The following is a 576,716-nucleotide window of genomic DNA, read 5'->3' on the forward strand; positions in this document are numbered from 1 at the left end:
CAACCCTCATCCCAAAGCTGCCCAGGGCAGGGTGCTGGGGGGTACCATTTGCCCATGGTCTGATTTTATTCAGAGATGGCTGTTTCCCAGGCATCCGAGTTTACTGAAATGTTCTAAGAGTTATGGGGAGAAACAAAGCTTTGAACTTGCCTAATATAACACGGGCTGGTTCTCAGGATCATAAACATGTTTCAGAACCTAATTAAAGAGCCCTATGAAAAGAGCAAGGGCAGGACTGAGACATGACGGTCGGTCTAAAAACTCCCTGTGAGCCAGGACGGGAGCTTTGCTGTTCCCAGACGAGGGAGGACTGGCCCTCTCTGGGGGCAGAGAGTTAAGAGCTTTGCAAAGAAGAAAAGGCTCTTTTACAGTCCTGGCTGGGGACCTGGGCCGAACTGCGGAGGGAATGTAGGAGGCGTAATTGGGGCTTGTAAAACATTTCCAGACAAAATCACTTAATGTGTTTGGAGAGTAAAAAGCAACAGTCCGCATAATCCTTCCATTTGGACAGTTTGCTAGAAAGTCACTGGAGTTGGATGGAAGACGTAGAAAGATGGTCAGGGAGGGGTTCACACTGGTGGATGCTCTGGGCACTGCCTACTCTGGACACAGGACTCTTGACTTTGAATCTCTGTATTATCTATTGCAATGTGTGACCTTGAACAAGTGATTCATCCTGCTTAACCTCAGTTTCCTCGTATGGAAAATAGGGATGAAATTATGCTCATGTTCAGCTGGAGAGATAGCTCAGACAGTAAGGAACTTGTCTTGCAAGCATGAGGACCTGAACTCAATACTCCAAATCCATGTTTAAAAAATACTTAGGTGTAGTAGTGTATAGTTGTAATCCCAGCACTGGTTCAGGTTGGGGATGGGAAACACAAGCAGAAGGATCAGTGGGGTTCCATGGCCAGTCAGCCTGGTCGACTTAGTAACTCCTAGGTCAGTGAGAGAACCGTGTCTGAGGTGATCCTCTTTCCTCTATGTGTGTATGCAGATGTGTGCATGTGCACCCCCACACACGCGTGAGCATATGTGCTCACACAGTAGTACCTCCTTCTCCTTCTCGGGGTGTTGGGAGAGTTAAGTATTCTGTCTGGTGCAGGGGAGAGCTCAAGTAGATGCTTGCTTCCTCAGTTCTGCTCTTTGGACATGGGCTAGTTCCAGGGAAGATCAACAGTGCCATTCCTTTGGACTAGGTCATCTTGGGGAGCATTTCCAGACTCTCTCGAAAAGTCTTTATGGATTCTTTCTCTATTCTATTCTATTTCTCTGTTTCTTTGTCTATTTTTCTTGACTTCCTTTCTTCCAGGAGTAGTTACCCCAGTCCATTCCATCAGTCCCTTTACTAACATGCTTTTTGGATCAGTTCCTTTCTTCCTCTCCAAATCCTGGTAATGCTCTATTTCTTTTAAGAGAAAGTTCAAACTTCTGGGGTTCCTCTAGACATTCTAGAATTCCAGGTTAGATTTTCTGGGCCACATCCAACCCTGTGCTTGTCATACAAGGCAAACAAAGCTTCCAATTTCCCTTCCTTCTAGACAAAAGGTGAGTGTTTGCATAACATTTGCAAAAAGTGAGTCGCTGCTCCTGGTGCTCAGCTGGACACAGAGCTGCTAGCTGTGGCCAAAAAGTCCTGAGCTGAGGTGAGCACCGCCCCCCTCTGAACAACGGGGAAGTGGTATACATCAGACCTTCACTAACTTCTCCAGAGAGTATATTCAATGCTACATAGTCCACATGGCCTGACTACAGTGTCTGAGCTCTGTAGCCGGCATGTGAAAGTAATCAAAGATAATGTGCAATTTCAATGCGCACAGCTGTGTTGCAATAAGGTTTTATTTAAAGATTACGTTGGGCTCCTAGGCTATAGTTTATAGACCCCCTATTCCAGACCAAGCTGGCCAATGGTACTTAACATAGTGCTGGAAATATTCTCTAATATTCATGCTGTCCAGCATGGTAGCCACTAGTCAATTACACATGTCTAGGGAACGACTCCATACATATAACAGATACTATATTGGATATGCAGTTCTGGATAGTGGCTGTTCCATTAGCAGAATTCTGGAGGAAGACAATGTGGAAAGTCACACTGGACCTGCAACTTAAATCTTGATATTCTAAGTAACTGGGGCTTGTACCTCTTCATCACCATTCTCAACTTACACAACCTCATCTGTATCCACAGACACATCACACAGTTGCGGCAGTATGTGTGTATTCCACCCACCAGACAGTCTTTACATCCATGCTGGGAGGTTAAGGATGACCCTGAAGGTCCTCACTACTCCTGAAGTCTTCATCAGTTCCATGTCCTTCCCATACGGAAGACCACTAGTCAGAGAAACTGAGAGCAGGTAGGACTTTTTCTTATCAGTTATGAAAACCATGACTTGGTTCCTAAGCAGTCTGAGGCATAGAAGGGACTGGATCATTTTAGGTAAGTCTGTAAATTCCAGATAGTTCTTGAAAAGGGAACAATGGACCCAGACTTCCTTCTGTAAGTCAAAGGTTGTACTTTATAAAGTGTCTTCTTGTCAAAGGCATCATTCCTTCTTTCAGTTTCTAGTCTTGTCCAAAGACCAAAAGTAACGTCACTATGACTTCTTGAGCTGCTGTATGGAACTCCTCTGTGAGGTACTGAGCTGCCAGATCCCTCTCTTCCAAGCTTGCTGTCTTTGCCATCCCTTGCCACTCCCTTCTGTCTGTTTTAGCACCCTGTCCCCAACAGGAGCAACAAGAAACGCATACAAGGATGGGCCTGGATAGCACCTTGTTTGGATGAGTAAAGAATCTGAAAAAGAGTACAAATAGCAATTGGGAATTCTTTCAGTGTGGGGGTGCAGATTATGAAATTCTCTTATTGCTTTAAAGTTAACTGACCTGAAAATTTTATCTGTGCTTGTAAATAAGAAATAAGTTTACTAACAACAGAAGACATTTCTGCACAAACCTCCAATAAGCAGCAAGGTGAGACAAGGGCAAAGCGAAGTCAATCACACGTATGTACTTTATAAATTTTCATAACTGAAGAATATTATGATTAAACATATTTTGTACACTATATGAAGATATATGCTTTAAAGGAAAGCTAAAAATTTTGCCCATAAAAATATTTGTGAGGGTAGTTTTGAAAGGAGTGAAAGGCTAGAAGTGACTGATATAGCATGAAAGAGGAAGAGTGATTACTATGCTACAGGAGGTTGTAGCCATCAGAAAGGATAATTATGATTACTGTTCAAATTATAATCTTAGGCCAAAAGTGTTCATGATGGAGGTCTAGAAATGGGATTCAAATTGCACAGGTTGCAATACACCCTGTGATTGAGTTTATAAAAAATATTGTCCCTGTATGAATCAAGACTAGAAGTATGAAGGTGAAAAAGATAATAACAAGTAAGAAGGAGGCAGAAAAAGATCATATTTATATTATTTCCTCTGATTGTTGATCAGTGAACCAAAAGAGATGCTACTTTTATTGTTTCTCCATCCTTGTTGAATTATTTTGAGCTTAAATATGTCAGACATAATTAAGGCTTACTAAAGTAAACAGAAAGACAAAAAATGAAGAGAGAATAATACAACAAACAAATATTTATCTACTGCCTATCAGATATGAGTATTTTAATACAGGTTTGGTTTGCATACTAAAATTATAGTGCTATAGACATAACTGAAGCCCCTTTGGTTAAAAAAGTAGGGATTTATTTGTTTAATAATTTAGTCATTTTTCCTTTAGCATCCATTTATACTAATAACTTTCAGAGAGACAAAGGAACTGAGCTTTAACTGAGATTGGCTTCTCAGCTCTGCTCATGGCTCTGAATGCACTGTATCTCTCAGAACAGACATTGGACAAGTATCTTAAGTTCTCTGATTTTCTTTGGTCTTAAGTGAGGCAGAAGAGATTCAACGAATCTCAGAAGATAACCAGATAAAGTGATGGTGTCATAGAGGCCAGTAGAAGAATCCCAAGGGAAGAAAGCCAGAGTCACAGCCCGGGAGAAATAGCGCTAGTTCCCTGTGCTAGTCACTTACTGCTGTGACAAAGCACTTACCAAAAGCAACACTCCACAGGAAATTCATCATGGAGGAGAAGCCTCGCCAGTAGGAACCTGGGTGGCTGTTCCTATTGTATCTGTAGTCAGGAAGCAGATGTTGGTGCTCAGCTCAGCTTCATCTTTTCTCTCCTGGGTCTTGGACTTTATCCCGCGGAATGGTGCAAACCACACTCAGTGTGGGTCTTCCCACCTCTGTTAAACCTATCCAAGAAAAGGCTTATGGTCCTGCCTTGGAGGCTTGTCCCTTAGGTGGTTTTAGATCCTGTCAAGATGACAGTCCATCTCTCTTGTCACATCCTCTCATATCAGAGCACAAGGGAGGGAAGAAGTCACCACTGAGAGCCGAAGTCTTGACTTACTGGTGGTGATGTTTCCAAGCTTGTCTACCTGTGTGTGTCCAACATCGGAGCTCTTTCCCCATGTCCTCTCGTCTTTACACTTGCTCCACAAATCCTCATGGTTCAGGACACTCCAAGCCCCACAACGCTCCAGTGGTTGTCTGTGTCCTTCCTACTTTCCCCAACCAGACTGATGGCTCCCTGAATGATGTTCTCCCCACATAGCTAACCTGGAGGATGCCTTCATCAGGGACTATCCAATTACAAGTAAAAAAGATGGAAGGAGGGAAAGGCCTTTGACAGGCATGGTCTCCAGATTGCTCACAGAAGGAAGCATGCTTCTTTATCAGCAGAAAGGAGAATGGTTTGAAGTACTTCATCTGAAAATAACCCTAGGATGCTTCACTAAAGCCTGGTCAAAGAAGGGAAGAAGGCAGGTATGAAGTTCCTTGCAGAGAACATACTTGTGTCCTTGGGGTTGGGCCGTGCCCCCTCCTAGCATCTTGGTAACCTCCTTCTCTGTGTTTGCTCTACTGCATCCTTCCTGAGGCTGAAGCCCTGGCTGTAACCTCCATCACACCTCTCTGGGCAGAGGTCAGGCTCCAGCATTCAGACAAGCCACAACATAAGGGGAGACTTTCCTGTTGCAGAAGACAGCCAGAACTTTCCCTTAGGTAAGACTCTGAGGGTCAGTACCCAAGTTCTGAAATGAAAGAGATCACTGTGTCATGGAGAACCGGTGACTCTTTTCTGGGACAGTTATCAGTTGCTGCATAAACAGCCATCCCCAACTCAAGGGATGTAAAGCAATGCAATCACTGGTTTTGCTTTGGACTTTCTGAGCTAAGTAGTGATGGAGGAAGGTCATTGGTTAAATAAAAAGAAACTGCTTGGCCCTCATTGGTTAGAAGATAGGTGGGAGGAGTAAACAGAACAGAACGCTGGGAGGAAGAGGAAGTGAGCTCAGACTCCACAGCTCTCCTCTCGGGATCAGACACCTCAGAGAGACGCCATGCTCCCCGCTCCTGGGAAGATGCACGCGATGAAGCTCCAACCCAGGATGGACGTAGGCTAGAATCTTCCCAGTAAGACCGGTGCCCACAGATTATTAGAGATGGGTTGTTCGGGATATCAGAATTAGCCAGTAAGGGCTAGAGCTAAAGGGCCAAGCAGTGTTTAAAAGAATACAGTTTCCGTGTAATTATTTTGGGTAAAGCTAGCCGTGGGGGCTGCCGGGTGCCGGGATGCAGCCCCGCCGCTCCTATTTCAACAAAGTAGTGCTTCCAGGGCAGTTGATTTGTGTCCTGCCGTTTCAGCTAAAGCAGCTTCACTAGGATGAACTCTTAGAATTCTTAGAAGACCTTTGTCTGTCCACAAAGTTCTAAGAAATACCATCTTAGACAGCTCTGGGGTCTCAGAGTACCTTCAAGGCTGGAATCTCAGTTTTCTACCTGGGAGGACTCGGAAATAAAACACATGTTAATATTTGAACCTAACAAATTCTGGCTTCTTGACCTGCTTTTCCTCTCACGTTTTCTTGCACTAGCAAAAAGTGTGATGGCACCTTCAGTGTGTTGCCTGGCATCTTCTCGGTTGGCTTTAGACCACCAGGCACCGCCTCTGCTCGGTTACTGCAGGCTACTGGGCGGCCAGACTTGCAGCCACCACAACACAAAGGACACTTTTCGGTGAAGACTTCCATCACATAGCCACAGAGTCCCTGAAAGCCTCTCTGATAAACTTCTCAAGTTCCCCAAGTTCCTCCGGGTTTTCACTAATATCCTCTTGTAGGTTCTTAAGTCCTAAAGCCAATGACATATGTTTTAGGATTTTATTATGACTGCACTTGACTTCTAGGTACAAATACATATTCCATGTAACAACCCTAAAATTTAGTGGCTTTGTGCAACTATTAGGGCTGGGGGAAAGACTCAGTGGATAAAATGCTTACCACTTAAGCATAAGGATCTGAATTGGAATCCCAGAAGTCGTGCTAAAAAGAAAGCTAGGCATGGTGGTGAATACTTGGAATTTTCTGATGAAGCAAGCAAAAATAGGATGGCACATGAGGGTGTCCTCTGGCCTTCCCATCAATACATGTACACATGTGTTCTCATATACGTATGTGCCCACATTAGCACATGCGTGTGTACATACACACACACACACACACACACACACACACACACACACACACACAGAGTTGGGGCAGCTATTCATTTCTTTCATTTGTCTACATTTCGGAAAGAACTGAGAAGGGTCATCTCATCATCTCTGTGCCCTGGGACTACAACAAGGCTGTAGCTCCTGCCTTAAGAAGGCTCATCCTATGCCACGTTGGGTTTCGTCCTCCTCTACCACATGGATTTCTCCATACATCGGATTTCCTTTCTGCAAAGGTTACTACAACCAGCAGACAAGCAAGTTCCCTGCTTGCTGAACCAGTGTTCAGTCCGTCCTACAAACTGACTGTGGTACCTTCCAAACTTCCTGTATGAGGGGGACGTCTCAGCTCACCCCCTACCCCGCCTACTCCCGCCTTCCATTCATTCATCATTTTGTCCTGCTTCCCTCCCACTCAGTTCCTTGTCGGCTGTAGCTGTGTTACCCACCAATTCCAGCTCTCTCCATGACTCATGTTTCCTTCCACAAGAAGATAAAAGTGCAGGTGCATTATACCCGGCTAATACTTTATAGCTGGGCTGCTTGGCACTCACTCCAACTAACCTCTTCTGCTTATCAGATGTCTGTGATTCTAAGCAGTTTACTTTGGTTCTTCCAATAATCCAGGCTTCTCACCTATAAAATGGAGTTTATGATAATACCTACTATGGAGTGAATTTTGATATCCTCCAAAGTGATGTCCTCCTAATCCCCAAGATGGTAGTGTAAAGAGATGGGATCTCCATGAACTCAATAGATAATGAGGGTTCTCTGTTCTTTGGAATGGGGTTGGTGACTTCTGCCAAATGAAGACATATAGGAAGGACCATTAAGACAAGGCCTTTGGGTTTTTGCAAGTTTCAGGCCAGGCTGGGTTATAGAATAAGACCCTGACTCAAATACAAAATAACAAACACAAACCAGAGAAAAGATGAAAGGAAGTTGGGCAAAATTCTAAGATGGCCTGCCAAATTCCTGTTCCCAAGGCATACAAAGCCTTGGACTAGGAGCAGAACAAATTTGAATCTGGGCAAGTTACAAGGCACAGTTGAAGGGAGACTATCGGGGCAGGGCCAAGTATCTTGTGAGTTCTAAAATTAGGATATAATGGGCAGAGAAGGCAAAAGCAGAGATCTGATTGATGTGTGACAGAAGACAGTCAGAAAGCAATGTGACATTGGCGACATGGCAGGTGGGGAGACTACGTGGATGCAAATGATTTACAGGAATGGAGCCTAGTCTCTGGGCAGTATTAGTAAAGAAATGAGGATTTCGGCTCTATGCCCAAAGAACGGAGTTGCGAGTTGAAAGTGAATTCCTAGCTGTAGGAAACTGTGCAAGGCGAAACAGGTAAGGCCTTGAAGGAGCCCAGTTATGCTGTGCCTGGGTTTCCATCTAAAGACCTGAGAGAGAGAGAGAGAGAGAGAGAGAGAGAGAGAGAGAACAACCGATCACATCACATCAACAGTCAAGAGTAGAGAATGCATGACTGCCTGCTTGCTCACATGCTAGCTTATGCCCAGCTCAATTTTCCCATCCTTACACATATTCCACTCTTGGTTCCTAAAGTCTGATTTTTTCATGCCTTAATGCAAATGGCACATAGTTTATCTCTAAGTACCCCACATAGTCCATAGCAGTCCCAAGACTGTTGAGAATCCAAAGTCTTCCCAAAGGCTTAAGACAAACTCTTAACTACAAAGCCCCATGAAAGGAAAACAAACGAGTTACCTCTTTCAGATATTGAACAGCACAAAGCAAATGTTCTCATTCTGTGAGGGAGGGGTGGGAGCATATCAAGGAAGGATGAGACCAAAGGAAGACCAAACCTCAGCAGTCAAATCTGCAAATCCTGCAGCTTCATGTCCAGCATATAGAGCTTTGTGATAGAATGATCTGAGAGTCAACAGCTTTGGAAAACTTCATCCTTCAGACTCTGTCACACACACTAGACTTTTCCCTCGAGCCCTTTCCTTCCGTGTCTGTTTCTTTCTCTTTTCCCACCTAAAGATAGTCATTGAACATAGGGCCCACCTAGATTGATAATCTAGACCCTTGTTCAAGTACGTTTACAATAGCAGAGTCCAGGCATTAAGATGTAAGTGTATCTTTTTTTTCCCCTGTACTGGAGACTGAGCCAATGGCTTTGCGTACAGCAAGCAACCCCTCTACTCATGAGCTGTAGACCCAACTTCTATGTTTCTGAGATAGTCTCATCATGTATTGCCTAGGTTTGAGTCTGGCTTGGAACTTAAGACCCACCTCCCTCAGCCTCCTCAGTGATGGAAATAAAATAACTATATAGAAATAAGCTCCCATTATCACTTGTTTTCTAGTAAAGAGAAAACTGCAGAGTGAATAGGCCAATGTAGGTTTTTTTTTTCAAATTTATATCCAATAAATTTCCCACTGTTCCATCCATTCTTCCTGATCATCTCACGATGTTTAGTGCAATACTGGGTAGAGACTAGTGCTGAATAAACACTCATAAATTAATTGAAATTCTAAATTAGTCAAGAGCTATCTTGTACTATGCTCAGAAAAGGACTCCACATTGAAAGAAGAATGATCACTTCTGCAAGTTCTTTCAGTCTGTCTAAAAAGGCACGAGTTGATGAATATTTCCGTTCTTGATTAAGATGATTAAGGGTCCTTATGAAGCGAGAGTTTGGAAGCTTTCCAAGAAGATGCTTCCTCAAAGGGATTAGAAATGAAGAAACAGAAAAATGTAACTTTCTCTTGCCTAGTGTAGTTACAGACTCACTAGGTTTGAATCCAGCTCTATTACTTGCCAGTCAAATGGGCCTAGAAAGTTATTTAAGCTCTTTTGGTGGGCAAATACAATAATATGTTTATCTCATGTTTTAAAAGACAAAAAGATGACAGTTGCAAAAATGCCATATATGTGGTAAATGCTCTTCCAATGGTTTTGTATGTATAAATCATTCATACCTCTTAACTATCTATGAGAGAGATAATATTGTTGATCTGATTTTATAGAAACTGAGACACATAATGGTGAGTCAAACATACCAAGTGATGTATTATAATTCAAAATTTAAACTTAGGATGTGAACCTCCAGACACTACTTTCTTAACCTTTGTACTCTGTTAATTATATTGCTTAGGGATTCCTTAAGGTAATAGAGACACAGTAAATCATGGAGAATAATAACTTAAAAGGAATTAGGATTTCTGTAGCTGCTGACACTAAATGCTGTCTATGCAGACCACTTGATCTTAGCAGGGCCAGGAAGAATAGTGAACTATTCATACTCCTCAAACATACCAGAAACAGCCCTCTCTGTTGTCATCAAGGACCACCTCATGACTCTTCCAGAAGGAACCCCTTCATTAGTCTAAAGACTCACATAGACTGTGGGTTAACAATGCTCCTTTCTCTCTTGTGTGACACACACATGTGTGGACTTGTGCTTGTGGGTGTGCTGTCTTGGTTGTTATCAGGTGTCTACCTCTATCAGTCTCTACCTTATTTTGAAAGACAGGGTATATCATTAAACCTGTAGCTCACTGTTTGGTTGGATTGGTTGCCAGTAAACCCTAGGAATCTTCCTGTCTCCACCTCTTAGAACTTGGATTATAGATGCATTGATGCTACCTCTGCCCGCCTTTTTGTGTGGGTACCGGACATCCAAACTCAGGTTCTCATAGTCGCAAAGCAAACACTTTAACCACCAAGCCATCTTCCAGCCTGGGGTAAGTTTTTTCTTCAGTCTGCACGCGAGGGTAGGGATGGTTACAGGTATGGTTTGAACGAGAACTGTTTAGCCTAGGCTCAGGTATTTGGCCACACAGTGCCTAGGTGGTGACATTATTTGGAGAGGTGGCTCTATGGGTAGGTACAATCTTGCTAGAGGAAGTACATCGCAGGGATTTGAATTTGATTTTATCACCCTACTTCCAGTCTGCTTTCTTCTTTCTGCCTGTGGCTGGAGATGCCATCTCTCAACTTCCCAGTCCTGTTACTCTGCCTGCCGTCCTGCTTCCCCATCACGACAGACTCTAAGCCGCTGGAACTGTAAGCCTAAATAAATGCGTCTTTCTCTAACAGCGGTTCCCAAACTGCGTGGGTTGTGACCACTTTGCAAATCGGATATCCTGTATATCAGAAATTTACATTATGATTTATGATAGTAGCAAAATTACAGTTGTGAAGTAGCAACAAAAGTGGTTTCCTGGTTGGGGAGTCACCACAACATGAGGAACTGCAGAGAAGGGTCTCAGTGCTAGGAAGCTTGAGAACCGTAAACTGCCTCAGTCATGGAATTTTTTCATAGCAAAGGAAAATAACTAACCCAGGCATTTTCACAGAAGCGTTTACCTTGTTTCAAAGTAGTTGAGTGACTTACCCCAAACCATTGCTGGAGCAGAAGATAAAACTGGGATTTCAACCCTGGCCAGTCCAAACTCAAAGCCCCTACTCTCTCTTTCACCTAAAGGGACTAGAGAATGGACTGGCATTTTGAACTTCAGAGCCTTTGAATATTATTTCCAGCTTTGAAAGTCTACGAAGATGCTGGAGACAGGTTTGGCAGTTTAAGAAAATGTTTTCAAATATTTAACTGAATGTCTTCGGAGCCGTGAGGAGGCTGAGTGGTTTCTTTAGAAGCGAAGCCATGCTACAGGACTGACTTATTATAGCTTTTCCTCTTGAAGCTTTTCAATCCCAAATTCAAAGCAAAAGTCTAACAATAAACTGACTTTCCAGAAATCAATCGCGATCGTCCTTTCTGCTGCTTTAATTGAGGCACTTTGCAATTACTCGGTATTTTTGGCAATGGCCGTATCTTACTTCTCTCACAGGACAATTCTGATTCTTCTTTGGAGGGTAAAAAAAAAATTAAAAAGGTTTTCAACAGGTACTTTTAGCCCAAATCACATTGAGCCAAGAAAGAAACGGATTGTGATTTAGCTGAGCTCTCTGCAGCAAATGGGGGGTGAGTGGGTGGGGGAATCTGTCTTTGGGTGGGGGATTCGTCCTTGGGTGGGGACCCACCTTCTGGGCACCACGAGAAAACACCGGAAATGGACACCTGGTGAATCCGGCAGGATCTGGCTTTGTCTCTTTCAGCTCTTCATTTCTTGGATATTGTTTTGCTCATTTGTGCAGTTCGCCATTCAAGTGCGAGTAGGTTGGGTTTGTTTTTTGTTTTTGTTTTCTTTGTCTCTGATGAAAATAAACCCATTGAAACAGAATCTTTGCCTTCAGACATATGGAACCTTGGAGTGCTGTGGTCTTGAGTCCTGAGATGACACCATTCATTTCACAAATGAGTGCTTACTGTGTTTTGGGTCCCAGATTCTTATCGGCTCTCTAGCCCACTTGAGCACATCTTGATCATAGGTCTCCCACCCTAGTCACTTGTCACACAGATCCCATAACTGCAGAATGTCACCGGAAGTCAACAGCTCATGGAGAAGTCTTGATAGAGGCCTCCTTTGGGCCAGCTCTTGCTCCATTTGACCCTTCAAACTGGCACACGAGAAGTATGTCATCACTGTGAAGACAAGCAAGTAGAGGCTCAGAGTAGCAGAAGTCCCTGCCCAGGTCACAGAGCCACCAGGTAGGGACACTCCTCTAGTGGCCAGACCTTCTGTTTCTCATCCTCTGGGCTCTGCTCTGTGTGGCAGAGATGGACCTGAACAAATTTCCTAGCTTCCTCTCTTTGAAGGTCAATACTTTGTCAACTAGCTGTCCGTGGGTCAGATATGCACTGTGATGCCCTAACCCCCACCTACCCTACCACTCCACCTCTCCCACCCCTACCGCCATCCCCACTGCAGGATGGAGGATGGTGCCTTTGTAGAAACCTAGCAGAATATGTTTGGGTAAAGCCAGAGGTAGAATGAGCACTCTCCTATCTCTGCCTCCTGCCTGGCTCACGTCCTATGCACTCCAGGGGGCCATGGTTCCCACGAAGCTCTAGTGGAAGGTGACACAAAGAGAGGAGAAACAGAATCTCTTAACAAAACACCCAGGAATGTCACCAAGAGCTGGTCCTTCTTAGCAGGAAGAAGATGGGTTTTGTTTGCTTGGTTTTGAGATAGGAGGAGCTCACTGTAGCTCAGATTCTCTTAGATCTTAATTGTATGGCTCAGATAGGCCTGAAACTCGTAGTAATCCTCCTGCCTTAGAATTCTAAGTGCTGGAACAGGAGTCATTGCCATACCATGTTATAAAAATGACTCTGTAAAGGTACTGGTCCTGACAGAAGGCTGACTTTTTTTTTTTTCATTTTTGGTTTCCTATTCACCATGGAAACCATTTGATGCTCGGAGGATACAGGCTTGCAAGTCCACTGCAGACAGCATGGCTGAGAGACAGAGACAAAACAAGGCTAGGAATGTGGGAGGGCGGTTAGGAGAAGACTTCTTAGAGGAAAACAAATAGGTCAAAGAGGACCTGGGAGGAGGGCGATTTTGGAAAATGTTGCTGGGGTTGCCAGAGCACCATCCGCTCTGCTGTTTTCCTGGCATGACAGCTGCCTTCTCCATCTCTACCCTGTGCCCTCTGGGTGTGTGCTGCCCTGTGCTGACAGGGGAAGGTGCTCTGAGACAGCCTCTGACAAAGAAGCCTTGACTGTTGGCAGGCAAGATTTGCTGAAGCAGCTTCCATAGCAACCAGAGGCAACGGGAGAAGCAGCTGAAAGACCCTGGTTGCTAAGCAAAGGATGGCTGCTTGGGAGGTGGCACCTGCCCTGAGGGGAATGAGGAGGCTGAGAGTGTTGCCTTTTGTTCCCTCCTCATGAATGAAAAGGGGACCTTGAGGCCCTAGGTCTGCACCCTGCCTCTTTTTACTTTGTATAACCCTGGCTCTGTCTCCTGCAGGGCGGCTACTTCATTAAACACTTTTTCTAGGCCCCTTTCACACTGGTCTCAAGCAGTCACCTCCTTTCCTTGCCTTGGAGCAAGGGGTGAACATCTCAGTCGTCCTTGAGGAGAATGGAATGTGGCAGTGAGCTCAGAGATATTGGGGTTGGGGGGAAGGGAGGAGAATGCAGGCTTCAGGGCGAGCATGCATCCTTTCCGGACAGATTCCACAGTGGGGGAGAGCCTTGCTTCAAGGGGTCCGTGGGTACCCAGAGCCAGACTCAGGGCAGGGCTCTAGTTCTTGGGGACTATGATGCTCTTTGTGATCTATAGACTATGTCTTTATTGAGCAGCCCCATTACAGCTGGAAGCTGGAAAGGCCATACTTGTGATGGCATAGACAGATGTGCCTTCCAGATGTTGATAAGTCCAGGAGGTGGCATTCAGGGGCTCAACCAATGGGCCATCAAAGAGTATTCAGAGGTAGCAGTTTCAGGAATTTTCCTCCATCCCTTGGCCCCCGCTACCTGGTTCTTAATGAGGCGGGTAGTGGATAGCCTTGGACAGATGGTGAAGTTGTTTTTGGGAGTTTCTTAAACACCTGCCCTGCTTTTCCTTTTACCCTCTCATTCTTTCCTAGCATGGCCCATGTAAGCAGAATGCTGAGAAAGTGCCAGGATGGTGAGGCTGGAAGAGACAGTCACCTCACTCATGAGAGAGATTGCTTCCGTGGGCCTGACTTCCATTGGTGAGAACTATGTCTAACCCCTCCTACATCTTGGCGCCTTTGTCAAGGAAAGACTTGGGAAACGTTGGTGAGCAGAAGAGGGAACAGATCAAGCAGCTTGGGGTAGACTGAAGTGCAGGAGCCACAGCTGGGGTCCAGTGGGAACAACAGCTGGAACTCCAAACATGCTGGCTTTCCCTCTAGGTCCATGGCAAGGAAGGCTAAATGCTGGATCCAAGGACAGGGGAGTCAGTGCTCGCAATACTCTATTCTGCATAAAATCAGAGGAAGCCCCAAGTCATGAGTAATTGCCAGGCCACAAGTAGATCCCAGAAAACCGCAGCCACCAATAGATACTTTGCGCAGGGCACTTCTGAGGTGGGTTAATATCTGCCCTTCCAGCCCAAGTGGTCCATTTTTCACTAGCCCTGCTGCTGGAGCAGACAAAGCTTTTGTCCCTTTGGCCATCTTGCAGAGCTGGGCAGCATCGAAGTACCTCAGGCTTCTCTCACGGGAGGGCTCACCCCTCCACCACTGCACACACTACTTTCATTTGCTCTAAGAAAAAAAAAAAAAGACCAAACCACTGGGAGTGAATTTAGTGGTTGTGAAATTTAAAGAGGCAAGTGCCGAGCTGGGAGGCATTTCCTTAAGCACAAAGTAATGAAGTGTCCCGCCGGCCCGCCCAGCGGTGCACATGGTTAACATTAGTGGCAGAGGGAAAGCCCTTCCCCAGACCCCAGGGAGGGGCCCTTCCCTATGGAGGCCCTCACAGGAACAGAAGAGGCCTTTCACAGATACTGTCCCTCAGTGAGAAGTCTGCACCTCTGCTTGTTGGTCTGTCCGTCATTCAGCTTTGAGGCATCGCCATTCCATGTGCTGTAGAGATCCCACTGTAGGTGAAGAGGTTCACAAGACAAGACGTCAGCACATCAGTGAGTAGAAGGTGGGCCTGTGTTTTGAGCGAAAGGGATTTTTGCAGTTCTGGAAAGGACATGCAACCAGGTAGTACTCCCCTAAACACAGCACCCAAGGAACACTTCCTAGGAAGGGGCCGCAGACTTCTGAGAAGCGGAGGCTCTGAAGAATTTTCAGACACAGGGACCAGGTACACGTGGGAGGAGCAAAGAGGCCTTTCTTGAATATAGGAGTAAAGCAGGAAGCTAAGCAGGAGACCCTTCCCCATGAGATGTGGGATCCCATCCCAGACAGCCCTCAGGCCATGCTTAGGACTTTGCCTTACAGAAGACAAAGGCATTGACAACTTCTCCTTTTCCTTCTGTTAGCTAGAAGAGAACCTTTGCCGGCCTTGTATATGGGGCTCCCTTGTTGGTCACAACCCCAGGAGCCTGAGCTTGGGCCTACTTGAGTCTTTGTTCTTGAACATCACCTGAACTTCCTAGTGCCCTGTACGGCCACTCAGTCATGAGCAGTTGGACTCCGTGGGGGAGCAGCCCCTAGCCCAGCGCCCTTTCGCTGCGGGGTGCTACCAGAACATCTGCTCAGGCCAAAGAGCAAGGCCTCTCGTTTCCACCTGTCAGTCTTCTCTCTGTTGCTTCTCTTTAAAATAATAATTGTTGTTTTTCAAGGGAGACGCTATGGCCCGTGGAGCTGCGGAAATGTTGGCAGGCCTGAGTCATTAGTGCTAGGCCCTCATGCCCCTGTGTCCCTGGAGGCCGTAGCCCATCAGCCACAGGTGGTGACAGCCCCAGGCCTGGTGTTCCAATCTCTTGGCCTGCAGAATTGTGTGTGTGTGTGTGTGTTTTCCAGGCCTTTGGTTTTAGAGAAGAGAGACAACATCTGGCACCCATCATGCATTGGAGACCCTCCTGACATCAGAACCCAGAGGTTGTTCAAGCCATAGGTAGGTGTGGGAAGACCCCTTCCTTGCTACTCTACTCAGTTATTCCTGACTGTAGTGGCTTCAGTCATGAGCCATGGTAAATACTGGGTCTACCAGACACACCCTGCACATCCTTTCATCCTCCCTCATTTTTCAGTGTGTGTATGCATGTGTGCATGCATGTAAGCATGCATGTACTTGTGTGTGTTCATGTTCTTGTGGGTAAATGCATGTACTTGCAGCTTGCACAGCTAGCTGCACCACATGGATATGGAAGCTAGAGACCAATGTTGGGTGTCTTCCTCAACTGCTCTTCACTTTACGTTTTGAGACAGGGTCTCTCATGGAACCTGGAGTTCACAGATGCAGTTAGGCTGGCTAGCCAGTAAGATTCCAACATCTGCCGCTCTGCCTCCCTTGTGGGGATTACAAATATGTAACGATGCACATGGCTCGGCATCCAAACTCAGGTCCTCATCATTGCACAAGGACTTTATGGATGGAGCCATCTCCCCAACCCACCCTTCCCTGTTTTCTTTCCTCACTTGAATCCGGTTCTCCCTCTGCTGTCTAGTCTGACTGGTCTTCCTACCTTAACCTCCCAAAGGTAACGATTACATTGTGAGTTACCACACTAGCTCTAGATGGTTCCATGTGAAATAAACCAATTTCTCTGGGTAGGAGTAGGGGCCAAAAGCATTCATGATCAGGTCTGAGGGTCACCTAATGCCTGAATGAGCTGGGTTCTACTGGATGGCTCAGAATAACACATGTCTCCTAAAGCTGCTGTGGTCACACCATGCCTACCCCTTCCCAGACCTGCCACCACCACTTCCACTGTCCCCGTAACACCGCTGCAGCACTGCCCCCACTGCCACTACTCCACCCTTGCTAACTGTTTTAATTTTCCTCTGGAACTTTCAACATCCCTGCCACTTGCCCCCTAGCCAGGTCTGATACCATTGCTAGCCCTGTTGTTGCCATGGGAACAACACCATCCTCCTAACACTGCTATTTGTCCACATGCTAATATCACTTCCTCACTGACAAATGTATCCCCTGACCCTGCTCATACCTGGGGAAGTGTCATACCACTGGACAGTTTGAATTATTTGGGACCTGTCAACTTAACACGTATGAACTGAAGAAGTGTACAGGTTGTAAGTCTTGGCCACATCTGGCTAAGAACCCAGTTCCATTCTACTATGGGGGACAAGAGATGGAGAGGAGCCCTTGGATCCTTAGTGGGCTCTTATCTTCATAATCAGTCACTAGGAAGCCTAGAACTCTAGGAAGACCAAAGGTCCAGTTCTCACTTTAGCAAAGTGATGTTAGTTTAGTTGATGTGGGATTTCCCTCTGTATGCTTGAATTAATGAATAAAGAATTCATCAATGAATAAAGAAACGGCCTTGGCCTGTTGATAGGGAAGAACTTTGGTAGGTGGGGTGGGGAACTAAAGAAGAAAGAAAGAAGGCAGAGTCAGGGAGATGCCATGGAGCTGCCAGGAATAGAGATGCTGAATCAATAAGATGCTAGAGCTAATGGGCCAAGTAGTGATTTAATTAATACAATTTCTGTGTGATTGTTTTGGAACTAAGCTAGCTGGGCAGCTGGGATTAACAAGCAGGCCCTCCTCCTACACTCAGTCACATAATAAGTTCCTGTTTCAGGCAGCAATATGTGTTCAGACACAAAAAGAGGTTTCCTAAAGCCACTCAGCGAGTGACCACTAAAACCCAAGTGTTCCCACTCCTAAACTAGGTCTTGCTTGGGGCAGTGGCTATAATCCATCAGAGTTACCACATAGGGTCACTTCTCTCCGGGTCTAGGAGGCCATGTGGAGAAGGACAATCTTGCCTCTCTGAGGTCCTATAAAAGGACCTTAAATAGTCAGAGCTAGTCTCCTTCATTTTGTTTTCCTGGCTAAGTAGCTATTTTAACTAAAGACGTGGTCGTGTGATGAAATTCTGGCAAAGGAAAAGTAAAGGAACCCTGTTAGGGCTTCTGGAAAAGGCTCTGAAATGTGTCTTCACCTTTGAAAGGGGACGTGAGAAAGGGACAGGCTTGCTTCTGGTCTTTTGAAATTGCTGCCTTAGGTTGTGATCTTTGGGTTTACTGAGACTATCTTGTGACCATGAGGAGGAAAGGTCTGGAAATAAAGTCTTGTTGAGACCAGCAAGAAGGAACCCGGGTCTTCAATGATGCCCTTAAACTGCTGGACTGGCCCACTCCATCCTCCCTCTGGCTTATTAGTGAGGTAAATTTAGTACTACATTAAAATAACTTTTGGTTTTGTGGGGTTTTTTTTCTTAATTGTTTAAGCTGTCTTTAGCTGAGTCTTTTCCTCAAAGCTGAGAACAATCAAAATGATTCAATGATAGAGAATCTATTTATGCTGGGTCTTTGCCCAGGTTATTCCCATCATCAACAACAAAACAAAACAAAAAACAACGTATTATTTCCTTATCCATCTGATGAACTTGTCCCTAAAAACCAGCACAATTGTTGCTTCCTTTGGAACCTTCCCCTGAAAGTTATTGTGTAGAAAGTGATCATTTTTACCTGTACACACTCACAGCCCCAGGTCTATTTCTATATGGTTTGTGTTACTGGAACCTTTGGGGAGCTTCACCTAGGGTGCCACATGTTGCTAGGAAAAATGTGTTCCCTCTTTGGCTCTTAGTTTCATTGATAAAAAACATTAAGAGCAAACTCAGAAGGAAGCACCAGAACAACTTCATTAAACTTGAAAGAAAAATCCTAGGGCAGGCAAGCTGTAAGTATTGGTGGCTGCCCAGAAAGAAGATAGAAGAGAGGAAGAGAGAAAACCATGCTATTTATAAACAGTTCCATAGCAGAAAAAGACTGAGAGGAGAAAAATGAGAATGTGCAGGAAAACACACTCAGGCTCTGACTTGTCTCTGAAAGAAAAAGGGAGAGAAGAAAAAGGAATAGTTAAATTTCCCTGGCTAGAAAAAAAAGGTGGTTTGTGTTTCCTGTAGAGACTGCATCCCAGGGTAGAGTTTGTGGGAAGGGAAAGTATATTATCTCAGTTAAGGGATAATTATTCCTCCCATTCTTTAGCATGGTGTAAAGGTGAATCAGCCTTCCTGAGGTGTGATCACTTTGCCAGGTGATTGATTGGTCTAGCTTGATTAACTTTTCATGTCCCAGTATCTTCGAATATTCAGTCTTCCCCCATGACCAGAGGTAGAACTTAGATTCTACTTTTTAACCAAGAGGAAGTGACTTTGCTTCATTAGTCCTTCATCAGTCTCCAGATCCCTCCCCATTTTCATATGGTAATTTAAATCCTATGAAGAGGCAAAAGTTGGTGTTTACATTTCTAAGGTCACCAAGGAAACAGGAGGTCAGGTTCAAAGGCCCAAATGCTGTAGTAAAACATTGCTTGAGATGGTTTGGGACTCTGTCTCCCCTTTTATCCTCATTGGATCTTGAGAGCTGGTGGAGAATCTTACTCACCTCTTTCTGTTGTTGTTAGCATAGAAACTTGGATTGGATTGAATTGAATCAAGTGGCTCAAGGAATGAGAGGTTCAGTGATTATAGAGCAAGAAACAACACTGGACAGAGCTTAGTTGGTAATAAAGTCACTGACATTACTTCCTTTTTAATGGGCTATGTTCACTTAAGCAGTTACTTAGCCATTGATGTTGGTATTAACAGTTAAAGAAAACAGATGTTTTCTGATCTTTCTCCCTCTCTCCTGGTTAGTTGGTTGCTTTTTCTTACTCTTTTTCTTCTTCTTCTTCTTCTTCTCCTTCAACTTGACACAAGCTAGAGTATCTGAGAAGAGGGCACCACAGTTAACAAAATGGCTCCATACATGATTGGCCTGTAGCAAGTCTGTGGGACATTTTTTGAATTAGTGATCAATGCCAGGAGATCCAGTCTATTGTGGGTAGTACCACCCCAGGCAGGTGGTTGTAGGAAGTGTAAGAACTGAGCAAGCCAAAAGGAACAGGCCAGTAAGTAATGCTTTTCCGTGGCTTCTGCAGCAGTTTCTTCCTCCAGGTTCCTGCCCCTAGGTTCCTGCCCTTAGGTTCTTGCCCTTGGGTTCCTGCCTTGAGTTTTTCCCTGACTTCCCTGAATGATGGACTACAAGCTGTAAGATAAAACAAACCCTTTTTCCCCCCAAGTTGCTCGTGGTCATGGTGTTTTATCACAGTAATAAAAGCCCTGATTTAGACATCTTCCATAATAACAGTTTTAGCAACAAGATCAAGTTCTCCCCTATATACAACGGTTATCTCTCACTTCCCATAAAGGTACGATATACCTGGATGGGGATTTCATAGACATTCCCAAGAAGACACAAAGGAAGCCCAGCTCTCATTGGCTCTCGGGACACTTTTTCCACTATACTTCAGTCTCCTGTAATATGGGGATGATCATTCTGTCCCAACTGCCCCAAACTGCCTTGAGACCCTGGGAAACCAAGAGTATTATGTGGTGTGTGTCTTTGTAGGACTCTTACTGCCCACTTAAATGACTGCGCTTAGTGTCCGCTTTTGGGGACCTTGTAGTCCCATAGTGACATCTTGGGCATCTGTCATCCCTTGATGAATGTGAAGGGCAGCCTGCCATCCCAGGGTCAGTCAATTCTCAGAGATAGAAAGTGATTCAAGTAGCTGAGTATAATGGCCCCCATCCGTAGCCCAGGAGGCTGAGGTGGGAGGAAGATTTGAGTTTGAAGCTGAGAGGGCAGGATGGGTTACTGAGTGAGACAGGGCTGGTAAGACATCTCTTTTCTGTGAGACCTTGACACATCACTCTCTTCTAGCCTTGGGATGCTGGTTGTGAAGCTGATCCTGTCAGAGACTGGACACCCTGCGTGCACTGTGCAAAGCAGTTGGTAATCCCAGACACCTTGAGAATGGTAATGGGTACACATATTAGATTTTCTAAGCCATTTTTTTTCCAGCCAGGGGTCAGTTGCTGTGCCTGGGACTCACTTTCCTGGGTCGTTTAATTTATAGAGGCCTTCAAGGCTCATGTTTGGGACTTTCATTTCTATCTGGAAGATGCTGACAGCAGCTGCCCTTTCCAAAGTCTATGAGGGGCTCTTTGTGCATGGATGCCCGGAGGTTGATACTGAATTGGGGCTCTGGGGAGCTCTGATCTGGTGCTCAGGGGATGGAAGGGGCAAGGGAGAATGCAGGCAGTAACTGCTAGTCTTTGGTGTGGCCGACTTCACCATGGCAGAAAGGAGTGATGAGGATACAGGAACGTGGTCCTGCAGTCTTAATTCTCTTCTGCTCCCGGGGTGGGGTCATCCTTGTACACAAAGACCTGACGCTGACTCCTCATCTTCTCCTGGGTCTCTGTTGTCATCATCAACCCTATGGTGATTACAGCAGGGCTCTGCTGGGCCTCTGGAATCCCCAGTTCAACTGCAAAGTATCTGCCACCTCTCTAAGTGGCTTTCCCAGCTTACCAAGGTTCCCTATCTTAGTTAGGGTTTCTATTGCTTTGATAAAATACCATGACCACAAGCAACTTTGGGGAGGGATAAACTTAGTTTATCTTACAGCATGCAGTCCATCATTCAGGGAAGTCATAGCAAGAAACTCGGGGCTGAACCTGGAGATAGGAACTGATGCAGAGTAGTACTAGCTATTGGCTTGTTCCTCGTCGCTTGTTCATCCTGCTTTATTATACACCCCAGGACCACCTACCCAGTCCACAGTGAGGTGGGCCCTCCCACATCAATCATTAATCAGGACAATACCCTACAGACTTGCCTTGCCTACAGGCTAATCCTATGGAGGCATTTTCTCACTTAAGAGTTCCTCTTCATGGTGCGTGTAGGTTTGTGTCAAGCTGACAAAAACCAGCATAGACCCTCTCTGGGTGTCAGGATTGAGGTGATTCTGGTCCCCTAACTTGCTCGTATAGAGCTCAGCCAGACTCTGAAAGGTGACTGAGGTCCCCCTTTTGGAGTATCAGGGGCAAGCTCCAGGCTTGGCTCCGTTTTGGAGAGCATCCTTGGAAGGGAATAAACACACTCTAATGAAAACAAAACACTTCCAAAAGGGAGTTTCCTGTCGGAACTTCCTGGCCATTCCCAAGACTGTGACCATGGAAACACCGGGCTGTTGGGGGGGGGGGGTCAAATGACAGTCAGAGTCATCATGTCCCCTTTCTGGACAGGGATGACAGATGCTGTTATCAGAGTAGGCGACCTGAAATGGGCAAGTCCACTCCTATCACGGTAACTGATGCTTCTGCCTCTCCTGCCAGGAGGAGGAATTAACTGCCCAGCGACTCATCTTAGCCAAAGGCTGCATTTTACTGAGTGGGAGAAATGGTGGACTCCTCTGTGTAAGCTGTAAATAGAAGTTCAGTGCTGTCTTAAACCCTCCCTTCCTTGTCAAATGCCTTGGTGACCAAGCCCTGTGGCTCCATCTCCTTCTTTCCAACTCTCTGTTAGATCTCTTTACTATTAACCCAGATCACCACCTGTCCATTTTTGTCTTGGTGTTCCCAGAAACCTTAATGAACTTCACTACCTTGCTTCTTTTTATTGTGCCCTCCACACAGACACCAAGGAGATGGGACCATGCCTTGAAACTGCCATGAGCGGCCATCACCTTCCAGGTAAAGGAGGCTACTGTCTGCATTTCAGCTCCCCTTTCCCACCCACATCCCAAAATGGAGAACCCTCTCTATGCACACTGTGTTCCAGAATAGACTTTCCCTGTAGCCACTTAACTGGATTTCTCTACTAATATTACTTTACAAAGAACATGAACAAAACAGCTTAGACAGCAGAAACATATTGTCTCGCAGTGCCGCAGACTACAAGTCCATGGTCAGGATGTGAGAAGAGACTTCGTCTTCCTGAAGGCTTTAGGGTTGAACAGTCTCAGGTCCCTATCTTAACTCCTGTTGACGGCTGGCAGATTTTGGTTCCTTGTCTGTAGAAGAATGGCTCTGGGCATCACATGCATCGTCTCCTGTGTGTATATGCACATACGCTCTCACACTTTGGTACAAACACCAGATCTGTTTGATTGGAATCCATTCTAATGGTTTCTTTTGATCTGGATTCTCTCTATAAAGACCCTATCTCCTAATAAGGCTGTATTCTGAAGTCTTGGAGGTAGGGGAAAGGGACATAACTAACCCATAATACTTTCTATTTAAGATTTCTCGAAATGAGGACTTAGTAGGTGAAGGTGCCTGCTGCTAAACCTGGTGGCATAAATCTAGTCCTCTAGACCCACATGATAGAAGGAGAGAATTGATTCCTGTAAATTGTCTACTGACTTCCACATATACTCTGTGGCTTGAATAGACTAACCCTCTCCCCCCGCTAAATAAAATAAAATTTAAAATACTGAAAAGTCCAGCAAATTTTTCTGACCTCTTCCCTGTCCCTGATGCCCTAGGAAGACAAGGCTGCTTCTGTTTTTGTCTGTTCTGGATCCTTATTAAAGACCACCGAGGCACCAAAGCTGGGTTATCGACTTAAGTCATGTTCATTTTCCCTATCAGACTGAGTTCCTTCACAACCAGGAGAAGCCTGTTTATGTCCCCAGCCCCTGGGACGATGCCAAATACACCACAGGTGCTTAGCAGTTGTTGCTGGAGCCACGAAGTGTCGGATGCATGAAGCTCTTAGTGACGAAGTGAATTGACCAATGTTCCTCTCACCTGATTTCCTCTAGGGTCCCACTTGGTTTCCATGGCAGCTGACTGGTCTCTGATCCCCCAACATTCCCAATTTAGATGAAGCAATCTGTGTAAATACAAGAATGACAGTGCCCTTCCCTGGAGTGAATAGGTGTGTTCAGTGTTTGCCTGCAGGATAAATGAATGACAATATAAACAAACTTTATACACACCCACAGGCACGAGCATGCACAGAATTGGCTTCCGTGAATGTGGAGGGCCATTTTCCCACGGGCTCTGGGTCAGCTGAAGAAGTAAGGAACCCAGTGATATGATCCAGTCTGAGTCTGAGGACCTGCGAACTGGTAGAAAAAGATTCGGGGTCAGGAATTTGATCTGACATCTGAAGGCAAGAGAAGATGGGTGCCCCACCTCAAAAATACTTTTCCTGCCTGATTCATCTACCCAGGACCTCAGAGAATTGGATGCTGTCCACCCACAGTGGGGGCAGGCCATCTTTATTCTGTCTGATAATGCAAATGCTAGACTCCTCTGTGTCCCTAGACACAAATGTTTCTTCTGTTACTAACCATCCTTAGCCCAGTCACATAGCCACATCAGAAAATGCAATGCCATTAATAGCTAAAATGTTTGTCAGCAGGGGCTGTGTTCAAAATACTTAATAATTGACTAATCAGAGCTAATCAATTGAACAGAACATCCCCCAAATAATTTCTAGCAATTAATGAGGAACATTACAATGATGTTTTCTTCATCTTGATATTAGGAATCCGAATTGAATGTACAATGTGTCAGACACAACTCAAAAAATGGTCTCCCATGATCTTTAACCTGGTGTTACTCCTAAGATTACAGAATATAGTGGTCTGTGGTCCAAAAGTGAAGCAACCTCCACCGGCTCAGGTGATGGTACTCTTGGACCCCAGTTGGCGGTATACTTTGAGAAAGTTGGGTTGCATAACCTTTCAGAAGTGGAGACTTGCAGGGGAATTGAGTTTCTAGGAGGGTGGGATTCAAGGTTTGATAGCCTAGCCCTACTTCTTGTTCACTCTCTGCTTCCTGCCTTGGTATGACCGACCATCTGAGGTTCCTGCTGCCATGCCTTCCCTGACATAATGAATTGTATTTTATTTTGAACCATGAGCCAAAAAAATAAATGTTTCCTTCCTCAGGTTGTTGCTTGTCAATGCCATAATGAGGAAAGTACCTAATGCATATGATACAAATAGAGATTGTCCACATGGGCCTAATCACCCAAACCAGGTGGAATCTAAACATTCTCTCTAGCTAGTCACTGAGCCAAAGAAATGCAGGACACAAAGACAACTTGACTCAGCCTTGCTGGCATAAAGGAAGAGGAACTCTGAGGTAGACAAGCTTCTAGAGAAACTGGCAAGGAAACAGAGACAACTGGTCCTACAGCTTCCAGAAACAGAACAGAATTCAGCCAACAGCCCGACGCTAGCCTGGAAGGACATTTCTCTGACCTCTGGAAAAGCTCAGATGTCTGCCATCTTTATTTTAGCCTGTAGATTTTAGACAGACAACCTAGGTGAGCCTTTCTGGACTCTGACCTGACCAACGAAGAGACAGTAAAGGGGCATTGCTTTAAGTCCTTCAATACTTGGGGAAGTTGTTCTGCAACAACAGAAAGGCAAAGGACGGTAAGGCTTAAAAATTGAAAACAAGAAGAAAATGCCAGTGTGTTAACAGTGGCTGCCTTTGGTCTCTGTTCTGTCTGGGTTCTATAGTGTTTCTTCTCTACTCTCTTTCTTTTTTTATTAAGATCAGATTTCTTCAAGCCTGGCTGCTCAATCTTGTTGACTAGTTCAATAGATATTTTCATGTACCAATTCAGCTTTCCAAGCTAACCAGGGTTTATATCTCAACCTTTGATTCAGACAGGTACCTCCATAAATGAGGAGCACTATGCCCAGGTTGTGGGTATGGAAGCAGAGTTCCCATCTGCCTTGGTGACTCCATCAGAGATCCCAACAGCTAATCCACAGGAGTCTCCCAACTGTTCTCATGCCAATGTGCTATCTGCCAAGCCCTGGCTCTCTCATTCTTGTTCACACAATCTCCTTTTCCAGCCTCCTAAAGGTTTCTTCCCTTCAAGCCTTATGGATCCCACCTGAGTGACCTTCTGGGAATCCTCCCCATGGTTTTATTTTTTTTTTTCTATTCCTTGGTTCACAGGGTAGAAGCCACCAAATGTTTCTCTTTAACTTCAGATTCTGCTCCACAGCGTTCCTGGTGTCACTATGTCCAACATGGAGATGGGAGGGATTAGCTGTGTCCTCCACATGCCCAAATGTTCTGGTATCTATAGAGTTACGGACTGGCCAGCTGTGCGAAGCAGGGCCCGGATGCCCTGAGAGACCCTGTGCATTCTTGCAGAGACTGACTACCACTCCCTGACTCACCATAACTCTATGCCTGTGTTTATAAGAGATTTTAAACAATTCTCATGCTGTCGACAACCCCCTGCAAAAAGGCAGCTGCACAGCCCCTCCTTCCTGAGCTGACAACTCCTGTTTAGAGAGGGACATCCGGGTTTTTCATTTCCCTCTCGCCCCTTTAAAGTGCTGTTTGCAAACACCATACAGCTTCTCCCAGCTCCGGTCCAAAGCAGGCCTTTTATCATATGAGGTCCTGCAAGAACCATTTGGAGAGTCTACTTCCTGTCCAGAGAGGAAGTGGCTAGGTCTTGACCTCAGACATACTCTCATTTCCAATCATTTTCCAGTCTGGAATGCAGTGATTCAGTTTCCATTTATAAAGTGAAATTAGGGCCCGGTTAAATGCTCTGCATGGGCGGTGTGGGGGTAGAGGGGGGCGTGTGGGGACGGGAAGGAGGAAGTGAGAAGCTTCTTGCAAACAATCCTCTCCTGTTTAACTTGGAGCTGGCTCGGCTGGGGAAGGGTTTCCTTATGTTCGAGGTGTTAGAAGCTTCTTTCAGGGAGGGCTCTGCTGCATTCTTTTCTGCAGTTAGACAAATAAAAATGCTGCCAATGGCACGTGACTCAGGAGAGGCTCAGCTATAATAGACTCTGGAGTTTCTGCAGCTCTTTAGGCTTTCCAAAGAGCTGTCACACACACTATCTCAGCAGATCCTCGAAACACCTGGGACGGGGGAACAGGGTAGGTATCATTGTCCTCGCTTAACTTGCTGAGGGAAAGAAGCATGTTAGAGCATATGTGAAAGCTGTGCTGTCTTCCTTTTATTTACTTCCCCACCCATCCGACGCCTCCATCCCACGCCTACGCCCACTCAACCCCTCCACTCCACGCCCACCCCGAGTCAAGGAGACAGTGGTGATAGCCTAAAGAGAGTCAGGAGACCAGGATTATGGTCTTTGGAAGAGCAGCGTCTCCCTGTGTGACTCCCTGGACCGTGGCTTATTGACCAGCAGGACAGGACCACGGGACAGGGTCTTTGGGAATATGTAGATGACGTTAGTGAAAAGGGACAATGGGCTGTTTGAAAATGGTCATTTTCTAGCATAAATTCTTGGTCCTAGAAGACAATCTCCATTCTGGAAGAGTTATTAGAGACCTGGGCTATAGGCCATAGGGACCTACCCATTCCTGAGGCTCACGACCAAAGGGCCCATTGTCAAATGTACCTGTATCGGCTAGTCTTTGTCAACTTGACACAAGCTAGAGTCATCTAAGAAGAAGGAATGTCAGTCGAGGAATTGCCTCCATCAGATTGGACTGTGGACACATCTGGGGACATTTCTTGATTAATCATTAATGTGGGAGGAGCCAGCCCACTATAGGTAATGCCACCCCGAGTGGTTGGTCCTGGGTTGTTTAAGAACACAAAGTGGGGAGACCATGGAGCATAAGAAGTAAGCAGCATTCCTTTGTGTTCTCATCTTCCGTTCTTGTTCCGACTTCCCTTCCTGAAGGACTGCAGCATGGAAGCCAAACTAACCCTTTCCCTCCCAACATGCTTTTGGTCATGGCGTTTTATCACAGCAATAGAAAGCAAACTAAGACAGTTGGGGGCAAGGAAGGGCTGGCTAACAGAGCTTTCAAATCGCAGGTCAGAGACAACCTTGCACTCTGAATAGGCAGTGAGTGGGGGCAGATGGGAGGACATGGGGACATGTGGTATTGTGTATTACTACTAAGCAGGTAGCTCGGGTGTATGGCCGGCTGTGCAAAGAAGCCACCAAGGAAGGCTATCCTTGAAGGGATGGACTTGAAAGATGGTAAGAAAGGATTTGGGAAGGGTGGGTCACCAGGCTCCACCACGGCCCATGGTGTGGAGCGGCCTTGCTGTTAGTGATGGGTTCAGATGGGGGGAGATGAGTCTGTGTGCTCCCCTCCCCAGCCCTGCTGAAGTGAAAACACTGCGCTCCTCCAGTGTGCACTGATTCCAGCAGAAGGCTAACTAACACATCCAATAGAGCTCTTGACGTTATGCCACTGATGCCATCGTCACAAGGCCCAGGGCAGCAGCAGTGCAGGACTATCCATTGTCCCTGGCTTGTTGACCAGGGAACTCCAGAGAAGCAGAAGTGATGGATGCGTAGTTAGGTTGCTTCCATTTTAAGTAGATTATCTGCACACATTTCCATCCATCACCTATGGAATTTTGGCGAAGGGCCGTTGTTCTGGGCTCTCATCTCATAGTTATTATCTGCTGACCTCAGGAGCAATTATTAGCCAGTCATCAAGGGCTCTCACATTTACTTCCTATATTTGTAAGAAAGACTCCCAACAAGCATTTCGTGAGCTCTGTGGGGACTGAGAGACAATGGACAGATTCTAGGATGTCACACGGTCCAGCAGAAGTGGCAGAGCCTAAGTCGTGCAGGGCCACTGACATGGAAGCTACACACAGGGAATGTATGTAGTCCTCACAGACATGGGCGCAGGGAGGCACGCTGCGGGGAGTAGGTTCTGAGCATTTTCCATGAGTATCAGGCTACAGGGGGATTCTAGGAAGGGTAAAGAGTGGCCGTCTGATGCTGCAGCACACGCGAATTCTATTCTCAGTAAAGAAGTTAATGTAGAAAAGAACAACAGAAAATGGCGTTTGTGGTGCCACGGAGGAACAGGGCATAAGGACACTTAAGATCTTGTATTCCTCTCCTGCAGACAAGATGGCATCCTGGGATTCTCACTTCTGAAGTCTGTGGCACAAGCACAGGAGGAAAGAGTGTTGAGACAGGAAGCCCAGCACAAGCATGGGGTAAATAATACGTGGCAGTGGGGGCTCAGGTTTGGTTCCCAGTCCCTATATGGAGGCTCACATCTGTAACTCCAGTTCCAGGGGATTGTAACCCTGTCTCTGACCCCTGTAGTTACTAGACATACACATGACATAACAGACATATGTCCAGGTAAATATTTACATAACATAAAATAATCAAACAATGTTGCTTCTAAAAGTGGATTGCTCCTGAGGTATGACATCCAGAGTTGACGTCTGGTACCCCCACACATGTGAATGTATGCCTGCATCAGCACACACACACACACACACACACACACCCTGTAATTACAATAGAAAATATCTGGCATCCCCACACATGTGAATGTATGCCTGCATCAAACACACACACACACACACACACACACACACACACTATAACAACAATAGAAAATGTCCCAATCTGTTAGAGAGGACCAGAGCACTTTCTAAAGTCATGGAAACCCTAAAGGACAGATGTGTTCCATTTTAGGCACCCCCCCCCCAAAAAAAAAAACAAAACCCTAAGAAATAAACATCTCCACTTCTCTGTGACTATTTGTGCTACTAGATGCCTTTCAGGAAGATCCTGCAAGAATCCAGAGGCTCTGAGCTGTCGTGAGTCACCCGCGCCTGTGCGTGGGCTTGGGTGTATTCACTAGATCTCTAAATATATACATGTATTTCTGGACTGGGACATCTGGCTGGTAGACTGGATCCCTTCTCAATACTGTTAGATATTGGCAACTTGTTCTCCAAGGCGGTTCCATGGATTTTCAGCATTCTAATTGAGTTCTCCTCGCTGTGTGTCTTCACCAACACTTGATGTTATCAGAGCTTTAAATTCTTGCCAGATGCATAGATGTGAAACTGGATACGGTTGTGTTTTCTGTTTAAGAAATGCCATTGGAGAGCCTGAGGGGAAGACTCGCGGGTACAGTGTTTGTTGGGTCAAGGTGACGCTCTGCATGCGAATATCCCAAGTCACAGAAAGCTGCGTGTAGTGGCACATGTCTGTAATGTCAGTGTTCCTGTGGTGAGGCTGGAGGCTGAGGCAGGAGAATCCCTGGGAGCTCACGTTAGCTAGCCTGGCATAAGCAGAGATGAACAACAAAGATATCCTGCCTCAAACAACGTAAAAGGAGAGGACTGACACCCAATGCTGTTCTAGGATCCCCACACATGTACCATAGCATGTGTGGCCTCCACATACATATTGTATACATCACACACACACACACACACACACATCATTTGGTTGAGTCCCTCTTCTGTACCAACCATGCCACGCCTTTCAGTTGTAGATGGTACCACTCACTCACCATACTCATGCACTCAGGAGGCAAAGGCAGCAAACAACAAACCAAACCAAAAACCTTAACTAATTTAAAATGAATAAATAGTAAAATCACATGCTTTCACAAATTATTTCATAATATCCTAAAAGGGAAATTTAATATTTATTTGTGTAGAGATGGAAATTTACTATTTATTTATGTATCCCTAGATTCCTTGACCTCACTTTGTAGACCACGCTGGCCTTAAACTTACAGAGACCCACTCTGCCTCTGCCTTCCAAATGGAGGAATTAAAGGTGTGTGCCAACATGCCCAACTCAAAATTTATACTTTCTATTGGTCAATTGTCTTCCTAGTTGGTTCACCTGATTAACAAAATATTGAACGACTGAATGGATTATCTCGGGCCTCCTCAAAGGGCAGCATCCGACGACCTGATGGCTGTCCATATGTAACACCCCTTCCTGAAAAAACAACTGTTTTCCGTGAACGAACGATGGTTTCCAGTGTGCGGTCTTGTTGAAATACCAGGGGCAAGCCCATAGGTGAACATCAGCTGTCTTTCCTGATGCCACAATATAGCAGGGAATGGTCTGGCCATATCTCCCAGGATGTTGAGCCTGGGTTGCTCTTGAGTGAGCAGGTACAGGTGATCAAGGGCAGCTTACAGATCCTGCTTGGCAATGTTGGATGGGCCAGACAAGGACAAGTTGCTGTGTGTCCCGTATCCCACTTTCGGTCCTGGACACTCTTCTGCTTCCTTCCCCAGCTGCTGTCCTTATGAGATGCGCCTGGCGTCTTTCTGACCGAATTCCTTTGGTTTAGCTTATGTAGAGTTTCAGTGACTCATAGTGGGAGCTATGACATAGAAGGATTGGGTATGCTTCTGCCCAGAGGATGAGAACCTCAAGAGTGTGGCATATGCATAAGCCAAGGTCTCATACAGGTAGGCACAGGAATATGACCTCGGATCTCTCTATTCCTGTATTCACCACTGACTCTGTGTATGTGGGTACAGGCGTGTGTGCGTGTATTTGTGTGTGTGCGCACGCGTGCCTGTGTGCATGTGTGTTGTGTGTGTGTGTGTGTGTTTTCTGAAAGTTGTCAAGGCTCCCTTAAGGCTTCTAAGCCATGCCCCTTGACCTATATTTTATTATTCCTGGACCCTAATTCTTGGTGCCAACTCACGGAATCTTCACTGCCTTCCCTCTTTGCTGGCCTCACCAACCCTGGAAGCCCATCCTGCCAGGTTACCCTGTTACCACCCAAGGCATCAGGAGGCGGCTGTGAATTTCTTCTCAGCAGATATGTTTATGTCCTGTCCCTCAGGCCCCATGCTCCTCCTGGGCACACTGGCTTCCAGGGCGTTTATCAGGGCCTGTGTATGTTTTTCTTGTGTGGGATTTGAAATGATTTCTTTAAACAAGGTCTACACTGGGATTGATTTCCGCTCTTTATTTAGAGTGGTTTGTTTTGTAATATGGTTCTTCTAACCATCTAAATTGTGGGAACTGAAGAGAAAGGGGGGGGATTTTCTGACTCCATATAAATATCAATTACTTTATCTGCCTTTGAAGACTTCCATGTCTTTTCCTTGAAAGAGCTCGAGCCAAATTCTTTGGGGGTCCTTTTCTTGTCAGAACTGTTATGAATAGAACGATAGTCGCCCTGAGACTTGCATGCAGGGCTGGGAATGAGAGACACGCCGGGCTTTTTGCAGCACTATTTTTCTTTGAAAGCACAGCCATATCCATTCATCGGAACTTCACAACCTCACATTCCTTTTAATTTGATCTTCACAGGAGCCACAAGAGGTAAAGATGTAGACAAAACCACTTGGTCTGGGACTCGCTGAGTAGCTCAATCATTTATCGGTATGTTTAATAACTATTTCTGCCTACCTACTGCGTGCCAGCTTTGAAGCTGGAAGCAACAGTGAGATGAATGATTGAACTTCTCCGGTGCACCCATGGAACCACCATGCCTCTCCTAAGTTCTTCTGTTCTGCTTACACTTGAAGGCCTCCCACGACGAGGACTTAACCTCTGTGATGACGGTGGGTCATTCCACAGAGAATGACTCACACTGCTCAAATCCTTCTCTATGCAGGGTTAACCTCATCTAATTTCTCTACACAGGGCTAGCCTCATCTAGTGCTTGTCGTTATGCTACCCAGCATGTTCTTATTCTCTAGGACTTATACAGCTGAGTTCCCACCCCTACCCTCTTGTCTCTGGCTGAAGAAATCTCTGCTACATGTTGGAACACAGTGTTTGGAATGAGCTCCAGCTTAGTGTTCACTTATCCTTTGGGTCCCTTATCACATGGATGACCTGCCTAGCCTATCCTTTATTCTCTGTCTAACAACTTAATCAACAGGGGATTTAATTGACTTTCCTGCTGACCTACCTGGGGCTCATGTTGACAAAAAGCCGTTCTAATTCCCTCCACCCTTTCTCCTACCTCTTAGGTGGGCAGGGTGCTTGGGCTCACGTCCAGAGCTATTTCGTTGAATTTTCTCAGGTCAGGGCCTGTGGACCCTGACTTCAGGGTCACACAAGGTTGTATTTCTCCTAAATAGGCATCACCCTCATATCCGACCAGAATGATACTCACTTCTCTGACCAAGTCTCAGAATTCTTGTAGAAGCTGAGCCCAGGAGAAATCCCTGACTAGATTTCTGTGATTCATCAAAAAGTGATTCGTGCAGCCATGCTATTTTCCTGCATGTCCCTAAGGAGAACAAGACTTATTTTGTCAAATGTTTAGCTTTAATATACATTCATCTCTTCTACTAAATCTTCCCGATACCCAAGTCCAGGGGGCCCAAGACGAAAGAAATACAATTTAAAAGTAACTTATTGTGTGATTGTTCCCAGGGTACAGCTCTCTCCTTGCTTTCTTCCCAGGCAGTTGCCAAACATCTGCTTGCTTACTCACCTGTTTCAAATAGGGTGCAACTGACACTTTCTGGACCATGATTGCATGAGATCAGGGGAGAGGAGGGACACAGAAAGATGGAGAAAAGTGAGTCACGGCCAGAAATTGTAACAGGCCAAAGCGACAAGGTCAGTGCTTACTGATATTGCTTCTTACCCTATCTGTGATATTCTTTCCCTCTCTCCCTTTCTTTTTTATTTATGTGTGTATGTATGTACAGGTTCATGTATGTTAGTGCACGTGTATGTATATGTACATGCAAATACAGGTCAGAGGACAACCATGGCTATCATTCTTCTCAGTGTGTGTCCACCTCGGGTTTGTCTGATTGCTGTTTTAACAGTTTATCTCTGTCCTGGATCTCACCGGGTAGGTTGGGCCGTCTGGCCAGTGAGCCCCAGGGATCCATCTATATCTGCCTCCCTTGTCCTTCCTTCCTTCCTTCCTTCCTTCCTTCCTTCCTTCCTTCCCTTCTTCCTCTTCCTCTTCTTTTCTTTTTGTAGCTTGGATTCTGGGGGATAAACTACAAATCTTGCCTGTAAGATAAGCACTTTACTGACTGAGCCTTCTCCCAAGCCTTTCCTTTGTCTGTATTGTAGAAGTTTTCCAAAATACCATTTGTGTAAGGCTAGACGGGTTGTGGAACTGACAGGCTTAGTGTCTGGTTTGTAGATGCAGCATTAACCCCTTGTGCAGAGGACAACCTCTCATTTCACTTTTCAGACTCCTTCTGGATCACTGTTCCAGGTTTTGTGGGCCTTCTGCCTTCTGCCCCTCCTGGAAGGGCAATAAAGCTGACTCTGGAGCACACAGGGAATCTGTTTCACTTTGTCCCCCGGGAAAGGTCTGAGACTCGTGAGTCAGCGATGAAAGTTTGGCTCAGGAGTAAATGTTTCAAGGTTGCCAAAACCTCTGCCACACCATGCTTGGAACTCTTTCTTGTCACTGGGAAACAAAGCATTCCAATTGGCTCTGGTATTTCTACATTCAGCTCCTCAACACTGTTCTTAGAGCAGCTTTTGATATCAAATGAGCCCACCCTGTGGAAGGTTCCTCCTTCTGAACTTAGTTGACTGTTTATTTTTGGATTGAACACTAGAAAGTTAGAATTTCCTAAAGCCACCGACTCGGATACTTCTTTTTAATAAAATCTTGCCAAACTTATGAAGAGAAGAAGGCTTAGGAAATGCCCCCAAGGGAAGGACTTGACAGCCCATTGCATCTGCCTCTCTCAGGTTACTGACAGGCAATCCTGGGTTGAAAGAAGAGCGAGCCATTTAGTAAAGATCACCATGTTTTCATTCCTGCGTGTTCATTCTCAAGAACATTCCATGTGTAGCATTTTGTAGGAAATGAAGCAACGGCAAGAAAACCGCATGGTGTTTTACGACACGCAGCCTCAAGTTAAAATTTCAAGAAGCTCCCAAGTTATGTACAGACTTTCAAAGCACTTGTAAAAAAAGAAAATCCCACCTCCATCATCAATCGCAGGGCTGAATTAAAGACCAGTCATTATTAAATCCTAGTGTGGACAAGAAGAGTCAACACTCTGTGACTAAGAACAAAGCCAGTGTAGCCTCCTGAGGTGTCCCAGAGACCATCAGTGTGCCCTCGGGTCATCCCCGTGATGGTGTTGTGTCTGATGGAGCTGCAGTTCTGTGTGAGTATAGTGCTGGGATCAGCTAGGCTGGGGTTCCATTCCCTGCTTCTCCCTCTCTCTGGGTTGGTTGTGTGTATTATATGTTCTATGTATGACCCTCACACATAGTCAATGCTCAGCCAGATGGTTATACTACTACCTAAATACAGAGCTTCTAAACCCCGCCCCAGTTGTCATGGGTGCTGTCCTGTGCATCACAGGATGCTTGGCCTTGGCTTCTACATACCAGATGACATAGTTATACATCCCTAGGATAGTTAGCTTTATTTGTCAACTTAATACAACTGAGAATGACCTGGACAGAGAGATTGTCTATACTAAGCTAATGGGTAGGTATGTCTATGGGGAATTATCTTAATAAAGTTGATTGATATGGGAAGACCTACCTTACTGTGAGGAGCACCATTCCCTAGGAAAAGGGTCCTGAGGACAAGTAATATCATTCATGCATTCACTCTCTCTCATCTCTTGACTATGGGTGTGCTAGCTGTTTGAAGTTTCTGCCACATTGGCTTTCCTGCTATAATGGACTGTAACCTGAAATTATGAGCAGAAATGAACCCTTTCTCCCTGAGTTGCTTTTGTCGGGATGTGTTACCATAGCAATAGAAAGTTAAACTGGAACGCTGCTCCAACTCACACAATAACAAGGTAGCCCCAGACAAAACCAGCATTTCTCTGGATCCGTAATTCCCACCCCCAGTGTCTTACATAGGGTTTCTGTTACAGGGAAGGAACACCAGGACCACAGCAACCCTTATAAAGAAAAATGTTTAATTGGCACTGGCTTACAGTTTCAGAGGTTTAGCCCATTATCGTCATGGTGGGAAACAGCGGGAAGCATGGCGGCATGCAGGCAGACATGAAGCTGCAGAAGAAGCTGGGAGTTCTACATTCGGATCATCAGGCAGCAAGAAAAGAATGCCATACTGGGCCTGGCTTGACCATCTGAGACCTCAAAGTCCACACTCAATGTCTACTTCCTCTAAAACCATATACCTACTCCAACAAAGTCACACTTCCTAATTGCGCCACTGCCCGTGTGCCCATGGGGGCATTCTTATTCAAACCACACACCCACCCAGCACTCGTAGAAATCCCGCCCTAGGATCACTCAGAATTCCTAGGACAATGCCCAGCATTATAATGCAGTGGAAGAAAATGGATTTTGAACTAGACTGATGTGAATTTTGATGCAGGCTGTCAGTCACTACCATGCTAGCTATGTTTTGCCAACTGTAGGATGGATACAGTATCAGTTCTCCCTGTTGTTAGCCGCTAGAGGAAGTGGTGTGTGCTAACCACGTCTGACTGAGAGATGACACTCATCTCTGCTCATGCTCTTTGTTTCCCATTGTCACATACAGGCGTGACATCCCACATCCCGCTGGCACAGCATGGGGGTGTCACGGTGTCTGTGTCTGAAGGGTGTCTAATTGGAAACCAAATCTAAAATATCTCAATGCTTGGTTCTAGTTATTGAATATTGTTGCCACCGTTTAAAAATGAGAGTTTCTACCTGGTGACTGCATGTTTAATTATACCTTTAATGCTGTTAGCTACATAGATAATCCCTTTGCTGTGTGATTCTTCACCCACTTCACAAACTACGGTTCCACCTGAGTTAACGTTAATCCTCATACAAGCCAGGTCATGCCTTGCCTGGTTTTGAGAGGAAATAAATCCCACAGAGGGAAAGCAAGGTCATTAAAGCTATACGACAAGTCAGTGGTTGGCTTGGTACCGAGCCCAGTGCTTGGCTCCTGAGACACTCTCTGGCTCCAGATGTTATTGCAATTGGTGGTAGCTGTGGTGATGTATATGGGATAACGGTGGTAGTAGTAGTGGTGGTGGTGGTTAATGTGGGATTTCCCTCTGTATGCTGTGATTACCATTAATGAATAAAGAAACTGCTTCAGACCTAAAGCAGGGCAGAACTTAGCTAGGCAGGGAAAATTAAACTGAATGATAGGAGGAAGAATGTGGAGTGAAGGGAAGCCATGCAGCCCCTGCCATTCACAGACACTGGAACTTTTCCCAGTAAGCCACAGCCTGATCGTGATACATAGATTACTAAAAATGGGTCAAATTAAGATATGAGTTAGCTGTAAAGAACTTAGAGCTATTAGGCCAAGCAATGATTTAATTAATACAGTTTCTGTGTGTCTATTTCAAAGCTGAGCAGCCAGGAACCAATGAGCAGCCTCTACAACAAATTGGTGCCTACGTGGACAACTAAAATCCACTTAAAACCTGGGAAAACTTTTATTTATTTATTTATTTATTTATTTATTAAATATTTCTGCCTCCTCCCCGCCACCGCCTCCCATTTCCCTCCCTTGGACTTCCCACAGGTCAGGGAACCCTGGGAAAACTTAAAAAGGAATCCTAGACACAAAAGAACAGAGTTAAGCATGGTTTGGTAGCGGCATTTTCTTGGGTGGTCTCTGTTTGCTAAAAGCAAGTAGAGGCACAGCTCCCTTAAGAGATCTTTTCCTGATTCAGAGGTAGCCATTTTGAAATGCTTGCTTTCTGGGCCATGCTGTCAGCGCAAACTCTGACTCTTTCTGGAGGTCCAGCTATGAAGCATTTAAGTGGGGTTTGTGAACAGAATGCTACATCTTGCTTAATAGCAACATAGACTAGCTGTGTGCCTAAAAATGGGGCTGTGAGCATGGCTGGTTTTCAGAGGCAGCAAACAGCTCAGCCATGCTAGACTGTGTGGGGCAAGCAGGAAATGCCATATTTGTCCTAGCAGTGCTGCAGCTTAAGTTTTTAAGAAGCACTTAGCATTTTAAGTGCTCTTGCACAGTAAAGAATTACAGACCCACAATAGGACAGATTCAGACATAAAAGACCTCTAAATGGGTCACAGTGTTGGAAAAATGTACATAGGCTTGGGAGAGAGAAGAAAAAGAGTATAGAGAGGTATAAAAAGAAGAAAATGGTTTTAAAAAAAAAGTAAAGTCTTTAAAGAGATAGAGTACAGACAGTCATAAATTAAAAGAAGTAAAAAAGAATAAGTCACATAAAGATGGAATATATACAGATCATCTAGATTATGGATACTATTGTGTTGTCTTTGAATTTTTTGACTGAAGAGAGACATTTGATACTGGGGACTGCTAAGTCAAGCCAACATATATACTTTAAAGGTATCTTGATTAAAAATATGGGTCTAAAGACATGTTGCTTTGGAAAAGAGGTTCTTCTTTTGTTTCCATAGAAGATGAGAACCTGTGGATTCATTCCAGGCTAATGCAGTTTGATACACTGAAACCCCCTGAAAGGTTGCTGTGAATACCCCCAAAAATACTTTGCCCAGCAAAAAACAGGAAGCAGTTTGGAGAAAACTACACCCAAGTTCCCTAAATGATTATTTATAAATGTTTGCTTACATTTAAAGGGGGCTATGTATAGAGATTTGCATTAGTATGAATTTTGGGTTTTTGATACAAATTTAAGGTCAAGTTTGTTATACTGTGTATATGTATTTATGATTTGATTAAGGTATTGTGTTTTTCCAGCTCATTTAAAAATGTAATGTATAATTTAGAAATGTAGGTTAATAGATAATCATATATAATAGTCAAGCTTGTAGTCATGTTAGTTAGATTTTCTAGATGTACAGAGATGTATTTCAGATGGATAGGTATTCTTCAAACCTTTCAAAGACTACAGAATATGGCATTTAGGTGTTTAAGAACTTAAGGACTTTTCATGACAATGAGACACATCTGCTTCTGGCAGCACCAATCACTTCAAGAGGAAGATGGGCATTGAGGAGGCTCCTTATAGTGTTTTTTAGCCATTTGGACAAGAAACTGCTCTTACCTGGACCTCTTCATGAACTGGACATGCAGGAACCACAGAGAAATGACTGCTGAACTTGCCTAAAGATGAGACAATCCTTTGGGGTTCCTGCTTCATCAAAGAGTCCGCTAGATGTTCTGCAGGGTACAGAAGAAAGTGAATAACAAACTTCCAATAAAGGCTGAACTGTCTTTGAAATTTCCTGCTTCATTGGAAAAGTCTGCGGTATACTATCGCCTATAGGCTGAAGATGGATGCCCCAGCATTACAGAAGAACTGGATGACTGTCCAGGCAGTGAGATGTCTCTGTCAACTCTTGAGTTTTGGAAGTTGCTGAGAATGTACTTCCTGTTTACTTAGATAATATTATATCCTTTTGGAGTCTTTGATGGAGTTGAAGAATAGATAGAAAGTAGATATAAATATTGTAACTCAAATTCTTGCTTGATGACTCTTTTGTTATATGTAATTTTACTGTTAGAGTTAAAACCTTCCTTTTTATTTGAATAGAAAAGGGGAGGTAATGTAGGATTCCCTTCTGTATACTGTGATTACCATTAATGAATAAAGAAACTGCTTTGGATCTATAGTAGGGCAGAACTTAGTGAGGTGGGGAAAACTAAACTGAATGCTGGGAGGAAGAATGCAGAGTGAAGGGAAGCCATGTAGCCCCACCGGAAACAGATGCAGGAACTTTTCCCAGTAAGTCACAGCCTCACGGCGATACACAGATTATTAAAAATGGGTTAAATTAAGATATAAGACTTAGCCAATAAGAAGTTAGAGCTAATAGGTCAAGCAGTGATTTAATTAATACAGTTTCTGTGTGGTTATTTCAGGTCTGAGCCGCTGGGCAGCCAGGAAATGAACAAAAAGTGGCTTTCTTACAACAGGTGGTGGTAGCAGTGGTGGTGATGGTTATAGTGGTGGTGATGGTTATAGTGGTGGTGATGGTGGTGATGGTGGTGATGGTTATAGTGGTGGTGATGGTGGTGATGGTGGTGATGGTGGTTGTGGTGGCGGTGCTGGCAGTGGTGGTGGTGAAGTATTGGGAAGAGACAGTGAGAGAGCTGACATAGTAGTTAAAGCTTCTATATTCAAGACACACTGAATGGGTGGTTCAATGAGCAGAAATTCTCATCTGGAATTCTGGAGTCTCCAAGAGGATCTGGAAGTCCACGATCCAGATGTGAACAGAGTGACTTCCATGGGCCTCCTCTCCCGGCTAGTAGAGTGTACCTTTTGTTGTGTCTCACAGAATCTTTGCTCTGAATATGTTTGGGTAGAAATGTCTACTTTTTATAAGGACATCTGTCGTAGTAGGTTGGGCACAAATTCCTTTAAAGGTGCTGTCTCCACATTCAGTCACGTTCTGAGGTCCGGAGCAGACAGGGTTAGGAATTTATACGTATTTCCTAAAAGGAAGGGAAGACACTGAGGGTAACCTTAGGGGAATGCTGAGTGGGAAGGGGAGTGAACCCCCTAACTTAGGGGTTGTGTTCTAAAGCCCATTTCAGTAGGAAAACTCAAACCCAACACAAATAAGTTCTGCTTTCCCCACACATCACAATGGCTTGCTCACTCACCCCAGCCCCGTCTGCACCTGCTCCATCACACAGACCTGCCTATGAACACCAATCCCCATCCATACCTGCCCCATCGCATGGGCCTGACCATGGACACCATCCCTCATCTATGCTTGCCTCATCACAGGGGCCTGCCTGTGCACAGCATACCCCATCAATGTCTCCCCATCACACAGACCTGCCCATGCACACCAGTCCCCATCTACCTATGTATGTCCTACCCTCTTTCTTCTGTCTGGGCAAAGTCTCACATTGTGGAGACAGAAAGAGCATGGTCATTCCCATTTACCATCATTGTGAAAGGAAAGAAAGTGGCATCTATATGCCTGCGCCTTCCACCTGCCACTGGATCTTCCATGTCACCTGGACAGGGGACTTTAATACTCTTGAGAGGAAGCATGGATGATAAACGTTTAGAGGTCTCAGAGCTGCAGCCAGTGGTCATCTGTCCTCTGCTGAGACCTCTCACTAAGCCCCCTTCACTAAGCCCCCCAACCAGCTCAGTTTGTTCCCTTTGCTCCCCTGCCTCAGTCTGTCCAAGGGACTATCCACAGAAACCCAACTCTGCTGTAGCTAAAGTTTGCAACTGACATGTCAGCCTAGACCAGTTGCCTAGATCCCCATGGGTCAGAGTCTCAGAAAGGAGGGAGTCCTAAGTCTGGACTTGTTGCCAGGGTGCTAGGGTCTTTCAGATAACAGTGAGGAACATCTGGAAGATGCTAGCAGACAACTCTCTGGATAGGAGGCTCAGGCTGGCAGGAACAGGCTGTGGAGGGGCGAGCTAGGAACAGAGAGGGGGCCTGAAGTTTGGAGACTCGGAGAGGTGGGAAAGGCAGTGGAAAGTGGCCTCCAGGACAAGGCACAGTGAAGCTGATGCTTGGGACCATGGGTACCAAATCTCATGCTGTGACGGAGGCTGGAAGTCTTAATTTAGCCTCTGTTAGCATCTCGGCATCCTTTGTCTTATGGATACAGACACGTCATTTTAGACTCATTCCAACATCCCACGGACTTCCTGACCATTTTCTTTGAGAGTATTTGCCATAGTAGATTTAGGGTTCAGCCTATTGAAGGCAGATCCACTTAACTAGCAGGATTTGCTGTAATCCCAGTTCCAAAAAAGGCCAATTTCTACAGGTCTGGAATGGACACAAGTCTCTCACTGCTCATCTCAGGCCAGAATCTGAGGGAGGCCCTGGGCCTCCAGATCACTTTCAGTCTTGTGACACAGTGTGGGAGGATCATCACACCCCCTAATCTTTAGAGTGAAGAAATTCAGTGGAACTCTTTGGGTAACAGGCTTTCCAGGAGGTGTCAGACCCACTAGGCAAGAAAACTCCACAGTGTTGAGTTCAACAGTACAGGAGAGCAAGGCCTGGAGTAGAGGTCTTACACCTAGATTCCTGCTCAAAGCCAGTGACAAAATGGGAGCAAACCTTAGAGGTCTACAAACCACCTCCTGCTCCTCTTGGCCAACTTATTGCTATTCGAGTCCCTTTGACAAATCCTGGATGCCATGGATCTGGGAGGCTGAGAAGTTCATCCTTTGGACCTCATGTATGCAGTGAAATGCAGGGGATGCTGTCTTCATCTGAAATGACTCCCTGTGATGGTTGCCTTTTAGTGTCAAGTCAATACAACCTTGAACCACCTGGGAAGAACCTTAATGAGGATTATCTACATAGAGATTGTCTTGATGAAGCTGATTGATGTGAGAAGACCCAGCCACTCTGGGGGACACCATTCCCTAGGCAAGGGGTCCCTGATCTTATAAGCACAGAGAAACTGAGCTGAGCATGGCAAGCAAGCGAGTAAGCATGCACGGGTTTGTCTCTCTCTGCTCTTGACTGTGGATGCAGAATGGCCAGCTGCTGCAAGATGATCTGAATAACCTGGAGTTATAAGCAGGAATAAACCCTGTTCTCCCCTAAGTTGCTTTTTGTCTAGAGTATTTTATCATGGCAACATAAGAAAGCAGGATACTCAGGTCCGTCGGTGCTGCTTTAATAAAGAGGGATGTTGTGGCTGGCATGCAACAACAGGGATCAGTCTCTTAGACTATGAATTGAAAACCAATGGCTGTCACAATTGACATCAAATGAAGACAGAGTGTATCAGTGAAAATTTATATGCTGAGCATAAAGGTCTTGTCTTCGAGTCTTAAAACCCCGGGCATGAGGGGCAGGGGGGAGGGTGGAAGGGGAGAGGGGAGGAAAGAAGGGGAGTAGGGAAAATATATTTAGCTCAATTAAAAAGAATAAATTAAAAAAATAAGAAAATATTAAAACCTCAAGTAAACAAGCTCTCGTGGTGATATAGATATAAGGTTTCTTGGTACATGGGGGAATGCAGGCTTCTACAAGTTTCTGGAGAAGGACAAGTTCAGTTCCATGAGCCAGCTGTATATGAGGGCAGTTGGTCAAGCTGTAGTAGTGCCAAGCTGCCTTGCCAGAGAGTGCACATCTAGAGTCAGGCACAGGACATGATGGTCTAACTCTAGCCACTGCCAGTACATCCTCTCCTGGGATGTTAAGTTCAGTGGTCCAGAGGCAAAACGGACAAATGAATCCATCATGAAAAGACTGGAACCAGAAGAAGCAGAGAAAATGTAAGTTCTCTCCTCTAGTGAAGCTTGGAAGGAAGCAAGAGATTCATTCTAGCATTGAGGAAGAGCAAGAAGAGATTGGATGATGAATCTGTCAGGGCCAGAGAGAGTTTGGCGTGTGGACTGGCTGCTTTTTGTTTTTTGAGACAGGGTTTCTCTATGGAGCCCTGGCTCTCCTGGAACTCACTCTGTAGACCAGGCAAGCTTCAGACTCAGAGATCTGCCTACCTCTGCCTCAAATGCTGGTATTAAAAGTTTGTACCACCACCCAGCTAGCCTTTAAAGTCAGGACTGTTAGGTCAGAGGCTCCCAACCCAAAGAAGAACCACAATGACAATAGCTAGTGTGTATTAGGCCTTACTTATACTAACTCAATTTGCACAACTCTTATTACAATTATCAGTCTTAGCCGGTAGATGGGAAAACTGAGGCACCAGGGGCTGCTAACTTGCTCATGGGTTTGTTAGGATTCAGACTCAAACACCTTGGCTCCTGAGTTGCGCTGAGTTGGGCAGGAGGACTCTTCTGATGACGTTTCCAGCCCTGAGTCCCTCCGGGCTTTAGGGAGGTCCCTGCTGGGACCATTTGGGAGTAATTTACTTCCTGTGGCCTTTAGGTCACTGAGCTAGACAAGACACTGCTGAATGCTTTTCCCCAGCTGTGCAAGCTGGGCACAGGGCCAGGCCACTCTCCAGCTTCAGTGACAGGTGCCGGCCGCTGTGGTTTGGCAACAGGGCAGCGGCTGGGAGGTGCCCCAGAGGCTGACCTGTGGCAGGGTCTATAGAATCCCGGCTCCAGAACCCTTTCAAAACAGCTGCCTGGGGGAAGGGAAGAATGGCGAGATGGCCACTGGGAGGCAAAAGCTGCGCGCAGACTTGGCTCAGAGGCAGTGTTGCTAGCTTTCTTTGCTACTAAGCCTCCTCAGCATTGCCAATTCAGTCAGTACTTGCTAACCACCACCTCAGGGTCAAAACACATGCCCTGGCTCAGGACTAGCACAACCTGTCAATTCCCAGACACCCAAAAAGACAGTCCTAACCCAGGGCTTCTTGAAGGTGTTCACTAGGCAAGTGGGGAGCGACACATCTGGGTCCCATTACTGTTCTAAGGGCTGAAGGGGTCCGTTTTATGGCACTGGTGTGCCTCCCTGTCAAGAAGCCTCACTTTACATCACAGAAGTCATTCCACCCAACGAGCCCTCCTGCAAACCCAAAACTATGTCCAAGCACTACAGATGGGAAAACCTGCGCCTAGGGTCTTGTCCCTAGTGAATACGCTTCTACCCTGCCTATTCTTCCATCTCCTTGGGCTGTGGCAGCCCTCTGTAACCCTCTGTGATGGGATCCTGTCTAAGACAAGGTCTCCCAGCTCTTTATTCGCCTGCCAACTGCAAGCCTTGTGACCACTCACCTTAGGTGTTACATCTCCTGAAAGCCTTCATCTCCTCTGAAGCCTCACTGTACAGTCTCGGGTCCCAGGGTGGTTGGATGTTTTCTCCTTTTTTCAATAGAGAGGCCCCTTTAACTCCCTCCTCCCTCTGCTTAGGTGCAGAGAAGGGACAGAATGAGCTGAGATCCAGGAGAGAGAAAGAGAGAGAGAGAGAGAGAGAGAGAGAGAGAGAGAGAGAGAGAGAGAAGCAGAAATCAAGCTCAGTGCTTGTCTGACATGTGAAGGGAGTAGACTGCGGAGGTGATCACTTTTAGAGTTTGGGGGTGAAACTGATGACCTGGGGTGTCCTCAACATTCTGTATCTGATTCAGATTTCTAGGCATTTCCCTATAGCTTTAGAGCTTTGTGTTTTGATCCTTGGTCCAGCAGGTCCAGACTCTGCCTCTTCCTGCTTCAACCATGGCTGCACACCATCCTGCTTTGGATGGGTCCTTTCCTTTCCTCCAACATCTCTTATTTGCTTCATCTTCCTGCTGTAACTTTCCCTCATTGCGGGCAACCTGTAGCCTACAGCCTCCATAATAAAGCTCTCAACCCGTGGACACACTTCACACCACTGTTCTGAGACACATGTTTGAGGGCTGCCCTCCTTACTACAGTGGACCTCCCACTCCCTGGAATACAGATTGGGTTCATTCATTTATTTATTTTTAATCCCTTCATGCTTGGCATGCAACAAGTTGTCTGTTAGGCGGTGGATGGATGAATGGATGGATGGACGGATGGATGGATATATGGATGGATGGATGGATGGATGGATGGATGGATGGATTGAAGGATGGATGGATGGTCAGACTCAACTTCTCTAACAAGGGTGAAAACAAAACAGGTCACCTTTTCAGTTTTCTGTGTAATTCTCATAAATAAGCCACTTTCAGTCTACACCTCTTGTGGTACCCACTTACCAAGTACCTTCTTTCTCTTTCTCCTGAGTGCAGGGAGAATGCAAGGTTCCCATCATCCCACTGGCTTGTCCTAGGATCAGATTCCCTTCCCATCAGAGTTCCTTTCTCAAGCTGGAGAAGAGAGGAGCCTCTGATTAGCATTTAGGTACCATCTGAGTGACATCATCCCACTTGGGTTTTAACTTCCCAGCATCTGCTGATTCCCTAGGTATTTCATGACAGTGAAACAGGTCCATTTCTCCATACAGGAGCCTATCATGGTAAGGAGATAAATCCAGGACCACACAGCCAGGCCTTGTGACCCCAATAATCTCAGTGCTCCTGTTGACTCTACCACTTCCCTGATGCAAGGGAGGCCTTCAAAGATAAAAAAAAAAAAAATCTTCCCTTATCTCTCCCAGCCATGGTTTCAATTTACATCTTTTTTCTCATCCAGAATATCTTTAAGAAGTATTTAAGACTGAATAATCTATCAGCATGTTCCTGTTAATTTTTGTGACTGAGCTATCCAGGGAGGCCTGAATTTTACCAATACCTGTGAAGGTTCTAAGCTTTATCTGAGTAAGACTAGGGTACACAGTCAAAGTCGTGGGACCTGACATCTCTGGGGCCTCTGGCTTGGTGTCCTAAAGGAGGTTGTTCGGGGTGTGGCTTAGGGGTAGGAAGGCCACTTAGGGGAGGGTTTGGGGCCTGATGTTTTGGGGTTAAGAGGAAGATGGGAAAAATTCTGGCACCAAGAAAAGCAGGCTACCAAATGTGTGATTCCTACTAACTAATATGAAATTTCCTCTAGGAGTTAGTGGTTACTAAACTTACTTAGTAAAGCTCGCTTGATTGCAATCCTGGGAGGAAGTTGAAAAAATATATTTTAACAATACAAGTGCCTTCTTCTCCCACCTTCTAAAAGTCTCTCCCCTTTCTCTGTCTCTCTGTCTGTCTGTCTCTCTCTCAGCCTCCCCCCTCTCTCTATGAGATCATGTGTGTATGCAGAGGTGTGCCATGGGACGTATATGAAAGTCAGAGGACTACCACCAGGGTATTTACCTTCCCTGTTGTTGGACACAGAGCAGCTTAGCGTGCTCAGGGCTTCTGGGAATTCTTCTGTCTCCACCTCCCATGTTCCAGTAAGAATACCAGGGTTTTAGACATGCGCTGTTTCATCCAGTTTTACCTGACTGCTGGGCACCTGGACTCCAGTCCTCACGGCTACACATCAAGAGCTGGACCGACTGAGCCATCTCCATTGTCCGACCCTTCCCACTTTTACCAACAGAGAGGATCTGAAGGGAGAAAGGGTTGTAGAGTCAATTTATAGTACCTTTTCTTTGGATGCGAGAGGACAGGCAACCCAGAGGACCATGTTCCTAAGACTAAACTTAGAGGGCAGGCGAATGGTCCCAAGATAGATGTTCACAATCCTTACCTTTCATTTCAACTTTAACGTTATTTGTTTATTATTTTACAAACACTTTCATTGCACTTACCCTGAGCCTGACGTTATGCCCTGTAAATATTTGCTCATTTAATCTTCGTGGAAGCGGGTAGAGGTCTGGCGAGGTTACATCACTGGCCAAGGTCATGCAGTTGGAGTGGTGGAGCCGGCACTCTGGCTGGGGCCGTCTGGCACCAGAGTGTTTGATGTAAACCACTAAAGCTCTATGTGATTTTTTTTCTCTTCTTCTTTTTTTCTCCAAACTGTCTTTTCACTTGGACACAGAGAAAAGCCTCTCTTCCCAATCATGTAAACGATTGAACCAGCCTCCTCTGAGGGATTTCAAATGCTTCGCCGGCGGGGTCCAAATGAGAGTTCCCGTTCTCGTGTGCGGAGTCTGCCCTGCTTTTCTCTTTTGATGGAGGAACACACCTATTGGGATGACAATCCCAAATGCGGTTGCGGGAGCTTCCAAAGACCAGATTCCAGTCTCTTTGTGTCTAATCCCAGTGCTGAAACAAATCAAAGACTGTGCTGCGGATCCCTGAAAACAGATTGGAATCTGTGTATCTCAAATATTTCAGATCAGCTTGGGAACAAACTCACAATCTTATTTTTCTTTCTCATGCATGGTTTATTTTTAAAGTGTGCATCTGGCTGAGTCTTTTTCCCCCCTCCCATTCCCAAGAAGGCACTGGGAAATTACTAAAGCGGCTAATCAGACTGTGGATGGTAGCTCTTCCCTGAAGGCAGAAGGAAGGTCCAAGGGGTCTTGACAGGACCTTAACCTCTTTCCATTCTGTGTCTTCCTCTGATAGCCTGTCACCCGATGGGCTCCCCATGTGTGGATGAAGAAAAGACTTGAGCAGCTGTGGGTATATCCCTCCTCCAAGGAGCCATTTAGTGATCATCCCTATCTGCTCCAAGTCACCTCTCTGACCAAGAGAAGCTCTTGTCTCAGTATCACAGATACTACTGACAGTTGCTGTGTGCCAAACCCCAGGCTAGACAAGACGATGCAGGGAGTATTAGCATTCCTCGGGTTCTTGAAAGCCAGAGCCTAAGTCTCAGGGAGCTCTAAGCATGCCCCCCATGCAACGCTGTACAGCTCACAGGAGTGGAAAAGAAGCCTGCTGGGGAAGCATCTAAAGTCCTCAGGTGATCCTCTCTTGCTCTCAGCACGCGGTCATGCTATCCGTGCTCCTCCCGCCCGGCCCCAACAACCTCCACAGGGACAAATGAACAGCCGATTGTTGTGAGGTGAGCAGGTAACAAAGGTTGTTTATAGTTGGGGTACTGGTGGCTTTCAGGGAAGAGACTAATCAGTCAGAAGGGCAGGATGTGAGAGCCAAATAGGCTCCTGTGGTACACACACTTTCCCTAAAGGCCTTTGCCAAAGAAGCACAGGTGAGCATCCTAGACTTACTGGTCCTTTCCCCTAGGGAGACAGAGCTGAGACTTTTGTGGGCAGCAGAAGACGGAACAGCGCTATCCCACTTGGTTCTCTTCTCTCCATTCCAATGTCACCGAGTTTCCTTAGCTCTCATCATTCCGATGCTCTCGGACAGCTCCCTCCTTTCCCCAGGCGTCTGCCCTAGGCATGAGTGTCCCCTCCGGCTGTCAGACGACCTTCCTGAGAAATGAATCAGACTGTGCCTCAGTCATCTTGGCAGTGCCTCACGGCTTTCAGGGTCAAGTTCAGAATCCTTAGCATGGGGTAACAGTACATAGTGAATCGTGTCCTAAGGTCCACGCACCTTATAGCATCTCCAGTCTGTTCCCTGACTTCTCTGTCCCATGATGCACTTCCCCCCCCCCCTCGTTGTTCACGTGTACCATGTTCCTAAATGCTTCAGTATCTTTGCATGTGCTCCTCTTCCGAAATGTCCTGGTCACCTAGTAAGGTACCCATCCTTATCCCTACCTATATCTCAAAGGGCCCTCCTTCTCTGTGTGCCCCTGGCAGAGTCCTCATCTTCATGCTTCCCTGGGTACCCCAAAACACCCAAGCAAAAACTGTCATAGCGTCTGTCACTACGAGTACAGGGATTGCCCAGTTGTGCGTCGGCTGGTGTGAATCGTCTCAGGCTGCATGGATGCTCAGCTGTTTGTTGATAGATGCGTAAGTGGCCAATGGGTAAATGGAGGAATGAAGTGGAGGTGGGGGTGGGGGTGGGGAATAAGCAGAGCTTCCTTTGGAGAAATCTGCAACAATAGCAGCAGTTAGGAACAGGTACGAAATATTTCTATATACTCTTAATTTGTCATTGCAATGATGCTAGTAAAGTATTATGCCCATTTTGTAGATGAGGAAACTGAGGCTTGCAGAATGAGTTAATCTTTCAGATTCCTTTTAGTAAAGGAAAAAACTGGGAGAAGATTCAGATTCAGCTTCTTCATAGTAACTATTATGTCCTCAGTTGCCTGCCTGTCTGGCCCAGCTGCATCCTACATTCCCTTCTCTGTGACTGAATCGGGTCGAACTGAGAAAATAGGAGTCTCTACAGGACAGAGGGTAGAGTGGCCCCCTTCATTCCACAGAGGGCTTAACAGCCTCCCTCCTGAACCTGGGCTCATCCAGTCTGCCTGGAACACAGAAGCATGAACAGAGGTACAGTAGAATGTTTGGGTCATCGGGTGCCATCAGCTTCCCACTGGAACCTCAGCTGCTCAGCGTATTCTGAAGACTGGGTTACCACAGGAGTCTCGCCTCAGCAAAACACCCTGTTCCTAGTAATCACTCCCCTGACTGGAGAAACTTACTTGCAAACTTGATTGTCTTTGAAAATGCAGCATTGTTAGGCTCGGCCATTCCAGTCCCTTAAGAGCAGAAAGGCCAAGCACCAGAGGAGGTGAAAAGGTCCAAAGTGAGTGTGTACCTGAGAGGAACTCTGGATGGGGCCCAGAGGAGGATGGAGCCCTGAGAGGAACACTGGATGGAGCCCAGAGGGTACTGGGGAAGTAGGGAAAGCCTCCCTTGATAGGAAAGTACAGGATTTAACAGGGCTGTAGCAGAGACTGCTGCCTTCATTTTTCCTTCCTTTGCATTGCAGAGATTTTCTGGCTTCCTATGGAGTCATGGATGGGGCTCTAGCCAATAATATGTGAATATCCCTTTAAGCCAGTGGTTCTCAACCTGTAGGGTGAGGCCCCTTTTGGGGGTGGGGGTCCCATAGCAGATATTTACATTGAGATTCTTAACAGTAGCAAAGTTACAGTTATGAAGTAGCAATGAAATAATTTTGTGGATGGGGGTGGGGGTCACCACAACTGTATTAAAGGGCGGCAGTGTTAGGAAGGTTGAGAACCACTGCTTTAAGCCCTGGTCATCAGCATCAAACTGAACCAAACCAAATCAACGCCTGCAGACTTCCATGTTCTTTGCCTCAGGGACACCTGGAGAGCGCATGCTTAACAAGAGCTGTTGGGAGGAAGGGATTTCTGTGACTGAATCACTCCATGCAGTGGGCGAGAATCACTTCTGTGACCCAGTGACAATGCATGACACAGAGCTGGCTCCAAATGTCACAAAGTATCTTCACGACGTTGAATCTGATCCTTAACACTATATTTTGGGCATGGCTGCTCAACATTAGACTCCTTCCCCAAACCCATCGCTTGGTCACCAAGAAGAAGGAGGGTTGAGATTTTAACCCGTTGTTAGCAACAAGGTGGGCTGGGATTCTCGGCTTGGGGTCCAGATATGAACTGGCTGGAAGGAAAACTGTGCATAAGGGCAGGGGATATGGAGGATATTAGAGTTCTCCGCAATAACAGATGCTCTTCGCCACTGAACTGTCTCTCCATCCCCATCTCTCCTTTATTTTCCTGGAGTATGTGTTTAAAACTTTTGCCCATCTTTATTTTGTTACCTGTACTCTCACCTGAGTTCTTAATGTATTCTAGACAATCGTCTTTCTCAGATGTGTGATTTGGCAACATTTCCAACTTCTCCGCTTGGTGGCTCATGGTTTAATTCTCTCAGGGGAATCTGCTTTTGCTTCTTTATGTTGAAATCATTACAGGTTTGCAGGAACCAGTAGATAAAACAAGACATTCCCGAGAATGCCAGATTCCCTTGGTGCCCGCAAATGATGAGCTCAGTATCCAATCGATAAAGTGACTGTGGCCATGTGAACAGTCTGATGCCTCCGGTCAGTTGCACAGATGTGTGTTTTGGGGGCGGGGGGCACCATGCAGCCAAGGCCCAAACAATGAGCTTGATATGTCATTGAGAAAGTGTCTGTAGGCATGTATACAGTCTGACACCTCCTGTCACCCGTATAGAAGTGTGTGTGTGACCATCAATGCAGTCAAGGCCCCAGAACTGAAATAAGATGGATGCCATCTATGAAAATTAGTTTCCCCTCATTATGATGAGCGTCACTTTTTCAATCCACTTTACCAGTTTCCGGCTTGGGTTGGATATATTTAGACCTCATTTTCGGGTTTGTTCCGCTAACGTTTGTCCCCACTGCTGGTCGGATGGGCATAGGAGTGCTACCGTCTTTTTGCTCTCTGTGTGACTAACTGATGCGGGGGCGGAGCTTGAGAAAGGACCAGCAGAAGAGTGGGGGTCTCGGGTTGCCTCTAGAAAGGGTTCTCCCAATCTCTGCCTTCATGACAAAGTCCCCTCACCTTCAAAAGCCTTCCTGTAGCAGAGTAATCCCAGAGCAAGGAACGCTTACATGAGGGTAAAGAAGGGCAGGAAAGACGGCAGAAAAGCGGATCTAAACAGCCAGTGCCACTGAGGATAAACCCAGGCATAGGGGTATGGCTGGCTGCTCCGCAGGTCATTTCTTGGGACCGCAGAGCACAGGACCTGAACTCTGCCCTCTGTGCTAAGCACCAGAGTGAGGAAGTCACTTTCACGGGAGTTCTTTCTCCATGCCTTATTTCCCCCTTTCCTGAGGAACAAGGGGAAATGGTATGAGTGCCCCTGTACCCAGACACCCCATGACCATGACACAGAAGTCATGCTCCCTTCCTCCTAGCTAGAGTATCCTCCTAATCCCCTAGAAGTCCTCGGGGCTTTTCACTTTTTGTTTTTCTCTTTTCAGACCGCTGTCCAGCCATGGCTTCACCACAGAGCCTTTCTGGTAGGAGATAGTGGCTTGCCTGCATGTATCTGTCCTTCAAGGGGACACTAAAGTCTCCAGGAGGATAGATGAGTAACTCAGAGGTCAGTCTGAAAAACAACACCTGCTTTGGAAGGCACACCTCCTGTCCTTGTACCTGGAAGATAGAACGCTAATTTCGTTTGAGACCTGAAGCCCAAGCCTAGCGAGGGGACGACACTAAGAACTGAGGCCAGAGGTGAGGATCTGGGACCTTACTTGATGTTTATTTTGGCATTCACCCATGCAGGACATACTGCTAAAAACCCAGAATGAAGGACCTCATTTCACAGAGGAGAAAACTAAGGCGTAGGGAAGCATATTGGTCCATGCTCGTGCAATTAGTGCTCAGGGCAGCCAGAAAGCTGGGTGTCTTTGGGTCTCCCCCAAACTACCTACTGGCTCAAGGCTCTTCTACTCTTCCCTTGTTATACAGCTTCAGGATTCCTCTGAAATCAAAATGGTGGCTTTGATTTGCTGTGTTTCCTTCCCTTTGTGGATACCATATCAGTAAATGGAGGATCTATGGTGTGAACAACCTGGCAAGGTACTGACTCCAGGTCCTCCCGCTGAATGTTCTGCCATCATGGGGGAAAGGCCTTGTAGTCTGGCTTCTCTCCAAAGCCCACATCCTCTTAAGGGCTCCAGACTAGAAGCCTTTCCCTGTTTAGCCAAGACAGACTCAAGGGGTGGCTCAGGGCAGGCATGACAATGGTCTAAAATTACCCCGCTGAAGGCTGTACACCCTCCACCCTTCCTGCATTCCTCCTTAAAGTCAGGGAGGCCAGTGGGCCTTTGTGGATCTTGGTGATTTATGTCTAGGGTTGTGCTCCCAGCCATGTGGCTGCCTAGAGAGGTGTGGCAGCCTCCAGGGAACTGCAGGATCTGTCTAAGAGTGCTCCCCATCCCCACCCCCACCTTGGAGATGGTCTCCCCCTATTCAGCAGGGTTTCATTGGAGCGATCAGACACTCTCCACACCTTTGTGCTCCCTTTCCTCAGATCCATTGCTTGACTCACACCTGTTTATCGCACAGGGGTTCGTGGCATACCATCTCCTCCAGGAAGCCTTCTTAGCATGCCTCCCTCCTGCAGCAGTTCTAGATAAATGCTGTCCTCCACCATATCACTTGTCACATCACTCAGCATCGGTCTAGTCATGAATTTCTCTCCTCTAGAAAAGGGATTATTATGCTCTCCATTCTGTCCCTAATTCCTATCACTGTGTCCTATGCATAGGACACAGTCATTGTTGGCTGAATTAATTTAAGCACAGGTGTAAAGAACAAAGAGTAAATGTTACACTTCCCTTATAGGTTAGGTTCGATGATATCTGTGTACATAAGGAAGTCCTAGACTTTAGTCTATAGGCAAAGTGTCTTTTGAAGTGCATTGCTTTAGGCTTTGCTGTGTCTCCATTGTTTCTGACAATATCTATGCTTCCTTTCTGAAAGGCAGCCTTGAAGATAAGCCTTTAGGTTGTTACTACTCTGAGAGGTCTTTATCTCACTGAGTAGGGAGGTCTTTATTTCACAGAGTGAGGAATAGAAGCTCAAGGAGCTATCAGAGTGGCTGATGACTGTCCAGTCAGGAAGTATATCACCTTTGGCAATACTTCATTACCATAAGGAAACTTCTGTGAATGCTAAAGACACAGGTACCTAAACAAGGGTCCATCTGTTGGATTACACCCTGGCAGAAAGAAGGGAGAAGTGCCAAAGGCATGGTGGAGCCTGGCAAACCAACCAGACCCGGGGAGACCCTGGAACAGTATTTAGGAGGCAAGGGGACCCAAACTGTTGGGTTCTATGGACCGAGACATTTTTCCGAAGCCTGTGGTCCTCTTTTAAACTTTCTACTTCTTAATTTACATGTACATTTTCACATAGTTATGGGGCATAGTATTGTGAGGATGGTTGCAAATGATGTGTATGATCAAATCCAGGCAATTGGCATTCTGATCCCTTCCAGCCCTCCTCCTCCTGTGTGCCAGGGCTGCTCCCCTTCTTACAGAGCGAGCTCTGTGTCTGTCTCTCAAGCCTCACGCACTCCTTGGTGCTAGCCTTTCTTCACCTTCTTGACCGTCTAACAAAGTGCGTTTGGGGAGGTTGGGGTTTCCAGAGTTCTACAGCTTTGCCGAGAGCTCAAGAACAGCTCCCCGCTTCGCCGCATCCACTGTGTCCTGCGTAGCCACTTTCCTGCCCCTCTGGGCTGTCTGTCCTTTCAGCCATCTGTCCAGTTGGCCTTGGGACTTGGCAGGTCGAGGCAGAGCCTGAGAGGAGTGATGAATGCGTGGAGGGATTAGCTTGAGACTCTTCCGGAGGCTGGCGGTGCCAGGAGCAAGAGCATTCCAGAAAGGCCTGAGCTGATGGATGCCTGGGAGGGAGGGGATGCTTTGAGGAGAGGAGCACAGTGGAGTTTGGGAGGGGGATTCCTTACATTCCTAGGGCTGGGGGCTGGGGCCTTCCAATGATGGACAGACAGACAGCTGAGGAGAGAAGCCCCGCAGGCTGGGGCCAGATGAGACTCCTTCTGCATCCTCTACCCCCTAGCCGGAATGTTATCTCTCTTCTAATCACTCCCAGGCCAGGGAAAAGGATGCAAACCCCACGAAAGCTCGGCTCTGTGTCTCAGTGTGGGGTGCAAGCTGGGGGTGTGGTAGGGAGGGTCAGAGAGCTGGAGCTCCCCCAATCCCACCCACATGCATTGCGGATGACACCCACAAACTGAAGCAACGGCTTCTCGTTTGTGAATATGAGTGTGGCATCTCCTTTGTCCCTGACTTTATTGTGTGACTATAGGCATCTTAGGCACCCTCACTTACATGTAGAGCCAAGACTGGCATTCACAACTCCTTCTCTTGTATTTTGTGCTCGACATTCTTTCTTTGCCTTGACCTCAGTTTCCCCAACTGTGGAAATGACAGGTTTGGATATAGCAATTTTTAAAGACTCTTCTGGTAGTCTTGGCCTTCCAAGACTTACCTGGTGACCACTTGTAAGGTAGAGGTTAGCAAACAGGTGTGGGATGAAGGAAGAGCTATGGTGTGGGGTCTCATGCTTTGCCTGGAAAGATCTCTGAATAACCTTGAATGGGGTGGGGGTCCTGAAGCTTACTTCACAGAAACCCTAGCTCTTGAGGCACTGGGCAAGCAGAGAAGTGTCATGCTCAAGTTAGCTCCCAGCAGACAGCTGTGTGACTTTGGAAAAGTAACTCAGCTTCTCTGAGCCTCTAATTTTTTAACTACAAACAGGGTCATGATAGTGACTCCTGGTTGGATAAGGTCAGAGAAGTTTCTCCAGGGTTTGGTTCTCTAACTGGAATGCCTCCAAGTCAAATCTATTCCCAATCCTATCTGGCTGTAGATCGGCCCTCATAGTGGTCTCTGGAAGGTTCCAACAAGGGAACCGTAGCTCCAGGAGTACCCAAGTTCTTTATGAGACCCTATGTCAAGTAAGGGGAACTATGAGGACTGACATCCAACATTGTCCCCTGACCTCCACACACGTACCAAAGAGAACCTGAGAATCAGAGCTTTAAGGTCTCTCCTACCCTCATAGAGGCCCAGATGACCAGGACCAAGTTAAGATAGTGGCCTATCTTAGTTGGGGTTACGATCTCGGTGAAGAGATGCCGTGACCATTGTAACTCTCATAAAGGAAAACACTTAACTGGGGCTGGCTTTAGTTTAGCAGTATAGTTCATTATCATCATGGCGGGAAGCATGGCGGCAGGCAGGCAGACATGGTGCTGGAGAGGTAGCTGAGAGTTCTACATCCGAATCAGCAGGCAGCAGGAAGGAAGAGTCACACTGGGCCTACCGTGAGCATCTGAGACCTCAAATCTTGCCCTAATGATACACTTCTTCCAACAAGGCCACACCCACTCTGATAAGACCACACCTCCTAGTAGTGTTGTTCCCTGTAGGCCTATGGGGGCTATTTTCTTTCAAACAACTGTGCGACCTCATTTCGCCTTGCCTCCTCCTGACTGTTCTTTGAAGTAGGCACTCAAACCTGACTTGCAGATAGACAAACTGAGGCCTGAAAGAATGTATTCGTTCAAGTCCACACAGCTAGCACAAGCCAGAAGTGAGGGTGCTGTCGGGGAGCTACAGGGGTGTCTGCTTTAACCCAGAACACCTGTGGTTGCATGGCCTACCCTACGCCTTGGAGAAGGTAGAACTCTTAGCTTGTGGAAACTCTGTGATTTCTCTGAAGGAAATGGACAGGTCAGTTCCTTCTGAAATGATTATATTCCTGAACCGGGGCTGTAGCTCGGTTGGTAGAATGCTTGCCTAGCATGTACAAAGCTCTGGGTTTATTCCCAATATTGCATAGACCTAGCAAGGTGGTGAGTACCTCTAATTTGAGCACTCAGAAGATGGGGGCAGGAAGATCAATATATTTTTCTGATACATAGTAAGTTTTGGGGATGCATGAGACCCTGTCTCAAAAAAAATAAATTAAAGCTCTGCTAGTCATGACCACTCCCAGATGCTATGTGGTGTGGTTTTATGTCAGCTTGACACAAGGTAGAGCTATCCCAAAGGAGGGAATTTCAGTTGAGAAAAATGCCGTCATAAGATCCAATTGTAATTATTTTCTTAATTAATAATTGATGGGAGAGGGCCCAGCCCGTTATAGGTGGTGTCATCCCTGGGCTGGAGGTCCTGGGTTCCTGAAAAAAAGCAGGCTGAAAAAAATCATGAGAAGCAAGCCAGTAAGCAGCACCCCACCATGGCCTCTGCATCAACTCCTGCCTCTAGGTTCCTGCCCTGTTTGAGTTCCTGTCCTGACTTCCTTCAGTGATGGACAGCAATGTGGACATGTAAATCGAAGAAACCTCCCCAAGTTGCTTTTCATTCAAGGTGTTTCATCACAGCAATAGAAATCCTAACTAGAAGACAGACTCATTCATAATATCTGTGCTTGGTGGTTTTCCATGGCAGTGTTCTTCAGGGGTAGAAGACAAACAGCCTAATTTCATTTGCCGTTGTGGCTGGAAGCTGAATTTGGGGTTGGGGCTTGCATGTGTAGGTCCGTTGAGGTGTTGTGTTCATCTGGCATCTACCTGCTCCCCATTCCCCAGTGCCTGCCGTCTAAAAACATTCATTACAGTTCCAGGATTCAGAAAGGCCGGGTTGGATCATTTTTCTATTAGTCTCCAGCCAGGAAGCTCGGGGCTGCATCTCCTGAGGAGAAAGACCTTTGACAATTAGCTGGAAAAACCCAAGGCAATTCCTGGCACTGACCCTATCAGAGCTTCCTGGGGCTGTACAAAGCAACAGAGAATCAAATCAATACTATCCCCATGACTTCATCTCCTTTGTGGTCCTCTTTTTTTTTTTCTGGTCAAATCAAACAAAAACAAAACACCTGCCAACATTATCTTTAGGGATGTTCTATATTAGGAGGAGTAATTGTGAGGGAATCTAAGATTAGCCTAGTGTTAATCGGGATCCCTCGCCAAACAGATGACTCAGTTTCCAATTTCACATTGTCACACACTTGGCAGAGGTCAAGAGTCGAGAAGGAGGAAGCCCACGTAAAAGCACTGTGAGGCTGTGGACTGGTGTGCAGCATGCCCTGGCTGAATGCTTGCTAGGCTGGGTGGGGGTCCTGGCTCTGGTTCTCACTAACTCCTTAATCAAGGATTAGCCCCCACTTTCCTTAATGCACTCAACAATTTACCCCCTCTCAGCCTCAGTTTCTCCAGATGAAAGTGAATCTGGAACACCCATTTCACGTGGCTGTGTGAACAATTTAAAGACCTCATCTCTGTGCCAGTCACTAGGGGTACAGATCTGCTGTTAATTCCAGGACATGACAAGGACACTATGGGGAAGTGGTACCTTTGCATACAAGGAAACCTAGGGTCAAAACCCAGCTCTCTAATCTCTCCCAGTGTGATCTGCCATGCTTTTATTGATTTCTTGGTGATTCTGTGCCTTTTGCTCTTTAGTGGGAGGTTGAAATGACTTAAGTTAAGGCATTCACTCATTTAAACATTTGAGACTTGAACCTGGCCATGGCTATGTGGGTGCTTGTATGCTTCTATGTACTTGTACTTTTGAGAGCTATCTGGACTTTTGCCTTTGGATGATGCAAAAGCTCGATCTCAGAGGCTGGGACATCTGGGCAGTCTCACAAACAGGGGCATGAGGAATGTTGTGAAATAAAGACCCTTGAATTTCTCTGGATTTTTCTTAGAAGTATGTAGAAGAAGGTATGTGCCAAGACACTTAAGGTAAGGAGACGGCTTTAAGAGGTCTACCCAAGCCATGTCTAGTATCTTTCAGAAGTATGGCTCTGGTTCATTCTGTTAGAGATGTAGGCATGATGCAGCCAGTCAGGTGCCTTGGACTTCATGGAGGACAGAGGATGAACTACCCTCTGAGTTACTTTCTCTATGCCTCTTGAAGTCATTAAAATAGCAACTTTCTCTCTACATATAAACTGTGGACTGACCTCTATTTAAGGTCAGTTGGAAGAGATTAAGGAGGCATAGAACTGTACTTCAAGTGGGCATCTCTGATCACTCTGAAAATTAGCTGCCAAGGACACCTACATAGCTTGATGTGGCCCTCTCAGTATAGCAGGTGAGTGGCTTGGTAATGTTTCCTGGAGCTCAGTGGAGAGAATTCTAGACACGTTAGTTTCTATCTCCTCCTCTGACATGAGCCACACTCATCCTGACCCTCGGTTTCTTTCTCGGTGTGCCTGTCTGCAAGTGTCAGTGCCTGCCTCTCTACTCTAGCTCTAGTTCACGCAATTCTTATGCCTGCCCGGGGCCAACACACTGACAGTTCAGAAGTGCCCCTGGCTAGCCGGACAGAGTGAATTGCATAAGATTTATCAGCACTCCGTTCATCTGCTGCCTTAGTCAGAGCCTCATCATGATCAGGAAGAAAAAGCCTAGAAGATACACAAGTAACAGCACACAAATAAAGTCCACATGCACATCCTAGATTTGCATGGAGCAAACATGAACCAATTTCCGACGGTCTTGGCAGGGTCTGGTGGTATAGAACTGTGTGTGAAGTTGACATCTCTGGTTTAATCAGTTTGCTATCTGACTTCTTCAGAAACCCCTAACTCCTTTCCTCATTGGTAAGGACAGTTCTGAAGTAACTGGCAACACACTGAGGAACAGAGACACAGTAGCTGGAAGAGGGAAGGAACAGAACAAAACCCAACCATTAACTGCAGGACACACTGCAAAGGCAGCCACCCTATATGACACCATATCCCATTGTGTCTTAAAGCCTGTCCAGAGTCACCAATGCTCTGTGGACAATGTTCAATTAGTCAAGAAGGCACATGGTCCATCTTCTATTACAAATTTAAGGAGTTCAAAATAGAGAAGCTAGTTTCTTCAGATGGAGAATTTTAGAGATTAAAAAAATAATAATTGGTGTTTGTGAGATGGTGTGGCATTCCCCTCTGTATGCTGTGAATATCGTTGGTTAATAAAGGAACTGCTTTGGGCCTATAGCAGAGCTATAGGGGATCAGAGCTAGGTGGGGAAAACTAAACTGAATGCTGGGAGAAAGGAGGTGGAGTTGGAAAGAAGCCATGGAGCCCCCACTGGAGACAGATGTGCTGAAACTTTGCTGGCAGGCCACGACCTCTTGGTGATACACAGATTAATGGAGATTGGTTAAATTAAGATGTAAAAGTTAGCCAATAAGAAGCTAGAGCTAATGGGCCAAGCAAGTGATTTAAATAACATGGTTTCTGTGTGATTATTTCGGGGCTGAGCAGCTGGGAACCAACAAGCGGCCCTCCTCACAACAGTGAAACAGTCATCTCACCTCACTCAGTAGAGGGCAGGAATGAGTCGCAGTGAATGAAGAGTTTCCCAGGCCTCAAGAAGCGGCTAGGTGGAGGCTACTACAATATGAAAATGTCTGTTGCCTTCTGCTTGAGGAGATCTAGAACAGCTCTATAAGATAAAACATACTTTAGAGCTAAAGATTAATACTGGGCTGGGACATAGCTGGCATGTGGTGGTGATTGCCTGTGATCCTGGCACTCCAGGAGGGAGGGCAAAGGCAGGAAGATGAGATGTTCAAGGTCATCCTCAGCTACCTAAAGAGTTCAAAGTCACCTTGGGATGCAAGAAAATTTGTCTTAAGGGGGAAATTTTTTTTAAAAAAGAAATAATATTGGATTAACATTTTAGGGGGTCTGTAATATTTTGGAGCCTAACAGTAAACAAATGAATGTGCTTCCTGAATTCTAAAGGATGTCACAGCCCCCTTCCTAACCCTCCATTTGCTCATCCATACAGGGCAGAAAGCGCTACCACCTGCATCAGATACTCCGGTGAGGATTAAACAAGATGATGAAGACAAACATTCAGCCCTGTTACTGTTTTTATGACTGTCTATGAACTTGAAGGAAAAATCAATGTTAGGAACAGACTGCTGTTTCAGGAACATGAGAGAACTTGAACTCCATTTGATCAGAGACAAAGGTCTTGTTGGGGGAACTCCTATTTTTCTTTGTTATTTAACTCTGAGGAACTTGCAGTCAGGAGAAGAGAAGTGACGTAGATAGGTCACATGGTCTATGAGTGGGTGTGGTGGACAGGACTTGGCTCCCCGGCCTGCTCTACCAAGATTGGACTCACAGCCTGCTGGTCATCCATCCCTTTGTCTCTCAATGCCAAGAGCACATTAACCGGAGCATTTTATTTCCGGATATGCCGTGGAGGGAGAACCCACAGGATACCTCCCAAAGAAAACATTTTGACTGTCCAGCAGCAAAATACACATAGCCATTCTCGTCATTCTTGAATCTCTGGCATCAGCTCAACACATTCTTGTTTAGAACAATGTGACAATCTGACTTCTGTTTTGGCTCTCTAAATTCTTTTGTCCCGTCCAGCAAAGTGTGAAATGTGTGTTTCCTGGCATTAGGACAACAGCCCCTGACAAGGGGGAAATAAAAACAAACATAAGGCAGAGGCAGGTGGGGCATAAACGTGGTAATGTCATCCCAACCCCTTTGAGTCCTGGGCCAGAGTGATGAGCAAGATCAAAAATAAGCAGCCGTCAACAAGTGCCTAGTTTCAATGAGTCGGCTGCATTTTCGGCAATCAAGAATAGTGTGATTTCAAAAACCATTTGTAGCCAACCCCACACAGACGTCATTTCCTCTTTGATGATATCGTCTGGACTCTCGTCACGTGTTCTCTTTAGACCTTGCTTTCCTATATACAGAATGAAGAAACACAAGCATAGAAACAGTGTGAAGCGAGAAGACCCATCTGTCAGGATTTCCACCGCTGAGGGACATGCAGGCACGTTGTAGAAGTCAGCAATCATTTTCGAAGAAATGAATGGATTGGGGAAACCTTCCAAGAAGAGACAGCACACAATGTCTTTGAGGATGAAGGGCTCAAGCAGAAGGACCACTTTGTGCGAAGCCTAGAGACATTAATAAGCTTATGACATCCTCTGCAATGACCCTGTGAACGACAGCCTGAGAGCAAGGGCAGAAATCACAATCGTTCTCTTTCTGACTTAGCTGCTTGTCCCTAGATGGCTGCAATGCCATCACCCTCATTTCATCCAAACCACCTCAGCAATGCTGCCCCCACAGACAGACATCCTTCTATAGTAGTGTCTCCTGTCTGTCTTAGCCCCTTTTCTCCATGTACTACTTTCTTGGGATGCTATAACAAGTGACCATAAAGTGAGTGTGTTCGCTACTTTTTGTTTGTTTGTTTTTGTGATAAAATACCATGTTCAAAAGCAATTTAAGGAGTCGTTATTTTGGCCTAAGGTTCCAGAAGAACAGGTGCCTATAATAACGGGACATTATGGCACGGTGGTAGAAGCAGGAAGTAGAGGGATCAGGGAGGAAGTAGGACACAGATATAAACCATCATAGCCCACCCCATTGATGTCCTTCTTCCAGTGAGGCCCCACCTCTTGGAAGGTTCCATAACCTCCCCAAACAAAGATACCAGCTGGGCACCAAGTCTTCAAGTATATGAGTCCGAGAGTAATGGTTCTCATTCAAACCTATTTCGGGGGCTTCCTGAAGCAACGTTGAGTTCTTTCCCTTCCTGTTTAAAGAGTTTCCCTGAAGGGTGGAATGTCTCTGTCTTAGAGAAAACTGACACAGCCACAGCAGGCATGCTCAGTCACATGCCACTGTTTTTCCATTTTATCAGAACTCTTAACTAAGAGTTTGTGCCTCAGAATAGACATTGGATTTTTTTTTTTTTTTTTGGTTTTTCGAGACAGGGTTTCTCTGTTGCTTTGGAGTCTGTCCTGGAACTAGATCTTGTAGACCAGGCTGGCCTTGAACTCACAAAGATCCACCTGCCTCTGCCTCCCAAGTGCTGGGATTAAAGGTGTGAGCCACCACTGCCCAGCCGACTTTGGACTTTTGAAGAGTGTTGGAAATTAAGAATATGGGGACCTTTGGAATTGGGCTAAAATGCATCTTTGCATTATGGGATAATGTTTTGGTTTATTATTATTATTATTATTATCATCATCAACTTTCCACAACCTAGAGTTACCTAAGAAGAGGTGGTTTCATTACTGGGATTGCCCTTATCAGATTGGCCTGTAGACATATCTGTGGGGAACTGTCTTTATGATCGAGTGTCTAAGAGAGCCTATCTTGCTGTGGATGATGTCAACTCTGGGTAGGTAATTCTAGATTTATAAGAAAGCTCAGTAAGAACTAGTATGTACCAGGAGACCAAACGAGTAAGCAGTGTTCTTCATTGACTTTTGCTTCATGCTCCTGCCTTGTGTTCCTGCCTTGGCCCCCTTTGATAATGGACTTTAGCCTGTATGCTAAAATAAACCCTTTCTTCTCCAAGTTGGTTTTGGTTATGTATGGTGTTTATTACAGCAAAGGGAGTAAGAGAGATGGCCATGAACATTTGGTGGTCAGAGGTAAAATCTTATGGCTTAAATTGGAAACGACCGCCATCGACTCATGTTTAGAGCATGTGTTCCCTATGCAGAGCTGCTGCTTTGGGAAGATACCGAGCCTTTCTTTGGTGGACCCTACCTGTCAGAAGGAGATTACTGGAGGCAGGCATCTGAAGGGTATATCCGAGCCCTGGTTCTGAGCCTACTTTCTCTTCTTAGTCTGCCATGATGCCAGCCTCTACCTCAGATGCTCACTGAGTGGACGGGGCTGTGGGAGTATGCCTTCCTTGATTTGATGGGCTGAAACTCTTTGAAATCACAGACCAAAATGAACATCTCATCCCTTAACTCAGTGGTTCTCAATCCATGGGTTGTGGCCCCTTCAAGGGGTCACACAGCCTTTCACAGCAGTTACGCATCAGATCTCATATATATCAGATATTTGTTCACACAGTGATTCATAACAGTATCAAATTACAGTTATGAAGTAGCAATGAAAAATAGTTTTATGGTCAGGGCTCACCACGTCATGAGGAACTGTATTAAAGGGTCGCAGAATTAGGAAGGTTGAGAAGCACTGGCTCAAGTTGTGTCTGCGAGAGACCCTGTCACAACACTGAAAAGAATAACACTTTTATGAGAGAAGCCTCAGATAGTCTTGCCTGCCCTTTCAGCCTGAGAAGACAAGGTAGGGAACAGCAGCCTTGAACTAGAAATGGGCTCTTGCCAAATCTATCAACCGCTTGGTCTTGGACTTTGCAGTCTCCAGAGCTGTAAGAAATCTATTTTTATGGTGTATAAGCCACCTCATTTACATTTTTCACAAAGTAGACCAAGACAAGGCCAAGAATAGATCAAGACAATAAAGTTATGGAGAAAAATCCAGTGAAGTAACTGTGAATGAACAGAATTTATTTAAAAAGTGGCACCTCACAAAATGCTAAACGTAAATTTATGATCAAATAATGATAATCAATAATATAATTCTCATATAAAAAGAACTGCCTGGCATTGCTCGTGGAAGAAACCTGTGCCTTGGATGTGTCAACATGCTCATCTTACACCTTCTCTGTGAAGCTTTCATGACACAACTTGGATTCTAGCTCCTTTCATGTCTCACAAATAAAGATGGTCAGTCTGTTAAAAAAAAAATCAATGTTAAAGGGCTTGGAAAGCTTCCCTGTGTTATAGACATGGGAACGAGCATTAAGCTAAACATCTCAGCCATTAAATTAATTTAAAGATGGAGATTAAAAGCTACTGGCATGATCTGAATTTTATAGCCAACCGAAATCTATATTTTGAAATGCATCTTCCATGTGTTATCATTTTAAGAAGCAGGACCAGCATCATTGGATTGATGTCCTTGTAAAAGGGTTCCAAGGAGCTTCTCCCTCCCATCATAACAGGGTGCACACAGGTACCTTTCATGATTGACAGGTCCTCACTAAGTACCCACTCTGCTGGCACCTAACTTTGGAGATTTCCCCGCTTCCAGAACTGTGAGCAGCAGTGTCTGTTGTTTGTGAAAATTCCAGCCTAAGGTATTTGTGATACAGCAGCCTCAGCAGACTTGATCAATGCCAAGACAAATGACATTTTACTGCTGGCTGAAGTTATTTCTTGAGCCATAATGTTTCTGTGTCCGCAGGAGTCTGCCTTATTTTAATTTTTATTTCCTATTCTCGTTACCCACCTCTGCCTGATTCATAGATTTTGGCAGCGGGAGAGAAAAGAGTAATTTCTTTGTGGGATAGACTGAAAAAGCTGTGAGCTGTTCGTGGTGGTATCTGTTTATTATTTAGACACGCTCTCGTTCTGTAGTCCAGGTTTGCCTTGAACTTGCTATATAGTCTAAGCTGTCCCTGAACTCATAGTAATCCTCCTGCATCTGCCTTGCAAGTGCTGAATCTTGTCTTCACTTGCTATGGTGTACTTCTCTGATCTGCTTGGACCACTCTCTATTGAAGTTATAATACATTAGAAGGAAATATTCATGAGAAAAAACAGGACTGAGATTCTTTCTTCTACCCTCTGTAAATACTCACTTTTAGTTAGGGTTTAAATTTTAAAACAGCAGCATAACAGGAGCTGTGAGGTAAAATATTTTGCTTTGGTAATGTAAGTTTTAATTTGCACATAAACTATTTTACCAAATTCTGATTGTCTTTTTGAAAATGAAATGGATTTTTTTTTAGTTGTTCATTACCTGTTTTGGAACAAGAGATGATCAAGCAAACATTGCCTATGACTAAAGGGTTTGTGTAGAAGAGGGAATGATTTAAAAAAAAAAACCAACAAAACAACTTGATAAACCCTGAGTGTCAAGGGCACTAGACAAGCCACCAATCAAGACTATATTTCAGATGCTAGTGACCCTGAATTTCCCGGGGCTTCAGGATTAGCCCCATTGTTGTTTGGGTACAGGGGCAGTTTGTCTCGTGGAACATTTGATCCTGACTGTCACCAGGAAAGGTATCTTAATTACTTTTCTATTGCTGTGATAAAACACGATGACCAAGGCAGCTTCCAGAGGGAGGGTTCGTTTGGACTTACGGTTCCAGAGGTCTAAAAGCCCATCACTATCATGACAGGAATGTGTGGCAGGCAGCAGGCATGGTGTCCCGAGCAGCAGGCTGAGAACTCACCTCTTGAACTGCAAGCAGAAAGCCAAGAGCAAATCATGAATGGCATAAAATCTTTGTACTTGTAGGGTCTGCCTCCAAGTGACATAATTCCTTAAGCAAGACTATGCCTCCTAAGCCCCCTCAAGTAGTGTTGACTGGGGATCAAGTATTCAAATGCCCAAGGCCGTGAGAAGCATCTTTTTCAAACCACCACAGAAGGAGCTAGACTCACCTAGAAGACAAGCCTCCTTGGCATGTCTGTGAGGGAGTTTTTAGAGAGGTTAACTGAAGTGGGAACAGCTACTCTAACTTTGGTGGCACTGTCGCACAGACTTCAGTCTGAAAAATAAAAAAAGAAAGTGAGCTGAGCGCCAGCATTTATTACTCTGTGCTTCCTAACAATGGAAAGTATGGCCCAGTTACCCAGAAGTCCCTGCTGCCATGATTTCCCCCACCATGAGAAGCTGGACCCCTAAACTGTGAGCTAAAATAAACCCCTTCTTCCTTAAGTTGTGATGTCAGCTATCTTGTCACAGAAACAAGAAAAGCGACAAACACACCCACAGCCGTCAGCGCACCAGAAGCTTGGTCCTCAGAGTGGCGGTCTTAAGAAGTAGTGGGCTCCATAGAGGTAGAGCCTACTGGGAGGTCATCACTGGCCTCCTCGTCTTCCTGTGTTACCATGGACTCTCCCTCTTATGCACACCCTCTTACTGTGCTGCCGTCTACCATGAGATCGTGACTGTAGCTGAGACCATGCCAGTATCATCCCTTTGACACTACTGCCCCAAATCGTGAGTTCCTCAGTCAAGTTCTTTTGTAATATAAAGCACCAACCCTCAGGAATTGGCTATTGTAACAGGGATCAGACTAACACAAATCCATAGCATGAGTATTTCCCATTCAAAGATGCATCATCCAGAGCCACTGCCAACACCCAGCACAGGTACAAGTGGAGATTCAAGTTCTGGGTCTGGACTGATGAGGTTGGGGTCGGGGGAGCAGTCTGTTCAACGGTAGCTCTATGATCCATGAGTCTTACATAACATTCTACTTCTCCCTTCCTGGGAAGTGTCAGACAAGGTGTCTGTCTGTGTCACCTCAGCTTTCCCTTCCTGCATAGAGGGCTCAGTCTGAATGCTAACCAAGGATCCACTCCCTGGGTTTGTCCTTTATGGAGAGTGACCATCTATCCTTACGACTTGTCTTTTATGGAGACTTATGTCAGCCTAGGTTGGTGGAGAGTTCATTTCTGGAAAGAACAGAGATGCTCTTGCTTCAAGAGAAATTTTGACACATCACTTCTGAGTGCAATTCTTTGTCACCTTCTTCAACCTCTTCCTTGCTTTGGAACAAAAATAGATTCCTAATTCTCCATAGGCAGCAATTTGTTTCCTCCCCACTAAGACGCTTAATCTTTTTTAAAGCACAAATTCATAGGACATGTCAAAATTATGCTAACCACCAAGTTGTGACATGACCGTATTATCTCAAAGCCATCGTCCCCCTGGACCACAGAGACCTCCCACCAGTCTTGGAAAGAATGAGGAGGTGTGGTGCTGACCTGCACACTCAGTGGGCTCAGAAAACAGGCCTGTGCTGACTGTGGGCAATTCATTCCTGGTTCTGAGACTCTCCTCCTTTAAATGAGGTTCGTAATCTCAATTGGTCCTAAATTACAAGATCCATCAAAAGGGACCCAGTCGTATGCCCAGGGATAACTGCTTCAGGCCGCTCAGAGTCAGATGACAGCCTTAGGGTATGAACTTAGATATGGATAAAGTAGATGGAGAACCTGACATCTACCCTCTTCTGCTGGGCCATTGAAAGAGGCCGATGAGGAGTGTCCCCTATAGAAGGGAGTGAAATTGGGGTGGCGAGCGGAGTGCATACGTATATCTGCTACTTTTCTTGTAGCAGCAACACAAGCAACTGAAGGAAAGAAGCACTTGTTTGGCTCATGGCTTCAAACTGCGGTCCCTCATGGCAACTGGAGCTGAGGCCACTGGTAACCCTGCATTTGTAAGGAGCGCTGCATCCACCCTAAGGATGCAAAAGGTACCAAATGCTGGTGACCAGCTCATTGTCTCCTTTTTATTAATGGACCTCAGCCCCTGGGATAGTGCTACCTTGTATTCAAAGTAAGCATCCCTGCCTCAAACCAGTCTAGACTGTCACTCACAGACATGCACAAAGATCTGTCTCCTAGGTGATACTAGATTCTGCCAGGTTGACAGTCAGTATTAGTCATCATGGTGACTGCATAGGTAAGCAAAGAGAAAAAGAGCAGAGTAGGTGGATGGGCACATGAATCGGTGGGAGATCAGAAATCAGAATTATTCTCAGCTGAGCAGAGGTGGGGTCAGAGCCGGTCAAGACAGCAGGAGACAGTGGACAGGCATGTGATCTGACTGATGTGAGTGTCGAAGAGCTAAGAGGGTCATCAAGCAGGGATTGCTTGAAGCGAGGTAAAAGAGCGACGAGCAGGGGGTGCTTCAGTCTTCAGAATTACAAATCATCCGAAACACCTCGTACTGTTTCTGTCAAGGAAGCAGGGAGGGAAAGGGAGGAGGAATTCTTGAAGTCTGGTCATATGACATGCTCGGTGCCAGGAACTGCCATTGAGCTGACAAACTCTCTTGGTTACTCTTCTGAGACTTCTCATAGCAAGAGTTAAAGATGGGCACAGGGATGCATACATAAGGCTGAGAGCAAAACTCATGATTTAGGATGGTTTAGGACACGATTGGTCAGTGGTATCTAATCAGTTTTACTGCCAGTAACTGAGTTGATACTGACCAATAAGGGCAGAAAAGAGGCTGAAGGGATAGTCTAGTTGCTAAAGGACTTGTCTTGAAAAGAAGAAGACCTGCATTCAAGCTCCAGAACCCATGGAAAAAGAGAAAGGGAAGAAGAAAGGAAGGAAGGAAGGAAGGAAGGAAGGAAGGAAGGAAGGAAAGAAGGAAAGGTTTAGCCAAATAACATGTTCCCCAGATCTAGGTAGGTAGAGACAAAGGAATCATTGGGGTTTACTGGTCAGTTAGCAAGCTCCAGTCCAATGAGAGACCCTGTCTCAAACAAACAAGATGGACAGCTCCTAAGGCCACACACACACACACACACACACACACACACACACACGAGGGGGGAATTAATGCATTCAGAAGGACTAGGAAGCTAAAACAAAAATCGAACAATGGGAAAGACATCTTCACATCAGGAACCATAGCTGTCATCTGCCCCACTGGCACGTCCCTTCTTAGTACACACTGGACAAGGCTATGGTCACCTGGCAGGAGGCCACTTCTGCCCCAGGAGTTCTGTGCATCATAACTACTGCTTCTGGATTTTTGAGTAGATGGAATCCAAGTGGCAGGTGTCAAGGATGTGAAGACAGCTCCCCTGGTGTCATCCCACCTAACACACCTACCACTAGTGAGGGTGTCCACTTCCTGTGTCTCCAGTCCCACGTCAGATCTAGGCCAGGGAACAGCTCCAGGTTTGGATGGGATATAGGCTGACAAGTTGGGGCTGGAGGTGCCAGCTGGAGTCACGCAAATTCTGCTCCCCGGCAAGACTCAGGGGACCCAGAGAGGAGTAGTGGCTATTACTATGGTTATTATTAGTCACTGAGAAGGACAGATGTCCCTCCAACATCATTACCCAATACACATAGTAGAAGCCTGATTATTCAAGGAGATGGAAGAGATGAAAATCAAAACAAACCAAAACCAGACACACAGCAAGGTAGACCTCAGCAAGGTGGGCCGGATGACTCACCAAACTCATTGTAAATATGAGGGAACAGGCTGCGTGGAAGTGACCTGCCCAAGACCTTGAAGATCATGAAAGCAGCTGGCCAGACATCATATTCTTCCCAAAGCACTGCCCACAAATCACAGAGCCAGTGAAATCTCTTAGAACCAGTTCGCCCCCACGTGACCTCACTCTGGGCTAGAACAGAGGGCTCAGGACTTTGAGTCGGATTGGAGATATCAGGCTAACAGTGTTCCCCATGTTTGTTGCGACTGAACTTATTCCATCACTTTTTTCTGCTTCTCCCTGGAGAGTGTGGTGGGATCAAGGCACCTTTTATCCACGGGGAGGACCCCATGTACTCCTTGGGTGTGAATGTGTATTTGGGGGAATCTTTTGATGTGGTTCTCCAAGGCTACAGCTAGGAGCTTTTAAGATGTTAGGAGTTACAGGGCTGCTCCCGATTCTGAGTTCAATACACAGATTATCTACCCAGAACATAAGAGGGAGGCCACGGATATGCGTGGTTGGTGCCAAGGCTAGGAAGTATAGATCAGTTGTCACAAGCAGTAGGAGGCTTCCTGGCTCTCGGCCTCTAGCCCCAGCGAGGAAACTTTCTGGTCCAGGAGTGGCCCACCAGTTATAGGGGCCGTATCTGAACCCTAAGGCTCTCCCAAGCTGTCAGCCTGGTGAGGCCCAGATGTACCATTTCAATCATTTCAGATTGGTAAGCCTAGCATTGACATTGCTTAGCATTGTCTAAACCACCTTGCTTTCTAGACCTCAAATCCCTTTCAGAGCAACATGGAGGAGACATACTGAAAATCTCTGTGAAGATTAAGTACATAAGGCTTGCAGACAGTATGAGGACAAAAGAAAGCCCCGGATGATGCTGAACACGGAAATCAAGACTTCTGCTGCTGGGAACCACTGCTCTACTTGGTTGCAGGACAGTCAGTGGGTGGGGCCGAGGAGGGGTCAGGAAAACCAAAGGAAGACTCAGCAAGGTGAAAGGTGAGAGAGGTCACTTCAGGGGGATGTCCTCTTTTTCTTTCTTGTGCTGTGGACCTCAGGCTGTGAAGAAACGGCTCCTCTGGCCTTGATGCTTCCCTCTATATAACGAGGGTGTTTGCTTAGACAATTTTAAAAGCTCTTGCATCTCTGATGTTTGAACAATTCTTTAAATGCGTTAGTTTCAAAACTCCTGGCAGAACTTCCAGGGGCTAAATCTCCTACCAGGTCAGTTTTGAAATAATGACCAGGGAAATCATCAGTGTGGGCAACCCCTGGGGGGACATTTTTGGTACTTGGACGCATGCCATTTTTCCAACATCTCGTGTTTTCAGATAATAATAACTGTTATTTCTGCTAGATGGTTCACTCACAAAGGTTTTGCAGTGCCAAGGTGCCTGGGGCTGGGGGCTGGGCACACAGTTTTGGCAGTCTCTTCCCTCTGAGAATGTGTCTACACCTGTACGACAATTAACTAAGTAATTTAAGTGAAAACCCCACCACTTTACACCTGAAATATGCTAATAATTGGGGAGAAAATTCTGTGGGAGTATCTGATGTTAATTATCTGAATAATTGCTTCAGCCCCTCATGGCATATTTGGAAGCTGTCTCACTAAAGTGAGGGTCCCCCCCCCAAAACAATACATGTCTTCAGACCTTCTTATAGCGGTAAGATAGAGACAGGTCATGTTATGGAGTCCTGGGGACTGGCGTGACCGCATCTCAAGCGACATTGGCTTCTTACTGTTTGCGCCTGACCTCACAGCCTCCTCTTACCTGTGAAATAAAGAGGTACAGTCTTTTGGAGTTGACACAGGACCGACACACGTCCATGCTGAGGACATTGAGGGCGCTCTGAGAGTGAGGTCCTTCAAGACCGCTAGAGAGACACTGTTGCTTGCTGAGGGATCTTTACTCCCTGCCTGTATACCTGCCGGCCCTTTAGAGTCACCTTGGGGCAGGTTGGAGAGGGAAAAAAAGCAGCCTGCAAAGGAATACGCCAAGAATGTGGCCCACAAAATGGGGTCCCCAAGAGGCTCAAATCTGACCTTCCCTTGGCATATTTAGCTTCCCTGAGGCTCACAGGCGGGAGTCCAGAGATGAAGAGGGCATGCAGTTGGCCTCTCTACCTAAGCTTCCAGCTGAAAGAACTGGATATCTTGGAGCTTTCTGACTTACATCCCCAGAGCAAGACAAGCCCATGGGTAAGTGACAGGATTGGTCATCGAAGGCCTTGAGTCAAGTCCTCTCTGCTTGTGCCATGTTGGATAAATTGCCATGTCGCAGTTCTCCCCAGTGACAAGTGCAGACACTGTACTTCCCCTGTCAGGGTCACCATTCTGTTCTGCCCTCTTGAGTCCCAAGGAAGCAACGTGGAGCCAGGCGAGATCCGTACCTGCAACTGGTTCCCAGGTGACCTCCTGTAACCCCTTCTTCCTTAGACAGGTCGACTGACCTATGACCCTGAGGTGCTGACAGCATCCCACCCTCTGGGAAAAAACAGGTCACTCTACTGAGTTTGTGCAAACAGATAAAGAACAAAGTGGCCCATAAATCAGGGAGACAGGGAAAACAAATACTTCTCTCCCTTGGGAAAGGAGCAGGCAGGCTTGCCTGTGTGAGTGGGGGTTGGTGTCCAGGCGGGTTCCCTTTGGGCTCTTCCTGCTGTAGTGACCCCACTGTGCACCTGAGCAGAGGTGAGAAAGGCCGGGAGTGCCAGGCAGGGTCAGGGACTCAGGTGCTATGGTGGCCGAACCTCTGAGGGAATCCATTGTTCAGCTGCATTTGAGCCAAGGCATCAGGTGACCACTGGATCCTGTCCAAGGGCTGAGCCTGTGCCTGGGGTTGGAAGTGTTTCCTATGGGTATCACTGCTTACTCGACAACGTGGTGGCAAGGAAGGAGATAGGGCTGGCCTCGCAAGAAGCATCTGGGCCTCAAAGCATCATTCATGGTCTGATGGCTGGTGTGCATGCAAAGATGCAGACCTCAGTTTCTCGCATTATAAAATGAGAAGTCAATCTCTGAGCTGCCTACCTCTCTAATGAAAGCAGCAATGTATGAGTGAAGACTGTAGCTCTCTGGTACATGCTGGGAGGGATGCTCTCTCTGCTCTGGGTCCCAGTATTCACCCCCTGACTCTGTTTCCAGTGCAGTCAAGGAAAGGAATGAAACCTTCTAGGCCTCTGTTTGCTTCTCTGTAAAGGATAGTGACAGTGTATATTTCCTTGGGTTAGTTGGAAGATTGACCTAAAACACACTGGGCACGTACTAGGTATTATATGGAAAAACAATAACAACAATAACAATAAAACACCTCTCCTCATCCTTGGAAAATCTCCCCTCTTACCTGAGTGCGTTCCAGAGCTGGAGCCTCAGGATAGGTTCCTGGAGGTAGGAATGGGGAAGAGGGGCCCCACCCCCACCCTGTCCAGGCCCTGTCCCCTGCTCACCATGTTGCTCATTCTGTTGAATGCTGTTTCTTACCATCCAAGTCCAGGCCCCATTCAGGACACTGTGCATACTGATTCTTTCTCCTGGGACAGAGGAGTGTCCTCAGATGTGGGCCTTCTGTTGTTGATGTCTGGAGCCATCTAAGCAGGCTACATTCCTTTGAGCGGAGAAAGGCTTGCTTCAGCTGTACTTCCTGGTCTCTATTCGGGCCTGCTCTGACCATCCCACATCTGTGCCTTCCTTTCCTGTCTGTTCCCTTCATAGTTTGTTTATTTACTTACCTATGTTGCCTTTCCAACAGGCATGGAAGAAAATTTTCTTTCTTTTTAGACTAAGTACCCCCTTTCCCAATCACCCACAAAGGATAGGTGGTGTGGTCCCCATGGTGATTTGAACAGGGGGAAACATAGGCTCATCATCCCTAAGCTGGGTGGCCCTCTCCCATTTCTGCCTTTATTTTGTCGTTGTTGTTGTTGTTTCTGTCTGGATTCACTGACAGAACTCTGTGGGTGATAAGCATTTGATATAATTTTATGAAATGAATGGGGGGGGTGGTGAGAGCGGGATGAGTGGATCTACAGAATTTGGAGCCAGATTAAAGCACAGAACCTGCCGAAAAGGGTTGGTTTTTAAAGCTAGGATTAAAAAGAAACGTTTATAGTTGTTGCATGTTGACGGATGAGGTGCGCGGGCTCCTGGGAAACTCGGGCAGCAGGACTGGATGCTTGGACGGAGGGAAACCGGGGAAAGTGCTGCAGGACTTCAAAGCTCCGGCAGCTTCTCCTAGACTGTGTCTAAACAAGTGAGGCGATTAATCAAGCAATTGCAGCCCCCTTCCCCCAACAGCCTCAATTATCTGGCTATTTGAAAACTGCCCATTTTATGGGTAATGAGCGTTAATAGCCAAGCATCCGGAAACAGTGTCTCCCCCTAGCTGGCTCCTTGGCATTCGAGGGCCCCAGGCAGCTACTGAGCTTCCTCCAAGCCACTGAAACCCATCTTCCTTTCTTCTTCCCCCACTGCCATCCTTCTTCACTGGGCTGTCAGAATGAAGGAGAGTCCGGAGCCAGCCGCTGCTCTGCACCTCTGAGCTTCCTTCTGGTCCACCATGTTTATTTCTCTTTCCAGCAGTCTCAAGCCTGGCCCGGCTGATGATTATCCCTCCAAGCCAGCCTCATCTCCTCAGCCATGCCAACTTCTCCAGGGGGCAACCAGAGAACTGTGGGAAGAAGAATCATTTTCCACGCCTCCCTGGCTCTCCTCCAGAAAAGAGCTGCCCTCTGGGGAGCCTGATCTGAGCCGATAAGCAATGTCTGGGGAGGAATTCCTGGCAGCAACTCCATGTGGCAGAGACCTTTAAAAGTGCAAGCTCCTGGGGTCGGGGCTGTGGCTCAGGGGAACGGTGTCTGCCTCACAGGTATGAGGCCCTGGCTTTAATTACCAGGACTGGAGGAGAAAAAAAAATGTCCAAGTTCCCGTGAGCCTCACAGAATCATCACAGCCATCACAGTCATGAGAATGGCCTACAGATAAGGAGGCTGAGGCCTGGGGTTTTATGTGGGATGTCAAAAGTACATAGACAATAAATAGCGAGCTGGCATCAAAAGCCAGGGACCCATCAAGTCACCAATCTCCATGCTTTATGACCTTTAAAGTAATAGAACCAGGAAAACCAGAGCTGGGCAATTCTTGTGAGACCTTGAGTCCCAACCTTTATTTTCCAGATGGGAAAGTTGAAGGTGGGAAGGGGCAGGGGATGTAGTGGCATCATGGGTAGGCTTGTAATGAAGTTCTGGTAGTGACCATGGGAAGGAGCACCAAATGTGCTGGCAGGGATCAGAAGGACAGGGCCTGAAAACCCCCACACTCTACGCTGCTGGCATGGTCCTCACCTGAGGCCCTGACCTGGCTTTCCTATGTTGCCATACCCTGCCGGAGCGGAGGGTGTGCCTAGCTTTCTTCCGTGAATTCGTGTCTACCACGCATACTGCCTTTGGTTTTCTCATGAACCGCTCTAGTTCTGTTCTCTCCAACTGAAGAGTCAGATTGGAGGATTCTCTGTTGACTTTGAGCCTGACTATCTGGAATTATCACCTCCCTGAATGCTTATCGTAGCCCTTCTGTGTTAGGGTGAGAGCTAGCTCTGCAGAGTCATGTGGGTGGGATGGGGTATAGAGATAGGAAGCATGCCTTTCTCTGGCCATTTTCAGTTCTGTGTCCCCAACCTCAAGGTTGCTGCGGTGCCTGCCTTTTTATGAGGTATGGTCTGCTATGCATGTCATACGATTAGTCCTTTTCTGCATAGTTCCTTATTCCCCATCCCTTAATTCTTTGGAGGCTGATGGAGATGTCTAGTCTACGTGGTATGGATACATGGCTCTGTGAATAATTAAGTAACCATTGAATTGTAAATTTTTAAGGGGGTGCAATGTAAACCTGCCACTTACAACTCAACAGAGCTGTTAAAATATGCAATATTAACCCCCCCAGAGATTATTTAATTCTTAATCATCATTAATAATGTTTAGAATTTTTTAAAATTTTCTAATAAAAGTTACTTAATAACTTAAATTCTACTAGCACCACACATAAATGACCTGAAGTCTTGCTTTTCTCACAGGGGATCCTCATAACAGCTCAGTAGACAGAGCGAGCAGCTCTGGTTATGGTGTTGACCGTGCCAGGGTGGCGTACCCTGCTTGCAGCCCTGTGTCTTGTCCATACTTTATGATTTTAACCTTCAAGGGGATGTTAGGAGGCGTGACTTTTATAGAGAGATTCAGTCACAATGATGAAGCCCCTAGGAGTGGGATTAGCGCTCTAGTAATGGCCCCATAGAGTTGGTTGCCTTGTCCTTCCACTGTGGGGAGTCACCTAGAAAAGCTGCCCACCCATGAACCAGGCGGTGGATCCTTGCCAGGCACCAAATCTGTCCCTAACTCGATGTTGGAGTTTTCAGCCCTGAGAAGCACAAGGAAGACAGAAAACCATTTCTGGTTTCAACCGCTGACCTGGTGGTATTTTCGTGACAGTAGCTCAAACCAGCTGGGACAATGAATTAGAACTGAGTTAGACACACTGCGGCTGTTATTCAAGCCAGAGATCGGTCCTACGTCAGATGTTAGAAAGTTGGATACTACATGAAAACAAAAGGAAATAAAAGGGAGACAGATGGTAAAATGTCATGTCACGGTGAAAGACCACATGTTCACCAGACTGTGTGGATGCTCTATCTGTGGGCAGCTCAGAGAAGAAGGTCAGCATCTTCAGCTCTATTCAAACTGCCACCTCAGGTGATTGACTGGTAGAGATGGTTTTCGTGTGTGTGTGTGTGTGTGTGTGTGTGTGTGTGTGTGTGTGGTTTAATTCCACTAGCCTCACAGCCAAACTTGAAAGGGTAGCAGCGAGGCAGGAAGGGGGCAACTGTGGGACTGTGCTCTTGGCTGTGTGACTGGGGAGGGTGAGGTGTTTCTCAGAACAATGAAGTTCAGGACACTTCACCTATGTCTGGTTCCCGCATGATCTCTGAATACATATTCATGTAACTGCGCAAGAGCTTGCATCTCACGATTGCTGGTATTGCAGAGAGATCCTTTTCTGTCTACACGATTCCTTGTGGGTCCTGCTTTCCTTCCTGGCTACTAGAGGGACTCTGATTGTCCCAGTAATGTTGTACACCAGTTCTGGTCAATTATTTGGTTTTTTTGGCTAGAGTAGGCAGGAGGCAGGGAAAGCAGGAGCCAGTTTTCTTTGGATCTATCCAGTTAGGAAGTTGACTGTGTTCTGTGGGAGAAAGCAAAGCCGGAGTGACAAGCTGTGTATGCGCTGGCTCGGCTTATTGGAACCTGTTGATTTACTGGTATCCAGCACTTAACTGTATGTACAGCAAAATATGTACTGTGTAAAATACATCATTTGAACCATTTCTAAGATTATTGTTCCGTGACATTAAGTTAATTCATGTTGCCAGGCGATGATGGCGCATTCCTTTAATCCCAGCACTTGGGAGGCAGAGGCAGGTGGATCTCTGTGAGTTCGAGATCAGCCTGGTCTACAGAGCTAGTTCCAGGACAGGCTCCAAAGCAACAGCGAAACTCTGTCTCGAAAAACAAAAAACAACAACAAAAAAAAAATCAAGTTAATTCATGTTGGCTTGCAACTGGCCCTCCATGTCCCATAACCTTTCTATTTTCAGTAAGCAATAATTGTCACCCCTTCTCCAATCCCTGGTGATGCTCACCCCATTTCCCACCTCTGTGGATTTGAAAACTTGAGGATCCTTTAAGTGGGATGATGTAATCTTTCTTCTTTTGTGTCTAGCTAATTTCGCTGAACCCCATGTCTTCCAAAGCCATTGTGTAGTATGTAGCAGAATTCTTACCCACAGGAGGACTGACTCTTATTCCATTGTACGTGTGGATCGCATGTGCTATCACCAGGACATGTCTGGCACTGTGGTATGTGGGCGAGTGGCCCCACGGGAATACTAAACGTGATGTCTTTGTTGGCCCGGGAAGTCTGGGTTCATAGGGAATAGTTGAGTCAGAGTAATACCAAACGATGATAACACTGGCTGGGGGAAGGACACGCTCTGAGAGTTGCTCTAATTGGGGACTTGGGAGGTGACCTAGTAGTCCCTCTTGTAAACTGTTCATTTTTCTATATACATCTTGAACAAGTGGGGACAGCAGTGGGCTCACTGGGTGTCCATGTTCTCGCTGTCACTGAACAGGCTTGTTGTTTCTTTCCTGTCTTGTGCCATGCTATCTGCGCCTCAACACCATTATCTCATTAGCTCTTGTGTATGTCAATGTGTGCACGTGTGTGCATGTTTGTGTTTGTGTGTGTGCATGCAATGTATGTTCAGTGTCTGTGTGTATATGTGTGCATGTTTGTGTATGCATGAGTGTGGTTCATGTATGTGTGTGCACATGTGTATATGCAAGTGTATGTTTAGTGTCTTTGTATGTATGTGTGTGCATGTTTGTGTTTTATGCATGTGTATATGCATGTTCGCAAGTGTATGTTCAGTGTATATGTGTGTATGTGTGTGCATGTGTGTCCCAAGTATGTGCGCTTATGCGAAGGCATGTGTGTTGTGCATTGTACATGTGTGTATGTGTATATGTGTGTGGGTTCTGTCATTGGCCTGTCAACCTTTTCCCTTTCATTTGAGGCTATTGATTGATTTCCCCTAAACCTCTTTCCCATCGTGGTCTCCTGCGATCTTTGCTGCTTCCTCCCTCCCACTTCCTCCCGTTTGGTGGCTCAGGAGCAAGGAGGTACAAGAGCTCTGGGTGCCTTTTTCTTGTTGCTTAGCAGTGACCTCTGAGCACATGACCCAAATTCCTTGGGTTTCTCAGGTTCTCCTTAATCTGCTCCTGTTTTTCTTTGGATTTGTTGGGGTTTTTTTCTCTCTTAGCTCAATAGAGATTTAACTTCTGATAGGGAGGATTTATCATATTTATTGATATTGGGAATATCAATTATGGTTTGTAATGAATAAAGACCTCTGAAGGGTCACATTCCCCAAAGGACACTGCGAGTTTTACATCCAAGGCTGCCATCTCTCCCAGGAACAGCCCAGCAGAGCTGAGCTCGTTGCCACAAAGACAGGGCCTACACAGCAACTCAAACGAACGCACTGCATTTCTCAGCAGCGGCTCTGACGCGCTGCTGTGCTCTTGTTTGGGTATCTCCCTTCCTTGATCTGAGGAGTTCCAGGATGGAACAGGCACAAAACAAGGACTAAGTCACAGTCCTGCTACTTGGTTGGTGTTGGTGATTGGGGAGGTAGCCTCAGGAGCAGAAGGTATAAGCTCTGGTGAGACTCACGAGCTAAAGGGTTTTAGTTAGAGCTTGAAAGGTGGGTAATGGGTAGATCAGATAGCACTCTTCTTCTTCCTCTTCCTCTTCCTCTTCCTCTTCTTCTTCTTCTTCTTCTTCTTCGTCTTCCTTTTCCCCTTCCCCTTCCTCTATCCCTTCTCCTCTTCCTTCTCCTCCTCTTCCCCCTCCTCCTCCTTCTCCTTATCCATCTTCTTTGCTCCCACGCAGGCCTGCCTATGTGAGGGGGAGGGGCACGAGGCAGGGAAATCAAGGAATGTTAAGTGGGAAAGCTCCAAGCGGTGGTGGCGCATACCTTTAATCCCAGCACTTGGGAGGCAGAGGCAGGTGGATCTCTGAGTTTGAGGCCAGCCTGGTCTACAAAGTGAGTTACAGGACAGTCAGGACTGTTACACAGAGAAACCCTGTCTTGAAAATCAAACAAAACAGTCTAGCTCCAGTGAGAGACCTTGTCTCAAAGCTTAAGGAGAGTGAAAGATGCCTGAAGTCAACCTCTGGCACACACACACACACACGCACACACACACACACACACACACACACACACACACAAAGCAGAAGCATATATGTATGTTTGCACATACACAGATGCAAACATACATACATGCATACATGCACACATACATATCATCAACCAATTCCAGGTACCATGTATGACAGAGAAGAAAGCAGACGAAGGCTGCCTCCCTGAAGGCCATTTATGTGGCAGGCATGAAACCACAGCTCATACTTGGAAGGTCTGTAAAGATTTAGTTTCCCAGCATACTACTCATGGTCTTCCCAAAGCATCCTGGGACAATCACCCCCTTCCCAATGAAGGCAACAGAGGGCTAGTAACTCAAGTTCAAAGAGCTGATAAACGAAGCTGACGCTGGCCTCCCAGCCCTCTCTTCTTGTCTCCTTTCTCAAGGAGTGGGGACGATCGTGTTAACCCAAGTAGAAGCGCTTTGTAAACTAAACTGTGCTCGCTGCGATGTGGCTCTTACTGAGAGAAAGAAACCAGCACGGGTTGGTCTGAAGGTGGGCTGGTGTGAAAGCACCCCTCCTAGGTGTGTTCAGGTCTGGCTTTGGTGGGGTGATGTCCTCTGCTGCCCCCGCCCCAAGTGCATGCCACCACGGTTTCCCTCTGATCTTCTGGTATGTTTGTTTTGGGAATCGAAGGGCTAAGCTTGCAGCCATGAGGATGAGCATATCCTCTGGCTGGCAGGCAGGGCTGCCAGACCCCTCTGCACACAGGAATTCATCCTGTCACCTCTTGTGTACCATCTGTAACCCTAAAAGATGGCCCTGTCATCTTATCTCGAAGCTGAGGTTTTAGCAGTCCCTTCATTAAGCCCAGAGAACAAAGGCAGCCCGGTGAGGTACATCCAAACAGCCTGTCACCCTGAGTGTGAGGCTGCGGCTGTCCAGGGAGGCTGCGCGCTGTTTACAGATGAAGGAGATAACCACAGAGGAAGGTCACAGGACATCTTCTGTCCACCTTGGGGTGGGGGGAGGAAGTTCCCTGACCACCCTCATGTTCCAGCTGTCCCAGAGGCCTTTCTCGGGCTTCTCACAGAGAAATTTAGCAGGGCCACTGGGGTAAGAGGAAGAAGGGGGAGAGCAGGGGCTCTAAAGAAACCAAAGAGTGAAAAAGCAAATCTTTCTAGATGTGTCTATGGATGCTAAGGGGACATGGTAAGTGGGAATGGTGGAGGCAATGGATTCTCAGCTTCAATGGCCCTTGCTGAGCAAAGTGTACAGATCTCTGCCCTAAACTCCCTCCTAAAATAGGAGTCCTCTCTATATTATCAGAGACATGGAAGATCCAGAGGACTTGAACACTACCGGTGATGGGAGACTCATTCCTCCAAGAGAGTCTGTCCTATGCATGGCAGCATAAGAATGAAACAAGACCAGGGCAGAGCCGCATCCTCCCCATGGCTATGGGCTCTAGGTCACTCAGGAGTCAGAGAGAAACTTTCCAATGGGTGTGCGATTATTGCGCTCACTACCAGTGGGAATGACAATGGTCCCTACTGGTGACAAAGACTGATGGGGCTCTTCACCATGCCTTCACACCCGAGGGGCTCTTGGCTTATCCTAGCTGTCTGTGAAATGGGTGTATACACTAATTTCATTTTGTTGGATGGACAACCAATTTTTCTATAGTGGGTGCTACTAACAATGTTCCTCACCGACAACCAGAAATTGAGTTGGCAGATTGAGAGCGCCCCGAGAAGCCATGAGATCTCCATGTGTGGAACTGGGTCCAGACCTAGCAGAGATGAGCAAGCATCTGAGAACCACTGCGGTGGTAGGAGTGTACGATGCTAAGGTTTCCTGTGGAAGTCTTCTTTCCACTGTGGAAGACTTCTGGGTCCTCCAGGCTCTGTCCTCAGCTCAGATTTGGGGGCTGCCATAGGGAAGCTTATTATGGAGAGTACAAGAATATGTCACAAGTCACTACTGCTTCATTTGGGGCTTCACTGACATCCCTCAATACTTCCTAGTGACCATTATCCTTGCAGCAAGGTAGGCCCTCAGCCTACCCGCAGGGTTCTTAGACACACAGTCCTTTCCTTAATCAAATGTGCCTGTCCACCATCACCTTTGCGTGCTCTCTTAGATTCCTGCAGGTGACCCTCCCAGATGGTTGACCCTTCTGTGGGGGCTCATCCTAGTGTCCTTGGGTTGTCCTGAGCCTGCCTCCTGGTCAGGCCTTCTCAGAGCCTCCCAGTGCTGATAGCATAGGAACCAGGACGGTCCAGAGCAGGAAGCTCCACCTCAAGTCTCAGCACCCATCCTGCTACCCACAGAGGGCTTGCACACATGGCTGGCCCTATTGCTCGTGCAAATCCAGTTTCAGTAACACAACAGCCCCCAAGACTGGACAGTTAGAACCTTCTTGGATCTGTTATGGTTATTCATCTCTCCTTCCATCTCCAGCACATCAGTCCACTGACGCTTCACAGTTTAGGCCCCCGGAGCAGCTGTTCCAGGGCTCTGCTGGTAGAGCCTGCTGCTCCTCTTTCCAGACTCAATACAGATGCTCTGTTCATGAGGAGATGCCTGGCCTACCAGTCCCAGCCCTACTGGGCCATGACAACACACAGAAACACACAGCACATACACTACATAACAGCATGCACACACTACATACCACACATACGTATAATATCAGACATGCGTAAGGTACACAATACACACACGGAAGTACATTACATATACCACACACAATACGTACAGCACTCAAAATAATATGCTTGTATAATATACTGCACTAGCTAGAGTTCCATTGTTGTGATGAAACATCAGGACCAAAGCAACTTGGGGAAGAAAAGGATTTATTTGGCTTACATTTCCATTTCACTGATCCTCACTGAAAAAAGTCAGGACAGGAACTCAAGCAGGGCAGAAACCTGGATGCAGGAGATGATGCAGAGGCCAGCAAGGGTGCTGCTTGCTGGCTTTCTACCTATTGCTCAGCCTGCTTTCGTATAGAACCCAGCATCAGCATCCCAGGAATGATGCCACCCATAATGGGTTGCCCCCCATCAATCTCTAGTTAAGAAAATGCCCTATAGGCTTACCTACGGCCTGATCTTTAGGAGGCTCCCTCCTCACTGATGACTCTAGCTTGTGTCAAGTTGACATAAGACTCTCCAGGACACATATCATACATGTGCCATATACATCACATATGGTGTACACAATGAACATAACATGTACAACATGCAAAATAAATAATATACAATTAGAACAACACCAAACAAGCAACATATATACGTGACAGAGCATACATACGATGTATATTACATACAACACATACAGTACTCACTACACAGCCCACAACATACACAATATGCACAGAACAAACAATGTATGCAACGTAGATGCAGTATATTCAACACACATGAAATATATGACCCACATTCAATGGACACACAGCCTATGTTTCACATATGACCCATACGTATGACCCATACATATGACCCATACAGCACACAGCATGCACAACACATAGTACAAAATTCACATAGTATACTCATGTAACACAGAACACCTGCAAGGTTTCACATATATTACATGCAATACCAATAACACATAACACACCAGCATACACAGTACAACACAATACCAACACACAATATATACAATAGTCATAAAGCATGCAATAGATCATATACAACACATGTAACATGCGCCACACATGATACATACAACATACAGTATGATAATGCATAATATCAATAACACCCAATCCATACAGCATATTTATGTAACATATGAGTTACATGTAAAGTACAACATATACAACCTATGCCCTGTATATGTAACATATAAGTGACACACAATGCATGTGGTGCTCATCCCACACAAAACACACATCACTCATCTCATGAGATATATGCAATACCCATAATGAGCACACTATATATGCAACACAACACAATACACATCTGATATGTACAGAGCGCTTGTGTGACACACAGTATTCAGCACATATGATGCACATACCGGGAGCCGATATGAAACTTGAAGCATACAACACAACCAGCATATATAACATGCACGTGTTACACAGCACACATTGCAAAGCATACCACACATGATACATACAATGCCACAGCATGCATGACACATGATAGACACAATATGTGCAACTCACACTCAATATAAACATGTGTATGTGACGCACTGCACATATATAATGTACTACAGAAGATGCAAACAACATGCATCATATATATAACAAATGAAACACACAACTCATAATGTATATTGTACATACAGCCATTCCACGTGCTCAACTGTACTGCTCACAGCACTTCTTACTTCCAATCCTGTTGTTCTTGGTTCTTGTGCTGGGACAGACAGTGAGCTTGGGGGCCAGAGAAGGACTTAGCCATGTTCTAATGAGAATGCCTCACTGTGGGACCCTGACCAGGTCCTTTGACTTCTCCACCCTGTATCTGAATGCTGCAGAGATGGTTCTAGCAGTCCCTCTGGAAGCCCCAGAAGCCTCTGGGGAAGACAGATGTGATGCCCATAGATTGACTGCAGTGGGAACTTGGTCCTGGCAGGTACAGAGACACACTCTAAAGATGGAAGCATACCCTGTTGTAGAAAGTGGCCGGGGTCAACCCCGACGCCTGTCTATCATTGCCAGCAGCTGAGAATGGAACCTTCTTCCACCCTTAACTTCTACATCACAAGACCAACACTTAAGACATGAGAGCCGACCAGGCATCAGGGCCACCTTTCGTCCTCACTGGCTCTCTGTGGCCAAGATGCTAGACTTATTTCTAGCACGTGAGCAGCCTCGGAACTCATCCTGGGCATGGCCTTGGGGAGGGAAGCTAGTCTGTGCTTCCAGGTGAGAGGAGAGGCTACCCAGGCTTGAGCTGTATCTCCTGGCTCTGGTCCAAGGCCCTTCACAGGAAAAAAAGACAAGAGAGGGTGGGGGAAGAACTCCAGCCAGCTACATCATCTCACCTGGATGTGCAGGGCCTGAGATGAAGATAACAAGCGACTTAGGAAAAGATACAGAGCTCGTGGGGAGCAGGCACTGGACACACTGGGCACACGCTGTGATGTTTTCTGATGAAAAGGCACCCATTTACCCTTGCTGCCTCTGCTTGGGTGAAGTAAATACAACCACACTCTCCTCTCAAAGAACACACACACACTCATGCACGTGCGCGCGCGCCCACGCACACACACACAGCCACCCTAGCAAGAGGCACAGACACCAATTCTCCAGAAGTAGATATCTGCTGCCTAGTGCCCAAAGTGCCGAAACACGTGGAGCAAGGCGGTTGAAAACTGGATGGTAGAGTTTGAGGAAGAGAGTCATGCACAGCTCTGCCTGTGTGGTTTTAAATGAAGGCTTAAGTCTCAAAGTTGTAACCCTGCTGACCACAAAGCAACTTTCTTCATACCATGGCAGAGCCAAAATATGAGTTTGCAGCCTAGCTCTTCCATTGACCTATTGGATGGATGACTTTTGTTAAGATCCTCAGCCCTGCTGAATCCATTTTCTTTTCTTTTCTTTTCTTTTCTTTTCTTTTCTTTCTTTTCTTTTCTTTTCTTTCTCTTCTCTTTTCTTTTCTTTCCTTTCCTTTGCTTTCCCTCCCTCCCTCCCTCTCTCTCTCTCTTTCTTTCTTTCTTTCTTTCTTCCTTTCTTTTTCCTAGACAGGGTTTCTCTGTGTAACAGTTCTGGCTTTCCTGTAACTTGCCTTGTAGAGCAGACTAGCCTCGAACTCACTGAGATCCTGCTTCCCAAGGGCTGGCGATTACAGGTGTGCACCACCACCACCTGGCTTGAATCCATTTTCTTATGTGTGAAGCGCACATGACATTCACACCTGCCTTTTGAAGGATGACAGACCAAGCGGATGATGAGCCTAACAGCGTCCAGAATACAGTAGGTTCCTTAGGTGAACTTAAGGAACAGCTAAACATGAAACTGTACATTCAGTAGTTCCTGTTCTGATGGAATGCTCTAGAAAAATCTCTTCTGCATGCTGCTATTTTATTGAACAAGTAGAATCTTTTTTAATGAATAATAGTTCTTTCTAGTCCACAATTATACCCATTTTACAGATGGGGCATAGAGAAATTGAGAACTTTTCCAAAGCTATGCAACTTGTCAATGATGGAGCCAAGACTCACATCTAGGCATGCTGGTTTTTATTCCCCACAGTGCTGATGCCATCATAGACTCTGTCTGTGAATTTATTCACCTCTTCCACCAGATTGTGTGCCCCTGGAGACGAGGACCTGGATGATTTATGTTTGGTTCCTGGAGCCTTTACACAAAGACAGGCCCAGTGAATGCCTACAGAATGTATTTGTTCAACAAATGGATCAATGAGCACGGTCAATGAAGACTTTCACCCTATCTGGGCTTTGAAGTTCAATAGTCAGTCAGCAAAATTTTAGGCGTTTTTCATATGTGCCTTTTGGGGATGGTCTTCCCGGCTTCCCTGCCTGTCCCCATCACAGCAGGGCTTGGGTGTGGGAGTGGAGCACATCAGCAAGTCCCATGGAGGACATGGTGTTTGTGCTGAGTCATGAAGTGTGTGTGTGTGTGTGTGTGGAGGGGGTGATGGAGCTCCTGTCAGATTTCTTTTCACGTGAAGATCACACCATCAGCGTCTAGGATTCGAGGAGGTTCTGCCCTGGACAGCTTTTTATCTTTTTTTCTTGTCTGTGTAGACACAGACTCTTCATTCAGCTCAGTCTCCCTTTGGTCATCTGTCATTCATCCATCTATCCATCCATCAATCCATCCATCCATTGATCCATCCATCATCCATCTGTCTAACCCTCACCCAGCCAGCTTCCTCTTCATCAATCTATCTACTGTCCATCCATCATCCGGCATCCGTCTATCCTTCATCCCACTTTCCATCCACCCAGAGAACACTAGGACAATGGAAGGAGCCACCGGAGACAAAAATGTAATGTCCACAGTCAGACTCTAAATTCCCAGGTACCCTATAGTCAGTCTGCAGAGCTCCTGAGCTCCTGGCCTAAGCCATGTGTTAAACAACATACCTCTTGAGCAAATATAACGATGCCTTGGGTGTTGACAAGAAATTGAAGGAGACTGTGGTCTCATGTCTTCTCATGTGAGAGTTGCTTTTTGGATCTTAGTGTTGGGGTCACTCAGTATCCAATGTCCTGATACTTGTACATTGATCACCCAAAAAATAACCCCTTCTGATGGACACAGGCAGGGCCCAGAAATGACTCTTTCCTTCTGTCTCGCTCACACCCTGCTTTTTCCTGGCCAGAGGCCGTGGCCTGCATTTCTCTGCTCCAACAGCCTGTGCCCAGCTCACCACACACAGAACCCTTGTTCCTGGAATCCAGACGGCTGCTTGGAGCCACTGCTGGAAATGGCCTCCCAACAGATGTGCCTTTAATTTGTTTCCGGGTCATTGGCCCCTGTGCCCCAAGGAGGCTGCCTCCCAGGCAGGAGGCCCCAAAATAGCTATATATGTGTGTCCCTGGATGGGGTTATCCATCATTGCCCGGCCTCTGCCCCCGGATGCCTCTCTCTTGTGACTGGCTGACTCTAATCGGACCACTTGGCGTGGAGAAGGAAAGCTGGTTCTGTCCCCTCGGGTTATGGCCCCTCAAAGGGCCAATTGTAACCACATGGAAGTGGGGCTCTGCCCTGATCCCAGGTCAGCCCAAGAGTCCTTCCTACAAGGAAGCAGGAGGCTTGCAAAGGGCATACCGTGCAAGCTCTGCATGACTCAGGATGGCTGTCCTTTTCTTCAGTCCTGGTCCATTTATCTTTAGACATTTTTTCTTTAAAGTATGTATAGGCTTGTGTTCTATGTATGGGTATGGACTCATGAGTGCAGGTACCCAAGGAGTCCAGAAGAGGGCGACAAATCACCCAGAGCTGGAGTTACAGGCAGTTACATGCAGTCCAATACCTATGGCTGGGAGATAGAATGAAGTGGAATTCTCTGCAAGAGCAGTCACGCTCTTAGCCACCAGGCTCCTGTGCCATTCCTCGATAGTGTATGCCACAGGCACTTACTCCGTCAGGCAAGGAATTACACCCTTCCTCTGCGTCATGGCTAGCCCTCTAGTTCTCTGGGAAACCCTGTGAGGGCATCTCACCTCTTCGCTTACTCATGGGGAAGTGATATCAGGGAAGCCATCTTCCCCAGTGTGGAAAAAAAAAGGGCACAATAGAGGACCGTGTGCCTGAAACAGCGGCGGCCTCAGAATGAGAGCATCTTCCTGGCTTCTCCTGGAGCAGCAAGGTTTGCGCTGGGTAGCTCTGCTAAATCTGGTTTCCTTCTCAGTGTCTTTGTTTGAAAACGAGGTCAGTGCACAGAGGAACTGTCCGCTGGGACTGTGTGAAGGTTACACACACAGCAACTCAGGCTGGGGAGACGGGCGAGTAAACTGCTGCTCAAGCATGAGAGCTTGAGTTGGAGTTCCAGAATTCATGAAAAAAAAAAAAAACACAAAAAAGTCAGACCTGGTTACATATGCTTGTAAGCTCCGCACTGGAGGACAGAGACACCAGGGACTCCCTGGCCGGTCAGTGTGTCCAATTCAGGGAGACCCAAGTTCCAGTTTGTCCCCCAAACAGAATGGACAGCCTTGGAGAAACAATATCCCAGGTTGACCTCTGCCCCCCGCCCCAATACACATGATCGTGTACACTGGAACTCAGGAGTGCACTTAGATACGGCATGCATGCGATGAGCCTAGAACAGTGCCTTGGTCAAACAATACAGCCTGACACACACACAGAACAGGCTCAGAGACCGCTGTGACTGAATGGCAGGAGCCAGTGGCTAGTATACAAGAATCGCGGGTGCCAACTGGCAAATTTGCACCGCAGAGGCTCACAGAAGGCCCTGTGACCTGACCTTCCGTTCTGTGTCATTCCAACAGGCTGGAGAGGGGCTGTTGAAGAGAATACCTCCAGATGTGCTTGGCAGATCAAAAGCCCAGTTCTGATCGTGCCGTCAACACCTCGCCACGGTGAATGGGAGATGGCTGTGCCTCGTGTTGCCTATCAGATCGGTTATGAAGGCTTTATCTTGGAGTCTGAAGGTCTTTATAATCTCGCCCCATGGTGAGTAACCTGCCTCACTTCCCATCCACCCCCAGCTCTTACCATAACACCTTTCAAGACAGAATATTTCATGTGCTCTGAGCCTCCTTGCGGTTTCGTGTTTATCAGCTTTTTCTCAGGTGTTTTCTGGGCCTGAGCTGCTCATCCATATTCTCCCTCTCTCTGCCTCCCCCCACCCCCCGTTTCTGTTTTGAACAACTCACTCTGTTTCCCAAGAAAGTTACATTTTCCACACTTCATCACCATCCCAGGGAAATCACTCCTCCTCTGTGTTTAAAAATAATTTATTGTTTAACTTATATCCTGAATTACGGACCAGGTCTGCAGCCCAAATCTGGCATGCTGCCTGCTTTTGTCAATAAAGTTTTATTAGGACATAGACAAGCTTCTGTGTTTGCCTATTATCTATGGCTGTTTGCACATTACTGCTCAGTTGCTTCTGAGGCCCCAAACCTACAGCATTTACTCTCTCTTTCTTTCATGAGAAAACTTCCAGCCACTCTCTCGGTCTGTTCACATCATGTTTTATGTTCTCTCGTGCCCATCCCACTGGCACAATGCCAGATCAGGACCACACGGCATTTTCATCTGCCTGTGAGTTTGTCATGACTCTGGTCCAGCGCAGGAACAGACACTTTGAGGATGAGGATGTGCTCGCAGCTGCGGCAAGTGGTCAAGTCCTTATCCGGTCAACCAGAATTTCAGTTGTCCTGGGCATTGTCCGGTATTCCGGACAAGAGCAGTGGGGAATATTGGGAAGTCTGGGCTGGAGACCGTCTTTGAATTCCAGGCTGGAGTTGGGAATCCCATATTCTCCAGGCAATCTGGATCTGGTGGAAAACTTGGGGTCAAGGTCTGAAGACTTCTGAGTTGGGCTCTGCCTGTAACAGACACGCAACCCATCCCTGATACCTTCCCCTCACCTTCATGTCTATATCTTCTCCTACTCCTGGGCTGGATGGAGCTTGTGAGAACCAATGAAGCTGGGATCTTGGACTAGAGGAAAGGCCTCTTGCTCTGCCAGAACCTCCGTATCCCCAGTAGACCCCAGTGCCATTCGGTGGTTATCAGCAGGACTTGTCTGTTCAGTGGCCATGACGAGGATGCCTGAGGAGCAATGTTTTCTTCTCCCTCTATCCTGACTTAACTCAACATTAACCCCCAGTTAATGTCAACAGTGGCCCATTCCTCTGACACGTTCCTGCTTGCCTCTGCATAGCCAGGGGAGCTCAGGAGCCATGACATTTGAACTTGTGCCCTGGTAGCTTAGGGTTACCGAACACTTGAGGGGTGGAAAAGGGAAGTATGAGGAGGTGGATGAAGGAGCTGAACCCATCTGCTGCCTGCTTATGGGTGGTAAAATCCACGGAGGCCCTTGAAGAGCTCCGAAAAGTCACCATGGTTGGGGTACCCTTACTGAGCCAGAATGGAGAATCCACAGATGTCCTTCGTTCCTTAGTGGGAGGTGTCAGGGGCCGGAGGTTTCAGGGCTGACCTTCCACTGACCTTTGTGGCTGTCCCTCCTGCTGGTAGCTGTGGCCCACACTTGGAGCTAGAAGCCTGCTCTCTCTTTCCACCCTGATTCCTCATGCGGGATGAACCTCAGCCACCGCAGCTCGGCCTCCCTTTGTGGTATTAAGGCTGTAGCACAGACTGGTCACTGTGACTTGGCCTGGGCCAGCATCAGGAGAGGCAGATGAGGAGGTGGAGTGGGCATAAGAGTTGGGACCAGAAGCCAGGCTTTGGCTGTGACTGTGGACCTTGTCCTGTCCAGGATGAAATATCCTAAATGCATGTGGTCGGGCCCTGTGTCTCTCATACTGTACAAGTGGTCCCCAAGGAGTTAAAAATTCCCTAGACATTCCTAGAAGAAGGGAAAGATTGAAGCCTAGGGCTAGCCCAAGAGGAAACATATCTTCCAGGAAGAGATTCCCCAGGGTTCTGGCAACTTCTCCCACCACTGTCTAGAGAGGTAAAGCAATGATGGTGGGAGTTACCATCCTTCTTCTGCTTAGTTGTGTACATATCTTGGCCTCTGTGGAAACTTAACCCTCACATCAGAATCCCTAAGTGGGGGAGGGGCTGTCACTGGACCTCTTGTTTATTCTCTGCCCCACCCTCCACGATGCTCCTGTTGAATCAATTTTCTTTTTTGTTTTTCACTGTTACTTGCCCATTTCACTGGTATGTTGGGAACTGGTGGCCCAGTCTAGCTGGTAAAGGCTGTTGTAGCTTAGCCTGTGATACGAAAGAAAGAAAGAAAGAAAGAAAGAAAGAAAGAAAGAAAAGAAGTACAGTAACTAAGCCACCATAATCTAACACACTCTAAATCAGCTGTCCTTTGGGGTTGAATGACCCTTTCACAGAGGTCGAAAATCAGATATTTACGTTATGATTCATAACAGTAGCAAAATTATAGTTGCGAAGTAGCAACAAAATAATTTTATAGTTGGGGTCATGGCTACAACATAAGTAACAGTATTAAAGGGTGGCAGAACGAGGAGGGCTGAGAACCACTGTTTTAAATAGTTGTCTAAGCATTGCACACTGGAGCATTCATAAAACCCAAATATTGTCTTTATATACACAGATAAAGACACCTCAACAAGAAAACTCTTTGCAACAGATGGCAATCACTGCAGAAAACCACTGTCAATCAAAATGCAAAGTTGTGGAGCCCAAACCCAATGGATGTAACTGCAAAGAACTCCTGCACCTAAGGCTCAGGGAGCATTGCGGAAGAGGGGGCAGAGGATCAGGGGGTGGCTGTGAGATTATCTCTCGTAACATCAGAAGCTTCACCCACGAAGTCTCACCCACCTACATGCCTAAACATGATCTGAAACAAGGGCAACAGTAGACAGGACACTGTGGATGGGGAAAGACCATGAGACTTGGCCCGAAACAAAGACCTCCAGACATCCGAGGATTGTGCAGAGTGGGAGAAGGAGTCTTCCCCAGGGAAGAGCACACCAATTGGCTGTCCAATACCAAACGGTCAGCCCTGGAAACATGCATACAATGAATAATATACAGGATGAACAGGTTGTGTTCATGTATTTAGGTGTGTGTGTGTGTATGTGTGCATAATAACAACAGTTAATGAAAACAGAGACACCGCTAGATGAACCATATCTTACACGCCACCATAGTGGCTGGTTTGCTGAGACGCCAGGCAGCAATGACAGGGAGGGTGAGAGCTAAGGCCTGGAGAGCAGCTCTGCCCACAGCTGGGAAGTGTCGCTGGTGCCTAGAGAGTGGCCCGTCTTTACCTTTTCTCTCAGCATCACCCATTAAAGAGAATGGTTTCTCCCAAAGTGCCAGCTTGCTGCCTGTTCCTGAATGCTGGGAAGTTGTAGCCAACTCCATTCTTCCTCCCCCCCTCCTTTCTTGTTCCTGACTCCAGGGCTTGGGGACAAAAGAGGACAATAAACAGAGACTGTCTCTCTCACAGCTCCTGGTCCGGTACTGGGTGTTACAACCCACACGTGCAGCCCACTCCCGTCATGCTCAGCTTCCATTTTGGTGAATGTGCCTCCTCAACAATTGCATTCATCACCCACATCAAAGGTGTGTGTGTGTGTGTGTGTTTGTGTGTGTGTGTGTTCATGTGTGTGTTGGTGAATGTGCCTCTTCAACAATTGCATTCATCACCAACATCAAAGGTGTGTGTGTGTGTGTGTTCATGTGTGTGTGTGTTGGTGAATGTGCCTCTTCAACAATTGTATTCATCACCCACATCAAAGGTGTGTGTGTGTGTGTGTGTGTGTGTGTGTTCATGTGTGTGTTGGTGAATGTGCCTCTTCAACAATTGTATTCATCACCAACATCAAAGGTGTGTGTGTGTGTGTGTGTGTGTTCATGTGTGTGTTGGTGAATGTGCCTCTTCAACAATTGTATTCATCACCCACATCAAAGGTGTGTGTGTGTTCATGTGTGTGTTGGTGAATGTGCCTCCTCAACAATTGTATTCATCACCCACATCAAAGGTGTGTGTGTGTGTTCATGTGTGTGTTGGTGAATGTGCCTCCTCAACAATTGTATTCATCACCCACATCAAAGGTGTGCGTGTGTGTGGACATGCATGTGTACATGTGTGTGTGTTTTGGTAAATGTGCCTCCTTAACAATTATATATATTACCCACATCAGAAGTATGTGTGTCTGTGTGCATGAATTCATGTGTGTGTGTGTGTGCATGCACGCATGTGTGTGCTATTTGTGAATATGTCTAGAGTAGCAAACATCCCAAATCATCAAATGTTCCTGTTCCCAGCCAAGTTCAGCAGTGTGAGCCCTGGTTTCTTCCAGCTTTCAAAGCACAACCTGTCTGGGAAGGGCTGCTGTTTTCATAGTTTTATTGTTTTTGTTGTGTTTAGAAATGGACTGCAAGCACCTTGCTGAAATGCCATCCATAGTTCCTAAGCACAGGAGCTGTGATGTGCCCTACGGGGAAGGTGCTGGTGTCAGACATTTTTCCGTCAGCTATGAGCTGTTGGCTGCGGTTCAGAGCCGGTGAGTCAACAGCATCTACCACATACCTTATCCTTTCCCAGGAACACACATCAGACAATATTATACTTTGCGGGTTGATGAGGCAGGGACAGGACCCTCACAGTAACCTAACTGTGTGTCACCCCAGGAGCTGCTGCTGGAATAGTTGGCAGTTCTTTGAACAATGACAACGAGCTGCTTAAGCAGTTTGCCAGCAGAATGTGAAGCCTCCAGGAAGCACCAGGACTCCAAATAATTAAAAGGAGCCGATGCTGCGCCTTCTGTGGTGACTGAAGCCCAGTCCCTTCCTTCCCAATAAAACAGTGAAGTTTGGCTTGGTTAGTCTAAAAAGACTGGTCGTGGGTTGTTTTGCATACCGGCAGCAGCCACCTGTTAGTCGTGTGAGGTCCCCTGGAGCCTGGCGTGTCTTCTTCCTCCCCTTGTCGTCTTTAGCTGCATGGTCAAGAAGCTGGATCAGAAGATAGGGATTTGCCAGCTCTGAAATCTTTGCAGGTTCTAACTTGCTGAGATTTAAGAGGGAAAAAAAATGTGAATCTTTGCATTTGGGGAATGATAGAATTAGTGGAGTATTTCCCCTAAAGCCAGTTCGAAGTTCTCGTGTAAGTTCGTGGTGAAGGAGTGAAGATCTGGGTCATTTGTCACCAATCCCCTGATTTTTCAATGTCACAAACATTTATTGAGCAGCCATGGTACACCGTTAAAAAAATCAAAGACATCAACTTATCCTTTTACATTAAAGCAAAATGAAACAAGCAAACTCCCAAGCACTTCCGCAGGTAACGTTCCTAAGTGCTTTGTATTGGCTATTGTGGCCATCACTTTGGGGCTAGTTACTGTAATTAGCTTATTTCACATGTAGGGAAACTGAGGCATGTGTATTTAATGAGTTGTTCTAAACTGGCACGGCCGGTGAGTGGGCACCATGGAATTCTGGCCTCTGCCCTTGTCTAACACCCAAGGGTCTTATGGTCAGTGTCTCTTGCTTCCTTCCATTTAGCCAAGTCTCAATGCTTCCTGACGGGCAGCAGGAGCATCCCATGGAAATAGTTAGTAATGTCTCAGGCTGGGTTCCAGATCTGCTGAAGAAGTTGTGCATTTTCACAAGTACCACACACTCACACACACACATACACAGACTCACATACTCACACACACAGAGACACATAGACAGACACTCACACACACGACACATACACTCACACACACAATACACACTTACACACAGAGAGAAAGAGACACACATACACACACTGAGACTCACACACACACCGTCCAGACACACACACACACACACACGGATAGATAGATGGACAGTCAGACAGACAGACAGATACACACACACACAATATACACTTACATACACATACAGAGAAGGAGACGTACATACACACACAGAGACATACAGTCTCACATACACCACACACACATAGAGACACAGATAGACAGAAAGACACACACACACACAGAGTCACTCACTCCTGCCTATGCCTGAACTGTATCATTAGCTCACGTGGCCTCCTGTGGTTGATGAGGAAGCCACGTTAGCTGGAACATAGACCTCTGAGGCTACATGGGAAGACACACGGAGATGGAGACCTGAGCCCAGGATGCCAGTGCCAAGCCGAGAGTGTCTCCCACAGCATTCATGGCCTTTAAGGAACCTGGGAACTTATTGAGTTTCGGGGTCAGGTGCACAGTCTGGTGAAACTGTGGAGAGGAGGTGCTCTAAGATAGGGGCCAGTGAACTGCTGGCTAGCTGTGAACATCTGCCTGGGATCTTTGCCTTAGTGTCACAAAGCATCCCCCCATCAGGTGTAGACAGGCCAAGAACAGAGCTGGGATCGAATAGGCAGTGTCCCCAGACGTGACTAGTGACAGATAGGCAAGGACTGAGGAGTGGTGGTTGCTGTGTGCTTCATTTGAATAACTTGGATGCCTCCCAGGTAGGTCAGCCTTCGTATTGTGTAAAGTTTTCCCAGGAGGCTGTCAGGCTGCTCTCCGTGTGGCCTCTTGCCCAGGAACCATCTGCTTGCACCTTTTAGCCCGTATACTTGCAGGACTAGGGAAATCCTTTCATCCCAATGCAGGCTGGCCTTGTAGCCAATGCTGAAGACCCCAGAATCGAAAAAGCATTCTGGGAGACTAGCTGAAGTACTACTGCAGCTTCCAGACTCTGCCTTGGAGACACGGTTTCAATTAGCCACATGATAGCAATTCAAATATGGGGCGCTGGTATCTGGTTCAGGTCTGAGGGTTGGATATGAGCCACCTAACCTCATGATGTTCATGGAAGAGGGTCTCAGCAGTTGGTTGGCAGGTGTGCTGTCTGTAACCCCCGAGGTAGCCTTGCCGGCAAGCACCTGCGAGGAGCCTGGTGGAAGGCAGGTGTTGGTTGCACATCCTAGCGGGATGATGAGGACGAGAGGAGAGGCAGGGAGGCTGAGAGCAGACAGCAGCACAGAGAAAGACCATAATATGCTCATCGGCAGTGCTTCTCTGGGGTGGGAGGCAGAGGCACCCCCTTGGGAGTTTCAGGAATACACTCAGATCTACAGAAGCACTCTGAGCTGACATGCAAGGAAGTTCAGGGAGTGGGCATGCTTATCCGGGTTCTCCCCCAGCCTGGCTGTGGGCACTGAGAAAGAGTCACATGACTTTGTTTGGACCGTCCCTTTCTCTGTTTTAAGATAGGACAATCTCCAGTTGTCTCAAGTGTTTCCATTCATGGGATAGAGGCAGCAGGGGCTGGCATGTGGAAGCAGATATCGAAGGCCTTTTGGAGGGCAGGAACACATAGCTTGCTTCTTCGACACCCTGCACACTTCTTGAATAAAATGCATTTCTCGAGTGCCTATTTGTAACCCAAGGTCAGCTGGATTCCATCTCTCCCTGCTGTGCCTCACAATAACGCAGACCCTTGGGATTTCACGTGTAGTGTTCATTTCCTCTCCTCCTTCTCTCTGGGGTAGTATTCCCAAGCCCTGTGTGTGAAGAAGGCAACTAAGATGCAGAAGGTTCAGGGAGGTTGGGTGAGAACCTGAGAGGTGGCCTAGCTCCTGAGTAAGGAGACCAAGAAAGATACTTTCCTCTAGGGTCCCCATACACCTCCTTCTAGGACAGATCACAAAGGCTTGCAGAGAAGGACATCTGAGCTGAGTGACCAGTCCCAACCTTGGGTCTTCCAGGACAAGGAGGAGTGGAGTAGGTGGCACCAGAACTCCGGCTTTGCTTCATGCCTTGGAGCTGACAGACCTCCTTGTGTTCCCTGAGCCCCCACGCCGTGCGGGTGTAGGCCCGGCTCCAGTAGGCAACACTTCTCCTTTGGAAAGGCTAATCAACTGCAGCTAATTGAATCCTGCTTGTTGCCCCCCTCCTTTCCCTGTTGAGTTCCAGTTTAGAACACATGTCCCCTTCTCCCTCAGTGCCCCCCCTTTGAATTCTGTGATCTTAGTGCTTGAAATCACCTTTAATTTCCTTCAGGAATGAGCAAGCATTTAGAGGTTTGGTTTCAATTATGCACCCCCCACCCCCCGCAACTGCAAAAAAAAAAAAAGTTTGACCCAAATTTGAAGCTAAATAAATTAGGAAACTACAGAGCTGGGGATATGAAGCAAAGAAGAGGCCAGGTTGAAGTCATCCCTGGGGAGGCACAGCCTCGTGTTGATCCCAAGCCCCCCTGTCCGTCTTCCCAGGTCTCAATACCTAGAGGCTCAGTTCCTAATGCTTGTGGTTCTTCTCTTTGTTCTAGGAGGCCCACCTTCACTGCCTGGCTACCACAGGTCACCTCGGCCTTTCGGCTCTCATCTCCCCTTAGAGGACTCTCTACCCTCCCCTTTGCACTGCCTCACCCTCCCTCACCAACACACACAAATGGAATTCATAGCACTCAGCCGCACCGTCCACGTGACAAAGCTGCTTGCCCTCATCCACCGTGGATTCCCTGCACCTCCTTTAACAGCGGGAACCTGACGCCTCGGCCTCTCTAGTTCCCACTCTCTGTCCCTCATTGCCAAGATCTGGCTGGTGACTTAGCTCACTCCTCTCATACTTTTGTCTTTTGCTGTCATTCTGTCCTCCTAACCGGGAATGCTCACCCCGGGGTCTCCTGTCTGCCTACCCAGAAGTTCACGGAGACAAGAGACCTTTCTACTATGGGCATCCGCTTTATTGATTGTGGATTTGGGTTCCACACTCTGCACTCCCACAGAATCAGCTTCAGCTGCAGAATTTAGCACACTCCCACCCCACCCCACCCCCACCCCCCAGTACATTGTGAGCTTCTTGAGGAAAGGTTTCTATTTGATTCTGGAACGGGAGAGAGCAAAAGAGAGAAGGAAGAAGGAGGGAACAAGGAAGGAAGGGCAGATGAAGGAGTCAGGAAGGAAAGGAGAGAGGGAAGAAAAGTCGTAAGGTCCCGAGGCGCCTCAGGAAGTGACTTGGTCATGGCTCAGGTGGGGTGTTTCAAAGAGCAAACGAAATTGAGCCAACTCGGATACTGCTGGGAGAGAGACCAATTTCCTAAGCAAGCGACAAAGTCCTGGTGATCTGGTGACTACTAGGATAGTTATTTCCAGTCCCATCTCCATGATGAATGAATAATACACACAGACACATCACACACACACACCACACACATACACCATACACACACATACCACATATTCATACCCCCCAAACACACCACACACAGACCACACACTCGTGCACACACACCACACACACATACACCATACACACACATACACCATACTCATATCCCCCAAACACACCACACAGAGACCACACACTGGTGCACACACACATACACCATACACACACATACCACATACTCATACCCCCCCCCCTCACACACACACCATACATTTGGTCCACAGCCTGGCCCATCAGTAACCCACTGTCCTTTCTTTCCGTCATACGTGGATTTCTTGCTAAGTTTCTAGGGTCTGTCTGTGACATCCAGCATAAAGGAGACATAACTCTGAGAAGACACAGGAAGAAGAAAGCTCATGGGCAGTATGGGAAAGGACTGTTTTGACATAAGAGGGGACACCCAAGCCTGGGTCAGAGGGAGCTTTGCTGGAAGAAAAAATGAGAAGGAAGAAGAGATGGATGAATGAAAGGAAGGAAGGGAGGGAGGGAGGAAGGAAAATTTGGACTGAACTAGGAGGGTGAAAGAGCTCCTGAATACATACATGTGTCCAGGACAGAGGGGTATCATGTTCCAGGTTGAGTGAGACCCTTTTGATCTCAATTCTCTTGCTTAGGTTTCATCTAGACAATTTCTCCCCACTGAGGCCCTAATCGTCCCCCTCGTGGCAGTCCTGTCCACGAGGTGAGTTCCAGTCCAGGTGTCAGCTCTCTGTTTATGGCCACCCAAGTGTGAGCCTGGTGGCTCCCTTGTTTCTAGTGTGCAGTTCCCAGAAACAGTGACTTGTCTTCAGGCTATCCCTGCAGAGCTGGGCAGGCCCTCAATGATCCAACTTGCCTGTGTTAAACTGTGAATACCAGGCACAGTGTGGAGCAACAGGCCACAGAAATCAATTCCCACCATCAATGCCTTTATGGCCTCTCCCAGCGCTGGCCTGTACTCTGTACGTGCTATAGATATGTCGACGTTGTGTGTCCAGGTCACTGTCTAGAGGAAAGAGCAAAGCTTAAAGCGAAGATCTGGTGTCTGGTGTCATATGCTGGAGGTTTTATTTCTAATTCAAGATTCTCCCTCCATGTTCCTAATGTCCTTACTGTTTCCAGGGTTGTCTCTAGAGTAGAGGGGAGTCTCTGTGCTCCTCCCTGAATGTCGTCAAAACACTCTCCAGAGAAGAGTGTCCTCGGCGCATGAGCAGTGGAGTCCTGGCTACTTCTGGAGCAGAGAGACAGGTGTCTGGTGACCCTGGGCCCAGGTCTGACCCTCTCTCTGCCAGTGCCAAAGACCGATGAGGCAAGCTCAGAAGCATCCAGAGAGGGTTGAACGCTGGAGAGCAAAGCAGACTGTCCCATATTATCTAATTTTTCTGGCACAGAAATTCCTGCACTCCCAGCCGGTGGTCGGGAGCTCAACCCAGGCATAGCGTTCCAGTGAGGTCAGCCCGTGTAATCTGAATCAGAAACACATGCACCAAGGGTAGCACAGGCTCAGGGAGCTTGAGAGTCTATGCTGCGAAGAGACCATTACAATTTCTGAAATTGTCACCATGTTTGTTTTGCACGGCCCTTATCCCCTGCCATAGCCCCATGTCTATCCCTCATTTCTAGCCATGAAGAGTAAAAATCATGGAAACATCCCACAGATCAAGCACAAAACCAAAAAGTCTAGAGAGCAGTTTCACCTCTGTCCATTCAGTAGACTCTGGCCACACAATGTTCCTGTGCTCTGCTCTCGGGATGGTCATCCCTCTTCCCTGGAAGAGAGCAAGCCCAGAGAGATAAGTGCCTAGCCCAAAGCTACAGAATTTATTCAATTGCACTACCCTTTATCCATTTCCACCCAATGCCAGGAACAACACTGCCTGTTTCACTGCCACCACCATCTTCCGTGGCAGAATTGATTTCCTCACTGTACAAATGGAGCAAGGAAGGCCATAGGAGACAAAGACATTTCTCCATGATCCTGCTTCTGGCGAGTGGCAGATAGACCTGGAACTCAGTCAACCTGTCGTATAAGGGTGTGTATTCTCTCTGAAAAACAGAAGGCCCCAATAGAGGATTGCCCACCCTGGGGTGATGCAAACAGAATGCAAGAACCAGGAAGTAAGGCTGAACTGTGACCAAGACAGGAAGAAGCTTTGCAGACCGCCCCCGGCCCCCAGCCGCCTTTCCACTCCTCCCCCAGGAATCTGAGCAATGTTGCCTGTATAACATAGGCCCTCAGCAGCCTCTGGCTGTATGTCCTTTAAGATGAATGAGCCCATAGGGAGAAAGAGACCTAGGGTGGATGCTAGGGGTTAGAAGCAGGGGTACAACTATCTCATTGTGGGTACATCTGTCACAGGCTCCCATAGGAGACACGTACAAACAAGTCAATAGTTGGGGGTGGGGGGGTGTGGACAGGTGGCTACAGGTCAGGAGTCAACCAAATAGAAGAGCAGATCTGGAGAAGCTTGGGAACTTGGCCTGTGACAGAACAGGGCTTGAGAGAAGGTTACCCAGCCTGGTTCACCCATAAAGGGCTCACTGGCAATGCTGGAAGAAGTGAAAAACCTTTCTCTCACTACTCCCCTCCACAGTCCAAATCTGGAGTATTCACATAGGCACACACCAATAGGTTCATATATTTGGATACTTAGTTACCTGGGAGTGGAACTGTTTGAAATGATTACAAGGATTGGGAGGTGTGGCCTTGCTGAAGGAAGTGTGTCAATGAAGGTGGGCTTTGAGGTTTTAAAAGCTCATTCCAGGACCAGAGTCTGTCTGTCTCTCTCTCTCTCTCTCTCTCTCTCTCTCTCTCTCTCTCTCTCTTTCTCTTTCCCATTGATGAGGATGTGGAGCTCTTAGCTACTTCTCCATTGCCATGTATGCTACCATGCTCCCACTGTGATGACAGTGTACTAGCTCTGAAACTGTAAGCGAGCCCCCAATTAAATGCCTTCCCTTATGAGAGTTGACTTGGCCATGTTGTCTCTTCACAGCAGCAAAACAGTGACTAAGACAATGCACATGTGGAAATCTGAGCGATTCCTGTTTAGGTATGCCCCTTGGCACAATCAGTTCCCAACGGCCAAACAACTGTGGAATGACCTTCGCGTTTACACCAACCTGCCAATCAAAATGGCCATTTCTTTTCTGATATCTCAGTCTCACGGTCAGTCACCTTTGGTGACCCAGAAAATGACCAACCCCTTACCCCAAAGCATCTTTTCCAGATGAAGAAACAAAAGTTGCTTAGTGGCAAAGCCACCACTAGGAGCAGGGTTTTGTGGCCCTGCTTGGAAGTTTCTTGGGGCCCGCCCTATTGCCTTGAGTCTGGGTCATGCCCTTCCATTTAGGCTGTGTGAGCTGTCTTCTGCCTCCTCCAGCTATCAGTCTTGTATTGTTCCCTCAGCTTATAAACCAGCTATGTTCTGCTACAAGCTTTCCCATCCTGGCCCTTTTTAATATAGCTGGGTTTTCTGTGCCTGGGATGATTCAATGGAAGACTTCTTTTGTTGTTCTTTGTTTGTTTGTTTATTTTCATTATTGTATTTAAAACATAACTGTAGCTCAGGCTAGCCTGAACCTCTTGACTGTCCTGCTTCAGTCTCCCAGCTACTGGGATTACAGGCATGCAATAGCACACATAGTCATGCCACTTAGAGCAAGAGAGAATATTTAGGTCTGGTTATGACAAAAGAGTGTGCTGCCCACACAGGCAAGAAGAAACTTTCCACATGCTCTGATTTGCATGGTAGAAGCAGGGGGATAGAGAACAAAATCCTGGTCAAGATAAAGTTGTCTAAGAGGGCTTAGTGCCCTAGTTTACCCTCTGAACACTGGAATTTTAGCTACAAGATATTGGTTATTTGTGGCCTAAACATGCAGGTAGATGACAGATAGATAGATAGATAGATAGATAGATAGATAGATAGATAGAAAGATAGATAGATAGATGATTGATAGATGATAGAAAGATAGATGATAGATAGATAGATAGATAGATAGATAGATAGATAGATGATTGATAGATGATAGATAGATAGATAGATAGATAGATAGATAGATGAATGATAGAAAGAGATCTTCAGATGTATATTTGTATGCGTATATCTATATTGGGCTGGAGAGATGGCTCTGTGGTTAAGAACACTGACTGTTCCTCCAAACGACTACAATTCAGTTCCTCGCACCCATGGCAGCTCACAACCCTCTCTAACTCAAGTCCCAAAGATTCCAATGCCCTCTGGTAGCTCTTATACTCAAATACACACTCAGGTAACTATTTATAAAATAAAAATAAAATCTCAGGAGGAAAAAAGCCTCTGACAAATGAACAAAGAAACAATTTTTTAAAATATTTGTTATATATTTTTTTACATGTGTGAATGGGGGAGGTGCCTGAAGGAGCTAGAGATTTCAGATCCCCCTGGAGCTGTAGTTACAGGCAGTTGTGATCTGTCTGATGTGGGTGCTGGAAATCAAACTCAGGTCCTCCGGAAGAGCGGTGCACACTTTTAACTACTGAGACATCTCTTCAGCCCCTATCTAAGAAGCCTTCAGTGGATTTTTTTTTCTTTTAAAATACAGAACTACAGAAGAAAAAAATCTCTCTCTCTCTCTCTCTCACACACACACACACACACACACATACATATGAACATGCACACACTATCACTGTCTGTCTCTCTGTCTCTCTGTCTGTCTCTCTCTCTCTCTCTCTCACACACACACACACACACACACACACATACATATGAACATGCACACACTATCACTGTCTGTCTCTCTGTCTGTCTCTCTCTCTCTCTCTCTCACACACACACACACACACACACACGAACATGCACACACTCACTATCACCACTGCAATTGTATTAGGAAAGCTGGGTAACACAATAGGAAAGTATAACCATCTTTACAGCCTCATTCCAGAAACCACTAACAGGCTGCACTCCATTGAGGCAGGAAGAAAAGCAGGGTGAGTGTTTATGGATGGTGTGCTCACTAGGGGGTCCTTAGTAATCGTGCAACGCCAGAAACCCCGTGGCTGAGCATGCGTGCGAGTGCGTGTGAGCAAGTGCACATGCAATGCATTACACTGAGTATAAATCCTTATTCTTCATTTCCTCCTATGTGATTTGGAGAGAGACTTGGTCCCCTGAATTCTTTTGTCCTCATCTGAGAACAAGACAGATGTGAAGGGCCTGGCAAGTGTCTGGGATCTGGGTGAAAGCATCTGCTTCCAGCACAAACCAAACACAGCAGCAGGAGCCAAGAACCTTCCGTAGCACCCGCTACCGTTTGACTGCCTTTATTAAGAACTTGGGAGGATTGCAGGCGAGGGCTTCTGGCAGGAACGAAGGGAAGTGATCCAAGAAAAAAAACTCAAACCCATAAATAAGTTACAGTCACTGATGGAGGGTGTTTGATCTTTCTTTTTCTCCTTTTTTTTAATAAATGAAATATGAGCATTTTCCCTTAGAACTCCACAGGTAGGGGACAACGCCAGGAGGGTTCCACCTTACTGGTTATGACGAAAGGGTTGGGGGGCCTGTATGTGTCTCTTTCGAGCTACGGCCTCTTCTGGTTGAGTCATTCAGGGTGGGGGAAGTAGGAATTTAAAAGTCTCAGCCTAGCAATGAGGAGAAAAACAACATGGAGCAGACAGAACGTGACCTTTGGAATAAGACCAAATGAAGATCTGAACCAGTCGCAATGTCTTGGAATGTTAGGCAAGTTCTTCATTATCTAAACCTTACGTAAGTTTCCTTTGTCTCACCTGAAGGAAATGACACTACCTTGCAGAGGGTTTGTGCAAACCAAGTTGGTCATGTGACTGACTATCTTAATCACAGTAAGTATTCTCACCATAGATGGATTTTAAAAATCCCAATCTGTAGGATCACTAATTATAGGTTCAATGTCCTTTGTTTATGGCTAGAAATCAAATATGAGTGAGTACATCCCATGTTCCTCTTTTTGGGTCTGGCTTACCTCACTCAGGATAGTGTTTTCTATTTCCATCCATTTGCATGCAAAATTCAAGAAGTCCTTGTTTTTTAGTGCTGAGTAATACTCTATGTATATATTCCATACTTTCTTCATCCATTCTTCCATTGAAGGGCATCTAGGTTGTTTCCAGGTTTTGGCTATTTTGATCCTACTGCACGTACTGGCTTTGTGGGAGCCTAGGCAGTTTAGATGCTTACCTTACTAGACCTGGATGGAGGTGAGTGGTCCTTGGACTTCCCACAGGGCAGGGAACCCTGATTGCTCTTTGGACTGACGAGGGAGGGGGATTTGATTGGGGGAGGGGGAAGGAAATGGGAGGCGGTAGCGGGGAAGAGACAGAAATCTTAAATAAATAAAGAAAGAAAGAAATAAACAAACAAACAAATAAATAAATAAAAATAAAAATCCCAATCTGTTACCTAGGCAGTCTACTCCACAGCCTGGCAGGTAATGCAGGCTTCACCTCTGACCTAGTAAGTCCAAAGCTAGCCCACATTTCTGGGGTCATGCTGGTTTATAATTTCCCTTCTGGCACAATTATCATTAGTGCACACCTGTGCACACACAAATACACATCACTATCATTAAAAATGTCTCTGTTTTGGTGATAAATTGTATGGTCCCTTCAGACTCATACTTCGGGCTCTGTTCTGTGATGTCACAGTCATTACTTGCATACAAAATCGTCATGGCACAGTGGCCCTTAAATGCCTTGGAAAAAGTAACCTAGGTATTCTGCACCCATTTCTATGGGTAGCTGGGTCACATGACCTCACGTGAGAGCCATGTCATCTTCCTACATGCCCAGGAACTGGACTTGGATCAGACACGAGTGTGTTGGCTTGAGATGAGATTCTTAGTAACATCTTGTTGCAGGGAGCCTGGGGGCTACTTATTCATCCTGGTCGCCTAGAACCGAAATAATCACACAGAAACTGTATTAATTAAAACACTGCTTAGCCCATTAGCTCTAACTTCTTATTGGCTAACTCTTACATCTTAACTTAACCCATATCTAATAACCTGTGTATTGCCACATGGCAGTGGCTTACTGGCTAAGTTTCGGCAGCATGTCTTACTCTGGTGGTGGATCCATGGAGTCTCTGGCTCTGCCCTCTTCCTCCCAGAATTCAGTTCCATCTCCCCACCAACCTAAGTTCTGCCCTATCAACAGGCCAGAGCAGTTGATATTCTTTATTCATTAATGCTGATCACAGCACACAGAGGGGACTCCCACATCAACATCTTGTCCCTGCTCTGTTCTCCCATCTTCCTAGTGCTGGGACCCATTAGTAGAGTTCCTCAGGTTGTGGTGAACCCCAACCATAAAATTATTTCATTGCTCCTCCATGACTGTAATTTTGCTACTGTTATGAATCATAATGTAAATATCTGATATGTAGGACATCTGGGATGTGGCCCCTGTGAAAGGGTCATTTGAGCCTCCCAAAGGGATCACGACCCACAGGTTGAGAACCAGTGTTCTACAGCCTTCTCCTCCCTGCTCAAAACCTTGGTAACTTTTCATTGTTCCCTCACTCTCCTCTGGTTGGTTTAGCCACAGGTAACTTCCCAGCTCTATTCTTGACATAGCTGAAATACTGAACTTTTAAAGAGATTTTAGAATTTTACAAAGGCTTTGCATTTTAAAAGCAACTAAATATTTTAAAGAGACCGAATTTTTAAGTGTTTGAATTTTTAAAGATGGTGGGATATTTTTATTTTAATATTTTGGAATGTTTATCATATAATAACATTTGTGTGTGATCTTAGAAAGGTTACCTCTTAACAATGACATGTTCGTGTGTCCAGTTGACAAGGGGTCAATTGGCTAGTTCTATGTCAACGTCTCAAGCTAGAGTCATCTGCAAGGAGGAAACTTCAATTGAGAAAATGCCTCCATAAGATATGACTATAGGGCATTTTCTTAATTAGTAATTAATGAGGGAAGGCCCAGCCCAATGTGAATGGTGCTATTTCTGGGCTGGTCAACCTAGGTGTATAAGGTTGAGTAAGCTATGAAGAGCAAGCCAGCAAGCAGCACCCTCCATGGCCTCTGCTTCAGTTCCTGCCTCCAGCTTCCTGCTGGGCTTGAGTTTCTTTCCTGACTTCCTTCAGTGTTGGTCTATGGTGTGGAAGAGTAAGTCAAATAAACCCTTTCCTCCCCAATTTGCTTTTGGTCATGGTGTTCCATCACAGCAATAGAAACCCTGAGACAGAAAGTATCTATGGTGATTTGAATAAAAATAGCCTCCATAGGTTCCTACATTTGAATGCTTGGTCACCAGGGAGTGGGACTTTTTGACAGAATTACAAGGATTAGGAGGTGTGGCCTTGTTGGAAGAAGTGTGTCCCTGGGGGTGGGCCTTGAGATTTCGGTAGTCCATGCCAGGCCTAGTCCTTCTATCTCCACCAGCAGGGCAGGATGCAACACCAAGCTACTTACTGCTCCAGAGTCATGTGTGCCTCCACGCTCCCCCATCATGATGGCAATGGACTAAACTTGTGAAACTGTAATAAAGTCCCCAGTAAAATGTTTTCTTTTATAAGAGTTGTCTTGGTCATGGTGTCTCTTCACAGCAATAGAACAGTGGCTAAGATGGCCACCTCCACGTTTACCCAGGCTCTGAGGTAAGGAAAGAGCCCTGTGGGCTGCCTGCCCAGGAAACTTTGTAGTAGGGATGGTAGATGACAGACACCCTATCTTCTTGGATTCTATTTGAACAGACTTAGTCATATGCCCACAGCTGATTGCAAGAGGGCAGGACAGATGGTATATCACTGTGCCTAGAAAGACAACTGACTTAGGGACTAGATAACCAGTCTTGCATGGGCATTTATGCTTTCCAGCATTAATTTTCATCTTAAAGATTACATATAGTGTGTGCGTGTGTGTTCCCCTAATCTGAAAGTTAGATTTCCTAGAAGGTTTTAAAAAGCTATGAAACACATTCTCCTACCCTTTTCCTCCCATATTACCCCTTTCTTCTTTCTAGGACGACAAGGATTAACCTAAGGAGACCTGGATATCCTTGCTTCCCCACAACACTACCATGAGAGCGCTGCCCAGGCTTAGGGGTCGAACTCGCCCTATTTTTGAGAGAGCCCAAGTCACATAATAACTGTATGGAAGAGCAAATAATTATCAAAACTGAAGGAGTTTCACGGGGCCACAGTTGTTAGAATCCCATGGAAATGGCAGCATTCCAGGGAGGGGAATTGTGTGAGCCTGGCACACATGGTAAGGCTGAGAGAGTTCCAGACAGGAACAGAAAGTATTGGTTTAGAACTTCAGAATACATAGCTGTTGGAGTACGAAGGGGTTGGGGGGAGAGGGACTCAGCATTCGGGCAATACAAAGCCTTTATCTCGTCTTTGCCGATGGAGAAGTGCGTTTGAATCTCCGGATGGACTAAATAAACAACACTCTCCAAGAAGCATTCTTCTGAAAGTCTCTGTAGACCCAGCAGGCAATCCCTTTCTCAAGCAGTGTGTAAGCTCCTGGAACTCCTCCACCACAAATGTTTCATGTGGTGTAGCTGAGAATTAATTAGAAGGAAAAAAAAACTTCTTGAGTCAAAACACATATCTCACAACCTATTAGCATTAAGATTAGCATTAAAGAAAGTTGGAAACTATAACATTTTAAGCACATTTTATAAGTCTAATTTCCTGTATGTCACTCTCCAATAATAAATGCTTTTCCTCCTAGTTCAAAAGTCTTAGAGGGAAGGGAAGGGTGGGGGTGGGGCAAAAGAAAGAAAAACTTAATTTAAGGCCTATTAGTTTATTTTTAGTTGCCCAAGATCTGAGAGATTGGGAGCATTTCCCTTTTCTAATAGGACGGGCCTTCCTGTGTAGCAAGGAAGTCCCTTGACCTGGGGCCTCCTCGAAGGTGCCACTGATTTTTGACAGAATTCCTCAAGCAAGAGCTTTGAAAGAGGCTGGGCCATGCTTTTGAGGGGAGGGTGATCTGGGGCCTGCAGGGACAAGGTTAATTGCTTAGAGCATTGGCGAGTGGTTAGTGAGAGAAGGCCCTGTTTCCTGTATGACCCTGGAAGACGTTTGTCGCCCACAGCTTCCATAATAAGACATTCCTGCTAATTTGCCTTGAGCTGAAAGGGATTTCTGTTTTTAGCTTTGGGGTCTGCGGCAACTGTTTTGTTTTAGATGAAAATTAAATGGGGACAAGGAGCTGAGGTTGGTGGGGGGGATGGGAGGCAGGGCCATAATTGACGTGCGTTACTAGTAATTACCTAGTCCTCTCTTTCACTCATCATGTTGACAGAGAAATCTATTACCCAGCAGCTTCCTCTCCACAAATTGCCCTTCCCTGAGGACTTGGGGAGTGTGGGGTGTACTGCAGGAAATCACTGCTTTGTTACAGAAAGTGGACCCCCAGCCATGCTAAGAACATGGCTCCAGCTAGCTGACTCTTAACCGGAAAAAGGGACATAAGTGGAGACCCCAAGTGAAGGCAGAAAGAATGACATGGGAATGGCTCCCCAAACAGAGAAGCAGAGGCAAAGGGAGGTTTTGATGGACATAGTACTTGAGGAAGATCTTCATGGGCAGGCGGGGCTGCTCTGGATGGGTAAGGAGAGTGAGAGAATTCTAGAAATGAGAAACAACATTGATGGAGCCTGCAGGTTAACCAGGACTTGGGACTCGAGGAAAATGTATCCAGGGCCTCATCACATGGATCTACTAGGATTGCTGAGTGAATGCATGAATGGATGCATGGATGGATGGAGAGATGGGTAGACAAATGTATAAAAGGGTGGATGAATAGATGAATGAATGGATGGATGAGTAGATGGGTAGATAAATGGATGGACAGATGGATGGGTAGGTGGGTGAGTGGATGGATGGATCGATGGATGGATGGATGGATGGATGGATGGATGATGGATATTAGATGGGTGGGTAGATGGATGGATGGAGGAATGATTGATAGATAGGTGGGTAGATGGATGGGTGGGTAGATGGGCAGATGGGAGGATGGAATGAAAACCTGGTCCTTGTGCAAGGAAGACCAGGAGTTAAAGGGAAACTACAGGTCTCAGGTAATTCTTCATGGAGGACATGAGTTTGATCTGGGTCTTCTTTTGTTCTTCAGCTTTTAGGGCCTGCTTCTCTTCTTTCCTCATTGTCTCTCATCTCTTCATCTTCCTTTTTTGTGTGTTTGACTTTAGCTTTCCTCTTCCTTTTTCTTGCCTTCCTTATTCCCTGCCAACCTGCTGTCACCTTCCGGCTCATGTTTTAACTCTTCATAGCTTTGATCTTGGCAGATCTTCAAAGCCTTTGGAAGACTCTGTCAGCTTTTCCAACTTTCTTAACTCACATCTTTTCTTCAGCCCTTCCAATCCTCCCCACTACCCTCTCCCCAGTACTAGAAACTGAAACTAGAGCCTAGCACATGCTACACAAGCCCTCCACCACTAATCTATTCCCTCCGCCTCTTTTCACTTTTTATTTCAAGTAGCTCACTAATTTTCCCAAGTTGAATTTAATTTTGTAGTCCAGGCAGGTCTTGAACTTGAGATCTTCCCAGTTCAACCTCTTGAGTGGGATTATAGGCCTGCATCACCGTGCCTGGCTCCAAACCATCGTCTGAAGCATTCATCTCCAGCATTTGCAGAAGCTTAGTAGCTGCTTGCCAATGAGAAGGAAGAAACAGAGAGTAAAGCCCCTAACATAATCCCCCCCACACCCCACTTTCAGCTTTCTGGCTTTTGTCCTTGATACTTCTTTAAAATCCTGAATGACGGTTTGTTGTGGCTAGCGAGACAAAGACAGCAAGACTTCTGTCTCATTTAAGGTTACTATTGCTGTACAGACACCATGACAAAGGCGACTCTTATAAAGGAAAATGTAAGCCAGGCGATGGTGGCGCGCACCTTTAATCCCAGAACTAGAGAGGCAGAGACAGGTGGTTCTCTGTGAGTTTGAGGCCAGCCTGGTCTACAAGAGCTAGTTCCAGGACAGGTTTCAAAGCTACAGAGAAACCCTGTCTAGAAAAACCAAAATAAATAAATAAAGGTAAATGTTTAATTGGGGCTGGCTTACATTTCGGAGGCTTAGTTCATTATCATCATGGCAGGAAGAATGATGGTGCGCAGACAGACATGAAAATGGAGAAGGAGCTGAGAGTTCTACATTTGAATCTGATGGCAGCAGGAAGTGACTGCCACACTGGGCACGGCTTGAGCATCTGAGACCTCTAAGTATGCACACAGTGACAGACTTTCTCCAACAAGGCCACACCTACTCCAATGAGGCCACACCTCCTAGTAGTGCCACGCCCTATGGGCCTGTAGAGGCTACTTTTATTCAAACCGTCACGACTTCAAATGCCCTCTAGAAGCACACAGCTGAGGACGGAAGGTGAGGACCATGTAATTCATGTGGTCACATGGTGAGCCCAAGACTAAACACAGCAGCTCCAAGCCGTGCTGAGGCCTGTCTCATTTAGCAAACACACCTTTTCTTCACAGTGCTCAAAACGAAGAAGAAATCACAACTTCACTGTGTATGGAGGTCGAGGCTGCATCTTTAGGGCCTAAAGAGCTTCAAGAATCCTTTTCAAATGAAGTGATTTCAGTCCCTTCCAATTGCCTCACGCTCGCCTGCTACCCCGCCTTTGCTAGAATGTGTATTATTCCCCAGAGCCTTAGCCGGGGCACTTTCTTACCTGTCTGCTTTTGTTCCTTCCTGATCAGGGTAAATGGCAGAGGCTAGCCTAGCTAGCCTAGTTCTCTTCATCAGTGTAGGGAAGGGTTAGGTGTGAGGGACCTTTCGTTGCCAGTCTGCAGTGGGCCCGACCCTGCAACTAAGCAGCATCCAGTCTGAGAGGGCATGGCACTCCACAGGAGCAAGGCCTGCACTGAAGCCTCGGTGACTCCGCCTGTGACAGAGAGCGACTGAGGAAGAAGAGTGTGTGCCAGCTTCCGGGAGCTCAGGGACAGAGCTGTTGTCCTGCCCACAGCCTCTGCTTCGGGTCCTGGGTAAAGACATATGTGGACCAAAGTACCAGGAAGGAGGGCTACTGATGCCATCAAACTAAGCCTTGCTTTCCCAGAAGCTGAGGAGAGTTGAGACACAAAGCACCACCAAATTCTGTTCGTGGGGATGAGGGTGGTCTAGCCGAGATACTAGAGCACCCAGTCCAGGGTGTCCAGCAGGGCTCCAGTCTGTCCTTTGACACTCGGGGATCTCATGTGCTTTCTCAGAGGACATACCTGGGGCTTCAAATACATTTTATGAGGAACTGACTTGTACAGAATTGTATTTTCTCAGGTACTAGTTAGTTGTTTGTTTGTTTTTCTCTTCCTCCTTCTCTTCCTTCCTCTTCCTCTCCCTGTTCTTTTTCTTCTTCTGGAGACAGGCTTATCTTGAGCTCGATGAATATCTAAGACAGATCCCCAATTCAAGGCCATCCTCCTGCCTCAGTTTTCCCAATCCTTGTAATAAAAGGTATTCACCACCATGTCCATTTGGTCCCCCCCCCCTTACTGTGGCCTAAACCCAAGGCCTTGTACATACACCCCCAAGCCCCTTAATTTTCATTTTTAAAACAACAGGAGACACTCCCTTTCCAAAACGTCTAGGGTTGAGCACACACAGCTGGAGCTCCAGGCATGGAGGACAAGAACAGTTATTTTGGTCTCAAAAACAATTCAGCCAAATCCCCATTTTTACTTTTGTTCTATGCACTAATATAAGAATGGAGTTGGGGCGGGGGAGGGAATGGAGAGGAGGAGTCTCCTTAGTGGTTTTTATATGCATCCACCATCACCGCATCACCCCACCTTCCCTGGACAAACCTATAGGGGGCTCCCTGCTATGTGACTGAAACTGGTCTAGGAGCCTTCAGTCATGGCCAACCTGGAGCTGATGGGCTGTCTTCAGTAGGTGAGGACAGCTGTGAGTGCCGTCCCAATCAAAACTTACTTAAAACATTACAAATGTAATACATGATGAGGGGAATGGGGCATTGGTCACTCCGCTGAGCAGTTCTCAGGCATGAACTTCATAGAGGGCAGCATTGTGTCACAGGGTCAAAACGTTGCTCATGCCTATTGCACACAACACTCGGATTCAGGGACAGTGACATGGCGCTTGCCATGCAATCAGATGAGAAAACTGATCCTCTGACCAGCACACATGCCCCTGGGACCTGCTTGCCAAGTGTGTGTGTTCTCAATGGTGCACACGTGCACACACTAATAATGATAACTTTGCAAAACCTGTTTAGTTGAAATCTTCCAGCGGTTCCATTGGGAACATCTTTGCCTCTGCCTGCATGGGCAGGCGCAAAATACCCATTGGACTGCAACTACACCCTAACTGTGACCAGCTCTGGCTTCCAGACAGCTACAAGTTTAGCTGGGCCCATTTTGTTGTTGATGTTTTGTTTCTGTTCTTGGTTTTGGTTTTTGAGCCCATTTGTTGAGGTCTTGGGTGGGTTTCCTGGTTCCAACATGCTGTCTTCCTTCTTCCTCTCCCCTCAGGGATGTTGTCTTAAGGTGGAGGCACTGAAGGACTGAACTGCCTGCAGCTCCCTGCAGGCACTGCGCAGCTGGGAAGCACATGTTCCCCACCACCTGGAAAAGTTGCCAGGCCCCTGCCTGCACAGCGCTCTCCTGTGGGTAGATGCGGGGTGGATGTTGGCATGACCCAAGCTAGCCTCTTTAAGTAGCTGACCTTCAGGCTGACCCTGCCACAGTTCGCATCTCTGTGGATGTGCAAGGGACTTAATTTCCCAGAGGGGAAGCTGAGACAGAGCTGCAGAGGAGACATTCGGGTAGACAGCTGTGTCTTCTTGCAAACCCTGCAGTACTGGCAGCCACGTTTGCCAACAGACGCAGGTGAGGGGAGACACAGAGGTTCCCGGCCCAAGAGCCTCTTGGGAAGATCGTGTGTTCCTCTTCATGAAAAAGCATGGACCCAGAGTGCGGCAGGAGCTGGTCCCCATTTCCATATCTCATTGCTCCACGTTTAACATATGGCTGCACAGAGGTAAATTTCATGACAAATCCCACACAGGGCAGAAGACTCACCCACTTGTTTGGGCTTGATTTTGAGAAATTTTTGCACATATATGTTACATTCTCTTCTCCGAAATGAATGTTTAAAACCGAAGTGTCTTCTATTCCACTCGATCCTGGAGGAATAATTCCAGAGACTCTGAGATCTCGCTTAACAAGCACTATATCTTGATGAAATGCTGATTTTCATATTGTTCTCAAACTGCACAGTTGCAGAAGCCAATGCCAAATGAAAGCAGGCTCCCTCCAAGGAGAAAGCTAACGACTTAAACCCAGCCCGACAACTCAGAGGGCGAGAGGCCTGGTGCACGCAAACACCGTTCCTCAGTCTGCCTAGAGAAGCAATGGTGTGTGGATAGAGACATCCAGGGTATGGTCTGTCATCTGGCTTCGATCTCTCTACACCTGCAGGCAGTTGCCCCACCCACCCCTCATCCCTCCCCCCCCCCCGAGGACAACTCACCCCACTCTTAGGAGCCTCACCATCCCTGTGGGTGAAAAGGACTTGCTCAAGTTTACTTTTAGGGGATGTGTGGCTCAGTACTTGTGCCAACTTTTTCTGTTACTGATATGGCAGCCTGTGGTGCTGAGGATTTAGCTAGTTTTTACAAAGGCTTTCTCGGGGTGCTTTCACGGTGAGAAACGGTGAAACGGGAGGAAAGTGGTGTGGCTCACATGGGGTGGGGCTGTCCTAGCAGTCCCCAGGACAGTTACTGCACCCAAAGGGTAGCGTGTGGGAGGTGCGATGGCTAAGCCTGATTGTCAACTTCACAGAATCTACAATCACCAAGCAGAAAAGCCCTGGGCGAGTCTGAGGGAATTTCAAGACGGAGTTAATTGAAGTCAGGAACCCTCCTTAACTGTGGGTGGCACCATCCCATGACCTGAGGTCCTGCACTGACCAGAAGGAGCGGGAGGGGGGGGGGGCGGAGGCGGGGGTGAGGAGCAGCATTCATTTCTCTCTGCTTCCGGATTGCTGTTTCAAGCTCTTGCCGCCATGATTTCCCTACCATAGTGGGCTGCGCTACTGAATTGTGAGCTGAGCTAAACCATTCCTTCCTCAAATGCTTTTGTCAGGTGTTTTCTCCTGTCCAGTAACACACAAAGTAACTCATAGAGATGGCATCACGCTGATGAGAAACAGAACTGGAGTCCAGAGATGAGGTTCTATTTATTGGCGAACACTGTATGTGGACACACAGGACTAATAATTGGAAATTGGTCAAAACATCTACATCAAGGTTGACTGCAAGCAGCACCCAGGGCTGACTGGCACTAAAGGTTATCTTTCGAATGGCTGTGTTAGCTGTGCCCGGATCATCGTCTACAGAAGAACCAGTAGGCATCATCTGGGCTCAGTAGGATGTCTGTAGTGAGTACTCAGCAGGATTGGCCATGGACACGTGAGGACGTGGCAAGGGCTTCATGAAAGCATCATAGTTTTGGACACAAAATGCCAATTTCTCAGCTGCTGAAGCTTTTCATGGTCTTTTGAGGTACAGGTCCGAAACTTCTACGACTTGAACTAAACAACCCCAGGAGCCAGGTTGTACCCCAAATCTCTGGATGCTGAGGGATGAGGACATGACCTCAGGAACCTAGATTAGAAGCGAAAGGTCCTGGCATTTTTAGTCACCTAGGAGTTTGACTGGTCTGATGTAACGGGTATAGACTAATCTACCATATCTCTCAACCCTTAAGTTCCTTCGCTACTGGTCAATTGGGGAAGCAGATTTTAAACATTGTTTTCCTATGTATGTGTTTGTGTGGTATGTATGCATCTATGTATGCATGTTCACATGTATGTGGCATGCGTGTATGCAGGTATGCATGCACCCATACATATATTTAGAGATCTAAGGCTGATGTAAGAACCTTAGATCTTGATTATTATACCTTACTCATTTAGGCAGGATGTCTCAACTGACCCCAGTGTTGATGGATACAGTTATCCTAGATAGCCAGCTACTCCAGGAATTCTGTTTTTGCCTTCACAGAGCTGGAATTCTAGGCAGGCTACTATGCCCACCCAGTTTTGTGTGAAATTTGGGGATCCAAACTCCAGTCCTCTCATTGTGCAGTGAGTGCTTTAACCATGGAACTATCTCTCCAGCCCAATAGGGAGGCAGATTTGAGGGTGCCTCCCATCTCTTTGTCAGCTGACCCACAGAACAACTCTTTCTTTGTGCAAACAGCTGGTTCCATGGCTTCTAGTCGTTGGGCAGCGAACTCTTGCTCTATCTGTTCCTGACCTTGGACAAGTGAGCTCTCAGTTTTTGCCCCGTGGTTGGTAACGCTTTGCTCCCAAGACAGGGGAGTCATCATTGGAGAGCAAAAACTCAGCTCAAACAGAGAGGGAGCTGGACCTCTAGCAAGGCCTATGGCCACACAGGCTGTGTCCTGCACAGCTGCCCTCTGGTTGAGCACAGGAAGCATGACCTAGCACCATGGCTCTAGCTGGGGAAAGAAATAAACAAGAAGACTGGCTAAGATTTGGAAGGTCACTCCCTCCTTCTGTTCTCGTCCTCTCTTCCTCCCTCTCTTTCACATCCCCCTCCAAGCCTCTTCTTCTCAGTTTTTGCCAGGATGTGTCACTGTCTCCCTTGAAGGGTACCTTTCGGATCCCCTCCCCCGGTCTGGGTGTACCAGGGCCCCGATGTGCCTGCTCCACTGCCCCCAAATGTTCTTCTGTCACCAGCGTTCATTATCCCATGTGCCTGCAGCCTAGGAAGCTTCTGTTTTCTTTACCACCTGGTGCCATCTAGGCAACTGGAGTTGGTTTCTTGGAGCTGCAAAACCAGAGTGGCCCTTCTGACCGAGTGGGCAGAGTTGGTAGGATGCCTCCCGCAGGGCATCCTCTCATCAGCTTTGAGGCTCCAGAGCGCCAGAGCAACTCCTCAGCAGCAGGACAGATGCGATGGTCACTGCTGGACACTGGATGAGCCAATCGCCACCTCTTCCTGTCCACTAGGTGAGTTTAGCCCACCCTCGTGTACCAGGTCTGCTGTCTTCCCAGCAACTTTCCTCCCCAAGCTTCTTGTCAAACCTAGAATGCCTCCCCGCTCCCTCACATGCCTCCTTCGGAGTCTCACCTGATCAGATGAACCCACACTCCCCCTCCCCCCTTCCAGAGATAACTAACTAATCACTCTCTCCTCTCTGCAGCTCTGCTTCTATTTCAAGATTCACCCACAAAGCACTTAGCACACTGCGTTCTAATTGTCTCTTTCCTGGTGCCTGAAGCTCTTTCAGGAAAGAGAAGGGATCTGCACAAAGAAATTGTATGCTAGCCACACACTTGGCTGTGTGCTGACTCTGCCGTGTCCGCGACTTCATGCACTGGGTACCGTGCTTGATCCATCTCACATCAGGGACGGCACTGAGACTTGGAGTGACACAGTGAGGTCACAGCAGCTTGGCAGTCAGCCTGCCTGTCTCTAAAGCCTGAGGTCTGCTTGTCATTTCTCCCCTAGGAAACATCTCCTTTGCAGCCTGTCCGTCCCTCCCAGCCTCAGTACCAGTCAGAACATCCCGCAGGAAAAGCAGTCCGAGCATCCAGGGCAGGATCACTCGGCATCTGGACCTAAAATTCAGCTGAACTTGTCCTCGGCAGTGGAGCAAGGGCAGACATGAGCAAAGTGAGCCCCTTTTCGTGGGAGCTGTTATCTATACCAACCCTTTTGTGGGGCGATGAAATAAATTCCTTCTAGAGGGATTTGCCTTACTCCCCCAGCCCCGGTCTCTTTCATTTTTTTTTTTTTTTTTTTTTTTTTTTTGGTGTGTGGCAAGTGTTAAAGCTAGTTTTCAGGATCTGTTCACAATGCCAGAGTGATTGTGTTGCTATGCCGTCAGTTATGCAGAGCATCAGGTACGCAGACTATTTACTTTATGTAATAGTTGTGTGGGCTTCCTGCACACTCTCCGAAAGAATGTTCCTAAAAGGGTCATTTTTTATTTCCTGAGATGCCTCCCTCCCCCCCCCCCCCATTGCTGGAAGGTGGTTTGGAAATCGCTCCTCCGCCAGCCCCATCTTCATTCTGTGCAAATGTATTTCCTCATGTCACTTCTCCCTGACACCTCCGGTCTCCCCTGGAGAAGCGGGCCCTCCTTCAGCCTCCCACGCGCCTTATGTCTTCTCCATGAAAACCTCTGCCATTCAAAACCAAGCTGGAAGAAGCGCTGACTCCTTTGGTTTTTCTCTTTTGTAAACAGTTTTGACACCGCCAAAGGGGAAGAACCAGATCCCTCCTGAGGTGGAGAGCTGGATTCTGTTCCCAGACATGGCATGAATTTCCCGAGAGTCTTGGGCAAGTCACTTACCCATTCCCTTTCCTCTATTCTAAAGGGAGGGGCAAAGACTGTGAGGCTGAGGAGTCGGGGGATCTGGGCTCAGAAGATCCCCATGAGCCAAGTTTGGATAAATCGGATGGAGGAGAGTTTCTCAGAGCCCCGGCATGGCTTCAGAGACACTGTTTAGTGTCTAAGAAAATGAGAACTGACTCTGAAGAGGCTATATGTAGGGATGCAATTCAGATTAGGCAGTCTCTGTCACCTTGAGACGTTAACATGGCAGCTGCTCCCTTACCGCCAAACCACCTGCCCTCGCTGAGGCGAACTGTGACCCAATGGAGACGCTCATCTGTCCACACTCAGTCTCTCCAGTGAATGTCACAGGTCTAACCCGAGGCTGTCTTCTTGAGGTGTGTGACTTTCAGGTGTAAGCTGACCACACTGTAGGATGGGGCATGGAGCTCCAAGAACTTCCCACACATGGCTCCATTACTGTCCAGTGACCTGACTTGAAGCAGGTAGCAGGCCAGATGGGAGGAGAGTTCTCCTTGGGGTTTTCTTTGAATATTATGTATTGCCGACCTAGAAAAGACCCCCATCGCTTGACCTGGAGGGGATTGCCCGAGCACATATGCTTTAATTTAAACCAGCGTAAGAGCTGGTTCCGCTGGTCCGCCTTGAACACTGCCCCTTGCTGCTCCTGCTGGGGAAGCATTCCCTGAACCTCTGACAGAAACTGTCCCCACTCCCAGAACGTGCCTGCTGGACTGTTATGTGCATGAGGGTCACACCTCCGCCGCAGTAAACATTGGCATCCTCATAGCCACCAGCACTAACCTCTATGGCTTCCTCTTTAAACTTCTTATTCTACCTCGTGTGTGTGTGTGTGCGCGTGTCTGTCTCTCTCACTAGACAGAGAACTCTCGGAGTGGGGGCTCCGCATGATTTGTCTGCATATTTCTGGAGCTGGTGATTGTATCTGCCACACAGCTGGGTCTCTGTGTTGGTTGAATGAATAAATGTTGACAGACAGCGGCTACTTAAAATTGTAACCAGAAAGGGAAGTTAAACATGCCGAGTGATGTTCTCCTCTTTGAAGATGATTTCCAGGAGGAGGGGAGCACATCCGAGAACACTCCCAGGGAGGTGTAACTGGAAAGTTCTTGCTGTTTGTCCATCTGAGTCCGGCTTATTACCCCCGATAGTATACTCTCCGATTCCATTCGTTTGCCTTGAAATGAATAATTCTGTTCTTCCTTATAACTGAGTATAACTCTATAATATTTATTCTGCATCTTCTTTACCTATTTATCCTCTGATGGGCACCTAGGTGGATTCCATAATGTGTCTATTTGGGTCAGTGTTATAGTGTACAAAAGTATGCAGCTCTCTCTATAGTAACGTGGTTTGATTCTTTTCTTTCTTCCTTTTTTAGTGTTTGACAGTTTCAAGGTTTTGGAGGGGCTGTTTGTTTGTTTGTTGTTTAACATGAGTTAAATTGGGGCTGGAGAGATGGCCTAGCAGGTAAGAGCATTTAACTGTTCTTGCCGAGAAACAGAGTTCAGTTCCCAGTACCCAGGCTGTGCTGCTCGAAACCACCTCCAGGTTCAGGGGAACCAACAGCCTCTTCTAGCCCTTGCAGGCCCCTGCATTCACACACACACACACACACACACACACACTCACACACACACACATACACCCTCACAAGCACACTCAGACTCACACACACACATGCACACATACTCACACACGTATATGGTTGTATGTGTATTTGTAGTTGTGTATGTATGTGTGTGCTTGTGTTTGTGTAGCTGCATGTGTGTATGTATGTGTGTTTGTGTAGTTATATGTGTGTGGTTGTGAGTTTGTGTGTGTAGTTATATGTATGTGTGAGCTTGTGTGTGTAGTTGTATGTATGTATGTGCTTGTATGTGTGTGCTTATATGTGTTGATGTTGTGGTTGTGTGTATGATTGTGAGTACATGTGTGTAGTTGTATGTATTTGTGTGCTTGTGTGTGTAGTTGTAGGGAGACCACAGGTATAACAAGGGAAAGGAAAGCTCGGAGATCTCTGAGTTGCGGACAGGGACACATCTCCCTTTCAAATTCCCCTCAAGATCATCTCAAGACCATGTGACAGACACCCTTCAGTCTGATCAAGGCCATGTAGCTGGAACCAGAGTGTTCTAGTCCTTAGTGCCATGCACTTTTCTCTATCGTGAGAAGGACTGGGTGGCTCTGCACTGTGTCTCCAGGAGGTTAAAGATCCATGTGCTTCAAAGAATGCTAACCTTAGAGTCAGGAGCACCTAAGTCTGGGACACCTATCTCGGCTGTGTAGCCTTGAAATATCCCTTCCTTCTCGGAATCCTAATTTGTAACGCCAGAAAGTGCTAGGGGATCTTTAAAGGATTCTGCCTAAAATAGGCCAGGACTCCTGTCCCATGAGAGTCACCCCTGGTGAAAGAGAAAGGCTTGGGAGCGGGAGATGAGGACTACCAGTGGCTGCAGGGTCCTAGCTATGAGTGTACCACCATCCCCTGAAGCTGCATTGCCTCTAAGGGGCTAGGAAGCCCCCATCGGGGAAATAGTAAGACACAAGGACAGAAGTCAACAGCAAGTCTCAGAGTCTTGGGTCTTTCATAGGGAAAAAAAATGAATATCTCAGTTTCCACGTGTTCTTTCTGTGGAGAGAAATCAGTATGTAAGCGTGTCTCCCACAGAGCCAAGCAGCCCCCACAACTAGCTGTGGGGATGAGAAGTAAATATCAATGGATTTCCCATGCCACTTCAACTCTCCTTCTTTGCTATGCATGGTGGAAGATGGAGATGAAGTGGGTACCTTGAGGGAATGTGGTCCTTGATTAAATATCCACTCAGTCAATATGCACTGAGCACCTACCAGTACATGCACAGAATATGTTGGTAGATAAGTTGTCTAGGAGAATGGACAGAGAGAACATAAAACATCCAGATAGTCAATGGACCAAATGGACCAGATTCTTTCAGACAAAGTTGTCTGCAAGGAAGCTGAACCAGACCAATCCTGAGCAAGCAGTGGGAGACCTGGGCTCACTGTGGACAGTGTCCAGAGACGGCCTCTCTCTAAAGGGACATAGGAGCTCAGGTGTCACCAACGAGAAGGAGCTAGATGTGCAGAGAGCCCAAGGAAACTTATGAGGAAGCAAGTAGGTGAGAAGGTCCTAAAGGGTGTCAACATTGCCTGGGACCCAACACCGGCAAGCTGTGACTAGTGAGTTGATGGACAAAACCCTACAGAAAAGACCTAGAGTTAAGCCAACGCTCTGGTCCACAGGAAATCAAAATCTCGTATTCTGGCGTTTGTCCTCATCATTCCTGGTGTTTGACAACTGTTTCCTTTCCACTCCAGGCCCAGTCTCCAAGTGCAGAGACTCTGCAGCACGCCAATGAAATTGATTTAGTGGTTGCCGCACATTCTCTCCCCAGCCTGGAGCAGCAGAGATTTACAGCTCCTGCCGGGCAGCCCCTCCCTGCTTCCTGTAAATCTCCCACCACATTTGGGGCGGCTGCAGCTATTTGGGTAACCTTTATCTGAACCAGAACTTCCTCGCCAGGAACTTCAGAGGGTACCTCCAGGAAGGACGGGAGAACCCGAGGGGCCGACTTGTTTTGGAGGCGGATTCCAGGCCTGCTGAGGACAGCTGCTCCGCAGGCATCGGGCAGAAAACAGTTCTTCTTTGATGCCACGGCTGCCTTTGTGGGGATGGCATGAAACCCCAAAGGAGCATTTAGGGTTTATGGAGGGCGTGTGGATAGGCAGCGCGCTATGAGGCCTGCATGCCCAGCTCCCAGTAATAAGCACAGTGCGGAGCACCGTCAGAGGCCAGATGCTCTGGAATGGAAGCCAAGGTGGTATATAGTAGAATACAAATCAGACGTGTATCATCGATCTTATGTAATATTTACACCAAGGTGCTCATGGTCTGCTTCCCAGCCTGGAATCACACCTCCACCAGACCAGGTCTTTCATTATTCTTGGAACTGTCCCCAACATGGAGACCCACACCTGGCTCCTAGTCAGCCCTTGATAATCGGGGAGTGAAAAAATGATTACGGAGAGGCATGCTCCACCGTTCTATGACCCACGGGCAAGTCGTTGGCTCTCCGAACCTCAGTCTTCTCCACTGGATGCTAGAACTAATAACTGATCAATTGAAAGAGTCAAGGACAAGCGATTGACATCAACTTGTTCAGTAAGTGGACCTTGTAGAACAACGCGCAGAGCCCAGCCCCTTGTGTTTGCTGGCCGGGTTAGTGATTGGTTGGTTCCATGAATCAGTGGTACACGGGACTCTTTGAGGACCAAAGGAGGTACGCACTACTGGGTGCGATGATCCTGGGTCCCACAACAGTTGTCCCCCTAGAAGCTGCAAAGCCACACTTTTTTTTTTTTTTCAGAAACCCTCCTTTTGATCTAATGGCTGGATTCAAGGGCTGTCCTTGCACCTTCAAAGTTCCTAGAACTCCCAATCAGAATTTCCCTTTTGGTAACCGCTTCCTTGGTGAACCGGTAGTCCTTGGAAGCAAGATTTCTCCTTCCCTCTACAGACCTGGGCACTTCTTGCTGGGTGGGTGCACAAGGGCTGCCAGGCACTTGCTCTGGGCTTGACACTGGGAGGGGAACCTGTCAAAACTTCCCTTGGTGCCCACGGTGACATTTATCTTAAACAGGGTTAGGTGAGTGGCTACGATCTCTGGCCAGAAGGAGCAAACTAAAATTGCTTCAGTAAACAGCTCGGTAGAGAGCAAAGCCGGGCCTCATTAAACCACAATTAGGATCTCTGCTCTGGCTTCAAGGGGAACTCCGTTTGGGACCCAAGACTGTTTATTTGAATAAGGCAGAGGCTGGGCTGGCGAACGGGGAGAGGCGGAGGTGGAGGTGGAGGTCAGGCAGCGGGCGTTGGATCTCTCTGTCATTCTGGACGCTTGGATAATGGGAAACCTTTGACCTCAGCCCTCCCAGATCCCTGGATTCCAGAACCAAATAACTACAGGCCAGCAGTTTTGAATCTCCCTCAAATGACTAATTAAATGGGATAAGGTATGTAAAGTGCCCTATGAGCAGTAAAGTCTTAATAGATGTGAGTTACCCCCTTAGCATTTGGATTCAACCGCCAAGCCACAGGAGAAGGAAAGAGGCCGTTTCTACCAGAAGCCCCATCTGGACTGGGAATGTCTTTCATTTGGTCTCTAGTTGTTCCCCCATAGAAAAGTGTCCAAGCAAATGATTGACCCAGTCCTTTGCAATTGGCCTTACCTTTTAAGTCTGAAACACCGTTATTTCCTTTGGCATTTCTTCAAGATGGGACTGCCCGCCTTCCCGCCCCTGCCTCAGATCCTTGAAGCCTCTGTCTTGCCATGGTGGTAACACGAGTTAACACTTTTCCCATGGGGTTGCCTTTCCAAAGCACTTATTCAACACAATTTTCTCGTGGAAGCTTCAGCGAGATTCAGAAGAGCCATCTCAGGCCAGGGTTCTTCGTTTCCTTATTTTGACTTGAGAACTGCAGATCGGAGAATGGAAGGTGATTTTGCCTACTGTCCCCACAGCCAAAAGGAGCCACGTGCTAAGAAGTCCATTCAAGTAACGACTGTTTATCAAGCAACCACAGCAGGTGAGCTGTTAATATACATGGCAAGTGACCGGCTTCACATTGCTGGTCATCTGGTGGTTGAGTGGCTTCCTAGGAACCTCTTAGAGCAATTTGCATGAAGTCTGGCCACTCATGGCTGCGTGGTTCCATGAATGGGTGTCTACTAGCACCATCTGGGCCCCACCAGGGTCTCATCCAGGAGCTGGGAGCATGACATGCATGCGGTTAAGACCTGGGATCATAGCAGAGGGAATTCTACCCACTTTGCTGGTGCTAAGAGTTCACCTCAAATATACCAAACTGCTAAGAAGAGAATAAGCCAGAACAGCATATGGGAGAGTCTCTCTGAGTCCAACATCATCCCAGACACCCCCAGGCCAGTCTACCTAAGGTTCCGAACAGACCAGTTGAGTTCGGGAAGAGCTGTTGTGACATCAGATCAAGTCCACCGACAGATTCACTATGGTCTGGGTGGAAAGCAGACTGATTTCCCTGCAGCTTTTGTGACTTTACGCCAGCCAATGTTTTGCATAAAGGCCCAGAGAACATGACTGAGTTGTTGACTAAAAGTGGTTTGGAGGAAATACACTTTCCAAAAAAGAAGAGTTTGGCCAACTGCACTTGGTGTTTCCAGGTTGTATTACAATAATGCTGAGACCCAGATCTTTAGGTGAACTGAAAAGAGGAAAGAACTTCCTTACTGTGGGAAATTGAATTAGGAAGGCTTTCGGAGAGGTCAACTGGATGAATTTTTGACAGAGAATCAACCTGGTCAGTACCAGATTGTCAATAAATTATAATGTTCTGTTTCCACTGCTCTCGTGGTCATGTTGAAAAGAAACTGGAAGCAAAGAGTGGTTTGGTGGAAGACTATTTAAAAGGAACCATGTTTTTAATTAGTGATAAAAATGTGGACAATGTGGGTTTATAAATACCGAGTTTAGACTTAATTGATTAACATATCCTAGTATCGAATTAACAGTGACTTTAAAAATAACAAACCCCAGCCAATGCTATGGGAAACGTTTCCCTTTTTAAAAAATTACATTTGTGGTTTTCAAATTTGTCTGAAAATTTACATCTGGGCAGGTTGAATGCGTTGGGTGAGAACTCCAGGCAGCTTCTCCAGAAGCTGGATATTGAAAAGGGATGGCCGCGGGCTGACCAAACGTCCACATGTCAATGGCAACTGGCCAGCAAAGAACAAGTGGTCAGAAGGACAGACAAATGAACGGATAGGTGGGACACACACACATCAGCCTGACCTGTGTGGCTCCCTGGAGAAGCTTCTCTCTCAGGAGTTTTTAAGGTACATGCTCGGAACAGTTGGAGGTGAATAAGCAAATCATACTTTATGGTCGCATCAGGCCCTTGTCTCCTTCACACTCTCCAGACAGAAGTACTCTGTGCAGCAATCAGTCACAGGCACTCTAACCCCACCGAGAGCCCCCTAGGAGAGACAGTATAGGAGACTCTGTATGAAGCTGAGGGTTGAGGACATCAGTGCACAGAAGGACTCATGAAGTTAACCAATAAGGGAGACCCAGGATCTCAGAGAGTGCACTCACCCCTCATCCAACGCGTCCATTCTCTCTCCTCCAGCCTGTGCTTCTTCTTGCATGGTGGTATATGGGCAAGAGCATCAGCCACCCACCCCAACCTGAGTAGGCACTAGATCTGATCACGATGCCTTCCCTAGCCTAGGGTCTGACATAAAAGAAACGTTAGTAGAGACAGAGGGACCAGTTCCATCAGCTACACAGTCCATTGCTGAGGGTTCCCTGGAACTCAGTGGACAGCACTGTCTTCCCGTGGTGGATGACATCTTCCAAACGGGAATAACACTGCCTGTTTCACACCACTGTTAGTAAACAGTTGCTGGCTTTTAATAGCAACGCTTTGCGTAGCAACAAGCCCTCCTATTTGCATAACCCTCTGTAGATTTTAATGTTTTATTTTGATTCTCTCATTTTCACTTCACAGCACCCTTGACAGGGAGATGAGAGGGAGACCATCCTCTCTCATTTAGTAAAGAAACTGAAGCTCTCCAGGGTCACGTGACTTACACTGAATCACTCAGCTGGGATGCTGGGTAGATATTCTTACCGGATTCCCCACAAGCTGAACACCCCCCAAATCATAGTGTCCGACATTCATTGCTCCCAGGGACATCTTGAAAAGAAACTGGAGGCAAAAAATGGTTTGGTGAAAGACTATTTGAAAGGAACTATGTTTTTAATTAGTGATAAAAATGTGGACAACATGGGTTCATAAATACAGAGTTTAGACTTAATTGTTTCACACAGCCTAGTATGAAATTCACAGTGACTTTAAAAACAACAAAACCCAGCCAATGTTATGAGCAAAGTTTTTCTTTTTCAAAAAAATTATCTTTGTGGTTTTCAGATTTGTCTAAAATTCTACATCTGGGCAGGTTATTTATTAGCTTCTATTATTAATTTATTTTTTTGTTATTTGTTATTTTCATTATTAACTTATTCTTTGACAATTTCATACACGTATATAATAATTCTCAAGGCATATTCATCTTTCTTTTATACTCTTCTCACCTCCAATAACCCCGCACTCCTTCCGACATTGCTTTGATATCAGGAAATGAGACTGCAAGGTGTGATGGCATGGAGCCGGAAACCTCGGAGGGTAACCTGTGCTCACCTCTTGGCTCTGTGATGACAAGTCACTCATCTGGCCTTGCCTTCCTTCTAAGTTGGAGAAGGTAATATCTGTCTCAAATGGCCAAGTCTTGGAAATGCAGGTGCAATCTGGTATAGCATCCAGGCGATAGTGGATTTCTATATCCCATTTCTAGTACGTTGACACGCAGAGATTTGCCATTCTGTGTAAGGTATTTACAGACTCTTTAGACATGGGAAGGAGATGTTGCTTTGCCTGAAGGTAAGAACATAATGGACAAATTCCTTAGGCCCCAGTTCCCTCCCTGACTTCGGGAAATTCTCAGGAATCAGAGTCTCTGTGTTTGGCGTAGCATCACACACTCTTTCCAGGCCGAGGCTCTCATCTGCCCAGTGGTAGATGAGAGGTCACTGGTTTTTCAGGACTGAGTGAGTTTGGCTACTAAGGCCTGGGTTCAGAATTTGGCAGTCAGCACCTTCAGTGGACCACAAACAAGGAACTTGGAAGGTTCAGGCTCCAGCCCCAGACCAGCACTGTAGACTGGAGGCATCAGCTCAAGTAGCCTGCTTCCTTCTTCCTAGAATCGTCAGGATCCCTTGCTTGTCTGCTTGCAACATTGTTCAGGGACCGAGGAGAAAACTCACAGCCTTTACCCTGGCCAGAAAGTACACCTACCTCCGGACCTTTGAACCCAAAGCAACACCAAGATCCAACCGCTAGCCACCTTAGCCTGGATTTGGAAGACTAGATATTCAAAAACCTCTGGTCCAAGATGCTGCCAGGCTGAGAATCATTAAATGACAGATGCACTTGTTTTCCACACGGGAGAGCCCTGTGAGCCTGTGGGAGCCAGGAGGGCTCCGCTCCTCTTGGTGGGAATGACAGCTTCTTGGGGACATGATTCCTTCCTTTGGGCTTGCAGACATCAGCTTCTTAGATTCCCTTTCAACACTTCCCATCTAAAGAGAGAAGCAGGGTGCTGGCAGTAACCAAGGGCCATGCTGATTTTAACCTTTAAAAAAACAAGCTTTATTGTGAAGACCAAAAGGCCTTATAAACCTTAATGAGCGCATATGTGAAACACATCCGTGAAATGCTTGTTTGAAAAATATCTCCCAGCTAGCCTTCAATAGCATAGCCTTATTATTCTAAACAGGGGGCTTGTCTTACCAGCGGACCGAACAAAACCCCAGTTGGAGATAATTATCTTAGCAGAATTCCCCGTGGGTCCTCAGAGAGGAGTTGGGGGAGGAAGTTGCTGGAACACGTGGGCTAACTTGGGCTGCCTTTGTATACACAACAAATACAAAGGCATTCGTTTTGGGGGGATGGCAGAGAGTCTTGTCTCTGTCGGAAGGGCTGGAGATGGGAGATGCTTGACCAAACTCAGAGGACAAGTAAGAGCTACGAGGGCGGGAGGTGGGGTGGAGTGGGGTGGGATGGGGTGGGGTGGATATAATGACTAGACCAGATATGGAAAGACCCCAGGTAAAATTTGCTATCTCATGTTTGGCTGTGAGTCTGGGCAAATAGCTATAAACGAAATCGCTGTGCCAACTCAAAGAGAGGTGTCCAAGTGACAAGAAGTCGCCAAATCCAATGTCCCTGAAGAAAAGCAGTCTCTTTTGATCCCAGGATGTCAAGAGCCTGTGGCCGAGCAGGTGAACAGCAACCTGTCACACAGCCCTCCCTCACCTCAGCAGAGATGGCCAAAGATGAACTCTGCACCAGCACTGTGGGTTCCCAGTGCCCCCTGCGCATGGATGGTTCAGTTGCCATTAGCTGGATGGTAGGGGCTGTCAAGCGTCTGGACCTGGCCCCCAGATGTTCAGGGAAAGTGGGCCACTGGGCTTCAATTAACTGGGTAATTGTTTCAATTCCTTACCGCTGTCTACCCCTTAATTAGCTCCCTGCTGCCTTCCACCCCTGAGCTCAGAAATACCAGGGCCCTGTCCTTTCCCACCCTGCAGCCGCAGAGGAACTTGGGTGGGACTGGTCCTCACACGCAGGGCAGCCCCAGGAATGGTAGGCAGGCCCCATCAGGTCCCAAACACTCTTTGATCCCTGTCTTCCTTTTCCAGACTCCCTCCAGAGGACTTCGGCTGACCACGGCAGGGAAGATGGGAGGCAGGGAAGCTGGGGACCTTTGAGGCTGTGAAGATAAAGTGGATCAAACTGGGATTAAGATATACGGACTGTGTTATTTTGCATAAGCTGTTTGGCTTCCCCCGCCTCCGTTGTTCTCATCTGTAAAATGGGACGATGGAATGCGAGTGGCTATAGTTGTTGAGGTTAACTTAGTTTGTTTCAGATCCTGCATGCAGGTGATCAATACGCCTGGCCCCTAGGTGTGCTCTGTAAATAGTTTCCTTTTTTTTTTCTTCTTCACACTTCCCATCAGTAAAAGCTTAGCTTGTCACTGGCGCCAGTTTCCAAGTAGGGGTTGCAGTTTGCTTTGGGACTACAGGTGGACAAGTAAGCCCTATCCACACTTTAAGCCTCAGTTTCCCCAGAATAAACATTATTTACAAAGGACCTGTCCATCTCTCCGCATTCTAGGAGAGGAAAGGTAGTATTCTCCAAAGCCTAGGGACTTTCCATCCCTGGCAGAGCCCTGTGTCCGGCTTCTACCTCGCCTGCAGATATGCGCCCTGCCTGTTTTCCCACCATGGTAAACAGAGTCATTAACACTTTAATCTTAATTACCACTAATGATGCTAAATTTGCCTCATTAAGTAAAACGGGGCTTTCTGGTCTCATTTGTTTCCTAAGCTGCCACCGGAACGTTTTAAAATTTCAACTGTGTAATTCCAACTTCGAAGCTCAACCTAATTGGTCAATTGCAGGTTATTAATGGTGGATTTGAGTTCTAGGCTAATCTTCTGGGGATAAATATGCGGCAGGACAGAGAGATAAAGGAAAAAGAACACCCAGATCAAGGCAAACTGAGCACGGAGAGAGTGGTTGAGACTGTTTGCTTGGTTGTGCCATTAGCTTGTAAGTTTTCCTAAGTGTTTATTTTTTAAAATTTTTAATTCTGTGAACATTAAGTGTTATAAAAGCCATTAAACTGTCACTTTTATGAAATATACTAAAAGTTTTACAGTAGGCATCACCTTCTATGTTGCCTCTTTCCATGTTTTTTTTTTATATTTCATGATTTTACAGAGAAATGTTTCATTATATTTTTTAACCAGTTATAGTATGGGTTTCTTGACAATACCACCTGACCTTGATGCTTACTCCTCCTCCTTCTTCATCCTCCCCCTTCTCCTCTTCTTCTTCTCCCTCTCCCTGTCCTCCTCCTCCTCCTTCTTCATCCTCCCCTTCTCTTCTTCTCCCTCTCCCTGTCCTCCTCCTCCTCCTTCTTCATCCTACTCTTTTTTTTTTCTTCTTTATTCTCCTCTTCCTTCTTCTTGAGACAGGGTTTCTCTGTATAGCATCCCTGGTTGTCCTGTAATTCTCTCTGTAGACCAAGCTAGCCTCAAACTTAGAGATCCACCTGCCTCTGCCTCCTAAGTACTGGAACCAAAGGTGTGAGCTACCACTGCCCAGTTCCATTTCTTCTTGTTCATATTGCCTCATTTTAAAAATTTCCTTTTGAAAATTTCCAAAAAAAAAATATTTTGAGATCTATGGTGGTATGTGAATGACAGATGTGTATGCATGGGATTTTCTTCAATTCTTTACAGGTGAATTGGGCTCCAGAGTTGAAAATTCTGCACATTGCTCCTGAGATTCTGAGGTCATTTTAGGGTATGCAGAACCCTGGAAAACACACCCCTTTTCTAAGTTGCTGTCTAAATAAACATTTTGAATGGAGATAAATAATTAAAATTTCCACCCATGTGGGTTAATTAGCACTGTATAGGCCAGACATGATGATGACACCTATAACCCCAGAACTCAGGAGTTCTGCCCAGTTCCATTTCTTGATGACCTTGGCTACATCATGAGTTTGAAGATGATCTGAGCTACATGAGACCTAGTCTTCAAAAAGAAAGGGAGGAAGGAAGGAAGGGAGAAAAGGAGGGAGGAAGAGAGGGAGAAAGGTGTCTAGGAATAAAGCCCTTACATAGCATGTCTAAGACCTCAGGATCAACCTCAGTGCTGCAAAGATTCATTCACTAATTTAACAACTTATTAGGCATGTACTACGGATTCACTAACACTGAACTCATGTGGCAGAGTTGAAACAAGAAGGTGGAATGAGGCTTCACCTTATTTGTCCTGGGGTGACTTTCATGTTGGGCAGCTCAACCTCTGTATGTGTCTGCCAATGACCGCAGCAGTATGGTGACTATTGTGTCTGGGGCTATGTTTATATTTTAGCAACAGGTGAATTTTCGAGAACAGATTTTTCAAATGACAAAGATTGACTAAATAAAGAGAGAACACTTTTAGGAAAGTGTCCAAAGTACAGGGAGAATGGCCAGTGTGCTGAGGCATTCATTGGCATATTCCTGGTGGGAGTGTGAAACCCTACACCTCCTTTGGAAGCATTTGGTAGTAACTACCAAATATATGCTTCCTCTGTGGCCAACGATTCCTTCTAAGGTTGTACATGGAGTAAAAACGAATGTTTGTGTTCACCAAAGGAACAGCACAAAATGTTCATAGCAGAATTAAACACAACACACATAACTGTGGGAACCAGATTGCTCAAATAAATGATGGTGCATGAATATAGAGAAATATCACATAGTAGAGCATAGGGCTTCGTGTAGCAGCATGGTTTCACTTTCCAAACTACAAGCTGGTCAAAGGAGCCAGCACAAAAGAATACATGCTACACTGTTTTGTGTATGAGAACTTCAAAAGCAGGCAAAGCAATGAATTATGGCAGAAGTCAGACAGAAAATTACCCTAGGGGTATGGTAACTGGAACGGGGCATGAGAGAGCCGCTGGGAGGGTCCATGGTGCCTTAAACCTTGATGTGGATGACAGCTGTGTGGGTGTTATTTTCATGTATGCTTTATGTGCCTTCTGTATATGAGATATGTGTCAATCAAAAGCCTAGAATACAAGAGAGAGGAGGAGAATGTTCCATGACAAATGGAACAAACTAGAGAAATATTGAGGATCTAGAACCTAATTTGGGTACACAATGACCCCATAAACAGCCATGACCTGTTATGGATATGGGATATGGAATGTTCCTTTATTACTTATTATCCTTGCCACCATATCTCCTTGCTTAGGAACACCAGCACACTTAGGGGTCATTTCCAAATTGTCAACATAAAGTACAAAAATGCAAACAAACAAGCATAAAAACCTTATCATGATGCACTGACTGTAGTGACTGTAGTGTTACCTCAGTGACTGTCGTATTCCTCAGTGACTGTAGTGTAACGCAATGACAGTAATGTGCCTCAGCGACAGCAACAGAGTTGAGACAAGAAGGCAGAATAAGGCTTCACTTTGTTTGACCTGGGAGGACTTGCTTGCTGGGCAGTTCAACCTCTGTGTGTCTGCAAATGACAACTAGTACCTTAGAGAGTATACTTCTTGACAACACTGACTCCAGATGGATAGATGAGGAGTGTTTTCTTGTGTCTCTGTGATAAGGCAGGACACTTTTCCCAGAAGCCTCCAGCAAACCTCTGTTGTGGAAGGTTATTTTCACTAGGCCAAGATGTGTTACATTTGTTCATGCTGCAGAATATTACTTTAACTATGTAAAAAGTGTGTTGTTTTTGTTTATGCTGCATTTGTTTAACAATGTAAGGATGTGTGTCTAATTATGTAAAGATGTGTTGTATCTGTTTCATCTTGCCTGCCTAAGGCACCTGAATGGTCTAATAAAAAGTTGAACAGCCAAAAGCTAGGCAGGAAAAAGATTAGCCAGGGCTAGCAGGCAAAGCAAAAAATAGGAGAAGAAATCTGGGCTTGAGAGAGAAGAAAGGAAGAACAAAAGGAAGAAGAAGGAGGAGAGAATGAGGGACATGCCCAGGGCAAGACACCAGGCAGATGCCAGCCAACCTGACATGAAGAAGTAGTGAAAGTAAAATAAACAGAAGTAAGAAAGGTCCTGAGGCAAATGGTGGATAAAGAGAAACAGGTTAATTTAAGTTAAAAGAACAAGCTAGAAGTGAGCCTAAGCAAGGCCGAGTATTCAAAACTAATAAGAAGAAACTAATAATCTGCTTCATGATTTGGTAGCTGGTTGTGCCCCCCGAAAAAAAAAGCCTGGTACAGACCTCTCTTCAAATTGGATTGAGAGACTCTTTGTCCCCCATGAGCCTCTCAGTCACACTGGCAAATGGAGTAGGGTTATTGCTTCCAGTCTTGTTGCTGTCCTTAATTCTTCAGGCCAGTCTTGGAGTCAGCCTTGCAATAAGCTCTGTGAAAATGTTCTGCCCCTGGGATTAGTAGCCCCCAGACAAACACCTGAGCATGTCCACATGAAGGCTGGGAGGCAGGCAGTAGAGACAGGTTTCAGGGCTAGAGTGGAATCTGTTTGGCTTCAAAGGGATGTATGATTGGTAAGTGAGAATGACAAAGAAATGTCATATTCTGTAGTCTTCGAAAGATATGAAGAATGCCTATCTAAAATATATCTATGTACATCTAGAAAATCTAACTAACATGACTACAAACTTGACTATTATTAATGATTATCCATTAACAACCTACATACATTACATTTTTAAATTAACTACACAATCACAATACCTTAATCAAGATCAGAAATATATATACATATAACAAAATTAACCTTAAATTTAAACCACTAAAGCAAAATCCATATCAATGTAAATTATTCAGACCTATATCATATCCCCCTTTAAATGTAAAAGAACATTTATAAACAACATTTGGGAACATGGGCGCAGTTATTTCTCTCCAAACTGCTTCCTGCTGTATAGGAGCCCTGTTATTCAGATCTTTCATGGTATAACCTGTGTGCTAGATTCATCTCAGTCAGTAGTAAAGTGAAGTAATTTTTTGAAGGTGTTCAGAGCAACCTTTCGGGAGGGCGTGGTCTATCATACCATATTGGGATAGAAGCAATCCACAGGGTTTCGTCCTCTGTGAAAACAAAAGAAGAATCTCTTTCCCAAAGTATCATATCCTTAGATCTAAACCTGAAGTCAAGGTATTTTCAAAATATCTATGTTGGATTAGTTCAGCAGCATTTATAAACAAATATCTTTTAGCAGCTGTTGCTCCTTCCTCAGCATTCAAACAATTCAAACAGAGCATAATAGCATACAGTATCAAAATTCTCTGTGTATTTTCCATCTTTGTGCGCTTTATTTTAACCTCTATTTCGTTTATTTTTACTTTTTGAGACAGGTTCTCTGTATATCTTTTTCCTGGAATAACTCTGTAGACCAGGCTGCCCTTGAACTCTTAGAGATCCGTCTGTCTCTGCCTCCCAGGCATTGGGATTAAAGGTGTGTACTACCACACCCAACTATTCCCTTTCTTCCTTTTTTTTTTTTTACTTTGAGAACTTTAACTTTTAGCCTGCATATATTTTTAACACACTGTAAATCATTTAAAGGTTTTCTTTGTTTTTGAATCTCTCTTTACTGTATCTCTCTCTCTTTTTCTGACCACATGAGCCTTTAAATTACTGAGCAATATGGGTAGGATTAAAGCCGTGGCTTTGCCGGCTAGATCCAGCCCATTCCTTAGCTTTCAGCCTCATGGCAGAGGTATCGACTGTAGCCATTTTTATTGCCACAAGTCTATGGCGTTTCAAGGTCCCTGCCAGCAAACAAGCTGAAGCATTATGTCCACAGACAACACTCAAGTCCTCTCTCTGTAGCCGGCCCTCCTGCCTCAAACAGACAGAGTTTGCCCTGGCAGGACGGCCCAGAAAGCCGGCATTTTTAAATGGCGCAGCTTTTTTCCTGCTATGGCTGAAAACCGAAAAGCATGCCTTCAGCTTTTCATCAATACTGTTTAAGTGTTTCATGACAAGACCTCTTAAAAGAGTTGCAAGGTTTGCAGCTAAAGCTGAGTCAGGAAGCCTCTCTTAGATGAGAGCGCTTACTTGCCTCTAGCAGGCAGAGCAAACCCGAGAAATTGTTGCTACCAAGAAAACATGCTTTAGTCTAGTCTTTCTCAAGCCAGGTTGCCTCAGAGGCCTGGTTTGTGACCCCATCGAAATCTGGGCCACATGTGCTCTGGGGGCCTGGAGATGAGGCTGACTGAGTGCATGAGTCTGTCCATCCTTCTGCCATGTCACTCAAAGATGGGAGGGGAGGGGCAGCTTTCGCACTTTGGAAAGTGACAGCATCATTTCCTAATTATCACATTTGGGGGAACAGATGGGAGAGCATGTGGAGGAATTGTGGGCTTCTTTTAAAAGGGGGGAGATGTTTTCTAAAGAAAGTTGCCACAAAACGCTTCTACCCAGTTGTCTCAAAAGCACTTGGGATTTGGAGGCAACGGTAAATAGGATTTTTTTTTCTTTCCCCTTTCTGTGGAAGAGGAGACAGAAGTGAAGGGTGACAGGGTGGATGTCCTGAGCACCCACAGTGTGCCAGGCCCATCGCATTGTTAGCATCTTAAATAACTGCAACGAAAACTAGGCATTATAGTGCGTGCCAGTCATCCCGGAACAAGGGACACAGAGACAGGAGGATTAGGTATTCTAAGTCACTTTTGTCTGCAGGTTGAGTTGAAAGCCAGCTGGGGTTGCATGAGACCCTGGCTAAATAAATAAATAAGAACAGTAATTATGGCAACCCTTTGAGGGGGTGTTATGATTATAAACAAGGAAATGGAGATACAGTTGTTAAGAAGTAGAGCTGGGTGTGGGGCTGGAGACACATGAGTCAGTGAGCAGAGGTGATGTCACCAAACCTGATGACCTGAGTTCAATCTCTGGGACCCACGTAGTAGAAGGCGAGAATTCACTTCCCCAAGCTGTCCTCTGATCTCCATTTGCATGCTGTGAAATGAGTGTGTGTGTGCACACACATGTGCACAAAACAAATATATGCAAAATAAAATAAACATCTTTAATAAGTAGAGGTGACCTTTGAACCGAAGATTATCCCAAAGTCCTCTTTAGATCGTCCCACAAGGGAGGTGGGGGCAGTGTGGGCTCTGCCCTCTCCTCATGTTCTTGGGTTGGTGAAAATTCTCCAAAAAACTCAACACAGATTGTCACGTCGCCCAGCAACACCACTCCTAGGTAGACACCTGAAAGAATTGAAAGCAAGGACTCAAGGTACAGTGGTCACATAGTGGCAGGAGTCTCGGCCAGGGCTTCCACCGACAGATGAATGAACAAACAGCTATGGGCCTGTGTGCCGTGGGGTGTCGTTTAGATCAACGAAGCGCTGACATGGTGGCAGCAGAGGTGAACCCTGAGGACATTATGGTAAATGCGAGAACCCGGGCAGGGAACTGACAGATGCCACTTGATGCTGCTCACACTAGGTACCAAGTGTTGTCAAGGTCACAGAAAGTGAGGTAGCCATTGCCAGGGTCTGTGGGGAGGGTGGAAATGTATACATGGGGAGTGTGCGGGATATGGGAGCTCAGCTATGAGATGAAACGCTCCAGAAATGTTCAGTGCATTATGAGTGTGCTTAATGCTACTTCTCATCTGGTTGTCACTTGAAACAGCTAAAATGCTCAATTTATGTTATAATTTTACGTCTTTTTTAACTTACAGAGAGAGAGAGGACATATTTCATGCAGAGCTCTGTGGGGTCCTGGGCAGGGAGAGATGGATTTTGATGGCTGGAGCTGTCAATCCCAGGCAGCTTTTTGGAAGGGATGAGTCTGGAAGAATTGGTGGATTTCATCAGTAACTCTGAGGAACCGGATGTTTAGGGGCCACAGAGAAGTCAGAGCATATGAAAACCTCAGAACCAGGAAGTATTGATCTGGAATAGATGTGAGGAGCTCTCATGTGGGCTAAATCTCCGAGACCCGGTCTCAGAAAAATTAAATGGAAAACTACTGAGGAAATTGACTTTGGGGCGCTGTGCCCTTGGTGGTATTCCTTCGGCATCACAGGTCATGCAGCCTTCATACCTGACTTCCTTAGAGCGTCTTTGACTTCATGGGATTTGGAGGCAGGGGGGAGGGGGGCTAGGGGAGTGATCATATTCTCCACCTTGCAGACAAGGCGAGGAACATTTCCCAACATCACAGTCCCCTGGATTCTGCCATTCCTCTGTGGTCCAGACCCAGCAGATCCCTTCAGTGTGATGTCCTCTTAAGACATACTAGGGGCCAAGTGGGTCTAAACTCAGCTCATGTGCTTTCTTTAAAAAGAAAGAAAGGGAGGGAGGGAGGGAGGGAGGGAGGGAGGAAGAAAAGAAAAAAGAAAGGAAGGAAGGAAAGAAAGAAAGAAAGAAAGAAAGAAAGAAAGAAAGAAAGAAAATGTGTACATACATGTCTGCACATATGTATTTGTACATGTGTGGAGATCCCCTGCAGCTGAAGTTACAAGTGGTCATGAGCCACCCAATATGGGGACTAGGAACTGAACATACACCTTCTACAAGACCTCCTAACTGTTGAGCCATCACCTCTCTCACCCCAGGGTTCCCCCTGGTCTCCTCCGTTCCCCTCATGTCCCTGTTAGGCCCACACCACTGCCTGGAGAATGTCTTCTACTTAGCACATAGTGAGAGCCCCAGCCCTAGACCCAGAAGGAAGATTCCAGTGGGTGTCTTGACTTTGAAAGCTTTGTATGCTGTGGGTCGTCACGGCTTGCTCTGAGCTTCAGTTTGGACCTCTGAAGATGAGGAAAGGATCAACGCGGGCTGTTTTTTTATGCTAGTTTTCAAATCAAAGTGAGACTACATATCGTGTGTTTATGCAAATGGCTGAGGAGAAATGGCGGAGCAGGAGCCTGATGAAGAAGCTGGGACTCTCCTAACTCTTGACTAGCGAACAAAAAGCAGGCTGCCACTTTGAACTGAAGCTGGTAGTGTCTCATCAAGTAAGACATACACTTACCACGTGATCCAACCAGGTCACTTTCCACTCTTACCCCAGAGAATGGAACATGTACACCGTCATAAAAGCCAACGTGTGATTGCTGGCACGGGGTTTATTCCTAATCTCTAAGCAAATTCTACCATCCACTGTCAGATGAGGACATGGTCTGCGAGACGGCTTGTTGGTGCTTTGGTGATGAGAACATCCTCCACTCTCCTTGAGCTGAGATAACATGAGCTACAGCTTCCTAACTGGAAGTACTGGGGTGGGGTAACTGAATGTGGGGATTGTGGAAATGCTGGCAATGATGAGGCATTTCTGAATATGCCGTGATCAAAAACAAATTCAAATCAAATGTACAAATGAAGTGGCAGTGTTTGCCTGTATTCTACCACACGCTGACTGCACCCATGGTCCCGAACGTACAACACGCACACGGGGCCCAGCGCATACCATCACACCACAGTGTCAACAAACCCTGCCTTAAACATCTCGGCTCATATCCGAGACTATTGTATGCTACACACTGCGGTGTTTTCTAGAGCATATACAGAGATTTCTGTTCCTGAAGAAGCACCATGGTTTAATTATGGAAAACAAGGACATTTTGCAGTTTTCCCACCACCGCTCCTCTTCCATGTAGGTAATAAAATTAGTATATCTTCCATTTGCATTGTGTGAAAATGTTTAATTTTTAAAAATGGCTGTTTGAGTTGCTGACTTGAGTTTCATATTTTAACAAAAATTGTTACATGAATTTTGGCTTGAGATTAAAACAGAATTTCCAACCATTTCTGAAATGGACCCAGAACATGCTTCTGCTAGCTTGTACTGCATAATTATGTGAAGCGGCGTTCACAGCCTTGACAATTACAAAATCAAAATATCGATCAACCCTGAAAAATGTTGAAGATGCTCTACATTCTGCAGAATCAACTATCCAGCCAAGATTTAATTCTATGTGTAAAACTAAACAAGTATGTCTACCTCATTAGTATGTAAATTTGCTTTAGTCTATAATAAATGGTGGCATATATATTTATTTATAAGAATTATTTTAAAATAAATTCCTTCATGATTTATTATGAGTAAATTTTGATTTGTATATTTTTTTTGCCTAAATAATGCAACAGGTGTAAAATTTTCTCTGAGATGAGTAAAAAAAATTTAAAAAAAAAAAGACTTGTAGAACCCACGACATGTCTAGGCCACATGGTATGTGCATTTGGAAGAGCTTGTATAGGTCCGTGACAGAGACAACAACATGAGATTAAATCAAGCTCTTGCAGGAAAATGATTCAACCAAGAGACAAGCCCAAGAAATCCGAGACTGATGCTGATGTCACACGTTAGACAGTTTTTATACTAAGCCTTGCATGTGCATGTGTGTGCACATGTGTATGTAGACTGCTCCACTGTGTGTGTGTGCGTGTGTGTGGAGGTTGTTTGCTCAGCTATGTGTGTGTGTGTGTGTGTGCGTGTGTGTGTGCTGGAGGTCAACAGCAGGTATCTTTCTTTATCACACAAGGCACGGTCTCTCACTGAACCCAGAGCTCACAATAGACCAAAGTACAGATATAGATCAAAGTCCAACTTGGTGAACAAGGAGTTTGTTTTATTGGCATTACTTACAGGAGTAGAAATGACTCAAAGATAGCTGCATCACCAAAACCCACAGCAGCATTTGTGACAGTTCACAAAGCTGGGCACCTGGAGCACACTGCACAGCCTGTAGACAGCTCAATAAGTGTTTGTTTACTGGCACATCAGTTGGTTGAAACCACCTCAAGTTTCTCAGCTGGTGTCTGCTTCATCCAGGCAGCAGGTCTGGTCTCAGAGGCTTCTTTTATAGCTCAGCTTATCTGAGTCTTCTTGGCAGCTGGGCCAGTCTGAGTGTCTTCTTTTCAGCTTAACTCTGCTAACTCTAGCAGGGCGGACCTTAGTGAATCTGGTCAGTTTCAGGATCTTCCTGAACCTTCCTGCTTAAAGAGTTTCCTTGCAAGATGGACTGTTTCAATCTCTAAGGAAACTGTTAAACAACACTAGCCCAGTAAACCTTCTTTCAAAGGGTAAGAAATAGAACAGGAGGTAAGTCAGTAGTGGAGTACTTACCTAGTTTGATCCCCAGCATCACGGAAACAAGCCAACAGACGGACAGACAGACAGACAGACAGGTCAATGCCCTAAAATAAAGAAAAATCATACAGCTAACACATAGTCCTTTATGATTGCTATCAAGTATGTCAGACTGTGTATAAGTGCACATATTCAACTTCCATCTGGTTGGCAGATTATTACAACACTCTACTAGGGGGTGGAGAATGCATTGCAATGCAACGTACAATGGCTGCAATGTTATAGGCCATAGAAACACAGCTTTGCTGACGTCTCAGGAGATCACTGTGGTGGTACGGTTTACCATGACTTAACTGTTAGGCTTGTATGATTATCCTGAAGCAAACTCAATGACCTTCACCTAACGACAGGAAGGATAGCCCGAAGATGTTATGCTCATGTGATGGGACAGGTGACACTCTAGAAGAGGTAAAACCATAGGAACCGAAAACAAGTTAAGGTTGCTAGGGTGCAAGGCAACTGTTCCAGAGTTTGTCCTGACACTTTCATGACCCCATGTATTTCTCAAAATTCATGAAAGTGTGTGCAATAAAGGAGAATTTTACTATGCTGAATTGTGTCCTGATTATAAAATGAAAAGAGTGATCATTAGAGAATAGATGTGATCACCCTTGGAAAGTCTGGGCAAATGGGAAGGAACCATAGTCTATTATCACTCAGTTTCAAGTCACTGTCACTCAAGAACATGCATGTGATCAACTCTTCTGGCCCACACACCCTGAGCAGTCTCCAGGCCTGTCTTCTCCAAAGCTGACCGTTAACTAAACAGCCGTCCTCTGAAATGTCCATCAACACCGGGACTGTGAGTCTTATCAGAGAAAGCATTTTCAGCCCACATACAACTCAGAGATGGAGAGAGATGGAGAAAGAAAACACAGAACTCACAGTTGATCTCTGCTTGTGTCTCCTTCAGGCAGAGATGAGTCGGGAGAACCTGTTGCACAGGGGGAAGCAGAGGGCACACCCTGGCTTTCTAAATCTGGGCTTTAAGATTAGGAAGGAACTGCCGTCTTCTGAGTCTCTTTCCTGGGAAAGAAGCGATGTGTTGAGTACTCCTGGTAGGCTCTGGTGCTCACAAAGTGCCATGTATCAAGTTGGTATTAATAGGAGCCATTGGCTCAAACTGTCTCAGGGGTGCAGCTGAAGTCAAGTGACGACAAGTCTCCAGAGTCTAGCAGTAGAGCAGGGTTCTTGCCAGCTTTAAGAACTTTCCTTGGAGGAAACACCTTGGACAGCTCCCAGATAGCTCTGGTAGTCATCAAAGGGGCTATCTGCCTCTGCTGGGGAAAGGTTCACAATGCCTCTGCTAGGTAGATCAGTAAGTAATAAAAGGGCACACCATGTTGTTGGGTTCATGTATAGAGCAGGAAGCAAGAATGAGTCTTGGCATTGATTCATGCCAATTCTGTGCTGTGTGCTGGGAGCTTTTTACAGGAGCCATTTATATTCTCTCTCAAGAAGGAAAGCAACCTCCACTGGAGTGGCTGAGCTCCAGCCAAACCCAGATGCCCTGAGGCTCCAGCTTCCCTTTACCCTCATCGTGCACTTTATCAATGTACATTGGAAGTCTCTCTCTCTCTGTCTCTCTCTCTCTCTCTCTCTCTCTCTCTCTCTCTCTCTCTTGTAGTAATAGGGGCGGCAGGGCTGCGTCCCCAACACCCCAGCCGCCTGCCCGGCTAGCTTATGCCCGAAATAACTACACACAAACTGTATTCATTTAATCACTGCTTGGCCCATTCTCTTCTAGGCTAATTCTCACATATTAATTTAGCCCATTTCTAATCATCTGTGTGTAGCACCCCAAGGTGCGCTTACCGGGGAGATTCTAGCCTAGTCCATCATGGGTCGGAGCTTCATCCCGGGAGCGGGGCATGGCGTCTCTCTCTGAGGCGTCTGCTCCCGAGCGAGCTGTGGAGTCTCTGACCTCACTTCCTCTTCCTCCCAGTGTTCTGTCCTGTTTTCTCCTCCCACCTATCCTCTAACCAATAAAATGGCCCAGGGCAGTGCCTTTATTAGCCAATGACCTTCCTCCATATCTCTCTCTCTCTCTCTCTCTCTCTCCCTCTCTCTCAGAAAGTCTGTATACATTTTTGCACTTGGATGGTCCTTCCAGGTTTTAAGTTCTAATTCTGATCACCACACATGCTGTTCAGGGCTACTGAGTTTTCACCATAGCTTTCCCAACTTCTACATCTACAGCTTACTCGTGTATGCTTCATGGTGACTTTCTGTCTGGCGATGCTGCCCCCTCCCCCATCTAGAAATATGGGCATTATCCTCACAGTCTCTTCTGTCATTCTTCAAGTGCATTCTAGTATCCCAGCATACCCTCCCCCTAGGTCCCAGCTGTCACATGTCACCGTAACCCCAAGCTCTGAGTCTCTTCCCTGTCTGAGCATCGCAGCCCTCCTCTAGTCAGAAATAGAGCTTTTCCAATATCTCCAAAGAGATAACATTTTAATGTGATCTAATCTAGCTGGTTTTTGAGGCAAGGTCTCCTGAAGCCCAAGATGGTCTTAAGCTCCTTATGTAGTTAAGCATCACCTTGAACTCCTGATCCTCCCACTCTATCCCCACAGGTAAGGGTCACAGGTTTGTGCTGCCACCCTGACTGGCCAGCTGATCCTGATCAACTGCTCTCTCTTGTTGAAATTTCATCAACAGTCCCCATATGGAGGTTTTTGCTGTCATTGTACCACACCAGGAGAATCGGATTCTTGGCAAACACAAATCACCAATCCCTTGTTCATTGCGGCTTCCTCAATCTGGCCCTTTGGGGCACGGGGGAGGGGATGGGGTACAGAATCTATCTGGCACAACTTTCTGCACCCTGAGCCTCTGTAACTAAAATATTCTTCCCTGTATTGGGTATACCCTGCTTCTCTACCTCTTCCTACAGGATCCCCAGTTTCTAGAGAGCTCGGCAACACCTTTCCTTTCTCGGGAGTTTCTTGTCTTTGTGTAATCTCCCCATGCTCAGCATCCGTCTGTCCCTCGATCCAAATGTCCCCCTGCCATATCTTACAATTGACTGGAATCTGGGCTTCTTATAATCGCTGACCCTGCTTTCCTCCCCTGAGCACTTGGCAGTGGGTCCTAGCAGGACAGACACACAGCAAACACTTCTTTACACAACAGTCTCTCCCAGCTTGCTGATATTAAGTCTGATATTAAGGACTCTTTGCAGATGAGCATGTAACATGCATAGAGGAAGATCTATAAATCCAATGTATATGGCCTGATTGATCGGCACAAAGTAAATGCACATAGGTCATTGGTTCTTGACTCTCCTGACCCCAACAGGTAGGACCTGTAGCCAATTCCCTGGAAAAACAGAGTTCCCTCTCTTATAGAACAAACCACAGATTGGTCTCACAGCTGACCTTTGTCTAGAGCAGTGGCTCTCAACCTTCCTAATGCTGTAACCCTTTAATATAGTTCCTCATGTTGTAGTGACCCCCAACCATAAAACCATTTTGTACCCCCAACCATAAAACCATTTTGTTGTTGCTACTGCAATTTTGCTACTGGTATAAATTGTAATATAAATATCTGTGCTTTCTGATGGTCTTAGTCAGCCACCGAGAAAGGGTCATGTGACCCTCGAGGGGTTGCGCCCCACATGTTGAGAGCCACTGGTCTTGATGATAATAGAGTGTACCCTCGGTGCTTTTTGTTCTCACTCTTATTCTGAGAGGTTCAGCATGTCTTGGGGAGCAGTAAATTTGTTATTCTCTTCTCAACTTGCATGAGTTTTTATACCAGAAATGAGGCGACATTCCTTGCTTTCATGGGTACTCAGGTCCTAAGTTCTCGGGGTCCTTGTTCTTCCGTGGCCTTCCTTGTGACATTTGCAAAAGCAAATTGCCCCATTCTGGCCTCGGCTCTTGCCTCTGACGGGTGTGCCATGAGTGATTTCTTTGGTCTCTCTCTCTCTCTCTCTCTCTCTCTCTCTCTCTCTTTCTCTCTCTCAGCCATCCTTCCCTTTAGCTCTGTATGCCTAATGCCGGCACAGCTCCCCTCCCCACGGAGATGACTTCAGGCCAGGGGAATGCCAGGCTGGAGGCCGGATTTGATTAAGGGGGAAAGAGGAGTCTTATGAGGCCACAGGGCAGGCGTGCCACCACACTGACCCCACAGAGGCGGGTGATAATGGGGTGGGGGACCGGTGCTGGGTCTGATGTTACCCCTACAAACCTGATTACAGGGCCTCTGGCTGCAGCTTGCCTACGCTTCTCAGAAAGAAAGCAGGCTTTCTTGCCCCAGGCTGGTCCCTGAACAGGCAGGTTTAAATTGAATCAGCCCCTGGTTCCTGGTACAGAGTGGGCCATTCACTGGCCTTACGTTCCACACACAAGACAGGCCCCGACCATGTGGTCATGTGGGTAAATTGAGAGGACTTGTGGCAAGCGGCCAGGGCTCACAGCATGTTGCACAGGCCAGACGAGAAGGCTGGCTTCAAAGCCAGTCAAAGCCTGGCTGGGGGGACAATGCTGGGTTTGGGGTCCACTATAGTTGATGAAAGAAAGGAGGAAGGAAGGGACGAAGGGAGGAAGGTAGAAAGGAAGGAAGGAAGGAAGGAAGGAAGGAAGGAAGGAAAAAAGGAAGAAAGCTTAGTGGTGGAAGAAGCTTTCAGAATGGCCCCCCACCCTGTGTCAGCCTCGTGTGTGTGTGTGTGTGTGTGTGTGTGTGTGTGTGTGTGTGTGAGAGAGAGAGAGAGAGAGAGAGAGAGAGAGAGAGAGAGGGCAATTGTTGCTCTCATCTTGACTGCCCCTTGGAAGAGAATATGGTTTTTAGCCAGACCTGGCGGTACAGGCCTTTGATCCCAGGGACTCTGGAGACAGAGGTGGGAGTTCAAGTTCAAGGCCTCCCTTGGCTAGAGAGTATGAAATTGACGTAAGACAGGGACCAAATCCCAAGACGCAGTGGTTCTGAGTAGGCATAGACGGTAACCTGAAGCTTCTCTGATCTATATTTGAAAAAGGCCCTACCTCTTTCAACCATGATATCAATACCCAGGCAGAACATAAGCTACACCCTCTCCTATTTCCGAAGCCTAGGTGGGAGTCACCCTGCCATCTAGGCAGCATATGTGCTGGCCCAAGTCCAAAAGGATGCCTACCCCAGTGACATCATCCTAGAGAGAAGAAGCAGGATGTGTGGGACCATGGGTGGAGGCGCTAGCCCTCAGAGAGGCTATCATCTGCACAAGAAGACTGGAATTTGAATCTGAGGTCGAACTATAGCAGCCCACTTACACCTCATGTTACAAGATGGGGAACCTACAGCCAGAGACGGGCAGTGACTCCCCAGACCTGCAGTGAGGTGCCGTGCTAAATCTTGATGCCAGCTCTGGCTGCTCTGGCCCCAATTTAGTGTGGTAAATGCCATAAGGCAAGGACCCACTCATTGAACAGGCAGCATGCGAGGGGCATTTAAGTTGAAACATTTGAAGTCCCAGTAGAAACGCAAAATTGTACACTTAGGGTTTTCTGTTTGTTTGACATTTTGGTAGTACTAGAGATTAGATTTAATGCCTTGTGCATGCTAGGCAAGCTCTCTGCCACCTAGCTGCTTTCTTACCGAGTTGTCCAGTCCAGGCTGGAGCCTGGGCAGATTCTGAACCTGCCATCCTCCTCTCGGTTGCTAGTTGGATAGGTCTTGCTGGGCTTGGAGGTTTTTATTACAAGGCTTCACTCGGAGCTTTTAATCAGCTGAGGGACCTCTTGCACGTAGCACTGCATCTAGGTGCCTGTTCCGTGAACCTCCAGGTCTTAGCACCTCAGCTGGAAAAGATGGGGGAAGGGGTCCTGCCAAGGAGCACCCTGGAGCATCACCTAGGCGCACTGCCTCTCTGCTCCTGTTTCCATGGAAACACCTTAGGACCCATTGATCAGCTCTCGTTCGAGGCTTTCATTAGCTTGAGTGTTGGAATAAGTTTTGATTCAGACATGACACTTTTGAACGCAGTGAAAAACTCGTTTTTGTATAAAAGCCCATTATGTGGAACAGGCACGCAGGTTAATGGCCAATTTAGTTAATAGAGCTTTGCAGCTGACACTGAATTAAATCTGCAGGAAGCAGCTTCAGTCTGCCCCGCAGGAGTCACATGCAAATCTTGCAGCAGGCTGGAGATGCAGAGGGAAGGTTGCCATCTGGGCCTTCCCTGTCCATCCCTGCCACCCCCTTGTCCCAAGACCACAATGTGCAGGTGCTGTCTGGTCAGGGTCTCTGGGTCTCTAGGATGAAGTCTAAGGTCTCTGAAAGAGAACGAAAATTTTTCCCAGGAAGGTCAGTTTCTCCTCTCCTATCCCCCTCCCCCTACTCATTCTCCTTCAGCCACTGCTTCTGGTCTTTGAGGATGCCACACCATGATCTTCTGTCTTCCTGTATTTACATGAAAGAGCGCCACCCCTCAACCTGTTTATCCTGTAAAAACCCTTTAACCTTAAAGGATGTGACTCCAGGACACTTCCCTTGTGATCTTCCCACGATCCCTCTTTAAGCCTTCTCAGTCAGGCAGTGGTGGTGTATGCCTTTAATCCCAGCACTTGGAAGGCAGAGGCAGGTGGATCTCTGTGAGTTCGAGACCAGCCTGGTCTACAAGAGCTAGTTCCAGGACAGGCTCCAAAACCACAGAGAAACCCTGTCTCAAAAAACCAAAAACAAAAAAACAAAAAACGACAACAACAACAAAAAAAGCCTTCCTTACCCCCTTCACATTTCTGTATTAAAATGCATTTCATATGATGCGAAATATACTGTACATATATCAACCTCGTTAGTTTTCACTGTCTCAAGCCATTGCTAATTCTCTTTGAAACTACCCCTTTCTCTGTAAATTCAGAATACTAATACCTGCTGAGAAATCGGAAGGGTGCAAAGAAAAGGGCTGCTTCTCGGCAGCATGGTAGAAGGTCCCACAACTTTTCAGAAATGACTTCTTTTTCTGTCCTGTACAACACAAGTCATAAGAACACAGTCATCTCTTGGCACCCCCAGGAAATTAGTTCAAGGGTCCTGCACATACCAAAATCCAAAGGTGTTTAAGCCTCTTATTAAAATAGTCTGGCATTTGCATTTATCCCATGCATATCCTCTAGACATCCTACAAACTATCTCTCAATTAAAGTACAGCCTCCAGCCTCCTTCCAGTTTCCCATCATGCTCCCCGTTGGCTCCCTGTCAGAGGGTGCCAGTTAGTTGGTGCCTAATCCAAGCCCTTAACCAGAAGCTGATTCCGTAGTACATTTGGAGCTGAGAGATTACATGATTAAAACTTAGCAGCCAGACACAGACCTTTTCTGCTGGGGGCTGGAAAGTTTAGGCAAGGCTCACCTCAGAAGAGGAACTATTAATAGCTTTCTGCATAGACAATGTGGAAAATGTGAGGGAGAGAAGAGGAAGAAAATCACTTGGCAGTTTTCCTCCCCCACATGGCCTCTGTTAACATCTTGTGTATGGTCTGCACACATCTTGCAATGGATCATCTTGAACTATGGCTTTGGTTCCACATAGTTTTACATCCTATTATATATGTCCATGCATATATATTTGCACATCACATCACAGAACAAATGGTGTCCCCTCCTCCACAAATGGCTGTTGTAGGATAATATTTTAATTCAGCAAAGATGTGCTACATTTGTTTACATTGCAGAATATTACTTGAACTGTGTAAAGATGTGTTACTTTTGTTTACGCTGCATTTGTTTAAAGATGTAAGGATGTGTGTTTAATTATGAAAAGATGTGTTGCATCTGTTTCACTTTGCCTGCCTAAGGCACCTGATTGGGCTAACAAAGAGATGAAAAGTCAATAGCTAGGCAGGAGAAAGGATAGGCAGGGCTGGTGGGCGGAGAGAATAAATAGGAGGAGAAATCTAGGCTTAAGAGAGAAGAGAAAGAAGAATGAGAGAATAAAGAGAGAACGAGAAACACCAGCCAGCCAGACATAGAGAAGCAGTGAAAGTAAGATATTCAGAAATGCAAAAGGTAATGAGCCCCAAAGCAAAAGGTAGATAAAGAGAAACAGATTAATTTAACTAAAACAGCTAGCCAGAGATGAGCCTAAGCTAGGCTGAGCATTCAAAACTAATAATAAATCTCCATGTCATCATTTGGGAGCTGGTTGTTGGTGGCCAAAAGGAAAAAAACCTGATACAAATGACATTGGCTTCCTGAAATCCCTAGTAAATATGAGTGGGACTTCTTTTGTAAATGGAGTTGTTGAAGATGGCCAAACTAGGAATCAGTTATCACAGAGAATTCTGACTTGACATAACTGATGTCGTTATAAAAGGACAGACAGAATGCCATGTGGAGATTGAATCCGACTGCCAAGTGTCCTCATTAGGGTATCTATTGCTGTGTGAGACACCATGACCACAGCAATGTATTTTTATAAAGGAAAACATTTAATTGGAGAGGCTTATAGTTTAGAGGCTTAGTCCATTATCATCATGGCATGATATGCAACATGCAGACAGATATGGTGCTGGAGAAGGAGCTGAGAATCCCACATCGTGGTCCACAGGCAACAGGAAGTAAACTGAGTGACACACTGAGTGAAGCTTGAGCAAAGGTGATATCAAAGAAGACCATAGTGGCACATTTCCTCCAACAAGGCCACACCTCCTAGTATAATGCCACTCCCTGTGAGCTCATGGGGGTCAGTTACATTTAAACCACCAATCCAAGAAATACCAGGAATTGCCACTAGCTATCAGCAGATCAGAATGTGTGCTGGAGCAGATTCTCCTTCACAGCTCTTCCCTTCTGTAGAAGGAACAGCAGGCTGAGCTCCTGCCGCCCGACTCCCGGCCGCCTAGCTAGCTTATGCCCTGACTGTTCTGTCTTCCCCACCTACCTATGTTCTGACCTATCAGGCCAAGCAGTTTTCTTTATTAATTAACCAATGAAAGCAACAGATAGATAGAAGACCCACCTACATCACCCTCCTCTGCCCCAAGACTCTAGTCCTGCTGGCATCCTAATGTCATACCTCCAGAACTTCAAACTAGGAACAGAGGCTTTCTGTTGGGAGCTATGGACCCACAGACCCTGAATTTCCTGTAAACAACTTGCTTGTAGCTTCTCTGAGCAAATCAACTTGTTTTCCTGTGTTTGCAGCTGCTCTGAGCAGGAGACCCTCAGGAGTGTCTGATGGCAGGGGAGTAGTTACTGCTGGAAATGCAGCTGAAAGATCCTGAGAGCTGGGGTGTAGTCAGAGCACTATATAAGCTACCCCAGAACACAATAAAGTGGGCATTCTTGGCATTCTTGTTTCAAGGATGACCCATGTCCCCACGTCTCTGTCTCCATCTGTCTGTATGTCTTTGTGTGTTTAAATCTCCAGGCCCCTTTCCCGGCTCCCATGCTGTCCCATAGAGCAGGCTCTACAGGACCATAGTAGACGTGGTACAGGCAGACTATATGGCTTTCAGTTGTTTTAGCTTCACAAATGAGGAGAAAACAGGAAAAGGGGTAAGCATGTTTTTGTGTTATTATAAATTCTTCTTCATTTGGTGGACAACTATCAGTTACCCTATCTGGGATACCTTTTAGCGATGGTAAATAGCATTATAATTCATCATTTCCACCATCTTGGGCAATTTCCTCCAAATAGATTTTGTGATTTTTAAATTACTGGGCTAAAGACTAGAGAGGTTTTTTTGTTTTTTTTTTTTTAGCTTCTAATGAAACTTCAACTGGTTATAAAGTTAACCTGTGCTTTTTGTAGATACTAACCAAAATAAAGGGTCAGACAAATGTAATGTCTCAAATTCCACACCATGAGTCACACTCACCAGAGATGTCCTGCATAATGGTAACTCATCATAGGCTTCATGATGACATTTTTTTACAGACAGGTAAGATAATGTAACGGATTGCCATCATATTTGGGCCCCACATTGTTATCCTCTCTTGTCCTTTAACCTTCTTCTTTCCAGTGAGCCCTCCTTCTATTTGTGTGTGTGTGTTTTCCAAATAACTTCCTCAAGGTTGTTTACAGGAACAGTTGTACTGTTGTGGTTTGAATAAGAAAGGTCCCCATAGGCTCACATAGGTGAATGCTTGGTCATCAGAGAGTAGTACTACCAGAAAGGGATGAGGAGGTGTGGCCTTGTTGCAGTAACTTTGAGGAGATGTGTCACTAGGGGCGGACTTTGAGGTTTCAAAACCCCAAGCCAAGCCCAGTGTCATTCTCTCTTCTTTATGCCTGCGGATCTGGATGTCGAACTCTCAGTTACTTCTCCAGCACTAGGTCTGCCTGCATATCACCATGCTCCCCACTATGATGACCATGAACTAACCCTCTGAAATTGCAAGCAAGCCCCCAATTAAAGGCTTCCTGTTATAAGAATTGTGGGATCATGGTGTCTCTTCACTGCAATAGGACAGTGACTAAGAAGTTTTAACACCAAAGAAAACGTCCTTTCCTGCCCATGTGTAAATCATCAGGAGTGAAGGGGCCTGAAGAGGCCCTCCCCCTTCAAACATAGGCCCACTCTTGTACAGGTATCATTGGAGATAATCACAGCTGATATGAGATCAGGAGGGCCACGGGCATATATACCCAGAAGTTAGCAGTCCACACCACTGTCCCTCCATTCCTTCAGCTAATATGCTCCTTCTATCCCTTCCTTGGTTGATGCTTTCTAAGTCTTAGAGGGAACATTATAGATGTCCCTCTAATGGCTGAACATACCAACGTACTTTGACCAGTTGTGGGTCTCTGAAAGTCCTCTGACCAGAGCTGGCAACTGCACTAATTAATATGCATAATCATGGCTATTTTGAGGCACGATTGACAGGCATATCATGTCTGCTTCCCTGCTCAGGCCTATGCTGTCCTCAGCCATGAGATTTTTTTTTTAATGATTTCTCTTATTTTTGAGGTTATGATATAATTACATAATTTTCCCCTTCCATTTCGTCCCTCTAAGCCCTCCCATATATTTCCTTGCTCTCTTTCAAATTCCTGCCCTCTATTTTATTCATTATAGTTATATTCATATATAGGTATATATTTAGATATGTATTCCTAAGTTTATAGATACAACCTGCTCTGTCCGTACAATGTTACTTGTATGTATGCATTCAGGACTGACTGTTTGATGTTGGATAACCAGCTAGCATGCTCGTCCCTGAGGAAGACTTGGCATTCCTTAGTCACCCACGGTTCTTTGCATGGAAATGAGGCCTCACGTCTTTCCCCCACCTACTTTACCATGCCTAGTGTTCAGCTCACACTTAGGCATTCATGTTGGGGAGACTTTGTGCGTGTAGCTCCTGACACTACCAGGAAATATGATCTCACATTGATCCTCTGACTCTTGCAAACTTTCCATCCCCTCTTCTGGAATGTTCCCTCAGCCTTCAATGCAGAATTGTGGATGTGGATGTATTCAGGGGGACTAAGCTTCAAAACTAAGGTTTGGTTGATTGTGGTTTTCTGTAATGGTTTCCATCTGTTGCCAAGAGAAGTTTGTTTGATGAGGGTGAGAACTAGACTTATCTGGGAGTAAAATGGCAAACATTTAGAGTGTAAAGTGGTGGTTGTAGGGTCTCCTAAGATCCGTGACTTCACCAACCACAAAGAATCTGTGAGATTTCCAGTACCAGGTATGATTTCCCTTTTACTGGGCAGGCCTTAAGTACAATTAGAGAGCCGTTGGTAGTACTATCATTGGTTGCTGTCCTTTTTTGGAAGTTTCCATGGTGCCTTTTGGTACCAAGAAGGCTAGTCCTCAGTGAAGAAGCTTCAGGGCAGTTCCAGCTCAGACACCTCTGGACTCTGTGTCTCAGTTGCTTGGAGCAGCTACCTAGGCTACAGAGATTAGACAGGCTTTCCTTTGAAAATTTTTCTCCCAAGGTGGAGTTATGTCCTCTTCTTGCTATGTCCCTTTCAGCCCTCGAACCATCCAGGTAGAGGAACATCATAGCTGCGAGCACTGACCTTCCTCTTTGTTCAGAAATGGAGCAATCTGAGTCACAGAAACTTGAAAAGTAGCCAAACAAATCCTAGTGGAAGAAGGGTACAACAGGAAATCCCCTCTTCCATCTGCCAGCAGGTCTGGCCAGTCAGTGTATCCCTAAGGTACAATGGCAGGCACTATTTTCCAACATGACTGTTGACAGGAATCATTGGGAACCCTGTCTCCATTCTAAATCCAACTCAGACCTGGACAATCAGACTCTCCAGAAGGGTCCAGAATTTCCAAGGGATGGACCTAGAAATGTTGACTAGTATCTTTGGATGGTTCTTAATGCCAAGCCAGGTCCGAAATTAGGCATTAGAAAGGTGAGGGGTTGCTGGGCAGTGGTGGTGCATGCCTCTAATCCAGCATTCAGAAGGCAGAGTGAATTCGAGGCCAGGGTGGTCTACAAGAGCTAGTTCCAGGACAGGCTCCAAAGATACAAAGAAACCCTGTCTCAGGGGGAAAAAAGGTGAGGAGTCACCCAGCATGGCAGAGCATACCTTTAATGACAAACTCAGGAGGTAGAGGGAGATGGATCTCTGTGTGTTTGGGGTCAGTCTAGTCTACATATTGAGTTGCAACAAGAGTTGCACAGGGAGAGCCTGTCTCAAATAACAACAACAACAAAACATGAAGTGGAGGAAGCATCCAGTGGTTTATGCACAATTGGAAAGCTGTTTTGAAATGCAGTCCCCCTTTCCTTTATAACCTAGTACTAAGAAAGCAGGGTAACTCATGCAAGACACCAACAGGAGAAAATGCTGGATCACCCGGAGAGCAGAATCTGCCACTGTGGACTCTGGGGTAGGTTTCAGAAGGGATCAGAATTTCACCATCAATCCCGGAGATAGGATGAAATTGAGGAAAGGAATAAAAACCATCGAGGTGGAAAGGTGTCCTCAGGTGTTCATGCCTGAGTAGAGCAAAGGCAACAAGTTCGGAAGCAGGATGTAGATATTCAGCAAACACTTTCACAGTCTCAGTCTCCCTGTGTACAAGGTGTGGAGATAAGCAGGGGCAGCTGTGCCCTCCAGGTAGAGAAAGGCAGGTGATAGATTGCAACAGAATACGATAAGCACTCCGATAGAAGACAGCACAGACTTTGGAAGCTCTCCCTGTCTCCAGCAGTCTAGAGACTTCAGAGAGATGGCCTGGAAGCAGACTTCAGGACTCAGGGTGGGCAAGGGCTGGGAGGTGGTAGAGAATGGAGTAAGGTTGTAGGGAACTGCAGTCAACTCAGGAGACCAGGGACACAGACTGTGCTTGGTGTGTGGACCAAGGGCAAGTGGCTTGCACCAGGAAGCACTTTTAGTCTTTGCGCTGAGGGAAACTAGAACAAGAAAGGGGTAGGATTTACATTCTGAAGAGACTGCACTGACTCCCAGGGGTAGACTGGATTAAGAGGAGCCACCCCTGAGAATAGAAACATCAAATAGGCGGTTGTCATGAAGTCCAGACTTGAGCTCAGAATATGGAAATGACAGGATAGTAGATGGGAAAAAGGAGGTCCGATGTGGGTAGCCTGGGCTATGAGCTTGGAATGTTTCTTGACAATTGCTCCATCTGTGTGAGTTCCATCTATAGGGCTCCTGGATGTTTCTAGATGGCAATGCCTGGGATCTAACTAACGCTGTGACCCTTTAATACACTTTCTCATGGTGTGGTGACCCCCAACCATGAAATGATTTTGGTTGCTACTTCATAACTGTCACTTTGCTACTCTTATGAATCATAATGTAAATATATCTGGTTATTTCCGATGGTCTTAGGCAACCCCTGCGAAAGGGGCATTTAAACCCAGGAGTGGAAACCCACAGGTTGAGAACCTCTGCTCTAGCGCCTTGTTCATTCTTTCATACTTATTGGGAAGATAAGTTACTGCACCAGGCCCACGAGACTTTGCATCTGGCATATGCTAAAAATGGAAACCGGCGTTTGTTGACTTTTGTCTTAGACACTTAACATTTTCTTACCCTTCAAAACAACTACATAAAGGTCTGTTGCCATGGAACACAGAGAACTGATCCAGGGAGGCTAAAAGAGTTGCCCAAGTTTGATAGAAATACAACCATTTTTCTTTTGTATATTGATCTTGTATGCTGCATCCTTGTAAGAATCAGTTGTTAATTGTAGATGCTTTGTTTATGTGGGTGTTGGGGCATTGGTGGTCAAATGCGTGGGTGCACGTGTGTGGGGGGAAACCAGAGGTGAGACTTGGGTGTCAATCATCAAGAGCTATCATCCATCCTGTTTTTTTCATACAGGGTCTTTCACTGGGACCTGGGGTTTGGTCATTTTGACTCAACTCCCTGGCCACTGAGCCCCAGAGTTAATCCTGTGTCCCTCTTCTTGGTGGATACCACCTTCCTGGCTTGTGGGCACTGAGGGTCAAGCTCAGGTCCTCAAGCCTGTGTCATGATCACTTTCCTAACTGAGCCATCCCCCTGTAGTAACGTAAAAAAGAATTCACTGGCTTTTCTACATAAGTGGTTGTTTCAGTGACTTATCATGGTGCTGTGATAAAATTCCTGAGAAAAGCAACTTAAGGAAGAAAGGGTTTACTCTGGCGCGTGGCTTTTAGCAAGTGCCCGCAAGTTTCCTTCCCACACCGATTCCTAATCCCATCAAGCTGACAAGTTTTACCATCACAACGATCAAGCAGTCTACAATTAAGAAAGTGTCCTCTTTTTTTTCCTTTATTTTCAGACGCATTTTTTTCCCTTGCCACATTAGCTATGGACTACCACATACAGCATTATAACTCTCAACAGAAGTGGAAGGATGCACACCATTGTCAATGTTGTGAGTTCAGGGGAGGGCATATAGTCCCTCATCACAATTAAGTTGTTATCTCCCGGTGCTTCTAGGTTCCCTTCATTGGGCTGAAGAAACTCTCCTCTGCACCTGGTTCACTGAGCATACAATTAGAAATGGCAGATGTAAGATTTGAACTCAGTCTCTCAGTCTCCAAAGCCTGGGTATCTGACTCTTCTAGCACTAAAAGTGAGCCCTCTTCCTTTATTTATTGACAGCTCATTTTACAAAGAGCCACTCCCCCACCCGAGACTATATGTATTTTTCTTTTAACTAGGCAAGGGGAAGGAACAGATTTCTCGAAGGCTGTTTCACCAGAGGCTTCACGAATGCTCTGCCTTGCTCTACTGTGCAGGCTCTCATTTCTCATCAGCTAGACTCTTCATTAATTTCATGTAAGTGGTGTAATTAAAGTAACTGTTAATTGGTGTATTGCTAAGGTGCCATTATGGTATGTGACAAGCCTTAATTAGCATGTGGTCTGGCACTGAATGTTCTCAACGAATCACTCGGAAATAGAGATTCTCTCAAGAGCAGCACTTCACAGTAATGGAAAGGTAGCGCAGGAGTTTAAAGGCAAGAGACAAAAGGAGAACAATGTCTCTAGCGTGCTTTTTTATGGTGGTGGAATTCTGCAGCACCTTCAGAGAAAGATGGACAGGCCTGGAGAGTCTGTGCTCATCTCTACACAATGAATGACGTACTGGGTAAAGATGGCGTCTCCTATTATCTCAGGGTACACGCGCATCTCCAGTCCAGGTGCCTGTTCTATAAACTGAATGACCTTCAACGGTGCAGAGACCTTCCTACCTCTTCTGCCTGGAATGCCTTAGGAGACTGCTGCCTTTGTGGAGATCCAGGAGTCAACTGTTTTACTGTTGTCTTTTTTTCCCTCCCAGTCTTGATTCAACCCATGTACTGTACCTGGTAGGCAAGTGCTCTCCCACTAAGCTATATCCCCAGCCATTGCTTGATTTTTTATTTTGTGATAGGGTCTTGTTAAGTTGCGCAGGCTAACTGGCCTTGAGCTCATGCTCTGAACTTTCCATCCTCCTGCCTCCGCTACCTGAGCAGCTAAGATCATGGGCCTACTCCAACAGACCCAGAGGTCATTCTTTTTCTATGTCACCGCAGTGTGATTGTTTCTGTCACTAAAATCCTTCTTTATAAATTAATTAACAAGGTGCTCTATGTGTCTAAGCATTTGAGGAGTTGGAAAAGCAGTGTGGTCTTGCTTTGTCTTTGAGAAGCCTGAGGGGGGTGCTGAGCCCAGCATCCGCTCGGAAGCTGCGCTTGGTTGCACCAGGTGTTACCATATGCAACAGTCACCAACTTGTGCCATCACTGCACCCACAGATGCTGCAGTCCTTGAGGGGTTTCTCTCCAAAACCTGGGACAACATTTTGCCATGGTAATCACCAGGCTGATGATACAAATCACCATTTTCAACGATGACATTCGAATGACTGACGGCGTGGAATGCAGTATGAAGAATATTGCTTCAGAAATCCACTCCTCAGCTGTGTGTGTCTAGACCAATCAGTTTTGTCTTTTGGAGCCTATTTTTCTCCCTTTCAAAATGGGAGTGCGACTAAGTCACTCTTTTTAGATTAGTGCATGGCTTCGTTTAGCTGGAGTTTGGACGATGAACTGCCTGGCCTTCTTCTTCTCTCCGCCCATGTCTTTCAGATAGCGCCTCTCCGGTACCCTGGAATTACTAACTGCCAGGCGGGTTACAATCCCTAGACTCAGTGACCCGACAAGGCGGTTTACAGTGTGACATGTGAAAGGCCATGGGTTCAGTCCCCTACATCAAAGCAAATGCCATCCAAATTCATTAGTAATGTGTTATTTTCTTATTAGGTTATCTACTTTTATTTCTTTAGATACTAGTTTAAAATTTTCCTTGACATCACTTGAGATAACCACACAATTATCAATTCCTCTATTCTAAGATTATTCTAAGTGAATCCTGGGTTCACTTCCAGGATTCAGGTAACTGTTAAGAGCTAACAGCTTTGTTGCTCAGGAAGGAAAATCTTTTTTTTTTTTTAATATTTATTTATTTGTTATGTATACAATAGTCTATGTATGCCTGCAGGCCCAAAGAGGGCACCAGACCTTATTACAGATGGTTGTGAGCCACCATGCGGTTGCTGGGAATTGAACTCAGGACCTTTGGGAGAGCAGGCAATGCTCTTAACCGCTGAGCCATCTCTCCAGCCCCAGGAAGGAAAATCTTTAAGACAAAACTTCACCCAGCTTCCTATGAATCTCTGTGGAATAGAGACGTGCAGTGAACGCTAATGTAATCATTTTAGCCAACTCAGACCAGGTGAGTGAGCCAGTATTTTCCCTGGGCGAGCATCATGCTGCTGTTTCTACCACGATGCCAGCTTTTTTCTAGTTTACAAAGTTTTGAAGGATTTTTCTTTTACTATTTTAAATTATGTGTATGTTTGAAAACAGGGGTATGTACACTCTAGTACAGGTACCCATAATACCTCCAGAGCTGTTGGATCCTCTAGAGTTGTGGGCGGGGCTGAGCCATATGATGGGAGTGCTAAGGACCAAGTGCTGGTCCCCTGGACGAACAGCAAGCACTCCTCACTGCCAAGCCATTTCTCCAGTTCCTGCAAAGTTTCCATCTTAATTTTAAAAAGCCCTGGGTTAGTGCCGAGCATGGTAGTTGGTGTGCATTTATGATATTAAGAGATGCATGCCTGGTTTATAAAATAACTTGGTTTACAAATATAATTCTCCTACTGAATAGTAAAACTGTAACCAGTGGCCAGAAATCATGTTTCCATAGAAGAGCATTTGAAACACCTGGGAAGTGAAAGACAACTGAAAATTAGAGACATCCTTTCCAAGGAGGATGTGACCTAGAAGATTCTTTCTTCTACTGAGGACCACAGCAAATCAGTTGCATAATGCAGAAGCAATGATAGAAGTCCCAACTGGACTGTCATCATCCTAAAAGGCCCAGGGGTACATAGAATATCTATAGTCAAAGCAACAGGAATGAAGGGTGTTTTGATTCATGTTTGGATAGAGCCCATGTAGTGGCTGGCTTATTGTTTGTTTTTGTTTGAGACTGGGTAGACCAGGTTGCCCTCAATTATTTCCAAGGATGACCCCCTTGAACTCCTGATCGCCCTCCTCCCCGTCTCCATTTCTTCAGTGCTCGGATTACAGGTGTGCGCCACCACACAGATTCTTAAGTGCTGATGATCAAACCTAGAGCTTTATGCATGCTAGGCAAGCACTCTGCCAACTGAGCCGCACCCCCAGCCTCCACTGGGTCTCTAAATATTAATCGAAGAGCCTTTGCAAGTAGAATTTTGAGAGCACTCCACAGGAAGCACATGCCATCGACACTGGAAAGCTGATGGCTAAAATAAAATAAAATAAAATGATGAAAAGGCTATGTTCAAAGATAGTACTGCCAGGCTGCACACCTTAGCAAAGCACCAGGCACACCCTGAACTCCAGGGGGCGGTGTTGGTACAGCCATCAGCCTTGCAAAGGCAGCAAGTGTGATCTGGATTGGGATTTTACCTAGCTCATGTTTTAAGGGGAAAGCAGTACAGATCTGTACCAGATCAGAGCTAATTCGCATTTCACAGCTAGATGTATGTGTCTAGAACCATTTCACAGTTAGGACTATGTGTCATTTTAAGTGTGTAGGTGAACACACAGATACATGCCATGAACTGTCAGCAAACCTGTACGTGACGCAGTCTGTGAATTAAACCAAATCATGAAGTGCCCACTTAAACCAGCCCTATGGATGCCTCCAGGACAACAGAACTGGTTAGATGGGGCAGGTGGAGTTCCTGGGTGAGAGTCTTAACTGAGTGATAAAATCACGCGTAGCTCAGCTGAGGTTCACTCTGGAGCCTTCAAGGAAACAATGACAGTATCTTCTATGTAATTTGCAGATACTTCTGAATTCATACATCAAAAGGCTGCACATGAAAACACTTGGAATATGTCAGGCTGTGGTGGTGCACACCTTTGATCCCGTCACTTGCAAGGCAGAGGCAGGCGGATCTCAGTGAATTTGAGGCCAGTCTGGTCTAGCAAGCGAGTTCCAGGACAGCCAGGACTGTTACACAGAGAAACCCTGTCTCGAAAACCAAAAAGAAAAGAAAAGAAAAAGACTTGGAGCCTGGTCCAAATGCACGGTAGGGTGGAGGGAGCATGTGTGGGATTCTGATCAAAGGGTTAAAGCTAAGAGTTTTATACTGATAACAAGCTTGTTTGAAGTCAAGGCAAGAGGATTCTATAAATATATTTTGTTATGGCAGCCTCTCTCTCTGGCTCTGAAGTTCTCTCAATGAATGGCGTTATTCAACCCTGCAATTGTCAGACGCCGTGCACAGATAATGGCTGTTCATTCATTTTGTATCTCCTGGTGTGGAAATTGTCTCAACTTCTCTCTTAAAGAGCTCAACAGCCTAGAGAAAGATGATTCAAGACAATAGCTTCTACAATCTCTCTAAAGGGGCAGGGTTTTTTTTTGTTTTTTTTTGTTTTTTCTGAAGCGCGTTCCTTAACTCTGTAAGAATCCAGTGTGGTTTCTGCCTAGGCAATTCTTTCAAATTCTTTTTGCTAGGTAAGTCCTTTAAATTTTTATCTTAGATATCAATTGACAAGTAAATGCACATGCATTTACAATAAAATTTTGATTTAGCTTCTATTATCCCGCTAAGAAAGAAAGCAGTAGGACTTCAGGCATTTACTTAAAGAGTTCTTCAATGCCCGTTACATATCAGTGGTCCAGTTGAGAAGGCTTTGACACTTAGGAAACAGACAAATTCCTTCCCTGTATCTGTTAAATTTATGTTCTGGTAGGAGAGATAGAGTTCATAAACGTGTATTTCAAGATGTTAGATGCAGGGACTCAAACAAAAACAGCAAGGTAGGGTGAGCGAGAGCAAAGAGGTGTTTTTTAAAACCCCTCTTCCTCTCAGGAAATCAAGGATAAGGAGCTGGACCTAATGGTGCCTGCCTGCCACCCCAGTTCCTCAAGAGTCTGAGGGAGGAGGATTGTAGACAGGAGGCCAGCCCGACAGCATGATCAAATTCCATCAAAATCTTAAGAAGAAAGGAAAAGGAAGCCATGCAGACACTATAACAGAGGAAGGCCTTTGTATTGCTCACTTTTCTCATTGCTATGACAAAGGCAATTTAAGCAAGAGGGACTTATTTTTTACTAACAAGCAAAGATCTAGCCCATGACGGCAGCAAGGGGCATAAGCAGCTGGTCACATGACAACTATAATAGGGAAACAGAGAGAGATAGGTGGTGCTGGTCTTCATTCTTGTTTATCCACTACAGGACCCCAGCCCATGGGGTCACACAGATTGGGTGGTGCACCTACCTAAACTAATCAACTCCAGAAACCCTTTCACAGACATGCCCAGAAGTGTGTCTCCCAGGTCACTCTAGATAATGTCTGTCTTAGTTTGAAAGAAAAATGCTTCCTATATGTTCATGTATTTGTAAACACCGGGTCCCCTGTTGGTGATGCTGTTTGGAAAGCTCATGGAACCTTTAAGAGGTGGAGCCTTGCTGGAGGATGTACATCACCCTCACTTCCTGTTCTCATTCTCTGCTTCCTGTGTGCTCAGGAAATGTCATCCATTGTCCTCCAAACTACCATGTTTTTCTGGTCACAAGGGACTGTAAACCACCACGACCCCACCACACCCCACCCCTGCCGAACTGTCAGGCAAAATAAATCCTTCCGTTCCTACACTGCTTTTGATCATCACGGCCAGTATTAACTACCACCACTTATATCTAGAATATGAATAGCAGCTTCATAGTTCAGAAATCAAAAGAAAAATAACCCAATTTTAAATTGGGCAGAAGAGCCAACACAGTTTTCATAAAGAAGGAATGTGAGTGATCAATAAGCCTGTAAAAGTTGTTTGACATCTTGAGCTGTGGGGAAATGCAAATTAACACTACAGTGCGGTGCCACTAGAAGTTAAGGAAGCCGAGTAAAACTTTTTAAGTCTTTGAGTGCCAAGCATTGGCAAGGCCCGTGGAGCAGCAGAATTGTGCAGAGCTGGCGAGAGTGTAGATTGTCATAAATACTTCGAAAAATAGCTTTATTTTTCTCTCGAGTTAAACATAAACTTCCCCTCATCTACCAGTTTTACTCTGGGGTAGTTACCAAGTGGAAAGCATATGCCCAGGAAAGCATTTCGATGTGAGAGGCAGGGTTACTCTACTCAAAATGACAAAAGGGAATGGGGGTGAAAAAAAATCTATGAATGTCTGTGAATGGGAAATGAATAAATAAATTGTTATTCTAATATAATGCAGAAGAAACTATTGATACGATCTGAATCAGTAAACTTGAAGTTATGCACAGGAGAAGAGATGCCCGATTCCAAAGAGCATATGCCGTTCTATATCATTGATAACAGGGTCTAGAGCAGGAAACGCTGATAGGTAATGGGGGGGGTGTGAATAGAGCTGGCGGAGAAGGAGGGAGGCGAGGTATGGTGGTTGCTACTGAGGGTAAAAAGGCATAAAGTCTACATTTATGTAGCCGGTAAAATATTCTATGTGTAAACAAGGTGGACTCTTGCCACCAAGCTTGAGGACCTGAGTTTGATTGCTGGGACCTACCTGGTGGAAGGAGAGAAGCGACTGACATCCACAAGTTGACCTCCACATTTGTGTCAGGGTGCACAGCCCCCCCCCCACACACACACTTACCCATGCGTACCCAGACCTAAAATAAATGGGATTTACAATGTGTTAAATGAAATATACTCTGTAAGTACATTTATAGGTGGATCTTCAGAAAGGTACAGATGCCTATGTTTTAGTTGTTGGGAGGGAGATTACCTAGTATACATATTTGTCAAAACTCACCAGACTGCTCAATGAAATCTATTCCTTCCACAGTTTGCACATAATTCTTTAATAAAATATGAATAGATTTTAAAAGAAGAAAGTCCAGGGGCTGGGGGGAGGGTAACACTATATGTCCAGGGGGTGGGGGAAGGGTAACACTGCAGGTCCAGGGGGTGGGGGAAGGGTAACACTGCAGGTCCAACCAGGGGCTGGGGGGAGGGTAGCACTCACTGCAGGTGGGGTGGGTAACACTGCAGGTCCAGGGGCTGGGGGGAGGGAGGCACTCACTACAGGTCCAGGGGCTGGGGGGAGGGTAGCACTCACTGCAGGTGGGGGGGGGTAACACTGCAGGTCCAGGGGCTGGGGGGAGGGTAGCACTCACTACAGGTCCAGGGGCTGGGGGGAGGGTAGCACTCACTACAGGTCCAGGGGCTGGGGGAAGGGTAGCACTCACTGCAGGTGGGGGGGTGGGTAACACTGCAGGTCCAGGGGCTGGGGGAAGGGTAGCACTCACTACAGGTCCAGGGGCTGGGGGGAGGGTAGCACTCACTGCAGGTGGGGGGGTGGGTAACACTGCAGGTCCAGGGGCTGGGGGAAAGGTAGCACTCACTACAGGTCCAGGGGCTGGGGGGAGGGTAGCACTCATTGCAGGTCCAGGGGCTGGGGGGAGGGTAGCACTCACTGCAGGTCCAAGGTGGGGGGAGGGTAACACTGCAGGTGAAAAGGTATTCACAGCACAGGTGTGAGCCCCATCCCTCGAAACCACCATGGGAGGAAAGAGTTCACCCCTAAAAGCTGTCCTCAGACCTCACACACATCATAGCACATGTTCACACATGCGTACTGCTACTAATTATAGTAAATTACATAACTTCTTTAAAAAAAAAAGGATGTTAAATTTTGAAAATTAAATAGATGCCTTCAAATGGAAATTAATCCCAACAAGAGAGAGTGGCAAATGGAATATATATTTAAAAAAAAAAAAAAAGCTTTAGGATGCATCAGAGAGACCAAGAGAGGTGGAGGCGTGAAGGACAGGACAAAAAGGACTAATAGATTCTGCTTAGTGAGCCACTTGAGCAGTGGTTCTCAATCTGTGGGTCGTGACCCCTTTGGGGGTCAAAAGATCCTTTCACAGGTCCCCCTAAGACCATCAGAGAACACAAGCATTTATATTACAATTCATAACAGTGGCAAAATTACAGTGATGAAGTAGCAACAAAAATAATTTATTGTTGGGGGTCACCACAACATGAGGAACTGTATAAAGGGTTGCAGCATTAGGAAGGCTGAGAACCACTGTACTGGGGACAGGTAAGAAATACCATGACTGAGGCTATGTCCTTACTGACTTTGCCCATATTGCAAGTTCATGGGCAAAATAAATCCTGTTGTTTTAGGCCACAAATTTGAGATTTTTTCAATGAAACAGTAGGATAACTGAACGGAAATTTTGTCTGTCTGTGTTTGGCTTTTTTTGTATAACAGCTATGGAAGTCCTAGATCTTGCTTTGTAGACCAGGCTGGCCTCAAACTCATAGAGCTCCACCTGCCTCCTCTAAGTGCTGGGATTAAAGTCGGTCAGCGCCACTGCTCGGCTTAGCTTGGGTTTTTGAGGCATATTCTTGTGTAGCTGAGGCTGGCCTTAAATTCCACACACACATAGCTAAGAATGACCTTGAATACCTGCTCCCCCAAAGCCTGGCTCAAACAAATTTTGGTAACAATGGAATGGAACATTATGCAACGATAAAAATAAATGAATGATCGAGGCATGAAAAGACACAGGAAAGCCCTGAATGATAATTCTAAGTGAGAGAAGTCAAGCTGGGAAGGCTATATAGTGAACTACACCCCAACAGCATGTCGTTCTGGAAAGGACAGGACTAAAAAGATCGATCGGTGGTTGCCACAGCTTTTAGAGGAGGGTGGAATGAACAAGTGAGGCTCAGGAGACATTTTTTGCCAGCGGAACTATTCTCTGGGACTCTGCAACCATGGGGACACACCATGATTCATTTGTCAAAACCTGTATGACAATTTCATCAAAATTGTATGAACACAGGGTGATCTCATGTAAACTGAGCTTCAGCTGCTCAGGACAGGTCTGAGTGAGCTCCCCAGTTGTGACTAAAGCTCTCAGCTCCTGCAGGGGGGATGTCCTGTGTAACAGCGGGGCAGCCACTACACGGAAACTCTGCACCTTCCGCTGGATTTTATGCTGAGCCCCAAACTGCTCTTTAAAACAATATCTATTACAGGTCTAAACATCTGTGAATGGGGTAGGGCAGAGCCTATGTGAGAACCAGAGCACTTAGTCCCTATTGTTTGCATACAGCAAACCCTTCTCACAGTAAGAATGAGTGCCGGGCAAAGAATAAGCTCAAGGGTCTGCCGAAAAACTTCGATCTAAAGGTGAAGTCAAGGATTTGACTATATCACTCTTTTTTTTTAAAAAAAAAAAAATATTTATTTATTTATTTATTTATTTATTTAATATGTATACAATTAATGTGTATGCCTGCAGGCCAGAAGATGGCACCAGACCTCATCACAGATGGTTGTGAGCCACCATGTGGTTGCTGGGAATTGAACTCAGGACCTTTGGAAGAGCAGGCAATGCTCTTAACCTCTGAGCCATCTCTCCAGCCCTGACTATATCACTCTTATTAAAGCTCAAATTCAAGGTGATGGGCATCCTGTGGGCCCTTTCAGACATACAAAGGCCTTTAAGGGCCTTCTGAAGCAGATTACTGTTGAAAAATTAGGCTTCTACAACTCTCATAAGCAGCCCAAGGCAAAGTTATCTCTCTGAAATAGTTACCTCTGTGAAATTTGTGGGTATCTCTTTTGTTCAGTGGAATAATAGATTAACAATTGATCAAAAAAGCCGCTAAGTTTTTAAAGGAATTTCATCACCTAGGGCTGAAAACGAACACTCCAACACTTCTCTCTCTCTCTCTCTCTCTCTCTCTCTCTCTCTCTCTCTTTCTCTCTCTCATACCAATGTCAACGTGTGGAGAGAGAGATTATCTGAGGGTTTATGTCTGTCCCTGATGACCCTTATATGGAGCAGAGGCAAGCTGGCAACCTGTCCCCACAGGAACTCAACACTACAGATTTGTATGCAAAAATAAATCAACATTGTCTTAAGCCTCTAATTTTGAGATGGCTAATAAAACAGCAAAAGAAAACTGCAATTGAAATTTCTTTTCTCCAGAATTGATAAAAAATAACAATCCACAAGACCCCAGAAGTCAGCCATTCCTAAGCAGATGAGCCAGACATGAGGGCCTATGCCAATAATCTCAGCACTTAAGGTTGAAGCAGGAAGGTTGAGAGTTAAAGGCTAGCCTTGGCTACAGAGTAAATTTAAAGTTAGCATATGGCTATATGAGACTCTCTCTCAAAGAACAAAACAAATAGCAAAAGTCCCAGCAGAGTTTGGCATGATGGTACACTGCTTTTACCCCAACACTTGGGAGACAGGGGCAGTCGGAATCCTATGAGCTTGAGACCAGACTCATCTATGCAACCAGAAAACATGGAAGACAAAGCCAAGATCCTACACTCTGCCAGGAAAATATTTTAAGAATTCCGAAACCCTAGGGCAAGAGTGTGGTCTTCATTGCTTTATCCTTTAACTTTCTCTAATGTTTGTATGTTCACAGACACACACAGACAAAACATTGGCGTAGGCGCATCAAAAAGGGGGAAGAGAAAACTGGCCCCTGACAGCACAGCCAATGAAAGACAAAGGACAGCCGGAAAACCTTATGCAAAGATAGATGTTTAATAAGTTAAAAGAGTAACTGCCTTCAGTGAAAATAAACTAGATGGGCATTGACATGGTTTCTGGGTATGGAGTTTTTAAATTAAAATTTAAAATCATTATCTACAAAAATAGTGATAAATATGAAGGTATGAAAATCAAAACACTTCAGCTCTAAAAGCATCATTAAGAATGTGAAATCAGCTACGTGATGGTGGCACATGCCTTTAATTCTAGCACTCACTCAGGAGACAGACGCGTGTGGATCTCTGTGAGTTCAAGGCCAGCCTGGTCTACAAGAGCTAGTTCCAGAGCAGGCCCAAAGCTACAGAGAAACCCTGTCTTGAAAAACAAAACAAAACAAAAAAAAATGTGAACTATGGGACTGGAGAGATGGCTCAGCTGTTGAGAGCAATGATTGCTCTTTCAGAGGACTTGGGGTTCAATTCCCAGCACCCACGTGGCAGCTCACACCTGTCTGTAACTCCAAGATATGACACCCCCACAGAGATATACAAGCAGGCAAAACACCAGTGTCAAGAGAAAGGAAGGAAAGAAGGAAGAAAGGAAGAAGAAAGAAAGAAAGAAAGAAAGCCAAGGAATGGGAAGATTATCAGCATATGAACAAAACAGTATCAAAATATCAACCAGGAAGAGCTAGACAGCCCAGGTGTAAAATGTCCAAATGACTATGTCTTAGTTAATTTTCTGTAGCTGGGATAAGAAATACCACAACCAAGGCAAGTTATGGAAGAGGGAGTTTATTTTGGCTTATGATTCCAGAAGGATGAAAATCAATCCATCATGGAAGGAAAGGCTGGCAGTGTAGCAGCCAACCATGATAAGCTGAATATGAACAGGTCACCCAAAAAAAGTTCTTTACTTCCAACCATTATCACCTGCCAGAGTAGGACTCAGTCATCGATAAGTTTAATAGAGGCCTGAGTCTCAGTAGTTTACCCTGAAGCAATACCTGGTTGCAGGAAGGATCATAAACTAAGATTAACAAAGCACCACCCAAGAACAGACCATCCAAAGGAAATGCCTGAAGTTCCAACTGCTGTAGATAGTAGGGCCACCTGCCAGCACACCCTCACCAGGACACCCTTAGACAAATGTCAACCAATCAAGGGTCCTGAACCTCAGAAACCCCTCACTGCTACCTTTACTACTATAAAAACCCAGCTCTGAGCTCGGGGCTCTCCGTTTATTCCAATACCTTGGACATGCATGCGGAGAGACCGAGTTTGCAAACTTGCATAAAATAAAGGCTCTTTGCTTTTACTTACAGGCCTCGGTCTCCTTGTTGGCTTTTGGGGGACTTCACGGATTTGGGCATAGCAGGCAGCAAGGGGCAGACACAGCAGCAGAAGCAGGGAGCAGAGAGCTCACATCCTCAAACCCAAGCACGAAGCTGAGAGAGCAAACTAGAAGTAGACAAGGCATTAAACTCTCAGCGCCAGCCCCAGTGACCTGCTTCCTCCAGCAACCTCCCGAAAGTGAATGCAATCAAATGAAATACATGGTGCACGCTCTCAATATGGATCTTGCCGCTCATTGGTAAACTTTGTTTCTATGTATGTTATAGACTGTGATTAGAACAAAGATTAAGAGGAAGTTCAAAGAACTTGAACACTCTCCATAGCTGTCTATTATCCTGGCTTCTTACCCATGAACTGCAGGGTCTCTCTGTCAATGCCCTGTTGCTTTACCTGACACCTTTTACCTCCAGCCCAATGACCTTCATTTATGTGTCAATCTCTCCCTTTACTTTGCCAAAACCATAAAAAAAAAAAAAAAGCCAGACATGGAGGTGCATGCCTGCCTGTAATGGTAGCACTTAGCACTTAGGAAGCAGAGGCAGAAGGATCGGGAGTTTGAGGGCAACCTGGGCTGTATGTGAGATCCTGCCTCAAAATGAAACAGGAAGAGGCAGAGAATAAACCACCTTTGCAAGACTCTGTTTGGAAGACTGGAGGGGTTCCTGATGGAGAGATGACTCACTGGTTAAGAGTACTTACTGCTCTTGCAGAGGATCTGGGTTCTGCTCCCAGCACCCACACCGGGCAGCTCACAACCACACGAAACTCCAGTTCCAAGGGATCCAATGCTCTCTTCCTTACAGAGAGTTTGAAGCTGTCCTGGACTACAATGCATTCAAAGCCAGTTTTTGAATGAGATCCTGTCACCCTATTCCCTACCAAGGAAATCAGAAGAATCAGGGCAAAATATTCCCATTTCACAAAGGTCCTGGGATGCCCATGATGTGGCCTGCTTTTGGCTGAGGATATGTAGCACACCTGACGTCTTTTAAGGGTTCCAGCAAAATCCACCCGGAGAGTATAAAGCACTAACAGAATCAGATTCTACGCTACAAGTTCTGAGCTAGAGAACCCATCTAGCAAACGTGCAAAGGTAAACAGAGAAAGAAATTCAAGTTTGAGGTCATTCTCTTGCATGCTTCTTCAGGGCCAGGGAAATGATGGTGTGGTTATGTGTCTCAGCAGGTAACATTTTGTTTTCTCTCTCTTTGGTTTTTTAAGACAGAGTATCTCTATATAACAGCCCTGGCGGGCTGGCCTGGAACTTGCTTTGTAGATCAGGCTGGTCTCAAACTCATAGAGACCTGCCTTTGCCTCCCAAGTGCTGGGATTAAAGGAGTGCACCATCACTACCTGGCAGGAAACATTTTCTTTCTTTCTTTTTTTTAAATTTATTTATTTATTATATATACAATATTCTGTCTGCATGTATCCCTGTGGGCCAGAAGAGGGCACCAGATCTCATTTCAGATGTTTGTGAGCCACCATGTGGTTGCTGGGAATTGAACTCAGGACCTCTGGAAGAGCAGCCAGTGCTCTTATCCTCTGAGCTACCTCTCCAGCCCTATAGGTAACATTTTCAAAAGAAGGTTGTTTAACCCCAACCACCTTTGTACTTCATTTTATTCCTCTATCACATGTCCTTGTGTTAAATAATATTAAATTTAAGATATATTTTGGTTTGACAGAATATGTTAAATTTGGATCATCCAGATATTATTCAAAGGTGTCTTTAATCTGTCATGTTGCTGTAACCGAATAGCACAAACCAATCCAATTACAGTGAATAACTGGCTCACCATTCTTTGATAATTTGTCTACAAGTCTAATAGATAAAGCATTAAGTTATCATCCACATAATAAAGTAAACTGCATAGCTAATTTGGCAAAGGGCTAAAAAAGCCACTTTATCTAACGAGAATCTTCTATGTTCACTAAACATATGAAAAGCTGTTCAATTTACTTACTAATTAGGAAAATGCATTTTTAACTCATAACAAATCCACCATTCCACACGAGAGTGGGAAGCAGCTTAAAGTCTGGAAATATTGAGTGGTGGTAAGGTCGGAGGAGCCAGGGTATTTATAAACCGGTGGTGGGAGTGTGGACTGCGATAACCACTTTGCACAAACAATTGGCAACCCAGAAACGCCAGATTGAGCCTGTATGTAGAGAGAAAGCAAGGTTGACTCTTCAGACAGGGTTTCCTCCAATTTGGCTAGGGTGAGCCAACGGGGACCCCCTTCAAGGACAAAAGCAGCCAGTAGACAGTAGTGAAAAGAAATGGCAGGAACCGCCCCAGCAAAATGCCCCCTTTCACACCAGCTTCAAAGTGTAGAAAGAGCTTGGCAGTGGTTGCGCACGCCTTTAATCCCAGCACTTGGGAGGCAGAGGCAGGTGGATCTTTGTGAGTTTGAGGCCAGCCTGGTCTACAAGAGCTAGTTCCAGGACAAGCTCCAAAGCAACACAGAAACCCTGTCTCAAAAAAAAAAAAAAAGTGTAGAAAAATATTAAAGCGACAATCTCTTCCCGTTATCTGAAGAATCTGAAATCCTAACCAAGTCTGTCAGCCATAAAGTCTGCTGGGAGGCAGGGACCAGAACATTCGACACTTTGGATCTGGAGTAGGCACCATGCTTTCCACCTTCTGCCGACTGAGCTGTGGGGTGGTCTCCCTGCCTCCATTCGGAATCCCACTTTCCTCCTGGGGAAAGTGCTGGTCTCAGGGCTGGATTTTATTTATTTATTTATTTATTTATTTATTTAGTATACAATATTCTGTCTGTGTGTGCCTGCAGTCCAGAAGAGGGCACCAGACCCCATTACAGATGGTTGTGAGCCACCATGTGGTTGCTGGGAATTGAACTCAGGACCTTTGGAAGAGCAGGCAATGCTCTTAACCACTGAGCCATCTCTCCAGCCCAGGGCTGGATTTTAAAATGCTATGTCAGACGCTTTGTGAGCGGTGAAAGACTCAGCAAATGTTCCTTCGCTAAATGAGATGATAGGGTGCGCAGTGCACAGAAGGCCTGTTTGGTACCACAGTGGTCATCCTGCAAGGCTTCTGTGTCCTCCTTCTGTCATCTCCACCCTGGAGACTCTCTCTCATCAAATCCGCCTTCGCGGTGTGAAAACTCAGAAGGGATTTGGTCCCCTTTGATCCCATATTACAAATACTAAAAAAAGCTGTGAGGACAGATGTGCTTTCAAAGTGACCACAGAAATATTCAGTCTTGCAGCATGTGGCCGCCTCTGTCCAGAGATGGAATTTACTCCCTCCCCTCACTCCATCTTTGAGGGGCCCTGTGCCTACCTTGCTGGATGAATGTTAAAAGTGATAAGTGGGGGAGAACTGAGTTTGATCTCCATAACCTGTGTTAAAAACAAACAACAAACAACAACAACAACAAAAAAAAAAAAAACCCTACAAAGAAAATAAAGACAGGTTGATTCCTGGGGCTCACTGGCCAGACAGCCTATTCAGTTTGCTGAGTTCCAGACCAGTAGAGCAACCCTGTCTCAAAACAAACAAACAAATAAACAAACAAACAAAGTCCCACAAGAAGGATGGTCTCTGAGGAATAATAACCCAGGTCATCCTTTGGCTTATACTAGCGGTAGCATATCAAATATCCTGCATATTCAATATTTACATTACGATTCATAACAGTAGCAAAATTACAGTCATGAAGTAATAACAAAAGTAATTTTATGGTTGGGGGTCACCACACCATGAGGAACTGTATTAAAGGGTTGCAGCACTAGGAAGGTTGAGAACCGCTGGCTTGCACGCACACGTGCACACACGTGCACCAGTGTTCATACTCACACAGAAAGAAAAAGAATGAATGAGCAAATGAACAAGAGGTTGGGAGAGAGGGTAGAGAGAGAGATGGGGGAGGGGAGGGGGACTAATAGTGATGCCCTATGATTTCTAGGTTAATTCATAAGTCTTATCTTTAGAATCAGCTACCATGTTGTAAGGGATCCCACGGTAGCTAGCTACACGGACAGTTCCACAGAAAGAGAGCCAGGACATCATTTTCCACACATGCAAGGAAGCGAAACTATGAATGATTCAAGGCCTCGGACATCGAGTCCTCTAGGTTGAGACATCATAGAAAAGTCTGGTTCCTCTCCGTTACTGAGGCAATAGGAGAGAATGCAGTCTTCTCGCGCTGTTTTGTCTTGCCTTGCGACTCTAAGTTAGAAGGTCTGGTTGGTGCAGGCACAGTAACCGTGCTCCTCCTTCCACAGACAGTGGACATCCTAAGGGAGGAGGCTGGATTACCTTCCCCCAGCCTGAACAAGGTGAGTAGAGGAAGGGTTGAGCAAACAGCGGGGGCCATGCCTCTTTTAAAGGACAGTCAATGTTGCTTTTCATCGTGTTGGAATGCCTCTTGGCTCAGTGAGACCAGAATTCCAAGATATGAGTGTGTTACACTCATTTATTCTGTCCATAAACATTTACTGGATGCTCATGATGAGAAGAGCTGGCTGGATGCTGGGTTAGATAGAACCCTGTGGACAAACCACACTAGCTCATACCTCAGCAGGCTATAGGCATCTGGGGGATGTGGGGAATAGATTACAAATTTCAAAAAAAAAAGTATGTGAAATTATTTTAGATTGTGATAAATACATGTTCAGGACAAGAAGCATTTCAAATTTTGGATTTTTAAAATATTTTCCTTTTACTAGGAGACATGGATCCGAGGTTGAGAGCATTTATTGCTCTAGCAAAGGATTTACTTTCCTACATGGCGGCTCACAACCATCTATAACTCCAATTCCAGAAAATCTGACACCCTTTTCTGGACTTATCAGGTACCATATATGATGCAGTGCACAGACATACACACCGGCTAACACCTACATATGTACAATAAAAATAAATAAATCTTTTTCTAATTTTTATCTTTTCTTCGAGAATTTCACATGTGTAGGCAGTGTATTTTTGTCTATACCTCATTTCCCTCCTAACTTCATGTCCCTTTTTTCAATTAATTTTATTTTAGCCCATTGAATCCAATCAGTACTGTCAATTTGTGTATGGGAATGGCATCATCTATTGGATCATGAATAACCAACCACTCCCTTTCTTATGTTTGTGTGTGTGTGCGTGTGTGTATATATATGAAAAACCATACTTGTGTGTATATATATATATATGTAAATATATATATATGAAAACTGTATGGGAATAACATGTCAGATATTCTGCACATCAGGTATTTATATTACAATTCATAACAATAGAACATTACAGTTTTGAAGTAGCCACAAAATAATTTTGTAATTGGGCATCACCACAACACAGGGGATTGTTTTAAAGGGTCATACACACACACACACACACACACACACACACACACACACATATATATATATATGCATATATGTTTGTCTGTGTGTGAGAGAAAGAGAGAGAGAGTTGTTTGGGAGATGAGACCCAGGTCTAACATGAAATCCATTTGCGTTGCATATAAAATCATAACTGAACATAATGATGATATCTTTGCTTTGTTGTTGTTGTTATTGTTTGTTTGTTTGTTTTGAGACAAGGTTTCTCTGTGTAGCCCTTACTGTCCTCGACTGACTCTGTTGAGCAGGCTGACCTTGAACTCAGAGATCAGAGATCCTCCTGCCTCTGCCTCTGGAGTGCTAGGATTAAAGGTGTGTGCCACCACTGTCCAGCCGCTTTTTGGTTTTTGAGGCAAAATGTTGTTTTTCCTTTTTCTAATTTTTTTGTGTATGTATATACGGCGTGCAATCGTGTGTGTGTGTGTGTGTGTGTGTGTGTGTATGTGCAAGTGTGTGCACTTGGGGGCCATGTATACATGTGTGTGTATGAGTGCAGAGGTCCAAGGCGAGTGCTGAGAGTCTCCTCAATCACTCTTCCACCGTATTCTAAGAGGAAGAATTTCTCGCTCAAACATAGAGTTCACTAGTATGGTAGTCTGGTACCCAGCTTGCTCTAGAATGCCATTTCTGTGTTCTAAGGTTGGATTTAAACACAGATTCCATGCTAACACAGTACTGATGTAGATTTGGGGGATCCAAACTTCAGTCTTCTTGCCTGCATGGCAAGCTGCTGGGCCAGCAACTCAGCCTGAGATAAAAATCTTGCTTTGTAGCCCAGGCTGGCCTTAAACTTGAAATACTTTTTTGAAACCTCTGGAGTTCTGGGATCACGGGTGTGTGCTCAGATCATTCCTGAAGGTCACTGGTGTGCTCTTGGATCATCCCTGAAGGTCATCTACACAGTATCTTTAGGCTGTTTGCATGCTGACTGTAATCTGTCCATGAAGTCAGGTGTGCAGCTTTTCCTTATGATGTCGTTTCACGCTCTAAAGCTCTGGGATATTGAAGCATTTCAAATTTGGGATTCTGGATTTTTTTTTTTTCTCTCCGCTTTGCCCCTCCCTGCCTTTTGAGTTCAGGCTGTGCTACTTAGCTTTGACCCTCCCGAAACTCATCATGCATGTGTGCTGGACTCACTCGCGGCAATGCTCCTGCCTCGGTTTTTTGAGTGCTGGAATGGCCACCATACCTGTCCCATGAAAGGAAATTGGCTCAGTGGGCAAGATGATTAGAAAACGCTCCTCAGCAAAAGTAGTAGTGAATTTTAGAGACGCCTGAGCCTTGGGAGGGAGTGGGGGATGGGGGTAAAGAACATTCCCAGTGGGTGGAATAATAAATGCTAAGATTTGTGAGCAGAAAAAGCTTGAAATGTTTGAGGCAAATGAAAGATGACCAGTGTTAGGGCTGAAGTGCCATTACCAGACCCAGAAGCTGGAGAAGGGAGAAGGGGTCAGTCTTGGAAGCTGCTCAGCCACGGAGCCAGGCTGACCCTGCCCAGCTGTTGGCATTTCCTTCTAAAGATAGGGGGTGCTACTGGAAGATTTTAAGTATATTGGTGTCGGTATGGTTTTCAAGAGTTTACCTCATACCATGGTTCCTTCCAGTAGCAGCTGTGGCTGAAAGACCAGAATAGTGACAGAGGCTTGTGGTCGCACACACGTCCCTGTAGGTCCTTGGCAGCAGCTGGAAAATAAACCTTCTCAAAGTGCTTCTGAAGGTCTCCCTGTGCAGTAAAAACGAGACAGTCTGAGTTGCAAGAAAGCGGCAGGGAGGGCAGCCTTTAGGGAGGCACAGCACGTGGGTTGTTAGCGTTTAGCTCATCCCTAGCCTTGCTTGGTTTGCTTGCATTTGGGATTGTATTCAATCCCAAAACAGTTTAAAAAAAAAAAAATTAGGAGCTGGAGAACACCGGCTGTTTCTTTTCCAAAGGACATGAATTCAGTTCCCAGCACTCAGGTTGGGCAGCTCTCAGCTGCCTGTAACTGCAGCCCCAAGGGATCTGATGCTCCATTCTGGCGGCCTCAGGTACCTGCACACACATAGTATAGACCCACAAAGACACACATAAACAAAGCAATAAAGAATAAACCTTAAAAACTCAGAGTCTAGCCAGGTGTGGTAACAGGGTCCTGCGGTCCTACCACTCAAGAGGTTGAGGCGAGAGGGACTTGAGTCAAAGTCAGCCTGGGACACATATGTAGACCCTGTGGGGGGTGGCAAGAGGGGAAGAGGAGGGGAGGGGAGAAGAGAGAACAGTCCGAAGTATTCCAAGTGTGATGCACACACATTGTTCATCCCTTCTGTGAGTTACTTGGGGTCATGAGTGTTTCAGACTTCAGATTTTTAAAGATTTTAGGAAGATTCACGCATACAAAGCACATCAATTCTCTCTTCTCTGTGTCTATCCTGTTTTTCTCTTTCTCTCTCACAAAGATACACACACACACACGCACACACACAAATGCACACACACACACATACGCACTTCAACCCCAAGTACATAAAGAAAAAAGGCCAAAGCAAACCCATTATGGCCATCAAATACCACCTCCATTATTGCTTGGCTATTGTTGCTGTTGTTCTGTTCAGTTTTGGCTGTTCTACAGACTGAACCCAGAGCCTTAGGCATGCCTAGCAAAGTCCATAGCCCCTGAGCTTCACTGAAGAGGCCTTCAATGTCTGAGTTTTCTGATGGAATAGTAGCTCTGACCTGATACCCGTTTCTGCTCACCCTGTCATTTGGTCTCTAAAGTAGAAGGGATTCCCAGGAATCCACAAGTTGCCTTAGCTACTTATGGAGTGGAGGCCGTAGAACTGCCCACGCTTAAGCTGATGCAAGGACAGGTTTACCCATTCCTCTAGACCCGGCATCCCTTTGCAGCCACACACACGCCATGCTCTTGGTTTACTTGTGCTCAAGGCCACTGGACTGAGAAAGCAGGATATTTGTGCGTTTGTTCACTGTCTGTTCCACGAAGGTACAACTTCATGGTATGAAGGAAAAGCAACCATCATCAAGACGATAGGCAACATTTGTAGATTTGGTATCCACTGCTTGCCAGACCCCATGCTCACGACTGAATCATTACCATAGCCCCTTGCCGGCCCTTTAGCCAGGTCAGCTTTCTGACATGACCTTCACCTGTCTGCATGTTCACATGCACAGCTCCCCAGTTAGCCTTCTTCAAGATGTGCACATACGTTCCCTTCTTACCCTGTAGAGCCCACAAATAAAACCCATGTTGTTCTTGAGCAGGAACAAGGAGGAGCCCCGTGGAACTCAGGACAGTACCGTCTCCGACCATGCAAGGAATGTTGGGAGTGTAGCCATGGCTTCGGCTGGCTCCTGTCCAAGAGACAGTGATGAGACTGGTAGGAACAGGGTCCTGCTCTTTGCACAAGACCCAGTAGCCTGTCATCTCATCTTCTGAGTGTGGTCCCCTTCCCAGCTGTTGCTGCCTGAATAGTGTTTCCCACGCCCAAGCCAGCCTAGCTGTCACCAGCTGTGACCAGCTGTCAGCCAGTTGTTAGCACTCTGCTCTTCTCCCTGCCACGTGACAACGCCTGACCTCAGCCAGAGCCCAGAAGAGCTTTCTGACAGGCAGGCTAAAGGGCAGGCGGCTTGGGAGGCCCTGATCAACTACAGGCAGGTGAAGACTCCCTGGAACTGCTCATGGAGATGAACCCCACAGACAGGTACCCAGAGAAGCAATTTTTGAAGTATGATAGAAACAGACCCACTGGAAAGGAGCAGAAAGGAACAGATGAAGAAAAACACACTAGAAAACACACGCGCACGTGCGTGTGCGCGCGCACACACACACACACACACATGTGCGCACGCGCACACACATTTATGCATGTGCACGCAAAGACGCTTGCCAAAATGACTGGGAGTGGAGGTCATCCTGGTCACACATGGGAGCCAAGACTCACTTTTTACTGACTGAGTCACAGAAAGGGCTCCAGAAAGTCCTGGGGCATCATCCTCTTTCCGAGAGAGCAGAACCAGGGGTTCCCGGGAGCCTAGAAGAGCATGAGGCCAGCTTAGAGCAGCAGGACCAACCTGCCTCGTCATGAGAACACAGAAATTGATGTTCGTGCTAGCCTGAATCACTCTGCTGTGAGTGCCGACTGCCTCCCAGGCAGGAAGTGAAAGGCTGCTGGTTTAAGTGTCTACAATTTCTCAGGCGGTGTGAGCTGAAAGTCCTGGCCAACAAAAGAAAGGGATGGTCCCAGTGGACTCTGAGAGAGGGCCAAGGATGGCATGCAGCAGAGCTGCTTTCTAAGCAACTTCTGTCCCAAAACTCCTCCACCTGGAATCCTGTAGACCCTGTTGACGAGGATTGTATCTGTGGTTTCCTTGTTACCTGATCTTGGATTCACTGAGGCCCTCTTGCTTAAGCCCTAAAGGTTTGTCTTCTCTCTCTCCCAGCTAAGCCAACAGGCAAAGCCATCACTCTACCAGTCTAATGCCTGGTTTCCACTCCCTAGAATGCTGGGTTGACCTCCCCCTTGGTCCTCAGAATGCACAGACTCAAATGCTATTGTCATCCCATTTCTCAGACGGGAATGACAAGGCCGAGAATTGGTTCATCCTTGTTCCACAGATGTTTGCGGATATTGAGTATGTGCCAGGTTGGGGTTCAGCCAGTCTGCAAGCCCTACCCATCTCTAGGCTCTGGTGCTCTCCGATGATGGGCCCCTGAGGGTGGAACTAGCCAAGCCAGGGAAGGAGCAGGAGCCCAAGAAATCTCAGCTGCCTCCCTGAGATAAGAGTGCTTTGTTCTGCAGGCTATTTCCCGCACCGGGAATCCTGTCTCCAGCTGTTGCACAACTAGCCCTGAAAATGTCTAGAATGGTGGTTATTATATACTAATGAGTTCAGCATCTGCATGGTTTTACACAAACACACACACACACACACACACACACACACACACACACATGCACACATGCACGGGTCGGGGACTCTCCGTCCTCAGACATGTTAATGCTTGCTACTGATTAGAGTGCAAACCCCCACTGTAGGTCTGTGGAGTGGCTCTGGGGCCAGTGGCCTGCTGTGGCCTGAAGAGATACGGCCTCATCTGCCCATCAGCTCGTTTCCTGGGGCAACTGAGTTTACTGAGTGGAACTCAGTTCTGCAGGTTCTAAAGGAGGACAATGGTCCGCCATCCTGCCTATCTCGAGGGCTGAGGGAATGTGAGGAATGTGTAGTTCCACAATGCACCAGACAGATGACGAGGCTCTGCCCTGACTCTGAGGGACAGCAGCAGTCGCCTCTTGGGAAAAACTACTTTCAGTTTTTATTTTATGGATTCTTTTTTAATCCATTGCTCGGGAAGCACAGTTTGTATTACACCGGTCACAGTTTCCACGTTCTCTGGCTCTTGTTTGTATAAAGGACAAATGACAAAAGGGACAGGAGCTCACAGTAAGAACAGTGAAATGAAGGCGTGACTTGCAAAGCAGATGAGACAAATCAGCCAGGGGTGCTCCACTAGGGAGGCCTGGAGAAAGCTATCCTCGCATGGGAAAGACCTTTCATCCTGACATCACTGAAAAAAAAAAAAAAAAAAAAAGAAAGAAAGAAAAGAAAAGAAAAAGAAAAAAATAAGTTTGCTGGTCTGAAAGCCTCATCAAAACAATTACGAAACGAGAAATCTGAGATTTCACGTGTATGTTATTCAGAGGCCGGCTGAAGGCAGCATGCTGGATGGGTCTGTGTCATGGGCTAAGCAGCTTGATCTTACTCCATCTCTCCCGCACACCATCCGTCCGCATTTTCCCGATGAGGAAACGAGAGTCCAGAAAGGATAAGCAACCTGGTCAGTATTACTCAGAGACCAGCAAGGCTAGATCAGAAGCTAACCCATTGCTTCTTTTCCAAAGGAAAAAGTCCGTTTTGTACAAGGCAGCAGGCAACAGAGACGGGCAGAGGTTAGAGGAGCGTGTCAACCGTGGAGTCCAGCGCTAGGCTGAGGCGTATACACCAAGGCTCAGATTTATGACAAGTCGTTTAGAACATGTTATTTCCTCCGCCAGCAGAGCCTTGCTTTTCCAGAAGGAACCACCGCAGGGTTCCTTGAATAATGAGCTTGAAAATAGAACTGAACACAACTTTCCAGGAACACAATCTGCTAAAGGAAGTAGAGGTCACTGTGGACTGGAGAACGAAGATCTGTAGCCAGGGTTCTGCACAGGCCAGAGGCAATGCTGGGAGGCCAAACAGGACAAACGCTTTCTGGCCACTCTAACTTGGAAACAACTCTGGGACAGTCGATTATTTTTGACCTGTGTTGTATCTATATAGCATCTCTGTCCACAGAGTAAAGGATGCCTAACTGAGTTTTTTATTTATAGTGACATACAGGAAGAAGCAGTCACCTACCCAAGGTCACATGACAGACATGAAAGCAGAGTCAACGTTCAAGCATATGGTTTATAAGAAAATTCACTTCCATATATACATATCAAATTAGATATGAACAAATCTGCTGTATGCACCTATGTTGATAGGGACATTATTTATCACAGTGAAAAGGTGATGGACATAACCCAAATGTCCATTGACAGCCGGATAAACAAAACAGGGCATGAACACACAATGAAATATTATTAAGTCTTAAAAAGGATTGCAGTTCTGATAGATGCTGAAACAGGAGTTAACCTTGAAGACATTGTTCCGAAGGAGAGAAGAGACAGAGACAATGGAGCAAAGGCTGTGCAATTTCACTCACATGAGACACCTAGAGATCTTAAATCCTAGAAACAAAAAATAGACTACTGGTTTCGAGAAACCGAGAGCAGGGAAGAGTGGGGGATTACATGGAGCTTCTGTCTGAAGAAATGGACACGCTCTTAAAATTCACACAGAAGCACGAAAGACCCCCAACAGCCAAACCCATCCTCCACAGAAAGAATCACAATACCTGACCTCAAATTACACTATATGACTAGAATGGCAAAAATAACATGGAACTGGCACAAAAATAGACACAGAAGCCAGAGGAATAGAATAGAGGACCCAGAAATAAATTCGCACACCTATGACCACTTAATTTTGGACAAAATTACCAAAAATATATATTGGTGAAAAGACAGTCTCTGTAATATTTCATACTGGGAAATGGGATATTCCCATATAAATGGCTGGTGTTAGATCTGTATGTCTACCCTGAACAAAAAGATCTTAATGTAAGGTCTGAAACTCTGAAACCTCACAGTAAAAGCAGGAGACAGTCTAGGCAGAGGCAAGCTGTCTTATAGTTAAGAACTAGTCCTCAGACTGATTTAATTTCGTGAGTGCATTAAATTAAAGTCTCCAGCTTAGCAAAGGACACCATCAACCAACAAAGGGAGGAGAAGGAATGAAAGGAAAATCTTCCACCTGCACATCTGACTGATGATTAATAGCAAGAATCCCTCAGGCTGCCAAAAACAAACGCCACAATAATCCTGCAATCAGTAAGCAAGAAATGAGAGAGAGTTCTCAAGAGCATAACTGCGAGTGGCCAACAAGCGTGTGGGAACATGGTCCACATTTTTAGCCATCAGGAAATTACAAATTAAAGGTTCTTTGAGAGTCTGTTCATCCCTGTCAATGTGGTTGTCAAGAGAAGAAGTATAGAGGTTCACATCTGTAACCTCAACAGGAACAACCTGAACAGGAGGCTGGCACAGGAGAACTGATGTGGATTCCGGGCTATAAATTAAATTCTAGGCCAGCCTGGATTATGGAGTTAGGAAGAAAGGAAGAGAGGGAGGGAGGGAAGTAAGGAAGGAAGGAAAGAAGAAAGGCAAGCAAGCAAAGAAAAAGAATCGCAACAAACAGCGGTGAGAATGTGGGCAACAGCAACCCCTATCCCAGACAGTGGGACTGTAAACTGGTGTTCACTGTGGAAATCAATATGGAAAGTCCCTTTAAAAACTGACACTAGGTGGCTGGAGAAATAACTCAGAGGTTGCCTGGCTGCTGTTCCTGAAGACCCAGGTCCAATTCCTAGTATCCACATGGCAGCCACAACTGTAACTCCAGTTCCAACTCAAATGGACATACTTGCAGGCAAGCACCAATGCACATAAAATTAATTAATTTGTTTACTACAAAAAAAAAAACTGGCACTAGAGCAACCATATAATCCAGCTAAACTGCTCCTGGGCAAGGAATCTAAGTCCCAGTCCCACAGAGAAAGTGGAACTTCTGTGTTTCTTGATGCACTAATCATAATAGCCAAGATAAAGAACCAGTCTAGATGGTCACCAACCGATAAAAAGGCAAAGAAAACACAGTATTTGTATATAGTTTATACAGTACATACTATGTAGAATTTTATTCACTTGGAAAGAAAACTGAAATTGTGACCTTTGTGAGACAATGGGTAGAGTGGAGCTCCATCGTGGGCAGCAAATTCACTCTCAAAAAAGTCAGATTCAAAAAGACAAATACGTGCTTTCTTTCGTATGCAAATCTATATTGAAATGTGTATGTATATGCACATATGAGACATGAAAATAGAGGGAGGAATGTCAGGGGAGGGAGAAGTCTAAAGGGAGAGGGGGAAACAAGTGATAATAAGCACAAAGGAGAAAGACAAAATTTTACAGTTTCTCTCGTATGTGGAATTTAGATTTGAATATATGTGTGTGTGTTTATATGGATACTTAAGTGTCACAAAAGCAGAAGGAACGCTGTTTGGGGGACTGTTGTGGGAGCTGCGGGCCTGCTTTTCATCCCACCCAGCTCCCACACGGCTAGCTTTACACCAGAAATAACAACACACAAACTGTATTCATTTTAAACACTGCTTGGCCCATTATATCTAGCCTCTTCTTGGCTAACTCTCGCACCTGGACTAGCCCATTTCTAATAATGTGTGTAGCACCCAAAGGTGCACTTACCGGGAAGATTCTAGCCTACGTCCATCCTGGGTTGGAGCTTGGAGCGTCATCATGTCTGCTCCAGAGAGCAGAGCTAATCGAGTCTGAGCTCACTTCCTCTTCCTCCCAGCATTCTGTTCTGCCTACTCTACCCACCTAAGGGATGGCCTATCAAAATGGGCCAAGGCAGTTTGTTTATTACCAATGACCTTCCTCCATCAGAGGACGATAAAGGGAACGGGTGGGAAGTAGAGAGCGTGGATGAGAGGACACATGAAAGCCTAGCCTAAGCTACACATGAGGGTACATATATATGAAAATGTCATGACGCAACCCACCACTCTGTATTCTAAGAGAGAGAACTAATTTAAGAAAAGAGGAAAGCTGGGGAGATGAATAATTTCAGTTGAGTCACTTAAGGTCACTGGACTGTCTGTAGCATGGCATAGTTGAGACAGGAAAGTGTACGCTGTGTCCATACGACCCCATGAAAAGTCATCAGCTCAACGAGAGCAGCAGTGTTGGTCACTCTGCAGCGAACAGTCGGTCTGTCATGTGAAGGAGCCGTCACTCTCTGAGCTTTGCAGATGAACAAGCTGAAGTTGACTAAGACGAAGTGACAGCTCCTGACGGATGACAGAAGTGAGGTTGAGTAGCAAGGCCAGGTCTTTGTGGCAGGTCGCTTCCTTGGGTTGCTTAACTTCCCTCTTCATGGCTTCAGAGGAAGGATTTTGTCTCTTTTACAGAAAACAACCATTGAAAAGCATTTTGCATTGGATTGTTAGTTAGAAGAGCCTCTAGTGGGCACTCATTGTGACTGGAGTGATTTCCCCCACTCTCCTGCACCCCAGCTTCTCTATCAAGCAATGAAACGGATGACCTGAGGACCAACCTCAAAAGCACAGCCACCCTCGTTCAACACTTGATACCACAGAGCCTCTCAGGCAAGGTTCTCTTCCTAAAAGAAGATTGATGGAAAGTCCCACTCTGCTGTGGAGAGCCTTGGGGTCATCTTCTTCATTGGGCAAATGTCCTGGTTTGGATGAAATGCTTCCCCTATATACTTACCAATGTGCTTTCTTTGTTTTGGTCGCATTTGACTTTGGATCTCACGCTCAGAGTTGCCTCTTACAAATCGTTCATCCTCCTTTTCCTCCTGTTTCTCCTCCCCGCTCCTCCTCTTCTTGCTCCTTCCCCTCCTCATCCTATTCCAACTTTTTAAAGACAGGGTCTCTCACACGATAGCTCAGGCTGGCATGGAGCTTACAGCCATCCTTCTGCCTCAGCCTCCCAAGGGCTAGGATTACAGGTGTGAGCCTCCACATTTGACTTCTTATAAAAATTTTAATGAGTGTTTGGTTTGGAGCCTAAAAAGTAAAGTCATCCCCCCAAAAAAGTAAAGTTATCCAAAATAATAATAATAATAATGTCATCAAAGATAATCAAGTGTGATTGGCTTCATTGTAAAGTAGCTCAATGGAGACAGTGACACACACCTTTGTTTAAAACTTGTAACCCAAGATCTCTTTGGTTCTGCTTCAAAGCTTATAAAATCTCTTATATGTATTGTCTGGTAGGGATTGTTCTGCGATCAAAATAAGAAAACAACACAGCTCAGTTTAAGTAATTTTTTTTTAATCTAAGCATGGGGCAGCCAGCATGCACGTAATGGCTGACCTGGAGAGATGGATCCTGAGAAGTCAGTGGTAGAGCTTTTGTGTAGCACACTACCGGGGTCCTGGATCTGACTCGCAGCTTCACATCATGCCACAGAGCTCTGCGAAATACTTCGATAACTTATTTCACATCGAAGGCTTTAAATGTTTTTATTTGGCCTACAAATTATATAGATAATAGATAATATATATATATATATATATATATATATATATATATATATGACAAGAAAACATAGACTAACACTGAAGACAATAATTCTGTTGTCCAGGATAACCACTACTAACTTTTGTTGAGAATTTAACATTTTTTTTTTGTGCATTTGAGTACATGTTATTCATTCAAAAATAGGATCATGTATTACCTTCCCTTTTACAGCCTTCTTATTCTCTTCTTCCTCTCTCATTAAGTTGTAATACTTCCCTACCTCCTACCGCATTTCCTTAAATAAGTATGTGTATATATCTTGTAGGGGCTAATGAGGTGGCTCGGTGGGTAAAGTCACTCACCACACAAACCAGACAACCTGAGCTTGAGCCTGGCCTCCCACATGCTCCCCAAAGCTGTCCTCTGACTCCCACACGTGTTATGATACAGTCCTCCCCATCACACACACACACACACACACACACACACACACACACACTAAAATCACACTGACAAGATGGTTCAGCTGCCTGGCAACTTGAATTCTATCCAGAACCAACCCTCCCAAGTTGTCCTCTGACCTCTTCAGAGTGCTTGTGTGCTCACGCTCACAAACTAAACACATGTCTTCTTTAAAAAAAAAAAAAAAATGAAAACCTTCAAAATAAACATAAGAGAACACCTTCTCCATAACCCATTTCCTCTGTCTCATGATATTTCCTAAGCCTCACCAGTCAGCATCTTCCACGTTTCCAGGGAGGTAGGCGCTAGAGGGGAACACAATACTGCATGAGACACCTACCTAGCTTCTGATCCTGATGGAGACATCAGGAACCCGGCCATTAATGGAACCTCTGTCCTCTAACACTTACGTTCCTCTGTTTTTTTAAAACTCTGGCTCAGCCGGAATCTGATAAGCTAGAAATACAGGTAAATCATGGCTGCGGTACTTCAGATTTCCGCGCCCGCACTTTTTTTCCTGCTCTCCTCCATCTCCCCCCTCGCTTCCCCTGTGCTTGACTGCACTTTGCTAAACTTCTCCTGTTTCACTCTGAAATTCTTTCTTGGAAAGTCTTCAGCTGGGTGGCCAAGAATTACCAAGCCTTTTGAGTCGCTCAGCCTTAGAAATAAGCTTTCCCCAGTGTCCTTCCCTCTGCAGTAGATCCTGAAGCCTTTGAAATGCAAATCGCTCCAACCTGGAGCTCTGGAAACTGGACTCTACCGGGCCTCCAACTGGCCTCCAGGGTCTGCTCGAAGCCTAGAGTAGGCAGGATCCCTCGGCCTGCTTCCGAAGATCAAAGGGGCATTGTTCAACTAAAGTTCTCCACCAGAAAACCTAGATTAGTCAGTAATTCCGCTCCCCCCCCACCCCGTCAGTCTTTAATATCAAACTTCTGTTACTATGACTTTCTCTGGTCACTGGGCCCAGGTAGCTCAAAAAGAGAAGTGAATTCGGCTTTCCAGAGAGTCAAGAAATCAAGTCAAGTTGCTCTCTGGGCTTCCAGGGCGGTTAAAAATGAGGGATCTGCGGTCAAAGGGCACTGGCGTGGAGGCAGGGGGTTGCAATGAATGGGGTCCCCACAGCTATGGCTAGGTAAGGAGTGCTCCAACTGCGAAAAATCTGTCTCTGTCACGCCCTTCTTCGAGCTAACCCTGAAAATGGAGCTTCACCGGCTGTAGCCAGAAAAGAGAATGTCCTCAGCTTGGCCTGGTCGCCACCTTCAAACTTCCTGCTAGATTGCCTGGGCCCCTGCCTTTCTTTTCCAGTAAATGCCTGGTGGCCACACACATTATCTCCACAGCCTCTGGAATCCCACTGAAACGGCAGCCCAGGAATGTAAAAGGCACAGGCCTTGAGGACAAAGAGAACCCAGGAGGAGAGGGAACAGACCAGAGATAGAGACAAAATTATGGAAGCTGGAACACAGATAAGCAAACGGTGCCTGATTCAGCCGACCACAGAACTTTCTCCTGTGGGCTGAACAATGCGTGGAGGAGACAACAGCCCACAAGAGGTGTCAGCAAAGTTCCAATGAAATCAATGGATTAACTGTGTCTGATGTAGGGAGGAGAGAGGAGAAAGGGAATTCTAATTCTTTTCAAGAGGGGCCTTCAAAGGCAGCCAAAGCAAGCCCAAGCACAGTGGACAGGCTCGGAATCGGTGGGGCCCCTTCTTTCTTGAAATTCAGAGTGGAGCTAAATGCTAGGGTGTTAGCATAGACTCTACCTAAGGAGCAACATGCCCTCCAGTTGCCTACTCGTATCCTGTGCTTCCATTCTGGCTGAAGGGCATAGCCTCCCCCACTAAGGAAGTTGAGATGTAGACAGTGTCATCTTGGAGACTCCAGGCACAGGTGAGGGCAGAGAGTAATTTGATCTGCAAAGCTCAAAGGACAAAGGGCACAGACCCCCACGGTGACAGCGCCTTCAACTTCAGTGCCCCCCTCCACCTGACTCTCCAAATGCTGGCCCATACCACACCTCCCCATGCCTCCTTGGCAAAGGTGGGGTTATTTGCAGAAACTGATTAAAACAAGAAGTGGGGAGGGAGGCTCATGGATATTGAAAGTTCACCCAATGACCCAGACAGGCCCCCATTCTGGTCCCGTTGTGGTGCAGCCAACCACTGAGCAGATTCCCTGCACTGAAGTGCTGAGGGGCTTCATTCTGAGGAACATGGCGAGCAGAGGCCTGCAAACACAAGGAGGAAGAAATCCCAACAATTTGAGAGAAAGAAATAAATCTACATGCACCATTCAGAAGATCTTCAGCCAGATTTAAGATTTCCAGAGTCAATTTTCCAAAGCTAAAAAATGACTTAAAAAAATTTTTTTTGAGTCCTCCAAGTGCCCAGAAAGTGTATTTTAAAAAAATCCAATGGGGAAAGAAAATCCAATGGTACAAAATTTAATAACAATAGATAAAACAATGTCATAGCTGAAACCACATGAAACCATTGTCTTAACATTTCTGACAGAAACAGTTTCCAAAAACAGGGAGCTTGACCCCGTCCAAGCGCTGATCAAATGTGAGTTGAGAAAGAAAGCCAGAGCTAGGCCTTTAATCCCAGCACTTGGGAGGCAGAGGCAGATGGATCTCTGTGAATTGGAGGTCAGCTTGGTCTACAAGAGCAAATTCCAGGAAAGGCAGGACTATTACACATAGAAACCCTGTCTCGAACACCAAGAAAAAGAAAGAAAGAAAGAAAGAAAGAAAGAAAGAAAGGGAGAGAAAAGGAGGAGAGGGAGGAAGGAAGGAAGGAAGGGAGGGAGGGAGGGAGGGAGGGAGGGAAGGGAAGGGAAGGGAAGGGAAGGGAAGGGAAGGGAAAGGAAAGGAAAGGAAAGGAAAGGAAAGGAAAGGAAAGGAAAGGAAAGGAAGAGAAAGCTAGATTTGAAAGGTCTCTGAAACTCATCTAGCAAAAATCCTTCCACAGGGAAGTAACTACGGAACACTATCACGAAAAATCTTTCTGAGCTTTACATTTTTGTCTGTGTGTGTAGGCACAGGTATGCACCACAGCTTGTGTGTGAAGAGCAGAGGACAAGAAGACAACCTGTGGTGTTGGTCCTCTCCTTCCAACAGATGGGTGGGTTGCTGGGACTGAACTCATGTGATGGAGGTTGGCAGCAGGTGTCCTCACCCTGTAAGTCATAGTACCAGCCCCCACTAAATAGTAAAAAAAAAGCAAAAGAAGCAGGGTACAGTGAGGCCTGCCTGTGAACTCAGTATCTGGGAGGCCTAGGCAGGAAGGACATGAGTTCAAGGCCAGTCTGGGCTGCAGAAAAAGACCCTATCTCAAAACAACAACAATAACAAAGTAATTAGAAAAGAGAGGAAAAGAGGGACTGAAGTATAGATAGGTTAGTAGCCGAGCACTAAGTTCCTAATGTGATGTCCTGGTTTGGGGTCTCTGATGCTAGGGAAACAGAATAAAACAGGAAGAGAAGAGAAGAAGAAAGGAAGGGAGGGAGGGAGGGAGGTGTAAAGGAGACATAGGATGTGGCAAAAATGGAGTAATGAGATTTTAATTATCCTCCTACCTGAAGCCAACATAAGACCAAATATAATACACCAGACAACAGTTCTCGGGACATTAGCTGTTAGGTGACAAAGACTACCGATCAAGTGGGTGAAATACACAGTGTGCTCATGGCGCTGAGCGGGTGGAGTTGGGCAGAAGCCAGGGCTTCCCTCGGCTGCGGAGAAGGAGCTGGAAGCCTAGAAGGGCACTTGTGGGACACACAGGAAGGGAAATTCAGAGAGCTGGAGGCCCCTGCTCAAGCACTCAGGTGAGTGCCTAGCTGCTGTGTATGGGTGAGAAAAACCGGCCATGGTAAAGAAAGGCCTTGAGAAGATTAGAGGGCCTGGTGCTGGGACCAGAGCCCACTCCCTCCTGGAGCATTTCACAATTCTTGAGGCATCAGCGAGGATGCTAAGGAGTAGTTTGCTTCTGGCTTTGGGGGACGTCACTCCCAGACTAACTACTGCTTGGTTCCAGTCTAACAAAGATTAAAAGCAAGAATCAAAAAGATCACAAGTCTCCCATGTAATTTACCTTCGCTTGTTTTCCCAAGAATGCAAGGATATCTAGACAATGTAGAGTAAACATACGATGCCTGGCATCTAATTAAAAAAAAAAATACCACCATGGAAAGAAGTCAGAGGCTGGACATTATACCAGGGAAAAGAAAATTAGTGGAGGGGGACCGACTCAGAAACGGCACAGAGACAGCTCTAGATGAAGGCACAGGCAGTGGTGAAAACTGCATTTTAAATTTCCAAGTAGCACAAATTAGAGGTAAGATTGGACGTGGAAAGTCAATAGAAGAGGTAACTAAAGACCTCTTTAGTGTAACTGGAGGGCCGATTTTTCATATCAAATATGAAAACTACCTTGGATAGGATTAATGGCACATTGTGTGTTGTAGACAAAAAGATCTATAAATATCTTCATTCACTTCCCATTCCTACATTAGAATACCACAGTCTGCATGGATTGTAAGTAACGGAAATTTATGAGCCTCATGGTTTGGGATAGGCATTCAGAATAGAGAGACTGCATGTTTAAGGGTCTTCCTTTCTTGTATCCTTGTATGACGAAGGCCAGAATATAGCAATGAACTTGGAGGCACTGCCACAGAAAGACTGCAGAATGAAAAGTGAAAGAATTGTCAAAAAGGAACACAAGCTGAATGTGATGCCATACTAGTTACAATTCTCTCCTCTTTCCTCTCTTTCTCTTACAGAGTCTCACTCATTAACCCAGCCTCTGTCAAACTCACGGCAATCCTCCTGCCTTAGCTTCCAGCAACTGGGATTACAGGTGTGAGCTACTACTACTTCTTGAGAAATCAAGCCATGGCAGGATTACTTGAGCTCAGGAGTTTGGAACCAGCTCGGTTCCCAACAAAACAAAGATCTAAGCATTGAAACAAAAGTAAGGATTGCTGAGGAGTGGACTCCAAATAGTAAAGGATTCCCTACTGTGTAAGCCACTGGGTGAGTCTTCCACACTGAATGGGAACTGGGTTTAATGACTCACTTTTAAAGAAAGACAAAAGGCAGGTGTTGAAGTGAGTAGCCCAGATGCTAATATCTTCCAAAGGAAAGGAAAAATTTGGAGACAGAAAAATACTCCACCCAGATTTGAGGAAATGTATAAACTCACAAATGCAAGAAACTGAAATGAACATGGAGAAAATAGTTATCCAAACCATGGGATCATCAGACGTCTTAAAGCTAATGATAAGAAGAAAAAATTTAAGAGGGGCCGCAGGGGAAATTCATCTCTATACAAGGAAAAAGAGATAAGGAGAAGCAAAGATTTCTCAACTAAGTAATGCAAGCTCAAAACACAAAGTAACATTCTTAAGCAAGAAGAGAATGAAAAAAAAAAAAACGGCCGGTGCAGAATTCTTCATGCAGTGAATTATCTTTCAAAAATCAAAGATGCGGGTGGGTAAGATGGCTCGGCTTGGGTGTACTGCAGAAGCCCGGTCATTTGCATTCCATCTTCAGAAGCCACAAGAAGGTGGAAGGAGAGACCTGACTCCACAGAGCTGGTGTGCACATAAGACTCTCACACACAGCACAGACATGCAGATAGGGGATCCTAGATGCAGAGAAGGCAGGTAGGCAGGCAGACACTTGCAATAATAATAATAACAACAATATAATTTTTCAAAACAATCAAGGATGCAATGCTTTGTCAAGGAAAGCATGAACGAACCGAGCAGCATGCCCGCACTGCCAGAGATGCTGAAGGAGGGGCTTCAAGAGGACAAGTGAGGGAGATGGGAATGTGGATCCGAACAGGGATGAGAAACACTGGGAAGGCCCGCTATGGGGATGACTAGGATGCGGTTTAGGATTGGTGTTTTTGTTTACCATGTGTCCTTGGTGCTGGCATTCTCTATGAAGACCAGGCTGCTTCAATCTTTTGGCAATCCTCCTGCCTCAGCCTCCCAAGTGCTGGGAATACATGCCTGTGCTATCATGATTAGCTATAACAAACTATTTTAATTATTGTTATTAAAATCTCCTAAAAAGATAAAATAAACCAAAGCTAAAATATTAATAAATTGGTGATTTATTAGTAAAACGGTAAGACTCACACAAAGGTCTACATAAAATATATATGGAACTATATAACTGTAAGGCTCTGATATACTGATCGAGCAGTATACTGTTATGCCCAAATCTGCAAAGTCCCCCGAAAGCAAACAAGGAGACTGAGTCCCGTATGTAAAAGCAAAGAGCCTTTATTTTATGCAAGTTTGCAAACTCGGTCTCTCTGCATGTACAACGTATTGAAATAAACAGAGAGCCCCGAGCTCAGTTAGAATTGGTTTTTTTATAGTAGTAAAGGGGGAGGTGAGGGGTTTGTGAGGTTGAGGACCCCTGATTGGCTGACATTTGTCTAGGGGTGTCTTGGTGAGTGTGTACTGGCAGGTGATCCTATCTACAGCGGTTGGGACATTAGGCATTTCCTTTGGATGGTCTGTTCCTGGGTGGTGCTCAGGTAATCTTAGTTTATGGTCCTTCCTGCAACCAGGTATTGCTTCAGGGTAAACTACTGAGACTCAGGCCTCTATTAAACTTATTGATGACTGAGTCCTACTCTGGCAGGTGATAATGGTTGGAAGTAAAGAACTTCCTTTAGGTGATCTGTTCATATTTAGTTTATCATGGCTGGCTCCTACAATTCCATCATTTTATATTTATTTTTATTTTATTTTATTTTTTGGTTTTTCAAGACAGGGTTTCTTTGTGTAGCCCTGTCTGTTCTGGAACTAGTTCTGTAGACCAGGCTGACTGCAAATTTCTAGAGATCCACCTGCCTCTGCCATCCAAGTGCTAGGACTAAAGGCATGTGCCGCCACCACCACCTGGCTTAACATTACTTTAAAGTAGCTGTGTAAATTAAAAATATATTCTGTGTCTGGGCAGTGGGGGTGGACGTGTCTAATCCCAGCATTTGAGAAGTGGAGGCAAGTGGATGGGATCTCTGGGTTCAAGGACAGCCTGGTCTACAGAAAGAGTTCCAGGACAGCCAGGATTACACAGAGAAACCCTGTCTCAAAACACACAGACACACACACACACACACACACACACAGACACACACACACACTGTGAGCTGGGTCTGGTGGAGCCTATAATCTCAGCAGTGGTGAGTTCACTGACTCCTGAGCTACAATACACATATGAAACTGTATCTCAGCATCACAAACAAAAGTGTCTGCACACACAGTGGAAAGTAAAGCAAGCTTTAAAGTCACGCAACAAAGAGTTTTAGTTATCAGGTTAGCAAGGGAGTTAGAATAGAGTCACAGACAAAGAAATCTCAATGAACTCAGAAGAATACAGAAGAAAAGGGAAAAGTGGAAAACAACAGGTAACAGAGAAACCCTGTCTTAGAAAAGCAGTGTGGACAGTTTCTGAGGTACGGCATGGAAGGTTAACCTCTGGCTTTTGCACACACACACACACACACACTCATACATACAAGCACACCTGCACCCTCAGCGCATGCTCGTGCATATACACACAGTATAAAAGAGAGAGGACAGAAAGCCTTGGAAAATACAATCTCCAGGACTCTGGGAATCCAACACAAGAGATGGACAATTAGAAGAGTCACTGCACTAGTAAAGACAGAAGACTCAGAACACGTTGAGTGTGAAGAGCTGTCAAGCCAGACTCTGCAAGAAGACAGAGTGCTCCAGAGAGGGGTCTCCAAGGACCAAGAGGAAGACTTAGCTGCTTGCATTTGAATGCACTAGTTAACACATGATGGAAATACCATCTAAGTCAGTGGTTCTCAACCTTCCTAATGCTGTGACCCTTTAAAACAGTTCCTCGTGTGGTGGTGACCCCCAACCATATAATTATTTTGTTGCTATTTTATAACTCTAATTTTGCTACTCTTATGAATCATCATGTATGCAGAATCATCTGATATGCAGGATATCTGATATGTGACCGCTGTGAAAAGACCCAAGGGGTCGCGATCCACAGGTTATGAACCAGCGGTCTAGCTGGAGATGTGAGAGGGCCACAAAAAGCCGAGGAGACAGAATGGACCTTTTTTTGAATCCTAGGAAAGCAAAGAAAGGTGTATGAGAGATGTGATCATAGTAGGAAACGTGGCTACATTCTAGTTATATTCACCGAGGCCTGAAAAGGGAAGTAGAGATCATTTATTTAGCCAATCTTGGGTTCACTGGAAAAAAAGAGACAAAAATGGGAATTGGATCATAGCTTAGCAGCTGGTGGCAGACTATGTTAGAGCTAAAATTCTGACTTCCAAGGAGTTGGAAGAAAAAAAAAACCCTAAAAGTAGCATAAGAAGAAATAGCAACGTGGGTATTCTGTGGGGCAGATGGACGTGGACATCCGAGACGTAGCTGCAAGAGATAACACTGTGGGTGCCTGTAGGAACAGGGTGGGGAGTACTCGACCATTGCTGTGCTCTTTGCCTTGGGCAAGACACAATTAGATTCAAGAATGTGTAGGAAAGCACACAGCAAACAGCATAGGTAGCGGCCCCGGGGGAGGCCACGCCTCCCCGCACCCACAAGCATGGAGCAGTCAGTGTCGCACCTGTTGCAGCAGACCTCCCTGAGGTTCCAGCTCAGAGCAGCGCTGTGCCAGAGTTCTCTCCCTGGGCCAACTAAGGCTCTATTGGAACGGCCTCGCGACCACAGCGAGAATAATCCATGGGAATTTGATGGCGAGAAGCGCGAGGTCTTTGTGGAGGCGAAGCTCTGTGAAGCAGAGGCTCCCATGCGCGAGGAGAAGCTGTCAGTGAGCACCTCAACTTCGCCATGTTGGCTGGTGGAAGAGTTTGTGGTGACTGAAGAGTGTACTCCATGTTCTAACTTCCAGATTAAAACTATGCCTGAGTGTGGTTCTACGGGCTATGTGGAGAAAATCACATGCCACTCCTCTAAAAGGAATGAATTCAAAAGCTGTCGGTCAGCTCTGATGGAACAGCGCCTGTTCTGGAAGTTTGAAGGCACCATGGTGGGTGCGGCTTTAGTCTTCGCGTGCCTTGTCATCCTTCGTCAGCGACAGCTGGACAGAGAGGCTCTTGAGAAAGTCCGGAAGCAAATTGAATCCATATAGCCGAATTCCACTGTATTATGCAGGTCTTATGGACTGTATCTCAGATGGAGAAGGGCCAGTGGGCTAATTTGCACTCATATGCCTGTGGTAGTAGCACCTTTCCCTGACTTCCAGACCATTAATGAGCACAATAAAAAGTAAAGTAGAGCCGGGCATAGTGGCACACACTTGTAACCGCAGCCCTTGAGAGAGTGAGGCAGGAGGATCCTGGGTAAATTTATAGGTAGGCTAGCCTGAGCTACATAACAAGACTGTCTCTAAAAAGCAAAAAAATAATAAAGGAGTAACACACACACACACACACACACACACACACACACACAAAGAATGTGTAGGAAAAACCAAACCGAAACACTGAGGGAGCACTGGTAACGATGATCCGAAGCTCTGGACTCCGCATTCCCTCCCACTTCATCTAGAGTTTCCCAAAACTATCACTTTCATTTCTTAAAGAAAAAAATCAGATACATAGATCAATAAATGCAAAGACAAAAACCCTTCCCATTTACTATTCTGAGTCAGGTGGAGGACAAGACAAATGACGATGGGAAATGCCGGAGCCAAGAGCAGCTGGCTAAGTTCCTGGTCCCCAGAGCCTAGAAGCAGCCTCCCATGGGAAATCACTATGGCATCATTCCAGGCCAGAAGCTTGGCTTCCTGAGAATCTAGGGCATGCTGACTACAGTGACGGCCAGCCTCTAATACATATTCCCACATATATGACTACAATGACAATACTGCCACTCCCCCTCCACACACACACACACACACTCAAATATATGCACAATCACACACCATCCAGGAGATCCAGCACTGATAAGATCATCTTGATTTGGTTCTCTGTAAAAGTCTCCTAAGTAAGGAACAGTGATCCAGTTCCCAGTCCCAGTTATACAGTAGACTGAGGAAGGAGGATCACTTGAGCCTGATTCAAGACAGGCCTGGGTCAACAGAGTATGACTTCAATCTCAAAACCAAACCAAACAGAACCCACACATTGCTGTTTGATAACTAAGTCTTTTAGATACCTGATACCCATTCTCTAGGGTGGAAGTAATAAGTGGGGGTGAGGTTGGGGGATTCAACGTGGAGAAATAGTTCAGCAGTTAATAACCATGACTGCTCATTCGGAGGACCTGGGTTCAGTTCCCAGTAAAATATTTGAACCCAAGATCCTCTAGCTTCTTTGCCTCATGTTTTCTTTCCATCCCTCCACCCTCTGTTATTTCTTTCCTTTCGTTCCAAAACTATTTCTACTGCATCCAGGTAAAATATTAAACTCTGACCTGGGCCTCACAGAACTCTTATGATAAAGGATGCCTGGAAATTAAATAAATAAGTGAGCAAAATATCATGAACGTTTTAGGGCTGCAAAGTCAGACGATGAAGGCAATACCTGGACAGTAATACCTTGTTGAGTTGGAAAGATGCTGGAGCACAACATTTGGTAAACAGCGAGTAGTGTACGCAGGGACTGGGAGGTGCAGAAGAAAAGACGCTACCCATACCCAGGCCAAGCCTTGATGATGAGGTACACACACACACCTTAACCTTGAGCCTTACACGTTGCCTTTTCTGCTTTCAGACCCCAAGAAATAGTAGTCTATTTATAGGCTACAGCAGAGAGTAACACTTGACTGTAAGGATCCACCTCCCTCAACCTTCCTTCCTTGTCTTCTCCTAGTCAACAATTCTCATCCTAGACATCCTGACCCAATTGCCTTCCCCTCATATCAACCCGATTTATTGTATGCCACATCTGTGCCTGTCCGTATACTTTGGCCGCATCCACTGTGGGAGTTTTAGCCAAGTCTATAGCCTCCTGGAGCAGTCAATGGATGTTCGCAGTCAGTTGCCTGGTAGATCTGCCTCTTTAAATTAGGTCTTCCTCAGAGTCTTCAAACCATACCAGGTGCCAAGGTCTCTACATGCATAGTCAGTTTACTGGGGAATGCCCCCCTCCCCATCAACCTCTGTGGTAAGGGAATGAGAGAGAACTTGACCTCCAGAAGATGAACTCTGCCCCTTTTGAAGCGTGGGCTCTGCTAATCTCATGGGGGTATATTTGTTACTTTTCTCTTTGCTGTGGCAAAAACACTAGGTGTGTGTGTGTGTGTGTGTGTGTGTGTGTGTGTGTGTGTGTAGAGAGAGAGAGAGAGAGAGAGAGAGAGAGAGAACAACGCAAGGATAGAAGGGTTTGAAGCCAGAGATTTCATGATGGCTAGAACATGAGGCAGAGGGTCACATTGAATCCACAATCAGGAAGCAGAGATGGATAAATGTCGGTGATCGGCTCACTTCCTCCTTCTCATTCATTCTAGCCCATAGAACAGTGCACACACTCAGGATGGGTCCTCCCACTGCACTTACCCACTCTAAAACCTCATATGCGCAGGGATTCTCAAATTGCTTCTACGGGGATTCTAAATCATATCAAAGCCACAATCATGATTAGCTATGACAGAGAGGAACCCAGAGTGGGATAACCCTTCTGAGTTATCCCAAACAGGAGCATGGAGGTGGGGCTTTTGTAGCCTCATATCTGCCAGTCATGGAGGCTGTCTTTGCTGGGGTATAACTTGGAGGATTGCACCTGCCTCCAGATAAGAGCAGTATCTGGGGAGGAGTCCAGCTATGGGCATCAATCAGCTTAGTGTTGTCTTGTCAGCTGGCCACAGTGCTGAAAGCTGGAGCAACCAGATCTTTCTGGTCTTCTGGGAAATGTAGAGAGGGTATAAGGGACGGCCATCACAGCCCCCACTTCCACACCGGCAGAAGAGAACAATTAGCTTCTCTTCCCTGGGCATGTGGTGTGGAATCAACATCTGGATGCCTCAAGCCAGAGAGGCCCATTACAAGTAGCCAAAGAATTTGGACAGGATGCATTTAATCTTGAGTTAATGGTACAATGCTCCGCCAAGAAAAACCTCTCAGCTTCAACATATTTTACTTTGAAAAACTGTTACTGTCAGGGACAGGGGAAATTCCACCTCCCTTCGGTTGCTCCGCCAGATGACACAGTGACTGGAGGGGACCACTGACCTGGTGCGTTATCTCTTTCATCTGAGAAAGTTTCCCACCCCTCCCTGCAGACCCTTCTCTCCCAAACCTGGCCATGATTCCTGTGTAATCCTAGACTCTGACAGATGCAGGAGAAGAAAGAAATGAGACTTACAAACAGACGTTTTCAGATGCCACATTGCTCAACACTAGATACGCTACATTTCCCTGAGTTCCCCACCTCCCCATTGCCGGGCTAGAATGTAAGTGGGAGTTCAAAGGGACCACTCTGGGTAAGTGTTCTTGCTTACCCAGCCCCTACTCTGCAGACAGTAGGATGGCTGTCGTTATTAATAGCCATTTTACAGACTTAGAGGGACTACATGTAGAAATGGAAGGATGGCAGAATTATTCTAATATTCTAGAACAGGAAAGGGAGGCTCCTTGATTAAGCAACTTGATGGAATCTCCAGGAAAACTGAGATCGGCTTTAAGGTTCAAGGACTTTCCATCTATCATAGGGTCTAAGGAAGCAAAGGAGCTTGGTGAATACATGTCCAAGCAATGAGGAAGCCATTTAGGATAAGAAGCAAGAGCAGCTGCAAAGCAGGGCTGCTACAGCTTTAGAGTAACCCCCTCATACCTGCACACTCGGAGAATTTGGAAGAGCTGCTCTCGGCAGTCCAGAGCTGGGTGGAATTTCTCCAGGTAGAAAAGAAAGGGCTACTTTTGGTTCTTGGACTTTCTGATCTCTGTCCCTGTACAGCAGTTAGTGTACAAACAGAAGAGCTTTCTACAAGGTTTTGTTAGGGTCAGGATAGTACTAGGGATAGAGTAGGCTAAGGTAGGGTAGGGTAGGAGAGGAGAGGAGAGGACTAGGGATAGGCTAGGGTAGAATAGGCTAGGCTAGGGTAGGATAGGGTAGGGGAGCATAGGGTAGGCTAGACTAAGGTAAGGTAGAATAGGGTAGGGTAGGCTAGGGTAGGATAAGGTAGGGGAGCATAGAGTAGGCTAGGCTAGGGTAAGGTAAGTTAGGGTAGAGTAGGCTAGGCTAGGGTAGGGAAGCATCGGGTAGGCTGGGCCAGGGTAAGGTAAGATAGGGTGGGTAGAGTAGGCTAGGCTAGGCTAGGGTAAGCTAGAGTAGGCTAAGATAGAATGGGAGTGTTTACAGCCCCCATTCAGTACAGAATTCCAAATCACATAATGGGGGCTGGGAATGTAGCTCAGTTGGAAGAGTCCTTGCCCAGAATGCATAAAGTCCTCGGTTCAGTCTTAGCACCCCATAAAAACAGAATTGGTGGCCCATGGCTATAATCCCAGCACTTGGGAAGTGGAGGCAGGAGGATCAGATGCTCAAGGTCATCCAACCAGGGCTACTATAGGAGACACTTTCTCAAAACAACAAGAACCACATTGTGAAGTATTGGTATAGATTGCTATGCTGTCTTTACCTTGAGTATAGTCAAGGTCAGGATCAAAGCATGTGACCTCAGTCTACAAAGCTTTTCCAGAGAAGTTTCACCATTTTCCACTCAGTGATGTTGCTCAGATTGAGGTCACTCATCCCATTCTGGCTGAAGTGAACCGAGAAGCAGTAAAGCTACTTGCCTGACCCCCGGCTATCCCCAGCACGACCACCACACCTGCTTTCAAATCCACTGTTCTCTTTGCCCCACAGATGCCCATGGTGTGGGGTGAAGAGAATCCCCGTGAAGCAGGGTGAAGTAGGGCAAATCTTGGACAGGCACTGTATCACACCATGGTATGGGGAAAGTACGTTTTGAGAAGAACTGTGCTGGCATCCTGGAACTCTCCCTGGAGAAGCCTGGGTTCACTTTGCTGTTCCTAGGCCCAGACCTCTCACCTGGAAAATAAGATGATGTCTTCTCTATGGCTAATTTGGGTCAGCAAGTCACTAGCTCTGCCCCCTGATTCAAGATTAACTTTATTAACACAGTCCTGGGGTGTCACCGTGTGAGCGAATATCCTGCAACAGTGAGACCTATCACTCTTGTGTCTGAAAAACCATTCTAGGACTAGAGGATATAATAATTATAAAGAAGCCGGCCCATACTGTTTGAAATAAGTTTGACATCTGCTTTCCCGTCTTGAATATGTGAAATTATTCACAGACCTGCGGTTATTCCCAGACGCTTATTTTTACCTGTCGAATTCTAAAGATAACTCAAGTCAACCGATTGAATGACACGCTCAAAACAGAAGTTCATTTGCTTCCTTCCTCCTTTGCTCTCAAAGAATAGATGCAGGCAAGAACATCACCACCAAAAGGGGTCAGGTAAACGAAGCACAGGGCAAGCTGGAGGAATGGCTCAGATGCTAAGAGCACTTGTTGCTCTTGCAGAGGACCCAGGTTCCGTTTACAGCACCTGCATGGTGATGGCTCACAAGCACCTGTAACTCCAGTTGCAGGATGCCTTCTTGTGACTTCTGCAAAAACCAGACACATGTGTGGCACACAGGCATGCATGCAGACAAAAATACTCATACACACAAGATAAGATAATGCAAACGGTAAAAAGCTGAACTGTGTATCCACTGAGCTGAATAGACGGTTGCCTACCCTCCCCTGGCTTCAGTCAAGGATGATGTCCCCGCTGTGGGCTACTCCATGGGAGTTTTCAAGTCATCAAGCTCAGGCCATTTTGCCTTCTCTGCCTTTCTGTGCTCAGTCTACTTTTCCTTGTCTCCTTGACCCCATGCCTGTTCCAAGTCCCTGTTTTAACTCTGGTGGTTCTGTACTCATAGCTTCTGAATTGATCACCTGGCCTCTTGTTCCCCTCTGGTTCTTTTCTTCACCATCATCTTGAAAAAGCTCTGAAGAAGAGTGTCGCCAGAGCACACACTCTTAGTTCCCTTCCAGTGGCTTCTCCATCACTGGAACTAAATCTTGGCAGGATCCCATGGAATCCTTTCCTTCCTTCCTTCTATTCTGTTACTTTCTCATTGTCTGCCTTCTTGTCCTCTCACAAAGAGCATCTCTTCTGCTTTCTGCATCTTTTTTGCCTCAGCTTGACTCCTGGCACATCATTTGTCCAATCTTTCCTTTGTTCTGGCTTTACTGAGACCCTATGAGACCATGTTCTGAACAAAACAGACACAGAAACACAGGGCATGGTGTGATTTCAATTACAGTGATAACTCCAAGTCAGAGCCATGCAGGCAAAGACCTGGAGCAGTACGGGACCATGCTTTTGGTCTGAGCAAAGGAATCAGTCCCACCAAGGTAGAAGGTGAGAAACACAGAACTTCAAAGGTCTAGAGAAACAGGTGCATAAACTATGATGAGCATGAGGCAGGAGCATGCTATGATTGGCTGGAAGTTCAGAATTAGTGGAACAGAGAGAGGAGACAGGGCTAGGAGATGAAGCCGGGGAAGAAGCCTGCGGTACTTACACTGAGTTATCCTGACACTCTCTCAAAACCTCCTCAACCTGTGGCCTCCAAAGGAGCAGGATGTCACTTGATGAGACTATTTGTGATTTTAAGTATCCATGTTCCCCACCACACCACAAGCTCTCTGTATCTTGGGCATGCTTAGATCTCTCCAGGTTCTTAATAAATATTTATAAGTATGTGGGTAAGTCACAGCGTCACCAGTGGAGGGGGAACAACAAGTCATCAACAGCCATGCGAAGTGGCATGTGACAAGGACCCTAGTGTTGTCTTTCTCTCACTATAATAAATATCCACAAGGAATCAGCTTACAAAAGGAAGAGTCTTATTGGCTGTGCCTGCTGCTTTGGGATACCTCACAGTCTCCTCATGACTGGGAAGGAGGAGAGAAAGGAGTAAAGACCAGAACCCCCCTGAGGTTGGACCTCCCATAATTTAAAGCCTCACAGAAGGACCCACCTCAATGTTTCTGTAAACTCCAAGCTGCCTTCTCAGGGAGTGAAACTTCAAAGATGGGCTTTGGAGGGGGAGCAGTTATCTGAATCATAGAGCAAGCAGCAGAGAGATGCAGTTAGTGTGTAGTGGGGGAGCTATCAAGGAAGAGAGAGGATGCTAATTGTGGGGCAGAGGAGTGATGGAGGAGTGAGCACTCCCTTTGGCAGAGAGTAGCTGGAGGATCTGAGATGAAGTTGGGCGTTGGCAGGCTGAGACGGAGAGGTGGGTGAGGAATTCCTGGCATAGGGGATCCTCACGTGTGGGAGGATGATTTCAAGAACGGTGAGTAGACCCAGAGGAATTCTGTGAAATACCAGGAAGAGCTCGCGAGCAGGGAGAGTCCCTGTATCCCCCATGCCCTCTGGGACTAGAATCTGGGGTTGTCAGTGAGTGGGGGCCTTCCTTGTCTCTGCAAAGCACTGACATCCAAGAGACTGTGGGCAGCTGAACAGAGGGAGGAGTTGAAGGGTGCTGGAGCTTTCTCAAGCCGAAATGGACATGCCCACGTGCAATGTCTGCTGCTCTGGTGGAGGTTGCTTGGCTGCAAGCCACCTGTCCAGACATGGGGACAGACAGTGGACCATGGGACTCTGCCATATGCTTCTATCAGAGGCAACCTGACTCCAAGATGGAGTCCACTCTGAGAGTCATCCCCATCATCATCCCACTTGTGCTCCCACGCAAGGCAGATCCCTTCTGGATTAGTTTTTGGGGATTAGTCTTAACACCCATGACAGACAGGATGGCTGCAGTGGACAGACTGTACCCACAGTGAAACTAAGGTTTTGGCTGCACTCGGAACCCGTGGCAGAACCCACCCTTACCTCTTATTACACTCTGACTGCTTTCTACAGTCGTTGAGATTTTTGACTTGGAATTGCAAAGTGCCAGTCAAATGAAGGCATTGGCTCCACTCAGAACCCATGGCAGAATCCACCCTTACCTCTTGTTATGCTCTGGCTGGTTTCTGGAGTCACTGAGATTTTTGACTTGGAATTGCAAAGTGCCAGTCTCAGCCTTGGTCTCTTCTGTCCTCACATGGCACCATCCCCATGTCTCTATCTTCATATAGCACCGTCCCCGTGTCTCTATGTTCATATAGCATCGTCCCCGTGTCTCTATGTTCATATAGCATCGTCCCCGTGTCTCTATCTTCATACAGCATCGTCCCTGTGTCTCTATCTTCATATAGCATCGTCCCTGTGTCTCTGGTCCACACAGCATTGTTCTGTGAATCTATCTTCACATAGCATTGTTCTGTGCCTTCGCATGGTGTTGCCTCTGTGTCTCTGTCCCCACATAGTGTTGTCTCTACTCTTGATTGCTGTCTTCTCATAAGGCTACCAGTCAACTTGAGTGGGTTTAGGAGCCCTTCCCACTCCTGCATGAGCTCATCTTTACTAACGACATTTGCCACAGCTGTTTCCAAGGAAGGTTGCTGTACCCTGAATATCTTCCCTTTACATGTATGAACACATGGTAGGTTCCCTAAGAATCCTGTGGACCCATCACCTTCCATTTCATTGTGTGGTCCACAAATATAGTCACTGTACATAGTTCATGGACCCAACCACAACACTTTTGAGAGTGAAAATGGATACGATTAATGACACTGAGACCCAGGTAGAAGCCAAGAATCTCTAGGCCCAAGGAAGCATATGGCTCACTCGTGTGGCATGGGTCCAGGTCCGTTCCTGCCACTCACTGCTCTTTCTGTCTCCTTCCAATCAATGCTTTCAGAGCTAAGTGCCCTGCTCTGCTGTAGCAGAGAGAAGCAAGCAGTAAAGGAAAGTATTTGAGCACCGTGGGCTCAAGCCACAACAGAGACAAGAAGAGGCAAGCAAAGATGAAGGCAGTGTGTCACAGAGGAGCTGGAATGTGCACAGGCCTTTCAACATCAGCAGAGGTTTCTGCTGGCAGGGCAGTTGGAGGGAAGGTACCTTGCTGGACTTCCTGCATGCTGCTTCCGATTTCCACTTGTGCTCCCTTCATGGAGTCACGTGAACACCCACTGGATGCTGTGGTGGTTTGGATGAAGAGTATTCGTGATGGGCTCACATATTTGACCTTCCCAGCTCGCGGTGCTACTTAGGAAAGGTTCAAAATCTTCAGGAGACAGAGTCTTGCTAGAGGAAGTACATCACTGGAGCTGAGCTTCGAAGGTTTATAGCTTTATCCTGTAGGGATAAGTCCCGCCCCTTATGGGGCGTGTTCGCCTCGGGCTAATGTCTGCCTATAAATTTGGCGAGCAAGCTCCGAGCTCTCGCTTCTGCATTCCTGGTCTCCGCGGGAACGGTGGTTTTGTAAGTCTATTTCTACATTAAAGCTATATATATATATATTTACACTCTGTCTGCATTCGTTTACGCCGCGACATTATCCTACTTCCTGTTCCCCGTGTCTGCTTCCTAGATGTGGATGAAACTGTGCTCAGCCCGCTTTCTGTCTCTGCCATCGTGCTTGCCCTGTCTGTTGCCAGCTCTCTCCCCCAATCCCCGCATCATCACTGCTGTCTCAACTGGACCAGTAAGCCAGAATAAACCTTCCTTTCTTACGTTGATTTGGTCAGGGCATTCTCCTACAACAGCAAAAAAGGAACTAGTAGGGATGACAAGCCTACTTAAAGAAAACTCTAGAGTATCAGTGAAAGAAGCTCTTATCCTAGATGCTGTAGTACTGTCCTGCTCTGATCAAGTTTGTTCTGGGCAAAGATGACTAAAAGGCAAGCTGGATTTGGCTAGAGAGGAATTAAGCAACATAGTTCAGGACCTCACGACAATATAAGATTCCAAAAAGATTGAGCTGAGTCATGATGTTTCTCTTAGATTAGGCTTCTGTGGGAGAAGGGAAGACTGTGTTCTTTGCTCCTACAGAGACAAAGATCATACTTGAACCCAGCATGATGGGTCATAGGGTCCAGAATCATACCTATAATCCTAGCACTCATGTGGCTGAGCCAGGAGGATCCAGAGGGCAAGACCAGCCTGAACTACACGAGATTGTCTCAAACAAACAAAACAAAACAAACAAACAAAAAAGAAACTGGGCAGTGGTGGTGCACGCCTTTAAATCCCAGCACTGGGGAGGCAGAAGCAGGAGGATCTCTATGAGTTGGAGGCCAGCCTGGTCTGCAGGGCAAGTTGCAGGGTAGCTAGGGCCACACAGTGAAACTTGTTTCAAAAAATAAGAAAGAAACGAACAAGCAAACAAACAAACAAAAAAATACCCAAAGTTCACTTGATCACAGACCTCAGAGAAGCTAGTCTACTGCACAAAACATGTCACATGTATACAATTAAACTTAAGCCATGGCAGAATACCTAAGGATTGTCACATACGCTGTGGTTTGAATGAGCCCACAAAAAACCTGTGCTGAAATTTAATTGCCATTGTGAGGATTAAGAGGGTGGAAAACGAATGAGATGTCTCTGCGGGTAAAGGAACTTGCTGCCAAGCCTGACATAAGCTCAGTGAGCAGAGTCCATACGGTGAAGGGAGATAACAGACTCCTGTAGATTGTCCTCTGACTTCTACCCCCACATGGGAGAACATGTGCACTCAAAAACAAATCCACAGAAGAAAGAAATAACCAATGAATGAATAGAAGGAAATGGTGGAAAACGTACAAATATAGTACTTGCAAGTAAGGCAAGCATTTGGGGTAAAATGAGGTCACGAGGCTAGTTTGTGGCTTTCTAAGATAAGATTAGTAAGGGACACCTAAGATAGGATGCTCGGTCCCTCTCACCACATGACACCCTGCACAACCCCGGGGCTCCGTGGACACTTGCTCTAGCAAGATGGACTTTACCATCTGCTGACCTCGATCTTAAAGGTACTAGCCTTCAGAACTGTAAATGGAATGAGATTTTAATCTTTTACTCTTAGACTATTTTTGGTTTATCCTTTGAGGATTTTGCATTTTGACCAGATCCATGCCCACTCCCCATCTCCAAATTTCTCAGGATCTCCCCCCAAAGTTGCCCCCTTTCCAACTTCATGTTTATTTTCCTTTTTCTCCCCCTCTCCCTCTTCCTCCTCCCTCCAAATTCCCATAATACTGCTCACACATGCATTGGTGTGGGGCCATCCACTGGGAATATGGACAACCAACCAATGACCTCACCCCTAAAAAAAAATTGACTCTACCTCCCCAGTAGCCGCCAGCTCCTCAGCTATGGGTGGGGTCTCAGGAACCAAACCCCAGTCCATGCTGAAATTTTGACCAGTCCGATCTTGTTCAGGTTTTGAGCAGATAGTCATAGCTGCTGTGAGTTTCTGTGTGCAGTGGCCATGTCATGCCTCTCATCCTCTAGTGCTTATGTTCTTTCTGCCCCCTCTCCTAATATGTTTCTTGAGCTTGGTCAGCACAAGAGGTTGGTATAGAGGCTCCATTTCGTGCTGAGTACTCGTTCTCTCTCCTCCTCAGTGCTTTACCCAATTAAGGCACTGATTAAGTTCCGTGGCTGCCCTGGAACTCAATAGAGTCACTTCTGTTGAGAATCTGCTGCTGTGCTGGACTCCGATGAACCCATTCTTTAGCCTTCAGGATTATCGTTGAGAACATTTGAACAGTACTGAATGAAGTGAGTTCTGCGTCTTTACCCACTCTGGATTCTGCAGTACTCACGTAGGAAGTGTGGCTTCTCTACATACACACCTTGAGAGATGTCACAAGGTGCATAGCTTAGAGACAGAAGAGCATAGGGACCTAGAAAAAAGAATAAGCTGTGGTAAGCAAGACCGGGGCCTTCAGTGAGTGTGCGTGGCCAGGCTCAGGGCTCTTTTGCCCTTGTGGGCTCCCTCATTAAAGAAGATCATATACACACACATTTAATCCCAGCACCCAGGAGAAAGAGGCAGGTGAATCTCCGTGAGTTCAAGGCCAGCCTGGTCTACAAGAGCTAGTTCTAGGACAGGATCCAGAGCTACAGAGAAAACCTGTCTGAAGAAGGAGGAGGAGGAGGAGGAGGAGGAGGAGGAGGAGGAGGAGGAGGGGGAGGGGGAGGGGGGGAGGAGGAAGGGGGAGGAGGAGAAGAAGAAAAAGAAGAAGAAGAAGAAGAAGAAGAAGAAGAAGAAGAAGAAGAAGAAGAAGAAGATCATATACTCATTAGACATAGTAGCGCTTACTTGTGATCCTAAGTGGCATTTGAGAGGCAGAGGCAGGAAAATCAAGAGTTCAAAGACAGCCTGGGATACGTAATGAGTCTGATACTAGCCTAAGCTACTTCACAAATTCTATCTAAAAACAAACCAAGAATTAGGGATCTCGTTCACCAGTAGAGCACTTGTCTAGCATGAGCAGTGCCTTGTATTCAATCTCAAAAATAAAATACTAAAAATTTGAATAAATAAAACAGTTCAAATGTCCATCACTATTGTCTATCCAATCCTTATTCCATTTTTTCCTCCTAATTTTGAAAGTCACTTAAGTTTTAGTTTGTGGGCCCTGGACTTGCTAGGCACCGTCACTTTGCAAGTGAATGTCACTTCACTCAATCTCTCTTTGTCTTGCATGTGTTGGCCAACTCAGAAGAAAAGGTGTTGCTTAGATCCCTCACCAAGTAAAACCTCATCCCAGGGAGTGCTGCTATGGAGAACTGTGGTGGTTGGATGTTGGAAAAAGCCAAAGGATGGAGGTGAAACTGGCTGAAGGGAACATGGGACATTTGGGGCAAAGGTTCCCTATCAGTTTTTAGTGGATGGACTTCAACATAAGCTGCCCTCAACTTTTGTTTAGACTTGTAAATTTTGAACTCAATTATGTTTATGAAAATAATAGGCATCCATAGAACTCATGCTTTGAAGTCTGAATGTGAGGGCTTTGCCAGGCTAGTGATGGACGGGATATGAAATCCCCGATCCCCGATAGACAGACAGACAGACAGACAGACAGACAGACACACACACACACACACACACACACACACGGAGACAATGAGCTGGGCCATGAGAAGTGCCTGCTGCCCTCCCTGCACTGTCGTGTGGAGCTAGGCTGCGGCATTAGGCGTCTGGGCTGCTTTATGTGCCTTTCCCACCTAAGATATTTTCAGTCTGTGCCAGGTGTGCTGGAACCCAGCTCCCTAGTTAAGTACAGAGCATCTGTGTTTGGAAAAAAATAGACACGAACATTCTGTTGCCAGGTTTATATGGAAATAAAATATGGGCATTGATTACAAAGAGGCACAATGAAGAAAAGAGAGGTGGCCAGGTTTCTGGTCTGAAGAATAATGAAGGAGAATTCAGTTGCAGAGTGAGCTCGGTGGTGTGGAGGGGAGAAGAGGGAGAGCAAGGGTTGAGTTTGGGAATGTGCCAGTTAGTCTTTGTCAACTCTGTTGAGAGCCTTCCATCAGACTGGCCTGTGGGCATGTCTTTGGGGCACTTGATTGATTCACTTTTGATGTGGAAGGGCCCAGCCCACTGTGGGTGGTACCGCTGGGCAGGTGGTCCGGGGTCACATAAGGAAGCTGAACAAGCCATGAGAGCAAGCCAGTAGGCAGCATTCCTCCACGGTTTCTACTTTGAGTTCTTGCCCTGGCTTCCCTTCAGGAGAAAGCGTAATTTGGAAGCCAAATAAACTCTTCCCTCCCGCAAGACACAAACTAGGTCGGGGCCACACATTGTAGAAACATCTCTATGAAGCAACAACTATGAATATTGCACAGATAGTGCACATCTATGGGAAATTAGGTGTAAATATGAAGGCTTGGACGGTCCCCATGGGCACAAAGTAGGGTCTGGGTATATCAGTCCTGGTTCCCTGCTACCCAAACGCTGGGCAAAATGAGAAACACAGTGTGTGAATGCTTCTGCCTGGAGCCTGGAGGGTGACTGGTGGACCCCACGCAGACTGACTGCAAGAGAAAGCACAGTGAATCTTTTGTCTGATACGATCTATGCAGACTACTGGAGGCATGTTTAAGCTCCAGTGCCCAAGGTGTGTGGGGCCAGTCGGAAGTCAGCACAAGGGGGCTGGCAAAGGCTTGTCTTGTACCTTGAAGATCTGGGAGGGGAGAGAAACTAAAGCTGCATTTTCCGACCCCTGAAGCAAGACGTATTTTTTTTGCCTCTGCGTCTACTTCTCTGAGCATATTTTTTAAAACAAGAATTCTGTTGATAGATACTATATAATCACATTGTTTAAATATTTGAGATGGTGATTGTATTACCATTCCAAGTTAATTGCTGCTTCTGTGGACACGTCAGATGCTTTCAGGCAAAATTAATTAGGGCCAAACAATTGATTGATGGCCTTTAAAAACCCAGACCTTCAGAAATGAAACAGTTTTATAATCCAACTGCAAAGTGAGTTTAGACAAAAGAATTTATCAACTCAAGGATGAACTCCCAAAGGCCACATGCGAGTCTTGTCAGCAATAAAAATTAAAATTAAAATAAATGCAAAACCTACCAGTGGGAATCAATTTAAAATAACTTAGCCCAACCCTCTGCGACAGAATTCTTCCTGTAGAGATGAGGCCTTATTCCTTGAAGCTTGTGGTTGACAGGATCTCAGTACCTGTCAAGATATCTCCACTTACTGCTGGCTTTATTCTCAGTGTTCCCAGATTCTTTCTTTGGTTATAGCTTCCCATCCTCTCCTCTTGTAAATTTCTGGAGCTAAATTCTGTCCCTGACCTAAAGAGTCTTTTGAGATTTGAATCCTTGTGGCTGAGAAAACAAAACATACTCACCACAAAGTCAAACTACTCCCCAGTGATTATATTAGCATGAAGCTCTTGGGAGGTGTAGGGTTGGTGATGGTTGATATTATCAACATGATGGGTTCTGGAATAATTTTTGAGATACATCTCTGGATTTGTGATGGGGTTTCCAAGTAGAGTTTAATTGTGGTGGGACGGTCCACCTTAAATATGAGTGGTACCGTTCCGTGGGCTGGGGTCCTAGACTGAATAAGAAGATAAACGTAATCTGTGCACCATCACTCTTCACTCTACTTCCTGACTCTGGATGCAGGGTGACCATTAGCCTCAAACACTTGAGGCCCTGTCTTTTCCACCATCATTGACCAAACCCTTAAAATGTGAACCAAAATAAATTCTTCTTTCTTTCTATTTTTTTTGTTGTTGTTTTGGGGTTCTTTTTTTGTTTATTTTGTTTTGTTTTTCAAGACAGGGTTTCTCTGTGTAATAGCCCTAGTTGTTCTGGAACTAACTCTTGAACTCACAGAGATTCACCCACTTCTGCCTCCCAAGTACTGGAATTAAAGGCGAGTGCCATTACTACCTGGCAATACATTCTTTCTTACTTAAGATGTTTTGGACAAAACAAAAAGGAAAATAACTAACTTTGTTATTTGCATAATAAGACCCAGAACAATATCTTTGGGAGGCCTTCCTTGTTTGAACTGAGCAGCTATTCAATACCACCAATAAAATCCATATACAATATTAAAGATCTTTTTTAAAAATTAGATTGCATGTGGGAAGCTGAGACAGGAGGATCTTTGTGAATTAGAAGGCAGTGTGGGCTATATAGTGAGTTCCAGGTCAGCCTGGGTAACAGAGACACTATCTCAAAACAAAACAAAATCAGATTGTATGCACAAATACATATTGAATTGTGTGCACGAGATTTGAATTCTAATTGTGCTATTTGCTAACACTGAGGTCTGGGGCTGTCATTTTCATTGATAGAAAATGAGTATGAAAACAATAAACCCTGCACATTGAAGTGAGACCTAAGCAAGGACACCCATATTTAGCCACATAGAAAAGAAGCAGTGAGGACGCAGACTCAGCTCATCCAATTGCGAGAGGATGCTCAGTTAGCTTACTCAGCAAGTTAGCATGAAGCACTGGTGTCAACATGGCTGATAAGACAGCTCAGTGGGCAAAGGCTCTTCCGCTCTGCCTCACACCCTGAGTTTGATCCCTGGAAAATAGGAACAACAGACCAAAGAAAGTTGTTCTCCGATTTCTACCTGCACGAGGTGACATGCCTGCACCTACACATATGCACACACACACATAATACAAAATAAATAAATGCAATAATTTTTTAAAAAGTAGACATAAACAGATATAACTAAAGTACATCTCAAGGCTGTATGTTTCAAGCATTTGCTGATGCTTACAATTTTATTCATTTGAAATCTGGTCCTCAGCAGCGGATACAATGCCGTTGCTAGAGTTTATCTAGTAGTGTGAAGCCTTGGGTTCCAGTCCCAGTGTTGAAAAAATTATTTGTGGTGGTATGTGCCAGTCATCCTAACAGTCGAGAGGTAGAGACAGGAGGATCCGAGACTTAAAACTACACTCTGGGCAGTGGTAGCTCCTGCCTTTGATTGCAGCACTTAGGAGGTAGAAACAGGTGGAACTCTGTGAGTTCGAGGTCGAGGCCAGTCTGGTCTGTAAAGAGAGTCCTAGGAAAGCCAGAGCTGGTGCACAGAGAAACCCTGTCTTGAAAAGAGTTATGCTCTACTACACAGCCAGATTAAAGCTAGCTCAGGAAGAAAGAAACAGAGGAAGGAAGGCAGGAAAAGAAAACTGATAATCATGATAAAGTATGGATAAGACAATGAATTGTGCAGCCGAGGCAGGAGGAGTAAGCACAAGACTATTTCTGAAAAGAAACAGATGAGCAAGCAAACACTCCCCTTGCAGAGCCCCTCTTAAAGACAGGTTTTAGAGAAGTCAAACTTCTCTAAGTTTGATTGAAAATTTCAGCCTGACCTCTGATTTTCTCATCTCGAATGGCAGATAGAAGACAGCATAATCCAAATAAGACCATTAAAGGATTAGAAATGATCAGGGATAGTTTTTGTGTGACTGATACTGTATAGTAACAAGTGGCTTTGTTATTTATCTAATAGTGGGCCATGGGCCTAGTCGTAGGCACCAATCATACATAGAATGAGAGAGACACATTATTGTCCCATAATCCTGGCATCTCCTCCATCTTCGTTTCTCCTTTCGCATTGCTACACAGTGGCCTCACAGGACCTCTGTGCAGAAGATCAGCTGTGCCTGTCTTGAGGGATGTCCTGGAACCTGGATGCGAGTCTCCAGGACCTCCTCACTCTGGCATCACCAGTGCCTTCACCTAATCTCCTAGACCATGGTTGCAGAGGTTGCTGGGACTCTGAGGTTCTAATTCTCGGGCGTGTTTTCCTGGGCGGTTGTTTCCAGTAGAGAAGCCCTGAGGTAGCAGTCTCAGTTTGGGCTCTCTCCTTTCTAATGTATATTTTACAAGTTAGCGTCTCAAGTGGGTTGGGTTTTGTAGGGGGCGGGGCACCTTTCCTGTTGGGCAGTGAGAGCTCATTGTGCAGTCAAGAGCTCACAATGTCACTTTAATGTCGTGAATCTCTTCACCAAACACAGCTGCCCTGTCTGCTCCCTCCTCTTCTGCAACCTTACACTTGCTCCCCATGCTTTCCTCACCAAATCACTCATTTTCATGTCTTTCTGCTCTCTCTTGCAGCATAATTGAGAAAGAGCAGCAAGCAGTAACCATGCCACAACCAGAATGTTATGCTAGCTTAAAAATTTCCTACACCAAAACATTTAGTCCACGATTTGTTAAACCAGTCTCTTTCAGGTTCTCAGGACAAAGAGAGAGTGAAGCCGTAGTCATTGCTAGAATACAACGTGAATGACCTATAGTCCATTCATTCACAATAGGTTCTCGTTGCCCCTGAAACCTCATGACTGAGCCTCTACTCTCTGCTTTTCTCTCGGCATTTTGGTCTTCTGGACTCGCACTACGGTGACTCATTAAGTTCTATTTACAGCATTCTGTAGTTTCTCTAGTCCATGTCCCCAAACTCAACATTCCTCCTGTAGACCAAAAGCCATGAACAGCACAGGCTTATCACAGCAACAGCCTCACGTCTCAGCACCGATTTTCTGTGTTACTCACTTTTCTCATTGTCACCAGAAAACAAGCAACATAAGGGGGAAAAGACTGGCTCTGGCTCACAGTTCTAAGGCATCCAGTCTATCATGGAAGAGAAGGTATGGCTGCTAGAGCGAGAGGTGTCTGTTTACCCTTCCTCCTCAATCTGAAAGCAAAGGAAGATGAATTCTGCCATTCAGATCCTTTTCTCTTTTTTTTCAGTCCAGAGCCCTGCCCCACCAACACTGCTGCCCACATTCAGGGAGGACTATCCCTCTCCTGTAGAAACCCTATCATAGACACACCCAGAAGTGTGTTCCCATGAGTCCTAAGTCTAGTCAAGTTGATAACGAAGATTTAGCATCCCAGGCTCTGTGTTGGGCAGGTTTTTCATGGTGCCCGCAGTTCCCCTTGGGAGGTAGGTGTAGAAGGCTCTTCTTAGCTCTGTCTTCCAGGGTCTCCATTGTAGGGTCGGTCCCAAGCATCCCTCTGTTGTAGTCGTTTGCAGAGATTCCAGTCCTACATTAGACTTCCCAGTTGTTCAGTCTTTCCTTCAAATCTTAGAAGAAGCTGGCACGATTTCATTACACTCATGTTCTATATGTCTACAAAACCGGCCATGGTTTTGTCATGCAGATGACATCAGATCTGCGCCCAGAACATGCTGCAGATCAGCAGGCTTGAATCTGTAGCCTCTGCTGATGTGGCCTCTGGGTGTTTTGTAGGCTGACCACAGAGAAACAAACCTTGAGGCAATGATGGGTAAACTGTACCACTTTGAGTGATGCGCTGAAACAATTCACCCTTGAAAACATATAAACACATCAGCTCAGCCCCTCTGCTAATGTAGTGTCTTGTGCTTTTGTATTGGTGTAACAGAACACCACAACCAAAGAAATGTATAAAAACAAAGCATTTAATTAGAGACTCACAGTTCCAGAGGATGAGAGTCCATGACCCATGGCCATCATGGCATCACAATGGCAGCGGGTAGGTGGGTATAGCCCTGAAGCAGCATCTGAGAACTTAACATGCAATCCACAAGCATGGGGGGTGGGGGGGGGGGAGAGAGAGAGAGAGAGAGAGAGAGAGAGAGAGAGAGAGAGAGAGAGAACTAACCTGAAATGGTATGGGCTTTTTGGAATCTCAAAGCCCACTCCCTAATGATACAGTTCCCCCAACAAGGCCACACCCTCTAATCCTCTGTTCCACAAGCTGGTGAAGCAGTCATTCAAACACTTAGTCTATAAGGCCATTCTCATTCAGACCACATATATATGATTTCTGAGATGCTCTCCTTTTAGTCCAGGGTAGAGCACATTACCTCTTTTCATTAGCAAAGGCACCCACACACGTGACTGCACTGTGTCTGTCTCAACTCTTTCTGTTTTTGTTGCTCTCTGGGACTGGCTAAAGGTAGCTGGTGATATGTTTGTAACATTCATGTTTGTTTGTTTGTTTCCTTGAAAGATCCTCAGTGTGAAAAGGAATGGATCAACTTTCAATTTGACCTCCAGCCAAGTCTTGGGGCATGGATGATTAGCCTTCCAATTCTTTGCCACATTGTAACAAAGATGGACTTCATTTGAGTCCCTCCTAAAGACCACATTTTCATCTAAACTCTCATCAGCACAACCTTTACTGTCCACATTCCCATGAGCTCTTCAGTGGTTTGAATGGGAATGCCCCCACAGGCTCAATATTTAAGCACTTGGTCTCTCATTGGTAACACAATTTGGTGAGGTTTAAGAGGCATTATCTTGACATAGGAAATAGTCACTGGGGGTAGGCTTTGAGAGTTTAAAGCCTCCGGCTGCTTGCAGTTTGCTTTCTCTGCTTCATGCTTGTATTTGAAGACATGGGCTCAACTTCTTGCCCTTGGCACCATGCCTGCTGCTAGCTGCCATGACTCTTTCCAGGATAGATTCCTAACCGTCTGGGACTATAAGTCACATAAACTCTTCCTTCAGTATGTTGTCCTGGTCACGGTGCTTTATCACAACAACAGAAAAGCAACCAATAAAGCCTTAATGACAATCAATTAGACTCACTCACCTCTACTATTCCAGACTTCCTCTCCTCAGGTCCTCCAGGCCATTCCTCCACACCACAAGGAGCGCTGTCACGAACAGCTCCACTTCACAGCGCCGAGGTTGCTGGCAGATTTCTGTCGCATAAGAAAATGCCAGAGGCAATCAACTTTATAAAGAGAAAGGTTTATTTTGGCTCATGGCGTTAGGGGCAGCAGTGGTGGTGATACCAGAAGACAACGGTTAACATGTGGCACTGTCCATCTCTTAGAGAGGGAGAAAAAGCAAAGATGTCCAGGACCCCAAAGTTTCCTTTGAAGTGACCCAAGGACCACCTAAGATTCCTAAGATACCTTAAATTTTTCAGCAGTGCCACCCTTAGGATTGTGTCTTTAACACATGGGCATTTAGGAAATATTCAACCATAATACTCACATGAAATTTTAATCCCTATTATGAGCTATTAAGAAGAGAACCATATTTTTAAGAGGTGATTAATGCTCTGGCCTCATGAATGGATTGATCCATTGATGGGCTAATAGATTACCTCATTAATAGATGACTTAATAGATTAGTGAGTTAATAGATTATCTCAAAAGTATGTCTGCTATAAAAATGAGTTTTACTGGGTTACACAGCCACTCACCCCTTTTCTCTTAGCCTGTGATGTCCTTCACTTCCAAAGGATTTTCCTGACAGTAAGGTAGCAATAGCTGCGGCCCTTCCCTCTTGGAAGGAAAAAAACCACAAGTGGGGAAACTGAGTTCTTTCCTACACAAAGTACTCAGTTTCAGGTGTTTTGTTATGGAAACCCAAAATGGGCAAAAACTTTCCGCTCAGAATTCCATCTCCCTTCTGTGGTAGGAAAACATGCAGGAGTTGGGGTGGGGGTGGGGTCATGTTTCCCATGGATGAAACCAGAAAAACTGAGGACAAGAGATGCTAAATGACTCATGATTGATTTTTCAAAAATAAGACTCCAATCTAGGCTCGAAGAACTCGAGTCCTGGTTCCTGTGGTCTCCTGCTTGTGTTACCAGATTACACTTTGTATTTCTTGTTTCAGGTCGAGGTCTAAGGTTACTTGGCATTAAGAAGGAGTGCAGCCCGGGAGAGATCCTGGCTGGAGAGTGGATTCCTAGCCAGTAGCTTTTATACAGAAGCATTGCAGACGATTGTTGCAGTCACAGCTGAATTCTGGGATAGGCTTCCTGGTGACCCTGCCGGAGGACTAGGACTGGAACGGAGGGAAGGAGGCAGCCAAATCAGGGGTTCTGATTCTCATCAGTTACTAATTTAAAAATGAAGAAATAAGGGCTCAGTGGTGGAAATCTTGCCCGGCATCTGCTATGTGCAAGGTCCCGGGTTCCATCACTAATACTAAAAACAATCAAATAAATAACACAAAAGTACATTGTGATGATCCAAGATTTCAGGTCTGGGTTCTTGCCACCCACCATTTGCTTCTGTGGCTAGGGTAGAAGACGCCAAGGCAGGAAGGAGGTAGAGGGCTCAAAGGCTCGGAACCGTAGGTCCTGTGAAGGGAGCTACACATTCTTGAACCCAATGATAAAGGTAATAGCAGAGTTAGATGTGGGAGAAAAGACAGCAAGGCTGGAGAAGAGAAGAGCCTCGGGCTGAGCTCTGAAAAAAGAATTTGAATAAGCAGAGAAGAAAGAGAAAGGGTTCCTGGGCCAGAAGCCACAGTTTCTGGGATGAACTGAAGGAGTCACTGATACCGATCATCAATCATGACCAAAACTCAGAAAACAGCTGGAAGGTTCCCAAGCCGGTTCTACCAATTCCATCCTATTCCTCTGAGGGCCTGAGTCATCTCTCCAGGGAAGGGGTCCCATATCCAGCCTGGAGTGCTGGGGAGTGAAGTCAGCAAGAAGCCTTGGGTGGGATTGGACATCTAACGTGCTGACCTCTGGAAGAGAAAACAGGACAGACCAAGCTGGACCAGATCCTGCGAAAGCACCAGGGGAATAATCGCATAAGGAACACAGGTGGAGGCGGGCTGTTCCTCCCGGGAGATTTCGAGAAAGAGATTGGAAGTCCAGATCTGGAATCAGAATTGCTTGTAGCCCTCTAGGATCTCTACGGGAGATGGGTACCAAGAGCATAATAACCTTTTCTGGTGCTCTCATAACCAGAGGAGAGCCTGAGGCTCTCCACACATACATAAAGGCTGCGGGGCCACCCTGCACCCCCACCCTCACCTCCAAAAGCTGCCTGTCTCCAGGGACATCTTTTAACTTTTAGCTTCAGGAAAATGAGGATATAGAAATTCCAGCCCTCCAACAAAATTGCCATCCAATCACTTAGCTTTCCACAGTGCCTACCCTCTTGTCTCTGCCTTCTTCCCAAGTATCTGGAATGTTCTGAGGTTGAGAGAAAAGGCTTCACTGTGTGTGGAGGTGGGGGGTGTCTCTTAAAGCTACCGTTCAGGAAACAGGGCCCTTGAGTACATAGCAGGCTGGACTCTGCCACTTTTAAATCCATAAAATGAATGAAGATAGGACTGGAGGGATTTTGTTGGTGTTGTTTTTTTCTTTATATTTTAATTCCTTTCATCCTCTGAAAGCCAAATGACTAGGTCTATAAAATAAACTGATATTAGCTCAATTCAAGGAGATAACAGGCTTGCTTGCTTGCAGTTTAGAGTGTGCTTGGGAAAATCACAAGATCAGATTATGAAAGGCCAACGAGCCAGTGAAATTATGAAGCTTACAGACTTTTCCAGTGAAGAGAAGAAACTGACACCTTGGTAGAGAATAAAGGATGGCTGGGGGAACAGGAGGATGAATGGGCCCTATGAACAAGTAAGAGCCTATAACCACAGTGGGGGTGTGGTATTTACCATCACAGTGATGTAATCCAGTCTCCCTCATGATGAAGGTCCAGGAGAGGGGTCCCAGGTAATTAGATTCATCCAGAAGAATCTTGCCTAAGGTGGGTAAAGGGGATTTGGAGTAAGTTGGGAGGGCAGGGGGAGAAAATCAGTAAGATCTTGTTTCTTAGTGCAAATTGCTCAGCACACTAAATGCCACATTTTAGGGTGTCCTGTCCTCAACCCAGCGTATTCTAAAGAGACACGTGTGTCTCCTCAATTCCCCTAGCAGTGTCATGCTAAAGGAAGGAAAAGCCTCAGGTCTGGTTCTAGCTGGAGAGAGCTCTTATCTTCAAGGCAGTGGGTTCCCTGGTCCCACACAGTCCTTACAAATTGTTAGGCCACTTTACAAGAGAAACTGGAGCTGACACAATGACGGTGCAATGATGCGTGGAAACACATTGACCACTGTCCTTCCGTTCAATCCTAAACCTGTCAGGACCTCAAAGATGAACTGGGCGGTTGGGAGGTGGGGGGACACTGGACCTCTTTATCTGTTCCTCTTCCCAATGTGACTCCTCTTCTGTCTGTTTCTCATTATATTGCTGGGCTGTGTCGTTGGCCTTTGGAGGATGCAGAGCCAAGTCTTGGTGTTGGGGCTGCCTTACAACTCAGGATAGAACCAGCATTAAGGATGCTGTAACCAATACAACCCCTCACCCACCCACTCACCACCAACCTACTCACCACCCAGCCAACACTACTGCCACCCCCCCCCCCAAATTCTCTCAATGCTGGCTTTGAAATTTTCCTCCAGTCTCCAATAACCAAAAATATGCACCTAGTTTGGAAAACCTCTGTGCCTTAGTTTGGGTTTCTATTGCTAAGAAGAGATACTGCAACCTTATAAAGGAAAACATTTATTGGGTCTGGGTTATAGCACAGAGGTTCAGTCTATTATCATCATGGTGGGAAACATGGAGGCATGCAGGTTGGCATGGTGCCGGAGAGGTAGCTGAGGTTCTACATCTTGACCACAGGCAGCAAAAGGAGACTGTGTGCCATACTGGGCTTGGCTTGAGCATATGAAACCTCAAAGCCTACCGCCACAGTGGCACACTTCCTCCAACAAGGCCACACCTACTCCAATGAGGGCATACCTCCTCATAGTGCCATTCCCTGTGGGCCAAGCATTCAGACACGAGTCTATGGGGACCATTCCTATTCAAACCAACACACTCTAACATTATATACTTTACTTGGCTGTGCTCTCCTTGTTGATGCATATTCGACCACCAGCTAATTTTGCCTCATCTCAACCTCTCTGAACCCTCAACATTGAGTTCAGTGGCAGGTAGTCAGAGAGAATAACAATAAATCTGAGTGAGAAAAACAGACTTAAGGGTGAGATTAAGCTTTGTGAAGGGACCCTTTGCTTCACATAAATAATTAACTATGCAAGTAAGTTTTTTTTTTTTTGAAAAATAATTAAACTTAGAGGGACTGGAAAGAAATGGGTCAAGGGTTAAGAGTGCATTCTGCTCTTGAAGGGAATCCAAGCTCAGTTCCCCATACCCTCATCAGGTGGCTCACAACTACCTGTAACTCCAGATCCAAGGGATCCGTGCCCTTTTCTGTCCTTCGTGGTCCTTTGCACTCATGTAGCAGAAACCAACAGACAAGACGTACACATAACATAGATATTTTGAAAATCATTAAAAAATGTTTACATCTACTACTAACCCCACCATTGTGAAAAGATTACACCAAGAGAAGCCTTTTCCTACCCTCACACATACATAACAGTTTGGTTTTATTATATTCGAAACAAAACAAAACACCCCAAACATCCGCTTAGGTGAGAATCGGACTTAGGTCACAATTCCATGGTACAGTCCAACACAGCAGGGAAGACGAGGGCAGCAAGAAGTTCAACCAGTTGATCCTTCCATAGCCAAGAGCAGAGAGAAAATGGATGCACGCGTGCTTACCTTCCAGCGCACCCTCTCCACTCATACAGTTAAGGAACCTCTGCTTAGGGAATGGTGCCACCCACATTGCGGTAGGTCTCTCCACGTCAATTAAAGCAATCACTCGCAGACAGGCCCACAGGCCAGCCTGATCTAGACAACCTCTCGTTGCAACTCTCTTCCCAGACAAGGCTAGTGTGTGTGGCATTCATAATTAATCTAACCATAGCAGATATTATAGACAGATAGAAAGACACATATATTTCAGACGCCAGACACATTGACCCATGCCTTACTCCTTGCCCGTTTATTCTTAATAACATTTATTTATTGCGGGTGTGTTATGGGGACTGTGTGTGGCCTGGTATGTTTTTGGGGGTCAGAGGACACCTTGCTGGAGTTGTTTCTCTTCTTCCACTATCTGGATCCTGAGATCAAACTCAGGATGTCAGGCTTGGTGGCCCGTGGCCTCATCCACCGAGCCATCTAACCAGTCTTCTCTAGTCATAGAGAGTTTCGGAGTTATAGTATGTGTGGCGTGTTTTCTTTTTAGTGACTGTATTAAATTGGCCGGTTTATTATACTTGCTTCTTTTCAAATAACAATAATAATTATTATCATTTACATAGGATTCCATGGAACTGGAATTACAGGCAATTATAAGCTGCCATGTGGGTACTAGAAATTAAAACCCAATTCCTCATGAAGAGTGACTTAGTGGTCTTAACTGCTGAGCCATCTCTCCAGCCCCTACCCATGCCTTTTGATTTAAGTGGTGTGTATCCCAATAAATCCATTACAAGTGGTTTTTGTTTTTGTTTAAGTGACTGGGAGCAGCTCAGTAATGGAGCATGTATTGACTTAGCATGAAGAAGGCCCTTAGGTCCAATTCCCAGCATCAAAAAAATATAAGTATGATATGTAGGTATATGCATACTTAAAAACAAAGAACTATAACTCAAAATTTAGCAAACACCATAGCTTGACAGCACAGTGTAGGGGAGAGTATCTGCTGTTCATCCCCAAGTCTGTGGGACTTGCTAGGAAGTAGAGCTTGCTATCTCTGGCAAGCATTGTTAAAAGGCACAGTTAAAATATACTGTACCGTAGATTGCTGGCCCTGAGGAAATACCTTTATTAATGGAGGGGAGGGGCATCACACTCACACCACAGCTTGCCTACAGAAATCAAAGGACAATTTGTGGGAGTTGGTTCTCTCCTTCCACCACGTAAGCCCCAGGGAATTGTACTCAGGTCGCTAGGCTTATAAGTGCTTTACCCAATAAGACATCTTTCTGGGCCCAGCACACCAGTGTGTGGTGTGTGTGTGTGTGTGTGTGTGCGCGCGCGCGCGCGCGCGCACACACACACACACACACACACACACTCACAGGTATATAGCTTTTGTTTTGAGATGGGATTTTGCTACACCACCCAGGTTAACCTTCCAGTCACTATATATAACCTAAGCTGGTCTTAGTAGTAAGCTCAGTATGACACCAAATTTGCATTTCTTTGGAGCCAGCTTTTCTAGTGTTAGGATTTTAGGCAAAGCACCTAGCTTGCTGATAGGCACTGAGAAGTCTCACAGCATTTTTGCTGTTGACAACTTTGGGGCAGTGCTTATTCTTGATGATCTCTCTCTCTCTCTCTCTCTCTCTCTCTCTCTTCTAGGATATATCTCAGTGTATAGACTAGACTAACCTCAGATTTACAAAGATCTATGTACTTCTGCCTCCCCAATGCTGAGTATTGCTACTGAAGGTGTTTGCCACTAACCTAGACTCAGTTTGTTTTTTGTTTTGTTTTTTGTTTTTGAGACGGGATCTAGCTATAGACAGCACACTAGCCTAAACTTGAGTATCCTCCAGATTTTCTCTCCCAAGTGCTGATGTCACACATAGGTTCCACCATCCTCAGTTTTTTAAAAAACTAGTTTACATTATATTTTTATCTATTTTGTTGGGGATGGGACAACTTTAATTTTCTCCTTCCACAATGTAGGACCCAGGGATCAAGCTCAAGGTGCTAGGCTTGGCAACAGGCGCATTTACCCACTGACCCGTTTCAAGAGCCCTGGCTTTATTATCGCTTATTGGGTGAGTTTGAGAGTGGAATTATTTCTCCTCTTGGGGCAGATGCACCAACGGCACAGGAAAGGGTTTCTATCTCCCACTCTCCAGCCTCACCATCAGTTGGAGACAATACGCTAGACCCGAACTGCTAGTCTTGAGATTTCATTTGTGTTGTCTGGACTCTGGGGAATTTGTACCTCTCACGGCTGTACTCACTTTTCATTTCCTGTTTGGCAAATTACCTGTTCATCTCCTGGAAGATTTCTCTCTGACTGCTTCCCCACCATCACTCGGTTTAGAGGAGCCCTCATGCACTGGGAGTACAGTCCTGACTTCTGAGGGCACTTGGGAAGTACCATCCCAAATATGACACTCTTGAGTGTGGATGAACTCAAGGGTAATGGAGCGGTAAATTGCAAGTGTAGGCACAGCTTGTTCTGCGTAGCCCTTATCTCCATAAAGACATCCTCCAAAGGTAACTCAGCTGTTCTCAATCTACTCGCCAGGCTTCTTATCTCCCAGTGGAGATTAATTCTGTGACACCCAGCCAAGGTAGACTTTCCGTGACCTACTCTGTGGGCCGCTTCCAGACAGCATTAATAATACCTGAGACTTTATCGGTCTGAGAAGACGGCGTTACCAGCCCAGGTTTCCTTCCCTCAGCTCCTCAGAACCCCAGGTAGCTCGAGGACACTGCATGCGTTTCTGTCATCTGCCCTTTCTTCAAGCCTCATATTTTGTGAGACTCCCATACATTTCTATTTAATGAAGTGTATTTCCTATTCTGAATCTATCTTCTTTGGTAGTTTTACTTCTTGCAATTAAATCTTAAATCTGAACTATTTTCATAGTTTACTTTTTGTGTGCAATACAAATACAGAATGGCAATTTTTTTTCTCCTCTTCCTCCTCTTTTTTCCCATATAACACTCCCTCATCTTCCACCTCCTCTTTCCTCAAACCTTTATAAGAAATGAACGGACAATTAATCCAAATAATCAGCAGTGTTTTTTTTTTAAATTGAGAATGTGTATATGCGTGACCCATATGGCACTAAAATGCCTGTAGAGGTCAGAGGACAATGTGCGGGAATCTGTTTTCTCTTCCACCTGGAGACCGAACTGAGGTATTTAGACATGGCAGCCAACACCCTTAGCCGCTGAGCCATCTTGGCAGCCTGTTCCCAGGGATTTAAAAAATTATTTAATAAGCAAACTTTGCAGGGCTGTGTTTTGTTTTGTTGGGACAGGATCTTGGGAATAGCCCAGGCTGGCTTTCAACTCCCAGTCTTCCTGACCCAGCCCCAGAATGCTGAAGTGTTAAGTATGCACCATCACAAAAGACTATACCTTTATTTAGACAGGGAAAGTTAGGACCCAGTAAGATGCTCCTAGCTATGAGAAACCTTTTACCCTCCTGTTGTAGGTGAGATCCACGAAGCATCCTGATCCTTGTTGGGTCTCAAGCCGTGGGACTAAGCCTTGGCTTCGAAGCCTGCCAAGGACTCCTTTCGTTTATGTGTGTCCCTTGAAAACTTCGAGTGCTTCCTGTAAGAGGAATGGCTGGGCTTCTCGGTGAGTCCACCAAGAAGGGCTATTAGGTAATTTTTCTCCATGAACAGTCTTTTATCTTTCTACCTGCCAATGAAGGTACCAATAAATACTTGCTGACTTTTATCATTCTTCTAACCTTCAGATTCAGACTTGCTGGTAATTTCAGTAATTGCTGGTTTGCCTTAAGAGCAGGAGATTCGAGATTAAGGCCCAAGAAAGATAAACGATTTGCTCAGAGGCATGCAGAGTAACCAGGTCATTCTCCCTGGTCTCTCTTTTCTGAAACGTCCTATCTTTTAACGGTGAAGAGGGAAGACTTTTATCCATACTAACTGGGCAGTCTTGGCCTGTTTTCCTAGTCCTTCTGCTCCTTGAGGGAGTTCAGGCAGCCATGTCTAAGTGCCCTTTATGCATCTGGTGCTGAGGTTCTGAAGAAGATTCTGGAAGCCACATGTGAAGGCACAGGCTGGTACACCTAGAATTTGGGTAATGGCAAGAGGATCAGGAGGAGTTCAAGGTCATCCTTGCTAAAACAAGGAGTTTGAAGCAATCTTGGGTTCTACGAGACCCCATTTCAAAAACAGAAAGCCCCCCCCCCCCCAAACACACACAAGCCAGCAAACAACAACAACAAAAAGAGAAACAAGAATTTAAAAAGAGCTAGTTCTGGAGTCACACCTATCTCTCTCCCGCTGTGTCTCTAATAAACAAAACTAACCTGCCAGATCTGGCTTCCTTAAAGGGTCCCTTTCAGTGACACCCTCCTCCATCAACATCCAGGAGCACTTACCTTATAGCTCCTGCTGTGTACGTCTAATTACAAACAGAGGCAAAGGTTTCAGAAAGCCAACACCTGGGGGAGAATGCCATGGGAGGGCTTGGAATGGAAAAGGCCAGGGGTGTGGAAATGAGAGTGTTAAAGGCTTTTGCAAGGGTAAATGGCTTTTTACATATGTGATCCAAATAATAAAGGAGCTCGAAAGGGAGATCTCCCCGCCCCCCATTCATGGGCTACTTCCTAGAATCTGCCTTGGTCCCCAGAATTATGTAGGCATTCAGGGGCAGATGGGAAAACCTTCACACATGCTAATACACAGCATTTTGAACTTGATTCACTAGCATTCTCTTCTTCCTCAGTGGAGGTGAGTGAGGGGTGTCATTTCCAATTTAGAGGGAAATGGAGAAGCTTCCCCACAAACAAGCTTAAGGGAATGTTTTTTAAGAGTGAATCGCACCCCACTGGGAATGTGGCAGTGAAAGAGGCGCCACAGGAGGCCTGGGCCATTATTGGAAAGTTTTGGGGGACAGGAGCGGTTATTTTTAACCCCATCATTTCGGAAAGAAATAGAATGTTTGCCTGAACGGAAGTGAGACGGGAGGGAGGGAAATGCCCCCCACGGGGTGAATGAAAAATGCATACACCCCGTCAGGTCTTAATAAGATGTCACGCTTTTTCTGTTAACACCGCTTGGTGAGGCAACGGGGACACAAAGAAGCCAAGTTGATGGTGGCTTTCCTTGATGCCTTCAATGTGAACTCAAGGTTTACTGAGAGGTACTTTGGGCGATGTGGACTGTGTAGTTCCTTCTGCTTGCACCGAGTCCAGTTGTCCGGAATTTTAGTGAACGCTGGCTTCGGAAAGGTGGGGGACGAGTCTCCTAGCGTTTCACAACCCCTCCCGCGGTACCGAGGATTCGCTAACTATCTCGCGGGGGTGGCCCCACTTCGAGGCCCAGCGGTGCGACTCCGCTTTCTCTCCGTCTCCGCGAGGTGTCGCCTTCGGCCGAAGAAAGCGATGCGGCGCCACCCTCGTAGCCCGCACTTATTTATTTTCAAACAAGGGGGGCGCCCCTTCCTTTCAATTTGAAACTAGAAACCTCCTGCGGTCTCATTCCTACGTGGGCGCGTCCTCGGCCTCCCATTTTGCACTCCAGTCTCCTTTCGAGATCACACACGAACAGTCCCTCAGCCAGCCTTGTTCGACTTTGGCCTGGAGCTCAGCTTGCACACACACACACACACACACACACACACACACACACACAAAGGCAGTGCAAGCAGGGACCAGGCTAGAAACCTCCCCCCCCTCCACGCCCCCCAGCACACAACCAGAGGTTTAAAAAAAAGAAAAAGGAAAGCCAAGTAATGCCCAGGTCCATGGGGTGGGTGCTGCGCAACACCGCTCTGCGCGCAGCTGGCTCGCTGAGTGCGTCGGATGCAAGCCCGGGGGTCCAAAAGGGCGGGAGGAGCACGCCCCGGGTTTCCCAGCTTTGCAGCCTGCAGTCTGCAAAAAGGAAGGAAAAAAAAAGCAAATGGCTTTTGGCGCGAAAGGCTTTGGCGCCTCCCCTGATTTTTATGGAAATCAAGAGGGCGGGGTAAAAGCGCTTGCCTCTGCCTTTCTCCCTCCCCCTCGTCTGCGCCACAGCCCCCTTCTCTCCCCGCCCCCCGGGTGTGTCAGATTTTTTTCAGTTAATAATATCCCCCGAGCTTCAAAGCGCAGCCAGTGACAGTCATCTGTCTGGACGCGCTGGGTGGATGCGGGGGGCTCCTGGGAACTGGGTTGGAGCTGAACGAGCGCTAGCCAGGCGTAAGCGCGCACACACTGCAGCCGCCCGAGGACAACCCCCTCCCGCCGCCGCCCCCTCAGCCCACCCGGAGACCCCAGAGCCGAGTCGCCTCCGGATCCCCGGCAGTCTGCGGGAGGTAAGAAGCGGTACTTGTAAAGCTCCGAGCGCCGGGGGAACGCCGGAGCGCTGCGCCTAGGCGAGCCCCTGAACCGGGCTCTGCACCCGGCGCCCAAATATGCCGGGTTTTTTCTTTTTTTATATTATATTTTATTTTTTTTTAGTGTGTGGGGGACACACACCTTGTCTGCTTTTGAAACAAAACCATCTGGGGGCTTTCCCTGAAAAGCTAATTCAGCACCCGTAGGCACCCTGGCTGGAAGAGACCCGCCCTAATCCTTTTTACAGCCCCGGCCCGGGCAGAGAGATAGCTTTAGCGAAAAGAAATTCGCCAGGCTCTACAAGATTTGTCTTAGTGTGAGCTGACTGGGAGCCGGTGCGTCCCCACCCGAAGCTGGCGTTCTCCAAAAGGTGCCGCGGGAAGGAAGGAAAAGGGGTTAGGCGAAGCTAGGACGCTGAGTGATAATGTAGGTCACGGCTGCTCCAGCTTAGGGGACGCGATTCTCTCCGGCGACCCTCATCGCGCGGGCGCCCATGCACCATTCTTAGAAATGGGGGTTCAGCCTCTTTTCGGTGGAAGAGACTGGGGGTTCCAAAGGGAGGAAATTGCAAAGGGTCAAAATAGGATATAGGTAGAAGATGAGCACCAAGGGTATCTGCCAGAATTAAGGCGTTGTATGGAAGGGGATTATATGTAAGTGTCTGTTGTTGGTCTGTTTGGAGAAAGGCCCTTAATAATTAATAAAGTTTCCAGAACCCCGTTAGCGTTTGTGCTCCCGCATCTTATTTCTGCAAAAATGGAAGGTAGTGCCGTCTCGTGCCCGGTAGCTGGACTTCCTTTGAGCAGTTGGGTCCTGCACTATTGCAAGAGGGGCTATGGTGCTAGTAAGAGCTGGGATCTGCAGCTTGAACTGCCCCCCCTCCCCCAGGCAGTGCCTTGTGTGAATGAAACGGCAGTTTCCAAAGTTGCGGAGCCACACCACCCCCTGCATCTGCAAGCCCCCTCCCACCCACAGTCTTAGACAGCTTGTACACAAAAGGAGGGAGTGGAGGAGAGGCTCAACTTCCTCCACCTCGAGCAGTGGGAAAGGCTGGGAAGCTTGTAGGCGAGATTGGGGGGGCACTGCCTGTCCCCACCATTCCACCCCCCTTGGCTCATTCTCTCTTGGTCTGTCTGTTGGTTGTAGTGTTGGAGGTTGGCGCGACTCTGTGCTCCCCACGGGAAGGAAGCACTCCCCCACATTAAAAAGAGCGGAGAGGAAAGTGGTCAGTCACCGCCCGGGAGGCGAACAGATGCCCAGCTGCACCGCGTCCACCATGCCGGGGATGATCTGCAAGAACCCAGACCTCGAGTTTGACTCACTGCAGCCCTGCTTCTATCCGGACGAAGATGACTTCTACTTCGGCGGTCCCGATTCGACCCCACCGGGGGAGGACATCTGGAAGAAGTTTGAGCTGCTGCCCACGCCCCCGTTGTCGCCCAGCCGCGCCTTCCCAGAGCACAGCCCGGAGCCCTCGAATTGGGCTACGGAGATGCTGCTGCCGGAGGCCGATCTGTGGGGCAACCCAGCAGAAGAGGATGCATTCGGTCTGGGGGGACTGAGTAGTCTCACCCCTAACCCGGTCATCCTTCAGGACTGTATGTGGAGCGGCTTTTCCGCCCGCGAGAAGCTGGAGCGTGCGGTGAACGAGAAGCTGCAGCACGGCCACGGGCCCCCGGGCGCCGGCACAGCCTGCCCGGCTCCGGGAGTGAGTGCCAGCAGCCCCGGGGGCCGTGCCCTTAATGGGACGGCGAGTGCTGGCCGCACCGGGGCCACCCTGCCCACCGATCTCTCCCACCCGGCTGCGGAGTGCGTGGACCCCGCCGTGGTCTTCCCCTTCCCAGTGAACAAGCGTGAGCCGGCACCAGTGTCCGCTGCCCCCATCAGTGCCCCTGCGACCAGCGCTGTGGTCACTACTGTGTCTGCTCCGGCTGCTGCCCCGGTGGCCGCTCCTGCTCGTGCAGGCGGCCGTCCAGCCAACAGTGGCGAGCATAAGGCCCTCAGTACCTCCGGAGAGGACACCTTGAGCGACTCAGGTAAAGCCTGGTTCAGGGTCCTTGTTGCCTCCTTGGGATCCTGGGGCAGGAGGTGCGGGGAGTGTGTGTCGTGTCGGGGAGACTGCGGTCCCTTTGTTATCGTAGGTTCGTGCCGGTGGTCCTATTTTATTCACCTCTCCCGGACAGAGTCTGGAAGCACCAGCTATACCTTCCCTTAAATTTCCGAAATCCTTGCTCTAGGCTTGCCCTCACCGTGGGAAAAGTTGGTGGCCAGCACAATCAGGATGTTGGCTCGGAAAGCTAACTAGGGTGAAACCTGTTAAGTGCGTTGGAAAGGTCCCTCTAGTCCAGGACAGGGAAGGGGAAAGATTTCCCAAAAGATGAGGGCTGTGCACAATCCCACTTAGGCTTCCAAAAGTTAGGAGAATGCCTTAGCTTCCATTCCTCCCCTCCTCCACCTCCAGGACTGTGGGCCCTCCGTGGGTGGTGGGCTATTTGCGCTTGGTGCGTGGCCAGCAGGCGGCGTTGTGCCTGACGCAAGTCAGGATCAGAAAGACCTGGTGGTGGGGGCACTCCCCCCCACACACACACACTTCAGCAGCTGGCAGCAAGTGCATTAGTGGTTGTGTACATTTTCAGGGATCCTCTTTCCGGTTTTGAGTGAGGGCTGGTCCAGTTGCGTTTCCTAGTTGGAATTTCTGACCTAATTGAGTTTGAGTTGTATTCGCCAGCCCAGTGCCCTTGAAGGTGAGGGCGGGTCCCTTCCGCAGCCCCTCCTTAGGAATGTACACAACCTGCAAGCCTTCAGCGGTTCTATTGTGAGCGTTTATCTGGGTCTTCTTCGGAAGGTGGTGGGGGAAGCACCACAAACAATTTAAATCCTGTGTGCCCTTGTCCTTGGAGCTGTAACTAACCCTCCTTTTAGACCTTGAAAGCCAGTGTTTTTCACAATAAAAAGTCTAAATTTCCTTCTGGGCTGTGAGGGGGATCGTGCTGAGGCTCCTGGGAGGAAACTTGGTGATAAGCCTGCACTTTGAAAGGGCTCTGTCCCTTTAATGTCTGTGCCTTGACAGCTTTCGGTGAGGAAACACTTCCTTCCAACAGCTGTCTTCTTGGCTGAAAACCAAAACACTGACTTAAAGGGACCCACAGACTGGAACAGCCTAACATTTCGGCTTCAGAAGAAACCTCCCAATTGTTCAGCTTTCCGGTCCTAGCTAGATCAAGCAGAAGATGTTTTGATTTTCATGCTTGCAGTTTTTTAAAACCGTAATTTTCTCTCCTAGCATGCGCGTAAACGAGGAGTCAGAAAACAGGATTTTTTTGTTGCTGCTTGGGCGCTGCTCCCGTTGGGATGAGGTGTAGCTACTGTGGATTAGAGCTTTGTAATTGAGATTTGATCTTTGCCGAGATGAAAAACTGCTTCCTGAGTAGAGCTCCTGGAGCAAAGGTTGTTTATTCGTAGTCAATGAAATTGTTCCTCGAGTTTAAGGATGGAAAAATCAAACGCAGCCATGTGTTTTCACCAAATGAGGAGCCTCCAGTCTGAAGGGTGGCTGTGGAAGTGTGTATAAATAAATCCATGGGGCAGACTGGCTGGTGATTATGCTAAAAGCTCCTATTACAGAGCATCTGTCGCCAAGCCTACATATTGTCTGCCAAACTCAAACGCTGTGCTATTACCCCCATTGAATAGCTGGGGAAACTGAGGATGGAGGAAGATTAACCGTTTGCAGAATCCCGCTGCCAATTGTTTCTTGTGACTCAAACCCAGGTTCTTGGAGTTCTGCCACCTGGTCAAAGTTTTTTGGTCTTATTTTTGACACCAGGGATCTAACTTGTGGAGGGTTTTGGGGGTTGTCCTTCCATGCTAGGTAAGTGTTCTGCTGGCCCCACCTCACTTGCTAAAGCCTTCCGTAGAAATTGAGAATAGAAACCTGGGGAAGGAATATTTTCTCTCTCTCTGTGTGTGTGTGTGTGTGTGTGTGTGTGTGTGTGTGTGCGCATCTTGTCCAAACCTATCTAGGTTCTGTCCCTAGACCCAAATAATGGTGTGTATATTAATGTTTTACCTGAATTTTTTTTACCTTAAAGATGATGAAGATGACGACGAGGAAGATGAAGAGGAGGAAATAGATGTGGTCACCGTGGAGAAGAGACGCTCCTCCTCTAATAACAAGGCTGTCACCACCTTCACCATTACTGTGCGTCCCAAGACCTCAGCTCTGGGTGTGGGGCGAGCACAGGCTGGCGAGCTGATCCTCAAGCGCTGTGTTCCCATCCACCAGCAGCACAATTACGCAGCGCCCTCACCCTATGTTGAGAGCGAGGACGCACCACCGCAGAAGAAACTCAAGAGCGAGACTTCTCCACGCCCCCTCAAGAATGTTGTCCCGGCGAAAGCTAAGAACTTGAGCCCCCGAAACTCGGACTCGGAGGACAGCGAGCGACGCCGCAACCACAACATCCTGGAGCGCCAGCGCCGCAACGACCTGCGCTCCAGCTTCCTGACGCTCAGGGACCATGTGCCTGAGCTGGTGAAGAACGAGAAGGCTGCCAAGGTGGTCATCTTGAAAAAAGCCACCGAGTACGTCCATGCCCTGCAGGCCAACGAGCACCAGCTCCTGCTGGAAAAGGAGAAACTGCAGGCCAGGCAGCAGCAGCTGCTAAAGAAGATCGAACATGCTCGGACTTGCTAAACGCTTCTCACACGGACAGTCACTGCCACTTTGCACATTTTGATTTTTTTTTTTTAACAAACATTGTGTTGACATTAAGAATGTTGGTTTACTTTCAAATCGTTCTCCTGTCGAGTTTGGATCTGAGTAGGGGGCAGGACACGGGGTTCTGCCATGACCTTGGGGGTGGGGGTGGGGAAACTGAGTTCTGGGATGCTGGGTGGCTTGTTTCCTCCTCCACATCACCTGGTGACAGCCATGGAAGTTCCGGGACAGTTGGGAGCTTCAGGAGGCTGTGAAGTCACCTTGTTCTGGTCCAAGCTTCCAAACAGTCATTCCTTCTTTTTACAATGGTGCTTAAGTTCCAGCAGACGCCACAGAAGGGGGTTTGCCATTTGATGCCCCTGGGAACACTTGTGTAAATACCATTGATACACCGCCTTTTGTATACGTCCTGGGTAATGAGAGGTGGCTCTTGCGGCCAGTATTAGACTGGAAGTTCACACCTAAGTACTGTAAGAATACCTCAATGTTTGAGGAGCATGTTTTGTATACAAATATATTGTTAATCTGTTATGTACTGTACTAATTCCTACACGGCCTGTATACTTTAATATGATGCTGATACATAACTAAATTTGATACTTATATTTTCGTATGAAAATGAGTTGTGAAAGTTTTGAGTAGATATTACTTTATCACTTTTTGAACTAAGAAACTTTTGTAAAGAAATTTTACTATATATATATTCCTTTTTTTTTTCCTAGCCTGTTTCTTCCTTGTTACTGTATTTGTTCATGTTTGGTGCATAGAACTGGGTAAAAATGGCAAAGTTCTGTGTTTAATTTCTTCAAAATGTATATATTTAGTGCTGCACCTTATAGCACTTTGAAATACCTCATGTTTATGAAAATAAATAGCAGTTAAATGATGCGAGTCTCTGTTTTCCTTCCTAGGTGGACTTCTGGGCCTTTGTGGGATTCTGGTGGGGGAGGGTGCTATTCCCACCTGGTAGAAGGAGATGGATTTTTGGGTTCTACAGGTTAGCAACCACTTCTTCAGATAGTTAACATTAAGATAACTGTCCTAACCTGTGGGATAATAATCAATCGGTGTTGTGAAAGCCCTTGAAAGCTATTTTGAGTGAGTGTGCCCTGGATTTGGAGTTAAAGGTGAGGAACCAAACACGGGTCCTCTGCAAAAGCAGCAAGTGCTTTTAACCCTAGAGTCCTTCTGTTTTTTGAGAGCTCTTCAAGAATCTTATGGTCTGGAACCTAGGATGAGCTTGAATAGCCTTTCTCTCCTAAATGCTGGGATTATAGCTGTGTGCCAATCATGTCCACTTATCAAAGCCCCTTTCATGTACATTGATTCTTAAATCATTTTAGGTGAGATGTGGATACCAACTCAAAATTTGGAATAAGCTGTAAAACTGGCAAGTGATTGAACTTGCCTGTATATTACACCGATACTTGCCTTGTTGGTAGGTGATTTTTACATTTTAATAGAGAATAGTTTTCTTTGAGAGGAGCTAGCTAATACATAAAGATTCCCCAGGAGGAGCTGAACACAGTGGTTTGTCTGATGCCTTCTTGGACAGACAGGTGTGAGGTTAGCCATTGGGGTCATTATTCTGGGTGATACATATGCTGTTTTAATGGTTGCTGTGGGGTTGTGGCACTGCCTAGCTTCTCTGATGGTGTGACAAGGCGAAAATTGGGCAAAATGCCCTTTACCTAGTCCCCAATCCCAAACTGGAAAGTAGTAACCCTTTATGAAGGTTCTACCCAACAGATCTACAAGCCCCACCCCCCAACCTCAGAACCTCATCTGTATACCCAGGAACCAAATGAAAGGAAAGTTACATGACCTTAGATTAATTGCACACCTCAGTCAAGTGAATTGCTCTGTTTGTGTCTCCCCCAAAGGGGGCCTGAGTGTGCCCTAGTATGTAAACTAGAATTCTAGTATGTAAAAAGAAATAGAACAGAACGGAAGGCATTGAGCTGAAATTTCTACTGTGTTCTTGTTTTGCTGATTTCTGGGAAGCCCATCCATAAAGCCCATGCTCTCTTTCATCTCCGGGGTCCATTCCTGCCTCCTTTGTGACAGTTTTTTTTTTTATGTCACATAACATAAAAAATAAACCTTTCTGCATTTGATGCATCATAAATACACATCAGGGCTGAGTAGGTGGCTCAGTGATAAGAATATCTATTGCTCTTCCCAGCATCCCATGTCGGATGACTGAGCTGCCTGTACCTACATCTCCAGGGGATCTGAGGATCCGATATATCTGAACTCCACTGACCTTCATACCCACACACAAATAAAAATAAACTTAAAATAAATCAAAACTCACTAAAAATATTGGAGCTTAGCTTAAGACAGGTTTGCTTCTCCTCACCTAGCTGAAGGAAAGTGTTCCTGTCTGAACTCTACAGTTATCTGTACAAAACTGTAGCGAGAAAAGAGCTGAAGCAATTGTCTGAATACCGGAAGACTTCAGTACCAAAATTGAGAAACTTCACCCGGTAGGGAAGATTAGGTCAGAGTGTAGATGGGGTGTTCAATCTTTCAATCACTTCCTTTCTCAGAACACAGGTAGGGCAATCTTGGACCAACGCAGGACACAGGACCGGCATTGAGGTCCTCATAGCCCAGTGCTTTGGGTCTCTTGTAGCCTAGGCTGGCCTCCATCTCAGTATGTATCTGAGGATGATCTTGATCCCGTGGCCTCCATCTCCAGGGGACCACTTAAGAGAAGTGAGCCAATACTCCCAGCTATCTATATGTAGTGTTGTGGATAGAACCAAGGACTTCGTGCTTGTTACTGAGTGACATCCGGAGCCCCCTTGCCAACAGAATTCTCCAGCTCTTTCCTCTCAACTAATGTTATTAACTTAGATGCTAACGTGTCAGAAGTGGCCGTGCTTGGGAGAGATCAGTGAACCAAACAACATTGCAAACTGCACCCACGTCCTGCCTCTTTGTTGTTTATAATCTAGGAGCCAGGGAGAGCAGCCATACAAACAAAACAAAACAAAAAAGCATCAATACGGTGGTGAGAGCTATAAAAAAAGAAGTGAACCAGTGTAGAGGAAGTCAAGAATGTCACAGAGGATTGCAGAAGTAAGCTAGTGCAGATGTACCTGGTCCTTGGGCCTGTGGGAAAAAATCCAAGATGATTGATAAGACGGTTCGGCCACCAGAACAAGGGCACTCGGATTCTCCATTCAGAGTCTGTCTTCCTTCCTCTCACCCCGGACACGAGTAATTGTTTCCCACTAATTCCTTTGCCCATCTTCTCAAAGAGAAGCATCCGAACATGATGGATCTGCAGGACCAAGTCTGACCCTCACACTCATAAGTTCTGGGTTGAAGAGTCCCCCACTAGTACAGGGGGATGATGACCAGGCTGTCAGACTGAATCACCTCAAGTCCACCCAACATTGACAGTCATGTTTGATGGATGGAGAGAGTACTAGAAGCTTGTTGAATCACATCATTGGAGGAGGAGACGGGCTCATTCTGCAGCACTTGCTGTAAGCATAAGGGCCTGAGCTGAGGTCCTCAGCACGTTCAAAAAAAAGTGGCCATGTCTACAACCCAAGGATGGTGGGCATTGTAGGGGGCAGATAGATGGATCCTGGGAACTCATGGCCCTCTACTTAATTATTGCTGAGCTCTGGGTTCAGGGAGGAAACCCTGCCTCAAAATACGGCAATATATATATATATATATATATATATATATATATATATATATATATATCTTAAATAAATAAGTAAATAAAATTATAGAGCCGTGGTTCTCAACCTTCCTAATGTCATGACCCTTTAATACACCCTACTTCGTGTTGTGGGGATCATCCAACCATAAGATTAGTCTTGGTGCTACTTCATAACTGTAACGTTGCTACTGTTATGAGTCATAATGTCAATATCTGATATGCAGCATCTCTTACGTGTGACCCCTGTAAAAGGGTTGTTCAAGTCTTGAGGTATCGCACCCCACAGGTTGAGAACCACTGTTATAGAGGAAGAAGAGAGAGAGAGATTTGGTATTAATAGGATTTTTCCTGTGTTTCCTCTATATGTTACTAGGAAAAAAAATTACTTTTAAAAAATGACTACAGCAAATTTACAAGCCTGACCTCAATGAGAACTTTGCAGACTTTTGTTCCCCAAAAGAGGCTGTATGAAACCTAAAAATGGGTGCCAAGGAAAGAAGTGAATATAAGCTTTGGATATTTTAAGACAGAGACAGAGCTTAGGCATCTGAGTGCCTCGGAACATCTACGCCTCCGACAATGGTTTATTAGTTCTCTCTGCTTGTAAAGGAAATCTCTTCATAGGCCACTGACCAGGGCTACCTGATCTCTTTTGATACTGGCGGATCATAATACAAGGCATCCATCCTGAAACCTTTGACCAGAAGAAACAGAGTCTTTTTTATGGTGGAAGCATGGGCACTGGCTGGGACAATGAATATTTGGGGAACACACACACAACCCGGGCTGCTGGGATAAAAGTGATTGGCAGGAGCATGTGTGCTGAGCTGTGGTGGAGCAAGGCCTTCCCTTTGCTGTCTAGCAGGCTTGGGATTTTTCAGGCCGTTAGAATTAAAGGATTTTATCTTAAGGATTATTTGTGTGTGTGTGTGTGTGTGTGTGTGTGTGTGTTTGTGTGCGCATACATTCTCAAATGTCAAGAGAAGGTATCAGATCTCCTAGAGCTGATTTCCAGGTAGTTGAGAGCCACTCAATGTGGGTGCTGGGAATCGAACTCAGGTCCCCCAGGAAAAGCAGCAAGAGCTCTTAACTGTTGAGCTCTATCCTATGATCTTTTTAGCATATTTATTTATTCATTTTGTATGTGCATGTGGTGGTGGTGGGGTTCACGCCACACTGGAAGTACAGAGGGCAGAGGAACAACCTGAGGGACTCAGCTCGGAACTTCCACCAGGTGAGTCTCGGGAATGGAACTCAAGCCATCAGGCTCAAGGGTGAGAGCCTATTGTTGCTGAGACAACCATCTCACTGGCCCGTGTTAAAGAATCTGTGAGGTCTAGGAAAGCAAACAGCTCTTTATAAAGTTTTTCTGAAGCAAGAGAGAAAGAGAGAGAGTATGTGCTTCGATACTGGGAGTTGAACCTAAAACTTAGAACTTCATGCACGCACAACAATCATACTGAGCTGTCCGGGAGGCAGGTCTGTAGGAGACAGTGTGGAAGAAGCAACTGGACTTGACTCACCGCTCAGCTCCTCAGCATTTTACTCTGGGCTGGGAAATTCACTCTGGCTGCATCCATTCCCTGACTGGGAGCGGAGCAGGTTGGAGTTGGTGAGCTCCGAGTCTCAGTTTGCAACTCTGAGGAATGAGAGTCATTCATCCTGAGGAATGGCTACAGTCTTCAAGATCATTTCAGGACACCATTAATCCCAGCACTGGGAAGGCAGAGGCAGGGGGATCTCTGTGAATTCAAGCATAGCCTGCTCGACATAACAAGTTCCAGGATCGCCAGTGCTACATAGAAAGATGCTACCTTAAAAATAAAAGATGACTGAGAGGAACATAGCTCAGCTGGAAGAATATTTGGCTAGAGTGCTGGAAACATAAACTCCAGACTGAGGTGCAAGCATGGAATCCTAGTAGAGGCAGAAGGATCGGGTGTTCAAGGTTGGTTATCCTTTAACATAAGATGAAGAAGTGAGCCGGGACTGTACATTAAAAAACAAACAAACAAAAAAAAAAAACACCACAAATGTCTGCAGTGCTGGTGAATAGCGGCACCGTGGTTGGAAACCCTGAGACCCTTTCCAGGTTCCGCTGGTCACCTTCTCCCGAAAGGAAGGTCATTCGCTTCCCTTGAGGCCCGCGCTGGTTTCAACTCCCAGAGTTAAGAGAGCTGGGCATGTTTTTCATCCATGGAGTGCTTCCCTAGCTTTGCAGGGGAGCCGAGGTCCAGTCCCCAGTGTTACAAATATAAAATAAAAAGTCCTAACTTTGCAAGATTCTCGCAAGGATCAAGTGCCATAAACCATGCGAGGGAGGCGACAGACTTTGGAAACAAGAATGTCATCTATGAGCTCTCATTGGGGACCATATTCAGCCCGGGCTTCGGCAGCAAGACAGCAACCCTTTCTCTTTACAGTTTGTTTTTGGGATTCCAACCTCAGTGGGTTTCCCCGGGCAACAAACTTCTTTCTACACACAGTAGGCTTCTTCTGGTTGACCCACTGTCCCTAGACCAGGGCTTTCCTTGGTACAGTGCTTCCTCATTAGTCTAATTGTTGTTATTATAGGGGAAACTATACTTTTAAGTTATTTAAATTAATTTTAGTTATTTTAAGCCAGCTAGAGTCATTGCTGTAATCTGCAGGCGTGCCCTGTCACCTGGGTACAAAGTCCCTTTAAGAGACAAGCCCCACCCACTCCCAATGTCGCCTCCTCTTCCCTTCCTGCCTAGGCAAGAGGATCTCTGGTCCACTTCATCACTTCCTTCCCCTCCTCCCCCTCCCCCTCTCTGTTCCTCTCCGCTTCCCCCTCCCCCGCCACCCCCCCCCCCCCCCGTGAAGAGGTAGCTTCTCTCTTCCTTCTCCCTTTACCCCATTTTTCATCTCTTTTTCTCTCTTTCTCTATCCCCCCCCCATCTCTTTCTCCCCCTCTCCCTTCCCTTACTCCTACACCATTCGCAAATACCCGCTAAATAAACTCTGTACCCAAGCTCCCTCCGCATGGTGTGTATCTGTCTGTGTCCCACCCACCCGGCTTTGAATCACCCGCCGCCCCTCGTGGGATAACAGCCATAATTTGTGCAAATGGGTACACAGGTTTGTTTCCTCTGAAACTGGAGAGAAGTGTGGTTAAGCCGATGTTTGATTCGGTTACTCCAAAGAAAACAGACTATGGCAACAAACACTTCATACCTTGAGTCTTTGCTTGGGTTGAGTTAGCCGCTTGCTTCTTTTTGGCACAAAGCCAGAAAGAAGAAGGGCTTTAAAAAGAGAGTAGAGATGTGAGATGTAGAAGCTTTTCTTAGGTCCCTTTTTATTGGAAAGGCAGGCAGGCTTTGGGTACAAGTCTGCCCCCCCCCCGAGGAAAAATGAGAAAGAAGCCCCAAGAGTGGGAGAAGCACTAAGAAAGGACACCCCAAGTTTACTCTTGTAAATGATTTAACTGCAAAGAAATCTTTAACACGTAGCATGGAGGAGCATATCTATAATCCCAGCACTTGGGAAGCTGAGGCAGGAGGATTGCTCAGACTGGCCAATGTGTGATTTCTAGACCAGCTGGGACTAGCACATGAGACTGCATCGCAAACAAAACAAAGAAAGGAAATCTTTCCCGGGGTTTACTGAACTAGTAGTTTATAATCTGTCTTGATGGAACACCGTCTCTCTGCCTGAAAGCCCTGCATGTCTACATTAGAATACTGAAGTCAGAGATTTTCTTGAGTGTCTTTAAGAACAAACTTCCAGGTTGGCTATGGTGGCTGTTTTATTATGTTTTATTATGGTGGCAGGTGATCTTTCCAAGAGTGCAACCTCACTAGGTAATTTCCACGCTCAGTGGTGTGGCAAACACCACGCAATGCTTAAAAGACTTAAGGGTGTAGAGGGCGGGCAGCTCTTGTAGAAGAGCCAAGCTTGGTTCCCAGCACACACAAGGGGTGATTCACAACTGCCTACAACCCCAGCTCCAGGGGATCTGGCACCCTCTTCTGTCCTTCATACATTTAAATGTATTTAAATTAAATAAAAATAAATCTCTTGACAAGAAGATGTATCTTTCAGGGCTGTTGTTTCCTTTTCCTTCTTTATCTCGGCATCTCCGCTGACTGAAGGTTTTCAAACTGAGGTCCTGGGAGATATTCACACACACACACACACACACACACACCGCTTCATCATCATACAGTAGTTTCAGCTTTGCTAAGCCGCCTTTCGTAGGTCCCCTGCACTGCCCTGTTTGAGGGTCAGCTAAGGGACGTGGAAAGTAGTGACTGGCCCAGTCCAGGACAGACTGGGATGATCATGAACTATGGTGTTAGCTCACAGATTAGAGATCTGGAAACCATCCAAGGGCCATAAAAGCAGAGAAATCTATTTTTTTGCTCGGAAACGTTGACTGTGAAGCTGGTGGGTCTCACGTAAATGTTGGAGACCTAATGCACAGTTTGCTGCTCCCTCTTCTCAGTCCAGCATTCTCCCCACCCTCCTCTTCCTCCCCTCCCCCCCCCCTTTATTTCATCTTTTGACAAGGTCTTGCTTTCTAGCCCCAACTAGTTTAGTACCTATATAGATGAGGTTGGGTTGAACTCACGGCAATCATCCTACCTCAGTTTCCCAAAGTGTTATAGGTGCTGTAGTTTCAGGCATGGACAACCACACCCAATGTTCCTGCTACCCCCCGTCCCAACCCCCCCATCTTTTTTTTTTCTTGACAGAGTTTTCACTCTGTAGCTCTAGCTGGTCTGCAACTCACAAAGATCCACCTGTCTCTACCTCCTCCAAATTCTGGAATTAAAGGAGTCTGTATGCTACTATGCCTGGCCTTCTGCTAGCTCGAGTCTCCTTCAACCTTCCGTCTTCAAAAGCTGCTAAAAGAAAGAGTTGTCAAATGAAATAGCCCAAAACAACCTGGGAGGAAGTTCTCGGAGAAGCACATGGAATGAAATGCTCCCACGGTTTCTAGGGAAAAGGGAGCCCTATTTTGCAAAGGAATTTGCAAATTGTATGTAGGTCAGGACCTTCCTCCACTGGGATCATAGCCCCAGGAGTGCAAACCCTGGGTGTACTTGCTTCCTGTGTTCTTTGGTCTCTCAGGATGAGACCACCTGGGTGTAAGCCAGTTGTGGGTGGAGGGGTGCATCCCTCAGAATTAGAAAATGGACCCCTTCACAAAAAGCTCAGGATAGGAAGTAAGTAGACCTTCCAAGGGCCTTTAGCAAGAGTATTTATATGTATTTAACTTGGGGGAAAACCTGTGGCTACCTCAGTGCTTGTAAATGAGAGAATCCTTATTCCAGGGGACTCGAGCACTTAGAAAGGAAAAGTACTCAGATCCAAGGCCTCCTGGAGAGAATGAGATCTATCATGTTAATGACTCACGTTTTACGAAGGACAGGACCTGAAGGGCCTGGAGTTGGGGGATGAGAGTTTGTTTTGGAGTTCTTTAACGTGGAGATGACTTTCCAAGGGTAAGGAGGAGGGTTCTGGAGTCGTCCCACAAACATTTCCTACCCAGCCTGGCATGAAGGGATGTGTTTGAGACTCACAACACATCTGGTGCGCCTTTCATTTTCGGCTCTCCTTTTTACATATTAAAAAGTCACAGAAGCCAGCAGAAGAAATGATGCTATGTTTCAGCAACTTAGGAAAACAACAGGCTCCCCAGCCTCTCCAGAGCCACTTCTCGCTTCCTGCTGAAACAGGTTTAACAGAGATTATTAAACCCCAAGCTCCTCTTTTCAACCCTGCTAGGGAAGGTGGGGTGTGAGCTTGTGAATGAGGTGGGTAGGGGTGGGGGAGAGGGGAGAAGGGCCTTGGTGTCACTGCTGACTTGACTCTGCCTATCTCTTGATGTCCTAGTTTGGGTCATTATTGCTGGGATGAAACACCATGACCAAGCAACTTGGGGAGGAAAGGATTTTTGGTTTATGTTTCTACATCACTGTTTGTCATTGAAGGAAGTCAGGACAGGAACTCAAACAGGTCAGAATCCTGGAGGCAGGAGATGATGCAAAGAGCGTGATGGGGGCTCTCCTTTCCTGGCTTATTCCTCATGGGTTGATCATCCTGCTTTCTTACAGCACCCAGGACCACCAACCCAAGGGCAGCCCCACCCATAATGGACTGGATCCCTCCATCAACCACTAATTAAGAAAATGCCCTACAGACTTGCCTACAAGCCTGATCTTTGGGAGTCATTTTCTCAGTTGAGGTTCCTTCTTCTCTGGTCACTCTACCTTGTGTCAAGTTGATATAAAACTAGCCAGCATACTTGGGGAAGGTGAAGCCTGCAAAACAGAAGCTGGATCCAGAGAGCCTTGTCATGGCACCAGTGTGAGGGCCTTGGGAGTTGGGGAGAAAGGGCCTGGTGGATGGAGAGGCAGACTTGACGTAGGGGCATGGATTGCAGCATGTGTCCGAGGCACAAGTAAATCCCAGAGAGGCAGAAAGAGATGAATGTGCTCATGGGTCCTCCTAGTTGGCAAGAGGATCATTCTGAGCAAAAACGAGGTGCCCCTTGATGCTGTGGCGGAATTTGCTGCTTCACAGACTAAAGTTTCATTCCCATACCATTGCCTCACTGGTGCTCAGGGGTCTCACCAGCAAGGAGGCATTGCACCTCCTTCTAGGGGTGCAGGTGGGTCATCCCCAGTCACAGTGGAGAGATCCAGATGTGGGTGTCAGGTGCCCTGGGGGTAGGTTTGACCACCACAGAGTTTCTGCTTCCTTAAGGCTTGGTCCATGATGCGCTCCTCTCTTCTTTCTGCTCCACCCTTATCTCAGGGGACCCTTTGCCCATCCGTCTTCTACAGATCAGGTGAAGGACACCAACTCCACCAAGTCCTCATGCTTCCCAAGAAGTTTTGCTCTCTTCTGAGCACTAACTTCGCCAAGTGCTTTTCTTGTAGCTCTTTGTGTCTATAAAAGCGAGAGTATCCCTTCCTCTTTACTCATGGTCATTACAAAAAATCTGGACAGTGCAATATTGAAAAAAGAGAAAGGAAACTGTGACAAGTAACTCACCCTCAGAGATACCTACTGTTGACATTTTGGTGCCAGTCTTTCTAGATTTTTTCATATCCACATAAACACACATAAAAACATCTGTTCTGTATCTGTGGAAAGTCAGTCCTTAATATTCTGAAAGTAATTATATGGGGGTTTAATCTCTCATTAAAAATAAAGAGGTTGGTCTAGCAGTGGTGGCACACGCCTTTAATCCCAGCACCAGGGAGACAGAAACAGGAGGAACTCTGTGAGTTCAAGGCTAGTCTCATGCACAGAGCAAGTTCCAGGACAGGCTCCAAAGCGACACAGAGAAACCTGTCTCAAAAAAAAAAAAAAAATCAGCTCAGAGACTCACAGGACTCAGAGAGACTGAAGCAGCCCTCATGGAGCCTACACGGGTTTGCACTAGGCCATCTGTGTATCTGTGTATGTTTATGTAGCTTGGTGTTCTTGTGGGACTCCTAATAGTGGAAGTGGGGGTGTTTCTGACTCTTCTGTTTGCTCTTGGGACCCTTTTCTTCCTACAGGGTTGCTTCCCCTCTCCTTGACATAAGGGTTTGTGCCCAGTCTTATTGTATCTTGTTTTATTGTGGATATCCCTGGAAGACCTGCTCATTTTTGAAGGGTTTCTCTGGTTTTGAACTCCTGATCTATGCAAGGTTACCAGGCTGGCTTTGAATTCCCTGGGCTGTGGTTTCTTCCCTTAAAAACCCCTTCTCCCAGTGACTTGGGGTCGAACTCCTCCCCTGCGTGGGTTATGAGTCTCGGCCCCAGTGCGCTGGTACCTGTCAAATAAACCTCGTGTGATTGCAGCAAGGACGGTCTCTCATGAGTTACTGGGGGGTCGTGTTATCCCAAAACTTGAGTGAGAGTTTCCCCACACTGGGGGTCTTTCACCCATCCACATCAATGAGACCATCCTTGGGAGAATGAACTGCCCTCTCCCGTGGCCTTGTATGTGTTCTGGCACCATAGAGCAAGAGATGCCATGCCAACATTTGTGGGGCTGGTTTAAGAACACATGTGATACCCCTGCCTCTCTTACCTTCTTTTCCTCTATCATGAATGTCAACCCGAATCTCAGAGGCAGATGCTCTGGGCTCCTGGGGAGTAGGGGGCAGGTGTACCTGGAGGGGGTGTCCAACACAGGGTTCTAAGTGTTAGGTGTCAAAGTGGTAACCAAGAGAGGTAGGTTTGGCCAGGTACATAAGAAAGCTTTAATCCACTCTCTCATCTGTCAGAGTCTCCAACCAAGCTCACCTGCTCACTGTACAGCGCTGGCTGTTGCTGACCACTCTCTTCCGAGTGTTGTTTTCTCTACTTTCGCCTGGGTAAACAACCCTTGGCTCTTCGCAGGCCCTCACTTCTGCTCTCTGCAGCCATGCTGGGCAGAACTACTTCTCCCTAGAGTATATTCACACGACACCCCTCTGAACAGTCTCTGTGGTCTTCCGGTCTTGAGATCCTGTGCTCGTTGTCTTCTCCAGGTGGACTATGAGCTTCTTGAGGGTGGTGGTATCAACCCAATTTGTTGCCGATAAATGAGATTTTTATCCCTTCCGGTTTCTGTCTGTCTTCTGTTTGTCCAGTGCTTCTGTGGGGTGTGTTGACCTGCGCAGGTGTAACGGGAGAATGGCTGCCTGTCCCTTCGTGCATTGCTGCCTTTCTGAAGGTGAAGGCCACAGGCTTAGCTGCTGTTAGACGGATCAGACTAGTATTTCCAAAGCTGCCTCCGTTTCTTTCATGTTAAAGTAAGGGCTGGAGTTGCCGCTCATGTAGCAGGATGCTTGCAGGCACCCCAAAGAGAGGGGCCTGCAGCAGCTAATAGTACTCGTTCATGCAGCTGCCCTGCAGGAAGAAGGTAAGCTTGGTTGGGTGTTCTGAACCATAGACCAGAGAACTGATTAACCGGTACTTCATGATGTCCTGAGCCTGTAATTGCCACACTTGGGTGGTAGCGGTGAGGTGAGCTAAGGTCCAAGGTCATCCTCTACTACGTAAGGGAGAGCAAAGCAGTCTGGGTTACATAAAAACCTGTCTTGAGATAATGAGAAAGAGAGAGAGAGCACCTAGTAGGTTTGAATTATTGTGAGGAGATGAATTAATACAGTGGGAACATTCATAATAAGCATTCTCTCAATCAATGCTGGCGATTATTTTGACAATGTTTAAAAAAACCTAGCGAACCTGGCAAGAATTTGCAGAAATGACCCTAGAAGATGTAGCCAAAACTTGGAGATCCCATACCTGCCAGGTATGTGGCCTCTTTGATTGTCCCATCAATTCATGTCAATCCTCCGACCAGGCCCTGGGCAAGGAGATGGGAGAGGCCCCAGCCAGCTCAGAGCCTCTGCGGCAGGCAGTCCAGAGCTGCAAGCACTATATAATATGGCACTGAGGAGCTCTTAGCTCCTTCTTCCAGCCTGGCGCATTAGACCACTCTTGAGCCAGGGGCCTTTTCTCTAAAAGGCATAAGAATTCCAACCTCACATGAGTAAACAGAATAAGGAACCTAAGGTAAATTGCAAATGCTAACAAATGCAATGGGTTATGTGAATTATTAGCTCAGTTTGCATAATCTTCTGAGATGGGGAGAGGTATTATTCCAAGACAGAGCTTGCAGCCCTCGCTCTCAGAACTTCCCAACATTCCCCCTTCTGCCCTTGAGCCCAGGAACTGGACAGGCTGAAACAGACCTAAGTAGACATTTTTAGAGGGCCTCATATACACCTTTCCCAGGGAGGCTCTTTCTTAGACACTCTCTCAGGGTGGGTGGACAGGCCTCTGTCCACCTCTTCAGGGTTAGTGGCTTATCGTCTCTTCCTGCCCTGGAGCCCAAGCCCTAATCGCTTCTTTCACAGCCTTTGTGTTGCTGTCTTTCACTGGGGCCCGACACAAAGCCCGGGTGAGCTGAGGTCAGATTTTCAACCTTTGGCTCTGGATTTCCTGTCTTTTGTGGCGTGGACGATAGATTATACCACCCAGTTTCCTGTCATTTCTGCACCGGGGCTTCCCTGTCCTGGCACCAGCCCACTCCAGGAGGCTGGGAAATCCTTTTTGGAACAGGAAGACAGAGGATCTGCCTTCATGCCCAACTGCTCAGACCTTCCTATTGTGGAACATTTTTTGAGGTCTCCTGGTCGTTGCAAATGAATTCTAAAGGCTGGGCAGATGGCTGAGTACGGAAAATGTTTGCGGTCTAAGCACAAGAGCCTGAGTTTGGCTACCCCTCACCCATACAGAGCCAGACTTGGTAGCATGTCTCTGTAACCCTGAACTCATATGACGAGAGGAGAGGAGACAGGAGAAGCCCCCAAAGCTAGAAGCTCAAAAGGCAGGCGGCCTTGGTGAATGCAGTGCCAGCCAAGAGACTGTGTCTCAATAATACGTGTGAGTGCCATTGCAAATACATAGCTGCCCTCTCACACACATAAACACACACCACCACACACACAAAAGACCTTGACCATACCACACATACACACACACACACACACACACACACACACACACACACTGGTTTTGTTTGTTTGTTTGTGTGTTTGTTTTTTAATGCCTTTTCAAGACAGGGTTTCCTGGCTGCCCTGGATCTCACAGACTCAGAGAGATCTGCTTGCCTCTGCCTCTGCCTCCTCTGCTGGGATGAATGGTGTTCACCGCCATCACCCAGCCACAAATGATGTTTTTGTTTGTTTGCTTTTAGACACAAATATTTTTTTTTTAAAAAAAACTATTTCTTACAGGATTTGATGTCTAAAAGCATGCTAAATATAACTCGGAATAATATATATATATATATTCATATATACATGAAAAAGGAAAAGAAAAGAGGATCAATTCTGTGGCTCAGCAGGTGAGAGCTCTTGCTTTTCAAAAACCTGACAACCTGTATTTATTCTCCAGATCCCATGGTGGAAGGAACAAACGGACTCCCAAAACTGTTTCTGACCTTGACAAACATACCACAACACATGTGTACCCTCCATCATGCACATGCACACATACACCCCTAATAATAATAAATTTGTGTTTACATAAATTAGATAGATAGATAGATAGATGATAGATTCCATGAAACCATACTCAAATGCCAGTTTCCTTCACCTCATTTACATCCCAGGTTATGCAACACAAAAGAAAAGTGACTAAGTTTTTGGTAGTAGGAAGGAACTAAGAAATGAAGAATCTAGAGAGAAAGCCCTGCTAAGGGAAGGAACTGGGTTGATGTGGGGCATGTATGGGAGGTAGTATTAATTCCTTTGACATATTGTAACAAAGTACCTCACACAGCAAGACATAAAATCAAGAAATTCCGTCTTCATCCTTCTGGGGACTGGACATCTGCCTGAGGGAGGTAGCTCCTTGAGGCCTTGAGGGACAGTCTGTTGCAACCTTCTCCTCCTGTGGGCAGCTGGTAATCCCTAGTGTCCTTGGCTTGTGTTTCCATTCTTGCCCTCTGTCATCTGGTGGCGTTTTCCCCAAATATGACTTCACTGTTTAGATCCAGATTCCTTCCTTCCTTCCTTCCTTCCTTCCTTCCTTTTTTCTTTTAAGGATGCCAGTCATACCACATTAGGGGCCAACCCTACTCCAGTTTGACCTCATCTAAAATGGTTATAGCTGCAGCCACCCTAAGGTCTTGGGGCTAGGGCTTCAATAGGTCCACTGCATAGCAGGGACTCAGGTTAGTGACTTTTTGTTTGCTGTCTATTCTTGCCAAGCTACAGGTCTGCTAAAGACAGCCATCAGCCTTCGGTACTCCCTGTCTAGCAGGAAGAGACAGAGGCCAGAAATAAGTGTCATTGTACAGGACAACAGTGTGCTGGAGATCTGAGGGTTCAACCTGGCTGACAAGGATCCTTGAAAGGGTCCTCTACCCATTGTGTGGTGATTGGTGTTTCTCAGAAAAGGTGACAGCCTACAGAAGGAGGGCAATGACAACCTACAGACTACAGGCAATGACTTAAAGGGGCAGGAATAGGAGTAAAACAGAAGTGTCTTTTGGCTGGGCATAGTTACACACCTCCGTGCTCTCAGCACTTACTTGTAAGGCCGAGGCGAGAGGGTTGACTCGGGTTTGAAGTCAGCCTGGCTACATAATGAAACTCTGTCTCAAGCAAAATGAAAAGCATGCTCCCGACTCTGAGGGCAAACTTTGCAGGGGGCTTAGGAGGACCACTTCCACCCAGACCCATTCCCTATTTGAACTAAATATCTTTTTTAAAAAAAGAAAGAAAAGAAAAGAAAAGAAAAAGAAACAAAACAAAAACCTGAGGGGAGAAAGGGTTTATTGCTGTTTACAATTCCAGATGGCAGATGATCATCAGGGCAGGAACTTAAAGCTAGTCACTCCCCACCCAAGAGTAGGACAGAAATAAACACATGCACGTTTCCTGCTACCCTTGCCCTCCTCACTCTTACACCATTTAGGGTCCAATTAAGACAGCCGCCCCCATCGCAAACTCTCACAGGTATGACTACAGGCCTTGATCTAGGCGGCTTCTCTTCCTCTCTTCCAAGGTGGTTTTAAGTTATGCCAAATGGACAGTTTAAACTATCTGACCCCAAGAAGCCTGGTGGGGTCCTCAACCTGTGGGTTGCGACCCCTTCTGGGGGGGTCGAATGACCCTTTCACAGGGATCGCCTATGAGACCATCAGAAAACAAAGGTATTTGCATTACAGTTCACAACACTAGCAAAATTACAGTTATGAAGTACCAAGAAGAAAAATTTTATAGCTGAGGAACTGTATTAGAGCGTGGCAGCAGTAGTAAGGTTGAAAGCCACTACTTCAAAAGGAAGGAAATTTCTGTCTACTGTGTGACCTAGAGATCACTTCCCTCTAACATCTTGCTTTTCTTCTCCTCTCTTCCTTCTCCTCCTCTTCTTCCTCCTCCCCCTTCTGTTGCTCTTGCTTTCTTTGCAGTGCTGAGTAAGGAACTCAGAGCCCACAGTCTCTATACATGGAGCTCCACCCCAGCCCCTTTTCTTTGCTCTTTGTCGATCGATCTCCAGTCCCACTATGTTGGCCTTGGGTCTGGGCAGACACTTCTCTCACCCCTCAACAGTCCATTCCCCAAGGGAAAGGGGGGGCTGAAACCGCAGCACCCAAGTTGGATGTGATATTTCCACAACCACCTTAATACATTCCTCTGATCCTTTTTTCGGAGCTGTGAATGATGACTCATTCCACACGGGGAAATGAGTGGCGTATCTACCTGGAAATAGACGGTGTTCTGCTTACTGGCGAGGTGGTAACAGTGTATCAGGGCAGAGGAGCAGAGCGACATGGGAGTGAAAGCCTGGGACTGGAACAACCCCAGTTGCAGGCTGGACTTGACACATTTCCCACCAGAAAACCAGATTCCTCAGGACTGGGTTAGCCTTCTCCAAGAATTGTTAACTGAAGTTATGCATCATTTTATCCAGAGATGTGTTTAGTTGTTTCCTGGATAGGGAGTTGGCGCCTAACAAAGTGAGGAGGGTCTGATCTGAACTGAACCTGGTCCTTTGGAAAAGCATCACGTGCCCTAACCACCCAGCTGCCTCCACTGGCCATGCATTGGCTACATTTCTGAACATAGTGGGAGGTAGACTGAAAACTGGATACATCTGAGCTTATCCCCCGGAGCAGAGTTGAGATCCTCTCTACAGAGTTAGGACAACAAGATCAGGTTCGGAAGGTAACATTTCAGAAATATATACACACAAAAACATACACAGGACTGGAGGGCACGGTTGGGTAATAGAACTCCTGCCTAGCATGAGGGAGGACTGTCTTCAATACCCGGCACATAAAAACACAAAATCTGACTGAAACAATTATCACAAGACCCAGGAATTCTGTGCTGGGTTTATTTAGTTGTTCGGTGGGGGGTGGGGGGGCGTGTGGGCAGGGGGGTGGTGGGGGTGGTGGTGAAGGTGTGTATATAGAAATCTACCGAAGGTGTTTTCCTCAGGAGCAATCCACACTGTCTTCTGGGACAGAACCCCTCACTTGACTTGGAGATAGACCAATCTCCTAAACTGGCTGGCCAGTTTGCTGCAAGGATTTAGTTGTCTCCGCCTCCCCAGTGCTGTGGTTACAAATGCATAGCGCTGCACCTAGCTTTTTATATGGGCCATTGGGCTCAAACTCAGGCCTTGCCAAAAGAGCTACCTTGCCAACTCTTTATTTGTATTATATGTATTTTTTTCTCAGTATGTATATGCGTGTATGTTTCTCCTATGCTGGGGATTGAACCCACTCCTTTACACATTCTAGGCAAGTGTTCTACCATTCTGAGATATCCCAACCTTTTAAAATGCATACATACATACATACATGCATCCATAAGAAGAGAAAGAATATCTCAGTCAATTTCCCTGGTTGATCTTGCATTGACATTCCTCCTTCCTCAGCCCCTAAGTAGCAGGAATTGCAGGCATTCACACCAAGTTGACTGTGATTGATATATCTTTTTCATTTGTTTAGCTGGCTCTTTTTGAGATAGATTCTAACTATGTAAGCCACGCTGGCCTTACACTAGCAGCAAATTCTCTTGCCTCTGCTTCCTTAGTGCTGGGATTACAGGTGTGTGCAACCATGCCTAGCTGTATGTCATCTGTCTTAAAACGTTTCTTACGTAACAACAATTTTGTAATAATATTCCCCATAGAGTACTGTGGGATAATGCTCTTGTACACTGTAAAGATTTGTCACTTGTATTAGTTTAATAAAACACTGATTGACCATCAGCTAGGCAGGAAGTATAGGCAGGGAAATCAGACTAGGAGAATTCTGGGAAAATGAAAGTCAGAGAAGCAGTTACCAGCCAGATGCAGAAGAAGCAAGATGAGAATGCCTTACTGAGAAAAGGTACCAAGCCATGTGGCTACACAGAGTTAAGAATTATGGGTTAATTTAAGTTCTAAGAATTGGTTAGTAATAAGCCTGAGAAATAGGCCAAACCGTTTATAATTAATATAAGCCTCTGTGTGTTTCTTTGGGACTGAACAGCTGCAGGGCCAGACAGGACAGAAATTTCCATCTACAATAGAGGCAGTAAAGGAAGAGAAATCTTTTCTCAAGTACGAAATAGATAATCTTTCTTGAGTAAGATATGTACTTTACAAAATTGTTTAACAATTGAAATTTTTGGAAAAACCCCTCCTGGGTGTCTTTTCTGGATTAGCTGTTAGATTTCAAGGTGTTCTCGTACCTCGGTTAATCTTAGATACTCTAGGTTGTTAACTTTCATTAACAAGTTTGCATTAGTATCATTTTTGTAGTGGTGTGATAAAAGTTTGGGACTCTCAATGGAGTAAATATTTCATATCAATTTGTGATATGGCAAAAAAATCTGGTGACCCACGCACCTATGCCAGGGGAGTTGCCATGTGTTTGAAAGGAACTGTTTGAAAGAAAATTATGGCATGCATGCGTGTGTTTAAGAGTTTTTAGCTTATTGTGATGGAGAAGGCATGGTGGCCCGACAAGCTCCTATCCAAGGTGGTGATGGCATGAAACAGAGTGCGCAAACATTGGTGAAGCAGATCCACACATCCAGGAAGCAAAGAGCCTGCGTCATCATATATGAAGTCCTTAACGTGCAAGGATTTCATTATCTGCAGAGTGTCCTGGAACAATTCCCCTATGGTTATATAGGACAGAAAGTGTGTCCTTTGTCACTGGCCATCAGATCAACATTTCCCTTTCCTGTCCCTTGGTTTTCCTTTCAGCATCCTATCCCAGCTTCCCCATCTTGGCCTCCACCGAACTCTTCTAGAACGGAGGCTGTCACTTATTTCCTGTTCCTGTGCCCAGGTCCCATTCGGCCCTCTCACATTTGGTACCTGGCTGTCCCAATGCCACCTACCCCACCCCTGTCATCTTCATCGACCAAGTTTAATTTAGCTTCCAGGATTCCCTCACACATGGCTTACTTCAGTCCCAAGTGTTGTTCCTCCTGTTTGTGTCCTTTCTAAAGCATGTCGTTGTCACGCTAATGACTTGCATTTTATCCTCTCCTGCATTCTAGACTCCTGGGGGCACCCGGGTCCCACACTGACCATCTCTGGTTCCATGGAGCATCGGCTTCTCAAGGGCACCCCGTGGGAGCTCTTTCAAGAGCGTCACACATCCCAGCATCGGGTCTCCTCTAAAATGATTTTTCCCTCTAAGTAGCCCACAGCCAATTAGGGTCCGTCGGATAAATATTTACAGGGCAGTTCCTTCCCACTACACATTGCGGATTATACCAGTGCCTGTGCCTAAATAAACACAGAGGAGGAATGGGAGGCTTTTAAGGGTTCACTTCGACTTAAAATGAGATTATAAATAATTCTAAAAGCCCTGCAACTTTATGACAGGGAGCTGGAAGAGCAATTGGAAAGGAGGAAGGAAACGAAATAAAACCCAAGCCTGGGATGAAAGCATACTCCCGACATCCTTGTGACCCTTCCCCTGCGCAATTAGAAACTGATACAACGGGAAAGACATGCTCACTTACGAACTTCCAGATCCCTTTAAAGCTGGCCCTCTGCTAAGCCTCGAGCAGAGGAAATACTACCCTGGTGCTCGGCGGGCCCCTCCGTGGAGCGGGCTGGGTAGGCTCGGGATTCACCAGTTCCAAATGGAGGTGCATGCTTCTTTGGTGCAGTACATGCATGAGGTTGCCTGTGTATGGGCACATTTGTGCACCTGTGCATAAGCACGGCAGGAGGCAGAGGACCTCTGCCTGTCATTTCTTAGGTGCACCCCACCTTGCTTGTTGAGATACAGCCTCTTATTTGCCTGGAACTCACTAAATGGGCTTGTCTGGCTGGCCGGAGCCTCCCAGGGATCCACCTGTTTCTGCTTCTCCTTCAACTGGAAGACAAGTACATACTTCTGGAGAGATGGGTTAGCATTTAATAGCACATACTGCTCCTGCAGATGACCTAAGTTTGGCTCCCTGTGTTGACGTCAGGCAGCTCACAACTGCCTGTAACTCCAGATCCAAGAACACTTCCACAGGCACCCACATAGTGTACACATACCCATGCATATACACATTATTAAAAATAACAAAAAAAGCTGGGCGGTGGTGGCACACACCTTTAATTCCAGCACTTGGGAGGCAGAGGCAGGCAGAGCTATGTGAGTTTGAGGCCAACCTGAGCCACTGAGTGAGTTCCAGGTGAACCAGGGCTACCCAGAGAAACCCCGCTTCAAAAAAAAGAAAAATAAGAAAAGGAAAATAAATCTATTTTTAAAAAGGGTTCAATGGCAGCGTGGGCTAGGACCTTGATTCGATCCTAAGCAATGGAAAGAATTGCTGACAGAAAGATCAGAGTGGGGCTCCACCCTGGGAAAAATGGAAACTCCTCACCTCCACGTGCTCCTGCATGGCTTTCTACGAGGAAAAGGTGTTGAGTTGGGAATCTCTTTGGCAATGGTTGGTCGTCACCTGGGTTGCACACTTGGCAGCTCAGTCTTCTCTCCCACACCCTGCATGATGTTTCCTAACGAAAGCTTTCAGACTTCACGCACGCTTTTCTTCTCACTGAACCTGCAACACCTGGGTCACCCCAAGGCCCTGACACCGCCTTCGCCTCTCCTGCTAGTCAGTTACTGAGGGTTTGCTGTCATGTGGGCCAGGAGAAGCCAGAGCAAGGCAGGTGGGAAAGACGTGGCTGTGCCTTCCCAGGGCATCTCTGTAAATTCCATGTTCTGTTCCCAGCAGACTCTGTTTTCTCTCAGGAGGAACTACGGTCTGAACTAGATTTCCACATTTGCCAAAGGTAATTGCCAAGATGTCTTTTTAAAGGGGAAGTCTCCTTTGGGTCCCTCCCCTCAGAGATCGGGGAACCCCATGGAAGAGGGGGAGAAAAGATTGTAGGAGTCAGAGGGGGTGGAGGATAGCAGGAGAACATGGTCCACAGAATCAGCTAAGCAGGGCTCACATGGGCTCCTAGAGACTGAAGCGGCTAGTACAGGGCCTGCAAGGGTCTGCAGCAGGTCCTATATGTTATGGCTGTTAGCTTGGTGTTTTTGTGGAACCCCTAACAGTGGGAACTGGTGCATCTCTGATTCCTTTGTCTGTCTGCTCTTGGAATCTTTTTTTTTTTTTAATTTTTTATTTTTTTATGTTTTTTATTTTCGAGACAGGGTTTCTCCGTAGCTTTTGGTTCCTGTCCTGGAACTAGCTCTTGTAGACCAGGCTGGCCTCGAACTCACAGAGATCCGCCTGCCTCTGCCTCTTGAGTGCTGGGATTAAAGGCGTGCGCCACCACCGCCCAGCTCTGCTCTTGGAATCTTTTCCTCCTATTGGAAATGAAAAAATGGGCTGCCTTGTCCGGCCTGTATATGGTGGCTTTTGCCTTGTCTTATTGTACCTGAGTTTGTCTAGTTTCGTTGTTGTCTACTGGAGGCCTGCTCTTTTCTGAAGCAGAAACAGAGAAGGAGTCGATCTGGGGGAGAGGGGAGGTTGGGGGAGTGGAGGGAGGGAAAACTGTAGTCAGGATATATTGCATGAGAGAATGTATTGTATTTTCAATTTAAAAATCATTATTATTATTTTGCATGCATGTGCATGCACACAGGCAGAAAACAAAGGTCGGAGGGCAACTTTGAGGATTGGGTTTTTACTTTCTGACTTTTACTGTCTCTCTTGTTTCTGCTCTTGTGCTGCGAACTCAAGGCTAATTGGCCCATGGGCAGACAGGTGATCTTCCTGTCTCTGTCTCCCATCTCACCCGAGAAGTGCTGGGATTACAGATGTGCACCATCACATCTGCCTTCTTAGGTGGGCTCAAGAGATGAAACTCAGGTTGTCAACTTTCACAGCAAGCTCCCTTTACCTGCTGAGCACCTGACCCCAGCCCCGCATCCTTACTAATAAGACTTCCTGTCTGTCCCCCAGTTCTCTCAGCACTAACTTGAGTCTTTCCGCCCACTTCGCTCCACTGATGGTTGGAAGCTTCCACTCTTCTCTGTTGCCTCCTCTCACCATGAATGTGCGTTCACACGTCCTGTGTGTTGACCTCGGCCTTGGCAACCCTTAGTCCATTTCAGTTTCTGCCTGCGATGTGATCAAACAACTTCCACAGCACTCCGCGATCACCCGCTTGGCGTGTTCTTTCCCTCTGCTGGATGTTGGGTGGGTGTCTTTCATGAAGACCTGCAACTGACCCGAATCCCTCACTTGGCAGAAGAGCAGCCATTTTTCAAGGTTCAGCAACATTTGTTTCCTGCCTCTCTTTGTGTCAATCAGTCTGGAGAATGATCGCTCAGCCACTGTGATTTGACTGTACCAGAAGCAGGATTCTACAAGGGTACTTTGTGTGTGCCATGTCTGTCAACATGGGCCTGGGAGGGCAAGCCATGAATTGTAAAAATAGAGCCAGTCCCTAATCAGGGACTCTCTAAAGGAAGACCTTAACTATCCTTGTTGTAGAGTGAGGACTTTCTCCTGAACATTTAAAAATGGTTAGCTGGATGTGATGGCTCACACCTTTGATCTCAGGACTCCAGAGGCAGAGGCAGGTGGATCTCTATGAGTTCAATGCCTGGTGTACATAGCGAGTTCCAAGTAAAGCAGACAGGGCTACATAGTGAGACCCTGTCTCAAACAATCAAATAAGATAAAATGAGGGACAGAGAAATGACTCACGAATTAAGAGCATTTGCTGCTCTTTCTTTCTCTCTCTCTGGTTTTTCAAGACAGGGTTTCTTTGTAGCTTTGGAGCCTGTCCTGGAATGCACTCTGTAGACCATCTGTGGCCTCAAACTCACAGAGATCCACCTGTCTCAGCCTCCCGAGTGCTGGGATTAAAGGCATGTGTCATCACCACCCAACTGCACCTACTGCTCTTAAAGAGGACCTTCGTTCAGTTCCCAGAACCCATATCATGGCTCCCAAACATCTATATAACTCTAGTACCAAGAGATCTGATACCTTCTGGCATGATACACAAAATATTAATGCAAGTAAAATAATCAAATGTACCAAAACAAGTAAGAAATATCTTTTTTAAATGATTAAAAAGATAATTTTGGGGAGGTGGGCAGAGTTTCTCTGTATAACAGCTCTGCCTGTCTGGAACCCGGTCTAAATGAGGCTGGTTTCAAACTCTCAGAGAAATTTGCCTGTCTCTGCCTTTCGTGTGCTGTAATTAAAGATGTGCACCACCACCACCTGGCTGAGAAATTTTATTTTATACATATTCCACCCCAAGAAAAATTCAAACTGCCTGGGAATGGTAGTACATGCCTTTATTCTTGGGAGGCAGAAGCAGGAAGACTTTTGTGAGCTCACAGGCAGCCTGAGCTATAGTAGACTAATACCCTGTCTGCAAACCAAAACAAAGAAGGGTAAAAGCCACCCCCTTGGTCTCACATGCTGTGATAGACACTCGGAGGTACTGTATTCTTCATCACTGCAGAAGCTTCTAGTAGAAGGTTAGCAAGGTGGTTCAGAGGGTTAAGGCAATTACTGCTCAACTGTGCAAACCTGGTGACCTGAGTTTGACCACGAAAATCCATATAAACGTAGAAGAAGAAGAGGGGAGGGCTTGTTTATTATTTATTCATGGAAAATAGCAGGGCAAGGAGCTTCTAGAATCATCCACTCCTTTTGGGGAACCTATTTGATTAGGGCCCATTAGTTTGCTGGGGACTGGAGAGATGGTAGGACCAGCATGCTCAGATATTTGAAACTTCCTACAGCCCTCCACTGGCATTCAGTTTTGCCTGGAAGTCATTCAAGTACACATGCAATGCAATGCCATACAACAAAGAGTAGGATAAAACCTGGAAAGAGGGAAACACAATTCCAAGAATCCCAAGGAGGGAATAATCACACTGATGGAGCTTCGAGGAAAATTCTAAGACGTAAGTGGGCCTAGAAGAATTGGGAACAATCCTGTCTGTCGGAATGATTTTTTTAATTGCATAGTAGTGCATGGTCACATGTCTGAATATGGGCATGTACGTGGAGGTCCAAAGTTGCCATCGAGAACCTTCCTTGAACAACACTCTACCTTCATTTATGTATTTATTTATTTGTGAGCATATGCCTCTGTGAGTGTACATGTTTAGACATATGTGTGTGTGCATGTACATATTTAGGTGCACGTGTTTATCTGCCTCCATTTTTTTTTTTTTTTTTTTTTTACCGAGACAGGCTTTCTCGGTTGAACCCAGATATTTACCGCTATCGCTAGTCTGGCTAGCCAGCTTGCTCCAAGGGTCCCATCTCCACTTTGAATCATGGATAAGCGAACCTAGGTTCTGGGTATTCAAATTCCAGCCCTCACACTTTCCAGAGAAGTTCTCTAACCATGAAACCATTTCCCCAGCCCCTGAGTGAGACAGGGTCTTGCTATATGTAGCCCCACCTGACCTGATACTCAACTATGTAGCTGCCTTACAATGTGGCAGTCCTCTGCTTGCAGGGATTACAGACACACATCACCACACACAGTTAACATTCCATCTCGTACACCTCAGGAATCATCTGAAGTTGGCCGATTCATCTTCCATGAAGAAATTTGTATCGCATCATCAAGCCATGAATTGCACATCTTCCTTGAACTCTCCTGGGAACAGAGGGAGCGCTTTCTGTGAACTTTGGTAAATTAGGTAGAAATTTGTCCTGTGCATGTGTGAAGTCACTTTCCTATGGAGGACTGAACGGCACTGCCAAGTCTTTCCCCGAAACAAATGGCGAGATCGCTTTGTTTTCTGTAATACAAACCCTCTGCAAAAAAAATAGCGTCCTCTCCTGCTCATTATCTTGTCATTAAAACCTCTGGCTTGGTGCATTTCCCTATAAAATAAACCTGAGACCTTATTCATATGGAGGGAAATGCAGAGGCAAGCTCTACTGTGCATAAAAGGACCCAGTGTAAAGGGAACTTTCTCCTGCCTCTTCAGTTTGATGATGGAATCTCGTGGCCAGACAACATTTTTTGACTGGTAAGTGCAGAAACCACCCTCTTGAGTTACTGTTGAGTGAATGAGGGCCTTTGTTCCCCCACCCCAAAGAATTAAAAACCTATGGGCCTCCCCCCACTCAAGCAGGAATAGGTTTCACACAGCGGTGTTGGGATTAAATGACTGCATCACGAAGAAACCAGAACAATGTCTGCTCACATTTTAATCATTTACCAGGCATTCCAGCCTCCCTCTAAGTTTTACCCACAGCTAGGTGACTCTGTCAAGAACGACTTGCTCTAGCTTTCCCGTACCATAAAAGCCTTCCCCACACAGAAATAAAGGAAACGCCCCACCAGCGGAATCCAAAGACGGAATCCAGAGTCTGCAAACTGGAAGGGGCTCCTGGCTGGCTCTAGAGTGCGTGGTCCTCCTCCGTCATCCTGTAGGTAGCAAAGTAAGGCTAAGAGAGGTACGACCTGCACAGGCTCACAACCAGGGCCAGAGGCACGCAGAGGTCAGAATGTTCCTGGCTCATGGAGACTCCAGGTTGGCGTTTTTTTTTCAACTGCCAGTTTTGCCATTCCTCAAACTCAAAATGATATTCCTTCTGCCTTTCTGCAAAGTGATTCATGACGCCTGCTTTTTCGTTTTTTTTTTGTTTTGTTTTGTTTGATTTTTGAGACAGGATCTCATGTAGCCTACCTAGGCTGGCCTCAAACTCCTTAATGTAGTAAAATAGGATCTTTAAAAAAATTGAATTCCATCTTAAAAATCATTTGTTTAAGCCAGGCAGTGGTGGCGCATGCCTTTAATCCCAGCACTTGGGAGGCAGAGGCAGGTGGATTTCTATGAGTTTAAGGCCAGCTTGGTCTGCAGATAGAGTTCTAGGCTAGCCAGGGCCACACAGAGAAATCCTATAATGAAAAGTAAAAACAAACAAAAAAGAATTATTTGTGTATGTGTGTGTGTGTGTGTCTGTGTGAAGTCAGAGGACAATCTTCGGAGTTCAAGTCATGAGTTCAGGGGTTTAAACTCAGGCTGCCAAGCTTGGTGACAAAGTTGCTCACCGAGTCATCTTAAGGACTTCTTAGCCTCTTGCTTCACATGCTGACGTAGGGCCCTCATGTTCAGTTCATTGTGTTTAGAGTTGAACCCCGGGCTTTGGGGACTCGAGCTAAGCACTCTCCTGAACTACAGGCCTCCACATTATTCCTCCTTTGGAATAAGGCTCCACAGAAAGACTGTAGAGTATAGGAGAGAAAATGTCCCCAAGTTCTTCACCCAGGCAGCACCAGGCTGGCATTTCCGTGTGCTTTTCCTTTTTCCATGCGGAAGTGGGTTCGCTGTCAATCTCTTGGACTCATTAGCATAGCGCAAGGTAATAGAGGAGAGAGCACCATGGAGCTTTGGGAGTGCTAAGTGGATGCACAGCATAATTATGCATGTGACAATTGCTGCTTCGTTCAGTGTAAAACAGGGGAAATCGATGGGAAGGCTGGTGAGGTGCCCCAAGGAGGCGCTTTACGGGCGTTGGGTCTCTTCTGCATGACAACGGTCCTGTAGACCGAGAAGCTGTCCATGGGTAGGGGGATACTGGAACCAAGATACTACTCAAAAGGCAGTGGCAGGGACAGTGACCTTCTCAGAGGTGACAGGGAGGAGGGAGTGAATGCAAAAACAACCCCACAGACTTGGAATGAGAAGACCCTGTCCCTCACTGGCTGAGTTTCTGATGTACAGAATTCATCGGGGCCTTGGCTTGTCTACTCTAAGATGGGCCCCCTGAGTCTGTTCTATATGCCCTTTGTGAACTAGGAGGCTGACCCTGTAGGTACAGGTTAGGGAGCAAGACAGCCCATGAGTAGCTACCTGAGACTTTGGGAAAAGCCCTCGGCCTCAGTTTCCTCCTCCTCCTCCTCCTCCTCCTCCTCCTCCTCCTCCTCCTCCTTCTCCTTCTTCTTCTTCTTCTTCTTCTTCTTCTACTTTTTTTTTTTGTTTTTTCGAGACAGGGTTTTTCTGTGGTTTTGGAGCCTGTCCTGGAACTAGCTCTTGTAGACCAGGCTGTACTCGAACTCACAGAGATCCGCCTACCTCTGCCTCCCAAGTGCTGGGATTAAAGGCGTGCGCCACCACCGCCCGTCTCTCAGTTTCCTTCTTTAAATGAGAGGACAGAAGACACTTGAGTGAGCTAACCTTGGGAGAAGCCTAGCAGTGAGACTGAGAGAAATGAGAGCCGTGACTGGGGCCTTTCCTTCCTTCCTCTTCAGTACCTCAGGTCCCCAGGTCCCGAGTGCCAGGAGAACCACAGGGCTGCTGACTGTTGTGTGGAGAATGAGTTCCGTTCTATTCTGTGTGATCATTCTGCACACGTGTGGTGTTATGGCAGAAACTTGGACTGCATGTGGAGGGCAATTCACAACCATGGTGCTCTGCCACTCCCTCCCCACAACCCAGGAAACTCGGAAGACTCCTTGCACACGTGATGGAACGGAGGGCACAGGATTTCAGGCTGGGATGGATCTTGTGCTCCGTCTTTTTCAATTGTTCGATTCTTGGCAGCTTCTGCAAGCACAGACGGAGAGCTTCTCTGTGTCTAGAGCTTTAAGGACTTTCTGACCATGTGGTCTTTAAGACAAACCTAGGATGTCTCTGAGAGCACAGAAAGGGGAACTCTGACAAAAAGATGCATGGTTAAAGGCTGTGGAGTCGGGACTTTGATATGGGTCAGTCAGAGGTCTTGTACTCCTTCGCTTTTTTATGACCTGCTTTGGTCCCCCATGGGGGGAACAGGTTTGTCAAACTAGCAGTACTGGTGTCCTTTCCAATGGCCTTTCTTACTGTGTGTGTGTATTCTGCATGAACATGTATTATGAGGCCCACCAGAGATGACCATTCAGACAGCTTATAACCAAATGAAAGTCTTTATTTCAGCCGGCTGGGAATACACTCAGGTATTCCGGACCCAAGCATAGATAGCATTAAGTGTTTTGGGTAAGTTTTTTGTTGTTGTTGTTGTTTTGGTTTTTGCTTTTGTTTTGAGACAGAGTTTCTTGGTGCAACAACTCTGGCTGTCCTGGAACTCACTTTGTAGACCAGGTTAGCCTCAAACTCACAGAGATCCACCTGTTCTGCCTCCCAAGTACTAGAATTAAAGGTGTATGCTATTACTGGTCCCAACCCCACCATGGGTAAGGGGTTTTGAAAGGGAAAACCATACCTTGGTGTGTCACTTGGCAGCTCCAGAGGGTGGTTCGTACAAACAGGCAATTTAAGAGAAGTTAAGGGAAGTCAGCTGGGGCATTCTGACCTCAAGTTCCTAAAATAGAGTTGAGTAATTTTCTACGGGATGCTCCATCAAGGAGATTAAATCCTAATTAAACCTGAAATGGCCTCAGCAAGAATATTAGATGGAGGAAACTCTGCATTATCTTACCCTGTTACGGATCGTGCGTGAGCATTTTGTTCAGGTACTCATGCCCAGACACATGTTTGGAGGTTAGGAGATGTTGGGTGTTTTTCTCTCTTTTCCTTTATCTTGTTCCTCTGCTCTTTCTGAACTTGGAGTTAGACTGGACTCCGATCAACAAACCTCAGCAATTCTTCTGTTTCTGTTCCCTACAGCTTGGGGGCTGTATGTGTATTAGAGGTCACATCCAGCTTTTTAGGGATGGAGAGCTGAGTTCTCACCCACTGAACCATCTCTACAGCTCCATCCCTTTCTAACATGCTATGAGGCCTTGGTATTGAGTGGTATTGAGGGTTTTACCTTCTTGGGGTAAACCAACTCAAGCTGGACTGTATGTTTGTGGAGGGAGTTTGTGTGTCTGTGTGTGTGTGTGTAGAGGTTGCTGTTGGACATTGTATGTGTGGGAGGGGTGTGGGGGGATGCTGCAGACAGTGTTTTCTGATCTGATAGAGATCTGAATTAGGAGGGAATCTAGCCCACTTTCCAACATTTATATTTCCTTCCCACTGACTTTAAGGGTGACTAGGGAAAGAAGGGGCCCTGGTATTTGCAGTTTAGAGGGTCTGCAAATCTCATTACAGTACAGCACAGTACCCATACTGTACTTAACCCTGGGTCTACCACATTCAGTAGGAGACACCCTTGAACTTCGAGCAGCATGATGTTTTGTTCTTGTCCCCTGTGTACCAGTTCACAGATGCTTCACAGTTTCTTGCAGCAAAAGTTCAAATACCGGGTCTTGCCGATTGCCAAAGATGAGAGATGTGCCTCTTTTCTGCATCTGGGTCTCTGGTGCCTGACCCCAGCCAACCTCAGCACTATTCCTTCCCCTGGGAGGAGCACCTACTCGTATCACATCAGGACAACCCACTGTTTCCTGGAATCCCCTTGGTCCCAGTTGCCCCCCACCACATCCCATGTGGAATACAACCACGGGCCCTAGTAAGCGGCTCAGCATCCATGGCCAGGCAGTCCCCAGCATCTACTCACTCCTGTGTCCCAGCACAGTGCCAAGCCCAGTGTGCCACTCATGGTGGGGGCTCACTGGGTTTGAACCCAATCCACTCTACCCTAGTGGAAATAAGAACTGAGTTTCATGATACTTTGCAGTTTCCACTGCTGTAGGTGGAGTGGGAAGAATCAGTTTTTTTGCCTTGGCCCAAAGCCAAGGCCAACACAATCTTTTCGCTTTGATTGCTTCCTCATTTCCTGTTGGGGAAGAGCTGCTCCTTCACCCACCCACTCACCCACTACTCTGGCTTAACGATGTGGACTTTAGCCGGGTGTGGGTGGCGCATGCCTTTAATCCGCATTTGGGAGGCAGAGACAGGCAGATCTCTGTGAGTTTGAGGCCAGCCTGGTCTACAAAAGGAGACACAGAGAAACCCTGTGTCTCTCTGTCTCAAACCAGAGAGAGAGAGAGAGAGAGAGAGAGAGAGAGAGAGAGAGGAATTTTAACTTCATATTTCACCTGGCTCTAGACAGTCTTTTATAAAAGTCACACTTGAGAATCTTAGCTCGCCACAGGCCTTTTCTCTTCAGAGCCTCACAAGGATAAAGATCTATTTGTCTCTGTGTGTATGTTACAAAAAAATGAATGGGGATTTAATTACAGCAGCTCATTTCCTAAAAGGAAGTCCTATTTACGACGTACCATATGTTTAGCCAGCGGCCATACCCCCAGGGCTGCCGTCCTGTCAGATCTCCTTAGATAAGCAGGGTCCTGTTGGCCTGGCCTTGCTGGGACCCTGGGAGGACCAGCAACTGTTTGTGAGTGTTGGGGGTGGGTGGGTCAAGGTATCCTGGCTGGGCTAAGCTTGGACTGCAGCTGAGTACCAGCCTGAGTGGAGGCTGCCCCGGCTTCGAAGGAGATGAAAATCCCAAGTTTAAGCAATTCACCATGATCAAAAATCGCCTGGCTTTTTTCTTAATCTACTAAGGCAGTTCTTGAGGGGGAGCAAGTCTCTCTTGCTGGTCCTTCCTTTCCCATTTTAATTCCTCCTTTACCATGTCTGAGCCAGTGCAGATGGCTCCCCCTGAGTTTGAGACTCTTCTAGAAGGGATGGATCCTGAAGGGGGAGGGGATGCAGGGTGTTGGGGAAAGAACCTGGCTCCAGCCAACTGTGCTTTTGATGTCTACTGCTGTTTATCTGTCATGACGCCTTGTGGAGTAGATGCTGGGAGGCTGGTTCTTCTGTGTGCTGTGCTGGCTATATGGGGATGCTTGAGACCTCCTAGTTTTCTGGTTTCATGGCCCCTTTTCCTGCCCAGTCTTCCTTTCACTTTCCAAGCCTTTCCTTGTTCCCAGTGTGCCCTGTTCCTTTTGCTTCCTCTCTCCATTCACTTTTTAAAAAACTCCACGTCCAGAAAAATATTCAGGCCCTTACATCCCCACTATTCTCTGCCCTGAGCCTTGGAACTACGCAGCTGTGGTGACAACATTACTTCTTGAGAGTCTGTTCTTTCTGGACTGGAGGTTGGCGTAGACACCACCCCAGGTCCGCGGCTGTGTGTTCTTAGTTTCCACTGAAAAGATTCAGCAGGGACTTCAGGATACCTATCTCCCTGGGGCACTCACCTGCTCAGAAGGAAGAAAAGAAACAGGCAAAGCCCAGAAACATCAAGTAGCCTGCTGGGAGGTAAAGTGCTGAGGAGAAGGAACCTGGTTTCTACTGTAGATACTCTGCTGGAGGAATAGGGCATCTTCATTCTACTGCTGGGTCTGTGTAGTGAGGGGGCCGATAGTTAGTTCCCACTGCCCAGATAGAAATAATCACACAGGAACCATACTATTTAAAACACTGCTTGGCCGGGCGATGGTGGCGCACGCCTTTAATCCCAGCACTCGGGAGGCAGAGGCAGGCGGATCTCTGTGAGTTCGAGACCAGCCTGGTCTACAGAGCTAGTTCCAGGACAGGCTCCAAAGCCACAGAGAAACCCTGTCTCGAAAAACCAAAAAAAAAAAAAAAAAAAACACTGCTTGGCTCATTAGTTCTAGCTTCTTATTGGCTAACACTTACATCTTAAGTCAACCCATTTCTAGAAATCTGTATCGCCATGTGGTTGTGGCTTACTGGGTAAAGTTCTGTCTGACTCTGGCAGGTCTCCATGGCTTCTCTCTGACTCTATTTCCTTTCTCCCAGCATTCCGTTTAGTTTTCCCCACCTAGTTCTGTTCCCCTATAGCTCTGCTACAGGCCCAAAGCAGTTTCCTTATTAACCAATGATATTCACAGCATACAGAGGGGAATCCCACATCATGTCTGCTTGCTCTTTTTCCCCCTCCCCCTCTTTTCTTTCTTTCTTTCTTTTTTTTTTTTTTTTATGCTTTTTGAGACAAGGTCTCATTTTGTGACCCAGGCTGGGCTTGAACTCATGGTAATCCTCTTGCCTCTGTTTCTCCAGTATTGGTACAGCCTTCTGCTTGCTCTTCTGAGTGGCAGGAGTCAGTACTCACTGGGGATCTTGGAGTTCCTGGGGACAGGACCTCACCAGTCCTCAGAAGAGAAACTTGGTGCTCAGAAAGTACCCATGAGTGATGCCCACCCAAGCCGATACCCACGGACCTTCCCCACCCAGGTCTCTGGATGCCCCTGCCTACTTTCCTTGAAGGACTTGGACCAGGTGTTTCTCAGGCTCATCTCTAGCCCATGGCTGAGCCGGTCAGCCTACTTTCTGTATCTTCTCAGAGAGAGGGATCACATGGGATTTAGGCCCATTTTAAAAATGTATCCTCATTTCCAGGGACTAACAGCTTTGTGAGGCTCTCTCAGCAGTGCCTGTCTAAGAAGGTGGTTTGACTCAAGATGCCTTTTGCTAATTAGAACCCCTTCAACTCTCCTGTTACACAAGAATCCAGGGCACCCACATGACCCTCCGAAAAGCTTTTTTAAAGGTATTTTTAGTCAGAATCAAAGGGTGAAATATTTATTTATTTATTTATTTATTTATTTATTTATTGTTCAACTTTACAACCCTGAAGCTGTGAACTCCTCAGTTCCCCATCTCACAGTCTTTTTCCTTCCCTGTGGACACTCCTGTCCTTATTCTGTTTCTCTATTTCCTTCTCCTTCCTGCAACCCTGTGTGCAATGTGTGCACACATGTGCATGTCCATGCATGCATGAATGCACGCATGCATACGTGAGCGTGAGTGTACGAGCTCCTGTGTGTAGGTGTGAGGGCCTGGTGGGTGTGTGGCCACAGTGCCAGGCAGCCATGCCGCATTTCTGGCTGCTCATTGTTCAGTTCTGTCTCCATGGCAACAGGAGCAGCTGCTCCATTCTGGGCCTTGGCTTGGCTGTGCAGGGCGGCCTGCCCGCCCGTCTGCCTGCCCCATCCGCCCTCCCATCCTCCTGCCCAGCCATGAGAGCTGCCAGCTCTACGCCCTCCCGCTGCCCACAGGCCTTGCCAGGCTGGGCGCAAGAAAGTGTGTTTACTAACACCATCCACATGGCTCCTGGGGCACTGTGCCTCTGCCCAGAAGATGTCAGGCCCAGGGCACTGGGAGGTGGGCCTGGAGCCAGGCTGTCTGTAGCCCAGGGAAATCAGGCTGGCCGGCTGCTGCCCGGGCCTGCCAGCACTCCCAGCCTCCAGGCAGGGTTGCAGGCACTGGGTTCAGGGGCCTCACAGAAACTCTCTCCAGAGTGTTCTTTCCCCTTCCTGGCATACTTTACAATTCTCTTCTCAGTGTTGAGTGGGTGCTGTGGTACCCCACCTGATCGTATTACTTCTGGCAGTCTCCTCTGGTCCCCAAAGTGGGATTATCTTATCTAACACCTTCACAAGCATAAATTAGGAACTGCCAAGTGGGAGTGACCCAGTGGATATAGTCAGGAGGGAGGGCAGGGTTGTAGCCACAACCTGTCTGCCCTGGGAGGCCGGGGAGGACTGTCCTGTGTGGTCCCTTTGAGTTTTGAGAACTTTTCCCTTCTTCCCCCTCTCTTTTCTCCCCCTCCACTGCCTCCCTTTCCACACATCTTCTCTGCCTCTCCTCCCTCCTATCTTCTCCCCATCCTTTTTCCCTTTATATGTGTCTGTGTGTCCATATGTGCTTGTGTGTGTGTCTCCCTTGTGTATGAGTGTTCTTGTGTGTGTGTGTGTCTGTCTCCATCTGTGAATGTGTCGGCATTCCATGTGCATCTCCATCTGGGCGTGTCCTTGTTCCTGTGTGTATCTTTGTGTGTGTTTCTAGCTCTATGTGTGTGTCAGTGTGCTTGGTGTGTCTATGTGTGTGTGTTTCTCACTCTGTATAACTATTTACATCTCCATCTGTGTCTGTCTGCGCATAGGAGAGAAAGTCAGGGACACCCACAGGAGGTTAAGAACAGTCCTTCTTGGAAATCTCCCCACTGACCCTTGTTGAGATCCAGTTCCCAAAGGATGCTCTCAGAATCTTGGAGCTGTAGCCCACTTTCATTGTCTCTCTTCCTCCAGTCCTCTTGGTGACTCCACCCACCTGGGACCCTCAGGGACTATGAGGTCTGCTCTTCTCAGCAGGAGAGACGTGGCTTTCTCAGAGTCTATGGTCCTCTGCTGTGCACACGGCAAGCCTTCACACTACATTTTCCCTAAGAAATTGGTGTTGGCCACAAACCCGAAAGCAAGAGTCAATAAGATCACATCCATACATCTAGCACGCACCTGGCAGTGTCAACCGTTCACTGGGGACTCACTGAAAACTCTGCCACACCAAGGTCATTCCGTCCACATTTAAGCCAATTCCCGGCCACACCCTGCTACAGACTGCATCTCCATTGGAAGAGATCTGAGCTCAGCCACTAGCAAGCCACAGAGAATACAGCCCATAGCTGTGCCATCTCTTATCACATTGGCACTCAAACTCTGGTTTCTGCAGGGAGTGAGGAGGTGCCCGTGTTCTGAGAAGAGTCCTCAGGCCCCAGCAAACACAAGGGAATATTTCTTCGGGGGGGGGGGGGATTCTAGGTTCCGAATATCCTGGATAAAGCCATAGGTTCAGCATAGAGAGCTGTGAGTGAGGCCCCACTGAGAGAGTGCTGACTAGGAGTGGGAATGGAAAGAAAGAATTCATTTTGAGGTCCTCTGGCAGCAGGACTTGGTGCAAACATTTACCAAGTAACTGAAACATGCTAGGAATAGAAGAAGGTTCTATTCATATCAGATATTTTAAAAAATTAAAAAAAAAACTGCTGCCAGGGATCCTATGTGATAGAAATGACCATATTTTGCAAGTAGAAAATGGAAAATCAGAGAGTTTAAGTGACTTACCCAAGACCACCCAGCTATGGTACAGAACCCAACTGTGGTAGCCACCTCTCCTTCCTGGATCATCTTACCTCACAGAATGATTTGTTGACCCTTTGAAACTGCAAAGCTCAGAATCAGCTCTTAACCGGAGGACTCAAGGCTACTTCAAGCCTCCCTTCCCCTAGGCATGCCAGCCCATCTTTTGACTGGAATCCGAGAGCAGTCTCCTAGCTCCAAGTTTCCATTTTTCTCCTGTCTCTGGCTTATTTTGTATGTCAACGGGGAGCCCTAAAATCCCGAGCACTCAAACACAACAAAGCAAAGAGCACTGTCGTATAATCCAAGCATTCGTGAAGACGGAGGCAGGAAGACTCGTGAGTTCAAGGCCAGCCTAGGCTATAAAAATTGTCTCAAACAAAATGTTAGTAATCGTTACCTAGTATATTTGACATTACCAACTTATACAAAATAATTATGTTTGTAAAAGTATCTCCCCTAGAGACAGAGGGAGATCACTGATTTAGATATGCCATTCTGCAGTGTAGAGTTAAATGAATCAAGCCACGGAGGAAAATGAACAGAGTGGTTCTTTTTGTATCACAAACTGAGCACCCGCATATATAAGTGTATGTCGTAAATGTTGAAATCAAAAAGAAAGCCCTATAAAACTCTAGGGCATTCGAGGATGTCAATGGCAGTTACCTGGGGGTAAGGGACAGGAGAGAATTGGTAAATAGACAGATTTTTTTTTCTTAATTTATCTCTGTATTAATGTCATTTGTTAACACCTACATAGTCTACTTTTAAAGTTATTGTTATTATTTGCAGTAGGGTCTCATTTAGCATAGGCTGGCCTCAAACTCACTCCGTAACTAGCCTGGTCTTGAACTCCCCACCCTTATGCCTCTGCCTTCCACACCTGGCTGTATGCAGTGCAGGGAGTCAAGCCCAGTACTTGGATTCATGATAGCTCTGTATAAACTGAGTTATATTCTCAGGTACTTAAAATGTGTATCTTATTTCTTTTTCCTTCCTTCCTTCCTTCCTTCCTGCCTTCCTGCCTTCCTGCCTTCCTGCCTTCCTGCCTTCCTGCCTTCCTGCTTTCCTTTCTTCCTTTCTTCCTTTCTTTTTGGGACACAGTCTTACTATGTAGCTGAGGTTGACCTTGAACTCACATTATCCTTACTTCCCAAATACAGAAGTGACAGGTACGTGTTGACATACTCAGCTTTACCTGCTATTTCAGTAACTTTAAAAATTCTAAAGCCCAGTCTCACTTTGTGCCTTGTTATTTAATGCTCCCATAGCCCCCACAGTTGACAGGATACCATCCAAACTTAACATGGATCACAGGGCTTTTTGGACTCTGATTCCAGCTGCTGTCTGCTTCACCATGCCTGATTGTCATGCCTTCTCTAACCAGAGTAAATTCCATCAGTGTCTCTACTGTGTCTGCTTGTCATACCCCAGCACTATACTCATAGCCTCCTGAGGACTTTTCTTTCTTTGCCTCTTCATGATAAACTGTGGTTATGTTTATCTGAGATGGGGTGAGATGTGAGTTAAAAGACATTGTTGGTTGGGGAGGAAAGATGTTTAGGGAAGGTGTCTTATGTGAGGAAAAACACTGAAAGAATTTTTTTATCTTCCTTGTTTTAGGGGTTTTGTTTGTTTGTTTGTTTAACTGTTGTTTTGTGTTTTGAGACAGGGTTTCACCCTGTGGCCCAGGCTAGACTTGAAATCACAATTGTCTAATGTTACCCTCCTAGGTGATGATATCACAGACACAAATCATCATCGACAGTTAGTGCAGAATTGGTTTTTGCACAGTGTCTTGCTAGAAGGACCAGATGGCCAGTCAATGATATAGGGACAATTCTGAGGACAAAGCATGACATATCTGGTCATACCAGATGTCGCAGATTAAGGTCCCCGTAGCTGGGCCACTCTAGTGCCAGAATGGGGTTATCTGTGGTATTATACACTAAACAAGGATGATGTCTGTGTAAAAGCAGTCAGTGTTTTCAAGCAAGGGGTCAAAACAACGTGATGAAGGCCCCCAGGGGCTAGAGATGACTCCATAGCTAAAGGCTTTTGTGGCTTTTGTAGAAGATCAGAGTTTGGTTCCCAGCACCCATATCAAGTGCCTCATAACTGCCAATACCTCCAGACCCAGAGGTGAATAGCTGCATGTGCACACAAGCAGCACACATGCGCGCGCGCGCGCACACACACGCGCGCGCGCACACACACACACACACACACACACACATACACCCATGCGGACATATTAAAGAAAGAGAAAAACTTTTTAAGGACTAGATAAATGGGTCCATGAAAGAAGGTACTGTTTGTTTGTTTGTCTAAGATTTGAGAAGGCCTTGGTAACACCAATCCCTCAGCAGCAGCAGCTAGGATATCAGAGTTTTCTTGCTAGCTTGCTCATGATGAGGTTGGATAAGCTGTTCCCTCTCAGGATCTCAGTTTTCTCCTCTGCTCACACTTCGCTTCTTTCTAAAAGCGCCAAGTCACTGACATTGGAAGGATTGTCCCTTTTGAAAGGTGTCTTGTCTGCAACAGCATTGCCAAAAGAAAAACCTGCAACTCCTTTAATAGAAAGGAAATGGAATTAAAGCAAGTAGCTTGACGTTGAGGCACACACAGGAGGACCACCTGCACGAAGGAGCCAGTCAGCAACTTGCGTTGGAAGCAAAGGTGTGTTTTCACACAGGAATATTGAAATCATTCCAGAATGCTGTAAGAGTTTAGGAAGGAAGTGAGCCAACTGTCGGCATATGTGAGTGTGTGTGTGTGTGTTAAAGTACTTACATTATACATCTCTATATATTTTGGTTGTTACTATTCAAAGTGAGCTGACATCATGTGAGGAACTGGGAGACATTGCAGTTGGTATATAAACTGAAGGAAATCAATCCAGGGAATATAGTGTTCATGCTTATTGGTGGGAAAATCCTTTTTAACTAACTCTGAAGTCAAATTTTTAGGAAAAACAGAAACAAAACCACCCACCAACCAACCAACAAACAACAAAAACTCCCAAACTTTCTTTTTCCCTGCTGTGTCTTTCTTTGCCTGAAATACATAAAGAAAATGAGATTATACCAAAAAAAAGTTTGAAATTTCTACAGGAGGCATCACCTTCCTCCTCCTTGCCGATCAGGTGTTGTTACAGCTTGAGTTCTAAAGGACCTATTTTTAAAGTGGTTATTGGTGGGTGGGAGAGACCCCCTGGGACTTGATTCTTGTGACCAAGAAGCCCTTTGGCAAGGAGCCTTCGAGGAAATCTCACCCAGGCATTTTCTTTCTTGTGAGGTTTGGAAGGGCCAAGTGTTCCCACAATACCGGTCAGGCGACATTCTCGAAGTCTGCTGTGCTAACCGCTGCTGTGGCTGGTCACAGCCTGTGAACACTGTTTCCAGTTGGTGACTTGGGAGGGGACGACTTAGAAATATCTAAACCAAGCCCTTAGTTTAGGAAAGTGTGTGTGTGTGTGTGTGTGTGTGTGTGTGTGTGAGAGAGAGAGAGAGAGAGAGAGAGAGAGAGAGAGAGAGAGAGAGAGCGCGCGAGCGAGCCCAGGAGACCAAGCTCGTTGGGATCCATGCCATGGATGCTCTTCTCCCTCCATGGGGTATGGGTGGGGGATTGTGATGTTAGGGACAGTAGCCAGACAGTCATAAAGATTTCTGGCATTCTCTACTAGGGACAAAGCCCGGTCCAGTTTCAGAGTCAGGCTTAGGGTTCCCTGCAGAGAAATCACCAAGTGGCCATGCTGTTACTGCATGGGTGGGGAGGGAGAAGGGGAGGGGGGTGGAGGGTGGAGCGGAAGCCTGAGGGAAAGGGCTGCTGTGCACAGGAAGAGTAGGAGGAAAGTGTTTTCTTCCATGCTGGTGTGTGTGTGTGTGTGGGGGGGGGCAGGGGCTTGGAGATAGGGTGCTACATTGATGACCAGGCTGTGTGGCATGCTCAGGGACAACCTAGGGAAGCTGGGGACTTCCCTCCTGGTTTGGGAACTGGGAACAGGATGATGTCAAGAGTGGGTATCCACACTGGAGACCTATAACCATTTGGGATGTCATTTGCTGTCTTCTGCAGTAGATGAAATGTTTGCGGTCGCAAAGGCATCTGCTGATATCCCAATCCCAGTACGGTTGTGTCTGGAGATAGGTTCTTTGATGGGTAACCAGGAGGGCTGAGACTCACGAATGATTCTAAAAAGAGACCAGGGAGTTTGGCCAGCTCTGTTTGCCAGGACTTTCCCAGACCTCAGACTTTCTTGTCACTCAATTTTCAACTTTCAGATTAGACAAATGTGAGGGAGAAACGTTGGCCACATTAATTGTTCAGCCTATCATAATCTGTCATAAAAGATCATCTTTTTACAAAGAAAAACAGAACAGCTGGGCAGTGGTGGCATATGAAAGATTCATGGGGGAACCGGGCGGTGGAAGCACACGCCTTTAATCACAGCACTTGGGAGGCAGAGGGAGGCAGATCTCTGTGAATTCGAGGCCAGCGTGGTCTAAAGAGCGAATTCCAGGACAGCTAGGGCTATGCAGAGAAATCCTGTCTCAGAAAAACAAAAACATAAAAAACAAACAAACATATCCAGGGGCCAATGAGCTAGCTCAACAGCTAAGAGCATTTATTTATAGAGGACCTACACACAATTCCCAGCATCCACACAGTACCTCCCAACCATCTGTAACTCCAGGTCCAAGGGATCCCACACCTTGTTCCGACCTTTGCTTTCACCAGGCATGAGTACAGTGCTCAGGAATACAAACAGGCAAAACATGTATACATAAACACACATACACACACACACACAAATCTAAAATGACAAACATAAACCTTCAAACTGGATTTTGACATGGAAAACCTGTATGATTTAGAGACAAAGGTGAACTGGGAGGGAGGTGACCCTCTTCTTGAACGCCCAGCCCTTTGGGTACGGCTCTCTTGCCTTCAGCCCTATGCCCTTCACCCATGGACAGATCTATTGATCCAACAGGAAAACCTCAGAGGAACACCAACTGTGTCCTCTCAGTTTCCAGTGTGTATACAGATGCCCTCTGTCCCCAAGAACAGAAGGACAAGATCAGGCTGGGATCTAGCGCTGGCCCCTGCAGCTAGACCTGCGCGGGGAGTTAGAATTGACAGCCGCCTAAGGCTCAGTGGGTTCAAAGCCCCTGAGTTCAAGCAGATGATTCTTTCTCTTATATACTGCGTCTTGGAAGGCAGAGGGGTTAACCAGAGGAGCCCAGAGTTCTGCAACGAGGCCTGCTCTGTCTTATGGGCTGAGTTATGTAACTTCTTTGCTCCTGTAGGTTCTGTGTAGAGGAACGGAGGAAGTCATCCTCAAGGGCTGGGAGTGAAAACGCGACAGGTTATAATGTCTGCAGATAGCAGGCATGAGCCGTGTGTGGGCACGTGCTCATGAGGCTCCTTTGCCTACATCAGATTATGGGGTAAGCTGTTTTCCAACAAGCCAGTCTTCCCTGGTCCCTTCTGGTTCTTACCATCCAGCTGGTTTAGGTGACTTTTGGCCCCAGGTCTGTGAAATATTGCTCAGAACTGAGACTTAGCTTCAATGACCCATCCTTGCTTCCCTAAGGAACAGAGCCTGTGATGCGTACAGGCCACATAGTGTGAGGTGCTTGTCTTCCCATGGCATCACCCCCTCTCCCAATCTTGTGGTGGAAAGGAAAGGAAACGCTAGCCTTTAAATCTCCGTGTCAGGGGTTGGGGATTTAGCTCAGTGGTAGAGCGCTTGCCTAGCAAGCGCAAGGCCCTGGGTTCGGTCCTCAGCTTCAGAAAAAAAAAAAAAAAAAGACAAAATAAATCTCCGTGTCATGTGACCACGGTACATGCCCACCCCACCAGTTTCGTGTCGATTTCCTCATCTTGAAAAAGAAGATGATGGTAAGGACCTTCTGCAGAAACTAGTCAGACCATGTGTGAAGCGGTGTCTGACTCCAAATGGTCACTCAGTAAACGCCTAGTATAAGTTTTATGACATTTATGAATGTGTGTGTGTGTGCACATGTGCATGCATACCGAAGTTTGCATGTGGACTTCAGAAACCCGCGGGTGGGAGTCACTTCCCTGCCTCTACCATGTGGGTCCCAGGGATCAGACTCAGGCAGGAAAGCTGGGTGGCAAATGCCTTGACTTAATGATTCAACTCACCAGCCCTGTTATTATTTTACAGTGTGTTTTGTCTACACACGTACAGAGTGTGTGTGTGTGTGTGTGTGTGTGTGTGTGTGTGTATGTGTGTGTGTGAGCTTCCGATTTAATTCCTCAGGTGCCACACACTTGGCTCTTTTGAGACGAAGTTTCTCACTTTTACTGGGGGCGTACCAGTCGGTGATAGTTACTGACCAGAGATTCCAAGGGATCCTGCTGTGTCCAGCTCTTCAACACTGAATTACTAGGCATACTAGAGGGTTTAAATCTGGTCCTAAACTTAATTGGCAAGACTGAAATGAGGGAGCCCTCTCCCACCTATTATCATTCTGATTGGACTACAGGTGTTCAGAAAGCGGAGGGTGGGGTCTGTTGTTGAATTAGCAGGCAGGAAAGGTTACCCAAGGGTGAACGGGGTATGGAACAGAGTCATGAGCAATGTTACCAGAAAACAGGCATCAGGAATCCACAAGCAGGGGAAGCAGCTTTGGTTGGGTCCAAATCTTAGGACTGACTCCTACCTACTCTGTGCCTGTGAGCAGCTCCATCGCTCGTCTCAGGTTCTTGACCTGGAAATCAGATAACGATGCCAACCTCCCTTGTGGAAGCCTGCGCAAGCCTATTCTGAGTAGTCTAGACAACGGCCCAGACAATTACAGTGGCCATGTTTTGTTTCTGTTTTCCTTTGGTTCCTTTTGTGGGGATTCCAACACTGGCTTTAGAGGGAGTGATGATCTGGGAATAGGTGAGGCCCGAGGCTCTTCTGGGGCCGGCTGACTTGCTGGCATGTTTCTATAGCCAATGGTAAGAGGCACACTAATACAGTTGTCTGTATGCAACTGTAACCGGCAACCTGCCCATTGTCGATGCCATTCCCTACGGGACAGGTGGTTCTAGACCACACTGGTAGTCCCATGGGAGAGCCGCAATCCTCATCGCCTGTAACCTAGACCAGAGAAAGAACAGAGGGAAATAGAAATATTGGCAATAAAAAGCTTTAAGGGGAGGTTGGCCACAAGGAAGTAGGGATCACTTAGAAGAGGTATCTGAGAGGATTAACGTCCCCTTGCCTTGCCTTCCTAATGAATTAGGGTAGTTCACGGATCCAACATGCTGAGATGAAGCCAGATGCCACCCACATACAGCTGGCAGCTTTTAAAGACTGTGGTTGAGATGACTCTTGCCAGGAACATTTCATCGGCTCCAAGTTCATCCGACAGTGTCACTCCTTCGGTTTATACCTCTCAAGGCTGTCCCTCGCCCATGACATTGCGTTCTTTCCTCCTTTCTCTCATCATTTGGAACTGGAAGCCTCTAGAGGAGTGGTTCTCAACCTTCCTAAGGTGGTAAGACTTTAATACAGTTCTTCATGTTGTGATGACCCCGACAATAAAATTATTCTGTTGCTACTTCATAAGTGTAATCTTGCTACTATTATGAATCTGATGTAAATATCTAATATGTGATACCTGATATGTGACTCCCAAGGGCGCCAAGACTCACAGGTTGAAAACCAGTGCTCTAGCTCCTGCTTCTGTTCCCAGGTCAGGTACCCCTTTAGGGTGCGTACCTGGGAGTCCCTCGGCCTGGGTCTGTCTGACTGTTTCGCAGTGAGAAGTGTTAAGGTTTGCCTTGCCTGGCCCCCAGAGATAATGAAGACCTCTCACATCAAAAAGAGAAGGTGAGGGGTGCATTTGGGGTGCTTGGGAAGTACATGGGAAGGATAATGATACATCATCAAAGAGGAAGAGAGACGAGAGGCAGTACTGTGGTTGGATGTGAAATGATTCCTGAGGCGCATGTGTTTGAACACTTGGTCTCCAGTCAGTCAGTGACATGTTTGGAAAGGTCGTAGAGCCTGGGATCTGCACTGGAGGAAGTGGGTCATCAGGAGCAGGACATGAGGGCTTTCTCTCTCTCTCTCTCTCTCTCTCTCTCTCTCTCTCTCTCTTTAAGAAACAACACATTTGAAATTTTTTTAAAAAGATTTATTTATTATGTATACAACATTCTGCCTCCAAGTATGCCTGCATTCCAGAGGAGGGCACCAGATCTCATTACAGATGGTTGTGAGCCACCATGTGGTTGCTGGGAATTAAACTCAGGACCACTGGAAGAGCAGCCAGTGCTTTTAATCTCTGAGCCATATCTCCAGCCCCATTTTTTTTCTGTTGTTTTGTTTTTGTTTTTTGAGACAGGGTTTCTCTATGTAGTCTTGGCTGTCCTGGAACTCATTCTGTAGACCAGGCTGGCCTTGAACTCTGAGACCCATCTGCCCCAGTGCTGGGATTAAAGGCATGTGCCACCACCGGCTGGCTTTTGAGGTTTTATGGCTTGGACCCACTTCCTGTTCACTCTGCTTCCTGCTAACAGACACAATGTGACCAGCCAGCCTCCTGTTCCTGCCACCATGCTTTCTCTCCCTGCAGGTATGTCTTCCATAATGGATTGCTTACCTTTAAAATAAGCCCTTTCTCTCTTATGTTGTTTTCTGTCAGGATATTTTATTACCCAAGAACATACACATCCAATACAAGGAGTCAGGGAAGACAGGAAGATAAACAGAGTAGGGAGAAAATACCGATGATCTCACTTGTCTGGGTTCTAAACTTACATTTGCAAAATGCCTGCGAAAACTTACCCAACCTAGTCATTCCATAGTAAGAATGAAAAGATTCAGTAAAGAAGTGTGCTTCTTTGTGTTAGTAATCTTTCTTACAGCTGTGGCCAAAGACAAGAGAACTTCTAACTAATAGGAGGATATTGGGGCTTTGGTGAACAGTTACAGAACAAGTGTGTGATTCACATGCCTGTCGGGAAACAGTTCATGTTCAACCATAGCACCTGGATAATGGTCTCAGTGGTAAAACCAACTATGACAAATCATCTAGTGTATATACAGGGAAGAATCTGTTTGGGGTAACAGTGAGATAATCAGAGGTAATGAGTATCACATACTTAGCATCTTGACTGTCCTAAGACGGTGTTCAATATGTAGTAATTATTGTAATTGTAATTATTATAATCGGTCTGTTGAAGTCTTCCTTCTGTCTCTTTTTCTTGTTTATATGTATGGGAGAGTTTCGTGTAGTCCAGGCTGATCTTGAACTCCTGATTCTCCTGTCTCTACCTCCCAAGTGCTGGGGTTACAGATGTTTTACCATCACACCTACTTTCTGCCTTCCTTGTTGTAGATTTTGGGGGCTTGTACCTTTGGCCCTGAGTGTGCTCGGCAAATGCTTTCCCCCTAAGCTCTAGCTTTAGCCTTCTTTTTATCTTTTATTTTAGGATAAGATCTCCCTGAGTTGTCAAGGTGATTCAAACTTGCTCAGTAGCCTAGGGTTGCCTAGAACTTTGGACGCTCCTACTTCAACCTCTGCTAGAGTTGGGATTATAGGACTTTGCCAGGGCCTGGCTCTGTATGCTTCTCTTGGGTATTAAATCGCTTAAGCCTGGGGAATACAAAAATCAGAGAAAACACCATCTCTTCCCTTGCAGAATAGGTGCAGGATGAGAACGGCAGGAAGCAGACAAGGTCTCCCCAGGCTTTATCCCTTCTCCAGTAGCAAGGGAACCCACTTCTGAACTCAGTCCACCCAGACAACTCCAGCAAAGATGAACCACGTAGGCAGATACCGCCGCTGGCCCAGAGGGAGAAAGCAAGGCTGGTTCCTCATGCCCCTCGGAGCCATTTCTGAGTGGCTGTTATAATCACGCATGTGTTTCAGTTCTGCCCTTTTAGTATTCGGCTTTTGCCATCAACATTGGAACAATTTGTGCAAATTAACCAGAATATTCTAAAGTTGTAACGAGCTCCACCGACGGCCTGGAAAACATTCCACGTCCTAATACATAGTCATGACTCATAATATGTTCAAAATGCACCCTGTGGAACCCCTGCTCAAAATACCCAGAGATCACTTTTCAATAGACTGACAAATAGAGGACATTAAACATTACTCATAGAAACAGTGTTTATTTAATCTTTAATGCTACCTAATGCATTTTGGTCAAAGTCACCAGTTCATGTTCAGGCTTTATTGTGTGGAAAATGGATGTGCTATTAATAAGTCAATACAAACATGAATATGGTTTCAATTGGAAATCATTAGGTTGCATTAAATGGCAAATGAAATCCATAGGAAGGATTTGTTTTATTTTGTTTGTAAGGAGCCAAAGGCGCCCTGAGAGGCATTTCTTCGCTCAGTAACGAGGAGGAATGATTGGCTTCTGCCGCGGGTGGATTACAGTCTGAGCCTTGCTTCGTTCTCATTAGGCTGGGGATGGGGGCGGGGGAGGGTTGGGCAGCGCCTTTCCCCCAGCACAGCTGTTTGTAGCTGGTGCCAAAATCACCTTGCTATACCACAAAGATGGAGGCTGGTGTAGCCCAGGTGGAGCTGATGTGAAGCCCTCCACCTGATGAAAGTGACCCTCCGCATTCTCCTGGGTCATCAGCTCTTGCCAAGGCTCTAACTGGTGCATGTGCTCGTCTTGGCTCACCTGCAGCACCACGCAAGAGCACGCGGTCCTCTATGTGATTAGAAGTTCTTTACAAGCAAACAGACACAAAAGCTGACTTGGGAGGTCCAAATAAATCTCCTGTTAAATCTGAGATGTTTGGGTGCAGGCCTGGGAATGGGGGAGGGTAAGTGAGGGTAGCAAGGCCTAGATTCCCACTTTGTGCCCTAGAGACTCTCCTCCACCTGTTCAATCTGATGACCCCTTGAATAAGGTGTGTAAAATATCAGCACATAGTAGAGCTCACAGGTAACAAATACATTTCTTGACACATAGTCTTGCTCTTGTAACTGGTCTTAAACTTGCAGCCATGCGGCCTTGGCTAGGCACTGAGCAAAAGCATTTTCTGCGAATGTTTACACCATGAGAAACAGAAACAGAACAAAGTTCTGAGAAAGCCCCCCAACTTTGAACAAAGACCCGTGCTACCTTCAATGCCACATCTGAGTTGTTACTTAAGGCCCATACTCAATACTCATACTTCTACAACTGCTAGTTACAGATAGTTGCAAGGGGCTAAAGAATTCAGACCCTTGCCTGGCACTTGCTTAGTGAGATTTGTTTTCATCTGGGTTGAGTTATGTACTCCACCGTAACCCTCGGGAGTACGTAGTACGAGGCTTCCTGACTCTCCCGCTTGTTCAGTAGGACCAACCATCATTTATCCAGCACTCTTAAAGAAGAAACCATCAAGCCATAGCCCCCTGGCTCCCAGACATTCTCCAGGCTGGAGAAACAGTTCTCAGTGACTACAGGCTTTTAGCTGGTTTTTATGAACCCTCCTAAAGCTTGCCTGCCTGTCTCCAGAGAGAATCAAGAACCAAAGGCCCCTTCATGCCGATAGACAAATATGTTTCCTGACCATGTTAGGAGAGATGTCATATCAGGAACTGAGTTACAGCTAGTCCAGCTCCCAAAATAACTGTTCTTACAATAATATTACATCACAGCTGCCTTACTTAAGAGTTTCTATTGCTATAGTGAAACACCACGACCAAAAACAAGTTGGGGAAGAAAGGAGTTTGCCCACATCATAGTTTGTTGTCAAAAAAAGTCAGGACAGGAACTCAAACAGGGCAGGAACCTCAAGGTCTGTGCCCCCCCCCCCCCGCTCAATTAATTTCCTTCAGTAGATCTCTTCTCCTAAAGGTTCTAAATGTCCCCCAAAAGCACAGTCAGCTGGAGGCCAAGTGTTCAAACACAGGAGCCTGTGGCAGACATTGTGCATTCAGATTGGAGTGCTAGGCTTACAAGAGTTTGTAGCCCGAATACAGTTGTATCACCATGCCTCTGTCCATCTTGGTGATTGACTACGTTTAATACTTATGTGGTCAATTGTTCTTTATTAGATTGAGGCAAAAAAAAAAAACCCGCCAAACCAAACCAAAACAAAACAAACAAAAATCCATGGGCATTTTTCAATCATCCGGAGCATGGGAAGAGATCTAGGATTAAATGTTCTCTTTCCCAGGGCGGCCACCAGGATGCTGAGAGAGTCGGGCACGTGAGAGGAGTGAAATGACAAGCACTGCTGTCATTTGACCTCTGGGGAACCAGGCAGTCATCTAGGACTTGAAAAGGATACAAATGAGTCTCCTACTCCCCGGCTTCTGGAAAATGACTTTCATTTTCTGTGGTGATTACAGTAAATGACACCTGGAAGGGAGAGCCTACAATGACGGCTCCAAGCGCCATGGATTAATGGAAGAGTGTTGGATATGTGTCTGTCACAAAAGTGGAGGAGAGCAATCGAGTCAGGAAAGAGGGGAGTTAATAGATTAATTAGAAACAGGAACCAGCCTTTCCTTGTGGCGGTTTCTGGGTCTTAAGTATAGAAATTGTATAGACTTGTCGCTAGCATGCTCCCTACCCAGAAATGAACTGATTATCTTCAGATATGCTCCATAGCTTCACACTGGCGAGAGCAAGGTTTCTTCAAAGCCTCACATCGCACATACATTGAGCAGGGTGAAGCCAAGGTAACGAATGAAAAGAGTATTCGCTCCTTTTCTAAAAGAGTGGGGTGTGGCGTGTGTCTGGCTTCTCAGGATAAAGTTAAAGATGGGAGGGGCCTCAAGACAAGGAACAGTTTCTGAATTCTATCCTTCACCTTGTGTCGTTCGAAAAGGAGCCAGGAAACTGATACGGGGGCCGTATATAGTTCAGGGAAGGAAAAGTTCAATGAATAGACTCATTTAACCTGAAGCAGGTCAGCCCAAGGGGTCATCTAATCACAGCAGTGCAGGATGCGAGGGCTGTTCAGGAAAAAGACCAGCTTTGTCTTTGGAGGCTGAGGAGGATGGAGCCGAGCAGGAAGGAAATGGTATAGGTAAGCTGTCCTTGAGAGATGACATGGCATCTTTGGAGATGAGCTAAGAAGTCTTGTTACCCTCGGTAGACTGATTTCATAGGAAGGAGCCTCACTGGACAAAAGCTCAGGTAGCCTTGGGTGCTAATTTCCTCAGATATCTCTACCATTCTATGGTCCAGAGGCCCTAGCAAATACGAGCAATTGGGTACCAAGGACTTATAAGGAGGGCAACTGAGTGATTTTCTCAGGAGCTGGAAGCCTGAGGCAGGCCAAGCAAGAGAGCCCTGCCAAGAACACTGACCTGGGATCACCACAAAAGTGGATTCAGGTTCCTGAATGCAGATCTAGGAACCACTGGCTCCAGTGTGGGTTCATGGGGCTCAGCTTCAAAGGAAGCTATCCATTTCCAAAGGCAGGGATGAGCTCTCTGTACAATCTCTCAATCTCTCTCTCTCTCTCTCTCTCTCTCTCTCTCTCTCTCCCTCCCTCCCTCCATCTCTTCCTTCCTCCTTCTCTCTCTCTCTCCCTCTCCTCTTCCTTCCTCCCTCCCTTTCCCTCACCCCTACCTTCTCTCTGTATATGCATGTTCTGTTTTATTTTTGAGAAAACACTCAGTTCATGCACATGTATGCACATACTTATGGAAGCCAGATGTCAACCTTGGGTGTGTCATTCCTCAGGTGCCACCCATCTTGGTGTTTTTTGTTTGTTTGACTTTTTAGGCTTATTTATTTTTGAGTATATGCGTGCATACCTGAGGCCTGGCTGGGTAGGTTTGGATCACCTGGAACTGCAGCTATGGATGGTGTGAGCCATCATATTTAGGTTCTGGGAACCAAACTCTGGTCTTCTGAGAGAAGAGCAAGTGCCCTTGCCAGAAGAGCTGTTTCTCCAGTACCCATCCTGTATTTATTTTTGAGGAGGTCTGTTTTTCTCTGGCCTGTAGCTTGCCCATTAAGATAGGGTGGTTGTCTATTGAACCCCAAGAATTTGCATGACTATGACACCCTAGTGCTTCATAGACAGCTAGGCAAGCACTCTTCTAGTGAGCTCTTACCTCTCATCAAGTGTTTATAGAACTGAGTCTTTGTTTAAAAAGAAAATAATAACTATCCTTAGTTACTTTTCTTGTCTTGGTGACCAGAACATCCCACAGAGAAAATCAGATAGGAGAGGTATGTTTCAAAATTTTTAAACTACCATGTCAGGGTGAAAACATGGTTGCAGAGGTGGTTCTTACATATAATAGGAGCATAAGGTTGTTGCTTGTTTAGTTGGTGGGAGACAGGAAACAGTGAGCTCAGGCTAGACCCAGGGGTGGGTATAACCATAAAAACCCTCTCTAGCGACTTTCACCAAGCCAACACATTCTGAAGGCTCCACAGTGTTCAAAGTAGGACCACAAGCCAGGGACGAGAATTTAAAACAGGAGCGTGTGGGGAGCAGGTCAGATTCACAATGGTTCTCTTCTCTGGGAACTGGCTCAGTGGTAGGGGACTGAGCCAACTGTGAGCAGGCGTCTTAGCAGAAGGGCTCTCGTGAAGTGTCTTCCGCTTACAGAGCTATCCCGATTTCCTGCATTGTGTCCAGGAGGGGGCACAGACTTGGAATTAGGCTAGACCTAAGGTTGAGGGAAGTCTTCAATTACGTCTTCTATTACAACAACAACAAAGTCAAAATATGACCTCTTGATCTCTCAGGGTTATTGTGAGGCTTAACATATGAAACTTCTGGGTCTAAAACCTGATGTATAGTGCATGCTCCAAAATGATTTTTCCTTCCTTTTCGCTTTCTTGACTTTAGTTTTATTTGTTTGGTAATCACCTTTCCATATGAAGTAGGTAAAAGCAAGCTCTCTTATGGAGACTACTGGGAAAACTCCTGGCTTAGTTAAGCCAGGAAGCATGAGGAGTTTGGGTGGTCACAGGATTAAGCATGGATACAAACACGTGTGGTCTGAGAAGGGACTCAGCATTTATAGGATCTACTCCTATGCAGGAGCAAAAGCAAAGGAGCTGCCTTGTCTGACCGCTTAACATCTGAGTTGTGTCCCAGAGAAAGAGATTTGTTCAAGGCATCACCATGGCTGACACTGTTCATTCTCTCCAACATTTTGCAAGCATACTCTCTCACACACATGTACACCCCCCCCCCCCCGCCCGACCACCACCACCACCACTCCGCTCCTTTCTCCCCTTCTCACACACACTGCTTTCTGTTTTCCCAAAACATGACATCTGGCTAAGAATCACATTGTAACAATGCAGTCCATTCTTTCCCCTTCATCTATGGGAGTCACTGCTCTCTCCCCTGAAGGGTTTGCTCTGCCACTTTACCGTGTGGACTTACTCAAAAGAAAGAGACTCTGATAAGTAGAAGGCTCAGACACTTGGGGACTCGCGGCTAGCCCAACAGTAGGGAGCAGATAAAGGCAAGGATTCAAAATGGCCCTTACCTTGGTTTCTCTGAGTGCCTAGAGATCTAAACATCATAACTAACTTATAACCAAAGGGCCTAATAAAGCCAATAAACCAAAAAGTCAAAAGAAAACAAGCAAACAAACCAACAAGCCTAATAAAACCAGGGTGCAAAAAATGTGGGCTGGATCTTTATGAGAATTGGTGGCAACCAAGTTTCTAGGGGATAACTCACCTATGACCCTTGGGGGCTTTCCAGGTTACACCCCCGTCTTCATGTTGAGGTTGAGAATGAGGGGTGGGAGGCAGGGTGTGTTGGTAAATGCTTGAAGCTATGCTCATCATGGAAAACCTTGTCTCCCTTACAGCCTCACACCATGGCTACTCAGTATGTAGGTGAGACCCGCTTCAAGCATATATAATCTTATATCTAGCCTTTGAATATCTTCCCCAAGTCATTCAGGAAGCAGCAACCTTTATATCAGCGAGGGGCATGGTCAAAGAGTTCCCTTGGGGTGTGGGTAGATGGGTATGGGTAAGAGGAAGTCCTTGGGGGCTTCTTCCTCTTGGAGGAGACAGCATTTGAGCAGGATCTTAAAGAATACACTTAGCAATTATCTCCCCCTCCCTTCTTCCCTCTCTTCACGCATGCCCGAATCTCTCCGGCCTGGCACTCATTAATCTCTCCCACCATTCCTCCACGTTCTCATTCATCTGCAGGGTGAGTCATTTATCAAACAGCTATTATGACCCTGCTATGTGCCAGGGACTGCACTGGGTTCCTTTACACACACTTCTTGTTTAATTAGAGCAATTCTATCCATCCAGTCCTACCACAGCAGATTGGGAGATAGGGATGACGACTCCAGGCATACAGAAGTCTTCCCCTTTCCGTCTACCTCATCTCCCATTAAGGAAGAAGCACCTACTTATCTTTAAGAGCCCCTTCCCCTTCCCCTGACTTTAGCACCCTGGTTTACCTTCAAGTTTACTTCCCATTTCCAATCCTTTCAAGCCGTTACTCCCCAGTCTAAATGGGTCTGAGGAAGCCCAGGACCTAACACAGTTTTTCACTGACCAGCATCCAAGTCCCATCCTGAATTCAAGATCCTGTGTGAGCTACTGGACTGATCTTCAACTCATTTTACTCCCCCCCCCCTCTTTTTTTTTTAATTTTTAAAATTCTCACCTCTCTTCTCCTTCACACTGATGTCAATTGAGGTAGGAGCCCCCCTCCCCCTTCGTGAATATTTCCTTTAGGATTGCTGGCCTCTCTTAAACTGGCCTCTAACAGGATGTGGCGATGACTCAGGCCTGTAATCCTTTCAGTTCAGGAACCTGAGAAAGGGGTGCAGTGAGGTGGAGCCCAGCCTGGGCTATGTAGTGGAACCTTGTCTCAAAACACGACGCAACAAAACCATAAACAAGACAAGCAAACAAAACAACTCCCCATGCAGAGTGAACTGTTATGCTGAACTCCCATCCTGGCGATCCACTGTTCTTCCTTCTGGAAATGCCCAGAAGGTGGTATCCGGAGCCTCTAGGGCGTAGGACTGTGTGTGATCCAGCTCCTAACTCAATTGACAGGGAGCAGGAAGCGACTTCCTACTGGCCATGAGAATCAGGTAGAGCCTAGTTCTCAGGTTCAGTGCCTCCACGTTGGCAACAGCCCTCACACTCGGCCACGCCAACAAGTAGTTTGACTCCATTTCCCCAAATGGCACCAAATCGTACTTATCAGGAGATACAGGCAACAGCACCTTGTAGGGGTGCGGAAGTGTGAGGGTGGGGGTGAAGGTGAGGAGTGGTTTCTTCTTTAACTGCCAGACCTCATCCCACTGTTAGATTTACCTTCATTCTGCAAGTCTTGACTGCCATGCAAGGTTTCCGTCTGACTTGTGTGTTTTCTTCAGCCTCGTTTTTCTTCCCCATGGTACCACACACTGAATACAATGTTGAACCGCACTGTGCCTGTCCATGGCAGTGAACCTCCTCCCAGTTCTCCGCTGTAAGAGACCACAACAAGAACTCCTATAGGCCAGGGATGGGGGCTTTCCCAGATGTCACCTCCTCATCCCTCACCTCGGACCTGCAGCAGCTGCAGCGAGGAGAAGTAAATACTTGTGGTTGGGATCACTTCATCTATGGTCATCTGTCATAGCAGCCCTAATGGACCAAGACAAATGGAACAGTAAGATCGGACAGCATTCCTCCCGAGTGGGTTTTCGTTCATGTTCCCACACCTTCATAATCTAAAGCAGGAGTTTTACAGACACAGCATCAAAACGCTCAGCTTCTACAGGAGGGGGTTCAAGGCCGGTGTGACACAGCAAGGTGATGCGAAGCCATGGACCCAGGGATGGGGTGGCGAGTACAGTTGTACAGAAACCCAGGCTCAGATGTATGGAGTGACAGCAAGTACATTCTTCATTTTGAGCTAAAAAATAAAAAAAAACAAAAAACTTTAAGCCTTATTAGAGTGATTCCTTAAAGTATCCTAACATTGTAATAGCCATATAAAGTAGAGATCCCTTGTCCTTCAAGGAATATGTGTTCAGTTCATCCAGAAAGTGCCATGTTGAACAAATTTATGGAGTAGAACTTGGCAGAGTGGTAGAGTGCTTGCTTAGTATAAACAGAGCTCTGAATTTGGTTCCCGGTACCCTCTACAACAAATAAACGAACAACAGACATCCCATGAGCAAGGATCCCAGAATGAATCAAGCAGGGAGCCAAGCACCTCATTCATCCGCTGGTACTTTGACAGCAGATGTGATATGACCTCATACTGTGCCTATCCCACCATGGCAGACGGTACCCTCAAACTGTGAGCCCAGATAAACCCTCCCTTCCACGGGGCTCTTTTCTGATCGGTGTTTCATCTCATCAACAAGAAGATAACAAATATAGCCAGCGTCAGCCGGCCGCACTCTGCAGAAGGATGTGAATCTGCAAAAGTTTATCCAGAAAGGTTGAATGAGAAGATCAGCCCATTTCTAGAAGATGAGTGGCTACAGCTGTCTCCAAAGCAGACGCCAATCATCTTAGCTGCCAGCCCTAGCTCAAGAGAATATGCACCTCTGGGCTAGTGAGATGGCTCTGTGGGTAGAAGTACTTGCAGCCAAGCCTGATGTTCTGAGTTCAATACCTGGGACCCACATGGTGTAAGGAGATGAACAGTTCCCACAAGCTGTTCTCTTGACCTCCACAAGCTCATCTGGCACGTGTGCATCCCCATGCACAATAATGTAATTTAAAGAATATATGCAGCTATAGGATACTGGGAAATTGGGGTCCTCTCTTGAGGTTCACAGCCTCATTAACAGAAGAATTTAAGAACAGACTCAAATGGAGGCTTAAAGACAATTTTAGAAGGGAAACTCCCAAAGAGGCAAGCTGTAAATATAGCAGCTGCCAGGAGAGAGCCAGAAGAAGGAAAGCCATGCCATTTTCACTGGCAGGGAGGTCAGCTAGACATTGGACAAGCAGCCGTGTATCGGGAGGGGAGCAGAAGAGAAAGACTGAAGAAAACATCAGTGTACCAGAGAAAGCGTACTTACGGTCTGCTCAGCACCCGGAAGAAAAGTGCAGAAGAAAAAGGGAAAAATGATGCCGACCCAGTGGAAGTTCGTGGCAGAGCATGGCGACTGAGAATGAGCTGGGAATTCTGGGAAGAAAGGGTGCATCATCTCATTAAAGGTCTAACTATTCTTCCCATCTTTTTAGCATGGCTTCAGATGTAGCCCTTCCTAAGGGGTACTCTTTGGATCAGCTCTTTAGGGAACAGACCATGGCCTGTGTCTGCCCTGAGGTGGTTTCCATCCTATTGTCTAGGGGGCAACAGTTTTCACTTACTGGACTTTCAATGATGCTGCTGCTGGATTTTTGTTGTTGTTGTTGTTGTTGTTTCCATTTTCAAGGCAGGTTTTTTCTGTGTAGTAGTAGCCCTGGCTGTCCTGGAACTCACTCTGTAGACCAGACTGGCCTCAGACTCAGAGATCCACTTGCCTCTGCCTGAGTGCTGGGATTAAAGGCCTGAACCATCATGCTGGTTCCATGCTACTTCAACAGCTGGGTGGGAAGACCACATCTGTGGAGCTGTGGTCTTGCGTGTGCCTGACCATAGTCAATGCATGAGTCAACCAGGCAGGAACTGACTGGGCTCTGTGGGCCTACAGGAGGGGAGGAGCCCCTGTGTTATACTGTGTTGGTCACAGTCCCCAGGAATGTCAACTGCCTATGTAGTGATTTTGAATGTCAATAGTCCATTCTCAGGTCCTTTTCTTTCTCTTAATAGTCATACTGTGTCCTTTGAGGGGCTCCTTCTTAGGCCACTGGTGGCAGGACACATAGTAGGCACTCAATAAATATTTGCCAAGTGAAAGAATAGGTGGTAATCTAACACTAATCCTCTCTTGAGCTCCCCACCCCCAGGAAGAAATAAAAGATGTCCATTTGTGGCTCAGCCACATTCAGGCAAACTTCCATATTGCTGCCAAGTCCTGCCATCTGCCACCTCCGAGATGCAGGTGCTGGGCAGCCTCGGCGCCCACAAAGCCCGGCCGCGGGCACAAAGGCCCGATGTGCACTGATAATTGCTGAGGCACAGCCCGCCAGGCCAGTTAGGCTGATGCAAGTTTGCTGGGCCGCTGAGATTTGCATACAGATGGCCAGTCTCGGGTGCAGGGAGCATTGCTGCCACAGCCACTGCCTTGCTCTGGGTTGATCAGCCTGCAACCCCTTTGAGACTTGTAGTCAAAGGACTACAGCCCAGCCCAAAGAGGCCTCGTTCCACAGGTCATGAATAGTCAGCTATTCAGTGGGGTTTCTTTGAAATTTGAAGAAAGAGAAAGACACACACACATACACTTGAGAGCAAGACAGAGCGATAGGGATAAGCACAGACAGACAGACAGACAGACAGACAGACAAGGAGATTTGATGCTGTTTTGAATCAGAGTCTTACTCTGTAGCCCAGGCTGGCCTGGAACTTGCTACATAGCCTAGATTGGCCAAGAATCCAGCAATCTTCTTGCCTCAGCCTCCTAAGTACCGTGATCACAGAACGGAGCCCCCAGTACTGGTATAAGATAGGGAAATGGAGAAAAAGAGAGAGAAAGGAGAGACCCTTGGATAAAATAAAAATTAAAAAAAAAGTTTGAAAGGAAGTAAAGAAAAAAGGAGGAGAGGGTTTCCCCGCTCTTCCTGTTGTGAAGCTAGGATGTGTTGGGAAGGGAACCAGGGTCCAGCCTCTGAGCCAGTCGCTGGAAGTTAGGGGCTGAGCACTGCTATTCTGGGATGCATCCTGAACTGTGTGGTGCTTTGGCCTCCTGGTCACTGGACTGAGGGCCTTACAGAGTCTGAAATGTGTAGACATTTTGAAAACAGAAAAACAAATGGAAGCCCATTGTCATAAAAAAGGTCCACTGAGGCCTGAGCTGGAAGAACCGACTCCACCTTGCATCCTGGAGCCCAGAACCTGACCCCTGGGACACTGCTTTTGGATTTTTGTGCCCCTGTCTCCCTGGGTTTGGAGACAGCTTCTCGCTGCCTGCTGGGTGAGAGAATGAGTGGCCAACCTAGGCTTCTGCCAGGGCTCTGGGCATCTGAAACATAGGGCACAGGGCAGGTGCTGCCACCTCCCAGTTCAGCCGAGCTCTCTGTTTAACAACCATCTAAGTCTTTGCTCTATGTTTACTAATATTCCTGGCCCTCAGCCCTCCCGTCAGCTCCCCTGCCACCAACTTCAGTGAATAACCCACTCGGCTAGGGGAAAGAAAGGCCTTATTGAAGGAGTGTGGCCTCCCTTGTCCAAACTAAATGAAAGGGAAATAGAATAGCAACAGGATGGAGATCTCACCCGTTCGCAATTGCATGAGGAAACCTGCTTCTTCTCTGGTGGCTCTGAGAGGAGAAGTTTGTGGGTGAGCCCTGGCTCCCCGTTCTTCTCCTTCCAGCCAAGCAGACACCAAGACCTCACGTTCTCCTGCAGTACAGCCTGATGACTCCTCATGAGATGGTTCACAACCCCCTGAAGACTGGGGAACCCTTTCTGTCTTTAACCCTCCCCAACCCAGACTCTGCCTTTGTCTCCAGTGGAAAAACTCAACTTCATTTTATTCCTCTTTGTTGAAAGCACTGAATGACTGACTGCTGTCACCCAGAAGATCAAGACAGAAGTCACCAGGTTGGCATGGAAATGCCTGTGGTCCAGCTTCTGCGACCTCCCTAGCCTTCTCTCACTCCACTGTCCCTCACAGCCAGGTCATGAGCCACTGAGATCTTCTGTGGCTCACTTTCTGTCTGTTTGCTCTCCCAGATCCATGTCTTTGTGATACTTCTTCAGTCCCTTCGAACAAGATGAGGTTTCTCCTCCCTCATCTCCCCTTCTCTTCATCCGTTCAATTGCTGGGAGATGCGTCACTGTAGAGTCCCCTGCCATGGTACTGTAAGATCCTCTCCCAGCTAGCTGGAGACGTTGGTGGTGGTTGTTATTGTTGTTTGTTTTTAATCAGCCACAGAGAGATGCCCTTGAGACCAACGACCCGTGTATGGTGATTTGAATAAGATTGGCCCCCATGGGCTCATATATGTGCATGTTTAGTCCCCAGATGATGAGCTGTCAGGGAAGGATTGGGAGGCATGGCTTTGTTGGAGTAGGTGTGTCACTGGTAGTGGGACTTAAGGTTTCTGAAGCCCACAGCTCCCTGTCCCCTCCCTCTCTCTGTGTCCTACCCTTGCATCTGCCTTCTGCCTGAGGATAAGGATGCAAAGCTCTCAACTATTTTTCTTACTTTTCCAACCTCATCATCCTGCCTGTGTGCCACCATGCTCCCTTCCCATGATGCTAATGGACTAAACCTCCGAAATTGTAAGCCAGGCCAAGTCAAATGCTTTCCTTTCCAAGCGTTGCCTTGGTCATGGTTGTCTCTTCACAGCAATAGAACAGTAAGACACCGTGAGGAGCTTTCTCAGTGTTTCCATTCTGAGTCTCCCCATGGACACCAGAGGACATCATCCCCAGAAGACCCATCATGGGAGTCAGCTCCAAGAGAAGAGAAATGACCCAGGTAGGAGCATAGCTGTCACAATCTCTTTCTCCCTCCCCCGAAAGAACCAGAGCAAAACTCCTTTTAGGTGCTGTATTTATTCGTTCAGTCAATAGTTAAGTGGATGAAGCAGCGAGGTGTTCATGCAGTCCCAAAATGTTCACAGTGTCATTTTCACAAATCCATACCCATCTAGCAAATTTTTCCAAATAACTTCACGCCTCTTGGTCTTCTGTGAAATCTGCTCCTAAGCAACATGATTAGGTCTCAGGAAGAAGAGGATAGGCCAGAAAATCAGAAGGTGGAGGCTGAAAGACCAGATGTTCAAGGTTATCCTTAGCTTCATAGTGAGTGTGAGGCTAAGCCAGGTTATGTGAGACCTTGTCTCAGAAAAACTCAGATAGGAAGGAGGGAGAGATGGATGGAAGGAAGAAGCGAGGGAGGAAGGAAGGAAGAAGAAAGGGAAGGGACAGGGAGGAAAAAGAGTTGTTAGAAATAGGTGACCAAAAATGGAATCTCCAAGGCAAGTCATCTCTTTGGTGGCTGGGTTTGGTGGCTTTCGGTTTATGAGAACCTTTCTCTGGACTCCACTGTGTTCCTCTTTAACTTAGCAACAGGCGCAACAGCGTCAAAGGCTGGGGGTTAGAGTGGATGGCTGAGAATGGAGAGGATGAGATAATAAACTCGAGAAAACACCCCCACATCATAGATGCTGTAAGTTTGATCCTATTTGACTCGATATTGGGAAGGTGTGGTGAAAATCGAGAACTGATGTCAGGGGACTGTGAGAACCTGCAGTTGTGATGATCGTGACCTGGAACCAGGTATTTCAGCTTGCTGTCCATTTGTTTCCTTGACAATAACACCAGCACACTGGGATTTTTGCAAAGTTACATGAAATAATACTTGCTGTAAACCATCTGGGGGAACAGTGTGAGGGGGAGTTATTATTTATACTTGTCATTATTAAGAATGAAATAAAAAAGATGACATAAATTCATGAACAGGTTGGACCTTGTCTTAGTCAAGGTTTCTATTTCTGTAATGAAACACCACAACCAAAACCAAGTTGAGGAGGAAAGGGTTTCTTGGGCTTACACTTCCACATCGTAATTCACCACTGAAGGAAGCCAGGACAGGAAATCAAACAGGGCAGGAACCTCGAGACTGGGACTGATGCAGAGGTCATGGAGTCGCTTGCTCCTCATGGCTTGCTCAGCCTGCTTTCTTATAGAACCCAGGGCCACCAGCCCAGGGATGGTAATACCCACCATGGTCTTGACTCCCCTTCTCCCCCATCAATCACTAATTAAGAAAACTCCCTACAGCCAGATCTTACAGAGGTATTTTTTTTCTCTCTCTCCCTCTTTCCCTCCTTCCTTCCCTCCCTCCCCCTTTCTTTCTTTTCTGAAACAGAAAAGAAAATGTAGCCTTGGCTGTCCTAGATCTCATTTTGTAGATCAGGCTGGCCTCGAACACTTCTCTGCCTCCTGAGTGCTGGGATTAAAGGGGTGAGCCACCACTGCCCAGCTGGAGACATTTTCTCAATTGAGGTTCCCTCCTTTCAGAAGACTCTAGCTTGTGTCAAGTTGACATAAAACCAGCCAGCACAGACTTCTTACCCCTGAAAAAATGTGAAGCAGAGACAAATGACTGTCATGTGTGTGCTGCCCAGATTCCAAATGTATGACATTTCCATTCATAAATTTCCTCTGTAATCCCACAGGCCGGGAGCCCTATGTGAATCTCTGCGTTTCTATTTCCTGGTCACCTGGGAGTAAGAGGCTCCTGAAATAGCTTAGAAAGCATCATTCAGTGCAACTCAATATAACTCAAGTCAACAGATGTTTGTAGACATTTCTAGAAGTTGGGGGCACTATATGGTGGGAAACAATGAATATCATAGCTAACATGCGTAAAAGACAAAATCAGATCTCAATTGGGATGCAGATGTGGGTGTCTAGGGACCTTGACTCTGAGCCCTGCTCCGTAGCTTACTGTGTGACTTTGATCAGTAACTGAACTTTCCTTTTTTTTTTTTTTTTTCCAAGACAGAATTTCTCTGTGTAACAGCCCTGGCCATTCTGGGACTAGTTCTGTAGACCAGGCTGGCCTCAAACTCACAGAGATTCGCCTGACTCTATCTCCTGAGCTCTGAGGTTAAAGGTGTGTGTCACCACCGCTGTAGACAGTAGCTAAATTTTTTGATATTTGTACAAGGGAGGAGGAGAATCTGTTCCTGAAGGGCTGCTCTGAAGATGACTGCAGAGGCATAAGATCAGCTACTTGAAAGTGTAGGCAAGGCTACTGAGTTCCTTACAAAGATGGGGTGGTTTAGGGAACATGGTGGCATCGACTTCACTTCGGTGGGCATGGTGAAAGCCTCTTTCACTGACCTTTATGTTTTGATTGTCCACTTGCTTGTATTAATAAAGGCCTAGGCTATGATGGAGGTGCACCTTTAAGTGGGTCTGTGGAGGGGTCTCCAGAGAGGATTAATCTACCCTTGAGGGTGAGTGCACTTGGGGTCCCAGGGTGGGAAAAAAGAGAAATGGGAAAAATCCCATTGAGCATCTGTATTGTCCCTACCCCACTGCCTTGATCCGGCCAGATGTGAGCAAGCAGCCTGATGCTCCTGCTCCCACAGGCTCCAGCTGTTCCCGCCATTGTGATGGACTGTGTTCTCAGCCGTTGGGCCAGAAGAACACATTCCTCCCTGCTGTTTGTCAGCAGGGATTTGGTTCTTCAGAGCAAGGAAAGAACCGGGTATACGCAATGCAAATATCTCTGCTACGATGTGTGAATGAATTCCCATGGAAATCATATGTTTAAAACTTAATCTTCAGGACTGGAGAAGAGGCTCAGCGGTTAAGAGGCTACTTTCCCAGAGGACCCAAATTCAATTCCTAGCACCCACATGGCAGCTCACAACTGTCTGTAACTTCAGCTCTAGGGGATGTGATACCCTTACACTGAGTATATACAGGCAAAACGCCAGTGCACATTAAATAAACAAATATCTACATAAAAAACAATCTTCAGTTGTATTTTATGGGGGGGAGGCTCTGAGAAGTGATTAAGACTAGATATGGTCATGAAACTGAGATCCTCTGATGACATTAGTTTAACAAGAAAAGGGTAAGAAGGATGGGATGTAGCTCAATTGGTAGAGTGTTTGCCCAGCATGAGCAAAGTCCTGGGTTTGATTCCAAACCCTGCATGCAATAGGCATACTGACATTATGTTTGTCTGTAATGCTAGCACCCAAGAGATGAAGAAGGCAGGAGGGTCAGAAGTTTGAGATCTTCTTTGGCTATGTGGCAAATTCCACACCAGCTTGGGTTATAAAAAGTCCCTAACTCAAAATAAAATTGAAAAAAAAAAAAAAGACAAACAAAAAACCAGAAACCCAAAAAACAAAACAAATTTTTTTAAAAAAGTTTGAAAAGGAGAGAAATTAGGATTTGACAACTTCAAAAAAAAAAAAACAAAAACAACAACAACAAAAAAAAACTCACCTTTATTCCCAGCACTTGGGAAGCAAAGGTAGATATCTGAGTACAAGGCCAGCCTAGTGTACAGAGCTACTTCCATGACAGTCAAGACTACACAAAGAAATCCTGCATTGAAAAACCAAAAAAAAAAAAAAAAAAAAAAAAAAAAAGAGCTGGGTGGTATTTGTGCACGCCTTTAATCTTGGCACTTGGGAGGCAGAGGCAGGTGGATCTCTGTACAAGTCCAGCCTGGTCTACAGAGCAAGTTGCAGGACAGGTTCTAAAGGATTCTAAAAACCCTGTCTCAAAAAAACCCAAACAAACATAATAATAATCAAAGAAAACAAAACCCTAAGCAAGCAGAAAGGGTAGGAATTGGGAAGAGGGTAAGGATCTTATGCTCCATCTCATCACGTGACCCTGCTCTACTGTGATCTAGCCAGAAGGTTCTTACCATATACCAATCAGATGGGACCATGTTCTTGAACCGCCTGACCTACAAAAGTGTGAGTTAAAGAAATTTTTTTTCTTTCTAAATTATCCAATCTTAGATGTTTTGTTATAGTAACGAGTAATAGACCAAGTCATTTTCTGTCACCGCTTTCCTAGAAGTCAGAGGCAGCCTGGGCTGTGGGCTGTGAGCCAGTGGCCACAAGCATGGGAGGCGTGAGTCAGCGCTGCAGTGTTGCGTGCACCTGCGCCGTTTGGCAAATGCGGTGATCCTCAGACTTTGCTCCTGTTAACAAGTGGTCAATTCTCTCCTTGAATTTTCCCAAAAGAGAAAGGAGAAGGCAGAGCGGAAAAGACTTTGTGAGCAGGAAGCTGCTCTAACCAGTGTAGAGGACCGTTGCCCTATCTGAAAAGGAGGTCTGAAGAAAATCCTGTCAATGAGCTTCGTGAGCTCTGTTATTTCAGGAGGAGATTTTGTCACAGTGAGCGGATGAGGAGCATTGCTATTTTGATCTACAACCTTCATACGCAGAGTGGGGTCCTTGGACTTGAAGCCTTAGCTGGGAGATTGTTAGACATACAAAACTTGGGAGTGGGAGATGGCCCAGTATTTGGTGTACAAGCCTGAAGACCTGGGTCTAAATCCCTAGGACCCATGTAAACAGCTGGGTGTAGTCTAATTTCAGCATATGCCTGAAATCCTAGAGCTCACGCAGGGAAGCTCGCCTAGTCTGCAGTTTCTTGGTTAGCCAGTCTAACTGAATCTGGGAGTTCCAGCTTTAGTGAGAGACCGTGTCTCAAAAAATGAGGTGGAGAGTGGCGGAGGAAGGCACCCAAGTGTCAGCCTCTGTCCTTCATGGGCTTCCATAGGTACCACGCTGTCGTATGCTATTTTGTTTGTGTTCTGATGAAGGTTGCCTGGAGATCAGAGGGTGGAGTCAGCCAATAGTTAACCTTAGAAACTGGGTAGTGGCAGCACCCGGGAGGTGGAGATAGGGAATGATGGGGTGGGGGTATAGATGGGATCTTAGCCTTTTGGATACAGGAAGGAAGGGGAGAGGTAGGAAACAAATGGTGGCTGCTCCCCGTTCTCCGATCTTCCGGGTCTTTATCCCAATATCTGACTCCTGGTTTTTATTGATTAAGATGAACTAGATTAATGTTTCATCATCACCCCTGGAGGAGGGGGATTGCCCATTCCCAATCACCCATAGTATATAATAATAACATAAAAAAGATTTGTTTATTTTATGTGTATGATGTTGCATGTATATATGTACACTATACATGTATACTGTAAATGTCGTCACAGAGGTCAGAAGAAAGGACTGAATCCCCTCGAACCGGAGTTATCGATAGCTGGAAGTCACCATGTGGGTACTGAGAACAGAAGCCAAGTCCTCTGAACGAGCAACCCGTGCTGTTAAGAGGTGAACTATCTTTCCAGCCTCGATCACCGCTTTTAACCTAATACTCCATGTTGGTGGACAAATTAAAGAAGCACTCTTCTCCAGCCTTGGGGTTAAAACAGAACAGAGACCAGAAGTGCTATGTATGGCTAGGAGGATAAAGTTCGTGTGCCTCACCCCTTCCAGAGTTTTGGGTTGCTTGGACTGATGTCAGAACGAACTGTAAACAATGAAGACAGAGGAAGTGAGGGACATCTTCCATCAAACGGCTGGAAAGCCCTGGAACTGCTGCGACTACTCTCTGGGATGCAACTTCCCCAGTGTGGGGGTACCCCCCCCCCCCGATCTCACATCATTCCTGGGATAAGCTTGCCTGGAGTACTGCAAAGAAATCTGACCAGAACAGCAGGCCTGGGAGAGGCTGCATTCTTTTCAAGGTCTACTTAGCTCAGTTGATATCACAAAGGTTTCTAATGAGGAGACCGAGTTTTGGAACTCTTAGGAACTCACCGCTATCAGCTAGTTAATCATTAGGTCAACTTGTACCTCTTGATGGCTGGGCTGACTGTGTAGAATGGCAAGCTGACATTTTTGCTATTGCAGAATGAATTAGAGGTGGACCTGCTGCCCACCAAAGTGGATTCCGGCTTTCTTACATGTTGTCCTGGGGTTTGTTTACCTGGAAACCTTGGCGTAGTCATATTTTGTTTGGGATCTAACAAATAAAGCTTGCCTGAAGATCAGAGGGCAGAGCTAAATCACTAGTTAGTCACAGAGGCCAGGTAGTGGTGGCACACACTTTTAATCCCAGCACTCAGGAGACAGAGGCAGATGGATCTCTGTGAGTTCAAGGCCACCCTGGGCTACAAGAGGTTGAATCTATTTTTGTATGAGTTCACACAAAGGTGATCCTAGCACTTGGGATCACATGCCTTTAATTCCCGCACTACTAGAAAGGTAGAGACAAGGAGTGATATGGCTGGGCAGAGAGAGAAATAGGAGCTCAGATGCAATTTGAGGATTCAGTCTTAGATCCAGTCTGAGGATTCAGTCTGAGATGCAGTCTGAGGTTTCGTAGAGACAGGATCACTGTTTTGGTCTGAGCATTGGTAGAGGTAAGAACTCTTTAGTGGCTGGCTGCTCTGCTTCTTGATCTTTCAGCTTTCACCCCCTAATATCTGACTCTGAGTTTTATTATTAAGAACAGTTGGAATTCATGCTACACCTTGGACCCACATTTTCTTCTTTACTTCGTGCATAATAGGGGCTTAGACTGTAATACATAACTCAGTTGTGACCATCATCTCAGTCCCAGCAGCTTTGGGCGGAGCTCAATAGTAGAGTGCTTGCCTAGCATGCAGAAGGTCCTAATTTGACTTTTAGCAGGAAACAAAGACAACACCTGGAAGCTAAGGGCCAGAAAAGGAAGAAGGGAATGTATTTCCCAAAGCTAACCTTCTGGCTGGGCAGATGGCTCTGTGGGGAAAGTGCTTGCCATGCAAGATCAATGACCTGACTTTGATCCCTAGAACCTGTGTGAAGAAAAGCTGGGCACGGTAGCACAGGCATGTGATCTTAACACTGAAGAGGGCTGCGAGGAAAAGGAAGATCCATGGGACTCGCTGGCCAACCAATCTAGTCTCCCTAATCTGTGGGCCAATGGGAGGTTCTGTTTAAAAAAGGCAGACAACATGTGAGGTTGACCTCTGGTCTCCACAGGCATGCACACACAAACATGTACACACCACCATCATATATAGGCACGCGCGCGCGCACACACGCACACACACACACACACACACACACACGCCCTCAGTGAGTACTGTGCTCTCGAGAAGTCTATGCAATTAGGGCAGGACACCTCCTTAGCAGCTGGTATGTTGTAGAGACTGATATATGGAATCTTTATAAGGACTTCTGTAAGTCAGGATGACTGTACTTTTTACATACAAAAACAAAAACCAAGATGTGATGAAGTTGTTCATTTGTTTGTTTGTTTTGTTTTTGTATGACATTCTCCAGCTCCTGGCTTTGTTCTTTCTACCCCACAAGACTCACTGAAGTGAAAGGTACAGGGCAGGAGGGTGGAAAATGATGCCCTGTTCAAGACTGGTGCTTCCTGCTTGAGCTCATGGACGCTCCGGGAAGCCCAGTTTGGGAGTGGGCACACATGGTGATTTCTAGTGTGCACCATTCATACCCTTGGCATTGCTATAGGTCAGTGGATTTTTCTGGGTTAGAAATCAGGATATAGCAGGGCAGTGCTTTAATCCCAGCACTCAGGAGGTATGTCTCTATGAGTTTGAGGCCAACCTGGTCTACAGAGCAAGTTCTGGGACAGCCATGGCTACACAGAGAAATTCTATCCTGAAAAAGGCAAAACAACCCCCCCCCCCAAAAAAAGCCAAACAAACAAAAAAACCAGAACCCCCCAAAACAAAACAAAATTTTTTTTAAAAAGGAGAGAAATTAGGATTTGACAGCTTCAAACATCTGCACATCTGGACGAACTAAAGATGGAAAGTCCTCAGCTATATGCGATGCTCCATGTGCAAAGCTAGAGGGAAATGTCTCTTTCTCCTTCTCCCCCCCCCCTTTCTCTCGCCTCTCCCCCTTTCCCCCTTCTTTCTTCCCTGTTCTTTTCTTTAAGTGGGTGTATTTGGTCATTACACCTGGTTAGAAGCCCGAGTTGGTTAGGCGTCTTTGGGTTGGAGCAGAAATTGCCTGTTAGTTGTGGACCGCGTCCAAGCCCCTGAACAGCCTGTGAGGAGATCTCCATATAAATGGTGCCTGCAGGACCTCCCTTTGAATGCCTGCTTGGTCTTGGGGGTTTGACAAGGAGCCAGTTTGAGGGCGTTCCAGGAATTTCCCAGAGGGCCTCCCTCTCAGAAACTTCAAAGGAAGCCCAGAGCTCCAGCATCCCTTCCCTGGGGACTTCTGCCATTGAGAAGGACAGAGAAAACCTGACTTCCAGGTTCTTGACACCTTTGTCCCCGTGGTGCTTTGAAAGTGCCCAGACCTGGTTGTTGCCTCCTTCATTGGAGCCAGGACTCAGAACCATCAGTGAACCAGGGCTGTGTTTAATTTTTTAATACGCAGATGGCCAAAGTGTTTCCTGGGGTTTACACAGTTACTGATAATACCTTTAAAGAATTGAAATTAAATAATGATATTAATACTCTTGAATCTTGAATGTATAAGAATTTCTGTAGGATCTGACCTCTGACTTTTCATATACATACACATATGTGCACACACACACAGAGACACACACATGAATTTCTTTAACTTACTGATGCTGTTCGAATGCTCTGCAGCGCAGAAGTGAACTCTGGGGTGTGATGTGCGAATTACAACAGTCACAAAACCTCAAAAAACAATGGTGAGAAACAAAGATGCCTTGGTAGAGTGAGGTGGTGCCGGTGGCCTCAGCAGAGGCAGCTGGAGTTGGATTCGTCTTCCCCTTGAACCTATATCCTGCATCAGCTGGGCCAGCACTAGGCTGCAATGAAAATAAGGAAGAAAATGCTTCGAAGAGCATATGGTGGGTTTTATTTGATCCCAATTCTTAAATGCTAGCAACCTCTGCTCTGTATAATCTGTTTGTATGTGCGGACACAGTCGTCTGTGCCTGATGCGTGGGCACTGTGTGTGGAGGCCCGAGGGATTTGATCTCAGGTGTTCTTCTTTACAGATGGTTTTTCCTTGGCCTGGAACTTGCTAAGTATGCCAGATCTGTCTATCTGTGTCTCCCGATGCTGGGATTACAGGTACATGGAACACAGATGGCTTTTTCTGTGTGGGCTCTGGGGACCAAACTCAGGCCCTCGTGCTTGCAAGGTGAGTGTTTTACTGACTGAGTCAGCTCCATATCCCCTGCCACCTGCCTTTTTATTTTTTATTTTATTTTTAATTTTAAATGAACTCTTTCTAAATTGAGAACATGTTTCATGGTTTTACTAGCTGTTTTATTTTTTCAGTGCTAGGAACTGAACCAAGGGCCTTGCACATGATAGGTAAACACTCTTCACTGAGCTATATCCTTAAACCCTTAGGTATCCTAAAAGCTTCTGCACTTGGTGATGGAGGTCAGAGAGGTACAGTCACCACCCAGGTCCATGGAGCCCCTGGTATTGAGCCTGGAGGACACCTTTCCCAATAGGAAGTCCCCTGCTTTTGCTTTGTTCTGACTAGGCAGCAAAGAAGGTCTTCGTTCCCCTAACATCACCACGGTGCTGTATGACAACTTTCCTCTGCCCTTGAACCCCTGTTTCCACATCCATAAGGTGACATCAAGAGCCTGAAGGTCACCAGGATGCTCTCTCATTCTGGTCTTTAGGACTCTGGTTCAAGTTTGCCAGCAGGCAGCGTTAGGTGCGTACTCAGTTTGACAATCTAAGTTTCTCTTCGGATGAAATTGGTTTCTTCCCCACCACAAGTTAGTGAAACACTTCCCTTAAACTTAGTTATAGGTAGGTGTCATACTGTGCTTGAGCTTTCCTGAGCCTGGGGAATAGAATGTGTTTGTGTGTATACGTACATGTGTGCCTGCATGCATGCGCGTGTATCCTGAAGACCCCAAAGCTCATGGGATGCTCTTTGAAATGAAAATCCATGAGAAGATGTGAGTGAGCCTCTTGATAACCTCCCCCACTGTAGTTAAAATGGCAATCAAAATGAACGAGCAACCAGAATAGCCTAGCGACTCTCTTTGATAAGCGCACATCCATAATCTATCTTTCTTTTTGAGAGTCTTTTTCTCTTGATTCTTGTGCCTAAAGTCTATATTAAAATCTCTCTTAATAAACATGCTTTTTTTTTTAAGTAAAATATTTTCAGAGGCAGTGTTTGGGACGGAGCACAGTCATAGAAGGCTCGCCTGGCTCCCAGGAAGTGCTCGATTCTGCTTCCCCTTACCGCAAAAACTGGCTATGCTGGCACATGCCTGTCACTCCAGCACCCTGGTGGGGAGGTCGGGAGGATCAGAAGGTTAATGCCATCTTGAAACGTCTTGCCTGTGGGATTACACAAACTCCAGTTGCGTGTGGAATCTGTGGGGCACGGGACCCTATTTTTCCAATAACATCCATGGCGATGATAGCAACCCAACACAGAGACTCTAGAAGAATGACCAAGACGTGGGCTCCACACAGACAACAGAGAATGAGACAATTCATTGATGCTGATGAAACCAGAAAACACAAGCCCTGGACCAAAGGGAGAGAGTGAGGATGATGATGACGACAGTAACAATGAAGTCTATTGAACTTCTGTTTACTGGTTTTACTGGCTTTAAGCTCTTCGAATATGTTACTTCACATAATGGCCATGGAACCCCAAAGAATATAATGTTTCTATCCCCGTTTTATAGATGAAGAAACTGAGGCCAGAGATGTTAAATAACTCTCAGGGGTCATACAGCCAGAAGATTTAGGCTTGAAACACATGTCTGCCTGAGTGGCAGTTGGTGGATCTAGTTCATCTCCACAAATAGCCTTCCTAGGGAGTTACTTCAGCTCCTGCATGATATGTCAAGAAACCTGAGACCCAGAGAGGCTTCTCTAGAATCTCTAGAAGAGGAGATTCTCAGCTGAGCTTGGTGGTATATAACCTGTAATCCCAGCATTCAGGAGCCTGAGGAGGAAAGATCTATGGGATACTGGGATACTGTCTCTGAAGAGCAAGTAAGGAAAAGCAGAGAATTCCATGTGACTTGCAGAAGATACCTGGTGTGTAGGTTGGCACAAGCTCAGGTCATCTAAGAAGAGAAACTCAATGAGAAAATGTCCCTATCAGATGGTCGGATAGGCAGCCGCTGGGGTATTTTATTTAATGATTGATGTGGGAAGGACCAGTCTACCATGGGTGGCCCCATGCCTAGGCTGCTAGTCCTGGGTTGCATAAGAAAGGGAAGCTGAAGAAACCAGAGGGAGCAAACCAATAAGCAGCATTTCCCATGGTCTCTTCTTCGGTTCCTGTCTTCATTTTCCTATCTTGAGTTCCTGCCCTGACTTCCCTTTGGGATGGACTGGAAGCTATAAGATGAAGTAACCCATCAGACACACACACGCACACACACACACACACACACACACACACACTCACACACACATGAGTGAGAGAGAAGCAAGAGAGAGCCATGCCAGGCATATGGACAAGAGCATCCTAGCTGAGACTTAGAATCTTCTTTTTTAAAGATTTATTTATTTATTATTATGTATTTATTTATTTTTATGTGCTTTGGTGCCTCACACGTCTGGCTGTGTGAGGGTGTTCAATTCCCCTAGCACTGGAGTTATGAACAGTTGTGAGCCACCCTGTAGGTGCTGGGAATCGAACCCTGGTTCTCTGAAAGAGCGGCCAGGGCTCTTAATTGCTGAACCATCTTTCCAACCCGAGTAGTAGACTCTTTAAGGAGCAGAGAAATCCCAGTGACTGGCCTGAGAACAGGAGAGAAGACTCCCCTAGATCCCAAGCTCTCTCCTGAACACCATAGCAATGGCTGCACAAATGAGAAGGACATGGATGTTTGGCTTCTGAAACTGTCCTTCTGTCACTAAACCAGCAGTTCAGGGAGCTTAAACGCAGAAGGAGAGAAGAGGAAGGTTAACCGGTTTTAGGAAGCAGAATCTGATATCGGTGCTTCTCCCCACAGTGGGGGGTCGCTGCGCTTCCTCTGTCATGATATCCTTGTTATGATGACAAGGCACTAATACAATTATTAAAATCATGATTATCATTGTTTACCAATTTACACAAGTGCTTCCGCAACCGCAAGGCTCTCATTGCTGTAGACAGAAGGGGCTTCCATTAATGAGCGCTGATTTGGGTCCCGTCAGCTGACGCTTTGATGTGTTAATTGCAAATCATTCTAATCTTATTATTAAAGAACAACTTCGGGTGGGTGGAGAGCCAGCCTGGAAATACCGCAAGTACTGGAAATTGATCTGACACCGTGGGTTTGGAGCACTCGTGTAATCTCCACTTCTCCAGCTGTTTATTAAGCAGCTACTGTGTTCTCTGCACCTCGGCTGGCTTAGGGGATGGAGAAGATACCGCAAACGTGTCACCGCTATCAGATCTCAGTGTCAGAGAGTATGAGAACAACAGGGAGCAGGATTTGAAGTCAGACATGACTGCGTGTTCTGTGGGACCTCGAAGGGATTACTGTCTGCCATTCAGCTGCAGTTTTGTTATCAACGAGAGATAGTAATAGAGGCAGGATAACAAGAGTTTACACACTCAGACTCCGGAAACAGATAGGGTTCTGGTATCTCTCAGCTGTTTGATCCCAGACGTGGGATTTAGCCTCTCTGCACCTCAGGTTTCTATGTGGAAATGAGGATAGTGGATCATTCCTGCTTCATGAAATTGCTATGACAATTAGATGAGCTAATGGTATAAAGAGCTAAGAAGGGGGCCTGGTAAAAACTAAAGGTTTGGGGGATGTGGTGGAGACAGCTTAGTCACCAGTCACAGTATGAGGATCTGGGTGTGGGTCCCTAGCATGTGGAGAAATGAAGTGGCTCAGCAAACAAAGGTCCTTGCTGGCAAGCCTGACAATCTGAGTTCAAGCCCCGTCCCCCATGGTAAAAGATGAGCCCTAACTTCTTTAAGTTGTCCTTTAATCATGACATGTATATACCCACCCCTCTATAAACAAAGCATAAGTAAATAATTGTAATGAGAATAATAAGGAAAAAGCCAGGAGACGTGACGTGTGTCTATAATCCCAGAGCCAGGGAGGCAGAGGCAGGAGGAGCCCTGAAACTTCCTGTCCAGCCAGTCCAGCTGAATCAGTGACCTCCAGGGTCAGGGAGAGGTCCTAATTTCAAAACTTGAGGTGGGATAAGGTAGTGGTGGAACGCACCTTTAATTCCAGCACTCAGGAGACAAAGGCAGGCGGGATTTCTGAGTTCAAGGTCAGCCTGGTCTACAAAGCAAGTTTCAGGACAGCTAATGCTACACAGAGGAAACCCTGGCTTGAAAAAAACAAAAACCAAAGCAAATAAAAATAGCCAAACATAAGGTGTAAAGTAATTGAAGACATGGGATATCAACCTTTAGTTTCCACACGTGCACATGTGTATCTGTACATACATATGCACACGCACATAGTGAAAAGGTCAAAAGCTTGATAAATAAGCAGAATCTATTTCACAGTACTGCTTACAATGTTTAATGGAATAGCGCACAAGGTTACCGACTACAGAACTATGCATACAACATTCAACTAATACCGTGTGTCTAGTCTTACCTTTCAAACCTTGTAGCCAGGAACATGAACTCATGCTTCAACCCTCAAAAAACAAAACCTTGTGCTTCTTGTGGTGGCACACATCTGTGACCCCAGCCTTCAGAAGGGTGAGTCAGCCTGGACTGCATTGGTGATCCTGCTCAAACAAACAGACATACAGACAAACAGATAAAGAAGTCAACCAAAAACAGATAAATAAATAAATGAGCAAATAAATAGGTAAAAAAAATGAATAAATCAATAAACACATAAATAACAGAGTAACAAAAGCACCTCATTTCATAACCTTAGCATTCAAGTCAAGATGAGAACCAAGTGTCCACAAACTGTCAGGTTCCAGCAGGCCCTGCCAGAGATGGATTCTCAGTGGAGCTCTTATTAACATGGAGAGTTGTCCCTCAGCTCTATTCAGCTGAACCTTGGACAAATCATTACTGGCGCCTGTTTTTGTTCGTTTGGTTGGTTTGGTTTGGTTTGGTTTGGTTTTAGTACAGAGGGTGTGTCATTCAGCAAGGCCACAGAAATTTTATCTCCATGGAGATGACCCTAGACTGTGAATGCAGACTCATATGGGGAAGACAAATTCTAGTGCCAGGAGAGCCTTGAAGTTGAGACAATAATAAACATGCCCAGAGAGGAGCTATCCTGTGCGAGCAGCCCCCTGGGAGAGGCTGTGGTTCACATTGGCAAAGGACAGGAGGCAGGAGAGCCAGCACTGAGTGAGGAAGGAAGACTCACACTGAAGAGAAAGTCAGGGCCTTTGGGGGATGCTGAGAATTTGTTTGAACTCTCATGGGAGGTGTCGGGTCTTTACGGGGAGGGGACCAGGTCTGGTTTAGAGCCTATGGGATGTGTGCAGGGAGAGGACCTGAGGGATTGAAGGTGCACCAAGGCTAGGGAGGACATTGGTATGAATGGAAAGATGAAGTGGTGGAGAAACCTGGAAGCCAGTGGGCTTTGGAGGAAGAGATGCAGGTTTTGGTAGTTGAGACCCAGAAGTTACAAAAAGGCATAGAGCATAGTAACTCCTTGAGGTTTTGCCTGCACAGTGGAAGGTGTCATTTCTAGACAGGCAAGAATGAGGGAAGAGTAACTCGAAAAGACTATTGCAAGAGTAAGATGGGAGAAGGGAGACAGGAGGTCGGTGAGACATGTAGTCACCCAGGAGGAGATGTCTGAAGCTCAGGGAATGTGACTGAGGCCTGGGTAGAGGTGGATTCATTCAGGGATGCTACAGAAACCGTGGCACTGGTGGAAGTTTGTTTTCTACACCCCAACCTCAGTGTGGCCACCGTTGGCCCTCTGAATGAGCTCCTGTCCTATCATTGTAGGTCCCTTTCCTGTGGATCTGCTCTGCGCCCTCCTCTCTGCTTAGTGTGGAAGTCTGGAGCTGCTTTACGTGATCAAGCTAGTGAGGGACTTTGAGTCTAGCCCTCCACAGTCTTTCATGTGTCCTTAAGTCCCAGGGACATTTGAGAGCAGCTGTGGTCTCCCCTGGACATAGCTATGGGAGTCTCACTGATGACATCACGGGCCAAGCTGTGCAGACTATCAGCCAGGAAGAAGTGCAGTCCAGAGCAGTCCCAGTTTTCTTCTCCCTTTCTCCAGAAGCCGAGCTAAGCTGGCTGCCTTAGCAGACCTATCTCTGCCAACTCAAAGCTAAGCTTTGAATTTCTTTTCCAACAACTTACAGAAAGTTGCACGGGAGAAAGGCTGTCACCTGGGAGCCCAGCTGGCTGGCTTTGTGATCTTGGGCAAGTCACTTAACCTTTGGGAGTCACAGTCTCTTTATCTGCAAAACGAGGAGGTCGGAGGGATGCTGGCTATGCACTCTGTGGCTCTAATGATGGCATTTCTTGTAGCAGAGTCTTTCCTGTGCTCCTATTAAGGGAGAGAGGCAGAGAGAGGTAGGAAGGATCTGCCTGCATCACAGTGCTGCCTCCCAGAGCCATCCCTGGAGCCTGTGGGCGATCCTTCATCCTGCCCATAGGGGCTCTGCGTGCCTTCAGAAGTGGGAGCTGACAGGGGCTTGTTGAGCACCTACTAAAAGCCCAAACTCAAGCTATTGGTGAATGGGAGATGATTAACCAAAAGAAGCAAGGAATTAAAAAAAAAAAGAAAGATGATTCACTTCCTGCTTTTACGCTCTCATTGTCTAGTCAAGCATAACATTGCTGACCTCTCGGTGTGTGCTCACAAACAAATGTGCGGTAAGTATGTTGCGTGTTCAACTCTCTTTTTAAATGCCAGATACTTCTTCCTTTATCAGTTTCAGAAAGACCTTGAATTCCAAACAACTTGTAAGCTAAACAATGAGGCTTTTAAAAATTATTTTTCTGAACAGATAGATTGTTATGTATTTTACATTTCAGCTCTCTGTTTTTCTGTTGCTGGTGGGTCTTCCTTTAATGCTCAAACTGTGTCATTTTTACTTGTGGGCAATCCTTTATATTGGCTCCTCTGCCCTTTACTCTTGGAGTCGTTCTGCTTGCTGCAACATACTTTATGATACAAAAGTACCAAAAGAGAACCAGGTGTGATCATATGCTTGGAATCCTAGCACGTAGGAAGTAGAGGCAGGAGGATCAGAAGTTTAAGGCCAGTTTCAACTATGTAGTGAGTTCAAGGTCAGCCTAGCTAAACACAAACAGGACTGGAAGGGAGTTCAGCTGATAGAGTGCCTATCTAACATGCATGAAGCCTTGGGTTCAATCCCCAGCCCCACATCCAAATGGACATGATGGTAGGGACGCACAATCCTAGCACTCAGAAGGCAGAGCTGACAGACCCGAAGTTTAAGGTCATTCTTGACTCTATGGTGAGTTTGAGGTTACCCCAGGCTACACAAGACCTCGTCAAAATAAGCAAAGAAACAAACCACAAACATTCCAAAGAGAGATGTTGTTACCATCTGTATTCTCAGTGATGAAATAGAAGATGCTGTAGCCCACGTGGCCAATGGCAGACAGTGAAGCTGGGGTTTGATCTTCATCTATCAGCTCCAGACTATTTGAAAAGGTCAGAGAAGCACAAAAGAAATAATTAAGGCTGGGTGTGGTGACACACCTCTTTAGTCCCACCACTCAGGAGGCAGAGGCAGGCAGATCTCTGAGTTTGAGGCCAGCCTGGACTACAGAGTGAGTTCCAGGTCAGCCAAGGCTATAAAGAGAAACCATGTCTCCAAAAACCAAAAGCCAAACCAAACAACTAACTAAGCAGGTCTGTGATTTCAAGTCTTGACCTCTGCAAGGCTCACTGTGGTTGCACCTGTTCTTGGGGTGGGAGTGGGAGGTGGCATGTTCCTGTAGGGCTCTCTGCAGTTGTAACAGTTCTTGGAATAGGGCTGAGCATGGGATCTTTAAGAGCTGTCTAGTCATGAGAGCATCATCTAATGGACTGGAAGAATTGCGCCAGCAGGTGCGCTTGTGACCATTGACATGGGCTTGTCTCCTGTTATGCTCCCTGACTCTCCATAGGCTCATGCTTTCTTCACGATGGCAAAGCAAGAAGCCATTGCCAGATGCTGATGACTTATGGTTGGAGTTCCCCCAGGGCTATCAACCAATAAATTTCTGCTTCATACCAGAACTTGGTAGAACTTCATACCAGATTTGGGTAGACCAGGCTAGCCTCGAACTCACAGAGTCCACCCGCCTCTTTCTCCTAAAAGCTTGCATTAAAGGCTTGTGCCACCATGGCCTGATGGTACTATACCATATTATTTTCATTTTATACTATTGTTAGCATGATTGTAGTGGAACTCGATATAGATATTAAATAGTATGTTTATGGAATATTTGTAACCAGATGAGAGTACTCGTGTGTGTGTGTGTGTGTGTGTGTGTGTAGTAAAGTTTTATTTAGTTGCAAAGAAGAATGAAGTTCTGTCTTTTGCAGGAGAATGGATAGAACTGGTGTCATGATATGAACCAAATTAAACCACATTCAGAAATGTAAATATTGTGTGTTCTCTCTCCTTTGCTGAAGCTATACAAACAAAATCAGGGGAGGCATTAATAGGGAAAAAGGAGGACCAACAGGAAGGGACAATGTAGGAGAATGGAAGGTGAATATGACCAATGATACAATGATATACAAAGACCATATGATAAGGTCTGGAAGTGCTATATTGAAACTTACTATTTTGTACATTTATTAAAAAGCATTAGTAAAAAAAAATAAGTATCAGGAAAAAGATGTGACATGCACAGTATTATATGATGAACACAAATGACTGGAACTGGGTGAATACGAATACTCAGAGGTTGACAGCACACAGCCAGCATAGCATCAGCCAGGTCTTTCTTCTAGGCTGGCTATCATTTTATTTTCCTTCCTTTTTTTCTATCTTTTAGCATGGGTGTGTCTGACTTTTATAATAGACAAAACAAAAGCTATATAAAGTTCAAAGCTGGGTGTTATTTTTGCCACCTAAAACAGAGCAGGAAAGTACCCAAGTGTGTGTGTGTGTGTGTGTGTGTGGTGTATGTGTGTGTATGTATGTGGGGGAGGAGGTGTAGGGGTGGATTACAGAGGAACAAGTCAGAGATGTTGATGGAAGATGGTCCCTAACCCAGTGACTCCTGTCTCCTTCCTCTAGAGCTATCTGGCAGGGTAGCTAGGGAGAAGTCCTGGGGAAACGGCACTGTCTAGCAGTTTGGGTCACTGGTGTACTGTGCAGTCAGCAGTGGCTTTGATCTGGTTAACCTTTCCAGGGTCAGGCTGCTCTGACCTAGCTGTGTTCTCACCCCAGAGTTACAGCCAGGTCAGCGCTCCCATTGTTCTGTTGCCTGCATTAACTGCCGGGCCAAAGAACAAGCTGGCCGGCTCCCCACAGCACTGTGTCCCTCCAGCCCAAGCCAGCCAGCTTTGTTTCCTCTCCTTGGCTCCCTTTGTGCCTACTCAGGGGGAAACACTTGCCTCAGTTTCCTCACACCAGTGGCGACCTCCTCTTCCAGTTCATAAGCACTTTGTCACTGTGACCCCAGGGGTTACTTGGGACTTTGATCTTTCCTACCTAGAGTCTAGCTTCCAAGATGCCATTGGAGTGAACCAACCACTACAATGTGAGGGGTGCCTTGGGAATGGCAGAGTCAGGAGTTAGGAAGCACTTAGCTACCTGAGGCTTGGGGACCAGGTAGGATTGGCTTCATGAGAAGGGGTGTGCAAATCCCCCTTTGGGTTAAAAGCTCGGATTGAGCCTTCTTGCCTCCTCCACCACAGTCAAAGCCTGAGTGTCTTCAAGGACAGGATGAAGGACTTGGCTTAAAGACTTCCAACCTGTCCTGATGGTGCCTGTTAGCCAGTTCGTCTCATTCTCCCCCGTTAGCTTTAAACCCTCCCAGGACTCTGTCCTTTCCCACACCTTCCCATCCAGAGCAGCCGTTCTCAACCTGTAGATCCCAACCCTTTTGGAAGGGTTCACATGACCTTTGCACAGGGGTCTCCCTCAGACTGTCAGAAAACACAGATATTTACAGTATGATCTACAACAGTAGCAGAAGTACAGTTATGAAGTAGCTATAAAGTAATTTTATGGTGGGGGGGGTCACACAACATGAGGGACTATGTTAAAGGGTCCCAACATTAGGAAGGTTGAGAACCAGGAATGCTCAGCTCCCAACTTTCTGCCACACTCTGTCCTCAGGCCCTCATTAGTGTAACCCCCACCTCACCCCCTCTACGACACAGGATTTTTTTCTTGACAAGGCTTCTGTGATTTCCTCCAGTGTTGCCAGGACCCCTCACAGCTGAGCTCAGTGAAGCCACGTACCCTGTCTTTGTCGGAGGCTGCCACTTGCTGCTCTAGCATCGTCCCAATAAGGACAAAATCCATGCAAGGTGTCATCATTTCCAGCCAGCTGTAGGACGGCTTCTGATGTCTTTAGAAGGTATTTTAGAAGTTGCAGAGATGGCTCGGCAATTAATAGTGTTCACTCCTCTAGAGGACCTGAGTTCAATTCCCTACACCCATATGGCAGCTCACAGCATCTGTAACTCCAGTTCCAGGGGATCCAGTGCCTCTTCTGGCCTCCATGAGCACTAGGCACACCTGTGGGCAAAGCACCCATGCACATAACATAATTCTAAAAAGGAAAAGTGCCCGGGCAGTGGTGGTGCACACCTTTAATCCCAGCACTCAGGAGTCAGAGGCAGATGGATCTTTTTGTGTCTGAGGTCACTCTGGTCTACAGAGTGGGTTCCAGGTCAGCCAGGGATATTACACAGAGAAACCCTGTCTCCAAAAACCAAAAACAAACAAAAAAAAAAAAAGAAGAAGAAGAAGAAATTTGATAGCATAAACAGTAATAAATGTGGTGAATGGACCTAACTTTTTGAATTAAGATCTAGGGTCAGGATGGAGTGACAGAGATAATGAGAAGCAGTTGATGAATTTTTTTTCTATTAATTAATCTTTTTTCATTTCTGTCACATACCGACCTTATTTGGTGTCACACCATATTTGGTAAATTTTCAAAACCAATGAAAGGCTCAATTCATTTTTTCTTTCCTTTTTGTCTAGTTTTTTAGACAGGATGTCACCTCACCAGATGGGGAGCCCAACACAGGCATCATCTAGGATCCCCAGTCTTTTGCACTTCTAGAATTCCAGCCCTCAGGAAGTATACGCAAGAGGACAAGAAGTTCAAAAGCATTCTTGCGTACACAGCAAGTTCCAGCTCAGCGTGGGCCACCACAACGTGTATGCCATAATTCATATGGTGCTGGAGATCCAGCCCAGGGCCTCGTTCATGCTAGATAAGTGCTCTCCCGACTAAGCTGCACTGAGCTTCGTGCCCAGCCATGTTTCTTAATTTAAACAAACAGGAATGGGATGCTTCCCTAGGGTTTGCTCCATCGGTGCTACCGATGCCAACACGACACATACTCTATATTACAATCTCCCAGGAGGCGTAGCGGCAGATAAACTCTGGGCCTGTGGAAGTCCACCTAGAGGACTAAAGCTGCACCCGAAAGGCCGAGACTGAACCCACCGAGACAGATGGAAATGATCACAAGAAATTTAGTAGGCAATAGCGAGCAGTTTGGGAGCATCAATCTGCTTCCTCCAATAGAAATGCCAATTAATGGCTGTGGGGAATCCACCAAAGCCTGAAACAGCAGCCAAGCGCGTCCTTCTATCCGCTCTAGATTAGGGTATCGATGTTTGTCTCTGTACCTCTTCGGGAAATTTGGGTTTGTCTATAGGCAGCCTGCCAGATCTGTCCCAGATCTGTGCCAGACACGTTCCGTGCCAACGCTCTAGGAATCCACCTAGAGTCCTCTCTGTGGTAGAGCCAGAGCCCCTTCTATTAGCTACCCACTTCGGCCCCCAACTTACTAGGATCCAAAAAGATAAGCAGGATTGTGGCCCCCTCCTGCCCGTCACTGAGCTCATCCCACATCCATTTTGCCATTCACAGTCTAGAAAGAATTATTCCTCAGCCAATGCATTGTTTTCATGCATCCCTTCCAGAAACGTGTTGTTTAAACACTTGGAACGGTGTTAGTTTTTAGGAGATAAAAAGTGAAGGCAGGGTGGTCTCTACCAGGAAGAAAATGATTTTAGGGTGGTCCGTGATGAGGCCATCTGGGGTGTTTTTCGATGAGGAAGACAAAACACTTCAGTGGGTGTCCTTGGAAGGGGCCGGAACTGTGCATAGGAGTGGGCAAAGAAGACACGAGCTTTGGTGGATGACACTACCCTTGAAGGTTTCAGGAAGGTTAAGGAAGAACCCTAGCTAGGGAAGGAAAACATGGAAAGAGAATTGTATTTGTGATCATAAAGAAGGTAGGTTATGGGAAGACCTTGGGATTAAGGAAGGGGTAGGAGTATAAATGAAAGAGTCTCCAACCCTTGATTGATATGCCCTTTAGGCACATGGAGAGTCCATTCTGTCAATATGGCCTCTGAGCTGGACTCACCCACGGTGTCCTGGGGATGAGCACACACACACACACACACACACACACACACACACACACACACCCATAATCTCTTAACAGCTACCCCAGGGTATCATTTACAAAATGTCCCAGCCAAACACCAAACCTCACCATTCTGCCAAATGGTTTTCATTATCTGCAAATAAATTTTGAGAACACTTACTGCTTGCTTCCAAACTGCCCTTGTGTTCTGTTGGGTGGCATCCCCCCCTCGCCTCCACCTCCCTACCCCGCCCCGGATGTGTGGATAGTTGCCTCTAAACGTGCTGTCGGGGATCCGTGTAGAAAGATAATTATTTGCCGTTCTCGTAAGGGAAAGCTAATTATTAGAAAGGATCCCAGCGTAATTACACTGTTAGGCTCAGTGTCTTTGTACATCTTGCTTCCTGGCAAAGATGTCCCAGTTAGCCAAAAGCCATTGTTGGAGGAGGGGGGAACTACCATTTCTGATTGTCTTTCGAATTCCCACCCCTTTGCCTGCCCCTGATTGATAGATGACCACTGGGGATCAGTAGGTAGACTGAGTCACATTGTGAGGATTAGGAAAGGGAGACCTTCTTACAGGTCACAGTGAAAAAGGCACCCCTAGAGGATCACACACTCTGTGTCCTAGTCCTCTGAATGTGACTCATTCTACCTGCCATGTTGTGACCTCTCCTTGCCAGTGGGAGTTTGTGTAGAACTTGAGTCTGGACAGCTGGCCCTTTCACCCATGATGAGGAAAGAAAGGAGGAATCTGGTTTTTGGTGGGTTTGGGCCAAGACAAGAAGCATCTTTCCACACTTGTTCTGTCCAAAGGGTGAAGCAGTTGCCCCTCAATTAGGAGGGTGGTATCAAGGGGAATGGTCTCCAACCAAGGGCAGTAGTGTTCTCAGCTGGGTGGGGTGGGGGTACAGTGGTGAGGGGTGTCACCAGAGAGCCAATTCTTGCCCAGCCACAAACCAGGACCAATGCTAACAGATAGGCAAAGAGCTATTGAGGACTGTCTGCTAGGTTTGATGTCTCAGTGGCTTTCTCTATAAGGAGAAATGGGCCAAGATGGCCAGATAGATGAAGGCTCAGTGCAACCGTGTTTCTTGAAGTGTATGAAGCATGAGCTGGAGGAGAGGGCCTGTTGGGTTGAATTGGTAGTAACTCTTGGCCACAATTGTGTAGCACTCTTGGCTCTTCATATGGGAGAGCAGAGAATGAACCAGGGATTTGAAGCACTTCTTCCTATTTTGATATTGTGTATAATCTTTTTTTTACTATCATTATTATTATTATTTAAAATTTGTTTTTTTATTAAGGATTTCTTCCTCCTCCCGGCCACCGCCTCCCATTTCCCTCCCCCTCCCCCGATCAAGTCCCCCTCCCTCATCAGCTCGAAGAGCAATCAGGGTTCCATGACCTGTGGGAAGTCCAAGGACCTCCCACCTCCATCCAGGTCTAGTAAGGTGAGCGTCCAAACTGACTAGGCTCCCCCAAAGCCAGTACGTGCAGTAGGATCAAAAACCCATTGCCATTGTTCTTGAGTTCTCAGTAGTCCTCATTGTCTGCTATGTTCAGCGAGTCCAGTTTTATCCCATGCTTTTTCAAGTACATGTATTTATTGTGTGTGCATATGTGAATGTGTGTTCATACACGTGTATGTGTGAATGCATGTACATGTGTATGCATGTGTGTGTGGAGGTCAGAAACTGATATTAGGTGTCTTCCCCCAGTCCTCTCCACCTCAACTTCATTTTACATTTGTTTATTGTTCCCATCTGTGTACGTGTCTGTGCATGTGCCTGGATGTGTGTGTCTTTGTGTGTGTACATGTTGAAATCAGAGGACAACTAGGGGAGTTGGTTCTTTTCTTCCATTATGGGGATCCCTGGGATTAAATTTGGGTTGTTAGGCTTGTCAGCAAGTGCCTTTGGGCCCACATACTTGGAAATAAGTTCTCCCTCAGGTTCTGTAGTTCACAGATTGAGCTCAACTGATTGACCATCCAGGGATCCTCCTATTTGTCTGGGCTGACTTTTTGAATGAGTGTTGATGATCTAAATTGAGGTTCTCACACTTGCAAGGCAATTGCTCTAGTGCTGGAGCCATCCTCCTAGTCCCTTGTTTATTTATTTCAGGAGACAAGGTCTCAGGTAGCCTAAGTTGTCATCACACTTGTTACATAGCTAAGTGTGACCTTCAACTTCTGATCTTCCTGAAGTCAAGTCTGCAGTTGGGGCAGGGGCCACCAGACGTAGTTTGAATGGTACTGGGGATCAAACCCAGAGCTTTGTGTACATCAAGCAAGTATTCTTCTACCATCCAAGTCCTTAATGATACTTAGCGTGCTGTCTTTTCACATGAACTATCTTAAACCATTCAGCTAAAGGTCAACCTTTCACCTAGTGTTTCTACTTCAGAAAAATTTTGGAAGGAAATAGGTGCATAAACAAGGATGTACAGCATTGTTTATATATTATGGAAAAGTTGGGAATAAGATAAGGCTACAAGAATGGGGAATTCACTTTGCTACATCCTCATAATAGATGTTGGTTTTCTTTTACACTAATTTAAAGGATGTTTATGGATTTGGTTAAAAATACAGGGAAATGGTTATGTTATATTAAAGAGAAAAAACAGGATATAAAATTGGACATTTAATCACAATTGTGAAGACAATGCAGCAAAGCAAGAGCAATGTAGTTATACATGGAAAACACTAGAGGTGTTAGGTGTCTCTGCTGGACTTGCAAAGAATTTGCAAATAATGCTGATAAAACATTAAACACGAGTGTAAGACCCACTCTTCTTCATCACTGCAAAATAGTCTAGTATAATAACTAAAGAGAGAGAAAACCTTTCAGCTCATGGTTTCAGAGGAGTTACTTAGCCCAGTATTGTAACGAGGGCAAGGTGAACATCGAAGCTTAGATCATGGTAGTCAGAGAGCAGAGAGGAGATGGAAAAGAACTTGACACATACTCCATCTAGAGAGAGCCTACCACCTATGTTTTTTTTAACCAACTCTTTTTTTTTGGGGGGGGGGAGACAGGGTTTCTCTGTATAACATCCCTGACTGTCCTGGAACTCACTTTGTAGACCAGGCTGGCCTTGAACTCACAAAGATCTATTTGCCTCTGCCTCGCCAGTCCTGGGATTAAAGGTGTGCGCCACCATCACCCACTTTAACCAACTCTTGATAATGCCATCAGATTATGAAGGGATAAATCTATTGATTATGTCAGGTTCCTCAAGACCCAGTCATACCACATCCCAAAATCCTTCAGTTTGGAGCTAGAGAGATGGCTCAGTGCATGGTACTCTTGCAAAGGACCTGACTTAGGTTTTCAACACCTACATCACGTGGCTGACAGCTAATTGCTTGTAAGCTTCTACTTCCCAGATGCTTGCACTACACTAGTGGCTCATAACGAGTTCCAGGACTCACCAGGACATATAAGACCTTGACCTTGTAAGAAGAAAACTTATTTTTTAAAACAGAGCCTCATTCATTATGTAATCTCAGCTAGGCTCGAACAGGGCATGAAGAAAAGTTGTCCTTGAGTTCATGGAGATCAGCCTGCCTCTGCTTCCTAAAAGGCTGCTGGTGTTAAAGATGTCGCCATTACATCTGGACTGTCCAAAGTTTTGCAAAATGATAAAACTGTTGAATTTCTAAGTTTAAGGTTTTGGAGAAATGGGAACCCTAAGTGGCCAAGTCTAGACTTAAATCTTGCTCTTTCTTATTCCTTTTGGAATTTGGGATTTTATCTAATAAAGATTAAGTTTTTTGTTTGATTGAGACAAGGTCTCTCTGTATACATCGCTGGCTGTCCTGGAATTTGAACTCAGAGATTCACCTACCTCTGCCTTCTGAGTGCTGGGATTAAAGGTGTGTGCCACCGTGCTTGGTCTGAAGATGAAGAGCTAGAACTAGCCCCAGTACCATAGGCACAGATATTCAAACATCTGTGTGTAGAGCACTTGCTGCCAAGGAATGACTCAACATCTGTTGGTTTCTATTTGGGGGTTCTTAGCCACCAGAGAGCTGAATTGTCAGCTACTTTTTCCTTGTTGCTGGAAGAAGTTCACTGGTTGCAAGCCCTGGCTATGACGTTCCCAGTTTTAAATGGGCCAGTGTGGTTAGTGGTATGGCAGAGCAGGCAGCCTTTATTGTGTGTGCAAATAGTAGATTAGTCCCACAAAGGAGACTGCCTGTGCTGGCACCAATGAGAATGTCCCCCTACAGAACAAAGAAGGCAGCTAGTCACTACAGCACACAACTGGGGTCTTTCACAGGATCTAAGAGGTTGAGGTAAATAAAATTCATTTTGTGTGTGGGGGTGGGCAGGTCATTCACAGTTGGCAGTTGGGCTCCCAGGAAAGTGAGCTTAAGGGTCTTCCACTGATCTTTCACCTGCTTGATACCACTTTCACAAATACTTTGAGGTTTCTTGGTTATGAGCAAAAGTTGCTCATTGTTACTATATAGGTGTTTCGCAGGGGTGGGTAGACCAGATGGCTGAGAGAAACCCTGGGCGCCTCAGTTGGGATAGATAATTAGATGATCAAAATCTGGAAGGTTATGAGGGAAACTGCCTTGGCTAGGAACAGTGACTCCACTCTACCACTACACTCCCAATGCTGCAGAGTCTTCAAAGTTCTTAGGCATCATGGTCCCTTTGCATAGCTAGACTGACGTGGGAGGTCACACTGGTAAGCACTGCTTGTACTGTTACTAGGTCAGATTCATAGGGATAATGAAGGATGAAATGCTTGCTTTGTTCTGAGAAGCAGAGCGGTGCAAAGGTAAAAGCAGGGAGTATGAGAATAGTGGAGATACCAGAGGCCAGCCCCAGATCCTCTGGAATTTGTGTTTCATTTGTTTGTTATATTGTTGCTGGGGCCCGGAACCCAAGGTCTAATGCATATGAAGCCTGTGATCTATCATTGTGCTGCATTCCTTAGCCTCTCATTTCCTTTGAAGTATGATTTTAAGCCTGAGTGTGATTCGGATGGAAGAGGAAAGAATCTAGGGGTCTATCCTGTTAGGATTGGGTAGGCATAGGATGGAGTTGGCAAGACAATATTAGCTAGATGTATGATGTACAGGATGCCGGGAGGGGTGAGCTTTTCGTCAAGGAAAGAGGCCCGCCGCTGAGATGACCTTTGAAGACCCTTCCTTTCAATGCCCAGACTTCATGACAGGTACGACAGTCTTCTGTGCATTTATTGACACTGAAGCACTGGGTTGTCATGGAGCTGAATGAGGAAACAGATTGAGTCACTGCAAAGCCTAACTAAGAACCAGGTGACTATCCACATATCTGCCTGTAATTCTGACCTGTGAGGGTTCCTGATATTTCCGTCTACCCCAGGCACCATAACTAGGGCAAGTGCCCCTATAGGTCTGAGTCATGCTTTATTTTATACATGGAGACTCTGCAGCGCCTAGCTGCCAGCTTTGCAAACTGGGGAAGCTGGAGGTATGCCTCAATGGCAGGGTGTTCAGCTAGTATGGGTAAGACCCTGGGAAGTTCCAACCCTAGTATGGGTGCCAGAGGGTCCCCAGGTGTCTGTTTCTTGACCTGTAAACCCAAGTTCTTCTCCCCAGCCACCCTCGATCTGATCACACCCCAGGCAGGGCTCTGCAGCGTTTCCTGCCTCGTGTACAATTGCGAGGATTTATTGTAGCTGGGATTTTGTTTCAAGCGTTTAATATGATTAGCGAACATCAAATATCAAAAGCTTATCTAGTAAACACCTCCCACCCATGCCATGGATGTTATGGTCAGCTTCGGATTGAAGTCGAGTTGAATTTCAAAACAGATGCAATTTCAAGAGGCTAGAGCGAGGCCGCCCACATCTGCCGCTGTGATCTTTCGTGTGCAATAAATGGCATTGTTGGGGAGCTGGGCTGTAAACTCAGCCAGGTCAGCAGGACCTGCTCACAATGCAGGAGCTTTTCCAGGGGGATTTTTGAAAATGCAGTGGCGCACACTGAAGCCAGTGGACAGGCTGCTGGGACAGGACCAAACTAGCTGTTTAAGGCCGGGATGTTCAAATCAAAGAGTATCTTCAAGCCAAATGCAAGTGAGACTCTGAGCAGCCAGGCTTTCAGGAATGATACTGGCAGGAAAGCAGACGTGAAGGTTGTAAAGAGGATGTTGTTGTCTCCTGGTTCTCGCCATTTTATTTATAGGATTCACATTTAAAAGAACTGTTTAGCACATTTTAACAAATTGTTTACTCCCTTCAGAATAGAAGTGAAGGATGAACCCAGGCTGTGCTAGCCTGTGGTTACTGTGGCTAACACAGGGCATCTTCTTGTTTGTGTCAGGATGAAGGATTAGGCTCTGCCTAGCATCTCTGAGGACTCCAGGAATAGGATATGAGTCTTTGTGGGTGTACATGTATGAAGGAGCAGGGCCTTGTGTGTGTGTGTGTGTGTGTGTGTGTGTAAACAGGATCTTTTGTCTGCGTAGGTATACATGTGTGTACAGGCAGGGGCCTCTGTGTTTGTATGTGGGTGTGTGCATGTATGTGGGACTAGGGACCTGTGTGTCTGTGTGGGTGTGTACATGTGTGAGGGCAAGGGCCTGTGTGTCTCTGTGAGTATGTGCAGGGGAAGCAGGGACTTGTGTATCTCTGTGGGTGTGCATATGTCTGGGATTAGGACATGTGTGTCTCTGTAGCTGTGTGTGTGTGTGGGAGCAGAGGTACGTATGTCTGCATGGATGTACATATGTGTGGAAGCAGGGATCCATGCCTTTGTGTCTGTGTACAAATGGGTGGGCAGGGAATTGTGTGTCTATTGTAGGTGTGCAAATGTGTGCGAGCAGAGGTACACATGTCTACATGGATGCTCATGGGCGTGGATGCAGGGGCCTGTGTATTTGTGTGTGTGTGTGTGTGTGTGTGTATGTGAGGGGGGCAGGGATTTAGATGTCTGTGGAGATGTGCATGTATGTGGGAACAGAGGCCTGTGTATCTATGTGGGTGTGTATGCGTGTGCAGGCAGATGCATGTGTCTCTGTGTGAGTGTGCCTGAGTGTGGGGCAGTGATGTGTGTGGGAGCAGGGCATTGTGGGAGGCCCATCACAACCCTTCACCCGCCTCTCTTCCCAGCCACAGTGCTTTTCGTCCCGTGAGCAGGGGACACTGTATCTGGGGGCTAATGTTTCTCTAGGCGCCACAGTCCTGCGGATTTGAGTGACCAGTTCCAGCTGTTTCTGGCTGTAGCTCTGAAGCTGGTGGTCGCCCGGCGGGTGGCAGGGTGGGTTACACCGTGGAAAATGCGTTCCTAATGGGGCAGCAGCTGCCACCAGCCAGAGCTCCAGGAGTCGGTGTAAGGAGAGAAATTGTTCTCTGCTGTAGGCACTGGCAAATTTCACCCATAAATGAAGATTTGCTGCTTCCAACAGGGGTGGAATTTGTTTGCTTAGATTCCTAGAAGCCGATGCGCGGGTGGGGCTTCCGGCAGTGAGAAACTCACCAACCACTCCTTCGAGAATGCCCACTCTGTATTTCAGCTATGCCTGCTCTGGCCAGACCTGCCCCACCCACAGCCTCCAAAGACCCCAAGACTAAGGGCAGCTGGACTCCTCAGGAAGGAACCCATTCTACATCCTGCAAAGCCTGGGAGGGAGCATGTGCCTCGCTAGCACACAAGATTCTCAAACTGAGACTGGTGAAACTGGGGAGGGAGTGGGTGTGGGGGAGAGAAGGGGCTGTAGGGTGGGGGAGGTGGGCTTTCCCAAACAGCTGTTTCCTCCGGAAGTCAGTGAGAGACAGTCCAGGCTACAGACTTCACCTTTCTGATGAGGATTTATTTTCCTCTCATTTATTGTTCCTCAAAGTTACAAAAGCATCACACTTGAAACCTTCTGCAAGGCTTTGGAGACGCAGGAATTCTTCCCTCTGCCTCTCCCTCTCTCTTTCTCCCGGGAGGTGACAGCTTTGAACTCTTTGTTGACTCCTGCCACTTCCTTCCACTTCCCATAGCAGCATACTGTATCTCAATGTGACAGTTTAAGGAACAACCTGTTAGCATCTTGATATGGGTATGCTAATTTTGTTTCTGTTGCTGGGATAAAATACCTTGACAAGAAGCAACTTAAGGAAGGAAATGGTTTATTTTAGCTCAAAAATCCAGGTTGTGGTCCTGTTCGTCATAGCAGGGAAGTGGAGGCAGGACCTTAAAACGGGTAGTCATAGCACACCGCAAACCAGGAGCGGAGGTGTGAATGCGTGCATACTGGCTTGCTGACTTGTGCTGAGCTCTACTGATGCAGATTTAGCCACTCTTTCATAGTTAAGAACTGCTTGCCAGTTGTGCAGAGGTAGGTGAGTCTGCAAAATGAGTACCAGGATACCCAGGGCTTTGTTACAAAGAGAAACCCTGTAGGCAGAGTTTTCCCGTCCTGCCAGCAAGCTCTCCAAATAACCACACAGAGACTTATTATTAATTATAAATGCTTGGCCAATAGCTTAGACTCATTACTAGCTAGCTCTCCCAACTTAAATTAGCTCATATTTTTTATCGACACTCTACCATGTGGCAATACTTTCTATCAGTATGGCATGTTCATTCCCTGCTTCCTTTGCATCTTGCTGGCAACTCTGCCCTCGTTCTTTGCAGCATTCTCTCAGTCTGGCTCTCCTGCCTGCCCTCTTTCTCCCTAGCTACTGGTCAGTTGGCTCTTTATTAACCCAATGAGAACAAAACATCTTGACAGATGGATTAGTCCACAGCCGAACCTAGTCTTCAAAAACAAAATAACAACAACAAAGAACAGAAGACAAGAACAAGAAAGCCAGAACTGCTTGCCTAGGGAATGGTGCAGTTCATGGTGGACTTGGTCTTCCCATGTCAACTAACTGAATTAAGATAATCATCCATAGACATGCACAAAGATCAGCTCAAATGTAGACCATGTCTGGTTGAAACTCTTCCTAGATATGGTGGCTTAAATGAGAATAACTCCCGTAGGTTCATATGTTAGTTTTGTGGGTTTTTTTTAAAGATTTATTTATTTATTTATTTATTTATTAATCATGTATACAGTATTTTGCCTCCATGTATGCCTGCAGGACAGAAGAGGGCACCAGATCGCATTACAGATGGTTGTGAGCCACCATGTGGTTGCTGGGAATTGAACTCAGGACCTCTGGAAGAGCAGTCAGTGCTCTTAACCTCTGAGCCATCTCTCCAGTCCCAGGCTCATATGTTTGAATACTTGGTCCCGAGTTGGTGGAACTCTTTGGGAAGGATTGGGAGGTATGGCTTTGTTGGAGATGGTCTGTCACTGTAGGGGAGCTTGGAAGTTTCAAAAGACTCTCGCCACTCCCCTTGTGCTTTCTTCCTCCCGCTGATGGGTGAAGGTATGAGCTCTTAGCTGTTCTTAAAGCCATGCCTTTGCTCTGCCATCATGGACTCTGAAACCATAAGCACAAGTAAACATTTTTTTTATTAGTTTCCTTAAGCACAGTGTTTTGTCACAGCAATAGAAATCCTAATGAAGACATCAGGTGAGCTAGGTTATTTCAAGGTGACAGTTAAACATCATGGTGGGTGTGTGTGAGAAGTCTCTCGTAACTCTCCCCTTTTCTGTTACTACCTCTGCCACAGCCTGATTGCTCATCTGTCTGTCAGCCCATCCATCCATCCATCCCATTCCATTCCTTCCTTTGTTATTTTGGCAATGCTAGGCTGGACCCCAAGGCCCTGTGCATGCTAGGCAAGAGCTCTATTATTCCCATCACTTGGTGCTTTGAGGCAGAGTCTCACTAAGAAATCCAAGTTGAGCCTGCTGCCTCAGCCTCCTGAGGACTAGGATTGCAAGATGTGCCAACATGCACCTTCTGGGCTGTTTCTGTTGTTTCTGGTTCTCAGTGCTCATGTTAGGGTTATGATCCTAAGCAATTTCTCACTGATAACATTCTGAAATTAGCTACTGTAGTTGAATGGTCTGGTGGTATTTGGGTGCTCAAGGGTAAAATGGGGTAGTGGGAACTCAGTGCCCTATCCTGGGTTTTCTCAGCATGTCCATTTTCTTGCTAACTCTGAAGCAAAGAAAGGGCTTTCGTTGTTTCAAATCTGGACTCTAAATTTTTTGGGAACATGTTTTTTTTTTTTTTTTTCATTTAAAAATAGTATGTTTAGGGGCTGGAAATGACCCAGTGGTTAAGAGCACTGGCTGCTTCTTCAGAGGACCTGGGTTCATTTCTCAGCACCTACATAACAACTCACAACTGTCTATAACTCCAGTTTCAGGGGACCTGACACTCATGGCAAAACACACAAAATAGAAATGAATCAATTTTTTAAAAAAATAATGTTTATTATAGTGCTTTTGAGTGGCATAAACATTGTATTTCTCCTAAGAATGTTCCTTCCCACTGACCATATGGAAAAGGGAAATGGACAGGAGAATCAGAAGGAAGAATCCAGAAACTTGAAGTCAGGGCAAGATAAAACTGTTTCTTGGTAACTTGTAGAAAACATGGAATTTGAGGCTAAAATTATCCAAGAAAAGGATGCATGGCATGTACACCTCCCAGTCAGTCAGATGTATTCCTCAGGGCAGGACAGGTCTGGAAAAACTGCCCTTTCTATCCCTTGTCGTGCTGTGGGAGAGAAAGCTAGCTGGGATTGGAAACATGCTTCTCTCAGAGCTTGAGATACCCTGGAGAGGTGTGCAGGGGGCACATAAATAATGGAAGAGCTGAGGAAAAGGCTTTCGAAGGAGCCATCTGTCTCTGGTGCAGAATGGTGCCATGAAAACATGACCCTCACTGCATGGTCCCAGCACAGAAGAGGGTCTGTTTACATTTACAATAGGTACCAAGAAGAGGCTTGTGCTTGATTCAAAGGATGGTGCCCAAAGTGTACCTGTCTTTAGACATGAAATGCCTCACTTTGCAGATGTGCGAACGGAGACTCCAAGAACCAGCATCATACTCCCAGTTATACAGCTGATCAATAGTGAGACTCAAAGACAAACTTTGCCCTCTCTCTCTCCCTTCCTTCTTTGGGAAGTCAGGAAGGGATACATTGACATTAGTAATTATGGAAGGCTTTTAGAGAAAGTGGAAGTTGCGGAGGAGTTAAATACTAACCCAGAAGAAGATCTGGCATTTTTCATGGGGTATCAGGCAGAATATGCTGGGACAACTAGGAGGGAAGAATCTGGAGTCAGGGAAAGGAGGGTCTGGTACCTGTGGAGGAGGAGATCTAGGTCTGAAGAAGCAGGCCAGGGCCTGGAGAGATGTCTCATAGTGCTCTTTCAAGTCTCCTGAGTTTGGTGGCTTCTGTTTTGCAGCTAAAGAGAGCCTGCAAGTCCAGGAGACCTGACGCCCCCTTCTGGCCTCAGAGGGCAACTGCACTCGCATGCAGTACCCATGCGTCACACATAGACACATAAGTACACAGAACTTTAAAAAAAAGCAGAACAATAAAAGGGAAGGGAGAGCTTAGAGAAGGAGAATGTAAGCAACATTTTGACCTAGCAACTGATATAACAAGGCGGTGACTGGATGCAGAGAGAAAGTTTAGGCCTAGGCTATACCCAGCTTCCTGATTTATCTGAGTGATGATGCCATTTAATGGGAGAGGAGATGAAAGGGAGGAGAAAAAGGATGACTCTAGGTTTGAACTTGTGGTATCTGACAGGCGTCTGATATAAGTGGAAACTATACAGCAATCATTTAAAGTTCGGGATTATAACCACAGAGGAGAGAACTGGAGGGGTGATGAGCGTGCAGACAGATGGGACTTAAGTAGGTGTTCGTGGAAGGGGTAGGTTGAGGTCGGAACCATGAGGAACATCTAAGGCACACAATGGCTCCTGAAGGAGTTTACATAGAAGATCCAGAGATGTAGGAGGAATTCCTCTCAAAGGGAAGAATAGATGTGAGGAAGGAGGTGGCAGTCAGCAGGACTGGTATAAACAGGAAGTACAGAGAGGGAAAGACCACTGTGTTTGACAGTGTAGTCTTAGGTGACCTTGGCAAAAGGCTGTGTGAAAGGAATGGTGGGTGGGAAATCCACCCCTAGAGGAGATCTCTCTGGCCTAGTGCCCCAACTTAATGAGAAGACCCCTTGGAAAGCTGGACTTGGGACAAGCCACTTTCACTGAAGAGGAACTAGGATCCATTCCTGCTTCTTGGGGTGTAGAGGTCTGAAAATATGAGCCTACTTCCCCATTGACCAAAATTCAGAGAGTTGGAACTTACCTCTAGTTCATTCAAACAAAGGTCCCACCAAGATGCAGACCAGAGAGAGTTCTGCTCTTTCAAGGTTGTTGTCAACAGGTGTGGCTAATAGCCAGACCTTGTATTACAGAAACAGGGAAGTTGATGATCTCTTTCTACTTCAAACAAAAATCTAAGGATCCAACTAAGTTCCAGTTCCCTTAAGGAGATAACTTTGGATTCCACCCAGAGAGTGGTTTGCCTACAGAATGTTTTGGTCCAGGGTGTAAATGTGACTTGTTTTGTTCTAGCAACAAACCATTTAACTATGAATGTAGTTCCACAACCTTCAATTGGAATATTCATTTCCTTGTATCATGTTAAAGTAGTTTTTTTATCTTACTCCTACCTTTTGGGGTCAGGGGTATTTTAAGCAGTTGGAAATTAAACATGGGCGAATTTTCAGTACTCACTGGAACTCCCTCCCGATACTATCTTATATGTTTCTCCATTTTATTATTTTCATTCGTGTCTTCATATTCTTTACTATATTTCTAAATCCCCATTCCTCTACCCTGGCGAGAGGTATTTTTGTCGAGGCTGGTCCTCAACACTGGGTAAGATGATACCTTGTTGAATGTTAGTTCTTCTTACATGGAACATTTATGGGCATCCAGGGAAAAATGATGTGTGCTGCTTCTAGATGGAGATTAACCAGAACAGGATAGTGCAGAATCAGAATTCAAGGATGTCTTACTTTCTCTGCTGATGGGACAAGTGTAACGAATGGATTATTAAAAATTGCTGCGGATCCCTGAGTAACTTGCTGTGGGATCCCTGGTGGCGGCAGGCAGTGGGAAGGGGGTCCTGAGAGCAGCCAGTCCCAGGCAGGGACAGTTCAGGAGACCATGCAGAAGGTCTCCGAAGGTGGCTGGTCCCTGGCGGCAAGCCATGTGGTAGCGGGTGAGAGACACACCACACAGAGTGAGGTTGGATATTTATTAGGTGGGTTATGGAGGGGAAGGGAAAAGGGTAGAAGAACAGAGAGAGAGAGAGAGAGAGAGAGAGAGAGAGAGAGAGAGGAGAGAAGCGGGGGAAGGGGAGAAGTGGGGAGAGGCAGAAGCTGCCTCTTCAGGAAGGTGATGGAAAAGAGAAGGAATTCAGGCTGGAAGCTGAAGATCAGCCTGTCCAGCAGATGGGGAAGGAGTGGGTATGATAATTACAGATAATTACAATGAATATATAAGAGAAACTATATAATGGAAGAGTTAGTTATTTTGGTTGATGGTGTTAGAGAATATAGTCCTAGCCCTTCACCCTGTTGCTTCTAGACCATGGCAAAACATGTTGGTGTTAGCCAGAGGTAGATTGTACCTTCTTCAAAGTGGATAGGGAAGAAAGGAGAAGAGAGCACTCAGGGCAGGTTGCAGTCCTCAAGGACAGGTGCCCCATGACCTCCTGGTTTCAGTAGGCCTCACATCTTAAATTTTCCTGGACCACATAGTGAAACATTCTCTAAAAAACGGCAAAAAAAGGAAAATAAAGATAAAGGATAAAGGAGGGGGACAGATAAAAACCCAAAGAGGCATTTGAATCTCCTGTGTAGTAGTGAAAGACCAGACATAATAAGCCATTGGAATGTAGTAGTGACCCCACAGCAAGACCGCCTTTGGCCTTGAGTCTGCTGATCCCAAGGCAAGGAGAAAGGCTGGATTATACCACAGTCTTTGCTATTACAGAAACCAGCGGGGTCTGTTGGTACATTCCTGTGATCCCTGCACGCAGAGGCAGAGGCAGGTGGAGTTCTGTCAGTTTAGAGGATGGTCTACATAGTAAGGTCCAGGTCAGCTAAGGCTGCGTAGCGAGATGCTATATCATAAAAACAGAAACGAAAGAAAAACAACATAAAACATAGTATGTAGTGACTTTAGAGATTATGTAACTGTGCACATAGATGGAAAACTCCATCACTTTCCTCGTTCAGATGCTCCACCTCATGTGAAGAACAGCAGAGGCAAATGGATTTGCAAAGCACCAAGTTGATTGCTTAGTGAAGCAGGGCTAATTTCAAGGTCCTCTCCCTGCTTCATCTAGTAATCTGTCTATAATAACAAGTGATTATTTAGGTGACATCGCCTTCCTTTTCCATCCATTCCTTTATTTATTTTTTTTTAAGATTTATTTATTTATTGTATATACAACATTCTGCCTCCCTGTATGCCCACACACCAGAGGATGGTGCCAGATCTCATTACAGATGGTTGTAAGTCACCATGTGGCTGCTGGGAATTGAACTCAGGACCTTTGGAAGAGCAGTCAGTGCTCTTAACCACTGAGCCATCTCTCCAGCCCCCCCTTTATTTATTTTTGAAACAGCATTTCTTTGTACGGCCCTGGCTGTCTAGGAATTCACTCTGTAGACCATGGTGGTCTTGAATTTAGAGATCTGTCTGCCTCTGTGTCCCGAGTGCTAGGATCAAAGGTGTGCACCACCACTCACCTCCTTTCCTTCATTTTTGAATGTATGTGTTTATGTATTTATTACTTTTGTTTTATAGAGTTTGAACTTAGGTTCTTAGGCATGCCAGGCAAATGCCCTCCCACTTATCTATGTCCCCTGTGCTCCTTTTGCCTTTTGCTTTGAATCACGATTTCACCAGGTTGTGCACACTGGTCTGGTACCCACATAGGACTTGAACTTTCAAACCTTCTGCTTCAGCGAACAGTTGGCTCTTCAGGCCCCCGTTAGCAGCTCAAGCCTTTTCTCAGTTTGCTTTTTGACAGGTTCTCACGATGCAGTCACGCCCTGCAACCCTGCAAGCTGCTGCGATTATTGGTGCTATAGCTCCATATCCAGATGGCACACCGGAGGAGGATTGACCAGCCTTATCATTTAGAGATGGACAGTGTGGTAGTCAACTTCACTATAACAAAATGCTTGGGGTAATTAACTTATCAAGAGAAGTAGTTAATGCTGTCTCATAGCATTGGAATGCCTGTGGTGAGGCTGCACACTGTGGTAGATGCACTGACTGAGTGCTTTTGCTCCCACCACAAGTCACAAAGCAAAGAAATGGGGGAGGAAATCAGCATCCCTTATCTTCCCTGGGGACTTTCCTCAAATGCCCTAAGGTCCTCCTCCAGATCCCTATCCCTGAAGGTTCTATCACTTCCTAATAGTGTCACCTTAGGACATGAACTTTTGTTAATTTACTTATTTGTATGTGTTTATCTGAGAGTTTCTATTGCTGTGACTCTTATAAAGGAAAACATTCCATTAAGGCTGGTTTAGAGTTCAGAGCTTTAGTCCATTATCATCAATGGCGAGAAGCATTAGCGCACGCAGACAGACAGGGTGCTGGAGAAGGAGCTGAGAGTTTGACATCTTGATCTGAAGGCAGCAGAAAGACTCATTGCCATACTGGGTGTGACTTGAGCATACATGAGACCTCAAAGCCAGCCCCCAGAGTGACACCCTTCCTCCAACATGGCCACACCTCTTAGTAGTGCCATCCCCTATGAGCTTATGGGGACCTTTTCATTCAAACCACCAGTGTGTTTTTTGTGTGGTAGCTATTTTATAACCCAAGTATACATACATACATATATACATACATACATGATTATATATATATATATATCATATACAACATAATATATATATATCATATACATAAATGCTTGTTTTTAGTTTAAAAGTTTGGCTATATTTTTCTCAAAGAAAAATCCTTTAAAGCCATGTGTAATAGGCTTAGCCCTGTCTTTTAAAGGAATGCAGCTTTAGAAAAACTGTGTGGTTCTGAGAGCTTATCTCGACTCCCCACACAGAGATCTGAAGTCTCTGGCTCCCTTAGAGCGTGTTCCTAGGCTGGACCTCTCCACCCCTAAGGATATGAGGACCAAGCCTCATTTCTCCAGGCAACACGGGCCTCTCTGAAGGAGCCAAAGGCCTTCCTTGTGTTTTTCGGCACCTGAAGAATGAAGACATTATTTTTTCTTTGACCAATGAGAAAGCAGTCTTCAGGATTTTCAGAGTAACCAACATCGACTTGGTTCTAACGAGACTAACAAATTAGGAAAGAATAAGGAGGATGCTGAGCTAGGTGACCTTGGGCCCAGGTCAAGTCCTCCAAATGCCTTCCCAATCATCAAAGAAAGATTGCATTACTGCCAGAGTGGTTGTAATACCAGACCTGGTTTATGATGTCTGGAAGCCTCAGAGGTGAATCATTTAAGGACACGTATCCCATACTTATTTACGCTCACATGCTGATGACTTCAGAAGCAAGTCACAGGTAGCATGCCATATATATATGTGAATAAACATATGGGATTTTGTTTGGATTTCATGTGAAAGTAAAATGCTCATTGTCTCAACGTCATTATCAACAAAAATAATTCTCTGCTCTGTCGCTCACTCTCACTCTCTGAAGGCAATCCATTGTAGTAGTTAAGTTACCTGTGATATAAGTCATAGCCATTTTTCCGTGATGCTTTGTGATAATTTTGTTTTGAGATGAGGTGTCACTGCGTAGCCTGATGTGGTGTTTAGAATGAGAACTGCCTCCCTGAGGCTCAGATATTTGGACACTGGAGTTGGTGGTACTGCTTCAGGAAGCTCTTTAACTTTTAGTGTGTGGAGTCTCGCTGGAGAAAGTCTGGCACTAGGGTTGAGATAGGAGAGTTTACAGCCCTGCCCCACTTCCCATTCACTCTCCCTACTTCCTCTTTGCTACTGAGAGGTCATCTCTCAGCTTCCTGTTCCTATTGTATACTGCCATGCTTGTCCATCAAAATGACATCATCTCTCGGGCTAAAGCAAGTGATTTCATCTCTGAGTTACCTTTGGTCACAGCAGCAGAAGAGGAGCTAATATATCCGGGTTGTCCAAGATGTCAGTCACATTCCTTCTGTTCCCTAGTGTTGTGATCACACATGTACACCCCATTCCAGGGCATATTTATGTCCATATTTCGTGTGTGTGTGTGTGTGTGTGTGTGTGTGTGTGTGAGTGTGGTACTGGGGTTGAATCTAGGGGACCTCTTTCGTGTTATGTGAAATATTCTTTTCCTGCATGGCATCTGCAGTTCTTCCTGGACCCTTTACTTGTCTTTCTAGAATTCGTATCTAGAGAAAGAGTCTGATTAAGTTGCAAGAGTCGACCGGGAAGTCACTCTGTAACATAATCAGGATTTAGGCTTTTCTATTCTCCTGCCTCTGGTCACCTGTGCCTGAGGTCTGGGCTTTTGCTTATTTAATCATTTTGTTTATTTATTCACACTGTAATTTTAAAATTGACTAGTGTCAGGCACTCTGTATTGACTGCCGGCATCTTTGGACTGGTTGGCACACCCTATTGATTCTTGATGGGGGTCATCTAGAAGAAGTTTTACACAATTGCATGCTGGGAAGGAATATATAAACTGTACATTGCTTGGAGACCTGCAAATCTAAATTTCTTATAACTAATGTCCAGTGAGGTGGCCCAATGGGTAGAGGCACTTATGCCAAGGATCATGACTTGAGTTGAATCCCTGGACCCAAAGGTGTCTTCTGACCTACTCGTGACCCCCTCCCGGTAACAAAATTAATTAGCAAACAGACAAACAAATTCTTACAATCAGTGCCTGTAATTTCTTCTCTTTTCATCCTCCCAGTAGAATTATTCTACAGTCTGAAATTAAAGGGATAGTATTTTCATTTTGTCCTGAAAATATTGCTCAGTGAAGAGTCAAGTTCTGTATTAAAAACACTCTGAGGGTCAGGTGTTGGTGGGGTACTCTGTTAATTTCAACACTCGGAAGGCAGAGGCAGGAAGATCTCTGAGTTTGAGGCCAGCCTGATCTACAGAGAAAAATTCTGGGACAGCCAGGGCTACACGGAGAAACCCTGTCTCAAAAAAACAAGCAAACAAACGAAAAGAAAAAAAAAAGTGTTTTGAGGGCTGGGGATGGATGTGATCAGGAACAGAGCAGTTAGAGGTCCCAGGGTCCATCCAAGCTCTGTAGAATGACCTCTCCAAACCTTAATTTTTTTTTTTTTTTTTGGTATCCAGTTTCCTTTGGCTTCTTCTGGGGTTATTTTGTTACCTTCCTCTTCTTTGTATAGGTTTGTGTTAGTAGCTTAAATTTTTCTATCTTTAAAGTTTGTCAGTCATTTATTTTGGAGAGTTTCTACAAAGCAGACAATCAAACAGTGTCCTTCTTTCTCTGTGAAATTCTCCCCCTCAGTGCCTCATCGTCTGCCTCAGCCAAGACCGCTTTCCTCTCTGATACACAGCTCTCTTACTAGGGTGTAGTAAACTCTGCATTCAAATGTATCCCCTCTTTTTGAAGATATAGCTCACTGACACCTGGCTTAGTTCTTCTTTTGTTGTTTTTTCTCTGATGAAATTTGAGAGGGATTAGTGTGTATAGTGTGTGTGTCTTCTAAGAAGAGAATTTTAGGGTCAGAGTGAGGTTCGCCATGATCTCATTCCTAGTCATTATGACCACCCATTTTTCAGATGCGTTACAATCAGTCAGACTTGTGATGAAGTCACAATGGAGCAGAGCCATAACTAACCCAGGGTGGATATGTAAGCCAGAAAGAAGGATGCCTCTCCAAAGCTTATCATGGTGTCCTTTCCATATCACTTACTGAGACCTCATTTCCAATGCAATAGGGCTAAGAGGTAGGCCCTTGGGAAATTCTTAGGCCCCACGGATGTATTCTTCTAAAAGAAACCTTTGGGCTTGTGAACCCGGTGAGAACTCTATAAGGAACGGGGCCTCAGGAGGTTCTGCATCTGCTGATGCCTTGATCCTGGCCATTTTGGCTCCTATAAAAATGGCCAACTTTCTGTTGGGGAATTTTGTTATGGTAGTCTCAACATACAGACTGGCTTTTCTGCATTTTGTTTACTTTACACGTTTCTCTTTGTGGCGATAGAGTGTCCTAAGTGTACAGGGGACAAAACTTTTCTGTTCACGCATCACTAAAATGCCTTCCATTCTGTCTTCACATCTGTATTTTGCTAATGCAGTTGGATCCAGAGATCTGTGTTAAAAGGCAGTTTCAAAGCTGGGCATGGTGGTCTACCCTTTCCATCCTAGCCCTCTGGAGGCAGAGGCTGGTGGATCTCTCTGAATTTGAGGTCAGCCTGGTCTACATTCAAAGTTCCAGGCTCTCCGAGCTGGCATCGTGTGAGGCCTAGTGTCAAAACCAAATAACAAACAGCAAAACAAAATACTGTCAGAATCTTGAAGGCTCTGTTCCTTTGTTCTCTGCTACTATGGAGTCATTCTGAGCAGCTACCCTTTGAGGATTTTTCGTCTTCTTCTTGGAAGACTGTCCCGGTATGACTTCTTCTGAAGTGCTGGAAATCTTGTTGTGAGGTGCTAAGCGTCATGTCCTTCTATATCTTTCTAAATCTTCTCTAAATATTTCTAAAACGCTATTATTGGTTACTCTGTGTGTGTTGCTATGACACTCGTGTTTAAGTCAAAGGACAACTTGGTGATGTTGATTCTCCTCTTCTTCCTTTAAACACCTCCTGGGGATTGAACAGCAAACACTTTACCCACTGAGCCATCCTACTGCCTCCCCCTTTCGCAGTGACAGGGTCTCAGGAAGCCCAGGCTAGCCTTGGACTTGCTCTATAGCTAAAGCTGACCCTGAACTGCGGATCTTCCTGCCCCTATTCCCAAGTGCATGCATGGAAATTACAGGCAGGCTCCGCCACACCCAGTTCCTTTCCTAAATCTGTCATGCCAAATAGCTCCTGATTTGTTAATTTCTTCTGATTTCTCTTTCTAAAATTTACCAGCAGTCTGGTTTTGAGTAGACAAGATTGATCTCAATGTTTTATCTTTTCTCTACTATATTCTAACTCTTCAACATTAAAATATGTGTAATTCGGAAGTCTCTGTAACTTTATTTTCTTGGTCTTTCCATTGCAGCTTTCTGCTTTAGCGGTTTTGTTTATTCAGAGGAGTAATTTGCAGAGGAACAGAGCGGAGATGTCTTTGGTGACCTGAAGCTGTGATGTTTAGCTTTGAAATGTCTCTGAACTGTAATTACTGATATCAGCATCTCCACCCTCCAGTTCCACCCCCAGCTTGACAGCTGAGGAGGATCCTTTCCAGAGAGGACGGGACTTTCTGGAAAGCGACTTAGCTAAAGCAATCTGGCATTTCTTTCTAATTCCAAGGCAGCGTGTCTTCTTCTCATCGCAGTACTGCGCCTTTTCAGCTTATCATCCTGAAAATTGGTTGCAATTCTAGTAAAGGGACACTTAGCAGGCACTTCAGAGTAGTGACAATGACAATTGCCGGTTGCGTGTTGTGGCATCCTTGCAAAACAGGCACCCAAAATGAAAGCAAGTGACTATCACTCAAGAACAAGAGCTCCTGAAAACCATCCAGGCAAATACAGCTAACTCACCCTCCAGAAGAGATAATAATTTATTGTTCAGACAGTTATTTGTAGGCAAATCTGAGTGATCATGGCTCAGCAACATGGATTCAGGTTGATGCAAGTGGCATGTTCCCATGTGGGAACAGTTACTCGAGCTTTTTATAGTCCCAGAACAAAGGAAAGTAATCAATATTCCTGTCAAATACATTGGTGGAGATCTTAGGTAGAAGAGGTATGTCTAAGCAGGGTCGTTTCTGCTGTGAGTTTGTGGTATTATCTAGTGACATTCATAGGTTTGGGGTTAAAGAAAGCTAAGAATATAGTCCAAAGATTTCACTCAGCAATCAAACGGTAATTGGGTCAGATACAGAGGCAGGCCAATGACTGGCGATTGGAGATACTAAAGAGAGTCCAAGATTATTTCTGTCTCTTACCATAGCTGGCAGGTCATTTCACCTTTCTAGGCCTGAAGAGAGCAAGTCACTGCCTTTCAGATTATAGGCCCTGTTGTAGGGAACGTGGGCCCTGATTTTTGTCCCGGCTGCCCAACTAGCTTACACCTGAAATAATCACACAGAAACTGCATTCATTTAAACACTGCCTGGCCCATTATTTCTAGCCTCTTATTGGCTAACTCTCAGATCTTGATTCAACCCATTTCTAATAATCTGTATGTCACCAAGAGGTCATGGCTTACTGGGAAAGATTCAGCATGTCTGACCTGGCAGCTTCATAGCAGCTCTCTCTTCTTCTGCCTCCTTTCTCCCAGCATTCTGTTCTGTCTACTCCACCTATCTAAGCTGCTGTCCTATCAAAAGGCCAATGCAGTTTCTTTATTCAACCAATGAAAGCAACACATAGACAGAAGAACCTCCTACACCAAGGCCCTGAATTTCCCCTGGGCTGTCCTGGACCTTGATAACTTGGGGGAAAGTTTGAAGGACGGAAAGGCAGGCAGCTCAGGAACTTCCCTAGTCCCCCTGGCCAGTCTTGTTTGGATCTGTTTTATTTCTTGTTTTTGCCTAGAATGTATTTTTAAGATTAAAAAGAACAAAGTTTAACATGTCTATTTGTTAAAGAAGAATTCCTCTTTGGTAATTTAATCTAATATTTATTAACAATGTATATGTATACTGAGAAAGTCATTACCCTCTACATATGAAATTACATAAGCTTTTATTAACCAAACACCAATCCACGGCTAGAGAGGTGGCTCAGAGGATAATGTGTACTTGGTGTGCAAGCCTGAGAACCTGAGTGCAGACTCCAAACATCTGTGTAAAAGCTGGGCAAAGAAGCACACAGCTGCAACCCCAGCTGTCAGGGCCAATGGAGAGAGCATGCTTGCTGGCCCGCCAATCCAGCAGGACAGGAGAGCTACAGATTTGGTAAGACTCTTGTAACTACCAAAATGAAAATGAAAATTAAAAAAAGATATGGGGCTGGGGTGATGGCTCAGTGTTTAATAACACTGACTGCTCTTCCAAAGAACCCGGGTTCAATTCCCAGTACCCATATGGTAGCTCACAACTGTCTGCGACTCCAGTTACAGGGAATCCAACACCCTCATACAGACAAACATGCAAGTAAAACAAAACAAAACAAAAACACATAAAATAAAAGTAACTAAATCACTAGAAAAATAATAATAAAATAAAATGGTGAGTGATAGAGGAAGACATTCTTGGTAAACTTTTGACCTCATACCTGTTTGCATGGGCTTGTGTATCTACGCACAGAGGCATATACACATACAAGCACACATATACACATACGATACACACACATGCCAAAGGAAGAGGGGAAAAACCTATGATTATGTTAGAGTCACTGGAGGAAACTGTCAGATTTTCATTTACAGGTTGCTTTTCTGGTTCTCTGGGTTTTTAACGCTCACTTGGGCTTCAATCTCTATGTTGTTGAGCTCACTGAAGTTCCAATAAATTAAGATGCACATTAGATAATCAATCACCTTTCTGGAATTCCGAGTCTATAACCTGCTCCTCCACCCGTCGTCTCATCACAGGCGAAACTGCTCACTGGAGAAAGTTGAACACCAGCAAGACAGGAAACTCCATTCTCCACTTTTCGGATGCATAGTCAGAATGCCCGTCATTGTCCTCACCCTGGGGGCTGGCTCTGCTTCCTTCTGTAGAAAGAGAGTCAGGATATCAGGCCAGGCACAGACCCAGACTCCCACCTGTTATTTCTTTTCCTCTGGAAGACCACAACTGCCCATCTTGTAGTCCCTCAGCCTCGGGAAAGGAGTTAGCTCTGTCTAGCCATGCTTACTAAGCTCGAAGGAAAACAACAGGCACCGGGCTAATGCTGTATCTCATGCCTGGATAGAGAGTGAGCTGGTTGGGTGGGAACAAGGTTAAGGAGGCCAAAGTCAGCAGAGGATGCCTCAGACAGAGGTTAGGAGAGGCTTGTGTGGGGCCAAACTGCTCTGAAAAAGAGCAAGGGACACACTGGGGTGAGCAGGGAAACAGTACAAGAAGCAGCTGTGTGTGGTGACACACACCCTTAGTCCTAGCACTCAGGAGGCAGAGGCACATGGGTCTCTGTAAAGTTGAGGCCAGCTTGATCTATAAAGTGGGTTCCAGGACAGACAGAGCTACATAGTGAGACCCTGTTACAAATAAATAAACCAACCAAGAAGTAGCTTTTGAATTCATTAAAATGAGAGCTGTCCTTGGAACCCCCTGGAGCCTGCAGTAGAGATGCCTCACCACAAATAGGGAGAGACAAAATCTTAAGAAAAGTGTTGTGGGTCGGACAGGGTTTGAGTCCCCTTCAGACTTTAAGTGTCGGGATTTAATCCCTATCATGAGGTATTAGGATGAACATTTAAGTTATGTAGACTGGAGGCTTTCTGGGAAATTATGGTTAACTAAAAGTCCTTAAGGTTGATTCCCCCTGCCTGAATCCTGGTGACTTTTTTTTTTCAAGACAAGAGAACCAGACACGCATACATGTGAATACATCTATACATCTATACTTGCCACTTGCCGTGTAGTCCCCTGTCAGCAAGAATGTCGGATGAGGCCTTTGACCTTTCACCTCTTGAACTCTGAGCCCATGCAATGCCTTAGGTAACTTACCCAGTTTGTGGTTCAGAGCAACAGAAACCTAAACCAGGTGTTGTGACTTACGTATATAATCCCAGAACTTGGGAAGCTGAGGCAGAGGGGTTGCTATAAGTTCAAGGGCAGCCTGGGTGACATAACGAAGAAAAGACGCTCCTTGCTCATGTCACCCACAGTCATTCTTGCCTTTTTCCAGATCCACCTGTGTGTAGTCCCCAGTCACATCTGATCTGGGTCTTGGGACTTAGCAAAAAACGAAGTTTTGCTGAGGATGGCATGGGCTTGGCGGAATGGCAAAGGGTCTTTTCTGCCCAAGTCTCTGTTCCACTGTGGCTGCACTTTTGCATCCCCCTCTCCAAATCAACTAACCACCTGCGCATGGTGGCTCAAGCTTATCTTCTTTCTCAGTGTGTTTGGGGTTGAAGCAAGAGGGTGTCTGTGCATTTAAGACCATCCTCCAGAGATGCTGCACAGTGAAACCTTGTTTCAAAAAACAGAAAACATACAAACAACAACAATAACAACAAAACACAAGAAGAAAAGGGGAGAGGGAAGAAGAAAGAAAGGAGGGAGGGAGAGAGAGAGATTACCAGCAAGCAGCTCACATCCCAGCAACACAGTCCTTGGGCAATCTCCATGCTAAATTCTCTTATACTTTTTCCTCATAGAGAATGCTGCACATTCTGAAGATGTGAGTTTGGGGCTCTCCCGGGAGCTGGACACTCACACCGTTTTCTACGTCTGTAACTATTAGTTCACCAGAGAGAAGGAGGATAGCAATCCAGCATTCCGCCCCGCCCCCACCCTGCCCCCACGCCCCAGCTCCCGCCCCGCCCCAGGCCACAGGCTTTGGCTTCCAGACAATGCACATTGGGCACTGAGTTAAATAAAGCCGTCACCAGTGCAAGGACAGTCTCAAGAGAGGTAACCGTCCCTGTCCTCTGCAATTGTAGCCGGAGAGCAATTTGCCCTTGAATCCTCTGCCATTCTTAAACTGACAATTTCATTTCCCTCCAACCCCGCCTCCTGCCTCCAAGATCTGCTGAAACAGCAAGTTTGGTCTGAGAAGGCCGCAGATAATAGGTAGACTCCATCCATCCATCAGCCGCCATGGTCACAGACACCAGAATCTCCTTTTGTCTCCGGATATCCCTGAGGATGCAGGCTGGGGACCTGCGGTGTTTGCCTAGCCTTTGTGTGCCTACGCTTTGAAAACTGGGTCCTCTGTTTACCTCCCTGCCTTCAGCCTGGACTGTTTACTACCTTGCAAGGGGTCAGGTCACAAAGTCAGCCCACATTAAGACCCAATATCCAAATGTCACAATTCGAATGAGCAGGATTCAAAAAGTCCGGGGACATTGGCTGCTCTGTTGGGTCCTGTTTAGTCTGAGGGTAATGAAGAGCTCAGAGATGACCTGATTTCATTAAAGTAGGTCAGACTGAAAAGAGGCTGACTCTCACGCAGTTACAGAGCCAGCCCCTCCTGCCTCCCTCTACCAACTACCCCCACCCCAGGGCCTGAATGCTTTCTGGGAATTAATGCTGAGTTTTGTCAATACGGTAGCTAAATCTCTGTGGAATAATTGGACCTTCCTCCCCAGCTTCTGTTGGTGTGGTGTGAGGGCAGGCCCCGGAGGGAAGAGGGTAGGCTTCCACCAGGGATGGAGGATCTAGTTGTAGCCCTTTGCTCCGGGCACCAAACACTGGAAGTTACTGAATTGTATCTGAAAGCCGCATTGGTAGAAGCCAGAGACTGAGAGGGGAGTTATCATGTGGACACACTTTCTACATGCTTAGCCGGGCCTAGCACAAGCACATAGGCCTCTGCATCCTCCTAAAGCTTCCTGTGGAGTACCAGAGGGAGGGCAGAGTAGGAGATGGGTGGTCTAGGCAGCTGGGGTGGGTGGGTCTATCTTCTTCTGGTCCCTTTCTAGGGACTGACATTCTTACTGGGCCTTTCCAGGCAGGCAGAGACTTAGCTCTTCTATGTATGCAGAAGAAGGTGTTCGAAGTCAATGTCTTAGTTGGGGTTTCTATTTCTGTGAAGAGACACCATGACCATGGCAGCTCTTAGAAAGGAAACCATTTCATTGGAGTGGCTCACTTACAGTTTAGAGGTTCAGTCCATTATCCTCATGGTGGGCCACGGTGACGTGGAGGCAGACATGGTGCTGGAGATGTCGCTGAGAGTCCTACATCTTGCAGGCAACAGGGAATGTTCTGAGTATCACACTGAGTGAAGCCTGAGCTTATATGAGACCTCAAAGCCCACCTCCACAGTAACTCACTTCCTCCAACAAGGTCACACCTCCTAATAGTGACGTTCCCCATGCGGGGCATTTTCTTTGAGCCCACCACACTCATCAACTGTCTAAAGTTGAATGGATTGTCTGAGATCACTTATACACTATACCGGACTAAGTTGCCGCTGTCTTTTCATGCCTTTGACACTACTCTCTTAGCTCTACAATATCTCAAAGAAAATAGATGAGAAAACTGGGGTTTGGGTTATTTAAGCTTACAAAGTAAATGCATAGCAGATAGAAGACTCAAAGTCCGTGTGGTGGACTTTGACTAGGAATGACCCCATAAACCTCTATATTTGAATGGTGATCAGTCGGGAGCAACACTACTTGACAGATATTGGGAGGTATGGCCTTGTAAGGGTGTAACTGGGCATGGGCTTTGAGGTTTCAAAAGTCTAAGCCAGCCCCAGTATCCCTCTCTTTCCTGCTGCCTGCAGAACTGGATGTAGAACTCTCAGCTTCTTCTCCACCACCATGTCTGTTTGTGTGCTGCCGTGCTCCCCACCATGATGCCCATAGACTAAACCTCTGAACTATAAGCCAGCCCCAGTAGAATGTTTTCCTTTATAAGAGTTGCTGTGGTCATGGTGTCTCTTCACGGCAATAGAACACTGACTGAGACACTAGGATTGATTCTGCCCATGCCCTTTCCTCCCATCTCTGGCTCTCAACACTCGGGGGCTAGATTGTGTTTGCCTTGGGATTCCTGGAATTCTGCTGCAAGAATAAAGGTTGGAGAGCTGGAGAGATGGACCAGTGGGTAAGAACATTATTTGTCTTGCAGAAGACCGGGCTCTATTCTGAGCAATCACATGATGGCTCACAACAGTCTGTAACTTGAGTCCCAGGGTTCTAATACCTCCTTTAGATCTCTTCGGGCACTAGGCATACACCTGGTGCACATACATAGATGCAGGCCAAGTACTCATACACAGAAAACAATTATGTATGTATGTATATATACATAATTCTATATCCAACCTTTGGTTTTAATATATATATATATATTCCAAGGCTGGCTTGGTCACAGGCCTGGTGGTTGATGCTGGCAGTTGGTTGGGGCAGAGCCTCCGTTCCTCCCACATGGACCAGATGGGTCCCATGTGAGCAGCTGGGGCTCCATGACAGCCTGGTGGCTGGGTTCTGAGTATGAGTGTCCTAGAGAGAAGCAGACTAGCACTGAAGCTCATTCCACACAGCCTGGAAAGCTGCGCAGCATCATCTCCGCACGTTTATATTAGACACTTTTCATTTGGAGCAAATTACTACAGTTGGCTCATGTTCAAAGAGAGAGAGAGGGGAAAAAAAAATAAACACAAGCTCCTTTCCCCCTGTCCTTTTGTGGCACTAGGGATCACTGAAGTCAGGGCTTTTCACAGGACAGGAAAGTGTGATATTTTTCCACTCAGCTACAATTCCATCCCAAGCTCAAACTAAGAGACATGAGTTCCTGAAAAGCACTTGGGGCCAGAACGTTAGCTGCTGCTTCTTTTATTTATTTAAAAAGGAAAAACTGCCACAATCATTCATTATTATTGTGTTACAAAGTAGCAGGAGGCTGAAAGGCCCATACTAGGACTGGTTTATAGTAGGTCTACATCATAAGTATTACCTCCTGCTTGTTTTGTTTTGTTTTAGGCTGGAACTCAGCCAGAAGGCAGGGAAGGAATAGCAGTTCTGTTCACTAAGTAGTTACAGTCAAAAACTTATTGAGTATTTAGTTCCTAAAAAAGAATTAGTGGCTATTTGAAATAATAAGATCGGTCAGTGGTTCTAGGACAGCTAGGGCTACACAGAGAAGCCCTGTCTCAAAACACTAAAAAGAAGGAGAAAGAAAACCTGTAAATGGAAAGAGTGAATACATTTGCTGTTTTCTTTTTCTAAAGCTTTCTGTTTGTTTGTTTTGTGAGGTTTCACACTAGCCTAGTGTCCTTTTGCTTTAGTCTTCTGGGGGCTTAGATTTCAGGTGTGAAACACCTCCCCGTTTTTCTTTGGGTTGCTCTTACTCCTGCCAACCATGGAGCACCATGAGCCTGCTGGGCATTGTACACCTTTTTTGATCTTGCTCTCTGACTGGACAGCACTGCCTTTCGGCTTGCTCCGTGCTGATTTCTGCTCTGAGTGGATGCCACTGAAAAGAACGTGACTCACAGGAAGACTCTTAGCTGTGAATAGTCCCACAGATGCCTAGCAATTCTCCTAAATGTGAGCCATGCTCAGTGCTTCCAAGAGGTTGCGGTGGACTTGGGGGTTCATTGGTGCCAAATTTGGAAAGCAGGGCTTGAGTAGACAGGTCCAGAATAAGGAGCTGACGTGACACGTAGGTGACATGCGTACTGTTTGCTCACCCAGATTTCACTTTTTAGGACAGACTAAACTTGGATAATTCTGACTACTGGGTGGTGAAATAAATGTGACCAAGTGAACTTTTTAATTTTTTTTATTTCAAGACAGGGTTTCTCTGTAGCTTTGGAGCCTTTCCTGGAACTAGCTCTTGTAGACCAGGCTGGCCTCGAACTCACAGAGATCCGCCTGACTCTGTCTTCCAAATGCTGGGATTAAAAGCATGTTTCAAAAAAAACCCCAAATTGTAGTAGGAGCTGTGGGTTGCATTCTGCCACCCAGCTCTTGCCACCGGCTAGCTTTACCCGAAATAACAACACACAAATTGTATTCTTTTAAACACTGCTTGGCCCATTATATCTAGCCTTTTCTCGGCTAACTCTCACACCTGGACTAGCCCATTTCTAATAATCCGTGTAGCCCACGAGGTGGCTTACCAGGGAAGATCTTAACCACGTCCATCCTGGGTTGGAGCTTTATCGCGTCTGCCCGGGAGAGGGGAGCATGGCATCTGAGCTCACTTCCTCTTCCTCCCAGAATTCTGTTCTGTTTACTCCACCCACCTATGTTTTAACCTATTAGGGCCAAGCAGTTTCTTTATTATTTAACCAATGACCTTCCTCCATCACCAAATCAAATGTACAAAGTGATGGGTTTCATGATGGCACTCCTTACCCTGTTCTGCTCCACCCTCCTTCCTGGCTCCTCTCCCCTCTCCTTCTGCACCCCCTTATGCCTTTCCACCCCCAGCAGTTTTTTTTCCATGCTCATGTCTCACATATTCAATTTTCCTTCCCATCTTCCACAAAGCCCCTTTGCTTCCTCTCGTGGTTCCCTTCCTCATTTCACGACCTGTGCCCAAGCTCAAACCCATGTCAACACACACATATAAAGCTTAGAAGCTGGAATCTGAACATGAGGAAGAACATGAGTGATTTATCTTTCTGAATTTGTGTTATCTTACTAAGGGGATTTTCAGATCCATCTATTTTTCTGCACATCTCGTTTTTCTTTACAGCTGAATAAAATTTTATTCTGCTTATGTGGTATACTTCATTACCCGCTTGTCTGTTGTTGGGATTCTCCCTGATTTTCTTTTCCATTGTGAATAGAGCAGCAATAAACATGGATGTGCAAGTGTCTCTAAGGGAGGAGACAGAGCCTTTCTAACCACTGAATTTTTTTTTCGAGACAGGGTTTCTCTGTAGCTATGGAGCCAGTCCTGGAACTTGTTCTGTAGACCAGGCTGGCCTTGAACTCACAGAGATCTGTCTGCCTCTGCCTCCTGAGTGCTGGGATTAAATGCATGCGCCACCACTGCCTGGCTCTAACCATGGAATTTTTAAGGCATTTACTTGATATTCCTTCTCTCTCCCTCTCTCATCACAAGTTTAAGTCAATAATTGTTTATCTTTCCATAATGCCATCCAGTATAAGTATATATGTATATATATAGTTCATATATGAACTATAAAAATGTCAGAGGAACCCATTGAAGCTCCAAACCAAGCGATTTCTGAAACCCCCCAAGCCCCACGAACATAAAACATAAATATAATCATTAACATTGACATATTTCCCAAAGCAACTTATTTATCTCAGAACATTTCATATGGCCTCAGTAAGGTTACTTTCTGGCCTTTAGCTTCTTTAAATAACAGGGATTCTCAACCTGTGTGTCACGACCCTTTCGAAGATGATCTTGCATAGCAGATATTTGAATTATGATTCATAACAGTAGCAAATCTACAGTTAGGAAGTAGCAATGAGAATAATTTTATGGTTGGGGGTCAGCACAGCAGGAGGAACTGTGTTAAAGGGTTTGGAAGGGTGAGAACCACGGAGATAGAATCAGAAGGCAGCCAAAGGGAGCTACTTCCTCTAAGGTTATTTAGCAAAAGTCAAATGAAAGGGGAAATACACATTTGGTAGGGAGTTCATCACCTTAGCGAACTAGAAAGTATGGCCCAATTTCTTCCTCGCCTCTCTCTCTCTCTCTCTCTCTCTCTCTCTCTCTCTCTCTCTCCCCGCCTCTCTTCTTTGTCTCATAATTCTAAGCCAAGACAATAGGAGTCATGTGATATCAGGGAGAAATTGGGCCAGTTAAAAATAGAAGTCACACTCCTCCAAGTTCATTAGAACGCTGAAGTTTCATTGTTGATTGCTATTAATCTATGTCTGCCTGACACTTGGCCAAGGGAAGAGGCAGCAGACGATGACAGATTCCGAGGATTGGAGTCTCTCTCCTCTCCCTCCATTCTGTGCCGCTATGTTCTGTCCTGGCTGAACATCATCACATAACAGCATCTCTGTGGTAAGTTGCTTTGGGCACTGGTCCACCTTCCCTGTGTCCCACCATTTGGAGTTATGAGGAAGTTCTTTGAATGACTGCTCCTCCCTCCCAGTAGGTGACTTCACACCAGTATTGGAATAAGGGGAGTGAAGGTCCCTCCTGGGTTCCAGTTCCATTTCACCTTGACCTTAGTATACTCTGCATTCTGAAGTGGGTCTCAGGGGAAGCCACACTGGGACCCAGCAGTTTGTCAAAAGACCTGAGTCCTCCCTTCCCGTTCTTCTTTGTATGAAGGGGACACCTGGGTGTGAGCTCCCAGGGAGTGACTGCTGTGTGCCAGGCAATACCTCCACCCAGGGAAGCGGGCACTATGGCATTGAGAGCCTAGGAAGTGAAGGAGTTCCCTTTCCTGAGGTTGTGGGAAGAGGTGTGTATCATGCATCTGGGCTCACCTGATGAAAGGTGTGAGTCGGGACAGGTGAGTTTGAGCTCCACTGTTTCTCCTGACATGAACAGAAGGCGGTGGCCATTCATCTCTAGAGTTGGGGCAGCCATAGTCAAACAAGGGTCCAGCAGGTGGAGGATCAAGTCTGAGCTGGCAGCAAGCTAGGTCTGGATCTATGGCTATAGATTGGTTTAAGCTCAGTTCCCAAGTTTGTATAAGATAGCTCACCCAAGTAAAGGGGTGGGCACTGAGCCAGGGTGCCTGGTTTCCCACGTTTGTTGCCCTGTCCTGTCAAGCTCATCTGGGCGACAAAGAGGAGGCTTCGGTTCAGTTTCTGACCTTCCAATGCTGATCCCACCAAAAGATCTTACTAGCTGGTCAGGAGGGTCCAGGAACTGCTGAGCAAGCACACCTTCCTCACAGGCAGCTAGCTACTGCCCCTTCCTTAGAGAAGCAGAAGGAGAGAAAACGAGGAAGCACCCACTTCACCCTTGCTCTCAACAGAGGCCTTTTTATAGCCCTGTACCTCATTTTTCACTGAGACAGCTTGGGGCCGGTTTTTGCTACGGCAGAAGCCCAAACCACAACACGCTAACAAAGCAGGGATTCCTCAGCATTGTCCCAGCATCAAGGCGGTTGCCAAGGTGGCAGGTGAGCAGGCTCGTGCCTAGAGCAGTTGGCTCCATCTGCTCTTCAGATGCAGTTTCAAGCTTCCGTGGTGGCTCAGGGATGCTAGTCTGAGGGACACCTCCCCCACTCTCCCACATACCTGTCCTCCCTTGGTAGATTCCCTTGAGGGCAGCTGTCAGAAAAGAGCTAGGGAGCAGGGATGCTTGCTGTTTGGGAGAGAGGGGACTTAGGAGTCCTTTGTTGAGGTAGAAGGGGCACATGCCCTTGCCACCTCTCTCTGTCACCTGGAAGCATCACCAGAAGAGCTGGCTCTCAAAACTGTTCAGGAGGTGGGGGAGGGCTATACAGGACTTTGCATTCATTGAGGTAGAGAACAGAATTCGAGGCTGTCTGTAGAGATTCCTTTCATTTTTTCCATGGTTTCCATCTTTTCCCCCCTTGTTTCATTTTCTTCTCTGTTCTCCCCTTTCCCGGATGGGGATGTGCCTGTGGAGGCCAGGGGTCAATGTCACCTTCTTCAGTTGTTCCCCACAGTGGGTTTTCAGACAGGGACTCTCACCAAGACTGGATCGCCTGGATTTGGTTAGGTTCCTGGTTTCATAGTTGGTTTTCTATTGCTGTGAAGAAGAGACACCATGAGGAACTGAGCTCAAACCCCAACGCTCACATATAAAGAAAGCCAGACACATAACTCCAGTGTTTGGGAAGAGAGAGGGGTGGATCCCAGAAGCTCACTGTTGAGCAACCTAGCTGAAACAATAAGCCTCAAGTTCTCTTCAGAGACCCTGTCTTACGGGGAAAAGGTGGACAATAACAGGGGTAAACACTCCCGGCCTCTGATGCATGCACACGGGTGTGTGCCCCTCACATGCATGCATACACGTATGTACCACCTATACACCAATCTTTCAGAAAGCAGGAAGAGAAAGGCAATGTGAAAAAGAGTTATAATTTAGTAGTTATTGGAAAGTTCTTTCAGTTTGCCAAAGCTGGAGAAGCCCAGGAAAATGCTGAACCTTTGCTAGAACTGTTTTAGTGAGGGTTTCTATTGCTGTGAAGAGACACCATGACTACGGCAACTCCTATCAAGGAAACATTTAATTGGAATGTCTCTTTTATAGTTTCGGAGGTTCCGTCCCTTATCACCATGATAGGGAGCTTGGTGGAATGGTGGCAGATGTGGTGCTGGAGCTGAGAGTGAGACACCTTGCAAAAGTCAACTGACTGTCACACTAAGGAAAGCTTTAGCAAAAGAGGCCTTAAAGTCCATCCTACAGTGACACGCAACCTCCAACAAGGCCACACCTCCTAATAGTGCCTCTCCCTTTGGGGACCATATCTTTCAAACCACCACAAGGACACTGAAGATAGAACCTGTGTGGAAGGGTAAACTGAAGCTAGTGTCCATTCCCTGTTCCCAGACAACACTGTGAATTCTTTGAGTGTCTAAATTAACATGTAATAAGGCCTTCCACCTCTTCTCAGATGAACTGATCCTTAGTGCATCTCCCCATTCAGAGGGTCATGGTAGGTGTCTTCCTCTATGACTTGCACTCTCTTTCCTGAAGCTGGGTCTCTCACTCAACCTGAAACTCGCTAATTCAGCTGGACTTGGCTAGCAAGCCCCAGGGATCCCCCTGTCTCTGCTTCCCCAGAACTGGGATTTTACACACTGTGGTTACATGCCTTTTACAGGGGTGCTGGGATTTGAACTCTGGTCCTCAGGATTGTATGGCGAGCATTTGACTAACTGAGCCACATTCCTAGACCCCTTATATCTTCTTTTATAAGTAATAATGAAGATTCACCTCAGATTGCTCCACCTCTACCCTAATTCAAGTTGATTCTAATCAAGAGAGCACATGAAAAACTCCCTGAATTCATGCAGAGTCCAGCCCTGTCTGCCCTTCATGAACCATTGTCCCTACTCCCACACTTCGGTCAAGTGAGGTGTGGGTTTCAGTTAATGGGGAGACCAGGCACTGCGGGATGACAAAGGCGGAGTCTGGGACTGGAGAATAGAAACAGCTATGATGCCAGACACATGTAAGTGCAGGAGAAAGGAGACACTCAGGGACAGCACTGTGGGCTGAGAGGAGAAAGCAGAGCCCCAGGGATTACATGCCCCTGTGGGCTTTATGGGAGGCTCTCTGATCTAGCTCCCAATGATCAGGTGACCACAGAAGCCGCACAGCTGGTCTCAGGAGCACAGATAGCCTCTGCCGGATGCAGATACATACAATCTCCAGCATTGAGGGTAGCATCCCGGTGGGGCCCTAGGATGAGAACATGCGACTTTAGGAAGTCCCATTTTCCTTCCAAGTAAAACGAGGCTACAAACCTTGCACCCAGATGCAGTGAGGACTGAGCAGCCTGATGAAAGGCAGAGTCTACCCATAGTACTAGTTATGAACACATCAGATAACGCACATCAGATAACTCCATCTCAAGCCCTGTGCTGGACTGATGATAACTGATCACTATGGCCCAACCTTAGGTCATTCACTCACTCAATAAACATTGCTGAGATAAAACTGTAGGCCGAGTACATATTGAGAATGTTCCGGAATGTGGCACAGAGTGAGATGACCATGTATCTTTGCAGAACCAGTACATTCTGAGCATGAAGATACCTTTCCAGCTCTGTCCCCAAGGTTGAGTACCCTCCCTGGAGGAGAGAGGGGTGGGTACCTGCCGGCAGTTTGAGAGTGGCGATGAAGGGCATGAGAGGGAGCTCTGGCAAGCAAGGGCAGCTCGATTTTCTAGAGCTTTGTGCACACGTAGAATCATAGTTACAGTGCTGTGGGAGTGTGTTGACTTTGGGGTTGCAAAGGCCTTTTAGCCAGTAGGTGAGTTTGCAAGCTTAAACTCCACAAATAAGGATCAGTCTAGACCTAACACAGATGAAGTTCTCTTTTGTTCTGTCTTTTACTGATGCTGTGGATTGAACCTGGGGTCTCAAACTAAGCAACAATTACAGGATTACTATTTTCTTCTTTTTATCTTTGTTTTTATTAATATTTTCTGTTTTCTCTTCTTTTTTCTTTTCTTTCCTTCTTTTTTGAGTTAGGATCTCATCTTGTAGAAGAGGATGACCTTGAATTTTGAACTTCTGGTCTTCCTGCCTCCAACTCCCAAGTGCTAAGTAAGATTAAAGGTTTGTACCACCATGCTGGGAAATCATAAGTGATGCTTTTTTTTAAAATCAGTTTTGTAAGTTTACATACAAAATAGATTATATTAGTGCCTTTGCATACTATAATAAATTTTCATATTTATTACTTTGTTTTTTTAGAACATTTTTTTTGAGACAGGGTTTCTCTGTGGCTTTGGAGCCTGTCCTGGAACTAGCTCTGTAGACCAGGCTGGTCTCGAACTCACAGAGATCCACCTGCCTCTGCCTCCCGAGTGTTGAGATTAAAGGTGTGCGCCACCATCTCCCGGCTTTAGAACATGTTTTATTTTGTGTGTGTGTGTGGGGGGGGGTTATTTTGCCTTCATGTATGTCTGTGCACCATGTATGTGCCTGGTGATGGAGCTCCATGTCCAAGCAGTCAGACACCCTGGACACGGAGCTACAGATAGTTGTAAGCTGCCCTGTGGGTACTGGGAATTGAAGCCCAGTCCTCTGGAAGAGGAGCCAGTGTTCTCAATCATAGCATCATTTCTCTAGACCCCCTTTATCCTTATCGAGCCCCTCCTCTCTTTTCTCCTTGTACATAGCAGGCAAGCGGTCTACCACTAAGTCACACCCCTAGCTTTTGCTATTTTAAAATTCTGTTTTAAAATGTTTATTAATGGTGCTACTCCTTGTCCCTCTTCTTAAACAGTAATACACTTCAGGTTAAAAAAAAAAAAAGAACAATGCTTGATAAACTCTTTTCCACTACCTTCTTTGTCTTTGGAACTTCAATGAATAGCCAGGGCACAGTGGGTGGCAGTGTTGGGGTTAGCAGGCGCCAGCGTGGGCTCCTCTGTGCCAAGCAGAGGAGCTGTGAAGGGTTGAGAACGACACCTTAATATTGTTGACCCCTGCCTCTGTTCCATTTCACCAAATCGGGTTCTCACTGGTAATCACACCCTGTTCACACTGAAATTCCTCTCTTGACCACAGCCCCATGGGATACACAGTTTGTGATACGCAGTTTCTCTCATTTAGGTGGAAACTGGGAGAAATAAATTAGTTAAAATGGTGCAGTTCTAATATAGAAAGTCTTCCGAGTGGGCTTAGTTGAAGGGAAAAGACAAAGACCAGAGAGGGAAGGAAGTAGTTCCCAGCTGTTGAGGTGCCTCACATCTGCAATCCCAGTACTTAGGAGGCTGACATGGGAGGGTTGCTCTGGGCAGGAGGCTAGCCTGGGCTACAGAGTGAGCGCCAGTCTATCTGGGCTACAAAGCGAGTCTCTGTCTCCGATAGCCAAGAAAGAAAGAAAAAAAGAGCAACTGTTCTAAACGGTGTTGAAGACTCATTAGTTCATTTCCTTTTCAAGGGCCTTGGGCAAGCCTAGTTCACCTGTGCCTGGGACCCCACGCTTCATCGGATTGTTCTACCGAGCTGCAGGGAAACCTTTTGAAACCAGAAAATTGTCCATCACTCCACCAGGGACAGGAAATTCCAGGCCACAAAGGTTGCTTACATTTTTACCTGCTTTGCCTCCAGATCTGAAGTTTATTTGAATGGCTTGTTTGTCTAACTCGGCTCTGCTCAAATCAATCTTTCATGGGTTCTCCTGGCAAAGATCACCTTGGGTCAAAGGCCAGAGGTCATCATGGTTCTCAAATACCTACCCGCTTGGTAAGAGTGCTAAAGTGGACAATTACCCAGCAATTAGTGTGGGACAAAGGGAATCGCTTCAAAGGCCTAATTGGAAAAAGATGAGAATGGCTTGTGCGGGGCCGCCTCTCCATCTTTCTAGCCGTCCTGAGGCCTTTCTAGTTTTCCTTCAACTTGACTCCTTTTTCTTTCTTACTTTGATTTTGTTTTTTGTTTCTTTCAAGGCAGGGTCTTACCATGTAGCTCCGGCTGTCCTGGAACTCACTCTGCAGACCAGTCTGGCCTCGAACTCACAGAGATCTGCCTACTTCTCCCTCCTGAGTGCTAGAATTCAAGGCATGTTCTACTGCACCCTGCCAAAAGTAAGACAGTCAGCGTTGTTGAGTTGGTGCTCTGGTCTCCGCTGCGGCTTCACCAATCGCTGCTGGAGTATCCTTCTTTCTCCAGAGTCTGTGAGTGCTCACACACCAGGAGACACAGTTCCAAGGTGTCATGGCGGAAGGATTCTCTGAGACTAATGAATACAGGGCCGCCGCTGAGAGAAAGAAATCACTCAGAGAACTTTTTAGTAGTATCAGAGCTTTGCAGCGCAGTCTTCATCCCTTGGGGTGTAAATCTACCAGTTTTGATTCAGTACAGAGTCAAAGTGTTTCTAGAAACAGGAAGCCCCAGATGGGGACAACGAGGTCCTATGGGAAGCCTGACATGAAAAGCTCACCAAGCAATGGTGTGTGTGACCAGGTCCCAGTGTTGTGGCTGCTCACATAGGCCTGAGTTTTGGGGACGGGGAGGGTCACTGCACACAAGTCTCGTGGGCTTTGCTTTCCGGTGAGCCAGCTAGTTGCTCAGCAGTGAAAGTAAGCGGCGTTTCCCCAAGAATGAGAATCTCTAGACAGAATTTTTTTTTTTTTTAACAATGGCCCCTGATGGTTCCATATCAAAATGCCTTGAGTTAACTAATCTTTGAAATTCCTTCTTCTTTTTTTTTTTTAAAACAATGTTTCTATTGTGAGTCTTTGAAACAAGGGCGAACAGAACTGTATCTGTAAATATTGGTTTTGCTGGTATTTTGTTAATCAAACATTCACAGTGACATTCTGATTCATAAGAACTGTGTCCCACAGGGCTTGAGGTGGCTTCGGCATTTTGGAGGTGGAGAACACTTTAGAAAAGGGATGACTGGACTCTCCTATCCTAGTGATACTGCCCTTTCTCTTGTGGGCAGAGAGGGACATCAAACAGCATGGGCCTGACTCCACACTACTGAAGGAGTTGTACTCCATGTACTGGCTTCCTCCCTTCGGTTAGCAGATGGAAAAAAAATTGATTTTGGAGCTGAGTGGTAGTGGCGCACGCCTTTAATCCTAGCACTTGGGAGGCAGAGGCAGGTGGATCTCTGTGAGTTCAAGGCCAGCCTGGTCTACAGAACTAGTTCCAGGCAGCTAGGGCTACACAAAGAAACTGTGTCTCGAAAAACCAGAAAGAAAAAAAAAAGGTTTTGTCATATCCGCCATCGGACACTGAGTTCGATGCCTTAAAGATCTCCTATAATCTATGACAATAGTACAAAATGTGCAATAGGAAAAACCATTTAAACGACCACAGGACAGTGCAGCAATTATCCAAAATCCAACAGCTGAGTAGCCGAATTGCTGTTCAAGGAAGATGTGTCTGTCTTGTGGCTCCTACTGGATCCCACTTTCCAGAAGCCCTGAAATCCTCACCAAAGAAGCATGGTATCTCCGGAAGCTGCAGAATAGACGGAGGGCACTTGTTTCTGAGGATGGGGGAGGGGGAGGGGAGAAGCCAGATGCTCTAGCCATCTCAGGTCAGATGAAGCCTGATCCTTTCTCAGCTTGATTTGACCTAGAACTGGGAAACAGATGGGACCACATTGCCCCAGGGTCTGTGGGAGCCTGAGTACACATGAGTCCTGCCTGTCACTGCTGCCTCTGCTGCCGCTGCTACTGAGGGCCTCGGGCCTGCTGGCCTTACGACAGGACTCCGATGGGCGCCTTTGGACTTAATCTGTGCTGGGAATTTAGTGGTAAGGCTAGTGGACTCATCCTTTCTGAGAGCAACAGAGACCCAGAGCAAGTGCAGGCCAATAAGACAGATGTCAACCGGTGCATTGTGAACAATGTGGCATTGTCCTAGGAAGGCCCAAGGGCCCAGGCAAAGATAAACAAGGGCCCAACAGGGGCCTCCTGGATCCATGACCATCCAATAGCACATATTAATCTGGTAGATATGGCCATTCGGAAATTCCCTCTAGTTGATGGGTAGGAATCTGGTACTACAAGCCTCTGAAGTTATCTAGCAAACGAATAGAAATCCATCCATTTACCGAGTTAACATTCCCTCAGTGTTGAAGGACCAATGGTTTCCTCTGCCACGGATGGAGGGATGTGGGCAAACCAGGACTTTGCGAGTCCCCTTCTTCTCTGTTGATGGATGCTTAAGCATCCCCTTAGCTTCAGTGCATGGTAGCAGAAAGCCAGACTCAGTCCCTGCTTCCAGAGCATGTGCAAGCCATTGTGGCAAGTGACCTGAAGAGGCTGTGCCTGGACCTTGGCTGGCAGCTTCTCACAGGAGGGCCAAACACTGGAAGTGAGATTCTTTGGGAGGAACTCACCAGATTGGGAGATGTTTTACAGTTACTGGAGGCTGGGATAGTTGGGGCAAAGCCCTTCATATTTGCATAACAATTCCTGGTTCAAGACATTATAGGCAGAGAGTAGGGAATACTGGAGACATACAAGGTTTGTAGCATTGGAAAGACACGTTAGGCGCTAATTGGTAAGGCATAGTTCATATCCAGAGGAAACTTGCACTATGGAATATTTTTTTTGCTTTGTTTTTCTTTTCTTTTAAGCAGGAAGAGAAAGAGTTAGAGATGACCGAGTGTTTCGTTCATTCAAGAAATGCTTCCTCCACAACTATTATGCACGAAGTGTGCTAGAGCAATGGTTCTCACTCTTTAATGCAGTTCCTCATGTTGCAGTGACCACCCCCCCCACCATAAAATTATTTAGTTGCCACTTCATAACTATAAAATGTCTACTGTTGTGAGTCATAATGTAAATGTGACCCTCCCAAGGGGGTCGCGACCCACAGGCTGAGAACCACTGAGCTAGCGCAATGCCTACATGCCAATCATTTCCTTTTCTAGTCACTGCAGAGGACCTTAAGATCCAGCCACCAGCTGATGTGACAATAGGACTTCTGGTAGGGACAGTCATTCAGCAGGGAGCCAATCTAACACAAAGATTTCAGGGCTGGCTCCAGCCTCTGCTAATCTTATACATTCACCCCCCCCCACACACACACACACAAAGATGTTGAGGACTATATTTGATCCCACAACAAACCAGTTACATAGTTTCCCGGGAGAAGGCACATTTCCACCTTGGCCATGAATAAATCCTTTCTTCTCTCTAGCCCTGGCCAGTGCAGACCCAGGCTAAAGGGGTAGGTCTGGCCTGCTGTGGAGGGGAGGGCTGAATAGCTGTTTGCTTTTTCATTAAACAAAGTCTACATGGCAGGGCTTGTGGTCACAGGTGATCTGGAGCCCGACAGAGCAGGTACTACTGATTCTCCTCTGACAGGCGGGCAAGTGAACCTGCATGCAAGCAACCTCAATTAACTGTGGCCTGAGGAATCCATATTCCCGCCCCCCCCCCCACCCTGGGGGCTGCAGTCCCATAAATGGCTTCTTTGAAGCGGCTGCCCCGGGGACTGCGGGGACCCTCCCTGTAGCACCCACTCGGCCTCTGCTTCTGAAAGCTGGATTGTCCCACATGAAGCCCTGTCTCCTGTGACATTCCTCCTGCTAACCATTGTCTGTAGAAAGAGGCCATTGTCTCCCACTGACATATCTGCTGACCGAGCCCCATGAAACAAGGGGAGCTTTGGGGAGAAAGCAATCCACTAGAAATAACAAAACCCCAAGCCCCGCCTCAGAGGAGGCTCGGACTGGCCTGGTCAATTTCCTGATGGCTGGTGTTCCTCCGGGGAGGAAGTGCCCACCACCACGGGAGGGAGGGTCCCTTTTATCTCTGGGTTGGAATGACACCATTCTTGCCTTTGTGTCAACAGCACCGAGAGGCCTTCTGGAGGGTTATGTGGCCAGTGTTGAGGAGGGCTTGTTTGAAGAGAAAAAAAAAAAAAACAACTCAGAATGATGTTTACCCAGCAGGCAGCTCCTGCCAACGCAGATTCTAATGTTTGTTGCATTCGGATATACCCGCTGGCCAGGCTGTTTTGGCTTGTCCCTGGCTATGGGTGCTGTCGGGCCAGGAGGGCAGGCAGCTGGCAGACACTGGAGATTGGTGCCAGCTCTTAACCATGGAAACTCGCCTCTGCCTAGCGTAAACAGCCTGGCTCTCTTCTAGGCTGCCCCACCCCCAGCTTCCTCCCTGCTCCAATCCAAAACTGAAGGTTCACTTATGCCTGAGACGGCTAAGCCTTCTGAACCGGTGGCCTGGCCATCAGCATGTGTCTGTCAAACTCTCAAATAGACCCCCTTTGGTAGAGGGGGGACATGTTTTCAGGGATAAAGCTGTCGAGGCCCGTCTTATTCAAAGAGTTATCCCAGGACCCAGGGCATCAACAGGGCTAGGAGCTGCTTAGAGATGCGGAATCTCAATCTGGTGAGGCTGCATAAATGGGAGCTGGGATGGGAACACTGTGGAGGATCCTAGGAGGAGTTCTGGGGCTACCTATGGGGGATTCTGTGTAAAGGAAGGAGGGAGGGATAGAGGGAAGGAGGGGCGTGGTAGCAGGGAGGGATGAAGGGGAAGAATTTCAGGCCTCATCAGCCGATTCAAAATTTGCATTATTCATCAGGGTCTCGTAGGTCTGTATGCCCTGGGTTAAGTCTAAGAAGCTGCGATCTGATCAGGATCTCCTGGTCCAGGGAGGTCTCAGCCCCAGAGGACAGCTGGAGTCGCCACATTTAGACTCTTTGGAGACTCTGGCTTCAGGGAAATGGGATCTGGTGAGGAGCCCACATGACTGCTGAGAAAGCCATGTTATCTTTTTGTTGGTCACAGGCTGAGAGGTGCCCTTTGGTGCATTTGATGTAGTCTCCCTGATGCTCTAGAGGAAGCCTATTTGTGCCCTTAGAGATTGGCCCTGCACCTTCACGGTCTCACATGGCAAGGATGTGGATCCCTGCCCTCCCATCTTCTTACTGTGAGCTGGTGCTAGACTTTTAGCTTCTCTCACCCAGCTCCTAACCTGTCTCTTTCCAGTTGTTATGATTGAAGTGAACCTCACTCCCCCCAGTCCACATACTGCAGGACTAACCGCTGGAAAGTCAGGAGGCATTTGGAGATTAGGTTTTAATGCAGGGAAGAGAGTTCAAATGACACCATTGACAAGCCTTAAGTCAGTGCTTCTCACAGGCTGAATAACCCTTTCACAGGCGCCACCTTACCAGAGATTCTGGATAGCAGATCTTTACATTACAACTCATAACAAAGTCACAGTTACAAAGTAACGAAAATAATGTTATGGTAGGAACTGTACTAAAGGGTCACAGCATTGGGAAGGTTGGGAATCAGTGCCCTAAGTCAACTAGTGTCCTTCTAAGAGTCTAAAACTGCTGATGATTCAGTTGGTAAAGTGTTTGCTGTACAAGTATGACAGCCTGAGCTCGACCCTCAGCACCCATGTGAAAAATCTTGGTGTTGTGACCCTGGCCTGTAATACCAATGTTCTGGGAAGATACTCTCTGTCACTTCCCAGCTAGCCAGTCTAGCTGGATCTGTGAGTTCCGGGTAAGAGACCCTGTGACCTGATGTCAGCCTCTGGCCACCATCTACATGTCCACACATGTGCAGCCCTACACACACACACACACACACACACACACACACACACACACACACGCTTGCTTGCTTGCACAAGGGAAAGAAGATGTTAAGGGAAAAAGGCCTTAGGAGGAGAAACCAACCCAGCCAATGTGTTGATTTCAAACTCCTGGTCTCCGTGTCATGAAGAAATCCATTTCTGTAGATTTGGTCATCCTAGGTGGGACTTTCGAATGAAGGTCTCAGCAAGCTTTGTTCCAGTCTGTTACAGCGCCTCCTGGCAAAGCTGGATGGCAAGCGCTATGTTTGGCTGCTTCTAAATGTCTTGGATAGTCATCAAAGACTTACAATACCACATGCTTAGCGTGTGTGGGTCACCCATCACATTCCGATTTACCTCTAGAATAAGGTTGGGCTGAGAAAGTCACCCAGGAACCTTTCCCCATTGGACATGCAGCTGTGGACAGTGGAAATAACGCATGCATGGTTTTTGTCTGGAGACAGGGCTCTGTAGGCATCTTCTAGACTCTGTTTCATCATTTACTTTATACGCTACAGAAGAGGAGGACACTTGACCACAGATCTAGCAGGTGAGAGGCCTGTAGGCTCAGAGTTCTACAAAGAATAGAACCTTGGCTTCCAGGATCTGTGAGAGGCTACACATGCGCTGTCCAGACTAGATACTCACAAGCATCTATTCCAAGTCCTCCTTGTAAATGGGATATGCTTCGGTGTGCCCAGAAAGGGGCACCAGGCATGTCATCTGGTGATAAAGATGGAAAAAAAGATTACACAGTCAAAAGGGGCTGGATTAGCCTGGGACTGGCTCCTTCTAGCTCCTAGTCATCCAGTGGGCAGTCTCCATGTGGCTAAGCCAGGCCTGAGCCATGTTCTGGAGGAGAAAGCAACTTCTTGTTATTCCGGGACATTTGGCATCCGTCTCCAATCCCTTCTTCCTCTCCTCCTCTCCCCTTCTCATCTTTCCTCTTGTTTTCCCAAAACAGGGTCTCACTATATATTCCAGGCGGGTATAGTTCTCACAGTTTTGAGATTCCAGTCATGCGTCGCCATAGCACACTTTCTCCCACTCCTAACCTCAGTTGCTCTCCTTCCCCCTGGAAGTCCTTCATTCCTGCTGTGCAAGTATGATGACCTGAGCTTGATCCCCCAGAACCCATGTGAAAAATCGGGGTGTTGTGGCACTAATCTGTAATAGCAATGTTCTCTGGAGGTTGATCTGCAGGGCTCACCATCTGTCCTCTCTAGCCAGATCTGTCCTGTTTATAGTCTCCAAGCCAAACCTTTTTATTTATGCACTCCTAAATTTGTTGATTTATTTAAGAAATGTTTATTGAGCACCTACTATGTGCTAGAGGTTATGTCTTAGGGACCAGGGATTTAGACCCAAGGAGAACTTGGTTCATGATCTTGCCCTAGGGAAGACAGCAGATGGATGGATGAGCAACGCCCAGAGCCCAGGCGCATCATCAGAAAGTGCTGAGTGGTCTCGTAGAATACATAACGACCAGTCTGTGAGCAAGCCACCAGAAAGGGTCTTATCGAGAAGGCCTTATTAGAGAAGAGGCAGGTAAGAAAGCGTCCCTTGCAGAAAACAAAAACTAAAGATGCAAATGCCTCAGCCTGAAGGGTCTCCAGTGCATGTGAGTGAACGGTGGGGTAAAACATCACGTCGTCTCATCCACTCAACATCACACAAGGATGCCTGTGTTTCACTGTCTTTGCAATCTGCCTTGTCTCTTCTCCTCCCAGGGCCACTTGGCTGCACTTGTTCTGCAGGTTCTTGCCACCGTGGAACTTTCCATCTGGAGCAGACACAGGTGGCATTTTCTTTAAAGAGTCAGTTCATAAAGTCTCTAGGTGTTGCAGCCCATAGAGGCTTGGTCTTAGCTCCTCACCTCAACTGCAAGAAGAGCGAAAGCAGCTACAGTCACCAGCTAAGCAAGAGTGTAGATGAGCACCAACAAGGCTGTCAGGACAGAATGGTGGGCTAGCTTCGGCGCATGGCTCAGAGTTTGTCAACTGCTGGTCTAAAAGGAGAGCTAGACACGGAATAAGTCCCAGAAGGTAGCTGTAATCTCTGTTAATGTGATTCTTCTCCCTGTATCTGGGCTAGAGTGCAGAGAGCTGAGCTCCACTCTATGCTACTTGTTAGTATGTTCCAAGTTCTTCTGTGTGTAAGTGTCTCTTGCCATTCCCATGATCCTCTCTGAATAGGTGAGTGTCTCAAGGCACCTGCTCTGTACCTTCAAAGCAACTCTCAGGGACTTTTGAAGGGTCGTAGACAATATTGTGCCATCAACTCCGCTGTTTCTAAGGCCCCATCCCACTGACTCTCAGTTAGGCTGAGTCGCTTTTCATACTGCAAACCCAAGAAGCGTGAGCACTGATTTTGTATGTTGTCTTGACTACGCCACAGTGTCCAGACCAAGGTAACGGTGCTGGTTGCGAAGATATTTTTAGATAAGATTAACATTAAAGTCAGTAACTCTTAAAGAAACTGTATTAACCTTCGGGTCTCCAGAGAAAATATGTACTTCCTTTTGGAGGAAGGACTTCTCCCTCAAGACTGTAGCATTGACTCTGGGTCTCCAGTCTGACCTGTAAAATTTAGACTCACCAGTTTGCACAGGAATCATGCCTGGCAGGAATTCATGTGTGTGTGTGTGTGTGATGCATTCCATGTGGTGTATTCACATGTGCAACTGTGTGAAGGCCAGATGTCAGATGTCCTCCTCTGTCATTCTCTGCCTTATTCCTTTATAACATAACTGATCGATGCCTAGACCAGCATGCCTGGGCTTCATTCATTCAAACTTCAGTTCTCGATGTGATAGAATCTATGGCATCTTGTTTTTCCTGAACAGCCTGAGCACCCACTGGCGTCGTGGCACACCATGGACCTGGGATCTTTGGCATCTTCTCAGACAGGCCCCCACTAACAGCATCTCTCCTTCTCCTTCTCTCAGAAACTCCTGATGGGGTGATGTCCTTAAGACCCAAAGAGGTCTCCCTCCTCTCCCATGGCAAGCCATCCTCTGAAGTCAGGTGTCTACTTCCCTGACAGCCTCAGCTCTGACTTTGCTTTGTGTTTTCTCCCCTGTGTGTCTTATCTTAGACACTTCCTCTTCCTCCTACGTCCTGTGGAAGCCTTGAGATGCTCCAGATAGCTCCAGATAGCTCTTCATCCCAGACAGAGCCTGACAACTTGGCGCCAAGTAATTGGGTCACCTTGAGCTAGATCTCTGCCCTTTGATTTCTTGGAGCAGAATATAGGTATGTAAGAGCAACAGGCCTTAGAGGAGGCCATCATGCAAATGAAGTCATTACTATTCATCACACAGCAAACAGAGCTCCCAGGGGCAGGGAGGGCACCTTAGGACTCTCCACGTCCTGTCTTTCTCAGGCAGCAAGTCTGCCTGGGCTCCACAGATGCTTTGGTCATGACCTTGGCTCCCACGCTAGCACTATGTTTCTTCAGCAGTAGGCAGCGCAGTGACCTTAGCTATCCATCGTGTCCTGCTGGGACAAGACAAACCCAGATTGTGTCTAAAGGGCTTATTTATCACTTTATTTTAAAACAAAGCTATTTACAGAGATCGAAAGGGGAGTGAAGTGTTGGGACACATGATTTTAGGGAAATATACTTTAAAGATATCGTATGTTGTGTGTGGTGTAATGTGATCTATAAAGTGTGTGTGCGGTATCTGATATGTGTATGTGGTATGCATATGAGATGCATGTGCACATATGTTTGATGTGTGTGTGCTGTGCATATGTGTATGATGTGTTATAGTATGTGTGTATGGTGTACATGTATGTATATGTGGTATGTGCATGCACACACAATGCATATTGTAAGTATGTATGTGGTATGTGTAGTGTATGTGGTATATGTGTGCATGTATATGTGTGTGCATGTATGTGGTGTGGTGTACATGTGAGGGGTGTGTGCGCGTGTACTTGATTGATGTGTGTGGTGAGCATGTGGTATTTATATACATATATGGGTGTGTGCAATGTGTGGCATGCATATGTACGCATTGTCTGCAGTATGTGTATGGTGTGTGTGTGTTTTCTAAACTGCTCCACAATAATGAACATCTTGCAAGGAGACCTTGCCCTCTGTCCAAGGCTTACAATTGGAGAGACAAACACTGTTGGGTCAAGCAGCCTGTGTTTGGGGGCGTGGGAGGTGCTGGGAGGGCCAGGATGGAATGGAGGGGCCAGGGTCCCTAGATCTGACCCTCCTGTGTGTGTTCCCTACCGGATGCTGGTGTTAGCTGAACAGATTCGGCTCATGGTTTCATCTTGGGAAAGACAGAGTAAGGAGGGGTCAGTTCCTTTGTGTGGCGAGCCTGCTGGTGAGCACGGATGGAAAGCTCAATTATCAGTGAGGTTAGGGGCAAGGGGAGAGGTCAGGGCCGAATGCCCGCTCTTCCTCTGGGCGCTGAGAGAGCCGCTCTGGCCTTTGCGACTGGGGAGGAGGATGCATTGATCAGGGTCAAAGGTTGTGTGTCATCAAAGGCAGTCTAGGGATAAAGGGAGCCCTTCCCAAGAATTCTAGACTGGCCTATAAAAATCCAAGGCGATTCACTTCCTGGTGAGAATATGCAGGCATGCCTTACACTGGAGTCCAGAATTCTTATTACAACATTTACCAGAAAGTCTCTTTACCCAAATTTAGCTTTCAAAGACTGGGGATTCAGAAGCAAAGGGTTGGTCTGTCTCTATCTGCCTTGGCTAAGAACTGAGAACCCTTTGGGGGGAGATTACACATGTCTTCCTTTGGGAAGGAAAAACAATTCATTAAAAAGTTCTTTGTATAAGGCGGGACACCTCAAAGATAGGACCCTAGCCACCCCTGTCTCATGCTTATCTTTTCCCATGGGACTGTTTCCTCTTTAGACATAGAAAAACACAGTCAATTGAAAGCTGGAAGTTAAATGTGAAAGATAACTCGACCAACAAATTGCAGAGAAAGACGAGAAAGATGTAAAGAAAGACAGACAGCCTATTAAAAGATAGACCAATTAGCAAAATGACAGACATTCGGAGGCAACAAAGCTCATGCCAGAAACCAGAGGGACAGGACTCTGTGTGGGCAGCCCCACTTCTACCAGCGGCTAGCTTTAAGTCTGATGACATCCCCCTGAGTGTGATTCTGAGCTGGAGAGGAGACAGGAGTCTTCCAGCAGATTGGCCTAAATATTTCCAGGAATAATTTCTTGCCCTGCACAGTGAAGGAGGAGAGAGGAACAAAGGCTCTGTTGTGTACCTGCTTAGCTCTGCAGCCGCTGCAGCAAACCCAGCAGAGGATGGTCCATTGTGCCCTGGAACAGTTGGTATGCACAGGAAGTCTGAGTCCCAGATAAAGATGGGGCAACTGAGGCAGGAGTCACTGTTTGAACAGGTGACCTGAAGCCCAAAGGGTTCGGGGTCCTGCTGTGTGGTTGCCACAATTCTCAAGCATCGTATCAAAGTGTGAGCTAAAATGGAACTCGGTGAGAGAAGCCATGATTGCCTGCCTGAGAGAAGTGGCCAGGAAGCTTCTCAGAGCCTAGGCTTGACAGGGAAGGTGTGAGCACATTGTCTTTCTGTCCTTCTCAGAGTCCTGGAAATGCGCACAGTATAGGATGCCTACGGCTTAGTGTTCTTGGGTTCTCCACATATTTCTGTTAACTCAGTTAACTTCACCAGCCAACATAGGGGTAAAGTCACCTCCCTCAGGAAGCCTTCCCCAACTTCTCTGTGGCAATGACATTTTATTCCACGCTCTTTTCGCTTGATGTGTCCCAGGCAGGACTGTCTGTTGCCCATCCCTCAGCTGAGAATTTGGCTAGTTCATGTTTCTTGCTCATGTCTTAACCTCCTCCTTTGGTGTGGAGGCTCCTGGGTAGGGTCCTTGGGCTGGACTCAAACAGGTCTTTGGTAAGACCCTATTGTCCGAGTAAAAGAAAGGAGGCCAAGGCTGGATACCAATAAACCTGAATCTCATGAACGTCCTAGGTTCCTGTTTGTGTCAAAAGTAGAATGAGGGTGTGGGGGGAAGCTTGTCATTTGGTCCCAGGCTCACACAGTCGGTGCTGCTCTGAGTAGAAGCACTCACAGAGCTTGGCTCATGCCCCGATATGCTTACTGCAAGGGAATGACAACGTTCAAATGCCAAACATGGATGGAACATGGATGCAAAGGGAACTCCTGCTACTCCCTTGGCCTCCCAAGAGTAATTTCTCAGCATGTTGTCTTCCGTTTCCCTCAACAGTCTTCAGCCAAGACTCAGTTCTCTCTCTCTCTCTCTCTCTCTCTCTCTCTCTCTCTCTCTCTAACACACACACACACACACACACACACACACACACACACGAGGGTTTTCCAGACTAAGGCTAAGGAAGCAGATTACTGAGGAGCATTCTACTACAATCCTAGCCCCTCCCAGTCTGGTGACTGCTCACAGAGTCTGAGGGATGGAGAACATCCAGTTCTCACCCTTTTTATTTGACAGATGTGGGTTCTGGTTGGAAGAAAAGTAGCTTGTCCAAGATATGGCACGGAACAGAACTGTACCTGGCACCAGGCCTCCTAGTACCAGGGTCTGCAGTAACCAAACAGCCGTGATGCTGGTGACGCTCAAATAGCTCATCCCAGGTGTCTGCCTCGCACTGTTGAGAATGTCACACTGGGTGTAGCAGATGTTACCATCCACATGAGGTAACTGGGGTTCTCGGTGGCCATTGGGATGGTGGTGGGAGGAATGATGCCCTGTCCAAAGGCATAGAGTGGGAAATAAGAAAGTTATAACATCTCAGACCCTACTTCCTTCCCCTTCACTGCCCCCTTCTCCCCCCCCCCCCCCCCCCCCCCGCCCCAGCCACATCCTGCCAGTTCCTCTAATACTGTACACTTTAGGAGCGCTGAAAAACCATAGAGCCAAACCTATAGATAGTTGGGGATTTGTCCAGTTTTCATAGGCCTCCCATATTGTTCACTGAGCACTAGGAACCTCCGAACACTGTTCCTGCTCTCGGCTTCCTGTCTGGGACCCTGTGGGTCCGTGGCTGGGGTTGGGCGTGGGTATCTCCTTGATGAGAGGTGGCTGCGTTTCCCTAGTGAAGCCTCATTTGTTAGAATGCAGAGAGCTGACCTGGCTGATAAGCTTGTATTTCCTTTCTTGTTTTCCCTGGGAGGCTAGAGAGGGGGAGTCTGGGTTTTTAGCTGAACCCATGCCAAGGGATCTCTGTTTCAGAGAACCATGAGTTTTCTGATTCAGGTGGCCAGCATGCCTTCTCTTTCAGAGCAGCTCTCTCTCTGTCTCTCTCTCTCTCTCTGTCTGTCTCTGTCTGTCTCTGTCTCTGTCTCTCTCTCTCTCTCTCTCTCTCTCTCTCTCTCTCGTGTGTGAGTCCATTTACATGTGTAGCCGTTCGATTTCGATCATGGGGAGTGAGCATGCACTTGGGTGCTCAGCTGTCTGGATGGAGGCCAGAGCTCAACTCTCACTAGGCCATCCTGTTTGTGTTTTTCAAGATGCTGTTTCTCCCTGACCTTGGACTTGACAAGTATGTTAGGCTAGCTGACCAGTGAGCCCGAGGGATCTGCCTGTCTCTGTCTCCCCAGCTGTGGGATTTCAAACATGTGCCACCACGCCTGGCATTTTCAATGTGGGTTCTGGTATTTGAACTTGGTATCCGTACTTGTGAAGCAAGTTCATTACTGAACTAGCCCTCTACTTCCAAGTGGTTTGGTTTTTTTCTCTTTCTTTCTTTCTTTCTTTCTTTTTCTTTTCTTTTCTTTTCTTTCTTTTTTTTTTTTATGAGGCATTGTTTCTCTGTGTAGCCCTGACTGCCCTAGAACACATTCTGTAGACCAGGTTGGCCTCGAATTCACAGAAATCTGCTTGTCTCTGCCTCTGACTCCTAAGTCTGCGATTACAAGCATGTGCCACCACTGTCCCAGCTTCCAAGAGTAGGTTTTTGTACCAGCTCTGGCTGCAGCCAAAAGCAGAGCAGGCCTTGGTGTAAAAGGCCCTGTTTATGCTTTAACACTGCTTTGCCAATTCAGCTTACAAGCTCTCTGAAGGAGTTTTAGTCTGGCTGCCTGTGGGATGAGGTTAGAACGCTAGGCTAGCCATGCACAGCCTAGTTCCAGGATACAGGGCTGCGGCCGTAGCTTGAACTTGGTCCAAACTGTAGAAAATTTCAAGCTTACCTCATAGGCAAACCACACTCTCAGAAGCACAGTGCCCTCATCTCCATGACAGGGTGATGACATTATCCGAACCACGGGTTCTCAACCATCCCCATGCTATGGCTCTTTAATACAGTGCCTCAAGTTGTAGTGGCCCCCAGCCATAAGATTCATAACTGTCATTTGGCTATGAATCAAAATGTAAATATGTAAATATCTGTGTTTTCCAATGGTCTGTGGGGGTCATGGCCCACCGGTTGAGTACCACTGACCTAAACTCCTGAGGTGGTAATGAAGACTCAAGGAGAGACAATGAACAAAATACCGTGGCACCCCAATACCCGTGATCTTATTTCTTTCCTTCTTTTTCCTTTTCCAAGCCCTTCTCAGACCTTGTTTTTTGCTTCCACTTTCTTTTCTTTTTAAGACAGTATGTATGCTAGACTGGCCACAAACTAATGATAATGATTCTCCTGCCTTAGTTTCCTGGGTGATAGGATTATGGGCATACACCATGGCTCTTGGCTGTTTCTTCTTACTTTATTGAGGCATACTCAGAAGCAGGCCTTAGACACTGAGGAATGGCAGTGAGTTCGGCCGGGCTCCTGTCCTTCAGGAAGACGCCCCTGGTGCAGGCAGTGATGGACAAACAAAACGACAGGAAAGACAGTGTATGCCTGGCTAAGAGGAGAAACTATTTTTCTGAGGTCAGGTGACACTGTCCCTTACTTTGTGGCTCCAGTCCAGTTTTTATCTATCTATCTATCTATCTATCTATCTATCTATCTATCTTGCCTCTTTTTATAAAGAATGTCCTTTGAGTATGGGCGGTGTCCTATTTAAGAAGATGAAATTACCAGGTGGCGGTAGCACATGCCTTTAATCCCAGCACTGGAGAGGCAGAAGCAGGTGGATATCTATGAGTTCAAGGCCAGCCTGGTCTACAGAGAAAGTTCCAGGACAGCTAGGGCTGTTACACAGTGAAACCCTGTCTAGAAAAACAAAAACAGAACTAAACAAAACAAAAATATCAAAACTCCAAGGCCACAGGGAGCAGACTCCGTGCTCCAGCACCTGGAAGCACCTGCTAATGGCCTGGAAAGAGGGCTGTCTACACCGGCGACACGTTACTCCAGCCCAAGAAAAAAGATCAATGGAGGGTTTTGACAGGTTTATTTTCCTGTCAAGACATCAGAAGGTGGAAGGACGGGAGCTTGTGCAAGCAAGGGCTTCTGAGCGCTCGGCTGTCATGGAGTACCCTGCGTGTTGGAAGTTAGTACTAGTCATACCTGAGTAAGCAGTCAGGCTAGCCCTCCATTCTACCCTATGAAACCATCTAGGGCTGAAGCATCAGCCTGAAGACCTTGTACAGTGGATGCAACTTACCGGGTGCCCCTGGCCCCTTTCCCTGGAACACAAAGGCCTCTTGTCTGGCTGGGCTGTGGGAGTGGACACAAGCCATCTCCTCTTTCCTTTGTCGAGGGCCTAATCTTTGCAATCTGGAAGGGGGTTTTGTTTCAGCCTCTTGGGGGCCAGGGGGCAGAAAGGAGTATAACTTCCGACTTTGAAGAGGAAAGAAAGGGTTAAGCAGGACCCCTCAGCCGGTCTTACTTCTCCCTTTCAGAGAAGAACTGGTGGCTGCCCCTGGGGGCGGTCTCCTGCTGCTCGGTAGGAAGGTGTGTCTGTGATTATTATTGCTAATGATCACATCATCTTGGTTGTATCAATCTTGCCTCTTTTCCTAAAGGTTCTTAACATTATCAGTGGAACAGATTTGCAGCAAATAAAGAATCCCCAGGTCAGGAGAAAAAGCTGAGGGAACTGTGAAGACAGTCAGAAGTCCACCCCCCCACCCCCCCGGATAGAGTGTAGATAGCTAGTTTCAGGGGACAGGAGAGATAATTTCTTGCTGGGGTTGTAGATCAGTTGGTAGAGACCTTGTCTAGAATGTACATAGTATTGTCTTTGATACTCAGTGTGGTAGTAATGCCTGCTACTCTAAGACTTGGGGAGTCGATGTAAGGATTAGGAATTTAAGGTCATCCTTGGATACGGAATGATGTCAAGGCTAGCATGGGATACATGAGTCTTGGTCTTAAAAAGAAATCACAAAGAAGGAATAATGCTCATATTCTATGGCACAATAAAAATCACTGGTTAATAATTCTGAGTTCAATATTTCAAAATAGTTATTACAGAGGCTTTCGAATGCTCCCAAAGCAAGATATGTGTCTGAGGCAGGAGATATGCTAATGGACCCAATCTGGTGGCAACAGATGTTATGCATGTATTGAAATACCACACCACACCCCACAAATATGTACGATTCCTCTGAGTTGAAAAGAGATGCATTCTAGGAAAATAGCCCTTTGGGCAGTGCCTGGAACTCACTTCTGAGCATCCTGGGAGCCACAGTCATGAGAGAAACACATAAATCACAGCATCAGCAAAAACCGACACTGTCTCAGTTACAGGAGACATTGATATGGCAGAGAAAATTACCAATAGTGTCCCCGCAGTTTGGGACATTAGGAAACACAGCCTTGGGAAACTCCAGAGTTCATAAATAGCCCCTGGGCAGTGGTTTCCACTGTAGTCCATGAAATAGTGATTCAGTCTCAGAGAAGGTTTCCTCAGACACAGGCAGTATGGAGTTCTTACCATCCACCCAAACACCGTCGTCTCTTTCTGGAAGATCTCTGTTGAGGAGTCTGCACAGATGGTAACCTGCTTCCTTTTACCCAGTCATCTCCCAAACACCTTTGACTAAAGAACCAGACACTGGAGAGATGAGGGATATTCCCCAAGTCTTTGAGGCAGTATTGCTTTTTTTTTTTTCCTCCAGTGATACTGTCTTGCTCACAGGCTCTCATAAGCTATTTTTCTACGAGGCACCTGAACTCTCTCTTCTGATAGAAGCCCCTGCCTGCAACCTAGAGACACAGCACACACCCCTTCAGCCTGCACAGCCTCTGGACGGGGTGCCCCCAGAGATGGACAGAGCACTCTTTGCTGCAATCTATTTCCTGCCATCGCATTCCATCTGTGTGAACAAAGGACACTCCCACCTGCCAGTATACCAGGACGGAGGGTGCGGGTGCGGTGCGAAAGAAGAGTGTATTCTGCCTGCCACGGGGTAGCAGGCAATGGCCGTACAGCATGATGAATGTGTATCAGGAAAGACAAAAGGTTCCCCGGTCCAGGGAGGCTTCTTGGAGGAAGTGACACATCAGCTGTAATTGAAAAGATAAACAAGAGTTTTATGAATGGGGAGGTGTGGGGTCCTCTTGGAGTTTGGAAGGACCAAATGGTCCGAGGGAGCTGTGGGTGGGACAAATGGCTGCGATCCAGGCAGCTGGTGGGAGCGGGGCCCAGACTGTCTGACTAGTTAATCTGGGCTTCCTTGAACCAAGGAAGTATGGAGGGTCTCGAGAGGGGTGCCGAAACTTTCCCTGGGAGTCAGGCAGAGAGGGATGTATGAAGGTCACAGAGGTAGAGGGAGGCATGAGCCGAGTGATGCAGACGGCTAGGGGCAAAGGACAGAGTTCTGGCACCAAGTGCCGTTTTAGTCACAAGTAACATGGCAAGCTCTTCATGGTCCCAGGAGAACCAATGTTTCCCTTGGCTGGATATCAGACCAAATTAAGGACACTTGTCTCACCAGCTGCACTGGGCCCCAATGTCACTCTCAGCATACTGGACATTGGTTTCTGGTCTGAGAGCCCAGCAGCTTGTCCTGCCATGGCTGGTGGTGGACAGTAGAGAGGATGGGGGTGCCATAGGCGATGCCCTGTGTTGTGGGTACCGTCTGTTCTAAGGTGTTCACTGTTCACAGAGGTGGAGGAAGAAGACTCCTCAGCCAGAGCAGAGCCATAGCTCTGAGGCCCCAGCCAGGGGGCTTTTAGGAGTGGTAGACAGACAGCCACAGTTTGTCCTTCCTTCATCAACAGCGTCCCATTTGACCTCACAACACCCTGTGACACCTGGATGACTGACTCATCCCCAGAGACAGATGGAGACGTGGTAGAGTTGTAACAGAGGTAGCCATGCCTGAAGTTTTGATTCAGGCCTTGGTGCTTGTTCAGTTGCACTGGTCACAGACCAGGCAGCAGGAGACGAAGACAGAATCCTGGTGCCCACTATAACTTCTCTGAGACTTTCCTCGGGAATCCTGGGGCCCAGAGAGAGATAGGGGGCATGTTTGAGGTACCTTAGGATGTTTGGGGTGACTCTGGGGTCCTAGGAATAAATGGTTAGGGTAGAAGCAGATCCATATTCTATTTCTTCCTTTAGTTCTGGGAAACCCTTTTGCAATCACCAAGAGAACAACTTCTCAGGCAGTGTGTGGGTACTAGAACTTTTTGGGACCCAGGGAAACTCCTTTGCTGTGCTATCCCTTTTTCTGAGATGGCCCGTCTTACCTCATGATGCCTTGGTCTTTTAGTACCTGAGCTCAGATGCCTAAACCACTCTGACTGGGCTGGTTGCTAGGCATCTCTGGGCATGCGTCCCTTCCTCCAGCAGAAGGAACACTTCAGATCCCAAGGTGTGCAAAGCCTTGGCCTCTGCTCTTAGCGATGTTCCTGGCTTTGATCCTGGGCACATGGATCGTGGAATATTTAATGAAGAAAGAAAAGTGTGTGTGGTGGGAAGTTGAAAGGCAGCTAGAAAGGAAGGAAGTAGGAAGGAAGGAGGGAGGCAAGGAAGGATTTACTTTCCTGTGATTAAAAAAAAGCAAAATCACTCAAGTGGGAGGATGTTTGCTTTTGCCTCGGTGGCCACACAATATATCTGAGCCTTGGACCCATAGCTCAGCAGAGGTGTACTGTATTCCTGTCTTTTGTCTGGCTATGTATGCTGGTTAGAATCCCGGGGAAATCAGCATTTTTCTGAGTTATGTAGTCAAGTTGTTGGAATTCTATGTTGATTTTGACCTGGACCTGGTGATTCTGTGGGATGTAGAAAACCTTTCTCTCTCTCCCTGACAATTTCTCTGTGTAGCCCTGGCTGTCCTTGAACGAGCTCTCTAGATCAGGCTATCTCGAACTCAGAGATCCGCCTGCTTTTGCCTCTCAAGTGCTGGAATTGAAGGTGTGTGCCACCATTGCCCGGCAAAAACGGTTTTTTTAAACAACTATTTTTTTTTAGAGGATAATGTTTTCTACAAAAAATTTAGAATTATAGATAAGAAAAGAAGTCTAAAAGAATTAAGCAACCTCATTATCCTGCCTCTACCTTCCATGTGCTAAGATTACAGGTGTGTATACCATCCGGTCCCACAGGCAATGAATCTCTGTCTACTTATCTCTCTCTCTCTCTCTCTCCCTCTCCCTCTTTCTCCCACAAACATACACACACCCCTCTGCAAGGTCTCAATATAAACTAGGTTTGTCTCAAACTCTAAATTTTTCTTTCAAATTTTCGAATTCTCGGTCATTTCATTAGTTACTAGTATTCTTTTTTCTCTCAGTTATTTGGAAACTCACGTAAAGTGGACGCATATAACCTACAGGCTGATTTCTACTGCCATGAAACCTTCACAGATAATAAGTATAAGAGGGCACTGGAATAGGATGCAACATTGCAATGGTCAGTCACTGAACTGAACATGTTTTCTTTTGTGTTGGCAGTTTTGATTTTGTATATATGGACAGTTGTTTTTGTGCGGTCAGATCTCAAACATTTGTGTAGAGTTTTCTGAAGCTCTTCAGGCCGGCCTGGAGCTGTGTGGCCTAACAGACATGATGATTTGCCTGAGAGAGACCTATGCTGGTGTCATAAGATGACCTTTGAGGGTCAGTAAGATGGTTCGGGGGTGATGACGCTTGCCTCAAAAGCCTGCTGATCTGAGTTTGATTCCTGGCCCCTGTGTAAAATGGAAAGAGAACAAATTCCACAAGCTTGTCTTCTAATCAACACACACCTCTGTTTGCCCACCCCAAATGTGACATATATTTTTTTGAGGCTGGAACAAAAGAACCCTTGAAGACCCCATGGCTGTTTCCTGTGTACAATCTGCACAGGCGTCTTTCGAGTAGCTGGACTCTCAGCAGCTCAGCCAGTGGAACCTGCTGGTTAAGGATCCCTTACCTGAAGGCTAAAGGCCCTGAATACGAACAGAGCAGAGAGGATGGCGGGAAATTGCTCTGAGAGGATACAGGCCAAGAAAGGGACTTGTTCATATGAGTCCACGCAGTCACAAGCCTCACCCAAGCTGTGATGTGACAGAACTCTCAAGAATTGCATTTCACTCTCCCAGCGTCTTCTCAAAGAGAATATTCACCCCATTTTATAGAACCAATGGCTTGGGGTCAGAAAAAAAATGATTTCTTCCCCCTAGTAACCCAAGGGCAGGAAAGGAAATTGGCCTCACTCCCAGGATCTACTTGGTCCTCTGCTCTCATGGACAGACAGAATGCTTTCTGAGTCTTTGGTGCAAACAGTAGCATGGTGAGCAGAATCCTAGGAGAGGTATCTTCTAGAATTTTCCATTTCCAAAAGCCATTATCCTGTCACAAACACTCAAGATGAAAGAATTAGAAGTAACTTAGGACTTTAGAAACGGCAACCAAGTCCTGAAGCTAAGAAACAAGTTGTTTTTATCTACAAATTCACAGAGGATCTCCTTCACATAGGGGCCTACACACGTGATAACCTTTTGGACCCGGACCCTTCGCTACCCAGACACAGAGCACAGCACAGTCAGAAGATCGGAATTCACAGACCGCACCACTCCTTTCCTGGCCCCATGGCCCTAAGACAAATGAACACATTTCTCCAACACTCAGTTAATTATTTGATAAAGATAGAGATTTCTCTTCAAACGAGGTCCTCACTGCAATGCCAAAGGTGTTTGATAAACCAAAGAATGAAAATTTCCTTAAGCCAGCCATACCGAGTGCAGGAGAGGTGTCAGCACGGGTCCTGGCCCACGGTAGGTAGGTAAGCATTGTGGGAATGCAAGATGGGTAAGTAAGGCCAATGACTTTTTGCATCTCTGCTAATCAGTACTGGCTACATCGGTAGCCCGTATCTTTCCAGCTTTTCTTATGCTTCCAGCAAGGTTCCCATTTCTCGTTGCACTTACCTGGAATCTCCTCTGTCCTTCAGTGCTGTGAACTGAACCTAGGACCTCATGCATTCATGCGTGCAAGGCAAACACACTCCAACTGACCTGGAGGCCAGCAGAATCTTGCACTTACTCCTGCTCACATATGTACATGTTTGTTTGTGTGTGTGTGTGTGTGTGTGTGTGTGTGTGTGTCAACACGCAGGCTGATATTAGGGATCTTCCTCAGTCACTCTTCACCTTAATTTTTTGAGATCTTACTGATTCATTCAAAAGACTGGTGAGCGAGCCCCAGCCGCCCTTCTGACTCTGACTGCCTAGCCCTGGGATTAAAGGTACACTGCCCTGGCTGGCTTTTTGTGGGATCCAGCCTTAGTCCTCATGTTCACGCAGCAAGCGCATTCGTGGAATTCCTAGTCCCCTGGACTCTCTTCTCGGAGCTGGCTGAATATGCTTCATCAGGGTCAACGGTGTGAATTTGCCAGATCAGACTTTCTGTGGAAAGTCTTCGAGCAGGCGGACTGACCATCCCCCTGAAAAGGAAGCAGCTGTGGTTTTACAGATAGCTCTTTTCTTTTAATGAGCACAGAATCGTGCGGCGATCCTTAACCTCTCCGAATCACAAGATCACAGACAGTCCATCTTTGAGAAAGACTTTGGGGCTTACCTACCCACAATCCTCTGGTTTACAGAGGAGTTGGTGTAGAGTAAGAAGAGACTTGATCAAGTTGTAGAACAGAGATGGCCTTGGCATTGTGACTTTGTCCTTTGACTGAATATTAATTAGTTCCTTCCAGGACTTCCTAGGACTAAGCCAGCAGTCCTGCTTAGACATCTTGGGCTCTAAAGCAAATGGAAGAGTTAAGAGCGCCCCCCCCCCCCCCCGCCTTGACTTTGCCAAGATTGTAAGTGCTTTCCTGGTACTGGGGCCCCCATGGCCCTCCAGAGGGATAAGCACAATGGCTGTCTTCATGGACACGCTGGTGGGCAGAGCAGGCGTTGTGAGCCAAAGTGGCCCTGACATTCTTCGTTCCCAGTGTGTAGGTGGAGAGACTTCCTTACTCCTCCATCTGTGTACTTGCGAGCCCACTGGAGAAGGCTAGGTCCCCTGCATTCGGATGACGGCACGGGCGACCCGGCCTGTGCAAGTCTCTTGTTGTGGGTAAGGCCGACTCCCAGCTGGCATCTCTGAGCAGCACGGGGCTTTGCTCTGAAAAGCCGTGACTTCCTTCCTCTTCCACTGAACCCAGATTGGAGAATGGGGCTCTGGCACTGTAATTAGACGCCGGCAGGAAACAAATAACGGAGACATTTCGCTAAGTGAGGAAGGAAGGAAAACATCCAGGCTCTGGAGAGCCTCCAGTTTCTGTTCTTCAGCACTGGAATAACAAGCAGAGCTAGCTGCTCTTCAATCTTTACCAAGCCCCTGAAGTAGGTACTTGAGCCCTCGTCTGCAGATGCAGGCATGGCGGTCAGGCAGGGCTGCAAACTTGCAAGTGGTATCTGGAAGCTGGACCTGAATCGCACTTGTGCCTGATTCTTAAGCCGCCGCCCTCTCCATGCCCCCTCACCCCTGCCCACGTCTACCTCACACGGTGCAGGCGTGGAGAGGGCATTTTGCCCTGTTAGCTTTTAACCATCCTGGAAGGAGTGAAGATATTCTAAAGAGATACTCGTGCCCCTCCCTCTGGCTATCTGACTATTGAAATGACGATCCCCCCACGAAATTGGAATTTCCCCAGGGATTTCACACTGGGAGAAGAAAGAAGCTGAAGCCTGATGCCAAGTCCAAGGAAGAGATTTCGCACAATTCTGACAGCTTGTCAGACCACCTTGCAGGAGAGACTGGAGCCGGGACAGTGATGAGCCAATGATGTGCGTGAGCATACTTTGGCTAGGACTGCTTAGCTATGCATATAACGGCTCTTTATTTAATCCTATGCCTCATGTCAGGACCCTGAAGTTGTTGTTGGTCGATGGGGGCAATCCCTGAATCTCTTTATTTCTTCCTCTTCTTGATGTGACAGTGCACAAACTTTCCTGTGTTGCCACTATTGCTTACCTGTTTAGTGTGGGTCCAGGATGACCCTAGCGATTTTGGTAACAAGCGCATGAGAGGTGATGGGGACGGGGGTCTGGCATCAACCCTGACCTTCCTCGCAGACTTGTGTATTTGCTAAGTTTCTGCAACTGTGTATCTTGGGGAGAGGAGGGACACATGTTCCTTTTGCACACTGAAGCCAACTCACAGCCATGGCTCAGGTTGAATCCACTTGAAAGGGCACACAACAGTACTAAGGGACCATGATGAGTTAATACTGACTGCTGTGATGATAGCAACTCTGGACATGTCTGTGTGAGAGTTTCTAGACTGGGTTGACTGAGGTGAGAAGAGCCACCTTCACTGTGGGTAGCACCATCCTTGAAGGAATAACAAGAAGACTGTTGAGTGTCAGGTGTTGAGATTAGGCTGTCTCAGTTAGGGTTTCTATTGCTGTGAAGAGGCACCAGGACAGAGACAACTCTTTTTTTTTTTTTTGGTTTTTCGAGACAGGGTTTCTCTGCGGCTTTGGAGCCTGTCCTGGAACTAGCTCTGTAGACCAGGCTGGTCTCGAACTCACAGAGATCTGCCTGCCTGTGCCTCCCAAGTGCTGGGATTAAAGGCGTGCGCCACCATCGCCCGGCCGAGACAACTCTTATAAAGGAAGACATTTAATTGGGGCTGGCTTACCATTTCAGAGGTTTAGTCCATTATCTTCATGGCAGGGAACATGGAGGTATACTGGCAGATATGGTGCTGGAGAGGCTGCTGACAGTTCTGTATCTTGATCTGAAGGCAGCAGAAGGAGACACTGCCCTACTGGGTGTGACTTGAGCATATATGAGACCTCAACACTTGCTCCCAGAGTGACACCCTTACTCCAATAGGGCCACAGCTACTCCAACAAGGCCATGCCTCCAAATAATGCCACTCTGTCTATGGGCCAAACATTGAAACACAAGAGTCTATCCGCACCACCAAACAGGCTATCCCTCCTCTGATTACTCCATATTGTATAAATCTTAACATCAACCTTCATCATTCTCTATTTCCTGGGTGTGATGTGACCAGCTGTCCCAGGGTCCTGCTGTCGAGCCTTCCTTGTCAGGATGGACTGAAGTGTGATCCTTGAAGGGTGAGCTAATAAAACCCCTCCCTTCCTTAAGTTGTTTAAGGTGTGTTTTAACCTCACCATGAAATATATGAAATCCAAGTGCCAAACAGGCTGACGGTGACTTTTGAGTAGTTAGTGTTGCTTTAACTCCACTGTGCCTCAGTTTTCTCCCTGGAGAGAGGACTGTACTGTAACCATGTTCCAGATGGAGTCAGTGCTGGACTGTGGGATGTACCATATTCTCGCAGAAGTTTCTACCCTGGTATATATGAAGTAGCCACTCCTGCTTTGCCTTCTGTCTTTTTCTTTCTCTAGCCGCTCTAGGGCTCCAGTTGGGTATGGGCCTATAGAGGTTGTCCCTGGCCGGAACGTCTGGGTGAGGAGTTGTTGACTTTCTCATTGCCTGGCTTCTTGTAGCCATTACATGGAGAAAAGTGTGCGGAGGAAGCCACAAACCAGGAGAGAGGGAGTAGAAAGCCTGTGGCTTGGATCTTATGAGTGTTCCAGTCAGGAATGGGAGCTGACACCAGACTTACCACTCTGTCAGGCTTAAGTTCTTACGGAAATTCACACCTCCCACTGCCAGAGCATTCTCACTGTGTCTCAGCCCGGTGAACCTTAGCACCCAGGACAGCCCCAGCTCACCCTGGGTGCTCAGCACTGCTCTGGCAACAGATGGTTGACTGGGCAAGGTCCTGACCTTGCTCTGTCACTGCCCGGCTGTCGTGACCTTGGGTTGGCTTGGCCTGCCAGCCAGCCTGAGTGTCGTTAAATCTTCATCCTCTCCCACCTCATTATCACCTAGGTTTGAGAGAGTTTCACCTCTGCTGCTAGGAATACCCTGGAGTGTTGTGGCCTTCCAAGCCCGCCAGAGGAGGTGAGGCCCCTGCAGGTCGGTCGGATCTGGGAACCCCCCAGAACCCAGAGGGAATGTCTTCACAGTGAGGTAGAAAAAGGCCATCTTTCCAGCAGCTTACTTAATAACCTCCAGGACAGGGTGGATGAGTCCCAGTCCAGGGGGCCTCATTTTCAGGCCCACAGCCCCCAGCCTGTACCTTTATCTCCTTGCAAAGATAACACCCTGCTGGCAGGAGCCATAAAGCAAGGAGGGGCTGGCAGTTTAGGGTCCTGGGGCATCAGAGCTTTGAACTCTGCCTTCTGAAGGGTTAGGGCTTGCTTTATGGCCAGGCTGTTTGGGGGGGAGGTTGTGAGGGAGGATGGTGGGAGAGCGGAGTCATTAGGGAGAAATGAGTCCCCAGGGCCCAGCCCTCAGCACCCTGACTGCAGGCATGAAACAACAGAACCCAGAGAGGTGGGACCAGCAGAGGAAACGGTGCTCCATCCTGGCTTTATTGACTTGTAAACGACACCATTAAAGATGAAGTCCTCACTTCGGCTGGAAACAGCTGTGCTGCTGGCCCTAAAGCGGTGGCTAGCTGGGAGGCCACTCCAACAAGCTTGCCCCAGCGGGAGGCAGCTCAGGGGCAGCCCAGGACCTCAGCGCCTGCCTCACCTCCCACTCCTGCTGATCTGTGGGAAAGGGAACTGGGATCATTCAGGAGGAAAGGGTTTATGTGTGGAAATGTCATTGACTGATTTTTTTTTTCTGAAACGAGGACATTTTCCCAGAAATCTTAATAACCACCATTTGCAAAATCAATAGAGACGGGTATGGAGAAGCCCTGGGCTGCGGAGGAAGAGGTGTGTGTGTGTGTGGGGGGGGGGGGTCAGTGAAGACAGAGGGGCTAGGCTTCTACTTGGTTTCTTACTCACTGCGCTTGTAGGAAGAGACCCTGCTCTTACTTAAAAACAGGCATAGTGGGGTCTTGGGAGATGGCTCAGTAGGTTTAAAGCACTGGCTGCTCTTCCAGAGGACCCAGGTTCAATTCCCACGTGACAGCTCACACCTGTCCAGTTCCAGGGCTTCTGATGACCTCACAGAGACGTTCATGCAGGCAAAACACTAAGGAACACGCACACATATTACATATTTTATATATTAAATATTATATATATTTAAAAAAAAGGTCTAGTAATAGTCCTCAGAGGAGGGCTGAGTGGCCTAGGTAAGATTGGGGGGTTGGGGCCATCTGACTCTGTGAGGTGCTGGAGTTTTCTTCCTTTTATTAACAGCACAATGGAATCAACTCCAGAGGAAACAGGATCTCTGCCCCTCTCTGTGTTTTCTTCGCAGAGTTAGGGAGAAACAAAGGACTAAGATCCCAGGGAGCCAGGCTGCCCTACCCAGGTGAGTTTTGTATACTAAGCTCTTCCTAAGGAAGCTACTGTAGATGGCTGAGAATGCTTTCAATAAGTGTGTGAGGGGACAAGAAATAGGAAGAGAAGAAAGGGGGACAAAAGAAAGAACTGAGAAAGAACGGAAGGAGGGTGGGCACAGGGCCACTGGTCCCCCTCCCAAATCCAGTAGTTTCTGGACATTTGTTGACTCCAGTCTCTACCATGCACAGCGCAATCCTCATAACTCCCAGGAGAACTCAGGGGAGGGAAGCTCAGGCTGTGGCAGCCATTCCTTAATTGATAAGTAAATTTCTTCTGGGTGAGTTCTTTGCTGGGGGGGGAATAAATCTTTTGTGTCCCTCTTTTCTCCTAGAAACAAAAGGTAAGAATCTGATAAGAATGAATGTCTAAAGCTGCAGCCAACAGTTATGGGCAAATTTTACGCATTCAGTATGCAGCGGGTAGTTCCACAATTAAGGATGAAGGCAAGTGAGAGGTTTTTCCTAATGCTGAAAAGTGGCGTTGCCTAGGTTCCCCGTTTGCTTCCAAAGTTGAGCCTGGGTCACAGGGTTCTAGAGCTGCCCAGGGCTCTCTAGGGTAGCTTTCGGGAATCCGTAGGGCCACAGGGTCTAAGGCTTTATGGCCAGATGCTGCCATCAAAACAAAACAAAACACCTGCAGAGATACAGTCCCACAATGAGAGGCAATAGAAAACGGTTAATTGGGCCACAGAGATCTTTGTCTTTAGCTGACAGATGCCTTCATTCCATAAATAACAAGCAAAGAGGAAAATAAACAAACAAAAGGAAGGCTCTGCTCTGGAGGCCTCTGCAGGTGGGAAGCAGGCTATGCAGGTTTGCAGGTGAGCCCAGGCCCTGCTGATGCTCCTCTGGGCACTTAGCATTTGCAAATCCCTGACCATCACAGCCTGACATCATTTTTCCTTCCTTCCTTCCTTCCTTCCTTCCTTCCTTCCTTCCTTCCTTCCTTTTATTTTAAAAATAAAAGAAAACAAACCATCTTTTCTTATTTTATATACCAATCCCAGTCCCCACCCCTCTCCTCACTACTTTTTTTTTTTTTTTAAGTTTACTTTTTAGGGACTGCAGAGAAGGCCCGGTGGTTAGTTGCGCTGGCTTCTCTTACAGAGGGCCCAGGTTCAATTCCAAGCACCCGCATGACAGTTAACTCTGGTCTCAGGGGCCTCAGTGCCCTCTTCTGTCCTCTGTGGTGTAATGACTTAAATGTAGATAAAAACACCCTTACGCATAAAATAAAGCATTTTTTAAGATTAAAAATATTTAAGTGTATGTGCAAGTGAATGTGTGTACGAGTATGTTGAAAATACTTAAGTGTGTCTAATTGTGCATGTGTGTGTGTGTGTCTCTGTGTGTGTGTGTGTCAGGTGCCTGATGGGGCCAGAAGACACAGACTCTGAAGCTGGAGTTAGACGTGATTATAGGCTACCTAATTTAGGTGCTGGGAACAAATTCTTGTTTTCTGTAAGAGCAACTGGGTCTCTTAACCACTGAGCCATTTCTGCAGCTCCTGGCATTAGTCTTTTTTTTTTTTTTAAACATGTAACAGAAGACAAAAGATAGGGGACACTTCCCATCATCTGGAATTTGTTAGAGGCTTACAGTGAAAGAAATCGCAGCCTAGGTCACCATGGTGCCCCTGCATCTGTGAGGCCAGTCTGGCTTTGATAGGAGTTAGAGGTTTTAATTTTATAACTTCCTCTCCAGCCCCCCTTTCCTTTTTCTTTTCTTTGGTAGGGCATCACTCTGTAGGGTAGGCTGGCTTGGTATTTACTATTTAGTCCAGGCTGGCCTTGAATTCATGGCAATCCTCCTGCCATCCTCTCCCAAGTGCTGAGATTATAGGTATGTATCAGGATGTATGACTTGAAAATTTGGGATTAATTAAAAAAAAAAATGTTCCTGAGGGGAGGGCTGGGGAGATGGCTCTGTGATTAGGAGCACTGGCTCCTCTCCCAGAGGTCCTGAGTTCAATTCCCAGCACGCACATGGTGGCTCACAACCATCTGTAGTGGGATCGGATGCCCCCTTCTGACATAAAGATGTTCATGCAGATCGAGCACTTTCCTGGGTACGCCATTAGCTTTTAATTCCAGCACTTAGGAGGAGGAGGCAGGCCAGCTTGGTTTACAAAGTGAGTTCTAGGACAGTAAGAGCTACACAGAAAAACCCTGTCTTAAAAAAACAAAAAACCCAAAATTAAAAACAAAACACATCAGAAAGTCTTTGAGTATTAGAATAAGTATTTTGTGTATTTCTATGTCCCTTCAAGGTCCTCTCTCTGTGTTGCCTCTCAAATGAGTTCCGGCTTGCCAAAGCACCTTTAAGCTTCCAAGGAATGCTGGAAGAAAGGGGGAGGCCCTTTCCTTTGGGATGAGGGAAGTCTTGTTTGGGATGTAACCTCCCCTGCCCCCAACACTCAAGACACAAGGCCTCCTGGAGGTAGCTTCCTCCAGCAACTCCCCCACTGCCAGGATTTCCAGGTAATCCTCCTAAGCAGTCCCCCAGGGCCCGGGCCTAGGGAAGCTGCAGGCAGAGACAGGCGGGGGTTTCCCCTGAGTCGGGGGCCCATACCTGCCACATCGCATTCTTCAGGATTAAAACCTCCTATTCTCTTACAAATCACTGGTTCAGGCCTCAATTATCCAGATAATTGAGCCGCCTGGTCCTTCATTTTATTGGCGTAGATGGCATTTATGTGTAATCTGAGAATATTCTATCTGTCATAGAGTTTCTTCCCAAAGCATTCTTTCTAACCTTCTTTAAGAAACAAATTTCTTGTTGCCATGGAAATCATCTTTTGGTTAATTTTATCGGGCTCAGGAGCCAGGGCTGAAAGCATCATCTCTGGCTTGTTTCTCGGGCTCTCTACCTTGTAGCATCCCAGCGTGTCTTCTTCCAAAGAGCCACCCAGGTCTCAGCAATCCCCAATAATTCAATAGCTCTGTTGACTTGGAATCGGGAAGATTTGGTGCCCTTCCACTGACTAGGTGTAGCCTTGACATCACCTGCACTTAAAACAAAAATGTTTTCATGAGAAAACACAGAATAGAGATGCAAAGCTGCTATGTTTTGTCAATGAGTATTTTCTGGGACCCGTTTGTGAGAGGACCACTGAGATGAGAGGTTGCCAAGCAACAAGGCCTTTGATATGGAGAAAAGAAGAGAAGGCTGGTCTTAGGCATTAAGTCCTGCCATTCTAGGTGTGGGTCAGAGTCTAGAAATGCGAAGACTCCAGTGTCCCAGGACGGGGAGTTACACAGGGACACACAGCGACGCCAACAGACGTAATTTATTAGGATCGAGAATGAGAGCGGGCTAGTAAGGGAGGGAAAAGCTGGACCAAGAGACTCATGACCCTTTAGAGGTCACTGGCACAGCCCCCACCTCTTCTGCATTTGTTTATTGCTTGTTTCTTGCAAGCTTTTTTTCTGAACGTTCCTGGTTGCACGTCACCCAAGTGAAGAAAGGTTTACCGTCCTCTACCCACTGGCTTCTCTCACGTTTAACTTGATGTCCCTTTCAACCCTCACTCCCCTGCCATGCTACCCCTCTTTGTCACGTCACAGGGAAGCCATGATTGCAGAGTTGTGACATATCTCCCAGCAGTTCAGAGGGACTCAAGGATCCTTTCAGAACCTCTACAATTGGGAAGTTAATCCACGTTCTCAGATCCGGCACTGAGCTTGGAATCAAAGTCTGTCTATTTGCACTCACTCGGGATAAAGTCCAATTCAAGTCCTCCTGAGCTGGATCAGGCTCAGGCCTCATCCCTCTTAGCAGACTTTAAGCCACTTGCAGCTCCCAAGTGCCCTGTTCTTCTCCCTGCCTCGTTTTCTCCTCTCCGTACTGTCCACAAATGGTTCTTGTCCGGGAGAATGCACATTTACCTTTGTACCTGCTTGGACTTTTTATTTTTTTACTTTCAAAGTTTACTCCAACATCACTTTTTCTGAGGTCTTTTGTTGATGGGACTAGCTTTCCCTGGGGAGCCTGTCAATGCATGCAGTTATCCGTATCTGCACCATCTTGTCTACTAGACAAAGAAAATCCTGAACAGTCCTCATGAGTTCATTTCTGTGTTCCAGCTTGCAATGCAATACCAGGCTTGGAGGAGGCAAAGGCTGGCAGGAAAAGTCAGCAGTGCCAGCAGTTGACACAGACAAGCCTAATGTCCACCAGGCCCCAGACTGACACATTACTGCAGCATTCCTATTAATTCTTGGGGGGCAGTGTCTTCATTTTGCTCCAGAGGAAACAGGGACAATGAAGAAAGCTGCAAAGGTTACAAGGTGGTGGGGGTGGGGGCTGGCAAGATGGCAAAGACGTTAAGAGCACTGGCTGCTCTTCCAGAAGACCTGGTTTCAATTCCCAGCACCCACATGGCAGCTCAAAATTGTCTGTAACTGCAGTTCCAGGGGGATCCACCCTCACACAGACATATATGCAGGCAAAACACTAATGCTCATAAAATAAAAATAAATGAATAAATAAAAGTGTTCTCAGTTTAAAAAAAAAAAAAAGGTCACAAGAGAGAATTGGAGTCAGATTCAAGCTCTGGAAGTTTCCTTCCAATCAGTTCTTTCAGACAGCAGTGGTGAGGTTTGGGGTGTGCTGCTGCAAAGCTTGCCACTTTGGCATCTGTGGAAACTGCAGACCCAAGACAACTTTCTGAAGCAGAATTTTTCAAATCTTCTCTAAATAGGGAGCAACACCCCCACTCTGGGGAGAAGGGGCCTCTCTCTGGGGTAGGATAGAAACTTGCAGGGAAAGGAACCCTTCATCCTGGAATCTGGTTGCAGCCTCTTGCCACAGAGAAGCTAGAATTGCAATTAGCAATTAGCAACAGCTTCGGGTTCTCCTCTCCCAGCTTTGAAACCTGGAATTTCCTAGCAATTTCGCCAGAACTCCAGACACAGGGATGTATTTGAAACCTTGTGCAACCTAATGGTACCTGTTTTACTTTATCTCATCCCAGAACCCCTGGATAATCTCTCCTATCAAAAGAGAGAGGAAGGGGGAAATGCCTTTTCAGCGGCTCTTTTGAGGTGTGACTTTAGAGTCACCAAACTGTACATGGCTAATTCTAAGATAATTACAGTTCTCTCTCGGGCCCAGGTTCACACTTTGGGCATGCCTTACATTCTTTCTGGGTGCCTCTCTTCCTCCTAACCCCTGTGCTTAAAGTCTCTATTAAAACATGTTTCAGGGACTGGAAAGATGGCTCAGTGTTTAAGAACAGGGGCTGCTGTTCCAGAGAACCAGGGTTCAATTCCCACTCCCTACATGTTGGCTCACAACCATCTCTAACTCCAATCCTAGGAGATCTGATGCCCTCTTCTGGCCTTTGAGGGTAATAGGCATGCACATAGGACACGAACATACATGTAGACAAAATACTTAAACGGGTTAAATTAATTAATTTAAAAATGTTTAATAAAATCTCTGACAAATTTCCTACTGGCTAGTCCTGGAATTTTACTGCTTGAGTCTCCTGAGTTCAGGGATTAGAGGTGTGCAGCACCACATCTAGAAACCACATGACACTTCCAAGGTCACATACGCCACAAATGATAGAACAGATTTAAAATAACAAAACAAAATCTACAAGAATGCACCAGAGTATCTGGCCCTGAAGTAGAAATTCTTGTCAAAAAAGAAAAATGAAACTCCGAAGAACTGACTATAAATGATAGATTAATCCTCATTAGAAGTATTTCAGTCCATATACAGCTCCTCCTGTATGGTGCAGATCCTCCCCAGCATCCCCGAGTTTTCTTCCTAGGCCTGACTTGCGACAGAGCTGTGGCAGGGACAGCTGCCTCCCGGGTGCTGTCACTGTCTCTGTCTAGGCAATGCCCCTGAGTGCTGATGAATGGCAGTTATCCCGGATAGATGATGCTTATTTCAATAGCCTTGCTTCCTCAGCAGGAGCTTGGGAAACCTCTTTAGCCCAGAAGTGGGTGAGTGACCAGGGGAAGAGTTGATCTTTTCATCGCTGCTACCCTATCTCTTCGGCTCCACAGCTCCACCAGTGTGGATGGCTTTACTTTGTAGAAATGTAGCTGTGACCCCCTCTTTCGTGGGAGCTGCCCTTGGCTCTCCTGTTTCAGAATTCCGTTTCCTTCATCACAGAACTGGGAGGGAAGAAAACAGAGCTCACCTAGGTGCTGCAAACGCTACAAGCAGTCACCATCGCCTTTCCTGTTCTCCCCTCCTCCTCACATCTGGTGACAGATAATGGGCACAACTGCATATGAATGGGTCCCCTCTCAGTCACTCTCCTGCAACCCACCCACCCTCACCCCAGTTTGCAGAGCACATATTTAGACTGTCCTGCGTTGGACATGCTCTGCCTTGTCTCTCAGCTGTGCAGGTGAGGTCAAGACCAGTTTCCCCAGGCAGTGAAAGTGTGTCAGTGTCTACTGAAATCTGGTACAGTGCAAGTGTTTAGAGCATCCTCAGTGAATGAATAAATGAATGAATGAATAGGAAACAAAGGAAGACAGTGATAGATTTTCATTTATTTTACAGCTCAACTCCGTGGAAAGTAGGTCTTTATTTAAGGGCTTTTCCTTTGCAGCTCATAGAAATTTGGAATGAAGCCCCAAGGTTGAGTTTCTCTATTTTTGTTTTGCTTATTATACTTTTCTTTGGGGTTATTTACTGATTTGTTTTATCTTTTTTAATGGATCAGTTGCTTCTTTCTTTGTTTTAATTTTGCTTTGATTTAAATTGCGGATCTTTTGGAAAATCTGACATTGGAGGTAATGAAAACACTCTACTGGAAGCCTGGAGACCCTGATTCTAATTTCACTCCGTCACCAGCAAGGTGACCTCTGAGATAGCCTCTCATGAGTGGTGATGTTTGTTTATTTACTCCCAAATCGGTAAAATATGATGGTAAGTGGGGTGATCCTGAATCGGCTTTTTTTTGGCCTTGGAGTTATGACTGAACAGAGAGGAAACAGCAGCTTCTCAATGCCCAAGCTCGATGATGTATATGTGACCGCCCACTAGTTTTTAGTGTGAGGAGTAATTCTCCCGGTAATGGGAGTGATAGGAGGATGAGTCAGATCACAGGAAGACTTTCTCTGCTGAGATGGTGGCAGATTTCAGTGTGTCCTGAAGCAGCTCAGTGACGAGGAGCAAAAGCATCTGGGCAGAAGGAGGAGCTGCTGCAGCATCCGGTGTGGCCAGGTCACAGGCTTCCGTGTAAGGGTTGAGAAGTTGGGTTTGTCTCAGAGCTGAAGTGGAATCTTCAAAAGGCTTTCAATGGGGAGAGAGGCAGCCTGTTGTAGAAGGGGAACAAAACAGAAGACACCGGAAGCAGGGACCAGCAGGGAAGTGTCACAGTGACATTAAATAAGAGAGAAGGGCTTGAGTCAAGGCAGTGAGGCAAGAAGGGGAGAAGTGGCTAGGCCTTGTAGACAGACATACTTAGGGAGTAAAATAGTGCTGTTCAGTTTGAGTTTAGACATAAGGAGCAGCGAGTACAGAGAGTACAGCTTTCAGAGTCCTTCCTTTGGTAGCATTTCCAGTTCACTCAGAAAACACAGCCTATCAAGAGCAGGATGAGTTTAACCCGGGACATGTGGAGGTTAACAGTGGCCTCATGTGGATGGGACTGCTTCCTAGGCAGCCGACATGCACGTGGAGGTTAGCTATCCTGACTGTGGGTGGACTAATCTGACAGAAGCTTTTGGAATAAGCAGACACTGCTCAGACACAAGAAAGACTGAGAGGGATATCTCTACTGAAGGGGCACATAGAAGGTGTTGCTATGGCGTGAGTGGGACCCTGCCATGGCGGGTGAGGACAGTGCACGCGAGACCTTTGTGGCTGGTCTGCAGTGGGTGAGGGACAGAAAAATACACCATACAGGCAGAGTTTGGATGTGGGGTTTACTGAGATAAAGGAAATAGGAAGGGAAGAAAGAATGAGAGAGAAAGACAGAGACACAGAGAGAGGGAGACAGAAAGCTGCCTCCTCAGATAGAATGGCAGAAAGGAAGAGAGAAGGGAGTGGACAGAGCTTGTCTCTTAAGGGAACTTTGCTCCTGTGTACAGACTAGGACCCTGAGCTGGCCAGGGTGCAGCCTGGGTATATCCTACCAGATGACAGGACAGGCCAGCATAATGCCTGGATCCTAACAGAAGGACCTAGAGGGTACGACCTCCAAAAGCTCTAGGGATAGAGTTCACCATATGTTATGCCCAAATCCATGAAGACCCACAAAAGCCAACAAGGAGACTGAATCCCATATGTAAGCAAAAAGCCTTTATTTTATGCAAGTTTGCAAACTTGGTCTCTCCTCATGTCCAATGTTTAGTGATAAATGGAGAGCCCCAAGATCAGTTAGTTAGATTTGGGTTTTTATAGTAGTAAAGGTAGAGGTGAGGGGTTTCTTAGGTTCAGGACTCCTGATTGGCTTCATTTGTCTAGGGGTGTCCTGGTAAGTGTGTTCTGGCAGGTGATCCTATCTACAGCAGTTGGAACATTAGGCATTTCCTTTGGATGGTCTGTTCCTGGGTGATGCTAGGATAATCTCAGTTTGTGGTCATTTTTGCAACCAGGTATCGCTTCAGGGTAAACTACTGAGACTCAGGCCTCCATTAAACTTATTAATGGCTGAGTCCTACTCTGGCAGGTGATACTGGTTGAAAGTAAAGAACTTCCTTTGGGTGATCTGTTCATATTTAGCTTATTATGGTTGGCTCCTACAAGGACAACAGGGATAATCTTGGGTTTTCACTTGCTGGGATTTGGAATTACCATGGAAACAAATTTCTGGGGATGTCTGAGAGGGATTCTCTAGATTAGACTAACTGAAATGGGAGGATCCATCCGGAAAATGGGATGGGCTCGCAGGCTGACTGGAAAGGAGGAAGCTAGCAGAGTATCAACATTCACCTCTCTCTGCTTTCTGACTGTGGACACAATGCGATGCCTTCAGCTCCTGTCACCACGCCTTCCCCATCACATCATGATGAGTCCTAACCCAGAACTTGGAGCCAAAATAAACCCTGGCTTTCTTAAGCTGCTTTTGTTAGAGTGTTTTGTCATATCAGCAAGACAAGTGACGAGAGTCAATCACTCTAGAGGGTCCCGTGAGATAAGAGCTGAGAGTGTCCTATTGTGTTTGCTAAATGAGTAGTGCCTGGTGACCTGGGTGAATGGATTGTCATTAGAGACTGAGCATAACCAGCAGCCTTACTAGAGAATGGCTCACATAGAAAGGAAGTTAGAGGCTGTTCTGTTTGGAGAGACGTGTACATATGCTCTGCAATAAAGAAAAAGAGAACTGAGGAAGGAGTTACAGTCTCTCTCTCTCTCTCTCTCTCTCTCTCTCTCTCTGTGTGTGTGTGTGTGTGTGTGTGTGTGTGTGTGTTTGCAAGTGCATGCTAGGTCAACATTTCAGAGGAGACAGGAAAGGATAAAGACAAAATCATGTGTGGAAGCATTAACCAGGCACAAGACATAACAGTATTTGGAGATGAAAAAAAAATTGACGGTCTATCCTAATGGCTTCAATTTTCTTGATTTAATCAGCAGGATGGATACCTGTAGCAGAACAGGGTGGGGCCTTCAACTATGGGCTTCCATTGAGGCTTAGACTGGTCTTTGAAGAGTCAAGGGAGCTTGCCAGAGATAGACTGAGAGATTCTTGGGCAATGTTAGAGGTTGGCCACCAAGGGCTGTGTTGATAATGCAATGGTTTTCTTAGTTTTGGTGACTTTGCCTTTGGTGGTCTTTGGCCTTCAGGGATGGGAACAGAGAAGGGTGGCAGGTTCAGTGGCTCAGGATGAAGTTTTTCTGCATATGTTTGGGATGTGTAAGGATGTTGGTGAGTGAAATGTAGGCTCCCTGTAGAGTACAGATGGGGACTCTATCCTCTGATCAATATCCACCATGGTCAGTCATTATGCTAGGTGAAAGGGATGTGTTATGCTCAGATCACGGAGTCACCCCAAAAATCAACTAGGGAACTGAGTTCTGTATGTGAAAGCAAAGAGCCTTTACTCTTATTCAAGCATGAATTCGACTCTCCATGTGTTCAATGTATTGGTACAAACAGAGCCCCCAACTCAGTTGGGGTGTTTTTTTTTTTTTTTTTTTTTAATAATAGCTGAGGTTGGGGTGAGGAATTTCTAAGGTTCAGGGTTCAGGATTTCTAACCCTGATTGGCTGACAATTGTCTAGGGATGTCCTGGTGAAGAGGGATGGGTGTATGCTGGCAAGTGATCCTATCTACAATGGTTGGAACGTTAGGAATTTCCTTTGGATATCTGTTCATGGGTGGTGCCTGCCTGGTCTCAGTTTACCAGGCCTCTACTGAGCTTGGCATGGTTGGGTCCTATAGGATGGTGATATAAACAGATCCAACATTGTACTGCAGGAGCACATGACCCGTGTACACAGGGGAACAACACCAGCATTAGTCGGGGGACTTGAGATCCAATTCAACTTCTGCTCCTTAGCAGCCCCTGGCGCGAGCTCCCCCTCACTGCCGATCTTAGTTTCCAACTCTGCAATAGCTACTCATGAAATTTACCTCATGCCATTGTGTAAGAGTGGATAGAGTTTTCTGACCACATGCTGGAAGCAGAGAGAGGGATAAATCAAGACTCAGCATTGCTCTTCTCAGGCTCCTGGAAGTCCATAGACCAATTGTTGCTATGACAGTGGTCATCGTCAGGCTTGCCTGCTGTGGGCTCTGGTGCCAAGGCCTCTCGGAGCGGTGTCCCCAGCCCACACTTTTGCACTGTTCAGATGGTGTTGTGAGGCTGGGCTGTCTCCCAGCTGAGCCAGGAGCTAGCCAGTGGTCACGGTCACAGTGATAGGTTATCAGAGCCTTACCACAGACCACACACACAGCTGGCTGGAGCTCCCTTGCTGTCTGCTCCGCTACCCAATCAGTCACAGTGACCTCCTCCCAGCTGGTCCGATGCTCTGTTCTCAAGGCCCACAGAATGGTCTGTGGCCAAGTTAGATGTTTACACCGTTCTGTGGGTTCCTGGTTCGTGAAACAAAAATACACATGGCTTTGAGGCCTCTGCTTTGGGGAAGACAATGTCTGAGGCAAGACAAGAGCAAAGAAGGTAGGGAGGGAACATGTCATGAAGACAAACCACTAAGATTCCCAGAAGCACTCAGGTGATTCTAGAATGGTAACATTACGGATGCAGCTTAGAAACAGTGACTTTAGGTCAAAGTTTTTTTTTTTTCCCATCAGCCTAATTCTTTAACGACTCTAATCTGATTCCAATTCTAATTCACAGGTATAGGAACCAAGGCTCAGAGAGTACAGAGCTGCCATTCGGGAACTGCTCTCCTCACTATATAGCCTGGTCAGAATCAACTCAACAAAGTTCACATTCCACGCTGTTTATTATCCATGGGAAGAGCTTGCTGAGGTCTGTTGAGGCTGATTTGCATAATTCATTTTTAGAACATTAATTAGCTGGGATGTGTAATAGTTCTTGTGCCAATTTGTGTTTCAATTTCAAATGTAAATACAAATTAGCAAATGTTCTTCCCGCGGTACCTTAAGGAGGAAGCATTTGCTGCTCCAAGTGACTATTAGTCTTTACAGTTCTAAATGATCACTGATAGCAATAATATCCCCTCATTTGCACAACTGAGGGGGAGATGCTCTAGTTGGATCAGATCTGGGTGAGAAAGAGATAATTCTCTTTCAGCAGAAGAAAATAGTGTGTTAGGCATCTGTCTATCCGTCCACTCATTCATCCTTCTATTCTTCCATCCATCTGGTAGATAGCACTGAACACCTGCTTTGTGGAGGGGGGCGGGGAGAGAGAGAGAGAGAGAGAGAGAGAGAGAGAGAGAACTTAACGGAAGAGGAAACCATGTAAATAAGAAATGTATGGTGATTATGATGTCCTGCTGGGCTTTGGGTTAGACCTACACCCAGTGGTGAAGTAGGAAGATGGGAGGATGCTTGATTGTCATCTAGATGGAAATGGAGAAATATAGGTAAAGGTGGGCTGTTCTTGGTGGGAGTAATGCTGGCAGTGGGGTACAATGAGGTAATATGGGGTACACACGTCTTTCTGTACTGCTGGAAGTCAGAGCTCTTAGCAGGTGTGCGATCAGGGGTAAGGTCATGGAAGGATTTGTGTCCTGTTTGTAGGTCAGCCTGCAGGCCTGCCTGTTAAACCATTGTGGGGAGTTGGTTGGACTGGGGTGTTAGAAAGCCTACTTTGGAAGCTGAACGAAGAATGTTGCTGTGGAGGAGACTTCAGAGGACTAGCTAAAGATTTATTGGAACAATCCAGCACTGAAAGTGGAGAAGACCGGATGCCACAAAGAAATACTTTAGGGGGCTGGAGAGATGGCTCAGCGGTTAAGAGCATTGCCTGCTCTTCCAAAGGTCCTGAGTTCAATTCCCAGCAACCACATGGTGGCTCACAACCATCTGTAATGAGATCTGGCGCCCTCTTCTGGCCTTCAGGCATGGAGGCTGAACACTGTGTACATAATAAATAAATCTTTAAAAAAAAAAAAAAAGAAATACTTTAGGAACTAGGCCTGCTGGCACAATGCCTGTATTACCAGCAATTTGTGGGCTAAGGAGTATAAGTTCCAAGTCAGCCTGAGCCACATAGCAAAGCCCTGTCTCTAAACACCAGCTTCCTGAAACCAACACCAAACCAAAGTTCAACCATATCATTATTTGACAGACAGTAAAGTGTGGGGAGGAGATGAAGTCTTAAGGCAACGTATGTTTTGACATGAATGCGACGAATGCCACCATGTATAAGACCCCAGTGCCTCAGACCAGTGGAAACGACAGAGCCTTGGCCAGGTGGAGTAGGGATGGTTGGCATTTAGGTAAGAGCAGTGTGTGCATTAAGGTATCAACAGCAGCTTCCTCCTCCAGATGACTGCTTCCCTACCGGGACCTCCTGCTGGGATTGGCTAACCTGCCTCCCTCCTTCATACCCTAAGTAACAAACCCCTTCCAAGCTGCAGCTGTTAAATCTCCTCCATCAGAGCACACGGCCCATCTGATCTAAACTTTTCTCTACGCACATCTTTAATTTTTTAAAAAATTATTTGTCACAACAGTTAGATCCATCTCTACGTCATTCAGGTTGCAGCAATGTGGGGTCAGGCTTTGAATAGTCTTTCGAGTCTGACTGTGATCTAGGTCAGGCGTCTTTCGTGTGCCCCTCTACAAAATGTCCATCTTAATAAAATCGCTACCATCTCCTAAGGGTGCTGTTCTTATGGTATATGCTTGAGAAGTGGTAAGTACAGGCTGGGGATGCAGCTCAGGTGGCAGACTGCTTGCCTAGAATGCAGTAAGTCCTGGGTTCAGTCCCGATCACGGCACAAAAACTGGGTGGTTGTGGTGAAAGCCTTGATTACCAGTATTCATAAAATAGGAGAATTCCAAGTTAGAAGTTCAAGGTCATCCTTGGCTACTTAGGCAGTTGGAGGTCAGCAGGGACACAGAAGACCTTGTGTGTCTTGGTGGGGGTGGCGTGGGGTGGAATTGACAGCATGAATGTGGTGATGGTAGTGATGGGGACAGGTACTTACTGGATGTATATATATGGAGGAGCCTGAAAAATAAAGCCCAAATTTCTGAGCTGGATAGAGAAATGTGGCATTGCTTCTAATCTGATAAAAATGCACAGAGAATGAGAGGAATGAGTAGTATGGAAAAGGTAAGAACAAGCTTCCAGTCGACGATCTCTTTTAGTTCTAGAAAAGATCTTCTCAAAGCACAGCCCCCTCAGGATTGGCAATCCCTGTGATATTCTCAGCAAGTCCAAGTTTATACTTTTAGCATAGTTTGATGACACCTAAACCATCTCGTCTCAGATTCTAAGAGCATCAGCTACTGGCATGTCCTGGGATGTCCCAGAAATCCTGGATCCAGTCCAGGACAGATTTATTCTGGGAGCACAGGAGATGACAGTCTTATCATGAGGGCCATGCCTCCTTCAGAAGACAATGAGGAAGTGTACATGGACAATTGTTATTTTCAGAAACCCAGCCTGGGTCAGGGTGGAGAGGGGGTGGTAGTGCCCTAAAGATCTTTAGATGCTTGTGCTGATGCAAGCAAAAGGAAAAGAGTTACCCACTCCAAGTAGCTTAGCTGCTTCTAGAAAGCAGTGAAAGAAGAGCTGCATTTGAGACCTAAAATGGAAAATGGGGAGGGAGAAAAGAAGGAAATGAGAGAGAAAGAAGGAGGGAGGAAAGGGGAAGGAGGGAAATAGAGACACACAGAGACATAGAGATGTAGGAGGAGGGCCCGCTTGTTCATCCCGGCAGTCTGGCTAGCTTAGCCCCCAAATAACCACACAGAAACTGTATTCATTAAATCACTACTTGGCCCATTAGCTCTAATTTCTTATTGGCTAACTCTTACATCTCAGTTTAACCCGTTTCTAGTAATCTGTCTATCACACGTGACAGTGGCTTACCGGCAAAGATTCAGCAGCATGTCTTATTCTGGTGCAGATCCATGGTGTCTCCTGACTCCGCCCTTCTTTCTCCCAGCATTCAGTTCTGTCTACCTAAGCTCTGCCCTATCAACAGCCAAGGCAGTTTCTTTATTCATTAATCAATGAAAGCAGCACATAGACAGAAGGACCTCCCACACCATAGAGAGACCCAGAGAGAGAGAGAGAGAGACATACAGACACACACACAGACAGAGAAGACACATACACAGAGACAGAGAGAGGGAGAGACACAGAGACAGACAAACAGACATAGCAGATTATTGTACTTTGGAAATAGGAGGAAATGGCTTCTCAGGCATCATTCAGATGTCTTTGCTAATGTGATACTTTCCCTTCCTTTTCAATGGTCCTACGCTCTATAAAAGAGAAGAGTAAATGAAGTTAATTTCATTCTGTGAATCATGTATCTAACATACACTTACATCATCAGTTGCCGTGTGGCATGCTGAAATCTAGAGATTAAAAAAAAAAAGACTTAATCCCTATTCCCAAAGAAAGGAATAATCATTTTTAAAATTTTTTTTCTAGTTGTTTGTAGTGAATGAGAAGTCACCGTAAAGTTGAGTATCTTACAACAATATAAGGTAGCTTCTTGTGATCTCATGGGTTACTTTGGGGTTCAGTGAGTGGTTCTTTTGTTGACCATTTTACATCTCTCATGGGGTTGCATTTAGGTCAGACCCAGCTCTAGAATCGCAAAGGAGTAGGATGGGGGTGGACCTTCATCCTCTCTTACATGGTTCAGTGGTTTAGCCACAGGGGTAAACCTTCATCTTCTCTTACAGTGTTTAGTGGCTCATCTAGTACCTTCATCTTCTCTTACATGGTTTGGTAGTTCATCCACAGGGATAGACTTTCATTTTCAGGGTTTTATTTTATTATTAACTGTTCTCTTTGTTTTAAACGTGCTTTTATTACCATATATTAATTATACACAATAATGGGTTTCATTATGACATTTTCATACATGTGCATAATTTCACTCAGAGTCACTCCGCTACCCTCTCTTGTTCCCCTCCTACTCTTAATTATGGCATGTTTTCAGCAACGTCACTGAACTTTTAAATGGTGACTGACTTTCAAGAGTGTAGAGGTCGAATCCTCAGTCAGGTGTGGATAGAACATGCCCAGTACTCAAAAACAGAGGCAGGGTGATCATGAGTTCTAGGCTAGTTTGGGCAAGTTCAGGTCAAGCTGATCTCTGTGCTTGTGTGTCTGTCTGCCTGTCTGTATCTCTGTCTGTCACACACATACACAAAGTAGCCTCTTAAAAGATCTACTTTGGCACATCTTTCATGGCAAAACAATTTGGAGACGGTCCACGTTGAAGCTGGAAGGTCAGCGAACCCAAGGGTTTTGTCTAGCAAGATGCTGTCTTAGGGACCATTTTCAGATTCCAGCACATCTCCCTTACACTGTGACTGATTACACATGTGTGCTACCATGTTCAGTTTATGTGGTAATAGGTATTGAATCCAAGGCTTCATGCATGCCAGAGAAACCTTCTGACAACGGAGCTATATCCCCAGCCTTGGTATGTAGTTATTTTACGTGCTGTGTGAGATGGTCATATTGCATCAGTTTCTCTCAGCAATGGGAAAAGAGGGTGCATCTGGAGAACAAGAAGAACACTAGGGCATAGCCGATGTTTCTAGAGTCTAGATCCTCACATTTCTCTAACGTTTGCAGAATTCTACTCTCTCGTAGTCAATGTCATAATGTTTGTAGAATTCTATTCTCCCGTAGTCAAGGTCATAGACAAACCTAGCAAGGCTGTCTATTCAATTTATAATATAATTCTGTAGGATTGAATGGTGTTCCCACCTTTTTTTTTTTTTCCCTACTCTGAGGATCTAAGAGAGTGTAACTAATTAACTAATTTTTTTTTTTTTTAGGACTTTCTCATTTCCAGATCAAGCCTTTCCACTAAGTGTTTACTCACAATGTAGCTCAGGCTGGCCTCCGTCCTCCTGCTTCTGTATTATAAGTACTGGGATTACAGGCATGTACCACCACGACTGGCCTCAGCTAAGCACTTAGAACTGAATGTGCCATTCTTCTCAGGTAACCAGCAAGCAGAACCGGAAGCAGCCTATCCATCAAAGTGGCTGGAATGATAGTTGTCAGCCACCAGCTTGATCTTTTTTTTTTTTTCTTCCTAAGACAGGATTTCTCTGTGTAGCCCTGGCTGTCCTGCAACTTGCTTCATAGACCAGATTGGCTTTGAACTTACAGAGATCCGCCTGCCTCTGCCTCCCAAGTGTTGGGCTTAAAGGCGTGTGCACCACCACCACCCAGCGCAGCACATTGCCTTTAGTAAGTTAGCTGACATAGACAGTCACTGTTGCAGCTTCATTATCTTGACCTTTAAAAGCCATTGGTTGTTTTCTACCAATGTGCCATGTTTACCTGCTCTGCGGATGACCAGTCTCAGGTTCACAGCCGTGAGCTTGTTTAGAGTCCTAGACTACGGATACCACAAACCGTGGCAGTGGAGGCTGTTTTGGGAAGCTACAAGCCTTTCCCGTTAACACCTCAGGTCCTGCCGGGCCACAGTTGCTGCTTCTTCCCTGTTCCAGTCAGCCCCACAAGAGCTGCTGCCCGCTACCACCAGGCGCCTTCCCAGTGAGAGCCATGGGTGCCTCTGGCACAGCTGTCCTTTGTCCATCACCCTTGGGTTTGTGCTGCCAGAGTAGCGTCCCGGGAGCCCGCACCTGTCTCCCACTCTGTTGCCGCTGCTGAGAGACAATGTAGGCAAAGCAAGCGGCGTTTTCTCCCCCTCCGCCTTTCAATCGCCTGGCAATGCCTCAAAATCTAAGGCCAGCTGAGAAGGGAATCTGGGCTGTGTGAAGTCTCCAGGTTGCTAGCCTCTTGCAATTCAGAGCAGAACAATTACGGGGCACAATACAGAACTGTAAAACAGTGGAGCCTCCACAGCAAAGGTTGAGCCAAATTGTCTCTCTTCTTGATTTCATGTGATGTCTCTTCTCAGTCCCTCTCACTCCGGGATGGGGGTCTGCTTCCACATGGCTTAGATCTGACGTTCCCCTATGGCTTCCTTTGGTGGACAGAATAATGTTTAGCAGAAGGGAAGTTGCCCCAGTTCTGAGCCAAATCTCAAAGGCCCTGCGTGTTTCCATTTAACTCTCTTTGAACTATGCTTTCACCTGGGAAAACACATATGCCAGCGTGTTGTGAGGAAGAGCCAACGTGGAGCTCTCAGAGACAGGTAGCATCCATCAGTGGAAGTTTTATTCCAGACCCATAGAGCTTACTCCAGTGGTTCTCAATTTGTGGGTTGTGACCCTTTGGGGACAGTCAAATGACCTTCCATAGGGATGGCCTAAGATCATCTGTACATCACATATTTACATTATAATTCATAACAATAGCAAAATTACAGTTATGAAGTAGCAACAAAAATAATGTTTATGGTGTGTGTGTGTATGGGGGGTCACGGCAACATGAGGAATTGTATTAAAGGGTTGCAGCATTAGGAAGGTTGAAAACCACTGGCTTCATTGATATAGCAGCTAAACAGAGAAGAAAGCCCATTCCAGTCTTTTTTAACAAATTGATTTTATTGAGCTATATATTTTTCTCTACTATCCTGTCATCCTCTCCCCTCACCTTCAGCCCCCTCCCATGGTCCCCATGCTCCTAATTTACTCAGAAGATCTTATCTTTTTCTACTTCCCATGTAGATTAGATCCATGTATATCTTTCTTAGGGTCCTCATTATTGTCTAGGTTCTCTGGGATTGTGAATTTTAGGTTGGTTTTTCTTTGCTTTATGTCTAAAAGTCACTTATGAGTGAGTATATATGATATTTGTCTTTCTGGGTCTGGGTTATCTTATTCAATATGATATTTTTTTGATTCATCCATTTGCCCACAAATTTCAAGATGTCATTTTTTTCTGTGGTGTATTACTCCATTGTGTAAATGTACCATATTTTCCTTTTTCATTCTCCAGTCGGGGGCATTTAGGTTGTTTCCAGGTTCTGGCTATGACAAGCAGTGTTTCAATAAACATAGTTGAGCTCATGTCCTTGTGGTATGATTGAGTATCCTTTGGGTATATACCCAACAGCATTATTGCTGGATCTTGAGGTAGGTTGTTTCCTAATTTTCTGAGACAGTGCCATACTAATATTCAAAGGGACTGTACCAATTTGCACTCCCACCAACAATAGAGGAGTGTTTCCTTTACCCCACATCCTCTCTAGCATAAGTTGTCATGGGTGTTTTTGATCTTGGCCATTCTTACAGGTGTAAGGTGGAATCTCAGAGTTGTTTTGATTTGCATTTCTCTGATGGCTAAAAATATTGAACATTTCCTTAAGTGTCTTTCAGCCATTTTAGATTCCTCTGTTGAGAGTTCTCTGGAAAAAGAAAGCATATTTAACAAGTGGTGCTGGCATAACTGGATATCAACATGTAAAAGAATGAAAATAGATCCATATCTATCACCATGCAAAAAACTCAAGTCCAAATGGATCAAAGACCTCAACATAAAGCCAACACTGAACCTCATAGAAGAGAAAGTGGGAAGTACACTTGAACACATTGACACAGGAGACTACTTCCTAAATATAACCCCAGTAGCACAGACACCGAGAGAAACAATTAAGAAATGGGACCTCCTAAAACTAAAAAGCTTCTGTAAAGCAAAAGACACAGTCAACAAGACAAAATGGCAGCCTACAGATGGGGAAAGATCTTTACCAACCCCACATCTGACAGAGGGCTGATCTCCAAAATATACAAAGAACTCAAGAAATTTGTCATCAAAAGAGCAAATAATCTAATAAAAAATGGGGTACAGACCATTCCAGACTTAGAGCCAATCACAGACTTGTGGTTTTATGCCAGTGCCTTTTGGACTGCTTGTTTTTCAACAATTACTAACTGATACATCTGATCCCAAAGATGATGTTTGGCAAGGAGACAACATGCACAGAACAGACACCAATAAGAAAACAGTGTGTATGCCCTCTCCAATAAGCTATATAGTATGTCACATTTGATGGGTTTCCAAGAAGGGAGAAATTTCAGTGGCCTAGGTCTTCAATGAGTCTTGTAGCAAGCACTGAACTTGAAGTAGACTTGGGAAAAATGAGAAAAACATTAGCCAGGCATAGTAGCGCATGCCTTTCATCCTAGCTCTTGGCAGGTAGAGGCGGGAAGATCTCTGTGAGTTCCAGGCCAGCTTTGTCTGCAAAGTGAGTTCCAGACTACTGGAGCTACTAGTGAGACCCTTGTTTCATTAAAAAAAAAAAAAGCAACAAACAAACAGAAAACTCCAAACAAATCAAAACCCAAAAAACAATAAGTTCAGATGACCAGATGAGAAAGTAGGCATGGAAATTAAGAAGTTAGTACAGAAGTCTAAAGGAGTGAGGAAGGATTCAAAGAAGTCATTATTACCTTCTCTTTCACCTACCTGAGTAAAGTCTTGTCAGACTGTATCTCGGTGCTGTTTGTGAGACAAAACACACAGATGTGTGCACACAGTACTTAAGTGGCAAACCCCAGTAGACCACAGTCATTGAAGAAACTAAGAAACCTGCCTTTTATCTATAAACTCATTTGTAGCATCCATCACTTTGTTCTAGGACCTTTATTTCTAGTATCTGTTTTCAAAAATAGTCATTTTATTATTTAGTCACGTGTCTCTCTGTGTGTCTGCCTGTGCCTGTGGAGGACAAAAGAAGGCGTTTGATTCTCTAGAGCTGGATCTACAGGTGGCTGTGAGCCAGTCCGGGTGAGTGTTGGGAAAATACCTCTGGCCCTCCAGTAAAGCAACAAGGACCCTTAACTGCTGAACTGTGTCTCCAGATCTTTATCTTCCAAATTATGTTTTTATTTAGTTAGTGCACATATACACACACATGAGCCCACAGCCCACAGGAGGAGGTCAGAGGCCAACCTGTAGGAGTCAGTTCCCTCCTCCCACCGAGTTGATCCCAGGGATCAAATCCAGGTCGTCAGCGTTGGTGGCAAGAGCCTCACTCACCCAGCCACATCACTGGCTCCCAGTACGGATATTTTCATAAATACAAATGGATAATGAGTTGTCACTTTCTGTTACATCTTTTTGAGTCTGAGATTGATTGAACATTTCCAATGCGCTTCTGGGCTTTTGTTTTCCGTGCTGGTGGACTGCTTGCTGATTGATATTGACATCAAGGGTCTTTGTAGATAGCGGAGCTACTGCTGTTCTCCCATGGGACATAGGCTGTGTGGTGGGGACGCTGTCATCTCCTGTAAGAACCGATCAAATAGACTGCCTGTCCTGGCCATTGTCGCAGCTGTCGAGATGGTGGCACTGCCAGGGTTCTGCCACCCAGTCCCTCTACACACAGAGACCTGGAACCCAAGATGTGTAGTATTCTGCAGGGTCCTGAACTTGGTGGCACTGTGCCCTGGTACTTGTTTTATTGGTACTTGTTTTATACAAATGGTAGAAACATTTTGGTGCCCTTCCTTTTCCAAGCAGTGCAAGGGCCTCCTATGACCAAGAGAAAAGTAAGCCCCATTAGGCTGTGTGACTTGGGATTTTTCAAGAATATTGTGCCTTGTGTAGATGGAAAGTGGCCATTTGCTGTCCAGCTTCATGGCTTGAAATGCTGGAGACCTTCTGGGTGTCATTACCTACCCAGAAGGTCATGGGATGGCTCAGCATGCTACCTGCTGTCAAACCACCGCTTGTCAAAAGAACCCAGATGTGTGTATATTTACTGGCTATGCATCTGTATTGGAACAGACAGAGAGACCTAGGCAATATGAGAACTAGAAAACATGTGGAGGTCAGCTTGTTTCCGTTCGGTACCCATTGACAGCCAACACACCTGGCTTCTTCCCCCTTTCTTTTTAAAAATGTACGTATTTAATTTATGTGTATGAATATTTCTCCAGTGTGTACAACTGCTCACCACGGGCGTGCCTGGATACCCACCGAGATCAGGTACAGAGACCAGAAAAGCGCATTGGATCCCCTAGAACTGGAGTTCCAGACTGTTGTCAGCTGCCACATGGGTGCTGGGAATCGAACCTGCATCCTCGAGAGAAGCCGCCAGTCCTCTTAACCGCTGAGCCATCATCTCTCCAGACCTCTTTCTTTATCATTTTTAGTTAATTTGTGTTTGTTGTTGTTGTTGTTTAGTTTGTTTACTTTGAGGTAGGGTCTTAGAATCCAGACATGGAATCATTTGAGAAGAAGAGTGACTTGGGGTACAGGAGAGCCTGTCTCAAAGAAAATAACAGTGTATGGAATTTACTGAATCAAGGAAGTGCCCTCATTTGGATCCAGAATGCAAAAGAAAATAAAAAAAATCTGTGACACCTTAGGCGAACAAGTCATTGGCCAGTTTTTCAAAAGCTGCTGGTGACAGGTGGTGGGCTCTACCCCACTGTTCCTGTGACCTTTGTCCAGTGCTCTCCTGTGTATGGCAGGTATTCCTTTGCCTGAGGCTGTTGCAAAGAAGCCATCATAGTTCCTGGCAGGAAGGTCAAGGAAGCCTTGGCCAACTGATTCTTGCCTAACCCTTACAGTCAAGATGTTCACATTTTTGATACAGTATTGAACTTGGATTATGCTCCCCAGAAAGAGATGTCTGAGTCTTAACTCCCAGGACCTTAGAATGTACCTTTCCTTGGCAGCGAGGTCACTGCAGATTGTCAGAAGCTAAGCTGAGGTCACAGTGTAGTAGGTTGAGTCCCCAACTAAGGATGACTGGTGTCTTTATTACAAGAGTGAAATGTGGACCCAGAAACACCAAGAGAAGGCATCTGACTCCTGGGACAGATCCTAGAGGGGATCCTGTGACAAGCTGAAAGATGCTAGGAATGATCTTCCCCTCAGGGCTCTGTAGGGCACATACAGACATCTGACACCTTGAGACTAGCTGCTTTAGAACTATGATAGACGACATCTCTGATGTTTGCTGTACTTTGTTGCAGCAGCCTTGGAAGATGTTATTCTGGGCTTAGTATTACCCACCCGCCCAAGGAGTTGGTACCTCTGTGATGCATACATGTGTCTGTAGTGCATAAGAGTGTACACACACACACACACACACACACACACACACACACACACACATCAACACTTCTCCAGCAGCACTGGCCTCATTTCTGAGAAATGATCAATAAAACCTCAGGCCCTTCTAGCTCCCCTGGAGACGCATTGCGTTTCTCTGCCGTGAAGAAAGCTGCAGCTTGTGCTTGCAGCCACAGCTCTGTTTTCACCTCCTCTCTCTGTTTGTATAGAGGAATCTGGGACTGTCTTTGCTGTGGGCACAGGGCATATGCAGATGTGTTATTACTGGGTTTGTGGAGGCAGTGGCAGTGTATTCTTGGACTCTGTGCAGGTGCTAAGATCATTTTATAATGCCTCTCTGGTAGAACTCGTCCCCATGTACTCCTAAATGAGGTGTTGTAAACATTGGAGTTGGGGACCAGGTCAGACACAAGAGGCGGCCATTCTAAAAGGCAGGGGACTAGGTTATCAAGTCTGAATTTTTGTGCCCTCCTTCTTTTTAAGCCTGAGATTCTTAGCAAGGTACTCCCCGCTTTACCTCAGGTTCCCATGGATACAATGGTCACATCTTGTGGTCTTTATAGATGGACCCATGAGCAGCGCCGTGGGTACTTTGGACCTGATAGGGAGGGCTGAGGGAAAAGCAAACCCTGGCTCTCGTCCAGGAACAACACCCAACGGTTTCCAAGCATTTGTTTTAGGATAATAACAGCAATAAAGTTAAAACCATGATTTCTTGTTAAAATACCTCCTTCTCAAAGAGAAAGTCAGAGTCTGTGGTCCCAGTTTTCTGATTTGGCTATCGACCAGCATCCCAATGGGAGGTTCCCCATCTCAGAACATCTTTCTTCCTTTTCTGGATAGTACAAGTACCAATCCGGACTCTTCAGGACTGCTGTGAATTCAGATGAGAATGCGACATATAAGCTCACATGGAGATGCTATGGCTAGGACCTAAGAAGAATCCAGTCCTCAAATGGCTGCTGCTCCAACTCAAGCCTTCGGTGTTTTCTTCTCTTCCTTCTCTCTTTCCCCATCAGCAGGGCCTCTAATGGCTTTGGCATCTCTGCGGTCCATTTCCTGGAGAGTGTAAATTATTTATTAGATGGCCACATCTGCCTGCAGGCTGGGGCGCCGTCAGTGCCTGCTGTGGGAGGAGGTGGGGCTGGCAGACCTGGCCCCTGCCTGGCTCCCAGCTCCCTTGAGGTCTCTTTTAGCCCCCAGGCTTCTGGGATGAGCACTTCATGCCACCTGCCTGTCACACTCTGGGCCGTTTTTGGGACGTTCCCATCCAGCCTGAACTGCTAGCTCTCAGCCAGTGGGTTTCTCCTTTGGGGGCAAACTTGGCCTCTTACTAGCCATGAATAATCTACGAGCTCTTAGAGATGGTTCTGGGGAGACACATGCCCCCCATTAGTGACCCTGCTATCCCTCCGAGGTGCATCCTTTCCACGTTGCACTTCTACCAACACAGAGCTTCTGGGATGGGCATGGTGAGTCCTGGTTTCCCAGATGATGACAGAGCAACGAGGGGGAGCTCCTGAGAGCCATTAGCTTCTACCCAGGAGGATGTACACGGAGCCATGCTGCCTGCCACCTGTGGTCAGTGCAGGGGACTGTGTGGATGTGTCTGCTTCTTAGATAGTCCCACTGGGTCTCCTGGTTCTTGCTAGTGCTCCCTCACACTGGCCTGAGCCCAGTCTGTGAATTCAGGCTTCTCTGTACTTCTACATCCTATTTGGTGCCCATCTGTTTATCTGACTGCAGCATTTGCCTGCCCAGGGTGTTCCCAAGTATAGCTGGCAACCTCCAGGCCTCAGCATTTGCCTTGAGGAGCCTCCAAGGAGAGTTTATGTTCTGATCCCCTATACCCTCCTTTTCCTGACATACATGGTGCTTATAGCTTTATTGTTAGTTGTCGCTCTGAGGACAGCCCTCTCTGACTATGTCGTTTACCGCTGTACCCCCTTGCTTAGCTTGACTAGCCCTGTGCTTAGTTTGACATGACATTAACCTTAAGGGAGTCCTATAGCTTTCCATCCACTACTCGAGGTGGGAGGGGAGTCAGATCCACATATTACAGTAAAGCCAGGTTGATGTCTCGGCAGGTCTCTCTCTCTCTCTCTCTCTCTCTCCCTCCCTCTTTCTTTCTTTCTTTCTTTCTGTCTCCCTCCTTCCCTCCCTCCCTCCCTCTTTCCCTCCCTCCCTCCCTCTTTCCCTCCCTCCCTTCCTTCCTTCCTTCCTTTTTCCCCCCCTTTTTTTCTGACTCCTAAGGTTGGGCTTGTGGATAAGTCTTTCTATGCATGATTGTACTCAAATACAGTAGTGCTTGCTTAATGAAGGAGCGGTCCCTTAACACATTTATTGTTACATGATTCTTGCAAAAACATCATAGAATGCATTACACAAGCTTAAATGGGCACCGTGTCAATGGAAAAAGTGTTCATAAGATCCCTGTCCTCCAGGCAGTGTTTCACTGACTGGAACGTCATTGTGTGGATCCTGGCTACTGGACTTAGCAGAAAGGTTTTTATCTGGTCACCTCCCTGAACTGCTGAGTGGTTCTAGAATTTTGATTTTTTTTTTTTTTTCTGAAAGAACGTTTCCCACACAGCGTTTTCTGTTCGAGGCAGGATTCAAAACCCTGTGTCAAAGGACCAAGGAAACATTTTAGGTCTATTTATGGGTCACCAAAGATTTATGGAATTGGAAGTAAGAATTGAGGCCATCCCTGGTCAGAAGTATATAGGCGGGAATGTATCAAGCATGGTGTTTGACACTTTATTTCTTGAATTATGTATCATAAGGTCCTGCTCACTAACTGCTTTTAGTTTCCATTCAGAGTGAGGCCCAGCATGGTCCTTCAGCTCGCACCGGTCCACACAGTTTTATTAGGTAGTGTGGGCAGTGGTGACATTTTAGCCACTGACGAGATGAGCATTTGGATCCTCTAAAGGCTCTTAGCCACAGGTTGTCATGGTGAGCAGAGCTGGTATCCCTGTGGACACTCAAGAGGGGGTGGGAAGCAATGCTAAGACAGAAAAAGGGACACACTTCGGATGGCATGGTTGAGAGGGTGGTAGATTCGGAGGATGCCTGGGAGTGAGTGTGTGAGTGTGCATGTGTGTGCGTTTGTGTGTGTGTGTATGTGTGTGTTTGTGTGCACATGTGTGTTGGGAACGCAAAATGTGGAGCAGAAGTGAGGGTAGAATGGAGGCTTGAGGAAGGTTCCAAGTTGTCTATTCATTCTGACAACTCTCCCCTCCTTGAACCTTCCAGGAAAAACCAGTGCTCTGGGAGTCAATGTCCGTCAAAATCTTATCTCCTTTAGAACACACTTTCTCTTCAAGGCATTTCATACCAACCCTCTTCTTTACTTCACTGAACAGTGGATACTGTCATCAATATTTCTCTAAGAAAGCTGTAGAATCCTAGGCAAGCTGGGCTGGCCAGGAACACGTCCAGCAGCTAGGAGATCTACACCCCTGCTTCTGCTCCTTCCATTCAAGGCCAACACTCCTGGCCCATCTAAGCTGGAGATCTTGGCATCCCTTCATTTCTAGCTGGCAGTAAACCCTCTGGTCCCCAGTGGTGGGCTCCTTCACTCTGTAAGCTGTGGCTGATGAAGGAACGTGGGTTCCTAGCAGCCAGAGGTCTGCTTAGTCTGACAAAGGAAGCGTCAGTTCCCTTTTGGTCACAAGGAGCCTGAAGGACCTTGTTTTGCTGCCTGGTTGCTAGACAGTAGCTATCTGGAAATGTCTCTTTTGCCTCCTGCATCACCCAAGGGCAAAGCATTGGCCAGACACAGTGAGAATGTCACTTGTCCCTAATGAATCAGGTAAATATCAGTTTTGTCGGATTGGAAGGACATGTTGGTTTTTTTTTTTAAACCTTCCTTCCTTCCTCCCTTCCTCCTTATCTCTCTCTCTCTCTTTTCTTTCTTCCCTTGTTAGATCTCACAAGGAGTAATTTCTAAATGTGATTGACAATACTTTTTTCCTCCTTTAGTTTCTTTATTCTGTTCATGAATTACTAAGGAGACTTACACAAATCAGATGATAAAAGAAGGGTCACGGAGGTCTGGAAACAGGTTGGCTGATGACAAGAGCATGTACCCCAAATGTGGCCTCTGGGCAAGGATGCTCCCTTCCCAGATTTTGATTTGTGGTAAAGAAGGAACCACCAGACACTGGCAATATTCTGGCAGTGCTTTGGAATTTTATTTAGCCCTTATAGCCAGCAGGCACAGGAGGCACTGGCTTCTTCATACCAGTGGCAAACTGAGCCCAAAGTCCTCAGGAAAAGTAAATAAGTGGCTGGGGGAGTATGGTGTCTTTGTAACTGTGCAGCCAGGTTCTCTTGGCTCCACACTCTGTGGTTACTGCTTTGTTTTATAAGTCCCCACAAGGACAGTTTGGTCGCTGAAGTATCTTCCTGCCTTGGGTCAGAAATCCACCAGCTCTTTGTGACCATTTTGTGTGGTTGAGTTTCATCCCATCCTAACCTCCCCAATATCTGCCTCTGAGGTTTCTTTCAAGCCCCAGTGTGGCCCTACCTGGCAAGCTCCTAATGAATCTGTTGCTGGCTCCCAATTGGCCAGGAACGTATCTCGTAATAGTGGCACCCAGCCTTAAAATCCCGCTTGCTTCTCTGCCCTTGAAAAATCACACATAACACTTGCGGGATGAATGAACTTTATAAATTAGATTTCACATGTGCTCACCCCAGCAGCCGATCCTGTTTGTTTTCTAGCTAAGTCCAGAAATCTTTTAGTATGCTTTTGCCTTGGGCCATTTCTTCATGAGACTTTTTGTACTTGCAATGCATTTTCTCTCATGTTTGCATTTTTAAAATTGTGTTTCCTTCAAAATCCTTTTGAAAGGACACCTCGTCCAGGGAGCACCCCGGATCTCTAGGCTGTGGAGAACTCACCCTCTCACCCTTTGATTAGCATAGTGTCTCATAACGCCAGACTCTGAAGGCCAGGACGAGTGGCCTCTGTTTACTGCTTTTGAGCTGCCCCTGGCCCCCACCAGACTTCGTTAAGAAACACCAAACAAAAATTTCAGGTGACATGGATCAATAACCAGTGATCAATACTCTCGGCACTTGTGTTGAATGCTCATCTTTCACCCAAGGCTGTGAAATACAATGGAGGAAAGAGGCCGAATCCTGAGGGCAGCAATGCAGCTGGGATGTTTCAACCTGGGCAAGTCCTTGAAAAATGCTGGGAAATGTTAGTTTTGAAGAAAGAAAGAATGAGTACAAGACAGGGAGCTGGAGAGATGACTCGGCTGTTAAGAGAGCTGGCTGCTCTTTCAAAGGACCCTGCAGTACCCACATGGCAGGTCACAACTGTCTGGACCTCCAGTCCCAGAGGGTCTAGCAACCTCACACAGACACACATGCGGGCAAAACACCAACACATACAAAATAAAAATAAATAAGTCATTTATTTTTTTTTTAAAGCAGAAGGCCCTTGATGGAGTTCATAATTTGATTATTTCCCTGTTGCCGTTAATCTTGCCCTACCCAAGGTGTGGATAGCAGCCCGACATTCAGAATTGTGTGGTCTGAGTGAGAATGGCCCCCATAGGCTCACATATTTGAATGCTTGGTCCCTTGTTTGTGGGACAGTTTTGAAAGGGTTAGAAGGTGTGGCCTTGTTGGCAGAGGCGTGTCACTGGGGGTGGGCTTTGAGGTTTCAGAAACCCATGGTATCCCCAGTTAGCTTTCCCTTTGCCTCTTGCCCAGGGATCAGCGTTAGCTCTCAGCTACTGCTCCAGGGCTATGCCTGCCTGCTGCCGCACTCCCCAATATGATGGTCCTGGATTCACCCCCGAGACTATAAGCAAGCCCCCGATCGGATGCTTTACAAGTCGCCTTGGTCATGGCGTTTCTTTACAGCCATAATAATAAAAAGTAACAAAGACAAGAATGATGCCCCTTCTTACAGTTCATTTTCTCCACTGGCATTCTTCGACAGCTGTGGGAGCACTGTAATGCTTTTGAAACAGATGGGTCACAAACTTTAGTGTCTGTTCCAACCCAGCCTCCTCCAACATGGCATTTATGGACCCAGAGAAATGGAGAAAATGTGGCCAGGCCCAGCAGCCACCGCAATGCCTCTGGCTGTGTGTGCATAGTTTATTATCCGCCCCACCCATGGGCAGCCTGCCTTTCCTGGTAAGAAACTGGAAGCTCTGCCTTCAGTGTTCACTGGACCCATCCCCTAGGGAGAGCATGTTTCTAACAAATAAATTCCCTACAAAAGTAATTTGAGGGAGGATTGGCTTATTCTGTTTCACTCGTGTGAAAGGCAGGGAGAACATGGCTAACGTTTGGACAAGCCTGGACACACAGAAATAGGGCAGTAGGAAGTGGACATGGCTCTAGCCCTATGGCCCTACATCTGCCAGCTAAGCTCTGTGTCCAAAAGGTCCTGTCACCTCCCAAAACAGTGCCACCAGTTGGGAACCAACTATTTATATAGCCAACAGTGGGTGTCTCGAACACGGCCACTCAACTGGTGCCGTCAGTATTGGCAAGAGCAACAGATATTAGGAAGGGGCTCCACTCTGGTATGGAAGGGTGGATATTTAACAAGATGGACATTTTGGCAAGGCTTGGAAAGGGATGACGCCAGTGAAGGGCCAAACAATGGATGACTCCATCTTGACAGAGACTCCATTTAAATTTCCTACCCAAGTGCCTCTTGGGCCTCACCCCAGTCATAAGATCTCAAAACCTACTTGTGATGGGAGCTGTGGCAGCCAACCCTGGAGACCTGAGTAACCTTGACCTTACAGATAGGGCATTTGTGTTGCTCTACAGGAGAGGGTAAGAGAACTCGAGAGACAAGAGTTCGGGCCCGTGTTAGATCATTGGGTGATCCTGGAACAAACACAGTTTGTTTGTTAGATTCTGGTCTCAGTCAGTGGGAATTGGCTAGTCATTCTTCTTGATGCTGTACTGGTACCAGCTTTTTGATTTGAAGTGTGAAATGGGACGGTTAATAAGACATGAGCAGAACAAAGTGCCACGTGACCTCTAAGCCCGGTATTCACACCTCTACCCTATACTGCCATGGAAAGTAGTGTTTGGGACAGTCCTCTCTGTACAGGTAACTGTGCTTGAGCTTTGCTCCAGGGAGCAGCATTTAGTGTATTTGTTAGCACCATTTCATGAGGATAGAACACCGAAGAGGAAGGGAAGTGGAAAGTTGGATCCAAGGGCCTTCGGTCTCATCAGCTTTTACCTTGGCATTCTAAACAATTAATTTATTTTTCCTGTACTCAATGTCTGAAAATCATTGTCCTAAGAGATACTTTTCATAACTACCTTTGAGAATGCATATCCCAACTTCATTTCCAATGCTGTGATAAAAAAATCCTGGCAAAAAAAAAGCATCTTAGGCGAGAAGAAGGTTACTCGGCATGGAATTCTAGGTTAAAGTCCATTGTTGTAGGGACGTGTAGGCCAGAACTTGAAGCAGCTAATCCCATCGCATTCACCGTCAAGAGCAGAGAGAAGTGAAGGTGTGCATGTCTTTTTGTTTGTTCATTTGTTAAGCACCCTTTCTACACTCACACAGTCAAGGATCCTCTGCCTACAGCATGGTATCCCCCATAGTGGGCTGGGCTGTTCTACACCAATTCATACAGTCAAAACATAAAACAGTTCCCCAGAGACAAGTGCTGACCCACCTGACCTCTATGATTCCTGACTGAGACACCGTTCCCAAATGACTCTAGACTGTGTCAAGCCTACAGATAAGTCTAGCCAACACGAGCTCTTTTCATTAACTGTTTTCCCTGTGCCCACCTCCTCTTTCTTGTTTTAATCTATATGGGGTGAATGGCTATTTCTCTCATCCATTAGAGAACTAAGAATGGACCTTACTCACACATCTGAGATGACACTGGGGACATACACACGTGCAGACTTGTATGGAGGGTACCTGGGGCCTAAGATCCGTTTAATCGCTACTGCTAAAGCTTCCCACCTGGTGGCTGCTGTCTCAGTACCTACGCAGGGTTCTCAGCTCAGAGTGGGGCCTGAAAGCATGGATAAGCCATCTCCTCTTCTTTGCCTTCACAGCCCCATTGTCTGTTAGTGTGAGGCCTGCTTCTTTCTGGGATGGATGACTTAGGATGCCTGCCCACCCCTTTCAGGAAAGGCCCCTTCTGTCTAGTGGGATATAATCTTGGAGACCCCTACAGGGCAAACCTTCGAATATTACCTAGCAAATAGAATGCCCACTTCCCAGGCTCACTCATTCCCACAGGAGGGTCTCTCTCTTTCTCTTAGTTAATGATCACAGGGTGACCATAAATTCCAGCTTGCCTGGGACAGTCCTATTTTATGCCTGTTGCCCTGGTGTAATTATTAATAGCTTCCCTTTCACCCACAAAGTGTCCTATTTAGGGTGATAAATTATATGGTCCCCTTAATTGTCCTGATTAAGATCAGAGTGCTTTCTCAGCTTCAGTGACCACTGATGCTTACCTCCTGCCACGCTACCTTGAGCTGATCCTCCAGACAACTGACCACCCATGTGCCTAGGAGTCTCCTCTCCGCTCTTCCATGTGTATTTCCAGTCCTCCCTGCCACCATTCAATGAGGATTCCATGCCCACCTACAACATACCAGGGCATTCCCAAGGCACTAGGCAGCAAGAGTAGTAGAAGGAAGACAGACTAAAAACACATAAACATATAACCATTCTGCTCCCGAAAGACTGAGGTGTGAAAAATGCACAGTGACCTCATTTATCCCCTCCCCTCAGTGGATTCCCGAAGCCAGGATGATCCCTGTGCCCATGTGCTGTTTCTCAGACACACACCTATGACCGAAACAATAGCCTTGTGTGTGCTGGACAAGCATTCTACCGCTGATCTCTGTGTATAGCTCGTTTTGCTTTATAAGATAATGTCTCACTAAGTTGTCCAGGCAGGCCTGTGCTCAGTATGTAGCACAAGCCAGCCTTCAACTTGTGGTCTTACTGCTCAGTCACACAAATAGCTGGAATTCCAATTATGTTGTGCCCATCAGGCCCAAGTATACTTAATGTATTTAAATGGGGAACTTGGTGTGGTGGGTGGTACACCTTTACTCTTAGCACTTAAGAGGCAGGTGGATCAATTTCTATGAGTTCTAGACCAGTCAAAGCTATATAGTGAGACCCATATATATTATATATAACATATATAATATATAATATATATTATCTAATTCCCGTTAAAAGCGTGTATTAAGTTAAAGTGTGCACAAATGTTTGTTAATAGTAAAGACAAAGATAATAGGGCCATGATGGGTAGGGCTGGGAGAGGTGAGCATGTGTGAGTCTTATCTACAAGGTAAGCAGGGCAGTTTGTCTACTATGATGCTCTCTAAACCAAGTCAGATGCAGTGTGTAAACGACTTTGGTGGGGAGAAGGCTTTTCAGGGAAAGGAGCAGGTGCCTAAGTTCCAAGAAATAAAGAGGAAGACTATTGAATGGCTGGTGCCAATGCCAGTCAGTGGTTCAGAGTACACTGGGATTGCATGACCCAAGGTCTTGTCTTCCCTGCGGTTGCCTGGCATTAATGCCATGTCTTGATGGCCTTGAGGGACAGTGATTGGTTCATTTCCCTATCTGTTCTCTTGGCGATAGTGGGTCAGAATCAAAGCTTTCCAGGACAACCAGGTCTAGCTAGAGCAATGTGGTCATGCTGCAGACCTGTTATAGGCATATAGAGGTTCCCATGGCACCTGAGGACTAAGCCACACCCCCTGACATGCATTGATGGTGTCAGCTTCCAGAGAGTCCATGGTACCTCTTCAGATGAGTCTGCTCTATAGACTTTGATTGAGACTCATCCCAGGGGCTTGGGATCCTTACTTGATACTGGTTCTGTATAATTTTGGTAGGCCATTACCAGGAAGAGAACCCAGGATAAGAAGAGAGAAACTCCCCTGTTTAATAGACGTTCCTTGGTGTTGCTCTAGCCATTAAATGTGTTAATATTTTATTATTGGTTTTAAGTATATATACTAATAACTGTTCTCTGGACAATACAGATTGTGCCATTGATCACATTTCTCTTTTTCCCTGGCTGCCAGGAAGCTCCTCTTCAGTCCCGTGAATCATCCATAGGACTGTGGGCATGAACCTCCAGTCTGAATTTCTCTAGATTAACCCACCCTGGACTTTAATTTATAATGCCGCTCTTACTTTTTGTCTGTTTTACATTTTTTTTCCTTTTTAAATCTTACCCAATTTGAAAGTTTTAAGGGGTCTAGGTCTTAAACAGATCCCTTGAGAAATGGCATTTCTAGACTTGGTCCTTTGCAAGTGAGTTTTGGGCACCTACTATGTGAAAGGAAGCCTTAGGCCCAGCAGGAGGGACCAGAAAACATCCCTGCCCCCCAGCTTAAGTCCTTATTCTGTCCCTCAGTTTCTCATGGGTCAGATCTCAATGAACACCAGCGTTCTATAGAATGAGGAAACTGACCCCCAAATTCCAGCCCTGGAAGGGATTAGCCATTTGCATAATTTACTTTGTTAATAATGGTGCCTTGGCCTAGTACCTGCAGGGAGGAAATCGAGTTTTAAAAAAGAAGATGGTGGGGTCGACATTACTTCAGCCTGTCTGTGTCGATGTCTTTGTGTGGAAGGGAACTGAGAGCCTTGGTGTGAGGGTTCAAATGTCTCTCTAAGCGTCCGCCCCCTCCCAACACTTTCACCCAACCGGCCACAAAGGAAGGTTGAAGCTAATTCAAACCAGAACTCAGCAGCCACATACAGTCCCGTACAAGATGGAGGAGGGGAAGGGGAGAGAATACATTGAGATCTGCCCTTTGATCGTGTTCAATGCGACTTTGCATTTACCTGAGGGATTAAAAGTTCTCATTGACGGAGGCTCCGGGCTTCCTACTCAGTCTTTGACGGGACAAGCGTTAATTGGACAATATAATGGGGGCGATGTTAATTCCTCTCTTAGAGTTCCTTTTCTTGTTCAGTCAAATAGAAAGGCCCTTTTAAATGGCAGGGAGAGGAAGAAAGGAGCTGGTTTATAAGGGTAAAAGATTGCACATCTTCCCCCTTGTCTCAAAACAAGCTCTGTAGTGGAGTCAGCATAAAGCAAGCCCCAGTTAGGGGAAAGAGAAACGACCTGGTGGAGGCTTGCCTGGAATGTCACCCCGGAGCAGGGATCAGGAAGAGGGCACTCTGCGTTTTGATATGGGGGTGGAGGGGGCGTGTCAAAGGGACAGGGAGAGCAGGCACCCGTGAGACTCAGGGGTAATAGAGGGACAGCTTTCTGTAGGGAGCAGAGTGACGGGGGTAACGAGGTAAATACTGTGGATAATCGGAAACCTGGCACTGGGAACTTTCAGTGGCCTCCAGCCCCCAAAACCGTGTCAGTTGCCAACTGTGCATAGACGATGGGCAAGAGGTCAATTCTAGAACTGGCCTCCTGGTTTCATGAATGTCATAATTAGAATCCTTGTCCTGTCAGACCTTGAAACAGGTGACAAGGCCTCTGTGGACTCTGAGAGCTGCTTTTCTGTTTGACGTGCCAAGAGACTGATGCCTCCCCCTCACGCTCTCTCTTGCTACCACCTCATTTGTCTCCTGCCTTTGCCTCTTGTTGAATTTCAATGATACACTTCCTCGGTCCTGATTCTTAATGGATGATGAATATAACCCCATAATAGGTGCTTTTATATCACCATGACCATAATACTCTACAGAAACAACTTAAGGGAAATTTATTTCAATTAATGGTTTCAGTCCATCATGGCAAGGAATGCATGGCAAAACAGCTCAGCTTGCGGCAGCAGGAAGAAAGAGGCTGTCAACATCACAGTAGACTGAGAAGAAAAGAACGGAGGCAAGAACCAGGGACCAGGCTGGAACCTCCAAAGCCCTGCCCCTAATGACTTCTCCTGCCAGCTAGGCCTACCTCCTACAGATTTCACAGCCCCTCAAAATAGTGCAATGGTCTGGGGGACAAGTGTTCAGAGAACAAACCTATAGGGAAATTTCAGATTCAAACCATTCTGTTTTCTATTTGATGATCAAGTCAACAAGAACATTCTGGTAATTCCTAAAGGGCAAACATACCACTGTGTGTCCTTGAGCAAGTTCAACTTTCCTATGCCTTACACATTCAGAGACGGAGTAAGTGCCTTGGCTTTTCAGTCAATTGGGTTCTTTCGGGGATCAATGGAGAAAATGGATATTTTAGAAATGCCTTACAAACTCCAAAATATGTGAGATGAGTTATTCTCTTTATATTTTTTCTTCACTGAGGAGATGAAAGGGTTGCATAAGGAACAATGAACAGCAATGATTAATCTATTTTGAAAGATGAACGTGCCAAGCATGGAGCATGGGGAGAACCTAGAGAGGACTGTATGACTAAAGGGGTCTGTGGCGGTCCAACCTGAGCCAACTTGGGCAGTTTCCCGTGTGTGACCAGAGGGGTCTGTGGTGATCCAGCCTGGGCCAACTTGGACAGTTTCCCGTGTGTGACCAGAGGGGTCTGTGATAGTGGTGATCCAGCCTGAGTCACCTTGGGCAAGTTCTCCTGAGGTGTCGAGCCTGAACCATGTTGGACAAATCCCAGAGGACAGACTGAGGTGTCATTCTGATCTCTGAGCGCTGTTAAGTTCAAGCTTCCCATGAAGCCTCCTGGGCTGGTTTCTTTCTACGTTTTCTTCTGCAAATCTCATAACCAGAACGATTTGGGATAATTTGAGAACTAGCCACAAAAACGAACCCTGACAATCTTCCCCAATCTCTCAAATGTTCTTTTGGTTTAAGGGTTGACTAAGACTTACATGGCAGCTTTCTGTTCATATTTTAAGACCAGACTGCAGAAAATGTTCTGGATTTAGGAAGGTTCTACCTTATGGCAAAAAAGAACAGAGTAAAGAAGGAAGTCCAGCTTCACTTTGTTAACCCGGCGCTCACAGTTTGACAGGACTCTCAGTCCATAATGCCAGGAGTGTACGTGGAGTAGATCAATCCATGGTGGTAGGGGAAGAGGCTGTTCACAGCACAGTAGACCAGGGAGCAAGGAACAAGGCAGGTGCCATCTTCTTCAGCTAGCTCAGGAACACTGTATACTCTTTATTCCCCTTTTAAAAATATTTCCTTGGAGTTATGCCTTAGTTAGCATTTTTTTTTATTGCTGTGAAGAGACAGCATGACCATGGCAACTCTTACAAAGAAAACATTTAATTGAGGTGGTGGTTTACAGTTTCAGAGGTTCAGTCCATTATTGTCATGATGGGGAGCATGGTGGCGTGCAGGTAGCTGTTGTGGCCAGAAGGCAGCAGGAAGCCGACTGATTGTCACACTGAGGGAAGCTTGAAAAAAAGACCTCAAAGTCCCCCCAGCCCCTAGAGACACACTTCATCCAACAAGGACACAATTCCTAATAATGACACTCCCTTTGGGGGCCATTTTCTTTCAAACTACCACAAGTTAGATGTCTATAATTTACATTTATTAGATCATCTAGTCAGCAGGAATATGCCTGTCTCTGCCGACAGGAGCCACCATCAGGAGATCTCTCAGGGAGAAAACCACAGGAGGACCCTGCTTTGCTCCAACAAGAGATACTGCGGTCATCAGGTAGGTGACTGTGGTTGCTGCTGCGGTAGCAACAGGAACAGAGCGGCAGTTGGAAGAAGGGTCATCCTCCGTAGCCCTTCCTTCCAGTTGAGAAGATGCTACTTATCTGGAGCCACCTGAGACACCATCCTGAAGGATTCAGCAGCAAGAGCAGTGTTCTGAGCGCTAGACACCACCCTTTCTGTCCTTCCAGTGCACAGACACAGTTGAGTCTCACTCATTCGCGTTCTTTTCCAGTTCCTTCAGCTCATATACTGTGACCAATTGCCTATATTAATCTCCCAACATTTCAAACTCTGGAGTATATGATTTCTTCCTGATACAAGGACTGGACACAATACTCTGTCCACAGTGTTCCTGATACTGAAAAGAAAATAATTCCTTAAAGAAGTTGAATCTCATGTGTATGTGTGTGTATATGAATGCGTGCGCATGTGCGCGTGCATGTGCAAGTGTGTGTAGTGTGTGTGTGCACGTGTGTGCATGTGCAGGGTAGAGTTCAACTTCAGATGCTTTCCTCAATGTCTTCTCTACCTTAGTCCTTGAGTCAGAGTACCTCGCTGGTCTGAAGTTTACCCATTGACTTAGACGACCTGTCAGCAAGTTGCAGAGAACCTTCTAGTGCTGGGAGGCATGTGATCTTATGTCTAGAATTTTTTTTTTTTTAACGAAGGTATTGGTGATCCAGACTCAGGTCCTCCTGATTGTGCAGCAAATACTTTATCTGCCAAGCCATCTCTCTAGCCCCACCCCACAATATCAAGGCCCACTTCAAGGCCACGGATGTCCGTGCCTCAGCTTTTCCAGTGCCCAAATGCTAATAAGTTCATGTCTCCATTCTTCATTGCAGGTTAGTGATTACTTACCTTGAGAGGCCCCAGGTGACTGCTCATAGACACAGTGCTGGATAGCCAGAGCGTCTGGGTGAGCTTCAGCCTGGCCCACTTCCTTCCTCACCAACCCATCCTTCTGTATCTGCTCCATCATCCAGTCTCCGGCTTTTGATGGGTTCTTTCTGTTCTGGGCTGAAAGCCACATGCTTCAGACTTACCAGTCCTTAAATATTTCATAGCAGACTGGCTGGGAATTAATATTTAATCACAGACTCCTTGGTACTTAAATATTTAATCACTGATGTGACTGATGAGTAATGAGTCAGTGCCCAGGAAAACATTTGGTTGCTGGTCCCAGTTTTAAAGGCTCTTTGGTTTGGGTCTCAGAGGATAGAAGGACCAATAGCAAGTCTATTGTCCTCCCTCCCTCAGTTCTCTCTTCCCTCCTTCCCTCCCTCCCTCCCTCCTTCCCTCCCTCCCTCTCTCCCTCTCCTCTCCCTTCATTTCTTTCTGAAATCTTTTAGGATATATTTTTAGAATTTTTTTTAACTTATGTGTCTGTTCATGACTATGTGCAGGTGAGCGCAGGTGCCAACAGAGGCCAGGGGCATTGGGTCCCCTGGAGTTGGAATTACAGAAAGTTTGGAATCTGTCTGATAAGGATACTGGAAATCAAATGTAAGTCTTCTACAAGAGCAGTATGCCCGCTTAACCAATGAACCATTTCTTCAGCCCGGATAACAAATAATTTTTGTTTCTTCAATTTTGTTTCTTCTATTCCAGAAATTTAACATGCTCTCTCAAAACTGAATGCTGGGTGTGGTGACATACAGCTTTAGTCCCAGGGAATGAGAGGCTGAGATAGGTGGATCTCTGTGAGTCTGATGCCAGTCTGGCCTACCTAAGTGTGTTCTAGGAAAGCAGGACTACATAGTAAGACCCTGTCTCAAAATTAGATAAAAGTAAATAAAATTGAAAAGAAAAGAAAAAAAATCTTTCAAGTCAATAAAAGGAAGTTTGTGGAATTCAGCCTCAATGGATTTTACTCACTGTAGTTGACACTTGTCGTGGCTACCCAACGGCCATTATAGCCTAATTTTTCCTTAATACTAGAGCCCTGAATTTGTCGGGGTGGGGGTAGTTGCCCTCTAATGGGCTTGAGGGAGTGGGGCAGTCCATCCCCAAGAACAAATCTATCAAAGCTATGAATATTCCATTTCCTTTTCTCTGCTGCTGCTTTAGTCAGAGGAATACAAAGCAACTCCAATGATCATATTATAAAAGAAACACCACCAAGGTCACGAGCCCCTGGGTCAAGTTCTTCAGTGATGTGAAGAAACTCAGGGGAAACCCTGATCTCCTATCTCTGGCAGTATGCAGGGCTATAGAACAGGAACTTTCCAGAACTTTGCTGTCCTGAGAAGACAAGTTAAAGACGAAAGCCGAAGGTGGAAGAGAATGGAGGATGGAATCACTTGGTCCAATGTGGTGTCTCAACATTCCTGTCTCCAATTTGGAGCTTACCCACCACTAAATTTCTCCTTCCACGTTTCACCTGCTTTGAATGTTTTGTCCTGTGTGGTGAGAAACATTTGAATTAATGTGCCATGAGATTAGGGGAGGTGACAAGATAAAGATGAAAGACAAATAAGAGAATAGGAAATCTTTTCACAGCCTCTGAGTTGACTAATAATTAAGCCTGACCTCTGTTGACCCCTGACGAGTGTGTGGAGGTCCAGGATCCTCTCCTATGCTCGCCGAATCAGTTCAGGGAACAAACTGGCAAACAGAAAATAAGTGTGTCCTACGAGCGATGACCAGAGAAGCTCCAATACATGCATACGAATGGAAGTTGCTGCAGACAAGCTGTGCCGGCTAGTTTTTATGTCAACTTGACACAAGCTAGAGTCATCAGAGAGGAGGGAATCTCAACTGAGGAAATGCCTCTCTAAGATCAGGATGTAGGCAAGTCTGCAGGACATTTTCTTCATTAGTGATGGATGTGGGAACGTCCCATGGCTTTGGGCTGGTGTAAGAGCAAGAGTGTCTGAGCAAGTCAATTAAACAAGACAGTAGCAGCATACCTCCCTGGTGGCGCCTCCAGGTTCCTGTCTCAAATTCCTGCAGTGGCTTCCCTCAGTGATGGAAGGAGACCTGAGATGTGAACTGGAATAAACTGTTTTCTCTACAAGTTGCTCTTGGACATAGCGTTTTGTCACAGCCATAGAAACCCTAAGACACAAGTCTTTGCAATTGTCAACTAGAAAACAAGTAAGTCACATACCCAGACAGACAGATCCGGGGCTATTATAGAATGGGTACAATAAATAATTTATAGCTACATATATACATATGTATATATATAGACACATAGTTTTGAGTGGAATAAAGTCTCAAAGGCAAATGCAGGATCTGAAGTTGTTCAATTGAATTTTAAAACCATACACATGATAATTGTGATGGTTAGTTTTTTAAAATAATTTAAATATAATCACATCACTTCCCCCTTTCTCTTTCCTCCTTCCAGTTCCTCCCATCCCCCTACTCCCTCTCAAAGGCATGGCCTCTTTTGCTTTATTATTATTGTTACACATATGCACACATATGCATAAGTGTGAAAATACAGCGTACTAAGTCCGTTTGATGCTGTTCATGGGTAGATGGTTTCAAGCGGAGGGGTGTGTTTGTTGATGGGTGGCTGATTAGGGATCTCATCCCTGCGAGAGACTAATTCTTCATCTTTCAGCAGTCCTTATTTGCTTATTGTTCTTTGTCTAGGGATGGACACTGTGAGATGTCCCCCGCCTACATCAGCATGCCTAGAGTTGTCATTGTTCAGGTCTTGTTTGGGCAACCATATTGTTGGGGTAGCATAGGTGACGCTTCCCTGTCATTCTTAGGAGACAATCTCACAGTAGACTTCACAGTCCTCTGGCTTGCACAATCTTTCTACCCCTCTTCTGTGATATTCCCTGAGCCAAAGGTATAGACGTGAAACTGTAAAGGAATGCTTTGGGGTTGGCTTCTCCTGCTGCTTTGTTTTTTGACACAAGCATAGACATATCTGGGAAAGGGGAATCTCAACCGAGGAATCAGTCCTATTCCTTGTGAGCATATCCTTCCTTTTGTTCCCCCTTTTCTTTTTTGTTTGTTTTTTTGATATTGGGTTTCTCTGTGTAACCCTGGATGTCCTGGAACTTGCTTTGTAGACCAGGTTGGCCTCAAACACAATAGATCTGCCTAGCCTCTGCCTCTAGCGTGCTGGGATTAAACACATGCATGTGCTACCATGTTTGAGTTGTGGGGCATTTTCTTGATTGTCAATTAAGTAGGAGGGCCATTATATGAATTATATGAATGTGGGCTGTTATATGAATTCTGATTGGTTTTACTATTAAAAATTTCAAGTCAGTTACAGGGGTAAATGCTGAAAGATCAGAGAAGCAGAACAGCCAGCCCCTAGAGTTCTTACCTGTCTGAATGCTCAGACTGAATAGGCAAGATCCTTTCTCTACAAATCCTCAGACAGGAGTCTTCAGCTCCTGCCTCTCCCTGTTCAGCCATATCCCTTCCAGTCTCCACCTCCCTAGTGTTGGGATTAAAGGCATGTGCCTCCCAAGTACTGTGAATAAAGGTGTGAGCCACCACTGCCTGGCTGTTTCTCTTTGAGATTGGATAAATCTCCATAGCCCAGGGTGGGCCTTGAACTCACAGAGATCCGCTTGCCTCTGCTTCCCATGTGCCAGGATTAAAGGTGTATGCCACCACTGCCTGGCCTCTATGGCTACCTAGTGGCTAGCTCTGCACTCTGATCCTCAGGTAAGCTTTATTTGTTAAAGCACAAACAAAATATCATCACAGCGAGCCGTCATCCTGTGGTAGCGGGCCTGTTCTATATACTAAAGGTAGTTGACCAAGCTAGAGGCAGGACAAGCCAGCGAGTGGTGTTCCTTTGTCGTCTCTGCTTCAACTCCTGTCTCCAGATTCCTCCCGTGGCTTCTTTTGATAAGGGGCTGTAATGTGTAAGCTAACTAAATCCTTCCCTCCTATGTTGCTTTTGGTTAGTGTTTTATCAGAGGAACAGAAAGCAAATTAGAGCGATATTAATATTGGGGTGGAGGGATAAAGAAATTCCCTGGCATTTCAAGCATGTTCCGAACATGAGTTCCTTTCAGGCTACAGAGGCCACCTCCAGCACCCCAGTGAGAACTCCAGGGAATTCCTTCAGAACAGGACCTGCGACAGGTGGCAGTCATTATGCCATCATCTATGTTGTTTAGCAAGCCTAAAATATTTCATTAAAAATTGGTAGAGATTTAAGTATGGGGCTAGAATAGATGGAGTGAAACCTTTTATCTACATTTTTTTGGGGACACGTCTGAAATATTTAACTAGAAAGATCTGTGGAGACTGAGATTGTAGGATGGCCAGTGAGTAAATTTTGACACATCTGGTGATCCGCATATCCATGAGAAAGCCACACAGACACTGAAATAAAACCCAGGGGACAAGCAGATTCACTGACTATAGCTAGATAAACCCAGGGGACAAGCAGATTCACTGACTATAGCTAGATAAACCCAGGGGACAATCAGATTCACTGACTACAGCTAGAGAGTAATGTCCAAGAGAATGAATGAGAGACTGGTGGAGTTTTGACTCTTGAGGAGACAGAGGAATAGCTTCATTTGCATTTGAATCTGTGCTTAGGGTTTGTGTTTTCTTCTTGTTCACTTTTAGTGTGGTGTGTTCATCTTTGTGACAGAGGTGCATTTTAAGTACTGTTAAAATTATTTTGCATGTAGATGCCCATTGAAATGTTTGTTTAAAGCTACTTTTTGTTCAATTGTAAAAGTACAGTCCCAAGTGAGCAAGACAGGGAGGCATCCCCTCAAGAGTGTGTTGTTAGTGTTGTTCTGGTGATCATTATTATTTTTTTCAGTTGTGTGCAGTTGCTTGGATTAAGAGCAGTTTATATGAAAGGAGCCAATAGATTTTATTTGTTTTTAATAGTGATTATGGTGAACTAACAGGGGTGATGCAATTTCTAAGCAAGTTGGTGCAAACCTGTGTTGTTTTCGTAGAATTATGATAACAAGATCAGAGGCAGTGGAAAGCCATTGTCTAGACCTAGTTAGAGGGTGATGTGTATGCCAACTTCTGATGCAATGAAGCGTACACAGAGAGTAGGAGAGGAGGAATGTGAATTATTTGATGAAAGCCCTTCAAACTATGTCATTTCAAGAGTGGTTGATGAAGAGAAGATGTTGGGGCAAATCCACGGCTGCTGCTGCTGTGTCTTTGATGGGCTGTCACAAAACAGAAGTACAAGGTAATGTATTAGTCCAGAGGACTGAGTGGTTAGGTGTATGCTTTGGATGGAATGAGAGGTGAGCTCTTAGGAGACAGCTTTTAGGGTGGAGGGGTCCTCTAATGGGATCAGTGGTCTCCAAAGGTAATAAACATCTGGTTATTTGACTTGTCCAAGAATAGTCTGGAGTGGGGCTTCTATCACCATATGAATGGTTGGGCAGTCTATGGTCTAAGGCTTCACAAGCATGGGGCAGTACATGTAATGTACTTGTTATTGGGAGAACCAATTAGAGGCAAGACTCTTGTGTTTCCTTAGGAGACGTTTTAGAGGTGCTCACTGCTCACAGACTTGGCTTCTCTATTGGCTCTGTGATCAGGAGCATCAATTTGTCTTTGGTTTTTCTATTGTCTGAATGGTGGAAAAGAAAGTTGAAGACAACGGTGAAGGCTTTTTTTTTTCTTGCTTGACTGACAGGTTATAGGAAAACTACCCCTTCCACTGTCTCCATAGGACTATAGTACTCTTGAGTATGTATTGTGATTTGAATGTGAATTATTCCCATTGACTCATGTGTTTGAACACTTGGTCTCCAGCTAACAGTGCTGTTTGGGAAGGCTGTGGCGCCTTTAAGAGGTGGAGCCTTGCTAGAAGAAGTGTGGATCCCCAAAACTTTATAGCTGCTTCCTGACCTAGCAGGCCCTAGCTGCTCCCCATTGTCATGCCTTCGCTGCCTCCTGCCTTGTCTTCCCAACCACGATGAAATGATCTGTTCAGAAGATAAGCCAGAATAAACCTCTCCTCACTTACACTGCCGCCCAGCGACAAGGAATGTATGTAGAAGATCATGTTAATATGATATTCTGGTATCTGAAGGTGCTGATCTCTAGGTGCGGCCCATTAGAGGCAAGCCTTGCCTCCAGGCTGGCTGTTCCCAGTGATGAATAAGTGCACGGTAGACCTCAGGCAGCAATAGATACTTAAGGTGGATGGAGTTAGAACTCTACAGTTCTCTTCTGAGCTCTATGTCCAGGAACTGAGATTCTGCCCAGGTGTTCTAGGGTTCTGGATTATGGCAGTGCAATGTTAGAGTATGAAGATGAAAGTGTCTTTCTTTGTAAGTCAAATTTTCTCATGTAGGAGGACCCTGTATTTCACCATGTTTTCCCCAAAGCCTGTGTAAGGTTTTGCCACACTGTTCTAGACAGGCCTCACTGTGGTTGTTCATGTTAAAAGCAGAAGGTAGAATGACAAGGAACATTAGGACTTAATGAAAGATCCCTGTTGGCACCAATGGGACTCCGAAATATCTACACGCAAGGAAAGAGCCCTAGTCCGGAAGTGTTTCCTTCGGTGTCACTTGGAAAGGCCATCGGTAGCATTTTACTAAGGAAACAGGTCAGTCTTCTTAGGGGCGAGAGTACATATACAAATGTCTTAGCCGCTTCTTTCTGTGTTACTGCACCTGAGCTGGTGACAGGGTCACTCCTTCCTAATAGCCAAGGCCTCTGAAACCATTGTAGGGATATGGAAGTTATTCAGTGGTTGTGTAGAGTGTGTCTGTCGCTGTGTGTGCACTGGTCGACCTTAATCAATTAAGAGACAAGTGTCTGAATATCCCTAGGAAGCGTGTCCCACCCCCCAGACAGGGATTCTTTGTGTAACAGCACTGACTGTACTGGAAACAGACTGATCTCAGACTTAGAGAGGTCCACCTGCCTCTGCTGTTGGAGTGCTGGGATTGAAGCTGTGCACCACCCCCTCCTGACTGTGAAGGATGTTTTTGATAGGGTTAACCGAAGTGGGAAGGCCCACCCTAAATGAAGATTTTTTGGTGGGGGATCAGACACAAGGAGGTTTGAGGAAAAAAACTTTTGTTTTTTGCCTGCTTGACTTTCTGTCTCATTAGTGAGGTCATCTACTCTGTGAGTGGATTCACCCTGTTGCCATTGTATTTCTTTGCTGATGCAAAAACTCAGAATCTTCTGACTTCCATTATGGACCAAGGACCAACAACTCTCCTGTGCTTTATCAGGATTTGAAGCTCCTGGCCATATGGACTGAACAACTACTGGTTTCTCAGTATGGGAACAACCATTTTTTTTTTGACTACCCAGACTATACTGTGCAAGCCAATCTAATAAAACTCCTTCTAATATTTACTTTATTGGTTCTGTTCCCCTCATCAACCCCAACACAATCACCGCCAAACCCAGCAATTTAAACACCCATTGTTTATTTTTCTGCCCACCGTTTTAAGTCCCAGGAATTGGCTGTGGCTTGACTCTGGATCTGGCATGGGCAGAGGTGCAGCAGGGTCCTCTGCCTCTGTTTACTTAGATGACTCTTAGGGCTCGCTCATTTCAAAGCTCACTTCCAGGTTGTTGGTGGAAGACTTCAGATCCTCTGGATGTGGCTGTCCCCTTGGAGGCAATTCACAACATGGCTTTCCTCAGAGTAAGTGACCAAGAATAAGACAGGAACAGTGCCACATGAATGAACAATTGTAGCCTCTAACGGCTCCTTTAGTCACACTGTGGGCCACACAGATCAACCCTGGATCAAAGGGTAAGGTGGAAATAGCAAGAGACGGGGATCATTGGGGAGTGTAATTCTAATTGAGAACATGAAAGTTTAAATGAGCTCCAGAAAGATCCATATCTGGCCTAGGAATGTTAATATTTACTCATCCATTCAACGGACTCTTATTAAGCACTTCCTTTGTGCCGGTCACTATTCTGGGTACTGAAAATGTGCAGGGGCAAGTCATTCAAACTCCCACTGTCAGAGAGTTCGTGGTTGAACCAGGGATGCGGCTCAGTTGGTTGAAAGCTTGTTTAGCAGGTAAAAGGCTCTGGATTCAATTCTTTTCATCACTATGGATGTACTAATGTAACTGCTATAGCACAGCTACATATAGCATAGCTACTATAACATAGCTATATAGCATAGCTACATTCTAGCATAACTGCATATAGCATAGCTACATATAGCATAGCTACACATAGCATAGCTACATATAGCATAGCTACTATAACATAGCTATATAGCATAGCTACATTCTAGCATAACTGCATATAGCATAGCTACATATAACATAGCTACACATAGCATAGCTACATATAGCATAGCTACATTATAGCATAGCTAGTTCAAGATCAATCTGGGACTTGTGGGGTCTTGTCACAAAACAAAAAGTAGAGAGAGAAGTCTTGGTGCTTTGTCAGAAAAAAATGGGTCCTCAGACCTAAAATACTTTCATTGGCTCTTTCTTCAAGCTATGGGATAGCCCTACAAGGTAGGAAGACTAGAGAATACTGGTCAGTTGTGCACACAGACACCATGATGCAGGTAGAGAGAGTCTTGTTGATCTATGGTGATTTGAAAGAACATGACCCCCGAAGGGAGTGGCACTATTAGGAGGTGTGACCTTGTTGGAGTAGGTGTGGTCTTGTTAGAGGAAGTGTGTCACCGCGGGATTGGACTCTGAGGTCTTCTTTCTCATGCTTTCCTCAGAGTGGCAGTCACTCGATTCCTGGTTGCCTCGGAGTTGAGATGTAGGACTCTCAGCTCCAACACCACATCTGCCTGCATGCCACCATGCTTCCTGCCATGATGATAATGGACTGAAACTCTGAAACGGTAAGTGAGATCCCTCAATTAAATGTTTTCATTGATAAAAGCTGCCGTGGTCATGGTGTCTCTTCATAGCAATAAAAATCCAAACTAAGACACTATCCCTCCAGAAACTGTGGGAATTCTGCTTCTGAGACACAGCTCTTTGTAACAACTGTCTCTAGGTCACATTCTGAATCAGAACTCTAGATGTTCTAGCCTAGACCACGTATGGTCTATCCTGAGCATGCAAGTCACCTAGACTTCCCTGTGTTTGCTGCAAATCTTCATTCTTTATTTCTGTATGGCAACTGAGGGTCTCTGTTTCTGATCAGCATCAGGGTGAGGCCCACACTGCTGCTCCATGGCACACTTTCTGTCCCTTTTCAACATTAGCGCCCTGGTCGTCATGTATGGAACATGCAGACCCAGGATGCCTGAGGTTGACAAAGTCCCTCATGATACTTTCTCCCTGAGGACCCTGCTCAGGGTTGGCTTTCCTCTGAGGGTAAAGTAACTTGGGATTTCAGGTACCCTTCTATGGCCAACCCTCACTGGACTGGGCTCAGATCAGGACTGAAGTTTCATGTCATTACTCTTATGTTTTTAAACTTTGATTTTAGTGTGTAAGTATTTTGCTCACATATGTGTATGGCATCATGTGTGTACCTGGTGTTCCGGGAGTCCATGAGAGGATGTGCGATCCCTGGAACTGGAGTTACAGATGGTTGTGAGCAGCTGTGTGGGTGCTGGGAACGGAACCCTAATCCTCTGCAGGAACAGCAAGTATTTTTAGCCACTGAACTATCTCTCCAGCACCATTATTTAAAAAGAAAATTGTGTATGTGTGTGTTTGTGTGTGTGTATGTATGTATATGTGTATGTGTGTGTGTGTGTGTGTCTGTACATTTATGGAGGCTAGAGGAAAACGTGTAGGAGTCAGTTCTCTCCTTCCACCTGCGGGTTCCAGGAATCTAACTCAGGTTGTCAGGTTTGGTGGTGAGTATCTTTGCCTGCTGAGCTGTCTTGCCTGCCCCCTGCTTACTCCTCCCCTTTATTGTTAACCAGTCACATACATAGGCTGCTTCCGTTGGGCAGCAGGGGGCTGTGCGCAGTGCGTTCTTTTCTCCGTTTCTTTGCTGGCACAGTTCACTAATAGACATGATCTTTGAGCAGTGCTGCAGCGGCAAGGGCACTTGTGGGCTGCTGGGCTACTCTGAGTGTCACCAGATAGGACAGATTGGAGTCTTTGTCTAATCTCCATAACTGGCAAATTCCTAGTTGGCAGCTGACCTTTACTTTGGGGACCCCCCGCTGAAAAAAGCCCTCTTCTCGATAAACCTAGACATATGTTGAGATTCTTGGCTGTAGTAAGCTGTGGTGGGCCACAGGCACCAGCTTCCAGCAGGGATGGACCAGTGGATTCACCTATCTAAATCTCATTATCTAGACCTTGTAGGCGCGCTCAATAAATTCGCAAATATCAACTGGGCTGGGCCATGTACATATGTTATTAGCTTCTTTTAAAAAAGAGAAATGCGGTGTGGGAGAATTTCCTAACATGTCCTTTTAAAAGTTTGGTATTAAGAAACCCTTGAGGTAAGGACAGCCTGATTCCTTTTCCTGGACAGATGGACACACAGACGCTCTGGAGCTGATTAACCCCACCCTGACATTTTTGCAGTCTTGGCTTTGTCTTAGAGTGGGTTTTGGAACGTGTCCAAAATCTACTTAGACATACTTCTCAGGGAGAAAGGCTTTTACACTTCAGAAACACACACACACACACACACACAGACACACATACACACACTTAATTTGAGGTTGAATTTTTCTGCCCTAATTAGCTGTGTCTTTGAGCTTCAAGAGCGAGTTTTACTGTGGTTATTAACGAGGCCAATCTCTGATCGCTGGCCTTTTTCAAAAGCATTCCAGCCTGCTAAACAGTGGCCTTTCATGATTTACAAGTTTGGAATCTTTGTGTTTTCAACAGTTAAGGTGCTCGCTTTTCACATTCCGAACATCTTAACCGCAAAACCTTGAGAGTGGGCCATGGCGAGCAGAGCCTGGCACCCCGAGAGCGTGCCTCTTAACTGTAGGGGCTCCCCAGAGCTGGTCTAGCCCTGCTCTGCGAGGGTGTTGGCAGGAAGACACAGGTGTTATCCTTCAGCTCCAAGCCTGCACTAACAGTGCAAAAGCATGTCCCAGGGCGAGCGCTGTCAGATGCCGGCTGTGAGCAAGGTAAACAGTCCCTTTCTTCAGCTGAACATGACCTTGTTTTCAAAGTCTTTTATAGACTTGAAAGCTCATGTGATCTTTCCTAGGCTGTGGGGGTGCATAGACAAAATGCTGGAGTATCCGTTAGTGGGCAGAGTAAGAACCAGAGAGGCATAGTGACTTGGGTAAGGGCACACAGTCAGTGGTAGAGAAAGACATCCAAGCTTTCAGATTGGCCTGGAGCTTTGCCCAACCCAACACTTCTGTGTTGAAATGGTACCCTTCTCTGGTGAGAAAATTAAAGATGCCAGTTTAATATCACTCTCTCTAATGAGAGGGTGACTGCACTCTGCTTTCACGAGACAGAGATGCCGTCAACACCGCACACTTCCGTTTGATCTAACAGTGAATCTGGATGTCTGACACCACACAGGAAGTTAAGAGGACCAGTCGGTAGATGTTCAGAGAGAACGGATTGCTTGCTGGTAAGCACTGGCACTGAATACATAAGTAGCAGGTTCTAGAAATGCAGGATTCTCATGGGTTGTGCAATGTTTGTGTGAGCTCATGGAGCATCCGGAATTCCGCTTGTGTGCCACCTCCTACAAGGTTTAACTCTGTAGCCCAGGCTAGCTGGATCTCACTGTGGAGCCCAGGCTGACCTCACAGCTATGGCCATTCTCCTGCCTCAGCCTCCCAAGGGGTGGAATTGTAGGAGTGTGTTCCTGTGCCTAACTCATCTGCATGGTTTTCATCTATGGAAAACAGATGCCATATGACGGTGACCTGTATCTTGTGAAGCTTAATGTCCATCTGAATTATCTGGTTAGTTATTATATCCCATCAATTTCATGGTTTACTTGATGAAGACTTTATATTGCTATTGTTATCATTATTACCATTACTATGATTTCTTTCTTTCTTTCTTTTTTTCTTTCTTTCTTCCTTCCTTCCTTTCTTTCTTTTTTTGTTTTTCAAGACAGGATCTCTCTGTGTAGCCCTCTGCCTGACTTGGAACTCACTCTGTAGACCATGCTGGCTTTGAACTCACAGAGACCCATTTGCCTCTGTCTCCTGAGTGCTGGGATTAAAGGTGTGCACCACCACCGCCTTGCTCATTACTATGATTTTGAGGCAAAGTCTTGCTATGTAGTCCTGGCTGTCTTTAAACCCATGATCTTCCTGCCTCCGCCTCCCAAATGGTAGAATCGTACGTGTGTACCACCCTGCCCAGCTTTAGAAAGTCTCTTCAGTTGGTTTGAGAGTATTTTTCTTGCAAGTATGAAAGACCACATCCCAGGCTCTAACTTGAACTTTTACTTCTCCTACATCTCTATCCCCACAGCATCTTTGAATCCACCCTCTTCTCAGGACATCTGCATCTGCAGCTCATATTCTGGGCTTAGGTTTGAATGAACTTATCCATTCAGTATCGCTGGTTGAATTCTAACTCCCAAGGGGATGCTCTTCTCAGTTGGCACATTTCAGGCAGTGATTAGAGTATGAAGGCGAACCCTCACATCTGTCGTGCGTGCCTTCTTCACTAGAGAGATCAGAGAAGGCCTTGCCTCAACCCCAGGTGAGCACATGGTGAGAAGGCATCACTTTGGACCCAGAAAATGGGTTCTGAGGAGACACAGAGCCAACCAATGTGTTGTTGATCTTAGACTTTCCTGCCTTCAAGAACTGTGAGAAATAAGTGTTTGCAAGCTAGCCAGGCTGCAGGATCTTGTTGCAGAAGCTTTAGTAAATGAAGGTGCCAGGCAATAGCACAGCCTTCTAGCATCTTCCTAGTCCCTGCCACCTGAGCTGCAGACAACCCATCCGGAGGGTAGCCCAGTACAGTCTGACGTCATGTCCCTTGTTTAACATCCATCACTGCTAAAGGAAAATATCATTGGCCACGTTGATCATGAAGTCCTGCACGGTCATGCCTCGGTTCATCTTGTTACCCTCTCTGCCTCTTTCAGCTGAGAATTTGCCATGCCTCATCCCTGTTGGTCCCCTTGAGGTATGCTTACCTCATCCTGGCCCTAGGCTGCTCTGGCCTTGCCCAAGATAGGGTCTTATTGATCCTCCAGAACCTTGCAAACCTCTAATAGTGGATCCCTGACTCCCTAAATAAGTATTCCCTGGTTCTGTCTTATCAAGGAACTCGGATGGGATTGTTCTTTCCTTTCTGTCTTTCTGGTACATATCCCCACTTCTCCAGAGTCTGTCTTCTCCCCAGAAGATCGTAAACTCTGAGGAAACAAGAAAATGGTGGCTCTATTCACTGTAGTGTCACCAACGTCTACACAGTCCAGTATGCAATAGACGTTGAGTGTATATTGGTGACTGAACCAAGGGGATAAAGGAAGGAAGACCAGGCCCATTTCTGAAGATCTTAAGTGACAATATTTTAATCTCTTCTTTTCTTTAACCTTCCAACAATTCTAGGTTATTTTAGTCCATGGCACACAGAGGAGTAAATGAAGTCTTGGAAAGGTTTACTAAGGTATAAAGATTTGCCATTTTCAATCCACTCTCAGGACATGGGGTTGCAGGACTCTGAAGCTGTGGGCTGTACTGTGTATAGTGCAGGTAACAGGCCCTTTAGCTGTTCTCTAGAACTCATCAGTAGAGAGCACACGCCATGAGAAAAAGACACTTTGTTCTCCGAGGAAACAGCTGGCAGCTCACACACAAACAATGAACCAGAAAACTATAAAAAGAAATATTTAGGGGAAGGAGAGATTGCTAGGTGCCTAAAAGCAAGCACTGCTATTGCTATGGGTGGTTTCCAGCACCCATGTGGGGCAGTTTACAACAGTCTATAATTCCAGGTCCTGGGGATCTGCTGCCCTCTTCTGGCCTCCACTGGCAGCTGCACTCATGGGCCCATGCCTCCACACAGACACACATGCCTACATATAATTAAAAGAGATTTTTTTAAAAAAAAATTTAAAAAATTATTAAGTAAAGACACTTTTCAAAAGGGGCAGGGAACACTGTCCTAGTTGGCCATGACTTGGGATATCTTCAGGCTGGATGTGAAATATCTCCCACAGGCTCACATGTTTGAACACTTAGTGGCCGGCAGGTGGCTCTGTGTTGAGGTTGTGGAACCCTGAGAGATGGAGCTCAGCTGTCCCAAATGGGTCACAGGGACTTGAAGCGTATAGCCTCTGCCTACTCCCTGCCGGGCCTCTGCTTCCCATTCTGACAAGATGTGAGGATGGGCGGCTTTCCAACTACACCTCCCTGCTGTCATGGTGTCACCTGTGACTGTCCCTTCATCACCATAGTGACTGCTGGTGAGTGAAAATCAGCCCCTTCTGGAAGTTTCTTGGTGACATTCATGGGGAAAGTAATGCATAGAACTGGGCTGTGCTCACACTTGTGCTTGGGTGAAAATAGAGCAAATGTTCTTTCTGATAATAGTTCTGCCTGCTTAGCACACACCTGACTCTTTCTGGCTTCATCCGGCCTCTATTGCTCTGTATATTAGCTTGTTTTTCATGACTGTAACAGAATATCTCAGACGGCCTAGTTTATAAAGGAAAGAAGTTTATTGACTACATAATTTTTTTTTCTCATTCCTTCTTCTTTTCTTTCTCCTTTGAGATAGGGTCTCACTATGTAGCCCTGGTTGGCCTGGAGCTCATTAACTATGATTTTGAGGCTTAAACTTCAGCATGAGTTTAGTGGAACAAATCAGATTCAAATCAAAGCTCTGAGGGCGAGGGACTTGGATGTGTATCCAGGCTCAATGTGCGTAAGACCAGACTGGCCTCAAAATTACAGAAATCCACCTGTCTCTGCCTTCCAAGTGCTGGGATCAAAGGTGTATGTGCCACCGCACCCAGCTGACCTGTAGCTTTGAAGACGGAAAGGTCTAGTGACATAATGTGGCTTCTACAGAAGACTCTTCTAACGATACATCACATGCTATAGCAAGGCAACTCTGTGTCTCTGTGTAGAGCCCTCTCTTCCTTAGGAAGCCATTAGGATTACTTTATGGGAGGAGCGTGGGTGGGTTCCACCCTAGTGGCTTAATCTAATAATCTAATCACTTCCCGAAAGCCTCACCTTTAAATACAATAGGCGGATTAAGTCTCTACCTCCCTAATAGCATTAGCTATGACTTTGGGGCTTAAACTCCAGCATGAGTTCAGCTGGACAAATAACTCTCAAATCACAGCGCTGAGTACAGAACGCTCTGGGCTTGTTTTATGACATGTATGTATCAGGGCTCACACCTAGATCCCATCTGTACCCTGGGGTAGATGTAGGGACGCATATAGTAGGTGTTTGTGGAATAGCCTCATGACATCTTGTCTCTTCTCTAGCATTTAGAAAATTAGGGAAGAGCTTGTGGTTTCTTGTTTTCCATTCTCTCCCTCTCTCTCTTTGTGTGTGCATGTATGTGTGTGTTTATGTGAAAGAGAGAGAGAGAGAGAGAAAGAGAGAGAGAGAGAAAGAGAGAGAAAGAGAGAGAGAAAGTCTCCCTATGTAGTGTAGGCTGGTTTAGAACCCACAATCCTACCTATACCTTAGAATACAGTTCTATATCACTGTAACCAGCAGGCTTGTAGTTCTTTTTTTTGAAAATGTGCTGGGAAGAAACTTGGGAGAGAGGACCAGTGTGGCTAAGATGACTCTGTGAAGACGGTTCTTAAATCTGCAACCTTACCAACATTAGCTCCTTTGTTGGCTATATGCCCAAGAACCAAAATCAGTCTTCTCATTGTGGAACAATGAATTCACCAAGAATGACTCTGGACTGAAGTACAGATGGGAAAACTGGCCCCTATCTTATGGTTCTATTATATGTTTTCAAATTCTATAGTGAACATTTTTTACTCAATGTTATATGGTTATAACACCACTCCCTCTCCCCCAAAAAGTTTTGTTAAAGGCCCAACTCTTACTCTGCAAACATGACCTTGTTTGGAAATAAAGCTGTTTTTGATTTTATGAGTATTATAAGGTCATATTATAGCAAAGCTTCTAATTTATATACACATGAGTAGTGTCCTTATAAGAAGGGGGAAGATGGGGGAGAGAAAATATTTCCAACCCACTCATCTGATCAGAGAATAATATCTATAGTATGGAAGTTTAATAGTAAGAGACAATTTGATTTCAAAAATGAGGACATGACTTTTTGGGCAAGACACAGCCATGACAATCATGCATTCAGCAGCTGTGGTTGTCAACACTAGGTCTGTGTAAGAATAAACCTGTGAAGTCAGGCATGGATGGAGGAAAGGCTCAGCAGGTTCCGTCCCTCACTGCTGAGCTATTTGCTACGGATAGATTCAGGGATAGAGGGAGTCATTGCATTCAGTTCTGTACCTACTGGGGATCCCACTAGGTTCTATTGGACAGTTCTCACACAGATGGTCCTGGTTAGATAAAATGGTTATAAAACAAAACCAAAGGACTGGTGGGGTTAGGGGTGGGTTTGAGGAATGTTACAGCAGTAAGAGAGGGTATGTTGGAGAGAGAGTAACGGAATGAACTATAAAAACGCATGAAATTGTAAAAGGGTTCGATTAACTAATATTTTGTAAAGAAATGGGCAAAGGACCTCAATAGACAATTTTTTTTTGGTTTTTAAAAAGCATTTGTTTATTTAATTTTATGTGTATGAGTATTTTGACTTCATGTATGTATATGTTCCGTGTATATGCCAGATAACCTTGGAAAGCAAAAGAGGTTATCAGATCATTGGAACTGGAGTTACAGATAGCTGTGGGTTGCCATGTGGTTACTGGGAATCAAGGTCCTTTGTAAGAACAGTCAGGACTCTTCATTCATGAGCTCTCTCTGCAGCCTCTGAAGAGTTCTGAGAGTTGTACCCATGACGATAAGTATACAGAACAAAATGCTCACATTGTGAGCTATCATGGGAATGCTAAGCGAAGCCAAGTGGTGTATCATCTAACTGCTTTTCAATGGCCGCTTCAAAAATACAAATAACAACAAAGTGGGGGGAGGAGGTTTTCCTAAATGCAGGTGAGGATGCAGATGAAAGTTCCAAATGTCAGTAGGAAATTTAGCGAGGGCAGCCATCACATAAGATAGTAGGGTGGTTCCTCCAAAAGTAGGCATAGCAATGACCATATGATCTGATCCTTGTACTGGGGAGATGCAAAGGAAGTGAGGTCAGTGTATTAAAGAGATAGCTGCATTATATGTTTACAGCCAACATATCAATTCAGTCTATATGCCTAGCAGTAGATGAATGGGTAACAGAATGCAGCATCTACACACAGGGTATAATGTTTTTAGCTGTTAGAGAAAGCATGCGATTTTGTCGTTTGAAGGAACATGAATGGAATAGAAGATGTTGACATCAATGAGTTAGTCAGCCACAGGAAGACAGACCCACAGGTTATGATTTGTGTATGAATAATTCTCCCAAAAGGTTCTCATGGGGAACACTGGTTACTAGCTGGTGGAGGTGATTGGATCAAGAGGACATCACTGTCTGCAATGGATTCGTGCATTTATTGTGTTTGTGACTTAGTGGGCTGTAAGGAGACGGGACCTGGTAGGAGGCTGTAAATCATGACGGTGTGGCTTTGAAGGCTATAGCTGGTCCCCAGTACTCTCCCCTTGCTTTCTACTTCCTGACCATCATGATCTAAAACTCTTACCACACATTCTTACTGCCATGATATTCTGCCTTCCCTTGATTCAAAACATAGAGTTGCCTAACCTTGCCCTGAACCAAAACAAATCATCCCAGTTTTCTCCCACCTTTAAGTTGTTTCTCTCAGGCATGTGTCACACAGGTGAGAAAATGGACTGTGATGGCTATTACTGGTGTCTACTCGACTACATCTAGAATGAACTAAAAGCCCCAACTGGCTGGGCACACCTGCAAGGGATTGTTTTTTTTATTATATCACTTAAAGTGGGAAGATCTACTTCCAATCTGGATGTCTGAGATGAGAAGACTGGGCCACACCTCCTTTTGAAAGCCTGTATAAAGGGCTTGGAAGAAGGAAGCTTTTCTGTCTTTGCCTGATTGCTCTCACCTTTGCCAGCAAGTCCACTCCTTCACTGGCGTTAGAGATTACTTCTTTGGGATTCCAGTGTCTACTGAAGACCAGCTGAGATGTTCAACCTCATGGATTGAATAACTACTGGATCCTTGGACCTTCCATTCATAGGCAACCATTACTGGATTAGCTGGACCAAAGCCTGTAAGTCATTCTAATAAATCCCCTTCACACGAGTGTGGAAGCTGAGGAGTTGACTTCACAGAAGTAGAGAGAATGAATGTTGGTTGGCAGAATCTGGTGACGATGTAGGGGAAGTATGGATGGGGAGAGGGAAGTTACAGATCAAAGGACTGTTAGGAAGGAAAGATAATGCTAATGACCCATGGTAGTTAGGACAACGATGGTTGACACCAATGGCTTCTATATCCTATAGTTACAAGTAGGAAGAGTTTTGAACGTTCCCAATACATAGTGGGGAGTATTGGAGATGATGAATATGCTAATTATCATGATTTGATCTTATGCATGGTATACATGTCTTGAAATATCACTCCATATTCAAACCTTGTGAAAAATCTACAATTTTCCAAGAAGAAAATTTGGATCAAGATGCACACAGGGAAATATGGCTGTATGAAGAGAGAAGCAGAAACTATTTAGTCATACACAGAATGCCTGGAGTTACCCACATGAGGAATAGGCAAGGAAAATCATATCCCCACCAACTGGAAGGAGCAAAGACCTTGATTTTGGGTTTCTAGATTTCAGAATAAATTTCTTTTGTATTAAATTACCTCATTTGTGACACTTTGTTACACAGCCATAGGGCAAGAAACGTACCTAGAAATAGGAATAGAGAGAATTCTCCCTCTTGCAGGTTGGATTTTTCTACGTGGTATAAGTAATATATACAACATAAGCAGACACACCAGAGGAAGTGGAAACAAAGAGGATCCATTTGTCTGTAGATCTCTGCATCCAGAACACTTGGAGAAACCAGAACACCAGATGCTGAATGAATACTGATCACTTGGCAAGTTTCAAAACCCCTGAGTTCAGCCAGCCACTCACAAGAAGGCACCACTGGCACAACCACAGGGCTCGGTCTGTCTGACACAGAAGTGAACCATGTTCCCTTCAGGATGATTATCCTTGGGGGTCTCCATCACCTCGTCTATCCCCCCAGCATCCACCCCCCCCCCCGCCAGAAGTCGCACATCTCAGAGAGGTCATCTTTCTCACTTCATTTTGCTTCCTTCTTTCTCCCTTTCTCATCTGGTCACTCAGTTCTACTACGTCTTCCCTCTGTATCTCTGAAATCGACCCGAGGAACCCCAAGACCCCCAAATCCTCAGACGTTCAAGTATCTTGATGTAAAACAGCACTGTGTTTGCATGTAGCGTCATGTGTTCAGTCATGGGTGGTTGAATCCAATGATGGGGGGCTTGCAGGTTCAGTGACGGCTGTCTGCCTTTTGCTTTCTTTCGCATCTCAGCAATTCCTCTCCTTTGATCAGCCTTTCCCGCCATTGCTCTCAATTGTGTTACTTTTAGCCATCTCCTGCCTTCCCACCTCCGAGGCCGTTTTTTGAAGATGATCGTCAGCTTTTTAAGGGTATGAAACTCATTAAAGCCACATCTTTTTCTAACCTCCTTCAACAATGGCTAATTTTATACACACCAGCAAGCACACATGTACACATATCTGTGTGCGTGTGCACATTTTTCACTCTCCTTCTGTCTTTCTGCCTTGCACCCCTGCGCTGGTTTATTCATGATGCCCTTATGGGTGCAGAAATCCTTTCAGGGTTTACATTCACCTTCTATCCTGCCCAGAGCGAGAATCACAGCTGGATCGCTTGCTTCATGATAGCGGAGATTCCTAGGCACCCTCCTTATCTTCCTTCTAAGAAATGGGTCTCATTGTGTGGCCCTGGGTGGCATGGAACTTGCTATGTACAGGCTGGCCTTGAACTCACAGAGATCTGCCTGCCTCTGCCTCCCTAGTGCTGACTTTGAAGGTCTGCACCACTCTGACATGCTCATCACTCTCTTTAAGAACTAATGGCCAGCCCCACTTCAGATGTTGCCGGCACACTGCGAATTACAGAGCTAAGAACTCAACTGACCGAGCGTTGCTGGTATGTCACATAGGCCTGGATCACAAGATGGATGAATGGGGAAGGTAGGTTAACATCTGTCAGAGTGGCCTGCTGCTCTTGTTTGGGGCTGGAATGTCCCATGGGTTAGAACGGCAGTTCTCAACCTGTGGATCGCAACCCCCTTGGGGTATGTCAAGTAACTCTTTCACAAGGGTCCTGTATCAAATATCCTGCATAAGAGATAATTATATTAAGATCCATAACATTAGCAAAATTACGGTTATGAAGTAGCAGCAAAAGCAGTTTTATGGTTGTGTTCAGCACAACATGAGGAACCGTATTAAAGGGTTGCCACATTAGGAAGGTTGAGAACCATTGGGTTAGCGGCTTTATTCTCAGCCTCTGCTATACCCGGAGGTCTTCACATTATCGGAGGTGTGACTTTCAAGGGGATTGTGGTACCTTGGTTCTATCTCCCCCTTTCTCCTTAGCTTCTTAGCTATGAGGTGAGTGTTTTCCTTTATATAAAATCTGCCATCATATTCTGTGATATACCTGAGCAACTGAGGGAAGCCTCTACCATCCAGAGTACAAGTAACTTATTCTCTTTATAAAATGATGGCCTCAGGTATTCATTACAATGTCAGAAAGCAGATTAAAGGGTGTGCTGGCTAGTTTTTATGTCACCTTGTTGCACGCTAGAGTCTTATGAGAGGAGGAAGCCTCAGTTGAGAAAATGCTTTCATATGCTATGGCTATAAGCAAGCCTGTAGGGCATTTTCTTAATTAGTGATTGATGGGGAAGGGCCCAGCCCATTATAGGTGGTGCCATCCCTGGCCTGGTGGTCCTGGGTTCTATAAGAAATTAGACTGAGCAAGCTAGGAGGAGTAAGCCAGTAAGCAGCACTCCTCCATGGCCTCTGTATCAGGTTCTGCCTCCAGATTCCTGCCCTGTGTGAATTCCTCCTATGCTTCGTCAATGTTGGACTTTCACTAGCAATTGTGAGCTGAAATGAGGCCTCTCCTCCACTCAGGTTGCTTTACTCATGGTGTTTCATGGCAGCAATAAAAACTCCAAGACCAGGAGTTAAACATAGCCAGGATGTACTTCTGGACACAGGGGTAAGGTTAATCTCCCTTCCATCATAACCCTTCAGGTCAAATCAGTCACCTGGCATTTCCAGCTTTGTGGGTGGCATGCAAGAAGGTCAAAGAAGTCACAGCATTAAATCCCATGGGATGCTGATGCCCTACTCGTAATGCTTGACATAAACATTGTGTGCTCACAGTACGCTCCTGAACCCTTCTCAATGGTCATTATATATTCTGTCATTCTGTTATGTTCGAATGGAGTCTGCTGGCTACTGTCTTGGTGCAGCCACTGCCATCTTGGTGAGTAACTGATCCAGTCCATCTCCTGTGCAAGGTCCAGAAGGACAGAGCCAGGGGCCAGGGCTACCTTTCTTATGATAGTCCCTTAGTGACTAGTGTAGTATCTTGCACATCATAGACACTCATGAAAAATGTGCTGAGCAAACTAATGTAATTAGTATATTGGCAAAGGACAGAACCATAACAACTTGGATCCCTGTTTGAAGGCCATCAGTGTCAATGCCAACTTTTCTTTATGTCCATGATGGTATGAACAATTTTTAAAGGTTTATTTTATTTAATGTGTGTGTTTTGTCTGCATTCATGTATGTAAACTACTTGTGTGTCTGATACCCTTGGAAGTCAAAAGAGGGCAGTGGAAATCTGGGGACTGGAGTTTCAGATGTTTGTGAGCTGCCACGTGGGCACTGGGAACCAAATCCAGTTCTTCTGCAAGAGCGGCAACTGCTCTTAACCAGTGAACCCATCTCCAACCCTGATACTTTTTACTTTTGATGGATTCTAGGGAAGTTTACATGTTTTCAGAGGATTTTAAAGATTGACATCATAGCACTGATATATTTATGAAGGTCTTTATCAACAAGCTTAGGTAATCTAGTTTAAGAAGCTGCAATGCAGGCTGATGGGAGAGGTCTGACCTAAACTCTGGAAACTAGAACACTGACTTACCAGACAAGCTGTGTCCATAGGTACAATTGTGGCACCATTGTTTTTGGGGTAACCAATTGCTCTCTGAATAAATTTGAGGCCCACTCCACAGGAGGGAATTCATACCTGGTGCTCTAAAACCTGGTCAAAACCCCATGTCTGGAGACGTCATAGGCTCTATTGGGGAACCGACTGTTGTTTTGCTATGCGGACATGTTAATGCCCACAGATTAGCCTTGGTCAGGTGCTTATGTTACAATGATAACAGTTGATGAAGAGACCTGTAACTATTCAACGTGGCGAGAATAAGTGACTGTTGAGTGCTTAGCCCCAAACATGACATCTCTAGTCTCCCATTCCAGGGATTAGGGTACATGGTGAGGAAGGATGTAAAGAGATTGTAAGATCTGGAAGATGGGAAGGAGTGCAGCAAACGCCTGCCTTCTAGACATGACATATTTGTTGTGCACATGAACCCCCAGCAACAGGGGCTACTTGTATATGACCGTCACAAGTCTGGGCCCATCAACATTCCATCAGTGGAGCTGATCCAGCCCCACTCCTGGGAGAAGAACCACAGTAATTAATGGTGAGTTGAGGGAGGAGGGTCAGTAGTCCTCAGTATGTAGCCACTAGCAAGTGGCTCTTGACACCAGCTCAAGGGGCAGCCGTGATTCATTGCAGTGGGTCACAAAAAAGAAACAAAGCAAAACATGACAGTAGGAAGGGACCTTTTTGGAAAGAAAAGGGGTTCAAGTGGGGTGGGGTGAGGTAGAGACGGTAATGGGGAAGGTACAATTAAAGAACTTTATATATGTGTTTGAAACTGTGGAAGAACAGATAAATTTTGTTATAAATTGGAATGTGGAGACCAGAGGTGGGCGGGGCATCCTGTTCTATCGCCCTCCACCTTATTCCCTTGAGACGGGGTCTCTTACTGAACTTGGAGCTAGGCTGGGGGCCAGCAAGCTTCACTGACCATCCTATCTTTTCTGCCTTGCTGTGCTGGGGTTGCAGCATGTGTGTAATCACTCAGACGCTGGGATTTGAACTCACAGCTTCATGCTTGCGCACTAAACCCTACTGAAGTCTTCTCAAACAACAGTCTTCTACATAGTTTAGCGTGTTCTTGAAAGTGGATGCATTACACACACTCCACAGACATTATCCACCCATACTATATAAACACATTACACACACATTCAACACACACACTACAAACACACATACTTTACAGGCCAGAGCCTGGACCTCACAGTCATCTGCAACGCATGGTGATAACAGCATTGAAGAGTAGCACACACTCTTATTAACCTTCATGTGGAAGTAGTAATGGGGACCCTAAAAATGTCCTTTGCATCAAGTTGGCATTGAATTCATTACTCCATTATGCAGTTGTGCATGGTATTATTCATTTTAAAATGAATACTACAGTTCTTGGGCTAGAGAGATGGCTCAGCACCTGTCCAGAAATCCCACTGGCTCAAACTGAATCCTCAGAATCCATGGAAGAAGCTAGATGCTGTAATATGCACCCTAAGGCAAGATGGGAATCGAAGACAACAGAAGTGTCTGGATGCTTGTGAGCTAGAGGGGCTAGAATATACTGGGCAGTGGCAAACAGAAAGACCCTGTCTCAGTGACAAAGATTAGAGGCTCCCGAGAAATTGTCCTTTGATCTCCCCATGTTCAAACACATATCCATGTACACACAACACATACACACACACCACATACATATACTATATACACACACAACACATGCACACATATTACTCATACACTACATACACAAATACTACACACATACTATATATACACTACATGCACAAATAGTACACATCTACTATATATACAAACACTACACACACTACATACACACATATACCACACACACTATATATACACAGCACACACTACATATACTACATATACACTATACTTTTTCCCCTTTCATTTCATCCACTCCACTCTCACGAAAGAGAGACACCTGTGTGGTACAGGCTGCACTGTGAGTCCAAGAAAGTTTGGGGTAGTTTCACAAAAGAGATAAAAGCCAATTTTTACTATAAATTGGATTAACACTTTTGGTGGGTAAATTTTTTTCCTTTTTTTTCTTTTTCAATTTTGTTTTCTCCTTCCATCTTCTGCAAGTAAACCCACAGACTCATCTGTGCCTCCTGGTTTGTTCCTACCTCTTCCAGCAGAGCTGCAGGACTTGTGACCACCCATGACCAATATGTATTTTTCTCTGTGAGGTTTCCAGGAGCCCTCAGATTGCACAAAAACCATTCATCTGCAATATGTGTTCACCATGTTGGTTTGAGCTGAGGATGAAGCTGGCCACTGGAGACCCAGAGAAGAAAGAGCAAACCTATCCTCAGGGGGCCCGCATGCTAGCGGGGGTGGGAGAGTGGGGTGGAGGACAGACAGACTAATGGACAGACAGAACATGTAATTAGGAGTCACCACAAAGGGGACAGGATGCCATTCCAGAGCTGTCCCAGGCAGGGAAAGCAGAGTAAGATCCCAGAGGAGGAGGAGGCTCCTGAGGGAGGTCCCAGAGCTGCGGGAGTCACAGAGACAATAGCGCGCTTATGTTCCCTGCAAGCTGGCCACACGCATCTTCTGGTTGTATTGTTTCTGGTTCAAACCCTACTGCTTTATTCAGAATCCTTGGATTGCCCAAAGGAAACCTTAGGCAATAGCGAGGGACAGGCTGAGAGCACAGATTGGAATCGGAAAACCCCGGAGTTCAAACTCTACTCTGCCTTTTTCTTCTTGAGTGATCCCGAACTTTCAAAGACTCCGTTTCCTTCTCTGCAAAAATAAGACTAATAATACTAATCTAAAAGAGTGAGACCTGAGTAGTGTCGGGTAAAGACCCGACAGCACGAAGTGCTCAGTCCAGGGCGTAGTCAGGACGCCCTTCTGTATCGCTTGGCACATTTTGCCCCCGTGCTGTTTTTCAGAGGCTCCTGGCGGAACAGATAGGGACAGCACCTAAATCCTGCCCTCTATGAACTGGTGACCCCCCCCCCCCCCCCCCGGCGACGGAAGCAGACAGGTCATTTAAAAAATGTAATTTTCGAAATGACATTCTTCATGCTAAGTCCAGGGCAGGCATGTCCATTCTGCTCAGAGAGAGTTGGGGCAGTAACCCAGAAAGGAGAGGTAGCCCTCGCTTTGCCATTCTGCGGGCCCGGGCTGCTGACAAAAGAATTGTGCAAATGAACCTTTAAGTCCGTAAATAGTGCCCCCACAATGCCGGGAAGAATGCGGCGGCGACAAAGGGCAATATTCACAGTTTATCTCAGGGTGATGGATCTGAATGGACGCATGAACACGGGTTTGTTAGAGAAAGAGCTGGCCACGGCCTCCCGCCGGGAACCCAGTGGCCACAGTCTGCAGTGCAAACAGTCAGTCTAAATCCTGAACAATTAGGGGAAACCAAGCTGCCTTTATCTGAACTTCAACTTGTTCTCATGATTGATATGGGAAATGAAAAGTTGTACACTGCTCGGGAAGGGTCCGCTGGCCCTGGCTGCGTGCAAGGCCTTGGAGAAGGTGCGTGATGTGCTCTTCATATACAGGGCGTAAGCAGCCCACCACCCAGGTTAGCGCCAGAGCCGGGCAGTCCTCGCTGGTCAGACTGAGGCCTGGGGGCATTTACGTAGGTTAGTATTGTATACTACAACAGTTATTTCAGTTACGCCAGCGTCTCCTCCTTTGGTCTTGGGCAAGGCCAGAGCATTGCTTTGTAGGTGGGAAAAGTATTAGATACCCCTGCATGGCTTGAGTCCAGTGGAGCTTATCTGTCTGGGTCTCAGTTTTGTCACCTGAAGAATGGGAACAGGGCCTGCATCCCATCAAAGCATGCAAACATGCACTTGCTAAGCCTGCAAAAGGGAGGAACTGTTTTATTCTGCAGTTCAGTATCTTAGAGCTTGGATTTATCATCACAGCTGGGGCAGGAGGATGTGCACCAGTGAACAGGTGCCTCAGACTGCTTCCAGGCGCTGACCAGGAGCATCTAAAAGCAAGAAGGAGAATACAGGGACCGGGCAAATGGTGTCCATGTCCAGTTCAAGGGCAGGGGCTGTGGTGGTCCTTTTCCCAGGGAGAAATTAGTAAACTGCTGAGGGAAACTGAGTCACAGAAGGAAACAGTATAGTATCAGAAGGAGCTGGGCCTGGAAGGATGATGGTGACATTTGAGTGTCACTTGTGGCAAGGAAAGTACTTGTTTGATGCTATGGAAAAATCTCTAAAGGTTGAGAAAGCAGTGGTTATAGGGCCTCTTGGCTCAAGTGCAGGATTCACGGAAAGGGAGAGTGAAGATGGGAGAAATAAGCGCGTCACGAAGGGCCTTTTACCTGATAGGTAACAGGAAGTCACAAAACATTCAGGAGCTCCTGATTTGGACCTTGAGATTTCAGTCCGGTGCTTCAATGTGGGTCTCTGTCTCTGTCTCCTTTCATTGCCTGATGAAGGTTAATATTCAGGAGGATGCCTATATGTTTGTCTTTGGATTCACCTTCTTATTTAGCTTCTCTAGGATCATGAATTATCAGCTCAATGTCCTTTATTTATGGCTAGAAACCAAAGAGAGAGCACGAGCAAGAAACTCAGGACCGCGAGGGGTGCACCCACACACTGAGACAATGGGGATGTTCTATCGGGAACCCACTAAGGTCAGCTGGCCTGGGTCTGAAAAAGCATGGGATAAAACCGGACTTGCTGAACATAGCGGACAATGAGGACTACTGAGAACTCAAGAACAATGGCAATGGGTTTTTGATCCTACTGCACGTACTGGCTTTGTGGGAGCCTAGGCAGTTTGGATGCTCACCTTACTAGACCTGGATGGAGGTGGGTGGTCCTTGGACTTCCCACAGGTCAGGGAACCCTGATAGCTCTATGGGCTGACAAGGGAGGGGAACTTGATCGGGGGAGGGGGAGGGAAATGGGAGGCGGTGGCTAGGAGGAGGCAGAAATCTTTAATAAATAAATAAATTAAAAAAAAATAAAAAAAAACATTCAGGAGCAACGGGCTGCCTTTTTGTTTGTGCACTGGAAAGACCCTGAGGTTGTATGCTGGCTGGTGTGGGGTAGAGGCACAGAATGGCTTGTCCAAAGCAGAACCATCAAGGCTCAGTGACACATTTGATGTGGGGAGAGAGGTCAAAGGTGGCAAACTTTGTGAGCCTTTGACTCTGACGCTCATTCATTAATTAATGCAACTTTGTATTTCTTTCCAAAATTCCACAGGCTAGCCCAATCGTTGCCAAGAACTTACGTAATCAATCACGTAATTGCACCATAGATTTCCAGGGAGGGATAGAGTGTGTGCACCTTCCAGTAAGCACTCAGTTCTCCAAAGCTCACATGGGAACTCTTCACGCTTGTGTTTTAGAAGGAAAGAAACAGATGCCATCATTCCTACATCTTCACAGAGGGGGAAACTGAGGCCCAGGACAATTAAGTGATTGATTTGCCCAAGCCTGAGCTGGGGTTTGAACTGGGTTCTGCCATCGACAAAGCCCTTCACTGTCCTTTATGCTAAACGCCTCTGGTATGGCTGGCTGGGAGGCACGCAGGCCACAGCACAAAAAGATCTATGCTCGGGCCACTCTGCTGAAACAGACTTCCAAGAGCCCTCTTCAAAGCAGCCGGAGGCATTCAGCTCCGCCGGGCATTCACTGTGGAAGTATTTCCTTTGTCCCCACCATCAGAGGTAAGTGACATCTTGAACAGCTCAGGAAGATTAAATAGCCCAGCTCCGTCGGAAAGCTTAAGAAAAGAGTGAGAGAAAGAGAGAGGGAGAGAGAGAAGAAAGGGGCCACGCCGGCCATTATGGAGCTGGCCCTTTTTTTTTTTTTTTTTTTTATTTGTGAAAGCGCTCCCAAGAAGCACCATTGGAAGAAGCAGGCGCAGATAAGACTACAATGACAGAGAGCCAGAGAACTCCGGAGAACCCGGGGTTGGGCACGCTGAATACGGATTACTGCAGCTTGGAGCTGCTGAAGAAAAGGGGAATCCCAGTCAGGATGGAAGTGAGGAATTCCTTTTTTCCTCCTTCCCCTCGGAGACTCCAGTTCACTGCGCAGCAACAATGCGAGGTGGGGGGCACTTGACATGCCCCTCTTCCAGGCCATGTTGGCGCCCCATATGGGGCTCCCGGGGAACAAGGCCAGTGTAAACCTAAACAAAGCTGATTTTAACCCAATAAACTCACCCCACATTCTCAAATAGAAATGCCAAAAGCCTGGGCTTGCTGAGTACCCATCCACTGCCCAAACACATGGGACAAACAGGACACTGTTGGGCTGGGTGTGTTTGAACAGCAAAATACTCCTGTAATGTTTTCTTCCTTTTTTTTTTTTTTCTTCAGTGAGAGAAAGACCTTGGTTCCTGCAAGCCAGCCCACAAGACTTCAGGAAAGGACTTATCTGTGGAGGTGATAGAAATGTGTTCTTTCTGCAATTGCCGTTCTTATTGTTGAGGATGTTGGTGCTGAGGGTGGAACTTAGGGCCTTGTGCACCCTCAGCAAGTCCTGCACCAATGAACTGCATTGTCAGTCTGTGGGTCTTTTCTTAAATGCGCACTATCCTATTTCATCGAACACCATGCCCTTGGGCTCTCAATACTCAGTTAGGAAATGTGCACAAAACCTTTAGCCTATAAGTTGCTGGCTCTGAGTTCAAGTCCAGTACAGCCTACTGATGGTCTGGACACAAGGCCTTTGTGGCTCCAAATTTTGTTTCTCTCCTGCAAAGCTCTAAGCACACTGTTGCCTGCAAGATGCAACCATCAGTTTACTTAAGGCTCTTTCTACATCAGAATATTACACAGAAGTGCACGGGAGTGAGGCAGGCCAGGTCTCCCTCCTCAGGGAAAAGCAGAGCAAGGCAATAATCACCGCAGTGTTCAAATTGTACGTGCAGTTTTTAAAATGAGAAAATATCATATTTATTATTTCCTGATTTTCTTTTGATAAAAAATGGGTAACTCAAAATCCACCTAATAACGAATATTTTCAGACCCCCAAGTCCTTTTGTGAAGTTTACCCCTAAGGTCAAGGTTCTGTTTGGTTACAAAAGGTCACCAATGGTTCGCCTGCTCTTACCCACTTCAAAGTAAGCAGAAGTACTGAGTTCAAAAATGGGATTTCAGACGAAGAATGTAGGTGACACACTTGAAAGTCATCATTCCTTCTGAACGAGTATCCAGTGGAAATGACATGCTAATGTGCTTACTAAAATCATGCCGGCCTTTTGGGGTCGGTTGGTGGAGACTGAATTCAGGGTCTTACACATGCCATGCAAGTGTTCTCCAGCTGTGCCACATCCTAACTGTTTAAAAATTGGTTTTGGGACAGTCTCACTTTGTTTTACCGTGATGGCCCTCGGACTTGTGATCTGCCTGCTTCAGCCTCCTGGGTAGTTGGGATTAGAGGTGTGAGCCACTGTGCCTAACCTCTCTAATTTAAACAGATGTTCTTTCTCTGCCTTATCTGTAATTCCCTCCCCTACTTCCTCTCTGCTTCACTCATTTCCTCTTCTTACTGCCAGACTCTGCTCGCCTCTCTAGATTTAAGTCCACAGTGGAAAGAGGTCTGGGCATCTTCAAGGGAAGGAAGTTTCATCGTTCCAGAGTTTTTAGGTCTTAGTGCGTGGAGCCGGTACATGCCATGCAGGATTTCACTCTGAGAACACCCTTGCCTGGCATGTTTCTCCTTCATACAGTAAGGAGAGGGGCCTTCCACAGTTGCTTCATCTGTCCTTGGGTTCCCCCTCACAGTAATTCCAGGTCACGGTTCCTCTGAGGCTGTGAGCTTTGTCACTAAGACAGTAAGCTGTGAATAAGACACCTTGGTGACCAGTGTCCCATTGTGCACACCCAGCAGGGCAGTTCCAGAACTGCTTTGGGCTTGGCTTTCTAGGATAAGGATATAAATAAATACCTAGGAGCTCTGGTGAGGATAGAAAGAGACAGGGTGATAGAAAGCTCCATGGGGAAGGGTTGGAGACATGGCTCAGGGGTTAAGAGCTCTGGTTGATCTTCCAGAGGTTCTGAGTTCAATTTCCAGCAACCACACGGTGGCTCACAACCATCTCTAATGGGACCTGATGCCCTCTTCTGGCATGCAGGCATACATGGAGACAGAGCACTCATACCAAAACAAAACAAAAAGCCCAAACAAAGAAGAAAGTTCCATGAGGAAAATGTAAGCAGGAGAGTACTTGTGCTGAGCAGGCTGAGTGGGCAGCATCCATAGGCTGTGGAGCCTAAGTCTGTCCTCATTGTGGATAGGGCATCAGGGGGCGATACCTTGGATACTTTCTGTATGACCTGGGACTGTAGAAACCTCTTCACCAATGCTTGGAAGTTGTATTTATGGGCTCTTAGAACAGTGTCCAGTACTGATTCCCGTAGAGATGATCACAGTGCTCAGCAGAATGAGGAGCTGGCTATTAGATGCTCCGCTACAAATGGGCCATCTGTCTCTACATCCCCAAGGCTCAGGGAAACTTTATTGTAGAAGAGAGGACACAAAGGATTTAAGAAGATATGGAATACTTTGGAACTCTGTCCTTGGGGCATGACCTAGCCATTACATACTTAGACATTCAGCAACGTGACTACTTATTGAAGAGGGGGCCCATCAATATTCCACCATGGAGGAGGATGTGACTCACAAGGCCCCACTGGCCCTCAGATTCTATGAACAATTAATGTTGCTGGAGGAGGGAGAGACATTTTCTTCAGTGGCGTAGCTATGTGTAAGATGTCTGTCCCTCACACATGCTCTTGTAAGCACTCCGAAAGAAACTCCTTGGGTCACAGACACTAGAGATGCAAGAACAGAAAGAGACTAGCAGCAGTAGGAAGGGACAATGAAGAATAGTCAAAATACATATGCATATACAAGTCTGAGACATTGTCATAAAATCTGTTACTATGTACGATTAATACATGCTAACAGAAGTGCTTAAGAAGGAAACAGGACCTGGCACATAGGCAGGGCTAAAAGAAACAAGCTGTTTTTCTAAAGGTTCCTTGGCAAAGGAGTGGGGAGCAAAGTAGGAGAAAGGGTGAGAATGAGGAGAGATTGGCTGGAGATGCTTCAGGTTCCTAGAAGGCTCACTCCAGGAAACAGTATTTGAGCAGTTCTGGCCTTCAAGGACAGGAAGTCAGTATCTGATCTCTATCTCTCTCTCTTTCTCTCTCCCCCGCCCCTTTCTCCCTCTCTCCCTGTCACTACCATACATTGGCATTGACTGCACGTGCCATCACTGAGCAGAGAGAGACTCACAGTCATGCTTGCCTGGGATGTGGTGGTCTGGGAAGTAGAGCTGGGGCTAAGGGTGGAAGCGTCATCACCATTCAGTTTTTACAGTGCTGGATTTAAATGGATTTTTATTAAAACTTGTCTGTGTGGTTGTACGCACATGTGTGTAAGGGTGCCAATGAAGGCCCGAAGAGAGAGGGTTCATCTTCCCTGGAGTTGGAGTTATAAGAATTAATGAACTACCCATAGGGGTGCTGGGAACTGAACTCCAGTCCTCTGAAAAAGCAGCAGCTGTTCTTATCCACTAAGCCATCTCCCCAGCCTCCTGAATTCCGGTTTTGATGTTGTCTTCACTTGGTACCAAGCATGCTACATTAACTGGCTTCCTTTATGTGTGTGGGGGAGATGGACAGTTCTCAAATACCAGCAGCTCATGACAGCTGGGACTTCCTATTCACTCCCTTTGGCCATTGGCAACAGGTTTACAAGCCTCCTCCTGCTCCGTATGCTCTCTGGCCTTTTTGTATTATTCAGATTTTCTAATTGGGAAAATATTATCTCCTTAGCGGCAGATATTACATTCTTGTTCTATAGCTATAAACCTCGACTTTTGAAGGCTTTCAGTAATGAAACATCATATGTAAAAACACATTCCCGCTAATGTTAGGAGGGACCTGTTGAATGGTAAGAGGTAGTGCACTGTGGTTCTGAATTCTTTAAGCTAACAGCAACAAACATGTAGAATATTTACAACTGAGTGATGGGGGAGCAGTTAGCCAATGACATAACCCACCATTCTCTAATGCGTCCAACTAATAATACAGCCTCTCTTGTTTTCAATTGAGCCATTGTATAATCCCTTCGCAGGAAAGACAAAAATGAGAACAGAACACAATAAAAGAGACCAAATTAAAAGGTATTTTTCTTGTAGTGAAACAGAAACATCTTGTATTTGTTCTGGGTCTTCAAAGTAGATGTAGCAGAAGACGGGTGAATGAGGAGGTGAGCCCGGCTCACAGACAGGCTAATTTTGTTTTCCTTTTTAGTGGCACTTCCTCTCCTCCCTCCATCTCCCAGATCCTGTGAAAGCAGCTTCATGCTTCTCTGCAGATGGGAGGTTTCCTGCAAAGTGTCTCTGGGTGACCTTCAAGCTGTTCCCCACCTTCCCCGCAGTGTGGAATGAAGCCCCTCAGGCAGCCATTGGCTGTCAGATTGACTTAGCTGAGTCTTCTGGGGACTGTGACTGACTTGTCACTGAGGGCACCAGCTCAACTTTATGCATTCTTCCCACTAAGATCCTATTGTATGGGGAGAGACGGCTGGATGAGCAAAGTGCTGGGCACGCACACGTGAGGACCAAGTGTGTTCCTCAACCTCACCCCCTCCACACACCCTGAAAATATACTGGGCAAGGGGCTTGCACCCTAATTCCACTGGAGAGGCAGAGCCGGGTGGATCTTAGGCGCTCACTGCCAGCCTAGAGGAATCAGTGACTTTCAGGTACAAAGTGAGAGGCTCTGTCTCCAAGCCAACAAGCTAAGGTGGACAGAGGACCTGAGGAATGACACCCGAGAGCGATCCACCCTCATGAACATGCTCGGGCCCCAGAATCTGTTTGAAGGCCAAGGAAGGAGCTGTAGCCTCAGTTACCTGTCCCCAGCTTTCACATTCCCTGTGTCTGATCCTTTGCCCTTGAGTCTCGGAACTTCTCAGATAGTTCAATCCAAGTCCCCACGTTCTCCTTTGTCGCTGACCCTGTTACAAATCTGATGTCTTTCTCCTGGAAAGATAGAGGCTCCAACAGCTAGTTCTCTGTCCTTGAAGAGTAATACAAAGTTTTCAACACAAAGACTCCCTCTGTGTCTACAGACTCATCATCTCCCACATGGTCTTTGGCATTTCTGCTTGAGCTGGGTTTTCTGGTCACACCATCACTGCTTGGCACGGGGTCCCCATTGTCAGCATTACTCCGAATGTCAGGGACATCGGGGACGCTCTGCTATTCCCAAGGCCACTGGTGTAGCCCCTTAGCATGCCAGGACCCTGAATGACCACAGCAGATGCCAGAGCCAACCATGTGGCAAAGAGACTTGCCAGGACCTTCTCAGTACTTAGCAGCTAATGCCTATCTCTAGGAAATGGTAGATGGGCATGAAAACCAGTGTGTCCAACCTTCCCACACCTTGACTCATGGGACAATGATCATCAGGTCACCTGACCTTGGGCTTGTAGTCTAGGTTCTACAAGTGAGGGAAATGTGATCCTTCCTGGCTGTATCTCAAATTCAGGACATCCATGTCTCTCCACACCTATGACCAGTCTTGGTCACTTGTTGGAATATTTGTGAGGTTGCACAATGGGCAACTCTTTATCTTCCTCCATCTCTCCTTTAAAATTGAAGGGCCATGGAGAAGACATTATAGCAACTGCAATAAAGCAAACACATCGGTGAGTTTAGTGCCTTGCATTGCTGTAGACCCACCACTGCCATTTAGTGGAAACCACGCTTTCATCTCTGCAAAGGGAACCCCCACACCTGCTAAGCAGCCGCTCTCTGTTTCCTCTGTTACCCTCTAGCAGCTACTGACTGGAGACCCGTCTCTGCTTTCCTCTACCCTAAAGATCCTATAGAAATGGGATCATAAATCATGAGTGAATTTGGCATCTCACTTTACTCAGCCTTTACTCAGCCTTTGTTTTAAAGAAGCATTTATATTGTAACATCTGCTGGTGCTCTATTCTTCTTCATGGCTGAATAATACTCTTTTGCATGTAAACAATTTGATTATGCATTTTTCCACCGATGGACATAATGACGGTTCCACTTTTTACCTGTGGTAAATACTTCTGACTGCATAAATTCCACTGATTAAACCCACTTGATGGCAAGAGCCCTTACCCCCTGAGCCACCCTGCCAGCCCCATGTACTTATTGTAATGCTTGTTTTCCACTTCCGGGTATACAGTTAGGGGTACCTGGGTAGAGTCATGAAGTTATATGGTTGATTTTTGTTACTTTCCTCTTTTCTCTTTCCTCCTCCTCCCTTCCCTCCCTCTTCCTTATCTTTTTCCCATCTCTCCTTTCCTCTCCTATTTCCTTTCTTTTTTTCTTTCTTCCTTTTTTCCCTCCTAAGACAAGGTCTTACCATGTAGCCTTGGCTTGTCTAGATCTCATTATGTATTTCAGGCTGGCCTCGAACTCACAGAGACCTGCTTGCCTCTGCCTCCTAAGTGCTGGGATTAAAGCATGCACCACCATGCCAGGCCCCAACCTCTCTTTGTCCTTCTTTTTTAAATTTTTCTTTCTGTGTTGGGCATTGAACCCAGGGCCTTGGACTGAGCTATACCTCAGGCCTTAACTGCTTTGAAGAATCCCAAGATTATTTTCTGTAGAGGTTGTGCTGGTTTGTAAGTACACCAGCCGTTTGCCAGCATTCTGAGCTTTCCATAGTCTACTGCTTGTTGTTTTCAAAATTTAAACTGCTGGCTAACCTCATGAATGTGAAGTGCTCTTGCATTTCGTTATCAACTAATAATGTTGAGTATATTTTCATGGGCTGGTTGGTATTTGTATACCTGTGGACAAATGGCAATTCAAGCCCAGTTTTCCACTAGCCTGTCTTTTTATTGTGTATACGATAGCTACTGTGTTTTTCTTCCTTCATAATTTCCTCTAAGAATAAACCTTTACATGTGTGATGTGGTCCAATTTACTTTCCTGTTGTTCTTTGTACTTGATGTCACCTATCAGAATCCATTGTCAAGTCCAAGGTCACAAGAATTTACCCCTTTGTTTCTTTTTTGAGTTTTGAGGTTTTAGTTCTACAGTTTGGGCTACTAGTTTATTTTTTGAGCGTGTTTTTATATGTGATGTGAAGTTATGGTGTCTCCTTCACTCTGGGGTCCACGTGAGAGGAACAGCCTCCATCTGGGCCCTGCCATAGCTCTGATGTATCACGTGATGTATTTACCTGGCATGTCAGCTGTGTGATGTCACAGGCTCATGGTTGAAGGCCATTTTCAGGGGATCTAGAAACTTTAGAAAGTGTGGCTCAGTTGGGGGAAATAGTTCACTGGGATATATCGTTGGGGGCTATATCTTGTCCCAGGACTCTCCCTCTCTGTCCTGCCTATTGTGAACTGTTTAACTCTCTGTTTTCCTTTTCAAGACAGACAGGAACCTCTGAAATCATGAGCCAAAATGAACAGCTCGTCTCTGAAGCTGCTTGGTTCAGACACTTTGTCACAGTGAGGGAAAAAATGACACATTCTCTCCAAGCTTGGTCAAGGCTGGTGACAATAGAGAAGAGACTATCGTACAGGGAGCTACTCAAAAGCCACTGGAGAGGACAGGAGTCTTTCGTCTTCGGGGAGACAGAAGCAAAGAATTGGGAGAAAAAATATGGGATCTTTTCTATATTCCCTAAAAATCATACATGAAGAGAGAAAGGCAGAGAAGAAGAGGGAGAAGGAGAAGAAGAGGGAGAGGCAGAGGGAGAAGCAGAAGGAGAGAGAGAGAGTTAGAGAGAGAGAATATTCACCTGCAGGGACCTCTTGTCTCTTCAGGCGTTCTACAGGCACATCACTGGAATCCCTTATGTAAAACCTCTCTGGCCAGATGGCTTTGGAATTCAGAAGTGTTTGCAATTTAGAAGAAGAAATATAGTTCACTTGCTGCACGTTGATTATGTAACATCCCCAGCAGGATCCCGGGAGCATCTTGTAATTAATACCTTAATATTTTTTCAGACAAACACACAGCCCGGCAAAGAGAAGCCTAACTTTTGCACAGATTAAATGCTGCCAGTGTTTTCTTTAAAGTAATTGTAGCTCAACGTGGTTCTCGTTGCCAAATGTGCCTCACTTCTCTGTCGTAGGAGAAAAAACCTTGAGCTTTTTAGATCCTGAAAGTGCAGAGAAGCAAAATTGACTTGTGTATATTCTTGAAGAGTAAGATGTATTTTTTTTTTAAAAAAAAAAAAAGTTAGTCGATGTAGGCCTGAGCGGTATAGCTTCTATTCAGGTGTTTCTTTCATTCCTTATGGTGTGCATGTGTGTGTATATGCACTTGTTTACGTGTGTGTGTGTGGCCAGAGGACAACCTCAGCTGTTGTTCCTTAGATGATGTACACTTTGATTTTGCCTGTAAGTTGTCTCCCTGGCTTGGATCTTGCTCAGTAAGTTATATTGGATGGCTAGTGAGTCCCAGGGAGCTCTCTGCCTGTCTCTGGCTCCCCATTGTTGGGATACTAGGCATACACCACCATGCTTGGCTTGTTTTGAATGGGTTCTGGGAATTAAAGGCAAACCCTTCTCAGCCTGACTCAGCTCCCCTAGATGTTCAGAGCCTTCTAGCCTGTCGACAGATGAGACCTTTCCTAGAGAGCTGAGTGACTTGTTGGATACCGTTTCTCAGCAACTGGAGACGTCTGTTGACATTCTATGTGCATGGAGAGGGGGACAGGGCGCTCAGGGTCTGGCTCTTGCTCCCATGGCTCTTGCAGCCTGGCTGGTGACAACAGATGGCAGTGAGCAGGGTTCTGTGGCATGTGGCTGTGTGTAGGAGGCTGCCAGCAGAGCTCAGATGGGCTAGCTGGGGAGGATTAGTCTGGGGAGTTGGCTAGGGAGCCACAGGGAGGTTTGGTCCAGGAAAGGTCGCTCCGAACGTTGCAGGTGAAGAGGCACACTGCTCAGGCAGCAGGACCCTGACTGTGGGGTGGGAACACTCCCTGACCGCTGACCTGGCTCGGGGGCTCCCTTGTCTATTTTCATCATTTCTGGTTGGAATGGCTAATTCCTGACCAAAGAGACACCGGCTGGAATGTTTAATGAAAATGTGATCCCTTGGGAGTTCTGTCTGGGGAGCCAGCGAGTTTAAGCAGGGCCCTTGGCATCTAGAGATGGAGGAAGGCTCTCATTCCTGACTCCAGGGAGGGCTGAGGGAGGATCCCGGGGAGACTAGAAAGGAAGTGGGTGGTAGAGGGAGAGAAACATGCTTGCAGGCTCCTGCCGGAACCTGCCTGAGGCAGACTTTCCGGGGCGTGGGTGGGCAAGGGTTCCCATTGTCTGGGAGCCACCTCCTCCCAGGCCTCCTAACTTCAGCAGACACCTGTTTCTACCATCTCCGAGGGACTCTTTCAGACAGATGATCCCTGCCTGCTTGACTCTAAGTCAGGTTCTTCCTTCCTTATTTGCTGTGGTACTTTCTTAAGCTCTTCAGAAGCCTTCGAAATTTGAAAATTGCCTGAACTCTAGAGGGAAGCAGGATAGTTCCAGGAACCAAAGCATCCTCAGGGCCTCGCTGAGCGTCCCTGTCCTGGAGACAGAGCTTACTCAAGTGTGCTCTCTAGCTGGAGACACAAATGGTTCGAGAACATTGGCTTTGGTTTGAGTTCTCCTGGGCCAGTGGAAGGCCAAGAGTTACTGCTAAGCGATTGGCAGTCATTGGGAAGGATTCTGGACAAGCTCCGGTGGGTATTAGGTTGATCCGAAGGGGACCTTTGATTCTCTCGGGTGTGTGTGTTTGTGTCGTGGCCCTCACCAAGAGTCTGCCAAAGGAAGAGAAGCACAGAGTCATGCATTTTCAGGCATCAGGACCCTGGCCGTGGAGTGGGAACTCTCCCATACCACTGACTTGGTTTCAGGGCTCGTTTGTCTGTTTCCATCACTTATGGCTGGAATGGCTAATGGGCTTTTTTAGGCTACCAACAAGAAGTGGCTGGTGGGAGGGGACGTATTTCAAGGTGAGGGAATGACTCACAAACATGGAAGGATTCAGCAGCAAACAGGGAGGAGAGCTGCTGAGTGGACGTTAGGAGCTGAAGCTGCTGGGATGCAAGCTTAGGGAGGAGGAAGCGTGGAAAAGACTTAGGCTGGAGAGGTGCCAGGGGTGGACTCCAAATGGTCCCCCACAATAACACAAGTTCAGACATCCCAGACAAACCCTGAAGGCTCCCGTAGTCCCATTACGATGTTGAGGATAAGCTACAAATTGAAAAAGCAAAAACAAAATTAGAGCTCCCACTGTATCTGGTTTCCAGCCTCTTTTTCTATTACATCATTGGAGGCTTTTTCACCCGTGGAAATCCTCCATGGATGCTCTCTGAAACTGCAGAAGAAACAGGCCATCAAATAGGCATATCAAATGTGTTGACCATTTCCCCCAAGCTTTTGATATTTAACTTGTCTTCATTTTTTTTATAAAAAAAATACTAACAATAATGTGGTAATAAACACCCGATGCATATGTCTTTGCTCTGTGTCTCTAGTTATTTCCTCGGATTGATGCTTAGAGGGAAAGTTCCTGGCTGAAGACCCATCAGCATTGTGTGTGTGTTTGTGTGTGCGCATGTGCATGCATGTGTGCATGGGTGTTGAGGCCAGAGGAACAGAGAACACAACTTCAGCTGTCAGCCCTCATGAATCATCCACTTTGTTTTTGGGGCCAGTGCCTCCCATTGGCCTGGAGCTCACCAGGGAGTCTAGACTGACTAGCCTGCAAGCTACTTTTCTCTGCATCCCCAAGTATGCTCTCAAGCCTGGCGTATAAATTTGAGTTCTAGGGGACTTGAACTCAGGGCCTCATGCTTGCAAGGCCAACCGAGCTATCACCTCAAGTCAGCGTGGACATTTTAAAGGTGTTTGATGCCTGTTGTTAGAGTGTTTCCTCAGTGAGCCAGCACCTTTCTAGTCTGTACCTCCAGGGCGTCATACCTGAAGCACGGATGAGTCCTCACGCACAAGGAGTGCAGTCATTAGAGGGAGAGGAAATCATCTTTGGTTACACTCATTGGACTTTATTTGTTTTACAGAAGTCCAAACATTTCCAGGTATTTATTTACTTTATGTACTTCTTTTGCAAATCCTCTCCTTTGTCCTTTGTTGCACAGCATGGCCTTTCTGACTTAGAAACAAGCGTGTGTATATGAAGCATCTCTTCACAGCCATTTGATTGTTTTCAGCTCTGTATTTGTTTGGTAATCTTATGAATGCTGTAATTTAGGCACAAGGAGGGTGGCTTCCATCAGACTTAACGTTCTTGATGATGGAGGCAGGCATGGGGAAGGAAGAACAAAAATATTCTGGCTTGGACCAAGGGAGGCAATGGGGTGCTATGGTGACCAGAAAGCTTAGTAACAAAGTGTAATCTACTGCACTGAACACACGTGTGGTAAACTCATTACCCTTGCTCAGAGTTGGGGTGATGGTTGAACCTCTTCTCTTTTCTTTCTCTCATTTTCTTTTTCTTTCTCTTAGGAAGAATCTTTTTGGTTTTTTTTTTTTAAGAATTATAGCTTTATTTTATGTATATGAGTGCTCTATCTGCATGAATACCTTTATACCAGAAGAGGGCATCAGGTCCTACTAGATATGGTTGTGAGCCACCATGTGGCTGCTGGGAATTGAACCCAGGTCCTCTGAAAGAGCAGTCAGTGCTCTTAACCACTGAGCCCTCTCTCCAGGCCTCCATGCCCTTTTTAAACAAAACCTTGTTGGCTGCTATAAGAAAAGAGGTTCAGGTGCTGGAGAGATGGTTCAGTGGTTAAGAGCACTGGATGCTCTTTCAGAGGTCCTGAGTTCAATTCCCAGCACCCACATGGCATCTCACAACCATCTGTATATCCAGTTTTAGGAGAACCGACAACCTCACCCAGTTATACATTCAGGCAAAACACCAGTGCTCATGAAATAAAAATGAATCAAACTTAAAAAGAAAGACAAAGCCGGGTGCTGGTGGCACATACCTCTAAACCAGCACTAAGAAGACAGGCCAGTCTCCGAGTCTGAGGGCAGTCTGGTCTACAGGCTACTACAGAGCAAGTTTCAGGACAGCTAGGACTACACAGAGAAACCCTGTCTTGAAAAACAAACAAAACAAACAAAAAACAAAAACAAAAAACAGGGACTGGGTATTTCCATTTAGATACCAACAATCAGAGATAAGATGTGATCTGTGTCATGATCAGAGGTAAAGCCCATGGCCCCCAACTCTTATCCAGATGGATTGGAAGGGAGAGCTTTTCAATTTCATTATTAAGTTGTTTTTTTTTTTTAAATTCAAATCTGATCTTCATATTCCTTTCCAATCTGTAATCAGCTTCTCTTGTCCTGCGGGAAGTCGAGCCATGTTTTGGATACTTCAAGCCAAATTAATCTTGGAGACCGGCTGAGGAACTTATCAAATGCTTATCGTAATGAATCTGTTATCCATCTGCATTAATTAATTTAGTCATTTCTACAACAAGTGGCATTAATATTGCATAATGGACTTCTCCATTGCATTGGAATAATGACGAGGAACCAATATGGCAGGAGTGGTAGAAAGGAAGCGGTTGAAGCCTTTTCTGCATTTCCATGGTCTTTGCATTTCCAGCTTTAAGGAAAGTCATCATCAAACACTATGAGGCAGCTCGAAATCTTTGTGTGTGAGCAGCAATTTTTTTCTTTTGTTTTATGACTTGGCAAAATTTGAAAGAAAAAACCGTAGTCTTTTCTTTTCTAGAGTACCTACTGGTTGTCATCTCTCTGTAGCCTGCAATTGTGCATCTATTGGATAAGTCACAGGAGCATGCTTTTTGTTTTTTCTTTCTGGACTGGAGTGGCTTTAAAGGTATTTTTGAGGAAGGATTTGTGGTACTGTGTGGTGCAGGCTGTCAAGTCGGTGTCAATCCCTTTGTGACCCTGCTTTCCTGCTCTCTCCCCTTCACCAGCTGCCTTGACCTCTCCCGTGTAGATGCAAGGGGCTTTCCAACTTATGGGGGAGCCTCACTCTGTATTCCACTCAAAGACACAAGAAGGTACGTGACCTGGTCCAGCGTCCCCAAGACCTGGAGCAGAATTTTCCATCACGAGACCAGAGTTGGTCATCATTGGTCTTCAGATCCTCTGTGGAATCTTGAGTTCCCATCAGGGCTGTTGAGCATCAGGACAAGAAGAGATACAGTGGAACTGAATGGCAGGCCAAATCCCTCAACCACTGGACAGATCCTCAGAGAATCAAGATGTTCACCAGCTCAAAAACCATCCTCTGGATGCTGGGTAGACAGTTGATAAAGTGCTTCCTGAGCCAATATGAACACCTGAGTCTGATCCGCAGAGCCCACATAAAACACCTGGGGAAGGTGGCATGCGCTCGTCATCCCAGTGTGTGGGAGGCAGGGACAGAGATTCCTGGAGGTCACTGGCTGGCCAGCCTTGCCAAGCTCCAGGTAAAGGTGAAAGAGTATCAGAAAACAGCAAAACCCAGGGGGACAGCAACCTCAGGAATGACACCTGAGGCAGAGTGCTACATGCATGCATGCTATCCACTGAAAATCAGGGTTCAGAAAGTACCCTCATAGTAGTCTCTGTAAATCAAATCGTACTCTCTCTCTTTTTTTTTTAGATCTTCACACTTGCAAATAACTGTTGCTAATTTCTTACGACAAGTGTCTGATTGAAGGAAGTCATTGTGTCTGGTTGCTCTGCTCTCGCTTTCATAGTATCCTAAAGTGAGGGATCCCATTTCAGGACCTGAAGGCACACACATATGAAGAAAGAAGCCGCAAGAAAAGTCCATGTGCTTCTAAGTCTATATAGCCAGGCCTGGACCAGTTGTGTTGGGACTGTGGGGGTGAGGCCCAGCTGTCTGGCTGCTTCGGGGACCACCAACCCCTCTCGGGGCCTCATTGGCGTTGCCTGGAAACCATGCAACAATGCCTCCCAAGCAGCCCCGTGATGATCTTTACTGAAGTGGCAGCCCCTTCAATTATTTTATTTCCATTATATTATGTTAATTAAATCAGCGAAAAGAACAGAGCACATGCATGCCCAGAGTGGAGTGGCTGGGAAGGGTTCATCGGAATGGCCCTGACTGTGTCTACTAACAGGGGTAGCAGCAGAGGAGACACCTTATTCCAATGGGCCCAGTGTTGACACACTGTCAGGAAGCCTCAGAGGCCTGGTCTGCCTGCATCCGGGTCTCCTGCAGCACGCAGGGCCATCCAGTACACCAGCAGACACAAAGACAGCTGGAAAGCGGGATGGGGCCCTCCTGACACAATCCCTTTTCTCCGGTGACCAGTTAGTCCTGTGGCCAGAGCAGAAGCATCCCTGGAAATCCATGGGCTTCAGATACCTTCAGGTTGAGACCTGGTGTACCAGGAGTCTTTGAATTTTCTCAGATGGTGTTTTATTTAGCATCATCCTTTAAAACTTTTTTTTAAACAAGAAAATCTTATGTTGAGCTGATAGAATGGAAAGTGAGATGTCTTTGGTTGGCATCAGAGCCAGGCTAGGGACCAGCTCCTGTTTGCTCCACCTGGGATGCAGGACACAGCCAGAGAAGTCAAGTTCAGGGTACACTGGGAGAATCAGAACTCAGGTATTTTCTGGGCTGCTGCATTAGACTTCTTTGGTGAGAGCCCTTAGCCATGACAAGGGTGCCAGGTGCCTTGTGGAGTTTAGAAAATTGATGGTGCCCTTTGGCCTCAACTTACTTAACCATTTAATGGACTTATGTATTAATATGTGACTTTTCAGGCTCAGGAGTTTTTGTAGTGGGCACTTGCAAGGGCAATGTAGATATTCCTGGGAAAGTGGCCCCCTGGGCATTGCCTTTGTGCCTCTGTAAACACGATACATGTTACCTCTTTGTGGAGTCGTGTAGCAAGGTTGCTGCTCTCAGTCATTTTTTTCTGCTCTTGGCACTCGGCAGTATCTGGAGCTGGGGGAAATCTAACCCTCCTCTGGCCTCCAGCTTGCTGGAGTCGGGAGACAGACCCACTTTGGCCCATGGTTTCCTCCCAGTGGCAGGCAGTGCCATCCCGTGATCCCTGAGACACCCTGCAGCTGTGGCATCCTCTCATTTGAATACATCAGCAAAAAATAGCAGTGCACCGCCTTATGTTTAAAAGACGACGGAGCAATTATTCTGAAGTTGATTTCCTGCTCCCTGCCTTTCCAACATTGCAAATCTCCTCAGTTTCAAAATTAAGTTGTAAATGAGATTTGAGCTCCACACCACCCGCTTTGTTCTCGCTCCAAGAGAGAGAGAGTCGAATCGCCAGTTCAAAGAGAACGTACACATAGCTGGAATTCAAAGGCGGTTGGAGGGATTTTCTTTCTCCTAATCTTGGTGACTGGGCTCACCATCTGATTAACCTTCCACAGCCTTTACTGGGAAGAAGCGAGTCTTCGGCCAACACTCCCAGAGATTTCCCCTTTGCAGGACAAAGCCCCCAAGCACCACCACCACAACCATAGAAACAATAGCCAGGCTTTTGTATGTATTAATTTTCAGAAATTGCCCAGACTCTGGTTGGAGATATGCTTCCGCCTTATATACACTTTGTTGACTGAGAAACGGAAGACTGGGATGGAGACCCTTCCTTTGTAACTTTGCACAGGTTACAGGTTAATTTGTTCACCTCGCCGGCCTACTCAAGCTGTCTACTGCGCTGTCGTCCTTTGCTCTTTAATCTGTTCTCCGGTGTGTGTGGGTCTTTCATTTGTTTCTGTATTGTTTTGCCATGGGGTCTCACTATGTAGCCCAAGTTGACCTGGAAGTTGCTATGTTGCTCAGGCTGGCCTCAAGCCAGCAATGGTCCTGTTTCAGCCTTCTGGGCCCTGAATTTACAGACAAGTACCACAAGGCCTGGTTTTTATTTTTTATTACTCTCTCTCTTTCTGGTCCTCCATCTTCCTCTCTCTTTACATGCTCACATTGCCTTCGAACTCACCACATAGCTAAAGTTGGTCTTGCACTCCTGATCTTTCTGCTTCTATCTCCCACATGCTGGGACAACAGGCATGTGTCATCAAGCCCAGATGCTTTGTGCTTTTGAACCTGACTGGTATGTAACATCCCTAAAAGATCTTATAGTTTAATTTCCATGTGGTACGCACATCCCTTGCTAGTCTTTTGGCACCAGGGAATCCCTTTCCTTTGCCATCCAGAGTCCACCTACTGTCTTATCTTGCAAAGCTTTCTCTGCTCTGGTCCTCCCCAACCTTTCACCTTCAGGACAGCCTGTCCTGGGAGGATGTCTGAATTCTCAGAGTATGAGAGTTGAGAGCCATTCATTCAGCTGCTACCCATGAACACACCCCATGTACAGGCCATTTGCTCAGTGCTGGGCCCTAGAGATGAATACGGCTTTGCTCCTAGAACAGACAGCTCTCGTTGATGCAGAATCCCATCTTGAGGTTGGATAGATGGCTTATTGTATAAGCTTTGGAAGCACAGGGTGAATTTGGATCTCTAGTACTCAGGTAAATGCTGAGTGGGTGTGGTGGGCTACTTTTATCTATAATCCCATCACTTGGGAGGGGGAGAGCTTCAGATCCCTGGGGATAGAGAGAGGAATGGCGGGAGGGGGGAAGGGAGAGAGAAAGAGAGAGAGAGAACCTGTCTCCATCTGTATACACACACACACATACACGCATGCAATGCACACTCACACACAAGTGCACATGTATACATGCACATCACCTAATGCATATCCACAAACAAAAACAGAAAATTTATCCTTTGCCAAGCAGACTAAGGTCCCTGGAAACAGGTAATTACATCCAAAGCAGGATATTGTGAGGAACAGTGATTAGCAACTCACCATAACCATGCCAGGTGACAAGTATGAGTTAGGACAGACCCAGCTAGAAAGGACGCAGGTTCCCAGCCTACATGTCATCTCTCAGAGTTGGGCTGGCCTTTGAACGTGTGTATCAGCCTGACTGATGCTCGGAGCCATCTACTGTCTTATCTTGGGGAGCTCTCTCTTCTCTGGGCCTCTCCAGCTCTTCACCTGGTTGGAAGCTTGCCTTGGGGACATGACTGAGTTCTTCATGGCATCTCTAGTCCTCCTCTGGTCTGGCCTGGGCTAGCCTGGAAGGGATGAGAGTTGAGGCCTCAGTGCAGGGAAAAGGCTAAATGTCCCCTAAGAACACTGCACCCCGGGGAGAATGGAAGGTGCCCATGTTTAACATGGGTTGCTCAGTGCTGGATGGAGACAGAGGGTGATCTTTTGGAAGTCAGGAGGAAACAGTTTGGGCACACGATCAGAAAAGCATGCTTCTTTTCTGAGGTTGAAGAGATGGCTCAATGGTGTTGACACCCAGTTTCTCTTGAAAAGAACCTGGGTTCAGTTCTTATTGCCCTCTTGGTGGCTCACAATTCCAGTTCTGGAGGTTACAGCGCCCTCTTTGGGCCCCTGAGGGCACTACATAAACACAGTACACAGGCATGCACTTAGGCAAACACATACACATAAAAGGAAAATAAATTTATTTTTTTAAAGTATGCTTTTTCTCTTTGGGGGGCTTAGCAAGCTTTGGAGAACATAGTTGTTATTTTCCCGCCCCGAGATTCTTCTTTAATCACGGACACTATTTACCCACTTAGTTGGTCAACATAAGTTTATTGGCCAGCAGATACTTGCAGGCTACAGAGACGATACTTTTTGTTCTCAAGGGGACCTCGGGATGGGGGACAGAACAACATGGCATTCTGACAGCAACGATCAGCAGGGCGGGATATCTATCCACTCACCTTCTCAGGGAGCGTCAGCTTCATAGAGACATCAGTGCAGACATCTTCCCAGCAGAGGGGGTGTATAGAAGCGACAGAAAGCGTGTGAACCGGTGCCGTGTGCTCAGGTGGCATTGAGCTCTGCACTGGGAGAGACCTGCATAAGCATAGACCCCTTTGCAGCCCGGAACACTGGTGGGTGGACTCAGATGCAATTAACGTAGGCGAGAGCCAGCAGGAAGCACACACGAGGAAATGTGTTTAATTGAGAGATGTGCTTTTCAAATGCTGTTCAGCTGCCAGCTGACTGCGCGCGCTGGCAGGAACGAAGAGGGCTACTTAGCTTTCTTCAAGCTCCATTAATCTGCCCATTTCTTTTTGCTTCAAATCCCACTTCAAACACACAGCGGCTCCTCAAATTCATAATGAAATAAATGATTTATAATCCTGTCGGGAGCCAGTGAGACTCCGGTCAGGTGGCTGCAGTAGACTTGGCTGACCCAACTGGACATGTCTCAGGAAAATGGTGGCTCACATCTCACCCTATCTATCCATATCCATATCATCTATATTGATCTACATCTACAGCCTTTATCTGTCTATAGCTACACGCACACTGGGACACATACAAGCATACGTGTACACATTAGGCTGCATGGTCCACACTGTGTCTTTAGTCTCTTTTGGGGACACAAGTCATCCTGGGAGAAGGGAGTGACTTGGTGAAAGGACAGTCCCCAGTATCCTTGGAGGGCCATGCTTCATCCCTTCGTATGCCGGGTACTAAGATAAATACTTCTTTTATTCTTCTCATGTTTTCTAGGTAGGGTGGTATGGAACCCAGGCTGGCATCAGATTTGCTATGTAACTGAGGATGACCTTCAACTCCTGATGCTTCTACCTCACTCTTCAAGTGAATTGGACCCAGAACTTCATTCACACTGGGCAAGCATCCTATCAACCAGGCTACCTCCCCACTCCCCAAGTTAAGTATTTTATAAGTGTCCCATCTAAGCTCCTAAAATGCAGGAGTGTATCGCCTCCTTTTATGTTGAGGGGAGAAGCCTGAGGTATGGAGAGGTCAAGTGAAAGGTATCAGTTTGAATTAGGCTTGTAAGTAGAGCGGGATTTGAACCTTGTGACAGTGGAACTCACCACGCTCAGCGTCTCCCCTCTAAACTTGAGCTTGGTATAAAGAAATGCCCTGTCCGCTGTTGCTTGTGGGAAAGGTTTTGAAACGCATGGTCAGGGTCAATGCATTATTTGCTGGCTCCACTGGCTGGGATGTGGAGAAAACTCGGCCTCCCATCTAAGCATCTGCATCTGTAGGGACTGGCTCTGTGAGAGTGGGTAATGACGGTAGATGCTATGCCTATCCGGGGTAGGCCTTGGGTCCCAGGGCATCCCAGAAGGGATGCGACTGTAGCACTATGCATGGTTGGATAAAATGTGGAGGGGTGTCCCCAGGCAGTTAGAGGAGCACCTGGGCAGGGACAGAGACCCCAGAAAGAGTAGGAAGCCTCAGAAGGGTGGCCTCGTGGTTTGTGATTCAAATGGGGCTCTCTTCCCTCATTTCAGTTTGAAATTTTCACACTATGTAAGAACTGAAAGAAGTGGACAATGAGCCCTTGTGCGTTCTTTATCTGGCTGCATCAATTAGCATCTTCGCTTATTGTATTCTCTCTCATCAGCATGTGTGTGTGTGCGTGTTACTGGTATACATTCTTTATGTTTAACTGTTAGAAGACATGTTGCAAATAAGAAACTTCTCTCCTAATATTTATCATCTACTTATGAAATAACTGCTTTCTTTACATGCTTTGTAGAGCTGAGTGTAGTGATGCACGCCTTTATTCCCAACACTTGAGAGCAGAGGTAGGCGGATCTATGTGAGTTTGAGGAACTACCTAATGAGACTCTGTCTTGAAAAGACAAAACAAAACATAAACAAACAAACAAACAAAAAACAACAAAAAAGGAGAAACAGAAAAGAAAAAAATGGTAGTGGACTATAGTATGTGGGGAAAAGGTGTCATGGTACCTTAGAGCACCAGCCCAGTTTCTCTCTAACTGGCCATTTGAAGGAGAATCTGCCTTTTCGCTCACCCAGGCCTCAGGTTCCTGCTTTGTAAAAAGGGGAAGACACCACTACACACCTGTAATCCCCACTTCAGGAGGCTGAGGTAGGAACACCTTGAGTTCCAGACCAGCTTGAACTTCAGAGAGGAATCTTTGCTCAGAGAAAGGGAGATGAGAAGAGTTCATAAGCTATCCCTTGTGAGCACTGGGGGATTGCTGCCGGACACTATCAACTGGCTAACTCTGGACCACTGTGCATGTACTAGAATCTTTCCATGGCTCCCGAGGCTTTCAGAAGGACTGAATCACTCATGACAGGTTAGGCTCTCGGCTACTTCTATAGTTTTATATTATGATTATTGTTATTTTGCAGCGTTGAGGATCAGGTTGGGTCCTCAGGCATGCTAGGTCAGTGCCCTGCTGCTGAACTAATCTGTGCACCAGCCATCATAATCTGGGGACACCGAGTTCCTTTATGGGATAAGAGGGAATATGACTTTATGACTTGGCCCTTACAAGGGATTTGGTGACGATGACCTTCCAAATGGACCTTGTAAAGGTCTGCTCCTCTTGACTTGTTAGCTCCAGGGAGCAGACAATCACCTTTGTTCACCCCTGTGGACTTAACACTAAAACACTGGGCATATTAATAGATGATTAATAAATACAAATGGAAAAAATGTGGCAAATTTAGGCTGGTATACAGGTGGGCGAAGGCAGCAAGACATCATGTCTCTATCCACGTAATCTACTGAGGATAACAGGGGAGAAGGCAGAAGGAGGTGATTTGTTTTTAACCTTAACAGTGGCGACGCAGTTCATTTCAGACCAATTACATTTTCTTTAAGTAATACACAGCAGGCTGTATCGCTCAGTCCTTGTTGGGTTATGTTATACTAACAAACCTCACTAATATTTTAGTGAATAAACCAAGTAAATGTTAACCTTTGCTTACGAGTTACCAAGTCAGCTGAGGTTCTGATCTAGAACTTTCTCAATTTGGGACTACAAAAACAATCCATTACGTTAATCTTGACCGAGGAGATAAAAGGAAATTGACTGAGCCAGAAAATAAGTCATGTAACTCTGTCAAATGTAGGCAGATCATTTCAGTGCAGGTTGGGCAAACCAAATAAGTCATGTGACCAAGGTCCATGTCAGTGGGAGGAGGATATGTTTTGCCAACCTTGAACTTCCTCATGATGGGGAGAGTGTGTGTGTGTGTGTGTGTGTGTGTGTGTGTGTGTGTGAGTGTGTGTGTGTGTGTGTGTGTGTGTGTGTGTGTATTGGGTTTAGTCTTCAAACAGGCAGGGGGAGGATTGTCAGCTTTCATGTAGGGCAGGTCTTCAAACACCCTAAGTTACTTAGGAGTCAAACTTTGTGTTCTTTAGAAACCCCAGGATCCCAATATGCCTGATTGGAAGAGGTTTTGAGATAAAGCCACCATTATTACAAATCAAAAACTCCAAAGGGTCTCGAGAAGGCACTCTGACACCAACTTGACCGATTTAAATGAGAACAACAGAAGTCTGTCTCCTTTATTACATGCTTAGCCCTGACACTCCTTAGACCACTCTGATCCCTAAAGCTCCAATGGAGGGTTCCTGAGCCACTGGGGCCTAGTCTCAGCCTTTGGCGGAACTGGCTGCTGCTTCCCTGGCTGGCCAGATGCCCTGCAGAGATGAGCGACTTCAAGTCCTGCTAGAATGCATTCCCTGTCTTTGGTCAAGCTCCTCACTGCCTGTAGCGCTGGGACTTTCCAGAGCTCGTATGTCTGAAGACAGAAGAGCATGTCGCAATACAGCTTAGTAGTATATCGCTTGCCTAGGATCCACACGACCCAGGGCGCAATATTCAAGGTGGTGGTGAGAAACTTAGTCCTTGCCTCCCTTCCTGGACTTTCATCTTACACCCACCTCCCAGCAACGTCTATTATGGTTCCACTTTTAGGGGCCTCCTCATTCCTCCCCTGCCAATGGGGGGGGGTAGTCTGATGGAGCCGACTAGTGACAAGGGGCTCTCTGGACAGCCTGATCGACTTCCTTCAATGTCTTCAAGGAGGAGCCAGCGAGATTACTGGGAAGGGAATGGTTTGTCATTTCTAGAACCCGGTATAAAATTTAGTACCATTATTTGTTACATAATCCCATCATTTAGGTTTCTCCCCTTTGGAAGAAGTACTGAAATAGAACCAATTATTAATACAATTTCTAATTATGCATTATAAAGTATGGATGCAGTTGCCAGCATGCACCGTATTATTATGCTACAGAATTGGAATGAGCACAAGCTCATTAGAGGAGAAACCACGAAAATTTCATGTTCTTAGAGAGCCAAGGACTTGTACCGTGGATACTTGTGAGTCTGTGCAACCCCCAACCTGATCTACACAACCTCAGAGGACTCCTTCTGACCTGACCAAATCTATCATTTAGGATAACTGCCTCTAAACAAACAACAACAACAACAGAAAGGAAACCAATTTTTCATGGAGAGTGTTAATTTTGTACGGCAGCTTGTTTTTCAGTGATATTATTTAGAGTCTTCCAGGAGTCATGGTCTTTCCCTTGCAGGCACAGGAGGGACACACAGTGAGCCATGTGTATTATTCTCTCCAGCCAGCCTGTCCCCTAGCTGAGACTTGAATTAAATTTGAGTGATGTTTGTTGTGTGCCAGGCTTCTGCTAGGCTCCAGGGAAGATATGGAAATAAATAATGACAGTTCCTGCCTTTGGGGAGTTGGCTGTCTAGTAAGGGACACAGGATGTATCCGGAAATGGTTTTAACAGAATTAAAAAGCACTTGAGGATCAGTGGCTGGGGTAATGGGGGAGGCGTGGGTGGTTGATTATTTTTAATTAGAAGGTTTGGAAAGTCTTTCTAGAGGAAGATGCATTTGAGGTGGGCCTAGGAGGAAGTCAGGACTTCAGAAGGTGGGGTGAAGTGAGGTGTGAAAGGGATCCCCAGGAAAGAAAGGGGTTAGCAAGGTGTAGGCCAGTAGAAGTCGTGGTACGTTTGGTGAACCGTGAGCGGGGTCTTTGGGGGACACAGAAGGGCTACGCGGTTTCCTGGCTATAGAGTGTCTCGTGGGTGTGGAGTTAGCCCATTACTCATCCCTTCAGGCTGGGTTTTGCCCTGTGTACTGGGGATTCCAAAGAGAAGTGCTTTTCAATCCTGTCTTCAAAGAGCCTACGGTTTAGTTGTGGCAGACAGAAAGCTAAAGAGTGATGAGACTATAATTGGTTAAATCCTCTAATAGAATCATAAAACTCTAATGGGATAAATACTTATCTTTATGATAGAGATGAGGTCAGAGCAGGAAGTAACCATTCAGATCTGGGAGAGAGTGTGGCAGAAAACTGAGCACAAAGGCCATCTTTGCATAATGTCGGGGCAGAGACAGCCATTCTCTTTATCTTTCCTTGATTCCTTGACCATTTTTTCTCTTTTGTTTTTAAAACATAGTTTTTATTTTATTTAAATATATTGTATCATTTCTTCCCTCACTTTCCTCCCTCCTGCCTGTTCCAGGATTCCCACCATCATCAAAGTCATGGCATCCTCTTCTTTAACCATTGGTGTGACTTTTGCATATAAATGAATCCGCATAGACGTACAACCTGATGAGCACACTACAAGTATGTGTTCCCAGGGCTGACACTTGGATAACACTTGGATGACTGATGGATAGCCAATCAGGGACTCATTCTTGGAGAAAACTCTTCTCCTCATCTCAGCAGCTGTTAACTATTAATCTCTCCATCTAGGGCTATGGTCCCCGTAGATTTTCCCCATCTATGTTGGGATGTCAGTTATTATTAGAGCTGTTCAGGTCCAGTCTGGGCAGCCATGTCGTTGAAATTTTCTGGCTGCAACAACCCTGTCGGGGCTAGTGTGCACTTTGGCTTTTCTTAATCTGGTCATTCTTGATGAGGGCAATTCTTCCTTCTGGGGGAAGATACTAGTCCTCTGACTCAGGGGTTTGGGGGGAGATGTTATTGGAGACCAGTGAGTAGAAGCTGGGACAGTCCTAGACACCCTGTAGTGCCCAGGACAGCCTCTAAAATGGAGACTGATTCTGCCCAAAACCTTAACAGAAACAAGATAGGGGAGCTTTGTGCTGCGAGATGCAGTGGAGTGTGATAAATGGGGAATCTGGGGATGGATGGGGTACCAGCAACTGCCTGCAGCTTAGGGTGGATGCCAGCTATTTCTACTGGATCCCTTGTTTTTGGCTGAATGTGTGTGTGTCCTCCTCAAATTTGTCTGGTGAAGCTCAACTTTGTAATAGGATTTGCAGGTAAAGATATCAGAAGGATTCAAGCTAGATGAGACCATAAGGGGGTCCTTTGCCCATGGGATGTGTATCCTTCAAGTAGAAAAAGGCTTGAGTTTCCTGAGATTCTTCTCTTTTCTCTCCCCTTCCCATTCTCTCTTTTCCTCTTTCTTTCTCTCTCTTTCCTCTTTCTTTTTCTTCTGACCAGCTCTGCCTTCCTTTTCCCTCCTCTTCCCTCTCTTCTCCTCTGTTCCTGCTTCCTTTCCTCCCTCCTGCTCTCCAGTGTGAGGACAGGGCAGAAATTCATCTCCTTGGTATCAACGAAGAGGTCTCCCACCTAGGACGACATCCACTGGTGCCTCCATTTGGACTTGCAAGCCATGGGAACTGAGAGGACTGAGTGTCTGGTGCTTGCAGGCCCCCAGTCTGTAGTACTCTCTCCTAGCATCCTGAACACTAGGAAACTCCTTCATTCTCCCTCTTTGACCACAATTCTGCGAGCCAAATGTTCTTTAGCACCTGTGCCTCCTCTCCAGCATATTGGGAAGAGCTCGTTCAGCAAATGTTTGGCTCCCTCGTTTTCTGGCAAAGCCTGGTTTCCATCCATCTGCAGAGTGTTGCCTCATCTGTTGAGAGGGTTTCTGGTGACAGTTTCACAACCAACTCGCTTAAGCCTTGTGTGTTGAGTTCTGTGGATTATACTTATATGGCAAGATTCCTGAAGGACCCTGGAAAAATGCAGTATTGTATGGTGTTAAAAATCCCTTTGGGATAGAGTCCGGAGGAGTATTATGCATGAGGCCCTGGGTTTGATCTTTATAAACACACACACACACACACACAAACACACACACACCTTACTGACACCCACTTGGCCAGTTTCCTTCACACTGTTACTCCTTCAGTCTCATATACTCTCTTATGGACTGAAGTTGACTGAGGTGGCCCTTCCTCTTGACCATTGCCTATTGGCCAAAGCTCCAGTCTCCTGGCCTGACTTAGCAAACTGTCCTTGGTCTGACTTTAGAAACCAGTTCTCATTATTTCATTCTCCTCCTTCCTACTCTCAGCAAACCCGTCCTTACCCGAGTTGATCACAGCTAGGGGACAGAGACTGTAACTGATTTAAAAGCTTATTTGGGTCATGCCCAGTCGATAAAATGCAAGGAAAATTAGCAGACATTTTAAACTCTTAGAACTCTCATCAGATCACATTAAAGAGGCTGGAGATAGGCAGAAAATACCACCACCACTTGGTTGACCATGGAAACTCTTATAAAGAAAAACATTTAATTGGAGTGACTCACAGCTTCAGAGGTTTAGTCCATTGTCATCATGGTGGGGTACATGGTGGCATGTAGGCAGATGTGGTCCTGGAGAAGTAGCTGAGAATCCTGCATCTTGCAGGCAAGTTGGAAGTTGACTGAGATACTGGCCAGTGTCCTGAGCATAGGAAACCACAAAACCCACCCTCTACAGTGACACACCTCCTCCAACAAAGCCACACCTCCTAATAGTGCCGCACCATATGAGCTTATGGGGGCCAATTACATTCAATCTACCATAATAAGATAGCTATTGTTAGGGTAACGTGTGACGAACCACCCATTCTCATGGTTTTGTTTCTTATGGGCTGTATTTCTGCATAAACCAGGAGCCTGCTCCTTTGATTGAGACTTTCGGCCAGGTTCAGATTTGCTCTTCTAGCCTGTTCATATCCTATTATAGACCAAAGCAAGGTGTCTGCCTAAGTCTGAGCACGGTGGGGCTGGGATATGCACCATCTCCCTCCTCCTCTTTTATCCCCCAAGAGGGGAAGGGTTAGATATGTCCATTACAGAGATCTATTCTTCCTATTTTTAAATTAAGGAAGAAATTTTTCTCACAAGTCCCCAGGTAAATCCCTTGTGAACTTGTGACCAGTCCATGCCAGCAAAGGAGCATAGACACACTAGGATCTCTGTTGGTCACAGTCATTAGGTCCTGTTCCCTGAACTCTGAGTGGAGGGGAGTCTAACCCACAAGGCAATGTGGGGAATGATGGTCGACGGGGCAACCAATCATCCCTGCCCCATCACTAACTTTGTTCTCAGTGAAGTCGCTTTCCCTCTCTGGTCCAGAGACAGATAAGAAAGTCTCCATGGGACTAGAGTGTGCTGGACATGGGTCAGCATGGGACATTCCGGGTCTGACATGTTTGAGTATTGTCACCTGCTCCATCCCTACCAGACACATTGGCTATGTATGGCCGCTCTCATCACCTGAGAAAGTGTGTCTTACTTTCCCAGTCTCACTGGCTACCATTCGGAATCTCTCAGACCTTAGAACCATTGTCCCCATTGTCCCCATTGCCCTTGCTCTTTTTCCCCCTCGACTTTCAATCTAATGAGGAAACTCCACAGTTACCTAAGTTGCTAGGGGATGACACACTCAAGGAGTTTGGGATTGTGTCTTTTGGGACATTCTTCTGATTGTAGATGAAGCTAACGTTGGCATCTGTGGACTTCTGAGGAATGCAGGTTGTAGCACATGTGTGTAGCTGGGTCACATCTAGTCTGTGGAAGATGTTGATGTAGAAATGATTGACCACCCGATGAAGAGGGAACTCTACTAGCAGAGAGCCTTCGGGACAGGGGATGTCTATGAGGCTATTTCTGCAGGGGTTTAAGCCTGAATGTGGGTGGTGCCATCCCATGGGAAGGAGTCCTCAACTGAAGGAAAAGAAGAAATTGAGCTGAGCACCACTGCTCATGACTGAGTCTAGACTGCAGTACAGTGAGGTCAGTCAGCTCATGGTCCTGTCACCCCGGCTAGAGCCACCTGGCTGCCACACATCTTCCCCGACAGGGTGGGCTGTACCTTCACACCGTGAGCCAGCACAAACCCTTCTGTCCTTCTGCTGCTTTTTCCAGGTATTTTATCACAGTGGTGACAGACTAATTGGAAAACTAACGAATGTACCAAAGCCTCTTCAATTCCTCCAAACCCATTGTTTTCTTGGCTCTCATCTCCTCTGTCCATCCATCTCTCCACCTCCAATGGGTTCTCTTCCTCTGGGAAATGCAATTGACAATCTCCGATGCTTTGGAGCTGTTGACTGTGTTGTGAAGTCCTCCCTGGGAATCTGACCCTCTTGTCCTCAGCAGGTGTTGAGTGTTGACCCCTGTGAGCTCTGAGTGTGGGAGTGAGGCCTCCACGCACAGATCTGCACATCATGGCCACCGTGGCTCCCTCCTGTAAGTTCCCCTGAGTAGTTTGCTTAGAGAGCGTGGGCCAGAGCTTCTGGTCTTACTGCCATCATCTCCATAGCCGTGAGCCACATAGTAAACAAGCTAATGAAGCAACAGGCAGCTGCATGGAAGGACCTGCAGCCAGGCTGAAGGACCCAAGGACCCGCATCTACACACACACACACACACACACACACACACACACACACACACCTATTCCTAGTCCATCCATATATTCTGTCTTCATCTGAGCTCATGACAGTTGGTTCCTTTCTAGGAGACATTACCTGGAGTTTGTAAGGACACAAAGACATGTAGAGACTGGGAGAGCACTTCTGGTTTGCTTTCTAGGGGAGGTAATAACATATTCCCAGCTGTCCTCAAAGTCACTATGGAGATGAGACTGGTGTTGAACTTCTGATTCTCTTGCTTCTCTCTCAAGTGCTATGATTACAGTCATGTGCAAGCACACTGGGTTTTATGGACTGCTGGGGATAGAAATCTCTCTCTCTACCTTAAATATACTGTTTTTTGGCTCACCTGGCTGACTCAGAGAGCTCACCTATCTTTGTCATCCAACCATGGAGTTATAGCATGTGTGGCTTTGCCCGGCTTTCACCCGAGTGCCGGGGACCTGAGCTCAGGTTTTCTGTTTTCATGGCAAACAAGCACTCCTACCCACTAAGCCATTTCCCCAGGCTGAGCTCAGTCTTTGGGTATGGTAGGCGAGCCCTGCACCAGCAGAGCTGCATCTCCAGTCCCAATTGGTTGATTTGCAGCTATAGGATGATACCCGTATCAAGGCCCGAATGCTGTCTTACTGTCAGTGAAGAGAATTTACCCTTTTGAGAGGCATTTGGAAGGAAGCCTGGGTGCTGGATGCAGGGGACATCGACCCGACTCTGTGTTGTTCATTATAACACAGCTGACTACTGGGTCTTCCCTGCACTACCTGAGGTCCCTTCAGTGGTGGTGGTCCAGGGCACACTTTGTATGGCTAGCTCTGCCATCTCCTTTACACATGCTGTTTGTGACTCGGTCCTTCTGAGAAGACGTAGGAAGGGGAGAGGTTCAGCAGTGTCTTCAGAACTATTTTCCACCTGGAGTTAAAGACAGTAGACAACAGAGTAGCAAAATGAGCAAACAAAGAGGACCAGTTTGATCTTTGGTATGTAGGTGGTATACCAGTGCAAGGATTGGGTCTGTAGGTTCACAAACACGTATGCATACATTCAGGAATGGGACCGGGGAGGAAATGACCCTGGCTTGCTTGGGACACATCAGGCAAGGTCTCTGGCAATCCTCTACAAGCAGTGGGCTTCTGCATGCATGCAGAAGAGGGTCACCGGGCTTGCAGCATCAGAGGAAGAATTTGCCTGTCTGGCTGGAGAGGAGACAGTGCATGAAAAATGGTGGCAAAAGGTCAGGAGGCGAAGGCAAGTGAGAAACACTTTCATCTATTATCCGGGGTCAACGGGCTCCCTCCCATCAGGGAACCTTGAGGCCCAATGAATGGCCCATTGCGGGAGGTGCGGCATTGTGTGCACCCGGAGCCCCACATCACAATCCCCAGCCTGGGACAATAGCGCCTAAGAAAGTGGTGGGTGGCTTGCCTCGCCTCCCAGGGGCCTGCCTCTTCTTATCAAAGGCTTTTCACCGCAATGCTCCAGCCTGCTTGGGAAGAGGCAGTGTTTGTCCAATAACACGAAGGCGCTTCAGACTCCTTCCAAATTCCCGGTCATGGCGATTAGGTCGGCCCGCATTGAATTTCACCCAGAACCAGTGTGGGGTTCTCAGCTGTTGCCGCTCCCCAAAAGCTGCACATATTCTTTCCGTTGTCCAAAGAACAACACACTCCTGTTTAAAATAAAGTCCACACGCTGCGGTGAGAAGGAGGCAAGCATTCCTTCAGAGAATGCCTGCAGGGCCACACATCCGTGGAGCTGCAGCCTTGACTCAGAGTCCCAGGGAACAGATCCGGGCTCGGGAGAAACATCACTTGCTTCCTGAACCCTTCTCATCCTTGACCTCTGACTGTAGCAACCATTTTCAACCCGTGGATGGCGACCATCAAAACCCAAATATTTCCGATGGCCTTAGGAACCCCGAACCCTACGTTTGTTTCCGTTTCCACAGCATAACTGCAGCTTTACTACTGAGGGTGTCTCATTTCCTACGATCATTGGCAATATGGGGTTTCTAAGGTTTGCGACCCGCAGGTTGAGAAACCCTGCTCCTGCAGTATCCCGCGTGTGAGCCGTGAGTCTGGGATGGTGACTCCCCTAATTGGGCTCTGGTTAGTTTCCTTTGACTGTTGATAGAAATATGAGGGTCTAGAGAGGTGGCTCTATGGGCAAAGTGCTTACTGAGCAAATATGGGGATCTGGGTTCAAATCCCCAGAACCCACAAAAAGCCAGGTATGATAGTACTTATTTCACTGACTAGAGACAACCCACGAAGGAGCCAGTTCCATTGCTCCTTCACACACTAGTTCTGGGACCAGTCCTGAAGAAGAGGGGAGACGTGAGCCAAGTATGTGATCTGGGGGGGGGGGGCAGTTGTCATAGCTGGTATAGGGCCTGGACTCTGAGATCCCTAAATGGATCATGCATGGCCACCTTCAGGTTCAGTCTAGGCACATGAGTGAAGACTCTCTTGGCTGTAGGGACTCCTGGAGGGGATGGAATTGTCTGCAAGCTGAGGGCAGGCGAGTTTTATATAACGGAATCCAAGGGAGTATGGATCCAGTAAATCATTCTCCTGAACCACCAGTCAATAATTGACTTAGCAAGACTGCTGAGGGTCAGGTCCTGCACAGGAATACGAAACATAATCCGACATGTAAAACGGGACTTGGTCTCTTCCTGTGATGGGGACACACTAACACATAGATGAACACAAGCATGTATTGTGAGCATTATGAAGAAGCATCTCACGGACACACTGGTACTTTCAGGATCGTGAAGGAAGAACTGTAATTGAATTGATTTGCAGAGCACAGGATCAAGTCTGGTATATTGGGCAGGATGGTGCTACCCAAATCCGTGCCCACTCAGAGCCAAAATGTGGCCTTGTCTAGAAGTAGCATGCTTTGCAAATGTAATTCGTTATAATGAAACTGGAGACTGGACTGAAGTTGCAGCAAGCCAAGGACCTCAGGCCACCACCAAAACCAAAGAAAACCCGTGAAGTACGGTCTCCCTTAGCATCTCCAGGTGGTAACAATCTTTACACCTGGATTTCGGACTTTTGGCTTCCTGAACTGTGAGAGGATAATTTCTGTCATTTTGAGCCACCCAAGTTCGTTGTAATCCACAACGGTGTAACAGTGTGTTGGCAATGGTATTGCATTGAAAGGCTGGAGTGTGAGTCATGGATGGGGAACCATGGTAGGGGTTATCATGAAAAAAAATGACACTGGCTATCACAGAGAATGGGGCACTGGGGTCAGAAAGGTGTGAAAGAACATGGTCCTTCAGCTCTGTGGGTGATTCTGGCAGAACTAAACAGAGCCACGGAGAATTCCAAAGGAAGGCAATGGGAGCCAAGAGAGACAGGCTAGGAGGGTCTGGGTGCTATATTAGGGAGTTCAGATTTGATCCCTTCATTATCGCTTTGTTATCAAGTCAGTGGTCTCTGTTGCAAAGCCATGGGGGCAATGGGAGAGCTGAAGCTAACCTCTTTTTCAAGACAGATACAGGAAAACAAGATATAGACATGCAGGATTTTAACAGAGTGGACAAGCACAGTGAAAAATTTTGCAGAGAAAATGAAATAGCAAATCTCAGAACTCTCTGTTTACCTTCATAAAACACAGTAAAACCCCTGGGTTATGAGTGAGCTTATTGGAGCCTGTTCTCTATGGTGGAATGCCATGTTTAGCCTTAATGCAAGGGGGGGAGGGGCTTGGTCCTGCTCCAATGTAATGTGTCAGACTTTGTTGATTCTCTGACATCTTGGGAGCCCTTACTCCTTGGAAGGAGTGGATGGGGAGCTGGGCTGGGGCAGGAGCTGGCGGGGGGAGAACTGTGGATGGAATGCAAAATGAAATTTAAAAAATAATAAATAAAAACCCCACAGCGCCAAAAAAGAGAGCTTGCTTTCTCTATTGGGAGGCATTTCTAACACTGCAGAAATCTCTCTTATTCTCAGGAACTTTTATTCTGTTATGGAGTTGCTTCTTTCCATCACCACTCAAGTTATGAGGATACCAAAGGAGTTGAGTAAAATGGGGAGCTCATCTCTCTGAAGTCCTTGATGGGCTGGGAGTTCAGAGGCTAAGCCATGGAGAGAAGTGGGTTTGGGTACCACTCTCAACCATCTGCCCATTCTTCCGCTCACTTCTCTACACGCCCATCCATCTGCCACTTACCATGCCATCCACCCAAAAGTAAGCCCAGATTCCTGTTTGAATCCAGACACTAGGTCCTCAAGGAATGCTACATGAAGACACTTCTTTTGCCCTTGAGTAGCTCACATCCATCCATCCATCCTCCATCCACCCATCCATCCATCCATCCATTTATCCATCCACCATCCATCCATCATCCATCCATCCATCCATCCATCCATCCACCATCCATCCATCCACCATCCATCCATCCATCCATCCATCCACCATCCATTCATCCATCCTCCATCCATCCATTTATCCATCCACCATCCATCCATCATCCATCCATCCATCCATCCATTTATCCATCCATCCACCATCCATCCACCATCCATTCATCCATCCATCCACCATCCATCCATCATCCATCCATCCATCCATCCATCCATTTATCCATCCATTTATCCATCCACCATCCATCCACCATCCATCCATCCTCCATCCATCCATTTATCCATCCATCCACCATCCATCCATCCATCTATCCATTTATCCATCCACCATCCATCCACCATCCATCCATCCATCCATCCATCCAAATGCCCCACTCAAGCATCCATTTATTCAAAGTAAGTTAGATTTCTTTTCCATGACAGATCCTGCTGGAGCTCTCCAGTACATGCAATGCCAAGCCATCTCCTATGCTACACACTTGAGTTGTGTCTAACAGAAGGGAAACGATTGCTCTGTAGCAGACAGCTCTTTCACTCATTTGCACTCTAAGTGAAGTGGAAGAACTCAGACAAATGGAGATCAAACAGCTAAGGCCCTGCAAATTTTCCAGGCTCTTCATGACGTCCCCAAATCATAGTGAGTACTCTGCCTTTTTGAGAGACATTCATAGGATGAGTCAACTTTGTGTTACCAGGTACTGAGGTCCATAAGCCTGTTGCGTCCGTTTCTCTGTATTTACAAGACAATAAGACATGAAATTCGTGAAGGAAATGGATTTATTTAGTTTGGCCAAAAGAGTAGTAAAGACCTTTCCATACTGGTCATCTTATTAACAGAAAGATCATCCAGCCAGCCCTTTGCTGTGTGGAGGAGAACCTCGGTCTCAGGCTGCCTTCATCATCTGTATAAGGACAGATTTTTTACTCGAGTCCCAGAGGTCTTGAATATGGGTAGAGATGCCCTATTTTTCAGAGAGAAATTTCTGGGGTCTGAGAGTGTAAGATTCTCACCCTTTTTGGGCTGGGCATAGTCTCTTTGTCTCTGGGTCCATTCGTTTGATAGGTGGAAAATAGAAGCTTTTTGAATCTTTTCTTTGGAGACCCGCTTCAGCTGCAACTCTTGTATGTTCTCATCTATACTTATTCTGCCTGTTAAAAAGGTCTAATAAGTGAGGGGAGGAATCCAGGTGCCTCTGTAGAATATCTTATCTCCCGTCAGGGCTCATCATGGTCATGGATACATTAATCCCAGGAAATCGGAACCTCTGGGGCCTCAATGGCACATATATACAAAATACCTTTGCAATATGAGCACCAATCCCACCAAAGGTGCCGTTTTCCTTGCCATCTCTCATTCCGCGACAGCTGGATGAGGCTTAGAAAACTTGTTTTGAAATGCCAAGGGCTCAAATGCCTTCAGGCTAAGTGGTCCAACAAAAGGTGGGAAATGGCTTTCAGTTGGACCCAGAAATAGGCTGGGTTTTCTTTCTACCTTACTTTATAGCTTTAGGGCATTTATTCCTGTTCTGCACTGTACCAAATACATCCTATAAGAGGTAAGGAGTTCCCAAAGTCTCGTCTTCTAATCTGACGTCCTCCACCCACAGTCTGCCTTGGCTCCCCTTGACTCTGTCAGCCCTGCCCATTTTCACTTGTTCTAATTCACCCTGGAGGATTTTCTGAGTCTGTCTTCCTTGATCTCAGATTTACTTTTTGTTTGCTCTATACCTTCCTCCAGGTGGTAGAAAACCATGCGGCTGTTGTAGCCCAGTCAGATTTCATCACCTCCCCCAAACTTCCCTGAATTACCTGACCACTGAGGTTATTACTCTACAGAAGACAGTCATCACAGGGCCTCGGGGCTGTCTCTTTTGTGGATGGATGTGCTGAAGAAAGTTTACTTCCACCTCCTGCTTTTCTTCACATCAGTAGTCAGTGGGACCTGGCTCTGCCGAGCTTCCTTCCCTACCTTCCTAGGACCTGCCAGGTAGTCTGCTAGATCGAGGGCACCATCTCCCACAGTATGGAGCTGAATGCGTTTGCTCGAGTAACTGATACCTTTCCCTTCTAGCCATTTTGCAAGTTATAGGAGCTGAATTTGGAAAGATCACAAGTGTTGCTTTTTAAAAATCCTCTTTCCTTTTTGTGTATCTAAATGTATGCAAGGAGCCCACAGATGTTGGCAGTGGTGTCAGATCCCTTGGGGCTGAAGTTACAGGTTGTTGTGATTATTTTGTGGGTGCCAGGAACAGAACCCCATTCTTCTGCAAGAGCAGTAAATGTTCTTAACCGCCGAACCATCCCTTCAGTCTGATAGGTACTTTTTCCTTTTGAGCTAAGGGTGGGAGTGATCTTGAGTCTATGGAAGGCCACCCTGGACATGGTCTATAGAGCCCATTGGTGTTGGTTGTGTGTCTGCAACCTCACTGCTTCTCATCACACTTCTGTTCTCCCACTCCTGCGGCCCAGGAGTCCTCACAATTTTTTACCCAGGAAGAGCACCTGGAAGGCTCTGGGGTTGCTGAAAGCAGAGGTCAAGTTGCTTCTTGTCACGTTTTTAATCACAGCAACAAGAAAATTAATGGATACACATGACAAATGAGCACAAGAAATGACAAGCCTCTTTATTAGCCACTGACAACATGGTAAAAAAAACAAGGAGGCAGTGCACATAGCCATTACAGTGACTAAACTTCAAAATCCTGACCATACTAAGAGCTGACAAGGATACAGAACAAGTGGTTTTCTCATACACTGCCAGTATCCATGCAAAATGGTGCCAATACTCCAGAAATCTGTTTGATAGTATCTTTAACCACAAAATTTAATACACTGCCATTTAAGTCAACAACCCCACAACCTAGGTGTTTATCCTACAGAAATGAAATTATTTATTACTACAAAATTAAAAACTTGAGTTCAGACACCTTCCTAGGGGACCTTTAGTAAGTCTGTTGATAAATGTTACACACTAGAAACAACTCCATTGTCTTTTAACATTTCAACATAAAATACTACTCAGCTACAGAGAGAAATGAGCTATTGGTATTCATACAGCAACTGATACAGAGGTCGCATGCATTGCGTCAAGTGAAAGAAATCAGCCTTGAAAGGTTATTTGCTTAATGCCTCTGTTTGTATAGCATTCTAGAAAAGACAAAACCATTGTAATGGGCAAATGGTCGCCAGATCACTCAACAGTTCTCAACCTGTGGGTCACAACCCCTTAGGTGTTTTCACAGGGGTCGCATATCAGATATCCTGCATCCTAGGTATTTATATAATAATTCATAACAGTTTCAAAATTATAGTTATGAGGAAACAATGAAAATAATTTTGTGGTTGGGGTGTCACTACAACATGAGGAACTATATTAAAGGTGCATCACGTTCAGAAGGTTAAGAACCACTGCTCTAGATGGTGTTTAGACACGTGTTTATGTGAGATGGCCTTGAAATGGTAGATAGAAAGGTAAGCACCGCCGAGGCTTTCCCATAGTCATCCCAGCGTTTCCCATCTTCATCCCAGCACCCACGGCTTACTGCTCTGTTAGCAGACATCTGTATCAGATCCCTAACAGGTTCCACCATCATGTCCTAGGAGAGATGTACTAGACTTCAGCATTCTTTTCACAGCAGCCTTCTGAGATTGGTTATCAAGCACCTACCATGAGCAGAGTTCTCCTTTGCACATAAGATAAAAGACTCTAAGAAAATCATGTTCTAGAGTAGACAGCTAGACAGTAAACCCATGGATAAATAAGCCTGGCCAGTGATTGGGTTATAATAATACCATCTGTGATAGAAACTCAAGTCTTTGGTCTTGGTGGCTAAGACCTCCTTTTGTAGTACAGCCATCTACCCCAAGTCCTATACCAGAGTTGGTTTCCCAGATGTCAACCAGGGAAGTCTCTCAGAGCTCTATGTTTTTGTTTGTACTTTTTCTCATGCCTTGTTGTTGATGCCCTGACCTTCTTTTGTTTTCTTTTGTGTAGCCCTGGCTGTCCTGGAACTAGCTTTGTAGATCAGGCTGACCTCAAACTCACAGAGATCTGCCTGCCTCTGCATCCCAAGTGGTGGGATTAAAGGTGTGTACCACCACCTGGTGACATTCTTGCTATTTGAACAAGACCTCCTCCATTTTGATTTTGCAGTGGGTCTGCCATTGTGGGGAGCAAGTCTCACCTACTCTGTGCCTAGAGAGGGAAGTAAGTATCCACGTCCACAGGATTTGCCAGTCTTCACACCACTGATCATCCTGGGAGACACACTTAGAGTTCACTGAAACAGATCCTTAAGACATATCCCTGCTTCTAAAGTGTAGTAGAGCGAGTCCCCCCTTGACAACTGCTGAGCACCCAAAACACTTTAGCATGTCTCTCTACAGCCACAGGTCTCCTCCGCTTGTTCAGATATTATCAAAGAGAACCGTGACCCCCCCCACCCCCAGTTCACAAATATTATAAATGTCTCTTGGCGGTGAGGCTAAAGAAAGCTAGAGCAGGCGACAAGCTTGTTTCAGGTACTTGTCTGCACTTTGATCTTGGGGCAGCTCATTCGAGAAGGAGGAACCATATCTCTAAGAGGGCAAATACTTTCTCTACCATGACACAGTACTGAGAAAGATCCCTGGCAGCCTTGAATATGATGAGGTGGGCAGGACACAGTGATGTCGTTGTCTAGACCTGATTCTCTCTGTTGAACAGGTGAGGATCTTTTAGATGTGACAGACATCCGATTCCTACAAAAGCCACTATCCCTTTATGAAGTGATTTCTAAAATCCTCTCTGATGAATTGTTGAGAGTATCTCTGCCTCAGACTCCCAACTGAAATACTAAAAGCAGCACCACAGTCCCTTCTGTGGATAGATAGTCACACGAAACATGCTATTCGTGGATCGGAAGTCTCTTTCTGCCTGGCAGAGGAAGCTTCATGCATTCTGTGGTTCTAGTCCTCACTACTCTGACCGAGGACAGAGTCCCTCTGAACCAATGGAGGCTCAGGCATCCTTGGAACGGGAAGCAGGCTGGTGGCCCATGCTTTGGCTGCGCTGCCCAGCCCTTCATCCATATTCCTCCCTTTCCCTGGGCTCTTTTGGAAATGGGTTTCCGGAGCTTGACACATGTTTCTTTGTCTAGCCCCAGCTGTTGGAATCTGTCTTCATTCATGAGACAGGAAGGGGGCTCTCAGAAGTGCTGCTGCAGGCTGACGTCATGGGGCAGCCACTCGAATTAGTGCCGGGCACTGTGCAAAGCACCCATGGAGCTGCTGTTTCCTTTCTGATGTAATCTTTACTCTTTACCACAACCTGTGTGGCAGAGACATGATCCTCCGTTGACAGAACAGGAAACCGAGGCTCAGAGACGTTCCAGGGCATCTGTGCTCTACAAATGTAGAGAAGCAGAACCTGAGCCCAGGTGCGAGGCTCAGTCACTCATGCCATGGCTGTGGACACTGGCAGGCTCCTGAAGCTGCCTTTCCCTTCTTACCAAGAGAAGATCTCGACTGTGGGGAATCCTGTGTTGTACTGGGGAGTCTACAGGAGCCTGTCCCAGGTCTGATTTACCTCCCTGCCAGGTGGCATCCCCAGGGGCTGTGAAAACAATAGCTGTATGCCTCATTCATCAGCGGGAGTCTTGCTTCAAGTTGCTCAGCTCTCTGACTGTAATGGCAGGAAAAGCTTGAACTGAGCCCAGTTTAATTAATGCTGATCTCACAGGCGGAGCTGCTGGCTTACAGAGGGCTGAACATAGACACGAGGCAGGAAACATAGCGGGGGCCCGAGAGCAGGGTGTCTTCAAATGATCCCTTCTTTCTGCTGAGACAGAGAATTGGTTTTCTAGTAAACTCTCAGGGGACGCTTCCTTTCACTGTCACTTGCTGTCATCTCTCAGGGAAAATGTACCTCGGAACCTGGAGGGCAACAAAGCCTCTGATGTCATTTACTCCAAAGAAAGGAGGGGCCTCCTTGCTCTGAGTCTCCCGGCAGTGTCTTCACTTCAATTAGGCTTTTATGGGAAACCTTGGACATGGTCACAAAATCCCAACACAAGTCAGGTCAGCGAGTCACCTGTGAGGAACAGGGGACAAATGCTGATTTGAATCTGAGGAAGAAATATGACATGAGAGCTGAGCCTATGTCTCCTTCCTCGGCAAGTGAGTCAAGAAAGCCCCTGCACTTTCAGTTCCAGGGAGGAAGTAAGGCTCAATTATGGGATGGTGACCCAAGAATTCAGAAGGACGGATACCCGCTTTCTATCATCAGTAGGCCCTTCCCATTCATACCTGCTGTCATTGGAGAGCTCACTGTGTCAGGCAGTTACCCTGATGCAGGAAGGGTAGGCCACCTACTCAGTGACACAAAGCGGGAAATGGGAGGCTGGACCATGCTTTAAATGGACAATTGGCATTAAAGGAGCTGCCTCTTCTCTCAGATTGGAAAGGGAAGAAGAAGGCTAGTGGGATGGATCCCGGTGTAATTGGCTATGTCTTCAGGGATTGGAAATCATATGCACTATTATTTGAGTCACAGCAGAGATGGGCGGGAGAGACCCAGAATGCAGCTTTCCGCCCATTCTTGCTCTTGTTCATCCACTGAATGTCCAAGGGGAGACAGATCACAAAGATGCCAAGACTCTCAGTCCTCCACAAAAACAGAAACAGGCAAACCAGGCCATTAGAAATGGGGTCCATGTGCCCTGATAAATACTTTTGGAGGAAGTTGGGAACAGACACAAGACAGATACTAACTCTGCTTGACCCTGGTAGGTTGCTTTCTGAATGGTGGACCCTGGAGTTGCAGCAGTAAACTGTGCCTTTGGCCTTTTCTGGAAGCATGTATAGAAGTCTTTCTCTTGAGTACCAGGCCAGGTGGGCTCAAGTCTAGCTCCCTGTTAAACCTGACAAACATTTCAACTGCTCTGAGTCTGTTTCCCCACCTGCCAAAGAGAGACCACATCCTATCTGTTTGCGAGTATGTGCCTGAGTAGGTAAGTGATACAGATAGCAGCCCATCTTCTCATTCTTCCCTGCCCTTCGTCATTGCTCGTATATATGCAAGATTAACAATAGCAAGTGTTCCATGCTACCCCCCCCCCCATTTAGTTTTAAAGAGATTTCTCTAAAACTGTGTTCAGGACCTAGATTCCCCATTTGCTTATCTGTATAGAAATCTAAGGAGGGAAGCCTGTGGTAACCTGGGTGAGAATTGAAATCTGTCTTAGCTGTGTGATCATGGACATATTATCTACCCTGTCTGGGTCTAAGATGCCCCAGCGGTAAGGCAAGGCTATTGGCACCTTGCCCCTAGGTTTGTTTGAAGGGTAAAGCAAATCACCTGAATTTGGGGCTGGACATATAATAGATACCCCCTTTTGTGTCTTCTGCATTTTTGGATCCTAAGTAAATATTCTACCAGCCATCACTTCTGTAGAAAGGCCTTTTTGCTTCAGGGAGTCTTTTTTCCAAGGTCATGGTCTAGCTGCTGCCTCTCAGCTCATTATTCCTGCTTACTCCTGCCTAGGAGGGTCGTCATTCAGGAGCTTGGCTTCTCAAGGATAATGTGGCTCAAAGTCCACATGACTGCAGATAGAGCTAACTCTCTCTGTGTGTGTGTGTGTGTGTGTGTGTGTGTGTGTGTGTGTTGAAGTCACTTAGTATTCTTTAGACAAAGGGGAAAGAGTACAAAACCTGGTCTGTGGGCATACCACCCTATACACACCCACTCTTAAAAGCTAAGTAGTGGGTTTTAGTTAGTACTCAGGTGGGAGAATTGAAGACTGGTAATAAGGTTAAAAGCTCTAGTCTATGATCCTCATGTATATGTGGTGTCTTTGATCATTTGTCTTCCTAGATGAGGTCTCTGGCCTTTAGAAACTAAAAGACCAAGAGATGAGCTCTCTGAAGCCAGTGGCAACTGACACGTATAAGGTGCTCCTAGGCCCTCTATGAGATCTATATCTTCCCCACATTCTTGCCATCCTCAATGATCCGTGTCTTCTTTCTGGTCCACCATTCCCCTTAATCTCCATCCTTCCTTAGTCTGTGATTTCTCTGTTTATGTGCCCATCATTGCTTGATCCTTTTCCTTCCTTGAATCCTTATCATGCCCACAGGCCACATCCTTCCCTGTGATCGTCTTTATCTGGTCCGCATCCAGTCCGACAGCCACATCCTCTCCACATCCTCTCCCCTTCTCCTCAGGGTCCGCATCTACTTTCTCACCTGCATCCTCCCCAAGGTTTGGCGCTAGAACACATCCCCCCTTCCACAAAAACCTGCTGTAGTAATTGCTCCTTTCCCCCAGCACAGGTGATCTCAGGGTTTGAGTCAGCACTAAACTGGCTTTGAGATGCTGGGGGTGTCTTCTAGAACAGTGACACCAATCTTGGCCATGCCTTGCCTGTGTTATTTTTCTGCCTGACATTCTCATCCCTATCTCTGCTCCACTAGCTAGGTCCTGCTTTTCTAGATCACTCAAAATATACTTGACTCCTTCACTCCTGGACCCACAAATCTGGTAAGATGCCCTTCTCTGTGTTCACACAGCTCTGGTCTTCTAATGTGGCAATCCTGTTACTGTTTCCTCCCTCAGACTGCGAACACCTTGAGGGCAGAGGATGGCTTTCTGGTATCTGTATGTTCAAGCCATTTCAGAGCCTGGGGAACCAATAGCCCTGGTCAGACAAGTGATTCTGTCTAGGAACCAGTAAGCCCAGAAATCTCAGGGGCTCAGGACTTTAAAGTTAATTTCACACATTCAAGTTCATTGCTGGTTTTGCAATTTCCCCCAGCTATGTCTCTTTGAGCATGGCCCTTGAGCGTATGGCCTACATTCCCAGTGTCACTTCTATCCACTCCTATTGTCCAGAAGCAGCTATGCGACCTGGCCCTACTCACAAGTGAACGCGGGGAATACCCAGGAGCACTGGGCCCTTCATCACCTCTAGATTTCTCTGAGAGAGACTCATGGAGGTGGGCTTCAACTTCAGTAGGGGAGAGCACCCGTGCAACTGGAGAGGCAGGCTGAGTGAAATGAAGTTACATCCCTGTCACCTCAATCAGAGACCTGAGTTCAGATGAATCCGCTGCCTGAAAACAAGGGGCAGGGCCCTGGAAACGCCCGATTTAGCACTGTCAGTCTTCAAGAAGCACAGTGTTCCCAGCTCTCGGCGTCCTTTGTCCTCTGTAAGCTCCCTTGCCTGCAGAGGTGACTTCTTTATTCTCTGAGCTGCTATTTATAACTTCCAAAGCACCCCTACTTCTTTGGTTCTGTATCGAGGTTCAGAAAAGGAGCCCGACCTCCCTCCTCCCAGCAGCCCTCCCCCCCATAGCCAGGCCTCTCTCCCCCCAGAGCAATCCTGTAAATAAAGGATGAAAGAGCTCCGTAATTATTACCATTCGACAACACAGAGACTGTCAAAACCAGGAGTCCAACAAAGGCCTGGACATAAATCACAGCTGATACAATGGCTCTTAGCTGAAGGGGAGAGGGCTTAGAGTCTCAGCGCGGCTGAAAGGAGGCTTGTGTCTGGAGGAGGAGTCACGGGAGTCAGGCAGCCCTGGAAAAGAGATAGGCTGAATGTCTGAACAGAGTGCCAGCCTCAATGTGCTGGTCCCAAAGACGGAGTCTACTGAACGGAACTCTAGAGTGAAAAATCCCGGGAAAGACTCCAGATGTGGCATCTCCACGATGCTGGTGAGGTCACACTGCATCAGCAGGTTACAGGCCAGCCTGGCAGGGCATTGTTCCCTACAAAGATATGCTGGCTTGCAGCCCTGCCAGGCAAGGGTTGCCCACAGCCAGGACGTAGACCATCGATCGTGGAGGCAGTAAGGACTTTTTGGGTTTGAACAGAAGGGAGATCAAGTGGGCTAGGCTGCCTGCTAGCTTCCAGTGTGTGTGTGTGTGTGTGTGTGTGTGTGTGTGTGTGTGTGTGTGCGTATTTGTGTGTGTAGGTAAGGCTGCAGGCATTTTCTGATAGGCAGAAAGGATGGTGGCAAATGCTATTGCAGAACCAGGTAGCATCTCTTCAGTTTGTGGAATGGAAACCTCTTGATAACACCGAGGAGTCTTGTCTTTGGAGGACAGTGAAACATCTTCTGGGAAAAGTTCCCATCTTTGGCCAAGATTATTGCTTTTGAATAAGCCATTTGGTGATCCACTAGGAATTCAGTGGTGGAGCTTGAGAAATAGCTCATCAGTAAGCTTGCTTTGTGAGCACAGGATGTGAGTTCCATCCTTAGAGCACACACACACACACACACACACACACACACACACACATATATATATATATATATATATATATATATATATATATATATATATATATAAACTGGGCATGGTTATATCCACTTATAATCCCTGTGCTCGGGAGGAGACTGGCTGGTCTCTGGGGCTTATTAGCCAGTCTCTCTAGCCTCCTCAGAAAATTGTGGGACTCTAAAAGACCTGCCATAAAAAGTAGAGGGCACCTATGGACTGACACCTGAGGTTTCTCTTTGATCCCCAACTGTTTGCAGACACACACACGCACAGTTATGCACACAAGTGGGCCTGAATACACATGAACGTGCACACATATACATGCATGTGCACAAAGAACCCAGTGGCCTTCACAGAATCCTGGTGACTGCTCTTGCACATCATATACTGCTTGGTATTTATGAATTCTTCACCTGGAGATGAATAAGACCATATCTTTAATGTATTTAGAGAGAGGCAAAGAGTTAGCTATAGAAACAGGAGCCATACCTTGGGTGAACAATGCAGACAGATACCTGCTGAAGATGTGTTGAGAAGCAGTTACTTTGGAGACCACTCATCTCATCCTCCTGGCTTGGTGACATTGGGTGTTATTGAATCTCTCTGTGCTTCAGCAGTAGCAAATTGTTAATCAGTCTATAAGGATGAAAAAGAATTCTGGGGCCAGTAAGATGGCTCAGCAGGCAAAGGTGCTTGCCACACAAGCTTGATGGCCTAAGTTCTGTCTTTGCAACCCATGTAAAGGTGGGAAGAGACACACATACATTGTACACATGCACAGATAGCAACAACACTAGTAAATAAAGCTTTAAAAGCGAATCCTAATCATGTCTGGAATATTCTACTTTATGGCACTGGTGATATTTTAAATCATTAGGATAGCAAACATAGTTTGTCAGGCAGGTTAGCGAGTACCACTGTGTCTGTGTGTATCTGTCTAATCTCCTTCTACCATGGGGAAAAGTCATTGGATGTCTTCAGACAGTGGGGGTAGGTAAGATAAGGCTGAAAGGGGAAAATGAGGCACCTCAGCTTCTACAGGCAGAGACAAGGGTCTATGTTCTTTTCCTCTGGAGACTTTCTATCTATGTTGAGCTAGGGCAGTGGGCAGGGGTTCTCGAGGACTCCACAATTCCCAGGGGATCCTGAGAACAAGCAACCTAGAGACCTTAATGAAATAGAGTCCCCAAAGCACATTAGACCTGACCTTTACCCCCAAAGGAAGTTGAAAACTTTTCTGCAGAGCTGTGTTCTCCTCTAGGCCATGCCTTTTAAGCCCATGCAGCAACATAGCTATCTGAACCCATTTTCCTTCTCTAGACTTCAGCAGTTTCCCAGGGTGCAGGCAACTGGCAAGGCCGAGTAGAGTAGACCAGTACTTCTAGGGGTGGTACGGTCCCTGACAGTCTCCATTGACCAGGTTGGCCTCATCGTCCATGGCCATGCTTTCTGCTTCATACTCCGCCTCTCTAGCTTCCCATAACCAACTTGTCAGGCGAGCTTATGTGGGGAGTCTCAAGAAGACTTGTAGTTCCTGGGGTCATTTGCAGCACACTACAGCTGGGGGTCAGAATTAAACCAGGATTGAGTGTAACCAATAACTTGATGTCCTTGGGTGCCGATGAGCACTTTGTGGCATATTGTGACTTTATGTTCTGTTTGCACATGCCTGGGTGTGCATGTATGTGCACACATGTATGTGCTCGTGTTTACATGGCCATGTTTGCACCTGTATGTGTGTGCGTGTGTGTACGTGTGTGTATGTATGCATGCGTGTCTGTGGGTCTAGTGTGCAGAGCAGTAAGTTTTTCGTAAGAGCAGTTCTGATGTAGGAAGAAGAGTTGGAGAAAACTGGGGATTCGAGGTGGGTTCAAGAAGTTAAGGGTCTAAGAGGCTCATGGAAAACATCTGGAAATAAGATAGAACTGGACATTCCTTACACTGCAGAACTTGCCCCCAGTCTGCTGCTTGGAGAACATGTAGGTTCGGTCCTAGACACTGCAATTCTGGGTGTTGCCATTCTGGCATCTGTGGCTGAACTGATCTTCAGGGACTCTTGTGAGGGAGATGGTTCTTCCAGAGATTACATTTTATGTAGTGGGGGGGGGGGGGCACAGTTTTTCAGGCCGTGGGTGTTAATCACATGGGTTCTAGACTACATTTGCAAGTGAAATAGATCTAGATAAAAATAAAAAACTAAAACCAAACCAAAACAACAACAAAAACAGCAAGAACAACACAACAAACATGGGGAGTCTGGGGAGACAGTTCAGCAAGTACAAGTCCTTGCTGCACAAGCCTAATGACCAGAGTTCAATTCCCAGCTCCCCTGAGGAAAAGCCAGATGAGGCAGGATGCATCTGCCCATCCTGGCACTCCTGTTGGGTAAGATGAAAGAGGCGTAAGAATCGCCTGGGAGCTTTTGGGCCAGCTAGCTTGAGTACTCAGTGTAGCAACAGAGACGGCAGGAGAGCCCCTGCCTCAACAAGGTGGAGGGCAAGGGTCATTCCCAAAAGTTGTCCTCTGACTTCCACGACACACACACACCTGTACACGCACACACAAACTATGGAGGGGTAGATAATAGTTAAGGTATTAGAGCCCATGAACACAGTAAGGGATGCGTTATTTCTGTACTAACAGCAAGCTGGTTTCTGTTTCGGCTCCAACAGCTTCTTCTGCAGCAAATTGCTCTCTCTTGTTCTTCAACTTCCCTACCTTTCTGATGAGACCAACAGAACAACAAAGACACCAACAGAGCCACTGTGCCGCTCACGGGAGACAGAACGTACATAGCGTAGCATGCACAGCACACACAAGCGTCATGGGAGGACTCACTGACCCCTTCCCCTACCCAGGTGATAGATTTATAGTGAGGCAGAATGGCTCTAATGAGGTAGGTGACCATTGCCTTCTATTGTAGTCTCCTTTAGTGCCAGGCTGACCACTCTATCAGAGAGAGGTCTTTATGTTTTATCTCTCTTTCTAGCTACGGTTACCTTCTCATTTCCAGATATCAACTGTGGGCATTATGGGCTGGGTACCATTGGTCCTTCAGCCATCCTTCATTCCTCTAAACCTGTGTTGAGTCTTGGCATGGGTGGGGGACAAGTTCTGTACAGCAGGAAAGCACCTGTCCATCTGCCTGTCTGTGGAGCTGCATGGGTGATGGACCACCCTCTGCTCATCCGCTCTCTCCTCTTCACACCACCTGACAGACTTACACAGAAAGCCAGGCTGGCCAGACCTGCCCCCTCAGTTGGTGGCACGGGGGAAGATGAGGGAATTAACTTCTGGCCCGCTGACAGTGGCACAGCCTGCCAAAGCCGCCCGGGTAATTTGGTTCCTTTCCTTTGTTGACTTGGTGCCAGCGCACAAGAGTGGATTAAGCAGGGAAATTCTGCATGGAGAACTCTCCCCCTTGGCGCTGCAATCCCATTGTCTCCCGAGAGTGACAGCCGCTGGTGGAGCCAACACACACCGCTCCGTTGGCACGTCCCCAGGATGGAGCAGCTTCCCTGTTCCTGAAAAGAGGGATTTGTTTAAAAAAAAAATCTGAGTTGAAAGGAAGAACGGGAGATGGAGGCAAAGCTATGGCTGGCTTGTTAATTAAAGGAGGATGGTCCTCTAGTGCTAAGATTGTTCCCAAAGAGACTTTAGCGCATCCTGAGTTCAATCCCTCTGAGTTCTGAGAATCTACTGGTTCCAGGCACCAAGTTGATGCAGGTATGTAAGGTAGAAGGGAGCAATTGTGTTTGCTGTGAGGGGTACATCAGGTCCCCATCCCGAAGAGCACAGACATTAAGAAAACCTTGGGTAGTGAATGCTATTCTTGTTAAGTATGTATTATGTGCTGGAAGCTGTTCTAAGCACTGGATTCACATCAATCAATGAAACAATCCTAAAAATCCCATGAAGTTTGCTCACCTGTTATTACATTGTTGTTCTGCTCTTGGGGGACACAGATTCAGTTTTTAGGGTTATTCATTATTTTGACAAAAATATCAGTCAGTCCTGAAAAGCACAGCATTTGCTATTTCTGTGGTGTCTACAGACCTAACATGTTCAATGTCAAGATCGCAAAGGGACGTCCCTGGACATGGTGTCGGGAAGGGACCTGTCTGCCAGCTAAGAGTAAGTTCCAGGACTTTAGTGGATTTGAGGGAACTTCGTCTCATCTCATACAATAAGTAGGAGGGCCTGCATACTGTGTACCTAGGTCACCTGGCTCCTGAGTCTGCCCTGTCAATCATTGTACCTGGTGCAGAGAAGAGACCAAGAGAAGTAACTGCTGTAGCTGAAACTGTCTTGAGGAGTGACAGGCAGCAGGCAGCTCAGTGTCTGGCCGTACCAGTGAAGCTCAGGTGCTTCCATTCTTTCTGCTCTTCCTAGACAAGAGACTGGACTCACCCGTTACTGTGTTAACCATTTTCTAATGCAGGACATGAACTATGGGGCTACCTTCAATTTCTCAAGAAAAAAATTTCTCCAGCTACTGATGATGTCTTTAACCCTTTCTTGACCCATCAACTTCATCTCATCCTTGTACTCTGCTTGTTTGAAATACTACTGAAATTCTCCAGCATTAGACTAAAAATATAGACACTTGCTGTCAGTTTCTTCTCCTGTGTGCCTGATCCTTCTGTTTTATTTCTTGAACTGTGTTTTCTAAGTGGAGTCCTATGGAAATTCACAGGGGCCCCCGTCATTAGAGGTCAGGCCTGAGTTTTTAAATCTGAATTTAAGATCTGCTAAACTTTCATCACATGTATCTATCTTATTATGTGCCAGATAGGCATCAACCAAGAGAAGTCGGCCATTCCAAGTCTTCCCACGATCATTCATTCATTCATGAAATCCACCCATCATTAATGAGTATATACTGTGTGTAGGCTTTTGGAGATGCAGACCAGTAAGTCTCAAATTAATTGCTTTTGAGACTTTACAGCCAAAGTAGATATGCCTGCTTATTCATGACAAAAATATTCCATTGTTTCATGAATGGCATTTCTCAAACATCAAGGATGCTTTCTGTGTTTCTGTACATCCATTTTATTAATTATTTAATGCAACCATGGCTTCTTCTTCATAGGTCCCCACCAAGCCGCAACTTTTCACTTCTTCTCTGAGTTCTCCCAGGCTTCCTCAGATGCCATTCTGTCTGACTTAGTTTCCTGCCATGTTCGTTCTGTATTCATTCTGCTTCCGGGACTTGGTCTCCTAGAGTTGTGGAGCTCATAGCTTCATTTTTGGAGGCAGATGAGCAGGAAAACCAGAACAAAAAGGAGAAGAATCAGTGGGAGTGAGAAAACGCTGTCTTCCGCTTGCAGCTACATCATCACACTTGATGCAAGAGTGTAAATAAGTTCGTTTTCAGTAGAAAACAGATCCTGAGCCATCTTGTAAACTACGCAGTGTGTCTTCTAACTCCTTCTTAATTTTTCACAGCTAGCTTTATTAAAATGACAGCCACTCTTGGAAGCAAATTGATAAGTTCAAACACAAAGTATTAGCGCTTGAAGGGGTCTGAATGACCCTGTAATTTTAGCCTCTAATTTTAGATCTGAGAAAATCGGGTCCGTAGAGACAAACGGCTTACTCAGATTACCTTGCGAGTGTTGGCAGGTTACTTTACAACTCTCTAGCATAATTGTTTGTAAATACGCAGGCATTCGTTGACTTTCTCTGCCAGCAGAATGCATGTCAGGCCAAGGGTGAGTCTTAATAGTTCAGAGAAAGGAAAAAAATAAATTGATTAACAGTCTAATTGCTTGGGTATATTTTCATGAAGGGTAGCAAAAGGAAAGTTAATAGATGCTTGAATCAAGGAAATTCCAGTTATCTGAATAAGTCGCTGACCCCGGAATACCCATTTCACACTTTGGAGCAGCTGTGAACATGGTTGTAGAAATGGTGTTAATCCCTGTCTTATAGTGGCTGGTCCAGAGTTTCTCTTCTTACCCTCAAACAATTGTCAGTAGGGTTTTGGGGTTTGTTGTTGTTTGTTTATTTTTGTAGCTTTATTATCACAAACAGTTTGTAATTGGCAGTACATTCTGTGCAGTGTGTCACTGCTCTGTGGACGTGCAGTGTTGGGCACCTCAAGTCTACCTGTCAGAGAGTCCACCGAGATGCCCGGTAATGTGTCTTTTCTCAGGGAGAGGCTCTCTCTTCGTACGTTCTGTGATATGTCCCTGCAAGTCTCAGGAAAACAAAAAGAACCTGTAGAAATGACTTGATCAATTTGCCAAAAATAGAAACTGCTGGCCATCATGGGGTCGGAGTGTGGCCTTAGATGTTGATGATGTGTCACGGGCCAAATGCCTGTTACTCCAGGCATTTTTGCAGAAAACTCGTTTTCAATCTTCCTACATGAACTTGTTATTAGGCAAATTGTCCCAAAGCAGTAAATGAACCATAAAATTGTCCATTTGGGAGCTGTGAAACTTGTCCCCAGATGTGCTTTGCCAATGTTGGAGGTTTGAATTCTCTTCTGCTATTCAAATTCCATCCTTTGAGAGTTGGTGGGGGTAAAGAATGACTGGAAAGAAGAGTATATGGGGCCAACCCACTCCCAGACACTGCCTTCAGTGACATCATAGCACTTAGCTTTGCACGTCTTCGTGCACACCTAGAAATAGCTATGGACTTGGTATCCTGGATTGTTTCTCAGACCCAGTTTCCATGTCTGTTCATGGTATCCTGCCTAATGTATTCCCTCATAATTTGCCATTTGCACTCGAGCCTAAGTGATACTTCTAAAATAGGGTTGGTTAGTCGGGTGACAATCTGCCTTTTAATGCAGCAGTCCAGTGTGATATTTCTCAATGGTGTACTTTCTAATGACGATGGAAACAGGAATGCAGCTGAAGCAAATGCATCAGCCTGGCTACCACAAACAGCATGAGAAAGCACTCGTAAAATGTCAGTTATTACTTCAGAACAAGCAGGACAGGGGTGGTGGCTCATACTTTTAATCCCAACGCTGGTGAGGCAGAGGCAGGCATATCTCTCATCTCTGTGAGTTCAAGGCCAGCCTAGTTTACAAAGCTAGTTCCAGGATAGCCAGAGCTGTTATACAGAGAAATCCTGTCTTGGGAAAAAAAGCCTTTAAGAATAAATAGATTTAAGAACATACTTGAATTTTTTATAACCAGAGTAGCTTTTTTTCCTTCTGGTTTTTCGCATCCATTCCATCCATCTATCCATCCATCCACCCATCCATCCCACACATCCATCCATCCATACCACACACTTATCCATCCATTCATTTATCCTTTTAACAATTATTTGCTTGCTTGTTTTATACCAAACATTTGAGGTCAGTGGTGGTAAAACATTAGAGAAAACTCTAATCTCTGGCCTCATGGAGCTTAGACTTTAATGAGACAGTGGTTATTGCCCCCAACACACTTGCTCATTGCCCAAGGCCATGCAATGCTCTCTACCCAGAATGCCATGATTCATACTCTCTATCTAGAGACTACCTCACTGAACTTATTTTTCTCAGACCCTATGTGTCTGAAAGATGTGAAGTCAGGCAAATGCACAAAGCAACAATGTGTGCAAAATAAAAAGCAAATGAACAAAGCCAAAACAACAGCAGCAAACCTCAATGACTCAGGAAAGCCCCACCTCCCACCCCCACCCAAAATCCTGCTTACTTTCCATGACCTATGTTACTCTGAAAAACAATCGTGTAAGTTCTCAGGGTCTCAGTTATCTAAGCTACAGCATGGGAAACAGAGGAAGAACAGTTGTGAGGTTCAAGTAAACGTTCAGACATCTTAACTGTGTATTTGCTAAGAATTTACTTGTTGGGGCAGGCTCTGTGCTAGTGTTGGGTTTTAGTTAGGTTCTTCCTAAGGGGATCACAAAGCTGAGAGAGAGTGGTAGACATGGACCAATTGCTGGAAAGACTGAGAAGCACAGTAAGAGGATCCAGAGCAGGGAACATCAGGAATCTAGAGAAGATGGATTTAATATCACTGCGGCAAACCCTCAGTCACCCCAACTATACACCCTGCACTGTTTGCAAGCAACGATCTGCATGACCCACTTGGGTCTCTATTATCCTACCTTGAAGGTGGTACATTTAGTAGCCCTTTCGACTATGGAGGGGCATGCCATGGCTGTCAAGTGGCCCTGGTTGGGTTCAAAGCTCTTATAAACCTGATATTCTAGGGGAGAAAAGTGGGCATCTTACACATCTGGGACAGCGAGTGAGGTTGTTGGCATGATCAGATGAAGGTGAGTGGTGTGTGTGTGTGTGTGTGTGTGTGTGTGTGTGTGTGTGTGTGTGTAAACAGAAGTTTGCTTAGGATGTCTGCAGTTGCTGGGGTTCCCTGAAAGCAGGAACAATGTGGGTTAAGGTAAGGGTTCTTGGTAGCTTAGTAGCTTGTTTTAACTGCTTTCTTGTCTCTCTCCTTTCTTTTCCACCCTGGGAGAACAGCCATACTCCTGAACTCTGTATGAGGCTGGCTTTCAAAAAAGATGGGCAGACCCTAGAACCTGGCCATTGGGTGCGTTTTATGACTCTGGTCCAGATGGAGAGTGTGTAGGTCAGTGGCTCTCAGCCTGTGGGTCACAGATCCTTCAAAGGAGTCACATATCTGATAGCCTGCAAATAAGATATTTACATTATGACTCATAACAGTAGCAAAATTATAGTTATGAAGTAGTGATGAAAAAATATTATGGTGTGTTTAGGGGAGGCAACATAACATGAGGAACCATGTTAAAGGGTCATGGCATTAGGAACGTTGAGAACCACTGGTTCAGGAGAAGCAGCACTCTCTACACATGCTCTGTGTAGTGGACTAAGAGGGCTAGTGGCAGCTTTTTATTTTTGTCTGTATGACCCTAAAAACTGGGTATTTGACATCATTCAGCAGATAATTGATGCCATCTGCCCTGTGCTGATCTTTGCTAAGTTCTGTGCTAGGTTAAATCAATGGTCTCTTTTTTTGTCTCTCAACTTTGTATTGCTTTAGGGAATTTTTCTTTGAAAAGCTTTTTATTGACTTTTCCTAAAAGAAGAAGCGACTTGTTGGATTCTAAATAAAATACCCTTTCAGAAGAGCCTGGAGGTCTGTACACCACATCCACAGCAACTATGATTTAAATGTGTTCATAGGGGTCACACAGTCTAGTGGTCCCCCAATCAAAACTATCCCCAGAATCATGTGGAAGCTTCAGAGGTAGGGAGAGCTATCAAAATAGCCAGGGAGGGAAGAGTAAGTGAATATCTCTGGGATCTGTGGCACATCTGTGGGGTGGGCTCTGTAAACATGGGTCTGTCCAAATCTGTACAGTTTCAGCTCAGCACACAGCCAATGGAGCATGCTGGGATCGAAATACAGCCTGTGCCCCCATCAGGGACACTTGGTTTGTGTGACCCATCAGCTTGGGGGTGGGTGGTATCTTTAGAGCTACATCGACATAGGGAGACACCTTTTTTGGTGTCCACTAGGGCTCAATTTGAATAGGTGAGTAGGGCATGGTGAAGGAACCCACACTGTTGGTTTGTTAAGGGATGTTTCTAATGAATGGTCCCATGGGACTGTTCTTGACATAGCTCTCCTAATCACGGACAATGTGTGCTCACATTTTGTCCCTCTTCCTCCTTTATCTCGTGCTGTGTACAATGATGCTCTAGACTGTGCAGCCCTCAAAGCTACCCTTGCCACTTTCCTCAGGATGACCTTAAGTATCTGGAAACAGCCACACTGGTTCCCACCAGTCTTAGGCTCCTTGGTTAGAATCACCCCGAGTTTTTCAACCATTTTCTGAATAACCTCCTTGGGTTTCCTTCCCTATTTGCAAAAGTTGTCCATAACCTGTACCATTCCATAGGTGGGTGCTTTGTCAGTTGATGTAGCCCCATAGCTGTTGGTGCACACTGCTTAGGTGTCTCACTATGTCTTGATGAACTTGACTACATTATAAAACAGATCTACATTTCTAGGCTAAACGATGAGGGCCTATCTCTTACTGACAGGTTAGAAAAAATAATACACACTCAGTAGTTATGGTAAGCTAGCTACCCATGGCTCAGGAACCCTGCCTGAGGTAGACGGAACCTCAACCACATAGGCTTCAATTGCATGACAGCTGAGGGAGTCCATGAAGCAGCTTTCCACAGGTGCTACACCTCAGGTCACATGACCTGGCATGCTAAAACCTTGAAGGATATACAGCATCTAGTCAGTGGGGTGGGGAGGAGACGGAGACCCAGCTGTTGTGACTTATCCTTCCCTAGCTCCAAATCCTGCATTCCTCACACGTTCTGCCATTCTTCCTGAGGACTAAGTATGAAAGGCAAGGGAGTCCGGGCTTGGTAAAGGCCCCCCAGGAAACTGTCTTGCACACGTCATATGCCAAGCATTTGACAGCTCTTCCTAAAACCATTCTCCGTGCCTCCTGCATTCCAGTCTCTTCCCTGGGTCTTGAGAATATGTGGCATGCAAACTGGAACGGACCTTCTTTTGTGGATCTTGAAGACAGGTAAGAGGCAAGTCAACCAATGAGAAAAGGAATCATTTCAGTGTGGAGGCTCAAATACTTTGCAAGGTATTCCAGGATAGGGGATGAAAAGACACAGGCTAGAGGAGATACTCATTCAAAACCATAGTTCTCATCTGACAGCACTAACGCTGAGACCAAGGCTTGTTGCAGGACTGTGGAGTGCCAGGGAAGGACTCTTCTCTCCTGAATCTGGCTTTGTTTGCATGGGGAGAGAGCCCGTTACCCATCTCAAATAGTTTTCTTGTCTGTCTTCACTCTGGCTATTGTGTGGTTTGTAGGAACATGTTGGGTTGACTGGGTTTGGAGTCTGTTTTAATTCATTATTTGCTTATTTTGTGTGTTTGTATATGTTTTGGGGGTAGAGGGAGACTTCTCAGGAGGGGGGAGAAACACCATGTTGCAATTCCCACTTCAATCTGGTGGGCCCTGGGACCAAAATAGTTTATGAACTGATTCTTAAGCTATTCAGAGATAGGAGAGATTCGGCTCCTTCAGTCTAGTAGGCTTGGCAGGGCAAGCTCTCAGTAACAATGACTTCCTATATACCATCCACAGTATAAAAACTGTGGCCTATGTTTTGTCTTGCTCTGTACCCTCTGGGGCCAATTCCAGCACCGACTTCCCTTTGAAGTTTCTGAGCCTGGATCAGCTTCACAGGCTCTGAAGCCAGATGAGAAATGGGCCCATTATTAATGGGGGTAAAGTGTTTTCACCCTCTTCACTCGGTGTGGGTGGCATTGGGCTTCTGTGTGATACCCTAGGGCAGAGCATCAGACTGCTTAGAGCTTGAGTGCCAGGCTTGGCACTGGCCTCTTTTGGGACCTGTTGGCACCGAGTGTCAGGGGACCCGTTAATGACTTCCCTATGTTTGGCTGCTGCACCATGAGATGTTACTGTGTATGGGTGATGGGCTTCGGGGACCCTGTGTTCACAGCACCGATTCTCTCACTGTTTGATTGAGTCTTTCATTCAGACACTTACCAAGCATGCACTCTGTGCCAGGTCCTGTGTCCTTCTACTTTTCAGAGAACAAAGACCTATAAGATCCCAGGAAAGAAGATGGTACAATTTGGGGGCAAAGTAGAATTATGGGACCTGGCTTAAGATCTGGAGGGTTGGAGGTAAGGCATTGTGCCAGAAGTCATCTGTTCTCCTTAGATCAGTGCTTCTAAGAGGCTTCACGGAGGAGGTGGTGTTTGAACTGCAGTTCAGAAGTTACCATTGGAAACAGACCCACTGACGTCGGAATCCAGATGTGCTACGTAATGGCTTTAAACTTTGTATTCTGCTCACAGAGCCTGAGCCAAGCCTTGTGCATGGTTCCTCTCTGAACACAGGAGGGTGTTAAATATGTCCGTCCATCCTGTAAATTGTCATGCCGATGAGAGATACTCCGATCTAGTGATGAAAAACCCAGATTTAGGTGATTCCTCATTTCCCTTGTCTGGGTTTGGCTTAGTTTCATAGTTTCGTCATGAAATGAGAGATCGGGGCTGTTTTGGCAGGATGGTGGCATAAGAGCAGTTGAAATGATTGATGTAGGATGGAGATAGCTATGGCTCCTGTTAGCCCGCCTCTCCTTCTTGAAGAAGAGGTCAAAAGAAAGCAAGGCTCATCATACCTAGAGGCTAGAGTGATTTCCAAGACTTCCCCTGATCTTGTGAACTCATCTAAAATTCACACCCCTAACTCATAGTTGCGAGGCCTCAAGTAGCATCATTCCTTCATGGCAGATGGTTGGACAAGATGACCTGAAGGCTTCATTCACCCGCCTTAGCTTTATGAATCGAGAGTCCTGTGTAGTCTGGTTTTCAGGGAAGGAAAATGTATGGTGTTAATATCTGTTACCTTCCTCCTTGAGAGTAGGCAAAGAGCTGAGTCTCACAGGATTGCTCCATTCGGCCGTCTTACAGATCAGTGGGAGTATCATTGTTATTGTCTTAGAAGGGAATAAGAATAAACATGTTAATGGATGGAAACAAATTTTCAGGACAACCAGGTTACCAAATGCTCAGTTAGTAGAGCCCGAGAGTCTTAATCTCAGGGTCATGGGTTTGTGCTCATGTTGGGTGCCATTTGTAGGTACAAATAAGGAAGTCCACGAGAGCCCAGAATAAAGGATAATACATATTTATTTCAGGAATTCTCACACAATAAAGGTAGAGTAAGCCACTGCTCTTACTCTGTAAGGTCCTCTGCTCTGTGGTCAATGGGAGCTGTGAACCGAGCTACAACCACACCAAGAGAACTAGAGAGGCCCACTCCTCTCTCTTAAAAGCAATCACATTTGCAGACAGAAGACAATGCCCTTAAATCCAGTCCCCCAAAGGCTACTGGCCAAATGAATTCCCACTACATTCTGCCTCTTATCTTGGAGGCCTGATTTAGCTGTTCCAAATGGCTCTCTCCTCTGGTCCAGACAAGGGACTGCTGCCCTGGGGTGAGCCCTGACTCTGTACCCGGGAGCCCCCATGTAGGACAATGATATTGTGGTACCAGGTGGCCCAGAATGAACCTGGCAACAAAATTAATTTCTGTACTCAGAAAAGGAAAGTGGCCCCTGTGAGGGACATGCCTCGTGGGCATTCCCTGATTGGAGGGGAAGAAGAATTCTGAGGTCTTAGATGGGAATATTCTGGGTTCAGAATTAAGGAAGCCGACATTTTGTCGTCTTATGGAGGGGCTGACATCTAGTTTGGAACAAACAGGTCATGGGGCTACTTGATAACCCTTCTGCAGCTCATTTTTGTTCTAGTATCAGCAAGAAGATGCCAGGGAGACGGGCACAGCCTTTGTGTGTGTGTGTGTGGTGTGTGTGTCCTCGTGCACCTTCTCATGTGTTTCTAGAATGCATTCATGTGCTTGATGTACATAGAGGGGCTTGTACCGTGGGTTGCTTCCAGTGAATGGCGTGTAGAGGAGGTCAGATGGTGAAGATACATGCATCTGTGCACACGAGAAGACAATGCGTGTCGTCTTGAGGCCTGGGTTTTGTCGGCATGTGTGTATAATGAGACGACATGCCTGTAGACAAGCGATTTATTAAGGTGCCGTGGTTTGGAAACAGATCTTCAGTTGGCACTTCCTCGTGGCGTCTTTTCCAACTCTGCTTTGCTTTTCTCACTTTCCCCATTGCTCCGAGAGACCACTCGTCAGCCGTGATTTAAGTGAGAAAGCATTTATTTGGGTTCGCAGATCAAGGGGATGCATCCCATCATGATGAGGAAGGCGTAGAAGCTAGGGCTCCATCCGTGGTGATAAGAACAGGTGGCAGCGCTTACTCATATTTGGGTGTCCCACCAGGAAGTAGAGAGCTAGCTTACAATGCTTAAGACCAGTCCCCATGGAATGACTTCGGTCAGCCTGGTCTCATGTTTGAAAGGTTTCCCAATACCTGAAAATAATACTATCAGAGAAGGTCCCAATGTTCAAATACAAGAGCCTTTCGGTGGGGGGCACTCAAATTATAACGCTCTGCCTCTGGCTCCCATACACTCTAGACCATTTAATAACACAAAAATGCATTTAGTCTAACTTCAAAAGTCCCCTAAATCTTAGCAGTTTAAAAGACCAGAGTCTCTTAGCTGGGAGGGGTATTTCACAATCAAACCACAACAAGTTCCCAGGTAATAAATATTGCACATTTTGGCTATTACCATAGGCTTTGCCCATGGGACTATCTGAACTGTCTAGAACAAGCATTTTGACCATGAGAAAAGCTCTTGTTTCAACAGAGCAAGGAAAGATTTGATTGAGAAGTATTTTCACCCTTTAAAGGGCTAGATCAGAGCAAACTGTTGGGTTTGTGTCGTCAGAACTGAGGACAGTACAGCCTAGATCATTGAATGGGTCAGGGCATGTGTGGATGCTAAGAGGCCATTGAGACGGGGAGGCGAGCTCCACAGTCTCCCAGGCCTTCAGGTACCTGACTCCTTCCTTGTTCTGCTTCTACTGCATCTCAGAAGCCCTGAGAGAGACCGAAGGCCTGTGTCTTCTCCTCCCAGGCAGTTCTGGGATGCTCACTATCCTTGCCTCTTGTCTACAGAAGTAGACGTGTGTCCTCAGACGTGTGTCTTCAGACCTGCTGAGTTTTGATGGTTTTGTTCTGACTGGTGATGGGCAGTGCTTTCCATCTCTTGGAAACGTTCCAGCAAGTCAGCTATGTGGAAACTCAGCAGACTCTTTCCTCACACCAAAGTAGGAATTAGGACTAATGATGTGATTATATTTGATTAATTTATCTATCTATCTATCTATCTATCTATCTATCTAATTATATCTGGGTTTAGAGTCATATCGGTTCTCAATGCTCCTACCTAGCTTTATCCAGGTGAGGCAGGATGAAGCCCCTTTGCACTCTAGACTCTAGAAGAGAAGATGGTGTACTGTGGGAAGAGCTACCTGCAGACCAGAATTCAAGAGGTAAATGGCTCTTTCAGACCCAGATTCTCTGAGACTGGTATACATAAATGCCTGGGCCGCCTCCTCACTTGGCAACATTCTCCTCATATGTCCACACCTCCATGCTCTATCTTATAAAGTCCTTTTCCACTTGCACACAGTCCCTGCTCCATCCTCTTCCACCTGCTCATCCGCCTTAGTCTTCCTTCTAGTAGCTGACTTACCGTTACAACAAGACCTGCCTTCTGTCACCAATCACTAATATGCCTGTGGGACTTCCTAAACAAGGGGGCTAACTACCTCAATTTGAGAGTGTCCCCAAACACTAGAAACACACTGTACACCTTCCTAATGATCCTCACAGCCTATGGTGCCCAGTTCTGAGATGTACCTGAGATGCGCCCTCACTGGGGGACACATGTCCATTGTTTGCATTTGATTTTTAAAATAGCTGTGGCTTTTATGACGGAATGAAGGAGCCATTGAGTGCTTCCTCTCTAACCCTTAGCGGATGTGTAGGTGGGACTAGAACTTGGTCACACGAAGCCAAGGCTGCAGAAGGAGGTGAGTGAACAACACAGCATACTCAGCCTTACCCAGATGTCAGACACACCATCATGGTGCCTCCTTACCTTCTGGACTTCTAGATCCAATCATACACCTTGTAAGGGTGTGCAGTCATTAGTCTACCATCCTGCGTGGGGCAGCCTGCTCTCTACCTTCTGAGACCAATCGTGTGAAGCCAAGTCTCATACCTGGCACCCTGTACAGGAGAGAAATTAGCCTAGTCAAAGGGGTCAGCCAGAAGTCCAAAGGCTGCCTGGAGTTGGACTCTAAGCCTTAAAAGCGTGAGATGGCTTCTACATGGCATGAGACAGACAGCAGAAAAGGCCAATGATCAGATAATGCCGGACACATGGGGATGCACAGCGGCCTGAACATCAGCAAGGGCCCAAAGGCAAGCCAACGGGGGGGGGGGGGGGGCTTATCCTTGACTGTTTAGGAATGAGATGTTGGATAAGAGCAATTAGTGTATGCTCCATGCCACTGAAACCTTGGAAGCAGCCAACACTGAGCCATGGCTCCTAGAGAAAGCCCAGGACCTCTGGCTACAGTGGCTCTGCCAACCTATTAGCACAGAAACTTGTACTGTTTGTGCTTCTGTTTGAAGATACTTCAGTGTATACTACGGGTTCTCACACACTAGGCTCCTGGCAGACACGCCGGACTGATGGCCCGCAGCCCTGAATCCCAGCCTGATCAAGTGTACTGGACTCCCTGTTTCCTCTTAACACATAACAGCCTCCTGGACCAAGGCCCCTGGAAAACCCTTCAGCTCTGCTCTTGGAGTCCACTTTAAACATTAAAATCACTAGCAAACAACACAACGGCTTTTAAAAAAAAAAGAAGAAGAAAGGAAAAAAAAAACAATAAAATAGAGCACTAAACAAATGACAAAAGGGCCTGCTTGTTGAGTCTGAGGGCGGAAACAAAGTGTCCCTTTTGATAGCAGTTGTGTGTGTGTGACCTCAATGTTTTCTGTTCCTCAGACGCTCATGATTAGCAGTGCAAGTGCCATGGGTATTATTTACTTTCTGGACAGTAAACCTATTTTACAATCACAGACTATGTGAATGGCTAGGGTGGCTGATGGTCAATTCAGTACCAGAGCCGAGCTTTCGGTGTTTTGTCCACACAGACAGCTTTGGGTCACTGGAACCCTGAACACATAATCTCTCAGAGGTGCTGGGGTGGGACCCTCCACGTCCCTCCCCTGGAATCTTCTTCATGCTCCTGAGGCAAATGGTTAGGGGATTTTTGTTGGTAGTGCAATGTTAAACCTTGTCTTTAAATATTCCCAGAGCCATTAGAGGCTTTAGTTCAGTGGTTCTCAGCCATCTTAATGCTGCAACCCTTTAATACAGTCCCTCATGTTGTGGTGACCCCCTCCAACCTTAAAAATATTTTTGTTGTTACTTTATAACTATAATTTTTTTTTTTAGTTTTTTGAGACAGGGTTTTTTGTTTTTTTTTGTCCTGGAACTTGCTCTGTAGACCAGGCTGACCTTGAACTCACAGAGATCTGCTCACCTCTGCCTCCTGAGTGCTGGGATTAAAGGTGCGCACCACCACCACCACCTAGTTTATAACTGTAATTTTGTTACTATTATAAATTGTAATGTAAATATCTATGTTTTCCCATGGTCTTAGACAACCCCTGTGAAAGGGTCCTTTGACCCCGCAGGGGTCATGACCCGCAGGTTGACAACCACTGCTCTAGAGGATGGAAACTGGGCTCTGCTGAAGATTGATGCCCAAGGCTTCACTGCCCAACAGGAGAAAAGCTGGCAGCAAATGTCATTCTCTAAGGAGTGAGCTGGCATTCTTTCTGTCATCCTCATTTCTCAAGCCTTCAGGCGAAATGATGCTTTAAGCAGGAGGATTTTGTTCCCTTGCCTAGAAAGAGAACTTGGGTAAGTCCACTTGTAAGGCAAGAATGAGGGCCATAGACTCACATCCTAGATTCTGACCAGGATCTTTAGTGTGTTCCTGACACCGATAGAGTAAGTCCTGAGTAGGTCTATTATTGTTCCTAGAGACAAAATTTATTTATACTCTGAAAGTATCTCAGGAGTGGATCTGTGGTTGCCACTGTTTAAGTGAACAGTGCGTCTATATGTGTGTATCCTCTGATGACCATTGAGCTGGATCTTCACTTCTTTGCAGGGTCACTTCTGTTTAATAAATCTTTCTTTCTTTTCTTTCTTTCTTTCTTTCTTTCTTTCTTTCTTTCTTCGTGGGCAATCTTATACATGCACACAGTATAGCTTGATTATAACCACTCTTCTTCTGGATTCCCTCTCCCCCTGCCACATTTCTCTATCTCTTTCCTTTTCCTTTCTTACTCATTGAGTCCAATTGGAACTTCCTCTGTGTGCATAGATAGGTGTGGGGCCATCCACTGGAGCATGGGCAACCTACCAGAAACAGTAGAAAATCAGCTTTCCCTTCCCCAGCAACCATGGACTGGAGGTAGCTTCTCACCTAATTGTAGGGCCGTTGAGTCCCTCTGGATCCTTGCCAGAATCCCAATGGGCTGGATCTTGTGTAGATGTGACACATGTAACAACAGCTGCCTGGAGTTCCTGAGTGCAACAGCCATGTCTAGGGTCATTTCTTAGTGCTCTCCAGCTCTGGGAAAGGCCTCAACGTCTCCCTGACCTGCAGCCTGTAAGCTGGGCTATCTGCTTGGGAGTTGACATCATTTCAAAGAAAGATAGGGTCAGTGGACAACTGGGTAACTTTGGAATTGCCTCACTGGTCCTTCTGAATATGACAACTGCGGAATTCTAGGTACTCTGTTGATTTTCACTACAGAGAATGGGTTCAATGATTTGGGTATATGGCTGGCCATCTCTCCGAAGGCCTCTCTTCTGCAAAGAGGGACCAGAGACAGCTCTTGTTTTCTTTCCAGTCTTGTTGTGAGGCTCCCAACACTGATCAATGTGTGTGATTGCAGCCTGGGAGGCATGAAGCGCCGTACTATCTTTATTTTTGTTAAACAGAAGCCTGGTTCTAGCATCTAACAAAGTTGAGGTTATCAACTTTGGATGAAAGGAACAGCATGTTGGATTCACGAAAGTAGGGTTTGATCTTCGATTAATAAGGAAAATCTGTGCATTCAACTATGACCTTAGGTATTAGTGTTGGTGTCTGGAATTTGTTTTGTGATTCTGAGATGTACAGATATGAAATAAGTGTGACTTTATGCATAAGTAGACACATGCGAATTGTGTGTTTATCAGCTTATGGATGTATACTTCTTTTTGGAAAGGGAGAACTCCAATGCAGAATGAATATATATATATATACATATATATACATATATATATTGCATATATATGTATGTATTTGTAGATAGCATTTCTGTTTCCTTGGAAATCATTAAGCATACAAGGCAACCCATGTGCACATACATAGGATCTTTGTACAGATATTCTTATATGTGTGTATATACATATATATGTACATATGTCTTTGTGTATATGCATACATACATATATACATACACACACATACACACACGCACACACACACACACACACACACACACACACACACACACACACATATATGGGAGCTTTGAGTGGGCCAAAGAAAAGGCCTATTGTCTCAATTTGGGATGAACAGGAACCCAAAAGCAGAAAGGTCTTGCCCCAGCTTTCCAGGGATTTGAACTCTGACCTTCTGGAAGGTACTTAATTTCTCTGCCTCAAATTCCTCCTCCAGACTTTTTCCCTCACAGAGGTGGCCATTCATTGGGGCGTTTCACCCCGTCTCAGGAGAGTTGCCAAGCAAGCACACCAAGATTCCGTCTTCTTGTCATAAGGGCTAATGGAAATACTGCCACAGTGAAACATGTCCTCTGTGAAAGGATTTCTGCAGACCTCTGGGGTGGGAAATCAGGAGACCCGGGGATGGACAGTGACAGGAACATACTTCTGCCTGTTTTCAATAACCAGGGACGGAGGCTTGGTGGCGAACTGGAGGCATTTCCTCTGACAGCCTCTTTTCCAGAATGATCTCTTTTACAAACGTGGCTAAGAAAACACGGGTGAGGACGCTGAGCGCTCCCTGCCCTCCTGGCCCTGCCATTTATCCAATTTACACTGATCAGACCCACATTGGCGAATGAAAGCCCCTCTTTCCTTCTGTTTGTATGAGTTACTCACGGGGGCAATTTGAACGGATTGGATTTCCCCTTGGAAATGCTGGTATTTCCATGATTTGAAAAGTCTGGCTCAATTAGAATAATCTCTGGGCACTTCCTCTCCTTTTATGCAGGTAAATCATGGATAATTTAAAAGCAAAAGAACCTTTAGGACCATTGGGCCTGCCTCTTTCATCTCCTCGCCCTCATAATTGCCCTCCATTGCGAGACCTCCTCCGTGGTGAGTTGGGGAGACTGATTAGGAGGTGCGGGGCACGGCTGTGCAGAAGGGAGGGTCGAGGGCCACCGCACATGGCCTCCCCTTCAAAGACACTTCCTCAGCAGCAGGTATGTTAAATACCAAACCTGAGTCGGGTTACGTTCTCAATTGATGCCATATGATCCCGAGTGCCCAGACAAAGACGGGCCATGATTAGAAAGTTCAAGACTGTGAATGCTTCTGGGGGCAGGGGGTAATCAAGTGCCCAGAGATGGGGAGGAGACGGTAAGGCGAGCTGACAGCGGTATGCGGCACTGCCCCCCAACATGTTCGGGACCAGAGAAATCGTTCTTTTGCCTCGGTGCCCACACTCTGATCAGGCATGCGGCAGAACAGCCCTTTGCCTCTGCAGAATGTTATGGGGATCCTGGAATCGCATAGGGAAAGGCTGTTTTGACTTCCCGCCTTAATTAGACATGTTTGCATATCCTCTGTGCCATCCACCTTGGAGACGGGAATGTGTTGTTGTGACTGCTACCAGGGCGGGTGAATCACAAGGGAGGTAGTTCTCCAGATGTTCGCAGCTGGGAGAGTATTCCAAGAAAGAGCAGCTTGGTTAGCCTGTCAAGTTAACCGATGGGGGATGGAGAAACTGAGGCTCGGGGTTCTTTGGTCTGTGAAGGGCTAGAACTCAGTATTTTTAGCCTCCCTGCTTCTGAACCCCAAATCTTGGGAAGGGGCAGAGGCAAGTCATGAACATGGTTTGGGGGAGAGGCTGGGTATGGGCAAAGGCAGGAGCTGGGGCATGGGCAGGGGCAGAGGCTGGGCACAGGCATGGGTAGAGGCAGAGGCAGAGTGTCTACTTCCAAGACTCAGTTCTCATCATTTGTGTTTGGCTTCATTTGGCTCTTCTCTTGCCTTCTTGTGTGTCTCTAGCCTGCATCCAAACTGTAGACAGAACTGAGACTCACATCCGAGTTGGAAGTACCCTGAAGATTCAGAAAAGGATGGTTGAGATTTGGTGGGGTAGCTAAACCACATGTTCCAGACACACATGGGAACACCTTCCTGACTGGGAGCTTGTGGGGACTACACCACAGTCCTGGATCACCTCAATTTCTAGGTCTAGCGTGCACTCATGTCTTACTTAGGAGACACTCTTTTCCATTCTTTTTAGTGGTCATTTAGGGGGTGTAACTGACACGAAGCTTTTTTTTTAAAATTACCTATGCTTTTTTTAATTGTGCTGATCTAATTTTTTTTAAGGACTTGTTTATTTTATTTTCTGTGTGGGTATTAAGACTGCGTGTATGTCTGTGCATCATATGTATGCAGTTCCTACGCAGGCCAGAAGATGGCGCTATATCTCTTGCAACTGGAGTTACAGACAGTTGTTAGCTACCTCGAAGGTGCTAGGAATTGAAACCCTTCTACCCCACCAGACCCCAACCCCCCAAACACACTGACTCATCCTAGAAGGTTGCTGTACCTCCCTGGGAGCCCTGTCTTTAAAGCAAGACCTGGACACTCAGAACAGAGCCACAGCTCCCCTCCCCAGACCTAGAGAGCGCCCCCCCCCCCCCCCCCCCCCCGCCTCACCAAGGTCAGAGCCCTCTGTGAAGGGAACGTGAGAGAGGCTGGCAGTGGAGGAGGATGGGGGTCAGATAACAATACCAGTGGAAAATGAGGTTTGGTCAGGCAAATATAGGGACACCCCTAAGAAGCAGCCACCAAAAGTCAAATGACTTTGCTATGCTCTGGGTGTCATCCACAGAATGCAAGGTCCCAGTGGGTTTCTGTTCTCTCCCACGGCTCTGCTGGGATTGCACCCCTGCCGGCTGCATGGCCATTGCTTATGGTTTCTTATTTAGGTGGCAGCTTCTGCAGAAGATGGAGAGCCCCTGGAGGCAGGATTCCGCAGACCCCATAGCCCCTCCTGACTCAGACTGACTCAGGAGAACTAGTCTCTTAGATAATCTCTGTGTAAATGAATTGGATTTTGCACGAAGGGAGGGTCCTAGGTGAACTGTCCTCCAGCAGGACAAGCTAGCGTGTCTGAGTGCTTCGGATGCTGGCGTGTGTCTTGCTGGAGGACTGAAGACAAGTTTCATAGGTTTCCTCTCTTAGGAAAAAATCAAGCAGGATAAAGTGGTCCTAGTGACGGCTGGCCTTCACGGGGCAGCGCCTAATCGCTGGGTGCTACTATGCACTCTTGCACCTGTCTCTCCTGTAACTGCCACACAGTTCTTAGGTGTTAGTCGCCAGGACGATCTGCACACAGGGAGGCCACGGTGACTAGGCCAAGGCCACAGAGCTAGTAGTAGAATCGACATCCCTGTCTCCCATCCCTACTCCCATGACGGTGACCCCGCGTCATAGCATGTGCTGCTGGCTTCTCTGTGTTTGAAGAACGCCTGGCCTGGGTTTGGTAACAGGAGGCGTGAAAAGTGAATGCATGTGTCCATAGAGCATGGGTGCTGGAGGGAGACGTCAGCCTCTTGTGCAAACCTGCTGGCAACACCCATCTGTCTCCCCAGCATCCGGGAAGCCAAGGTCTCTGTGACACCAACACCTTACCAGGGTTCCTGCAGCCTGGGAGGGTTCACTCTCAAAGTGCCCCCCCCCCCCATGATGGTCAGTTCTCAGCATCAGCTCCTGTGAGCGTCTAATTAAGTTAAAAGGGAATCCAGGCCCCTGGGTGCTCCTTTCTCCAGGAAGCATTAGAAAAATGCAGGGAGGGAAAACGGTTCAAGGTTGGGGTATGTGCTGCCCTTGGCTCTGCTCAGGAATTTCTTAGCTGATTACACGGCTCTCATTTCAACAACACCAGCTTTGTGTTCCTGCCTATGGGAAGACTCATCGCTGTCACTGCTGTCACCTCTGGAGGGTCACTCTGCCGGGGAAAGCGCATCTGGAGAGCCGTTTCCACCAGATTGGAAATAGTTTTGTGGGGCGGGGGCTGGGAGTGCTCTCTCCAGGAATTTATGCTTTTTGTACCCACCCTTTCCTCCTCCGCTTTCACGGGGGTTAATGGTTATTGTGGGGCCCCCATGTTTTAAGAAATCTGGGAGAGAGAGATGCGCCTGGCTCTCCCTTTAAAGAGGCCGCCCCCTCCCGGGAAAGTCTCAGTGTGGATGACATATAGAGCCAGCTCGCAAGCATGGGTTCTTTAGGTGGAGGATCTGGGAGCCCACTGCACCCCACCACCCCAGCTGAGAGGCTCTGACCATGGCCCGAGATCCTGTGCAGATATTGCCGAACCTTGTATGGCTGGAGAAGCATAGGGCAGCTTGTCACGAGGACTACACAAAGCCGCTCCCAGCCTTTCTCTTTCTCTGGGCATCTGCAGTCGCTTCTTCCTTTCTTTATTTGCCCCCTCCGGAAAACCCTGCACAATCACCACAAGGAACACTAAGACGAATATGTGGTTGTTGTCCACTTGAGAGACTGAGCTGGCCAGTGAAGGAAATGCTAGCTTTTTTGTGTGCTAGGTTTGGAATAAGGCTGGACACACACATACACAAAGACTCGGAGGTGACTCATGGTGTCAAACACTAGCTGAGACTTTCACACCAGCCACGGTATTTAAGCTGCTTTACTTTTCCGTCGTCAGCTGGGTGGCCACTTTGAACAATACGGGGGAAACAGATGCTGAGAGAGGTAACTGGACTCTTCGTAAACTCTGGTAAATGGTCAAGGTGAAATCCTGAGCTGCGTTCCCTGACCTTCAGGGCTGTACCCTGTGTACCACACAGTACCATCTGCCTACTTCGCCACAACTCCAAGCAGCTTCCTGTATCTTGGAGCACCCACATATGACGGGACACAACCACACAAAATGAAGGAGGTCAATGTGCATATAGGGGCAAAAGCCACCAGCACTGACTGCCATGGCTTAGAAGTGACAACCTTCTGCGTGGGGCTGTCTAGAATAGGGCAGAATGAAGGCAGGGGAATGGAGCCTTTCTGTTCTTCATCCTGTGACTTCCCTCCTGGCATGTCTCTCCTCCTGTGACTTTGTAGCCAGCTCCTCTGAGACCTACAAGGCCACAGCATGCTCCTCGAAGACACCGTCTTGCATTGCTTCGTTATTTGGGGCTCCTTCCATCTCCAGTAGGAGGGCTGGATCAATTGCTTAGCAGGTTTTCACTGTGTTTTTCTCATCTTCAAAACAGGGGTTGAACTTCCCTCACATATGATAAGGACACAATGATACCAAGCATTTACTGCATTAGAGTGCTATTGAAGGCAGGCTATGACCAACTAATGACTTTCTCAGGAGAAGAAAAACTTGAACATATGTGTCAGTAGATGGAACAAGAAGGAGGAGAAGAACTGTGGAGCATGGGCAAACTGGCAGAGTGAGCCTAGGACGGGGATGCAGGGTACAGGGTGGCCCTGGTTCTTGGAGAGGCTAGGAGAGGATAGCCTTGACTCTGTACACATGGATGAACAGTGAGAGGCATCAAAGCTCGGCAACCAGTTCTCATTGTTTGCGGTAGTTAACGTTCCATGAAAGCAGCGCGAATGCTGATGTAGAGATTTTGGAGAGCCTGGCTCCCGAGGGAAATGCAAAGTGAATTTTTCTTGTGAGTTTCTTTTTTTCAAAACACATTTCGGTCAGCCAATTAATATGTAGCTGTTATTTGATGTGTGGTTTGGGTTAAAGACACCGTGCTTCACACACACACACACACACACACACACACACACACACACACTGTTGACTCTCTAGCACTGACTTCTTAACCACCATTACCGACCCACCTCTGCAAGGTGCTTGTCTAGCTAGCACAGGCTGGTTTCTCCATAAGACACATCATGGCTTAGCAGTCCTAGGCAGCATCTCTGTGGTGCCTTTGTGAACAACTGAAAAGGCAAAACCACCAATAAAAGAAACAAAAATACCAAAAAACAGAATCCTATTTACCACAAAACATACAGTTACTGTGTGAGTGCTGAAGCCAAAAAGCCAGGGTGTGGGGCTCATTCTACCCTGGTGCGATGTGAATGTCAGGGCTCAGGTTTTTACTACATTCTGTAGTTCAGGAACGATGGCAAAAGTGTCTGAACCCAGGGTGAGGGATTTGAAACACATTTCAGTGAGCAGGTGAACTAGTAAGTAAAAAAAAAAAAAAAAACCATGAATAGCAAGGCTTTGATGACCTTTAAGTTTGTGGCAAGGGGAACGAAAGTCGAGACACTGATTGTGGGAATCGGGGGACTAACGTTTTCTTTGAAACAAAAGCCAGAAGCTTCTGGGAGGAGGCAGGAAGGCTGGAGCATGGAGCAGGCTTTGGAGGAAGGACCGGCAGTTGGAGCCGATGCTGAGGAGAATGGCAGGGGGTTGGGCAGAGCAGGAGAGGAGACTGGCAGGGACAGCTGAAGAACCAGCTGAGGCAGGAGGAGGCTGCTGGTAGGCTCTTCCCACCAGGGTGCCTCCCTGCAGCAGGCCGTGGAAGCAATTCCCTGGCAGAATTTCCACAGAAGTCTCTTTTCCTCCCCCAGGAGGGAGAATGAAAGCAGTTAAGTAAATAACCCAAACCTTATTTTTATGCACACGAGAAAAGAGTGTGTGGGGGCTGGCGGTGTGTGTGAGTGTGTAATAGTGGTAGTTCAGTGAACAGTGTGCTCACCTACCTTGTCTGAGACCCAGGGCGACGGAAGCCAAGTGTGGTGGCACACACCCGTACTCTCAGCACTGAGAGGTGGAGGCCAGGTGATCAGAAGTGCAAGTTCATCCTTGACTATAGAGTGAGGTGGAGGGCCAGCCTGGGCTATGTGCTATGCTGTCTAAACAAACGCTACTACCTAGGTGTTTTAGCCAGATACCTCTGTACCTCCATGAAGTAAAGGCATGTCGTCTTCGCGTATCTGCTCAGATCTTGAGCTTGGAGCACATTGTTCTACAAGCGACCATCGGGGTCTCAGGAGTTTAAACAGCAGTCTCTGATTAGAGCCACATGGCAGAGGGAAGCTGGACCCTTCCAGGGAAGGGGAGGAGCCCAGTACAAATGTTATGGGTGGGGCTGAAGAGATGGCCCAGTAGTTGAGAACACTGGCTGCTCTCCCAGAGGTCCTGAGTTCAATTCCCAGCACCTACATCTCTAACGGGATCTGATACCCTCCTCTGGCACGCAGGAATACATGCATATAGATCACTCATACACATGAAACAAAGAAATAAACGTAAAAATGAAATTCTGGGGGTAATGGGTGGAAATGCGCAGTAGAAGATACTGTTGGGCACACCAGGTTCATTCTGACTATCGGCTTCCCTCGTGGGGGTTGTTGCTGCCTTCAGAGACAAGGTGTCCTGAGTTTGGGGGTACAAAGCTTTGCTACTTCAAAGGCTGGTCTCAAAACCCGTAACATTGACTCTGCCTGCTAACATGGTACGGACGCAAAATATCAGATCTCATCATAAACCACACAGATCAGAATTGGGCTCACTGTGTCTCCAGGGAACTAGCCTGTCTGCTAGAAACTTTGAGATTGTCCATCTTAAAGGCCCTGGAGGTGAGCTAGGCCATGCTATAGGCACAGACATTACGGGAATTGGGGGTGGGATGTCGTTCGCCGTTAGAGTGCCGGCCTAGCATGTACAAGGCTGTGGGTTTGACACCCCACCCCCACCCTCAGCCCTGCAAAACAAAGATATGAGGAGGCGGAACAATAGATCAAGGAGCAGATGATGAGGTGGGAGGCTGAAAACGAAACCATTTGTTTGACTTAGATCACTTCCGTTTCTCTCTCACATGTGTTTACTCGATCAATATCTGGTCACATGTAAAGAGAAGAGACATAGCGCACATGCACACTTAGGTGTTGTGAAGAAAAAGGGACGGAACCTTAGGGCAGAGAAAACATCATTTAAGAAAACAAAAGACAAGTCCAGATAACTTCCTCTGATTTTTAGAAACATCACTGACAGTGCTTTTTTTACGTGGTTATTATTTGCTTGTCTTTGAACTAGCGTCTCAGGTGCTCAGGATGGCCTCAAACGTTACTGTGTAGCCAAGGACGACCTTGACCTCCTGATCCCCTGCTTCTGTGCTGTTTGGAGGCGTGTGTATCTCTGTTCTCTGACATTTCATTACTGTTTATGTTAAAAGACACCCCCAGGGTCAAGTCTTCAAAGATTGGATTAAAGTCAACAGAAGGAGATTAAAAACAAGTCCCCAGAGTTTAGGAAAGAAACAGAAAGTAAAACTAGCCCAGAGATAAAATATATCTCAGCTAATTAAAAAGCAAGAGCAATAGCCAGGCAGATCCATCTTTCCGCGCAGGCGCAGTGGTATGCGTGGTGCCGCACTGCGGGGATTTCACCAGCTCAGCGTCCAGGGCTTCATTCTCGAAGTGCCCGTTCCTCATCAGCACAGGAGCTGATGCCCTCGGTGAGGCCTCTGCAGGTTCTGGAGCACTCTACCAGCAGACAAAGTCAAGCTCTGCTGGCGTGTTTCCTATATCAGATGCCTCTTCAAAACCAGCGTAGGTGTGTTCAATAAATTCCCGACTTAAAAAAAAATTCACGATAGTAGAAAGAAGTTGGGACGTGGTGACAAAGGGGGAAATCCAGGCAAACACGTTCCATCATCTAGAAGTTACCTCCTGAAAACCCACAGCACTCTGCAAGTTTTATGAGATCACATTGTCTGTTTTATTCAACCATACATGCCCTAACTTTTAAAAATCTTCTTCTAGTTAATATAATGACCTCCTTGTGCCTGTTAGTAAGTAGTCTCTTGTTATTGTAATATTTCTAGAATCGTCCGTCCTAATGAAATGCCTCTATTTAAAAGGACTACTGGGTCCCTGGCTCAGTTTACTAAGTGCTTAGTAAATATTTGTTGAATGACTTACATGAATGAATGCTGAATAGTTGGGTTTTGTTTCTAAATATTTGCGGTTGCAAACAGCACGGTGGCAAACATCCGTTTAGCTAAATCATTAACACGTCCCAATTATTTCCTTGAGAGCAATCCTCAAGAGTGGAATTAAGTGGTTAGGGAGGATGGCCATCTTTAAGACATTTGGAGAGCGTCCAACTCGTGATATCAATCTCACTTCCTCTTACAGTGGAGAACGTGCACATTTTCTTTCATCTTCGTCATATTTGGTATTTTAAAATTATTGTTTTGATTTGAAAGGTTAAATATGGATCATATTTTCGAATAGTTTAAAATCCTTGGATACTCAATGAGAGTGTACTCCCCCCCCCACATCCTTTTAGAACATTTATACATCTTACACGAAGCTTCTGTCTGATGCTCATTGAAATATTCCCTTGTTGATCATTTTGTGTGAGTGTGTGTACATCATGCTCAGGTGTATGTGTGTGTGATGTGTGGGTGTACGTGTGTATACACATGTGGAGCCCAGAGAGCAACAGTGAGTGTTTTTCTCAATCATTGTCCATCTTGGTTTTTAAAATTCCATCTTGGTTTATATCGCATGTGGGTGTATTTGCACATATGTATATGTGTGTGCATGTGTGTATGTATGCAAGTGTACCTCAGGAGTACAGAGAGCAACACAATTATTGTCCAGCTTGCTTATTAAAATTACATCATAATTTGTACTGTGTGTGTGTGTGTGTGACAACCAGAGGACAGCTTGCAGGAGTCAATTTCCCCTTTTTATCAAGTGGTTCCCGGGATCGAACTCAGGTCATCAATTTTGGCAGCAAGCCCCTTTACCGGCAGCACTATTTCATTATCGTTATTTTTTTGATACAGGGTTTCTCACTGAACCTGGAATTCAATGATAGAATCTGGAGTTCAATGATTAGATCAACTGAGCAGCGAGTTTCCAGGACCCACCCTTTGTGCAGCCATGCCTGGATTCTTTACACATGTGCTTTTTCTGGGGAATCCGCTCTCTCCTCTTACCGTGGCCTGACTTACTCTGGTCAGATCTGTTGGTCTACATAACTGTGAAAGGCGAGACCATTCTGTTATAGTGGGTTCCGAGCAGCAGGCTGAAAATTCCTCCCAGGATAACGTATTTCCCTCTCCCTGCCACACGTACACTCTGTGAATCCTGAGGGTTCAGGACCCAGTACATTTGACTGCACAGGGGTCCCCAGTGGGAGGGAGATGTTTCACTAGTCTGTAAATGTCTTGAAGGATGCGGAGCCCATGGGGCGAAGGACAGCTTGCGGTGACCCGCAGATGCCTGTACCACCGCTACCAATCTTCAGCCACCCTTGCCTCTTTCATACCGCCCTGCGTACTGAGTCTTGACTCAGCAAGAGACACGGTGTCATTGCCTCCCTGCCTTTTGGGTGTACAGCCATGAAGACGACATTGAGCCATGGGAAAGTGTGCTGCGGCCGAGGCAGTAGGGCCTTTTGGGGCCTTACTTAAATTTTAATTCCTCATCTCTACAAATAGTCTAACTTGATTCCAAGAACTAGACTGACTTAATAAGGTAGAGGAGACTAATTCTTTTTTTCTCTTTTTTATAACTTTCTTCCTAAAAATGAAACAAAACCAAAAAAAAAAAAAAAATCAAAACCCCAGATATCCAGGAGAATCTTTATAATTTCAATGAGCCCTGAATGAATGCTACTTGTGTTAATTTTGTTAAGATTTATTTTATTCTTCTTCTTGATCAAAAGCCAATGAGAGGGATCAGAACAATCACCAATTTGATCCCATGTTGCCGAAAATCCAAACTCTGGGCATGGTAACACACGCCTTTCACTTCAGGACTGGAGAAACGAACAGGCAGATCTCAGTGGCTGGAGACCAGCCTGGTTCATGGAGAGAGTTCCAGCTCTACACTGAGGCCCCATCTTAACAAACCACCACCAACAACAAAAAACCCCACCACCAACAAAAAACAAACGTGATTTGAATTTTATAATTGTTTTCCTTAAAACACAATATTTCTAAAAAGGTGTAGGGAATAAAGTCAGGTTTATTTTTTTGACTTATAAAAGTATGAAATTTTAATGTTTTACCCAAATTTATTACTTCTGAGGGAAGAGGACTCACCAAGCAATTCCAGTAATTGTTCATTAGTAACAATTCTGTAGATTTTTCTGAGGGGGCCATTAACTTGGGACACTCCCTTAGTAGGGATTTGTGGGGAGGGGAGTCTGGGTCATGTGATCAGGGGACCCCTCAGGCCTAAACTGGGGGAACTGGTGGAACTGAAGATTTGGCAGCAACATAAAATATCCTCAATGCCCTGTGTCACTTAGCACACACTGATCAAGGAGCTCAGGGGGCCCAAGACAGCAACTTTATTGCCAGAAGGTACTGAAGTGTTTCAGTATTAACAACCTGTGCTATAAGTTGGGGGCGGTACCCCATCCCTGGACCTCCACAGGGCACACTATACCACACCAAGTTGCTTGGTAAAGATACAGCTGGCCTTGAGGGGGATGAGGCTGGGCCAGGGCTCATTTTCACAGGCTCCGCTTAGTAGATGAAGCAATATGCTTTTGATTTAGGCCACTGATTCTCAACCTTCCTAAAACTGTGATTCTTTAATATAGTTCCTCATGTTGTGGTGACCCCCCAACACTAAAACTATTTTCATTGCTACTTCGTAACTGTAGTTTTGCTATTGTTATGAATCATCGAGTAAATATCTGTGTTTTCTGATGGTTTTAGGTGACCAGAGGGGTCATGGCCCATAGATTGAGAACAGCTGATTTAAACCCTCTTCTCTCTCCATCACTTTACATAGTAACTTTACAAAGTAACTGCATTGGTAATTGATCTTTGCTATGGACTCAAATGGGAAGAAACAGGAAGTAGATAGAATAACATGTGTGTTAACGTGTGTTCTCAGCTTCTCCCTATTGTACTACGTCTGGGATAGAAATAGGATCTGGAGGTCATGGAGGTTGCTGGATGGATCTTCCCAAGTTTTTGGAGGAGGCTTTGGAGACCAGTGTCCAAGACTGGTTTAAAGAATGAATAGACTTTGATAGATTCTCTGCTGCTTTCTATTCTTAGGTTGTCTAGTGGAGCTTAAAAATAATTACCAAATTTATTGTGTGTGTGTGTTCATGTGTGTGCACTTGCACACTCCGGGAGTTAGTTTCTCTCCTTCCGCCAAGGGCATTCCAGGCATTGAGTTCAGGTTGTCAGTCTCTGCAGCAAGCACCCTTGCCAGCCAAGCCATCTCACAGGGCAGCCCATGGTGTTTTAAAAGGCAGACAAAATAAATATCAAGACAGTGAAAATGCAGCTCCCCTTTCTCCACCTGCCGCACCTTGCTTCAGAAGGGAGCAGCGTTCTGGAAAGGGACCAATGGACCCTTCTTTGTACAGTTCTTTAGCTCCAATCGTGTGTGCTTCAGTCTTTCGCAGCTGTGTTCTACTCACTAAGGAAGTGTGCTGGCCCTGGGCTTTGTGAGTGGACATTTGTGGAACCTGACAGAGGTGTCAAACCTGGCGGAAAGAGACTGCGTAGTGGTTTAGAAATGAGATGAACTTCCACTCGGAGAGAACAAAGAGAAAGAAAGGGGCACAGGATCCTGGGAGCTGGGGTGGGGTTAGCCCACTCCAGGTTGCCCCGTTTCTCCAGCTCCACCTAACTCATCATATTTTGGACATCTAAGATGCCTGCATTAGTAATTTGACTGACTTTTCTAGTTAAAAGAAATCTTAACTAGAACATGTCAAACTCTGGATCTAACCAGTATCTGGGCAACCCTGGCATGCCTTCCCCCGGAAACCGGCACTTTTGCCAACTATATGTTTGGTTCGGATCTTGCATATGGTGTGCACAGCATGCTTGCCATGGAGCTGCAGGACAGAGGCTAGCCACGCAGGCCTGCTCTGGCAGAGTTTGGTTAGCCGCGAAGCTGTTCTTCCTCCAAGACGTCTCAATCAACAAGGCCTCCAACAACTTCTATTCTTTTCTTTTTCTTTAACACTGTCCTCTCATTGCTTGTGTTGGAGGGATCAGAACTGTGAGGGAGCCTTTCATCCCGTCCAGGGAGTTTGTGGGGAGCTGAACCAGGACGACAGGATTTGGAACCTGAGAGGGCGTCTTTTTGTCTGCGGTGGCCTATCGCCACTCAAATTCAGTGTGTAGGTTAATAAGGCTTAAACTTTAAAGGAAGGTTGAACATCTGATTGACAAGCTGGTGAATAAGAGTCCAGGGGGGACGTTCTGGGCTTGGAAACCTCCCCGTTTCCTGAGATGCAGTGGAATTTTAAAGAGCCCTTGTCTTAAACAGAAGCAAACGCCTCACCTCAAGAGGTTTGGCGGCATGGAAATGCCCAAGTGTCCCTGATCAGTTTCCAGAGGCCCCAAAACTGGCATTTGTTTAATCAATAGCTATTGTCTATTGTCCTCAAATCAAAGAGTGGCTAGAAGCACCCATCTCAAGTCAGAATTATCAGCTGTAAATGGAGCCTCGTGATTCAAGGTGGTTGAAACAACTTGTAAGAACACTTACAGGCTTAGAGAGAGAGCACTTGGTTCTTTTGGGGGATGAGCCGTATGTGAATGCGTGTTACCTTTAGAACTGACAGTTGCTGAACATAGGGTTGTGTTGATTGTTATTTTTCCTGCTAGGTCTAAAATAATGTTTATAATGTGCTCTGACGTCTTGCACGTTCCATGAGTTGGTCCTGAGTTTCCCAAACAACATGAAGACGAACCTGAGACTTCTATCCAGCTATTCTGTGAGCATGAGTTCAAAACCATGACCCCTGGCAGCCTAAGACTGTGACTCTGGTCCACAGTCATCCTGGATAGATAAGGTGAGTTTGGTTTAACACCCCGCCCCCCCCCAAATAAGGTTTTAGGATGGAAAGAACATACGCCTTCCCCTAACAATTGAAAGTGTAGTCTCTCTCTCTCCATCCTAAAAGTAGCCATCTGTGTCTCGATTTTTCATTTTTAGTATTATACTAGGAATATTTTAGTATGGCTTGAAAATTACTGTGTTTGATAGAACCTGTTATTTATATATGTGGCTATGTGGATGGCCATTTTTCCATTAGAGAATATGTAAAATGTTTGGCATCTTCCCAGTTATGGCTGAAATGCAGTATATTGTATCATCCATATCATTTTCAGCAATGAAAACCTGGAAAGGAACATAAAGACCTTTGCCACCTGTTATTCCATAAGTTCCCACAGAGGGAACTTGTTCAATGATGTCATCAGAATTTTATTTTGCCTTATTTACTACTATGGAGCATGTATGCATGATTGTCGCGGGCTTGGGGACACATGTGCACGGAGCGCGTGGAGGTTGGTTCCCTCCTCCCACCTCTGCATGGATTCCAGGGATTTAACTCAGACCATCAGGCTCGAGCCATCTGAATCTTAGAGTAGCAGTGACATTTGACTGCATCCACCCTGGAGGCCAGCAGATTCTCAGAGAGTTTTAGTGACGTGTGTGTGTGTGTGTGTGTGTGTGTGTGTGTAGCCAAACACTGCAGTTAAATTGCTCTTCTCTGATTTTTCTTTTCTTTTTCTTCATTTAAAAATTTTTTCTTCACTCATACATTACAACACAAACACAGTTTCCCTTTCCTCCTCTCCTCACAGACCACCCCACAACCACCTCTCCTCGACCCCCTCATCTCCTCCTCCTCCATTTCTCTTCAGAAAAGAGCAGGCCTCTAGTGATATCAACCAAACATGGCATATCAAGTTACAATAAGACTAGGCACAAACCTCCTATCATGGCTGGATGATGCAACCCAGGAGGAGAAAAAGGGTCCCAAGAGCAGGCAGTAAAGTCAGAGACCCTCCAGCTCTTCCTGTTAGGCATCCCACAAGAACACCAAGCTACACAGCCCTAACATACATGCAGAGTGCCTAACTCAGATCCATACAGGGTTCATGAGTTGCTTCAGTCTCTGTAAGTCCTGCTTAGTTGATTCTGTGGGCTGTGTTCCCATGCTGCCCTCAACTCCTCTGGCCCCTACAATCAATTCTTCCTCCTCCTCTTTAGCAGGGTTCTGAGATCCACCTAATGTCTGGCTGTGAGTCTCTTCTTTTGTTCCTATCAGTTGCTGGATGATACTCTCTGATGACTGGACTAGGCACCATCTATGAGTATAACAGAATATCATTAGGAAACACTTCATGACTTTTTTTTTTTTTCTGTCACACACCCAATCTTGTCTTCTTTAATTTTTCCTGAGCTAAGTGACCCTTAGCCTGTCTTTACAACTATCTGTATCTCCCGTTGGGAATATCTCTGTCCTCCAGCCTACTATATATATGGGTATCTCCTTTCCACCTTCTCTGCTCTGTGGGCTGTTTCTGATTCTGTTCAGCTAAGATACTAGAAGCCAATCTTAGGATCCACTCCCTAGATCAGTCCAGGAGTCTTGCTTCCCCAGGCAGAGAAAAGTGAGTCTGCTAAGCGGGTGCTCCACAGCAGAGGCAGGCTGCTCCGTGGAAGAAACTTATACCTGAAGTAGGCTGGGCTTCACTTTGTCCTCTACTTTGCAGGACTATGCTCTTCCTGTGCTTTAAATAGCCACTTTCCAGAGGCCATGATGGATTGGATGAAAAGCTGCTGAAGTCAGCAAAACTCTGGCCAAACACCCAAACTTGGCATGTGTAGACAGCCTTGCCCTAGGATGTTTGGAAGCTTCTGGATGCCGAACCATTTTTGCTCTCACTTGCCCACTTGAAAGGAAAGGCAGAGGCTTAGAGAAAATACGACATAAGTAAAAGGAGTAGTCACTAATAAAGAAATCACTGATTCGGTTAATTCTCTCAGTCATTTAGCTAGTAAGGTCTGTTATGGGTAATGCCGCCAACGAATGACTCCTGCTTCATGGTTCTTATCATGTACAAGGCTCTCCACATGTGTGTCATGTGTGTGTCTGTGTGATACCGTATCTGTGAGGCACATCTTACCCTGTCCAGTTCACGGAGGTAGAAACAAACCTGGGAAAGGGACCCAAAGCATACAGAGATAGCTTTCTGAAACTGAACGTCATTTATCCGTGAAACTTCACAACTGTTGACTTTCGGTCATGTTCCAGATGCTGTGCTAAACCCAAGAAAAAAAAGAAGTGTGTGTGTGTGTGTGTGTGTGTGTGTGTGTGTGTGTGTGAGGGGGTGATTCATAGATGCTTAGGAGTTTACAGGGTAGACACATGGAAACTTGGAAAGTGCGTGGTGAGAAGTCGGATATAAAACCAGGCCCAGGATGCTTGGCAGGTCTCGAGGCTCCTAGCCCAACACTGGTCATCTGGGACACTTCTTTGAAGAGATGGCTTTAGAGTGATGTGTCTTTAAGAGTGACTATATAAGATTAGGTGGAGCTGGAGAGATGGCTTGGCAGTTAAGAGCACTGTCTGCTGTTCCAGAGGACCCATGGTCAACTCTCAGCACCCACATGGTAGCTCACAACTGTCTTTAAAGCCAGTTTCAGGGGATCTGACGCCTTCACACAGATACACTGTAGGCAAAACACCAATGAACATAAAATAAGAAAAAAAAACCCATAAAAGCATGAAGTTAAAAAATAAAAAGAAAACATTTTTAAGGAATTAAAAACATAAGATTAGGCAGTTCGAGGAGTAGCGTGCACCTTGAATAGTTACAACAAATTGCAAAGTGCAGGTTAATTCCTAATTAAATTAAATTAAATTAAAATTCCTAATTTTAGATTGCAAGTGAAATTGTCTCCATACCTCTTTGCAAGGGAACTAATTTTTCGTCATTTTTAGGCACAAAACAAAACAAAGCACAAACAAGCTCCTACCAACTCTGGTTTTCTCTTGTTATAAAGACATGAGCCAAAGACAGCATGTGAGGTAAAAACCTAGCAGAAGTTGTCAGACCTGCCAGTGAGTGTGAGGTAAAAGCCTAGCGGACCCAGAGAGCTGATGTTTTGGGAGTTAGGGAGGACAGCCAGGATGAGTGGCCATTGAATAAAATAGATGGGACTAGTTGGAGAAAGACTGCCACTCTGGGTAAGCCAGGCAGAGTTAAAGGCTCCGCCCTTCTGACAGGGATTATCAACCAGTGTATAGGGGGAACATAAGATCAGTGCACCACACGTCTATTATGATTAGGGTCCTAGATAACTCACCAAAATGGAGTTTCAGAGATCAAAAATAGAAGTATTACCTATCTGGGCTTGGACAGTTGTGACAGAAAGCATCCTACAAATCTGTGAGGCGCATCACATCCTTCCCAGTTTGTGTCCTTTCCTTGGTCTTGTTACTTGCGGTAGTCATTTGTTAACTGACTGCTAGTGAGGAGGAATCTCTACACACTGCTTGGTCACCAGCAAGTGCTGCACCCTTGGGTGAAAGAATAGGAAAATCTCAGTCTTGTGATGTCTTTCTAAAGCTCTCCAGTCTGTCCCTGCTGACCCTTCTATCTTTGTTGGTTTGTTTGTTTCTATTATTTTTGCACTCAGGAGGCCGAGTCAGGAGGATCTCTGTCAGTTTGAGATGGTTTACACAGTCAGTTCCAGGAGAGCCAGGACTATCTGGAGAGACCCTGTCTCAAGAAACAAAACACAATTATGTGTCAGTTGTGATTGGCTACAGACCTGAACACTAATACAAAACAAAAACAAGTGTCCATACTCATAAGCTTATTCAATTAATGTGTATGTATATATATATGTATGTAATATATACATGCTCATATACGCACATATATTCACACAAGTGAATAAGCTCTTGTGTGATGGATACACACACACACATATGTATACACATACACACGTACATACACACACACACACATAACACTCAATGGCTCTCCTGAATTTCTACGCCAGGAAGAAAGCACTGTGTGGGTGAAGGTCATCTGCTCCGTGTGACTGTATGGAGCTGAGGATGACTTGATTCGAATTGAGGAGGAAAAGTCTAAGAGAACTGGGATGCGTTTGAGAGCAATGGTCATGAGGAGAATATTAAAGTCCTTGAACCTCTGTAGCTACTACATGTTAACCGCATTTGTAAATTATGACTTACCTAGTGGGGACTGGTTATTTCATAATTTCAAATGTTTTAAACTATTTCAGTAATGATTGTTGTTTAAGGTGTACTTGGGTAAATGCCTGCCATATGTGAGATCTTTGCCAGCAATTTTGCACTCGGTAGGTCCAGCAGCCCTGTGAGGCTGGCCTTCAGTTCAGGTTGTGGGCAAGGAAACAGGCTCTTAGGGAAGGTGCTAGAGGCAGAATGCAGGCAAACTTTTAGTAATGACAAATCTCATGGTCTATCATATGCCAGGCATCTTTTATTAACCTCCTCGAAAATAAGGAGTCTAAGCCTGCTCTCCATTCTTTTTCTCTCCCTCGCTCCCTCCTTCCTTCCCATTTTGCCTATCTGCCTGCCACTGAACAACCTAGGGCTAAAGAGATGTCTGGTTCTGTAGTCATTCTATACCCAGGCACAGACTGGGAAGGTCCAAACAAAACCTTAGTGAAAGGCCAATTCTCAGGAGGAATTATTTAAAGACCAACCACTAAGAAGTCTCTGTAGTGTCTGGGCATGACTCAGCCTGTAGACTTAAAAGAGAATGTCGGCAGCCCATGAGATTTCAGGGTCAGGAATCTGAAGCCATTGCCCATGGTTATCAGGACTGTATATAGTTCATTCCCAATTGGTGACTGCTCCTAGCATGGGTGGGTTGCCAGAGATTTAAATGTTCTATCAGCATTGCCAACATTTGATCTGTTGTTTTATTTTAAAAGTCCGAAGTCTGTACGTACATAAGTGAAATAATAGGATCCAGACTTTGCTGGTGCAGCTGGAAACCAACATGGTTGTTAAGCCAGATGAGCCCAGGAAGGTGCAGGTTTCCATATACCTGAGCCCAGAGGGAGTCAAAGACCCCTCAAGCCAGACTTCAGAGTCTTGTCTTTGACTCTCTTTGCGACATAAACTTACCATCCCCATTCTCCTAATGCCATTGATTCATCGATGTCTCCCAAGGACTCATGTGGTGAAGCTTGGGTCCCTGGCTGATGGCACTGTTGCGGGGAAGTACAAACTGTAGGGATGGGAATCTAGTTAGAAGAAGTGGTTTATTACGAGGATGCCCTTGAAGGATATCATTTATCTCTGGACCACTTCTTCCCACCACAACAGGAGCAGCTGTGCTCTGCCACATGTTCAGTTTTGTCTCCAGCCCAAAGTGATGGAGCCCAAGTGACCTTGGGTTGAAATCTTGAAGCCGTGAGCCCAAATACCCTTTCCTCCATTGCATTACTTTCCTGCAGGCATTTTGTCACAGGCCGGAGATCTGACTAATTCACATCCCCTGGTCCTTCCATGCCTTTCCCTTACTGTTTCCATAAGCATTTTCTGAACATCTCCTCTACCCAGGAGTACAACACAATTTTTTTGCTCTTGAAGGTTTTACGTGCTACTCAAGTCATAATAAAAATGCCACCGGATGATGTGGAAACACCAAGGAGGGGCCTTCAATCCACCTCCGGGTGATAGTGAGCTTGATTTCAAGGAATCTGTTGGTTAACTGACTGCATGCAAAGGAGAAAAGAGAATGTCCAGAAAAGGGGGAACACACAGACCTTTCCAAAAGAGCAGTGACTTATCATAGATGGTCCAGAGGAACTGGGTATCTTATTAGTGGGAGAAATCATGGAGGGGGCTAGCAAAGGAGAGAGCTGAACTTTCTTCTCTAGGCAACAGGGAATCAATTAAGTGAAGGTTTGGCAGTGTATGGTGCTTTAGGATGATAGCTAGGCCTGCTTATTGGTGCTGATGTGGAAGGCAGAGTTCAAGGGACGAGAACAGTGAGCAGGGAAGCACTGTGATGTCTCATCCACTAGGGCATCCTTTGGATGGATCGAGGGAACGATGCATTAATAATAAAACCAAAGATATCCTCAAGTACCAGTGAGCATCAGCACCCGTGTTCTGAGGGCATGGACTGTTGCTGAAGCTTACTACAGTCTTCAAAGGATGGCTTTAAAAACATCTAGCTAGTCAGATGTGGTGGCACATGCTTGAAACTCTGGACTTGAGAGGTGGAGAAGTTCTATGCCAATCTCAACTGGATCGTGAGTTCTAGGCCAGCCTGGGATACATGAAACCCTACCTCAAAACAAAAACAAACCACCACCGTCACCAGCATAACCACCAACAACCAGTATGGCCCTTTTGCCATCTCCCAAGAGCTTCAGAATCTCTACAGAGCCCCGCAAATGGCAAACATAGTAGCTCAAAAGTAGCTGTGCCTGTGAAGCTAGGCAGATGTGTGTGAAGCTCAGTATTGTAGCACTGCCACGTTTATAATGGGTCTTCTTCTTCTTCTTCTTCTTCTTCTTCTTCTTCTTCTTCTTCTTCTTCTTTTTCAAAAAGTAATTATCCACTTAGCTGCTCCAGTGAGAGCTTAGACCACTGTCAACTCCTGGGGTGCAGAAGCAATTTATTTCCCTCTGCAAACTGTGGGCACACTGCTCTTTGTTTAGACTTCCTGTTCATTGCCCCTCTCCCGAGGGTCTACGGGCTTTGCATTGAATTCTCACATGCAGCTACCTGACTCCCCACGGTAGCATCATTCTCATTTTAAACAGGAGAAGGCAAATCACACCAGCTAAATCTGCAATTCACAGGGACTGTGAGCTGTACAAGCGGGCTGCTAATGCAGCATACTGTGTCTTTGGGGTACATGAGGCCTCATAAGCAGAGAAAGAAACACCCCAGATTCTTATTGGAAAAGAAGAAGTTAAGCTTTCGTTATTTGCAGATGATATGATAGTATACATAAGCGAACCCAAAAACTCTACCAAAGAACTCCTACAGCTGATAAACTCCTTTAGTAATGTGGCAGGATACAAGATCAACTCCAAAAAATCAGTTGCCTTCCTATACACTAAGGATAAGGAAGCAGAGAGGGAAATCAGAGAAGCATCACCTTTCACGATAGCCACAAATAGCATAAAATATCTTGGGGTAACACTGACCAAGGAAGTGAAAGATCTACTTGACAAGAACTATAAGTCTTTGAAGAAAGAAATTGAAGAAGACACCAGAAAATGGAAGGACCTCCCTTGCTCTTGGATTGGGAGGATCAACATAGTAAAAATGGCAGTTCTACCAAAAGCAATCTATAGATTCAATGCAATCCCCATCAAAATCCCATCAAAATTCTTCACAGATCTGGAGAAGACAATAATCAACTTTTTATGGAAAAACAAAAAACCCAGGATAGCCAAAACAATCTTATACAATAAAGGATTGTCTGGAGGCATTACCATCCCTGACTTCAAACTCTATTACAGAGCTACAGTATTGAAAACAGCTTGGTATTGGCATAAAAACAGAGAAGTTGACCAATGGAATCGAATAGAAGACCCTGACTTTAACCCACAAACCTATGAACACCTGATTTTCGATAAAGGAGCTAAAAGTATACAATGGAAAAAAGAGAGCATCTTCAACAAATTGTGCTGGCAAAATTGGATGTCAATCTGTAGAAGAATGAAAATAGATCCATATCTATCGCCATGCACAAAACTCAAGTCCAAATGGATTAAAGACCTCAATATCAGTCCGAACACACTGAACCTGATAGAAGAGAAAGTGGGAAGTACTCTAAAACACATGGGTATAGGAGACCACTTCCTACGTTTAACCCCAGCAGCACAGACATTAAGGGCCTCATTGAATAAATGGGACCTCCTGAGACTGAGAAGCTTCTGTAAAGCAAAGGACACTGTCACTAAGACAAAAAGGCAACCCACTTACTGGGAGAAGATCTTCACCAACCCCACAACTGACAAAGGTCTGATCTCCAAAATATATAAAGAACTCAAGAAACTAGACCGTAAAAGGCTAATCAACCCAATTATAAAATGGGGCACTGAGCTGAACAGAGAATTCTCAACAGAAGAAGTTCAAATGGCCAAAAGACACTTAAGGTCATGCTCAACTTCCTTAGTGATCAGGGAAATGCAAATCAAGACAACTTTAAGATACCATCTTACACCTGTCAGAATGGCTAAAATAAAAAACACCAATGATAGCCTTTGCTGGAGAGGTTGTGGAGAAAGGGATACACTCATCCATTGCTGGTGGGAATGCAAACTTGTGCAACCACTTTGGAAAGCAGTGTGGCAGTTTCTCAGGAAATTCGGGATCAACCTACCCCTGGACCCAGCAATACCACTCTTGGGAATATACCCAAGAGAGGCCTTATCATACAACAAAAGTATATGCTCTACTATGTTCATAGCATCATTGTTTGTAATAGCCAGAACCTGGAAACAATCTAGATGCCCTTCAATGGAAGAATGGATGAAGAAAGTATGGAATATATACATATTAGAGTATTACTCAGCAGTAAAAAACAAGGACTTCTTGAATTTTGCATACAAATGGACAGAAATAGAAAACACTATCCTGAGTGAGGTAAGCCAGACCCAAAAAGAGGAACATGGGATGTACTCACTCATATTTGGTTTCTAGCCATAAATAAAGGACATTGAGCTTATAATTCACGATCCTAGAGAAGCTAAATAAGAAGGTGAATCCAAAGACAAACATATAGGCATCCTCCTGAATATTAACCTTCATTAGGCGATGAAAGGAGACAGAGACAGAGACCCACATTGGAGCACCGGACAGAAATCTCAAGGTCCAAATCAGGTCCAGAAGGAGAGGGAGCACGAGCAAAGAACTCAGGACCGCGAGGGGTACACCCACACACAATGGGGATGTTCTATCAGGAACTCACCAAGGCCAGCTGGCCTGGGTCTGAAAAAGCATGGGATAAAACCGGACTTGCTGAACATAGCGGACAATGAGGACTACTGAGAACTCAAGGACAATGGCAATGGGTTTTTGATCCTACTGCATGTACTGGCTTTGTGGGATCCTAGGCAGTTTGGATGCTCACCTTACTAAACCTGGATGGAGGTGGGCGGTCCTTGGACTTCCCACAGGTCAGGGAACCCTGATTGCTCTTCGGGCTGATGAGGGAGGGGGACTTGATCGTGGGAGGGTGAGAGAAATGGGAGGCGGTGGTGGGGAGGAGGCAGAAATCCTTAATAAATAAATAAAATTAAAAAAAAAAAAAGAAACACCCCAAAGATAAAACTCTGGCCTTCGGAGTCAAACTTTCTTGCATCAACTCTGCCATATATTTATTTATTTATTCATTTATTTTAGTTACTTACTTTTATCTTTGTATGTGTGTGCCACTGTGTGTGTGTTTGTGTGTGTGTGTGTGTATATGAAGGTCAGAGGTCAACCTTTGGTGCAGGTCTTCACCTTCCCCCTCGTTTGAGACAGGGCTGATATAGTTAGGTAACCACTGTATATGACAAACTAGCTGTCTTGTGAATTCTGGGAATTCTCTACCTCCCATCTTGACATAGGAGTGCTGAGACTGCAGGAATGCGCTCTGACTGGCCACACGTGGGTCCTGGAGTTTAAAGCTCAGTCCTCACTCGTGTGGTGATGGCTCTACCTACTGAGCCATCGCCCCAGCCTTGACTTCTACCTTTGGCACACGCCATCTGTGCTGGCTAGTTTCGTGTCAACTTGACACGAGCTAGACACAAGGAGTGAAGCTCAATTGAGGAAGCCTGCCATAAGGTCCAGCTGTAGGGCATTTTCGTAATTGGTGATTGATGGGGGAGAGCCCAGCCCGTTGTGGGTGGGCGTACGCATCCCTGGTGGTCCTGGGTTTTATAAGAAAGCAGGGTGAGCAAGGCAGGGGAAGCAAGCCAGTAAGAAGCACCCCTCCATGGCCTCTGCATCAGCTTCTGCCTTCAGGTTCCTGCTTAAGTTTCTGTCTTGACCTCAGGGATGAGTAAGTAAATAAACCCTTTCCTCCCCAGCTTGCTTTTGGCCTTGGTATTTTATTGCAGCAATAGAAACCCTAACTAAGACAAGTTGGTGTCAGGACAATGGGTGTTGCTGTGACAGACCTGGCCATGTTGTTTTGGGGAGGATTGTGGAAGGACTTTGGAACTTTGGGCTAGAAAAGTCACTTCATGTTGAGAGCAGTGCAGACGATGGAGCCTGGCTTGTGAGATTTCAGAGGGAAGCAAAGACTCTACCAGGGTCTTTGTGTGAAGCTCCGTGGTTCTGGTTAGCCGGGGCTGAAGAATCAGCTGTGATTAACAAGATATCAGAACCACTAAAGTGAAACCTTGGCTTTGCAGGGATACTCAGTGCTGGTTGGCTGGAGCTGAGAAATTAGCCGCGATTAAGAAGAGACCAGCATCACTGAGGTGAAGTCTTCTGGGAAATGTTTCCTGAGAGCACACAGAAGCCATGTTCCAGAGGCAGCCAAGCTTATGTTATACCACATTCTAGAAGCTCGACTTAAAGAGTCACCCAGGTGGTACTGGTTGTGAAATCATGTATAGGTCACGAAGAGCAGCTGAGGCTTGGCACTGAGAGAGGACAGGAGAGGCGATTGGTGAAGCTGCAGCCTCAGTGGCAGTTGAAGGCCCAGGACTGAAGGGTTATGCTGAGAAGTTGAGACTTGGCACCGTGAAGAGAGCCTAGGAGAGGCTGTTGGAAAAGTGCAGCCCAGTTGCAGCAGAAGACCCCAGTGTTTTGGAGATGCCAGTACCATAAAATGAACACCAAGCACTTCAGTGGTGGTGGAGTGGAGCCCGCCAGAGCCCAGAAGACAAGCTGTGTGTGCTGCAGAGGGCGGAGCCGGAGAAGTGACCCAGACCTTTGGAGCAGCCCCGAAACCAGTGAGTGGATCCCAGACCCTGAGCATTCTGTTATTCACACTGCGGGTGGTGTGGTTTTGCTTTGGTCAGATTGTGACTGTGCCCTGGCTCTTCCCTCCTGAAGTAAGAAAGAACTTCATTTATTTTTGATTTTACTGGAGCCCACAGCTGAGAGACTTTGAATTTAAATACTTTTGATTTGAAAAGAGATTGGTTATTTTTAAAGTGACTGAACTTTTAATGTGTTTGAATTTGTCAAGATCGTGGGACTTTTAAAGTTACTTATGATGTGCAAGTTATTATTTTCATTCGAGATCTTGGGGATGAATATGAAAGGAAGGGTTTTAACTTAGTGATGTATTTGTGTGTCAGGTGGGCGAGGGGGTCAATTGTGCCGTCTAGTCTTATGTCAACTTGATACAAGCTAGAGTTAGCTGAAAGAAGGAAAACTCATAGCTGTAATGCTTTAACAACGGAAGGTACCTTGGCAGGGCGGAGCCAAGGGGCTCTACAAAGTCACACCATGCAACAAATCCCCCATGAGAATTTTACTAGCGGGGGTTGCAGAGGTGGTCAAGAGAGAAAAAGAGAGCTGGGGAGGGTGGGAAGAGAGAAGAAAAGCACAGAGAGAAGGCACTTGCTTTTAATAATGGGGCATGGTGTCTGTGCATAGGGAGAGGGCATGAGGCATAGCAACAGTGTGGCGTTTTGGTGACTGATAATGACCTATCCTGCTGCCCTTGGTTCCTGATGCAGCCTGGTGAAAATGCCTGAGTGCTGACAAGAGCCTTAAGACATTTTCTTAATTAGTGATTGATGGGGGCGGGGGAGTGCTCAGCCCATGGTGGGAGGTGTCATCCCTGGGCTGGTGATTCCGGGTTCTATAAGAAAGCAGGCTGAGCAAGCTATGTGGGGCAAGGAGTAAGCAGCACCCCTCCATGACCTCTGCATCAGCTCCTGCTTCCAGGTCCCTACTCTGTTTGAGTTCCTGTCCTGACTTCCTTCAATGTGGCCATGAAACCCTTTCCTCCCCAACTTGCGTTTGGACATGGTGTTTTGTTGCAGCAATAGCAACCCTATCTGACAGATTAGCTGTGGACTCTGCTCAGGGGCACATAGGCAGGAACACACGTGTAATACAACAGTGCAGGTAAATACTCAAAGGACCCATTCTAAATGGACGGTCAGTGCTGTTAGGTCTCGAACTCAGGACCCATTCTAAATGGATGGTCAGTGCTGTTAGGTCTCGAACTCAGGACAAATGGTAACTGAGGTGTCTATTTAACATTTCAAAGCAGATGCTGGCCCTAGTGGTCTCTCAGCCTTGCCAATACCTGTTACAGAGTCCTTCTGGCTGGCATACTCCCCCACCCTGAACATCTCCAGCCTCTGAACTCATTCCCCTTCTCCAAGCTTCTTTGATTCCTATGCAGCCCAGCCATTTTGGCTACCTTGATTGAGTTCTCTTGATTCTCTTGGTCTCTGGGTTCTCAGGAGCTGTCATAGCCTCATTTTTTTTTCTTTCAAATACATTGTGCCATTACCACAAGAATTGTCACGATCAATCCTCCCAGCCTCAAGTGGTCCCAGAATTTCCAGGCATGTGTGTTTGTGTATGTGTTGGGGGGGGAGTCAACTTGATGGAGACAGTCTGTTGAGTAAAATGTCATATGCCCGTCTTGGGAGAAAGCACTGGCCAGTACACACACACACACACGCACGCACGCACGCACGCACGCACACATACACGCGCGCGCACACGCACGCACGCACACACGCACGCACACACGCACATACACGCACGCACACACGCACGCACACACGCGCACACACACACACACACGCACACACACACACACGCACACACACACACACACGCGCACGCACGCACACATGCACACACACACACACACACACGCGGTATATATAGATTAATTTATTCCCCAACTAGAAAGCACACATCAAGATCTGAACTCAGGCAGTGGCTCCAGGTCCAGCATACTTGACTGACTGTCTTTACCCCTCGCTTTTGTGTTTATGGCCATGTTTGGAGCAAGAATAACCTGAGTGATTAGAGACCTAAAGGGGACCAGGGAGATTTGTGCTTCCCTAGTGCCTTCGAAGGGATTGCTTTTCATGAAGATTTCAAATGGCACACATTTGTTCTGAATGATTAACTTTGTAAAGCTGGGATAACACAGATTTTTTTTGAGTAATATAAACAAAAATGAGATGTTAATTAAATAGTTACTTTTAAGAGCTCAGTCATTTACTAGCCTGGGAGAAAAAAACCTAACCATTGCATTATCGTGTTGCCATTAGTTCGAATATTCCTAAAGAGAAACATGAAGATGGAATGCTTTTATTGGGTATTTAGATGTGCATAAACTTATCAGCTGGGCTGGCTGGATAATATCCTTTTTTTCATCTAAGCTTTGTCACCATAAACTCATGAAGTTATCCCCATGGCCGAGAACAGTTCTCAGGGATGCCCTGAAGCTTGCCCAAGCCCATCTGGAGTCCAGAGACCTGGAGTCAGGGGCTTTCTGTTTTATTGTCTGCTCAACTGAGCAGACAAAAGGACCTTCGGTTTAAAACCAGCGAACATTCACAGTCTTGATCTTCATCCTCCACACTTGGCAGCTGTGATATTAATGACATTAAGCCCATGCCCCGACATTGACCAAGAGACAACATGGATATGCCTAGAGGGCAGAGCAATTCTCAAATACTTTCAGTCTCCAGTTACTCCCTATGTGAGCAAGTAAAACAACAGCGGTTGAGGTGAACAGGAGGAGAGCAGAGGAGAGAGGAGATGATATCACACATATTCATGGGGTCACAATGCTGATATCTAGGTGGCATGTGAGCATAGTTTAGAATCATGAATTGAATCAGGCAGGTGTCTGATATGCTCTCCCAGGGTTGAAGATTTTGGAGAGTCTGATGGGCCTGAGTCTATAAGCACTCGGGGAAAATGATCACTGGTCATTGAGGAGTTGGAAATGTTGGTAGGGAAGTTGGGCTCTGGCCAAGGGAATGTGGGTAGGGAGCAATAGGTCACAGAATTAGCCCTAAAATATACTGGAAGAGTTTCTAAGAAGAATGATGACTTGAGTTCTGTAGGGGAAATTAAACTTCTGAAGCAGGGCTGGTCTGGCCTTTCTATGATAATGGAGGATTTTTTTTTTTTTTTTTTTGCAAATAGTCATTCCCTTTAATGTAGTGGCCAATGGCTACATGTGTTGATAGAATATTTAATTTGTGGACAGTGTAACAAAGGGACTGCACTTTTTGCTTTATTTAATTTATGTAAATTTAAACTTAAATTGAAGTGTGTGGCTAGGAACGACCATGTTGGATGGAATTGCTCTATTTGAAGAAGTATGGGCTAGATGATGTAGATTAGTGGTTTGCCTCATATTCACAAAGCCCTGAGTTCTACTCCAAGAATTCATGAGCCAAGCAATAAAGATGTATGCCTATACTGCCAACACTTGTAAAAGATCAAGGTCTTACTGGGCTACACATAGACCCCGAGGCCAGATCACATCAATAAGTCAATCAAATTACATTAAAAAGCAGAAAATATTCTAAATCCACTTTTTATCAGAGGCTTGTCAACAGCTGTGATGGTTAAATTATAAGTAAAAGAAATCTTCATGGATTCACAGGTACCACCTGAGTTAAGAGTTTATGATAGGTAAAACAGCAGAAGAGAACACCCCTGGTTAATTTTAGATAAGTATCCACAATTAGTCTTGTAAACAGAAGTTTATTCAAACACTGTTGGGTGATGGTGTCCACCAGGTCGTTGGGCCTCTGTTGTCATTTGGGAGTGGGCGTGAAGGAAGAGACAAAGGAAAATTCATTTATATCTGGTATTTGGAATGTTCACCCTAAAAGAGTGAGTATCCATTCATTAACATGAGAATAATTTATTACAAGGTCAACTGAAATTTCAAGTTGTTCATTTTGAGGCCAGGAAAATAACAACAACAACCCCCCCCCCAAACCTGGGGCAAATATATAAATGTGTTACAAGTCGAGACTAACCCTCCTTGGCTTCCGAGCAATGGCCAACTGTAGCAATTCCACCTCAGAAAGCCTCACCTACCAACAGGTATGATCTTCAGGGTCTCATCCTCTGTCCGCCAGACAACACCTCTTCAAGAGGGAGCTGCTGGTGCCCAGTGGTGAAAAGGTTAAGGCTTTCTTTGTGTTTCCAGGGAGATGGGAATGGGTCTTGTTTCCTTTTGCAGGGAACCTGAATTTCAGAAGCAGGGGAAGCAAAGGCTGAAGGGTCTAAGATTCTAGAAACCTCCTAGCCTCTGAGGTTCACATGGCCTCCTGGGCTCTGTGAGTCTTCCCAGGAACAGACGTAGCTTTTTCCAGGCCTGGAAATTGAACAGTTCTCTAGCACAGAAGAACATAATAAGCATTTCATGCCTTAATTTTTTTATAATTTTATATTCTTGGAGTAACAGTGGGGATGGCACGACTTTATTATTATTAATTATTATTATACTATTATAGTTTTCCAGTCTGCCTCTTTGATATTTACAAGTTCAGACAGCGTGTGGTTTCTAAGCCAGATTTCATAACCTTAAACTACCTTCCCACTTGGCTTTCCTCCATTTTATTCTGTTTTAGATCTTGTTTATGTTTGGCTTAAGTAACGAATTGGCGGTGGAGTTTATTTTGCCACATGGATGGAAAGTATCAGACGAAGACAGAGTTTTGGATGGCGTCTACATTGAAGCATAGCTACAAAGCTTGGGTGTCAATGCTTGCCAGCCCCTGGCTGGTTGGCTGAGTCCTAAGATGCCCACTGAATTCTGCCTGATCTCTATCAAGCGCCTCGTGAGGCTGTAAGCTTCATGTCTGCAGTCTAGTGTCTCCGTTCAAAACACAGAGAGTCTCTTTGCTACCAGATATGGCGTTGAGAGCCATACATTCGAAGTGCATATGTGTGTGGCCTGACGTGAACTAACATGAAAAGCAACTCTAAAAGCACACAGTTGAAGATCCTAGGTGCCAGACTGAGCTTATACCTTTCAGGACAGGGCAGTGTGGTTCCAGAGATAGCACCAAGACCATCTGGAAAACTGCTACAAACCAAGTTTTACAGCCTCTGTCCTAGACCAACTGTGTGTGAGATTGGGAGGATGGGTTCTACCACGATGTCTTCAACAGGTCTTTAAGGCACCTCTAAGCTTCTCTTAGCTTGTGAACCCCTACTGTAAGGAATAAGAGCCTGAAGAAACGTGCAAGGCAGTGAGCAAAAGGGTCATGTGTGTGCATTTAGGAATTTCTCCTCCAAAATGGGAGAGACACTGGAGCCGGTTGTGCCAAGTCAACCAACCTAATTGCAGAATGTCTGTAAGGATATGGTGAGTGTCTGAGCCAGGATGTAGCAATGGGGGCTAGATCAACTCCATCTAAAAGATGGTAAGGGGATTGAATTTACAGTGCTTGGCCACTGATATTGAGTTATGAGAGTAAGAACTCAGAGGTGATTCCCAGCTTCTGATTTAGGTAGATACCAACCTTATTTAACAAGATAGAAAACATAGAAAGTCCCCACCTTTTTTTTTCTCTTCAAACCAAAAAAAAAAAAAAAAAAAAAAGCCAGAGAATAATTCAATATACAGTTGTATTTGTGTGGTTTGATCTGCTTGGCCAGAACTCTGGAGGAAGGATTCTGTTGAAAGGTTGATAATAAAGTATTGACCACAATGTCATGAGCACAGCGAGGCTTATTGAAACCACATGCCTCCTGAATGGGAATACATGTTATGACGGGCCTGTCTTCACTTCTCTTGGGCACCTGCACTTTTAGCTAAAGACTTGACTGTGAAGATTTTCCTGAGCCTGAGCACAGAGAAAGCCCTGTTAGCACACCGGTACCAAGGGCCGGATTGTGTGAATATAGTCTTCACCGTGCCATGTCAGGTCTTTGATACTGGCAACTGTGCCAACACCACGGATGTGGCTTTGACCATGGTCTGTATAAATGCAGGTATTGAGCAGCTATGCAAAAGAATGGTTATTCTGTGTGATCATAGACTTCAAAAGGTCAGAGCATAGCAAGGTCACAGCATTTGATGGCAGAAAGAGACCTCAGTAAGGCATCAAACCTGCTTATTTCATAGATGGGGAAATTAAAGCTCAGAGTTGCTCAAGACGAGGGACCCCTTTCAGGGTAAATACAGAATGCTTTGCTCCACGATTGCTTGGACACAACCTCTAATTTTGTTGCATATCTCACTCAATGGCAGTGATAAGGGTGAACACGGATCAAGAACACTAGGTGCCAGTAGGCACAGCAACACAGATTTTTTTTTTCTTCGAACACTGGGGACTGGAATTCCTTCAGTAGTAAATGGAAGTACCGAAGTTAAGACTGGGATCTTGTTAGATTTTGTAAGTGGGAATGCGTTCTGTGGGTCACTGTTAGGATTTAGAGGGGTAAGGCTTCCCACAGACTTGCCTGGTCTCCAGTTGATAGTGCTCATTTGGCTTCTATGCCTATCTCATCTCTCCCTAGTCCTGGCTTCTGTTTGTGGATACTGTATCAGCTTGGTGCTGTCCCGTATCCGCATCATTGTTCTCTTTCTCTGCATAGAGCTTGATCCCCATTTGATTACAAGCTCCAGGTGGTCATCTTGTTCACAGCCGTCCATGGACCCCACACCTAGCCAGTGGTAGATGAATGCTTTTTGAGGAGAAGGAGTAGGTGGAGTCATGTGAGCTTTTCAAGAGCAGTGGCCACAAGGTGGCCTCAGGCTCTGGTGGCACCATCAAAAGGTTTTTGAAGTAGAAGTGAAAAAGAAGAATATTCACTTCTGGGTCTTGGGTTCACAAAGACTTAGCTCGTTCAGGAAAAGAGGGCAGCTGCCATAGAGAAAGGACGGTAAAGAATTCCAAGGAAATATTAGAGTGAGCTTGCAGGTTTTTTCTCCGGAACATTCTCCAGGGGAGAGAGGAGTGAAGAGAAGAAAGAAGGACACCTCTGTTTAGTGTATGCACTGCCCAGCCTGCCTTCCTCTTGGGGTGCCCCGGCGACCAGGCCACCAGCTGAGGTACCTCATAACACCAGTGTACGGTCGGCATACTGTAAATGATACTTGTGAGAGATGCCGAGAGTTTGAATATTTGTCCAAGCCCTTCCTCTAAGCTAGTTCCACTAAGAGTTTTGGTCATATAATAGATTATCGTGAAGCTGGAGAAAATTGGCATTCTGGGGGATGGGGATGATGGGGGTGATGGGGGTGACCATACAGATGGCAGGGAGCAAGAGGGGTCTGAACCTGATCACATACCCGTCGTTAGTTGGCTGTGACTGCAATGTTATGGATCCATGGAAGTATCCCAGGAGCATCCTTTCCTGGGGGCTTCTCTCCATTCAAGGGGCCAGAATGATGCTCCCTAGGAGAAATTACTAACCACCTGTAACAGTGGGAGCTCCAAGAAAAGCCCCAATGTAGAGGTGCAGAAGCCCAAGCGTCACTGAATGGAGGTGGTTGGGGAAAAGCCTGTTTCCCCTCACCCTTGTAGATGATAGCTTGCTATCCAAAACAATAGCCTCAAAAGTCCTGCCTGCGTAAAGTGTGCCCTACTGTAGAGCAAGTGAGCTTGTAGGTGGCCAAGGGATTGGCCAAAATAATCAGGCTGAGGGGCAGAGATGGGAGCTGTCTCCCTTGGGTCTGTGCTCCCATTGTCTCATCCCCTCTCTCCTGAGACTCAGTAGCCTTTTAGAAATCAAGATTAGGAAGAAAAAGGCAGGCAGCGCCTGGAGAGACTGTTCGCAGCACACTTCACCTACCGGTGAGCTGCCGAGCTGTGTGGTCCCCGGGAAACCCTTTCAAGGCTTCGTCTTTTGTATGTGGAGAGGATGGTGATAAAGCATCCCTGCTCTGGTGGACCCTGAATGAAAGTCAGCGGTTGAAAAGAGCACGTGAGTAGCTCGAGTGGGGAGGCAACCACGGGAGGATCCCTGCGGCCTGCCAGCCTCTGTGAAAGCAGGGCTGTGTCACCCAGTGCTTTGGCGACCACGCCACTCCCTTCATATATTGGTGCATGCGTGTGTGCGTATGTACGTGTGTGTTTGTACTTGAGTGTGCAGATGTCTGAGGATGTTCAGTGCTGCAACCAGGGCTTGTGGGAGGGATAGAAAATCTGATCACTGGAGGTTTTCTAACTCTATAGGATAAACTTTCTCCCCTAAGTGGACTGTATTGCCTGGCATCCATTGTGTGTGTGTGTGTGTGTGTGTGTGTGTGTGTGTGTGTGTGTGTGTGTAAGTACATACATGGAATCCAGAGAACAACTAGGCTGTGGTTGCTCAGGTACTGTTCATCATCCCTCTTGTTCTTAAGACATAGCCTCCTACTAACCTAGACTGGCCCTATAGATGGGACAGGCTTGTGGGTTCCCAAGATCCATTCTTCCAGGGGTAGGGTTCTGCAAGCTCCACAAAAGTCAGATTTCCTTTTGTTATTGGGTCTACGTGAACTCTGATCCTTGTGCTTGTAAGTAAACACTTTACTGTTTGAAACATCTTCCAAGCCCTGGGCTCCTTTAACTCTGCCTTCCCATTACTGACTCATGGGGATGTCGTGGGGGGATATTCCTTGTGTAGGGAGCAGGGGCTTACATCCACCATGGGGATGTCATGGGGGATATTCCTTGTGCAGGGAGCAGGGGCTTGTATCCACCATGCTCTGAGCACTCCCAGTCCACATGTGTGACACTCACTGGATGAAAGCAGCTCACAGTGTAGCCAAGAAGGGAAAAGGAGTTAGTCCTGACTGCATCATACTGCCTCCAACCTTGTGCTAGACACTAGAATCTTCCATTCTTAGCTAGGACTCTAGGAGAGGCTGCTTCCTTCCCCTTTCACTAACGCAATAATGACAACTCAGAGATGGGAGGTGAGTAACCAGTTGTAGCACAGAGATCACCCATGGGGAGCCCAGGGCTTTTACTTTGTTTTCCTGTGAAGATTTCTGAGCCATGAATATTGATGCTGTCAGCCCAGGAACCCTGGTGCCTTCACCAGGCAGGCTTCCCAGAGGGATCACTGGTTCCTTCTCTTCGAAGCATCCATGTTTGAACCAGACTTTCTCTATGGCAAGCCTGTTCTCAGTCTTATTCTTTTATTTCCATTTCACCCAGAGCAGATGAGGTGGGCAATGTAGAACCTTCAGAGTCGAAAGCCTGAGTTCTACATGTTGGTCTGCACAACGGCAGAGAAAACTCATCTTCCTCTGGGCTCCAGTTTCCTTGATGGTGATCTAAAGTTACTCTAAAATGCTATTACAGGATCTCCATCGCTCTGCATTGCACCTTCCTTTTTCAGAAATCCTAGTCTCTCGCAGATGCTTCATCCCTCGGGCTAGTCTGTCTTAAAGCATAGCGCCACCTTCTGGTAATGAGGTGACTATGGTCCCCCCCACACACACACACACCCTTTTTGGCTAGTGTCTGGCTCCCGTTCCTCCCTTCTCCAAATGCCAGACTGAAAACCTAATGAGTAGTCACTGTCTGCTGGCTGTGGGCACCATTCTTCCAAGCTTGCTAGGCAGAGCCAGTGGTGAGCTATGGCTTTCTTTCATCCAGAGATCATCATGTCTTTCCAGTAGCTAAGAGCTGGGGTGGTGTGTGTGTGTGTGTGTGTGTGTGTGTGTGTGGCGAGGTGGGGGGGGCATGACACGGCTGCTAGACGCATACTGAGTCCCAGAAGGGATGTGTTCCTTTAGAAATCAAAGGGAGAAGTAGGTAGGGGCCCCGGCACACTTTCCTTTTCATTTTTGTTTGAGCAGTGGAAGTGGGCGTCAGAAGCATCTAATGAACCGAGTCCCAGATGCTCTCAGATTTATTTATTTATTTATTTATTTATTTATTCATTTATTTATTATTTATTTATTGTATTCAGTTAGAAAAAAACATTCAAGACAAAAGACATTAGGAGGGGTATGTTTGGAGTTGTCTCAGAGCACCTGGCCTTTGTCCATCTGGCGTCTGTCTCTTAAGCATGCCTAAGGAGCTACTCCGAGGGTCTCCTACCCAGGATGAACCGAGGGCTCAGCTGCTGTGGGCTTTTATCCCAGGAGCTAGCTCTCTGCTAATAACCTGTGGGGATAGAGTTTGGACTCGTCTTTATGTTGGAGACACTCAATTGTCCTCTGACAAGATAGGCTATGTGTGGCTTTAAGGACCCGAATGTACACTCAGCATTCATCTGGGGACGTTTGCTAAATGAAGTTTAGACTAACAGGTAGGAAGGAGCTTTGGTCCCGGAATTTCCGTGTAGTCCCTGCTTTCTGTGTTGGCCAGCCTCTTCCCTCTGACAGCCCTGGCACTTTGCTCTACAAGGAAAGTGAAAACAAGATTTCCCAGTTTCCTAAAAATGCTTCTTTCCAGTCCATGGTTCTAGGAGCTCATTGCCTGGGGAGTTTTCAGGCCCTGTGCAGGATTAAGCATACGGATTCTACCTGCTTGCAGGGTTCTGGGGAGCTGTGCCGTGGGTGCTATATGGTGAAGTACCACTGCTGCTAATGGGATCTTTTGTCACATACGGGTACCTAGGCCTGGATGGACCTGTGTGGCAGGGTGTCAGAAAGCCCTCTGGGGTTGTACTTGGTCCTGCACTTAGAGTCACCAGTGACCACCACTAAGGCTCCCATCATCGTTCTCCTGCAGGACTTGTGAACAGTTTGAGAGGACGTGTAAATGGTTTCAAACGATGCCATTGCGCGTCTCCGTTCAGTCTGGTGGTCCTGCACAGACACACCTGTGTGCACAGACGCTAATGAAGAGACCCACAGTGATGAAGACCAGCAGGGGGATGCTCTGCTGCCAGTCTCAGCCCTGTGGCGATGGGCAGGAGCTGGCGGCAAATCGCTTGAAATTCTGCAGGTACCTCGTCATGCTCATTGAAGATTATTAACACCTTTTGTGGGGAGCCAGAAGCTGACAGTGCAGTTGCCCCAGAAAAGACTTAGCTTGGCCAATGGAGAAATTAACATCACGAAACTCCGTTAATGGAGATGCTAGGGTTTCATGGGCTCCTTAACAATTAAAGATGATTTATGAGATCTTCAGTTTGAGCTTTTTGGCTTTGAGAGCAATCTGAACGTGTTGACGTCATTGGTTGATGTCTCCCCCGAAATGAGGGGCTGCCAAAGTGATTTGGGGGATTACTTACATTCCACTGCTTCCAGGCAAATGCATACGCTTTCCTATAGCCCCAAAGGGCGTCATTCCTTCAGAGCCCAAGGCTGGAGGGGAATGGCGAAATTCTGTCTTTAGGGCTCTGGAGCTCTACCTCCCTGTCCCACACTGATTCTGCCACTGTTGAAGCTCTGTGGACATTGTTGGAGGTGTGTGTCATTTTTGATTTTCTAACTCCCTTTCCCTTGTATTCATTCTATACTTCTTTATGAGACACCATAAGTGGAAAGATGGCCATGGTGCTGTTTATCTGTGGCAGGGGGATTTAGTCAGGGAAAGACTGAGAGCAGGAGCAGCTAGCTGACCAGTGCTCATTCTGGAAGGAGCAGCTAGCTGACCAGTGCTCACTCTGGAAGGAGCAGCTAGCTGACCAGTGCTCTCTCTGGAAGGAGCAGCTAGCTGACCAGTGCTCATTTTGGAAGCTCTTTAGCCTCTCGGTTCTCTGTTTTCTGCACGCTGGGTACCACAATGGTAAAGCATTCTCTGATCATGAGTCAGTGGATCTGGAACCAGCCACTCTTCACGATCTTGCTAGTATGGGCTCGCAACCTTCAGCTGCACTGTCGTGTAATATGAAAGGGCTTATGAGGAGTGCCCAGCCCCAATCTTCTGCATCCGAATCTGTGCTCAAGCAAGAGCTCCTGCAGTTTTTGACCACGTGCAAGTGTAAGAAGCACCAGTTGTCTCCGAGGTGTGCTTGTTCATTCAACCCATGGCTGAACACCCCGAATCTTGGCTTCCTTGGCCCAGAAGACAGCCTTTCCTCCCAACCCACCCCCTTCCACCACCTCCATCCTTTTCTGGCACCAGCGTTGTCTCTGAACCTTCTTTGGTGGTCCAGCTTCAGCGTCTTGCCAGCCCAACCAAGCAGAGACACCGTGCCACACTGACAGATGGCCCTAAGTAGAACAGACAGAAGAAGTGAACATTTATCAAGTTTGGGAGGAGAAGACCCCCATTCCCTCGACAGAGGCTGTCAAACAGCTGTCATGCAGGAACATATGGCCCAGTGGTGAGGGGACTCGGGCTAATCCCGCTCTTGTAGAGATTAACTCTGATGAGTGAAGAAAGTTGCTGTTGTCACCAGGGGCTGCCTATGAAGGGATGGTTGGGGGGCTGTGTTGGGGCTAAGTTCCCAAACTACTTCCCTATAACCCAAACTGAAAAAGACCATGCGAAAGGCACTGGTAGAATTAGAAACGATAATAATACAAGAATACCAACGTATTATACCACAACACTACCGATTTATCAATTGTCGGCTATATGTCAAATGACACACCAGGCTACTTAAATCTATTATTTTATTCATTTTCTTCAAGAGCCCCTTTAGGGATTTATTATCCCATCCATTATGCAGATGAGGAAAGTAGGTATCCGAGATGCAACTGCAGGTCTATTGGTGGTGCCAGTGATGCTCTTGGCAGGTGAGACCACACTCGTACATGTACGTGTGTACTCACGGCGTTATGTACAGGGGCTTATTTAGGAACCTGGTGATTGTATATTTAAATCTAGACTGTTCCACCCAGACTTGAGCATTTGGTTCCAAGTTGGTAAGCTGTTTAGGGGAGGTCATGGAAACTTTGAGATGTAAGGTCTAGTTAGTGGTGACAAGGGGCAGGGTTTTGGGGAGTTATACTTGCCTGTCTAATGCTCTGCTTCCTGGACTGGTCACCGTGTGGAGAATTCTGCCATAAACTCCTGACAACCCCCCAACCCCACTGATACTTCCATGCCTTCACTGCTGTGATAGATTAGGATCTTTCAAAGCCAGGAGACAAAACAAACCCTTCCTCCCTTGTCAAGTATTTTGTCCCAGTGATGAAGGATATCACCCCAGCTTTCTATGTGGTGGCATCCAGGACAGTGGAAGATGGGACTGGCAAGCCTACCCTATTTGGTACTCCATCTGGTTCAGCTGCAGTGCTGGCACATCCTCCTAAGGAACATGGTTTCCATGGCTCTCACCCCTGTACCATACACCAAGGTGCCCTCCACGGAAGTGATCGATCCCGAGATGCTAAAAGCAGAAATGGCATCCGTACCACGCAGCTTCCCAAAAGGAAAGGGTTTTTGTAGACAGAGGTCACAGAGCCTGGCCAGGAGGGGTTCCTGCAAGTAAAGAGGTGAAGTGGGGGCTACGGAGAGTTAGGCACATCTCTCCCAGTGACTGGAGAAGGTGCCTTTGCAAGCCTGAGATGGCTCCAGGTGGCTGGCATTTCAGAAGTCATTCTGTTTCCTCAGCTGAGGATGCTGCTTTTGAATTGCCAGGTGTGTCTCTTTCTTGGTCCAGTAGTGGAGGCTGAAGGGCCGAAACCAGTTCCCCTTAGCCACTTGCCTTGAGATTCTGGTCTGATTAGGATGTGGGGAGAGTGCTGAATGCAGCAGCAGAACTTAAACCAGTCTTGGGAATAAAGATCAGAGCTCAGCAGGCTTCCCCAAGCAACCTTGTGAAGATGCTGATCTCAGTAAAGAACTGGTTAAGTTCAATAAATGGTCTGAGATTGTGCCCACAGGTCAAGATGGCAAGCCTGATTGAATCATAGGTCTTATGTCTCCTATCCCCACCCTCCTGCCAGGAGTTCATAATTGAGAGAGACAAACAAGCTAGAGACACTCTGTTAGAAGCCTTGTTTCTTAAAGATCTCTCTCTCTCTCTCTCTCTCTCTCTCTCTCTCTCTCTCTCTCTCTCTGTCTGTGTGTGTGTACATGTGTGCATGTACCCACAGAAGCCAGAAGACGACACTGAATTCCCCAGAACTGGAGTTACAGGTGGTTGTGGGCTGTCTAATATGAACCCAGGTCTTCTGTAAGAGCAGTAAATACTCTTAACCGTTGAGCTGCCTCTCCAGCCATCAAAGTCTTAGTTTTGTTATGCACAGTTTAAATTATTACTGGGGGGGGGGGGATCAAGCCCATGATATACACCTTTCTTGTAACTTACTGGGATGTGCAGTCTGTGTTCTAAATGTTCTTACGAAGTGCCAGGGTGCTGTAAATTTGTTACTTAGGTGGTAAAAAGGATGCTGTAGAGGGGACTGAATGAAGGACCTTGAAATGAGAGATTATCCCGGGCAATCTGAATCTGCCAACCCAAAGGGTCCTTGTAAATGAAAGTGGGATGGTCTGGAGAGGAGGGTGTCTTCTTCAGGATTTCTACTGCTGTGGTAAAATGCCAAGACCAAAGCAATCTGGGTAGGAAAGGGTTTATTTCAGCTTACAGTTGTAGAACTCCTTCCCTCTCCGAGGGAGATCAAAGTAAGAAACTGGAGACAGGAGTTGGAGGGTTGGCCAGAGGATTGCTGCCTGCTGGCTTGCCCCTCATGGCTTGCTCAGCCTGTTTTCTTATACCACGTGGGACCACCCACCCACAGTGGCACCATTCCCTGTGGGATAGGTTCATCCCTCTCAATCACCAGTCAGGACATTTCACCACATACTTGGCTATAGACCATTCTGGTGGAGGCCTTTTCTTAATTGAGGTTCTCTTCCAAAATGACTCGAGCCCGTGTCAAACTGACATCAAAACTAGCCAGCACACTTTGCCGAGTTTGGTCCCTAACACCCACATGGTGACTCACAACTGTCTGTAACTCCAGCTACAGGGATCCTGACGCCGGCTTCTGGTCTCCTCTGGCACTGAATTCAGACGACATATGTACACGAAAGCAAAACATTCATTCACGTAGAATTAATAAGTCTTAGGAGGAGGAGAGGGAGACTAGAGTATGAGGCACAATTACTTTGAAGAAAAACGTGGTTTGCTACAGAATTAAGGTATTTGGGTACAGAAGTGAAGACTGATTTATCACGAAACACCTTCCCTTCCATCCTCAAAATTCCAGAGATGGTTAGGGATGTGGAGCCAAAGAAACATCACCATGTCTTGCAATGTCAGAAAGTGACAAAGACTCATACGGGGTCTGTTGTGGAGATAAGGAGCAGCTGCTACTTCTGAGGGAGGGGTTCTCAGGTGTCACACCCAGCAGAATGATTAGGGACAAGTCTTTCGTTTGTCCCACTTGGGAATCTGAAAGGTACTGGAAACAGTGGCTTTGGAACGACTCAGAGGGAAGGGAGACCTAGAGATGGAGGATAAAGCTACAGATGGAATATAAATAGGAGCAAAAGATTAACAGCATTAGGAGAAGTACCATATTATCACAGAACGTTCGAGCTGGAGCTCTTAATGGCCCCTTCACTTGTGCATTTAATGATGTATTTCTGGGAGACTATTTGTGCACCAACTCTGTGAGAAGCCAAGAGGGTACAGGGCAGCCTTCTCTCACAGGCGTTTCCCTGGCAACGGGTCCAACAGTAGAACAAGAAGTAATGATAAACAATAATCTTGTACCTGGCCTCTTTTCATACCAGTTAGATAGATGTTTTTTGTAGGCTCAGTGTCACAACTTGCAGAGGGGTTTCTCGGCGGCTCTTCGAGGGTCTTTAGTTGGGAAAGGCACTTCTTCCCTTGTTATGTCATTAAGATATTGTTTCAAATATCCCAAGATTGGTTTCTTTGTTAGACAAGTGCAAAAGAAGTCATCAAAAAAGCATCACCAAAAGATGCAGCAAAACTCAATCTTGGCGTTTTATTCTCAGAGAGAACACACCCATGCACCCGTGCACACAGACAGCAGACAGACACACACACATCCACAAGATTTCTGTCTCTGAAGTGACAGATTTCACAATTCCAAGATATTGCTGAACTTAGAAAAGCTGTTCCAGATAACGGAAGCGATCTCTTCTTTCATATTATCCATTGAAGAAACATTTTAATCCGGTCACTTCTTTCAAAGCTTGAACTTGCATCTGTTCCCCCAAAGGATCAGGTCGATGTGGACAAGAAGAATGAGCACAGTCTCTTCAAGATTTCTTCAATCCACCCCCCCCCCCCCAAGCTCAGGAGACATGCAGTTAAGGTCCAGCTGTGGATAAGCAAGAGCTGAGTTGACCCCTGGGCACCACCCTTTCCTATGTGATTGTGTCCTTCATGTGGCATTCAGGGTAAGACTTCTGCCTGTTTGAGACCTTTATCACAGCTCCCTAGGCAACCATCACCACCATGAAATAACAGGTGACCTGTAGCATTTTTTTAAAAAATAGTATTTTTTTTAATTCTCTGTGTTTTGCCTGCATATATGTTTACTATGTACACACCAAGTGCCCACAGAGGCCAGAAGGGGCATCAAATCTTTTGGAACTGAAGCGAACAGACAGTTGTGAGCCACCATGTGGATGTTAGGAATCGAACCCAGGTCCTGTGGAAAAGTAACCAGTGCTTTTAACCACTGAGCCATCTCTCCAGACTCACTGTAGCATGGCTCTCAGTGACAAATACATATACAGTACTTTGCCGACTTGGCATGATCAATGGTGGCCATTATTCTTTCTCATCCTGTTGCTGCTAGGACTGTTCATCCATCCATATTAGCTCTTGCAGGAAGTAGGCGGATCCCCCCTCCTCTCTCTGAGCACAGTGTTTGTCGTTAACTTTGTGGGTGGCTTACAAACACCTTGGCAACCGTGTAATTGTACCTGCTTTTCAGCTATGAAAAATTCACTTCAAATAATGCTTCTTAGGTTTTCTTTTTCTCTTCTGCATTTGGTAATACAACTTGTTAATTTTCCATAGAGACGTGTTTTATCTAGTCTGTGCTGAAAGGCTCTACTGGATTAGCAGAAATGTCAATAGACTTCACTGAAGAGCTCCTTCATGCCATGCTATGACAAAGTTCCGTTACATTGTGCTAAGAACTAAGGATGAATAGGTCCTCCATCCAAAAAAAAAATCTGTTATTTTTAGTTTAAGTCATTATCCTTACTAGTTGTGTCCTTTTCTTCTTTCCTCCTTTTGTCTGCTTGAATAAACCATTGTCGGTGGAAATGTCCCCATGTGTGGAATCATATTCTGACTCAAGTTTATTTGTTTGGTCTCTGTTTTGCTTTGTTCTTCAGACAAGGTCTTTCCATGTAGCTCAGGCTGGCCTCACCCTCCCTAGTAGGCATGGCTGCCCTGGTTCATTTCATTTAAGACAGTAGCAATGTGGGAAAAACAAACCCTCTGTCTCCTCGTATGCTCCCATCATATAGAATGTGACACCGTGTGTGGGATTTTTTTCTATCAGCATACCAAATGAGAAATATTGATCTACAGCAGCCTAGTGGGCACCAGCTGAGTGTCCTGCATTCAATCCAATTCTGACACCATCCACAGGGTTTAGCTTCAGAGTCCCCTAGGTTGAGGACATAGTCCCACACTGAGAAGCCAGTGTGTAAGGCTTATGAAAGTCTGGTCTAGGCTCTTGAGATTCCTTCACTGGGGTCAACCGACATACTAGAATGGTTCACAGAACATGAGAAAATACATTGACGAGTTTATTAACAGAAGGCATAATGAGAGAACCAATTGAATAGCCAGAGAAAGAGGTGCCATCAAAGACCCAGATATCAATCCACACACCTACAAACACCTGATTTTTGACAAAGAAGCAAAAAAAAATATAAAATGGAAAAAAGAAAGCATATTTAACAAATGGTGCTGGCATAACTGGATATCAACATGTAGAAGAACGAAAATAGATCCGTATCTATCTCTATGCACAAAACTCAAGTCTAAATGGATCAAAGACCTCAACATAAAACCAACCACACTGAACCTCATAGAAGAGAAAGTGGAAAGTATACTTGAACGCATAGGCGCAGGAGACTTCTTCCTAAATATAACCCGAGCAGCACAGACACTGGGAGAAATAATTAATAAATGGGACCTCCTGAAACTAAGAAGCTTCTGTAAAGCAAAGGACATGGTCAACAAGACAAAGCGGTAGCCTATAGAATGGGAAAAGATCTTCACTAACCCCACATTGGACAGAGGGCTGATCTCCAAAATAAATAACTCATGAAATTGGTCATCAAAAAACAAATAATCCAGCCGGGCGGTGGTGGCGCACGCCTTTAATCCCAGCACTTGGGAGACAGAGCTAGTTCCAGGACAGGCTCCAAAACCACAGAGAAACCCTGTCTCGAAAAACCAAAAAAAAAACAAAAAAAAAAAAAAAACCAAAAAAAAAACCCAAATAATCCAATAAAAAAATTGGGGTATAGACCTAAACAGGGAACTTTCAACAGAAGAATCTAAAATGGCTGAAAGACACTTAAGGAAATGCTCAACATTCTTAGTGATCAGAGAATGCAAATCAAAATAACTCTGAGATTCTGTCTGAATGGCCAAGATCAAAAACACTGATGACAACTTATACTGGAGAGGATGTAGGGTAAAGGGAACACTCCTGCATTGCTTGCTGATTCGCAAGCTGATGCATACCCTTTGTTTATCAGTATGGTAATTTCTCAGAATATTAATAAATAAGCTTCCTCAAGACCCAGAAATACCACTTTTAGGTATATATCCAAAGGATGCTCAATTGTACCACAAGGACATATGCTCAACTATGTTCATAGCAGCATTGTTTGTCATAGCCAGGACCTGGAAACAACCTAAATGCCCCTCAACTGAAGAATGGATAAGGAAAATATGGTATATTTACACAATGGAGTACTACATAGCAGAAAAAATAATGACATCTTGAAATTTGTGGGCAAATGGATGGATCTAGAAAACATCATAGTGAGGTAACCTAGACCCAGAAAGATAAATATCATATGTATTTACTCATAAGTGACTTTTCGACATAAAGCAAAGAAAAACCAGTTTACAATTCACAATCTCAGAGAACATAGACAACAGTGAGTACCCTAAGAGAGACATACATGAATCTAATCTGCATGGGAAAAAGAAAAAGACAAGATCTCCTGAGTAAATTGGGAGCATGGGGACCTTGGGAGAGGGTTGGTGTGGGGAGGGAAGAGGAAGGGAAAGAAGCAGAGAAAAATATATAACTCAATAAAATCAATAAAAATAAAAAAGATGCCAAAGAGAGTTCTAGAAAGTGTCAGTTCATGGTACTTTGGAAGCCAATCCATAAGGCCCCTGGGCTGTCTTTTTGGTAGAGGTTTTTACTATGTATTGGCATCAGGGGGAATGATGTTGACCTCCAGTCTTTGTTCCCTCTCAGAGCCTGGGGTTGGGGTTAAAAGTGAATGCCTATTATCCTGCCTTGTTCTTTCTTGGTTTCAGCTGCCACCCTGAGCAAATCTCTAGGAATGCTACCTACCAGTCACTTCATGGCACACAAAAGACATTTCTTTTTTTTTTTTTTTTTTTTTTTTGGTTTTTCGAGACAGGGTTTCTCTGTGGTTTTGGAGCCTGTCCTGGAACTAGCTCTTGTAGACCAGGCTGGTCTCGAACTCACAGAGATCCGCCTGCCTCTGCCTCCCGAGTGCTGGGATTAAAGGCGTGCGCCACCACCGCCCGGCAAAAGACATTTCTTGTATTGGTGCTCCCAAACATTTTAGGGGCTATGTGTAAGCAAATGGAGATGAAGATCAACTGTATGTCTAATAATAACATATTGCTTTACTGTGACATAATTATTTACTACATTCATGGCAACTTCCATACTTGCTACTTCTATGTTCTACCTCTGCGTATATAATTGATCTCTTTAGGATTTTGGAATTTGCATAACCAAACAGGAAAATATGTGTATATACATACATATATATATATATATATATATATATATATATATATATATATATATATAATCGCTTGCAATGGGATGAAGAAAACATTTGCCAACATATCCTAGTAACAGACTATCTTAAGCAAAGCACACAATTGTTAAGCATACAGTGATTATAGAGAAAACTTATTTGACAAATCGGAAACAGACCTCCATTTCAAATTTGTGAAATGTGTGCGAACATGGCTGTTTTGTCTCATTGTTATCTGGCACCATTCCATCACCTGTAGGCACCTGTGAGGCCACTGGGAATCGCCAGGGTTCTGGGGACCACACTTGAGAAGCACTGGGTTCCTTGGAGTTGCATCCTTCCCATATGGCGTTCTAAAGCTCCAGTGTGGAGTACTAGGGCATCCCCTGAGTTGTCCTGCTTCTCCTGCCAGCTGCCAGGATTTGTCATGGACATCATTAGTGACCTTTCACAGTGGGTTGCTCCTGTTCACAGAACAAAGTCCAGCTTGCCCAGGGTAGTAGCCAAAAGCTATGTGGGTGGTCTGTAGTCTCTCTGTGGTGATCTTTTCCAAATTCTTCGGCGCCTGTTAAATGTCCTGGGCATGCCTTTTCACTCAGGTAACGTGGCCTTACCCCTCCTACATCCACTGGCCCACCTGTGAATATACGATGACATCCTTGTCTGCCTGAGAAGTCCCCATGGTGATGCCCCAGACTGGCATCACTTCTGCCCTCACGCAGACAAACTGGTATGATGGTAGAAAGATGACTGACTGGCACACATCACAGCACCCCTAGAGACTGAGCTTGATCCAGAAATCTGGGCCAGCATTTTGTGATGTCCATAATGGTCTCCTTTTAATCTTGGGTGTTTTTCCATGTGATTTGTGTGCCTCCCCCCATCTGCCCATGGCTAGGGATCCTGTTGGACACCAGAGAGTGTTACTTTCTGTAGAGCAGTGGCTCTCAACCTTTCTAATGCGGCAACCCTTTAATTCAGCTCCTCATGTCGTGGTAACCCCAAAACATAGAATTATTTCGTTGCTGCTTCATAACTGTAATTTTGCTACTGTCATGAATCTGATAGCAGGACATCTGATAGGTGGCCCCAGATGGGGGTCTCGACCCATAGGTTGAGAACCACTGCTGTAGAAGGTCATGACAAAAGACTAGTTGCCAAGAGTTTACTGTCATTCCTGTTAGGACTTGTGGCCTTCCCCTGCTCAAACACACAGGCCCTGATGAATCTGTCTCTTTCGCTGTCCACACAGCCTTGAACTTGACCACATTTACAGCATGGACCTAGGTAGCCCTGAAATCTATGATGTCCACAGCTCTGTGTCCCCTGTCCAGAATGAATGGAATCTACTTTCCTCAGCACAGCATCTGTGGTCTTCCACAATGTGCGTCTTCTAGTCTGGTCCTCCGCATCTCCCCATCATGGGCCCTGATTGTTCCTGAGGGTCAAGTGTGAGCCCCTCTCCAGATCTTTGCTCACAAACTCTTTCTGCAGCCCAGGGAGTCTTTTCAGGCTTCCCTGGCTCCAGTACCTGGAAGATCCCCACCAGCACAGGTTCTAACATGAGACAGTTCAAATTCCAGATCTGCTTGAATGTACCTTGTATTTTCTTTCTTTCTTTCTTTCTTTCTTTCTTTCTTTCTTTCTTTCTTTCTTTCATTCTTCTTAACCCATCTGGGGTTCAGCCTGCCCAACGTTGAAACAGAAACAGCCATCCCTACTTTGGAAGGAAGTAAAAGTTACCGTATTTTTCCTGCCCTTTTCTTTGTCTGCTTTCCTTGGTTTCAACTATGTTGGTTTTCCTTCTGTCTTGGTCTCTGTTTAATTTTTCTTTATAACCAGAAAAGTTGTTCTTCTATGCTTAACTGGAAGTAGGTGGCTGCGTGAATTTCTGATGGTCAGAATTGAAATCATTGTTATCGTTTATATACGGTATGCATATACATAATGTACGCATTCACTTTGGAAAGCAGTGAAAATGAAGCCAGGTCTTGTTGTTCCAGGTAAGGGCACGGTATAGCAAGAAGAGCAGTATTTGAAGGTTTGTGTATATGGTGCTGTGCAGAGAGCAGGGAGGAATTCGATCAGCTCCTTATCCCAGGAGAGTAAAAACAAAACAGGACGGACAGGAATGCCGGAGGAAGAATAGATGGGATCCTGAAGTTCATAGTTCAAACTCTCTCTGTGCTTCTTTGGGCAAAGAAAGGACCGTGACACCAAATGAAAAAAAAAATGTCTTGTACAAGCCGATCTCAGATATTAGAGGGTTAAAGGCAAAAACATACATATAGGCACACACAACTGCTTCCCCTTGCAAGATTAGCGTTGCCTGATTTCCTCGCGACCATATTCCTATGTGATGATCCCTTCGCCACACACAAGACTGTCATTGTATATTCATTCATTAGAGATAATGATTTTGAGTCTCTGTCCCCACTGACCTGTGGACAGATGGCTAGCATGAATGCCATGTTTATCTGGACACCAGATCAGCCCCGGCAGCCCTGTGATGGGTCTGATCACTGTGTGGCAGCTGCATCACAGACCTTCTCTTTCTCCTCTCCCCCCAGGGTGGGGGTGGTGGGGAACTGCCAACTGGGTGGGTGCACTGCATGTGAACTTCTGCAGAAACGGGCCTTTTGGCCATGACCAGTTTTGCTTTCTTTTCACGACCGTCCGATAAATGTCAGGGCTACTTAGAGCTAATCAGTTCTGATCGGAAGGGAAACAATCGGAAGTTCTAGATTGTTGGATGCGTTATTCGGTTCTGAATAATAATCGCTTATCCTTCTCCCTTTCTCTGGCTTAAATGTGGATATATGTTGGAACAAAGCATGGGTGGAAAGGCAGGGGCCCCTCTGTAGACCCTACCTGCTGAATCTGGGCTGGGTTTAAACTTTTGACTGTAGGGGTGGGAGGAGAGATCTATTCCTGGCTGGATATATTAAGGTGATCATGTTCAACAAAATCAGACAAGCCAACTTGATCATTGTAGATAGAAAGATTTCTGCAGTTACTATTGTTGTTATTTTTATAAGCACTGTTTCTCTTAATAAAAAGACATACAAGAAGGCAATTTAAACCAACTATTTCTTCTTTCTTTATTTTTTGAGACAGGGCTTCTCTGTGTAACAGCCCTGGCTGTTCTGGAACTCACTCTGTAGACTAGTCTGGCCTCAGACTCACAGAGATCCAACTGCTTTGCCTCCTAAGTACTGGGATTAAAGGCGTAGGCCACCAATGCCAGGCTAACTATTTCCTCTTAAAAAGATACTCATATATGAAACTCACAGTGACACCAGATTTACAAGAAAGGGTTAAGTCTATTAATTTTTATTTCAGTTCATTGTTGCAAAGCATCTTATGAGAATAGATAAATTCGGGGCTTTTGGAGATTGCTATTAATTCATAATTCAGTTGATACAGACATTTTGGTTAGCCTCTATATGTCGATGGTTTTTTACCTCTGTCAGGGAAGATGAACTGTCTCTCAAACTTCACCAGGAAAGGAAAAAGGGGAGTTCATGTTTAGAGATCCCCACGAGATTTCAGAATTCATTCTGCCCCATTTGACCCAGCAATTTTCTGTCTCCAGGGTTAATATATTGAACTGAAGTTCTGTGTGGATAAAAGTCCTTACCAGATTATTCCTCCTTCTTCTCCTACTCAGCATCTTTTACCTGTCAAAAGTGGCTTTCCTCATGCTCAAGTCAACACTGAAAAAAGCCACTTAAGGCCATGCAGAGCTATGGATTTTTCTAGTCAAATATGGCATATTTTCCCTAGACCTTTCCATCATTTTCTCTATTCATTTTTTTTAAAAAAAAAGATATTTATTCATGCATTATTTTATGTGGACAAGTATTTGTCTGAACATATGTATCTGTACCATGTGCGTGCCAGTGCCTACGGAGGCCAGAAGACCTGTCTGGTCTCCTAGGAACTAGAGTTACATATAGGTGATTGTGAGCCACCGGGTGGGTGCTGCAAAAGCAGCAATTGCTCTTAACTGCTGAACTGTATCTTTTCATCCCCACCCGACTTTCTAAACCCGTAAGTGGCTGCATCCATCTCTAGCTGTCTTGCCTCACACTTTGAGACTCTCTCTAGGGTCCCTTTCTTCTTCTGCACCCTTCTACCTCCCCTTATTATCGGCTTCTTCCAGTCTGGTCAATCCTTTGTCTCATGAAGTCCCCTTACTTCTCTCTCTGCCTACATATGGGATCAAGTCCATGTGTTGACTCGGCTGTGGCTTCCAGCTCAATTTTAAAAGTTAGCATAGTGTATTATTCTATCTCTGAGTATATGTTACATACGTGTGCATATATGCCCGTGGAACTGCCTGCATGTGTTTGTGCGTACATAGGAGGCAGAGGTTGGTGTTGGGCACCTGCTTTTGTCACGTCCCATCTTTCCTTCTCCAAGCCACACTGGACCCAGTTTTATTTAGGATACTTTTTGTAAACACGGATCATACTTCAGGTAGGATATGGGCAGAAAATAATTGGCCCAAGAACTTTTAAAAACTCCTCCTGGGGCTGGAGAGACGGCTCAATGGTTAAGAGCATTGCCTGCTCTTCCAAAGGTCCTGAGTTCAATTCCCAGCAACCACATGGTGACTCACAACCATCTGCAATGAGGTCTGGTGCCCTCTTCTGGCCTTCGAGCATACACACAGACAGAATATTGTATACATAATAAATAAATAAATAAATATTAAAAAAAAACTCCTCCTCCTTCTTCCTCTTCCTCTTCCTCTCCTTCCTCTTCTTCTTTTTTGTTTTTTGCTTTTTGTTTTTCAAGACAGGGTTTCTCCATTTAGCTCTGGCTGTCCTGAAACTCACTCTGTAGATCAGGCAGGCCTTGAACTCGGAAACCTACCTGCTGCTGTAGGGGATTAAAGGCATGTGCTGCTATGCCACTGCCCCGCTTCAAATTGTTTTCTTTTACGGACCACCTAACTCAGAATGACACTACAAAGTCCAAGCAAGTCTTCATTTGATTCTTTGAACAGGGCAAGCTTAGAGTGGGGGCTGACATTACATTTTGCATTTAGTATTCTGTTTGGCAATTTCTCACAGCCAATACCAACTTTCAAAAAAATGAAATGAAAACAGCGAAATTGTTGATCCAAAGATCCACCGTTTTTTAGAAAAGGAACCGCTGCTCTCTCAAGGATTGCAGTTCAGTGATGCCACTGCAAAGTCTAGGTCGCCCAACACACAGGGAAATCCCAGCTTAAAGGGCTCAGATCCAATAGGTCTCCAATTTTAAGGTAGCTAAGTCTGTGCTGAAGGTGGAGAGGGAGGGGGGGATATAAAAGTGAATTTTGAGTTTTCTCACAAGACAAGGTATTTTCGTAGCAAGGTGGCTATGTGTGACATCAGAAAATCCTTCTCTTCATCCTTTTCCTCCTTTTTTATTTCTTTTCTTTCTTTCTTTGCTTCCTTCTTTCTCTTTCTTTCTTTCTTTCTTTCTTTCTTTCTGTTTTTCGAGACAGCTTTTTCTGTGCAAAAGTTCTAGCCATCCTGGAACTTGCTTTGTAGAACTCAGCCTGCCTCTGCCTCCCAAGTGCTGGGAATATAGGTGTTTGCCACCACCACCTGGCCCTCCTTTTTGTTGGTATTATTATGTGTGTGAAGGTAGGTGCCACTGTATGTGTGTGGAAGCCTGGGAACAGCTTACTGGAATTAGCTCTCTCCTTACACTATGTGGATTCCGGGGCTTGAACCCAGGCCTCCAGATTTAGGGGCTGAGCCAGCACATCAGCCTGAGGACTCTCTTCAAAGCTAACAGGGAAAGGAGTCCTCCCCCATCCCCATATCAATTCAGTTTGGGAGACATATTCTGTTGGTGACACATGCTCCTTCATCCCAAAGAGTGACATCGTCTGTGTTATCAACATAGCTCCTTTTAAAAGAAATAAATAAAAGGGAAACAAAAGTGTGCCTTTTTTTTCTTTCTTTCTTTTCTTTTTTTTTTTTTTTAAAAAAACTTGATAAAAATAGTATTCCTGGCTGTGCGGTCCCCAGAAGCACACAGTTATCAAAAATGCATGCTTCACATGCGGCTTCTGCACCGTCAGCATTCCGTGCCTGGTCTGTTTCTGCATTTGCATTTCCTGCAGGGTTGTTCCCATGCTTGCCAGCATCACTTGCCCTTCGTATACCTTCTTTCCCTTCTTTGCGGGGGCCCTTTCAGGCTTGGGCAGCAGCTTTGGAAAAACCAGTGTAACAGACAACCTTGGTGATCTTGTCTGTGGCCTGCCCTTCATCTTGGCTTTATCACCTTCAACATCCGCCTTCTCCGGGGTGTAGGGAGGAGGGTGAAGGAACATGGGTGCTGAATTGGAGGCTTTAGCCTTGTTAGCAATGCTAAGCTGTGTGTGGTAGGCCCTGGGGGGTCTGTTCTTCCTGTTTCACTCTGCTCTTCTCCACTTGAGTTTTTGAGAGACTCTCTCACTGAACCTGGCGCTCACCAATTCATCTGGAATGGCTGGCCAGAGGATTCTGGGGATCTGCCTGTTTGCATCTCTGGGGTCTGCACACAGCTTTAACAGAGGTGCTGGGCCTCTGACTCGATTCACATCCTTAGCCTACCAAGCAAACCATATGCCCAGTCCTGACATACTTAATTGTTTAAGAACAGTTTTAGATTCCTAGAGAAGCTGATATGATAGTAGAGACCCTACTCAGTCTCTCAGAATATCACCGGATAAGCTATAATTAAAAAACCAACACTGGTCCATTACTAAACAGCTGAAGCATGCATTTCTGCAGATTTCTGTTGCTCATCCATGATAATCTCAGCTTGGACACTGCATCACAGCTTGTGCCACCTCCGAGGTTTCTTCTTTTTGATCACCTTGTGGGTTTGGGGAACACCTGTGTAGCATTTTGTAGACACGTGCCCCTCCTCCGCCCTGGGATTTGTCTAATGTTCTGCCTCATAATTAAGCTAAGGTTGCGGGCTGCTGGGAGGAAGACTACTGAGGTAGAATGACCATTGTGTTGTCTCGGTGTGATTAATGATTGTCGACACTGACCTGGCTCACCTGGTTGAAGAAGTGTATTTTTCAGGTTGCTCTGTTTTAAAATGATCCCTCCCAACATCCCATATTGTCTCCTCAGGGACAAAGTCACCCACCCTAAGTGGGCTTTACCTCATATAGTGGCTCTCAACTTTCCTAATTCTGCCACCCTTCCATACACTTCCTCACGTTGTGGTGACCCCCCAACCAAAAAAATGATTTCATTGTTACTTCATAGCTGTCATTTTGCTACTGGTATGAATCAATGTAGGATATCTGACATGTGACCCCTGGGGGAGTCCTGACCCACAAGTTGAGAATTGCTGACCTAAGGAGTAAAGAGCTGTACACAAACATTGAAGGCAGAACACTTAGAACAGCAATTTGAAATTAGTGAATTCTGCACAGAAATGTTGAGTCTTCTCAAAAAATAACAGTTGCCACCAAAAATGGACACGGCTTCTGTGATCAACCTGACAGCGGGGTTTGTGGGCCTTCGGAACTGGTTTGTGGGAGGGAGGAGGAAGAGTTTGGTGCTGTAGGCTACAGCCCAGCGATGCTGTCAGCAGGAGTCATGAAGCACTTCTGGTGGGAACGTGGGTGATCAGGATGCCAAGAGAAAAGCAGAGAGTGTGGACCAGCTTCTCGAGGCGTCGACTAAAGAAATGTGCCAAGCACTGGGCTAGAGGCCATTTCACGTTGTATTCTGAAAATGAATTTGGCTGCATTCTTCCCATGTCTTAAAGTTTTGAGTGAAACTGCATTCACAAGTAATGGACTAATTCTGTTGGCAGGAGAAATTCAAAGACAGCGTAGCGTTTGGGTTGTGGCACGGTTACGGCTGCTTTTAGTCAGATTTACAGTGAGCAACAAGTAGGACAGAAAGTTTTTAAAATATGTGGTTTGGCAAGGAAAGGGTTGTGAGAACACTTCAAGTTGGCAGACAAGGCACCCGAGGACAAAGGAAGTTGTTAAACAGATAAACAGCATCGCAAAGGGACCGCATGCTTTGTAACAGGACAATAGAAATGATGTCTGAGAACGAGATTCTATTCACTGAAGACTTCAGGATGCGAAAACACAGAACGCTTGGAGAACACTTTGCACATTCCTTCAAAATGGAGTGCACAAAGAAATTGAGCCCCCCGATTGTCCTGCTCCAACAGCCCCCATCTCTATTTCATTCTCCGGTCCTTGAAGAGCCATAGCTGAGGAGGGAAGGGGCATATTGCATGCTGGTAGCAAAACTTGGCACCACTCATAGGATGCTACCTTTGTAGTTATATAGAATGCAAGAATTTTCAGGTCACTGGGGCTCTGGGAAAAAAAGAAAGAAAAAAAGCTGAGTCCAGGCAATGTGTAGCAAAGCTGGATTCATTAAAGAGAAGCAGAGAGGCCCATGCATGAGGTTATGATGGTGTGGTCTTTGTTGCAGTTGTGAGCTCAAGCATGATGTGATGGGAACATGAGACATTTGCCTCTGGAAGTTACAAGCACCATACAGGGGCAGCACGAGATGCTGCCATTGGCAATGTTAGAAAAGGACCCAGATGATGTTACCACAAACTCAGATGCTGGACATGGAACCATTTGCTTTCATGTTCACCTTGCTGGCTTCTATTCTGATTTGGTCTCATCCTTCCTGGCTAGTCTCTCCTTCTTTCTTTTAGAATGGGAATGTTTACTTTGTGCCTTTGTACATCACTAGTGTACAACTCCCCGCCTCCACCCCCAGCCACCAGTTTTCCCACCAGGCCATTCATTGCTAAGAGTTTGACAGAAGAGCCTGGACTTTAGAACAGTGTCAGAACTCAGATGGCAGAGAGATCCTCGAAGACCCAGTGCATGATGCTGGCACTGGGAGGTTAATGGAAGCCTTGGGGACAGTGGACTTTAGATAGCAGGAGTCGGATGGGCCTTGAAGAAAATGTCTGCTTCTAGCTGTGGTCTGTGCTTTCTGCCTTCTGCTGCAATGTGAGCGGCCATCTTCTGCTCAGCCTGCCATGGACCAGGGTGAATCCAGTGATATCTCTGAACTGTGAGGCAAAATAAATATTCCTCATGTTGCTTTGCCAGATGAAAACTGGTGACTAACAATGAGATAAATCCCTGGTACAGCACCCTAAGCTTACTTGTTCTATTCCTCGATCCTTCTCAAGTGTTATTTTCCTTATTTGTTCATTCACCTGTCTCTGTAGAATGAGCATTTTTGAGGGCAAAGGTTTGATTTTTATTCCTTATTTTTTTCTCTGTTTCTAGGCACAGTAGCTGATGTTTCATGCCTCCAGTGAACAACTGGCTGAGACATTAGATGGTTATGCTGTGCGCCTATTGGGGGCTGGAGGTGGGATGCGATGCTTTAGGTATGTAATGTCCATCCTAAGTTCTTGTGTTTGAACAATTGGTCCCCAGCTGATGGTATGAGCTGGATGACTCTCTCTATTCACACACCTATCCTTGTCTCACAGCAGGGGGTCAGTGTAGAGGGCATATAATATGGCTTGTTATCCTTGGCACCCCCACTCTGTGTGCAGTGGCTCACCTCCACATAGGAGATCACCAGCACCTGCTCTCTGGTGGCTGACAGTGACGTGAGGGGCTAGGGTGGGTCCTCATTGAAGGTCGGATGTGCCGTACGCCCAGAGAACTGAGGAGTGTAAACAAGCCATTGAACTAAGTGGCTGCTTCATCTGAAAGTCGGTTTTGGTTGCTGAAAAAAAAAAAAAGAAAGAAAGAAAACGCTGACCATCCTTTAATACCGAGACAGGAAAGCGGCACTGCAATCAAACATAATTGGAAAATTACAGGATCTCAGAATTACCCTATTGCAAAAAAACCTCTCTTTCATGCTAGGCAGAGAATCCCAGGCATTGATTTTTTTTCTTTCCCCCTTAACTTCATGTGAGGAAGCCTCTTGAAGATAATCAGATTTTACTGAGAAGATACAATTTGTGAATTTCTCTGTTAAAGTAATACTTCAGTGGACATTCAGGACGCCATCAGGAGCGACACGGGAACCCATCGCGAGGGAAATTTGGATTTGTGTAAACTCGAGTTGGCGATGATGTCGCATGGAACTCACTCACTGATTGTTTTCCTTGCTCTTCAGGTATAAAGCCCCAGGTGTGCCATCACAACTGGGCTATAATATCCCATAATAAGCCATTAGTCTTTCTAAAGGCACAGGCAACTGAGATATACACAGTCTCACATCTATGCAAATGACTATTCTCTTAAAATATTATATCCTCGGCGTTCTCACACGCCACTAGTGGGGCTATAAATGGCTGCAAGCTTGGTAGAAAGCAACTTGACAATGCATTTTAAATACCCTGGAAACGCTCATAGCCAATAATTTTATTTCTGGGTGCATATGTTCAAGTTTTTTCCCTGAAAAACTTGCCATAATGAGAAACTTCAAGCTAATACAAGAATAGAAGAGAATAATGAACTCCAGTGTAGCCAGCCTCCAGCTTCAATCATCCTCAATTTGAGGCTAATCTTGCTTTCTGTACCTGGCCATCCCTCTTGAACTGTATTGTTCAGATACCCACATAAGACATTGTACCTTATTTATTCTGGAAATACCTCAGTACGTGACTTTAAAAAAAGACACGGACACTAAGACAATAATCATGATGCTGTCATTATTATACTATAAAATCTGTCACACGTCCACACGTCCTTAATATTATCAATCCTCAAAGTTATCTGATGATTTAATAATATTTCATAGTCGATTTGTTCAACATAAATCAAACTAGATTCTGACAGTGTATTAGGCTTATACATTTTGCTTTATAAAATGATTTTATTCTAGATTTTATTTATGTGTATATGCCTGCGAGGGAGTTGTCCATGTAAATATAGTTCCCATGGAGTCCAGAAGAAGGTATCAAGCCAGCTGTGGTGGTGCACACCTTTAGTCCCAGTACTTGGGAGGCAGAGGCAGGAGAATTGCTAAGTTTGAAGTTAGCCTGGTCTTCAGAGTAAGTTCCAGGGCAGCCGGGGCTATACAGAGAAACCCTGTCTCAAAAAATAGACAGACAGATAGGTACATAGGTAGGTAGGTAGGTAGATAGATAGATAGATAGATTAGATATGGGTGGGTGGGTGGGTGGACCAATGGACCGATGGACAGAGAGAGAGAGAGAGAGAGAGAGAGAGAGAGAGAGAGAGAGAGATTGTTAGAGCTCCTGTGGCCCCAACATAGATAACTATTTTCCCTAACTGGACTGGTACGGAGCCGCAAGGAATAATCAGACACAGCTTACATGGTCATCACAGAAGGGCATCTCAGGGTCCTTTCTCCTGACAATCTCTTGAGGATCACCCCACATTTATTATCCAACCAACTTTTATATCAACACACAAACTGAGCGGGAAAATACCTGTCTCCTAGGTAACCAGGTGAATGCCGTTTTGTCACGTCCGCATCTACCTGTCTGCTGTGTATGCTAGCTGACACATAGGCTTGAATCAGCGTCTCTATAAGGCATCCTCCAAATTACAGAGAAAGGAGCAACAATATCCTGACCTTTTGTTAGGCAGAGACAGCCTATCTGCAGGGCTACTGACCACCTCAGGTGGGGCCTATGGCTTTAGAGCCTCGCTGCCATACCATATAGAAATATGGGCCTACAATCAATCGATAGATAGATAGATAGATAGATAGATAGATAGATAGATAGATAGATACGTAGATAGATACGTAGATACGTAGATAGATAGGTAGGTAGGTAGATAGATAGATAGATAGATAGATAGATAGATAGATACAGATTAGATAGATCAGATTCCCTGGAGCTAGAGTGACAGGTGGTTGTAAGCTGCCTGATGTGCTAGGAATGAAATTTAAGTCCTTAGGAGAACAGCCCTGCTCTCAATCCCTTAGCCACCTCTCCTGTCCTGGCTCATAGGCTTCTTTTTTTTTTTAAATTCATTTTATTGAGCCATACATTTTTCTCTGCTCCCCTCCCTGGCTCTTCCCTCCTTTTCAGCCCACTCCCATTGTCCCCATGCTCCCAATTTACTCAGGAGATCTTGTCTTTTTCTACTTCCCATGTAGATTAGATCCATATATGTCTCTCTTAGCGTCCTCGTTGTTGTCTAGGTTCTCGGGGATTGTAAACCAGCCTAGAAATCACAGGCTTCTTAAACCTCCCCAGTTTTTGTTTTTTTGGTTTGCTTGTATTGCAGTTTACTTGTTGGAGAATCTGGATTGTTCTATAGTTGCCCACGTCCTATGTTCTGCTGCTTGTTCTAGTTAGCTCTGATTCTCAACTTGACCCAGCCTCGAATCAACTGAGAGGAGTGTCTCCACTGAGGAATTGCCTAGATCAGATTTCCCTGTGGCCATATCTGTGGGGGTTGTCTTTATTGGTAATTGGCATAGGAGGCCCCAGTCCACTGTGGGCAGCATAAGAAAGACAGATTAACATGAGCCTATGAATGTTCTAGTGATCCAGGCAGCAGGGAGTGTTCCTCCATGACTCCTGCCTTGAGCTCTGGCCAGCTTTCCTCAATAATGGACTGTGACCTGAATAGACTTAAACCAAATAAACTCTTTGTTTTCTAAATTGCTTTTGGGGGCGGGGAGTTGCTTGACCTGTCTCTATACCACCTCTCTGCTTCCTCATCGATCTTGCGCATTGGAAATTAGCTCTAGAAACCTTATATCCAGGCTTGGTTTTTTTTTTTTTTTCAAGAATGCCTTCAAGATAATTCTGTGCACTTTTGTCGTGAGTTGGATTTGGAGAGTTCCTTCAAAAGGATCATGTGTTCTCAGCTTGGTCCCTTAGTGGCGGAACTACTGAGAGGCAATGGAGTGACATTGGCACCACTTTGTCAGTGGGTTAATCCATTGGAAAGTCCATAGCTGAACAGAACACTAGGAGGCAGAAGTAGGTCATTGGGGGTGCTCCTTTAAATGATATATTCTGTCCCTAGAACCTGGTATTTTACTTGTGGTTTTAAACCTCCTGTCCTCCCTAATGAAAACCAATTTGCTTCATCACATGACCTCATCTTGATGTCTTGCCTCATAGTTCAGGGACCCAGAAGCAGTGGACCAAGGGACCATGAATGAACTGATATCTCTGAAACCATGAGGCAAAATAAATCTATATTTCTGTTCTCATTTTTTATTAGATCCTGTATTTGTTTGAGCTGTTTTAATTTTTCATTAACAATAACTAGTTATCTTCTTCCATACTGCTCAAAGCATTCATTTAGGTGACTGAATTGTTATAAGGTTTACCAAGAGATTTTCAATAAATGGAGTCAGTATTCACTAATGATCAATGCTTAGATCCATTACTTCCTTAAGGTCTCACGTGGACGATATCTGATTTTTCTGCCCTTTAAAATTGGTTAGCTATACAGATTTTAAAAGGTAACTTTTGCTTTGTCAACTACCTGGCTACTCTAAGCTATAGTTTGTAGCTAAAAGATGAGATACATATTTCATCCATTCCTTTAACAGTTTTCAGTATACAAGCTGTGTCCAAAGATGATGATGCATGATTGTCTTAGTTACAGTTTCTGTTGCTGTGAAGAGACATCATGGCCACAGCAACTCTTATAAAAGAAAACATTTAACTGGGGCTGGCTTACAGTTCAAAGGTTTAGTCTATTATTGCTATGGTTGGAAGCAAGGTGGTATTGTACATGGACATGGTTTTGGAGAGGTAGCTGAGAGTTCTACATCTGGATCAGCAGGCAGCAAGAAGAGAGAATGAAAGACACCGGGCCTGGCTTGAACATCTGAAACCTTAAAACCTGCCCCTAGTGTCACACTTCTTTCAACAAGGTGACACCTCCTAATAATGCCACTCCCTATGGACCAATGAGGGCCACTTTCATTCCAACCACCACAGTGGTAGTCAGAATAACAACCCCGGAGCTGCCCAGAGTCAAATCCATGGCCATGGTGAACCTGTCATTTTCAATAGCAAAAACAAAAGAAAGTTTGCTAACGTGATGAAGTTAAGGACCTTGTGATGTCCTTATATGATCTTGATGGATTCAGTGGAGTCAGTCACAAAAGACAGATAAGGGGAAGCATATGGATCAGGGTCAGAGGGTATGAAGATATAGCAGAAGTCAGAGTCATATGAGACCGTTAGCCAAGGAATACATGCAACTTGGAGGCTTGAGAAAGAAAAGAAATGATAGGAACTCTTTTAGGTCAGGGATTTTGGCTTGTTGACCTCTGTGTGTATAATGTATCGACTCTAATAAGTGTTCAGGGAGTGCTAACCCCCCAGGTGGATCAGCAGGTAGAAGAAACACCTCTTTCGTTTTACACAGACAGTCACAGATGAGTAGGTGGACCCATGAAAACCATCCTGATTTCCTGACCAAAATTGGGTTCAACCCAATTTGAAAAAGTTGACAAACAGAAATGTCTGAAATTTTCAGTCCACAGAGCAGTGCCAGAAGTTTCACGGCTGTGGCTATAAAACCCAAACATGGCTTCTCTCTGAAGCTATCCCTGTTTCTAGTCTTGATGTCTTTGGGTTAAGGTCTTTGGGTGCCATGCATGTGACATGGGATGTCTATTAAGAAGCTGGACTACCAGGGGTATCTTCCATCGTCTTAAATCAAGCCAGCCTTGGTGAGAGCCTTACCCCATCTGCTTACGAGGCTCCTCAGGGATTGGGTATCTAAACACAGAAACTTAAGCATGTTGCTTTCTTCACATAAAGTTTTAATACTTACCTAACTAACCTTTCCATGCTGATTTCCATTTCTACAGTCACCTGTCATATCTATTTATCATTATGATAAAAGATCAAAAACCAATCGTGTTTTCCACTCACCTACATTGTGTATGCACATCACTTACCAAAGTAAGCAAACAATGTAAAGCTTATAAACAACAGGAAACAGTCCCCACCCCATTTCTGACCCAACATTGCAGCTTCCCTTTGCTGCACTCGCAGAGGTCATGACCCTGGCCAGCATGGTCATCGATGTACTCTGAGTATCCCCAGGAAGTGGATGTAGGTGTGTATCCAGATGTCTGCAGGTCGGGCCTGCCCATCTCTGCATTTTCCAGACGCTCTTCTAAGTGACATTGTCCTTGGTCACACCTACTCAGAGTCTCTCCACTTGGACAGGTGACAGGCTCAGAGCATAAATCAAAGAGAGGTAGAGAGTGGGAGCAGAAGTGAGGGTGTTCTGGGTAAAGAAGGGCTTTGGGAGGGCAGAGGGAAAGAGCAGATACACTGAACAGAGCTGTGCTTTAGACACTGACAGTTTGATTTGATTTTCAGACAAGGAACCCAAGGGTAAGGTGAGCTGCCGTCTCAGGCGATGCTTGTGCTGTGGGGCAGGGACTCTACAATTTCTAGATGTAAGCTTGTTTCTTTTTCATCAGACATCTTCTTTCTCATCAAATAAGAAAGGAATAATGAAGTCCAGTTCTAAAGGTGAGGGCGGAGGACAGGGAGAGTTCGAGCACTTTATGTGCGCGGATGCATCATTGTCACCAAGACAGACCCCAGGGTTGATGCAGTATTTATCCACAGATGCTAGTGTTGCTCCTTGTCTGATTTTTGTCATCTGTCTGATGAAGTCAAGTGACACTGGGACAGCCAGGCCAAGCAAAGGAGGAAACACCAGTGGTTCTTCTAAGGTAGCGGGACTCTCAGCACGTGGTCCTCAAACAGCAAAGGCTATTTAGAGTGTATCTCCAAAAAGGGGTTTGTACTGATTCCATGACAGAAGAAGCTCAGATTTCAAATCACTGGCATCCACCCACCCACCCACTCACTTACTATTTAGTCTTTCTTTCAGAATAAAATTTATCATTGGAGCTGCAGGGATATCTATATCAGTACAACACATGCTGTGTAAACATGATGACCTGAGTTTGGTTTCTAAGACCCACACCTTTTTTTTTTTTTTTTAAATAAAAGGTTAGGTGTGGTGGTACATGCTTCTAATCTGAGCCCTAGGCAGGAAGACACAGAGCAAGCCTTGAGACTTGCTGGTCAGTCAACCTAGCAGGTTCTATACTGTAAAAAGAGATCTTGTTTTTAAAAATATGGTAGATTGCTCCTGAAAATGGCACCCAAAGTTGTCTTCTGACCTCCACATAAATGTGCACACATGTACCCACATGCATGTGGCTTTCACACATACACACACAGAGATAGACACATGTATACACGCATATACAGCCACATATACACACAGACAGACACACAGAGAGAGAAATAATGTGCATGAGAGAGAGACAGACAGAAACACACATACACACAAACACACACAGAGAATATGTATTGAATGTCCGTTGTTTTCTAGATGCGGTGCCTAGTGTTTGCAATAAAGAAATGGATAAGGCCTTGGAGTCTATGTGAAGCTGGAAATATAGAAAGTATAATTTCCACAAAACAATAGAAGTGGTGTTGCAATGGAAGCTATATGAGGGATGGAGAGTGCAGTCGAAGAGACAGACTTTCTTCTGGGTATTTGCAGTCTTCATAAGGAAGAGGAGGCTTGATTTTGGTCATTGGAGATAAGCAGGAATCTCCCAGGTAGATGCATTGACAAAGGCCATGCCTGTCTGGCTGTGAGAAGCAAGAATGGCAGACACAAACTCATAAGAGTAGTAATAAGCCATAGCAGCTCATGACTGGATCAAAAATTCCATGTGCATGTTGGGTCTTGGGTGAGGGTGGAAAGAAACCAGACCAGATTGTTAGAACCAGGCTAGGAGTCATCATAGACACTAGAGCAAGAAGACTGGAGAGAAGGCACAGCTGGTGAGGTGCTTGCCCCATAGGCATGAGGACCTGAGTTTGAATCCCCAGAACCCATCAAAAATTGGTTGTGGAAGTGTGTGACAGCGTGTGTTTGTTCCTCTAGCACTTGAGCAGTGGAGACAGGAGGACTCTTAAAGCTTATTATCCAGTCAGTCACTCATTCTGCCCAATTTGAGCTGCTGGCCCCAGCGAGAGACTCTGTCTTAAAACATTGATTGGGGAGTGACCGAGGCGGACATCTGATGTTGACCTTTGACTCTACATATATATAAGGTTACTAGTATGAAAATGAAATGTGTCTGATCCTGTAGTCTCGGAGAAGTCCTGAACTTCTGCTTAGATTCTAGTCTCTGCACTGGTATCACTTAGTATGCGTAATATGTCTGGTTGTGTTCTCTAGAGCAGGTTTGCAAGATGATGATCATGACCCCTTTTGGGGCCACCTATCAGATATCCTACATATCAGGTAGTTATGATTCATAACAGTTGCAGAATTGCAGTTATGAGGTAGCAATGGCAATGATTTTATGGCAGGGATCGCCACAACATGAAGAACTGTGTCAAAGGGTCACAGCATTCGGAAGTTTGAGAACCACTGCTCTGGACTTTATTGTTCAGATCTGCCAGCTTGTGTGATTAGTGTGTACTTGTGAAAAGAGCATGGATTATATTGGTGCAATATGAGCGTGTAGAAACTGTACAAACATCTTGCTAGTATAACAAAGACATTTGTCAGAAATAGTTCCGCACATCCCAGTCTCAACAAAACACCTTGAGTGGTCTCAGGACCCAACATGGTGCCTTCTATGATGCAAAAGAGAGGGTTATACTTGCTGATTGGGAAAAGATGGCACAAGAGAGGAGGAAGGTGTTGTGGAATTGGAGGTGGGGGAGCCTTCCTAGATGGCAGGGCTCTTGGGCTTTTTCTATTGCTGAAGATTCTCCAGCTTCATTTTCCCAGGCATGACCGGGACTCAGTCCTGCTCCCTGCCTCACTTTCTGCTGAAGAATGATGAGATGCTGTAGGTGGAAGTGTCTGGTACAGGAAGGCCACAGGAAAGGAAAGGAGCAAATGTCGAGCATTGCACCAACCTCCAAGGCTCACAAGAGGATTCTCCTCATTGCAGGACCAATAGTTACTACTGCAACCACCTAAGTCCTTACAGAGACATACTTGGGCTCCTGACAGTTGCTGAACTCTGTTTGGAAGCATAGGAGATCAACAAGATCCTTAACTCTCAGGAATCCTTGCTACAGAAACTTTGGGATGATAAAGCCAGTCCACCCACTTAGCATCGACAAGCATATATTCTTCTGATGCTGTGACCACTCCAGATATTAGGGATAACCCTGTCATAGCCTCTGAAGATAGAGTAGCAAGTGGTAATTGCCATCAGCTCAGGTAGAATACCTTTATTCAAAACAACTCTACCACCAAGCTCCATCCCTAATTTAGAATGTCTTCAGGAGTGGTACCTTGAATGTTACCTTGGAGTTCAAGGAAATCCAAAACGCTCCAGCCTTTTCTAGGTTGAGTGCACCAGAATCTGCCATCGAATCAGTCTTCAGGCGATTCATATGCATGTTAGGATTGCATGCACACTGTTGGTAACTGGACTGGGTAATTCTTTGTTGAGAAGAGAGGGCTGTGCCCTGTGTATTGCAAAATGCTTAGCTGCGTCCTTGGACCCTATCCACTAGATGCCAGCAGCATGTCCTCTCGAGTTGTGAAGGCCAATATTGCTGGACATCTCCAAATGTCCCCTGATGAGCCAAATCACCTTATCCTTGACAATCACTGCTTTAGAGCCGGCTTTCTCACCACGTGGCGCCAGCTGCCACCCGAACATACCTGGGAACTTGTCACGAATGCTGGTTTTCAGGGCCACCACCAGGTCTGCCGAAGTGCTTGTGTTTTACCATGCACTACAGGTAGTTCTCGGGACTTTAAATGATGAAAGAATCATATTTTCTTGTCCACAGGGCAGTAGAATATCACCTGGGAAGCTGTGACAGCTGTCTATTGTCCCCCACCAGACCAGTGAAATCAGCACTGGCAGCAAAGACCAGGTGACTGAAAAGACACAACCCAAGCTGAGAGCCAGTCAAGACAAACAGAAGGAGAGGGATTCAGACAGGCTTGTAGGGGAAGCCAGCAAGGAAGAACCAGATCCCCAAGTCCCTAACTTGGTGTTTCAGGAGCCTTGTTTATTAGGAAGATTTGAAGGTGATAGTCCCTTCACCCAACTCTCTAGGATTTCCATGTCTCCAGTGTGTGTATATACATCTTTGATCAATCATTCTGGTGGTCTCTGAAATGTTCTGTACCATGTGCTGCCTGGCAGTTTTCACAGAGAAGTCCTAAACATTCCACTGTTTCTCATTCTCTGGACACCAGTGAGGAATTTGGGGCATGGATGTCCTTCTTTCTGTCTACTGCCTCCACCCTCAACACCTTGAGGTCAGAACATTTGTTGATTGCTTTCACAGGGCGCCATAGGTGACGTGGTCCTATCAGGAAACACCAGAAATGTCAGCACTCATATGAAAATGTATGTCGTGGGTGATAACTATGTAGTCACTCAAGTACCACAGGACAGAAATAGCTGGAGGAGCTTTGGAAACGCTTTGGGGGAAGATAGGTGGTAAGTGGGCTGCACACACGTTCCTCGGCCTCCTCACACACTGTCCAAAACAAGATCAGAGCCTGACTCCTGGTGAAAGTGGACGTTAGCCATAGAGGGCTCTCATGTTCTGTTAGAACATGAGTCCAAATGCCACATGGACCACTCATGAATTTAGGATTGTGTCAAACATTCTGTGGAGAGGGATTCTCGTCGTCTTTGCAGTTGGGGAAATTAAGACCAAGAAATCCCTTACCCTTCATGTTCTGTTGGCCAGTAGACATATTTTGGATGTTGATAGTTGAAGATCTTAGCCCCACAGTGAATAGGTGGTAATTTTTGCCAGCCCACACAACCAAAGTCAAGATAAATAACACATCATATGGGACTGAGTCAGTTACTTATCCCACACTCTGCAACCCTGGAGATGGGGTCTGGAAATAACATTTCCCAGCATCTCTTGAGAGTGTGGTTACAACCTGGCACCTGTGGGTGACATGGAACTTCCCTCTTGCTTCTGTAGCTCTTACAGTAGCAGTAGAGAGGTCTGGCCCTCGTGGTTTGTGGGGACTCGGATGCACATTGTGTCCTCTGCATTACGCTACACCCAGCCTCAGTCATCTAGGGACAGTAGCACCCCAAATTTCAGCGTTTCCTGTGACCAACCATACTCTTGCCACACTTAGATATCCAAGAACTATTTTGAGCCCTTGTAGATGTCCTGGCCATACCTATGTGACAGGTACTTATGTTCAGCGCATGCCCCTACACTGGAGTTATAGCTCCTGGAAACCCTACCTCATCCTTTCTCTTCTTCAAACATAGAGCTGGTCATTGCTTCCTGAATAAACTCCATACCAGTTGTGGAAACCCTTATTCTAGCTTTCCAACCCTGTCTAACTGACACTAAATAACCTTAATGTGGAATAAGCTTCTAGGGTCTCACAAGGCTTTGATTGGTTTAAGGAAACTAAACTTGGGGAAAGCTTTCTTAAGAAAGTGACAAAACTGAGCATTGGGCAATGAAGAGGAGGAGGAAAGGAGGGGAGGAAGAGTGGCCAGAAGGAGGAAAAAAACACGAGCCAGATTCCAGCAGTGTGCCAGCACTTGCTGCATTGTGAAGGAACTTCCTGGAGTGTGAGGGCATCTGCTGCAGTATGACATCACTCCCTGTAGTGTGAGGGTAACTGCTGCAGTGTGACGTCACTTCCTGCAGCGTGACGTCACTTCCTGCAGCGTGAGGGCGCCTGCTGCAGTGTGATGTCACTTCCTGCAGTGTGGGGGCACCTGCTGCAGTGTGATGTCACTTCCTGCAGCGTGACATCATTTCCTGCAATATGAGGACACTTGCTGCAGTGTGAAGATACTTCCTCATTACCAGAATAGGGAGGGTATGGAGTGGAAAAGCCTTCAAAGGTTGGAAGGGTATGTGAGTCAGGCTATACCTTGGAGGGCCTTGGGGCTCTGTGTAGTTAGTATGTTCTAAACGGTACCATCCCACACATGGTTTTCAAAAGCGTGTTCATCCCTGGATGTGCAACACGGACAGCAGAGATTGGGCCTTGTGTGCAAATGAGTGGCCCACTGTCTACATACTGACCCACAGGGAAAAGGACTGTCCCTCACATTCTCCAGAAAGGTGCGAACCCCCAATGCCTCGTCCAAATAGCCCCACAACACACTTGCAGTGATTGCCACTAGCTAAAAATGCTGGGTTGTTCTGGGAGTTGGATCCTCAGCATTCCATTGCCTGAGAAGTGTGTGCTGACTTTCTAGAGGTGACTGACCACCCCTCAGAATTGTTCTCTGCACACACACAGAGACAACCACTCCATTGCTTATGGCCTTTACTGAAAGACCAGAGGACACTTGTTCACTAACACCTCCCAACCCAGCCCGGCAGCAGATGAGATGGCTCCATACTGGCCTGTCACTTGTCCAAAGCCTTCTGAAGTCACCATAAGACCCACCACCTCATACAAGAAGCCTTCAGGAAGCTCGTCCTGACTACTGGCCACTGTGAGTACCTGTCTCACTGGTCTTTACCCCTGGCATATGCCTCCCTCCAGACTCATTTCTGTCTCCCCTCTCTTGCCACATAGTAGAACTGTCCCGAAAAATCAATCTGTATGAATTGGGCACACCAGGTCCCTTCTCTAGAGGGAAATGCTGCTTGGCGCTGCAGAATAGCAATTATCTTCCTTGTGGTAAAACTGGGTAGGGGAGCAGAATGTTTTAGGGCCTGGGGTCTTTCTGCCATGGCCTCGAAACCAAAGATGGATGCTTTTAGTTTGGACCCTCTGTGCCTTGCCCTCCCAGCCTTCAGCCACCATCCTCCAATCAGGCTGACAGTAGAGACTCAAAGGCCTTTCTAATGACTCCTGCATGCCCTGTCTTGCTGGGATTTTTATTTTTTAAATTTCTCTGTGGAAGATCTTTATGGCCCGTGGCTCTGGTCACCGCAGGGCCAAAAAGACAACGGATTTATGGCGAGCCCGAGAGCAACAATCCAGGGATGCATTTCCCCAGCCTTCTGTTGGTAATTTATTTTTAAATGATCTTTCTGTTATTTATGGGTCTCAATGACTCTGGTGGCCAGAGTGAACTGCCTCTTATCAGACTAGAAAAACTAACCCGATTAAGAGAAAGCTCATGCATTTCATCATAGGGAAGAGCCAGAATGCCGGCTGTCTCAGAGGTATAGCTAATGCCTTGACTCCCTTTGTCCTCGAAGAGCAACTGTGCTCAGGGACACTCGGGTCTCTGGCTGTACAGAGGCCACACCTTCCTCTGGCTCTTTAATGACTCACAGCACAAAGCACTGCCCTGAGTTTGAATCCTGGGTGGTAAGGTTCATGACACCCACTATGATGCTTGAAGCAGCAGAAGAGGAATTTCAGAAAACATCTGGCCTTTGTATACTGAATAAACACTATCGACAGGACTATTATTCCTTTCTTTACCTTGCTCATGGTGCTCCTTTGGGACTAAGACAGGCCAGAACCTAGAATGGGAGGATTTTCATTTTCACATGGGTTTGAAACTTTCACAAAATGAATGCAGACAATAAACCCACTTGGAGTTTTGAACCCTGATGTTCCAATGCCATCGGAAGGAAGGTAGCAAGGCAAGCAAAGATGGCGATTTATTCTCCCCCAGAAGCAAAGATCGGCCCCCACTCCAGTATAATTACAGTTAGCAGGGCCTTGTCTGAGGCTGATGATTCTCCCAAGTACACAACTGTCTATTGTTCTTCTGCAGCTTGTTACCATGGCGATCTAATTAAAGCAGCATTGGATGCTGCCAGCCCCAAGGTAGGAGCTGTGTGTACAGCTCTCAGTGGTTGGGGGGCAGGCACACATCTTCCTACTCCTGAGGGGCTTTCCAGATTCTGAATGGGAGTTGGTAGTTCAGGATATGACTCAGAAAATGCCTTCATTTTGGAAAGGGATAATCAAATGTGACTTTGTCTGTGCTTTTAGAGGGGAAGGTGGTTTGTCAGGTACAGAAGCCTTTGTGACATCCAGCAAGTTGCTTACTGTGTTTCATTCTCAAGTCCCTCGTGTATAACTGAGGTGACAATATCTGTCTCCCACAGAAAAAGAAAGGCAATGAAAGCACCTGCACAGAATGCAAGGGAGCATGCCTAGTGTCCCCACATTTCTGCTGTATCTATTTACAAAGGTATGAAGAGAGAGGGGCCAGGAGGAGGAAGCCTGAGCTTTACCTGGTTGGCCAAGGACTAGGTTATGGCCGTGAGGCAGGCGATGAATGAAATCCATGGATTTCTTACCTAGTATGTATGATGGAGACAGTGTCCATTGGTTCGCATGGCAGTGAACATGCTGTGTGAAATCGCGTGATGTATGGGACACACAATAGCCTCTCAGGAAATGCAGGACAATGGGAGGATCTTTCAGGGCTCTCAGGACAGGGGCCAGCTGCCAGCCAACTGAGCGGACCATGCCTGCTGTGCAGTGATTAAGAGCATGGATTCGGACGTGTGCTTTGAGGTCGTTTTACTGTTCTCAGTGGAACCCAGTTAATTTCTTCATGCTATTAGTCCTATCTCCAAATTGTGTAGAAGAGGGGTGGAATCCCAGGTTAGCCTTGATGCTCCCGAAGTCTGTCTGTGCTTAGAATACAACAAGCTCCTCAGTCTAGAAACGGCACAACACCGCTTCAGCTCTGGTCACCTTTCTGAAGAATGAGAGGTTACCTGGTGCTGACACACACACACACAGACACACACACACACCATCTTCTATAATCCTGCCATCCCCTCTGCCACATGAGTCCCATCCTCCTCCCGCTCATAAGAAGCATAGGCACAGATCTGGAGAGGTAAGGTGCCTCAGCCAAGGTTGCTCTGCTTGAAGTGGACCAGGATTGGAGCATGGCTTCACTGCAGCCCTGTGGTTTTTCTGAACCCCTACACTGTGCTGCCTCTCACTGAAATGTTGAAAATCTGTGAGGCAGAATTCAGGTCCCTACTCATTCTTTGAAACAGGGCTTCGTCATATAGTCCACTGAAGTACAGATGTGAGCAGATGTGAATTACATGAATTCTTCTTGGGGAGACAGAGACAAAGGTCTATTCGCCCCAACTAGGGCACCAAGCACAGACTGACGTGACCCTGCCACCATAGCCCAGCTTGGAAAAGCAGTGAGCTCCTTTTCAAGCATGGGTGGAAGATGACGTCCAAGAGTGTGGGTAACTCCCAGACAGCAGTGTCACTAACACAGCTCATCCCAGCCTGGATAAATGAAGCCTTCCCCATAGCTATATAAATGGCATGTCCTTTTCAGTTAACCTTCTAAACTCCACATATTGTAGCCTACCCCAAGACGCCATGCAGATGAGGCAGAATTGTATTCGGCTCTCAGAGGTGAGGGGGTGCAGGAGAGACTTTCTGGAATCTCAGATACAGACCTTATGACCCTGCCCAACCCTTCCTTCGATGAAGGAAGGTCAGCAGTGCTGGTCTTGAGAGGCTCTTAGGAATCATCACAGCTCCTCTGCTAAAAATGACAATGGCTGTTACACTCAGAGCAATGCTCTTCATGATGACAGGTTCAGAGAAAGACGATGCCCACTATGATGCCCAGTGGCTAGTTACTAGAGGCAAGTGACCTCCATGTTGACTTATCCCAAATTCGAGGGCAAGCGTTCTCTGAGTCCATTGCCTTAAACTGGAAACGTCCTGTCTACTGTTAGCAAGTGATCCAGTTAGCCACCTGCCAATGTCTTGCTCCCTGCGCCTCTCCTCAGGACTTCCGCCAGCATTCCTAGAGTCCTGCGGGAGCTGGCCAGTGAACATGTGCTTCTGATTATTTCCCCGGCTCATCAAAGGCCCGATCTCTTGCCTTGTAGCCAGAACAGCTCAACACCTCGTCCACCCACCACCGCCCTCACTTCCTTTTCATGAAGATTGGGCAGCAAAAATCATTTCAAAGGCTACCAATTAAATGAACCCTGCCAAGTCTATAACCACAGTTCACCTCTGGAGAGCGAGCGAGTTACAACCTCTGTAGCTGACAGGCCGGCACATGTGGTCTTTATGACATGGTTCCTACCCACCAAGACACCAACTGTTCCCCCTCCACTCCTGATGCCCAATATTCTTCCAGGCCAGGGACTGGACAAGGACAGGGGTTCCACCTGGCAAACTTCTCACTAGAGTCCTCTAATCACACATGCTTACCTAGAGGTCCACAAACCAGGGCAAGTTCATAGCCCTAAAGTGATGCTGGCTTTTGTAAGAGGAAGACTGAAATGTTTATGTAAGCCCAGTTGCTCTCTGGATAGCTTCTGAGCCTTCTCCAACCCCTTGTTCCAACATCACAGGTCCCCCAGTTAGGACTTGATTGTCTCTATTCTAAGATGTATGTGACAATAGTTCCTGAGTGACTTTCTTTCTTCTACCACCATCTCTAACCTCAATCTAACTTTACATGGTCACCTAAAGGGTTTTCTGGAGTTCTGAAACCCAAGGCATCTAAATTCTACCAGTGACTCCCTGTTGTCTATGATCTAAATCTTCTTGGGCTCAAATACTGGCATTTATAGTGGCACTCAGCCCAGTTTCTGTGTCTGCTTCTTCCTTATGTGACCTTTGACCTGGCAGCACCAAGCAGCATGTTACCTGTGGATACCAAGCCCTTTCGTGCCTTCATTCCTTGTTCATACCATCTGTTCTTCCAAGTTCTTGACAAATCAAGTTCTAGTTGTTCCCTGATACACAGCCCACTCACCCAAGTTCACGCCCCCCTGTTTGTGCTTCTGTGTTGGGAGGATTCTTTAGGCAATCGTACTTTTCTTACACGCCAATGATTTGTTGTCTCAGTTCTTCACTTCCGGTTGGTTGATGGATTTTGATGAGTAGGCTCTATTTCTTAGTAAAATTTTTGTAGTTCTGATGTCTTATTCAGTTACTGGTTTAGTTTATTTGTTCAATAAAAGCCTGCTGAATTGATCCAGCCTGAGTTTCGCAGGTAAAAAGGAACAGCTGGTACTCTGGGAACGAGATATTTAGCACGTTGAGATCATCTATGTGTTGGACCAACTGCAAATATAGAAAGTCAAAAAAGGAAGCCATTTGTCTCTTGTCACAGGATGGTTGGTATTCCATAAGATCTCACCCCCTCTCGTGTGTGTGTGTGTGTGTGTGTGTGTGTGTCTGTGTCTGTCCATCATCTCAGCCTTAAACCGAGACAGAACTGAATGAGCTTGGTAGGATCCGGTTCTTAGGAGTTGGTCATATCTCAGGATTGGAAGCATCTTCTTCAACATTTTTATTCCTTGCTACAGGAATCCCAAAGCAAGAGACATCATTCCCTGAGGGTGACATATTTGGAGCCGAATTCAGTAAGACCACCACAATATGGGCATCAGTGTTGAGCACAGGACAAGGGACTCCTTGGGGAAAGAGGAATGAACAATCCCCCACCTTTGCCCACAGATGTCCGTACTTAGGTTCAGGGTAGGATAGCTCATGGCTAGGTGGCATGGATGATAATAATACTCGGGGAAAATATTGTCACCCAAAGATATCTCAGGGGCTGAAGGAAGGGTTTTACATCTAACTGTGTGGTCTAGAAAAGGGCACTTCTGAGTTCAAAGAACTATTAGAATAAACCAAGGGCACTGGGCAAAAGAACAGCCAGCCGTCCAGTTGGCCAACTTGTAAGCTTCAATGAACACTGTGTCGTGTTGCTTAAAAAGGCTTCAGGTAATGTAGGCCACGGCCACCTCATCTTAACTGCTAGAGAGAGAGAGGAGGGGGGATCTTGAGACATTTTCCTGGACCTCTTGGAGGTTTCTAAACAGCCTTCTGCCCCCCTTTGCAGTGGGGCCCTTGTCAGTGTTCTTCCAGACACTGCTTAAGGACCATTGCTCTTAAGGCAAGGGCAAAATAGATATATTTTGCAGATGTGCCTGCTTATATGCAATGTTAATTGCTGTCTTGTTGGGTTCTGCAGTTAGCTTATTTTGCTTTGATTAAGTCCCCCCCCCGCCATATTCCCTGAGTCTTAGTTTCCCAATATACATTCCATATTCTGACTTCAATAGCCCTCGAGAAAATTCCCTATGTCAGGTTTTATGCAATAAAGGCCTCTCACTGTGTTGGCAAAGTCTCAGTTTGGAGGTGGAAGGGGTGTGCAATTTTAAATGTGGTGTGTTAGAAGAGGGTAGCTACTCCGAGGTTGCCTGTTTTGGCCAGGCAGGGCTGTGGTTCATTGGTGCCTTGCATCTTGGACTGTCATTGCAGACACAAAGCCTCGGAATTACCCTGCAATGCACACAGGTCATGAAGTAATAAAACGCCTTTTAAAATGTCATCCGCTGCACTACAGATTCCAACTAATAAATCCCCGTGACCTGGAGGTACCTGGGGGTCAAGCATTTGCAATATGGCCCCTGGAGCTGCCCTGCTCCCTGGAAGATGAGCCAGCTTTATGAGTTTGTTGTTTGATGGTTGCCATAGAGGCCAGCACGCTGATGCAGGTGGAGGCGGGGACACGGGGCCTTGGCAATGTCTTGTCATTAGGCCAGTGTTCCCAGGTAATCACTTGTTTCAGGAATCAGAGTTTGAAGGGGAAAATGGAAATAGAGACACTCCAGGGGCCAGCTCTATAATCTGTCAAGCAGTGTGGTTGCTATCTAGGCTAAAGGATTGGGATGCACCTGTCAGTCAGCATGTTTCCATCTAGACCAGGAGAATGGGATGCAGACTTTGACTCCATCTTCAGAGAGCAGAGGAAAAGAAGAGCCACTGATAGCAAGAGAGAGAAGAGGATAAGACTGACAGAGACAGGCATTTCTGCCAAGGAAGGATGCTGAGTCAGAACACTTCTTCCATCCCCATCAACAGCTCAGCATGTCCTAGAAGTAGGCAGTAGGGGAAGCTTGGGCAGCTGGTGACTTTAAGGGGCCAGCAGATCCTTGTGCCTTCTCTGGACTTCCCAAGGAGTATGCAGGGCTGGGATTTCTTGAATTTCCAGGCTGAGTTTTGGGGGCTCTATCTTCAGCTTCCTCACTCCATTCCAATACCGTCACCTGTGCAAGGGACTCATTTCCCCCACAGAGGTCATCCTTCTCCCAAAGGGCAGAGGAGGGCCATTGCTCTCATTTTATTGATGAACATGTGACGACGTGGAAAAGTGGAGGAGGACCAGTTGAAGCAGGCTTGGAAAGAGATCAAGCCTTGGGTGGCCTAAAAAGAGAGATTGTCTCTAGCTGGGAGGGCAAAGAGCACCATCCCAGGAGCTGGCATCCTAAGGCAGCTGAGCGTCCCATAGAAACAGCACTGGCTGGAGAGGAGGGTTTCTGTGATGTCACTTGGGGGCCGACACTCTCTGGCCATGGCATTCCACACAGAATGTCTCATCAAATCACCTTTGTAGAGTAGGATGCTCCCGAAGGAACCCTCAGATGAGTTGTCATGCTACTGTTTTTTCCCAGCATGCACCTTTTTGAGGTCCTAGGTCACAGTCTATTTCCCCAGGCAGCACTTCACTGCTGATGTGTTATGTCAATCTCTTCTTGTTTCCCCTTCGTGTGTCCTTGAGAATACACCTCCCAAAGCCTAGCCCATGGCTTTTAGGAACACCATCTACTATCAGGGACTCTCTGATCTTGCCACACTCAATTATCAAATGGTCATAACTCCAATAATATTGAGGTGCAAAATAACTATATATGCTATAAAAGTTATTCATCACATATAATTGACATATAAACAGCTTCCTCTTCTGACTTCACTCTGTCCTCATATAGTAAATATTGTCTCCTGCCATACTCTCGTTCCATAGAATACCATGTCTTGACCAGTGCCTGATAAGATGCATAGAATACCGGGTCTCAATTGATTGGTATGAGACAAGATTGTCATGGCGACAAGAAAAAGATAGGGAAGGCTCGCCACACCTTGGTGCTTGACGGCATGATTGGGTCATTGCTGTCCTTTTTGGTGATGGTAAAACCTACTGGACTAAGCCTCCTACTGCTCCCCATTGTTTCAATCTAATGGATTCTCAGAAATTCTACGTATTGGATCTCTTGCATTATGCAATTCTGAAAACAGCCAGAGTCCGCATGTGCAGCACAACAAAGCGCCCCATGTATGCTTTATGCCTTTGTTTGCTTTTGCTTTTGTTCTGCTCACAGCTCCTTTTTTGTTGTTTGCTTTTTTTTTTTTTTTTTTTTTTTTTTTTTTTTTTTTTAAAAGACAGAGTCTCACTACATTGCTTTACTGTCTACTGTCTATGTAGACCAGGCTGGCTTTGAACTCAAAGAGATCTGTCTGCTTTGGCCTCTGAGTCCAGGAATTGTAGGCATGCACCTGCAGTCAGAAGATGAGCTTCTGTAAGGTCTGAGTCTCTAGTTTCCCATGGGCCCAGGATTCCTGGGAATGATGCAAGCTCCATCCACTCTGAAGCTCCCCTTCATTGCTGCTACAAAAAAGGAGGGCGTGGAGCGACACCATTGGCTGTTCCTGGTGGGGGACACACTGCAAATTCTACAAATGCCATGGGTTAAGGCGGACATGGCCACAGGGAAATATCGATGAGGATTTAAAAATAATGACTCTGGACCTTTTTCTTTACAACATAAACAGGAAGTGGAAGTGGTTGAGAAGGCAGGCGCTCACCCCCAGCTTGCACACCAAGAGGTGAGGGTTACTCTGTGTCCTCTATGATTCTGCGCTGCTGGCCATTGGCCACGCAATGCGTACACTGGTATTCCAGATAAAATACCACATCTGGGCTCAAAAGTAGCGATGTGGGTTTAGGAAGATGGTTCAGCGAACTTACAGGGTAAGCATGAGGACAAGAGTTTGAAACCCTCAGCATCCAGATAAATGCCAGGGAGATGTGGCAGCCCACGTATAGTCCCCACATGGATGTGCGAGTCAGGGACAGGGAGCTCTGGACAAGCTGGCTGGCTAGCCGAGCCAAATCCACAAGCTCTGTTTACATGAGAGCTCTTGCCTCGGTTATATAGTGCAGAATGATCGAAGAAAGTACCCTATACCAATTTCCTAGCCCCCAAGCACACGCACAGATATATTTGTGTACCAAATACACACGTAAGCACATACACACGTATGCACATTCTACAGCGAAACAGAGATCTCAGAGTGCACTCTTGCTAGGCACACATTGGGTTCTTATTTCCATCCTCAGTAATTAAGTAAAGTGGGGGGGGGGGAATGAGAAAATCAACTCCTAGATTCCAAACCAAAACACAGAGGCAGAGATAACTCACAAGTTCCACGTGTTAGACTCCGGTGAGACTCTGGGAAGGTAACTTAACCTTTGCATCAGCTCAGCTTGCTTACCCAGATAGCCAGCCACCCAAGATGGGAGAAAACGGACCCAGAGAAGAAGCTCCTAGCCAAATGATGCTTCACACAGATACCCATGGACACCCTCAAGTCACCTCCATCATTTGACAGTCATGTGACATAGCATCACTGAAGGTACCTTCTAGACTCCGATGGGGGAACTGCCTTTCTATTGAAGCAGAGGGCTAGTGACTGGTACCATATTTTAAAGGGTCAGTGGAGAGCAGTGGGAAACACGCTAAAAATAATACCCCTTTCTCAGGAACCTTTGCCTTACAGCCCAGCCCTCCCTCCAACAATCTGCTCTCTCCTGTCCATTACCAGCTGGCCTTGGTTTGAGCTTTCAGCAAGAACTTGAACCACTTAGCAGATCTGGATTTGAGGCTAGAAAGAGCAGGTTCCACGGAGCTCTACTCTGGACTGTGGGTGGGACAAGTTGCTGAAATACCATCTGTGTTTCCGTTGGTCCAATGGGGACATCAGAATGCATCTTTGCTCTCTCTGCAGGGTAGAAGGTGATCACATGTTCACAGCTACACATACAGGAGATGCTCCCGTGAAATCTCTGCTGTGAACTCAGAGTTCCCCCCCCCCCCACAGCCCCAAGTCCAGCTCTGTGACTTCCTCCCCTCCAGTGGCCATGACTGTGACAACCCCACTTACCCATTGTCCATTTCTGAATCCTCCATGCTATAATCATTCCTATCCATACTGTAAACTTCTCCATTTCATTCACCTTCTGGACATTTTGGAATTAGATCTTTCTACACTTTATCTCCTGTACCAGGCTAGAGGTCCCTCTACGAAGGTCAGTGGAGACTCTTATATAGAAGTAAAACATAGCCCATAACAAGTAACAGATTAAGAGCTTCCCACTATGTGGCAGATTTTCAGATAAGCCTTTTACCAAAGGTTATCCTCCATCAACGTAAACACCTCCACCCCACGACAAAGAAGGAACAGTCTCACACAGTAGCCTTCTAGCCTTCTACCCTGTCCAGGCTGTAGTGAACGTGCTGGGGCTGGTTTGGATGGACCCAGCTCTGTCTGGCGTCGGAGAGCCAAGTTTTTGTATAGTTACACAGAGCAGGACAGTGTGGTGGGTGGGCCACACAGGAGCGCACCTGCTGCATCTCACAAGGCCACCTTTTCTTAAGGTGGCTGCTCACCACAGAGAGGTGGCCTTTTTGGTGGTTGTCATCTTCCACTCTCCTGCGGTCATGAATGTAGGTGAAATCAATAGAAGCTTGTTTTGGCTTCTGATTCTGAGGCTCACAGAGTTGCATTCTTTCTCTGGTGAATGAACCAGCTCTGTGGCTAAGGTTTCTTCTCCTCTCAAAGTCTCTCTATATCTCCCTCATGACCCCTGAAAGCGGGCGTCAGTCAAGCACAGCCTATGATTGCTTCACCTCACCTGGACTCCAGCCTCTTAAGTTAGATTGACAGGCGGTCCTGGTTTCCAGCGTACTCACCAAGGTGGGACCCCTGGCGGCTTGAATACTCCATCTCCAGAAGGGTCCCCCAAAGACAGGCCCCACAAGGGGAGCTTTTGGCGGGGCCTGATTGCATGACAAACACCACGCATATTGAAACAGTCTGGCAGTTTCCCGGTGCTCCCAGTCAAAGGCCTGACCCCTTTTGACCTCAAACATCTTATTAAAGCCCCTAGAGCCCCAGCCTCGGCGAGGGAGAGAACCAGCAATCCTTGGGCTCATTCTCTTCCCTAATTCATTCAAGTAAGCCCGGCTGAGTGGGGCTTGGGCCTTTGATGTTAAAGGCCCCTAATTGGAAGGAAGTGAAGTGTTAGCCTGTCAGCCTTTTAGTCTCTCATCAAATACTTTAAGAGGTATCCACACAGTGCGTTCTCACACTGGTGCCGACCGAGTGCAGAGTGCACTGCTTTTTGTTAAAATGTTTAAACTTTGCGTCTGTCTAACATGAAGCTCACCACACATGTCACAGTTCCTGGTGGGTTCCCTCCCTGCCCTCCTCCAGTCCCTTCCCTCGGGTCCCGGGGTGGGGGTGGGCTTGTCTCAGAGCCCACAGCTCACCCACAGGAGAGGAAGGTGGCGGCAGGAGCTAATTACCGACCCCAGACACAGGCTTGCAAGCTCCTGGTTGGGGCCTCTCCCGTGGAGCCCCTTTGATCTCTCTGTTTGGGATTGTGTCACTCCCCAGGAATGTGGCTCTCCTTCCCCAGCATCCCCCAGTGTAACCCTTTAGTGTGGCCTCTTCATTTCACAGCCAGAACCCCAAGCCCTGAAAGGGAAAGTGACTTGCTCACGGTCCCCCCCCCCCCTTCAGGGAGCTGGTGGCAAAGTCGGTCCATAAACTAACACTTCTGACCCCAGAGAAGGGACACACTGTGCACACATCTCTTTGCCTCTCTTCAGTCAGAGGCGGGTGGTGGCATGAGCAGCTGCGATTTGAGAAATAGAATTTACATATAATCCCTAGAGCCGTGAACAATAGGCTGGATTAAGTCACCTCCTGGGGCAGAGGGCAGAGCCCGAGGGTGCAAGACAGTAGAAATGGGTTCTTGTCCTCACAGAGTGACTCCTAACTGAGAGAGGAGGCAAGCTAGCTAGCATGCTTGGCGTGGTTTGGCACCATAGAGAAGGCATAGGAAGGGTAAAAGAATTTGTATAAGACAGAACAGGGAGACAGACACAGATTCTCGGGTCAGCAAAGTCATTGTGGATCGAGCAGAAAGTATAGCCCCCCTGGAAAGGGGGCTAGGAAGGGAAACTGGCTGCATCCTTCAGGGCAAAGACAGTGAAGCCTGGAGTGATGAGGGCAGAAATCTCTCTATGAAGTATCTGATCCCTGGTAACATTTGAATAACAAGATTTTTCAGGGTTCTGCTACCAGCATCAAGTCCCCCTGTGTTTCTGGACCCAGGGGTAGGGGCTGTCTCCCCACAGCACTGGGCTCTTGACTGCCTTTGGACTAATATGAAGATGGTTAAGTTTCTGTCGGTGCAGAGATTGGGGAAATGTCTACGAGGCTCCTGGAGGTCTCTGAAGGGGTCACTCTGATGGAGTCACAGGCACCAACTATCTGATAAACTGCACATGAATACAATTTTCTCATTTAGACTTTCTACAGTTGGACTCTGCTAAACCAAAATCTGAAGCAACCCAACTCGATTCAGTACATTCTCGATCCTAAGGTTCCTTCTTTTGATTAATAAGCACAAAGGAATTGATGGCTGCTTGGAGGAGACCCATTCACTCACTCCTTTGCTCAAGCCATACTCATTGCTTTCCTGCTTGAGGCCAGAATAGAGGACCGCACATTCCGTGTTTTTATGCCGTTGCCTTCTGTCAAACAGAAAAAGGGGTGGGGTGGAGCTGACATCCGCTTTGTTCAGTTTTTGTTTGGTTTATTTGTTTATTTTCAAGATAGTGTCTCAAGGAGCCCAGGCTGGCCTTGAACTTGTAGCAATCCTCCTGCCTCAACCTCTAAAGAGCTCGGCTTATAAGCATGTGCTGTTCTAGCCAAATCATAGTATCTGCTGCTTTAAGTATGAAGAGTAAAAATGGTCAAGTGGCCAGGAGTCCCATCAGGCGCCTTTGATCACATGCTTGTGTTAGAGAGACTGTGCCTAACCGACACCGTCTGAATACTTGTCGCCGTTTCCGGTTGAGACACCGTTTCTGCCTTATGTCACCAATTGGGCTACTCCACGGATATGAAGCCTGCGTTTGACTATACTCACTTTCCAGGCACAAAGCAGGGTGGTGAACTGGTCTTGATGGAACGTGAGGTTTGACCCTCGGCATCAAAGCCTGCAGCTCAGCTATGAGATGGGAAGACTCAGGGTTTGGGAGCTGAATTAGATTTGGCTACACTTTTCTCTGAGGTCTGACAGCCTAAGTGTTTCCTTACAAGCAGAGAAGGGAAGGGTCGTAGCAGGAAATGGCACCCCAGTGAGTAAGCAAGCCCCAGACCTGCACCCTTTTATCTGCTGAACACTCACTTTAGGGGATCCTATGGTATCTGCTGGAAGAAATCCCCAAGGCAAAGCTACTGTCGGAGGAGCAGTCGGGAGAGTCAGGTTGGAGGACGCGCTGGCCAGGGAAGAGCCCGAGCCCGATCCCAAGCTGCTGGCCATGCATTCCACATGTGCATGTGTTTCTCGGCCCCTAAGTCTTTTGAGTATTTCTAAAATGAAGCAATTAGAATAGATTAGCCTGAAGATGTGTTCCAGAGTGAACGCTTCACGATATTGCTTGGGCACCAGCACACATGGAATAGTTTAATTATCATTATTAAACATGATAGTCCCCAGGTTGCCAAGTATTTGAATAACAACAGCACAAAGACAAGGCTTTTTTTTCCCTTAAGTCTGTTTTTATACCCCCCCTCCCCCCCATCATCGTTCCCTTGTTAGGTATCTTCTGGCTAGAGTGTAATCCAACTCTGTCAGATCCTGGTGATAGTCCAGGCAAGTCTGCAATCTCACCTGTCCCAAGCGAGGAAATGGAGGCTGAGAGAGAGAGAACATGTCTACCGTCTAACCAGCCATGGAGTGCTGATACCAGGTGTCCTGAGCCCCGTGCCCAGCCGGCTCTCACATAGGCGGTGCAGAATCCTGATGAAAATCCACTGTTGTCAGGCGGAAATGGGGCTGCGGTTTTCCTTTTCTCTATTCATCTGAACGTTACCAACAATACCAGGGGTTACTCTTTCCTTTCAGGTGGTATCTAGTGACTGTGGGAAAGGCCAGTGTTGTTCCTGCAGTTCTGATTGCATGGAATACCTTAATCTCACCGAGTCATTTCACTGGTAGCTTCTAAGACCTTAATCGACTAAAATTCTTAGTGCTAAGGCAAAACCAAACAAGCCACTCTAAAATGAGAAGGAGCCGTTGCTAATCAACGTGACTCCCACTTAAGATACATTGCGCTTGAATCTTCTTTGGCCCCTCTCTAATTGTCTAATTAATGCAATATTAAATCGACACCAAGCGAATGGGAGCTGGATTGTGTGCTAACAGTCTGGGCAAGCTGAGAAGGAGTGTAATTTCTGCACGTAAGCCAGATGGGAGGAGGGGACAGGAAGAGCAGCGTGCATGCTGATTTGCAGTTTGACGGACTCTCTTTGTAAAAATAAACACCTCTGCACAAGTCCAAAGAAAGCGAATGCTATTCGTTTCACATCACACAGTGACTACTTGGAGATAGTAAACCGCGCTCATTTCCAACTGTTTTGCAAGTGTCACATGGAGCTAAAGCAGAGAAATCCGCCTCTCTCTACTATTGCTGTCATGTTGGCTGCTGGATGCAGAAACTTGAGCTGAGCTAAGTAGGAGGTACGCCCACCCAGCATTGTGTTCAGGAGGAAGCCCTCTGAGTTCCTGGTCCTGGGACTCATCAGAGGTTCAGAGGACTGGGCAGTTCTTGAAGTTATCACTCTTGACGGATACAGGCCTGCCGCTGGTCACAGTTTGGGATGGATGCATTACTCAGGCCAGCTTCTTCTATTGGTCCTTCAGTGCCGAGTCTGATGGAGAGGAAAGAGTTATAGGTGAGACATTGGTGGAATCAATAGTAATCACTAGGGCCAATGAGCAGCATAGGGTTCATCACTAGGAGAGGCAGACATGAGGACATGCTACCTAGATCATCCAAAGAGGCTCCCTCCTGCTGACCCAGTGATTGGGAATGAGGTCAAAGGACACCTGTACCTCCTTCAAGGCTGCTGCAAGAGCAAAGAGACCTGTTTCGTACCAGAGTCATATCTTTCTTAAGAAGCTATATCAGCATGTCCCCAGAGAGCCAAGGCTGTCCCCAGAGAGCCAATACTGGGCAGTGAGCCCACATCCCAGCATATCATCTTCCCCTGCCCGCATTGCCTCCAGTCCTTTGAAAGCACCGATCTCTAATATAACATCTTGCTTTGCAAATACCTTGTGTCAGTTTCCAGAGGACTCAATGAGAACAATCAATTTCTGGTCATTTAGCCCCGCCCCCCCCACCTGTAAGCATTAGCAGTAAGATCCCACCTATAAAATCATCTTTGCAGAGCATACTTACATATTAGAGAGCTGAGACTATTTTGTTCCTGTATATAACCTGAAGCACTTCTGGGCATGGTCTGGGAGCCTCAGGGATGGACTTCTTTGGACCTGTCCATTGTGTGCCTGGACCCCTGGAATAGCAGAGAACAGGGACTGAGTGTTAGTAGTGTCATGAGTTAAGTCCTAACACAGAGGTGTTCAGCAGATTGCTCTGAGTAGAGGCTTCTGGAGGATGCAAGCAGAGGAATCTAGATAGGCAATGGCTTCTAAATGAATTGAATTAAGCCCTGTTGTGGGACAATGGTTTTTACCCTGTTTAACTGTATTTTAATAAAACGCTGATTGGCCAGTAACTGGGCAGGAAGTATAGGCCGGACAACCAGGCAGAAAGTAGGGACAGGGCAACAAGAATGCTGGCAAGAGGGAAGGGCAATCTGCAGTCATGACCCAGCCACAGAAGAAGCAAGATATGACTGCCTTGCAGAATAAGGTACCGAGCCACATGGCTAACATAGACAATAATAATGGGCTAATAAAAGTTATAGGAGTTAATAAGAAGTCTGAGCTAATGGGCCAATCAGTTTATAACTAATGTAGACCACTGTGTGAATTCTTTGGGACATAAAAACTGCAGAACTGGGCAGGACAGAAACCTTAGTCAACAAAGCCCAAAGGCCAATTCAAAGCTGAAAAATAGCCTGGGGTTGGGGGTTGCATTTGCAAAGAAAACAAACCAAACCAAGCAAACTGTTCTCCCTTGGGACCAGTAGATCCTCCTCCCCTCCCCCCCAAAAAAGAGATTTATTTCAGAACCAACTGATTTATTAGAAGGAGACAGAGACTATCTCAAAACCCCTATCAGGCACCATGGAATACTAGGAAAAGTCATCTCAACTTCAAAATGCCCTGCATGAGTGATATGGGAGATCCACCCACAAAGCGGTTCTGCCTCTCATCTCAAGTGCCACAAGGAACCTATTTACGGATCCCTGGTTAGAGAATTCTGCATCCATAAGGAATGAAAGCCCTCACACCCAGATGGTTCGCTAGGACAAGCGGAGGCCCTCACCAGAGCACCAGAAGGAAATGCCATAGCTCAATATTTACATGAGGCAAATTGTTATTTGGGCTTTATTCGTGGCTTTGAGAGACGGCTCCTAATGAAACCTGAAGTGTCTGGGCTACCACTGCCAGGGCAGGGCTTCAGACCCGGGGGCAGGGGAAGTTTGTTAACCCAGAAACTGGCAGAGCAGGAATTATTAGAAAACATACTGGCATCTGGTGATTAGAGGAGAGAGGGCCCTAAATTGAAAACAGGAGACAAAAAACACTGTGGACTTTTTCTGTAAACCACAGGGTAGGATGCAATTTCAGCTGAACTGAAACAAGCAGAGCCTTAAGAATGG

General features: G+C 46.1%; 1 protein-coding gene across 1 annotated transcript; it reads left to right on the forward strand.

Annotated features, from left to right (window-relative positions):
* Nucleotides 1-220,917: 220,917 nt before the first annotated feature.
* Mycn (MYCN proto-oncogene, bHLH transcription factor) lies at nt 220,918-226,712 on the forward strand. Its single transcript, XM_041639413.1, has 3 exons — nt 220,918-221,090; nt 222,259-223,148; nt 225,204-226,712. Exons 2-3 carry the CDS (start codon nt 222,365-222,367, stop codon nt 225,806-225,808), a joined length of 1,389 nt encoding a protein of 462 aa, XP_041495347.1. The 5' UTR covers nt 220,918-221,090; nt 222,259-222,364; the 3' UTR covers nt 225,809-226,712.
* Nucleotides 226,713-576,716: the final 350,004 nt, after the last annotated feature.

This window comes from Microtus oregoni, unplaced genomic scaffold (genome assembly GCF_018167655.1).
Source record: "Microtus oregoni isolate MIOR12 unplaced genomic scaffold, Mior012 000058F_ref0000040, whole genome shotgun sequence".
NCBI classification, from domain to species: Eukaryota; Metazoa; Chordata; class Mammalia; order Rodentia; family Cricetidae; genus Microtus; species Microtus oregoni.

Coding starts and splice junctions, on each gene's coding strand:
- Mycn (XM_041639413.1), top strand. CDS start 222,365: ATGCCCAGCTGCACCGCGTCCACCATGCCGGGGATGATCTGCAAGAAC. Junction 223,149..225,203: donor GGACACCTTGAGCGACTCAG/GTAAAGCCTGGT, acceptor TTTACCTTAAAG/ATGATGAAGATGACGACGAG.